Source organism: Lichenostomus cassidix, chromosome 3, assembly GCF_008360975.1.
Source record: "Lichenostomus cassidix isolate B80296 chromosome 3, HeHo_3.0, whole genome shotgun sequence".
In the NCBI taxonomy this organism is placed as follows: domain Eukaryota; kingdom Metazoa; phylum Chordata; class Aves; order Passeriformes; family Meliphagidae; genus Lichenostomus; species Lichenostomus cassidix.
Genome location: NC_139483.1, coordinates 47,504,851 through 47,999,104, shown reverse-complemented (window position 1 = coordinate 47,999,104; position 494,254 = coordinate 47,504,851). Strand labels below are relative to the sequence as shown.

General features: G+C 38.6%; 2 protein-coding genes and 1 non-coding gene across 8 annotated transcripts; all 3 read left to right on the top strand.

Annotated features, from left to right (window-relative positions):
• The first annotated feature begins 16,410 nt into the window (after positions 1 to 16,410).
• On the top strand, positions 16,411 to 33,627 carry STX11 (syntaxin 11). 3 transcript variants are annotated; one of them, XM_085055635.1, is made up of 4 exons: positions 16,411 to 16,573; positions 25,504 to 25,702; positions 28,928 to 29,840; positions 33,174 to 33,627. In XM_085055635.1, exon 3 carries the CDS (start codon positions 28,933 to 28,935, stop codon positions 29,800 to 29,802), a length of 870 nt encoding a protein of 289 aa, XP_084911761.1. In that variant the 5' UTR covers positions 16,411 to 16,573; positions 25,504 to 25,702; positions 28,928 to 28,932; the 3' UTR covers positions 29,803 to 29,840; positions 33,174 to 33,627. The 3 variants fall into 3 exon arrangements, with proteins under 3 accessions (XP_084911761.1, XP_084911760.1, XP_084911762.1); XM_085055634.1 differs by lacking the exon at positions 33,174 to 33,627 and having other exon boundaries at positions 16,414 to 16,573; positions 28,928 to 31,915; XM_085055636.1 differs by lacking the exons at positions 16,411 to 16,573; positions 25,504 to 25,702; positions 33,174 to 33,627 and adding an exon at positions 27,328 to 28,091 and having other exon boundaries at positions 28,928 to 31,915.
• A 1,608-nt stretch (positions 33,628 to 35,235) lies between these two features.
• Positions 35,236 to 35,318, top strand: TRNAL-UAA (transfer RNA leucine (anticodon UAA)). The gene has a single exon. It is a non-coding gene; the product is annotated as a tRNA-Leu (tRNA).
• A 24,399-nt stretch (positions 35,319 to 59,717) lies between these two features.
• Positions 59,718 to 412,202, top strand: UTRN (utrophin). Of its 4 annotated transcripts, XM_085055625.1 has the most exons (76): positions 59,718 to 60,006; positions 60,933 to 61,088; positions 118,175 to 118,236; positions 132,793 to 132,885; positions 134,337 to 134,414; positions 135,980 to 136,072; positions 136,939 to 137,111; positions 140,498 to 140,613; positions 141,674 to 141,837; positions 142,420 to 142,623; positions 142,947 to 143,128; positions 143,831 to 143,981; positions 145,452 to 145,571; positions 146,299 to 146,400; positions 149,401 to 149,508; positions 150,097 to 150,276; positions 151,567 to 151,733; positions 154,077 to 154,200; positions 155,953 to 156,040; positions 157,049 to 157,284; positions 157,552 to 157,732; positions 160,339 to 160,484; positions 163,040 to 163,252; positions 169,305 to 169,418; positions 170,293 to 170,448; positions 171,330 to 171,500; positions 173,757 to 173,936; positions 175,497 to 175,631; positions 176,166 to 176,315; positions 177,694 to 177,855; positions 178,186 to 178,314; positions 178,753 to 178,926; positions 179,476 to 179,631; positions 180,985 to 181,155; positions 182,709 to 182,888; positions 184,605 to 184,733; positions 184,878 to 185,048; positions 185,567 to 185,716; positions 186,837 to 186,974; positions 187,792 to 187,944; positions 194,377 to 194,568; positions 195,902 to 196,074; positions 200,057 to 200,207; positions 201,549 to 201,724; positions 202,598 to 202,733; positions 204,886 to 205,035; positions 206,269 to 206,353; positions 207,906 to 208,108; positions 209,350 to 209,467; positions 211,397 to 211,602; positions 213,104 to 213,258; positions 218,576 to 218,765; positions 290,941 to 291,113; positions 296,404 to 296,560; positions 320,068 to 320,197; positions 331,805 to 332,073; positions 334,179 to 334,325; positions 335,698 to 335,776; positions 340,690 to 340,750; positions 350,979 to 351,040; positions 352,040 to 352,114; positions 358,460 to 358,661; positions 364,699 to 364,784; positions 371,252 to 371,409; positions 373,778 to 373,944; positions 376,361 to 376,472; positions 384,788 to 384,924; positions 386,536 to 386,574; positions 386,812 to 386,877; positions 390,172 to 390,237; positions 397,880 to 398,038; positions 398,417 to 398,660; positions 405,000 to 405,108; positions 406,574 to 406,660; positions 409,349 to 409,371; positions 410,043 to 412,202. In XM_085055625.1, the coding sequence occupies exons 2-76, from the start codon at positions 61,010 to 61,012 to the stop codon at positions 410,049 to 410,051; spliced, it is 10,431 nt and encodes a 3,476-aa protein (XP_084911751.1). In that variant the 5' UTR covers positions 59,718 to 60,006; positions 60,933 to 61,009; the 3' UTR covers positions 410,052 to 412,202. The 4 variants fall into 4 exon arrangements, with proteins under 4 accessions (XP_084911751.1, XP_084911750.1, XP_084911752.1 ...); XM_085055624.1 differs by lacking the exons at positions 59,718 to 60,006; positions 60,933 to 61,088 and adding an exon at positions 94,588 to 94,703; XM_085055626.1 differs by lacking the exons at positions 59,718 to 60,006; positions 60,933 to 61,088; positions 187,792 to 187,944 and adding an exon at positions 94,588 to 94,703.
• Positions 412,203 to 494,254: the final 82,052 nt, after the last annotated feature.

Genomic DNA, 494,254 nt, shown 5'->3' with positions numbered 1-494,254 from the left:
GTGGAATGTGTTTTTGATGCTTTTCTCAAAGATCCTGTGAAAAACATTTTTGACAAGGAAGTCTCTTTTTCCACTTTGTTTTATGTAAATGCCCCTGATTTCTTTACCTTGCAGTCAGAATCATGATTTTGCTACAGGGTAAGAACATTGCAGCCACATGCAGCCTTTGGGTTGATTCTGGGACAGTAGGAAACACTGTCCTTGCAAGCATGGTTAAGTTTTAAACTTGCTCCTACTGCTAGAAACTGTTTTGTTATTGCTTTGGTTTTATAGTGCATAAATACTCAAACATCTGAAAGCCTTTTTTAGGGTTGTATGGCTGATTCTCTGCCAAAGCTATCAGATTGGAAGAATGTGGAATAAAAAAATGGGAAAAGAAGACATACTGTGTATTGTACCATTGAAGGCATACACTTCTTGCTGCTCTGTATCAACGTAATCAATCATATTATCTTGGATCAGACTTCAGCTGGAGAAATTCACTGCTGGAGAATTGTCAAACTGAGTAGACCTGTCTGCTTTAATGGTGCCTTGCCTAGGAGCAGCTTAGGGATCACAGAGACTGGGCCTTGAAGCTTCACACTCCATCAGTGGCTTGTGAATATCACTATGATGCTCTACATCTTCTGTATGGGTCTGAATAACAGCTGTGTGCCTTAGGTGTGCAGCACAATTGAATTAGCATGATTTAGATGCCACTGAGAATTCCCTAGCAAGGTGTAGGAGCATCCTAAAAGCAGAGAGGCAGCAGGGGTCACTAGCACAGTGCTTATAGATGAGACAGAAATAATGTGGTGATCTGAGGAATGTTGTGTGGAGGGAGATGGAGCTTGTCTATCAAGAGCACAGCAGAGGCCTGGGAGAGGCAGCTCTCACTTGCTGTTTAGAAAGAAGTTCTTTTTTCCAAAGCAATCACTTTGAAAATTAAAGCCTGTCCTCTAATGTGATTAGTTACCTCTTCAGGCTAAAAACAGGGCCAATAATAGGGTGCCAGGTGAATTGAAATTACTTGTGTTCATATATATTTTTGTAATGGGAAAGGTTTGTTCTTGTCATGCATTTGGAAGTAAAATGAAGTAATAATAGTAAACACAACAAAACTAAGGAAGACTAAAGGACTATCCAAGAAGCAGATGTACTTTACCCATTTTCTTTGGATGTCTTTTCTTCCTTCACTCCAAGTAAACTGCCACAACTAATACAGCTATTAATTGTATTCAATAAGGTATGCAAAAGTAGCAGTGATGAAAGGTACATATTTAAATAGGCCCTAGAGAAGATATCAGAAATGTACAGCAGCTTAAATTAGAAGAAATTGACTTGGCCATTGAGTATCACTGTATTCTTTCTATGTGCAAGGAAGAGTAAGGACAGAGGAGGTGACTTCCCTTTTTTTAAGTCTTACTCTTGAAGCTGCTTAATGCATGTTTCTTTTTTTTATTTGCCACATAATTATTGTGTTTTTAAAATACTGATTTCTTCAGAACAATACTTAAAAGTGTTCTGTACAGGGAAGCCTATCTGTAACCAGCCTTTTCTCTCTCCAGTTTCCCCCTACACACATGTGCACAAGTATTCATCATTTCACCTCCTTCTCTGCAGTAAGCACAGAGGACATTGGTGTCATCGCCCTTATCTAGACAAAAAAATCCATCATCTGTATCGTGCACAACGGCAACTCATCTGTTAGTGCACAGAAAGTCAGTTCATAAAAGTAAAAAATAAGAGCAGCAGAAGCATGGAGCCACTGTTATCAGTGAGTCATCAACTTACCTATTTGGTATATGTTGTACTAATTCATGGCATGAAATTTCAGACTGTGGATTGCTCGTGGGGCCAACAGCAAAAGACAGAGGGGGTAGTAATGGATATTTAGGATATTAGTATCATTACAGGTAGAAGAATATAACTGTCACTTCTGTGCATCTCTGGGAAAAGGCACAGCAGTGACCACAAGTTCACCATAGAATTATAGGATCAAATCTAAATTTACCCTCCTTCAGTTCAAGGCCTTCTCCCCTTATCCTACCACTACACACCCTGCTAAAAAGTTCCTCTCTAGCCTTCTTATAAGTCCCCTTTAGGTACTGGAAGGCTGGTATAAGGCTGCTGTATAAACCAGTTGTTTCTCAACCTGGGTTGACAACTTCCTCGTTTGAAATAAGAAATATACATAAGCCTCTTGCATTTACTGTGAAAGTAAAGCTCTCATAATAAGGTGATGCAACCTTCACCTTCATCAAAGTATTGCTGTATATTACTTTTAAGGCAAATAGAACATAATTTTTCACAATACCAAGCACTGTAGACAAATTAATATGTTCAAATCACAACTCTTAGTAACTTGTAATAAATGTCTTTTTGATTGCTAGTTTCATTTTTGGGAATGTCTTATTCATCACAAGCTGAAAATTGCATAATTGACTAGATCCTCAAAATAAAAAAATAAACCCAGAGTGTAGAGACTTGGCAAGGAATAAGTCGCTGGAAGCAAGGTATTTATAGTCAGTATTGGGCAATGTTAGAACTGTGTAATGATAACCATCCCATCTATACCTTTTGGAATGTGATTTGAGAGCTTGAAAGAGAATTGCTGATTTTGGAAAGCAAACTTATTCAAGGAGTACAGCAAAAAGATGTTATCTCTTTAGACTGTAATATGTCTTCCCACCTCCTCAGCACCATGCAGACTAAGAACTTTGAAACTAACAAAAACTAAAAACAACTTGACAAAAAAAGCACCTGAACCTGGATATTTTTAAGTAAGCTTTTAAAGATGTGATTTTTTTTACTGTTGTTTGTACGTTGCATATGTTGTTTGCTCTTTTTTCTTTTTGCATTTTGAGCTTCTGTATTTGACTTACTTTGTATTTGATTTTCTCCATACATGTTTGAAAGTATTTCTTTCTATGATGTTTGAAGGTACTTAATTTTAGAAGATTAGAGCTGAAATGTTCACATACTCGATTGCAGGGAAAGAGGCTTTAAGAAAAGCATCAGTCATTGTGAAAACTGCTGGCACTGGCATTGTAATGTAGAGCCCCAACAGGATGTGCGTAGATCGTGTCAATGACAGCTGATGTGTCTCTCAGAATAGCTGTTGTGAAGCACAGATGATTTGGTATTCACATACAGCTGTGTATTGCAGCCCATTTTTGGAAAAGCCTTGAGTATGAAATTAAAACATTTGAAAACCACAACTCTTCATTCCCTTTTCTCTATCTTTTTCAGCCTTGTGTAACTTACTGAGCTCCTCTTAGCTAAGGAGTTCTCCTACAGTGTTTGTACTCAGCCAATGGGGCCTTGTTCACAGCCTCATGGTGCTATTGTTCTATCATCTATCGTGGCTATTTGCGATATTCAACTCTGGGCATAAAGACAGCTGGTTTTGAACAGGATTAATGGGATATATTTTTAACAGGCAGAGAAAGAGAAGAGCAGTCTATCCAGTGGGTTCTTCACTTCAACTTCCTAATGCAGTCTACAGGTTCTGCCAGTTGGCTTAGGAACTTAGACTTAAGTTAGACTTAGGTTAAGTATTTCAATTGCTGAGACCATTGGCAGCAGTCATTCATACTTGGCACCTCAAACGGATCAAGACTGAAGGGTAAGGAAAGCTTATTTTTGGTGCCAGTAAAAAGTCAGCACTTGAGGAACAGGTTGGGGCAGAGATTCCCAAGCCAATGTGTGCATGAATCTGTGACTGCCTGTAGCTGTCATGACACCTCCACCCTTGTCACACTCAAACATTTCAGAAATTATGTGCAAACATTGAAAGAAAAGTTAAAGACAATTAAAGAAAATAATTCTCAACTACATTTGCAATCAAAACAAGTTGTCAGGTGATTTTTATTAATAGGGGATGAACACACAACAGTAACAACAGAAAACGCTATCAGAAAAAAAATCGAATCTTTTAGTTAAAGGACCGTGAACGTTGGTCAGTGTAATGCCATGACAGCTTTTCTCTCCCCCATTCAATGAGTTCCTTCTGTGAAGACGAGCTGAAGATTATTCTCCTATAAAATATATTTATTCTATCTCACGTAGGTAATAAAGGCTCCACAATCTTTTCCATACCGTGGGTGACTGCTGAATTTTTCAGTGTGAAAAGAGCTGCTCTGAGTGAGTCAGCTGCAGAACTGATTTGTCTTGTCATCAGAGAACAGACTTGTATAGCTGCTGAGTCACAACCTGGTTAGCATAATTGGAAGGGTAAAACAAGCTTGTGGAGTGACTCAGTTTGTAATTTGATACTCCTCTCATTCCCAAATGCACATGCACCTGTATTTTGAGACTGCAGGGTTAGTTAATTACAGTTTGAATCATTTCAGTGGTACCCATGGAATGTCTTCTTCCCATACCCTCTGCTGTTCAGTTCTTCTTCCATAATCCCTGGGATGTAGCCAAGGGCTTCTTCCTCCACACAGGGGGGAAAATTATCTGTGTTTTCCTTCACTACTAAAACCAGTCACCATTATGAGCCGAACAGATCCCATGGAGCTGAAATCAAAAAACCAGCATCTGTACTTTTCACCCTTTTTAAGGGATTCACTATTACCCTATTTCAAAAGCATAGCTGTTTTCAATGGTAAGTTAGGTTTAGGAAAGAATGTGGATCTTTTTTGTGTGTGTAGAATTCTGAAACTGTGGCATAGAAATCATAAGCCAAAATCTTCCTGTAAGTGTAGGTCCATTGTTTTGGCTGCTGTTTGTGGAAGAAAACAATGGCCTTTTAGCTCAGAATATTTTATGCTCAGGAGGAATTTAAAAATAAAAAAAACCTTTGCATTGAGGTTGCTTGTCTAATGCTCTATCAGCCAAAGAAACAGAAGCACGTAACTGCTTTAAGAAAAAGCTATCTATAAATCCAGATAGAAAAGAAAAAAAAACATTGAGGGCAGTCATCTGCTTTATGGATGTCATTGTTTTCTTCATAAAGCATATTAGAAAGTTCAGTAGCCTTTCTTCTGAGAACAGTATAGTGTCCTACAAGCACTAACTCTTGATGGCCATACTAAGAAAGGAAAATACTGTCCTAATCAAATAGATGAGGATGTTGACACAGGCAATGAAATCCCTTGCCAGAAGCCCCACGCTGACCTGGTGTCAGAGCAGGCTCCTTGCTGGTACTGCACTGTGCCTGTCACCCAGCTCTGCTCAAGCTCTCCATGAAGGTTTTTCACTGACTCAGCTCAGCACAGGACGTCACCTCTAGGTGAGACTTCTTTATGACTGTAATGGCTTGATTTAGGTAAACGAGCCCTTTGGAAATTTTTATTGTCAGTTAAGTTTCTGTTTCCTCCTACATCCTCAAGAAGAGTCTGAACTGAACCCACACTTACGCTGACACATTTCTCGCTCTTCTCACACTGTGCCGAGGAGCTCCTCTGAGAGCTGCATTTTGATTTGTATGCAGACACAGTAATTTCTTTAAATCCAACCAGCTCTACCACTTTTGTAGCGAATCTGAAAATTTCCACTCTTTTACCCAAATCAAAATGAAATTCTTTTTGCCCAGGATGAACTGGAGGGAGGGTGAATCTGAATACACTTTTTAATTGCTTCTACCATTATGTTCCATACAAACAACAACTTGTGCATTGGCCCTTACAGTACCTTTTCAGCTGTTTGAATGCTTCAACGTAACCTTCATCTCAGAAATACCACTACTACTGGTTATTAGAGAGCTGTCTGAAGATAAAGGTCACCTTCAAATTCTTTTTTTGTTTTCTCCTGAATGGTATTAATGGCTTGTAAAAGAAACATCCTTTGGGTTTAGACAGACCTTTGGTAATAGGTTTTTTTCTAAGAAAGGTACTCTAATAAAAAGTACACTAGTGCAAAACATTTTTTACAGATGTGTAGTACTTTCGGATTTGAATTACTCTGCCTGTATCTGGGTATGAGCCCCTACTTCCCCAAGATCTGGGGCATCAGAGTTGGGATTCTTGGATAAGCTTTTTAGGAAGATAGGACACTAAGAAGTCTGGTTGTGATTTGCAGTTGTGTATCTGAGTTCTTGGGGCTAGTTCGTGCTTGTCTCTAGGATCTGGGAGACATTTCATTAAAAATAAATGTTTTAACTGCCAAAGGCAGCTTCCAGAGCATTTATATAATTAATTTCACTTTGCTTTCTGGTGCTTGTCTTAAGGGCATTGGCTAGAGGATACATTTGGCCTATTCACTCACCTGGATACATGATTCTTATCACTGAATCAGAGGATGGTTTGGGTTGGAAGGGACCCTAAAGATCATTCAGTTCCAACCCCCTTGCCATGGGCAGGGACACCTTTCACTACAGCAGTTTGCTCAGAGTCCCATCCAACCAGGCCTTGAACACTCCCAGGAATGGGACATCCACAACTTCTTTGAGCAACACGTGCCAGTGCCTCACCACCCTCACAGTAAAGCATTTCTTCGTAATATCTGATCTAAACCTAGGCTCTTTCAGATTAAAGCCATTGCCCCTTCTCCTATCCTACATATCCTTATAAAAAGTTTGATTCTCCTCTATATCAGTAACAAAATATCCCACTGCCTATTCTCCATGTTATGCTTCCTGTAGTTTTTAATATCGGGCCTGTCTCATTTGATGCCACATTCAAACTTCCATTGACTTCATTGAGCGCAGAATTTGGCAATTAATTTAAACTGGTACAGACTCATTAAGTAGCACTGTTTTTTCCATGTCATCTGTATAGCATTCACACCTAAGAAATTACTGAAGGGAGAGATTATTTAGGTAGAAAGATGGCTGTACAGAGGTATAAGCCTTTAGAGAAACAAAATATCTGTTAGAAAAAGCAGAGACGTGAAAAGACATGTACTCTTTTAATGAAAAGAGAGAACTAGCACTCAGGGGATTTGGATGCAACTTCTAGTTAGATCAAGACTCACTATACACCTCTAGGCATTTTGACACTTTCTGTGATTTCTTTCCCATCTATAATACATGGGTAGCAATACACACAGCAGTATTTTAAAGTAATTGCTTGCAAATTGGTTTAGAGAGCCTGAAGTGGAGCATAGTTTATAAATGTAATGCAATATTATCATTGTTGTCACATAAAACCTAGCTTAGTCCATCAATTTAATTGTCACCAAAGCCACATGTATGGCAGGGTTTCTAATGTTGCTTGGAAAATAATCTTTCAAGTCTAATGTTGTCCTTCAACGACTGGCACATCTATCTCCTTTCATCTTCAGGGAATAAGATTCTGAAAATTTCCATGTAGTACAGGTTTGAAGACTGATGGGCATATTACTGCATGCTTGTCAGTATCCAATCAATCCCTCTTATCACTGGAAATATACTGCAAACACTTGTTACACAGTTACACTGCGTGCTGCAGTTCTCCGACCAAGTCACAAAGAGCCCAGATACACCTCAGCACCGATTAATCCTGTAAGAGTTTGGCAGGTGCCAGGAGAGCGTGTTTTATGTCTTGCACTGACAGACAGAGCGTGGGGAGTTTGCTCTACCCAGACACCTGAACGAAAACAGAGTTGTTTCCAAAGAAAGCTGCAAATGGTATAACTGCAGATATGTATCCTTAGAAATAACAAATCTTGGGAAAATCAGCTCAGTAGATCAGTAGCCAAGAAATGTAGGTGTGTTGCTGCAAGAACGTTGCCTCGGAAGAGCTGGCTTTGCTGCAGCAGGTAATGAGTCTACCTTAGACACTGTTCATGCACTAACAGGCACTGCAGGGGGAGTCTGGCAGTTCTTGCACTGTGGGATGTAGAAGTGAGATTTAAGGGCTTCCTATTTGGAGGGATCTTTCAGGACCATTATCTGGCCTCTACAGCTGTGGATTTTTGACCACATTAGAATTACAGATTAGGAGAGACCGCAGGGTGTAATTTTTTCCAATCTCCTGCTCCAGTCTCTGAGAGTCAACATTGATCTCTGTGCTTTGTCCAGCTGGGTCTTGAAAATCTCCAAGAACAGAGACAACTTCTTCAGGCAATCTATTGCTTCAGTGCTTCACTGTCTCATAATGTGGATTTTTCTTTTATTTCCTATTGGAACTTCATCCCAGTTTATGACCATTGTTTCTCATTCTCCTGCCATACACTTAGGTTCTATCAGTAATCTCTTCAGTACATTAAGGCTGCTGTTAGATCCCCTAAATCTTTTCTTCTCTGGGCTAAACAAACCCAGTTCTTCACCTTCTCCCTACAGGTCACACACTCCAACCCTGTGACCATCTTGGTGACTCTTTGCTGGACTCACTCAAGTTCATCGACATCCTTCTCACACTGGAAATCCCAAAACTGCTGACTTTCTTAGAAAAATCAAGAAAAGGGAGCAAGAACTCTTCCTTTGCCTATAACATATTTTTGGGCCATGCAGTTCTACAGCAATAGGGAGCATCTTTCCCAAGGTTAAGCAATGTGTAAGGCAACAGAGAGGATATTACTCAGGTTTCCAAACACACATTAATACATTCTCATTGACCAGAGCAGCCCCATAGATTGGCTGCAATTTTAAATTGCAAAAGTAGTTATGATCTCTCTGAACCATAAGGGGCTAAATTCTATTCTAGAATCCAGACAGAGGGCAAGAGAGGAATAGCACCATATGGGTAACAGAATTACCTTAAGAAAGTGGTATATTCCAAGATGAGTGGAGACAGAAATTTAGGGAATCTGCCATACTAGTGTGTCTTTTGCCCACCCTCCTCCTCCATGTTTGCTACAGGCTTTAAAGGACTGCATAGCATCAATCAAACAGGTGATCTGACTCCTTTGAGGAATGAAGGGGGAGAAAAAGGTCTCTGTGAAGAAGGATTATCTTAGATGTAATTAATTTAACTGTCGCTAAAGCTGCAGATATGGCAAGATTTCAAACACCACTTGGAAAATTTTCTTGCCATGTCATAAAATAGAAATATTTTTCATCAGAAATTGAGGTGTCTATCTCCTGTCATCTTCAGGTAGTCAGCAGGTGGAAATTTGATATGCAGGTATTCAGTGCTATTTGTATTGAAGTAAAGACTCACTTCTTTAAATGTATTCTAGATGTAGTACTGATTACTGGTGAACTTTAAATTTGTTGTTGCATATTAATTAATTTTTAAAATAATTATTTAAAACTAAATATTATATTAAATTTGCTTAAGTATATTATTTTAGGTGTTATTGAATTATTTTGCTAAGTTATACTTCACTTGAAATTCACACCTAATTGGTACGCACAGCACTTGTATATGCTGTTGTTACAATTAAATATGAACAGTACTATAAATTATTATTTATATAGGATCTTCTCTTGCATAATTAAATGTAAGTTGGGTTTTCTTTCATTCATCATGTTGTAAAAATTTGTTCTGTAAGATGGAAACAGTGTTTAACATCCTTGTACCATACAGGTGTAACACTGCCAGTGTCAGCTACCAGGTTTGTAGTAAAATCAATGGTTCCAAGGCATGTAGCATAAGAAGTGTGGAGCATTGTTTTTTGTGCTTGTTCCCTGTCTGTGTGCTATTTCTCAGGAGGGACTGCCTGCTGACCTTGGCCAAGGAGCAAGGTTTATGTCAGTAGGCATGGTACAAAGGTGTAGTAGATGATGGGGATTTCCAGAAGCAATTGTCTTCCAGTTAAAAAAAAGTGTGAATTAACTTCTCAGGATTAAAAGAACAGCTACCAGATTTACTTTACAATATTTTTTAGTATTATATTAATAGATTTTCTGTAATCTGTCAAAAATCTTACTATATCATTGCAACTGTTTATTATCTTAATGAAAAATACCCACTTTCAACATTTGGCTTGAATTTTGGAGAACTGATTTACCCCTCTGATTCTGTAGTCTTATGATTTAGTGTATTTCAATATCTGTATTTCTACAAATATATAAAATATATATAGAATATAGAATATATAAATATTCTACAAATATCTTTGACATGTGTTAATAAGATTTAGAAAATGAGGCTAAAATGAGTTTCAGAAAGTCATGTTATCCACTCCCTAGCTCAATTTAAAATCAGCCATACTTGAGTTATTCCTAACAAATATTTAGCCATCTTAAAAAGAGGCACAGCCAGGATAGGTTGCATTCCTGTGGCTGAGAGTACAAGGAAGAAATAAGAACTGAGCCTGTATGCACTGTGCAGTCCTTCTTCTCTGCCACAATAGTACACAACCTACACAGAGATGTGACTTGTAAAGTGCATATGTACATATATGTGTGTGTGTATCTATATTTAGTATTATAAACATAAAACACATTTTCCAACCAAATAATTCTCTTGATTGACAAATTGGAAGAGAGGCTGTGTGCTCTGGTTTTTCTTCATCTGTTGGCACTTCCACATCGTTTTGCTAACTCAGTTCTGAACTTGGCAAATGCAAAGGCCAGAACCCGATGTTTTCAGAGATCCAGACATTAAAGGATATGTTTAACAGTGCCAGTACCCAGCTCCATCCTAATGGATGCACATTAAATTAACTGGAACTTAATAGCTGCTTCTCATGGAAAGATGACTGCACTCCTTGGCTGCTGCAGAGCCTCTCACCCACTGCTGCCTCCGAGCACAGGGTGAGATGGGGAGAGCTGGAAGCACCTGGGACTCACCCAGGACTCACCCAGGACTCGAGAAGATTTGGGCAGGTTTGATCATTCTGTGACTAACTACAAAGGCAACTGAATCCATCAAAAGTTGCCAGCTTTATAAAAGCAGTGCAGGTACTCAGCTGCCCTTCTGCTTTACTCACTCTCGGGTACAGATGCTTCACAGACAGAGATACTCCCTGGCTGGGGTAAATGGGAGGAGACCTGTGGGCTCCCATGCCATTACTGTGCAGATGCTCAGTGCCCCCAGCACTTCCTGTCTTTGAATTTCTAAACCATGAGGCTTGAAGTGTGGCCGGTAGCAGCTCCCTCTCACAATCCTGGGATACGTGCCACAGCCATCAGACAGGTTTCAAAGATAAAATATAAGCCTTCACTTTTCTCAGATAAGTTTTGCAAGGTGTTTGACAAGTACCATTAATTTTTTAGGGTGCGCTTTTTTTTTTTAGCTAAACATGCAAACATCAACAGTGACTTTGTTTCATTCCAAGGAAATCTATCATGCTGGTACTGTGTCACATCCAACTTGTCTAGATACTGTCTGCCTTGCCATTCACAGAGGATTCCAGGCAGCAATCCGTCGTGACTGGGCTGTGAAACATATTGGTCCCTAGCTGTGTATTCCCAGCTAAATGATCCCAAATCATTCTTCCCTCATCTTCACCTAAACAAAAAGCTTTTCTTTTCCTCAGATCTGTAGCACATCACTACCATGCTACTCTTGGGAAGGTCTACCACAAGGCATTTTAGATCTAGCCACAAAGCCACCTGAAAGGTTTCCACATGTGCAGTATGCCTTCAGAATAAGGTATTCTGCATGGTACAAAAACACCCTGTGCAGTTTGGGCAGGCTCCCCTCCACTTTCCGGATGTTATATTGCTTGTGGAAAAGCACTGCCAGCATGAATAAGGTGATCCATCAATATGGCTGCATAAAATTTATGTTCACACAATTCTAGCAGACTTGTTTTATTTCATTGAAACTTGACGCGTTTTGGAAAACATCACCTTTTCTCTGAATGACTAATTTGAAAAGGATGCTCCAAAACAGCTATGGAAATGTCCTCATTTTGCAATAGCTTTCTTTTTGAAGGTCTATTTAGTCTTTGCCTCACCCTTCTAAGCCATCTAAGGCTTTTAACCTCTGGAAAAGAAACTCCCTTTTTATTACTCCCCAGGTACTTCTCCCTTCACACCTAATATACAGCCTGGCCATTTTCTTCTCAGAGAGTAGTGATGAGGGAAAAATAGGACATGTAGTTTTTGGCAATATGAATTTGTCCTAGAATCTGCTGTTACTGGGACTATACTCAAATCTGGGCGCCTTCCATGGTCCTTCCTCCCCTGGCTTTTTGATCCCTCTTGAATCACATAAAGATGTCCTTGTCTCTACTCTGACAGGTTGCAAAGTGCTCCCCATACTGCAGAAGTTAACTGATCTCAGTCTGTCGGCATGAAAATGTGCAGGAGAAATACCTCACTCTTGTCTGATAACAAGAGCTAGAATACACACCTTTTCTGAAGCATGGGAACAGGGTTAGGTAATACTTCTCATTAGGCCAGCTGATGTGACAGGACTTTTTTCAGGACATATGTTATATGTATGGGCTATGCTATTGCATTCAACAGCTGTGACAGCAGCAGAGAAATCCAGTGGCTTATTTGATAATCAACCAAGCCCTCAGTTCCCAGAAATCAGTATTGTTCCACTGGCTCCAGTTAACTATGCTTGTTTACATCCATCACGTGAAAACATTTTTACATGTTAATTTATTGGTTACTAGCTTAATAAAACATGCTGGCACCTGCCATCATTTCTGAAGTCAACAGAAGTCTCAGGGCTATTTCCTGTGCATCCAATCTGGCCTTTGATACAGCCCTAACTAGATTTGCAGCTCTTAAAGAGCTCATGTATGGGTAATGAACCTTCAGAGCCACACATGAGTGCCAAGTTGTGGTTCACAAGGAATTCAGGGGCAATACACCCAGGGCTGGCTTCACATGCCTTTTGGGCATAATTGGAGAAGAATGTTAAATCCTTTCCTAAATAAGCAAGAGAGTGGGCCCTGGCACAGGGCAGCCTCTCACTCCACAGCAATTACATCTACCCAGCTTTCAGCACGCCATCCTTTTGTAACAGTCTTTTCCTTGCTAATGAAGGAGAGAAAAGGAAAGAGAAAAGAAAAACATCTGCAGGGCTCAATACTTAGAGCACTACATTATCCCTGTGTAAATCCAATATGTCAATGGGCTTCAACAAAGAATTAAGGTGGATTTAGCTACCTGTGGAGATATTTGGCATCTGAATTCTTTTCAGCAATCTGTTCCTCATGCAACCAAGGAGAATTTCTTTGCGTCAGCAACATTTATTCATGAAGCTGTTCTGTAACATCAGTAGCTTTTGTGAGAGGTTAAAATGAAGTGCGAAAAGACGGAGCAGGAGTGTTGGACCTTTCTCAAGCTGGAAGTATCACAGCTGAAGACTCAGTTTCTTTGGTAAATTAATATAGTGAAAGAATTTTCTAGCATCCATCTTTTGGTGTCTCCCTTCACTCACCTTAGCAATTGATGAATCATGTATTGTCAGAATGACTCCACTAATCCCTAAGGTTAAAAAGAAAAAATGTATTTGTCCAGGACCATGAATCATTACTTTTATTGAATCAATGTGAGCTAGATTACATCAGACCTGATTCTATCTTAGAAGAGGCTCATGTGTACTGCACATCCAGAAAAGCATGTGTGAATTTTATGTGTCTGAGAACTGGCTCTGAGGATACACAACTGAATTGGTAGCAATTTGCTCTAGTTTTTAGCTACAAGTTTCACAAGTGTCAATTATTATAGATTGACACTACAAGTAACTTCATACTTGAAACTGGTACAGATGTGATGGGATGTAGAGATTGGTAAGCTCCACACAAACAGGGGTCTGCATGTCGCCCATATGTAAGTCACCCAGTGAAACTGCTCTTCCTGAAAACTGAGATTCCCCAGAACTCATGGATGCCCTGAGATGTTGGCAACTGGTAGCAAAGAGAAATCTACATGTCCACATAATTTCTAATTTCTTGGACTTTTGAAGAAACTCAATTTCCTGGTTGGAAACATTTTTAGAAGCATCAGACACTGGAGCAGAGAGATGATGTGTCTCCCCTGCACACTGTATTGTCCTTGAAACACTACACATCCTCAAGGTATTTTAACATACATGAAACTCCAATTTTTTATATATTACTTTTGACTACACATTTATGAGAAATGAAAGTAATTATGCCTGTCCTCTTCCTAGAGATTGGAAAACTGGAAGAAAAATCTGGCTCATTCAAAGCAATCATTCAAGACCTAGGTCAGTATTAGAAGTCTTTAAGGGAAAAAAATGCCCAACAGCTCTTCAGGGAAAAAAAAAAAGAACTAAAAGAGAGGCTTACTGTCTGCAGATGTATTGTACATTTATATTGCCCAAACTCCTTAAAAAAAATTATTGGCATCTGTGGTCCCTATATGTATGAGTTCTGCCTTTATGTAAATTGAGTATTTACTTTCACTGGTAAATTATGAATTTTCATTGCTTTTCATATAATAAAAGACAGAAAAAAGTAAAAAAGAAAATACTATGTGTCTTTTGCCGCTTGGTATGTAATGCTGCTCAGGACTCACAGGAGAATAAAACTACAAGAGTTAAAATTCTTTGTTTCTGATTTTGGAAAATCACTTCCCTCTGTCTAATAATTTCCATTATCAGTTTACACTGTCCATGTTATTTCAGAAGTGATTGAAATGAGCATAATAACCCAAAACAAGTGTCTTTAGTACATATGATGACACAATGATCTTTTCATATGACTCATCTGGTTTTGTTTCTTGTAACACCATGCAAATGGACACCTTTTGTAGGATCTAGCAACATAATACACTCAAAAACTCAGGATCCTTGTTTGTCAAGGGTGATTTTTTCTTTTAGCTACCTATTTGTGTAGCCTAATTAGCAGGTGATTTATGAGAGTTTTGAACCTTCTTTAACCTCGTCTAATCTAGGTGGCAAAATCTGCAGAAATAATAAATTTCTCTCACCCTCCATTCCTTTCTTAGAAGGTTAATATTTTAACAATATTGCTACCTTGCCTGCTACTCAGCTACTGAAACTTTAACTGAGGTCTCTCTCAGAGCAGAGGAGATTTGGCAGTCATCTATTTGGTCTTCCATACCCTCCACACAAATTATAGGGAAGATACCAGATGTTTCTAGACGAGCATTTTGCTCTCAGACACATCAATCAATGCACCCATAGCTTTCACTGTGCTTCAACAACAAGGGTAATTTGTAATCGTTGTTCCATGCCATGCAAAGCAGCCTGGACCTTTGATTACCCACGACATTACATTAACACCCAGCTCTTTTTTCTGCTCTGCTTCCATTAACAACACTAAACAACACTAAAGGCCCATTTGCTTTCGGAGGTCCAGCGGCAAACAGAAAACCACCTGCCCACGTGTGCGGATGCTGCAGCTGGTCTCACAAAGCAGCAGCCTGGAAGAGAAAAACCACTCAAAAATCAGTGCCTTCAGGTAGTTTTAGGGGACTGATGAGACCCATACACCTAGATTTGTCTCCAGCATCGAGGTCTAAGAGAAGAATACCAGCAAAGTGCCCTGTGCAGTCCCAGATTTTTCAAGGTAAAAGCCTTTCTGTCAGATATATTTTTAACTGGCTGTTAACCATAAAACCTCAAGTATTTACCTATGACTTAAGTTTCTTCCTGACACAAAAACAGCACAGAAAATACGGACAGAGGAAGCTTCCTACATCTCTGCGATTTATGACAGAATTTGTTCTCAGTCACCCACAGTGTGATTGATGCAATGTAAGAAATTTTGGAAGCTTATAACTGATGACTGCTCAGGAAAGAACAGTTTCTCTTTCAGTTATTTCTTGGCACCAACAAAAAAGTCACTTCTGTATTTTAAAATTTCCAGATTCAAATTATATTCAATTTTTGTGGTGAAAGGGAGAAAAAAGTACATGTCTGGAATATATGTCCAAAATGTTCAAGAAAAACAAAAACTTCCCGTCTCAGAAAGACTCGAACAATCTCTCTGATTACCTGTGTGGTGTATTAATGCATGCTGTTAGTGTGTATCAAACATTGTGACACCGGAGTTTTGTTAGGTTTTTCCTTTAGAATAATGGGGAAGGTGTTAGGGTTTTTCCTCAGGAACGGTCAAAGTTATCAGAGTTGAAGTCACAACCCCAAAACGGAGCAAATTTGACCCATACTCTGAGGCACGAAGAGAAGAACCCATCTTCCCTACCATACGCAGCAGCAATTTGAATTACAGAATCAGAGTGGGAAAGCCCCCTGTTCCCGGCGGGGAGGCGAGGGCAAGAAAGGTCAGGGCACATCCACGAGGATGGCGGCGAAGAAACAGCCCAGCTCACCGCGCCCACGCTTGCCAGCACCCACGGCGCGGACTTTCCCCGCGCTGGCAAGCGATGCGAGCCGGCCACCTCCTCACAGGGCCGGAGGGGGCGGCCCGGGAGCGGCGGCCCAAGGCCTGTGCGCCCCGCCCCGCCAGACCCTGCCCTCACCGCCCCGCCAGACCCTGCCCTCACCGCCCCGCCAGACCCTGCCCTCACCGCCCCGCCAGACCCTGCCCTCACCGCCCGGCCAGACCCTGCCCTCACCGCCCCGCCAGACCCTGCCCTCACCGCCCCGCCAGACCCTGCCCTCACCGCCCGGCCCCGCCCGGCCCCGCCGACCCTCAGCGCTCCACCGACCGACGGGGCGGGGCGCCGCTATGCAAATCACCGCCCCGCAGCCAATAGGGAGGCGAGCCGGCCGGGAGGGCGGGGCGCTCCGCGGGGATGAGCGCTCGCCTGGACGGCGCGGGCGCTGCGGTCGCATCGGCACGTCGAGAGCGGCGTTGGCAGCTCGGGAGCGGCGCGGGCGGAGTGAGACTGGACCGGCCGGGCTGCCCTGCCCGGGGGTGAGTACCTGTCAGGACGGGGGAGGACGGGACAGCGCTTTCTTGGGAGGCCGGGCAGGGTTTGTCTTCTTTACCCCGGGCACAGCCGGTGTCGGCTCCCGGGACGGGAGCACAGCCGTATTCCTGAGCTCCGCTGAGCATCATTTGGAGTTCCCGGAGCCGCCGCGCCCGGAGCTGCTGCCGGAGGGAGGGCAGTGCTGGGCAGTGCCGGAGCCCGGGCTGGCCGCCTCTTCCCCTGCTGTGGAGGCGCTCCGGTGCGTGCCCGGGGCTCGGCAGCCAGCCCAGCCGGCGAGGCGCAGCGGCCGCGGGCGTGCGGAGCGCTCGGCACCTCGGTTCTGCATCAGAGTAGATGAACTGCCCCTTTTGAGTCGAGAGGGGAAGTCTGAAGCCCGGAGCCAGGAGAGATGGTAGGGAGTGGGAACTCGGCTTTTGGGTCCGAAGGTGTGTTAGGCTTCTTGAGGAGAAGGACAAAACGGATGGCTGGGTTTTCACAGGATGAGAGAAAAATAAATAGAGGCACTTTCAAATACGTGTCCTCTCATCCAGTCACAACAGGTGTCTGCATTTCCACTGCCTTGTTGGTCTGGCTTAACGAGTATTAATATTTTATTCACAGTGCTCATACATGCTTATGAATAGCTCCAGCAGATATTACAGAAAATTTGGTTTGTATGCAAAATATAATAGCTTTTTCTTCGTTCTTGAGTGTCATCATGGCCAGATCTGGAAGTGGGTGTAAAAGTTAGCATTCTTTGATTGCTTCCTATTAAATTGATAATCATTTCCTTTCCTACCAAGAAGAGCTGGCACTCATGTGTGTCTGAGATAACTACCTGTCACTCTGTGATACTGAGAAAGGAAATGACTAAAATAACAACACTGGCTGAAAACGGACACTTGCTTTTCTTGTTCCTGTTCTTAAGCTGGTATTTTAGGAACTGTCTTTTAAGCTGTCAGAGATCAAAATGGCAATATATGACTTTTTAGGATGAGAATACCGTTTGAAGGGTGATGCTTACTTACCAGTGCTGATACTCTATTGCACTATTTAAATAGTGGCAAGACTACAGGATGACCATAATTTTTTTTTTTATTCAAAACAGACCAGAGGTCTAACAGATGAACAGAATAAAGGTCATCATGGGGAAAGGATGTTTAGGTGCCCAACTCCTCTGATGACCTTTTTCTCACACTTTTTTCTCTGACTGCCCTGTATGACCACTGCTCTGAAACTGAAATTGCATGTTCAGTCATATGGTATCTGGTGTTTTGGCTGAGGCTAAAACCGCAAGTTAAACTCTGTTGTTGGAAGACATCTCCATGAAGAAAGTAAGCATAGTACAGAAGATGTCTTGAGATATTAAAATGAGTAAAATGTAGTACCTTCTGGGCATGCACATAAATATGATACTGTGGAATGCAACTGCATATTCTATCAGTCCTGGAGAATTTGGGTGCTGTGGGCTTAGGCTCCATGTCCAGCATCTTCCACTATACTATAACAGTAACCAAGACCTGCTTCAGAAGGAGAATCGGTAATTGCCACTGGTGCATAAATCATAGAGAAGGAAGAGAATCTGCTGAGTGAACAGAGTCACCTAAATTTCTTCCCAGCATGGCCAGCACTGTGTAAACATATACACTGTGCTGGGCACAGTGACACTGGGAGCAAGGGCACTCAACAAATCATGGGAATGCAGGGCCATTGGGTGCTGAAGGACATTGCTTCATCCATTTGGTGCACTGTAGCTGTGCACCTAAACCAGGCCTGGGAGGGCATTTCTGTCTTCTCTCTTTTCATTAAGGTATAAGGTCTCACAGTGCTTCCAGAGAGAAATGGTCCAATTTTCATCAAGTCACAGCGAGTTCAACATAGGTCTCATGCATGAAACATATTGATTACTTCAATGTGTTTCCAGTGTCAACACAGGGATCAAACTGGCCATTTCCCTTTTCACAGAAAACTCCTTTTATGTGCAGAGTGCTGTATCTCTCTCTCCCTGGTCTTCTGAATGAAATGAATATAATTCCTTCAACTGTTCTTTGTCCAGGATTGTATTTTCTAAACTGTTTGGAGACAATGCCAAATATGCTCCCTTTGACTTTCCTAATGCAATAACTGATGCAGGATGTACTATTCCAGCTGAGGCCTTATCTATGCCAACCAGAGTAAAACCAGTCCTTCCCAAGCCATCTCTCATATAAGACATGAGGTTTTGGTTTTTTTATAATGGCATTGTATTGTGAGTTTGTTTTGGAGCTTGCAATCAGCTATAATCCCACCAATGCTTTCCTACTGCCAAACTAGGTGTTTCTCCCTTCTATTTGTGTGAATAATTTTGTCTAGATGTGCCAGGCTTGTCCATTTTGAATTTCCTTTTATTTTTGTTAATTTTTCTCTTACTGGCAAGATCACCTTAAATTCTCACCCTTTCTCCTCCCCTTGCTCCCACCAAATGCTTGCTTTTACTTCCTTCCAGTTCAGTGTCACCTGGAGACTGTACAAGCTCATGTTTGGTTCCACTCTCCAAGTTACTAGTGGAAAATATAGATAACCTCTGAGTGTGACAGGTACCCATCCTAATCCTGACATGTTCAAAACCAGTTCTGATGTGAGAACACAACTGCTCTGTCAACTATGAAGGTTCTGGACCAGATACACTTCCCATCATCTTCTATCTGGCCCATCAATTTTCTTTGACTCTGGTCATCCCTGTAGTTCAAGGATGACAAAGCATGGTGCAGAAATTACTGAGGCAATGTTAAGTTGATCTAATAAACTCATCTCAACACCAAATGTGAGTTTACTGCTTTTTGCAGTGAAGCCATTTTTGATTATGGTTGCATTTTGGGCTGTTCCCCCAGAGGTGGCCATGAACCAACTCTGGTGAGGGGTCTTATTCCCAGGGAGTGGCCTAGGGTTGGCTCCTGGGAATCCCCTCTTGTGGAGGCTCTGCATGATGGGAGCAAAGCAATTTGGTTTGTACCTCTACCTTGATAGGCTAGATGAGCTATCAAGACACCACACAATCAGTAAGAGCTATCACACAGTGTTTGGCACTTACATCTAGGCCATAATTTATGTAGTTTCATCAGAGAGAGAATGAGGTCACATATTTTGACTTCCAAAGGGTTATCATGTGTGCAGATTTTGATTTATCTGCTATGACAGTTAACACATTAATCACCAGGGTTATTCTCAACAAGCTCATGTTCACAAACTCAAGGAATTACAGTATGCTCCCGCTTCTTCTGCTATGCCTTTTCTCTGTGTTGTGTTTGTGGTAGTGACAGCTCACTTATTTTTGTAATCAAGAATGAAGCTTGCTTGAGCTTTTGACATGCCGAATCAGGTGTGTGCCTAATTACATCTACATCTTGTCTCAACTTCACTGATGCTTTCAATGAGCCTGTAAACATCCATGGGCTGCTATGTAGCATAACTCCCATAAAGCCTGACACATCCTGGGGCTGAGGCTGTGGGTATGCTCACGTGGCTGCAGGGGTTATTTCTTGGCTGGAACTATTTTGGTGCAGGTACATACAGTTGTTTAGATTTTGCAGTAGGATCCCAAACAGCTTCATGTGTACTGGTCCAAATGAACAAATACCAAGAAAAAACACTGTATTTAATCTTAAAGGGATTTTTTTAAAGTAAAGAGTACTTGGTCTCAGATTGTAACAATTTATCACAAGCCTTAAGTATATGTGCTTTTTAAAAAATAATGCAATTGTGCTAATTTAAAAATGTCAGTAGAACATGTTGCTTCTGACGGATGATCACATGCAACCTCATATTTCTATCTGCATGCCAACATAATGTCTTAGTCACTTACAAATACCACTGTGTGGTAGCAACAGTAGTTATATAAATGTGGTATGTACACAGCTATTTTGCTGAGCCAGTGTGTTTCAGGGAAGCAGAGCTGATTAATTAGATAATGTCTATACTCATGGTGCCGTAGCGCCAGCACTGCCTCTTGAGTGTGTTGGCTAATTGCCTTGCACAGTGACTTGTAATGATGCCGAGCTGAAGTAATTGCTAAGAAATGCATGGATGGCTACCTCACTGTTTATGTTAGTGGTGTGGCTCTGTCTTAACCATGTGGTTCTGTCTTTATGTGACTTGTGAGAAAAATGTCAGGAGGAGATAGCCAGAATCCATTTTATCTATCCAGTATTGAAAATTTGTCAGTGATGATCCATAGCTCTCCAGTGAAAATTTAGACAACCTAGTAAATAGTAGCAGTCAACCTATGTAAAACAAGCTGACCTCTCCAATGCAGGAATAATGTTTACTCTCATGGATACTGAGTAATAAGTTAAAAACCTCAGATTTTTTTTGGCAGTCTTACCATAAATATGTGAAAAATGCAATGCATTTTGTAGTGCATTTAATGCACACCAGCAGCTTCTCCTAGTTTTGACACTAATGTCTGGGAAACCTGACAACCAGTCTATGGAAAAGACCAGGATGGTTAACCTTATTCAATACATCCGAGAAGTATGAGATGCACCCTAGATCCTTGAATTTATAATTATTGCTGGCATCCAAAAACTGAGAGTTCCTTTCTGGTAAAGAAATTGAATACTGGTAAAGAAACTGAGATAAGTCAAAGAAGAATCTGCAAAGCTATCAGTATTCTAGCAATTATCACCTCTTTTCTTTGAGTTAGAAGCAAAAATATGAATTTTAATTTTTCCCACCTAGGTTTTCCTAGCCTTTATGGTAGGAAAGGAACCACAGGAGACTTGGAGAGTCTGCCAACCGCAGAGGTAGCCTGCAAAGAATGGAGTCATTCCTACTTCTCTGAATATATCAGTTTGTAATAAATAACTTGTCCTGGCACAAACAGAGAAGTTGATACTTCATGTAAGCTTTTGGAAAAAAATAATACCCTGAGACATTTGCAACTGCAGATATTTGTCACTAGGGTGATGGAAAGTACAAAGGTGGTGTTCTGCTGTACCCAAGCTTTGATGAGTGTATGAGCTGACTAGTGTAGTCTTCAAATACACTTGTGATTTCTTAATGGATTTCTGTAGATTTATAGCTGGCATTCAGTGTTAACTGATGGACTTTAATTCCTGAATACATTTTGTCTATTTTTAAACATTACGAAATCCAATAAATTCCAGATAGGATAACTCCATTTCAGTGAGGCCACAAAAAGATTTTGAACTGCTGATCTCTGTCATAGTTGTTAATATTGGAGTTAGTGCACAGATGTGATCTTAAAAGCACTTGAGAAGGCAAACTGCCCTAATCATTAGATTATGATTTTTGGTGTTTCTTCAGGCTCTTATGGAGGAGGAGGAGAAGAGAGAAACAGAAAATGAGTGATGTGAAAAATTCAAGCCTTCTGTGCCACCTGTGATTGGCATGGTTGTGAAGACAGGGAATTTGGACTGAAGAGATGACTAGCACTCTGCTATAAGCCAATTACAGGAAAATCTATTGTAAAAAAAAACCAAAAAGTCTGTTTTCCAAGTTAATTATTGTTGTCAAATCTATTATTGGACTAACAGATACTGAGCAAAAATATTAAATCTGGTCTAAGACAATTGCTTCCAGATCAGATAGTTACTAGAGAATTATTATTAAATCTTAGGTTCCAACTTTTAAACAAAGGCTTCAGCTACATTTAACACTTTTTTTACCTATGCACAACTTGCATCTTAGTGCAACAGCAGCATGTTATTTGCCTTGGAATGGAGTGTGTTCAATTCAGCAAGTCCATCTGAGTAGATTTCCATCAATACTACATCCTCTAAAAGCCATATGGGAAGTCACTGAAATGTGCTGACACACACTTAGCTATGAAGTAATTTTGCCTAGCAGCAGGTTATTTCCCAATTGTTCACCACTTGTTTTTTGGGTCACATCTATTGCGTGTCATGCGATCAAAATCACATGCCATTCAGAGCCAGGATGAGCCAGTGCGTTCATATTAGGACTTTTACCTTCCAAGGGAGAAAAGAACTACTGACAGAAATTATTTTTAACTGGCTTATTTTGAAATATCTTGTTCCTCAAACAACTGAAATAAAAGCTTCATCTTGTAAGGCCCTACTCAAGGCTGAAAAGATTACTGACTAGACTTCTGGTAACCCACAAGCTGGTATTAAAATAGCAGCTGCCATTTATGAATGCTGAAAGAAGAAAGAATGTACACTGCCTTCCTTCCCAGCTGCTGGCCATGAAATATGGATGCTGTGCTTCATTATTTCACCATTTGTCCCCATACTCCATGTTCACAGATTCACAGAATATTCTGAGTTGGAAGGGACCTACAAGGATCACTGAGCCCAGCTCTTAACTGAATGGCCCATATGGGGATCGAGTGTGGATATAACAAATGTTAAAGCTGAAATAAACAGAGGTGTGCAACTTTTTGTTTCTCCAGAAACAACTTTTTATCCATGAACTATTTCTACACAGATAATAGGCTGTAGAATGTTACCATGGCAATGGAAATATGCTTTGTAGGGCTCCCTTTTGTATGTATATGGGGCTAACAGAAAGCTTTTATCCATATGCATAATTTTTGATTTTCAGAGTGGATTTTCTTTCTTACCTGAAAATCTGATGTCATACACAGTTGTTTGGGGCTGCACTTACCGCAACAGGAATTGTTGAAATTTGTGTCTTTCTCATGTATCATGGGAAAGCTAATCACTGTGATGATTAATACCAATAAGTAGCACAGTTAGATGAAGAGATGAGTACTGATCATGCCCTCAGCTGACTCTACTTGCTGGGTATCTGGCTTCAAAGTTGTAACCTCTGCTGTCATCACCTGGCCTGTGTTTCCTGTGTGTGTGTTTGGGTGTACACATCATGATGGACTGCAGAAGGAACTTCATTTTTACAAGGACAGATTTACCTAGCCCAAAAATACAAATGTGGAAGTACATGTTCCAGTTTAAATATACACAGTATTTTAAAATAAAACAAAACTGACAGCTAATCTATTAAAACCCCCACTCTTAGAATTAAGGCATTTATACACTTGTAGTTGTTACTCCAGCATAATTGCTGTCTTGATATTCTAATGTGTTAGATGTTTCTTACATAAATTTGCACAAGTAGTTGAATATATTTAATGTTCATGTTCAAATTAGCAAACTTTTTATCTAAGGCTGAGTACCAGAGCAATTTAGACTGGACCTTTGGACATTGTCTGATCCAGGTCCACTCAAAACACACACAGGCAGTTTAGGTTGCTGATGGCCATGACAAGTAGTGTTTTAAATATCTTCAAGGATGCAGATTCCCAAACTTTTCTGGGCACCTTTTCCATTGTTTCTAAATGTTTGCGGTTTTTTAATTTCCTTCACCACTTCCCACCCCCCTTCCCCCTGCCTTTCCCCCCCATTTCCTATCTGTCTGGCTCTTCCTTTGTTTCCATTTAGGTCTGTTGCCTCCTGTGCTGCTGCTCTACATTTCCATGAAGGGACTAGTCTTGCATTAAGCAGTTAGTGATGGCGACAAGATCTCCCTTGAGCTTCCTGTTTCTCAGGCTGAACATTCCCAGCTCTCTCAGCCTCTCTTCATATGTCAGGTGCTCCAGCACCTCTGACCATCTCTGTGACCTCCCCTGGGCTCACCCCAGTGTGTCTATGATGAGCAACACCCCAGGATGTGGTCTCTCAAGTGTCAGATAGGAGGGGTCCTTTCCTTCCTCACTTTTGCTGCTCCAGCCTGGATGCATGGCACAGGTTCCAGTACTTGCCCACCAGTACACCAAGGTCCTGCAGAGCTGCTTACTGGTCAGGGAGCCCAACTTCTACTGGTGCACCAGGCACTGTATGAAGGGAGAGACTGACACTCATTTTACAGACTGAGATCTGAGGCTATCCCTAACAACCAGTAATGTACTAGGTGTTAATATGTTGTGCTAATTACAAACAATACTATCAACATATATGTAGATGCAAACTTCGCTGAGCAACAGCAGCATCTGATAAAGGAGGTCAGCTTTTCTAAACATTGATTTGTTAAGTTGAAATGTTTCAAATTGCTGTTCCCTGTTGCTCTCCCTGCTTATTTGTTGCAGCTCTTTAGTGTAAGTTCTGTCCCTGACACCATCCAAGGAATGCTTGGAAGTTATTGTCCTCTCTTGGGAAGATCTGGTTCCCCTTTGTCTGAAATGAGAGTTTAATATTGGAAAATACCTCTGTGATGATGTTACATTCCAGCTTACTGTTTTTCTTTATGTAAAAAATCCTGACATTCTGCCAAATCACGAGTTTCTCAAAGCAACCATTTCCAAATACCCCAAATAAATTTACTGTGTTTCTTGAGCAAAAGGTGCTCAAGAAAGCCGAAATAGAAACATTTTCTTGAACCTCACAAATCTCTTCAGCCAAATATTGCAAATGCTAACCTATGGAGTACTTGAGCATGTTCAGCATAAAGCCAAACATGTGTCCTCTATAATTTGTGGTGTTTGTGGCCTAATACAATGCTAAAATATGGGCATAAAGTAACTCACTTCCCGTCCTTCCATCTTGTCCAGGTACTGTGTGTAGATAAAGAAGAGCATCTTGAAAATGTGAAGATGAAGTGGGAAGCAGGCTAGGTGGTACACTTTAGAAACTGAATGTAAAAGACAGGACTTGAGGAGAATGAAAGAAAGTGCCAAAAAGTCTGTGATTTTGCAGGACTCTGAAGTCAGGCTTAAAGAGATGGCATCCATTTGTTAGCACAAAAATGCGAACACTTAAGCTGTGGAGCCATATCCCAGACCAGGTACAGGTCCTCAATGCTGAGTTAAAAGATACTAATGTTGACCACCTTGAATGTAAGTTTTGCTATGTAGGTACAAATAATGTAGGCTTTTAGAACTAAGTTCTGGGAAGCTGGGAGTACCCAGGGTGAAGATTGTCAATGCAACTGTAACTTGATCCCTCTGTTCCACTTACAACTAGACTCTACTGGATCTGCTGGATCACAGAGATCGTGTGTGATGCTGTCCATGTCACTGGAGAGGAGCTCTTCACTAGTGGCCTTGATCCATGTGTTCATTCACTGATGTCCAGCTTGTTCCTTCACGATTTTACTCAGCGAAGTGCTCAAGGCTTACAGCAGTGACTGAAGCCAGAAGGAGCTGACTTCTGAACATTCCAGGTACAAAGAATTGTGCTTGAAGTGTCACAAGTGGGCTTCATAACTCATCAGGAGTGATAGTGTTGTCCTTAATGACTCTGGACTGAAACCTGACTGTGAGGCTGTTAGATCTGCCTCCCCCAAAACACTGGTAGGAGTTCATAGAACTTTCCAAAGATTTTACGGAGGAAATACCCGAGGAAATAAACAGTAGCAACATAGTAAATAAGATAGCATGAACTGAAAGATGAATATTAAATTTTATGTTGTACAACTTTTATTCAGCATGTGCAGACTGTAGGCAGAGACTTGGTGGAAGTGATAGTACATAGGCCAGTATTTAATTGCATGATCTTCCTGTGTGCAGGCAACATCATGGTGCAACCTAAGGTCACACTTGACAGCTCCTTACTCTTCTTTTAATGTTTGACTTCTTAACCTTTCTTGTTGTATTAAAAGAAAAAAAAAAACCACAATATTTTTAGAGATGCTGCAGAATTAGTATACACAATTTACTACAGCATTAGTATTTTCATGTTGTGAATTACTATGTATTTGCTTCTCATTTCTTCCTGGGGAAGGAAGGGTAGATTTGCTCTTACAAAATTATGAGTTTATTGCACAGGAACTCTTACTCAGTGTGGTTTTCTCTTTGTGTTTTGTCAAGCACAGAAAACAAAATGAAATAATTGTTGAATCAGTTGTTAGTCTGCTATCTGTGGAAGGCTGATGAAATTTAATTTTTCTTAAATTTAAGGAATGGTAAGCATGAAGTTCACAGAATTACAGAATAGTTAGGGTTGGAAGGGACCTCGGACATCATCCAGTCCAACTCCCCTGCCAAGGCAGGGTCACCTAGAGCAGGTGACACAGGCATGAATCTAGGTGGGTTTTAAATGTCTCCAGAGAAAGATTCCATAACCTCCCTGCACAGCCTCTTCAGTGCTTTGCCACCCTCAATGTAGAGAAGTTCTTCCTCATGTTGAGGTGGAACTTCTTGTGTTTTAACTCGTGGACACTGCTCCTTGTCCTGTCACTGGGCACCACTGAAAAGAGTCTGGCACCATCCTCTTGGCACCCAGCTTTGAGATATTTGTATGTATTGATGAGATCCTTCTCAGCCTTCCCTTCTCCAGACTAAACAGGCCCAGCTCCCACAGTCCCTCCTCATAAGAGAGCTTCTCCACACCTGTAATTATCTTTGTGCCCCTCTGCTGGAGCCTCTCTGGTAGATCCTTGTCTTTTATGTACTGAGGAGCCCAGAATGTGTTCAGTGTAGTCCTGCACATGTATGACTTAGTTTACACGAATGGCACCTTTCTGCTGTGCATGGCCATTTTAAAGTAAAAAAAAAAAAAACATTGTTTGCTCTTTCCAAATATAGATGCTAAACAGCAAGAGAATAAGCTGCTGAACGCCCCCTTTCTTCCATCCTATCTATAAAGGGGTCCACTATTTCCAGACAGGAAGGGTAGACATTCTCACTGCCTCAGTGCCTCTAGGCAAATTTGGCCATACAGTTTTAAAGCAAAGTAAATCTGAAAACCTGACTTTCAAGCTGCACCACACATTTTGGTTTTTACTTTTCAGATGGAGATTTTTAATCTTGATGTTGTGGCATAAGGTGAAAGTCTTGATATTATTATTGCTGAGGGAGGAGATGGGAAACTTTTCATTTCCTAACACTTTCCCTATATGATTGAGTTGAATTTATGAGGTTTATTATTTAAATTCAAACAATTAGCTCACATGTATGCATTCCTGAATGAAAGCTCTTCTCTCAGGATATTAATTGCTTGTAAAAAAATTGTTTAAGTTGAAATGCACCTTTTTTTCTTCACTGTAAATGTGATCCTAATCAGGACAGCTGTCTAGACCAGTATATACTCCCCCCATGAAATATATGAGCCCAAGAAGCTGTGTCTGATGGCAGTGATGGAATCTTTCCCATCTCCTCCTTAATATCTTTAACACATCTAACAGTGCCATGAAACAGATTATAAATTTGCAGCTTTAGTTCATATAGTCCACAGATTATAAATTTGTCAGATTTAGGCCTATTATACTGGGTACGTACACATGTGACTGTATTCTTAACCTGGGAATAACTGATGATCCTATGAAGGAACACATTGCTCCCAGTGGAAAACACATTTGTTAATGCTGTGAATATACTTTAATTCCTGGTAAACCAAAAATCAGTCCTTCAAAGAGAGGGATCTAGAGATATCCTGCTTGGTGTTTTGTCTTAAATTGATTCTCTTTCTTACTGATTTAAATGAGGTCATGGGATGTACAGCACTTGTGATGAAAAATTCGCATCTTTCTGCTTGCTGAAACAGTTGGTGCAGGGTTCTCACTGAAGCTTTGAGAATTCACCTTCTGCACAGACTGAAGGTCTAGATTTCAAGTAAGCAATATGCTTTAAACAAACTTATGTTTTGTTACCATGAAACTGTTGTGCACAGATTGCTTATTCTGTGGCTTTTTAATGAAATTTATAGTTAAGCATGTCTAAGGCAAACACATAGAAAATGGCTCCTGATCTGTAACAAGTATCACTTTATTCCTTCAGTAGGATGTTTGCATCATACAAAAGAAAAGGAAAGGTTGGATGGATGTTTGGTTTTTTTTACCCTATCTTGATACTTTCCACACCATTTCTTGAAAATTTTCTTTCCTAACTGTATTGTTAAATGCCATTTCTGTTTCTGAGAGGCTTCTTAGTATTCTCCCAGGAAAAGCAAATTTAGAATGAGGGAAGACCTGGGACATTTTGGGTAGTTGATCTAATGAAAGATCAGGAGCTAAAGAAGATTTTTCTAGTAAGCAGCAGTGGGAGGTGTTCGGTTATTAACATGTCTACAGATGCTGATAGCTGAAGGCTTCCTATCGAGAGTTTTTTCCATCCAAGTAGAAGACTGTCATTTTTGGGGGGAGTTTGGGATTGTGCTACTATTCTTTTTGATTTGTCTTCAGGATTTGTTGTCTTCTTTCCTGCAGTTTTTTAGTTTCTAATCTTTGTACTTTCTAGAAGACTGTTGTAGCAGAATTTTGGATCTGATATCCATCACTGTATAAAATACTGTGAACAAATTTAAAATCTGATATTTTGGTTTATCTTTGATGTCATTATATTTGTTATCTATGATTTAGTTATCACCATGATGTAGTTATGAGTTACAAATTTTAAACTTTCGTGAACCAGTATTCTAGGTGCTCATTGCTCCTGTTCATGTTTTACAGGCAGGATGAAAGACCGTCTAAGTGAGCTGCGTGAATTTGCCAGATTACACAACCAACAGTTTTCTGATAGTGATGATGATGATGAAAATGCACCCCAGGATATTCTCCTTTATGAGACAGATTATGCCTTGGAAATTCTTCATAAGGACATACAGAACATCCGTACAGAAAATGACCACCTAAAAGCAGATGTCAACCGTCTCAGAAAGCAGAACACCCGCTTCCTCACTTCCATGCGCCGTCTGAGTAGCATCAAACGAGATACTAATTGTATTGCCAGAGACATTAAGACCCGTGGAGAATGCATCCACAGGAAACTGCAGGTCATGAGAGATTTCTGTGAAGATGCAATAACAAAATATGGAGCTATGTCTGTCATTGCCAGGGTGGCGAAGAACCACTACGTTGACCTCATGCACACATTTCAGGATGCAATGTTTGATTACAATGCAACAGAGATGAACCAGCGGGAGAACTGCAAGCTTCGAATTCAGCGGCAGCTGGAGATCATGGGCAAAGATGTTTCTGGCAACCAGATTGAGGAGATGATTGAGCAAGGCAAATGGGATGTCTTCTCTGAGAATCTCCTGTCGGATGTTAAGATGGCTCGCTCAGCCTTGAATGAGATAGAGACGCGACATAAGGAGCTGGTGAAGTTGGAAGGTCGCATTAAGGAAGTTCATGAGCTCTTTCTGCAGGTGGCCCTGCTGGTGGAGGAACAGGCAGACACCTTTGATGTTATTGAGATAAATATGCAAAATGTTGAGGACTATGTAGGAGATGCTAAAGACCAAGTGAAGAAAGCTTTGGAATACAGGAGAAAACATCCCCTCAGAACAATCCTGTGTTGCTGCATATCATGTTGCAGAAGGTGACATTCCCACTGGACTGAAATGAATGTCTTCAAAATCAGGTGTTCTTTCCAGAGACTTTTCTGTAATGACAAGCCCCAGAAATAGGGGGGATATTTTGCTGTTGGTTTTGTTCATTGTCTTTTTACTAAATGTACTGAAGGCTGTTTCTATTTATGAACTCTTAGAAATGTTGATAAAACTATTTTAAATCTAATTTTTATTGAAAGGTACTGTTACTGTAACTAGAGGGGCAAGATCTCTGCAGTGATATTTGTTTCAGATGGGCCAGAAAGAGCAATGAATAACCTGGCCTAGGGAAGATGACTACTTCCAAAAAGTAATTTTATTCTTACTTGTCCAAGTGAGGCTTCAGGTCGTGAAGCCTTATTGCCTGGGGCGACACAGTACACCTTGTAGAAGCCTTATTGCCTGGGGCGACACAGAATCAGGAGGTTTCAATTTTAACTACTTTGGAGGCTGCTTGATGCAAATTTGACAAAATACTGAGCATGCTAGCAGGAGCAGGACACAGAACTAGTTTCTCTTTCAACTTGATTTCCAGCTGTCTTGAATCTTAACAATAGTGGCTGCACCTTAAATGATAATATACACATTTTGCTCTATTTGTGGGCAAGTGACTGCTTTTTTCCATTTTGTGTACCCAACTCTCTCAAGGTGGCTAAAAGCACTGTGACACTGAGGCATCTCAGTTTTAACTTGAGCCACTCTCTGGGCTCTCTATTTCAAACCTGCCATGCCTTCCTGTTCTGATAATTTTTTCCACTAATTAGCACTTCAGCGAGATGAGAAACATGCAGTGACCTTCTGCAGAAACACCCATAAGAAGACAATAGTTGTGGGGTTGAGAAAGCATTTTAGGGTCTCCTGTGCTGGCACATACATACAAGCAGTTTTAGTGGAATGATTGGCTTGTCAGTACACTTTTATTTTTTTATAAGCATTGACCAAATATAGATTTTTTATATCTATTTTATATAAGATGAAGGATTAATTTTTTTAATATGCAATTTTACTGGTGTACAAAAATTTTGACTTTTTTCCAGTTGCTGGGAAATCTCCATCTGGGTAAGCAAATAGAACTATTTCTTCAGTGCACCTGAAGAAGAAAGAAAACAGTTTCATGTCATTTCAGAGCTCTTTTGAAGCTTAAAAGTAAACACTCCTTTTGTGTAATGGGAGTCTGCCCTTAAACAAGGGCAAAATAGTAGGTTTGGAGTATGGGAAGAAAACATGTGCAGCCCTGGTAAGCAGTGAGCATTGTCAGTGAAATATATTCATAAGGTCTGGTGAGTGATCATAGCTCCTGCTTCTGGAGGTTTTCCAACTATATTTCTAGGTGGCTTCCTGATACACTGTGATCTATTGCTATCCTTTGAGATAATGCAGGACATTTTTACAGAAGGTAATTTTTTTAACCAATGATCCTATTTGTATGTATTTTAATAAATATATTTCAACATTTCAAATATTTTATATTTGGGAGTTTTCCTCAGATATGCATAGATGTGCATCTTCCTGCACTGGAACTTCTCCCTTCTGACCTTATGGATTCTAATGTTATATGTGAAAAAAACCCCAAACATTTCTTACTGTTTGTATTAATATAACAAAACAGCAAAATAAATCCAGCTTCCAAGCTTTTCATATCTTACTGGGAAACACTTTTTAGCCAGACAGGCTTTTTTACATGAATAGAACTTAAATGGAATCTCAGAATCTGAATATCTTTTTTGCTGTAGCACTTCTCTGTGATAACATGAATTAGAGTGAGGAACACTGATCTTCTAAACTATAAGATATTTTTATATTCAGTGTTGTACTGGTGATATCAGTGTTACGCTTGTCTAAGGACCTCTCCAACAACAGTGTTCAAACTTGAAGTGGGAGAAAGGAGGGCAATGAGTATGTGGAACTGTGCATTTGTAGAGAAATACCCTAAACCTCGAAGAGTCAGCGTGTGGAGATAAATCGATGAAGAATGAAATAATGTATTTCCTTTCATATGCATGTTCCTAGCATTTGCCAATGTTTTTGATAAAAAATATGTACATGTCTTTTTGTGTTAGTTCCTTTTTTGCATCTACAAATGGAATAAAATATTTAATAAGAAAAACTGAAAGTGCAGTGTTGTACATTGAATCAGCAGCTCTAAAGTTTCTTGCATTGTCAAAGCTTAGTTTAAAAGCTGATGGACAAAATTCTGCATTGGTAAAAGGAGATTAAAAATGCCTAGGAAAAAAAAGGTCCTCCTAATATTTGATGCCACAGTAAATTAAATGTCTTGCATACTGAGACAGACATACCAATTTTTTTTTCCTAAAAAAAAACCCAAGAAAAATTAGTTTCATGCATTCTAAGATGATTCTCTAGTGCAAGAAAAAAATCCAATTTATTTTGGCAGTTCTAAGAGATCTTGGTTTCACTAGTAGATATGCAAAACTAGTATTCAAATCTTTAGTTTGATTTGAGACACAGGGAAAAGAGAGTGGATAAAAAAGGTAATTGGAGATCTTCTCTCCTGACTTAGGGCTGTTGCTGCAAGGAAAAAAAGAGAAGTATTCAAAGAACCAGTCTGAGACCCTTTAAAACTATTTTTAAGATGCACTGTGAGTTAAGAGACACTGAAAGATTACTTCCAGTAACTGAAGCAATCATTCTATCATTCTCTTCCTTGCAAACTCATCCATTGCTTAATACTATGGGGTTTTTCTACCCTTCAGTTGTGTAAGAACTCAAATTTAGCCAGCCCATGAACTTGCCTAATCACAGTTAAACAGACTTCTGAAAAAAACTGATCACACTATAGCTGCAAGAACTCATGCCACACAGGATGAGTGGAAGAAGATGATAAAAGTTGCTTGATAATATGTTAGCATACTAATAACAGAAGCTGCAGAGTGGACATCTGAGGAAAGCTGCCTTTTTCCTTCTGAAAGTCAGCACAACTCCTGTGGAGATGTGTGTAGCACATTCTATGGGTTGGTGGGGTTTCTTTTCCTCCTCTTCCCTCATATGGCAAACACTTGAACTGGGTTTGAGGGGTGAAGAAGTTAAAATCTGCCAGGGGATGGTTTAGCTTTTAGGATTGCTGTTAGTTTGGTTTTTGTTTCCTACTGAAGCTGAAGCTTCACAACCCACGCAGCCACCAATCACCAATTCATGAATCTCAGCCCTTTCTGAGGAGGACAAAGGAGAACTGGCAACCTGGCACACTTTGCTCCTTCTGAAAAATATAAGACAGCACTGCATAAATATAAAAAAGACAAAAAAATTCCCTCTTACAAAATCTAATGTGTAGTATGTAATAGATATGTGTATAAGTCTCCATTTCAGCTTGAGTGACTTTTTTTTTTTTTTTTTTTTTTTTTAAGTACCATGCCTTTCATTTTAGAGAAATGGCAGTGGGACAATTGCTTCCTCAAAATGAAGGAACAGACTGTGGACACACTTGTACACATGAGGAGGTATCTCTGGCACACGTCTTGGGAGAAACTTCTTGAAGTAAAGGATAGCTCATAAGATCCAGATACCTTTTTTTTTTTGTTTTCTGGACGTTGAACTGAGTAGCTGTGCTAAACTGCTGCTTTTCTAATCTGACCTGCAGGAAGGATGTTTTGCATGCCCAGCACAAGTTGTATTTACTGTTTCTTGAAAACAAAACAAGTTCTCTAGACTTTTGAAGCATGGTAGCTATTTGAAATTGATTTCATAAAGGAAAGAGCTACATGGGTTTGTGCTTCTATTTCTAGGAAAGTATCACAGATATAATGAAGGCAGGAAACAGTGTCATGTAACAGATACTGTGTGTGGTGATTCTGGTTAATAAATTTCCAATGCAATGGGACTTTCACATGGAGCCATGCTGTTTGTTTCTTCTAATATGTAAGAAGGCAACAGCATATCTATCTTCTTCCACATTTTTAGCATATTATATAGTGTCTTCACAATGGTTGAGCCATAACAAATATGAGCCAGCAGAAGACAGCTTCACCATCACGCCTTACAGTGCATACATTGTTACAGTACCAAATTGGAACAGGAAAAAGTAACTTTTTTACTGTGTTTCTTAGAAATAGCATAAGATGTGAACAGAAAAGCAGAAGACCTAACTGAATGGAGAGCTATGGCAGGCCATCCATTTGAAGCCAATGATACAGCATGGCCAATTCCATTGGAAGAGCTGTTCTTTCATTCAGGAGCTCCAGCGTGTGAATACTATGAAGGACAAAGGTGTGAGTTTCACGTCTGTTCTTCATGTATGTTACCATTAAAATGTTAACAATTCACTTGGACGGTATGAGAGAAGTATTTTCCCTCACAAGCATGCCTAGTATCCCGGGGGTCTCTGAGCCCTAAGAGCCGAGGAGGTCAAATTCCACCTGCAAATTCGAGGCTCTGCCCCTTCCCGAGGGGCAGGGACAGCCAGGGTGTCCACCGGCCCAGCAGGGAGTGTGCTCCTGTTCGGCTTGTGGGCACAGACAGCCGCCGCCTGCCTCCCCGTGTGCTGGAGGCTGGCCCAGGCCGTGCCCTCAGCCTGTGCTGGGTGCAGTATGTTTGTCACACCTCAGAGGTGCCGAAGGTTAAAGGCACGCAGGATGCCCGTTTTCTCCGCTGGAAAACAGGAACGACAGTGGGAGCCAGTGCCGGGGTAAAGCCAGCGAAAGGACACTTTGCTATCCCACTCCGATGCAGGGAGGAAGGGGGAGGTCCCAGGGCAAGGAAAGTTGCCATAGGTTTTTCAGTAGACCCGGCACTTAGTGGCGACCGGCAAAAATATCTTTCCCCCGCAATATTTTTCTCCTAATTAAGCATAATTAATAGCCTTGGACTTTGTTGGTTTTGGTTCTTCTTCTACGAGCGAGGGAAGATACATTCCAGGAAACACTGTGACGGAAATAATGAAGTGTCGGTGGCTTATCGGCACAACCTCTCCGCTGCCCTCTCATGCCCGAGGAGCCCCGCTGGCAGCACAGCCCTGCCGGCTCTGAGGGGCGCTGAGCCCGCAGTGCCCGCAGTGCCCGCACCCCTCGCACCCGCCGCCCCGGCCCGGCGCCGCCCGCCCGCTCTCCCCCAGGGGCGGGCCGTGCCAGCGCCGCGCACCTCCCCCGCCTCCCCCTTCCGCTCCGGGCCCGGCGCCCGGCGGCAGGAGGGCGGCGGCGGCGAGCCCGGCCCGACTGGGCCCGGCCCGGCTCGGGCTCGGCTCGGTGGCAGCGCTCCCCGCCGGGCCCTGCCCGCCCGCCTCCCGCCGCCGCCGGGAGAGGCCGCCCGCGCGCGCCGCCCCGCTCGCTCCGCGCCCGCCGCTCCGGGAATAAGGCGGGAGGGGCGGCGGAGCCGGGGGGGAAGGGGCAGCCCCGGGGGTCGCGGGTGGCCCGGGGGGCGGGCGGCAGCGCGGCCGTGAATGTAGGAGCGGCTGCGAGCGGGCTCTGTATCTGCACCAGGATGGCCGAGTGGTTAAGGCGTTGGACTTAAGATCCAATGGACGTATGTCCGCGTGGGTTCGAACCCCACTCCTGGTAACTGCCGTTTTTTTATCGGGAGCCCCGCTCGGACTCCGCGCCGGCCGCCGTGTCCCGGCAGAGCTGCGGCCGCGGGGAGCTAGGGGCCGCCGGACGCGCCGGGAGGCGGCCGAGGGGCGGGGAAGCGCGCCGGAGCGGGCGGATGGCGGCACCCGGCAGCCCGAGCGGGTGTCCCGGCGCTGGGCGGCCGGCGGGGGCAGTGCGAGCCGGGGAAGAGCTGCGGGGCCGCGGGAGGGACCTGCAGCCGCCGGAACTTCAGCTTTAAACTCGCTTCAAATACAAATTTTAAAAATTTTCTGCATATATATACACATACAATATATGTATATAAATGTCTGTATAGATATGTATATATAATATATGAATATATTCGTGTGTATGTACAGAAACATAAATGCACAGACACGTAAACACGTACACGGAATAGATACACGTGTATATATGTACACGTACAGATGTATATAGACACATATGTCTCTATACATGCATATACACACTCGGTGACAGCCTCGGGCAGGGGCAGCAGGCATCTCCAGCGTTGTCACCCCCGGATCATGACCTTGTTATTTGTCATTTAGGTTATTTTTTGTGTAAGTGTTTTTGGTTTGTTCGGTTTTTTTCCTCCAGTTTCAAGGTCTTCGAAGGCTTTATGCCAGCCTGTCAGAGTGCTTTTACAACGTGCAAATCAGTATAATTCTGCGTGCACTGGTGTATGGGATATCTGCAGGTGCCCAGCCTGCTGAGGTGTCCTGGGCCGATCCTAGATGGCAGAGGGAAGGCGATCCCCACTTCTGGGGGAATGGTCCCCTAAACTGGCTGTGCCCTAAACTCTACCGGGGTTAAGCTAGAAGTTAAGCAGAAGGAGCATGCAGGATTTTTAGACTCACCTCCTGCTTTTGTTTCATTTGTCAGGACACATGGAGCAGTTGTAGAATGTGTTGAGGTGTTTAGTTTTCTGGGGCATGGTTCTGTTGTTTGGGTTTTGTGGATTTTTTGACTGAGTAGTATCATTATGTTTAATGTATTGGAAAGTGTAGGAAGTAAAATTCAAGCACTGACCAGCACATTTTTAAATAGTAGTGTTTTTGACAGTATGCTGGTTAAATTCTAATTCAGGTAAGTATAGCTGTTCTCAGCCATCCTGTTCTCAATAATTTGATCTGAAAAATTATTCTACACTTTCAGTTCACATATATCATGTGATCATGCAGACTAATTATATACTAAATAAATTATATAAACTGATTATATAGTAAATAAACGCTCAAGAAAGATGTAACAACTCATGGTGGGCCTTCAATGTTATATGAGATAGAAGGTGAAATATGTCAAGATATTTTATTACATGTCCACATAAGATGATCTGGCATCACAAATGTGAGCATGGTAAAAACACAGAAATATGATAGTTCAAGCGTTACAGAGAGAAGCCTGGTCTGTGGTGAATTTCTAGGAAATGCAAGTACATACATTGGTTTTTTGAGTGTTACCACAGTTAAATTGTAAATGCAAAACACACCGCACTTTCTAGAACTGTTCATTAAGAGGTAGTACTGCCAGGTTCAAATGTTTTATGAAGTAAACACTCATTGCTATTCTTCATTAAGGTACAAATTAGTAAAAATGGGTGCATGTTTGAAGGTACACTTCACCTGTAATGTTATAATGGTAAAATGCTGCCCTTGAAACCCACATCTTTGCATACAAATGGTGTAATTCTGCTTGTGTGCTTATTTACAAGCATGTTTGTACATAGAGTAAATGCAGGTGTAGATTTTGTGGATGCAGTGCTGATTTTGATGAAAACTTTGCTCCAACTATGTCAGTTACAAGCATGAATTAGTGGTGGCTATTCTGCACTGTGAGAAAGAAAAAAGAAAAGTAAAAATAATAATGATTTTTACAAGAACAGTAATTGCTGAAAAGAAAAAAGGGTGGCCTTAATGATAAAGCAATATAGAAAATGTCTTGGTTAGAAATGTTCCTGTTTCAGGTACAGCCTTTCTCTTTCCTGAAAAGATTTGTTTTGCAGAAAACTTCCCTCAGTCCTTTGGTGAGCCTGTGTTTCCTGCTTCTTAAAACAGCTTTTTAGAGCACATGCTGATCTGGGATGTAACAGAAGATTTTTTTTAAACATTCATGTTCTCAAGATATACCCATAGAATCTACTTGCAACAAGTATATCCCAATCCCTTCCTACACTTCTCTGTAAAGGAAAGCATAATCTCCTGGGGTTGTTGGTTTCTATTTTAGGTGAAATGGCAGGGTGATGTATTGTGTTTCAGCTCTGGAGCTGAGCATGTTTTAAGATTTTTATTTTATTGGGCAGGTTCCTTTCTTTGGCTCCTTGTTAAACCCTCACCAATTTTTGGTGGTTGTCCTTGCAATTTCACATTCTTACATTCACTTGTAATATTCTGGCCTTTAGTTTAAACAATATTGCTTTCTGTTGGACTCCATTCTGTGGATGAGATGTTTTTCTAAAAACATCATTATCTGAAGGAACCTTGCCTCATTTATTGAAGAAAGTGGAACAAGTATAATGACTAGTGCTAGAAGCTGGAATTAAAAAAAAAGTAGATTCATATGCAGACAGTTGAATGCTACCCTGATGAACCAGGGGTGTTTTTCATGCCTCTGCATATTTCTTGTCTGATGAGCAGCCAGTCATTTAAAATAGATTTTTCAAAAGCAATCATTCATTTTCATGTTCCTTATTTTGTGGTCTCTGTCTTGAGAACCTCAATTTGGTTTGCAAAAATGCAGAGCTTTTGCAAAATCAGGTGAAATCAATCTATCACCTATATTTTAAGCACTCTCTGGGAGAAAAAAAAGTATTATATGACTATAAGTAGTCAAATTTATTTGAGATATTTTGTATGAATCTTTCCATACATCAATTTCTCATTGTATAAAATGGAAGTAATAAAAATACACCAATTGCAAAATGGGCCGCTATGAAGTAAATTCATTCTTGTTTACAAAGCATTCAGATGGACACTTAGGTAATCTGATCATGTTAGACAAGCCCATGAGTAGACTATCAGTGAATTCAGAAAATAACATGAAAGAAACAAGGTACAGAGCCACATTTTGAGCAGTGAAGACCTTGCAAAGTATTGAACAATCGCTCAGCCAGCAAGCACTGCATGATGTGTACTGATCAAGGTGGCAGCTGTATAGGAAAACAGCAAGCCATGGTTTAACTCAAAATTCTGTCTCACTTCAGAAACAGAAGGGGCTCAGATCAATAAGAGGGCAACCTACTGGTGACATATTTAGGTGGTAATTCAAAATAGTTTAATCCTCTTTAAAAACTTTCAGCAACTTATTTTGGTTGTTGTTGCATTTTAGTGTGTGATGGAGGCATGTAAATTCTTACTTGAGTTAAAACATTCTTCTGTCATTCCCAGTGACCAGCATCTCATGTTGAGATAAAGGGTGTAAAAAGGGCTGGGAAGTTCTTGATCTATTGCACAGTCTTGTGTGTAGGATGATCAATAAACCCTCTTATTCATACTGCAGACTAATTTAAAGTCTGTAAGGTAGGACTAGTTTCTTATGTTAGCAGGTGTGACTGCATGTAAAGTGTTAATTCTTGAATTGTTCTCATTTTGGACTTTTGTGGTAAATAAGAGGGGTAGACTATTTTCTGGATTGCTGTCATTCTTAGGATGCTTGTTCAAAAATTACCACTATTTAATGAAGACAGTTGTGTCTCTGTTTACACACGTTTATATAGGTTCATTTTTAACAGCTGCTGGGCTCTTCATCTGCTGACTGCCTCCGATCTAACCTGCAGATTCTTGGAATAATTTCTGTTGGACTCGATAGCCGCAGTAACCAAGTGTCATTAGCAATGTTAGCTAATTCTGCCTCCTTCTCCAGGGCATTACAACACACAGTCCCAAAGAGATCCTTGCAACATTTTATTGCTTAACTATTTTTCTCTGTTTTGATAAGGAAAATGAAGGGATTTTCTGCTTGGTTAGTTCAGTCCAAGCAGCAAGCTCTGGTAGAACATTGATGGAACGGAATGAGGGTCTACATATCACTTACTGGAGTGCAAAGCCCTTCAATTTAGTCACAGTGCAGGTGGAGGTACGTTCACTCTTATGACTGACAGATGAGCTCCACAAGTCTTGCTGTGGTCACTTAGAGCATCGTCACCCCCAGCATTAGGATGGCCTAACATAGCCATGAGAAGAGACCAGATGTCCACTCAAATGCTCAAGTTGGTCTCTGACATTTTAGCTCAAAGCCACTTCACTGGCAGAGCAAAGGGCAGTAGCTTTGCACCAGAGTAAAGGGATGTGGGCTTGTGTTCCCATTTGCCAGATTCTCTCATCAGGAGGAATATATGCAGGTAGTAACAATTTACAGTACACAGCATTATTACCAAAGGATATTGCTGAAAGTGTCAAAAGACTGGTCTGTGCACTAGAACACCTCCAGTCTGGGAATATTTTCCCTTGTGCTGGCTTTGCTGTGGTGGCAGCAATCTCTGTAAGAACGACAGAGCAGACAAGTCATAATTTACACAACGACAGCAAGGTTTGCCAGAGCACCTACTTAATGAGGGGCCCTGAGTGCCCTAACATGAAGGCAGCATAATGCAGAATGTTGAAGCTAAGATTTCTGGGATCTTAGAGCACTGGGCTTAAAGCATGCTAGCATTTATTGTCTGGGATACTTTTGGCTGTGTTAAACTAAATGAATAGATTTTTGCTGCCAGGGAAGAGCTTTTGTCTGAAAACCATAGAAAAAGTTCACACTCTTCTGAAAATAGTCTTCTTAAATGTGCAATAACAAAAATGCCTTCCTTCCCCTAAATATTTTGAGAGAAGAATGCACTTTCCAGATTCCTTCATTTTCCTGGATTGCTCCTTCTCTTTCACCATCTGCTCAACTGTGACCTTCTTTCTGGCTTGGGAGTGCTACAAGATCTTTCCTTCAGACCTCATCTGCCTCATTTTTAAGTGCTTGCTGAAGTGATTCATGCAATTCTTGGCAAGAAATCACTCACTGACCATGTGACTTGATGGATTTGTGACACCCATGTCTTGCTATTTCATCATGTGTTGCAGACTTTTTCATGTGAGAGTGGAAACCCTGTTGGGAATTAATGTTGCATTAATGAGTACTGTTTTGCAACTAATCCATATTTGATGATTGATGAGCATATGTATTTTAGTTTCACTTGTCCTTCCATATCTGTAATTATTTTCTGTCACACTCCCACCTTTTGCTTTTTGTGTGCATACCAAGAATCACATCCAGCTGGTCTAGCAGTTAGCTGCTGCGAAAAGAGGCAGAGACACTGCCTTTCCTCTGCCCTGAATGTACTGCACATTCCTACTCCTTCCCTCTTCTGTCCCTCAGTCTTTGACTGGCAAAAGGCCAATTGGTAGCAAAAGGCCCAATTAATTTCATGTTACTTGGATCTAAAATTAATCTCTGATATTATCTCATAAGAAATTCTCTGTGAAGAAATAATGAATTGGAGACAATTTTTTACAATCTTTTGAGTTCCCTGACATAGGCAATGTAGATCCACTGTTTTTATTCATCACAGAATGGCAGAGGCTGGAAGGCCCCACTGAGGGTTGTCTAGTCCACCTCGTAGCTCACAGGAAGGTCAGCTTGACTCAGGTTCTTAAAATCTCCAAGGATAAAAACACCACAGTGTCTCTGAGCTACCCATGCCAATATTTGAACACCCTCACAGTAAGAAGAATGTTTGGCTTTTTTGATATCCTAAAAATAAGTGTTCTCTGCAGGTTAGATTGTTTTAAGTTGATCTGAGTTTTCCTTCAAAACTGTCTGGTAGCTATCATGTAAACCAGTGACATCCATCTATTGAGGGGGGTAATGCAAGTGATAGCCCTCATCTTCATACAGTGCTGTGGCTAATTACTCCTCATCCCAGATCCAGAGGCTACCTCAGAGTAAGGTACTGAAAAATGCCAATATAGTTTAGAAATCCCACTTAAGTAAAGCTTTCCAAATCCTTTTGTTGCTAAATCAAGAACAGAAATAATTGATGTATTTAGTTACTGTTCTATCTTTTATCATAATATGTTGGATATTTTTGTTTGCTTTTTTGTGTTCTTTGCAGCGAGAAGAGCTGATTTTTTGGCTAAATGTAGTTTTAATATTTATGTAGTGAGCTTCATAGCCATGGTTTCCACAATCTGTATTTTGATGGCACTGTGACAGTGCAGGCTGTATCTGTGCCAGTTAACAAATCCTATGGTGTTGTGTGACTGAAAACAGACTGAGACATGCCCAACCTGTTGTGCTGCATTCATTCGGGTGACCTGCCCCAAAAGTTATTTGACACATCAGTAAAGAAGGAATACTGAAAACAACTGGATCCAGTGTTTGTGGTGTCTCTGCCCGCCCAATGTCTCTGAACAAAATATTTTTCTACAAAAAAGAATTATTGAGTAGAATAATATTTGTATGGTGTGAATGCATAAATTAAATTTATTTAAGAGGAGGAAGCAGTTAATCCCTCTCAATAGGCAGTACACAGAGACATCATGGATTAGATTAGGTTTCTGCTCTGTATGAAGTTATTTTTAGGGAGACAGGTCATCCATCAACACAAGAAAAAGGACCTGTATGACAAAGGAGGTCAGGTGACTGTGTCCAGCTGACATATTGACAAACTTGAGTATGTTATGAAATACATGAGTATATGAGATAAGAATGGGGTGGGATTGGGAACTGTCATTAAAATGCTGTAAAACCAGAAGTTGTGGTTAGAGATTCTTTTCCGATGCCTGTTTCTGTTGCTTTTCTTGGTAAGCTGTCTTCAAGAGAAGTAGAGTTTGAGTCCTCCTGTTTTAGGCTGAGCTCTGCAGAGAATGTGTCAGGAGATCTCCCAGTGTATGGTGGTACCCACAGCCTGCAAATGGAGCCTCTGGGGGTCCTTTATAGCTGGAGTTAAAGGCAATGCCTCATACTGAATTCCTGAGAAGTCCTTAGCAAATGTAACTCCATAGCCAGGAATGGGCCTGGATTGCAATGTTAACTCGCTCAGAATGTTTTATGTTTTTAATAAAAATGATTATATCAAGGTAGTCTTAACTGTCTGTTTTAACTGGGATGCATTTAGTTTGCATTGTACATTGTTTCCTTTTATGTACTGTTTGTCTTTAACAGACTTGGCACAACTGCTTCCCAGGCAGTAAATACATTCTGGCATAATTAAAGCAGTTCCACTTCCTTTGCAGGCAAAACCTCAGAGATGGTATCTCTGGAGGGAGATGTTGGAATTGACCCAGGAGTTGCCAACTGCTGTTTATCTGTTAACCAGAACCTCAGGTACTGTCTTTCTGAATCACCATCCCAGACCACATCTGTATTTACAGTGACCTCCCTGATCCATAGGTCATTACTTAGGCCATTGTGAAAACTGAGCTATTAAAAAAATACTGTATCTTTTCATCTTACTTTTTAATGCCTTAGATATGTTCAGGCAAAAAAGAAGAAAAGGAGCCAGAGAAAGCAATTTGAAGACCTGGATTTTATCCATGTGAAAATCCATGTAAGACAGTATAACTTAGTTAATTCTTAACAAGCTATCTGACTTCCCTCAGCAAGGTAGCCATATGGGATGCACTTCTGAGGATATGCCCAATTAGTTGTGCTGCTGCAGCCAATGTTTATGGACATAAATTCATGGATCTTGATCCTGTTGCTGTGACTGTGTAAGCAGATTGTTTATCACTTTTTGTTTGGACAGGCACAGAAACCTGCTTGTACAATTAAAGTTGTAGCATCTGCACAATAGTTGTATACTTAAAATTACAGTGCCTTGGCGTCACCTTCCTCTATTGATCTTCAAAACAGCACAAAATGAAATTGAAAATACAAGCTGTTCTGGCAAAAATTCCATTAAGGGTAGTCAAGAGTACAGGGTACTGTGGGGCTTCTAGTCAAGGGCAGGACTACAACATTTTTCCTGTCTTACAGGAAAGTTGTAAGAGTCATCTTAATATTATGTGATGGAAAAGGACATAAATCTATATGGATAAAATGAAATTATGCATAAGCAATTAGCTTCTGCAGAAGAAGGGACATAGATTGTAAACTCTTTGAAAAGCCCTTCTCCTATGCCATCAAGTAATTTAAACCACAGATTATACTTTGGGGAATATTAGAGCTGCAAAAACTAGCCTGGTCATAACTTTATGTGAGTGATAAATTAAATATGACTATTAACTAATGACTGTTTGGAAAATAAAGGCACAGCTTGCATTAGCAAGGTTGGATGTTTCTTTTGGAAAAACACTTGAATCCTTTTTCAATATGTTTTACAAAAAAATTCGTAATGTTTCAGGTGACTGCTGCACCCTGTATTCAAGCCTTTATTTGAAAAAATGTTCAAGGAAAAAAAAATTCATGCAAATATTTGAGGAATACGTTGTATATTTCCAGGACAAAAATTTTTGAATGGATTTGAAAGAGTTCCGTCCAAAGATGAAAACTTTAGAAAAACTTTCTAAAATGAGTGCTTCTCATCAAGCATAATCTTACTGCCTAAACAGTTGCTGTTCATGTAGTGAGATGACTGACCTTAAATCTAACCATAATGGGAGCTTGTATTCCTCAATTACACAGATAGACTGTAGATTTAGTTTGACAACTTTATTTATGATAAACCTCTGTAGGAATGAAATAGTATTCCTTGTTGGCTCCTTCTTCTGTGTTTTGCAAAGTGACAGTGTCCATTTTATAAGTGGCTATTGGAAATCAAAATGAGCCGGGAGGAGACTGGTCTGTACCCAGCCTGAGAGTCAGGGTGGCTGTGACAGCACTGAACAGCTGTGGAGGAAGGGTATTTTGGGATGATGGCTGTGCAGGGGCAGTGAAACAACACTGCTGCCAGAGACGGTGGAGGAGCAGCCAGGACCCCCTTCAGTGGCCGTAGGGCCTCCAGTGGCCCCTCTGGACTACAGAGGCTGGGATGTAGCTCTGCAAATGACTGATCCTGGACTGCCCCTCTAAGGGGCACCACAGCACTTTCCAGCTTCTCTTGTGCCATGCTGTGTACACCTAGGAATTGCAGCAGGGAGTTTAATTCCTTGGGTACGGTGTGGGGTAAATGCCCTCCCAGGGTTTAATGGGGATTGGTACAGGCTGTGTGAGGGTGGGAAAGGTCAGGCTCTGAGTGGCCAAATGAATCTGTGTCCTTCACCACTTCTGGGAGGGGATCCTTCTCTTCCGCATTGCTTACTTTGAATTTCAAAGGCATGGTATATCCTTCTTGATATAATGTACTAAACACCAGTTTTAGTCTTTAGGTACAGAGACCTCTTTTGGAAAGAAGTGACTTACTGTCAGCAATCCTGCCTTCTTCACCAACCAGTTGCTATCTAGGAAACAGGACAGAGCTGAGCAAAGAGCAGAACTGAGCAGGGGTGGGCAGGTCTGGACCTCTGGGTGATGTGACTGCATGCTTAAGGAGTTTACATCTGTATGATTCAATTACTGGATCATTCCCCTCTCTCTGTTAGGTCACAGAAGTGTAGTTCTGTCAGGAACTTGCATCAGGAGACAAATGTCATGGTTTAGCTACCATGTCTGGGGAGAATTTTCCAGGCAGGCTAGTGGGATATTACAATTAAAACCCTAGCAGGCTTTGTATTTGTTCTTCATTTCTTTGTATGACCCTGTTCTCCCCAAAGTCAGTGGGATAATTCACCCATTTAAATGGTGTTTTCTTTGGCATGGCTTGTATTCATTTTTGTCATGTTGATGCTCTCTTGCTTTTGCCCTGGCTTGTGGAAATTCTCAGGTGCAGGAAGCAAATGGATGGGAATTTAAAGGAGCTTCTGACAGTCCAGCAGTTTCATGGTCATTCTGGACAGCCCAAAACTGTAGGGGAAATGGACAGGCAAAACCAGACAGGAGTCTGGTCATGAGCAGAAAGCAGTGTCTAGCTTCCAGCCTTACTGAACTGTTTGTTTCTTAGTTACTTCATGAGAGAAAGGAGCAGAGTGTAAGATGGTGATAGTGATAACATCACCTGTGATTTAGGGCTGCAGGGCCACATGTCAGGGGGTCTGAAAGCTGCCTGTATATGAAGATTGTTGACACAAAGGCTGGGAATCGTGCAGAGCTTCAGGCATGTCCTCAGAGCCAGAGAGCAGCCCAAGGGCTACAAAAAAACAGTCAGACTCAACTAAAAGTGGAACTATTTATGGGAGATTGTTTTCTCTTGTGACTTGTGGATGCTGTTTCTAGTTCACCCAGGCTCTGAGCCCTATCAGTTTACATTTAAATATAACTTTCCCAGGTTTTCAAATGCGCTGTTTCCCCAGCGGAATGTCTGTTCCTGGATGTAGCCCTCCTTTTATCATACTGAAGATCACCTCACTCACTGAGTATTGGTAGCTTTGGTAGATGACCAACAGCCTAAATATTGCCAGACCCCTCCTCTCTGACCTCAGAAGGAGACATCATGGTTCACTTGATCCTACCCTTTATTATGCCCCATGCCTTCAGTTTCTTCAGCACAGCCCTGGCCATGATCCTGAAATACCTTGCCAAGGAGAGAGTGATGGAGGAGGTTTATCCTCCTTGCAATCTGAGTTGGGTGGCACTGGGAATCACAGAAACAAGTGCTTTCAGGAGGGGTGGTGGTGTGGCAAGTGAAGCTTCCATGTATCCAGTCCTTGTGTGTCCAATTGTCATGGACAATGCCTAAGTGCATGTGCCAAAGCTGACAGGATCATGCGCTGTTTTTGCATATACTCTCCAACTTAGCCAAATACTGTATTGCAGGGAAATTTTCTTAATAAAATCTAAAGGATTAGTCTAAGTAATATCCATAAGTGACATTTTAAATAGAGACACAGCACTGTGTTTAACCTCAAAATTACTAACTAAGCTCTGTAAAACACAACACTCTTGCATTTTTTAAAATAGGAATTTAATTTGCCATCTTTGGTAAAAATTTGATTCTGTATGATTCTGTTCTCAAACCAAGTCTCACCCTTGCTTTACTTTTTGAATCATTCAGAACTGCAGTACTCTTATACTTTGGTTAATGCAAGTGTGCTATGGCTGATGGCTAATGGTTAGTTTAGCTGTTAAGTTCTTAAATTCTTGTATTGTTGCTTCAGGTCAGAGAGAACAAAGGTCTGGTATTTTAAGGGATTTGGTGCTTCTAGATAAAAACATTTTGCATTCCATGAATGTTCAATCTCTAAAGATAAGTAGGGAGGAATACTGGAAAACCCTGGTATCTCAGTGGAAGGGATAGTTGGAATGTAACTTACCTTGCGAGGTGGTGTTTTGCATTCATCAACATACCTTTGTTTTTGTTTTCTACTTGTTATAAAACCTTTTGCACTTGTTTTTAGTATTCATATGAGGCACTTGTTTTTAGTATTCATATGAACATTTGATGCCTGCTGCTGTGAAGATTTTATCATTGAAACAACTGTTGCCTGAGCATTTCTGTTCTTCAGGTAGTCCCATCAATGATTATAGCTTTGGAGGCTGTAAAACCTAAGTTATTTTAACATACAGTAACACTACTTGATAGTTTCCTCTGGGAACCCAACCAATGTGTTAGCTAAAACAACTGTACGAAGAATGCTGTTCTCATGGCTCAAACACTTGTAATGCTGTCCCACCCAAACTAACCTCAGAATGAGCATAACTTCGAATCCACAAATGAGATAAGCAATGGAACTATTTGTTACTGTACCTCAGATTTGAAGGTATTTCTTTCAACCAAGTTAACATTTAACTGTCTTTATTTTACTGTTAACGAAAATAAAATCATATAATTATAAAAGAGGCAGTGTTTCAGTCTGCTATACAAAAGAAAGTTATTGTTGATTGGCTCTTAGCAAGTGGTATAGAATTCTGTTGGTGCAATCAAATTAAATACAGGGTGTGAAAGGACACATTTTCCTAAGTGAAGGACAAGACTGTCTTACATTAGGTGAAACATTAATGGCAATTTTACTAAAATTAAATCTTAGCGCTGCAGTACTTTCTAGCTGCACTGTATTTTTTCACCAGAAACCATCCTAGGAAATCATCCTAGCATGATAGCAGGACTGTTTGTTTAAAAGGTATCAATTTCATCACACATGTGCATGGATCATAAAATTCCAAAGTATCCCAAGGTATCCCCTCATGCTAATGCAGGATTTTTTTTATTTGATGAGATTCTTTGGATAATTTCTTCCATGATGCTTTTTCACCTTATTTCCATACTGCTGCTGCTAGCATTTTGTACCAGATGCTGTTGTGTCATTAAAGCAACTGCTTCCTGATTATTTTGAGCCTGAAAACTTGTCTGTGTGTATCAGGTGACCCAATAAAATCTATTTCAAACCTTGCTCCTTTTCTATCATGAGGCCATCTCAACTAAAAATACATTTCTATGGCCTGTGCCACAAATACTCCATTATTGTTTTAGCTTGAATACAGTCCTGTCCTCACATATGCCTGATGTAGTTAATGGAGGTGGGTGACATGGATTCAGTGCTATCTTATTTAATATCTCCCCTTCTTGGAGAGTTTTTACTGCATTAATTTTTCTATGGCAAATCTATAAAAGTACTGTCTGATAATAGTACCTTGTGTGGCTGGCCCCATTGCCTACATGTACATAAGCAGAGACAGAGAAGGCCTGTGCCAGATGAAAGAAATACAAGGTATCGGCCTTCTCTTCATAATTAGAGGGAAACCAGTATATGGTAGTTAAGATAAATATGATCTTTTTATCAGCTGATAATATTGCTGTTTCTCTCCCCTTGTATACAGTAGCAACCAGATGGATGGAAGCAATGGCCCTTCCCCTGTTTGCAAGAGAACTTTGCTCAGTCCTGGACCATCCAGGTGTTTGACAGCTCTAGGCTGATACCTGAAGCTTTGGGTGGAATATTTCTGCCTCAGGGACTTACAAATGTCTCATCAGTCCTGTATGTAACCTCTTCTTGGGTGGCTAAATAGGACTAAATACCAGTGTGTATGTTCCTAAATGCTTTTCCTGTGTCTGAAAACAATATGCAAAGATGAGCAGTTTGAGGTCACCACCAGTGGTGCCTGGATCCATTCAGCCATCTGCTTTGGGCTCTCATTCTCATCCAACTTCTGTGGTGCAGTTTATGCTGGAGTGGATATACATACTGGTGGCCAGGAGGGGCAATGTGTTTACTTTCTCTGCCTTGGCATCACTCTGCCAGTGTTCCCCTCAGTGCTGAAGCAGTCTGCTTTGGAGTCAGCTGCTAACAGCAGCGCTGGAGATGCAGACCTAGTAGGAACATGGAAGTGAGAAGGGAAAATCTGCCCTCTGGCCCAGCCTTATCACAGAACTTCCTAGTTAGGTACCCACTTGGACCTGCAAGTTGTCTTGTCTTTGGCTCTACAAATCCAAAGTAATTGAGCTCTTTGGGAAGAACGTAGATCATAAAGGCATGAAAGGCAAATATAATCTGAAGATAAATCATGCACAGCCAATGTAGCTGGGGCTGTGAAGTTAATTTCCAGGGAAGATTAAATGAATCAGAAAGCAGACCCTTTTGAGGATGTATTGCAACATACATTCTTTGACAGAATTCTTCCCCTAGAGCCCCCGGGCAATCTGCAGACCTCCCCAGACTAAACCTAAGAGCTTTCCTGTAAATAAAGAAGGGACAGACTCTGGAGGCAATCTGGATCTCTGTGAAAAGCCTCTTTGTTCCAGTCTGTGAGGGCTGGAAAATTCTTAGGCGGCAGAACTATGGATGCCGACAGGAACAACTCCTCCAGCTGGTTTGGCTCTCTGATGGGAGAGCAAGGGGCTGACTCTGCTGGTGGATCTGACACTCCATCCCCACAGCCGAGGCACACTGGCAAACTTACTGGGGCACCTGGCAAATGTAAAATCTTACATAGTGTTTGGGGCTTGCACTCCCTGACTGCTTTCTGCCTCTCCTGGTGCGGGAAAGTGGATAGTTTCCAGCTGAAACAGTTGATGGAAAATTCCTGCTAAGGAAGAAAAACTAGAGGCTTAACTCTGGTAAAGTCTGTGGTGATGGACTGGGGCCAAACCTAGGAAGACCAGGGTATGGGCTGGTGCCATCCCACTGAGCCTGTTGTCTCTGAGGGATGCAGGGTGCTTCTGCTGCTGTCAGGATGGGGGATGGTGAGTCAGGGATCTGCACTGCTTTCTCTGGTTGTTCCTTTCTCTCTGCACCAGGTGAAGCTCATGAAAAAAACAGAGCTCAGCACTGAAACCAAACTGGGCATGGCTAGTGTTTGGAGAGGATGCCCTGTCAGGAGAATGCATAGAGCATCTGAATCACTTCACCACCCATATGGAAATACTCTACAAATAAAGTTGTATTGCATAGTTATAAATTTCATGCTGGAATGGTAATCTTGAATGTGTATAGGGGAGAGCACCCAGAAATTAGTATTACATTAATGATTAATGACAGATTTGGCTGAATTTGAAAGTGTATCCTAAAGGTGAAAAGCAATCCTAGGATTACCAGAATTTCTGACCAGCCCTAGGACTTGTAGACTTCCTCAGGCACTGCTGAAAAGGTTTTGTTTTCCTTCATTCTTCATATTCGATTTTGGTAATGTTTCTTTCCTGTCACTAGTGTTACTATGCCTCTATTTATTGGTTACTATACCTAAAAACAATCTAGGCTTTGGCTTTCGAAGGAAGAGGATGTGGAGAGGGGAAACAAAGGAAGGCCCTTTCAAAGATTTGTGGAATTTGATACTATTACAATTGAGGCCAATTGTTATTTTAGAAATTGCGATTCAAGTGGTTTATTTCTGATAGAAATGGAAATGTCCAAAGAAACCCTTCCCTGCTTTTGTTCTAAGGCTCAGGACATTCTCCCTGTTGTGTTTCTCCTTTTGCTGAATACTTTTTCTTCTGTGGGTGTCAGTGAAGGGTTTCATAACACACTGCTTGGTTCACTCTCTTGCCCTGCACCAAGAGGTGCAGCTTTGCACTTTGCATCTTTATAAATAAATTATCAGTTTTCACAAATGAATCACCTATTGTTTGAGGTAGACAGAATATTTTAATGGCATCTAAGATAAGAATTGTGATCTTTAAATGTTTGTTTTGTAATTTTGACCTGCTGTAGTTCGAATTTATGTCCAAGGATATATAAAGAAAAAATAGGACAAAAAGCCTCACTGAGCTGCAGCTGTAACAGAGACAGACACACACCCTCGGTGTTATTATTATTCATGACTCGTGATGTAACCGTAGGATGAAGGAGTCACATTCTTTGGCAGCTTAGATCTGGGCATTGCTGAAACACAGGACTGAAATGGCCCAAAGCTTTTACCTGATGAGAAGTAACAAATGGGGATATGTAGTGAGCAGAGGGAAACAGCAAAATGTCAGGATGTGAAGAGGTGTTTGTGTGCCCAGAACTCACCTGGTTTTCTACTGTAGCAGCTGGACGTCTCAAAACTGTTCCTGCTCCCTGCAGACTGTGCCACAAACACTCCTGGAGGCCAGGCAGTCCCACTTGCAGCACATCCACCTTGATATTGATCTATGGTGGACTGTAGGCTTCCCATACATACACCTCAGAGCCTGCTGTAGTACTCTTACATTATTTTAAGAGTTCTCTCTCTTATATTGAGAACATCTAATTGAGGCTTTGCTGATCCTTTTTGGAAAAGATCCTTTTTGGCTCTTCTCTGAGCCCTTTGAGCTCAGCACTACACTGGGAGGCATCCAGGGTTTTGCTTTACTCTGTTTTTGGGAGTGGGACCTCCAGGAGCAGTCATGCATCTCATTCCGTGCTGAAAATAGCAAAGCTTTCTATGGAAAAGTAAACTTTCATGTTTCCTGAGGAAATAAATGCTACTGAATAGTACTATAGAGGCTTTAGTACCATACATATGACAGGGAGGACACACTTCAAAAAAAAAAAAAAAAAGGCTTCAAAGATTGTTTAAGAACAAGTTAGTGAATGTAACAGATGACATAGGAGTAAAAGCATTTCTCCTGGCCTCTACCACCCACTTGGCTGAGGGCACGTTGAGAAGTAGGACTGGCTGCATTGAGAGGGCAGAAACACACTGAGGCGCAGGACATAGGGGTGCCTGGGACTGCAGGGTCCCTGACTCAAATGGGATATCTGTGTGCTCATTGAATCCCACCCAGAAACACCATGGAACATGTCTTGGGGAGTTAAGTACACACAAATGGTTTAAGCAAACAGCAACAAAGGGAGGGGATGAGGGGTGAGCCTGCAGGGCTTTTCCCAGGAACTGTGCTCTTGTATTTAGTACTTGAGCAAAACTGTGCTGTGGGCATTTGCATCCTGAGATGAAATATACTTGCTGAAACCAGTTTTGTACTGCACTCTGCTTCTTCACATCCCTCGTTTTGATGCTGACATCCGGTTCGATGCTGACACAATATTGCTAGATGGTGATTGCCACTTGAGGGATAGTACAGATGATTTTATATTTCATAACAACAGTATCACTGGATTTGCTAAAAAGAAGTTTCATTCCCAGCTAGCTTTCCCAATACAATTTTGTTTGCTGTTGTCTTTTTTCATGTTTGTGGCATCATATTCCAGACTAGATTTTAACTCTGAATTTGCCAGAACTTAGATACAGTTGTATTTTAAATATATATTGGTCCTTTTAACCTAAGTTACACCATTTGTCAGATCATATTCACAGAGTTTTAAAATATACCTTCATTCCTGGTTGCAGACGTAAGCTGTATGGTTGAGAGACTTGGTTGCTCTGTGTTTATATTCTGTCGAGCTCAATGGCACCTGAACCTGACAGAGTGAGCTCTTTGTTACTTCTGGACTACAAATAATCCCTGTACCTGGTACAGGTCATCCTGTACCTGCTATATGTTTTGAATATGAGTCCATAAGTGTCTGAAGCATCAGAGCTTGGATATTATGTTACAACTATGTTCTAATGGCAGAGTATGGTGGACACTCTTGAGAAGATGCTTGCTCTACATGGTTGGAAATTTCCCTGGAAATGCTAGTGAGGCTTTATTTTCTGAAATGCAAAGTCCACATACGAGCTCTCTCCCAGCAAGGACAAACTCCAGCATTGCTCCTATTTCAAATGTTTGGCCTCTGCAAGTAACCTCCAGTTGGATACATCAGTGATGTATTAAAGGGTTTTGTTGCTCCCTTATTTTCTTCTGACTCCAAAAAAGGGGCTTTTTCAGAGTAGGAAAATTGTTTCAATACTCTTTTCATTCAGTTTTGTGGTCTCTTTCTTCATTTCAGTAATTAAGGACTTGGCAGGGCTGGACTTCTTTTTTGGTTTGGACGATAGCTTTGGTTTGGAACATCCCAAAATAAATTACATCCAAAAGTTTCCTCTTTGTCTGCTGTGATTTCAAAGCAATTTTCATGGCTCAGTTCAGGGCTGCCTAATAGAAGAAAATGGAAGAATAATTACTGCCTGCAGAGCTTCTAGCACAGCAGTTATTTAAGTAGCTGCAAAATAATTTAAGGTACAGGCAAATTTCTTGTTCCCTGAAGAACTGTGTGCTTTGAGCCAAATGTTTTTCCTTGAACTAGTCACATAGTTCCTGTGGCAGTCAGGCAGCAGGCACAGCCCCAGTGTGCCAGCAGTACCAGCAAGGGCATCACTGGCATTTCTGCCTGTCTGAGGTGTGAAGCTCACCCCCATCATTGCTAATCTGTGTGCTGGGTGTTGTGGCTCCCCATCACTTCTGGAAATCTTATCCTTTCAAACCCTCCCACTGACCAAAAAAATAAAAAATAAAAATTAGATTCCTCTGGGAAACCCACAGCACTCAATAAGTTCAGACCTCAACCTTGGCCCTGGCTGTGCAAAGCAGACAGAGGGCTGCTCTAATGGAGCAGCCAAGATTTCCTGCTCATGTAGGGGAAATTTCACAAAAGACATTCCAGCACATGGCCAGCCAGATGGTGGCATGTGGAGTAGGGAGAGCCAGGTGAAGACGCTGATCTCTGTCCTGTGCCTCACTGGGGGCAACCCCTCTGCTGCCCAGTACAGGAGAAACTTGGGAGGGGGATGAGATGCTTCAATCAAGATGATTTAAACCATTAGCTGAAATAGCTTTGAATGAATCATGTGGTAAGTGACCTCAATCAGGCTGAGTTCTTGTAAAGTCCATGTGAAAATGCAGTGACAAAGAGAGAGTTTATGTAGGCAGTGTGGAGATCTCCAAGTGGGCTTTGTCAGATGCCCCAGCTTGCAGAGCATATCCTTCTGTTTTACAGGCATAGCCACAGAACACCAGGTACCAAAAAACAAACTCGTAATTGAAGTCTTTGGTGGGTATAAAACGTCATTTGGATGACTTATCTTGTTGACTAAAAAGGGCCATTCATTTGCTCAGAAATAAATAAATTTCTATACACACCTGTAAATCTGACCTGTTCAGATCTAGCACTATCACGGTAACTTTATTTATTTTAGTTAAAGCCAAAACCCATGTCATTTCAGGGAAAGAAAAAGCCACTTAGTGGTAGTAATTAAAATCACTTAAGCTTTCAGCACATTAACAAACCTACATGTTATGGAAACAGGAAGCTAGTGGTAGTCCTGCAAGCCCATATAGAGTTAGTTAAGGGAGAGCCTTTCTAGACATTCTGAGGGCATGCTCACTGTGGCAAATATAGCAAAACCTGGCCAAGCCTTCTCCAGGCCATGGGCTGTCCATCTGTGATCAGAGAACCACAGAGTTTGCTCAGCAGTGTGCAAGAGTTTGCTCAGGGCAGTGGGAGCACTGCTACACAGCTTCTGGACTGCAGTGGTCTTGCAGCTGGAAGGATCAATGCTGAAGCATTTCAAGCCTGGCATCTGTCTCAGTCCTGGTACCCATGTGTGTCCTCATGTGATTCAGGGAGGCAAAAGCTCCAGGCTGTCAAGTCTAAGCTACCAGGGAGTTTACCTGAATGGAAACTGTTTAGTGGGTGGGAAAATGGGACATCCATAGCACAGGTTTTTGCTGGTGCCTTTGGTGTCCCATGGGGTGCCATTATCCCACTAAAGACATTAATGAATTGTGTTTTCCAGCAGAGAAACAAGTTATTAACACTTGTGCAATTTTGTATGTAAAGCCTTAAATTCTAATTAGGGAACATCTTAAGGAGTCAAGTACAAAACATCCACGTTGATAATTTAACAGGAAATGGCAAAGAAAAGGTGACACAAATACTTGATCTAAAGGGAGGGAAATAAGTGTAAAAAAAAAGATAATTTGTGAAAAATTGTTTTATTTCATTTCCCCAGATTTGGTTTGTAGTCATTCTATATTGGGAGCACTCATGGGGTACTAAGGAGCTACTATTTAATTTTGGTATGAATAAACTGTGTCTTCTCCCACTGCCTACCCTTAAAAGAAAAAGACTTACAAACATCATCTCCACTGATTAATTTTTGTAGACTGGTGAGATCATTAATTTTTAAAGTGTTTCCAAGTTGTCTTTGTCCAATCATCATATCATTTCACTCAACAGATAATGTGTCCATGATGGAAGATGCTATTTTTTCCCTACTACAAAGAGTGAAACAAGTCACTAAAGTTAAGCCAGTTACCCAAGTTTCTATGCTATGTTAACACAGGAATTCTGTTTTTTGTCTAATCCCTAACTGATAAACTTGAGGAAAAAGTGTACATATTCTGTAATTGTATAAGCATTCAGTATTTATTTGTCTAGCCACTGAACAAACCTATGCCAATACATAGCACAGGCTATTCAAATGAGAATTGAACAGCACTGAAAAAATAGCCACGAGTGAGAGAAATAAACAGGAAAAGGAAAAAAGTAAACAGTAATCAACTTGTGTTAGGAGTGACTTTGACTAAGAACTCACACCTGCCCTTGCAGGGGATTGCCTCATGGTGTTGGTCAAAGGTTCCTGTCTTGCACAAGCATCTTTGTTGTTGATGGTTTTCTTGTTTCAATCCTCTGCTGCAGGAGAGGATTGAAACAAGAGAGAGTTTCAATCTCTCTTAAGAGAGTTATGTTGGGAGGGTAAATTGATTAGTATAACTGTTCATTAATGCACTCTTATTTAATGTACTTTGAGAGGTTACATTCTTCGGAATGATGATAAATTATGGTAACTCCAATTAATGTCACTGCAGCTAAAGGGATGTAGGCATTTCTATTAATACAGAACATTCTTCTGGGGTTTTATAATGAAGCTATAATAAATTGCTGAAACTTAAGGTACAAGTTTCCAGTGTATTTTATGCACACAGTATTCCCTTGAATTTGATTGAATCAATAGATAGAGCAAATCTAATAAGATATAAATAGAGTGGAAAGAATCTACTGAAGATACAGATTCCAACTTGTAGAAATGGAATATATAAAGGGAACACACTGCTTTCGCTTTAGGTTAAAGCAGGTGGACCTGTGTTGGTACAGATGATAGGCATTTTGCTCAAAGGGCATCTTGCACCCTGGGCTGCTATCTTTATCAGGATTCCTGCTGCCCTGTGCCTCATTCCATTCTCTGCACCCAGTAGCTCCTGATGTATGGTTAACTTGGTGACAGTGTTGAATTTCTTAAGCTAGGTTGATACTCTTGGAGGAGCTTACAAGCAGCTTGCACACAAAGGCAGCTGACGTTGGAATAAAAATAAGCAATGTAACATTAAAATCAGATCCCACCCTAAAAAGACGAAGAAAATGCTGTCCCTCCTTTACAAATTGTGCTGACTTTGACTATTTTAGTATGAGACACTTGAACAACAAACATAACTCAAAAGCTTTTAAATTACACAAAAAGAAAGGATGACAAACCAGCTAACTATGTTAGCCTGATGGAGTGAAGTTTTTTAAAGGCACTGCCGTAGGAGTTGTAGATAAAACTGACCCAAGCTTTTACAAAAACTTGGTCATTTTTCTCACAGGAGAAACATAGGCAGAGAGAATGTTTCTTTAAAAGGTCTTTTTCTGTATTTTTCTCCTCACATTAGAGATAATGAAAATAGCAAGGTACTTGTATTAACTGGTTAGTGCAGTACGTCAGCAGCAAAGCACCAAGGAGCTGTTAACTTGAATTCAGATGCAAGTTCTGCAGGAAAAAAGTCTGCTGAGTAACAGCCTGCCTCATCTGATAACTGGGAGTGACAACATGATGGGGTATGCAGAAAGGGGTAATAAAGATGCTCTACTTACAAAGCCATCCATTTGGTATCTCCTGTCTTCTTGAATATGGAATGGTTTTCTGAAATTATGACAAAACACTGATGAATGGGCACATGCATTATTGTAGCAGTCAATCTCAAGGTAATGAGATACACAAAATTCCTAGTTATATTGTAATCCTGTCAAGTATGAGTGTATTTGAAAACCAGAAATGCTAAGAAAAAAGAAACAAGGAGACAAGGTAAGATGAGCTCAGAGCCTCACAAAAGCATTGTCTTCATGCACCAAGGAATAAAGTATTTATTTACTTTGGTCAAAGTTCAAGGGCCTCACATATTCTCAGCTCCTTTCTTCACCCTTTCTTCTTCTATATTCCTTGTGTCTTAACATTATCTAAGGGGTTAATGGACTGCCTTTATTTTCCTATTTTATTCTGCATATACAGAAAAGTAAGCTGTGCCACACAATCCACATGATATTAATGGTCAGTAGGTATTTGTAGATGAATGTAGGTTTTAGAAATACAACTGGTTAAAGGCTTCATTTTTTGACTTTAAAATTGTGCTAGTCATCATTTTCTAACTCTGCCAATCACTGGAATAAAAAATTAGAGAGACCTAAATCATATACATGTACAGGATATTGAAGGTTAGGGTGTTTTCATTTTTTCCCCTGATGAAGATGTGCCTAAAGACCCTATAAAATTATATATGTGTATATATATATAAAAAATTGTATCAATATAAATTATAGCCCTTGCATGAGAAGCTTATAGTCTAAATAACTAGCTCAGAAAACTCAGGCTTTGATCCACAGTAGAGTGAGGATGGCGCTGGAGTGAGGCATGTTTAAAACACACTAGGAAGAAATTCACCTTCTTCCTTGAGGTAGTGTGCAGTCTCATTATTCTATTACCCTTCTGTTGGCACTTTGCAGTTCAAAGGAACATAACAATGCTACTTCTGTCTAAAACAGGGAAGAAAAAGAAAGAAGAAGAAAAAAAAAAGAAAAAGAAAAAAGATGAAATGCTATCAGGTTAAACTGAAATGTGTCTCTTTTTGAGAAATAATTTGTAGGTGCTTTCAGAGCAAGATTATAAAAATTGTAACCTTGGACCTACACACAGAGATTTGAAATGGGATAGACCATCTCTCTCCTCCTGCTTATCAGCTTGACTGCTGCTTTTAGCAATCAAAGTTATTGCTCCCTAATAGTGGTCTTGGGTAACTTGTGTGGAAGGAGTAATCCCCTCAGTGCAGCCTACAAAAGAAAGGACTTTTTTTCACTTAGCATTTCCCTCCATTAGGCAAGGCAATGCAGTGCTTTGGGATCCCTATCCCTGCACCACTGCTAGATACCCCGCAGTGGGAAATGACAATCTCCATCTGTTTTGACTCTTGAGTGAGCACTGGGTTACATGGAGTTTTATGTCTCTTGAACTGTATGAAAAGCAGCTAGGTTACATCTGGATTGTGGATTTCCAGAATTGGGGTGTTTTCTCATTACTGGGCATTGAAAATTCAGCACACAGAGGAAAATGTCTGGGATGGGGCAGAGAAGCCAGTCAAGAGCAGCAGGGAACATGTGATGCTCCTCTAACCACCAAACCACAAAAATTATGTTTGCAATACAGGTTTTTCAGTGTACTGTAAATAAATAGTCATAAACACAACCCATACCTTTCCAATAAATCCAGCCTACTGCTCAGTGCTTCCTCACAGTTAGACACTGATAGGTATCAATATCCATGGTTTTATAATGTTTGTCACCCATGAGCTGCAATTCCCAAGAGATTCACAACTCCAGTCATCAAAAACTTTCAACACATTATTATTATCCTTTTATAGGAAAGAACCATTAATGACTTCATGCAGCAGTTTGGATTAAGCAGATCAAGAATGAATTAACTAATTTGTACTGAATCACGAAGGAAATCTGTGGAATGATCCAAACTAGGCATCTTCATTTATGGAGCTTCTTTGAAATGCAAAAATATGGCACACTATCTGCAAGGCTTTCCATCCTGCAATACTGAAAGACCCAGTCCCTGCTCCATATGTACTGCACAGATCAAAGGTTGAGGATAAAATGTTAAAAGCAGTTAGAATTATGATAGTAATAGTTTACAAGTAGCATGTTTTGTTTCTTTGAGGTATCTCTTTTTTTTCCTTGGGGGAAATAGTAAAGTAAAGGTAAATATTAAAGTTAGGTTAGGCTAACATGCATGTACTCATTGTTTACTCTTGTTATCTGAAGTGGCTAGTAAACCTGTATACTGGTAAGAAAAAAAGACTTTTGAAGAAAAATCTTCCTCATTTCCCATTGCTACCAATTTCTGTTCACCTGGAGATAGAGAGTAAGTAGGTTGCCGAGCTTGGGATTACTCCTTTCTGCTAGCGAATAAATTCTGCACCTCCTTTCCTGCAGGCTGCTGGCCTTTGTTATTTAGGTGGTGAAGTACTCGGTATTGAGAATGCATCTAACCTTGAAAACATTTTGGGCTGCATGGCCTGAGGCCTGGTAAGTAACACTGAGGAATTACTCAGCTTCTCTCTGATATTGCTGAAACTTCAGACTAATGCTTATCGAGATAAATACAGCCACGTGTTCTGCAGCTTCACAGTACAGGTAAGCACAGATTACTTGCCTGCGCAAACATCAGTGAGTTCATTCCCACATTGCAAATGTGGCAATAAATTAATTAGTGTCGGCTAAATATTTTACTAGCGTTTATGTATGTTCATACATCAAGAATGGTTGCAGACACCCAGCATCAGCACATTTTTATTGATCCCTAACTGTTCCTTTCTTGCCCAGCCGAAAACCGCGCGGGAGTTGTCACTGCCAAGTGACCCCGTGAAACGAGGCACGGACACCTGGCCAAAGCAGGCGGGTTTCGGGAGAGTTGTTTCCGGCTGCTCGTAAATGTCCCAAGCGCTCCTCAAATTTTGCCACACTTCCTGACTTCGGTGTTCATGGGATGCCGCGGGGCGCCTCACCTCCGAAGTGCTGCGCGATTGCGCTTATCGGGGAGGGACAGGAGCGGAAGGAGAGGCGGGAGCGCACAGGTGCGGCCGGGCAGGCCCCAGGGGAGGAGCGCAGCGCTGCAACACCGCCGGGCCAGCGCTTCCTCGGGCGGGGCGCTGGGAGGAGCGGGGCCGCCCGGCAGCCGCCCGCGGGCGCGGGGCGGGGGCGCGGCCAGGCCTCGTTCCGCTCCGCCCTCTCCTCCCCTCCGCGCCCGCCCGGCCCCTCCCGCCCCTCGCTCGGAGAAGGGGCCGCGGCCGGGGCGGCCCTCCCGCAACCGCGGCGCTGGCCCGGCCAACAAAGGGGGCGCCGGGGCCGAGGGAGGGGCCGCCGCAGGGCCGGGCCGCGAGGGGCGGGGACGAGGAGGGAGGAGAAGGGGGAGGACGGACGGCAGCGGCTCGCACGGAAAGTTGTGGGTCCGCCGGCGCAGCGCTGCGGGAGCCGCCGCCGGGGTACGGGCTGCGAGGAGGAGCTGGGCTGCGCCCCGGGGCAGCGCGGCCGCTTCCCGCCGCCGTGCCCGAGGGGTGAGTGGCGGCCGAGAAGAGTTGCTGTCGGCGGGTGCCGCGGGAGCTCCGGGAGCGGGGCGGCCGTGCGGGGAGGCGGCGGCACCGGGAGGGGCTCGGCGGGGAAAGTTTGTTCCCCAACTCCGGTAGCGGCGGGGGATCGCGGTGCGGGGGGCTGTGCCCGCGGCGGGCGCACCTGCGGGCGGGACGGGGCGGCCGCGGGGAGCCGGGGCGAGGAGCGGCTCCGCCGTGGGGTGCCCCGGGGCGGCGGCGCCGCTGCTGCGGCCGCGCACCCCGCGGGGAGGAGGTGCCGGCACGCCCGGCCGCTGCCGGGTCAAAATCCCCGCCGGGGGAGCGGGGGCGGCGGCCGCTCTGCCGGGGCGGCCGGGCGGGGGCGGGCGTGCCCGGGGCCGTGTGCGGGGCCTGCCCCGCGGGGCTGCGCTTCCCCCACCCGGGAGAGGGGCTGCGTGGCTTCTCCTACACGTGGCTGTCGCATCCCGGGCCGGCCGGGGGAGCGCGCCCGCTGTGCCTTCTTTCCCTCTGGCACACGCCCCAGCCCGGCGGGAGCGGAGCTCCCTCGCTGTGCCGCCCCTCGAGCACCCGCTCGGTGCCAGCTGGGTGACGGGTGGCGGCGGTGGTGTCGTGGCAGAGGCCATGTCCTGCCCCTCGGGGGGTCGCGGCTGGCACAGGGCGCCCCGTCGCCCAAGGGCGAGCGAAGCTTAGCTTTCGCGGCTGAGGATTCAACTGTGCAGCTGCGCCTTCAGAGCCATCCCACTTTGGAAATGCCACCATAAGGTGTCCCGTGGCAGGGGCGCAGCGAGTGGCCGATCGGCTGCCCCGCACCTCGCGTGGGCATGGCCAGCGAGCCTCCATCCCTCCCCTCGCTCGCGGAGTCACACCTGGCGTAGCCCGTGGAGTTACTGTGCTTTTCTGCTCCTGTGCTGTAGGTGTTGAGCCGGGGCTCCATGGGAGCCTTCTCCCGACGGGTGTAGGCTCCGCCCGTGGCATACCGCAGCCCACGAGCATGGCCCGTGTCTCCGAGCCGGAGGAAGGACCTGGCGGGGGACACAGCGAGTTCAGCGACATCATCAAGTCCCGATCAGGTACACTGTCGAGGGGAACGATGTTTTCCTCTTTTCTCCTCTGCACATAGCTTCTGATAGAAGGTCGTATTTTTAAACAGCACGTTTGTCCAGCTGTTTTTTTTGGGCATATGCTGGTAGTACAGCGAGTGATTGAGGCTGTTGCTGCAGCTTCCCTTCTAAGTAATAGTAATTGTAGGTCTCTGGCTTTGTTTTGTTTTGGGGTTTTTTTGTCAGCATTAGTCAAGTCTGTTTATTTGGGATCCACCTCCGGCATCATAATTACCTCTACTTTTGTAAATAGCCATGTGCTCTTATGTAACCTAGTGTTGATAGCTTTTGTGTTTATTCTCAGACACTGAAGATGGCAACTGTGGCTGCAACATTGTACCTTCTTAAAGTGCATCGCAGTAGTACTCATGCAGTAAATTGATGTGCTTCCTCCTTAATGTAAAACAGTTGTCTTAGGCTACTCACTCAGGCATTTCCTCCAGCAAAACATTCGTGTAACAGATCTGAAGGTTATTAGGAAAACATGGGTTGTGTTTGTAGTGTGTTGGGGTCTCCTGAGGCTCTATGGATGCTGGGGTGGGTAATGAGCAGGGGGAGAACAGAGGTTTTGGAGGACAGCTGTGAGTTGTTAAAACCTTGGTAGAAATTTGTGCTCCATTCAGAGACTGGATCCTCAGCCTCTCAACCTCCCTTCTTAAATGCAAAATGCTCCTGTTATCAAAAGATTCTCCTTTGCTATCTAGCAAACCCAGCAGTGTTTTTTTTTTTAAATTTTTTTTTTTTACTTTTCCATGTACATTTCCAGCTATGTAAAAACTTTAGCTCTTCAGTTAGTTGTGATTTGATATGTAAGATTACATAGGATGTGGGTTTGATCTGGATCCCATTGGTGTTTGAATAGTTTGTTTCTTAGCCTTTTGCTTTCTGAGGCAGTCTTTGCCTTCTGGAGGAGCGGTTTATGAAACAGATGCTTGTGAGTTTTTCGTCTTGAATTCTGTAGTGTTGGTTTGTTTTCTGCTGTTATTTTGGAACCTCTGGACATAAGTTCATTTGATTTAAAGTGTGTAGTCAGCATCTTCAGGGGTTTTGAGTCTGGGGATATCTTGCAGACAGGTTGTGTGCATGTGTGTAAGTACTATAGTTTTATAGGATGTGTGAGGAAGCATGGATGTATTGGAGGTTTTTCATGAATGAAGAAATTGTACAGTAAGTTCTGTTGTTTTGGTTAGGGCAGATGATTGTAAATTTCCTGTTTAAAACCACTTCAAATTTCTTCAGTGTTAACAATACAAGGCTAAAATTGTAAATTCCAATTATTGTAAATTCCAATACAAGGCTACAAGACATGTGCACTAAATTAAAAATATTGAGTGATGACTGAGCTTAAATAATTTTTTGTAAATATTATACTGTTTTGGATCTGGATGTGTGATTTCTTCAAGTAAATTACTGTACTACTGTAGCTCAGATCTGAACAAGTAAATTTGTGAAAAGGTTTTCCTAATGAAAGGACCAAAGTTTCCTGAAGTACAGGTGACAGCAAATTAAAGGCTAGTTGTCAGGACTGAGGAGAAAATACTTTAATTTTCCTAGATATCTTAGAAAGAGAATGCTAATACTGATACTTAGTAAAACCCAACTGAGTTTTTCCCTTTTGGGAAGATTTCTCCAGCCTGAAATGCTCTTTGGTCTAAATGACTTAAAATACAGTAAAAGCGTTATCTTATTAATATTTGGGGGAGCTATGGACTCTGTTTGGCTCTTGAGGCTCAAGAGATCAGAAACAGACAATCATTTGCTATCACAGAAAATAGGCTGTTATGTTTCTTGCTGCTCCTGTCCCACCAGGGCTATGGGAAATATCTTAACACTTTGATTATGGAGCACATGCAAACGTGCATTTAATATTTTCACTGAAATAAAATACGGAAAACACAGTGGGTGAAAAACTCCAAGTGATTTAATATGTGATCAAGTGATTTAATACGTAATAATTCTTTTTAGTGTGTATTATGCCTATGCATTTTTAAATAAGCACACTAAAAGCAGTTTACTCTATTCCTGTAAATAAAAGATGATGTATGATGTCCTGTGTAAAGATCACTTTCTCTCTCTGTGCTCTCCTGGGCAATTGTCTGTTTGTCTATTTCAATGTTTGTCTTCATTTCGTCTGAACAGATCACCAAGCTGTCAGGATATTATGGTTATTTAAACACATTGTGTTCTGAAAGTGATGCTTAAGATCTATGGCTAAGTCTTTTTTTGTTGTTCTTGTAACAGCTTGGGAGAAAATTACACTTTGAAATGCCAGAATCTTTCTGGGTCAGGCCTTAACAAAGAGTGGTACTAGTAAAAATGTTTCTAAATATTTGGATGCCAACATAACCTTCAGTCTTTAGCAGCCTGAATATATTGTCTTTTTTGATATCATTGCTGCTTTAGTTATCTTGCTTTGTAAAACTGTGAAACAGCTAGGCAGCCATAGAGGTGGCACTGCCAATACACACAGAGTGTTGGTTATTGAAAACCTGAGCTTCAATCTAAAGTCACTCTTAAAGACTATATTAAGGCACACAAAGTTTTACACCTGCTCAGGGCTGTGTGGGGCCCATCTATGCTTGTTTTTATTAGCAGAACAAGCTATGTAATCTTTTCCTTAGACTTGTAATTGGGAAGCTGCCAGCGTGTCGTGTGAAGGATTTAGGAGAACTGCAGAAAATCTTAATTTCTCTATAGAGCAATCAAAATCAATTAACAGGATTTCTATTTGTCACTTTTACAGGAAAAAAAAAGTGTGTCACAGGATTTCACAGATGGGAAAGAGTAATTTTGCAAGTATCTCCTTTGTTCTTTGGGGAGTTCAAACTTAGAGGATGAAGAATAAAATACTTTGGGTGTTTCTGCATGTTATTGATTATATTGGAAACACTTTTTCCTTCAGTGGTCAGCAAAAAAACTTTAAATGAATGTGCTGTGATCTGTTACAAGCGATAAGTGCTTGATTTTTCCAGAGCAGAAATTGTCCATGCCCTTAACATCACTTCTGTGACTTGCGATAAAAAAAAAAAGACCTTTTCTTGTTGTCCAGTTACCATTTATTTTCTGCTTTGGATGTGGCTCCTATTTGATTAAGTAATTTGTTAGTACTGATTTACATGTAGCTAGGAGTTATGTTTGAAGGTATGTCTTCTGCACTTAGAGTAGAATTTGATGGTGACCAAAGCTGCCTATAAAATAACTTTTAGCTATGATATTTTTAAAAGAAGCTGTTTTTTGTTCTGAGGAAGATCAACAATCTGTTTGCCTCCCTTCTTTCTGCACCAAGAGTGGATGCTGATGGCTGAGTGGTGTTTAGTGGGTAGGATACTTGTTCCTGGGTGGTAATGCTATGTTTATATTTTCATAATTAGTATTATTTAGCATTATTAACCTGTGCTATGTCTGTGTGCTTACATAATGTCTTGCTGTGGAAAAGCACTTTTTCCTTTTTTTTTACTTACCTGTAGTATGAAGTAATGTATATGGAGCTGATTTATATCTTTGAAAGGCATCTTGTGCAGATAGGTGAGCTTTCCGCATTGCAATAGCTTTCGGGAAGGAATGCTGTGGGATGATTGCCTTACAGTGGTGAAAACAGTGCTGTCATCACAGGCTTGGAGAACAGATGAGTTTTTGCTATGATTAATTATGGAAAAAAGACAAACTCACTTAAAATCTGTCATGGTAGCTTGGAATGGTAATATATAATTAAACAGTAAGACGTGTCAGGAAAAACATTTTTAGAAGATTGCGCCTCTGGTGCATTTTAAGATATGAGCTCTCTCTAAATTGAGGGGAACTTAATTCTCCTCAAACATATTTGACTAAAAGACTGCTTTGAGAAAATGTAACTTAGTTTTGAACTTTTTGGGGCAAGGCTTTTTCTGAGAACTACTACTGTTGTCTGTCTGTCCCCGTGAAGCAGCACTTGGCTGGCAAGCCCCTTGCTCCTGGGGAGCTCCTGGGATCTCCCTGCCCCATGATGACACATGTTGCCTTTGGAACCAGTTCCTTTAGTTGTGTCTCTCGCTGCCAGATAGCTGCAGGCCAAATGTGCTGCTTCTCCTTTTTCATTTTGGTTCCATTGGTGTGAAATTGTCAGGAGTCGTCATAGTTGCAGGCGGACGCTTAGGATTCTGTCAGGTGGGTGCAGAGTTGGCATAGCCAGATTTGCACCATGTGAACTCTTCAGGGACATTTGTGCAGGGTGTATGCAAGCAGGGTATTAAAGACGAGCGACAAACTTGCTCTCCTTGTTTCCAGACACTGAAATGACTTTTTAAAGACTAAACCTTTCGGTTGCTGTAGCCTGGCTCTTTTCTGTCGGCTGTATCACTTCCTTTTCTTGGGCTGTCTGTTGGGGACAGATTGGATGCTGCAATGAAGACAGTTCTAGGGTATTGCCTAGTGTTTATGAAATGACAGATATAGAAGTACCAGGCTGGCTTCTTCTAGCATCTTGATTGGTAGGTGAAGAAATAACATATGCTGCTCCGTGTGTTTGAAGCACGACTCTGCCTTGGAATAGAAATTGAGGCTTCTCAGGGAGGGGAAGAAAAACAACCCAAAACCCAAACCATAAAAGCAGCCCATAGATTTGCACGTGCTCTGCCAGGAAATGAGGATGTAACCCTGAGAAAGAGCTGCTATGTAAGGCACTGTATATGGTGTTTCAAGTGTTTCTAAAGAGGTCTAAAAGCTGGTGTGGGGACAGGACAGGCTGCTGCTGGTGTGGGAACTCCCATGGACGAGGATCCTGTGAAGGAGAGGTGCCTAGGGGAGAGGCAGGGGCATTGTGGAGTTTCTTTCTACACCTTCCCCAGCACTCTTTGAAGCACTGCCCCCCCTTCTCACCTCAGGTCTGAGGAGAGAAGGAAGACTCTCATACAGTATCATGAAAATATTATCACGTGCAAAGAAATTCTTAAAGCTCACAGCATTGGGCAGCTTGGCAAAGAATTAGCTGGGCTGGGTTAACACCTCTCAGTACCTGCTCCTAGTTTTGATTTTCCCCTAGACTGTTTCTCCCAGCTGAATCACTTGACCATGGTGTGTGTTTGGGTTGACTCTTTTGAGCAGGGAAGAGTAGGGAAGTATTGTTATTAAAGTCTTTTGAATACAAGTAAGGAATAGGTACATCAGTGTAGGCATGGAAGGAGACAAGCATGTGGGCTTGAGCTTAATTGATGTTTCAGAACAGTGTAGATGCTCCGCTGCCAGGTAGCAGCGTGGATTGGTGTGCTCAGAGCCTGCATGACCTGCATTTAGTGTGTTGCATACTATCCCTCCTTCAAAGGAAAATGCAGAGTTAGAAAGCACAGCTGATTCCACCTATCTTGGGAGCTATGGCAGTCCTAGCACCAAGTTGTGCAGTACTGCATTTATTTGGATGCCTTAATAACAGTCTGAAGAATGAATAACAGGGTTTAGATATCATGAGGTGGGAGGGAGGGATTTCATTGTCTGACTCATTGTGTTGATGAAAGAATAAGTTATAGTGCCTCATACCTTGTCAGAAGTCTGTTTTATGTCTTTTGCCCCTCCCTCAGTGTGTTCTGGGAATGCAGTTGAGCTGTAATTTCAAAAAGTGACACTATATTCTCAGAAGAAAGCTGGGAGTTTTAAAGGTAGCAACAAAAATGACAGCCTAAGGAAATAGAACAGCCCTTTGGAATCTGTGGGTTTGACGAAAGCGGTGGTAGGGCTCTGTTGCTCGCTTCAGTTTTGGGAATGAGGCAAGGAACTACTGATTTGTAAATATACCCAGCTGCAAAGTCAGTGAAACATCTGCCATTGAGAAGTCAAACTGCTATTTATTTGTTTATTAGGATATTGTGGCAGTGAGATCCATTCAGGCAAGCTTAGAGTTTGAAATAACCAGCAAACCCCCCTGGGTTTGAAGAACCCTTCAGGTTAGGGTGACACAAAATCGTCTCCCCGACAAGCTTTGAGGCTAGCGCCATGAATATGGGTCAGGTATCAGCGGTATTGCTTCCTGAAGTTCTCCTCCTCTGTATCCCATATATAGTTAATAGCTAGAAAGTTCTCTAACCGCAGTGTTACTATTGGTTTTTAAAGTTCTGTATCTGCCCCCCTTGCACCCCTATTCCCTCGTTTATCTGCCAGTTCTGTATCCCCCCATGCTCGCTTCCGTTCGCTGCTCTCAGCTCCTCGGAGCCTGCCGCCTCCTGCCCCCTCATTCCATCCCGGTCCCATCTGCCTTCTCCTCCCCGTCATCCCTGTCAATAAACCCTGGATTCTGAAAGCTGAGAGACTGCATCTTCTTTAATCGCCAAGGCTCCTATTATCCTGCCTTCGAGAAGCCAGCCCGAGCTCGGGTTCCACCGGCCCCGGATCCGCTCCGCTCCTGCAGTGTGGAAACAGCCGGCGGGGACCTCTTTTAGTTGGGGTTTTGGGGTCTCCCTGCCTTCCCAGAGCGAGAAAACCTCAGGATATGATGTCTCAGAGCCTTTTCTTTGAAAAGACATCCACCTGATACTGCCTTGGAGAGAGTAAAAAGAGAAACACTGATTATTTGGCCTGAGTTGGGCTCAGCCCTAAGTGAAGCCCAAAAAAATAATAAAAGAAATGAACTGAAATACAATCACTTGCAGCTGTATTTTCTTGTCACTTACCTGTGGGACTAGCAGGTAGGGTTGGGGTTAGAGTCACTGTCCCTGACTCCCTGTGCATCTCTGAGCTGTGGGGAGACACTGACATAGCTGTAGATGGTGCTTGCAGAGGCTGGGCCTGTGCTGGTAGCTGGTTGTCAGTTGGGAGGCTGTGGGAGGATGGTCAGCTCTTAACAGAGGGTGTGGGCAGTTCCAGTTCCTTCAGCCAAGGGCAGGGTTGAGTTGGGGTGTGTTTTGGGCTGCATCTTCCCTCTGGCGATCTGACCAGCTCTGGATGAGAGCTGCAGCCATGCAGAGGAGCCTGGTTATCAGTGGGGACATCTACACATCTACAACTGTGGCGGTGACCTTGTGAAGGTTTCTTCTGCTCAGAAATATGTTCACTCTTTAATGAATACCTAGAAATGCAATTTATTCATCTGTTGAGTGCATGGGACAGATGCATTGTTGAGGTACCAGAGAGGAGTAACTTGAGAACTACATATCTTAATCATAGTTCCTCTTGTAAGACGGGGAAACATTATCTAGCCTAGCACATTTTCAGGTGAGTGGATGTCCTGCTGGATATGGAAGATGTGGTGAAGAGCTGCTGAACCTGTATCTGGTGGGAGACAGTGACTGTGTTTCAGTAAAAGACTAATTTCTATCTCAAAAACACAGGATGCATGATGGTAGGAAAGGGTCTGGCTACATGACAGAGATTAGAAAGATACATTCTTAAGGCTATTTTGATGATGAGTATGGGGAATGTACAGCAGTACTTCTCAGCCATAAATTGATAATGAAGTTCTTTTCTGGACTACATCTTTTCCCCTCACCTTCTTATAAACCAGGAGGATCCACCATCCAAAAATGGAAAGATATTGTAGCAGAATTAGACAAATGTCTGAGGACAGTCGATGGCTTATGCATTTAGCTGTGGAGCAACATGCAATTAAGCCATGAAAGAGCATGCTTTGATGGGTCTATGCAATTCATTCCACAAATAACTTTAGTTAGTTCCCATGTATTCTGCTTTTATTTCTTAGCATTGAAACATGGTTTTTGCCCCCCTCCTAATTTAGATCATGGCAGAGAACCAAAGATGAAATATGCTCCCAAAATGTTATGTTACAAATTGTTGATCAGAAAAAGTGGTATGATGGGTAAGTTCTGAAATGTTTTGCCAGCTTTTTCTGTTCTTAATTTACCACATTATCCTGGATGAACAAAGAGCAGCAGTCTGGGCATGAATAACAAATGGGGATTTATTTGAACATTTTATGGGAGCACACTGGGAATAGAGTGAAGCCTTTTGGCTTCTGTGTTGTTTTAACAGTTATATTATAAAATATGATTGTATTAACAGAAGAGAATAAATAAAGTAGTATTTAAATGCCAGCAGACCAAAGCTTTTGTATTACTTCTTTCCAGGCTTTTACTTCTGTTATAGCTTTATAATGAACAACAGCTATGGTCAGCATAAATCATTTCCAGAGAGAGTTCGTCACCCTTTTTTCCTTGGTTTCTACATGTACATCCTGTTCTTGGATGAGACTTCTTGTGGAAATTCTCGGGAACATACTGTATTAACACAATGCATCTTTCAGCTTCCACAGTCTTTTGTCAAGAAAGAGAGGTGGTATCCTTCTGGATATATTTTTTCTCTCTCTGGAATAGTGATGTGTAATCACTTTGTATAAAAGCTCTGAATACCTTTTCTCTATGCTCAGGAGTTTTTGTCTTGGACCTGGCTGTTGTGCCCAGTTCAGAGCTCATTGGTTTGATTTACTGAACATAAAAAAAATAATTTTTGTAACTTATTTAACACACTTTTCATTTAGAATAGAGTTTATTAAGTTTAATCAGAGAGTTATTAACGGTCACAATACAAATGGGAAGTATTCACTCTGGTTTTTGTACTCAAAAACTACATTTACACATTTTATAATCTGTGCAGAGGAGTACTCTGTCTGACAGTGTCATTTGCATAGAGCTCAGGTACTTTCTGGTGAGAGTGCTGTGTTTCACTGGCACACTGAGATTGGGAGCTTTGAGCTAGTTCAGGACAAAAGGGCATTTTAAATAAAACACCTGCTCCTGCAAGCCAGTGTTCTGGTTTCACCGGACATTTCAGAATTAAAGTTGTGAAACATACTTTTGGAAGATTGCATTGCTGTCTTGATAGGACAAGTTAAATATTGACAATTGTATTAATGTGGAAGTGATTTTATCCTTGAGTGCATAGTCAGCATGTTCGAAATGGAAAAGGAGAAAGAGAAGGGAAAAGTTCAAATGGAATTGTGTCCATTGTCACAAATCATACCACTCTGTGTTGGGGTTATTTCTGTTTTGAAGGCTATTGAAACTCAATTCAAGTTCATTATTTGCTTTCTGAATGTTAACAGAAAGTTCCTTGGTTACAGGTGAATCAGTACTGAAAGAAAGGAGATTGAAAGAATTCTGCTTTTCATAATTCTAGTGTTTTACAGAGTCTGTAGATGTCAGGCTCATGACCTGATGTTCTGCACTGCTGCCTTTGCAGATCACTGTTGCCTTCTTCTTTTCTCTCTCCAGTGAAGAGCAATGCATGAAACACAGATGTCAAGTTTTTGCAAAAATACTCCAGTGCTAGCAAGAAGCTTCCAATGCCCACGTGCATCATACTACTACTTGGAAAACTTTTTTCTTCTACTTACGGGCATTGGGAAGCTGATGGCATCAGTTTGCGACTTGTTTCCTTGTAGATGCTTTTCTTGTCCTTTCTTTTCCAAAGAAAACTAGATCAGTCAAGACTTAGAGAGCTGTTGAGATGCAGGGATGGAGTGACTGCTGCATCAGCCACAGTGGTGTCTGTTACTTCTCGGTCCTCCTGTGGAGCCTCTCCTTGAATGACACCTCTGCATCCTTATGACAAATGCCCTTTTATGTCAGGAGGATTAATGCACTGTCTTCATCTTTCTTACACATCCATGTATGCATGGCAGGAGGGGGCATGAGAACCTGCTATGAAATCTCAGGAGTGACTTCTCAGAGTCCTTGCGTAGACTGTCTTCTGGAGAGAAGTGAGGCATGGACCTGAGAAACCAAATTTTAGAATTTGTTAAATCTAAAGCAGCTGTTTAGAAAGGTTTTCATTTAGGCTGTAATGAAGTAAGTGGTTCCTAAAACTTGGGAAACTTGAAGTTAATGAATTACATGTCAGCTGCGTTTTGTTGTTCTTACTCATTTTAAGAGGGGAAATAATTTATATACTAGATCATGACAGTTGTTTTTCCAAATCTTTGAGCTAAGAATTTCCTGACTTTGAGACTTTCTCTACCTGTAATCTGCTGAAGTGGGTTTTCCGCCACTACGTGGTAAATAACTTCCCCTTCTCAGCAGACAGTTTTAAATATTTCATCATTGGTAAAAGATAGTAGTTACTTTGCTTACATAGTGACTAACAGTATTGGGTGTGTTCGTCTCCTTGAAGAAAACACAGAGAAAGAATGTACCTTTTCTGACTTGGAAAAACAAACAGGCAAAGTCTTTCTAATAAAAAAACCCCCAAACTCTCCTTGGTTTCCAGGATCAGTTATTTTTGAGCAAGATGCACAACGGGGTTGTGGTGTGAAAGCTCTTTGCGTGTTGTAGTGTATCGTATCCAAAGAAAGGTAGTGTGTTCACTCAAGCATTTTCGCTTTCCTTAGCTAAGGGTATGTGCAATAGGATGAAAGAACAATACCTGGCTTTGCAAAATGGATTGCTTTTGGGAAGTGATTACACTTTGCTAGTTTGGGACTCCTTTTTCCTCTTGAAGAAACAGTGAAATTAATGACAGCAGTGCAGTGGGGCAGGTGAGATTCTATGGTCAGGCATGTCTAAGGCATCAAGTGGGACAGTGCCTTGGTGGTAACACGCCCTTTTTATGTGTCACACTGTATAAATGAAGCAGTCCCCAAAACAGATGGAAAAAATCTGGAAGTGTGTGTACTGGACTGAAGCAAACTCTGCGCTCATCCATCTCCTGTTAGCACTAGTGGTCTTCTACTATCAGTTGCAAGACTGGGACATTTTACTTCTCAAACTGAGACTCCATTTTATAAAGATTAAATATGTTAGCCTGCTCTCTGCCTGAGTGTATAAACTTGCCTCAATACATATCGCTGGTTTGTCTGGCAGAATTTGGCTTGAAAGAAGATGCTTCGGAGCACTTGACTGGATTCAATACATAGGATCTTGAGTCTGATGAGATGCCTGTATTAGAAAGGTTTTGTGACACATATAATCCAGAGGTGCATATAAAATATGATGGCAACGTAGAAGGGCCAATCAGGCTGATTGATAGCCAGGGTGATGCTGTGCTTGCTGGGGGCACTGATTTATTATTATTTGTCTTGTCTCAGGGGATGACTTGTGACTGAATGAATAATACTTAAAAATAGATGTCCTGTTTAATTCCAAGTATAAGGATAATAATTGTTGAATGTGATATGCAGTTAAAAAAAATTATCCAAAATAAACTAAAAAGCCTTTCTTTTTGGAAAACATACTTGTGTTTTTCCCAGGAGTTGCTCTTTTTTGTGTGTGTGTCTGCATATGTGCATGCTCCACCTTGTTCAACTTCATGGTTTTTCTTCCAGTTGAAGGAAGACTGCAGTGATTGACTGAGTGTGTGCTGCCCAGTATATAGGGAAAGAGCAAAAGAGCTGGAAATCTTTTTTTTTTTAAATTGTTTTTTTTTTTTGGGTTGTTGTTGTTACTATTTTTTTTTTCCCCCCTGCTGTCGGCCTGGTATGAAGAAAGGCTAAAGGGATGAATGTGGTGGTGCTGGTTCCCATTGCCCTGGGACATGTCCTGATGTGTGGTGGGGCTGTGTGCTGACACCTGAGGCCCCCTGTGCTTCTGTTTTTCAGGCAGCATCTCTTGTGTGCCGTGGACAGGAGGTAATTAGAGACAGTCTGAAAATCTAGTGAAACAGGTGGAAAATAGCCTTTTTATTTTTTTTTTTTTGCTGCTGGACTCTATTGCCTCCTTGGCTTCACCTTCCTGTCCTGGCAGGTACTTGCAGGGAAAAAAGGAATCCTCAAGGATTCAGCTGCTGCTTTAGATCATCTTCACAGACGATAACTCCAGTGAAATCGGGATTGTTTGCAGAGGTATGTCTGTGAATATTTGTACAGGAAAGACTTGGTGGAAGATGAGCTGAAGGCAGTAATTACTGAGGAAAGACTTGAGGGCCCAATGCTCCCAGAGCATCTGGGTGGGGAAGGAGCCCTTAGCTATGGTAGTGGATACACAAAAGGTCTAGGTATTTTAAGGCATCTTTCCCATAGGTTATTGGAGCAGTTGGTTTTTCAGCATGGCAGAGCAGTGTGCCAGGGTGCTGCCGCAGACAGCTTGCATGGCTGGGGGAGCCTGTGGGCATCTGCCTGCTGTGCAAGCACCTGATGCCTAGCCTGGCCCTTGGCCATTGAGCACTGTGAAAAAGGGATGACCTTTTCTAAAATATGGCAGGGGACAGATTTGGGGTGGTACCTCTTTCCTGCCACTGCCTTGTAATTAGAGCCCTCATGCTAGCTTATCACTGTTGATGTGGCAGTTCAAATTTTCAAAGGGTTCCGACCACTGACCATTCCACTGGGCACCTGACTGCAGTGTAAGATGAGATGGTGCCCATTCCTGATGTATTGCACAGAGAGAGGGTGTACCAGGAAGAGAGTGAGATGCCAGAGAGCATTGAAGGCATTTTGTTATAAATCAGGCAAGTCCCAAAACTTTCTGGGGCAGGTTGTGTGTGTTTGTATGTGTTTCTGCACTGGAGGGGTATTCAATGATCATGTCCAAAACTGTAGGCCGAAAAGAGGAGTTTATCGGTCCACTTGGCAGTGCTAATTTAATGGTTGGACTCTGTGGCCTTAGAGGTCTCCTCCAACATAAATGATTCTATAATTCTGGAAAACTTGATGCTGAAAGATGATGATCTAAATGGAAGAGCAGCCTTGCAGTAAGTCTTGATTCCCACCCCTCCTCCAGGAGAAAGGCATCATAAAGGATATAAATCAAGAGCTAGAGAAAAGGAACATTGCTCTCCTGTTTCTTCTCCAAAATAAAACAACCAAAACGAGCCCCTTTGTTGCCCATATTGGCAACCATCCAGCCCCTAGCCCTGGTGATGGTTGCAAGGATGTAGTGTTATGATAAACAGCCACTGTGTTGCAAGGGGGGGCTATACTGTTCCTGTTTTTTTTTAACAAAAATCCATTGCAGGAAAAAAAAGTGTCATTGCTGTAGTTATTTACCTGAGATGAGATAAATGGTCAGGATACTTAAGTCAGTGTCAGAGTCCAAATAGTTGAGATGCTTAGAAAGGAGGAGAGCTTAGGGCTGTGTATAGAGGGGAAATATGTCACCACATACGTGATGATGAACCCTTTGACAAGAGACTGAGTCCATGTTTTCCTGGAGGAAATAAGGGGGGTATGTTTGGGAGCTCTTTCCTTGGTTTGCCTGGTGCAAAATTGGGTTCTGAGCTGTGATACAGGATATGCACAGTACAGAGTGTGCTAGCTCGGGCACAGTGGTGCTCTGGCATCTGGCACTGAGGTTACCAGTGTGCTTATAGGGGCATTATGTAGAGTTGTCCGGGTCAAATGTCTCAGCTTTGTGATCTCTGCATTGCGTTCATTCACATGTGTGGTCAGTCGTGAAGTGAGCTGTGTGGCATGCTGTGGTTGGTGCAATTGAGGTCTGGTTCTTGATTACTTCCTGGGTGAGGTTGCTATCCTTGGTGTTCCCGAATTCCCACAGGAATCTCATGCCATGTGCGTTGTGTCAGTAAGTGTAGCGCTGTCCGGAAGAGGAATGTAAGTGTGGTACTTCTGCTTCAGGGCACTTTCACATTGCAGGAGCTCTTGCGTTTTGCAGCTGCTTTAATGTTGCTCTTACTGGTTCACTTGATGCTACACCTAAATTAGAGGTTACTGGGTTAGGTCAGGGAACACTCCAGCATGAGTGAACATGAACACTCCAGCCCACTTCTGAGACAGGAAAATTTTCTTCAGTAGGAATTAGGGTAGAAGAGGAGCATATAACATCTGGTGGATCCCACAGCTTGTGGCTTTATGTGTAAAGATCATAATTAAATGCCAATATATTTTCTGTGTTCTGGGCAAAATTTCACATGTGATGCAAAGGTTCTTTGCCTGTTAATTGGGGCGGGTGCTTTTAGCACTGAGAAAACTAGTGTGAAGGTGGTGAAAGGTCCTAAAAGCCGTGATCCGTTGTAGGCATGTCAAATTTGATTTTACTCTGTCTTTGCAATACAATGTTGAAAAGGTCTTGGGCTGCTGTATTTATCCTTAAAGGATTCAGTGTCCTTAGAGCAGTTGATTAAATTTTGTTTCAGGATTAAGTCTGTGATTGACAGTAGCATCTTCTCTGAAGTAGTTCTGCTCTGTTGAATGGCCTTTGGAGGAAATGGGATACACTGCAAAACTTTGGAGCTCGCTAGGAAAATTAATTCATGTTGAGTAGTATACTCAATGGAGGATTTGGTTCTAGGGTAATTTGGGCAGAAAAGAAAATGAAATCTCTAAATTTGCTGCTGGTTGTTGCCATGGAAGTCCTGATGCATCCCTTCTTCCACAGTGCTTCCCTGCTGCTGTTGGGCAGGGGGAGCTGGGATGGAGCAGAAACCATTAGTCAGGTGGTGAAAATGGTCTGTGTCCGTATAATGTTCAAATAAAATTCCAAGTAAAACCAAGACTGCTTAGAAATATTTTGCTGCATAATTTATGCAGCATGTTAGCTCTCACCTCCTTTGTTATAGCTTCTTATTTGGCCCTGCAATTTCTGGCTCTAACTTATATTTGTCCCCATGAAAAAGAAAGATTAAAATGTAATGTTCAATTTCATTTTGCTGCCTGTAAAAAGAAGGAAGGGGTTAAAGAACATAAATATAAATAATAAAGAACATACTTGGGATACACTGCAGTGCTGAAAGATGGTAATGTACTATAGTGATCATCTGAAACAAAAATTTATGTGGCCTAGAGAAGTGCAACCTGATTATGAAAGCATTCTGCATAACTTGTGTGGGTATGGGAAGGAGGAGAGAAGTTGTGAAATGGATCAGAACTTTAAACTTGTTTCCTCCAGTTGGAAAAGTCTGTTTTCTTATGGAATTGGGTCCTTATGCTTGCTAATCTGACGTGTTTTCCCCTAATATGCACACAACTGTTTTTCTCCTAGTGATGGGGGGAAAAAGGCAGAAAAAGGGGTCTTGTTCCTCCTAAGATATTATGTGTGCCTGGTATTCTCATTTGTAATCAGGTTTCTTTCATACTCTTCCAGCACTCAAAAATGTCCTTAACTTGCTATCCTATTAAAAAACTCTTGTGCTGCCAAAAAAATGTAAAGAGGCTGTAGAAGTTGGAGACTCAACTCTCATCTACAGTGCAATGGAAAAAAGGAAATAGTACGTTCTTGGCACTCCCAAATTTAGCAGAGCCAAAAGGTTATCATCTGACAGAGCAGATGAATGGTAATTAAGATAACTAATGTTACTGGAAGTCTTTAAAAAGCAATTAAATTAATTATGTTTGATCTTGGTGAGAATCTGTGGCTGTGGGTCAGATTTTGATCTGGATCTGTTACTTGGGATGCAGTGTGGCGTAAGTGGGGGAAAAATAATGTGTGTCAATTGTGTGAGACTTTTTTAAACTGCTTTGTGTCTGTATAGTGGCACACTTAATAGAGGCTTTATTTTTTCCTTTCTTTTTATCCCTCTCATTTTTTGATGAATAAATTGAGCTCAGCTACAGTTTGGAATCTGCACATTATCACAAAAGCCTTTTTGTAAAGTCCAACAAATTTATGGTGTATGATATAGAGCTTGCACCTTCTGTGTAAGGTGAATATGGTTAAGACTTATAAACCCTATTTCGCAGATAATTATTTTTAGACCTAAGGATTGAATTAATGCAAAAAATAGGAACAAAAGAGAATTTCTGATTAAATTACTATTTTTTAACTAAGACATCCTTGAAGTATCTTAATCAAGGGAGACCAGATACAAGTTTTACTACATAAAGAATTCCTTCCTCAACACTCTATAGACATTTCCCTCACCCTCCCCCAGTCCTGCAGGGTTTGGAGAGTACAGCTGAGGAGCGGGTGAGTCAGTTAGATTATGTCTTTCAGAATCATCCAGCTTGTTATAAATAACATGCTGTTTATTTAAATATCTGTAGTGTAAATAGGTAACCCCTTGCTCTAACATTCAAGTGCAAAAATAGTGCCCTGCGCTTTTTGCAAACTGGTCTAATTATATCTCAATAATGAAGGGCAGTGTATTAATACAAGGTGAGAGAATTTCACTGCTAGAACCTTACCAAGAACTGATTCAATAATGATAATTTCTTTTTATAATAAATAGAACTAGTTAAATAAGTCCTCTCAGCTTTAAATAATTTTTAAAGTCCCATTTCAAATTTTCTTCTGTAGAATAAACTAAATTAAATATGAATAACCACATATTTAATTTTTAAGATTATTTTAAATTTCTGTTCGAGTAAGAATATATACGCAAAAGAGACTACTTTTAAAATTACATCCTTAAGGAAAATATACTTATTTAATGTAAAGCTAGGTTGAATAATGGCCCAAAATATCACCTTGGCCTTGAGGTTTTTGTTCTTTGATTTCTAAAATGAGGAAATTAGCCTTTTGAAAACAGATGAAAAATGTGAACAAAACGATCTAATATTTTCCTGGGTTTTTTCCCTTCATGCCTACTTCTGCCTTGCAGACTGTCTCTATTTAGCATAAAACAAGCCTGTAGGTTCCCAAACCTATTTTAGCTTTGAGCTAATGTGCAGATCTGGTCATTGGCTGTGGAGGATATGGTTGGATATCCTTAGGCTTGTTTAGCTTACTTTTTAGCTGAGATGTGACATGGTGAGCTCTTGTAATAGTTTTTCGGTGGTTTTGCCAGTATTTGAGGGATTCATGGAGTGGAGTGTGGTCACCTTTCTAGCTGTCCCCTTGCAACTATTGATATAGAAGCTCATCCTGACATGAATTTTTCAGGTCTGTCTGAGATTGTTGGGTAACAAGTGTGGAAGCAATAGGCAAAGGGAACTTTATGCATCATCTACAAGGAAAATTTGGGGCTCCTGCTTCTCTCTAGGCAGCTAATTATCAAAGGATAATAGTGTTCTGGAGTGACCAAGATGGCTTGCTTTTTTCTTGGGATTTTTTTCCCCATTAGTAGAACTTTGTTACCTGGCCTTGCTTTTCCACCCCAGGGCAGAGCATTACTTATAGTGAGCTAAGTAAGCATGGATGTGACTGTGTAGCTACAGAAGAGTGTGTTCCCTTCTGGCAGTTATTCAAGAGTATCTTTGAATATTTATATGGTGAATTAACACCCTAGTGAAGAGGAGGTTTGGCAGAAAATCTTTGAGGATCTTGCAAGTTGCTGCATGTAAAGTTAGTGGTTTCTTTGCAAAAGCACATACTGAAAAAAACCCAAAAGGCAAATCTAGAATGTGCTGAGTAAGGGTGTTGAGAGTTGAATCTGGCAATATGTGATTTTTGCAAAGGCATCTTGTCTTGGATTGTCATTTATTCAATGAAACCTTTATTTTAAAAATTGCTTATAGAGGGGAAAAGCTTTGTGCCTTCTCTAATGGATACCTAAATTTTACTGAATTCATGTAATTGAGTTTTGTAAAACTTATTAAAGGTTTTTCATAAATTGCAGGTTGACCTCAGCTTTAATAAATCTGTTGGTCTCTTCTCAATAGTTAGTGGCATTAATGTGCTACAGAAGGAAAGGTTGTCATTGCTCAGTTGAAGTGAAATTCTTCATTTCATGGAGAGATGGAAGACTGCTTGCTTCCTTTCCTCAATTTTTCCAAGCTGACTTTTCTCTTAAAATGGCCCTATTCTTGTGTTGCAACCTGAAGAACAAGGAGGGGGAACCTTTGTTGGGAATGCAGAATCGTTCTTTTGAAGAAATTTGACAAATTTAGAAGAGCAGTGGAGATCATTAAAGTTAGAACAACCGTGCTGGTTTAGGAATCACTCTATTTACAGCAGCCATGGCATTACAAGGGAGGATTCTTCAGTTGGGTTTGGGCAGAGTAATTCCAGTTTAGTACCCACCTCAGTTCCTCCATGCAGGGGTCACACCTGAGCCACTGCTCCACTTCATCCACCACAGGTTGTGTTGCAGGTAACTCACGGGCACAGCAATGGGCTCCATGAAGTGCCAGCTGTGCCACATAAGGTGAGGGAGAAATGATCCATGTGGATCTGTTCATGTGGGAAGATAAGGCTTAACTTAACCATCTGTAGGCGATTAAAATTCATGACAGAAGGTCACGATATTATACTCTACCAGTCATTTCTTCATTAACTAGACCTATGCAAATATAACATGGTCTGTTTAAAATTTAACCTCAAGAGATGACTTCTTGCAAGAGAATCAGTGTTGATGCATAAAAATGGGAGTAGGTGGAAATGCTGAAATGCTTTAGACACCTCTTTCAGCTTAGTGTAAAGGCACAGTGGCTGAAAAAAAGGCAGTTTCTACACACAACACACATGGTGTTTGGTGAGCAGTTGTTTCTAGTAGATATTGGGAGGTGGAGCTGTCTGATATGTGTCCTTGTAGTGTGTTTTTAAATACTTGCTAATGGATTTGGATCCCCTTTATTGTTTAAGAATACCCTTGACTTCTCTTGTAGTTTAATCTAAGTATTGTATTTCAGCATGTGTAGGTGTTTTTTGGTAGGTGGTTTTTTTATGTAAGTGTGGTGTTCTTCCATCCCTCTATTACTTTGTCCTTCATTCCCCCTAGCTGTTTCTTATAGTTTTGGGGTTTTTTTTAATGAGAGATGGTAAGAGTAAAGAAGCAGCTGTAACTTCTGTGTGCTTAGTTTTCCTGAACTTGGTTCTCGGTTGGTGGTGTTTCTTGGACCAGTGGATCACTTGTAAAGTCTTTAATTTGGGTGCAATCTGTCCATAGTACCAGCTGCCTGTAACAGTTCATCTTTGCTGTTGCCCATGTTGACTGCTGTGTCTTGGGTTTGTTAAGTGAATGTGTATTTCAAAGGTTTAACATTTTTCTTGTTTTTCTACCTGTATTCAGCCTAGCATCAGAGCCACCATATCAAAGAGATCTTTTATCCTGTTAGGGCAGGGTGTCTCTAAGGATGGATATCCAGATGAAATTTGAAGTGGTAAAGACCTCTTTATGGTATAGTTTTGGGTTACAGTGTTACAACAGTAGCTATCTATTGTTAAGGTATTTTTTTCTCTGCAGATGAGACCTGTTTATACTGCAGAACAGTAGGGTTTTTTTTCCTTTGTTCTCAATCAGAAGGAAAAACTGTAAAATTTGACTTGTTTTTGTTACTCTTCAGCACTATTTATTGTCACAGACCTTTGGTGTGACAGATGAATGTAATATTTGGGGTATCCATAGCTCAGATCTGTGCATTTTCAAGGGAAATACCAAAAACATCCAGGAAGGTCAGCCTTGATCTTTAGTACTATAGCCTAGTCTTCCTTAAGAAAACAAACAAATCGTAAAAGAAACCAAACAGAAAAGCTTACCCTGACTTCCTTCTCCTTTCTCTGTTTTCTCACTGAAGATGTGGATTAATGCCTTCAAAATTGAAAGAAGGTAGAGCTTTCGAAGATTAGTAGTTCTTGTACCTTGCTTTTTTGTCATAGTCACTGGGTAGGTAGGTGTCACTTGTGACTAATGTTGTGAGAAAGGCAACGATATCTTTCCTAAGTGGTAGAAATGGCTCAGATAAAATACTGAATACTAAGTACATTAGCTAGCAAGGTGATTAGATGTACCCACTGAAGTTAATGTAAAGGTTAGGGAATGGAGGTGATAGAGCTCCAAGGGGAAAAAAAAACCACTGTTTCTCAAAAAAACATGTTTCGTGAGTTTCAGCCCTCAGGGAAGGACATATTTTCAACCACTCCTGTTCCTAACCCTCCCCCTCATAAAGTGAATGGTAAAGTAAATAGAAGTGTAATTATGCACTTTCTAGCTTGGATGTTTCTTCCTGATGTACAAAAGCACAGCCACAAGGTAAGGCAGTGGTTTTTAAGTGATGGAACAAGATGTAATGGGGTTGGGTTTTTGTCATCTTTGTTGTGTATACTTAAAGATAAGAGAGAAGGAGGTATATGTAGATATATATGCCTGTGCACATGTATGTATGCATACACCTCTATCTGCTTTCCCCTTCTAGGACTTCCGTTTAGAAATGGTGATATTCCTGAGAAATTATGCAGCCCTTTCAAGTTGAAACTAATTATACAGCAGTGTGCGGATCTGAGATTGTTAGAAGTCTGTTTCTAATGAGGTGTTTCCAGTTAGTTGCTTAGGAGTATGGTAAATCCTCAGTTCATACTAAAGCACATGTCTGTACTTCTTCCATCACTTGCTGGGGTAGGAATTCTTGCAAACCGTGCAGAACCCCCTGAGTTTTCCCCAGCTAACAAGGGTGGCTTGGAGGCAGCCAGCAATAAGTGTGTGTATGTGCACATGTGGGAGTGCATCCTTAACATGGCTGGGCATCTCTTAGGGGATGGGTTTATTTCCTTGTCACATCCAGACTGTGTGGGGAGCTCCTGAGAATTGGGGATATAGAAGATAACTGTTGAGAACCTTGAATGATAACAATTACTAGAAGCAGGGTGATTTGTAATTTTTTTTTAATCTGAAATTTGGTCTAAGAATTGGTGTATACTGTCCTAAGGTCTTTGGATTTTTTTGAATGGTAGTTCTCTAGATTGTGACTGGAGTAATTTTGTCCAGAATAAGCAAATGCCATGTGGACAATATGTATTCTTGCATATTCACTTTTTTTAAAAAAGCAATGCCATAACTGAGCTAAAGGTAAATCTCCTGAGTCGTCCAGTAAAAGGTTTTTAGGGGATGAGAGGCATTCAGAGCAGAAGTGGTAGACAGAGGACATGCGTGCTGTTTCACGAGGTCAGAGCCTTCATGTAGTAGATACAGAAAAATGCATTTCAGGCAAACAACTGAGGGAATTCAGTCTATATGGGATGAAATTTGTTGCTACTTCTTTGTTGTTTCCCCTCTGTCCCCAGCCCACCCCCCTTTTCCTGGTTAGCTCTGTCTCAAATGAAAAAGAACCTCAAACACTTCTTATGACTGTCTGTGGATGTTGAGCTCAGCTACTCTGCAGGTTTGGTAAAGCTGACTCCCAAGGTTTCTCATGGGACTCTTTATTTTCTGAAATCTGTCAGTTTCTCCTGTATATGTAGTGTCTGGATATTGATATTTGGACTCTGAAAATGCAGGTAGCTTTACTGCTTTGCTTCCTTACAACTTGCTGGAGAAAAGCTGGTAGTTGATTTTTTTTTTTTTTTTTTTTTGTTCCCTTTCACTTGGTCCAAGACATGCTAAGGCTCTCCTGCTGGTCAGTGTCTGAATTTGCAAGTTTGTAGCTATATTTTCCTGTCCTTCTGTAGGCTTGTCTCCTTCCTTGTCTGTGTACTTTCTTACTTGTGTATCCAACTGTGAAAGTTGTGTTTTAATAGCTCCACTGAATGAGGAAGGATAGTGGTGGTTTCATGAACTTGCTGGAAAATTTTAGTTTCTCTCTCAGCAAGAGGTCCCCACCCAGCTGGGGAGGCTTCTGTGGTTCTGTGCTGGTGACTGCACTGGGCTTGTTCCTGTGACCTTGGCTTTGTGGAAGTGAAAACTTAACTCAGCCTTTAAGTGTCACATACATAGTTTCCTTGTGGTTTTATACTGTGTTGGGATTTCACTACTGTGTGCCCCAGCTTTTGGGACAGGAAATAATTGCTTGATGATTTTTTTTTTATTCCATTTCCTGCATGCAGTGTTCATAAATCATAGTCAAAGATCTGGCAATAACTTGTTAATGCAAACATGAAACACATTGTTCTAGTCTGCCTGGCTTCCACTTTTATAGTGGATTTTGTATCCAGACACAAGGGTGTATTCTTGGAGTGTCCTGGGCAAGGTCAGGAGTTGGACTCAGTGATCCTGGTGTGTCCCTTCCAGCTTAGCAGATTCTATGATATGTGTGGTGATCTGTCCTTTCCCCACCAGGTATCATTTGCTGCTTTTTGCACTGTTACAGTGCCAGAAAAGGAGGAGAGACTGACTATAGAGGACTAAACTCTCTGCAGCACTGAACTAGAGGGTACTTGGGTACTACAGTGGTGCCTCTAAAAGATTATTTGAGTAAGTGGATCTTGGCAATGCCTATTTTTGAACCTGGGTTATGTTAAAAGGCATGCGGCATATTCCAAAATAATTTTGGAGAACTTATGTTCAGGTTGACAGTGCTGAAACACTTCCGCTGCATTTCTGTGAAGGTGTTGTAGAGGAGAGCGCTGGTTTGTACTTGCAATGTTTACCAAGCCTTTCTAACATTATCCTGATGTGTTGTGGCTTTTTTTCTTCTTTTTCTATGCTGATACAGCACTCTTGAGAGTGGAGTTTAATATATGTTAAATTTTTTTATCGATAATGAAGGAAATTTGCATTTCATTGTGGTATTAACCATGAAACTTAATTATAAAATTTGACCGTTTTATCTTCAGAGAAAAGCTTAGCTGAAGTGGTGAAATTTCTGATGTCTTCAGGAGCCCTGTATAATTTCTGTAAGCAGTGGGCTGAACTGGAATCACTCACCTTCTTCTTATTTCTACTTTCCGAGCTCTGCACTGTTTTGGGTTTGCTGCTGCTGTTTGAACTTTCCTGCTCCCCAGCATCCCCAGAACCCGAACATGCCTTGTATGCTCCCAGATTGTAACAGAACTCTTGGCTCTTCTGTTTTGTACAGAACATGGGGGTTAGGGGAGAGGAAAAACCTACCAAGTGAACTCTCTGATGTGCTCACTGTGTCTGTAGTACATTCTTGGATTTTGAGGGAAAGGTGGACTGTAGAATTCGTTGTGGGAAGATGCCGTGGCTAAGAAATGAGGCATGAGGAATTCCATCCTGCCATCACTGCTGCCCTGGCATCCCCTCCTGGCATCACTGCTTCCCAGCAGTCTTCCTGGTTTTAGTTGGGAAGTAGGCTGTTGGCTTTCTGAAGCAGTGAAATAAATGGTAAGCCAGCTACATCATTGGAGTCCTCTTGGTGTTTTTGGCCAGAACTGGCTGTACAGTGTGTGGGGAACTGAATGAATGATGATGATAGGAACTGAGAGGAGCTCCAGCTGTTGCCGTAGTAGTCACAAAGTTCTTGCTGTCTCTACAGTTGGGTATGTATCCCTGTACTGCCCTGCTTCTCTACCAATTACTGAAATACAGAGGTTGAAATGTGTTGCAGCAATTCTTTGTGGGGAGACAGCAAGGGCTCTGGGAGCTTCTCCAGTCTTGTTTGTCAGATGGAGGTAGCAAAGCCTGCGTGCTGAGCTGGGCTTAGCCAGAAGCCTGATGATGGGAATCTGAGTCATGGTCCAGCTGGTAGCTAAAATGCCAATGCAAGTTAGTTTTCTTGTGAAAATGTTTCTCCCCTCCATGTTTACTTGTTCCTGCTTTTGTGTGCTGGTGGGAGAATTTCAGTGGTCACATTTGATCCTGACCGGGAACATGTCTCTGCTGCTTTTTCATCCCAGCTGCCTGATCTTGTATGCCAGAGACAAAACAGGGGACATGCATGGCTTATATATACTATTGGTAGGGGTTTAGTGCTCACTTTACTGGGATTGTACTGGATGGAATGCAAGGAACTGGCCTGCCTCATTGATTTGGGCTCTCCTGATAGAGGGTCAAAAAACTGATGAACACCCATATAGATCAGCGTAGAACAAGGTAAGGAGTGGAATGGTAGGTACGAAATTGTTAGTGTGACAGCACCTGATAATCTTGTGGGAGTAAGAAGACTGAATGACCTGTCCTGTGATTTGCTTTGAGAGCTGATCATCTTTTTTTCTTAGCAGTAGCGAGGTTTTTATAATTTACAGGAAGAACACAGGAATATTTGGAGGGAAGTAAGGAGAAAGATAGGTGGTGGAAAACTGCAGGACTGGGGGAGGTTATTTGGGTGTAAAGGTAGATTTCTGAAAACCCCTGGGAGCTTCTTGGCTCAGTGGTCATTTAGCTGCATTTACACTAGAGCTACTTCTCAGTGACTCACAGTCTCACATGCACTTAATAGCACAAGTTTTCGCAAAGGTAGTGAGAAATAGGTTATATTTTTAAGTAATGTCGCAAACATTTTTTAATTGCATCTGTATGAACTTCTGTTTCTGAACCTTGCAACCTGTATCCTAAACTGCCTTGCTTATCTTACAGTGTAAGCTGCGATGATCTTTATTGTGTGAATCCCCTCTTTCAAACCACATTTGTGAAAATATGTAATAGGGATTTATCTTTTTTCTGTGACTGACCCAAAATGCTTCTGTGATTCAAAAGTGATGGGTTTTTTTTTTTTGCGAACTGTGTTATAGGGAATAAAATGTGTCAGAATGCTGTGATTCAAAATTAAACAAAATCACCTACAAACAGATTAAAGAAAACAAACCGTATTAATGCTGTGGTTATGCTACAAAGTAAAAAAAAGAACCAAAACAAACCACCAACCAAAACCAAGTAGCAGTGAAGTTTTATAATGCTTTAGTCATACAGCTGCCTTAAACCAGTCCAGGTAAAGTGAGGGAACTGTACTTAAATAATAGAAACGTATATATGACAGTGTTAACTGTGAGCATACTACAGTTAGGTATTCAATGATTGGTAGTGAAGGCAATATAGTGATTGACTGAATGTAAGTATTATAGAGAAGTGCTCAAATCTAGGACAAGTTGAAGGCAGAATAAGAGACCAGAGAGCTGCACACTCATGTTTGAGCAAATTACTGCTGCCATACAACTTGTTTGTGTTTTGTTGTCCATCTCATCTTTTATTTGTACTGGAGTTTTACCAGCCTGTAAAGAATTTTTTTAAAGTATACCTGTGAACAAGTTTAATGCAACTTGCTTTTATATTAACTTTGCAAATTTGAAGTGGTGTTTGCCTGGATGTGCTGGCAGGCATGCAGAGAGATAGAAGGCTTGCTTTGCAGTAGCAGCTTGTTGCTGCTCAAGCAGGAGAATTTAAGCTAGTAAGAAAATAACCCTATGATAAAACTTTCTCAGTGTTTGGTAGTAACAACAAAAGCAAGTAGGGTAGTAGAAAAACAAGATGAAGTAAGGAACAAACTGGTAAATGTGTGTCATTTGGAGCACTTTGTTTTCTGTGCTAGGGAGACTGTGGGATTATAAAAGCCCATCTGCTAAACAGAGTGAGGGTCCTAAACAGACAGGATGGTGTGTGGTGTCACAGAATCTCAATCTGTCCACTTTGGTGTAAAAACTTTTGTTCAAAGGTACTTACATACATACTCACTGTGAGTGAGTATGAAAATAGTGATTGTTTATTTGAACACTTATATTCCAAGGAAAAAAAAAGCAAATTATTAAAGGCTTCAGCCTTAAATTGTTTTTTGTAAAAGCAATGTGAAATTTTATTGAGCTTGTTGTAAGGTTGTTGCAGGAAATGTCAGATGGCTTTATAACCAGTAGTACAAAATGGGGCTGTGAAATGAATAGCTGAAAAGCTGCTGTTCACGCCATGGGTGAGACTGTGCCTGCTCACACTTCAAAGTGTGATACTTTAGTAAGGTGACCAGTAATGTTATTACTATAGTGTGGGCATCTGGTTTTAACCCTTAAATTGTTTTAAATTCGACTATTAAACACATCTATCGTTGACATTAAATATTTGTCATGTTTATGGGAATGCTGCGCAGCATCTGTAGTATCGCAGTAATTGTGAAGCAGGACTTGTGTTTTGGGGCTTCATTTGTCTGGCTTAGGAATGTGTATGACTTGTCAGTCAGTCTTGCACAGAAAGACTTTTTAGAATATACCTGTGGCATCCATCTCAACCTTCACATGATTTAGGATTTAAATCCAACTAACACTTGGTTGTAGACAAAACCCATGATGATTGTGGCAGCAAGTAGCGGAGTTGGTCATTTTGCCATAGTACTTAGAGAGGTACAGATGGAGTTTTTGAGATGGGTACTGTGTGATTGCTGGCTAACTTCTGCACAATGTTTGCTGGATTTGCTTACATGGTTTCTGAGAGTTTTATTATCATATCTTAGTGGGTGGTGGCATTTGAAGAATAAAAGAATGCAATCCTTCTGTCCAGTGGAGCTTTGGTAATTACTCCTCCACACACTTGAGCTTAAATAGCTGAGCCCAGTGTTTTCCATTTGACCTGGCAGAAGCCTGTGAAGTGTACACACAGAAAGCTTGCTGAAAATTTCTTGAAAACAAGTGAGGGCGTAAACATGCCAACTTTTGCTAGCTCACAAAACTGAATAAGTTATTGCCCCTCAGCTGCTTACTGCCTATTCTTTTCACCACATTTTTGCTGGTTGTGGCTTGTGTGAGCTCTCCTTAGCCAGTGTGGAGCGGAGTGAGGTACCTACTAACCTAGCTATTACTTAGCCTCATCAGCTGATGAGTGATCTGGGCTGCTCCCCAGTCTCTGCCTGGTTACCTGGGCAGGTGGCTTCAGATAGGGTGCACATTCTGTTCCAAATAAAATGCTGTCATTTTCACTGCTGTTGGATCTCTGTTTATGAGTGTGTGTGTACCATTACTGTAAGAGATACTTGAGGGTTTTTGGTATTTATTTGTGTGGGTCTGTTCTTCCTTTAGGTAATGGTTCCATTGTGCCATGTGCTTTGTCTCTTTTCCACACTTTTTCCCTAGTCCCTTGATATGCAGAAATGCTGTGCTAAACTGAAGAGCACTCCCTCTGAGAGTTTTAATTCTCGCTTTTGCTGCCCTAAGAAAGCAGGTTGATGCTGTTTGTTGCTCTGCTCTGTTATGTTTCCCTTTGTTAGCTGGCAGTGCAGTGTGGTAGTTCTGTGTTGCCATAGTTGCTCTTTGATGGTCTCTCTGTAAATTGACTTCAGCCTCAGAGTAATTTATTAATCAGTTATTTTGCAGGTTCCACTAGGTTCAATATTTAACAAAGTACATGATTCTACCTCGTTCTTTTCTCTTCTGTGCTAATTTGTGAAGGAGGACAGAAAGAAGGCCATTAGTTTTAACAAGAGTTTTAATGATGCATTTCTAGTACCTGAAAACTGATGCAATGATTTTTTTTTTTTTTTTACTACAGTCTTTGTAGAATGTTATACCTACCAAAATATCTGAATGTTGGATTATCTGTTGAAATATACTCTCTGGCCTTGTTGAAGTCTTGATAATCTTAATCCCACAATGATTTGCAATTTGTAGCTGTTAAAAGGAGTTCAGTGGCTAAAGGTTGTGAATGCTGTGTAAGCTTTTAGCAGTGAGTGTATATTTAACTATTGCAACAAATTAATAAGAGATATATTAAGTCTATATTAAGTTAACTGGAGGCTTTAAAGAAGATTGAACAGGAGTATGTTCTGTGTGGATTTTTTTCTTTCTTCCTTTTGGTAAAGTGATCTTTCATGAAAGTAAAAGCTTGTGCAGTGGCAGCAGTGTAGGTAATTCCAAGATGGATTTCTGTAGTTCAGAAAATTTTACATTGCTGCTCTAGCATCATGCAGAAGGAATGGTGTGATGGCTGCACTCATCAAGCTGGGCTGCTCCAGGACCGTGGGCTGGGTGCATGCACTCGAGCTGGGTGTTGTGTCACTGTGAGTCCTGAAAACCTAGTGCACCCTTCCTGCACTGAGCTGAGTAGATGTGTTTTGGGTTGATTTGGTTTGATTTTTTTTTCTTTTTTTGACTCTGATAGAACCAAATGCTATTTTAGTAAGAGGGATGGGTCCTTTGCCTTGGGTCCTTGGCAGGAGATAGGTTTGTCCTCTGAGGAGTGAGGAGTTTAACTGGAGATGTGTTTGTGTTGGACCTGACCAAGGTCCATAGAGAATAGAATTCATTTTATTCTTCTCAGTTTTAGGATGCTTCTAATGGTTTCTTACTGATTTTTAGCTCTCTGAACTAGGAAAAGACAGCCTATTTAGCTCAGGGAGCTCTCTACAGTACTCTCACTTTTCAAGGAAGGAATAGGGAGACTTGGGGCCCCTAATGCAGGCTTTCTGCAGATCCCTCTTTTCCAGGTGAGCAAAACTTTCCATCCCCATCATGGTGACTGGGAAGTCCGAAGAACTTTGTTAATAGTTCCTGCAGAAGGCAGGGCAGCTCTGCACAATGCTGTCTGTTTTTGTGTTTTGTTGTTGTGGAAAAGCATGAATAGAATACGTTGTTGCAAGCAGGAAGGGAAGTAGACCATCTGGGTGGAAGATATTGAACGCTAATTTTAACAAGGCCGGTAATGTGTATACTTGCAACACTCTGTCAGTATGCAAATAAATAGCGTATTCTAAGTGGTACAGCTGAAGAGTTAATGTCTTAGAGGGTGCTGTCTGATCACCCATGCATTGTTACAGGGCATTAAAAAAGAAAACCAAACGTACAGAATTTTGGAGCTGCAGTGTTGGTGGCTCCCTGCTGACCATGAATGCTGTGGTCATTGGTCAGGGTGTGCCACTCCTGAAATGTGCCTGTGATATATTTAACTGTGATTATGTCCCCTCCTTTTCTCACCGTGGTAGGAGATGAGGTTTTAGCTTTCAGGCTGAAGGTTGTGGTTGCAGCCCTAGCTGGTAGAGTGAAGGCCTGAAGGCTTGGGCAGGTGGAGGGACATGTGCTTGCTCCAGAGCTGCTCTTCGGGTTTCCTGATATGTTTTCCTTCCCCTCTGCCCAGCTTCAGGCAGACACCAATGCACAGCCCTGTGGAGTTTGGATGGGGAAAGCAGTCAGAGTTTGAAAAGAATGTACCAGAAGATACTTTCTAAGGAAAAAAACCCAGTGGGATTTACAAGGAAGCATGGAGATGTTTATGTTCTTGGAGTTACAAACAGATACTTGCAAAATGAGTGACAGGAAAGTCTACAAGTAAATTATTCATATGTTTGCCTAAATCACTGCTTCCAAAGCCTTGGCATGTGAATGACAGAGGAATGAGATGTTTTTTGGAAGCAGTGGCTTTTTGTGCAGCAGTTCTTGGTGCTATGGGGTTTGCTGAGGGCAGTTGTCTGTCCTGGGTGGAGTTGCTCAGCAGCACAGTTCTTACAGCTGTTTGGCCGCTGGGTTGAACCCAGTCTTCCCAGTCCATCCCACTGCAGCAGGGCAAATGCTTTTGAAAACTGTGAAATCACCAGGATCGCTGGTTGGAGGAGCTCATCTGCTCAAGTGATGGCACTTCTTTGCTTGGGCTTGCATGCTGTCACTCAGGGTTCAGTGCCTGGGCTCCTACTGGAATACACATTGCACCCCAGCATACAACCACACAAGTGTTGAACAGTGCATCTGTCGTCGATTGATTGGGATTTGTTTTATAAAGGTGCCTATGGATGGCCAGGAACCTTGTTTTGGAAAGTGTGCTCCGCATTTTAAATGAGAAGCAAGATGCAGAATTCTCCTATTTGTCCTATGAACCTGCTGTCACTCCTCTGAGCTGCTGTAAACAGGTGGCCCAGGATGTTTTGTGAGAAGGGGGTATTGTTTGGTTGGGCTTCACAGGTGTGACTATAATGTAAGCAACACTTTTGGAAGGCTAATGTACTGCAAAGGTTTTCTCAATATTTACATTCAAAATATTCCCTTTTACAAAAGGAAAATGGAAGCTGTAAGAGGAACTTCAAAAAAGAATGACTCAAATTATAGTGATTCTTGAAAGGCATCACAATTTATCTACAGCTGCTACTGTTATTTCTTTTGCAGGATGAGTCAGTTATTTGTGGCAGCCACAGACATGCTGTTTGACGAGACCCATGTGTCAGGCACAGTGTGCTGGAAGGGTTTGTGTTGGAACTGCCTGTGAGAGCACTGAGAGAATATCTGTGTGTCACCTGTACTGCAGTGCTCCACTAGCTGCCACACACTGTTCCTCTTCCATAGCAATGAGGGCATTTACTGTATTGCTAATTTTCATTTTCTAGAAAGCTTTATGCTGACGTGAACCTGTCTGTGGGAAAGGTTTCAATAGAAATGCCAAAAACTCATCGTTTTCCACGTGAGTTTGCTGGTGCTGTGGGTTTCCTGGAAGTAGGGTTTAAAGTAATCACCAGTTTCCAGCAAAATCCAATAGGCACTTGAAACATTACTCTCTGTTCAAGTTCTCGTTGCCCTTTTGTCATCCTTCTCCTTAGCATTGCCTGGAAGCTTTTGTTTGCTTGCTAAACAAATATTGTGTGGCCTGCTAATTCAAATCGTGTTTGTCAGGCCAGCAAAAAAAGTTGCCAGGTTGTTGTGGTGAAATGAAACATCCTGAACAAAATTATGGGATGTTAATGTCCCACAGCATAAGAAGCTCTTAACTAGATGCTCATTACAGCAATGTTATAAAGGGTAGGACTAAACAGGTAGTACAGGAACCTGGAGAAAGACTGTGCTTCCCCTCTAGGAAGGAGAAGACTTGGCTTGTGTGTGATGGAGAAGGAAGGTGAAGGAGGAACTCTGTACTTTATTGTTCTGCTCCCATAAGAAGTCCTTTAGATTTTTTTCCTCTGCCATGAAACCAAGCCTTTCTGTATGGACTTGTATGGAAGAGTGGAAGTTCAGTGCAGGGCTACCCAAGGCCTACTTGGAACACAGCTGGAAGGAGGCAGGCTGTGAAAAAGAAGCCAGTTTCCTCTTCTCAGAGTCAAGGCATTCAAGGCTCTTGGAAGGCTCCCAGAAGGCAAAGAAGAAATGGAAGCCAATCTCATTCTAGATTGTCTTGTATACAGGGGAGTTGTATAATTAAAGGATGTTGCCCTCTGCTCCCATTATTGTTTGCCTCTGTGAACTCTAATTTTACTCTGAACCCAGTGCTGACTTGGTACGTGCTGGGCTGTGATAGAGAAGTGATTTTAAGTATTTATGAGCTCACCTTCAGATGAATGGGTATGGTTATCTGGGTTTTTTCCTCTCTTTTTTTCCTTTCCCCCCCACCTCTATATGCTTTTGCTTTCCCGTTGCCTGCTGTGTGGACTGAGCTATAGATGGGTAGTGTTTCACGTATGAAGTGTGGCATTCAGACCTTCTCTTCAACAAGGGCTGGATTGTCATCTAAGCTCCAGCCCTTCTGAAAACTGTTAAAGCAAGCTTGTCATGTGTTGAGTGTAGCCTTGTTCTTCATGCTTTGTAATACGTGGGCAAGCATAAAAAGACATGATTTCTACTTACTAGACTTCTAGTTAGGCTTTCCTCTACTTCTGTCTTCCCACAGTAGTTTTGGCTGGTCTTTTTTATCATACATGATAAGAAGCCTAGGCAGCCAGCCAGCTGCTGTGGAGCTATAATAGGGCCAGTGGCATGTACAAAATTTGATTACTGCTGTCAACACCAGAGAGAATAGAAGAGAGCACGTACTTCAGTCAGAGAGCTGCTAAATAAATGGCCTGTTGAATTCAGTAGTAGTAGAAATAAGACCATCTTCCTCCTAATGAATGAAGTGGTTTAGGGGTAGAGAGTATGGTAGTATATTGAGCTGTGGAATTTGTTTAAAAACGTTTTTAAAAAGTTTGCCTTCTTCAAAGATTGCTTTGACCAGAAATTTCCATTTCTTTTGCTTATCTGCCCTTGCGGTTAACCTATGGATTTCACACCCAATACTTAAGACATTCACAGAGGCCATGGTTTCACTTTTTAAAATTTAGCTTAAAAATATTCCTGCCATCCTAAAGCTAACTTCTTTGCAGATGGGTTCTGATATGAAACTATTTCATGCCAGTAATTCTATCTCCATTTAGGCAAGTGATTTTTAAAATTTGTTCTTTAATTTAAACACAGTGCCACAACCTCCCCTTAAATGAATAAATATTCTCAGTGTATATTCCTATTGAAATGTTGGGTTTTTAAGTTAAAGCCTGCTGTTAGATAAAAGCAGTTTCTCTGATGTATGTGGGGCAGCTACTCATAGCAGGCAGAGCTTGAGAGCTGGGTTTCTTTGGAAGCCTTGGTGCATGGATGATTTTACTCAGCTCCTCTAATAGCTTCACATTGAATGAAGTTCAAGGGACTGATCGAGTCAGACTGTTGTTTCTTTAACTGCTCTCACCGACTGCAAACGCTCTTTTGAGAAATGGTAAACCCAGAAATGTCACAAACTCGCTAACTCCTGAAACTTGTGATTGTTTTTCAGTCTTGCCAAGTGTGGGTGGGCCTTTTCTTGGAGTGGCAGGGACTGAGGTGAGGTGAGGTATTGGATACACAGCAGAGCATTTTTAGGGAATCCAGACCAGTCTCATCAAGACTTGAAAAAAGGAAGATGTGGTGCTGTTGGTAAGACTTCTGGCATACATGCGAGTCTGTCTGCTAATTCTCATTGTCTGCTTGGTGGAGTTGGCAGCGTCTTTTTGTTTTGTTCTTGTGAAGTGCTTGGCACAGTAAGGTTTGTATTTGTATTTACAAAATACATCCTTGTTTGTTTCTAAAATAGAGATCCTAGCTTTAAAACTTTTATTACCTTTTCACTTTGCTCCTGTTTGCATGGTTCACAGAAATGTTCGGATACAAATGTCTGATTTAACCCCTTAAATGTATGGTTGTCTTTATTCATGGAAACAAAACTCCTTTTGTGTGAAGCCTCTCAGCCTTCAACTTTGAGGAATTCTTGAATTTGGGGGAAAAAACCTCCAACCCACAAAATTAAGTAAGACCAACTTCTGGCCCACAAAAATTTAAAGAAAAATCTGATCTTGATTTCTCCCTCCTTCCGTCCCCTGAATAGTGTCTGGGATGTGATACAGTAAACTGTCCCAACTGGATATCAATGAAGAGAGGAGAGCTGTATCTAGAACAGTTGTCTTATAGCATAATACAACGAGACAGGCAGACAAATCAAACAACCTCTGTCTTTCTGCTTTTGAAACCAATTCTGTGGTTTAGAATTCTCTCTGGTCATAGTGCTTGTATTATGTGTTATAGTTAATCTCTTCTGGCATTGCTTTGTTGTGACTATTGGAATTCTGTACAGTTCAGTATGCTAAAGTGTGGAATATGGAGTGTCTTTCAAAACTATGGAATTTGGAGTCCTCTTAATTTGATTATAAAGTTGACAACAGGGTTTTGGAGACAGAGGGATTGGATTTGCTTTCTGTACTGGTGGTAAGCACAGTTTAAAGTCCCACTTGTAAGATAACTCTTGCATTACCAACCTTGTGCTTTACTGTTCCTTGCCCTGTCTTATTTGGAATTACTGCACAGTGGAAAAGGCATGCCTAATTAGAGTTTGTAACTTTTGACGTGGAGGATTATTTGTACAACTTCCTTCTTAGGAAAGGCCATTAAAAGATGTGGATGCTTACCTTGAAGAGTTGTTCTGCTTTTATGTTCTGTTGAATGTGTGAAAAAAATGTTGTAGTGATACTGCAAACTTTTTACAGAACGAATGCTAAAAATATTCAGGATTTTTAAAATGAGTATTGTGTTTGACCAGAGAGTTTGATTTGAACAGAAAATTGCCATTGGCATTCCTATTTTCAGTTTGTGGAATTGAACTTGCCAGTTCTCTGAAAGCTGGAGTGTCCTCCTATTTTCATAAGGAGTTACAAAGCAGCAGATTTATCTGATTTTAAAGAGAAAAGAAATCTCAATTATCTTGAAGTCTGTTACTTGCTAGCAGGCAGCGTTTTTAAAGGTTTGTTTCCTGACTGGTTTTGTCAGTCACTGTGTGGCTGAATGTGCCAAACCCTCTGAGGAAAACCAGTGCTTCCCTCCCCCTTGAATCCCAGCATGCAGTTCTTGCGTGGGTTCTAGCGTGTACTTCCTCTGCATCTTCACTTTCCTGTTATTCAAAGAGTGAGCTTGATCATGAGCGTTCAAACAGCCAAAAAAGTTGCGTGGAAAAAGTACAAGGTTGCTGCGCCTCGGGATACTGACAGGCAGACCTGTTGCCCTCCGCTGGGTAAGTGCTTCCCTGTGTCTGAAGGCTGTGGTAGATGAAAGGATCCAGCCATGTGGGTCTGTTTTTATTTTCTACACCTGATGAAAGCTGCTTTTCTTAACTTGGCAAAAGTTAGTTTATTTTAACAGAGCAGGTTGTGGAAGGCAAGGCAGGAAGCAGCGCAGGGAAATGCTGTTTTCTGTGGCGCTGCTCCGTTGCAAGTGTCGTGTGAGCTCTGGCTGCGTCACACCTGCAGCCACAAGATCCTCTTGGTAATGCTTGTGTTGTGGGCTTCCCTTTCACCTGGAACAGTGACTTGTTCATGGCCGAAATTTTATTGTTTTTCTGTCCGAAAGTCTTAATGTCCTCAATTTTCTTAAACTGTGCATTGAATTATGGTGATTTCAGCATTTAGTTCTTTTGATTCTTTACAGTTCTGCTTATTGTGCCTTTTGGTACTTTTGAATGTATAAACTTATAGCAGCTCCTTGACCTCTCACAAGTTTTTCTCCTCATTTTGGTGGTATCTCACTAGAGCACTATTCCTGTAATTTGGAAAGAATGTTTTGTGGAGGGGTGCTTTGGAAGAGAGAAATTTGGGATAATATTCTTTTCCTTTTGCCATTTCTCATACCTATTCTAATTGAAATTTCATGGATTGTCTCTTCTGTTTTGTGACTAGGGCCAAATAGCACAGATCGGCAAGGAAAAGACAATTTGAGCATTCCTAGTATTTGTGAATATGCTATGTAGATACAGTAATTAACAGATGGGAGCTGTTTATTTTGTGAATTGGTGTCAGAACTTAATGAAAACAGGACCTATTTATCAATAAAAAATTTAGTCCATTTGAGTTGACTTGTGATGTGGGTTTTTTGGTACAAAGCTGGAGTCTGATTACAAAAAATCCTCTTAAGATGTATCAGTGTAATGGCTAACTTTAGAATAAAATGATGGGCTGGGACTCTGATCTCACGTATGTTTGCTTCTAGAACAATGAAGTGGATTTGGATGTATGCCAGTTTAGCTGAGAGCAAAAACTTTTCCTTTGTGGCTCAGTCCAAACTTTCTTAAGAAGCTGATAAAGATGTAAGAAAACTCGGTAATGTGAGTGGAGTTGCTTTTGACTGACTCTGGAGAGCTCAGTAAATTGTAGGTTGGAGAGATCTAGTGTTCTTCAAAATCTGCACGTATTCAGCCCTCAAATGTGAGACAGCTGCAGTTGATCACTCTTGGAAGGTTAGCGGTAGGAGAAAATCAATCTGCTTGGTTTTTAACTTGGGCTGATGTTCATGGAAGTTGTTTGTTCTGGCTCTGTATGTACTGGTGTGGGTTTTTTTAGGACTATTTCTTGGATTTTTTTCCCTTCCTTCTTTTATTGTCATATTTTTAGAAGAGCATAAGCTTGGGACAGGAGTTATAACCAGCCATGTAGTTAACTGATGAACACTGCAGTTGTGAAAGCTCTGAAATGTTCATCTGTGGGACAATAGGAGGGTCAAGCTCTCTGAGGTTTTCTATCTCAATCCTTCAGATGTTTATAACATGTAAACATACACACACTTAATATTTGCGGATGTTTGCATGTCTGTGGATGATTTCTCTGGTGCCTGCTCCAGGTGGCTACGCAAAGGTGTAAATCTCCTAGTTGAGTAGCAGCTACATGCTTGTTTAGGTGCTTTATATTGATTGAGCAGAGTGTTTAGTGACTGTTTCTTAAAGCCTGTTTAAGTCTGAGTTGAGAGTTTCTAAACTGAGTTTCTCAGTTTCTAAAGGCACATAGATCATGGCTGGTACATTGCAGTTATAATTTTTCTTAATCAACCAGCAGTTTTTTTTTTTAGGAAATTTGTTGCATTATAATCTTCCTAACTCTTCATAAAGTTTAGCACTGTAGATTTGTTTTCCAGGAGAGTCACAGTCTCAAATTCACTGTCACCTGTTCACTTCTTTTAATACTGTGCATTTGGAGGCTGTGAGTGAGCTGTGGCTTTGGACATTTCTTAGTGAGTTGGAAATGCACAGACAAGGGGAAAAAATCTGAAAAAAAGCTAGAAGGTGAGAGGCACAGAAGGGAAAATGAGGAAAAAACCTGAAGGTAGAATACACTGGGGGGGAGGGTGTGGGGTGTGTACTTTGGAAATGCCATTCTCTGAGAGGACAGGATTTTTAATGATGTAGTACTGGAAATACTCAAGAAAAAAAATGGGTGGAGAAGTTGGAAGGGGTGTGTATGTAATTGTTTCTTCATGTCCTTTGCTTTTCACAGAAATCTAGAATATAAATAACAGGGACACTTTTCAGTCAGCAGAGGTGTGGCTTTGGCTTTTTTGGCTGTCTGCTTGCTGTGAGAACTGGCAGAGATTGGAGGGAGGTTGAAGCTCATATCTGATAAAGTATCTGATCGTAAATGAATTGATTTGGGTGAAATCAGAATGGGTAAGACTAACTTATGTTCTCTGAAGCCTAAACAGCACAAATAAGTTTTGTCAGAGATTTATTTCATATCTTTTAGATGATAAATCAATTACTCATATTGTGGGATGCCCTTGTTTGTGACAGTCTAATCTCTCTTAACCTCTGAAACTCTCAGGTTGGTGATGGGTGTTGGTAGTGTGGTGGCACTGGTAGGCTAGTGGTGCCTAACTGGAACGAAAGCTTACTCTTTATTTGGGAGGGGAAAAAAGAAGAAATCTTGTACTTTCTTTGCCTGTTCAAACAAATGGGCTTTCTTCATTGCTGTTCCGTGCCATGGGACATAATTTATATTCTTCTAGTAAAATTTCTGAAACTGTTCCAGGAAAATGATTGGGCTATTTTATGTTTATATATATGTACTTTATTGCTATAAAGTACTTACTATTTGATGTGATTATTTTCTAAAATTTTTTTTTTACCTCAATTGTCTCATTACCCAGACGGATATCACCCTGTCATTGGAGGGGAGGCTGCTTAATCTATATTGCAGAGGCAGAAAAAGATGCTGGTTCTTTGAAATCTTCTGAAAGCGGTTGCCTTATGGCACTTTTTCTGTAAAATGTCATCTTCTGAAGCCAGTAAAGCACTCTGCAGTAATTGAATAACCTGTGTTAGCATCTCAGCAATATGTGTCTAGATATTGTTTTGTTAATTTATTCTTACAGTTGTCAACAGAAGCAAGAGATCAATGTACATTTTGTTGTGTGACTTAATTGTGCAGTTGCCACCCCAGTGACGGAAATGAGTGTTACTTTTTAACAGTAGTAGAAGGTAATGACATGAGGCATTTTGCAAACAGATAGTTTGTGAGTATATCTTTTGAACCCCTGTGTTTAGCTTCTGTTACCATTTGTGCCTCTGGAAATCTCAGAAGCACTAGCTTATAAGTGATAACCTTTCTTTCAGGTGGGAAGGAATTTGTCTGTGTTCCCACAAGATATATGCACTGATAGCAGCTTGGAATTATTTGAGACCACACACAAGCTGTTACAATAGTCAAAATAATATTTATGGTATTGTTCATCTTACTGTAAACTCTGGTTTTGGTAGTTGTTTAGTAGAGCTGTGTTGGACCTGAAACCTGTTTGATTTCAAACAACTGTAGCTTTTAAACACTTGAAAATGGTATATTTCCATTTTGGCAGCAGGTGATGAAGTATGTGTTCTGAAATACAGCATAGTTGTAAATAAAACCAGCTTTACATAGTAATTGCATCATATTGCCTTTTGGGTCTTCAAGTGAACTAGTTTTCAAAGTCTGAAGAGCTTCAAAAAACTCTTGTATTTTAAACTCTTAAATTCACATAGGTACTGAATGAACGGAAAATATTTTCTATTGTCCTGTAGTAGAGTCCGTTTTTTAAACAGTGAGGGGGTAGCGTTTTGCTGCTGGATGCAGTGTGTGTCCCTCTGGGTACCGAGTTGTGTTGGGCAGAGCGGTGCCCGTGACTCAGCTCTGCCATGCGGACAAACCGCGTTCCCCCGACCGGTGAATTCTCTGCCGCTGCTTCGCTTTTATGTTCTCACTGAAGTGTTGTGACCCTTAACTTGAGGGCTCCATCTGCTTCCTGCCCTCGTCCCTGATGAATAGGGCAGGAATTGGCAGCAGTGTGGTCAGCTATGTGACCTCATTTGTGTGGCGTCTGGGTGGAGCGCGCCCTAATCTTCGCTAAGCGAGCAGCTGAGAAAGCGAATTGCAGTAATTCCCTGGCTGATCCTTCCAGCGGGTAAAACCCGGACCTGTGCCGCAGGGCAAGGAGATGCCTTTTCTCTCACACTTGTTACGTGCGGAGATGAATTTCTGTCGTAGTGTTCAGAAAAGCACCAAATGGTTCAGGGATTCTCTGCAGAAACTGGGGAATGTGCTACCTGAGTTCCGTGCGGTGCAGGGTGACAGTCAACAGCTTTCCCCTTGTTTCTGCCCCAATCCAAGCTGTCACACAAGCGGGCACTGGCAGCCCTTGCTAATATTTGACAGTTAACAGAGCATTCCGTATCCCTTGTGCTGATGGAGGCAGAATGGTTGTATCTGTCTTGCTGAATTTCACTGCAGTGTGGATTTTGTACTGTGGTTATGGCATATCTCCCCTTTATTGAGATAATGTTGCTCAGGGTTAACGGTCCTGGCTCTGATTAACTCGGAATTAAGGCCTGTGATGTGATATGATGTAAGAACTTAGAGGACATAGGTCCTGTCCCTGCCCATTCCCTCTCGTGCGAGTGACTCGTTCTAGCCCAGTGCTTTCGCGAGGTTGCCCCTGAGCTGTCCCCCAGCAGGGACAAGGCTGCAGGGCTGTCTGCCCTGGCTTGAAAGAAAACTTGGCTTTATGCTTGGCTTTATGAGCTGATGAAGTGCAGCCTTTAATACTGTTGCTCTTTCAGCTATACTTGTTTTTTTGTACAGCTCAATCATTTTAAGCTTCAGATTATTTTAAAAGGTTCTTAGCTGGTTTAATGCCTTGTAATGCAAAATATTTTTAAAGCAATTCATAAAACGTTCTGTGCAGACCATTGAAATTAAATTCTGCTCCCAGCTTAGCTACAGTAAAATCAATATTTACTTATGTGACCAGAGTTGTCTAATATACAAGGAAAACATTTCCACGGCTGCTTTTAAGGTAGCAAGTAGATAGTAAAGTTGTTACTTTCTGTAAGCAGAGTAACAGATCCCCTCTAAAGCTACTTTTCCCCCCTCATACAGTTATTATACAGATTTTTTTTTTGCCAAATTTGTCAGGCATAACCCTTTCTAAAAGGTTAGTTGCCATTTCTCCACTTATAATGCAGAAAGCAAATGAATATGATCTTTTTAGTTGCTGCAAATAAATGTCAATTTGGAATTGAATATTTGAGAGCTAATCTTTATTACTAAATAGCATCCATTTTGTTTTCTTATTTTCTATAATGTAAATTTTGCATTGTATATTTTTTACGCAACAATTTGCTACTAATTCTTGCTGCAGTTTTCCTTTCAGTGAATAAGCTGTAAGCTTTAGCTTCCTGATGGCAATATAGGTTTAAGTATAATAAACTGGGATTCTTAGCCTTGTGTACAAGAAAGATATAAAATTCTGTCACCTGATGCCTCATCATCATTTCTGTATCTGTTGTCATAAAATCTCATGCAAGAGTTCCTTATCTAATCTGAAGCAGTAACAGCAGTAGCTTGGCAAAAAGTTCCAAGTGTGGGTTACACAGATAACTTTCCTGTGGGAACATGCCGTAGCCTTTTGCTTAGTAGTCTCGATTGCAGGTAGAGTCTCCCACAATGTTCAAGCTCATTTCTCATTAATAAAAGAGAGAGAAGATGTGATTGGTGAACTTTAGTATCAAATGATGATGTGCTGATAGTGTACTTTGCTGTAGTAAGCAAGCAGTAAATGTGCCACACAGTTATATGGAAGCAAGTATTTTATCCTTTCAGTTCCTGATCTGTGAGCAGAACTGATTATGCAAAAGTTGTTATCAGAAAGAGTTGCAAGTCCTAATACCTAGACAGAATTAAACCAATCACAGTGTGCCTCTTGTGTTTTTAGTTGATTTTGATGCAGTTTCGTTCCTGTCTCTAATATAGTCATATGGTATATTCTTGAAAATAATCAAATTGTCAATTATTCCCACTTCAGTGCACAGTGAAAAAGTATCTGAAAGAGAGAAACCAGTGTATTGCTGATAATGCAAGATGTTAATCTTTGAATATATTTAATTATTACAAGAGACTAATATCAGAAAGCAGTGCTGTTTAACTTGTTACTAGGATCAAATGATTTGAGTGATAGCGAACGATACTATAATAGACTTTATTATATATATATAGAGCATTCATCTTGCTTCTCTGGATTCTTTTAAAGATATTTGGTGGTTTATGATTTTTTGTGGGTATTATATTATTTTGTTACTGTAATAAAAATAACTGTAAGCGTTTGCCTGCAGGAGTTGAGCTGCAATTAGTTTATGGCCAGGTAAACTCGTTTGCTATCTTATTGGACATCCTTCTCTGAGATAAGGGGAAAGGTTTTTCTGTGTAAATTGCTTCAAGTATGCCTTATTGCAGTTAATATTGTCTTTGACTCTGCATAACAGGCTTGCTGTTAACCCCCTGTGGTGGGTTGACTTTGGTAGCTGCCAAATGCCCACCCAACTACTCCTTTACTCTCTCCTCAGCTGGACAGAGGGAGAAAAATAGGACTGAAAAGCTCATGGATTTAAACAGGGATAAGGATATCACTTGCCAGTTTGAACTGTGCGCAAAACAGACTTGACTGATGGGAAATTTTCTTAAGTTACTGACACTTAAAATAAAATAGGATAGTGTGAAACAAGGAGAAAAACTAAAACACCTTCTACCCATCTGTCCCCATCCTCCCAGACTCAATTGTACTCCTTAATTCCCAAATCCTTGCCACCCTTCATCAATGGGAATGAAAAAGCCTGCTTATTTAAATCAAATCATATCATAATTGGAATGTTTTTTTTTTATTTGTGAGAAAAGCTGACTATTTTTAGCAGACACACAGAGTCAACTCTCAGTAAGCTCATGAGCTTAAAAACTTATGGTCCAAAAATATCCAGATGGTAAAAATGGACTCTTGGTGTGAAACAAACAAAAATCTATCTGAAAATAATTCGAAGTTTGGTTTAGCAAACATGCTAATACTTGTGGGAGCAGGGTTTGGCTGACTGTGTGTGTCCTTGTGCCTTCATCATGTGTGACTCTAAAACCTTCACAAATGAACTCTGTGTTTGAGGCGTGCAGACTGGCATTGAATATTTGCGGCATCTTGGAAATGGTCCTGGTGAGCTGCTAAGCAAGTGCAGTGTTCTGCTGCTTGTGTGCTCCTGCTTCTGGTGGCATCAGCTGAGGGAGCCTGCTGGAGTGGTAAGGCTGGGTTACAGCCAGCATAAGCAGGAGTAGTGGATATTTTCTGAAGTCTCTCTTGCTGAAGTCCTGGTGTGGTGTTCCTTATTCCTGCATGCTGCCCTGTCTGCAGTCCCCTTTGCAGTGTGCACAAAGCTGCATGCTTTGTAGCTGTCACCCTCCAGAGGGATAGAGAGTGAGTCAGATCTCGCTGACAGAACATGTGTATTCTAATAGCCTTGTGCTGGTGAATATCCTTGAACATTATATGCAGCAGTCATCTCAGGTAAATAATTAGCTACTATTTTGACAGTGTGAATATGCTCTTTATCTGTAAGATGGGAGACTATTTGAAAAAAAATTTACTCTAGCCATTGAACATAACATCCCACAAAAAAAAGCCCCACCAAATCCAAGCAGAACCAAACCTATCTGTGTATACAAATTATTAGTGGCTGAAGGACTTAGGAAAAATAAGTGTTCTTCATCAGTTCAGTAGTTTAGCATGCAGTCCTGCCAGAGCCTCCCTGTTCAGTTAAAAATTAGATGTGACACTATGAATAGATCTGTAGCCATCTTATTTTTCATATTGTAGTCTGGGGGAGTAGAGCAAAGTTGATGCTAGAGTTGGTAGAAGTTACTGTAAAATGGCTCAAACAGAAACAGGTCTTGGGGAAATGCTCTACTGGCTTAGCAGTAGCTCTTGAAGACTTTTGAGACAAATAGGTAATTTCTGATTCTCTTGAGACAAACAGGTAATCTCTGATTCAATAATCTGTTATTGACTGCTTCACAGTGGGAAAATGCTCTCTCATGTCTAATAAATCAAGGAAGCTTTTTTCTTGTTTCTGTCTTTGCATATTCATTCTCCTGTTGTGTTCTCATGCCATTCTCACTATACGGGAATTATTGAGCTTTCACCTTTGCAAGAAATGAACCAAATGTGCAGTTAAGAAAGTTAAAACAAAGTTCCAAAACAGTATCTTATGTTGTCAAAGAAATACAATTTTTTTTCAAATCTCCCTGGTATAGGTACGTGATGTGAGTTAACTTTGCACAATTATGATTTTACTGCTGCTGTGGTGTTTTTTTTGTGTGACCTTCAGATTTCCTCCTTTCATTATGTTTAAATACCTCTTTGAAGTTATTTGATCAATATCTTCAATTTCTCAGGCTTATTTCATTTTTCCTGATCTTCCTATAATATGACACTTCTGCATTTATGTCTGAACTCTTAATGTTTTTTCTTAACTGATGCCTACTTTCTGTCTGCATCTTCTTCCTCCCCAAATTCTTCTCTGCTGTCCTGTGGTTAGGAGCCTGACATGATGCAGACGAAGAACTTGTCATAATTGATACGATAAATACAAACACTCATGTTTCACCCTTGTGCATTCTTATTCTTTTCTAATTCTTCCTTCTCTCCCAAGAATTACTATCCTCACATACTGCTTTCTTATATGGCTTCTTTTACTGTGCTAAAAGTAGAGAACAAAAGGTGGAGATTCAGGCTTTTCTTGAAGATTTCCATGTTTGGTTTTTTTTTCCTATAGTGGTCATCTCTAGGAAGTGCAGTTATTACAACTGAGCAGCTGGAGTTTTGTGTCATTTTCTAATGGTTCCTTACTGAGCTCAAATTTCATTCTGAGTTTGAAGGATTAGAAGGTTGGTAGTCAGTCTTAATTGCTTTTCCTTTTTGCAGCCATGCAAAGACTTGAGGAATGAGAGTGAAGTGTTGTGACATGGATAGAAAGTGTGGAATGGTGTGACAAGACTAAAGTTTCTGAGCTTTTATTTGTTTAGTTTTTAGCAAGTTGTTTTTACTATATTCTTATCTCTGCAGGGATAGAGACAAGTCTCTCTCACATGTACAAGGTTATAATTAAATGCACCAAAATTGAAATGAGCATAATAGGTTGTGAAGTCATCGCTTAATCATGCTAATTCTTTTGAGAGCAAAAATCTTCACATATATTTCTTTCTTTCCTAGCCTCCTTAGAAGTCTACTCTGATTCTTCCTTTGCACTTTTTCCCTTTCCCTCAGTTTTCACGTGTCATTTACAGAATTCGAGGCTTCTGTTTCTGAATAAACAGAAGTCTGCAAATGTCATTTTGTGAAGCCAGTCATACCAGTTCATAGTTGGACTGAAAAGATACTGCAGGATAAAGTATGTCTGTACTGCCTTTTAAGCACTCCCAGAGCCCTTCTTAGCTGGACCGTGTAACTCTGAGGGGGATCACAGCAATATTTAGTAGAATAATTGTATGAAGAAAAAGAAGACTATCTCCTGGCCACTTGAGTTATTTGTCAAATGTGAATTTTCTTTTCCAAACCTATTGGACAATGATAAATCCCTTTTAGCACAGGCTCTTGTGCTGTTTGAGCAAGTAGCAGGTAGGTAGGTGACTGACATTTAGGACGCATTTTGTCCTGCTGCACCAGCTTGCAGATATGAATGCAGTTGCAGGAATTCTTTCCTTGCACCTTTGTGGTAGGCTTCATGAATACTCGGGTTTTGTGAAGGGTTTTACTTCTGCCACAGGTTGTTCATGTGTCAGTGATGGACAGTCTGAAATATGCACACTGTACTGCAGCTTGCTCCGTGACCTTCAGAGAGCAGAGTGAGTGAGTTCATATGCCCTTCGGTACATCCTTACTGCTGTTTCCCACTTCCTTGCTTCTTTGCAGTTGAAAAAGTTTTATTTCTTTGTTTTGTGCTGCTGCTTTGCTAGTGTGTTCTGGACATGAAAATATTGTAACATTTAAAGAGTAGCCTTAATGTGGCAATACCATGGAAAATTGGAAGTGGTAGCCAACATCAAGTGAAATTAGTGATCTTCAGATGCAAAGGTCTAATCTGTATTACGTGAATTCAGCTTCTTTTATCATTGTGTTGGGGATGAAAACATTTGTAGTATTTCTTTAAAAAAAAAAAAAGTGGTTTTGTGATTTAGTTTTTAAAACTATTGTCCAAAGAAACAAACAGCTGTAGAAAAATCTTGTAGAAACTTTAATAAGCTGTTTAAGGTTCTCAACTGTATTTCTGTTGCAATAGTTTAAGGTTATATGTTAAAGTGGGACAACTTAATAGTTGTAGCAAGTTTCATCAATCACATTGCTTTTAGTTTTGCTTTGTGTGATGCAGGTAAGACTGTCAGAAATACTGAAGTTACTTGTGATAGTTACCAATGCAGAATGTTGAAGGTAAACCTTTCTTTGGTTTTCACTTTGTAGAAATTAGTTAAAAAAATTGAGTTAAAAGTACTTTCTAGATGCATTTGCCACTTTTTCCCAATATGATTTATAGTACAGAAAGCTAAAGATTCAGAGGCAAGTCCTATGATGATAGCATCTTTAGGAGATGACCTTGTGATCTGTTCTGTTTATTTGACCCTGTTCATACCACTTGTTCTTTCTGTGAAGGCTACATTATTGTTTCAGAAATAAGAATCTTTCTTTTATTGCCTTCATTAAGGTGTTGCATTTATCTGCATAACCTGAAGAGTGTGAAATGCATTGTTGGGGTTTTTTTGCTACTAAGCTTTATAGTTTGTGGTTAATTAAATGCATCATTTTATTGAGACTTTGAAATTCTTGTAAATGTGTACTAAGGTAATTTGTTGTAGTAACTTTCTCACTCAGAAGTGCAAATACATGTTAAATAGAAAACAGGCTTCTCTTAACCCCTTTGGGGAACCACATGAGTTTTTATTTTCTTTCATAGAGAGCCTTTTAATGCTTCTAGGAGTACATCCCTGCCTTGTCCTCATCTCTTTTCTCTCCCTTATTTGACCCTTTACTCTGACCAATTGTGCATCAATGTAGACCCTTCACAACCTGCTCAAATGTGTTGGAGCAGTTGGGCTTTGCTTCAACAGGGCTGTCTGGTACTTAGTGTTTGTATGGGTATGTTTGACAAAACATTAATGGCTCTTTGGAAAGCTGGCGATGTATAGAGAAGGTGCTAGGAGGTAACTTGAGACTGGGATTTTGTACTGAACCCCAACTTTAAGCAAAGCTCTTGTTCTAGCTGTGCTTATAGCCTGAGTTTTGGGAGTTTTGGGAAATACTTGTCCAGTAAAACTGTTTGTAGCAAGAAATATTATTTGACGCTACTTACAAACAGCTTTTCTTTTTGGGGTGGGGTGAAGGTGGAAGTGTCAAAGCCTTAGAAGAATTTCCTCCTTCCCCAGCAATGGTGATCTTGTCCAGGCTTTTTTTGGGGTGGGGGTTAAGTTCTTACTTTTGGTCCACTGTGACACTGGAAAGGAATAAGTGTTTTTATTGATTAAAATGTATCAGACCAAGTGCTCTGAATGGCAAGATAAACCACTGAACTGAGGAAATTTTGTATTCCATCAAATGTACAGCTTCTGCTGCAGAAGCTGTACTTGGTATTTTGGTTTGCTCTGTAGCCTGCTTTTCTTGCTGGCAAAGAGAGTTGATCTGCCATGCAGATGTCATCGTGTCCTCATCATTGCCTGTAGTGGTCTCCACAGCTGGATACCATGTGCTTACACTTCTTCCGTGAGCACATCTTTAATGGCACTTCCTCTACTCTACCTCGTTTTCTTATTTTGGTTTGCAGTTCAGGGATTTCTTCGGCTGTAAATTATGTCTTTTAAAGTGGACTCCTAATTCCATAAGCTTGTCTCTACTTTTCCAGCCAGTTTATACTAGTGCCCTCATTTTTCTTGTTTCACTGGTGGTTATCATCGTTTTGGTCCTCAGGCTAGCATCATCCACTCTGCAAGTTCCATCCTTGCTGAGGCATAGACACCTGTCTGCTGCAGGGGCATTGACCTTTGGCAGAGGACAAAACAAAGCAAATCCTTGACCTGCTTGTTGCCTGACTCCTTAACACTGGGAAGGCATGCAAAAGAACCCTCTCTGAAAATGCACCCAGGACAGGATTATACCTGTGAGTGTGACTGATCTACTGGAATAGTTGCCAGAGGCAGCAGTAATAATATGACATGTAATTATCTGTTTTCATTAGGTGATATTTTTTTGTTGTTTGGCCGGTTTCTACACAGGTAAAGGTGATGTGTCTATTCCAAATTGTATATGAACCCACTTGATATGTTAGAGAGACAGTAATCAAACCCTACTTTTGCACAGGTTCTACCACAGTTCTATTAAAAGCTTGTCATTAAACAATACAAGCATGGGGGTTGGGATGTGTTCATGTAATCCTTTGCCTAAACAATTGGCTGCTGAAATATATATGAGCTATATATATATGGCTCAGGTTCTGCCAAAGGCTTAGTAGGCTTTGAACTTTGAACTTGATTGCTCTCCTTTTGACTGCTCTGTTGTATTTTCATTGAATTTTACAACAGTTTGAGTTGGAAGGGGCATTAAAGACCCTCTAGTTCCGAACTCCCTGTTGTGAGTAGAGACATCTTCCACTAGACAAGGTTGCTCAAAGCCCCATCTAATCTGGCCTGGAACACATTCAGGGATGGGACATCCACAGCTTCTGTGGGCAACCTGTTCCAGTGCCTTACTACCCTCAAAGTAAAGAAATGTTTCCTTATATGTAGACTAAATATACTTTCTTTCCCTTTCAGACATTTATTCCTTGTCCCTACCAGTGTACTTCCTGATACTCTCCCTCCCCGTATTTCCTGTAGCCCCCCTTTAAGTGCTGGAAGGCTGCTCTTCTCCAAACTGAACAACCCTGACTCTCTCAGCCTGTCTTCATGGGAGAGATGTTCCATCCCTCAGATCATCTTTATGGCCTCCTCTGGATCTGCTCCAACAGGTCCTTGTCCTTCCCGTGCTGGGGGCCTCAGAGCTGGAAGCAGTACCCCAGGTGGAGCCTTATGAGAGCGGACTATCTTTTCTAGTTTTTCTCACACTATTGGGAATTGTATATCCTCAAGGATCTTTCTGTGTTGAAGTGGGAAATACTCAGTGGGCTCACACTGATGATCTGTGGCTTGCTTGATTGTGTAAACACCTGGTTTAATGTGTTCCAGATATTTGTCCTGCAATTGACAAACAGAATTTATGTACTTTCAGAGCAGTTAATCAGGAGGGTGTTCAACTTTGGGGACTAATTAATGACTAAGCCATGGAAGGAAATGAGAGTTTAATTAGGATATAGGATTAGCGATGCCTCAACTTACTGCTATTCTGATCAAATGACAAAAGAAAATCTTATGTTTGCCAGAAGCTGTAAGAAGGAACCATTCATAATGCTTTACTCTAATAAATTCCTCTTTTATTTTTTTCTCCATTAAGATGTCCTACTAAAAACACAAAATGGATAATACACCTTTATTACTGTTTCTTCTTACCTCTGCTGGAAAAATAGTAATTTTGTCATGGACAAAATGCTTAAATACTTGCTTAGCATCTTAGTTTCTGCACAAAGGTGTTCCCCTTTCCCCAATGGTTCACTATTCCTTGGCCAGCAAAGGAATGTAACTGGGAAAGGAAATAATTTATCTCAAGAATTGGACTTGCCTTTCACTTAGTCTTCCTCACTAGGGCTGGGTGACAGTAGGAGACACTCAACATACTTTGGGTTGGTCATGTGAAGCTAAAAGCAGGCAAACTTACAGTGACCGTTTTTGCAGTGAATTTGCTGGATTACTTTAATGATAAAAATGAGAGTATTTGGTGTAGTTTGCACTAACAAAAATTTTGGATTTAAATTCTTCAGTTATCCTGTTTATTCTTTTTGCTTGCTTCTCCTTCATCTTTAGAGCACTACTACTCCATGTGAATTTTAGGGGCTTTCTTTAAACCTTCGATGTTTCAGGTTTCCTCTTAATAATTACAGAGGTTAATAGGCTGAGGTAAATAATTTCCAGGCATCAGTGACTGATCCTTAACAAAATAATTGAGTAGTTAATGAAGCTCAGACTTGGCCTGTCTGGGAACAAAATAAACAGTTTATACTTTTTTAACCTTCCTTTGTCTATTTGATTTCTGTAAAGACTGAGCTTAGCTTTGTTGTCAAGATCGGTATGCAACAGTTTCCCCCACTTCTGTCTTCCAGTGTTTCCTGCCCAGGAATTTGTAAGGGTAGTATGACTTGATATGAGTCTTAATTGTGAAGAATTTAAATGTGTTAGTCAATTTTTGTAGGCTGGACACAGATGTGTGTAGAAACTTTCTAGTATGTAGTCTGTTAAGTGAAATTATTTAGCTTATTGCTAAAGTGCTGTATTCACGTGCCTATTGAATGTTTCCAGGGATGGTGATTCCAGCATCTCCCTGGGCAGCCTGTCCTGAAGGCAGCTTGACCTCCCTTCCAGTGAAAAAGTTTTTCTTAATATCTGGTCTAAACCTTCCCAGGTGCAACTGGAGGCCATTTCCTCTTGTCCTGTCACTTGTTGCCTGGGAGAAGAGACTGAACTCTACCTGGCTACAGCCTCCTTTCAGGCAGTTGTAGAGAGTGATAAGGTCTCCCCTATGCCTCCTTTTCTCCACCCCAGCTCCCTTAGCTGCTCCTTATAAGACTTGAGCTCTAGACCCTTCACTGTTGCCCCTCTCTGGACATGTTCCAGCACCTCAATATCATTCTTGTACTGTAGGGCCCCAAACTGGACATGGGATTCCAAGTGTGGAGTCATTAGTGCCAAGTACAGGGAGATGATCACTACCCTGGACCTGCTGGCTACACTGTTTCTGATATAGGCCAGGATGCCATGGGCCTTCTTGGTTACCTAGGCATACTGCTTGCAAGTTTGTGAAAAAGGAGCTTGCTTCCTCTCTCTGTCATTCCTTTAGGCACGAGCATGCTACATGTTTCTGGATGTGCTCCCATCTTCTCAGTGCTGGTGATGCCACACCTGGAGTACTTGGTCCAGTTCTGAGCTTCCTAGTACAGGAGTGATGTGAACATACTGGAGTGGGAGCCATGACGATAAGGGGACTGGAACATCTCTCCTGCGGGGAAAGACAGAGGGCTGTGACTGTTCAGCCAGAAGAAAAGGATCAGAATCCAAGGGATGCTACTGAAGTTTATAAATATCTGAAAGGATGGTTCAGAGAAGGTAGTTGGGCTCTTCTGAGGCCATTGAAAAGACAAGAAGCAATGGGAGCAAAGTGAAACACAGGGAACTATTTTTGTAAAACACTGTGTTGGGTTGCTCAGAGAAGTTGTGAAGTCTCTGTCATTGCAGATGTTAAAAATCTGACTGAACGTGGCTTTGGGCAACCTGCTCTGACTGGGGGTTTGGATTAGACAAATTATTTCCATTGGTGCCTTCTGACCTCTACCCTGCTGTACTTTCTATAAAAGCACTTCAATGTGAAATTTTACTAAACATTCTGGGAATAATGCAGGGAGCAGTGGATTCATACAGGTGGAAGTTTGCTTAATCCTTGAGCCATCCACGTGAAGTTGCCAGAAAACTTTTATTGGTATTACACTGATTATAAGAGTTACAAAATTGCAACAGGTGTATAAACTATACATGTTCATTGAGTTTAAGGTTTTTGGTCTAGAAATCTTGTTCCAAGTGATAGTGTTGTTAAGGCTTTGTAAAGACACTTCTTTACTTTTTTCTTAATTTCTGAGTTAATTATCATTGGAAAGTTTACTTTTTTATTACCTTCCATAGATGAAATACAACTGTGAAAACATGTGTGATTTTAAATTTTTTTTAGCACACATATGCTATTTTTTGGTCTTTAGGCTAGATTTCTAAATACTATTAGAGGTTTGAAGCAATCAAACCCAGAAAGCTAACATCTTGACTTTACATAACTCAGCTGCTCAAGGTGTTATGATTGTCTTCTACACTGGACTGGTTGCAGAAACTTAAATTCCACGGGGTTAAGTTCCATTTGTTTTTAAATAACTCTACTCTGCACACTGTCACTGAAATGGGTCCTGTGTGTACTGTATGAGTAGTTGCTTGGTTAACTTCCTTTCAGATATATCTAAATAGCACTCATGTAATTTTGAAAATGTTAGCAGCATATAAGTTAAGCTTGTCTTCCCATATTTTTTTTCCCCTGTCCAACTTGTTCAACTTGTAGTAATCAGTGGAAGTTTAATACAGTATTCACAAACCAAATTGTGTGTTAAAAAGCTAATTAAGCAGCCAGAGGTTGTGTGAAAATACCAGTCAAATATGCCAGTCAGCATGTGGATGTAAAGGCCAACCTGGCATGTACCCAGCTACCTGTAGCCTGTACCTGTGTGCTGGGATGGGGTGGGAGCTTGCAGTGAGAGGCCAGAGAAGAGGTGGGCAGGAGCTGGCACTAGTGGGACAGCCACTGATGTATAGGAGGCCAAGAATCCTTAGTCTTCTACTTAAGAAAGTGGAGCATGTTGGAATATGTAGGAGCCAGGTATTACTATTTAAACCTCAGAGACTGGCTTCTATTTGTGATAAGCTGTTGACCTAGAGAGTTTTAGACAATGATGATAGACTCTTGGACCTTGGGTAAAAGAGACGCAGGTCTGAGGGAATGGATCAGGAAAGATTTTAATATTTGGAGTGAAAAGACAGGGAATGAGGAGGGTTTAGGATTGCAGCCTTTGGGTTATTGGGAAAGAAAAGTAGGAAGACCTCTCAAGAGAGTTGGGATAGAAGAGACTCCGGAATATGAGTGTGTAGAAAAATTCAGTGTTGTGAATAAATTTTCAGTGCTACTGTCTTTACCTGCCTGTCACAGAGAACAAAATAACATTGTGTCTTTTGTACTGTGAACATACTTTCCTAAAGATGTTCAAACAAAGTTCTTTGTGATGTCTGCCTGATTTGAAACTCTGCCAAAACTAGAAGAGAGAGCTACTTGCGTGTGTGCAGTTTATGACTTGGCTTCCTTGTCTGTCCAAGCAATCTTGTTTACTTGTGCCTGTGCAGGGTCTCTGACATCTGTAGTCTCTACTTCCTTCTGGTATGCAGAGGGGCTTTTTGTGCGGATGGCTCTTCTGTTATGCAGAAGATTATGCTAGTTGATCACAGTGATCCCTCTGACCTTATATCCTGTAATTCACCTTCACAAGTGCAAGTGAGCCTAATAATAGTTCTAATTTGGGCAGAGAAGAAGGAGCAGATGGCTAACACCAACTTGTGGAAAGCTATTCCGTTTTCTTTATAATGACTTAGAAATTCAAAGACCTAATCTGTGCTCATAACAAAACCAGCTGTAGTAAATCTAGTTTGTGATTTCATGTTCATAAATTTACTTTGTCTTTTTTTCTTTAAGTGCCTTCCTGGTTTTGTGCTTAGAAACATCTTCTTTGCCGGATTTTGGGCAGGAGTTACCTGCCTTTTTCTTCTCTTTCCATGTGCTGGGCAGTTCGTGAAATATGTGCTCAGATGTATTTGTATTGTACTTGAAAGCTTCACGGGGCTGTCTTGCACTGGGGGCTGAGGCTGCTTGGTCTGACCCAATGTTAAGGAGCCATTGCAAGCTGTTGGAGTGACATGTGGGGTTGCTGGGCTCTGGTGACCCTCTGCAGCCTTGCGTAGGTGTCAGGACACTGTCTGCAACTCTTGGGTTTGCATTGTCATCCTATGAGCACAGCACGGTCACTGGCTGAGCAGCGTGGGCTGTCAGGCTCTGTGCTGAGCATTATTTCTGTCTTCTGAGAGCTTGGTTATCTATACCTCCCTTTTAATCATCATTCCAATGTGCTGAGACCGCAGCGTGGCGTTAGGTTGCTTTTGTTGGGAGGTATGGAAACAGCTATTTTAATATTCCTTCAGCTGTGAGGATGCCTTCCTCTAGGTTATCAGTTGCTGGGGGATTTTTTTGTTGTGAAGTAAACACAATTTAGCTTAAACTTACGGTACGTTTTGGTGAGAACTAGAGGGTGGTTGTCATTACATGTCTGTGGTGTCTTGTTTTAGTTGGTGTCTGCTGTTGGGAAACACCAGGTAGTGAAGTGCATGACTTCTTTTATTGCCTTTTTTTTTTTTTGGTCTGTACAGGAAACTTACAATTTAAGCAACTGCATTCTGTGTGCCAGTTGCTGTAGGCAGGTGCTGTTACTTATTTTTTTGTTAGATACACTATTAATATAACTCTGGTTTTGCCTTACTGCTGAAGTTTGGAGAGAGAAGGGAAAGCTTTCTGCATACCACTGATTGCAGAAATTAAAATTGCAGCACAAAGGTGAAAGTTTACAAGCAAATTATGTGTTGCTGGAGCTATTTTTTTCTTCCATGGTGTTGCAAGAGGAGGTTGAATCTGCAGAACAATCTCAGCTTTTGCTTTTTGTTCCTTTAAAAAGACTAAACATCCTCCCTTCCCCTCTCCCCCCAATCCTTAAAAAAGGCCCAACCCAAAACTTGCTGGTAAAGATTATTCTGTGTTGATAAAAGTCAGGGCCCAGTACTCCTTATGAGCTCAGGGGTGCTTCAGTTAGCTTGGTAGTCACAAATTGGTGCTTCATGACTTGCTTGGCTTTTTGCTAACAGAGATAAAAACTGTGTTGGTTTCCATGTCAAATTTTAGATGCTTACTTTGTCTTTTGCTATATGAATTAGTCTGAGCTCGACTAAAATATAGTTGCCTTCAAAAGGCTTTTTCTGTCCAGAAATACAAACCTTATCCCTCTTTTTGTTACTGTTGTCAGTGTTTTTCATAGGTGTGCTAGTTGTGGGTGCGGTGATATCTAAAATAGATACTCCGGATTGCCTAAAGGCTTAGGCAAAGAGATGTTTCTAACTTCGTTACATTCCAAGTGTCTTAATTGATACCCACAGGCTAATTCCTTCTTTTAATGCTAAATTCCTCTGCTGAGAACCTAAATAACGAGGTGGTGAAGGCAAATTTAAGTCTTAAAATTCGAGATGACCCTTGGTAACGTGTTCTGGAGTGGTTGGGCAATTTCTGTACTTTATTTGCCAATCAAGTCTATGCTTCTCCAGGGCATTTTCGTTATAGTGCTGTTCTGCCAGCTGTTTTGGGTGCGATAACTTCTGTCTTTCAAAAGCTAAATAACACAGCTCTGTCATGCAAGCATGTAATGTGTTTTGGGGAAATAAAAAAGCTGTCTTTCAGTATGAAACAGAGGTTGAGTAAAGGACAAACAGCAATGCAGTGAGGGTTTTGTTTTTATCTCTGTTTTTAGAAAATTTAGATTCCTTTTTGCTCTCCAACATGATATTCACCTGGTAACAGATTGGACTCGAACTGTGTTTTCAAGGTGTCCCAAACGAGATTAAGGGACAATGTTGTGGGTGAAGGAGGTATGTAGGGCTGTGAAAGCGGCTGTTGGGGGCGACTGAGTGCCAGACACAGCCTGGCCATCTGATGACAGGAGCCGGTTGTTTTGAGCATACTCCAGTTGGGTGGACATACATCATGTTGTGTAACACAAGCAGACTCCAGCAAACAGGCATCCGGGATAGGAAGCTTTTCTTCTCTCTTTTGTCATCACAGGAGTTTAATTTTGCGTCTGTGTATGTGTGTTTAGGTTTGTTTTTATTTCCTCTTAAAGGAACAAACTGTTCTGACATTGTCCATTACTGGTCCATTAAGTGACTGGAGGGCAGGCAGAGCCACGTTGGCCAGAGGAAACAGTCGGTAGGTAATGAAGCAGAATTTGGCCCTGAGTCAGTCCTTGGCTTTTATTGTGAGGCTGCAGCAGTGTGAACGGAAACAAATGTTTTAGCAACTTGGTGAATTTGTTTCTCACTGGGCTGTAACTTACTGACATTTTCAATGTCTTGTGTGAGAAGTTGACTGGCTGGAGTACTGTGTGCTTTGCTGAATGGTGATATTGTTTTTTTGACTGAATGTGGCTAATTTGTTATCCAAATCATAATGTCAGCCTCTGGGGGTTAGCCTTGCAGGCTTGTAGGAATCTAAAGAAAATTATTTTGAGGTATAAAATAACTTGTCACTGTTGCTATCAAAGCAACAGCATTTCAATTTCTTTTTGCTGGGGTTTATAGCAGAAAGCTTGACATGACTGTAGCTGTAATGGTCAATTACAAAAATCCTAGTTTCAGAGGCTTTTATAAAGCAAACATAAAAACAGAGCCTGACTGGGAAAGGGTTATTTATGGATTTTATAACTGACCAGGATGTTTTGGGAAGATGGCAGTTTTGGGGGTTTTCATTCCTTGCTTAAGAAATAGAAAGAATGCTTTGCTCCTTAGGAAATAGTAGAGGTATATAGATGCATGTTGTTTTGTTCACCAAAAATAAGTAGTTTGTGTTTATCAAATATGTGGGTTTTGGTGGATTTTTTTTTCTTCTCCTTCCTAGAAAACCCTCTTTTTGAAAGGAGAGAAAAGGGGCTGGAGTTCTAGTGCCATGTATGCTCCTGCAGCACACCTAGCAGGAGCACTGTCACAAACTGGACCTGAGGTGTTGGGGAGCAGCTGTAGGAGCAAAGCTTGCTGAGGGAGTCCTGGCAGGCTGAAGCTGGTGAATGCTGAGAAGAACTATCACCTCCTGCCATGCATGTGCTTGTGAAGGGGCTGAACCCTCCAAGAGTGGGGTGTGTAGAGCTCCTACTGCACAGAATTTGTAAATCCAGCACCCTTTTAATAACTGTTGCTCTCCTTTTACACAGTCATACAACTATTTTTGGCTTCTATGCTCTTTGCCTTTATCATGCTATGGAGTAATAATGTTAAAAGAATGTGGTACCTCAAATGGTGGTGTTACTCTTCATTCTCCCAGATGCTTAAGGAAGGAAAAAGGCAGATGGAGCCTTAGGAAAGCATCATGGTACGTAGGTGTGTACTTGGAGGTGTTGGCACAAAAGGGGCAGACAGGTCAATGAATGATATTTTAAAAGAGAAGTACATTTAAATCTCACTATGTTCAATAAAACTAGTATTTGTGATTAATATTAATGGATAACACTGGTCCAAAAGTGGTAGTTAGACCAATCTAGTCCATTCATATATATATATATCTCTATATTCTAGTCCATATATATATCTATATCTATATTCTAGTCCATATATATATCTGTATCTATATTCTAGTCCATATGTCTATATTCTAGTCCATATATCTATATTCTAGTCCATATATATATATGCTTTTGTGAGATGCATACTTAGGATCTACCAGCAGGTGACTTGATTGTATCTTTGGTGGCAAGGAGCTCTATGTCACTGAGGGGAAAAGACAGGGTTAACAAGATTTCTTAGGTAATTATACTCCCCTGGAACACCACCTTGAGTTTCAATGTTCTGAGCATGGCCTGTTGTGAACATGCTATAGCTATCTTGAAGCTTGCTCAGAAAAATCTTTACATACCTTGGGCTGTCTGCGATGTCTGGTTGAGCTCGAGGGGTGACTTGAGAGTAGGGTCTGTTGGATCAGCTTAAGCTGCCAAAGAGGAGAGGCATGGAAGGGTGAGGCAATGGCTGCTGGCTGACATGCGCCCTTGGTGTTGCAAGCAGGTTTTTCAGCAGTAGCCTAAAAGAAGCCCACAGCTGAGGTTTTATTTTAAATGGATATGAACAATTTCATACAGTTTAAGTTTTTCAAGTGTCATGACACATACTTTCTTACCAATATGACGTCTTGTGTCTGGACTGAGCTGTAGCTACTATTCCTTGCTGTTAGGTAAAATATACCTGCTCTTTGGTTTCTGTGTGTAACAGCTTTTTGGCTGGATATATTAGATGTGAATACATAGATAGTGTCGTCTTCAGATGCATGTTAGGCCAGAAATGAGAAATAGTGAGGTCATCTATATAAGAAAACTTCTGGTAGTATTCTGTGATTTTTTTTTTTTTTTAAATAAACATCTGGATTTTTTAGATAAAGCTAAACTGTACAACAGTCTCAGATGCTGCTGAGGTATATGATCTTGTAAGTGGTGCTTTTTAATCATAATCTGATATTGCTTCAGACTGCATAAATTTTCATGATTGCAACTCAAATTTTCCATTTCATGCAATCAGGCTTTTCCTGTGGCTTCATTATGAGTGCAGGGACATTTAGTCTGAACACCATCGTGGTGTGCTGCTTTGTGGTATGGAGTCTGGAAAAATTGATGCCAGCTGCCACCAAGAGGTTCTGCAAGAGAGTATTCCAAACAGCAGTGTGCTGTGGTCGCCTGAAGGGTATCTCTAGACTGGTCTGCCAAGAAACTGGTGGAGTCTTGAAGGGCTCTTGGAGACTCTTGATCTGGGCTGCAGCTGTCAAACAGTTTGCCTGGTGTAAGGCACTGTCTGCTCAGGCTATGGTCTGTGCAGGGATTTGGATAAAGCCTTTGACAAGCTGCATGTATGTATTTTCTTGTCTGCAGCAAGCAGACCTGAAAATCCAAGCTGGGTGAACCTCTTTGCCTAGTCTGGCTGTCAGCAGTTATTTCAGTCATTTAAGTACAGGTGATGAAGCACAGGCTCACCTTCAGCAGTGCTCAGTGCAGTTTACCCAAGATATGTCCTGTGATTCAGGCAGGAGTGTCCTGTGCTGGAAGTGACTCACCCTGGTTTAGTGGGACAGGCTCTGTGGAATTGCAGCTGACTCCTAAATGGCTTCCTTGAGCATCCTGGGAAGCTGCCTTCTCCCTACACAGCTGGAGGCCACTGCTCCTCCCTCTGCCCTGACCTTCAGGTGCTTGCCTGCCCTTCCTCCTTGTCCTGCTGGATCCTTCTGGCTTTCTCCCAGACCCTACATGGTACTTTGGTGTCACACTGCTGATGAGCCCTTCCCACACTTCAGCTGGACTTGTCTGTGACTGATCACTAACACGGTTCTGAACCCAGGTGCAAAACCTGGATGGGTAAGGCTGCAAATCCTTCAAGGGCATTCCAGCAGCTTTGCTACCACAGTTGCTGGGCTGTGTACTGAACGAGGCTATTATCTGTATCAGAAGTTTGAATAAGGGCCTTGGCACCTTTTGGAGTAACGCATTCAGGCAAAAAGGTGTTGACAAGGTCTGTTAATTAAAAGCCCATGGTTGTTTTTCACCAGATGGGAAGCTTGTGAATTTTATGCATCAGAAACCCGCTTGGGAGGTGCTGTGAGACTGATTCTAATGCAAAGGAGCTGCTGTGGTTACTAGCAAAGGCAAAACATTTGTGTGACTCTGCAAGTACCGAGGTCTTGTAGAGGGTTGAACAGCTTTTTTTGGGAGATTAGGCAAAAAATTCTCCCACTTTTCAGGATAGTGGTTAATGTGACCTGTACTGAACAATCCAGGATTGAAAAGAATGCATTTTCACTCATTGTTTTCTTATTCTCTCTCTCTAGATGAACACAACGATGTACAGAAAAAAACGTTTACAAAATGGATAAATGCTCGGTTTTCCAAGGTAATGTTGGTTTGGATGTGCTACTTTATTTTGTTTGATTTACTGTTTAGAGCAATTTTGGTTAAATATACTTTGCTCTTACTGTTGTAGAATACTTCTAGTAAAATGTGTCAACGTGTAGTGAAAACAGATAAACTACTGTAGTTGTTTTTCCCTCAGTTTCCTCCTGCGCATAAACAATTGATACTATGTTTTAAGAAAAAATGGAAGGTTCTATTTGTTAATATATTAGAATAGTTATTTGCATGAGCACTTCTGTTTGTTTGGTTTTGTTTAGTTTTGGTTTAGTTTAGTTTATTTCTACATGCAGTTTTCAGAGTGCATTGCAGCAGATTTTCAACCTTCATCGCTGTGTTTACTCTGTTGCTGAGTCAGCTTTACTGACTCTGCAAACCTCTAGTTGAAGCCACCTGGTGTTGCTACTCGAGTCTTGACTGAAATTTTATATAGTTACTTGCTCATTTCTCATTTTCCTTGGCTCTCATGCTGTACATTTCTCATTTTAATTCTCTTTACTGACTTGAAAATTACTGAAGATCTTGCATGGTTTGGGAAGAGAAAGGAAGAGAAAGGAAGTGAAGTTTGCTTTGGAATGCTATTTAAAGCCTGCTTTTTACACTGTTCTGCTGATAGGGAAAAATGACACTGCCCAGGAGCACAGTATCTGTGGAAAGCTTTCCTACTTCATAGTTTGAATGTGTGAAGGAACCTGGGATATTATCAGGGAAAACTCATGATTTTTTTCTAGCTAGTGTGGTGCTGCAAGTGGTATAACTACTATTTTGCATGCTCTTACTGAAAAGGAGCATGCATGTGAAATCCAGAAAGCACATATAAATATAGAAGGAAGGGGGTGTGTTGGGAGGGGGGTGGGGGTTGGTTTGTTTGTCTTTTTGAGTAAAGCTGCAACAGTGCTTTAGCAATGAATGGCTGCCTCTGGAGCTCTGCCCTTCTGAAGTTCTTGATCAGCGGTGTGAAGAATTTTTACCTTCCTTTCCTTCCTGTGCAAAAGGACACTGAGCAATGCAAGGCTTGTGGCCTTGGCTGAATCATTTTGGCTTAGGTTTGTTTTGGTTGAAAGCTGATATCCTGCACTCTTCATCCAATGCATTCTTGGCTAGTTTGCTCTCTAGAGGAGGAGTGTGTGTGAGTAACTGGTTGCTCTATGCTCAGCTTTTGACTGCTGCTCAGAGGAATGGTGGTCCTGCAGAAGGAACATTACGCAGGGCAGGATCATGTAAGGAAAGAAAATGTGGTGAGAAAAAAAGGACTGTTTGTAGTCCTGTAGCTGGCATAAAGATGGCATAAACATGGAAGCAAGTTATACTGAGAATGAATGACAGTGCTACTGAGAATGTGCTAGGTGACTTTTTTGTGAATGCTGTGGGCATTGTATTGAAGAAGGTAAAATTGTTTTCAGTCATTCTGCTTGTACACCCATAGATATACTTTATAAAGCATCTTCCCTTCTATACTGTGTAATTAGACAGATCCTGCTAAGATCCTGGATTTCCCTGGCACAGGGTGTGGCCAGATACTTGTTGTATTTGAAGTAACTGTGGCTTCATAACTCTAACTTCATGGCCCATTAAACACTTGAAGTTATGAAAGCCTTGTTAATGATTAAAGACACTCCTTTAAAAGGATGTACTCCTGACTGCTGCAAGTCTGATTCCAACTAGAGCATGGCTACTACGGCATGACAAGACACAGATTTGTGGAGACTGGCATGTTCAAATTGATGGTCTTGAGTATAAACATCTCATGTAAGAAAGTCTAGTTACAACTTTACCTTTAAAATATAAAGGGACTGATTTCAGTCCTGTTGAAGTTTTTGTATTTACCAAGTCATTTGGGTTGTTTAAAATTCCTTTTCTGTGAACTAGATTGATTCAGCTGCTTAGTAGGATAGAAAGATTTTAGAGGTTAGTTAAATGTAATCTGATTTACACTGTAGAAAACAAAATGGTAACTTAGGTATTTTGTGTGGAATTGCAAATTTCACTCCAATAATTTTACTTGTCCTTCCATGCTAATTATATTGTACTTGCCCTTCATTTAAGCAAATTAAAAGTAATCTGTTGAGCCTTTATAAAGTAGCTTAACATACAAAAATCGGAAAATTGCCATTGCATAGCGCTAAGTTTGATTTAAGTCAATTCAATAGGGTTTTACAAAGGATCTAAAAAGAGAGCAGCATCTTTCCCTTCTCTCATCTGAGAATAGGTAGATAAGTAAAACACTTGGAATATCTCAAGTGTGCTGTGAGGTGCTAGCTTTGGAACCCTGATCAGTGAGATAAGAGTTCTTGGTGTAGTTCACAGTACAGTAACTTGTTTTTGCACTCTTCGCTTAAGCTGTGCTAGAACAATGCATTCTATTTTTGTATGTTGTTTGAAATCAAGGCAGAAACGTTTAAAGTGGATTGAGTTTTAAGGTCAATAAATGTACTTAGCCAAGACTCACTGCTCACTGGAGAAATACCTTAGGAGAGCTATACACACTACAACTCACAAGCCTACAATGGCGGTGTAGTGAGGATATTTTGTAAAAGGGAATAAAAGTTGTTAGATAAATAGCCTGTTACCAAGCTTTAATGAACAGAGAAGTTTGCACTCAAATATCAAGGCAGAACGTTTCAGAAAATGTTTATAAAGTCATGTGATGTTTTTACTTACTGTGTTTTTTCAATTCCTCTGTCCAATCTAATTTCAAGAGTCAGGTTTAGCTGTTTCTCTGTGGTATAGCCTTACCAATGAAGCCATCTAGTTGTATGGGTAGCTAATATATATTCTTTGCACTATGTAACATTATTTTCTATCCCTTTCTCCTTTTCTCTATTAATCCTCATTAATACTTACTAGTTCATATGTATATGTTATTTTCAGAACACCTTTCTGCAATACAAGACTGCTATCTTGTCACAGTGGTTTTTAGCCACTGTAAATAAAGGTAAACATCAGAACTGGCTACTAATTTTGAGTGCCCAATCTAGACTTTAGCTAAATTATCCTAAAGGATTTGACACTTCATTTATGTTTCTTGATATAAAATAGAGCTCTTGATTCTTATGACAGAGTTCAGAGGGTTCATCTCTTCTGCAAACTCACTCAAACCATCCAAAATACCTGGTTGGTTTTCAGATGGAGCTTGATCAGCATAGAAAAAGGACTTGAAGATGATTTGCCTGTGTCAGCAAGGACTGTTTTAATGATCTAAGGAAGTCTCTGAATTTGGCACACAGTTAGTAATTGCATGTAAAATTGTGTTTTAAATGATTCTGATGAGTCACGGGGGAACTTCTGGCTAACAGTGGAGTTTGAATTCAACAAGTTTGCAGGATAGTGTAGTGCTCCATTACCCATATGTTATCTGTTTCATATAGGTAAAGAGAGTGAACAAAGATTTTGTAATCAGCCCTAGTTTTGACTTTTCCAAATATTTGAATAGTTTCAATCTTTATCTACTTTCATGTTATATCAGCTGGCCTGGGACTTTCATTCCATCTTGCAGATCTCTGATGCTTCAGCTTATAATTACAGAGCAAAGTGGCTGGATACTCACACTTGCAACTCTAGATGGTTTTTAGAAACTTGATAGGCATGTTAAGGAATTCAGGAGTCTTGTGTCCCACTTTATAAGCCTGCAAGTACAATTCTTTTCTGCCCTATTTTCTTTCTTTCCTCCTACTTTCTGACCCTGTTTTTGGTTTGTTTGTTTGTTTTCTTCCCCCTCACTTACTATTACACCCTCTCATGTCAGAAGCCTTGCCTGCCTGGCAAATCCTCTCAAATGTGGTGTTTTGATTGCCCTGCCTATTTCATATTCACTTTTCCTTTTGTCACTATACTTCTTTTCCCAGCAAGGCCCCGTTTTTCTTTTTAAAGCTCCAGACCTGCTTCATCTGCCCTTCATTTCCCCCCTCCAGCCTTTGCAGGATTTGATTATTGTGTGGTCAGTCCTATTTTTGCATCTCCCTTTGTCTCAGCAGCACTAACCTTGCCCTCTCTTTACCTTCTTGCAGGATTCAGTCTTTGCTGGCTTTAGTTTTGTCATTTTCCAAGGTGGTACTTTTCCAAGTTGGCTTTCAGATTGGTTCCTCTTCTCTTCTGCTATTCTTGAACTTGGCAGGTGGAACACAGAGTCAGCACAAGAAACATGATGCCCTAACTTAATTTAGACCCCTGGAGTTATCACAGCCTGTCGGAACTTAGTGCTGTCACTCACTGGAGGAAGTTCACAGATCCAGCATGGGCAAACTGGGGCTCTGTCTTTTCACCAAAGAGTTGTTTCTTCATTATGTTTGGGAAGTTTTCCCACAGGGATGGCAAAAAAAGCTTTAGTGCTAGGAAGGTTGTACTCTGCAAAAAGAGTATGAAAGCCCAGAGATTTGTGGTATTCAGTGAAAATGACACTGGATTTCCCTGCCCCTCAGTTATAAGTCTTGGATGTGGATGGCTGTTGAATGGAGCCAGCTGGGGCATTGTTCCAAGGTGTCAGGAGCTGCATTCAAAGCCCTTGCATGCCTGAGCGCTGGGCCTCCCTTTCCTTTCCATCATGTGTTCCCATTGCTTTCCAATCCAAACTCTCAGTTTCTTTTTTTTTTTTTTTTTATGTACAGAAGCCTTGTACAGTCATATTTATGCATTTGCAGTGTTCTTGCTGCACGTATTTCTGTGGTTCTGCTCCTCCAGGTTGTGTGCTAGTGCCCTGACATCTGCATTGGCCAGCATTGACAGGGCTTGGAGCCAGGCCAGGACCTGCCAGTGTGGATAAAGCCAGACATCCCACACTTTTACAGCATCTTAAGCTCTTTTTCCTACTCTGTGGTCTTCCAAAACTAGGTTTCACTTTAGGAATAAAGAAGAGGCAGAGGTGCAGCTTGGGAGTAGAATGCATCCTCCAGGGCTGAGCTCCAAGTCAGCCTTTGAGAAGGCAAGTGCTCAGTGTGGGGCTCCTGTGCATTTCCTCTCCTAAAGTGTCCCCTCCCCTGGAAGGACACCAAAGAAAGATGAGAGAAGACAGGGCAGTAGAAGAACTGATCAGTTGTACTTGGAGTGTTTTGGGATGTCACAGCTTTATATACGTCTTTAAATTAAAACAGTTCCTCCCTTGTTGTACCAGGCATTGATTCATTTATGAACTGCAAAGTCTTCTCTGAGCTTGTTGTGTCACCACACATGCTGAATAGATGTTTTCCTCCATTTTTGCTCCTTAATTTTCTGCTTTCGTCTAAGGGTTGTTTTGTCATAATAGTAAATGTCAGGTCCTGTACTTCTGAAGACATTTTGCAGCTCTTCTGCTGACCCTCAGCAACTGCCATAAATTTTTTTAAAGACAAAATTATACCTATTCACAATAATTAATTTCACATGACCCAAGATGCCTGAGGTCAAAGACATTTCAGAAGTATTTTTTGGAGGGGAAGGAGAATGATGGAATTTAGTGTATTAGTCATGCAAGAAAAGAGATCAAAAAGATTGATTAGGCAGTTTTATCTGTCCAAGGAGACATCACCTAAGATGGCATCTAGTCCTTTTTCCAGTTCAGTTTTTGTGACACTAGCAGAGAAATGCTTGACGGCTGGTAAAACATTCTACAGTCTAATTGCTTCTGGTATTTTTCAATGCTGAATTAAACTGTAAAATGTAACTTCACTCAAAGGTAGGCAAAGCCTAAAAAGTAACACCCTTAAGTGGAGAAGAGAAATAATCTGGGTGGAAAAGACTTAGTGTTTGCATGAGCTGGCCTTGAAAAAGTCAATTTTTAGTCAACTTTTTCCTTAGTCTCTCTTTATGAGAAGACCAAATAGGCCTGTTCTAGGCCTAGGATGTTTATTAGTCAAGAAGTACAAAATAATTTTCAATAAATAAATAAATAAAAGGATAACATTTTGGTCTGACAACAGAAGTAACTGACAGTGATTAGCATGGTCCCAACTGCTGGTAATGGTATGTAATGAGGATTAATTGCAAGCTGAGGTTAGTACTGTTACATTAAATGTATTATAATAATGTAAGCTTATGTAAATGCAGTAATAAATGCAGCGGAGAGAGAAAGACATACAGAGGTGCTGATGCTTTGCTATGCTATTTGCACTTATAGATTTTTCCCTCCTTCAGTCATGTTGTCAGTCATGTATTTTAGATGTTCTGTGAATTGAACTATCTTTAGTTTTTCAGCTTTGCTGCTCCTTAAACTCATGTCTGTCATCTAGTAGAATCAAAATTTCCAGCATATCTCAGTGATGAGTCTTCCCCCTGCCACCCCCTGTTAGTCTGGGTTTTAAATAGCTATTTAGTTGCTTGTAACTGTTTTATTTTTAAGCACCAGTAGTGATATTTAATTTAATATCTATATTTAACATTGGATATTTAGTTTAATATCTATAAGGTATCTTCCTCTTATGGTTGGATAAGTTTATGTACTTTTATGTTTTAGTTTGTATTTGAATTCATAGTTTTGGTACTAGTGTTGTGGATTCTGCTCTATGTTGAATATGCCCTTGGACATATTCAGCATAAAGTAGAGCCTACTCAGTGAAAATGTATCTGTCACAGTATAGGCAGTATTTATGTATGATGTCCCGTAAGTCATGCATGTCAGTAGAAGGAGAATGGAAAAAGTATCACATTTTAATAAAAATACTTCTGTAAACAATGGCTGTGGTCTTAAATTAGAAACTGGCAAGATTATTTGTTGACATGGTTGTTTACTTTATGTAATGACCTTTTTGCTTTTTGATTTGTTTCCCACATTGAGTTCCCATGTACTGGCCTCATGATGTAGCAGCACTTGACATGTATCTTACTTGGTACTGGTCATGATGAAGTGTAGTTCTCACTCCTGTGTTGTTTGAGTTTAAACTAGTGGTTACCATGAGTCCCTGGGAATGTACTTGAGCATTACGAATGGTTCATGCTCTTGTTTAAGGGCCCAACTTGTCCAATATTTACCTCTTTTCAAGGAAAAGGGGGGAAGGGGTCTTTGCAGTTATACTACATTTTGACCTATTTACTGAGCATCTTACTAGATGTTAAAAATAGTCATATGCTGGTCAAAATAATTAAAACAACTCTTAGCTTCCTAACAGTGACATGTGGAGATCAGAAGAATCTGATGGAAAATCCGTATGTACTGCTTCCTGTGTCTTTTCGGAGTGTTTGGTGTTTGTGAGGTAGCAGATGATGTAAATGGCAACTAGGGCTTTTCCCAGCACTGCTCTGAGCAGCTGGAACTTGTCTGCTGCATTCCTGTAGTGGCTGGTGAAGGTCATTTGTATGGTTTTTTGAAATGTGTTACTTTCCTGGTGACAGCCAATGTGCATTAACTGTGAAACTGAGAGGATCTTTCATCCTGGTTTTAATGTTCTGACTGTGAGGTCTGAATCAGTATCCATGAGGAGGATGTGAAATAGTGGTGGCTTATCTCTTATTCTCCAGTCTCTTTGGTGTTCATTAATTGGAAAAGTTAAGTTTAATAGTGTACCCTCAGTAATTATTGATTTAAAGCACATGTAAATTGTGTACTGCAGGTAATTGGTATGAGAAAACTTCATGTTTCTAGTTAAACAATTAGGTAAACATTTAAACTTCTTTAATGATTTTCTTTGCTTATAATTTCATGTTCAAAAATAAAGAACTTAAATAGTCCTGATAAAAGGATAAATAATAGCTGGTGTTTAAAAAAAGAAAATGTTTTGGCCTACTGAGAATTTGTGGCTCCCTTTTTCTCTCTAACTTGGCTCAGTATGATACAGTTCTCCATTGCTGATACAGGGACAATTAAGAATGTTCTACTGTAGAATATACTCAAGAGAAATTGCTGCCTTGTAGCTGTGGTGGCTTTAGTAGAACAAATTGTAAGTGTTGATGGCTGGGATTTCTACTGTCAGCAGCATTGAATGACTTAAAAAAATGTGATCTAGATTTTGTTTATATCTTCTTCCATTTCCTGGGAACACTTTCTGGCAAAGAGAAGGAATGATTTCTGCACAGTCATGTTGGCTGGCCTGGATGACCCTTCTTTATGAGTAATTCTAGATGCACACAAGGAAGTGTGAGTCACCCTCTTAAACCTGATCCAGGTAGAGGGGCTTGAAAGACTGCCAAAGGGGCATATGAGGGCTGCTGCTGTGAGGAGGTCACTGCGTGTGGTGTCTCCTTCCCAAACAGTGCTGGCATCTTGCTGGAACATGCAAAACTGATGCCTGAGGTGCCTGGTCTTGTGTAGGTATGGTAGCATCTGGTCTTCAGCTCAGAGACCATTAATAAACTACTGCTTTCTTATGAGGCAAATCAACAGAAAAAGTGTTTTCTGCTGTGGATAAGTAGCAAAAGTTCTTTGTCTTTTGCCTCCCTTACTTGTGTTCACACAAAGGCTAGCACCAAAATGTTTGTTAGAATAAATGTAACATGATGGATTGGATCTGGTTTTGATCCTTGTGTGTGTGCCTAGTGGTGCATAACAAATGTTGTCACCATGCAAAGTTCATGAGAACACAAGCAAGCCTAGCCCACAGCTTATGTACAGTCTCTAGCTTCTATTTTCCTTTCCTTTCTCTTTCTCTGCCTCCCTTTCCTTTTCCCTCTTCCTCTTTACCTTACACCAGCTCTGTTAAGTGAATCAACTCCATTCCTGCTGTCAGTACTAATTTAAAGCATTGGGGAACCAACACTGCCTCTTTCTAAGTTAAGTCTGTTAATTATGTTCTTTTGTCTGTTTTTTCAAGCCCTTGTGTCTATTACAGTAACTGTGTACAGCTCTGCTGGCAAAGCCCTCTTGAACAGGCTGAGGGAAAGAGGTTGCTGCCAGGGCGGTTTTTTGTTTGTTTTTTTCTGCTCTTGCGGCAAACATAAGCAAAGCTGAGAAAAGCTACCTTCTATTAACTGATAAAAGTGTTCAGTGAGGGGGATGTGAATGTTTTATATCCTGAACCGGCACAGCTCTTCTGGTACACAGTGTGTCCCTGCCTGTCCTTTATACTACCTTTCTAGTATAAACTGGACTCTGTTTCGTCTTTGAGAAAGGACCCATTGTCTGCCTCGTATTTGTACAGTGCTTAGCACAATGTAGGCTGCTCTTTAAGTACTTACCAACACAACTGTGACTAGCCATTTGCCCTTGTGAAGGGCTCCGTATGGTTTGTCACTGTCACTCTTACTAGACAAATACTTAAATTTCTTGATCCATTATGCTCAGTGATGGACTGCTTCTCCTTGCAGGACTCTGGCAGGGGCTGAACTGCTTGGTACTTGTGTAGTCTTTAAGTATTTAGAAAGTGACTAAAATGTCAGTTCTGAAAAGGAAAAATTTAGATTGCCTTACCATGCCATATGCCAGAGTAGAGTACAGAGAGAGAGCTTTTTGCATATTTATTTGTGTGTGTGGATTTGTGGGTACAGACTTTGTTTTTCAGAAGGGCAGATTATTTTCTGGGGGTTAGGAGTGAGCAGTATGGATGTGGGCAGGGATGGTGAGGGAAGCAATCTGCAGAGCCCCATGCCTTACATTCTGTCCTCTCCCAGAGCCCCGACTTTTGCAGCAGCACACCAGACTGCCCCAGCACATAGCTGCTCCCAGGGCTGCCTGCTTTGCCCCAGCTCGGTCTCCATGGAACAGGTGCCCTTATGGTGGGACTCAGACTGCTGGGTCAGAGCCAGGGTTCAAATGTGCTCCTGTAAAAGCACAGGTCCAGCCTTAGAGGCCATATATTGCAGTTTCCAGATTGCCCCTGCACTGCCACAGCAGCCTGCCCCAGTAGGCTCAGTGGTGGGCCCTACATCTGAGGTGAAGGGGCTCTACATGGGTTTTATCCCAAGGAGAGGGTGATGGCAGCAGCCTGGGCCTGGCTCTAGGCTGCCTCATGCCAGGCACAGCAGGGCATGCATAGCTTCTTTGTCAGCATTGCCCCAGAGGTTTTCCTTGTCTTCTCTCAGGAAATAAATGTATGGGACTATCTCTTGGGGATGGTGGCTGTCAGAACCTGGGATCTGTAGCTGTTCTGTCTGGGTAAAGTAGAAGACTTGCTGAAGCACAGTAGGTTGCTATTGAGCTGCATCCCAAGAAAGCTGTCCAGTATCCAGCTGCACTGGAGGACAGAGCAGTGATGTTTCTGGCTGGGGACCATATGGTTCACATAGCAGATCCTGCATGGAAATGTGTGTTCAGGTGTGAGGAAAATGCATGAGTGGGAGGAGGCAGTATGAGCAGAGCAGGATGCAGTGCCTGTGCAGTCTCTGCTCCATTGCAACATCAGCTGACTGTCAGGGCTGGCTTTGTGCCCTGATGGGACAGCTGAGGCTGCCTGGGTGGCCGCTGCCACCAGGTGTCTGCATGTGATTCAGGTGGGTGTGGGAAGCTGCAGAAGCAGGTTTCCAGCTTTCCTGGAAAAATGTGATGGATGTGCTGCTGTGGAGGTGGTGATGGGCTTGGTAGGGCTTGTGTGCTGCAACCCTGTCTTAGCAAACTTGAATCACCTTGCACATGTGAAAATGTATCCTGTGAGCTGACTTCTTTTGCTCAGAGCATTTGCTAGACTTCAGTAAATACAGAGGCTGTGTATATTGCTTTGTCTGTTTTGAGCATAGTGGATACTTTAACAAACCAGGAATGGGTAGCTTAGATTGTAGAAGTAATTTAATACTCTTCTGGTGACTCTTCAAACTATCAGCAAAATACGGTGCTCTGATTGCCAGCGAAATGGAAAAGTTATTCTCCTGAGAATGCAGATCTGAATTATTTCCACCATGACAGCAGGGTGCATTGCGTAGGGCTGGAACATACCATGACCTGTTGCAATGAATGACTGAAAGCAGGAAGTCATTCAGCTTGTTTTCATGCATGAAAATGAAGTGAGGGTAGGGAAGCAAAAGGCTGTATGCTCTAAATACCCTTGTTACACTGTATAAATGATGTATCTTTCTGCTTTTTCAGTAGATCCAAATCTTTTTTAACTTCTGCACCTAAAGCAACAAATTCATTGAGGGTATATGGCTATAACATTCTCAGTTTTGGTGTCATATATGTGTGTACTGTTCTAATTTTATATAACTATAATTAACTGTGTAATTATAAAGGCTTTTCTTCTGTAGGGCCTTTGACTGTCTCCCATAACATCATTTGTCACTAAATTGGAGAGATATGGGTTTGGTGAATGGACTGTTAGATAAATGAGGAATTGACTAGACAGCTGCATCCAAAGATTTGCAGTCAACTGCTTAATGTCCAAACGGAGATCAGAAACAAGTGCTGTCCGTCGGGGGTCCATAATGTGATCTGCAGGGTTCAATATCACCAGTGATATGCAGTGGGTTTGAGTATGCCATCTGCAAGTTTGCAGATGACACCACAATGAGCAAGTGCAGTTGATTTGCAAGTGGGAATGGACATCCAGAAACACTTCAGGCTGGAGTAGTGGGCCTGTGTGAATCTTGTGAAGTTCAGCAAGGCCAAGTACATGGTCCTGTCCTGCACCTGCATCCTGACATTCACCAGTGCCTGTACTAAAAGAGTAATAGATTAAGAGCAGCCCTGTGGAGAAGGTATTGGGGATACTGGTGGATGAAGAATGGGACATGACAGATCAATATATGTTTCAGCCCAGAAAGCCAATCATAAAGGCTTCATAAAAAGGAATGTGGCCAGCAGGTCAGTGGAGGTGATTTTCGACCTCTACTCTGCTTTGGAGAGACCCACACTTCAATGGCTAATGAATTTGGCTGCTTGTTTTTTTGTTTTTGCTTTCACAATGACTGTTTGAATATTACTGCATCCAGAGACCTCTTTGAGCTCCTACTGCCTGCTTTTCTGGTCCTTTGAACAATTTCCTGATGCCCTTAGCAACCTGCTTTTACTGTCTTCAGTGTGGTGATGCAGACCAAATGTAGACTAAATTTTACTGGCATCTGGGCTAATTGCACTGTGGCTCATCTCCTGTGTTACACCGTAAACTGCAGAAGAGGCTTCTCTGCAACTACATTTATGTTATCTTTCTTGCTGGCTCATGGAATCGCAGAATGGTTAAGGTTGGAAGGGACCACTGGAGATCATCTCATCTGACCTTCCTGCTCAAGTGGGGAGCCCTAGAGCATGTCACTCAGGATTCTGTCCAGATGTTTTTTGAATATCTCTAGTGAGGGAGACTCCACAACCTCTCTGGGCAATCTGTTCTGTTGTGCAGACACCTGCACAGGAAAGGTATTCCTTATGTTCAGGTCAATGTTCTGTCAGTTTCTGCCTCTTCTCCTGTTGCTCCAGTGAGAAGAGCTTGGCTCCATGATCTTGGGTCATTCCCTTCAGATACCTACGGACACTGATCACATGTCAATTGTCTCTTCTTGAGGCTGAGGCTCTCTGAGACTTTCCTCAAAAGAGATGCTTCAGTCCCTTGATCAACTTTGTCACCTTTTGCTGGAGCTACTTCAGGAGCTCCACATCTCTCTGGTACTGAGGAGCCCAGAACTCATGCATCTCACACACACCTAATGAGATGTGGCCTCACTAGGGATGAGTAGCGGGACAGGATCACCTCACTTGACTTCCTGGCAGTGCTCTTCCTAATGTCTGCAGGACACCATTGGCCTTCTTGGCCATGTGGGCACACTGCTGGGTCATGGGCAGCTTGGTGTCCACCAGGACTTCCAGGTCCTTCTCCACAGAGCTGCTTCCCAGCAGATCAGCCCAGGCCTGTACTCATGCATGAGATTATTCCTCCCCAGGTTTAGGACCCTGTACTTGTTCTTGTTGAATGTCACACAGTTCCTCTCTGCCCATTTCTCCAGTCTGTTGAAGTCCCTCTGAAAAGCTGCACAGCTCTCTGGGCTATCGGCCACTCCTCTCAGTTTTGTGTCATCAGTGAACTTGTTGAGGGGTCATCTGTCCCTCCATCCAAGTCCTTGATGAATAAGATAAGCAGTGCTGGGCTCAGTTTTAAACCTTAGGGGACGCCACTAGTGACAGGCCTCCACCCAGACCCTGTGCCAGTGATAATGACCCTCTGGGATTTGCCGTTCAGCCAGTCTCAATCCACCTCACCTTTCACTTGTCTGGTTCACATGCATGAGTTTGTGTGGATATGATGGGAGTGTGGAAAAGATTTGCTGAAATTCAGGTAGAGAACAGCCACTGCCCTCCCCTCATCTCTCCAGCCAGTTGTCCCGTTGTAGGCTCCAGCATGCTTTAAAGGTTTGATTAAGTTGCTGTGCAGCTGTGAAGCATCTGATTCATCTGTGAAAAGTGCATGGTCTGACAGGAAGATCATTCTTGCCGCTGTTTAGCTGGCTCAAATTATGAGCTACATTTAGTTATGTTTGTGTACAGGAAACTAAAATACAGCTTTGTAGCTGTTCCGCTGATTTTTTTTTTTTTTTTTTGGTATTGGTAGTTATAGTAGTATCAAATCTAACTAAGTTGGACAGTTATGAATTTTGGGGAAAACACCATTTGCCAAAAAATGGGGTTCATTGAGCTGTTTAGTTCTCTTTTTCTGATTTTTTTAAGCTAGTATTTGGCAATTACCAGCAGCTGTAGGGCAGGAGGAGAAAAGTGAAGGCAGAAGAGATCTATGTCAGCTAATTCATGTCATGTAAGGCTATCTTTGCCAGCCTTCTTTCTGAAGAGCAGTGTTAAAAAGTCAAGGTGATAGAAAAAGACAATATTGGAGCTTTGTGTGGTACTTAGAAAATATTTTTCTTTTTCTCAAATTGACGCTTGAAAGGGACACTAAAAGCAGTAGTTTAATTGATTTCTTGGCAGCCAGCACATAAGTATTACAAAGCAAATGTGCTCAGTTGTTGGTTGGCTGTGTCTTCTCCCCCTGCCCTGTAGGACTGTCCTACAATAACTTTCTTGTGGTCCAAGAAGAGATGAGATAAAAAGGAAGCATGGAAAAGATTAACATCATTCTGCTCTCATCTGCCACAATTCTTGTACAGAGTCCCTCCCCTCCCAAGGAAAGCAAAAATTAGAAATTCATGATTTAGGAAAGCTCTGTGTTTCACATTGCGCTTCTTCTCCATGGTAGAGAAAGTGATTAATTTGTTTCAATAAATATTACACCTTTTAATCTACTGGTCTGTGTTGAACAGTGGCATCTTTTTACACCGGGCTCAATTCCAAGTCTTTCTTTAGTCTTTTTTTAAATCAGAGAGAACTTGTCCCAATAGCATCTTTCTCCAAAGCCTCAGTTTCTTCTTCCTTTAGATGCAGCCAAACCAAAGCATTCCATCTCAAATGACTCCTCAAACTTGCCAAGTTTTCTTTCTTCCCCATCTTTGTGTGTTAATGCATCCACCCTAATCTGAGACAGCAGGTGCTGATTTGGTTCCTTAGTACAAGGCTGCTGATGCACAGAACCACAGTGATAGGGAGGGGGAAAAAAAACCCACTTAAAAAGGAAAGGGTTCCTTCTTGATTACTGTAGCAGTCCCCTAGCTTTCATTTAGTACTTTCAGTGCCAAACAAGAATAAATTAAAAGATACAAAGGAAAAAGTATATGTTTTCTGGGAAGGTTTGCTTAAACACAATTTTTATTACTGCTCTTGTTTCTTCTGCAGAGTGGGAAGGCCCCAGTTAAGGACATGTTCACAGATCTGAAAGATGGAAGGAAGCTTTTGGACCTTTTGGAGGGTCTGACAGGGAAACCTCTGGTAAGAGAAATGCCTGAGTCATATTTCCATTTATTAAAAAAACCTAAACCAACGAATAAACAAAACACAAAACACACTGAGGCATGTGATTTTTTAAAAATTCTAATTTATTTAAAACCCTGGTTTGCTTGTGATCTGTACTTGTTCTCTACAATTCCAGTAAAATTCCCATGAACTCCACTCATGAGATACAGAGTCACGCTGAAGCTTAACTGTGTAACCCTTGTAGGAGGGTTTACATACTGTAGAGCAAAGCATGTAAAACCAGTGGTGTTATTCACAATAGTGCTGTTTTTAATAGAGGTCTTTTAAAGGTCTCTTTCTGGATGATCAGGTAGACCTGTGTTCAGCTGGATACCTGTGGGCTTGTAGTCAGCTCGTGAAAGATCTCTTAAAAAAAAGAAAAAAGAAAGAAAAAACTGTAGGTAAAAATTTGCATCTCCATTAAAAAATTCTCTCATCTACAGATAGAAAAAAGGTGAAAACTGCCTAAATCATGTATGGGAAAGTGTGTGTGAAAACTTTCCCTGCTAACATTGATGGCTCTTCAGAAAGATGCATGTGACATGGTGAAACCTGTGCAATCACTTGGGATTAAATTCTTGATTTCACTATTTGTAATAAGTCTCAGATTTGTTTATTGACCATATGAGGAACCTCCATTCATATAAAATTTCGTGTTGCAAGCTTGCCTTGTTTTTAAGCAGATGTGTTTACTGCTACTTTTAATAATTTGTGGTGTGATTTGAAGTATGCTGAAGACAACAGGAGTTTTTTTGATTACTGTGTTCCAAGTTCAGCTCCATGCTCTTGCTGTATGATCACTTTCTGCCACAAGAATTAACTTACGGTGATTAAAAGCAAATGGAGTGGCAGGTACTGTCAAGAGTTGAAGGTTTGGGTTTTTTTGGTGGGTTTTTTTTGGTTGTGGGGTGTTTTTTCTTATTCGCCCTGATATTAAAAGGAAGGGAAAGTCAGGAAGCATAACTTCTTTCCAGCATGCAAAGATTTAGCAGGCTTTTGGTGCCAGAAAAACAAATTGCTGCTTGTTCTCTCTTGAGAGCCAAAAAATTTCAACTACTCTGGCAAATGTTCAAAAGCCTCAGATTTTCCTCAGGAACTCTCCCTTTGCTTTTGCATTCCCAGTTGATAGTTCTGTAGATGCTGGGAATAAAAATTTTGGACTAACTGAAGATGAGCTGAAACACATTCTGAATCCATGGCCTGTCCTGTGCCTTGAATTGGGGAATATTGTTCTGACCTGTTTTCATTTTGGAATTGTTGTGGATGATCTTGTTTAGTTTTCTTTATCACTACTAAAAAAAAGTTAAAATCTGGAGAATTTTTCATTTTTCTCTAATTTTTTTTGGTATGTCAATTAATTCTGATGTTGAACAGAATTAGTGTTGTAACTTTTGAAGAATTAAGTTGTTGTAACTTTTTATTTTCAGCCTAAAGAACGAGGTTCTACACGAGTACATGCCTTAAATAACGTCAACCGAGTACTGCAAGTCTTGCATCAGAACAATGTGAGCATGTTTTTACACAACATTTTGAGAGATTCTTTGGTTTATTTGTGTGTCTAAATGAGTTCAGAATACAGAGAATAAAGATTTTTTTTTTTTTAACCTAAATTGAGAATTCAGTTAAATGGGTGAACTGTTCATAGTTTCTTTCCTGATATAGAATTTCAGTCTCCGGCAGTTTTGTGAGATCTTAAAATGCAAACTTAATAGTGGTATTAACTCAATCACATACGTGTGGTTTTTTTCAGATGTGTGCAGCTCCCTAGAAAAACCTTCTTTGAAGCTTTGCTATTCATAGCTGATGAACACAACAGGACAAAAGACTAATTTCCAGTAATGCTGCATAAGTTGTGCAGAAATCTATAAGGGGGTGGCAGGTTTCATGGCTCTCTTTTTCATGTCCTGCTCTCAGTTCCCAGGAACGTCTTTTCATTGACTTCTGTCAGCTCTGTGTCAAACATTTACTGTTTCTAATTTGCAGCTTCGGTAATTGATCAAAAGAAAAAACAAGCAAACAAAATCAAATCTTCCTTTAAGAAAAATAAAAATAAGTATTTGGCTTAATATTTGTTTTTACTGCCTGGAAGACTGTAGTGCTATAGTAAGGTGATTTTAGTTTTTCTTCCTTTTTTTTGAAGAACGATTCCTGACAAATGTGCTCTCTATAGTTAGAATTTCTATTTGTGAATGTCAGGGCACTAAAATAACTTTATAAAAACATTTTGGCAATAAAATGCATCAAATACAAGAAGGCATGGACATATTTATATAAACTGCTGATTGAAGAGTGATACCAACATGCTCTATTATACTGCAATTTCCCCTCTGTGTTGGTGGACTAGTGTCATATTTCTTGGAAACAGACAAAGCTAGCAGTGGGTTGTTTGTTTTTGTTCTTTGAGGTACTGTAAATATCGATCAACTTTTTAAAGGATTAATAATGGGTTTTTTCAGCTTGAAATTGATTAATTTTTTTATAACAATAAATGAAACAATACTGAATTGCAGTCATTAATCTTTTCTTCCTTAAGCTGACAGATCTGGGTTTCTGGAACTAAACGGCCTTAGTTAGCTGAAGGTTGTTAAGGTCATGCACTTGATTTATGCCTACTATTTAGCTTAAATAGAAAGTGTGTTGTGTGTTACAGTGGAGGGAAAAGACATCCACGGAGAAGCAATTGCATTCTGTTGCTTGAGAGTTTGTGGGCTATGCAATATTCATAACCTGTGAAATAATTTATGAAAGTGTTTAAATATATATTGCAAGGATCAGACAAACTAGGCTGTAGGTGATCAAGTGATCCTGTGAACGTCATCCTTGTAGCAGAATGGTTCTGAGTAAGGAATTTCAACTTTATTGATTTGTCAATCAAATTAAAAAAAAAAATTGGGACCAATCATGAGAAATTCAGATTAACAGTTCTCTGTCAACTCTGCTTTTCTCTTTAACTGCTTTTTATTTCAGAGCACTTGGAAATACTTGGCTGGAGAGTCAGGGATGTGGGGTGGGGTTGTGACTTGAAGCTATGATAACAGTGTTTAATAGAGAGTTGATCCAACCTTTCCAGGTGGAGTTGGTGAATATTGGAGGAACTGACATCGTTGATGGAAATCACAAGCTGACTCTGGGGCTGCTGTGGAGCATTATCTTGCACTGGCAGGTGAGAGGCTGCTGTGAGATCTCTTCCTTTCCAGGAATCATGTACATTGTTCTGCTGGGATTTTCGCAAATCTTCCCAGGCTTTTGGTGGCAAAAAATACTGCTTCTATTTTGGGCTGGTAAATAAAGGCAGGCCAGTATTTGGTTTCTGCTCTCAGTCTATTGGCTGCCTCCCATGATCTGTGTTCTCGTATGTGCCCAGTCATACTCAGCTGCTCAGTTTAGTTCCTGCTGGTGTTAATTGCAGAGAGGCTTTTCAGGCTGAAGCATTGAATTTATATTCCTTCCTCAAGGGCTTGAGGCACGTAGAGTTTTACTGTTTAGGTAGCTGTGTTTGCCTTGTGTCTTACAGCTGCTCTGTAGGTCTGTTAGTCTCGTAGATTGAATTGCTCCTGGTTTATCCAAGGATCTGGGAACATCACTGAATTTGCTTGGAGAGACATTGGCAGATGTGTATGACTAGTATCCAAACAACGAACTACTTTGGTTGGATAAGCAGACATCCTCTTCTTGCAGTAAACCTATACAAACTGTATTTTTGGAGTTTGTTTCGTGGTGGAACCACAGCACGAGGCATTGGGGAGTATTACTCCCTATGCTTAGTGCAGACAGCACCAAGGAGAGAGGGTGGATTGTAATATAGGAGTAATTTGTCATTATTACACAAAGCATCATTGGGTTTTCAGTATTCAGTAGAGTGCAAAGATGGCCTGAAGACTGCTGCTCCCAAGTTTCATGTGAAGAATTTCAGTTGGATTCATAGCTTTTCATGGGGAAGACTCTTTAACGATTTGTGAAGTATTTTGGTTTTGTAAGGAGGGAGAGTGGGGCATTTGTCTGTAAGGTGCAGCTGTTGCTGTCTTGCAGGTGAAAGATGTAATGAAGAACATCATGTCAGATTTGCAGCAGACCAACAGTGAGAAGATACTGCTGAGCTGGGTTCGGCAGTCCACGAGACCTTACAGTCAGGTCAACGTTTTGAACTTCACCACAAGCTGGGCTGATGGACTTGCCTTTAATGCTGTAATTCATAGACACAAGTAAGTAGCAAACCGCCTATCTTCTACCTAGTGAAGTAAACAGCTTTTTTCCTGGGTCTTCATGCTTGAGCATTTGACAGCTTCTAGCCTATTTCAGTGATTCATTGTCCAGGTTTCTTGTTTGTCTTTTGTTGTGGTAACAATAACAGTGGTGGGACATTGCCAGAGCCTTAAAAAGGCTGGAGCCAAGGCAGGAGTGTAACACTGAGTTCCTACACATGCACAAACACTTGCTAATTGGGGTGGATTTACATCCCACTTGGTATGCATTTTACAGCGAACATACTGAAAGGGTCTCTGCGGGGGAAGGGGGAATTGACCATCTCCTTCATCTGTACTTCCTTCCTTGTGCGCACCCTCCTCTGCAAATAGAAACATTTCTTCCCTTGGAGATTGCTATGTGATTTCAGTAAGAAGATACAGAAGGTTAAAGATGAAGGAATGAGAGACTGTTGCTTTTCTGGTGTTTAATATATCTTGCTTGAAAGAAAATGTATGCAGTTCCTTTAGGAGAACTGTTGGGCAGAATATCAAAGGGTAATAGAACACTTCAGGTATCTGTAACATATCCTTTAGTTTGTTCATTATACTTTATAAGGAATAGCATTAAACCTTCTTTGCACAGATCTTTTGTGTTCTTTCTGATTTTTGAAGAACTCTTCAGTAGTTGAAATAAATCATCATTAAAGATTCTATTAAACTTGCATACTTTTTTAAACTTATTTTTAAAAAAAACTTCTTTGAGATCTACTGGGCAATTCATTCTAATCCAGTGTCCCTTAAATGAAGTCATCTCTTTGCTTTGCAAGGTCTGACTGTTCTCACCCATAAATAACCATTTTAATATTGAAATGGTGTGCTGGTTTCTAGAATTTAACTGTACCTCCTGGCCACCAGGTATTTGACACAGCAAATGCTTTACAAACACGCATGTTTATACCCATCAGAAGCGAAGTGTTTGCAGAACATACATTCACTTTGAGCCTGCCACTCTCTGCTCTTAAGTGCCCATTTGACTGGTGCTGACTGCACTAGGCTCTGTCACAGACTCGCTGGCTTCAGGACAGTCTGCCCTGAAATATCTATGTGCCTTCTGGACCAGAGTTGGCTTGTGTTCAGCCTGTACTGATGTGTAAGAAAGGCCTGCACCACACTGAGGGCTTCTGCAAGTTTGGAAGGACTGTTGTGCAAAGACACCAATACTAGCAAAGGTCTCACTGGAATTTACCAGAAGTATCACTAAGTCCCTTCTCTGGATGGTGTGAGCAGTAGTAGTGATTTTCCTACCAGCACAACTGCCTGTAGTGGCCTTGCTCTGCTGCTGAGTGTGTGAAGTTTTGTGATGGGGAGTGTGCCAGCTTTAGATGCAAATGAGACCTAGGTGATCTGAGGGAAGCAGAAGGAGAGAATCAGCAAAATTAGTTTTAGACTGTTTGTGGTCCTTATTTTGTTATGACTTAGGCTTTGCAAGGTCTCAAGTCTGTCTGCCCTTTTCAGAGCACCATTAGGTAGCAAAAGCCCCAGCTCAAAAGCTTTGACTGAGTAACTGCACTTTCCTGTGGCTTCTTAAAATCTGAGTCTGAGCCTTTTATTCCCTATTCCTTGGAGCCTGACAAGTGCTGGCATGTCAGAATTCAACTTTGTTGTCCCTAGGCACAAGTCCTTTAGTTGGGGAAACATCATTTGCCCCACACTTTTGAGAAATCTCAAAAGAGATTTTTGAGAAGTCTTTTGAGCTGGGTTTCTCTTTTCAGCCTCGAAGGAGAGACTTTAAAAGCAATTGTAAGGAACAAGGAGATTGGAGAAGTGGTAGAACAACAAAGCTATTTAGCTCACCCAGACAGTAGTGCTTCTCTACCTGAGGGGCATTTTTCAATACTCCTTTTTTAATTTTAGTTTAGTATGACACTTAAGAGGAGAATATCCATGGATTCCATTAAGAGATTTAATATATTTTTTTCTATTTATGTCTCTATCAACAATTGTTAGTTGTACTACCTCTTGACTACAATATCTAATACCTTTGTAACACCTGCAAAGCATAAGTAACCTGTTACATCATATAATTTAATTAGTGTTTTACTGTACTGGTCTCTTTCATTTACTAACATTAGCTTAGTTCCTCTTTGAATTGAATTTGGCTTTTTGGTTCGATTTTCTCACTCTTAAGTATCTAGTTGTGATTTATTAAAACATTTGTTTTCAAAGTCAGAGCATCTACTAAAGATTTACATGAATCTGTTATTATCCTTGTTGCTTTTGCATGAATGTACAATATTCCTTGAGCTTGTATGCATCTTTGTTCCTGTTCGCCCTGCTTTCTTCTGGCGTTTTGCTTCTTAGACTGTTGACTTATGGCCTTCCTGTTTCAAAAACGTAATGACTTGACAGATGATAAAGGATACTCTTAGGTCAATTTACAACTGAATAAAATATTAAAAGAATTAAAGGCAAGCCCATCTTCTTCCTCCTCAAGTTCTATAAAGTACAGAATCAATAGCAGTGTTTTGATGAGAAGCCATTATTGCAGGATAATGGAAGGTGTTTAGTGGCTCTGCCAGCTGTGCTGCTGCAGCACTTGGCTGATGATGCCCCATTGGTGTAGGTTCCGCTAGGAATGGGCCCTGTTTGCTCCCTCTGCTTCCTGCTGGGTGCCCTACTCTTTCCTCTTGAGACCCACCAGTGTGTTTTGGGTACACAGCTGGGCTGGAGATGTCCTTAGTTTAACACTGACCGTAGATGAAGGCTGCTGGCACTGCAAATTGATCAGCTCCTTGGCCTGATTTGCATTGAGACTGGTGAGCACTTGTGATAGGGTGTTTTCTTGTATTTTGTTACTGTGGGAAAAGAGACCATGGGAAACGGTGAGTTAGTGGGTTGGAGATTGCTGTTTCTCCTGGTTGTGATGGCCTGAGGTGGTCACTGAGCCACATCACAAGTTTGGAATGAGTTTTTCTAGGAATAGTGATTCTTGATTACCCAGCAGTGCCTGATGCAGAAAATGTGTAGTAACAGTAATGCTATGAAAGAAAAAGTTGAGGAAATCTGGTTCTGGGATAAATTTTAAACAAAGCTTTTGTCCTTGCTAGTGGTATTTGATCTGTTGCAGTCAATGACTTTATGTTTAGGACATACAGAATGGCAGGTGGATGTTGCTGTGGACATGCAGTCAATTAATTTGTGATTGTCAGATTCTCACTAATAAGTAAAAATGTGTGCTTTTTTATACATTTATGTATATGCACTTATGTTGGTATTTTGTATATTTGTGTATGATTATATTACTCAGGTAGCTACCATCATATCTGTAATTTGATGTTCTGTATTATATGGAATTTTCTTTTGGATAAAATCTGCTTTCTTCCTTGTTTTGCTTTTATTTTTAGACCTGAGCTGTTCAGCTGGGATAAAGTTACAAAGATGACTCCAATTGAGAGACTGGAAAATGCTTTCAGCATGGCCAAGAACCACTTAGGAATTGAGAAACTGTTGGATCCTGAAGGTGGGATGTAGTTATTTTACTTGACAAGAAGCCTTTTTTGAGCTTTCTTGAAAGAAATTTCTTCTATTGATACTAAGTGTGAATAAAAATTCCATCAGCTCTGTGCAGTGCTGTTTTATTTCAAGCCTTTAAATTTGGATTTAAAATAACTTGTAGGGTAAAGGTGTGTCTGTGCATATGTAGGCTTTGGTGGTTTGAATATTAAGGCTTGGGTAGACTTTCCATCAAGAGACTGTATAAAGGAAGATGAAGTTGGTACCCTGACTTGGTTTTGTTTTAGGTAGGAGTAGTGCTGCAGGGGAGTGTGCATTTCAGATGCAGTAGGACATTATGTAGATTGGGATGGTTTAAGAGCTCCTAATCTATTCTTTACCTACACACTTAGTAGCAGTAGCTGCCAGTGCTGTGAATACATTCTGTCTAGGAATGCTTTCCAGGAAACCTTTACGGCTCCTTTTTAAAATACTGAGCTGTTGCTCTCTTTTGAAGTGAGCCTCCAAAGGTTCATTCTGTGAGACAAGCTCAGAAACTTTTTAGATTCAAGCATCAGCTTCTTATGAAAAAAAGAAGTTATTAACTGAATGGGTACTGCTCATAACCCAAGAAAATTGAACCTGGGTCAATGAAACTCTTTCCAGTGTGAAAAATAAGAAAATTAACTGACCAACAATGGGAAGGGGGTTAGAGCCTTACTGGAAATATTTGTGTAGGATACTGTCCTTGAACTGCCTCTCTGCTTGGGAGATGATTCAGAACAATTTTCACCAGAAGGATTTTATTCCTTAGTACCTTCAAGTCTGGGCTCTTAATTCAAAAAGATTAAGACTTGTAATGTGAATTCACTTCCAAATGTAGAAAACTTATTTTTAAATCTTTTTTCCTCCTTCATGCTACTTTTAATGCATGTCAAACCTAGTATCCATGTTAAAACCTTTCAAAAGGTTACTTAATAGGAGAATCTGAGATTTGTACAATATGTGGATTGTTACCTGTGTTCTATGTAATGATTTAAAAAATTTTTTTCATTTATTTTTCTTCGTGTTCTATCTTTTTGTTGCAGATGTTGCTGTACAGCTTCCAGACAAAAAGTCCATTATTATGTATTTAACTTCTTTGTTTGAGGTCCTTCCTAAGCAAGTAACAATGGAAGACATTCGGGAGGTAGAAACTCTTCCAAGGAGATACAAGCAGGAATGTGAGAGTGGAGAATTCAGCATGCAGCAGGTGTGTTTGTCAAAGTCAGCCCTTCTTTTCTTGAGTTATTTCAGCTGATCTTTGTTTGTCAGTTATCTCTGGAACATGCCTTCTGACTTGGGCAACACAACTGGGAAAATATGAAAAATCATACCATCTTCTTTGTCGTTAACTTCAGGCTTTCTGTCTTCCTGTTCCTTTTCTGATACATGTACAAAATCCTATGTATTGAGGTATAAAGTTCCATTTGTGTTATGCTGCTTTTTTTTGCTGCTTTGTTTCATGTGTCTTGATCAGCTGAAGAGGGTGGTCCAGAATCTTTAACTGAATTTACCATGGAACTTGTGGTTAGTGGTAGTGGTGGGGTTTTCATTGGTTTTGAGATTCACTGTCGAGAGAGCAAGATTAAAGTTATACTTTCTATCCAGGTTATTTACTAATGAACTTTCCTTTTAATATAGTGACTTTGACCTTTCTCATTAAAACGTATCTAATGTTTGCTTTTAACATTTTATGAAAGATTAAGAGATCTTAGCTGTTTTATTTTTAATACCATTTGGGTGGGCATCTTCTGTGCACCTCTAAGACATCACTTTCCTCTTGGTTGCTTAGACTGTAGCACTTGAAGAAGACCAGGACAGTTCTAGAGCAGAGACTCCTAGCACAGTGACAGAGGTGGATATGGACTTGGATAGCTACCAAGTTGCTCTGGAAGAAGTTCTTACATGGCTGCTGTCAGCCGAGGATGCATTTCGGGAACAGGAGGAAATATCTGGTGATGTTGAGGAAGTCAAAGAACAATTTTCCACCCATGAAGTAAGCTTCTCTTGAAAATTCTTTTGTTTTGGTTTTTTTTTTTTCCAATGTGTGTGTGTATAAGCTGCAGAACTTCCATTTCCTAGTCCTTATTCAAGATGAAAGCGGTCAGCTTTTTTTTTCTCTGTTTTACTGGATCCAGAATTTTTGTAGCTCATGGGAAATCTTGTGTCAGGGAAAAGAACAGGTCTGCCATCCTTGTGCATTTGATGTTGCCAGCTCATTCTACAGCACTGTTTCAAACATGATAATTTTTTAGGATATTTACCAAGTCGTGAACTCTGGTAGGACCTCAGAGTGATGTCTGCTTGTACCATTTCCAGGGTTTTATGATGGAACTGACTGCACACCAGAGCAGTGTGGGCAATGTTCTGCAGGCTGGAAACCAACTGGTGGCCCAGGGCAATCTGTCACCTGAAGAAGAGTTTGAGATCCAGGAGCAAATGCTGCTGCTGAATTCCCGCTGGGAGGAACTCAGGGTGGAGAGCATGGACAGGCAGTCCCGGTGAGTTCATGGCACAGAACCTCTTCTAGAGGTGTAGGACTGACCTCTGGTGCTTGCTGTGTCTTGGAGAATTTGATTTGCCTCTGTTTGTAAGACTTTTTTTTAAATCAGCTTTTCAGTTTGTGTCATAAAATCCACCTTCATACCTTCCAAGGTGAAACAAAAGGAATGAGTATAACTGATTGGGATTTGTCTTATCATTGTGTGAAGTATTTTGTGAATTATGTAGATGTGCCAGATTAAGTATTAGGTATTTGAATGCAGTAGTTACATAAACCACTGAAAGAATATTAAAAACATATTTAAGTTTCTCAATAAAGTGTACAGTGGATGTGGATATCTATGGGTATTTACACAACTAAAAGGCATTTTGAAGAATTTTTTCCCTACATGTGAGTTACCAAAGGTAGGAGCTGCACATCAAGGGAGAAACTGCATTTTGTTGTGACTCTCAGCAGAGAATTTATTAGCAGCAAACACCTGTTGGAAGAAATCATCCCTGATATAAATTTCATAACTCATGAACATTTTTTTTATTGAGAAAGAAACAAAGATACTTACCCTTAGCTTAATGGTGAAAATCTTGTTTGATGGTAGGTAACTGTTCTATGTATGGCCTTGCTTCTTTCCTATATGAACTAGAATTTAGTTCCTTTCCTTGGGAAAGCTGTTCCTGAAATGACTCTGTGCTTCCCCCTGCAGCCTGCATGACATGCTGATGGAGCTCCAGAAGCAGCAGTTGCAGCAGCTGTCTGACTGGCTGACAGTCACAGAAGAGCGCATTCAGAAGATGGAATCTCAGCTCTTAGCGGAAGATTTGGAGTCACTTCAAAAACAGCTGGAAGAACATAAGGTAAACCTTTTGCCTGTAACGTAATATATATAAGAGAAGTATTTGAAAGATGTGTACATTGGTGGATTCCTTAATTGAGAAATTTAATTGTGTCTGAAGTAATATATGGCTGCATTTGGTGTTTGAGAAAGAATGATGATGGTGTAGAAAGGAATTAGAAGTCTTACTGAATGCTTGAGCACTGCTGAGTAGCAGGAACTATTGTATTTGCTTCATGCAGGAAGTGAAACTTTTAAGGAAAATTGTAACCCTTACTGTGTGCAGAGAATAAGGCCTCTCCTGTTAAACTGTTGATATGAGGAACAGTGTGAAAGGGACTGTGGATAAACTTGCCCTTAATGACTGGCAGGCAGTGCTAAAGCCTGCTTGAGACTTGCACATTAAAATGATGTGGGAGTTAAAATGATCAGGGCCTTCCAAGTTACTGATTGCAGTCCCTGCTTTTACATGGATTGCATTCTAAGGGGGTGCTTAGACACTGCTTTCTGATGTGTGCAATATTTTGCAAGTGTTTTTTCTCTCAATTGAATTTTTGGGTGCAAGTCTAGCCTTTCTATCCTGCAATGTTTTCCTGAAGGAGAAAGATGTCCTTTTGATATTTTTCGCAGTTGCAGCTTTAGTTTTCATGCTCAGCGCTGAGGTTTGACCTTCTTCCCAGCATGGGACATACCTCACAGAACAAGAACAGTGGAGTATTTTAAGTCTGCGTAGTTTCCTGTCCCACATTTACATTCTTTCCTTTGTTTTTAGAGTCTGGGGAGTTTGAAGCATGTGTTTCATAGAGTATCTTAGGATATGCTGGGATAAAAAGTGACATTTACAGTACTGTAAAGGTGGATTGATCTTGCAGAGATATTTTGTAGTAGGCTTTAACCATGGAATCTCTTCTTCTAGAAGTGGTATGAATATTTAAATGTGCAGATTGTTATAAACTAATCAGAACTGCATGATTTCTGCATTTTTTGACTATTATTTGACTATCGACCATTATTTTTTGACTACTATTAGGAGCATCATGGTCAGTTATTGCACTGTTGATACTTATGAGAATTATATTGTCAACTCTTAAAGATGAGTGTTCTTAATGATTTCTGTTTGGCCTGTCCTATGTTACTCTCTTATTAACAGTAGCAGCTTTGTGTAGAAGCACTTAAGCTTTCTTACCTATAACATGAGACATCAAAAGTCAATGCAGTTGTCATATGATCCTCCTAGTCACGTATGGGGCATATGACTTAAAGTACTCAATCTTTTCCATCATTTTAACAGAATGGTTTTGTGTTTGCCAGCAGCCTTTTGCTTACATTTATTTAAACTCTGCAGGGATTTCCAGCGGTAGGATCTGTGCTTAACTGTTGAATCTGAAGTACAAAAATTCTTTTGCCACAGCAGCTGTGATAGCCACTCTGGCCAAAATAACAGATTAATAAATGTATTGAAAGTTGGTAACCTCTGATTTTTTTCTTGTAGAGCCTGCAGAGTGACCTAGAGGCAGAGCAGGTGAAGGTCAACTCCCTAACACACATGGTGGTCATTGTTGATGAAAGCAGTGGGGAAAGTGCAACAGCTGTTCTGGAGGAGCAATTGCAGGTAAAATCTTAGAGCCCTCTACTTTAAATTGTAGTATTAGGCACTTAAAATATTTGCATGTAATTTTAATCAACACTTTTGTGTTGAAAGACCATTTATCTTAGAAAGTAATTTAAAATAATACTTTCTTTAGGAGTAATAATAACTTAAAGAATTATTAAATTAGCTCAAACTAAAACCTGCCAAATTGCTTTGGTGACTTTCAAGCTCAATTCCTGATTAGTCAAACTGTTTGCACTGCCAGTGACTTGGGTACTTGTGTAGTGTATCCTTTCAGCAGTCTCATTAAATGGAAGATACATAGCACAACTCTTATTTCATGTAAGTTATTTTCCATAGGAAGTTAAAATCTGATAGGAAAAATATTTGAAGACATGAACACAATTTATCTAGGGAATATCATATGAAGTATTTCCTGTCAGTTTGGACTGAAGTATAGTGAGTGTGAGACAGAATTTTTGCAGACAGAATTCATGCTACTTTGTTTACTCCTTTTTAAGTCAATCAAATAGCTCAAAGACCTGAGCAAAAGCAGAGTTAAGGCCACAGGTGAATGTTTTTGAAAGTGTTAATCACCAGCTCTGTGCAATACAGCAATAATGGAAAGAGAAGTAGATGCAATGTAACAAGAAGTTAATGTGAAGTAGAAATTACACTTTTGAATATCTGATTTTGGAGTTTCTCTGTGAGGTTTATGATTATTCCTGAGTGTTTTGTGCTTTTGTAGAGGCTTGGTGAGCGGTGGACAGCAGTTTGCCGTTGGACTGAGGATCGGCGGGTCAAGCTGCAAGAAATTCAGCTTTTATGGCAGGAGCTGCTGGAAGAACAGGTGAGTCGCTGTTCAGTTTCTCAGGGTGACTGGTTGATTTGTGGAGGGGGAAAAACCAAAAAAGCAAAAAAACCCAAACAATCAAAACCCTGACTAAGGTTGAGCGACTAATAGAAAAGAAACCTTGAAAATGTAGATTTTGTTACTTTTTGGGTTCCCAGTGTTTTTTGAGGAGTAGAGAAGCTCTGAAGTGGAAGAGGAGTATTTTTCCAAAGTTTAAGAATGAAAGTTCATAACACCTTATAAAATAATTTCTAAGTTATCTTGCCAAATGGCCAAGAATTGAGAATATCTGCGATACTTTGAAAATTCATTGGTCAGTTTGCTATCTGCTAGTTTTGTAATTATAGAAATTTTACTAATTAAGGAATATGTGCTTCCAGCATAAAAACATGTACACAATTGTGCAAGACTGATCAATAGGTAACTATTTGAAAAACTAGTAACATCAAGCATTTGGTCAATATTGCAAAGCATGCAGCTTGTTTCATTTTGCTGAGTTCAGGTGAACAGTTGAATTATGGAGAAGATGGCACTGTGAGTGTTTTCTTCCTTTGATATCACATATTTTACATATACATTAAACACAAATTAAGTGGCATAAAAATATGGTAGCACAGCTACATGTGCTATGTTTGCATGCCTAGTACTAGAGCTTGTTTCGTGTCTCAGCTTAATATATTTGATGTTTTTTTCTTTGAAGGTTTTACTGAAATTGATTTTTTTTCTTAAATGATGATATTAATCACTGTAGGCTATTGTTTAAACATTGCACTACTCACAGATTGTTTAGACATTTGAAAGAAGTAGAACAGTGCTGGTAGAGCTGCTGGTATCAGTTGCAGCCTGGTTTCTTTGACAAGAATGTTTTGTCTGCATTCTTTGGGGCTGCATATGTGTTTCTCCCTTACCCCTCCCATATCTGTTTGTAGTATATTGATAAGCTGAATTCGTGGCTCATGATACCTTGTTGTTATTAAGGACCCAAGGTTAAGATTCTAGTTTATCCCATGCCAAGTATCTGTTTATATATGTTTTTTAAAATGATGCTTTGTCACCTGTGTATGTATATCCAGAAAATTGTGTGCTAATGTTTGCTGGCAACTCTTGGGTGTGGTAACTTGGAGTTGAGAAATAAGAATTTCCCCCAAATCCTTGCTGTGTATGTTTGAGGTATGGACTTCAAGTGCTCTTAGTTTTGATGATTCTATGTCATCATGTCAACATGTTTCTTTCCTCTTCTACATGTACATTTATTTGGGGACCACTCATTGACTGTTACAATACTCTTAAAAGTGAGATATTCTGTTGGAGTTGCTTTTGCAGTCAGATTTTTTGTGTGTAACTGTTACTCTGTAAAAGTGAAACTGGTGTGTTTAATGTAGAATGTCAGATAGCAAATAATAAGGAAATAGAAATTTGTTTTGAGTGGTTTAGATGAGCCTGTTTGTACTCATTGTTCACCTGAACAATGCATTTATTACTGACAGGTTTGAATTACAGATTGTCAAGAATGATCAAGTGACTTACAAAAATTACAGTCTGAAATTACTTAAAAATTGAATACAAACACTTTGATAACAAAAAAGTCACTAAACCCCTTAGGTACAAACATTTTCTATTTTGCCCAACCACATGGAGAGATGGGCAACAGTGATGCATCAGACTTTTTGTGGCAGCCTAGAAAGTTTTGTACACCACATTGTCAAGTCAACACAATTCTTACCACTCAGGAAACAAATTCCTCAATCAGTGCCAGAGACTTCTTAGTAGTGTGGTAATTATGTTTCAGTTTTCTGGGCACAGTTATCTTTGACTGCTGATTTAGCAGAAATTAACTGAATGCATGAAGGGTTTTTGAGCTCCTCTTATGCCTAAAATATGTTAGCTGGGATGCCAGCATGATTTTTCCAGAAAGTATGTGGTGTTATAATTTTTTTTTCTCACAGCCTTATAGCATTTCCACCACCATCATATTTTCTGTCTGTAGATTTTGCATATTGGTTTACATTGGAAAAGTAAATTGCCTCAGCCCTGTTGCCCGGAGTTGCTGTACTAAGTTCTGGGGCAATGCCAAAAATACACAGCTAGAATGAGGAGCATAGTGGCTCTTGTAAAGTGTGTTGTTCAAAGAACAAAAAGGTCTGTCTTTCTGTAGGATTTATTTTTAAACAGAAGAACAGCAGTGCACCAATGGCTATGCAACTGAACTTGGTAAAGAGCTGGGCATTCTAGTCCATGGAGATTGCTGTCCAGCAGCAGCATTATGTGGGAACATAATACAGAATACATAAAATCATTCCTGGTACTTGATGCCAGTTACTGCTGGTGTTACTACAGGAGTGCTGTGTGACTGAAGGGAAGTGAGACCCAGAACAGGTTTCCTAGAAAAAGAAACTGAAAAAATTGAAGATCGCTGAGTTAGAATTATTCAGAGCAGACCACTCCAGCTTCCAGTAGTTAATGAATTGGATTTGCTGAAGTTACTTTGGTATTGAGGGTAGGTACCATAAACAGGGAGGTGACTAATTAGTATCTGAGTCTTTGATCAACTGCCTGGACTAAAAAGAAATAGGAATTACAAGTGGTGTAGCTTCTGTGAGAAAATGTTTGTAACAGCTGGGCTTGAGTCTCAGAGGAAGAAGGGTGGAAAACAAAACAAAGAATACATGCCATTTTGATATATTCTAATATGATTTATAAGTCCTGTGTTAGTTTTATGGTGGTTATCTGTTTGCTATAAATAACTTTGGGGGAGGTGTGCTCTGATATATTGAGAAATGGCTTTGTTGAAATTGTTTTGTTGGAAGTATTGCTTACTTCCCTAATCTGATATTTTTGTCCTCTTTCATGTACTATTTTTACTAAAGTCAACTGCAATTCCAGCATATAAAGACTGCAGAATTGTTCTTTGAATGCAAAGATCTTAAAGAAGCAATTGTCAATAGCTGCTTGACAATCTTGGCATTTTCTTGTGCTATTTTTTCTTATGATCTGCAGTGCTTATTGAAAGCTTGGTTAACTGAGAAAGAAGAGGCTTTGAGTAAGGTCCAGACAAGCAACTTTAAAGATCAAACAGACCTGAGTGTGAATGTCCGAAAACTAGCAGTGAGTATTGCTATCCTGCTCTATCCCATCAAATATCATAGACTAGATGAGTGGCAAATTCCTAGACTGACCCCAGTAGAAGCTGTGAATGGATGATACATTAGAAGCCAGGCCAAATTCTCTCCTTGCCATATTCTTGCACTTGAATTAAAAAAAGTATGTACCATTTATTCCATGACCATTCCATGTTGGTGTGCCAAACTCTGGAGCAGTTATCCTAGATTTTTGACAGGGTTTCTATTTTATTGCAGGCCAGCAATCAGCTGTGCATTCCAAAATACAGGTTTGTGGTGTGGTTGTTTTTTTTTATTTCATTGGAGCAGCTTGTACCTGAACTAATCATTTATAACTGTTACTGAAGAGATACTGCTGGTTGCTCTAGGAGATGTTTCAAGGATAGGCTCTTGAAAAAAAGTCTGTTAGTGCTTTTTTTTTTTTTACACAAAACAACTGTTCATCTGGCTCAGGTAGTACATCTTTCACCCCTGTCTCACCCTTTCAACCCCCTTCACCTCTTAGCCATGGAATTAAAGCTAAGGGGAAGTAGAATACTTGATGTCATATTTTAATCTTATCTTTTAACTACAGATTTTAAAAGAAGACATGGGTATGAAACGACAAACACTAGACCAGCTGAATGAACTAGGTCAGGATGTGGCTCAAATCCTTGGGAATGGCAGAGCATCCAGTAAAATTGATCAGGATCAAGAAGAACTAACTCAGAGGTGGGACAGTTTGGTTCAGAAGCTAGAGGATTACTCTAACCAGGTATTTACAAGGCTTATTTACTTCTTAGCTTTTCATATTACTGTATGTGTGCAAACTTCACTGAAACTGTATCAGCAAAATTGCCCAGGCATCAGGCTAGAGAGGTAGGTGAGTGCTTTTTCACATGGGGCTCATAAAGCTGTCCATGTTTTTGGTCTCCAAAAGCACAAGTTGTTAACCTGACAGTATTATTACTCCTTTCTCACACAGATTAAGCTTCATTTTTCTGATGAGTAAAGCAGGCTTGCCATGTATTAACAGTCAATGCAAATGCCTTTAAACATTCTAAGAGTGCTGGGACTGGATTAAATCTGATACTAAAAGAAAACAAAGGCAAAACCCAAACCCCAGAGTAGATAAATAAATGGGAGTCATACAAGTATTTATGCTCTGTGAGTATGATTTCTCATCTGTTGAAAATAGAGCAGTTGTTTGTTTGACATGTAATGATGATAGCCAAACTGGATTGTTCAATGTTTATTTTAGTATTTTGAGTGCTTGGTAATGTTTTTATTTAGACAGAATTCCTACTGGTTGCTGTGAGAATTTTATTTGAGAGCTTTATAACTCATATGTGCTTTTTTTGGTGATATTAATATGTTGTTATGGTGAAGACCATGGCACTAATTCATGATCCATTTAGTGTATAGCGAATGAGATGTGCAGTCTGAGTAGAGGTTCATTTCAGCCATGTGGCTTTAATTTGCTCTTGTGTTTGAGTCAAAGCACTCAAAAATGCCAATTCTTGTCTCTGTCCTTTCCCTTCCCTTAAATATCAAGCACATACTTAGAACTTACAGGTTGAGTCTCCTGGGACTTACCTTATAACCCCATAAAGAGCATGGGAAGTTTCTGTTGACTTGAGTGAGTTTTTAGGTCAAATTCACTGTGTATCAGCTCTTTATGAGATTTAGGCTTGGTTTTATGGAATAAGAATACAAAATGTAAAATTGCTATTAATAAAGTCCAAGTACCTTGGTTCTTTCTGTGAACACATTATGAAAGAAAATACATATATTGCTATTTTTTTTAATTGTAGTTCACTTGGACTGGCATGATTCTAGTTGAACTGAGAATTTTGATGCTTGATTCCTATCTGTAAAATGAGAAAAATGGTATTTTTCTCTGGAGTGCATCTATGATAAAGGTGCCTCGTGATGGTTCGGTGTGGTAGTGTCTTTGTGGGAGTGAATAAAGAGGCTTTTATGACTGAATAAAAGAAAATACGAAAAAACAATTCAGCTTGTGTAATAATGGCACGTAATCCTTGCCCTAAATTATTTTCTGTAGGTAACTCAAGCTGTAGGAAGTGTAGGAATGTCACAGGTTTCACAGAAGACTGCTGCAGAAACACCATTGAAGGAACAGGTAGTGGCTAAACAGTCCAGACAGGAGTTGCCGCCACCGCCACTCCCAAAGAAAAGGCAAATTCCAGGGGACAGTGAAGCAAAGAAAAAGTAAGTATATGTCAACACCATTTTCAATTGCTCCTTAGATACTACAGGGACTGTCTTGGCTTTTGGTCCTTCTTTTGTGCAAGTGGGCAACACTTAAGTTGCAGGTGTGAGGTTGGACTTGGGGACTTCACTAGGTTATCTCCAGTCCCTTCCAGCCCTAACAATTCTGTGATTCTTTGAATGGGAATGGAATGTTACATACAGTCTTGTTTTCAGAGCAACAGAAAACCTATAGCTTCCCTTACTTTCAAAGGGAAATGAGAGTTTTGTTTCTCATAGAAGCATGTCTTCAGTCCTTTGTACCTCAGCTCCTTTGCTGAAAAGATAGAATTACATTTACTTTCTTTAGGAAAAACAATAAAAAGTGGTGTGAAAGTGCCAAGAATTTTGATTGATTTGTTATTTATTACTAAATTCCATAAAATATATGAGAAAAATGGGAGAAACTGCACAGAAAAAGAAGCTCAGAAGTATTTTCCATCTCCCTTGTATTTAGCAATAAGAATAATATTACAGTGATGTCTCCTTTGACAAGTAGCTCTGGAGTGGCTGGCAGGTTTGCAAATACAGACAGAACGATTTGGGCTGGCTGGGACCTAAAAGATCATCTCATTCCAACCTCCCTGCTATGGACAGGGACACCTTCCACTAGACTGGGTTGTTTGGAGCCACATCCAGCTGGGTCTGGAAGACTTCCAGAGATGGGGCATCCACAGCTTCTCTGGGCAGCCTACTCCAGTATCTCACAACCTTCATACTGAAGAATTTCTTCCTTATATGTGATCTAAGTATACTCTCTTCCACTTTAAAAGTTACTCCTTGTCCTATCCATACACTTCTGGATAGTCCCCCTCCACTTTTCTTGTAGCTCACCCTTTAGGTACTGGACGGTTGCTATAAGGTTTTCCTGAGGCTTCTCTCCTCTTAGGCTAAACAATGTTTAATAACTTGTGTTGAATTCTCTTTATTAAACAGCATACTTAAAACGAAAGGAATTGTTTCAAGATAAATCAAGAAATTAAATGCTGTATGCTCAACATTTTGCTCTTTGTGCTTGGCTGAGGAAATGAGCATTTCCTTGAAGTGGCACTGGTTTAAATCTTTGTCAGGTCATTTAGAGATATGATAGAGGCTGCATCAAGACTAGGGAGTTGCTGTGCTATGTGATGTATGTTTGCACAATGAAGAGATGTTAATTTATTTTTTCTGGAGGAGGAGTGGAGGTTTCAAGGGGTGAGGAACCTGCCCAAAACCTTTTGAGGACACTGGTGAAACCCTCTAAGCTCTGGTGTGGGTGATGTGTGTGTGTGTCGGTGTCCCAGGGCAGTAAAGCAGTCAGCAATCCATCTGTCCTTTCTCTGTGTCTCATGAGATGTACAATCTATTTTAGATTTTGAAAGCAAAAGTGATTTACCTGTCATCTGTTTTCCTAGAGTTCAAACAGTATGAAAAACAGGGTTAGTAAAAAGAGTTTATAAATTTTCTGATGCTTTTGTGTATTTCCATTTGCTTATGTTGAAACCATCAAATGACCATTAAGTAGAATTCTGCTAGTTTTGCCATAGAAACTAAAAGTGATTGACAGTTGCATTTATTGGGGTGCAGTTGTTCCATGTTAGGATTCACATTGTTAAGTAATGTAATTCTAATATGATCTAACTTGTGCTCTGTCCTGTTTATCTGTCCATCTCTTACATTCTGTACAGAACTGGTCCATTTGAGAGTTGATTGGGGTTTTTTTGGTGGTGTTAGGTTGTTGCTTAGAGGTTGAAGGCATAAGAAAGTTGTTAGTATAGACAAGTCCACTGTAGACAAAACCAGTAAGCTATAAGCTAATCTTTAGTCAGCTAAGTTTGCAAAAATGTTTGTCAGCTGTCACTGCCACTGTTAGCTTTTCCTTCAGATGAAATAGTGTTGCAGACTTACGAAAGTTAGAACTGCAATTCTTATTTGTCTTGTTCCTGAGGTTTAGTTTATTACTTTCAAATACTTGGCATTGAGAGATCTAGTTTTTAACATATTAAAAGAAACAGTTACAATTTGTGTGAAGCTATGTATAAAAAACAAAAAAAGGAGAAGTAAAATGCACCATGTATTCTCAATTTGTTCCTGAAAGCTAACACCATGGGTATATTTTTTATTATGGTAGGCTTTTGAAAGTCTGTCTCTACCCTACTTCCTGTGAGTGGTAATATGAGAAGCATAAATTTTGTCTTGCTGGTTTGGGACTGAATAATGTGCTGGACTTTAAGGCTTTTGATTTTTAAGACAGAGTGACTGAATGGGGGGAAAAAAGGAATCAAACCCCAAAAAAACAAACAACTGTCTGACCTTTTAAACCAGGTTTGATGCTGAAAGTGCTGAGCTCTTGAACTGGATTTCAAAATCAAAATCTGCCATTCAGGCTGCAGACATCAAAGAATATAAGAAGATGAGAGACACTTCAAGCATGAAAGAAAAGTTGAAGGTAAAATGGGGAGATAGAGCATGTTTCAGTGAATAGTATACTTTGTATCTAAGCTGGCTGTCAGCTGGAGGTGTGAGCTGATCCACATGCTTTGAGGGGATTAAGTCCTTTAGTTAAATAGTTTCAAAACTGGACATACATGGAAATCTCTGACCAGCTGGACACATTTTTTGCTGGTGTTGTTGCATAATCCGTAGGAAATTTAAAAAACATATATTACTGATGTCTCCTTTGGAATTCTGACAAAATGTCTGTCTTCAGAATTATTATCCTTTACACTAAGTAGCATATTTTGGTTTCATGTTTCACAGTTGGAAATGGCCTTGATTGACACTACTTATATAATTTAGGTACAGATAGGCCAGTGGGGTGCCCTGAGACCCCTTGAATCATTCTGTGACACTCCTCAAACATTGTACCACCCAGGGTCCAAAGTGGTTTGTTGTTATAGTGCTTGGACACATTGTTTCCTCTTTTAATTTTGGAGAAGACCTGAGTATTACAGCTTGTGTACAGTATTGCTGACCTTCAAGACTGACTCCATAATTTTGCAGAATCTTGTGAGAGCTGTGAGACAGCCATTTCATTTTCTATTTCTTCTCTATCAGGAATGTATTATTACCTATTTTTGGTCCTTGAGCATGCTCTGTTAGTGAAGGCTTACTGAAGCTTTGGTGGGACCTGAATTTGCTTTTGAAATCAAAAACGATACTTAAAAATATGTGTAAGAAGCCTCTTCCTTAAAGCTCTAGTGCAAAATGGTGCCAGTGGGAATGTTTGGAATGGCAGTACTGTTGGAAATAAAAACCAAAACAACCATCCCAATATTTTATTTATAGGTCTTTATGAATGTTTATAACTCTTTAAAAAAGAGGCTCTGAGATGAACACCAGGTTCCCATGAACAGCACTGTTTTTAAATGATTGGGCTGTAAGTGGATAGGACAGAGTTTGTTCTCCCCAGCTGTGCAAATAAGTGCATTCTTATGAATTTGCTGTAGCAAGTCTAAACCAGAGTAATGACCTTTGACATGGGTTTCAGAAAGATTTTAGTTTGGAGATACTTTGTTGTAATAACAGAGGATATTCAAGTTATGGTCTTGAGGCCAAGGAACTTGTCTTTCCTCTGTGGATGTATTCTACTGATTGACTCACAAAGGAATGCTGACCAGTATGTATGACTTGTGGGAGGAGCTTGTTCCTTTAAAAACCTTTGTAGTCACAGAGAATTTCCCTCTCCATATCTTTGTGGAGGAGAGTAAAGCACTAGAGCTTATGAGAATGCATGCTATACTAGTGTGCTGTAATTCTTGCTATTTGGACTTCTGGGGAAGACGTCAGTTGTTCCCTTCTACTTGAAATCTCAGTAGAAACTGTAGAAATGAAGAGACTATTAAGAAGGTCTTTTCTCCACTGGTTCACATTAGAGAATTGCAGTTGAATTTTTGATCACAAGTGCATTGTTTAGCTGGTGTTTATCTTATTTCACATTGTGGGATCATCAAGCCTTTAAACAATATTCCTGGTACTGTTGTACTGATCTCTTGCATGCCTGGCACTTCTGAGAACTAACTCCTTTTGCATTGTTTTTTCTGAACAAGCAGAACTAACATGCATCTTAGAATATGTTGTATCCAAGAAAACTGGATGTGTTTTTGGTAATAGTGGGAAAACAGATGCTACTGGGGGAAAGAGGGAAGTCAAGGAAAATAACCCTTGCTGCCACTGTATTCTTTTGGGGTTCACTTTGAAGGTGATTGAAAAGGAAAGAGCTGAAAAAAGCCAGAAATTAGATGAACTGAAACGGAGTGGACACATTCTTTTGGATCAAATGGGAAAGGGTAAGCCACTTGGAGGTTTTTCTCTTTTGTGATTTAATCAGTTGAGTTGATGGGAAATAATATTGCAATACATTATCTCCAGTTAACTATCGCAAGTTATTCCTTCCCCATCCATTTTCTTTCCTTCATTAGTCATTTTTACTGTTACTAGTAGTTATGTGTTTTGTTTTTATTAAAGCTTTATAGAAAAGCAATATTATTATTCATTAATGTTCATGAGTTCATCTGCAGTCTTTTAAGGATTTTAAGAAATTATTTCTATTTCAGTAAAAATGTCAGTTACATGCTTTTGAAGAAGTGGTTTGATTTTAAGTAAAGGTTTTAAAATATAACTGCTATAGAGAAGTGAAAATTTTGAAGCCAAATTTAAGCTTGATACATATGTATCTCTTTTTTGATAGTTTTATCTATTTTTGTAAAAACTGTCAGTGTGTTTTTAATGACACAGTCGCAATTTATGGCTCAAAGGCAGGGGAGATGTCTCTATTATTGAGAAAATGATAGAAGGTTAATTAAAATACTTATCCATTGGGTCTTCTAATTGACATCCATGAAAGCTGAATGTTTAACCATTGACAAAATCTTGTATCATGTTGACAAAGCTCCATTAATGAAATGTGATCTCTATAAGGGAGATGTTCATATCATCTAGATGCAGTCTTTTAGATCTGCTATGCACTTGACTTCTGGTGAAGTTGCTATGACTGGTAGCGTCCAGACAGGAGAGAGGATGGTATCACTATCCTGCATACTGACCAGCATCCCTTTTGTGAAATGCTGATTTCCATTGGAAATGGAAATCTCTCAGCAATCGCATTTTTTGCAGCCAGATGCTTTGCATGTATGCCCCAATTACAGTGGGTGCCACTGCCCACTGAAGCTGATGGCTGAAAAGGTATTGTACGTTAATGTGAAAGTACACTTGTATTTGAAGAGAGGAAAGGTTAAATGCCTGTTAATGAAAATGTGTTGCAGTTAATATAATGATAATTTGTATAATCTTTGTAGAAGGTCTTCCTACAGTGGATATAAAATCTATGATGGAGAAAATTTTGTCAGGGTGGAAAGATGTGGTTCAAAGTCTAGAAGAAGTGGCCAGAAAGATAAAGTACCAGGAAGATATAAATGCTTATTTAAAGGAAATGAATGAGCTTGAGAAGACTTTACATGAGAAGGAAGACTGGCTTAAAAATGAGGCTTCTTCAGCATCCCAGTCCTCAGCAGTCCTGAAAGACTTATGTCAGGTAAGTCTGGCAAGACTTGTTAATTTTGTTTGGAAGCTGTCAGAAGCACAGGATGCCCCTGAGGAGCTTAGCTTAGTCAGTAAGATAACTCAATTTCTAAAGCATGAGGGCACCTGATTTGACTGGAAAATTTTGGTATCTCTGTCACAGAAGTACTTTAATGTTGTCACCCTAGTAACATGGGTAAGCTGTGATGCAGTAGTTTACTGAAGTCCTTGTGTTTACAGGGCAAGTGTGAATTTAGGTTTTGGTTTTAATCTCTTACAGAAGGAGTTAACTTATCTTATAAGCCTGAGTCCACAGGTGGAACATCTGAAAGCCACCTGCAAGACACTCACCTCTCAGCCTATGTCTCCAAGTTTCATTCAGGAGAACTTGAGTGGTTTTCTTGGTCACTTCAAGTTGACTTGTCAGAAGCTAGAGGAACGTCACAAACAGCTGAAAAAAGGTAAATAAATATAAATATGTATGTGAACATAAAGCCTCCTGCTTACTTGTGTTTCGGTTTTTTTTTTTTGCTTGTTCTGAGCTGACTGAAAGCTTGTTGAATTTCGGTAGAATTTTTGTATTGGTTATGCTAGGCATTGGGTCAAACTGACAAAATTATTGTATTTACAGTGAAGACTATTTCTATGGCCTCCTCTGTGCACAATTCAAAAATATATCATTCCATGGTGTTAAAAATGATTATGCAAGGATGCAACATTTCTGAAACTTTATTTAGCTACTTAGCAAGACATATTTAAGTGGATAATGTAGTTTGAAAATCTGTGTCTCTCTGGCATTTACAGAAATAAATAATTCTAGAAATGAAAAACAGAAGATTAGAAGAACCTTGTAAAATGGAAGTACGCATGTGAAATTTATTCTTTTTCATAGCTTTGAGCACATTAGTCATACATAATTCCTTTTGGAAATTTCATCTTTGAAGTGATTTGGAATCTGGCTTGCTTTTCAGGCAGTTCCTACTTGGGTTGTTGTTGCATTAAAAATTTCATTATGAGTATTCAAACCAGTCATGCTGGTTTCTAAAGGATTTTAAATGTAATGCATGAAATATGTAGTTCTGGTAATACTTTACAGCTGAATAGGAAGAGCACAGACCTGAAAGAGATTTTTTCCCTTGGTTTTTGTTTCAGAGGAATTTGAGGAAGTGTCTTATTAACAGCCCCAAATGGAAGAGCATTAGCACTGTATTCTGTGTCTAATAAAAATAGGCTCAATTACTAAATTGTTAGGTCATCTATATAACATGCTGCACCAGGCCTGCATACTTCAATTATATCCATGCAGAAAACTGTATGAATAAAGTATCTGTCAGCCATGTTCAAATTACAAGGGTATGCTTTCATTCTTACTGTGACCAGTTGATGTTTTATACCTGTTTGGAGTTCATGTTTTTGTAAGTGATTTTATTGGTATTGTATATTTTGGTAATTATACACCACATGGCAAAAATACTTTTTGTTTTTTTCTGCCATACATCACATGAGGTGTTATTGGTATACTTGAACCAGTTATTGCTTGGAAGAAACACTGTATATATTCTAGTATGTTAAATTTGTGTTTGTATATTTTTTTGAATGAGACAACCTGCAGAGAAATTATATTGCGGAAGAACAGAGGGAAATGTCAGTTCAGGGTTTCAGCAGTTTATTTACAGCATATTTTGAATTGCTGCAAGGTAAAAACTTCCAGAGCCACGTGACTAGTGGAAATAACTGGTGGTGTCACTTAGGCATTTGTGAACTTGGCAGGCTTTGACTGACAGAAAGCCAGCTCCTTTCATGGCTCTTCTTTTAACCTCTGAAAATTCCCTCATGGAGTCCTACTCAGTCCCATCTCCATGGGCATTTTTTTAATAGGAAATGACTCTCTTTTTTTGTCATTGGGAGGCTATGTTATCTATTTTCTTCTCCTTCAGGATTTGCTGCAGTTTAGTGACAGTGCACCTATATGCTTTTTATTAAATTTCTTTTCCCCCACCTTAAATTGATCCTGGCTTTTTGACAAAAGGAAGCTAGTTAACTCTGAGTCTCTCTGAAAATGCTGACTCATTTTTAAAAATGGTAGTACAGTAAGCTGTTGAAAAGCTACCTGGGGAGTCAGAACAAGGTTTAGATTAATTTTCACGTGGCAGTAACAAAATTGCTTGGGAATCCAAGGCCAGAGAATGTGCATACCACAGTACAGGACTTACAGGCAAAATCCTGTTTGCAGTTATTCCAGTTGGCTGTTTTCATTCTGAAATGCTGGTGAGGTGCTGCCTCCTGCCTGGAATTCCACAAAGGGCTGGATCAAACAAATTTTGAGATGTGGTTGAAGATAGCAAGCAGATACTCCATCCACACTTTAATTTCCTTTTTCCTGTTCCTATATAGTGGCTCTGTTCTGGCAACAGGCTGAAAGCTGCTATTTTTATGTTTGTTTGGGTAAATACGTAAAAAAATGTGAAAAAGCAATGAAAATACAAACCCTACTATTACACTATTATGTGTTTATATATATATATGTGCACACACGTATTTATAAATACAAGTTTATATAGCTTATAATAAACGTACACACTAAATATAGTGTGTGTATTTAATTTTATGTGTAACATATCTATTGTATAGGCTACACTGTGTTTTCTATATATAGTGGTATCTGTGTGTGTGTATTTGCAGATAAATATGTCTATTGCTTAAAAATGCAAAATACTAAATTGGGGCGGTTTGTATATTTTAAATACCATGGATTATTATTGATGTAGTAATATATAATTTAACTACTATTGATTCTACCAGCCCACCCACATGAATAGATTTAGGTGATTAAGTACATAAAATAAAGTCTGAAAATGGGATTGAGTTTGTACATTTTTGGGAGGTTGTAATTGTAAATTATTATATTCTATATAATATATTTGTATATTAGATATTTAATATTTTTTGAAGGAAAAACATTGCTAGGTCTTGGAAAGTTGATTATGTTCACATTTCCTGTGGTTTGGGTGTCTAGTGTATTTCCTTGCCTTGTATTTTGTTCCCTTGCTCTTTTCCATGGTACCAGAGGCAGAAAGCCAGCCGAGCCAGGAGTACGTGGAGTCCCTGCAGCAGCTGAAGCACACACTGAGTGAGCTGGAGGGCAAGCAGCACTCCCTGGCCAGCGGCCTGAGCGAGCCCAGCAAGGTGGAGAATGCCCTGCAGCAGGCAAAGGTAACTCACCTTCACACTGAAGCAGTGAGGAAGTTGCTCCATTACTCATCCTCTTCTCTCCTGCCTTGTTTCCAGTGGGGTGGATAACACTGCTCAGAGGGAAGGCAGGGAGGGGCATGAGGAAGAGAGAAACCCACTTTTGGGGATGGCTTGCTGGGTTATCAGGCTGCTGAGGGACATGTCTGGGCAAGGGCTGGGTGTCTCAGAGCCTCAAGACTTCATTGCTTCTATTTTTGCTTGTGCCACGAGACAGGGCTGGGACTGCTCAGCCAGGGGAAAAGAATGTCAGATGGCCTTTGGTCGCTTCCCCAGGCACTCCCTGGTGTGTACATATCTTCTGTGCTCAGGAGTTCCAAAATGGATTTTAGGGCCCCAAGAGCATCCCCTGCTAGCGGCTGGGTTGGATCAGGTTGGTGACCTGACCTAAGGTCCTCACTGCTCCTCAGAGAGGAAAACCAGGAGCTGAGATCTGCCCTTCCCTCCCCTGGGAGCTGCACCACAGGCATGCCTGTGCCTGGCCTGCTCGGGCTTTCTGTCCTTGGGAGGCCATGTCCCTGTGTGCAGCAGGGTGGGCTCTCTGACCCTGCTCTGCCCTCTGAAGGGGCTGTGGTGTGCAAGCTGATAACCCTCCCCTCCGAGCACTGGGTGAAGCCCATCCAGATGTGAGGGGTCTGCCTGCTTAGACTGTCTGGGGGTCAGCTGGTTACTGAACCCATCCTTCAGCCTGCTCAGCTGTTTGGAGAGAGTAACTACTTTTCTGGCCTCCAGATTGCCTTTCAAAAGGCAACAGTGCTTTTGAGCCATAAAGGTAATTGATACAAAAATTCTGTGCAGTAGAAACAGTATTTTTTTTTTCCTGTTGTGAGCCTATAAAGTAGGCAAAAATCTGTAGATGACAGTTGCTTTGCAAATACCAGTTACTAGGGCAGGGATGGACCTCTCTCCAGGGAGAGAATTGTGCATCTCCAGTACTTTTCCCTTTTTTTTTGGTTGGTTGGTTTGAAAAAACTCAATAAACAAATACTGCCCTACTACCCCACACATTCAAAAGCATGTATTTTTCACTGTGTGGTGGCCTAATAAGGCTGCAGGCGACACTGGAGGAGCTTTTGAGCTCTGGTTGCTGGGTGCAGAGGGGTTATATACTTCTCTATTTAGCAGAATGATGATTTTTAGAAGTCCAGTAAACAGAGGTGTTAGTGCTTTGGCTTTTTTTTGAACCAAAAGATTACAAGTAGCTTAGATTCTTTAGTTTTCTCTGTAGTGTTGCTTCTGTATTATTTAAATTTGCCAGAGATTTTCTGGCTCATATGCTATATGAATTGCAATGGCATTTAGCCTTTGGAGGGTTGTCTTTTCCTGACTTTGCCCAATTTTCTTCAGAGACTAATTACCGTGAAAGGACATACTATGCTAGTGTAGGTAATTTAAAGATTGTGACAAGAGAGGGAAGCAAACTGTAGATGAGGAGCTGTTTGTGGACCTTGGGATTGTCCAGCTCTCTCCACACTGTAGAAGGCACTGATAGATGCTTCATCTGTGTTCCCTTGCACAGAAAACCCTTGTTTGCTGAAAAATATCTTCCTCTTCCCAGTTTCATTGCTACCTCTCTACCTGTCTTAGAGGAAATGGGACACTTTCCAGGAAGAAAAATCATGATAAATATAAAGTAAATTTGAGAACATGAACATTTTAAAAAAGATTCTTCCTTGGTAAAAATACAGCAAAATATATATGCATACATCGTGCATGTACACATTAAATGTATATACTAGAAAGTTAAATCCATTAAATTAATAATTGTTTCATGTGTACATTGCAGATTTCTTTAAAGCAAATTTGAAGCAGGATAATCAGAATTATTAGTTCAATGCAATTAGTTCAATTAGTTCAATTATTAGTTCAATGCAATGGAAGCATTTTTATTATTATTGGCTTATACCTTCAGCTGTTATTTTTCATATTGGTAAATTAGCTCTTTCCAATCAAGTGACTCTATAAGAGCAATGTCATAGTGAATATATGCAGATGGTATCCTCCCTGTATCCCACCTGGAAAAAGTAGTTTTCGAAACTTGAGTATCCAGAGCTTTTTTTGCATCCATCTAGACATTATATTTTACTTTACAAAACTTGGAAGGATACAGTCAACCTGTTTACATGTGCTTTTAAACAATGAACAAACGTGTGGTAGTAGGGGGAATGAAAATACTGAGGTTCTGGTCTGTCTATATTGCATTTTCCTCTGTTAGTGCAGGGTAGCACAACCATTGCTTTGTTCCCTAAAGTGCCAGTTCTGCACATGAGAGGCTTTAGGTGCCTGGCTGTGTTTAGGTACCTGGCCAAGCTTTGCTACCCTTTCTGTAGTCTCTGCTGCTGCACCAGTAGAGCAGCTGAAGGTTCTGCTTCTTAAAAGGTTGCTTGAACATTTTTGCTGCAAATGATACTTCAAGTAACTGGAGTATCATTCTTCACTGAGTCTACCCTATGCACAATGAAACTTTCTATGTACTTGCACTAGTATCTAAGGAGGCTTTTATTTCTTCTTTGTTACAGACAATTTGTGAGACACTGGAAGCCCAGAAGCCCAGGGTAGATAAACTTGCTGAAGAAACAAAGGCTTTGGAGAAGCATGCATCTTCGGATATAAAAAACACCTACATGCAAGAGTTCAAGGATGTGCAGGGACACTGGGACAGGTTAAAGCTCAAGATTTCCAAGGACGTTAAACTACTGGAGGAAATTATGCCCAAGCTGAGAATATTTGAGGTAAAATGAAGGGATTTTTTTTTTTTTTGGTTGCATTACTCTGTTGCTTTAGAGACCTTTCTTTCTCTGTGTTCCTGCAGGAGTCCAGATGAAACTGATTGAGAAGTGGAATGTTGATCCACTAGTCTGGCAGGGGCTGAGAACATATATAGTATATTTGTAGCAGTGTAGAAGAAGACTTCTAATATGCCCAGGATATTATTTTGTCTTCTGACATAAATACTTTTCACTTTAGTGTCTCTCTCCTTCCGTACCAGAAGCAAAGGTTATGCTAAAGTCAAGGGCATGTCAGCTGTGCTGTTCATCCCACTAGGGGCTGATGCTTTTCACTGTGATTGGTGCCAGAGACTCTGCCTTACTAGCCCAAAAGGGTAATTCCATGCCTTCTACAGAAAACCTGCTCCTTCAAGTGGGGTTTTGGTCAACAGTAATGAAGAGTTAGTACAAGGAAGTTAAAAAAGGAAGTAAAGAAAATGTTAAGGTGTAGTTTCTTTTCCCGTTCTAACCATGGCCTCTGAAGTGACGGGAAGGACAGTTAAAAAATTAAGGTTGCTTAGCACTCTTACCTGTTTGATAAATATATACACATGCATATGAATTTCTGTAAGACAGAAAATCCCACTGTTTTAAAAATTAAGGGATTAAAAGTAAGGGTACATATGTGTTTAACCCATTGATAGAGGGGACAGATTAATGCTTAAGTAACTTAACTAAAGTGGACTCAATATTTACTGGTTAGATTGATTTCTTTGGGCTTAAGTCCCTTCTTTACATTATTTGTATCCTTCTGAGAGAGTTAAAAATAATGAAGATAAATATGAAAATATATTGTGATTTAGAACATGGCAATGTTATTGTGACCTAAAGGTTAAATAGGCAGTACCCATTCTTTAGTATCAGCTTGGATTTATAAGCTGATCACAGCAGTATAAAAGACCAATTACAGTGACATGGTTTTTCCCCAGAGTATTGTTTAACTAGACTTTAACTGAGTTTCATATTACTTTCCTGTTGCATTTTAAAATCTAAAAACCAAGAAGGTGCTTTAAAAATTACCTCATGAGGAAGATATATGTGCATTAGCTAAAAACCACGTATTTTCACATGCATTAAACATATTTTAATGTATGGATTTATTTACGTTCTTTTCCACTTAACAGAGGATGTATCATATCACACAATTTATAAACATAAACAACTGTCTGTGTGCACAGACTTCAGAACACTGGCATGCACACCACCACTTTTCCGAAAAAGTTTCTTTTGTTCTTGCTTTCCCATCCCTCTGAAACAGAAAATAGTTCCTTTATTTGATAGTGGGTTCAGACTTCAATTTGACTGTGGGTTTTAGTATTTTCACTTTTTAATTTTTTTTTATTTTAAGCCAGACAGGATCTTTAATTACTATTCAGTATAGACACATGTTTAGACTGAAATTTGTTACCAGTTCCAGGTAGTTGAGTTGCATGACGTTGCAGTGAAAGTTGGACAAGCCATACTGATTATGGTTTAGGAATAGTAAAAGCCTTAAGCCTTTTTTTTTTCTTTTTTTTTTTCTTTTTTCTTTTTAAACCACAAACTTGGAAGGAGTTATGGTAGGAGTAACAGATTGTAACTAAATGACAATTCAGAGTAGGTTCCCAATTAAGAGCAGAGTACACACCCATGTTCCCGTGAAATGTTTTACTTGGTGGAAAAATGCCTAAAGGGAAAAACGTGATCCTGCTCACAACCTGTTATTCACTATTTTTTTTTATTTTAGGACTTGAGCTGCTCCCAGCAGTGTGTGTGTGAGATCTGTGTGTATAAGCAGCATAGGTATGGTAGTCCAGTCTAGGCTAGTGAACATGTAAATAAAAGCCACGAACTAAATTATGAGTAGGGAGAAGAATTGCAGGGTTTCAGAGGAAAAATTTTTTTTTTTTTTTTTTTTTAAGCTGTACTACCTTGAGCATAAAAATAAAAGCTGTCCCTGCCCTCCCAGCCTCCTCTGCCTTGAATGTATTCAGGAATGTGTGTACTGTGCTTCTGCTTTTAGTCTGGTTCCTTCAAACCCATCCTACAATAGCTACTTGCAGCAGTCTGTGGGATGATGTGGAGCTGTGGAGCAGCTGTGAGTGAGGTGGTTTGTGCAGGAGCCCAGAAGAAATTAACTTCAAAGGCTTAGCCAAAGCCTTGGTAGTTACTTTCCAGCAACTGCCTCCTCAATAATTTTTGCCTGACTCTGAACTAATATAGAATATCCCACTATGCCTCATTTGCTTCCCAGCACTCTCTAGTCACACGTATTAGTTATTAAGCAGGACAGAATAAATATTCTGCATGTAAGCCTGCCTCAGTGTCCTTTGTACAACAACTTTTTATCAGGCCTGTTCTTCAAATGCAACTTTGTAGTTTACTTGATTATCTGTAGACACACTGGGCAGAACCTTTTTCACTCATCAGTTTTAGCAGCATTTTTCCTCCTAATATCTTGAATATGCAGAATTCTTCTTTCTGCACTTCAGTCATTTGAGTGGTCTGTGCATGCACCTACTTTCCTAAATCACAACTTTAACTATGTGCAGAATGGCTCTTGAGAACTGAAATTCTCTCTCATACTTAGCTGAGAGTAGGGTAGGTGTATGCAGTTTTAGCATAGCAGGCTTTTAGTTAGTAACCAGTTATTTGGTTTTTTCAGTCAAAGATGAAGTGCCCTATTCTCCATAGTTGTCCAAAGGGATGTTGGTACCACCAGGTATATGAAGCACTTACTGGTGAAAGGTACAGATTTTATGCCCAGGTGACTTTTGAATTGCTATGGAGAGGAGAGTGTTGAAGCAGTGCACTGCTTTGTGTCGATCTGAGAACAGAATTTGGTCCTGAGCAAGACGTTCAAAACTGTCCTGTTAACTTAAAAGGAAGTACAGAAGCTGAAAAGGAAATTATGGCAGAAGAAACAATGGAAGTAATTATCAAATAGTTGCTTTGTTAAGAATTGCTTTAGTAATATTAAACTATTATTATTAAGTAATTGAAAACAAAATAAATACCCACTGCTGATATCTGTTGACATATGGGAGTTATACTGTGTTTTCTTTTGAACTGTATTTTTAAGTACATAGTTCCTGTATTTTCTGAATGTTTGATAAAGCTGTCAGTGGCTGGACAATCATGTTATATTGTCTGATTTTTCATTTGGTACTAATCTCTACACAGATTTTTGTAGACTAGCACTATATAAATTAAAATGACAATCTGGAACAAGTTGAGTAAAAATGCTGTGGACAGCACTGGACACCACAGGATGTAACTTGTACTGCAGGAAAGATAGGTATGGCAGCCTTGGTGTATCAACCTGGTGCAGACATCAAACCAGAGACACAAGATTAGTTTGGAGAATGGCTGGGCAGAATCTCCTTGGCTAAGGCAGGAGCTGAAGCACCTGACTATTAAAGGGAAAAAAAAGTTAAGCTGGAGAGAAGAAAAATTTAAAAAAAATGTCAGTGTCAAACCACATGTCCTCCAAGGGCTATCTGCAGCTCTGTGCAAGTATTAGTTTAATGTTTCTTTCTTTTTCCTAAATCACCTTTAAAACCTGACATTTCCCCAAAAAACACTCCTCATGTTTAGGTTTTTTTTTAAAAAAAAAACAATGTAAATATTTTCATTTTAACAGTGGGCAGACAGGTGAACAATGATTATGATATCCTTGTTAGTTTGAGCATGACTGATGAGCAGATCTGCCTGTGAGTCTTGCTGCTTAGGTGGCTCCTCTGTTATTTGTGATGTGGCAGAGGCTCCCCCAAGCTGACAACAAATGCATTAGTGACATGAACTGGGAGCAATGTTTTACTGGGAATCTGTAATACTGATGTGGTGGGAAAAATAGACAAGGCTCATTTTATCGGTTTTGCACCTTGTATTTTCTGGAAGCAATTTCTTTATCTTGTATTCTCTGTTATCGTACCTCTAGTAATGTATGGCTTGCTGTGTCTTTGATTATGTATCACTTTCAGATCTTTTAAATCTACTGCATGGCTGTACATCATGTGGTTTTTATAGGAGTGAACAATTTAAGATTCAGCACATTTGATCTTTGTTTCTGCTGGCAATAAATTTTAAAAACTCATCCTGGAGAAGGGAAGGCACTCTGTAAGGAAGACCTTATAGCAGCATTCCAGCACCTAAAGAGACCCTGCTAGAGAGATTAGGGAGAACTTTTTACATGGGCATGTGGGGATAGGACAAGGGACAATGGCTCTAAACTGAAAGGGGATGGGTTTAGATTGGACATTAGGAAGAAATTCTTTACCATTAGGATGGTGATGCCCTGGAACATTTGGATGGGGTCTAGTGAAAGATGGCTTTGTCTGTGGCTGGTGGGTTGGAACTGGATGATCTTTAAGGTCCTTTTCATCCCAAACCATTCCATGATGAGGATATTCATGTCTAAAAATTGTGAGCTCTTGTACATCAACAACCTATACTGATTATTTGACCATTGATAATTATTTACCTGTGCAATGCAGGAGCATTTACTTAATTAAACTTCTGTAGGCTTAGTTTGTGTTTCAGCATGTTATTTAAATGGGAGTCTGATTGAGTAATCCCACTTAATTCCCTTCAGCTACTTATGTAAATAGATTATTGTAGGAAAGCTAAATTAGTTATGTGATAAAATGCCTTGTCAAATGGCACCCTTTATAAATACATATTTTTTTACATTAAGCCGTGGTTCACTGTTAAGCCTCCTGGGGTCTGTTTTCTGGAAAATGGTTTTCAGGCTAATCATCTGCAGGAAATTCCCCCAAAATGGAAAAGGAATGAAGAAAATGTCATGACTTTGACCTCTAATGGTAGCATTGATCTAAAAATAAACATGAATGTAGACTAATGGGTTTTCATTAGTGTAGACATATTTTGAGAAACAGTGGGTAACACATTGATCTTGAAAAAATGGTTAGAGGTTTTTAAGAAAATGAAGTGTATGCTTCTCTGTGACAGGCACAGTAGAAGGTGAAGCTGATGAGCTGTTCTATAATGGTGATTGTGTCAGGATAAATAGATGCCATCTATTAAAAACTCCAAACAAATAGTCAAAAAATGTTGATTAAAAGAAGTCTGGCTGTATTAATAAAAAATGTCAACCACATGAGTTAGGTGAATCAGGGGAAGGAAAATCCCTCTCTGTGCTCTAAGTTTGTCTTGGTTTTGTTTGTAAGGATGGTTTGCAACATCCATGATTGCATGGGAGGGAGATGACAATGCTTCTGTCTCCCTTTTTCTAATCCTTACCTCATTGTGGTATATAAGGCAATTGCCAATTTTTAGATAATTCTAAAGTTGTGTGTGTGTTTACTTTTTTTCCCCCCAAGAGTTGCTCTGGTGAGTACAGTAGCTGCTATTGGCCTTAAACAGCTAGGCTATTTTTTTTTTAATTTTAGTGATTAGTCTGATCCTCTGTCATTTTTTCCTTTTATGTCTGTCTCAGCTATGCAAATAACTTTCCCAGCATAGTTTCTACCTGTCATGTATGTTCAGCATTATCCACTCCTCCATATATATATATTTATATATATTTATATGGCACTCTCTTTTCCTTGGGAAGGCGGTTTGTCTTTCAAACAAGTGTGGTGGAAACAGTCATGCATAGTTTTTATCATGGTTTTTAGGCATATTCCCATCCTTCAGCCAGGTCCTTCATGTGAAGAGTAACCACATACTTCCTGAAGCCATGCTCTCCTCCTTACCTGATCCTGTGCTGCTGTGTGACAGATAGCCTGGAACAGTGCAGCATCACTTAAACCGTGCTGTGCTGGATGGAAGAATCACTATTGGGAATTTAAGATTTGGTATAAATTCGAGGACAGAGAAATTTGGGACAACCCTCTTCCCCCTGAAAACCACAACAAAACAAACCCAAAAATTAAACCAGAGTTGGTCTGATTCAAAACCAGGACAATGCCAGCAGCTTGTAGAATATGCTTTGCAAGCTGTTAAAAGTTGAAATGCAATAGCCATGCATTCATCTTGACATTATATCAACTGTTCCTTACTATATTTGATTTAGACTGACTCAAAGGTTGTTCAGAAGTGGATGGATGGTGTGAAAGACTTCTTAATGACAGAAAAGGCTGTTCAAGGGGATACTGAAGGACTACAAAGGCAACTTGACCAGTGCACAGTGAGTTTTGCTTTTACGAGAAATCTTTTGAAATAACAAGTAGCATGGCTGCTTTGTTATTTTTCTTGTATTATTAAGTACTGTCCGTACCATATTCCCTAAAGCCCACCAGAAATAGAGTGCTATCTTTCTTCAGGGCACATTTTGGTTGGTTTCTTTTGTGTAGCTACATTATTTTGTGCTTTTCAAAGGTCTTCACTTCTTCACTGTATTTACAAATACTTACCTACAAGTTGGCATTATCTCCTCTTCAAAAGGTTTATATATTTTTCCTTTTTTTTTTTTTTTTTTTTTTTTTTTTTTTTTTTTTTTTTTTTTTTATTGTGGAATAGAATATGTAGGTGAAAAGTGCTTTCTGCATTAAACTTCCAAGAGCAGTAAAAATAAGAAGCAAAAAACTCTGATGAAAGTCCTAAAGTTTAGAATTGTATCTGTCTTACAAGGGGGATTCCTGGCTAGTCAGTGGCACATAATGATCACAGTTATGTACAATTTCATCTTACAGTTAGTAATTAACAATGTACCTTCAAATGTTTGTTTCCAGGAGAAGAATATAAATTGAGGTACACCAGGAGCAGCAGAAGAGTAGTTAGTGCATGTAATCTTCAAACTTGTGGTGTTCTGGTGTTGGCATTTGGTATATGAAAATGTTTATGCTGTGTATGACAAGCTGTACTTTGTTCTTTAGTTGTATAGTTCTGATGTTTTGAATCACTGAAGGATTGTTTTACGCAGTCTGGTAATGAACACAGAATTTATCTGCTCCTAAAAAGTTTTGTGGAATAATTAAAAGTTGCAAAATTATTGATACAATTTTAAATTAATGTAATGTCTTGCTAAAGAACAACATTCATTTTCTCTGATGTGTGTTCAGATGTTCATCAATGAAATGGAGACAATTGAACCATCACTGAAAGAGATGAAAGAAGCAGAGGCTGCATTAAGAGCTCAGCCTATTGCAAGCATTAATACTTGGACAAAGTCTAGGCTAGTAGACTGCCAGACTCAGTGGGAGAAACTGAGCAAACAGGTGAGTTCTCCACATGCTCCTGGTGCTTGCTTGTTACTGCAGCTGTCTGGTTGTGTGGCATGGGGAGGATGGTGAAGAGGTGAAGCAGTGTAATGGTGAAAACATCCTCAGTGGGATGAGGATGTTTTACTTGTTCCACTGTCAAAGTGGCTGAAGTCTAACTTGAATACACATTTCTTGGTACCTAACTGGAAGGAGCATGGTAAACTCTTTAATTGTTTGTAATTAAAAATTAATTTCTTCACTTTGCTTTATGCTGCTCTTTCTGGGGAGTGTGGGAGGAAGGCCTGACTTTTTTTTTTGTTGTTTCTGAAGTCTGGAATGTTTTTCTGTCCCTGTATAATCTTTGTCTGCTTCCAAGCAGATTTGAAAAAGAAAAGGCTATAAATAGGGTACCACTCCAGTGTATTTAGTTGTTTCTTTTGGGTGGAAGCTTTCTGCTGTCTGTAGAAACATACTTCTTTTGTTGCAATTCCTGATGAAAACTGGTGTTGGAGAGCCTTGCTGTTGACATAGAAACTGGGTTGTGGAAAAAAGTGAGACCTGAAGAGTGTTTTATTGCTCTGTATAAAGATATATCTAACTATGTTATACTTGTTATCAGAAGAGTATTTTATTCTGTCTAACTTCTTCCAAGGATTGTTAACAAGCAATGAGGGGGAAAAAAAAAGTCATATTCCTCCTTCCCTCATCTCTAGATTTTTGTTGATTTGCTAAAAAGGGTTCAGAAGTTTCTGTGTGTGTGTAAAGTGTTTTGTTAATTCAAAAAGCCTGAAACTATTTTGGTAGTAAAATGTTTTAACAAAGACTTGTGGTTTTTCACATATACAAGGACATTTAAGTAACAAAGCTGCCATTTCTTTTCCCACCATGGATTCTAGATCATTAGTCAGAAAAATCGCCTGTCTGAAAGTCAGGAAAAAGCTGTAAATCTGAAGAAGGATTTGGCAGAGATGCAAGAGTGGATGACCCAAGCTGAAGAAGAATATTTGGAGAAAGATTTTGAATACAAGTCCCCTGAAGAGCTAGAGAATGCAGTAGAGGAAATGAAGGTCAGCATTACCAGCTCATTGTAGAGGCCTGATTAAAGAGAAACAAAATTTTATGGCTTTGGGGGTTGACCTTTTATGGAATTATTTTTGTGGAAAGGAGCTCAGGTCATGGCAAGATTAATGGTATTTTTCATCTTTGTTTTGTGGAATTTCTGATTTTTAAAGCACAAACTATAAAAGCAGATGTTCTATTTGGCCATGAGGGGTAGTGATGTAATAATAAATAACAGCTTGCCCAGCTGTTGAGTCAGACTTATGTATAGCATGTTAAACACTAAGAATACGGTAAATTACTGCAGGAGACAAAACTTGAGAAAAGTAATAGTATCATCTTTTATTTCTGTCTAAATCAATGTTTGTGAAAACATTCTTCTGCTTCTAGCTCTTGGACCTCATTTTCTTGTCCCTTAAATATTGTAACTCCACATTTATAAAATCACTTTAAAACGTGTGTTGTAAGGTTATCATGTGTTCAGCATCTGTTGCAAACAGCAATTTTTTTAATATCCTGAGCTGGAAGAGATCCACAAGGATCAGTGAGTGATATTGGTCCCTGCTTCTCTAGTTTTGGCTCTGGTGGCCAAATAAATGCAGAGGAAGGAGGTATTTTTATCTCATTATAATATTGTCAATTGAATAGATAATTTTTTGGTGTATATGTAGAGAATAAATAATTCTCTGCTTTTTAATCTGAGAGTTCTGTCATATCTTTGTAAATGTTAATGTAAATGTTAACTTTTTTAATGTGTATCCACTATACTGTTACTTGATCAACCATAAAAAAGAATTTTCTCCTGTACAAGTGCTTTGACAAAGCTATTTGAAGTTTTGAATTGTTCTTTTTGAAGGGGTTTTCTGAAGCAGTCCTTAACACGTGTTTTAATATGTTCATGTCCTTTGAAGCCATTTGAGACCACATAGTCTGACAGCTGACTGAACACAAGCCAAGGAAAGAAAGAACCTTCTTTTCATTGGCAAATCTGTGAGACTTTGAGTACATTTACCTTTGTCAAATCCAGATTATATTATGCATATTATGACAGTTATATCAGTGAGCCTGTAAGCTTATTGTAGCACTTACAATTCTCCTTTCATTTGCAGTAACAATATTATCCTGGGACTACTTTTAGGACTGGGAAAGAGCACTCTCTGAATTTGGTGTGTTTTTGCATATGGTTTTAAGTTTGCCAATTCTCCTCTCATTTGAACAGAGAGTGGAACTCCTGCTGACATTTGAAGGAATAGGTTTAGGATAAGGCTGGGTGGTTTTTGAAAATCCTGCCATAAAATGTTTCCAAAGTTTTCTGTTATCTTCCCTTCTATTAACTGGCTTTTTTAAAAAATTGCCTTAGATTTAGAAGACATCGTGAAATATATATACAAAAAATATGCTGAATTCTATTCTAAAGTGCAATGCTTTGTATATCAGAGGTATTTCAACTTAATAAAACTGTTCTTGAAACTTCAAAAGAAAGACATGGGACAGTTTCTGTTTCTGGAGGCTTCTGTTTGTCTCAGCAGGGAGACTTAGACTGGTCTGCCTGATCTGTCTTCCAGCTGTCCTTCTTGCTCTCCTCAATTCTGGTTAAGGCAAAATTTGACAAGTGATAATACAGTTTCTTTGGACCTGTGTGTTGGGAGTTGTACTGTACTTATCCTGTATATATGTTGCCAGGCTCCTCTGAGTGTAGTTAGATTGAAGGAATTCTTCTAGCTGTCCTTTTTGTGTTTTCCTGTAGCACACCCAACAGCTGTGGGGAAGCTTCCAGCTTTGTATTTGCGTGTGTCCTGAGTAATTATATCATCTTTCCTGGATAACTTTGGAAGATAGTTACTGAGCTCTGTGACTCATAACTTCTGTGAATTCACCCTGCCTTTTTCTTCCTCATACACTTGCTTTTAGCAAGTGTCTCTTTTTTTCTTTTTCCTTCTGGTTATTTTGTTTTTCCTATTTGTATGATAGCATAGAAATAGTCCTGAACTTAATTTTCTTTTTTTTGCTTTGAGTCATGATTTTTTAACTGGACAAACTATAAATGGTAAATATATCTGTATGCTTGATAAAACAGCATCTTTCAACACTTGCTAACATGATCTGAATTCCATGTAAGCTTGGGCCATATTTTGCTGTGCTCAGGTCCAAGAATACATTGGCAGCAAGACCTCCAATGTGAAACTGCTGATCTTCGGTTTGAGTAGTGAGTAGCTGAGTGTAAGTCAATTGAAGGCTGATCATGTAATGTGTTTTTTTGACAGAGAGCGAAGGAGGATGTGTTGCAGAAGGAGGTGAGGGTGAAGATTCTCAAAGACAACATCAAGATGTTGGCCACCAAAGTGCCGTCCAGCGGTCAGGACCTGGCGACCGAGTTGAATGTTGTGCTGGAGAACTACCAGCTACTGTGCAATCGGATCCGGGGGAAATGCCACACTTTGGAGGTAAGAATGATAGCTCTCTGCTTAGTAATATGTGTTCAATATCTGTTACTGCTGATCTGGTTGAGGGTATCAAGTCTGCCCTCAGTAAATTTGGGGATGACACAAAGTTGGGTGGGAGTGTTGGTCTGCTGGAGGGTAGGAAGGCTTTGCAGAGGGATCTGGATGGGCTGGTTTGGTGGGCTGAAGCCAACTGTAAGAGGTTCAACAAGACCAAGTGCCAGGTGCTACACTTGGGTCATAACAACCCCATGCAGTGCTACAGGCTGGGGGAAGAGTGGCTGGAAAAATGCCCAGTGAAAAAGGACCTGGGGGTGCTGATACACACCCATGGAATGTGAGCCAGCAGTGTGTCCTGGTGGCTCAGAATGGCATTGTGGCATGTGTTAGAAATAGTGTGGCCAGCAGGACTAGGGAGATGATTGTACCTCTGCACTGCTGAGGCCACACTTTGAGTGCTTTGTTGGGTTCTGGGCCTCTCACTACAAGAAGGACATTGAGGTGCTGAAGAGGGCAGCAAAGCTGGTGAAGCGTCTGGAGCACAGGTACTATGAGGAGCAGCTGAGGGAGCTGGGGGTGTTTAGCCTGGAGAAAAAGAGGCTTAGAAGTGACCTTATTGCTCTCTACAACTCCCTGAAAGAAGGCTGTATCTGGGTGGGGGTTGGCCTCTTCTCTGAGGCAACCAGTTAAGGATGAGAGGACAGCCTCAAGCTGCACCAGAGGAGGTTTAGGTTAGATGTTGGGAGGAATTTCTTCACAGAAAGGATGATTAGACACTGGAATGGGCTGCCCAGGGAGGTGGTGGAGTCACTGTCTTGGAGGTGTTTAAGGCAAGACTGGATGTGGCACTGAGTGCTGTGGTCTTGTTCCATGGTGGTGTTTGGTCATAGGTTGGGCTTGATGATCTCTCAGGTCTTTTGCAATCTGATTCTGTGATTCTGTAAAATGAAAATAGGTGGCAGAAGAAGAGAATGGAGAAGGACACTGAAAATGTCTAAGTGCAGTAGCTTCAACATAAATGTATTTCACTCCTTTCCAAGATTATTTTCCCTTGAGATGGTATCTTTGGAATCCATCAAACACCATTTAACTTTGTTTTCATAATTGTATTGTATTCAATCCTTCTGCAAATAAGGAAACTTGTCTCACAGATCTGTTGCTCATCTGTGTGTCTTACAAAATGGCAAAAAGGAACTTAGAGAAATTAAAGGTTGACATCCAGTAACAATTAGAACATATGATTATGGTCTGGGGTAGGGTGTGTGTGTCCTGTCTTTCAGGAGGAGCAGATGCATTTTGTTATGCTCTTATGTAATTCTATGAGCTATGTCAGAGATAGTTTTAGCACGAGTATAGAGACTACTATGCTTATTTCTCTGTAGCTTCCTGATATAGCTGCAGGTTTTTCTATCTAGAACATACTGTACCGTGGCATATTTTTAATTATTTTCTACTTGTCTTTTTTAGATGAATTTCTCAGAAAGATGTCTTTAAGTTGCTCATAGGATATATGAGCTGTGCCTGGCATTCTAGGCTCATTTTTTGCTTTTCTATTGCTCCTAGGAAGTGTGGTCCTGTTGGATTGAGCTGCTTCAGTATCTTGATTTAGAAACAGCTTGGCTAAACAATCTGGAAGAAAGGGTGCAAATGACAGGAAATCTGCCCGATAAATTGGATACTGTCAATGATGCTCTTGAGGTATTATAATGATCTATCAGATGAGTAACTTTTCAGATAGCTCTGTTAAAAAAAAAAAAAAAAATTCTGCACTTCAGTAGCATGCTGAAATATTCTGATTGTATACATTAAATGAGTATGGCTGAGTATTCTGATGCTATACATTAAATGATCATATTACTTTGAATTGGAAATGGATATTTGTGATATCCTCCTCCAAAAGTGGGCTTTCACTGTATGTGATAGTGCCATACTTGGTACTGTGATAAAATTGTATGCTCTCTGCTGGTCTGTGTAAATTTCTTAATTCCTTCCAGTGCTATAGTGGTATGAAATTATGTGAATAGGCAAGAAGTGCTGTAAAGTTTAATTATCTAAAGTAAAATCACCTCTGTATTTGCCTGCTCTTGTGAATTAGCCATAACTAATTTATGCTTTTACAGCACTCTTAAGACAGTTGAAGCATTAAGCTTGTGTATGCGACCAGATTTCCATCTCCGAAAATACAGTAATATTTAGTGTCTTGACCTTTAAAAAACTTTCTCTGCTTATTAGTCCCTGGAATCAGTCTTGCGTCACCCAGCTGATAATCGAACCCAGATTCGGGAACTTGGGCAGACCTTGATTGATGGAGGGATTCTTGATGACATCATCAGTGAAAAATTGGAAGCTTTCAATGCCCGCTATGAGGAATTGAGTCACTTGGTAAGAGCTTGGGGTTAAGGTTGAAGATGACTGGATTTTTCAGCTCAAGTCTGAAATGATTCTTGTTAGCTGAATTCAAAGATGCAAGACTGCAACACAGGAAAATAATAAAAAGTGTCAGTGTTGTCAGCTGTTTTCAATTTGTAGAAATGTCCAAAGAGCAAGGTGCTTTTCTTTTTTTCATTACTTGAGTCAAGTTTTGTTTTGCAAGCTTGCACTGCAGGGATGCCCTGGTATTTTTTCAGGTAATTTTGACAAGAAGGAAATTCCAAACTCAAGGAACAGTTCAATAACTGAGGTTAATATTGCCTTGCCACTGCCATAAATACTCCTTATTTTGTCACTAACTGTAAAAATGAGGAGCATAAGTGACATTTTCACTCTTAGAAATAGCTAGGAATAAGTCACACTGAAATAAAGAACAGAAGGAAGACATTCTTCTCATGAGTCATCTATCAGGTTGTCCTCTTCCTCTTCTCCTAGTTCAGTCTGGTCTTCTATAGATTTAATAAGTAGAGGAAGACCACCTGTATTTCAGGTAGCACTGGTTTGTAACTTATGTTCTGTATCCTGGTAATACAGACCTCTGCCAAATTGTAGAATGGGAATTTCTTTCTGTCATTGATGAAATCTTATAACGGAGGGGAATTTTGGTTCATCATTCATTACAGTAAGCCACATGAATGCAGTGCCCTCAGCTGGGGGCAGTGTGCTGTCATTTAAGTTAGCATTGACTACTGTTTTTTGTTACAGCAGTCCTTTATTGCCATATAAAAACCTGTTTGCTTTGGCAGCTGCAGCACTGGCCCACTGGGCTGTTGTCGACTCCCTACATCTGTGTGTGTGTGCACATGCGCTGGTCTGTGTATGTGCAGATGGTGGGGAATTTGTGTTCCCATGCAGGTGGTGACATTTCAGATGCTGTTGCAGGAAGAGGCAATAAAGGGGAAAAACTGTGTACTTCGGTTTCAACAGTATAACAGAATGAATTTATTGTTTTGAAAGGAAATGTGAACATTAGCGTATCAAACAACGTTGATCTGTGGTGTAATGCAACGTTCCTGATTCCCATTGAATAGCTAGTTTTTGAAGTTGGTATGATTTTATCAGAATACTTTATTCCTGAGGTGATAAGAGAGACATGTTTTCACAATCTTCTATGTATCTAGCAGGAGAACTTTCCTTCTATTCCACTCTGTCAGTTACTGTTTCAGAAGCCACAGTAAGCTTCAAAAATGAGTGCTTTCTAGGATGCTTTTTAGTCAGTCCTCCAGGCATAGGATTTTTTTTGGGTATCTCCTGTCTTTTTTTGAGGAAGTCTACTACAATTTGTATTGAATTACAGCTCCATCTTGTCTCACCTTTCTGTCCTGCTCAGGCGGTGAGCCGACAGATTGCCTTGGAACAACAGCTTCAGACCATGCGAGAAACCGACCACATGTTGCAGGTCTTGCAGGAAAGTTTGGGAGATCTGGATAGACAGCTGACATCTTACCTGACTGATAGGATAGATGCCTTTCAGATGCCCCAGGAGGCCCAGGTATTTCCATATAGCTCTTCACTACAAAATTTTTGGAAATATTTCATGATAGTGCTCACCTTAGACTTAGTAATTAATTTCAGTCCTGTGCTGGTGCATTAGGTGTTATCTTTGGTAATATGGAGTGTTTCCTTTTTTTAAGAAGGTTTTATTGAATAATAGCAGCTTTCAATTTAGCAAGCTGTCACCAAAGACAGAATATTTAAAATAAACCCGGTGGTGTTTAAGTTTTACAGAGTAGATTTATTTCTGGTGGGTGGTAAGCAAACTTCTCTTCTCTCTCTGCAAGCAATTTTGTAACGTATTTTTCCCGTTTCTATGACATGGCAGAAAATTCAAGCTGAGATTGCAGCTCATGAATCCACCTTAGAGGAGCTGAAGAAAAGTGCTCGCTCTTTTCCTCCTGCTTCTCCTGAATGCAGGTCTCCCCGTGGTGGAACTCAGCTGGATGCTTTGCAGGTAAAGACATGAGAGTTGCACTTACACACTGCTCTGTCAGGCTGCAAATTGTTTGGTGCAGTCAGCTGAACCTCAGGAGACAGCAGTGTGTGCTTTTGTGTGCTTTCATAAGGAAACCAGCAGCCCTAGATGAATTGAACAAGGAAGCTTAAATTTTACAAGTGTCATGAGATAAATGCTGAAAGTCAGAAAGTCTCTGTATTTGAGTAGAATGGATATTTTCAAAGCGTGTGATACAGAATTACATCTCTCTTGCACCTCAGGTAGAGATTAGGAGTAGTTGATGGCAATGCTATTTGCGAAGCCAAAATTCCATATATATTGAGTTGTGGTGACATGATGGGTTATAATTTGTGATAGGACATGCTTTAAATGTTACCTTTTGAAGTGCAGGTACTAATTTAAAACAATCTTTCAACATAATATTCATTAAAACAGAGAAAGCTCCGGGAGGTATGTACAAAGTATCAGCTTTTCCAGAAACCAGCCAATTTCGAGCAGCGCATGTTAGATTGCAAGCGGGTGTTGGATGGTGTAAAAGCAGAACTTCATGTCTTGGATGTTAAAGATACTGACCCAGATGTAATCCAAGCTCACTTGGAAAAGTGCATGGTATGTATGCAATGTTCACCACTCATGTTTGGGTGTGCTTCTTTCTTGTTGCTTAAACTCTTGCCTGAGGAAATTTTGCTTAAAGTCTTCATGGAACTATTGCAACTAATTGGAAAGTGCAAACAGAGCACTTGATAACCAAAAGCCTCATATTGTAGGTGAGAACATGGACACAGAAGTTGTAGACTGTTGATCATTGATGTGGTAGAGCAGCTAAGTTTATAAAAACTCCCTTCCCTGGTTCATCCCCATGTTCTGGAGAAGCGTCACAGTCATTAGTATTTGAACACAGCAAATACTCTACATAAGTTCATAATGTTAGCCTCAGAGTAAAGGCTGTTAAATTATTGATCTAATTTGTTTTTGAAAATAAAAACTACAATAAAGTATAGAACATCAGGAGTTTGGAATCTTCTTGTCAGATACAACTATTAATCCATAGCTCAGAGTTTAAGTGCAATTTGATCTTAAAATCCCCAAATGAAGCAAAGTCTGAAAAAAATCTGTACTACAAATTGATCACCAGTATACATACTTGTGTTTTTTTAGAAACTCTATAAGACCCTCAGTGAGGTGAAATTGGAAGTTGAAACTGTTATCAAGACAGGAAGGCAAATTGTACAGAAGCAACAGACAGATAATCCCAAAGGGATGGATGAGCAACTGACAGCATTGAAATTTCTTTACAATGACTTGGGGGCACAGGTAAGAAAAATAAATATACATATATAATTTCCCTTCTTTTTTGTCAACGGTGTTTTAAGTTTGATTCTAAAGCTGGTAGTATGTAGGCTAGTTGCTGCACCCAGGAGCAGTCAGTGGAGAGTTTAAAGATTACACATAACCTCCCTGGAGGAGAGGTAGCCTTGAAGGAAGGAAGGTTCACAGAACTTTCTTTGCTCTGGCAAAGCTGATCTGTCATTCACTGAAGTCCTACAAGATAATTTACGGTCAGATTGTCATGTGAGAAGTGTGGGTCAGTGTGAGGTTTTTTTTGGAGGCATTATGATAGTTTTGAATTGTAATCCATCTAAATGGTTGCTTTCAGTATCAAATAGAAAATGAAGGCAAACCTGTATTTCCCGTGAATGGCATTAAATATTACATAATTTTCATATTAGTTAAATAGTTACTTATCAAAATGAGGTATTTAAAAATGGTTAAGCCCTTAGGGGAAAGGTGGGACTTTGTTTCTACCTAAATTATGACAGAATCCCAAGTGGATTTATGTCTGTTCAGTTCTCCATGAATGAAACTGTGGGTAAAGGGTCAGATTAAGGTATTGGTGTATCTTGAAATGAGTCCTATTTTGGAATATTTTGCAGTTGTAAAGTTGAGAACATTCAGGAAGTTGTGGATTCTAGAAAGCATGTAGACAAAAGGCTATGCAAGGATAGAAAGGCAGAGTTATTTGCAGTATAATGTTTTGATTTTTTTTTTTGAGCTGACAACAGAGCACAATTTTTCAAAATGTCAGTTGATTCTGACTACTGAGCTTGGACTTATTCTCAAGTGTGTGTTAAAATTAGACCAGACTAATTGTGTAACCAATGTGAAATACAAATGATTATACTGCAGCAACTTTCATGTCAATTTTACTGATATGTTTTTAAGGGCAGACTAGATTTTCAGTGAAAATTTCCTTTACAGCTTTCCGCTAGCAGGCCTTTCAAATTACTAGGAGGACTTGAATTTTATGTGTGAGTGACTGACTGGATTCTACATTTTCTTGAGTTTCAGTTAAAGGATCATAATAAAGTGGTAAACATCAGCCTGGTGATTGCTAGCTGTAAATAAATTGGAATGCAGGTTTCTTCATCTCCTTTAAGTGTATCTTAGTTTAAAATGATATATATATATTCTGTGTTGTATAGTAAGATACAGGTGTTTATAAATGAACTTACTTTTTAGGGTCCTTCCTTAAAGCAAGACAGTTTTAAGATGCAAGACAGTTTTATCTATTTAGGTGGATAATTTAGCTGGCTAGCACTTTTGGGTTTGCTAGCTTTTAAAATCTAGTTTTGGTGTCTTTTTTCCCTGTTAATTTTATTTTTGTAGGTAACAGAAGGAAAACAAGACCTCGAAAGAGCAACCCAGCTGGCACGCAGAATGAGGAAAGAGTCTGCCTCTCTGTCAGAGTGGCTGGCTACCACTGAAGCTGAGCTTGTGCAGAAGTCCACTTCAGAGAGCTTGCTTTCTGATCTAGATTCAGAAATTGGCTGGGCCAAAGTAAGCATGCTTACTAAGCATTTGTAGAACAAATTTCTGACATTATGGTGATACTATGTAGATGTGACTGTGAATTTAAATCCCTGTAACTTGTTCCTAAATCTCCCACATCCTGAAATTTTAGTAGGCTCAGTAGTTCATATTCAGTACCTTACTGAGTCTGATCTGTTTCATCTCAGGCATCTTGGTTCAACCTTAATCAACCAGTGAAATATTTAAGATATTACTACGTGTTTGGTATTAATAGATACTTAAAATTTACTGTATCTCTCACACATCTCTTAAGTGTAATATTCTTAAAATTATCAGCAAATATAATTGTGGACTGGATCAAATATTGTAGTAGCAGAGCAAACTGAAAGTGTATTGAATGAAGAGTGCATTTAATGGGAAATGGAGTTTGCACCTTTTCACAGAAGCAGCTTTGTCTTCAAAATTGTGACTTTGCAAAACAAATGCTACTGTAATTCCTTGTTTTCTTTTACCTGCAAGTTGAAGCTTTTAATTGAAACAAGTGGATGTGTTAGCTGCTTTGCTTTAGAGTTTTTATATTTTCTCACACTGTAGAAATTTGGATATTGCTTGGGGTTTGGAACAAGTGTCAGTTGATACAGTTCAGCAACACTGATCTTTCAGTTTTTTTCTTTTCTGTCACCTTTTACTTCTGGAGTGGTTTAATCTGCAATCTTAAAAATGAAAAGTGTACCAAATTGCAAAATCATCTAATACAACCTGCTCTCATGCATTTCAGTCAGGATTAGCAATTATTAGCACTACAGTTTACTGTGGCAGTATCCCCAAGATTCCTCTCAGAACAAACTTGTAAATCCTTATTGGATACGTATACTTACGTATCATTTGTAAGCCATGAAAATAATGCTTTTATGCTGCACCACCAGGGGGACAAGTCCTTTATGTTGCATGCAAAGTTGTCCTTTCGGTTTTAAGGTTTTCTCAAGGCAACGTTAAAATGTAGTAACTTGAGTATTTGTTTCTTTTGCTAAGACAATATGATAAACTAATAAATTCTTTACTTCATAGGTAATAAGATGTTCAAAGAGCGCCAGACACTGGTTGTGATTAAGTACATTCTTTGCCACACTATACGCTGACATCAACGAGCTTTCTAAATAGGCAGATATCATCAATAATAATTGGTGATCTGGTATGGCAAGAGGTTTCTTTTCCACATGGAAACCATGATATTCAAGAGATGACATATTACTTGATTTGCATGTCAGTATGCATGCTTTCAAAGAAGGTGGTTTTTGCTTTACCTACATAATAAAAAAGATCAGTGTAGATGATCTAAGACAACAAAAGATTCTCTGAGTTGTTCAGGGCACTTACATGCCTTGTGCTCTCGCTCTCTCTTATAAAATGAGATCACTAGCTACAGAGAGAGTGTGAATAGAAGGCAGTTACACTTGGTTTAATTTTTTGCACAAGTGAAGATCATTTACAATATATTTGTTTCCTGTGGAGGTAAAAGTCTGCCTGCCTTGCCCTTGTGTTTGGGAGCAGTGTAGTGTTAATGGCTGAACCTGTTTCAGAATGTGCTGAGAGAGCTGGAGAGGAGGAAAGCGGATCTGAAGAGCATCACAGAAAGTTGCACTGCGCTCCAGTCTCTGGTGGAAGGGAGTGAGACTGTCCTGGAGGAGAAGCTGTGTGTCCTTAATGCTGGCTGGAGCAGAGTTCGAACGTGGACCGAGGACTGGTGTGACACCTTGCTGGTAAGTTGCATGTGTCAGAAATATTCAGACTAGTTCTCCCTCCACACCTTTGGAGCAGTTGGGGTTTTCACTTGTCTCATTTTACTGTAAAGTGAAGCTTCCGTAGTACCTCATGGACTTAAAAGAATGTGGAATGGATAGCTGATTACTCTTTAGATGGAGAGGTAAGTTGTGAGGTGGTATACAATGAGAAAGATTGAAAACTAGGCTGCTGCACGTGCTGCTCTTTATTCAGCCTGAATATACAGCCTCTGTGCCAGCTCTGGCATGAACAGAGTGGATTTGTTTATAGATTTTCTTGACACCCAGACTATGTCTATGTAATGGACAATGGATGACTTCCGAGTGGTGTTCAGCAAAGCACTTGTGACTCTGTCAGCCTATTGCTCTTTTGGACAGACCATAACCATGAGTGTTTGAGTATGGCAGCAGCATCTGTTTGGCTGCATAATTGAAAGACTAAGCATATTATGCACCTAAAGCTGCTAATTATGCTAACTGGACATGAAACAGTGCACAGCTGACTCTAGTATCAGACTGATGCTTTTATATAGCTAGAATATTTTGGTGTTGTTTGGCTAGTTATGACTATCAGCCCATATCAGGAAGTTCTGAATGTGGAAGTTGTGGAAGCCTTAGTGTATACATGGATGGTGAGCCCTGTGCCTCTTGTCCAGTGCCTGTTGCAGGTCCTACTCTTTGTTTAGTAATCCAGTGGGTCCATGTTTAGAGTAGCCAGGTAGTTTACCCTTATGTGTAAATGCTGCAAGGATAATCCATAACTAAATACTTTGAAATTATGTTTGTGTCTGGTGACAAGTATTGTCTATGCACTTTGTTAGATTAAATTGTTCTTTTGCTGTGTGGAGCTGTAAGTTTCTTGATGTTGATACAGAGAGCAGTCATGGACCTTCTCTCTTTGGTCTCCTCCCTTTGTTTTCTGATTCTAAAAGAGAAAAGCTTATCCGCCTTTTTGTTTTGGCGAGAGGCTTAAACAGATTGGTGCTTCTCTGAATCTGATAGCTTTCTTTTGTCTCACAGAATAACATGTTATATCTGTCTGTGGCACCTAATCTAACAATTTCTGACTGCATGTGAAAGCAGACCTAATTAACATGTACAGTTTTGTGACTTTTATTAAGAGGACAAATACTTTATTGTAATCAGTAAAATACCAAAACTTGACTACTATAATGTGTAAGTGTGGTATAATCCCTTTCCAGTTAAAAAAACCTCTAACAACTGCACATAGTACATACTGTTGTACCTACTAGTGCAGATTGAAAAAATTTTTTGGTTGGCTGAGATATTGTGGTCTGGCTGTAACATTCTCTATCTTTATTTAGTTCTACCTCAGCTACTTCTATTTCCCTTTCTCTGGATTGGGAACTATATTATCAAAGGGTCTAGAATAAAAATAGAGTTCTTGTAAATACTATTGAAGATGAAAGGCACAATCTACTTTTTAGTGTTTCTTTCCAAAATGTGTCCATGACACTATTTTATTGATCTCCTTTCTACTAATAAGATTTTGGCAGAGTTGATTTTTTTTTGGGGGGGGGGTGTATGTGGGGATTTTTTTGCGTGTGTATGGTGGGCGTGGTTTTTTTGTTGTTTGTTTGGCTTAGTTTTTGTGTGGGTGTCTTTTTTTTTTTTGGGGTGGTGGATTTTTTTAAAAGTTTCTCATATTCATACATTTTTTTCATCTTTTTCCAGAATCATCAGGGCCAGCTGGAAATTTTTGATGAAAATGTTGCCCACATAAGTACTTGGTTGTATCAGGCTGAAGCCTTGTTGGATGAAATTGAGAAAAAGCCAGCTAGCCAAAAGGAGGAAACTGTGAAGGTAGGAAACATTGCCATCATCTATCAAAACATTACCAGTCAGCTAATGGGTTCTGAATGATGTTGTCAGATTTGCTTTCTGTGTGTTTTTAAATGTCTCTCTCCTTGCCTAGGATAACTGTTCTCATTTTGTTTTACTTCTTAGCGCTTGACATCTGAATTAGATGATGTCAGTCTCCGGGTGGATAATGTACGTGACCAGGCTGTCATCTTAATGAACGGTCGAGGTGTGTCATGCCGTGAACTTGTGGAACCCAAACTGGCAGAACTGAACCGGAATTTTGAGAAGGTCTCTCAGCACATCAAAAGTGCCAAGGTGAGGGTGAACCAGCCCCAGAATGTGCTTGGGAGGTCTGTGCCAAGAAGATGGCAACTGGCTGTAGTGGATAGATCATTATTTGTTAGAACAGCACTTTGCTGCTTTTGAGTTCTCTTTTAAGTGTAGATATTTATATGTGAAAAATAATTCTGATTCTTAGACCAACTGCTTTTTTTACCTGAGTAGCAGGTGATGACTTGCCTTTCGTGGGAAAATTTAAAAAACATCTGTTCAGAAAATTGTGTGTTTTGCAGTATATGTTTGTGAGCTACAAAACAACGCCATAATCTAATGTGACTGGAGGTTTTTCATTTATTTTGAGAACAAAGTACTCAGGGTGAAGTTTGAAGGTAGAAACTTGGTAATAACTACCAAGTGTGTAAGCGCTCTCTCAGATCAAAAAGATATGCTGATATCTAATGGTCCTGCAAACTGGTATGCCTGTTCATGGGAGATTGTGTGTGACAGCTGAGACTGAATTTTCATCTTGAATAAGGTTTAATTTTGCTTTGCAGATGCTTGTTGGACAAGAACGACTTCCTGTTGTGCCAGAGCCCCGTGAAGCTAGAGCGGCTTTTCTAGACCTGGAAAAATTTGAGAGTGACATACAGAATATGTTAAAAGTTGTGGAAAAGCATCTGGAGTTGAGTGGGGAAGATGAAAAGGTTTGTGAGCAATGAAACAATTTAAAAATTGGCTAACTCACTTTCTATTTTGTATCCATGTTACACTGCTCCAGACTCTGTGGGGGAATTCTGAGAAAATATCTTTAAGATAGGGGTAGAAAAGGAAGGGAATTACTAGGTTGTTGGAAACCCAGCACAATTTTCCAATACTTTTCCCATAGCTGTTGCCTCTTGGCTGGTATGCTGAGAGTAACTAATCACACTTGAGTCTGTATTTTCATCAGGGTTTTATACTATACGGGTAGTGAGCTCTGACTTTTGTTTATCTATCTTCTGTCTCCTACTCAAAGTAGCTATTTATAAGGAATCCTTCCTGTATTTGAATGATGTTTGAATGAGGTTCAAATTTAAACTGGTATGATTAAATGAATCACAGTGCATAGGTCAGGTCAGATGATGTTTGTGTGATAAGGTGCAAGTAAGAGTTGTGTAATGTGGCTCTGTGTTGGAAATAAAAATTTTAACAAAATGTATCTTCTAGATTCTTATCTAGCCTCTGCTCTTCACCCATATGAAACTGTCACAGTTTTGTTAGCATCTTGTCCACTATAGCCTTGTTACCTACAAAATCTGGTCAATTCCTGTCAGGCCAATGTATCTGCCTTCCTTTTAAGCAGCTCAAATACTATCAACTGAGCTGGAAAACTGACTATAAGGCTATGGAAAATTCCATGTATATTGTGGAAAGCAAATTTTAAACGATTTCTATGGAAGGGCCTATTGTTATAGAACATAGCCTTCCCTTTATACTCTTTTTATATTGATTGATTTTTTGGTTTTGGGCTGTTCTGCTCTGAGCTTTCTTATTTTTGTCAAGGAATGCCTAGAATAGAAATGGAGCTAAAGTCATAACACCCTATTGATGTGACTGCCTACTGCTGGCTCATTAAATTTCCTTCAGTGCATCTCTTTATAAAGCTTATGGAATAAGCAAGTTGGATTTTATGACTTGGTAGTTGTGGAGGAGAATCTCTGCTTGAATTTATTTGGCTCCCATTTGGATAATAAAACAAAAGTTTGGTACAATTGCTGTAATATCTGAGCAGCTAGTGTTTCTAAAATTAATTTCTGTAGATAATAGAGATTTGTGTAATTTCAGTTGGATCAAGAAAGAGCTCAGATTGAAGAAGTTTTACAGAGAGGAGGGCAGTTGCTCCAGCAGCCTATGGAGGACCACAGGAGAGAGAAGATCCGCATACAGTTGTTGCTTCTGCAGAAAAAGTACAGCAGTGTGCAGGTACAGTTATGAGAGTCACTACAGCTCATTTATTCAGTTTTCCCTTTGGCATCCCACTTACAACCTGTAATCTGTATTTTATAATTTACGACTCTTTTAAGTGTAGATGGTTCTTGGGGGGAGAGTTAGATGTGTGTGCATGCAATCTGAGTCTCTGAATCTTTGCAATTCCAAAATATGAGTTTTGCCATTTCTGAGTTTTGGGGGAGTGGTTTTGATTTTTAAAGTCCTTTTCACAGCTTCACAGAGAGCCACCCTATGTATTTACACAGATAAATGCATTGGGTTGGGTGTTAGCTTCACCTGTCTTTGCTGGCCCTTGAACAGAGGTTTATGTCCACCACCAGGCTGTGGGAAGGGTGACTCCACAGACACATGTACACAAACATATTTGTTGACCTCTCAGCTGAAGCCGTTTCTGTGAATGAACCTGCTCCTCTTTATTCCTATAGAGGGTATTGGTAGTAATTGCAGACTGTGGTATGTTCTGGTGCTTGCATACACATGCTGTGTTAAAAATGATTTTGTCTAGAACAAAGATGTTCCTTTTAGCTTGCCTGTTTGAATCATGCTAGAGTTGCCAAGCTAAGGTGTAGTTCAGAGGTGCAGGGCAAGACCCTCATGCTGGCTTTGATTACATGTCTATGCAGAGAGATATAATTAGCTACTACAAAAATAAATTAGTACTATTGCATATTTTAGAATTCACTCCTTCAAATTAATCCCTCAAGTACTTTTGTTTTTCAAATAAGTAAGACCTATTCTGTTCACTACTTCCCTCTTTTTATACCGCATTTTCCTAATACACTGCATGTAGGAGTGCAGGTCATATCAGAGGAGGCAGGTGGTGGAGCTCTCTCCAGTGTTCTCCCAGTATAAGAAGGAACATGATAGTCTAATGAAGTGGCTGAATGAGGCTGAGGACCGTCTGTCAGGGCTGCAAGGTGTGGAGGAGGAACAAAAACTACAGGTAAATGAGGCTTCTATTTCTTAGAGCAAACAATGAATGCTGTGTATGAACTTTTGAGATTCCTATACTAAGGTTTAATGGATCTTCTTTTGACATGTCTGTGGAAAGAAGTGTTTCAAAATGACAGCAGTCATTTTGCATTAGGAAGTTATCAGCATATTCTAGTTTGGGATTTCTACATAGTCATCATAAGTTCAAAAGATCTAGTCCTTCAGGCCCAAATATTAGAGCATGATCTGGGCAGTGGGTCTGATTCAGGAGAGTTTCTCTTGTCAGTCTTGATCCATGAGGATTACACTTAATCCTTTTTAAAACTCTAGCTCAAACAGTTTGATTCAGTATCTGGTTGGTGCAGGTATGATAAAAGCCTCATTTGAGGCTCAAATTCAGTGCCTCTGCATCCTGTGATCAGGATGTTGTAACTACTCCACTGCCTTTTCCTGCCTCAAGTGCTTTGAGAGGGATAACTGCCCTCTTGTAATGAATATTACTGTACACAATGAATATTAATAAAACAAAGGCTGAAATATTTCTGATAATGTGTATGTGGGTCTTGACAAACAATTTCACAGCTGATTTAATGTGGTGTCAGGCTCTGATAAAACTTACTGCCCAGAAGGTTGCATATCTTGGTTTCTGAGGGTACAGATGCTTTCTTGATTGCTTTTTTTGTGCTTTTGTGGATTTTTTTTGTTGGCGTTTTTTAAATCTCTCTTATTTCTCCTTTCTATCCTTAAAAGCACTTTGATTGCGCAGTAATTGCATAAATATTTTAGGCAATAACAATGAAGAACCTTGTGAAGCAGTAATTCCTTGAACAAGCTTGGGGGCTAGGTAATCTGTCAAGTATTTCTCAATTTCTGCATATGAAGCTTTGTAATTAACAGTTATCAATCTTTTTGACTGCTCTGTAACTTTTTAACCCAGCACCAATTAACTTGGGGGCAGGGGTAGAAGGGTCTGGCTCCCTGTGAGACTCATACCACAAAATCACAATGTGGTGCTCGTTGTTCACAGGTAGTGCTGTGTGAATTCAGTTGCCAGTGATAGATGGTCTGCTGTCCTTGGTCACACAGTACCACTCAGTACCAGCTGTGAAAGGAAACCTTTTTAAGCTGCTGCTCTTTAGAAAGACTGTTTCACATGATAAGCCTCCCATGCAGAGCTGGACAGCATAAGAGGGCCCAGAGTTTGTTGAACTATCTGACATCTGACTGCTCTCTTGGGTCTACAGCAGTCTCTTCTGGTGACATAAGCTCCTTGGGACCTGATTGATGCAATGGAATTTTTTGGAAGGAAATGGGGATCCATGCTGTTTAAAGTAAAAGGACACTATTCAGTTATTCTGTTTGACCATCAGATGCTTTGAGTGAATCAGTTACTGGATTGAAATGGAAAAATGATGCACCTGGTTCGCTCTTTGCTATTGGGGCCAGTCTGCTTTTGACACAGAACAGTTTTCTTTGTCACTAGTGGGACTTGTTGGTTTCACTACAGTTTGTTTTATCTAAGGGAAGATACTTTGTTTCCTGTAAAGCCCTTTTCTTAAGGGATATATTGCAGCTAATCCCTGGTACTACTAGATCCATTCCTGGATAATTGAATCTGGTTGCTGAATGCAGACTGTCGTGTAAATATGGATTACTGTAGCAATTACAATAGACTATTGATTGATGGAGGAACATTATCCTTGCTCAGAATTAGCTAAGTTGTATAAAAACATCCTTGTTCTTCCAGACGCAGTTTCTGGTTTGTCCAGGTCAGCTAGACTTTCAGAAAGGGACCACAGCAGTTTTCATTACTGGTGTGAAACTTGGAAACTCAAACTGCTGCTTTTGCTTCACGTGCCTGTGCCTCTAGATTTCTGATATTTGAGTGCTAAGCCAGCCTGTCTCAAGTGGTCTTATTTTATGTCTATGGCTTGTTCTTTCACTGTCTCTACTAATCAATCTTGAACACTGAAAATGGCATGAGACCATAACATTGCTGAGGGGAGAAATAGTCTTCCCAAACTTTATCATCATTTTAGACAATCACAGTTGCTCCAGAATTTTCTTGGAGCTACCAGACTTGAAAATTGCAGTGCTTGTTGCTCATCTCAGCTCAGGGCTTGAGAAGCACTAAATTGAATTCTTGACCCACTGGTGTGCAGGTGGCTTAAGCCCTCACCTTGATGTATGAAAGTGTAGTGAGGAGGGACAGAGAAACTGGTGTCTAAAAGGAACAAAACAGGGAGGAAAAGGAAGATTTCAGCTGCTGAGCTCAGGAGTGGACTTCAATTAAGGTTTTCTGTAATACATTATTTATGCTTTTGTAAGCAAGTGTGGAGGACAGGACTTACTTATGGTGCTTGAAGGTCATATCTATATATTGATTTGCTGGAAGTAGCTGGATCATAAATATTCCTCCTCATTTGTGCTTCTAGGGATTATGGAGTTAAAATATCTCTGAAATATGGGTAGTATTACTTCTGCATAGTAGGTACTTTTGAGTAAGCCTTGTGTTGCCACAAATCCATTAGCAAGAAAAGTGTGCATTGGAAATTTGTATCTCCTCAATACAAAGGAGATACAAACTATAGTCCTTTTCTAACTTTGCTTTAGTAATTATTTAAATTGGACTATTCTGGCTTGGTTCAGAATGAAGGAAAGGAAAAAATTGAACCTTAAATTGCTGAGGTAATTAGTTGCCTAAATTCATGAGAGATTTTTCCAGGTTTTAGGTGGTTGTTTTGAAGTGAAAATGATAATTTTGCAGATGGTAACTGAATATGCAGTTGCAGGCACAGTGCATTTTTTCATGTAAACTGAAGCAGACATCATCTCGAAGGCTCTTGGAGTGTTATTTCTGTAATAAAAAAAGGTATTTGTTTTTCTAGTGTGCTTTTTGTAGGAAGGGTTCTGGATTACTTAAATATGAATGATTGTTTGCTGATTGCATTAATTAACAGAACAACAAATTAAATGGACATGAGCTTTGGGAAACCTTTTTCTACAAACATGGCTTTGAAATATTTCGAGTGTAAGAGAAGAGGGGCAAGGAATGGTTAAAAAGTTAGTGTGTCTAATCAAAAGAGTATTTTTTTGCAAAGACAATGAATCTGAGATTTGACTGGGTAAACACCTTTGGTTAAAATGCTTATATAGTTAAACATCCAAGGAGGTAAATGATTTAATTTTATGTTAATTTCTAGGGCAATATTTTCCAAAATCCACTTGGAAGCAAGTCAGAGAATCTCATTGACTTGAATATTTGGTAGTTTTTGTTTCAAAATATATTTAAGTGTAAAAGGGGAGGGGGAAAAGAATCTGAAACTGAACTCTGAATTGCAGGTTTAACTGTATGCTGAGTATAGGAGGAAACACATTTTTATTTGACCCCTGAATTAAAATTATTTTAGCAGTTCTCATTGAGTGGCCTTATTATTATAGAATATTCACTAATAAGAGTATTCCCTTTATTCCCCCAATCCTTTATTTTTGCTAGGATTTAAAAAGAGAGCACATTTATTAAGCGTGCTCTGTCAACACTGAAAGTAGAAAAGGGCTATTAAGTCATCCAGTCAGGCTTCCTCTTAAATAACCTTTTACTTTTTTACTTCTGTTTGCTTAAGAGAAGGGTGTTTTAGCCTGGAGAAGAGGAGGCTCTGGGGAGATTCTTGTAGAAGCCTCCCAGTACCTACAGGAAATCTGGAGGGGACTTTTACAAAGGCATGGAGGGATAAGACAAGGGGCAATGGCTTTAATCTGTAAGAGGGCAGGTTTAGATTAGACGTTAGGAATAAATTCTTCACTGTGAGGCTGGTGAGGCACTGGAACAGGTTGCCCAGGGAACCTGTGGATGCCCTGTCCCTGGAAGCGTTCTGCCCTAGGTTTGATGAGGCTTTTTGCAACCTGATGTAGTGAAAGATATCTCTGCCCATGGCGGGGTGGTTGGAATGAGATGATCTCTGAGGTCCCTTTCCAACCTCAGCCATTCTGATTCTGTGAAAAGAGTTTGCTTATCTGAGTTGTTTTGCTTTTTTAAATTTGTTAAAAAAACCCAGAGCCAAACAACCAGAAACAGCTTCTGTGATATTTAGGTATTTGTCAGGTAAATGTGAGAGAGTCTGCTTCCAGTCTGCAATGCAAGGTAGAGAACAGATGAACAATTAAAACTCTACTGCAGTAAAGCACTAATGTGTTTATAACACTTACATATGTTCACCTTTAAGAACGAGGGTTGTGAGAGGAGGAAGCCTCATCTCTATGATGGGAGGCAGCTGGAGGAGATTAGCAACGAGGCTGCTCTGGAGGAAAAGCACCAGGAGGAATTCACTGCTTAGCAGAAGAGAGCAATCTGGCCCAGGATACTGTTACTGGGAAAGCAGAAAGTTTCAGAATATGTCAGTGCTGACGAGTACAGAGCAAGTTTGCTGCACACCATCATATACTCTTTTAAATCTTGTGCAAGTTTTTTCTAACGAGAGTCAAAGGAGTGTGTGGAAAGTAGAAACATAGTAAAGTCCTGTTCATCTGGGTGAAGTCTTGATTCTGGACTGGTGCCTGTTTGAGAATGGGACTTATGGAATAACTGGGAGTTAGAGAAAACACCTTGTGAAGATGTTGCAGATGGCTGTGCTGTAACAGGCATCCTGGTGGTTTTTTCTCACCTTGACCTGTTTCATATTGTTAGGGAAAGGACACTTTGAGTTGCACAGACTTTGATTTCTTTGGAACTGGGGCCCACTCCTTGTACAGGAAATCATACCACTGTCTAAGCCTTGGGCTTTTGCTCTGAATTTCATTTATGGAAGCTGATAAAATATATGCAGAGCCTCAAGAAAATGCATTTGGGGAGCTTCAGAGAAAAAGATGCTGGGTTTATAGCTAAAGTATATGGAGTAAGCCTTGTTTTTGACTGAGGTGCTTGCTTGCTGTACTGAATCAAAAGCAGTACTGAGTAGTTTGTGATGCTTTTCTGTAAACTTGGTTTTAGTAGACTTAGACTTGTATATACTTTTGCATCCTGTTTCTTTGGTATGCAGTGAGTGACTGAAAGCAAATTGTATTTGGTGGTAAAGAAGCAAAGCTTTGTCCCAAATTCCAGTACAGGGATGACTGTCTACTTTACAAAACAAAAAACCCCAAAACCACACAAATCAAAGAAAATCCTTAGGAACATTCAGTGCATGCGAAGTCCTGAATGGTGAATATATGTGAACATATCTTTTCTGCTGCAGTCCTTGCTTCTTTTGTGCTACATGTGCTGGTTATGTTAGGTTCCAGGTAATTTGAGTGACTTACTTGACATTCTCAGAAACGTGTGAAGGAGGAAGATATAGAGAGGTATTTGCAAGCCACTTTGTTAGTGGGGATTTAATATTGTATTGGTTGTCACATGTGCTAGGAACTTTCACGTGTGCACCCAGCTCAGACAAATTGCAAAGTAAAATTCACTGGCTGAGATTGCTATGAACATACATTTATTCTTCACTCTCTTAAGTGTGTTCTCAGCTGTTAGTAGATTACAGTCCTGTGCCTCTGTCTTGCTTGACTCAAATTCACCAAATACAACATGGTGATTTAAAGCTGCTTGAATTCGTCAATATTTGGAGGTGGCTTTTTTTTATTTTGTGATTTTAAAGATCTGGGCTGTTTTCAGAGATGGTAACAGAATCCTGTTTGACAAAAAACTTTTTCAGCTAAAAACTGCTGTCAGTCTGCTTCACTTGCCGCTGCTAATTTTTCACCAGCCATGGCAGAGGTATAGCTTCCTGTAGCAGATTTCCCAGTGTTTCAATCCAGCTCACCATTTGTGAGCCAAGAAAAAGCTGCATTAAATTACTGTTCTTACTCTCTTATCTGCTAACATGGTACTGGGCTGTATAGCCTGGTCTCGCAGCCAGAGCAGAAAACAATTGCCAAGCTCTGGAGGAGTTACTGTCTTTTATTGCTGCAAAATATTGGAGTACTAGTGGAGCACTAATTTATTTTTAAAAAATGGTTAGGAAATATGGGTGGGGATGCTTACTGAAAAGAATATGGATAGGAAATAAACTGTTTCAGTAAGTTGGTATATTGGTGATGAAGGAAAGCGGTGCAGGTTGTAGCACAATGAGATACAGGCTCATACAAGAAGTGTTTTTTCTGGAAATGGTATAGATCAAAGTAAGAGAAACAGAAGTACCCATCCTATTGGCTGGAGTTTTAATCAAGAATAATACAGACTCATTATGAAGTATGATATCTACTGTTTTCTACCTTTTAAAATAAATAAACTGTCCTCTGCAGGACTTGCAGCTTTTTGAATTTTTGTAACTGTGCTAGAAAGGTCTTTGTTTTGTCTTTCAATGTTGAAAAGTAGTTATTCCGAATGTAGTTTATTTATTTAGGATTTTTTTCATAAAATTGATTGTTGTTTGCAATGTAAAATGGATTCTCATGTTTTTAGGCAATCCCTGTCCAGCAGAGGTTAAAAGGCCAATTTGCCACAGGAGTTAGGACCTTGCCCTTCTCGGCTGAGTACTTGGTTGAAATCAACAAAGTTTTGCTGGCCATGGCTGATGTTGAACTGCTGCTGAATGCACCAGAGCTAAATACTGGCATCTACGAAGATTTTTCAGCTCAGGAAGATGCACTGAAGGTACTGCATGCCTAAGCATTATATTCAGAGTGGAGAAGGGAAACAACAGAATAAAGGCCACCACCTTTAACTGTATGGCTATATTTGTGGTATTGCTTGGTATATACAGGATCAGTATGCACTGAAAACTAAAAAATGACAGTTCTGTTGACAAATTTTTTTTCTATGTATAATCTGGATACAAAGTGTACCAGCATGAAAGCTGGGTGGGAGGTTGAGGGAGTAAGGTTTAATTTGTTGTAGACACTTATTTCATAGTCTACATAACGCTTAGAGAAATGCTAAAGCCAATCTCATTACATTCCTGCTTGATCACCTTAATACAGCTGCTGTTCTTACATCATGTGAAAGCAATTACTCACATGGGAAGAGGAGAAAGGGTGATTCTTGAATTTTTTATGAAGCTATATATGAGGCCTGAGGATGATGGTACCTGTTCTGATTAGCAAAACAGCAATATTCTTTCAGTTTTAAGCTCCTCCTCCATATTATCAGCCAGTAGATTTACCTGTGTGATTAATAATGAGGAAATAGAGGTGCAGTCAGGCTTTGCCTCTCACCAAGAACTAGTGCAATTAGGAGTGTTTATGTTAAGATGGGTTTAAAATACTTCATTTTGGTGCAGCTGTCTCATCTGATTTTTGAAGTTTTGGTATGTTCTAAGGACATTTTCAGAAAAAGCAAATAGCAGAGCATAGAATTTTTAGAAGCATTACTGTTTTAAATTCAGAAAGATAAGTAAATTCCACTGTCTGCATGGATTATTTGTCCTCTGAATACCAGGGCAGTCTTAAACGGTATCTGGTTTAAAGGAATTTTCACATCATAGTTCAATGGTATTTGAAATTGATTAACTTTGTCATTTAAATCTAAACCTTTATGCAGCTTTATGCTTTTGCAGTTCTGTGCATATGGGAGGTTACATGAAAGCATGATAAAGTCACATTTTGTGGTCCATTTTTTTACATGAGGATAGAATATGTACAGTGTCTTCATGACATGGGCAGATTTGTTTAATACGGAAATTACTCTTGTTTTGAGAAGTATGGTGTGTGTCCCTTTACCTTACAGACAAATTGGATATATATAAAATACTTCATCCTTTTTGTAAAAAGCTGAAAGGACACATTCTTAAAAGGTGTGATGAACTATTCAGTTCAGTTATTAAAACTGATTTACACTGTAAACTGCTGATACAGTGTTGGTCATGGTCTTATTTTAGATGCTGATTTTTTTGGAACAGCATTTTGAAAACATTATTTTTTGGTATTTCTCTTTTATTTCCTGCTGGTGTTGACTTTCCTCATGGCTTGTATCATTATTGTGCTTGCAGAACATAAAAGATATTTTGGATAAACTTGGGGATCAAATTGCAGTCATACATGAGAAGCAGCCTGATGTTATATTGGAAGCATCTGGACCTGAGGCATTACAAATAGGAGATGCACTAACACAGCTGAATGCAGAATGGGACAGAATTAATAGAATGTACAATGATCGTAAGTGGTAAGTCAAGGATGATTGGTCTCTCTGGCCATGTGGTAAATATTTTATATACATGTTTATATAAGAGTTTTTTAAATGTGCCTTAATGATGAAGATGAGTTTGGGAGTAATCCACTTTAATACGTTGGTATTACAAAATAATTTCTAGAATTGTTGAATAATGAAACCATTATCATGGAAATTGTAGTCTGGCTGCTTTTATGAAGCTGATTGTTGCTACTTCATAAAATAGAACATTTTGTTTATAAAACATAAAATCCTGGTTTTGTAAAGCTATCACAAAGCAAAGAATAATGCTGAGTAGGACATCTTTTAACAAAGAATTTGAGGCTGATTGAAGGAAGGAAGCAGTTTGAAAGAATGGAGTCTGTAAAATACAGCACCTCTGATAGTTCTCAGTAATATTTGTTGTAAGTAATTGAAGATGAGAGGCCACCTGATGAGAAAATTTTGTGGTTAGGAAAACAAGAGAACACTAAAATCGGTGCTTAAGAAATAGGTTTCTTAATTTCCTTTCCACAAATAGCTGTAATTTCACTTTGGCAAAAAGTTTGATTTCTCCCCACCGCTTACAGAAGATATGCTAAACCTCATACATTATCTGAATTAGTTTTAAATGTTTAAAAACAAACTCAACACCACTTAGTCAAACTTGGAAAAGTGTGTATTAGATGAGTATTTTAAGTTAGAATTTGTAAAAGTGTGAAAGAATGTGTTCAGGAAGTTACTACTAAGCTGAAGGTGCTCACACTGCTGACAGCAGTAGACACTGAGATGATTACTGCTATGTAAATCAACTCCTTAATGACAGAAAATTATTCTATGAAATTTAAAACTAAATGCTAAGGCTCATACTGTAGTTAATTTGCTTTTACAGTGATCCTTTTTTAATGATGGTGTAAGTTAATAGATGATGCAGAAGTTCTGTAGAGCATAAAGTAATGCCTAGGCATGTTTACTTGCTTTGTAGCATCAGAAATCTGACATCAAACACATGTGGTAGTATATTTTAAAGAGGTGTTATTAGGAAGAGTGCGTATTACAGAAGGTGATGTTTTCAACTCTTTTCTCAGAGCAATGATGTACATGTAGGAATATAAAAATCAGTTGGTGGTATCATCTAAACAGAGACTTCAAGAAATTCTGGGGCCCTGGATCAGTGAAGGATCAAGATTTTTAACAGCTTTGCAGACAGTATTTTTTCACTGTGGGTTTTTTATTTAGAGAACAGCTAGGTACTACTTTCTGTGCTCTTGCTGAGTGCTCATGGTCACCTGCTGTATTTGGAGACAAGTGCTCCACAATGTGGTACCCATCCATATTTATATGCCTGCAGCTGTTTTATTGTCCTTATAGATATGGTATGCCATAAGCTTTAATTATGCCTTTTTTTCCACTTGTAACTTTCTTGAAAAGTTTTAACTAATGTTACCATTTTGTAAGTATGAGTACAGTTTCATTTACTACTCAAATTTGCTTTAAGTTGCCAGGGCTACTCAGAAACTTAGTCTTCTTAATGAAAAGGGTTAAGTATATCAAAGAGTAAGTTTAATGTTAAAATTAATTGTTGCAGGCAGAATGCAACAGATCACCTTTCTTTACTGATACACATTAATCTTGAACTTCATGAAGTTTGTAAAGCTTTTCATATTAATAATATTTGGCTTGATATTCATACAGAAAGGGCTACTGGACTAGCAATTTAGATAAATGATATATAGCTTCCTGAATATATAAAATACTGCAATTTTAATAGAACTATGCGCTTTGATTAATGAAGACATTAATTGCAATATTAAAATACATTAAAATGGCATTAGTATTTTTATATACGTTCCATTACAAAGAAGATTTCTTATCCAAATTTAATCTTGCTTTTCCTAGTGTTGCACTAGGTATAAGCTAGACGACTATCTCCTTAATCATCTTTGGCTTTTTTCTATTTCTGGAGTGGGTGGAGATTTTGACAAAATTAGGAGAAGCAGCATCTGAAGCCTCTGGCAAAAGATTGACTTAGTTTTCAGAGGTAGTAAAGATTTTGTGATTGAATGCCAGCTAAGTAGTTAAGCCTTTGATAAAAGCTCTGATGAAGCCAAGCACAACTTGAATTAAATGTCGCAAAGTTTCTAAGCAGTCAACTAACTCCAGCTGACTACAGTTGGAATTGGGCATGTGTAGAGTAAAATGTGTTGTTTGTATGTTCATATGCTTTTAGCTGTGTGCAGCAGTGCTGGTTTGCTAGTTCTGCTCCTTTTGCTATGGGTTTTCCCCCAGTGCTAAAGGTATTGATGGCTTGGGAATGAGATGTGGTTTGGATGCAGTGGATTCCTGCAGAGGAGGCAAAGGATAGCCAAGTTTTGGTGCAGTAGTCACAGGAGTTTGGTACTTCTAGCTTTCAGCTGAGGCAGTCTGTAGGGAAACAGCAGCACGTGCATGTGACTCAAAACTGGAGGGACACTTGGCTTGTTGCTCAAAATACTGGTGGAACTGTAGTCTCACAACAGAAATAGCAGAAGTTAAAACTTTGTATTTCAGTCTTCTCCTCTGAAGTTGTAAAATTTTGTATTCTGAAAATGTCGTGTGGTCAAAACACCCTCAAAAACTTCAATTTTTAAGTAAGCCAATAAAACCTTCTTTTAATCTATTTGAGTGCTTAGAATATATCTTCTCATTAAATGTGGAATGAGTTACTATCATGAGACAATATGCTTAGGCTGAAATGTATGTGACAAAGGGAGACTGAGATTTGGGGTCAGTCTACAGGTTAGTCTGGGGTGTTGAATCAAGTTATGTGTCAGAAACTGAAGTGGTAGAACTAGGAGATAAGGCTAGAAAAATTTAGGTAGAGATTTTTAAGACCTCTTTCCTGGAATTGGCCAATTTGAATACTAATAATAACAAATAAGCTCTGTGTGTGTCAAGAAATATGGACGTTCTGTAAAAATGAGATTTAATTTTAATGAAAATAATCTTACTAGGAACTCTGGGATCGTTGAATTTAATAAGTGAAAAAAATAGTTGCAATGGTAGCTCTTTAAAGCTCCATTATAGACATCTATGTTAACACTGCTAATTTCAGATTGCACCTACAGCCATGCAATAACCCTGGAGTCTTTACCGTTGCAGTTGTTGCAATAAAGGGCTGCAAATGAGATCGTTCCTCAGTCAATATAGAGGGTCCTCTGATTAACAGTAGCCTTGGCCTCTTATGTCTTTAAAAATGACTTTTTATTAGTTTGGAATAGTTAACAACCAACAAATAGAAAGCAAGCCACTCTATTCCTTTCTGACATGATTTTCTCATGCTCTCGCTTGTTAGCTTGTTAACATAAGAAAACTCTATTTTATTAAAAAACAACTTTCTGACTGTGATAACTCTGCCTGTTCCATGCTAGAACATGTTGCCCTTCAAGTTAAGCAACACATTAATCTGAGGCTGCAAAGATGATGACAGTGAAATATTTGGTAAATTGTTGTGTGATTAAATTGTATAGGACCTACTTATGCATGCTCACTGGTAATACTATATAATCAAATATATAATCTATATAATCAAAATCACCTTCACTTAATAAATTCTGGGCACCAGTACCCCATAGCTTATGAAGGAAAAAAATCTGAGCAATTAATCATATTTCATGTTTCACACTTTCTGATAGCTGAATTGTTTGATGATAAAGGAGAAAAGGGTTCTGCAGACTAGTTTGATGTAGCTAATCAATCTTTATTTTTTAAGTGATAGAAACAAAAGTTTGCTTAGGTCTGCCCTTTCTTAATTTAGCAGGAAGTTAATGACAGCCTGTGCCGTTGGCTTTCACCAGCTCCTACTGTGCCAGGAAGCCTTCAGTACTAGGACTTGGTTAACCAGGCTGTGTGTTAGTCTTTCTGTTCTGCAAGGCAAATTTCCACTCACTGGAGTGGAGTTCTTAGCCTTTTAACTGAAATGGTTGGGATAATTTTTCAATCCTTTGTTTCCCAACAGTTGCTTTGACAGAGCGATCGAGGCGTGGAGGCAATTCCACTGTGATCTCAATGATCTCTCCCACTGGATAACGGAGGCTGAGGTGCTGCTGGCTGATGCCCGAGGGCCAGATGGCAGCCTGGAGCTGCAGACAGCTGGGCTGCATCAGCAGGTATGTGGGATTTGGGTGGAAAATGAGCAAGTTGGAAAAAGTCTTGATTTTTTTTTTTTTTGTCTAAGATCATAGTTTTATAGATAGGCATATGGATTTGCGGTGAGGCTGTGCAATTACACTTCCAAAAGCAGTAACTCTTAACAATTCTATTTTGGCTGCAGTTTAAGATTTATTCTTGGGAAAAAGCTCGACTCCTACTTATAGTATGGGGTTTTATGATCACTGTTAGAATGGATGGGTTTGAGATAATTTGGTATTTCAAATGTTGGTATAATTCATGCCAGTTTATAAGTTTTGTTACAACTTCAAAAATATGTTAAACAGATAAAAAATTCAGTACATTATTTCACTTACTTTTGACTCATAACTAAAAAAAATGGACCCCAATGAAGGTCAGTTATAACTTAGCAAATTATCTACTTAAACAAATTACTTTTGAAGATACTGCCTGGTATAAACAATCTAGAAAAAGATAAGATTCCAATTACAGGGGTCTTACATTTGATTTTTTTTTTTCAGATTTCAGTTCTGGAATTTAGTTCCCTGATGCCTTTTTAGTTATTTTGCTTCCTTTTAAATAAGCAGAAAAAACCATAACTTTAAGGATCAGATTTTTTTTTTTACTTTTGAGAATATTTGTTATCCAAGTGTCAGGTGTGTGTTGTGAAGGAAAAATAAATTCTGTCTAAGACATGGCTTGTGTTTTATCCTTGTTGCTGCTTGAAGTTTTTTTCTAGGGCATTTCACTTCTCTTTCTTGAATCATCTTATTCCCAATCTAGCTGCAAAGGAATTTTTGCTAACAGTGTAAGATTTTTGTAGTGGTTAGGGATGTTTGAAGATTTAATCCTGACATCTTCTGACTTTCTTTAGCTTCATGAATTTTCTAGGGTGTCTGGGGCCATGGCAGCACTGCTGTAATTATCCTAACTTAAATACTCTGAAGTTAAAGAACTATCTGGGGTATAGACTATGAAAAGAACTGGTTAAAAGTCATACCATCTGTTTAGAACCACTAGGAAGTGCTGTACATTAAGAGAAAAGGAATTAAATGTGAGTGTAGATTTTAGCACTGATAGCTTAAATGAATTCTTGCAATTGTAGTATTCACAGCCTATTCTGTGTCACTGTCTTTTTGTGACACTCAGAAAATTGAATTAGATTCAATAACAGAACATTAATAACTTCATCAACAGCATCCATTTCTAAGTAAGGTGGTATTAAGTGCCTGTGTTAGTAACACAATATGCACCCAGGATTCATCAGGCATATCATGAGCCAGATCAAAGTCACTTTAAATTAGCAATAAAATTCTGTGTGGCTTTTATGTTTCTGACAGGAACTTGAAGAGGGAATCAGCAGCCATCAGACCAGTGTTTCAGCATTGAACAGAACTGGGGAAGGGATCATACAGAAACTGTCTGCTACAGATGGGAGCTTCCTACAGGAGAAACTGGCAGGATTGAATAGACGCTGGAAAGCAATCACAACAGAGGTCATGGATAGACAGCAGAGGTAATAAGTTAATCAAAAATTTGGTTGTCTGACCAGATGCAATAAGAGACTCTGGGAGAGAGAGTGCATTCTATTGCACGCTGGAATTAATCTGAATTTTTCTAATGTTCAGAGCTCTGTTTTGAACCATCTTCCAGAACAAATTTCTCATAAATCCACCTGCAACTGACTTTGTTTAGTACAATTCTTTGTTTAGTACAATTCACAAAATGACAACCACAAAACTACTTTTCTTACAGTTTACTTTTGTTTTAAAAATATTCTTTTTATAAAGGCAGACTTTTTAGGAAGAATTGCTCAGCTGCTTTCTCTGGCTGAACTGTAAGCACATGGCATTAATTTTTATTTTATCATTGACAGAGATACACTAATTGAAATAACTTGTGTTGTTCTTGGATTTCCACAATACTGTGAAGTAACATCTTTATGTAATTATGTGTTTTTAGCATCTCCTGATACATTTAGAAATGTAATATGATCTTGTTAAACTATTTAGTTTGAGAAGTTTCATTAAAGCTTTGTGTGAATTAGTGAAAGTATTATATATGTCCCTAAAACCTCCAGGGGAAAAGTTCAGTGGCCATATAGTGACTTACAACGATTAGGCCTGAAGATGTTGTCATTACTAGCACTTATATTTAATATTTTATGCAGTCTTTTAAAAGTCTGTTTTGTTACTTTGGAACTATAATACATCTGTTTTTAAAGTAGTAGTATTTATGTGCAAATTTCTTGCATTCTGTTGATGGTGGTAGAATCTTTTGATGATAAATATGAATCCTTTAAAGTGCTGCAGGCACTGAAAAACACTTGACTGTGGCATCAGAAGTAATGTAGGACTGATGTGCTGGATTTCTTGTTTTATTCTTTAAGGCTAAAAGGAGAGAATCAGCAGCTGATAGACTACAGGAAGAAGCTTGATGAGCTGCGTTGTTGGTTGGAAAATGTAGAAAATGCTCTGGACACAAGATTTGCATTCAACCATGAAGAAAACTTGCAAGAATTGCAGGCAAGATTGATCAGTGTCTATATGTGTATACATCTGTATGCCTTGTGCAAAGCATCAGGACATGGCCTTTTAGGAGGGGAATTTTCACATTGTAAATAGCCAAAGAAATATTGTGATTGTGTGAGACAGTTTTGTGAGATTACTTACCCAGCCAAGATGCACCTTGAAATGAAGTTGGGTCGTGTTGGTAGCTTTTATGTAGCCAGAAGATGGTGTCTGTGTATGAGACAGTGAGAATTAGATATACTACTGATTAACTTTCATAAGTAGAATTTTACTGGAGATGATGTGTATGTGTCAACTTCATAATTGCCAAAACCTATAGAAAAAAAGCTCATTGCCTGAAATGGTAAGTAAGCACCATTGTCCCATTTACTGGGCAGTTGTAATACTTTGTTGTGTGTGTAAGATTTTAATTTAACCTGCATTTTAAACTGTTAAGGTTTTGGCCATTTCAAGTAAGTTGCTTGCATATGTATGTATTTTTTCTGTTTATTTTGTGTCTGGCTTAGACAACAAAACATCTTTGGTTTGTAGGATGTGTGAGAGAGATTGTTTCTGAAATTCTAAAAGAGAGAGGAATAGTCAGTCCAACTAACCTGCTTGCTCACGTTTTAAAAATCAGTAGTTTGAAAAAAGGCAACAAAACAACCAAAAAAACCCCAAGCAACCTCTCTTAGACCAAATCTAGGTGGGAAGTCTTGAACAAGTATGTGTAAATGATGTAAAGTAGTTGCAGTTTTGTTTGCCTAAACTAATTGACTCATGTGAATTGGGTATTCGCTGCCTGACTGTCATCAAAGCGTAAGTTTTCTTGTCATCTACCATAATATAAATGCCAGAAGTGAAAGAGAACTGGAAGAAGCAGGGAAAGAGCAGAATTTTGAAGGGAAACAGTGCTAGGGAATTATTAAGTACCAATTTGGCCCTGTGGAAGCAGGAGTGTTTTCAGTTTTGGTTGTGTATGTAAATGGAAAGATGAGTTTGCAATAGAACAGGTACTGAGTAAGGTTGCTGGGCTTGTTCAGAGGTTGAATAATTTTGTCTAGCCACATAAACAATGAGAAGGGATATGATGATGAGAATATCAAGGTGTAGAGAAGGTGAGTTATTATTAAAGGCTGGTATTTGGCAAATGGGAATTACTGATGCTAACTGACCAGTCAAGAATACATACAGTCTGGGAATGAAAAGCAGATTTCTAAGTAGGGCTTCTGGAGCAACCTCCAATTAAAAAGGTAAAATGTGTTTTAAAAAATAACTCTTTTAAGGTAGATCCTTGAAAATTTAGGAAAGTGCTTGATGTAGTGCAGGGTGCTCTGTTCAGGGGTCTCCCACCCAGGCCTATGTTCCTGTCCATTTACCCACCTGTCCCATGCCCACCTCCATAATACTTTTGTACTTTTGTAGAGGCTAGTACAAGTATTGGGGTGGATAAATATGATGTGTACTTGCAGTTGTATTTTTTTATTCTAGCGTTTTAAAAACAAAATTTGTGATACCTATTCCACCTGCTTGTGGTCTCTGGGCAAATGATAGTACAGTTGATTTAAAGTTAGTGGGAATACAGTAATAAGCTTTTTGGTTTTTTTCAGATTCTGACCTGCACTTTCATGTTAAAATGCAAAGAAAGCTGTGGATGGTTGGTCAAAATGAAGTTTTGAGGTTATGTTTAGTTTTTAAATGTGTTTAGAATGTACTTTAAGTGTAAAGTACCTTTTAGTGATCTAGCATGTGCTTGTATAATGCATGTTAGGTGTAGCTCTTTGGTTTTTAACTTTTTTTTAAACATGCAAGAAACAATTTTGATTGACAGTGTGTTGCCTTTTTTAATACATGTGGTATGTTCAGATTTGATCCAACAGAAGCATCTTGTGAGATGAGAATCAGTGTGCATGATGTGAGGCTGTACCTTGTGAGGTTACTTTGACTATTTGAAGTTTTGTATGTTTTCTCCCGTTAATGATGAATGTTAGTATTTGAGTAAATGTTTCAATAATATCTAGACCAAGCTTAGAAACTTAAATATGAGCTTTTCTGTTTCTGTACAGGGATAATGCCCAATACTGGAGTTAAATGACTACTTTCCCCCCTACTTTACTTAAACATGTATGCATTTAATTTCATTCTAAAACTCTTCTGTCCATTTTAGGTTTTAAGTGAAGAGATGGAAGTAGTGGGTGACAAACTGGAATGGCTGAATAGAACAGAACCTGAAGTGCTGTTGGATAAAAATGTTGATCTTCAGGAAAAAGACAAACTTTCTGATTGCCTGCAGTCCCTCAATGTGAGGTGGAATAAGGTGTGCATTTCTTCAGCACTGGGTACCTGAGGTTGAAAATACAGGGGTTATTTTCCTTTTCATGTATCTGTGACATGTGGCGTGTACATAAAATGACTTGGAAGCCATGCAGGCATGATCAGGAAATGTATCCCAAACCATTTACACATGAGAATACTGATTGACATTTTTCCATCAGTTTGAGTCAATTTGGTTATCTTAGGTTTTTCTGTTGGTTTTATTTTTCTTATTTTCTTTTACATGGGCTTTTTTTTTAAGGTGGATCAAAAGTATCAGCTGGATCAAAAATATTTTTCTTATATGAGTCAAACAGTAATGTATTAACTTGAAATTGAGAGTTAGAATAAATCTTTGCTGTCCAGCAAAGTTGAATGCTTGTGGCAGTTAAGAGGAAAACAAATGAAGCTGTGGTAAAGCTTAGTGAGGAAATCTTATCAAGTATGTCTGAGATTCTTAAGCTTAACTACTGTAAATTAGAAACTCCTGTATTCAAACTCATTGGCAAGGCTGGTTGGAGTAAAACAAGATTTTTTTTTTTCAAGCTAAGCCTGGAGATACTAATGAAGAGGAATTAAATTATTTGAGATTATTTTGTGGATCACAGAAATAAGAATTTATTGGGGAAAAGATCAGTGAAAGTTCAGGGAAAGAAAAAAAGATGTGTTTTTACCAACTCAGCCATGAAAATACAAAGAACTCAGCCATGAGTTCTGTTTTTACCAACTCAGCCATGAAAATACTTTGTAGTATACAAAGCCATTGCTTTGTATACTACATTTCCATTACTACCTTTTAAAAACTTTTAAAAAGCAAACAGGCAAATCTGTTTTCAGTACGGTAGAGATGTAACATTTTTTCCTTTTTCAATTAATTCCCTATTTCTCTACTTGTGTGGGACTGACAACAAATCATGCTTTGTGTCATCTTTTATTCAAAGGATATTCAAATAATGAGTTACAGTTTTGGTGCTTAGACAGTAAAAAATGTGTAAACGACCTCTCTACAAAAATTCATTTATTTCATTTCAATATTTAAGTATAATATTAGGATGTATTGAAATAACACCTTTGTGCCTCTTGAAGCTTTTATCCTTTTTTAAAGGATACCTTCAAAAAATAATTGAAATATATCTGAGGCATGGTGTAGAATATTTTGTCTTCCAGTAAGATATTGCTATTTTTGGTCTTAATATAGATTGTGTTACTGTTTTTATTTCTCTCTGCTGGGCTGTAGGTGTTCAGAGAAGTGCCTGAGAAAGCGAGAGAATTAGAGGCATTTGTTGGGCAGTCTCGTCTTGTTACAAAGACAAAGCCTTCTGGTGAGTGATCAGTCCTTCTGTTCTGCTTGATTGTCTTGAGTTTAATCCTGTTTGCAGTCAAAAGTATTTTAAAAAGGAAAAAGCTCTATGAACTTAACCAAATAAGAAATGTTGAACCATTGTGCTGTACTTGAGCTACCTTCACGTTACTATGGGAGAGTGGGAATGTTTGGGTAGGGAAGAAGCCATTCAGCTGTTCAGGACTGTTGGAGTCTTTTGGAGTCTCTCTAAGAGTTTTGAAGAGACTAAATATTTTAGTAAAGTTTAGGCCTCCTCATCAGGACTAGGTACAGAGCAAAAACCAAAATAGTTGTGTTTGTGACAGCCTGGTTTCCTGTGGGTTTGTGGCTGTGCCTTCGACTTACTAAGATCCTCTAGAAGCTTTCCATACAGCTAATTATTTGTAAAGTATCTCCTGTGTGCAGATTTTTTGCAGTCCTATAAATAAGACCATTCAGCTTCTTTTGGCTCAGTTGGGGACACAGGTGGATCTCCCTTATCTGCTAGACACTTACCTTCCTGAATCTCATAGGAAAAGCTGCCTAAATATATGTTCTTGTATCAGACACTGAGACTGGACATGTTTTCAAGTTCTTGGAGGCAGTTCAGCAGATACAGATTGTAAACAAAATGCACAGGTCTTCCTTTTGGAAATTGAGGTAGAAAAGACAGCCCTTGCCCAAAAGAATTTGCAACTCCAACTTCAGTAAATTATATCTTCAAAAAAAAATCAGTATCAGTAAACAAAATTCAAAAGAAGCAAACCAACTTCTCTTTAATCCTTATAAAACTTTGAATTCAGCTTGTTCTCCTTCCATACAAGGTGTTTGTTATGCAAAGCTCCTGTGTTTCATTGTTTGAAAAATGGGAAATATTCATGCTCCAGCTTGATGTAACTTAATGTTTCCTGGAAATAGAACACAGCTTCTGGAGTGAATCTTAGTATTCATTTAGCTCATTCCTCACTTCTTTGTTGTGTCAGGTTAACATAATGGAAAGGATGTGACTGAACTAGAGGGCATCTGTCCCTTCCTCAGACAGTTGTGTAGTGCCAAGTCCATGAAGCATCTATTGCAGAAGGTTGACTTGTGCTTAAGTGAATTCTGAGCCAAGACTGGAGATGACCTTTCTGCTACATAATAGAAAACTGAGGAAGACACTTTTAGATGTTTATCTTAAACAAAAGTACTGGTTTTTATACTTGATAAGGATCAGTTCCCTTTTGTGTCAAAGAGTGTTTAGCTTCATTCCATTACATTTAATGTAATTTTGTCTTTGCAAGTTTTTGTCTTGTTTATTTTGAATTTAGGCTGAATCATTTGGGTGAGTCTTTTTTGGCATGCAGTGAAAAAAAAATAGCAGCCTTGAAGATGCAAAAGGAATTTCTGATTACTTAGCTACTGGTTGTTAAAATAGGATTTTTGCTGTGCCTCTTTCTATAGATGCTGTTGCATATTTATAGGAATTACAAAAAACCCCCTTGTAATTCTGAGAACTGCTCATGTGGCCATGACTACTTTTTCTTTAACAGAACCCCCACATTCTGTTTCAGATATCCAAAAGGTGGTGCTAGCATCTTCATTGGAAATTCCTGTTCAGACTCAGCAGGCTTTGGAACTTTCTGCACCTGCTGATCTGGACAAAACTAGAACTGAACTGGCTGACTGGTTGGTATTGATTGACCAGATGCTCAAGTCAAACATAGTCACTGTGGGAAATACTGAAGAGATCAATCGGACTATTGCACGAATGAAAGTATGTGTTTTTGTGAAGGCTAGTAGAAAATTGTCTCACATTTCAATAGTTCTTACATTCAGTAAAGAAATTAAAAGCAATAACGTGTTTAAAAATAAGGGGGAAAAACCCCTGACTACAACTAAATGTATGACATGAAAGTTACACTTTAAATGCTGTTGTTACTACATTCCTCTCTCCTTCAGAGCCTGTTAATTTCCTGTTAATTCTTGTGTCCCTGTGAACTGAGCACTGTTTTGTTGGTGTGGTTTTTTCTTTTGTTTTTGTTTTTTGTGGGTTTTTTTCTTTTTTTTTTGTTAAAACAAAGACAATGGAGAATACCTCCTGAAAGTCACATCTTTTGGGGGATTGTACAGTTAACTTATGCTGAAGACTTTGGAGCAGCTTCACGTTTGCTTAATGGGCGACCTTTGATTCACTCTTTACTGGTTTCTAATGAGTTTTGTTTGCTGTGGTTAGACTAAACTGATTTCCAGAGACATGCTAAGAGGATTAAAATTGTAACATAAGTACTTCTGATGTAAATGTTTGGTTCTGTTGATAGCTCATGCTATGTTGAACCATGACTAAGTGCAGTATTTGTGACGTGTAAGCAGCCATTAAGGTTCATTTTATTTGACTTGATATTAATTAAATAACTTTTAGTAACTAGCTGTTGAGTAAAAACTGTAGGCTAAACAAGTGCTAAACTGTTTCTGTGAGTGTCTAACATAGTCTGGAATTTGAAAAAATAATGTGATGTACAGTAGCTTTGGAAGCCCTTTCTTTTAACTGTATAATATTTGTAATATGGGCTTTAGGTACATTGCCATAGTGAGAGAGCAATGGTTTTTATACATTATATAGTCTGACGGCTCCTTCCAGTTGTTTTCCTTCTCCGCTTTCCCCCTGTACCCACTCCTGCTTCTGATATATATAAATGATGGCAGCTTGGTTAGGAAAAAAATAAGTTCTGGAAGAGTGAAAAATAGATATTGGAAAACATTGTGCAACAGCTGTGATAACTGTGTGGTTTGTGCAGGTTAACCTTCACCTCTGGATTTGCAGTAACTGTAATTTACACTACCTTAGGTTTTTAAAGCAGTGCTATAATACTGTGACAATTCAAAGGTTGCATTAATGATGGGACCAGCCACATACATGTAGAGACACCTATGTGTGTTTTTACCTGCAAATAATACAGATGAATTTAACTAATTTCTACTTTTTTGACTTAAAAATCATATCTTAATTCTCAACAGATAACCAATGCAGATATGGACCATCGACACCCTCAGCTTGATTCCGTTTTTACATTGGCTCAGAATTTGAAAAATAAAACTTCCAGTTCAGACATTAGGACAGAGATCACAGAAAAAAGTAAGTTTCTCCATGCTGTGTTTGTGAATACATTGTTTCCATGGCAGTAAAAAATCTTCATATCTTTTGCTTAAATTCTTGATTGTTTAAACACTGGGTTTATATAGACACCAAATATATATCAGAATATACTGATGTCCTGCAAACTTCTGTGAGTCTGCTCTCTGTGGTTAGATGGAGTGTAATTACTCAAAAGGATAGGAGCAGAGAAACAGAGAAAAGCTTCCTTCTCTGGAACTTACGTCCAAATTGCTTCATGGACACTGGGAATTGAAAAAATGGTCTCATCAGGAATTCTTTCCAATCCTCCTGCCTGTGATATGAGACTGGTGTCCATGACAACTTTTTCTTGGAGCTTACCTCTTGAACCCACTGAATCCTGAGGCTACCAGGAATTTCACTATTTTTCTGTCCTGTTTTGCTGGAGATAGAAAAAAGGGTAAATACGACAGCAGTGTGGAGATTAAGGTTAACCTGTCCATTAATAAGAAAAAGTACATAAATAAGTATTTGTTCAATAATAATAATACTACTATGTAAACATCAAATGCTTCAAAATTAACCCAGAAGCTGCCTGTGCTTTGAAATGGATGAATCTATATTGCACAGACTATTAGGTTTGTCCTCCAGCATGGTAGAGTAATATTTACTCTGATTACAGGTGGGCTTTGCTGCTGCAATCTTTGAGACTTTTGTGGAACTAAACCGAGTATTGTTGAATGTATTAGAGTTAAGAGATTTTCTCAAGCACAGGAAGCACAATGGCTTTGTATAATTGAAAAAGGTTAAAAAAATGTAAAGTTCACTTCAATGGTTTCAATTTGAGCACAACCTTTGGCATTTCTGCTTCATGGAAAATTGAAGTGATTTGCGTGTCAAGCATGTTAATTTTCTAATAAAATTGCATACTTACTCTTATAATAAATACACTGGACATCTTACATATTGCCTACCTCACTGCTTGGAGTAAAGAGATACTCAAGAAATCCATCTTTTCTTTGGTTTTATTTTTTTGCATTTGCTTTTTTACCACGTTCTTTTTTATCCCAATTATTTAGTGATATAATTTGTTCCCTATAACTGTCATGACAGGTAGTAGAGAAACCTGTTTCCACCTCTATAGACTTTCAAGTAATACACTTTCTTTAATGGTCTGTAAGTATTCAGGAAAGGCTATGCTGCTATGCATTTCTTTCCAAAAACAGATTCATTGCTTTCTGTGATACACTATTTTTTGTTCTAGGCTCTTATATTGTCTTTTTTACTCCTTGTTTATCAAAGGTTAAGTGTGTTTATCCATCATCTAGTATAAATATTTATTGAGAGAGGAATGGAATACTTGAGGGAAGTGTGGTGTGATCAGTAACTTCTCTGTTCAGCAGTGTAATCTACTTGAGTCTGTAGAAACTTGTGGTGGAATTAAAGTATCAAAGTAGGTTGTTACTGGAGCGTTTCTAACTTGGCCAGAATTGTAGTACAGCTGCCATGAGACTGCCTTCAACACACAGTGGTCTGGAATGATTAGTGTGCTTTGTACAAGGTACCTGAACAGTATTTATTTATTTCCACTGGTATAAGTTACAGATGCACAAAGATGACTTGCTGGCTCTATCACCCTAAAATTGTGCTCCTTGGAGCCCTGCTGCTGGTGTATATCTGCAATGCAGCTTCCCACGTGTGTTCTCTGTAAATAATGCCTTTGAAATATTCCAGAAATAATAGCTGTTACTTTTATGCTGACCTGCTTAAACAAGAGGAAGCCAAACACCTGAATTTTTCATTTGCTTCTGTGAATATGTCAACCACTGGGGAACTAAAATACTGGATATGGAGACTATTATATTTGAGAATGAGTTCTGTTATTGCCTTTTGTCCTGAAAATGTGTGTGTTTGCCTCATATTTTTCATGTCCTGTTCTGTGCTGCCCAGTGGAGAAGCTGAAGAACCAGTGGGACAATACCCAGCACAGCGTGGAGGTGCGGCAGCAGCAGCTGAAGTACATGCTGACAGACAGCCTGCAGTGGCATGAGCAGAGGCAGGAGATGGAGCACCTCATGGAGCAGTGTGAGATCCGTCTGCGAATGCTCCTGCAGGCCCCAAAAGAGGCGCTTCCCAAACAGATTGCAGAGTGCAAGGTAAGACCACTTATGCTTTTTTTTTTTCCCGTACCAGATTCCTTAGTCTGTGTAATGCTACTGGCTTCAGTTGATGAGAGAATGTGCAGTTCAGTTGTTGTATTATTTTCTGTCTCTTTTTGGGCATGATGTTTTCTTAATTGTCTATATTTTTCAATGTATCAGACTACCTGAGAATTGCATCCCAGGACATAAACAGTTGGTACATGTGCATGTATGTCTTTGAAAGCTTAGCTGAAATTGGGATAATGTAGCATCAAAGATGTTATATTACGCAAAAAACTTGAACCCCAGACCATTTAAGGTTTAATGATACTGCCGCAGAATTAACTTCATAGAAATATTTAACAATAGCTTAGTAAATCTAGAAATGGACTAACGTGTTTAAAATTCTCCTGAATTTTGATTCTGATGGGTGCCAGGCATATCCAATGCTTTTTTTCTTTTTTGGGATTCCATGTGATCTTTGATGCTTTTTATATCATGGCAAGCATGCTGTGATAAATCTGTAAGTCTAGTGTCCTTTGTCCTGGTGGCTGTCAGAAAAAGGGGATGCTGTAGGTGGCACAGTATGAGTACTGAAGACACAAAGCAGTGAGGAGAGGCTCTTACCAGTGCAGTATTTAGAACAGGGCTATAATAGAATTTTTAAAAGTATGTGCATATAGATATATGCATATACATGAAGGGGCAATGTAGGGGTGTAGCTGGGTATGGAAAGAGGCAGGGAGTATGATTGTGAGAGTTGCTTAGCAATCCATAGCTATTTAAGTACACAGTCAAGTTGTGTGCTTTTCACAACTGTCTGACTAGTATCTATCTACAAGAGCAGGGAAATAGAAATGCACTATTAGATCTACTTTGCTTTCTTATGTGAAAGCAGGCCCATGCCCAAACAGAAAGTTACAGAGGCCATAATATACAACTGGATATATATATGTGTGTATATATGCAAATATTGTCTTTCATTTAGAGACTCTGAACTTGAAATTATTTCTAAAGTCAAGGAACATGGTAAATATCCTGCCACAATAAACAAACTCTCTTAATGCATTTTCTTAATTTTAAACAAAAAAACCACCCCAAAACCAAAAAACCCCAAAGAATGAAATCAAATTCTCATACTGTGCATTTCATTTGTGTTGCTTTTTAGATGCTGCTTATATTGCAATTATAGTAATTCAAACTTATTCATGCTACTCAAAACATGGAAGTGTTTTTATTGATGTTGCCAATAGAATATAAAAAAGATTTCTCTAACCTTGGCGGTTCTGGCAAATACAACTTTTTCTCACTTATTTGTGTTTTGATTAGTCCATTATCAGGACACTTAATGACTGTAGATTTTCTCTTAAAGATTTTACTTCCAGATGAAAAATATGCACATTTTGCTTTTTAGAGAAGAGGAAGAAATGAGGGGTTTATAATATAATAAAATGCATAATATGAGAAATATTCTGACTTCAATTTTAATCTGTCTCTTTCTGGAATTGCTTTTTAGCTGTTAGTACAGGATTTGCATAGAGGTGACATCACAGTAGCAGCATTCAATGATCTTTCTAATAAACTACTTCGAGAGTATCGTGATGATGACTCAAGAAAGGTGAAGGAAACCACTGACCAAATGAACACTTGCTGGGTTAATCTGAACCAAAGGTAATTACAAGGTTTCATTCTATCTGTAGCAGCTGATGTCTTAAACTCGCATTCTGTATGTACATGTGTATTGTAGGGTCTGTGTGCTTTAGTGCGACATTTAGGACTGCTGTGGATAATTAGTCAGTTACAGTCAAGCTCTTTTGATGATTGAAATTCCCACAGTTCACAATGGAAAGCTTCTGGATGACTTCCCATTTATGTGGTATTTTTTTAAGCAGAAAAAGAAGGGACTTCTCATGTTTGGTTTCAGGTTTTCCTCTGGCTATTATTCTCTAAGTGTCTGAAAATTCCTCTCTTGTTCTTTATTGCTGGTGTGATTTATGTATTTGTAGTTTGTTATTGTACTTTTTGTAAAAACTTACGTGTTCAGCTTCATCTTCTCATGCATTAATTCATTATAGCTTTTCATCTAATTGAAACTTCCCCTGAATGGGTCTGTGCTTTGGGTTCTGGAGTGCAATCCTTCTAGTACTTTCATCTAGAAAATACTTGAGCTGTAGGAACTGAGACTTAATTGAAACTTCTTTCTATTCATCCTCTATTTAAGATGTGCAGATATGTCTTAATGAAAATATGGTATTTTCCTATGCCTAATTTTTTTCCTGCCAGGTAATCTAATTTCTGCAGAAATGCTTTTTAGTGTTTGGTGTTGATAGACAATTAACATTTAGAATAGTGTCTGACTGAAATCTAAAAGACTGTGCATTGTGGTTAGAGGGAGGGAAGATCAAATTGATCCTCTGTGTGTGGGAATGGGGAAGATGACAACTAAAGTCTATATGTATATATGTGCATGTGGAAGAAGGAGCTGCTTTTGGAATAGGAGGTCAGTTAAAGGAATGAAAAGCCCACTTAGTAAAGCTTATGGAGCTGATGTTATCTCTTGTGGAGTGATGGGAGGAGAACCTTATAGAAACTGTGGAATTATAGAGTGGTTTGAATTGGAATGGACCTTAAATGTCATCCAATTGTAACCCTCCCTGCCACAGTCTGCTAGACCAGAATGCTCAAAGCCCCATTCAGTCTGACCTTGAGAACTTCCAGGGATGGGGCTTTCACAGCTTCTCCTGTTCCAGTGCTTCACCACCCTCACAGTGACGAATTTTTTCCTAGTATCTAAATAGGCCCTCTTTCAGTGTAGAGCCATTACTGTTGTCCTATCCTTACAAGCTCTTGCAAAAAGTTCCTCTCCATCTTTCATGTAAGGCCCCCTTCAGGCTCTGGAAGGTTGCTCTAAGGTCCCCCGGGAGCCTTTGTTTCTCCAGGCTGAACAACTCCAACTCTCTTAGCCTTTCCTCACATCAGAGGTGCTCCAGCCATCAGATTATTGTAGTGGTCTTCCTCTAGATCTGCTTCAAAAGGTCTACATCCTTCATATGTTGGGGGTCCCAGAGCTGGGTGCAGCGCTACAGATGGGGTCTCCCAAGAATGTAGTAGAGGTGCATAATCCCCTCTGTTGCTCTGCTGCCTGCACTGCTTTGGGTGCAGCCCAGGACACAATTGGCTCTTTGGGCTGCCACTGCACATTACTGGGTCATGTCCACCCTCTCATCCACCAGCACTCCCAAGTCCCCCTCAGCAGGACTGGTCTCAGTGAGTAGGTAATGAAGGAGGCAGAGTAGAATGTCATCCTTTGGAGGAAAATAGTTCTTCTGTCATTTTGTGCTTTGCATGTGGCAGCTTGTTTGCTAGTTAATTAGAGGATGAAGGGAAACAGCTCCTTGTTGAATTACCATTGACAATAAGACTAGAACTCTACAGTAGTCTCATTCACATTCAGACTTTGCAGTGTTGTTGCGAGAACTGGCATAAAACTGACCACTGCTCAGAGAAGGTGACCAGAAAGAAGAGCTCCTGCCTGGAAGCCTCTAATTATTTTTGAATCTGCTTAAATAGAATAATAAGCTATTGCATTTTGTTGTGTATAACTGAAGCTCCTCAATTATCACTGGGGCTACTGTTTGAAGTCTGCAGCCTGAGGAAGGTGAAAATCTGCTTGTTTTTTAACTAGTGGCAGAATGTAAAGGATATCTCTGAGAGCCAGAGGGTAGCCAGTGTGCAGCTGCTCAGTGTAACCCCATCTAAGCAGTACGGTAGAATTAAAGAGGACAATATGCAGTGAAAGCACCTTTTCAACAGGATGAAGGGTTTTATACTTGCTTTAAATGCAAGAAAAACAAGTACCAGTGACAAGGCTTACTTTTTGTGGCAAATCTTGGTACATGCAGGGCTTACATATAGAGTCGATATATAACGCTATGGCTTCTATAAGCACAAATTATTTATTGTGTAATTCTTTTAAATACCAGCTTGTTCTTCTGCTCGGAGGTTGTGGAAAGGGTCCTTAGTAACATCACCCGGGAGAACTGTTCTCATGAACAGTGGAAGAACACTACTAGGAAGACTGTAGCCCTGGCAGATAAAGTGAAGGAGCATATTTTAAAGCTGTTGGCATTAAGAGATTGAAGTTCCCCAGCCTGACATTGTGTAAATTGGATACTTTGCCCAGTGGCTATTTATGTTCTATTTTTATACTTTAGGGTGAAACTATAGTCATTCTATGTGTTTGTGCTGCCTTGGTAATGGATTATAGTTGCTTTCTGTACTGTCTTAGATATTAGTTTCTGAATTTGTTTTGATCACACACTTGTATGCATTGCAGATTTTTAGTTTAAATTTGAAAAAATGGGTGCAACAGAAACCTGAACCAGAGCCATGAAAATTTAAATAGTAGAATTAGATTTTTTTTCTTGTGTGTGTCTTTTCCAATAGAATCTCCATAGACTTTCTTCAGTATCACTGTATTAAGTTAACTGCATTTGAAAATAGTTCTCCGGCTTCTCCTCACATTTAGTTCTTGCATCCTGGAAGATGTACAGATCCTCTGTCTTTTGAGGCTGCTCTAATTGTGTCAGAATTATTTGAAAATTTGAGTTATGTTTTTGTAGCATGGGGAAGTTGTTAATCTGCAGTACAGCATTCTCCATTTTCTATTTTATGTTTGAAGTCTTTACTACAAGGGGATGAAAGTGTTTCCATCTACTCTGTGAAAGTGTTGCTCACTACTGCTATACCTGTCCTATTTAAAAATGCCCATGTAATCTTAGAACATTTGTTGTAAATTTAGTATGTGAAAGGATTGTTTTTCAGCTTTAATTCAAATATAAGGCAACAGTGGGACAGTAATAGGATTTCATTCTTTGCCTAAAGTTCAACCAAGCAGAAAGCCTGAGAAATTAAAACTTTAGGATGAAGACACTATTCTTCAATGAATGTTACTGACCACAAAGTTCAGGTTGTGTTGATTCCCATCTAGTACATCAGTACTTAGACTTAGAGATCTGGGTCACTTAGTGTTTCATCCTTTGGGGCTGTTCTTTTTCTTTGAAGGTCACCTTTATTACCAGTCTATTCTTCCTGTTGTCACTCCTGTTCTTCCACCTTTGGCCTTAATACTCTGCTGGGGAGGAAAATCCCTGTAGAGGGAGAGGGTTTTGAAGTTAGAGCTCGTAACTGCTTTTACTTTACATTTTTCTCACAGTTCCTTGGTGTGCTCTAATTTTTTAGCTGTTACATATTCTTTTCTAGACAGTATCTTTTGAACTATCCCTAGTATGCTACTTATTTTTTCTCAAGACTGGATGAAGCATTCCAGCTGCTGGTGAGAAGCAAGAATGAAAGCTTCTTGCTCTTAGTCATTTACTAGTAGCCAAGACTCAGGAAAGCACAAAGGAATGATTCTTAGACTATTATTTTGGGTAAAGCAATTAACAAGTGATATAAGACCTAAGCTCCTAAAATAAGGGTTGCAACAGTATATTTTTGCAAATTGTTTCTAAAAAATCAGTTGTTTATGCTAAAACTTGGGAATTGGGGTAGCATGAGATTTTCTCACCATCCTTGAAAGAAAACAGCTTTTACTTGTGTCTGTGTTTTCTGATGTGCTAGTAAACGAGGCTACTTGCTTTGAAATGTCATGCTGAATGGTACTGAACACCCACTGCTTCTTTTCGAAAAGGAATATTTTACTAGTTCTGAAATCTGCAATTGCAAACACAGTGATTCCTTAATACTGCTGAGCAGTACTTTTGCCACAGCGTGACAAGGAGGAAAGAAAGCTGAAATACATGGGAGGATGCAGAAGACACAAGTTTGGGCCTGTCTGGAGAAATGTGGAAATATCAAAAACTGAGTGTTTTGGCCTTGTCTGTCTTGAAATTAAATATCACTTTACCCCTAAGATTTAACAATACAATTAGTGCTTGATGTGAAAATAAAATTGAACTTTCTACTTATTCAGCAGAAGTGTTCTAGCTGTTAGCTCTGTTGGAGATTTCTCTACAGTGTGCTGGTGTGGGATAGCTTGTTTCTTTTGTCCTGATTTTGGGAAAAGGAATGCTGCAGAATAACAGCCTCAAGTGGACAAAATTTAGTTTGTCATGCTTTATTAATGTTGCTAATCAGAGCTTTTAAAATTGCTGATTATAATAGTTTCTCATCTGAGTTTCATTTCAATCACAAGGAAACAGTACTGTTATGCAGGAGTATAATGTGATTTTTTTCCTAGGAAATTGTTTGAAGTTGCTGATAATTTAAAATGTTTGGATTATGTTGTTATTACATATGAAAAAATCCCCTTATGAACACAAGCTTTAGTGTTTGCATCAGTTGGAGATCTTTCAGATGATTTGAAATTTGGACTATATTCTGCCCGTCTTTTTTTAGATTTTAAGTTTGTTGAGCATGGCTTGATTGTTTTGATGGCAGTGTATTATTCTTTTTGTTTGAGTGATAGTGTCAAAAGTCTTGTTGTCTAGCAGAGAAAACCAGGTATATTTGACTTTTCATCCCTTAGCACTTTAACTCTTAAGAATTTATGGCAGTGTTCCTGCTCACCGTACAAGAGGAGGCGAAAATACCCTAAGCACTCAGTGCTTCTGCTCCATGGGGTTTGTGTTAATGGGGAAAAGCCCATTTTTCACACATGGGAATAACCCTCCTACTATTTGGGGTACTATAAGTTGATTCAGGTAATACTTTAAAAGGAAAATCTAGGTTTTTAATTAATAACTTAGTTTCTTCTCCATGCCTTCTTAAAAAGGCCTGTGAAATGTATAACCAGCTCAGGACATCTGTGGGTAACTATAGATTTACTAACCAGAGAAACAGTGATTTAAATAATGATAAAACAAGCTGTACAGTTATATAGTTTCTTGTTAGAGGTATCTTTCAGATTTCCTTTCAGTAGTTTCATTATGATGTATATAACACTGTATATTATAGGGGAATGTTCTGACACTTGTCTTGTTTTCAGAGCTGTTGATAGGCAGAATTTCTTGGAGACAGAGATGAAGACAGTACAGGCCTCTCACAAGGATCTGGAGAGCTTCCTCAAGTGGCTGCAGGAGGCAGAGACAACAGTCAATGTTCTGGCAGATGCATCCGAGCGTGAGAACACTGCTCAGGACAGTGTCTGCATAAGGGAGCTCAGAAAGCAAATGCAGGTGAGAAACTAAATAATACTTCTCTTAGTTAGGCTTTTTCTCGATGGCAAATGTTATGAAGAAAAGCTGTCTACTAGTGGGGAAAGCTGTGGCCTTTTGAAAGGTGTTTGCTAAACCAGTGTTTTAGAAGTTGGGTGTATGAAGGAAGCAGATTTATCTTCCTAAGGTCTAAAGTATGTATTTTCTTGTATGTCTGTGGCACTGAGGATTCTTAAATGTCCTTGGAGGGTGACTGTATTCAGGAAGTATATGCTTGATTAAACCAAGTCATGTTGTGTGATTGTCCAACCAAACAATTCAATCTACTTCCCTCCAAGTAAAGCCCTCCTGGGCCACATGGTCTCCTTTTTCTGCCTGCCACCTTCCTTCTGCTTTTCCAGCAATCCAAGAAGCTGTGCTTCGATTACCTCTTTTCCCTCTCCTACTGCCCAGCAGCTCCCCAGCTGGCCTTCCTTCTTATACAGGCGACAGACTGGAAACCTGAGAACTGACTGAGGAATTTAACTGATACCACTTATTAAATCCTGTGCTTTAGGTTTGGATTAAGGTAATCTATGATCTGAGTGGGTTTGAACAGCTCATAATAAAAAAAAAATATTGCTTTTAGTAGTGCTGGTAATCTGAACATATCTACACTGAATTGAAGTGAAACAAGACTGTTTAAAGGATCTGATAACAAGCCATTCTCATTCATCATAGTGCAGAGCACAATATTTTATGGAAGCTTGTATCTGTTGAAGGTGACATGTCACTCACCAATGTTCTAATGATTCTAGTCAATCAGATAACTCATCTGTAGAGATGTAGATTTTGTGAAATGCTGAGATTTGCCTGTAGTGGTGACACCTAGAACTTAATATTATACTTTCTATTGGCACCACTCTCAGCAACTGTAATGTAGTGGAGGTGGAAGAACTAAAACAGGGTACAAGAATCTAACAACAGAAGGCAGTGCTATGTGTAAGCAGATTTATTTCTACATAACCTTGCATTCTGTGTAGTCAATCACACCAAGATAAAACTGTTACTTCACTATTTGCTTGTTGGCTCTATGTGGCTGTGAAGCGCCATGAATGGGAAAGATTGTTTGCCATTCTTTGATGTGCTGCAATCTGATTAAAATTGCCTGAGTTGTGCTGTTTGAGGGAAGGACTTTTGGGTAAGAGTGCCTGCTGTATGGAGAAGGTCTGTAACCACCTCCTGACTGTGCGAGTTGTCCTGGCTTGTAACAACTGAAAAGGCAGATGGAGGTGCTGGGGCATGGTGTCCCCTGGTTCAGTGTCCCGTTACTTGATATTGTCCATCTTTTTCTGTGACTGCATGTATCTACACACTGTGAACATGAAGCATCATTACTTAACTTACCCATGACCTTACATAATATTGTAAGCTTTTTCTGGCTGCTCTAGGAAGGGAAGTAGAGCATGTCAAAGACTGTCATAGTGTGATGACTTCCAGAATTAACTTTGTCCCCTACCATCTTACAGTCTTACTTTAAATATGAATGAAGATGTTCATATCATACCCCTGGCAAACACTCCAAAATCAATGTTTACGTTTTCAATATTTGTTGAACTTCTGGAAACAAAATGAAGCTCTAACATCTTGCTGCACCTCAAAAGGTCAACCCCGCTCCCTTGCAAGTTCTTAAACTTAATATCTCTTTAACCTGACATCATCTCCTCTTCTTCCCCTGTTGTGTGGTGTAAAATAAGAATGTTATTCTCTTGGTGTTTTATTGAATATGTGAAGAAGTATGGGTGTTAAGGTTAGTAGTTAAATAGTTTTAAGAAGAATGCAGGGTTTACAACCTTCTCTGCTCTGTGTGAAGATGCCTCTGCCTCCAAGGCCTATACATTAAGTAAAACTTTACTATGAGTTTAAGGTGTGATAAATTCTAGGTGAAATGAGCTGAACCTAGACAAAACATGATGAATTTGTTGTTGTTATTGTTCTTACATGTCATGCATTTTCAAAATAGGATCATCTGTTAAACTGGCATCTGTGCATGCATGGGAGGAGTATCCTCCATTACATTTTGGGCCTAGCTTGTTTGGCTGCAGCTCAAGTCATTTCACTGTGGAATCAATGATCTGAGCACTGAAGCCTTGTTTTGCCTTCCATTGTGATATCTGAGGCTAGCAACAGTACTATGCAAATAATGCAGACTTTGAGCATGGTAGCAATGTCTTTTTGAAAAGGAGAAATCCACAATTATGTCATCAGTCATTTCAGTTCATTCTCATAGTATATAAATGTTGTAGAAGACTTTTCTTTCAGGTTAGTGCCAAAATGCTCCAGTCTGTGTTGGAAGAAGTTTAGCAGTGATTTAAAAGAGATTAAAACCTAATTTGAAACAAGATGCAGAAAATACGCTAGGAAATAGTAAAAAGTAGTGCAATGTCTGTGAAATCTTGTGCCTACAGATGTGAAGATGTTCAAAATAATTAGAAAGTTTTGTTGTATTATGGAAAAAAAATGTCACCGTAAGAAGTGATAGGAAGCTTGTCCAACTGCTTGATTAAAACCTGTAGATTAGCTGGGAAGATAAACAGAACTGAAGGAAGGAAGGTGTGGACTCTGGTCTCTATCTTACACAGAAGAGGTTTGAGCTTTTGCACAGTCATTTCTGAATGCCTCTGTGGTTTTGCAGTTGTGCTGCTTCATAGGTTTTCTTAAAAGATATTTGGTAAGAGCATGTCAGCTAGTCATGGTAGGCTAGATCTGGTAGGTTAAAGAAGCAGACTTCTGGTGGGAATGGATAAGCCAGGAGCAATGTAAACAGAGGAAAAGTTCAAATAAGTGATGGAGATGCGAAAAAATGGTGTGTCTGGCAAGGTGGAGAATACAGATGGTAAGGTTTTTATATACTGAGTGGAATCTGTATATCCCTTTACTCAAAATGGTGTTGTTATTGTTGCAGACAGATCAAGAAGAAAGCAGAGTACAGGTTAATGGGGTTTATGTGAGGAGTAGTAGAAACATTGATTCAGTCCTAAAAATAAAGATGAAAAGGTTGTCTTCATAGAATTGGATGGGAAGAGATTTTAAATGTCCTGTATGAAGAACCTGAACCTTATATTCATCCCCTCGGTGGCAAAGAGCATTAGAAAAGGCAAAGTAGTATGTAATGCACTGACATCTAATCTCTGCATTATTCTGGGTCATATGAACTTCTCAGGATAGCTGTTGCTGGCATATTGTACTGATTGATGTGCTTGAATCATGTACCTTTTCATGTGGAAATGTGCACAATAAATCATACGATTACTTTTACTGATGTCCTCCACATGCTGTGTTCAGGCCTCCCCAAACTTTTGCTACAGCAGCCCTCTGTTACAGGTTGAAGTAGATTCATCGAAGCAATGAGTAGCTGGCTCTGATTCTGCTGCAGTTTTGCCACACCTAGGGGTATGTTGGCTGTATTGCATTGGGAGTGCCTTGCTGGTAGCAAAACACTTCCATGCTCTGAAACGTCCTGCTGTCATCCTTAGATGGCTTAAATAATTCTGCTTTGTCATGGGAAGTACATCAAAATTATGTTAGCTCTTTGGATTCAAGGATGACTTGGAGAAGGGGGTGATGATGCAACTGCATGTTTTTACTTTGTTAAAACCCTATTTTTTCTTGTCTAAAGTTATTTTGGAAACTATTTAATTGGAAATGGCTTGTGAAAAACAATCCTACTTTCTGGTGTAAGTGAAATCTCCTTTGAGATCCCTTTGACTAAATTAGCTTTAAGAGAGTTTTTATAGAAAGAGGTTTACCCCCTGCAGTTTTTGCTTTTGTGTTGGGTAATCTAGTTTTGAGAAACGCCTATGTGATTTATTAGCCTTTAACATATGGCTGATATAATTAGGGCAGGTATCCCTGTGCTCTTCTCTCAAGATTTATAACACAATCTGTTATTCACTCACTCTACAGCTCTGCCAGAGCTGCGTTCAGTCTGAGAACGAGAGCATCCTTTCCCAGAGTGAGGGAGCAAACACTCAGTCTGCTGATAGAAAGCAGCTACTAGGGAAGCACAACTGTTGTGATACACTGAAGCCGTCTTCCTGAAGGAATTCTTTTTTTGTTCCTGCAGCTTTCAGGCTTAAATTAATAACCTTTTTCTGGCTATTTAGTGCACTCCTGAGCAGTGGCAGACGATCGGCTGCTCAACTTCATTTGCCCTCTGCAAAAGCAGAGCTGAGCAGTACTGATTAGAAGAATCTGTGAAGGCTGTTATTTTTTTTTGCATTTGTTTTGTGGGGTTATTTTGGGAGAAGAACTTATGCTATATCAATCTTCTTTGCCTTTGAAACGTATAAAGCCTGTAGCTTGCAAAAGCAGTCCTGGAAGAGAGCATGCTCAGAAAGCTGGCAAATCATTGTCCAGTGACCGGGAGGAAATGATAGTTGCTCTTCATTTATAATGCAAATTCTGAGGTGTCTTCAGAAGTGTGGCAAACTTAAAATGATGGCTGTGGTGAGAACCTCTCTGCAGAAAGTTGTGGTGTTGTTGCATCGTTTACAGAGGATGGCAGTTTCTTCTCCCCGTTACCAGAAGCTTTGTAAGGTAAGAAACATAAGCCCTAAATGTCGAGTGTGTGCAATGCTAACTCTGTCTCTCTGAGATAAAAAGAAAAGGAAGTGAGCATGGGATGAGTGTCAAAATCATCTAGGCTATTTAGTGTTTTTAAGCCTGTAATGCTCTCCATGTGTTGTTTTGTTTAAATAATGCAATAGAAAAAAACCAAACCAAAACAACCCTGTGTTTGTCAGAGTGATATATTTTTTTTTAGAAAAGTGCTCTCTTGTCCACCATTTAAGTGTCTGGAAGGAAACTGTTATGTTGAATGATATTTTATTTTTTTTTAATTAAATGCTAGCACTTCATTTCCATGGGAGTTGGTTAGCTCTTGGTAAATGTGATTCTTTAACTCATGTATGCCCATTATGTAAAATAACAGTGGTTTTTTCCATACCTTGTGTTAATTTTCTTTTGAGCTTTATGAAACTTTTAATCAGGAATGAGTTCGGCAGACTAATACGTAGCCATTAATTTCTGACTTCACTGAGCGAGTTCTTTCAGAGTTAAAAAGCCAGGAAAAGTTGGAGGAAAAGCTTGTTGACATAGGCTACCACTTACTGGTATTTCTGATGGTACCGAGTTTGGTGGCTGATTATTTCTATTTCCACCAAGACAGTCTTTACGTTTTGTTTTTTTTCACAGGCTTGATAATTATAAACCTTAATACTATGGTGATGATCTAGGATACCTAGTAAAATTCACTTTTAACAGTACTTTGATCACTCACCAGATTAAAAGAAATAAATAAAATTAATAAATTTCAAATAGCTCTCCAAAGTCTGTTAATTGGTGCTTCTGCAGTGTTGATGCCTGTGTGAGGTAGTCATGCTGTGGTATTATTGAACTTTTAATATAAGAATTTTCTTAAAAGTTTGCAAAATTATAAAATTTGATGGGTCTTCAGCTCTATATATACTGATATAACCTTACATAAATTATATTTGGCTGCCTTTGAACTTATTTTTCTCTTCTTGCTGCTTATGATACTTTAAAACTGACATTTTTGATGAAAATGTCTGTGTTTTGCATACAAGGTGTGTGAAAATCAAAGTCTTGTTCTGATGATAAAGCAAAGCCACCTTAACTCATCCTACTTGCTTCGATCTGAAATGTGCTTTCTTTTGTGAGGAATACATAAATTACATCAAGTGAGAGAGATCCCATCCTTAAGAGTAGGGTTTGAAAGTAAGGAAAAAGTATCATGCAGGATGTGGTTCATAACAGTGAAGCTTGTGGATGAAGTTCTGCATATGGGGAAAAACATTGTCTTCAAATGGCTGTTTTGGTGTGCTTCATTTTGCCAAGCTGTACTAATAGATGTATCTTCATTATGAAGAATGATAGGTAGTAGTTTGTGTAGGTAAGAGCTATTTAAACAAACATTCCTCAGTGGGTCTTGTCTATCAGTTGTTGTTAAACAGCTGTTTGCTTTTGTGAGTAAAGCAGATTTTTTTTTCATTCATATAAAGACATGTGTTATAATTGCCTGTTTAGACATATTTTTTGTATAAACATGTTTGTAAAATGTTTATCAAGCCCCTATTTAGTGACTCTTACAGTAATAACTATTTGCTAATTAGCCTGAGAGCCTAGTGAATGGTTGTGTACTTAATTTGTTGAGTTTAAATCTACCCAAGGGGTAGTGAAAAAAATCTTCCAAAAGGTTGTTATTAAAATACAGTTTCTGATTGAGAAGCCATGCAGTGATAGCCTTGGGACTTACACATTGCTTAAAATTACACATTGTATGTTTTATTGCTTGTTTAAAAGTCACGTGGCTTAGTTTTTTCAGATGTCTGTGCTTAGTTTACTGAAAGTAGAATTGTTGGTCTTCTTGTAGAGTTAAATCAGACGCTAATTGGAGAGGGGGGGAAGAAATGGTTTACGATCCCAGTCACTTCCAGCAGGTGTCAATGTAAGGCAATGATAGATGGAAGTCTGGTGATGGAAATGTTACTGCTTAGATGAGGAAATGTGTGGAAATTACTAAAAGCAACCGTGACAGCATGTCAGGAATGATTTCATGTAGTGCTCTGTATACTCCTGTCTTCGGAATGTCAGAAGTTTGTATGTGTCTTGTGCACTCTGTGGATACGTTGATATAGCTCAGATCTGCAGAAGAGAAGCTATTTACTGTAGAGTATATGAATTATAGCATTGTATCCAGGGTAGCTGCTTCATGAACTAGATCTAAATGTTTCATGTGAGCTGTCCTCTGAAGTGTAACAGAGGGCCAATGAAATATTTAAGACAAATTCTTGAAGTTTAATGTTTGTTCTAAACTGTACTGTTTATGAAAGAAGGAAGGCTTTATAATCAAACTGTACTGGGAAAAGTCATCATTCCTCTTAACAGCCTCATATAATAGTAGCACTCAGCATAAACAGCCCACATTTCGCAAATTTCTTTGAAGCAGAAGCAAAAATAAACAGTTTGTTGACATAGTACAGCATGGCTGAAAAACATGAAATCCAAAGTTTAGGATATTTCTCCTGTTGCTGCTTTTTCTTTCACTAATTTCTTCATAGCACGGTGAGTTTTGTCAGATAGACCTTTTCACTTGTTGCTATTTAATTATTTTACCCTGAAATTTGTGGCATACTAGGGCAAAATGTCTGTACTTGGCATTGTATGTAAGAAGTATTTTCTTTATTGTTGTTGGCAGCTTTGTTTCTTGTGTAAGTTCTTGTGTAAGACTTTGATGCTGACAATGAGCAATCAGGAAACTGTTGTAGGGGCTGTCATCTGCTCTGTGTTCTTGCTAATGTGATTGTTCCTTAAAGAAAGACTTTCATTAGTTATATCCAACTAGCTCAGAAGAGAATGAATTTATAACAGAAAAAATAAATTTAAGGTACAAATTGATAGATCTTTTCTGAGAGACCAGAGCTACAACCATACTTATAAAGTAGAAAATTGTAAAACTTTCTTTAACTTCCCTCACAGAAGGTAAAGAGTAGTGCATCTCTGGCTGACAGCTAAATGATTACCTTGAAATATGTGTCCGGCTTGTGGAATTTGACTGTGGTGTTTTTGAAACACATTGCTAGTATTCAGGGACTGGAGCATTCATCCAGTGAAAAGCAGGCTGAGGAGCATACCTAGTAGCTGAGAGGGTATTTTCTCATTTTTGTCTTTCACTTTTTTGACAAATTCTTGAGAAGGATCTTCTTTAAATATTCAACTCCTTTCATATAAAATACTCAAGTCTCAAACCTGATCTAACATGAATCTTCACGTGGTAATTTAGGTGAGTTCCTGACTTCCTCAGCTATGAAACACATCAGAAACATGTCTCTTCTTTTTTTTTTTTTCTTTTTAAGAATACATAACTTAAAATGTAATCCTCTCATTTTATTCTGGTTTTTTTAAATGGCTAGTGTTAAATTTATAAAACTGCAGGAAGTTAAAAGCATAGCTAATGGTGGGGTCAGCCAAAACCCTTTTTTTGCTCTCATACTGGTGATGCATTCCAAAAGACATTTCATTTACATTATGTTGAATTTTGAGAGTAGCAGCAAAGGCTCTATTCCTATGAAATTATGGAAAAAAAATGAAGGTCATGGAGGCAGGGCAAAAAAAAAAAGGCTGTGTTGAGAAATGTGTAGGTTAATCCGGGTTCCAATGAATTCAACAAAGATAAGTTTTTTAATGTTTACATAACTTTGAATTGGTTTAGAAAATAAATCATTGGCACTTAACATATTCAGGTATAAAATACAAATAACCAAGTGTGGATGAGGAGGAGCAGCAACGTAGTATATTCATTGGACAGCAGAAGTGAGAACAAAAGTTAATTTTGGAAACATGTTCTGAAGTAGGCTACTGTATTAAGCAGGTTGTTGATTGGAAAATGAAGCAGTGTCGTCAAATGCATTGCTAAATTATGCAGACAGTTTCTTTTTTTAGATGAGAAAGTTAAGTCCAGACTGCTTGATATGGTTCTAGTTGTATAAAGGACATTCTAATTAGATTTAGATCTACAAAAAAGCCTTATAGAAGGGAGGAGGTCAGAATTAAAGGGAGCCTTGGATAATAATGACTATTATCTACTAAAATACAATGAGGCTAAAAGTGAACTGGTGAAAACAAAATGGCTATTTTGAAAAAGGAGACGTAGTAAATAGTATCTAATGATCAGCCTCTCAGTAGTTTAGGATTTACCATTTTAGAAAACAACTGAGCAGTGTAACTGGTAACCACCCCACCTCCAAATACCCACAGCTTGTTTGTGTTGGAAATGTTTGTAGGAAAACTGGTTTGCGGTGTGATTTCTTGAGAGAGAGTATACAGAGGTGGGACAAAACATGACTTGGGTGCTTGGTAAGCAGAACAGGGCTAACATACAGCTACTCAGGGGCAACAAGGTACCTTGATGGTGTTTAGTGACGAAGAAGATAAACCTTATTTGGAGGAACATGAATAGGCTGGGAATGCATGTCAGTCAATGGTCATTTAAAATGAATGCGATGGACATAACTTCTTTGTGGGTTTGGAATAAAAGTTGTAAAGCTGAAAACTGGTGTAGAATATTTGAAATTAGAGGCATCTCCAAGTCTTGGGAGGTGACAGTTGATTTGCTTCTGGCTTTTATTGTGGAATGATCACAGCAGCTAGATAAGCAATAGAAGGCTGAAGGGAGAAAATCTTTAATAGCTTTAAAAAATGAGATAGATGAAGGTTGGGAATGACTATCCAGTGAGTCAAAAGACATGAAAACTAGATATATGGACGAGAAATTAAATTCCAATGGAAAATATAATAACTATAATGGAATTCAGTTCTCCACTGGTATTAAATTGTACCTTTGTATACACTCTGTCAGTGATGGACAAGCACAACTAGGGGCTTTGATGTGTAGGCAAGACATTAACTGTTAGCATGTCATTTACTGATTGATTTCCTTTGGACTTTTGGAGGGATCTGTTAAAAAATCAGTGGGATATTGGAGAGATATTTTCATGTTTTGATAGGTCAGTGAGATATGAGATCCTGCAAACTCCCACAGTCTTCCTAGGATAGTATAAGTTGGTTCATGAAGACAGGTGTGGATTCTGGTTGTGATTTGGGTTGGAGTGTAGAAGAATGAGCAGAATTTCAAAGAGAAACTTGTAGGTAGACTTAATGGGAAGATCTTTTCATAGTGAGATTTAGGAGCTTACTAAGGATCTTTCCCCAAGGACTTCTGTCCTGAAAGGAAACATTTTAATAAGGCCCCAAGCAATGGCTTACTTCATTAAGCCATTTCCAGGCATGAAAGAACAAGATGGCAATTATGAAAAGCCATCGTGAATTTTAGGAAGGGTGCCCAAGGTGTTTGCTTTCTGTGACAAATTGTTGCTGTATCTTTGGACGAAGGGAAAGTGGTACTGTTCCCTGAGCTTGACTTCAGAAAGATTTTGGAGGCAGTCTGTCACAGCCAAATTGGGGATACATGGACAAGACAGATGAGCCAAATGGTGGGAAGGCAACTGTCTGGACCATTTGTGTTCCTCAAGGGGTGTAACAGAGACCGGTACTGTTTAACATTGTTATAAATCCAGAGTGGGACAAAGTGCACTCTCAGCAGCTTCGTGAATATTACTAGACTGTGGAGGAACAGTTCTGTTCCCATTCCTTGGAGCCCCAAGTGGAGGGATAGGCTGACACGAACATCATGATTTTTTTTAAAAAAAAGACCCCAGAAAAACCCAAAGCAAATTTTTGCACCTGAGAAGGAGTAAACCAATTCATTGGTACAAGCTGTGTGAGAGGGATTGTAGACAGACAGGAAGAAGTGTTTATTTTTTTCTACTTAGCACTGATGAGGTCATGTCTAGAATACCACGGTTGGTTTCAGGCCCTCAGTTTGACAGATAGTGAGAGACTGGGGAGAGTGCAGTGCTTGGAGCACATGATGGAGGAGTACAGCAGCAGGGGAGCTGACTTAATTTAATTTGGAGGAGAGAAGGCTCCAGGGGTTTCCAGCTGCTGTCACTGCCTACCTGGTGAGTTGTTACTATAAAAGATGGAGCCAAGCTCTTCTTGGAGGTGCTGTGTGGAAGGAAAAGAGGCAGTGAGTATAAGCTGCAGCAAGCGAGTTGGGTGTGAGGGCAACAATTCTGCACAGCAGGTGTAACTGAGCCCTGGAGTGGGCTGCCCACAGAGGCTGTCATATTTCCATCTCTGGCACTATTAACAGTTGTAGTGGATGAGGCTCTTAGCAGCAGACCCAGCTTTGAAATTGGTTCCTGGAATTGGCAGGAGGTTTGACCTCCAGAGGTCTTCCAACTTAAAATTTTCTATGATTCTCTGTGCTAGTGCCCTATTAGGTTATGAGTGAAGACTAAAATAGTGGTAGGGCAGCAGTTTTCAGCTGTGGGTTGCTCACTTCCCATGAAAAGGAGCTTCATGATTTTACCCCATGTGAAAAATTCTTACTACTCTGCTGAATTTTGATCTAAATCTGGGCCTGCTATGAGTCTGCTGTACAGCCACAGCATGTACTCATTTATAAATCCTTTTGCTGTAGTCTAACCTCAATGGTGGTAATGCGGTACAGTCAGGCATTTGGTGCATATCTGAATTATATGCCTATGATTACAAGACATTTTAATATAGCATAAAACTTTGTCATCTCACCCTCCCCTCACTTTTGCATTTTCAGATAATGTTTTCAGAACCAAAATAGCAGACAGAAAGGTTTTGCACATCTTGAGTGATGGGGCTGACCTAAATGCAACCACTTTGTTTGTCGTTTGTCTAATTAGGATCAGTGCCAAGTAAAACTGTATAACAAATGGGTACATTATTATAAAGCCTTGTGCTCTCTAGTCCTCTATGTATCAGGCTTTTCTAGAAATAGAATTGTTTCTTTAACGTGAAAGAGCAAGGGAAAACAAAATGGGAGAGGACATAAAGCTTCAGAATTTCAGTATTCTTAAGTGCTGCACCAATCATTCCTATTTGCAAGCAAAATGTAGCTTAACAGAAATTAAGATAGGTTCTAGGATATAGCTTTTTTTTAATAGCATTTCAGTAGTAATGTGGAAGGGAGGAAACGAGAGAAGAGATGAGAGAGATATTTCAGGACATGCTTTTAGAATCCTCTTACATTTATTTAACAGCAAATCTGATTTTTAAGCTGAAAACATTTTGCTATTGCAACAAAAATGAATCTAAAATATGAGGTAGTTCTATTAAAGCATGAACGTAACATTAATGGGGAACTTGACTTCCATGAACTTCACATGTTTACAGGAGCTGGATCAATATTTGATATGAGACCCTCTTGCCATAGTATTTTGCCACAGTACTTTTTGATTGCTGCTATTTTTCAGGAACCAATTTTTCCCCCCCTCTTTCCCTTAGGGCTTAATTACCCTGCCCAAATTCATGAAGTCATGAAGCAGTAGTTGCCTAGAACAGCACAGTGCTTCACCAGTTTGTGTCTAGAGAACTGACAGTTTTTTCTTGTATTCTTCAGACAGATCATTTGAGCTTATTTTTTAAAAAACCTGCACTCACTAGGTAGCTGGGAAAATAATGCTGTTTGAAGATGTCCTGTCACTGTTAGTCATCAGGGACTCTGGAAGACTTCTGTCCTCCTTTTTGCCTTCCCCTCTGTTTTTAATCAAGACAAACCGCTAAGACACATCATGTTCCAATGTTGCCCTGAGAGTTTTCTATTTCATATCCACTGCTTGCAGACCTGTGTTGTGTTCTGCCCGCCCTGGGATGTTTTCACGCTGGGCACTCTTGATACACTTTGGTGCAAAAGGATTTTACTTCAAAGCAAAAGTAACTTGCTCAGCCGTGCATAGCTGGGTAATAGAATGTGGGTGGAAGATGTCACTGGTGTTTTTGATAATTGGTACCCTGTGTTGTGCTACAGAAAGCAATACTTCATAGTCATAGAGTAATTGTATTTACTGGTAGTTTATGGTGTGTGTTAAATATGGTAGGTGCTGCAAGTGAAGTAAGAAACTGAAATGCTGCTCAACTCAAATTACACCAGGAGAGGTTTAGATGGGATATTAGGAAAAAGTTCTTCACTGAAAGGATGGTCAGGCAGTGGAACAAGCTCCCAGAAAAGTGGTGGAATTCCCAAAAGTGTTGAAAAAATGTATAGGTGGGTTGTGTAGGGACATGGTTTAGTGCTGGAGTTGGCAGTGCTGGGTGAATGATTAGAATTGAAGATCGCAGAGGTCTTTTCCAATCTTAATGATTCTATGAATCTATAGATGCTCCTCAGTTGCTGATGAGCCCTGTATTTATGGGTGCAGTTTTGTGCTAATAGGGCAAGTGCTGGTTTCTCTGCACTGGTGTTCCAGATTTTTGACCTGGAGAAAGCATGCTTTCTGGGGAGAGGTGGAGACTTTGGTTTTCAGTGCTTGCTCAATTCTTGGCATTTCTGCTGTGACTGCTGATCAATTAGTGCTAATTGTGCTGGGTTTTGGGATATGGTCCTAGAACAGTCATCTGAGGTCACTGCTTTCTGTCACCTGCCATCTTTGGACTCAGTTTGAACTATGCTTTTTGCTTTCCTATTTTTTTCTTTCTGTTAAGAGGGGATGCATTATTAACCCTGAAACAATCACTCACCCTTCATGTTCAATTTTGGATGTTCCATATCAAATCCTGGAAGTCTCTTGGTTATTATTCTTTCTCATATTTTGCTACAAAGAGGAGTATTCTTTTGCTGCAAGTTCCAACATGGCAAGCTAGTTGAAACAAATGTCTTTCTCCTCTTTCTGTTACTGAAATTAAACTTTGAATTTCAGAGTTTAAATGAAAAGTTACTCAATGTTTGGGATTCTTGAGCACCTCTGAGAAGGATGGAAGCATAATAAAAGTTACAGATTACACAAAATCCTCTTTCCCTGCTTATTTCTTTATTAGTAAGCATGGCAATTTCTTCTTTTGGAAGAGGGGGGGAAATGGGTCCAGAAAGAGAGGAGAGAAGACTGTCAATGAAATTTCACTCCTTTGCTATGTGTTTGCATCAGGAGTTAAATGCAGTCCCTCAGCTATTTCAGTGAAATAGCTATATATCTGTTTGCAGACCATTATCTTTCACTTCATATAGCCCAGCAGCATAATGATAAATTAACTCTGAATTTCTTTCCATAGTTTTCAGTAAGAAGAATACATTCTCGAGCGATTCAACTGTTATCTGTAAGCAGATCATTTAGCCCAATTGTGGAAGACTTTCATCCCTTATAACATTGTTTCCTCTGTATTAATGATATTTCTAAAGGAAAATAAGGGAGGTAATTAAGAATGTTTAGTTGAAGAATTTGCATCTGGACATGACCTTCCATGAGTGTTGTCTCTTTGAGAGCTAATGTGATAAGGCACGTACATAGGATTAGTTACAATTATTGGGATTTAGAAAACAAGTGGATTCTAGAATTTTTGCACTACGCTAGAATTTTGTTTAATATTAATTTTGTCTAAACTTCCTTTTTGCCAGATATCGGTCTTACTGTTACCTGAAATCTTGGCATTTATTATTGCATCTCGGATTCTGTGGGATGAGGAGAGCACAGCAGTTTTGTTTTAGATGAAAACAAGTGTATTTCCTCTCCTTTTTTCCAATTGCAGAGGTGTGGTAATAACCTCTTTTATAGGGAGAAACTATCACTCTGCCAGCGGAACCTGAATACACATTTTGCAAGTGTTTGGTTGTGAATGAAATGGGGGATGAAGGCGAGTGATGTTCTTTCAAAAAGTATTGTAAACATGGTTTGCCTTTTAATTATGATGTCAGCTTCTTTTTTCATTGGAAAAGAGTGCAAAACAACCCCAAACTAGCCCATGGATCTTGTGATTGCGGAGAAATCTTTGGAAGTGTTGATCAGGTTCTAAGGACTATAGCAGACCTCATCCAGTGGAAAAAACCTCCTGTTTAAGCTATCACGCAGTGCAGTGGTAGTCTGAAATATAGCCTAGCTTTTAGTACTTTAGGAGTGCTTTTCCTTTTTAAAGCAGCCTCATAAATTGATAGTGCCAGATAAAAGTTTTCAGGTATAGATTAAGGTCAATTCAGTGAAGGCAAAGTGTCAGAGGGAATAGCGTTGCTAAAACTTGCAACGTGGTTTTATTTGACATTCCTGGTAAGTCATGGCAATAGGAAGGTAGCTCCTATTGCCTGCTAGTGTAAAATGACAACCAGCTGAGGTTGTCTAAAGCTACTGCCCCGTTCCTGTGGCACAGAAGGTGACACATTTGGGAACATGAGTAGTTGGTATACACGCTGATGCAGATGGTAATGATCAGTAGTGCTTTTTAGTGGGATGATCCTCTGTGGATGAGGAGCAACTGATTTTTTTTCCATGTATTTGTAATGAACCTTTGGTTTTAGGTTAACTGGTAATCTTCATACAAGAAGAAACATGAAAGAGTAGTTGTGTGGAATAACAAGTAAAGAATAGAAAATATGAAAACCAAAGGAAAGATAGCTTTGACTATTGTGTGGTAAATATCATAGAAAGAGTGGCTTGGATTGGAAGGGACCTTAAAGATCAAGTTCCACCCCCACTTGCCATGGCCACAGACACCTTCCACTAGACCAGGCTGCTCAAAGCCCTATCCATCATGGTCTTGACCATTTTCAGGGATGGGGCATTTGCAACTTCTCTGGCCAGCCTGTTCCAGTGCCTCACCACCCTCATAGTGAAGAATTTTTTCTTAACAACTGATCTGTCTCCTCTTTCAGTTTAAAAGCATTCCGCCTTGTTCTATCACTATCTACCTGCGTAAAATGTTCATCTCCCTCTTTTTATAAAAGTCTCCTTTAATTACTGGAAGGCTGCAATGAGCTCTCCCTGGAGTATTCTCCAGGCTGAAAACCCCAGTTTCTCAGTCAGTCTTCATAGGAGAGGTGCTCCAGCCCCCTGATTGTCTTTTTATTCCTTGTCTGCATGTGCTCTAACAAGTCCATGTGCTGAGGACTCCAGACCTGGATTCAGAACTCCAGGTGAGGTTTCATGAGGGCAAGGACAAGGGGAAGATCCTCCCATGACCCACTGGCCACACTTTTGATGCAGCCCAGGATGTCATTGGCCTTTGGGGCTGCAAGCTCACATTGCCAGCTCAGGTCCAGCTTTTCATCCACCACGTCCCCCAAGCTCCACAGGGCTGGTCTCAATGAATTCTTCTCTCAGTCTGCACTCATGTCTGGGTTTGCCCTGACCCAGGTGCAGCACCTTGCACTTGGACTTTTTGATCTTCATAAGGTTCTTGTGGCCCCACATCTCAAGTTTGTCCAGGTCTTCTGGATACTGAATTTAGGAATAAGCCAAGGATATGCTTTGGTCCAAGACCCTATGATACACTGGGTTAAGTATGGTAATCTGTAAAACTCAATGTTCCTAATCAAAGTTTGAGGAGACAATGAATATTTTGTTAATGAGAAAATAGAGGCTTTAATATTACTTACGTCCAGTACATTGTTGAAAAGGTGTATGTTCCCTGGGGATTCAAGTTGGTTGTGTTGAAATGTAATGAACATGATTTCAGAAAAAGAGAGGCATTATAGGCTGAGCAGGAAATTAACAGCTGCAAGGGAGAAGAAATTAAGTCATCTGATGGTGTTACTTTTGCATATTTTATTGACTTGGCTGTCAGCATGCTCACTGTCAGTTGCTTGTGCCAGGTGAGCAGTGCTAGAAGTTATGTCAGTCTATGTATAAAAAACCTATACCATTTTTGAGTCAAGGACAAGAAAACCTTATATGCCAAACAAAAAAATCTGGTTTTTTTGGTGTGAAATCAAGGGAAATGCAACTTAGCTGGTAGTTGTTTTTATAATCTCTGAGTGGCAGATCTAGAACAGCGTGCAATAAATTTTAAAATAAAAAGGAGAAGGTGTAGGAAGGCTCTACACTGTATCTTTTTTCGGCTTTAGTCCAATTGCATAGGATGTGTTGAAAGGGAACTGTGATTTAGATCATCTTAGAAAGCCCAGGGCATAAAGCTAAGTATAATAATTTTTCTTGTTTAGCATTGTTTAATTTGATTATAAAATATGTTTAGATTTTATGACTCTTTTGGTATTGTCCCAGCATCTTTGCAAGAGATAAGTCTTTGGCAGTGGCATTTGTGCAGTGACTTAGGGAAAAATAAAATGAGATTAAAGACACTTTAGAAAGAGAAACAGCTGGCTTACAGTTCATAATAGTGGTATGAATTTCGTGGTGTTGTTGTTTCACCTAATGGTGATTTACTGGGATTATTTTTGAAGGCAGAGTCAATACACGGAAGCGAAGAGCTGGCAGTCGGTCATTACTGCACTTGGAGTATTGTGACTTCAGTTTGTAAGGGAGCCTGGAGCTTTTACAGGCAAGGTGGCCAGAGTAAATGAACGTGTTGGAAAGACAAAAAGACATAAAATAGCACAACTAGGCACTGAGCTACAGAAAATACCCATCTCTCTTGTTCTTGCAGCACTGTCTGGTTTGCTCTTCTGATGCAGTGTTTTAGTAGATGCTCTTAGGTGAAAACAGAATAAATTCCTGTTGCTGAAGGAGAAGTGAGAGACTGGGTGACATGAACTGCTCTGAAGAATTTCTCAATACAAAAAGCAAATTGTCTATGATCCCGAGTCAAATGCTGATGCTTGTGTAGATTTTTTTTTAACCTTTCTCCCCTTCCCCACACCCTGAAATCTTTCATCAACAGAAAACGAATGCTTCTTGCTTCTGATACGGCCCCTTCTCAGATGGCATTATTTCTGTGATTTGACTGCTTCAAGCAGCAAGACTGTCAGAGGTTTGCACAAAGGACTAAGAGATAAGGTGCTACACCTTCTTTTTGTTCACTCTTGTGCTGTAAATCTATGCAGATGCACAGGCCATCACTGCCTGTGGCTTTTTTCTTTTTTTTCTTTTTTTTTTTGGTAAGAGAAAGTACATTTTAATTTTTTTCAGTGGAAGAAAGCTGAACAAAGGAAAGTAAATGAAGTGCTGTTCTGTTTGATATTTTTTTGCAAATTCTTTATCATTTGATCACAACCATAGGAATTCTGTATGCTGATTTCTCCTGTTACTGTAGCTGGTTCTAGCAACTTCCTTTGCATGAGCATTTGAAATTAATTTTCATACATGTTCCAGAGGAAAATGATTACTTTTTCTTCCCCACATTTTCCTTTTTGTGAACATCTACAAAATGATCATCTGTCAGTTAAGAGTCAGTGCACTGAAATGCCACCTACTGATTACTCTGCAGGAGGCAGCCCAAATGCTTGGTATTCACTTTTTGAGGGAGGAGGAAGCCCTCCTTCCTTTTCTCCATGAGCACTTTCACAGCTGATGCAATGTAGATAGAGATGTAATTATAAACATAGAGTAGAATGAAACATTTTGTTGCTGTGTGTTTTTGGAGAAACCTATTTCTGATTTTTCTAATGAAGAAAGGCCATGGCTTCAAAATAGTGGTATCCTGTGTTTTGTTCACTTGTTATATTTGCTACTGCCACCTGGTTTCACTAATAGTAGTTCTGAGATTTGACAAAGGGAATATTGCAAAAGGTTTTCCTGTGGCACCAATGATATGTGAGGTCTTTTAGGGTGAGACTGTATAGAAAGTATTAAATTGGACCATGCCTGTGTGATCACAGTGAAGCTGTGGATAGAAAGGAAAGCTGCTTCCTTATCCAGTCAGGTCTGTCATGGTATTTTTATAGATATGTGAATGAGGTGAGCTATGTGATTCAGCCTGAGTGATAAAATGTCTTTGATTTAAAATGAGAGACAGTACTGTGGAGGTACATGATATGACTACACCAGGAAGAGCCTTTGAAATTGCAAATAGAATTTAGTGAGGAACCTTCCTAAGAACATATGTTCCTGATGATAGGCAAATATGTGCTAAATTTGCTACTGGAGTTTAGAGAAAGTTATAAGTTGGATGGTTATGGTTCTGTCCCAGCATTTTCTTTTGAATTTTTAATGTGTCAAAAATATTTTTTGTTGGGGTAGAATCCCCAAATTTTCCAGCTTGCATGTGGAAAGATGAGCTACATATACAAGGATTGTGTGATGCTATAGATACCATTGGAGATGGACAAAATTTAGGTTTGAAATAAATGACTGGTTGTGGAAGATACTTCCCTTGTATTTGGGGAATTCAGAGTTGTACATATGAATGCATTACAGAAAGGTCAAGTAGTCATTTGAGGTGACGTTATCGTCATGTTTCTAGTACATAAAGAAATATTGTGACTGCTAAGAAACAGTGCAGATAAAAGCACAGAGACTTTCTTGTCACCTAGTCTTAGCCAAATGCTGAGATCATCTCTTATGTCACTACTTAAGGATATTTGGTATGTTTAAGAGTTTTTTACAGCTCCTTTTAAGACAAATTGAATCACCTTTTTCAAGCTGTTATTTTGTTGGTTTTTAATTCTGATGTGTAAATTATATTGTATTGTATTGTAATTGAGAGAAGTATATTATAAGGTACTTCAACTCACCACATACCTGAATTTACAGTTCAATAATTTATTCCCCTGGTAGTTTGCATATATATTGAAAGACAATTGTGCTTTCTCCTTCCTTGTTTTTTGGTTTTTTTTGTTTTTTTGTTTTTTTTAATAGATAAACTATCATTTACTCTTCTCTGGGTAATTTGCAGTTCATTTAACTTTTTAATGAAGCTCCATGCCCAAAACTTGGTGCAGTTTGTCTGCTCAAACCTTGATAAAGCTGAGCAGAATGGAAGGTGGTGTTTTTCCACACTTTTCTGATTAGCCTTATTGGAGGACCCCAGGAGCACAGTACCCAGATCTGTCTTTGCAATGCTATCCTGTAGGTCATCACTTTTCACGTGGCATTTGCAATGTTGATTGGTGTTACTGTCACCCCACAGGACCTTTGTCTTAGAGGTGTGCCACCTGTCTTTTTTTCTTTTTTTTTTCTAGAATAGTTCTCAAAGTTGCCATGCTCTGTTTCTAATTCTTACCTTTTTCTTTTTCCCTCAGCATCTTTGTAGCTGCTCCTGTCTTAGCTGTCTTTGTAAAAATCAGAGAGGTGACTTTTTTCTGTTATCCTGCTGTTAATGAAAATGTTCCGAAGTATTGGCCTCAGGACAAGTCCTTGTGCAATTTCTCTTTATAGGTACCTTGATAGAGAAATGTTGACTGCTAAATATAGTTACTCAGCAAGGTATGCTTGCATCTGGGACTGCCCTGTAAACTTTTTGATTACTGGTAAAGTCAAGGTAAATGACACCACCACTCCCATATTCTCAAGGTTTGTTATCCTGTAACTGAAGGATATTAAGTTAGCCTGACATGATTAATTTTTGACAAATCATGTTGGCTGGTGCTAATTTGCTTCTTGTGTATGATGTGCATACTATTTTTTTCACAGGAACTGAAGTAAAGCTTATGCACAGTAAATTCCTTAGCTCCTTCTTTAATCCCTAATTTAAAAAGTTGTATTTGTATTTTTATGCCGTCTTCTGTTGGTGTTCAGAGATAACTGTTAATAGCTCTTAGACACTAATAGCCTATTATTTAAGTATTATCTGGCAAATTTAATAAGTTATACATAATTTGAGAAAGCCACACTTACTACTTTTTTGCCTTTTCTCACCCATCAAAGCTCAGATTTTTGCTACTTCATCTGTGTGGTTAAATAATTATCTGAAACACAATATTCCTCATTAGTGAGATTGGAAGCAAAGGAAAGTATTGAACATTCCTTCCTTCTCAGCATAATTGCTTAATAGTTTCCCTTTGTGGTCTTGTTATTGTCTTGAATAAAAACCTGCTGTTTTCAAAAAGTAACTTCATAGATAAATACAGGAAGTAAGATATCATTTATTGAATTTGTCTCTCTGTAAAGGAAATTAACTCTTTCCTTAGCAGGATGTTTAATTTAAAATAGTATAATAATTTTGTGTTGTCATTGATAAAAATAACAACTCATCTTTGTGTTGTTAAGAAGGTGGATCTGCAGGCAGTGAAGCAAACTTTGACAGGACAGTATAGAACTGAGTCAAGAAATAACTATGCAAACAGTCTGAACTTTATGTATACCTCAGCATGTGTGTTATTACGTAAATAGTTGAATTAGTGTGTATATTAGACATCTTTGCCAGTTTTTTAAGTATCCAGTTAAAAAATAACTGATTTTATGATACTGGGAAGCAGAGACCTATTTTGAAAAAAGACCACTTATATCTTAGGTCAAGGATTTGACAATGTCTTCATATTTAAAGACAAATGTGGAAATAAATGATACCTGGTAGTAATGAGACCTACCTATCACTCTTCCAAGAAAGGTTGTTACATAAGGGTGTCCATGTAGATCTTGCTGAAGTGATAAAGTGTCCAGCTGGCACTGACAAGAAGGCAGGGATTTTACCTCAATTACATTCATAATAGGAAAGATGGAATTTTTGGAGTATTTTTTTGCTAATTGGAAACTGAGCATATCATGGAACATGTGTTGACGGTGAATGGTGTATCGAAAACAGACATAAAGAAGAATAAAATCACAACAAAACCTCTCTTCTGATCGCTTTAAGCATGGAAAATTTAACTGGAGAGAATTAAAAAGGATTATGACATTGTGCATTTTTACCTTTAAAGACTATGAAAGGCTTAGTATTAAGTAGCAAATTGTTTAAGCAGATGATAAATGTTTGAGGGCACTGTATCATCTTTTATGTCTGCTTAGAGAAATTCTGAAAAGCTCCATGGTGGCTCACAACGTGGGTTTTTCTGGAATACACAATACAAATTTGACATGCACAACTAACTAAGAAATTACAATATGAAAAACTAAGGCACATGACACTTCAGTACAGAATGCTAACAATAATGGAGCAAATTGAAGACTAGATTAACGAGCTTTTAGGTAAGGAAAATACTTGCATATGTACAGACAGTACTTGCTGCTTCTGGTAGTCAATATATCTTTGTTTTCTAACTTGTTAACATTTGGTTCAGTAGTGAAACTAAGGGAAAATTAAAGGTTAATATATTTATCAGCAACAAACAGCAAAAAGATCCAAAAGATTTAAGTCATTAACCTGACTGTACACATGCACTATAAAAATGCTTTGCTGTTCTTACACCTTCCTGTTATCATGTTTTCTGTTTCACAAGCTGGAAGACAGTTTTTGGTGCATCTTGGAGGAAGGTAGTCTTTGGTTTTGTTTCCAACATGTATCAGTTTTATATAGGGTTGAAATGCCTCAGAAAAGCTTATTCTGCTCAAAGATGCTTGCTGCTAGTTACTGCTGCCTCTGATGCTGACTTGTATTGGTCTCTGTTTAGTCTCCCAGTTCTCTGTGTTTCATTTCTGGCTCAGGCTATAGACTGCCTTCAACATCTGCATTCACTGCAGCCTGTGCTTGTGCAGTGCTCTGCTTGTTGATGTTCTTGGCTCAGAGCTCCTGGGTGTCAGGATAACACAAGTGATTGATCATACAAAGCTGATCCTGCTTTGCTGGAGTCTAAGGCTTAAACCATGAGCTGGTACCAATGGCAAAAACTGTCAAAGCCCTTCCGTTGGAATTCCTGTCTCATGTCTTTCTATGGTGTCTCTTTTTTTTTTTCTTTGTTTTAAATCATTCCTGCATGCTTAGTGTCTAAGCAGGTGTTGTGTTTTTGTTTTCTGTGCTTTTCCTCCCACATATTCATGTATCCATTTATAGAATGCTCATTTGTGTTTTCTATATTGTCAACAGGAGATGACATTTTGCAGACTTGAAACAAATGCCATCTTTTCCAATTTAATGTGGTCATCATTTTCTGCCTATCTTATTAATAGGCCTTCCTGAATTTTTGATGTCTCTTGACATTGTTTTAATTTTTGGCTTGTGAACACATGATTGAAAGGCTATGCATGCAGCAGTAACAGTCCAGTATGGAAAGCTAAAAAACTATTTAGTTCTCCTCTCAATTACAGCTCCTCAGTTTATCCACTAAGAATTAATTATTAATTACTTTGTTGTTTTCAAATAACAGAATTTATAGTTGGTAATTATGTCTGAATTATTGAAAATACAGTTGATAAAAACAAGTCTTAAGCATGTCTATCTTAATGTAACTCTATGAGGAATGCATGGGGTGTTTGCCATCTAAAAAGGTTACTCCTTTTTGGGGTGTCACTGGAGGTCACTAGCATCTGATTAATAAAATTTACCTTTTTTATAGTCATTGTCTCCCTTGGGAATAGGCAGTTATATTTCTACAGCTTCAATAAAGAATAATAAATTACCTAAATCTTACAGGATTTAGGGTGGAGGTGTTGCAAAATGAAAAGCTTTTTCAGAATAAATAAGCAAGTCACTTAAAATCATTAATATAAAGTAACTTTGCCTCTGTTTTTCCAGTTCTATAAATTTTAACAGTAATAAAGCAAAGCTTTTTACTAAGATGGAATAGCCTAGTGGTTGCCAAATGCTGTCTTATGATGGCAACACAGGTTAGGGTTCTCCTCCCTACTGTGCCATGAAGGACGGTGATTAAATGCACAGAGCTGTGATACAGCTGTGGATTAAATAGTTTGTCAAAACAACAACAACAAAAACCTCACAAAAGCAAAACCACCCCCAAATGTATTGATAATGTTTAAATATTGAAAACCTTTCACATTTTTGGTATAAAAATGTCTGTTTTCTCATTTAGAACTACAGCTGTACAATTTCTGTCACTAGGTGATATAAATACTGATATGATATGTGGTATGAATTGCTGATGTATGCACTTGCAGATTATCAGTTTTCCATGCTTTTTCTATTACTTCTAGCTTTGGTCTGGTGTATGGGTTTGATGTGTGATAGGTCATCTGCAAAAAAGCAGGAGTTAGGTAGCAGTCGTTCCATAGTGAGTGACTTACCAGCTCATGTGGAGTTGACAACCAGTCTCTTAAAAGACTTGAAGCCCTGGATTTTCTGGTAATTTGTTTCCAGTCATAAAATAGTAATGGTGACATTTGTCTTGGATGAAAGGAGATCCTAAATTGAAGGACTTTTGATAGATGTTCTTTTTCCTAAAATTTCCATAAACGTCCCTAATTAAAGTTTAGACCAATTTAATATTTTTAAAAAAATAAATGTGTAGGCATGCAGCATTTATATAGAAAACTTAATTCAGTGAGATAAAACAGTTAAGGAATCAAAGAAAGGTGATCTAATGCCTGACTCTTTCTTACATGAGAACATGGCAGCCTTTTTCATCCCTTGTATCCAATTTTATTTTTCTTGTGATAAAAGCTAAACTTATTAATAGAGCAACTTCTAAAAGCATGCAAATTCTGTTGGACGAAAGAGTTAATTTGTGAAACTTAGACTTCTCTAAAGTAAATGAAGATGCATGTAAGATTTTAAAGCATACTTTATAGATCACATATGTATTTGTTTAGGTAAATACTTGGCCTTTAGCAAAATCCTGCAGGCAGCTTAATGGAAGATGCCAGTTTCTGCCTAGAGGTCTTTAGTAGGTGAATTGTACCTTTGGAAATTAAAAAAATAGCTTATTCTTCTCTGAGTCCCCTGTTGAAAATTAAATTAATAAACTAGTCCAAGAATCATTTGAATCACATTTACTTTTAGGAAGAGAATGGAGGAAATGTCCTCCATCTCAGTATGGATTAATGAAACATTGATGAGATTCTGCCGCCTTCCAATGGAAACTTCATTGCTCCCTGGTTTTATCATAAGTTTAAACACTAACTAAATAGTAAGATTTGATTTCTTTGCCTGTTTCTTAGGTTCAGTAGCATATAAATATTAAATATCATCTTGAAGTTTAAAATAATCTTCTAGAATTGCATCATAAGACAATACTTATATTTTTAATACAGAGCTGTTGTTCAGGAAATATTTTTGTTGCCATGACTCAAGTTAAACAGTAGTTCCTCTGATTGTTCACCACTATGTCTTCCTTGACAGAAATGTCAGGTCTTGATGATTACGCTCACTTTTGATTAAAAGTTTGTAGCCTGGTGTCAGATAAGCAAGTTTGATCTTTGACCCTTTTCTGCATAGTGTTGTTGGAAGTTGAAAACAAGGTGCAAAATTAGGTGTTGTCCATTCTAAGACCGGAAAGCACAGAGAGAGTCATGAAGGGCAAGAGCTGTATTTGAATGACATAAAGTGTGTTGTGATGATGCCCAAACTGTGTACCTCTAGATTCAATGCTTCTATCTGAGAGTAGATCATGATGTTGGCAAGCAGGTAACATCAGTTTACATGTCCTGGTCTATTCCAAGGAAGTAAGAATAACTACTGATCTTTTCATGTTTGTACATTGTTTATTACGCCTCAGTGTTTTAAAAAGGAAAAAAAAAAAAATTGACCCTCCCAGCCATAGAGTTTGTTTTTGTTTGAAGTCTTCATAAAGCTTTAGTGTATTTCCTCTTCCTAGAAGTTTTCAGTAGAAGAGATGTCTTCAAATACTGTTTGCTTTCAATGGGGTGGTATTGCATTTTTAAAAGGGAAGAGTTGCCAAATCTGTTTTTCCTGTTCCCTACTGCCCAGTTTTTAAATTGCAACCATGGATTCTGGATTTGGAAAGGAGCTATTTTGACTGTGAAATTGCTACTTCCAAGAGTTGCTGGAGGTAAGGAGTTGTTAGCATTTGAGTGGATTTTTTGCCTTTTTTTATTAGTATGTTAGAAATGCTTACTCCTGAATTGAACATTCTTCCTCCAGCACCTCAGTTTTCTGAGTCCTTTCATCATTGTGTTTCTTGATTCTTTATTCTGCTGCTACTTCAGCTTGCTTTGGAGGATGAGACTGGCGTAAGAATCCTGTCTGTCTTTCACAGCACCGCAGTAACCTGGATTGTGAAGTGGTTGTAGACACCCTGTTTTTAGCAGTTTTTCATTTCAGTACAAGCTGGTTGAGTTTCTTGCTGTGTCATTACAGATCAGCTGGCAAAAAGGTCACTGACAAGCCACAATATTGGAGTTTCTGCAGTTAAGTTCAAGTGTGGCAGATGCATAGGATTTTCTCCAAAGAGTCCTGATCTCTCTGGGCAGCAGATATATGAAAGAAATCATGATATCCTTCAAGCCTATGTGAATTGGCTTACCAAAAAAAAAAAAAAAAAAAGCAGTTTTAAATTACTGTGTTTACCCAAAGGCAAAACAGCTTTTGATTAGATGTGTTTGTGGGCAGATACTGATCTAGAGTGTGGGGGATGTTGACTTTGCATGCAAGGCAGTCACTCTCACCTGCTTTAGCCCAGTATTTATACAATGTCTGTCACTGATACAACACCTCAAGAGTTTGCTGTGCCGGAGCCTCAGGAAGGTGTTTATCCTGATGTGTGCTCCTGGCCAGGAGGCAGGAAGGCTCAAGCAGTCTCCAATGAGCAGAGTGCTGCTTGGCAGTGAATGAGTGCTATGGATTCTTGCATTATTTTGCTGTTCCTGACGGCAGGGGGGCACATTTTGTGCCACCCCAGCCAGGTGTCTGTGGTATGACCTGATTCAGGCAGTCTTCTGTGGTGAGAGTCCAGAGCTGGAATATCTGATAATAGTAGCTCTTGAATGACTGTAAGCAGAATAATTTTTTCATCACTGTTAAATATTACTGCAGGGTGCAATGAGTTCATTTTACTGGCAGATCTCTTCTTTTAGGCCTTGGTGATGAGTAGAAGTAAGTACAAAATTTGAATACAAATCTGTGTGTGCAGTTCTGTGCATGTCTCTGTAAGACAAGGTCATAAACCTAGGGTTTGTGTTGGAAAAAAGACAAACAACATCAAGGTGTCTCAAGCACACTTGAGAACTACAAAATTTAGTACTCAAGCTGTCCAGCTGGTTATTAAAATCCTTTTCTGCCTAATTAGTCTTTGATAGTTTGTCACTTAATAGCCTGAAAGTGTTATTTGCAAATAGCGAGAGAGTTTAAAGAAAAACTGAAGAGAACTGGAGACTGCCTGAAGTTGGATTTAAGAGGTGTAATAAGCTGGCAGCAGCAACTTCTGCTTGTAAATTCTACAGCTGATTTACTTTTTCCTGCGATTTTGCAGAGGCCCTATAGTGTGTTTTGGTCCCTTCCATGCTGACACCAGTGTGGGCTGAGACTTGGTCACCTTTTTGAACCTGAACATGACCCAATTAAAAATCAGCTCAGAGGTTTGGTATTTTGTTGTTTCATCAGTGTTGTAATGATGCTTTTGAAAAAGGCACTTGCAAAACTATTTCTCTGCTCAAGACTATTAATGACATTGTAGATGCAGACACTTGTGAATAATATGCACATAAGGATGTGTAAATGCTGGGCAGCTGTACCAAAAGATCCTTTTATATTTTGGCTTATTCCACCATGTGTCTGTGGAAAGTGACACAGATAGTTCAGTGTTGCTGAAGATGTAGTGCTTAGTCTGCTGAAAAAGCTAATTTATCAAAAAATTAAGTTCTTGTAAATGTTGATTCTTTACAGGAAAAAACAAAGTACTGTTACGGCACCTAATCTGTGGGATAAGGAGAAAACAAAACAAACCAATCTAGAAAGACAGCAGCCACTGTAGATATTGTTTTCTGCCAAATCAGACTGATGTTTAGAACAAATTCATCTACTTTAATCCAGTTGCATTTTTCTGTTGGCAGCAGATTAATGGTTTTAATCATTATATAGCATTTATAGTGCATGATAAGCACAGCACTTTACAGAAATAGAAATTAAAACCTGAAGAACTTACAGTCTTACACAAAGGAAGTGATAAATATTGAAAAACATGAGCAGAGAGAATGTGTTCTAAACAAGCAATGTCTGTTTCTTCACTTGGTTGCAAGTGCATTGTTGGCAGACTTCTTTAATTACTTTCTGAGCAAGAGAATGAAAATAGGTAATGCTAGCAGTAGAAAGCAACAAGTTGTAAGTAGGAAAGCTTAGCATACTGGAAGGAGACTCTTTCCCAGATATCCATGTAGGAAGTAGGTGTAATGCATAAATTGGGGATCAAAGGGAGTCTCCGAACAGTATGTGAAGGTGCTTTGAAAAAAAAATGGAGACATTGAAGGGACATGTTAGCTGGAACACTGGAAGAAACTGTTTTGTGTCAGATATATTGATTAGATTGAATTTAAATAGCATGGTCAGAAAGGAAGAGGTACTGCAGCTGACAGAAAAGAAGAGTAATGTAGGATTTTGTCCTAGAAGCTGATGAGAAATATATACACTTCATAAATATCCTAGAGGGATGGAACAATATTGATCTAAAACAAGTAATGGTATAGTCACAGATAACTGAGAGGATAATGAGATTGTTGTTTATGAAGCTGCTGGGTGGGAAATAAGGTAGTTTGTCTGCATAGTGTTACTGAAAGAGCCTTTAGCCACAACCTCTGGTAACTCAAGAATTCAAAAGTAGTAACTGCTTGAACTATAGAACTTACTAAGAGTATCAACACAAGTCTTGGCAAATACTGTTATGGAATATGGTTTGCAAGCCACTTGTGCATGACAGAAGAAATTCAACCAAGTGGTATCCATCTTTCTTAGTTCTATTGTAAATATTCTACATGTTGCAGCCTTATGAGGTACTGCTACTTTTCATTCACTTTATGTGAAGAGTAAATTATAGGTTATTATCTGCTACCCAAATAATTCCAAATGCTGCATTTACAAAGGAACTATGCTGTGCTATGAATGAGTGCATTTTATTTATCTCCCTCAAAGTGTCTAGAAGTAATTACTTCCAGTCCTGGTCAGTTAAATATCGAATTCAGAGCTACTCTGGGAGTAAGTATCTTCTTAAAATTTAGGATAGTGTAATTGCTATAGAAGTAAAATCTTTGCTTTTAAAATATGTCCACAAAGTTAATGTCTTCATTTTTGTTGCACTGAAATAGGGTCAGTTTTTTGTTTAACTCCTGTTTAACTTTTTGTTTCTGCACATAAACCCAGAACTCTTTCAACATTTTCTGTTTTTGCGTCCCTCTTTTTGTAGTAAAGTGCCATCTGTTCAGTTGGCAAAAAAAAATTGAGGATTACATGTTAACATCCATGAAGAAATTTGGGATGTAGGCAGATATAAAGATAGCAAGAACTATTATTACTGCAGTTTTATTCATTATTAGCTCAATACATTTTCCCCATATAAAAATTACTCTGGCATTCAAATGGCTAATTTTACAAGTGCTGCAAATTCCACATGGAAATGAATCAGTTGTATACAAGTGCTGCATATGCAAAGAATGAGAGTTCAGATGCATGTGGGTTTTTTCTTCTGATTGTACAACATTTAAATTTAGCAACAGAACTTTAATGAGTTTCATATTCTGTGCAAAGGGCTTCATACTTTACCTGCTTTATCAGCAGAGCAGCAGAATCTGAAAAGTTCAATTAAAGAAGGGAATGATCTTGAAAATGGCAGGAAGTTGGAGTGAGACAGAGTGCTGGCACTGGTAGCTGCTGTTCAGTGCTGGTGGGGTGTGGCTATTTGTATCAGCAGTTCCATTCAAATCACAAATGGTCTCTTGAGGGACCAAATAGGAGGCTTGTGCCTCCTATTTGGTTCATATCATCAAGTGAACTTGGAGTGCAGAAACTGTTCTGGATGAAACTGCACTAGAAGTCCCAAGGCACACCAAAGCATGTTTGAAAGGCACTTCTGCAAATAGTGATCCTTCCAACTGTAACCTTCCCAGTCCCATTTCCTTCCTACTTCTCTCCATGCTGGCTTTTTCCCATCCTGGTCATCTTCCTCAGCATGTCCAAGCGTTACTGCTGTGGATTCCTAACTCAGTCTGTTTCTTTTCCAGTCATGCTTTTCTCCTCTCTCTGTTTCTCTTTGCTGTCTGTGTTTAGGTCCCAGGTTCTCTCCAGGTTCTCTATCCAGTTTCCATTCTCCCCACCTGCTCTTTCTAGTTTTTCTGTTGCAGATGTTTCCACAGCCTTTCTTTGGTATGCTGCAGCACCCCATCAGTTCCTTATTCCCTTCTTTGCCAGCTGTGTTTGTTTTGGCATTCTCCACTCCTCCTGGAAAGCCTGTGCCCAGGTTTTAAACACGTTACAGACTGGGCATAAATTTGGGACATTTAGGCTCCTAAAGCTTTATTTTCTTCTGTCTGTGGACATGCTGGCTTTTACTTATTCATTTATATATACATTTATTATTTATTTAAATTTATTATTGTTTATTTAAATCTTCAGAGAAATAGTCAAATTTTGGTGTCTTTTGATGTTGATTTTTATTTTAATTCAGTGGTAGAGGAGACAACTCCTGCTTCTGAAGTATGCTGCTGTAGTTATTTTAAGTGTTATTTTTTTCTTCCTTATTATTATAAAGGGAAAAAACAACTCTAAAAATGGATAATTTTATCTCGAATGTTGAGATTTTGCTGAAATGATGAGCAAAAGTAAAGCCTTTATAGTTAATGCAGGTAACATTAAGGACTGTGCTGGCTTTATGGCCACCTCTGTTACATTGAAATATTGTTACATAACTCCTTGGAGAAGATAACTGGATGTAACTCTGCAATCAGCTGTTCTGTGTCAGGTTTCTAGAGCTAAGGGCTTTATTTCAAAATCTATATGAGATGAAAATATGCTATCTTAAGAGGAGAAATGGTATAGTTATTTTACTAATAATTTTTATTTCACATTATTTATTTTTATTCTTGATATTTAGCTTACTATTTAGTCTTTATGGTCTGTACCAGACCCAGATATAGACTGCTGGAGTGAAAAAGTTTAAAGGAAAAAAGAAAATGCCCTTGTGCATTTTTGCTCTAATAGTAGATTTGGGAAATAATTTTTTTCAATAAGCATTCCATAGGTCAGGTTGGCAAAAATCAGACCTCTGAACAAAAACAACACAAAACCAAAAAGCCAGTCTATTTTAGTATTTGAATTTTATTTTGGAGCAAGTAAATGGTGTGTGTACAGAATGAGAGGTGTGCATGACTGGGTAGAGGTCATGTCTTTCATTCCGAGCAAGCCTGGGGATCTCTCCCAGATAGAAGCAGTTTTAGTAGGTTGGTGCTACGCATTAAAATGAGTAGTAACTGGCCTACTATGCTGAGGAATTTTCATGTAAATCTTGTAGGGTGTTGCTGAACTGGTGTTTCTGATGTGCAGTATTTTGCCTTAGCTGGTCTGCATACACATTTATGGAATGGTAGCAACTACTACGGTAGCTTTAAAAAAAAAACTCCTATCCTGGAAATCACAGACCAGCAAATCTGTTCTTCATACCAACAGAACAGCTGAAAATCACAGAAACAGAATTGGTAGCTATTAAATAACTGCTATGTATTGAGAAAGTTATCAGCTTTTGAGGAGCTGCCACACCACAAAAACATTTAAGAATTGTTTAAAGAGTTAAAAGGCCACTGTAGAGAGTAATTCAGTTATCACAGTATATTTATATTACCAAAACCTACTGAGGGCTTTATTCAAAAAAATAATCCATCTATTGACGGATCCCTATATCTATATATATACGTATATATATGTATATATATATATGTATTTGTATTTATGTGTGTGTGTATGTGTATAATAAAGGGAGGGGAAGCTACTGTGGTTGATGTTTTTGTAGTTAAAAAAAACCAACAAATCCTCTCATGCTGTCATGGTGTGAGAAGGAGTCTTCTTTTGGGTTATGTTGCTTTATGAACTTTTGTGGTTGAATACATTAGTGAATGATTTGTGAAAAAAGGATAACCAATGGGATGCTGAAGTGTGTTGCCTCCACGTATGTATTAAAGACAGCAAAACTAAAGTGAAGAGTTGCAGTGCTTTCTAAGGTGATTAAAATGGCATATGAAAGACTGTGCCAGAAGAAACAGTCCTAATTACACATGAATAGTAATTGGTTCTTAATTGGCTACACTTCAAAAAAAGATCTTCAGGGTAATTCTGGGTTTAGTATTGTTTTAGACACAGAATTTTCTAAACAAAAATAAGCAAAGACAATTTCAGGAATTGAAAGTAATTAATAGTTTCTAATAAGAGAGAACAGACTGAAAGCATTATTTGTACTACTGCATGCTCTTGGTAAATGATGCTACTGAATACTATTATTTTTGGATTTGCCTTATCCTTTGAAGTTCAGCATAGTGTAGTATAGCTCCACTACAAAAGATACTGAGAAAGGTAATCAGAGCAATTGGATGTCCTGGAAGATTAGAATGGGATAAAAGTAAATAAATTATGATTTGTGATATGGAAAACTGTGGGCTCATACTCATCTCATTGACGTCCATAAACACGTTGAATAGCAGGGAGAAGATGAAGAGGCAATGATTTGTTCCTTATGTCTCCTAACATGACAATGAGGAAGTATCTAATGAAGTAGTAAATTATTAAATAAAAGGAAATACCTTGTCATATGACAGATAATTAAATTGTAGGACTCATTTGTGAAAAATGATGTAGTGACCAGATGTAAAAATGAACTTAGAGTGTTTGGACAAAAAAAATGGCAAAAAAAGTAGTCCGTCAGGGTTATTAAACATGATGTTTAGATTGTCTGATTCATTAAATCCCCTGGCTTAGTTGAAGACAAGGAGTGTATCCAAGGAGGGATTCCTGCCATTGCATACTCTGTTGTACTCTTTTGTATACTCATTGTATACTCTGTCTGACCTCTTGCAGCTGCTTTCAGGTTACATTCATGGCTGCGTATCCTGTTCTCTGTCTTAAACCAGAAGGAAATCCATTCACCTGTTCTGCCTTTATTTAGAAGCAGAAGTAAAATGTAGATTCCTACCTAACAAAGAGGCTGAAGACCCTTTCAGGTTTCACATTATTTGTGTTAAGTACTTTTATTTGATAGAATAGCACTATTGTTGGAATGTCCTATTTTGATCCTCTCAAATGCAAGCTATGGTTTTGGTTCAAAACTACATTCTGTCTTGACAGTTGGCCAAGTTGAATTCTTTTAATGTTTGGGGGGTTTTTTTGCTGTGCTTTAGGCTAGGGAATGATTTTTTTCCTCCACAGATAAAAGGTGTTTTGATTGACATGAGTGAGCCAACCAGTGAGAAACAGTTTGTGACAGAAGGAGAGGAGAAAAAGGATTTGCAAGGATAGAGACATGCATTTGCAAGAATGATGTATAAAATGCTTGCACAGGCTCACACAGATAAATGAAGTGTTAGCTTGCTAGAGCTGCCCCAATTGTTGTTCCTTACACACTGACATATAAAGTTAAAGAGAAAAGCTAACAAAGCTTATTGGAACCTGCTCAGTTGTTTGCTTTAGCTTGGGTGTTGTTTATTTCTATCTTTTTCTATCCCCTCTGCACTGTATCAAGCAAAGAAATTTCTAAGCCCTCAGTTGCTGGCTGGAAGTCAGCCTGGTGTCTGTACATCTCAGAGGACTATTTGGCACAGAAGGGAGGGAGAAAGTGTAGCTGCACGCATGTGCAGATACTTTCAGTTAATCCCTTCCTAATTGGGTTACTGCTGAGCTCAGTAGTGCCAGCACCGTTGTGAGTTCCAGAACATTTTCCCTTTTCCACTGGGAGCTTGTTATTAGGTGGTAATCTCACTTTTTTTTTTTTTTTTAATTTAAAAAGTGTTAAGAAGAAAAAGTTATAAAGGGAACAAAGTGCATCTAAAAGCCCTTGAAAGAGAAGACTATTAAGCATTTATGTTTGACTCGTGGGTTTTGAATCTTTAGCAGTACTTGACATTTGCAACCTGGATAGAATAACCTCTTCCATTGAATTCCTGGAAATCAAAACTGAAATTGTGGCTGGTAGAAAGGATATTTAAGACTCAGTTCTGGAAATGCCAGTGCTCTCCTAGGCATAATTCAGCTTTACAAAGATTGCAATCCCTATCTTCCATGTTTTCAGTGAGATATCTGCTGACTTCTTTGAGGAAGGCAAAACATTGATTACCAGTGTGGGAATTTTCTAGCTGTTGTTTTCTTTGTCTCTGTGGTTCAGACCCAGGACTCACTTTTAATGAGCAAAAATTTTTTGATAATCCTCCCATTACAATTCACTGAATGGGAATGTAGATTTTCAAAGTTCTCATTTTTCTAAATGACAGCAGTTTAATATTTGGCTAAGATACTGCTTAGGAAAGGAATAATGCAAATTAAGTAGATAATCTAAAGAGAAATTTTCCCCTGCAAGTGTTTGCATGTAAATGAAAACAAAGTCAGTTTTGTTTTGGCTTTATGATGAAACACAGCAACAGTTTTAATGTTTCCTCAACTGTAGACTGAAGTCAGAGTCTGCATCACAGAAGTTTGCCAAAGTCTGAAACTTGTTTAAATATTAATATTTCATGAGTTTTATTCCTATTTGGTTGAGATTTGAGCGGTAGCTCAAGAAAATAAGCAGTATACTGACATATTCTGTATAGTAAAGGATTTCTTTGTGCTTGCTCAAATAGCTTCTTGGTGAAATAGTATCACTTTTCTTTAACAGTTTGCTTGTCTGTCTGTTTCTACCACACCCATCAGAAAATTGTGCTAGAACTTCATTATTCTGAGGTGTAGAATCCCTAGTATCTCCTATGTAGTTAATGGAAATGGGCAAGCACCAGTAGAGGATAATTCATATTCAGTCTTTAGGAACAGAAATTAATTGTTCTGGGTTGCCCTTGGAAAGATTATTTGTGTTTCCATTGAGGAAATAGATGGTGACTGGTTCAGGTTTTCAGTGTAAATCGTCTTATTCTAGCCAAAATATATGTACTGCCACTCTGTAAAACTATGGAAAACAGAGCATGGTTTCATCAGACAAGATTCTTTTTTTTTTAAGAAGGTAGTGGTAGTTTTTCATCCACATAGACTTAAATACAGCTGTGAAAATAACAAAATACTGGCATGACTTTGTTATATAGGTAATTTTCATATTTTGTGTTAAACAAAAATAATCATAGTAGTACTAATGCAGAGAAGTGTTACTGGGTGAATGAAAAGACAAATTGCCTTATAAACCCCTGTTTGTATGGAATGTTGTGAACAGGAATGAGTTGGCATAAAAATATTAGGGATATTAGTGAGGGCAAGTTGTTGAGGGCCTTGGTGTTTTTTTTTTGTTTGTCCTTTAAGCAATCAAACAAAAAAACCAAACAAAACCTGCATATAATTAATGATTAAAGATGATCAACCTGCCTCAAGAGATTGAAATCCAAGGCTCTAACCAAAGCAATGCATGTGATGTTGAAGTTCTAATGGATATTTCAGGTGAAGGGAAATTCATCTTATTTCATCTGTTGAAGATCAAAATCTGACTTTGAATATAAGCAGAGAGTCCAAGTTAGACTCATGCTTATGTTTACTTAGTTATTTATAGCAGAATTGCATCCTTTCCTTGCTACCAGCTTTCTCAGTACAGTGGTGGGAAAAATGTTGTGAAAAAGCATGTCAGTGTTGATCTATGAACAGAAAAGAGATTGCTTACTAATAATTTTCATATTAATTTGTAAATATTCTGGAAATTCATTTTAGACTAAATAAGTAATTTAATATGGTTGAAATATCACTTTAGACAACCTCCTCTAAGGCTGTGGTACATCATAAGATGTTTTTTAAGTGTAGTTCTATGCTGATGTGAAACCAATTATGAAACCACAAAATTCTGTTGCATTAACCTCAGAGAAGCTGAAGTCCATCTCATCTGCTGCTGCAGTATGAATGTGGGAAATTCACTGAATGATAATATGAAATACTCTAATGTTAATGTAATGGTCACATTTTTGCAATAAATATATTAGCAACATAAAGGCTGTGAAATCAAATTAAAATGGGAATTTATTGAAAGATTTATTTTGCTTTGAAATGTAAATATGCAGATTTTAATTGTGCACATTATACACATGAGTCTCTTTTCTTCCGTAAAGAAACATGGATTTTATAAACTACAAACACCTCTATTACAAAATGGCCAGAAATTGTAAGTAGTGTTTTACTAAAGTACTGGCATAATCTAAATTTATTAGCAACTTCCACAAATTCCTGTAATTCATTAAGTATTTAATGCTGGTGGGATACATAGTCCAAAAGAGAAGCCACTGAAGGAATTAAGCACCTACAACTCGAGCACACAGTTAATTTGTGTGTTTAGCAAGAAGAATATTAATGCTATGAATACAAGTAGAGGAATAATAGTACTTCTGGTTGGGAGTGAGCTGAAGATTTGTCCTTTAAACTGTTCAAAGGACTCACACAGACAACAAAGTGGAGTTGAATGCTTAACTACTGCTGTGACAAGTTCCATATCTTACATTTAAAAATCCCAAATTATTAAATTACTTCAGCTGACATTAATAATCCCTGTTAGACTGTAACATCCGTTATAAATAGATTCTTGGTCCCTCTAGGGTTTTTCTCTAATTTCATTGCTGACTGTACACAGAACCAGTGGGGAAAGTGCTGCCTTCTTTAGGCAAATACCAAACCCTACAAACCCTAGTTTTACATGTTGGCTTGAATACTTTGCAAATATTGTACATCTGGATGGGATGTGTATAACATCCTTTCAATTGTTATTTTGAAAAGTGTTTTTTAAATGTTAGTTTCAAATCCTGACATATGGAAACTGAGTGCTCACAATTTGTTCACGTGTCTTTTCATGCTTCATGTATTTTTAATGCAATTTTCATGAAGTTTTGATGTAATGGTTTCATGTGATTCCAGTAAAGTCATCCTCTGTTGGGGTTGGATTATGTACCTTTAAAATATGCACTTTTACATAAAGCTTCCCCTAATGTGAGGCTGCTGTGAAAGCCTCTCAAAGGTTAGCTTGTATATATACAAGTATGCTCTGGTTGACTGACTTGACATGTTCAAAAATCAAGCCTTACAAGATTGTGAATTTGTCTTCCTATTTTCATTTCTGCTGCCTTGCATGTGATGGAGTTCCACCCTTGTTGCCCTATTTATTGAAGATGTATTCAATGGAAATACTTTGACTACTCTCTTCTACTTTACTTAGTATTGATCGAGTTTTTCCATGTTTAGATAGATGTTTGAAGTAGTTGATAAATGGAATGAAATTTTGCTTATTACTAATAAGGATTTTGAAGACTCTTGGTTAGGATAATCGATCATCTTTTTTTCTAATGTGAAACTAAGGACTGTAGAAAATCAGTTATTGACTGCAAAGGTGAAAGAGATGCATATCTTTGTGTTAACTTACTGACACAGCAATGTGATAGTGAAAAACAAATGTGTAGTTGCTCTTTGAACAAAAAGTATAATTTCTACCAGCTGAGTTTTTGTTATAATTAATCTCTGGCAAAACCATGATCAAGCTTCCCAAGATCAGGAAAAGTTGACTTTGAATTAAATACGACATAAGAAGTGACTAAATACAGTCACAGATAGTGCAGGTGAAGTTCTGTTACTCCAGTTCTTTGCTGCAGTAGTTCCTGGCTCGTCTCTCTTCTGAGGAGAGCAGTGCTTGTATTTGTTTAAAGCCATAACCTTTGTTCTGGGTGTGTTTTCAGCCAGGAATTTGATTGAGAATGAGCCTTCTCATCAGGGAGTAGTTGTTCTCACAAGAAGTGAGATGACTGCCAGGACATAGAGTCCCTTTATGCCCCTCACAGGCCAGATTGTTGTCATACGTGTGAGCTTTGCTGGGGGCTTGGGGACTGTCAGTGAGCCCTCTGTTGGTCACTGCCACAGGAAAGCAGCAGGCATGGCATGTTAGCTTCACGAACATGCTGTGCTGTTCCTTCTGTGCTGAGGTTTTTCTTCTGACACCTGTGCCACTTCCTCAGGGTCCCATTCTCTGCTGGAGTGAGGATTAGGAGTACAAGCACGTGGCAGCTGGTGCTTGTCTGATCTTGATGATCCAGGAATACTCAACTGGTCTCTTGACTAAATAAGACCTTTTAACTGCCTTGTAATAACCCAATTTTGTAAATTTTCTAATTTTTATTTTTAGATAAGAAAACATTAATTTTTCAATGAAAGCAAAGAAGGCATTAGCTACCTCTGAGTAGGAGTTGGTAAAAGCAGAATTTTAAGGAAGTACCCAATCCTTCATTACTTTCAATGCATCTAAACTGAGATAATACTGAGTAGGAAGTGCCAAGGATTTTAAATCATCAGTTGTAGGTTGGGATGTTATTAAAATCTTTTGCCAAAATGAATTTACTTTTCTATGATGGTAAAGGCCAAATCTATCACCTAGGTTTGCCCTGAGTGTTGTGGTTTCCTGACAGAAACTCGTGTAAATGTCTCTGTCTGTGGACAGTTACTAATGCTGCTCTCATCTAGAAGTCTGCATCACGTAATGAAACAGATGCTGATGGATGGTGTATCAACCAGAACTCTCCAAGGGCTAGTTTGGATCTTGGTCTTGTTTGTTTTAATTTTCATTAAGAAGCTGATTGTGTGCATGTGTGTCAGCATTGAGAAACAATGTTGTAAATCTCATGTGGGGAAGGCAGCAAATAAATGTTTCTAGAAAAGTAACATGCAAGGACAGGAATTTTCCATGTCATAGAGTATTTTACATCTTCCATTGCCTGATTTTTGGGGGCAATGTAATCAGTGTAATTAAGGGAAATAAAACTCCTTACGTGACAAGAATGAGTTCATGTCTGTAAACCTTCTTTTTAACTAAGCTGGTTCTGGTATTTGATTTTGGGTTTTTTTTTTTTAATCTCTGAAGGAAATGAGAAGGAAATTAAGATGTCTTCTGGTATAACAAACAATATATCTATTAATTCATTAAAGCAGATTTACGTGACTTATTTTATTGGAAATACTCCCTGCCCCTATATTTTATTTTAATAAAAATGTCTTCACTTCTTTATCTGAAATACAAAATTAGTAATTGGTAAAGATCTTGAAGTTAATTAATTTTTCCCTCTCAAGTGTATAACCCTTATATTTGAACAGAAAGAAAATAAGCAGTTGGATGGGATCTCTTCTAATCAATTGGGTTGCTATTTTAATTCTCTGTAAATTTTTAGTAATATTCTTGCAATTACTGGAGTTTGCAGTGGATAGAAACTACTGCTGGACTGCATGAGGTTCAAGCAGAAACAGGTGGTGAGTAGATGAAGGGACCTGCCTTCCCTTTTGTTTGTTTCCTATCAGTGAACAGATTCTGGCCTTAACTTGAGTAATGTGATCTCTTTCATTGCTCTTTCAAAAGGAGGGAATAGATTTATATTTCTAAGAAGAATCTTTAAGCAGAGGTCTTGTCTTTCACATGGCAGTGTTTTTTGGAAGAGTTGAGAACTTTCATAGCAGCAAAATACCCCAGAAATTTGTTGAAGGAAGGGAACGTGTAAGAAGCATAGCACATTGCTTACCTCCTTCATGTTGTCCTCAGTTGATTCCTTCTTCTAGTCTTGTGTGTATCTTTTTATCTTACAATTAATTCAGGAACTCATTTCTGGTACTGTATTTATGGTACGCACACACATATATAAATATATATTTTATAAATCTGTTTATATCTTGAAGATTGCACAGTGCTGAAGGCTCTCATTCTAAGGCTTTTTGTTCTTAGCATGATATAGAGCTGGATTACAGTCATGTTTTGTTGGGAAGTAGATTTCATGAGAATAAATTTCTCTTAAAAACTTATATTTCTATAGACGTATTTCCTGGGGAAAGAAAGTTAAGGATTTTATACATCGAGTATTTGGCTGTTTTCCCTTGATTCTGTTTCCAAGGAGCCAATAAAGCTTTAATTTATAATATTTTTTTAATCAGTATAAATCTTTTGGTTATGTTCACAATATGAATGGGTTAATTGCTGTTAGTTTTGATTTCTACCTGCATTGTCTCTTATCAGCTAACTTGTGAAGGAACATCATATAAAATAGTTCCTATTCAGGTTCAAGCAACGTATTTTTAAGCGCCAAAATCCTATGTGTACATACCGCATTGTTCTCTTCCGTAGAAGTGAGATTTTCCCTTTAATTTTGGGTGAGTGCATTATTGTCTCCAAAATTAAAGTGTAATTACATTGTTGCATAGCAAACGGGATCTTAATTCATTGGTAATGCTAGATTGTTGCAAATACAAGTTGTTTTCAAAATGAATGGCAGAAGTGGCAAGGCAACTAATTTACAGTTAAATAAGCTGTTACACTGTATTTTTACAAAGATAATTTTATATAGCTTGAAATTTTACACATTCATAGGCAACACCTTCATTTCACAAAATAAAAAATTTCCCTTCTTGTCTTTGTCATCAAAAGAATGGCATTCTTAGTTCAGATTTGCCAAGATTTTGGCAATGTTCCTTTTAATTGCCTTATAGGATGCTGCTTTGCAAAAGATCATATCTTTAAAGTGGCATTTTCCATAGCATTTCATTTGTTATTGCTTGAGTGTATACTCATAAACTTCAAAGTCATAAGTATTTCTACAGTAGTTCATGTGAATATATTGCAAGGAGGAGAAAGATGACAAGAAGTGAAAACTGCTGCCTTAATTTTTTTTACCTAGTTTTTTTTCCTCAATGTGTGGTATATTTAATGTGCATTGATACAAATGCATAACATGCAGAATACAAAATGATGTGAAAAAACACCTCTTATTTTGAATTGTTTTAAATTGTAAATCAGAAGTAGGGCATAGACAGGAGTCACTGGACTGTGCAATGGTCTCAGCAGTGTAATCCTGGCTTTGCAATCAGCCTTGCAATGAGCTGCTGAGCTGCAGAGCTCCTTCCAGCCTAAATGGTTGTGCCATTCTATGAAAGTGGAATTTTCTTGTTTCTCCCGAACACTTCAAGTGCTGTCCCTATTGTAATTCTACAAATGAAACTACTTGATAAAACTTCATCAAACTGATTAGCAATTGAATGGTCTTGGTCACTCATTAATTTAATTCTTCAGGGAAGTCTCACGAGTTTTGCACGTGGGCTTTGCTGTAGTAGTGTGCTGCCTTGGCAAAGAGCAGCCCTGGTCCTTTCAGTATAACTTCTATGCAATCTGAAGTTATACTTCTTAGCAGGCAGATGATGAAAACTGAACACAGTAGATGCAAAGTGGTACATGAATGCAGAAAACAACTTGTTTGGGGAGGTTTTGTCTCAAAGTAAAGATACAGCACAAAATTACTTGAACAATAATTTTTAACCTGTGCTCACTGCTGCTACTTTTACCATTAATGTCCTTCTTGTAGAAAGTGTTATTTCCAAATGTTTATCCACATGTTCTCAAGAACACTTCCAGAGATATTTCTAAAAATTGAAGGGAGGTCAATTAGGAATCACTATGGTGGTTCACCACCAGCGATTTTAAATATTGCAGTTTTAAAATTGCCATGGTGGGGTTTTTTCCCAACTGCTTTCCCTCTCTCTCCCCCAGCATACATGATACTATCACTGTCTCTTTGGATGTATATGGGCAACCTTAGCAAAGAAAGTTTTTAAACTCTTTTGTAAGAGAAGGTTGAGCTTCAGAATGGAGAGAACTGTGGATACCTCTGTTACTTTTGAAATAATTACTTGCACAAGATGACATTTAACATTCTATTTCTAGTAAAAACGCTAAATGAAATATGAGAATAGCTGCCTCTTGCTGCTCATTAATAGGAAAATTCACAACAGTGGATTTTTCTGAAACATTCTTGATAAGTGGTAGGAAAGCATACCTGTTTATGATAAGGTGATTTTTCAGGCATAATCCTCTTCTGCTTATCATGCAAGTGCCCATCTGAACTTAGGTTTTATGTATAGTTGCAATAAAAATAAAGCTGGTCTTGCGTAATTTCTGGGATATGTCTCTTAACCAGTAGTTGACTGCTTGCCACAAAGTAGACTGGAGTGGTGCCCTGGTTTCACTTTACTCCCAACACCTGAGAATTTGTTTTCATATTCACTTGCTTGGAGACTGATTTGTGTTTGTATTTTGATGTTGCCTGTTTGCAAAGAGTGCTTACAGTCTAATTAGATACATTGTAAATGAATAAATAAATAATCCTTCAGACAACTATTGAAGTATCTTAAAGATAATCAGTCATGATCAATTGATAGTCTTCTGATCAAATGTCAGCCTAAAGGTGTTTAAAATAGCAGTCAAAGGAAATATCAGTAAGAATAATAAGGGTGCACAAATAGATTTTGCTTATATATATATATATAAAATCAGACTTAAGGCTCTGGCTTAAGTCTGTGGATGTAAATTTTAAAGTGTCTATCCCCAGGAGTGGTCTTCCTAGATTTATGAAATTTTTGGGGTTTTTTTCACTACAGAGTTAAAAGACCTTTTTTGTTTCCAAGTCTGTAAAGGTAAGAAATAGCTGTGGATCTATTCAAGTACTCTTGCAATTACAGCTTAAAGATAGGTCAAAAACTGAAAACTGGTTGTGCTGTGGAAGCGTGTAGCTGCACATTGTCTTGTTGATGAAAGATATTTAAAAACACTGGAGTCAAAACATCCGTACCTCTACAATGCACATCTTTTGAATGTACAGTGTGATATATATATATATATGTATGTATGTGTGAGTGTGTGTATAAACACAAATGTGTGACACCCCCAAACGCAATCATGTGTTGATGTAAATGCTAGTCTTAGTCAGATTCCAAATCCTTCATGGTACTCTGAAGCCAGAACTCATGGAAGATGTGCAGAGATAGCTGTGCATGTTGTATTTTGTGTATGAGGGCACAGTGATGTCAGGAAAGAGACTTGACTGAGAGCAATCAATTGCATATGAGAAATAATGTCAGACTGTTGAGCAGTGTTAACTTTTATGAAGATGACTTGCAAGATAAAATGTTGTGTCTATACTTTCATACCCGAGCCTGACTGGAAGGGTTTTTATGGTTGTATTTTGATTTAGTGCTATCAGGTCCTTTCTGTGACATCTCAGGGTGTCAAACACAAACATTTTCTGTTCTGTGATTGAAATAAAAATTTAAATGGAATGACCAACTCTATTTTTTTTTAAAGAACCTCCTCAGCTAATTTAAATTTCCACAGAAATGGTGAGGTATACTAGCTGCAGATATGTGTTTCTTCTCTTAAACAGGGCTGGATTTGTTTTTATGGGAGGACAGAATCCTCTTTCTCAAAGGGCCGAGCTGGTGTGCTGGGCCCAGTCCCCCTCTTGTCCCAGCACTGTGGTTGCTTGTAGCATGGGGGAAGCTGAGCCCAGAAAGTGCTCTGCAAGCCATTTCGTGCCCTCCTCCCGTGGGAGTGCTGGCATTAGCAAAAGCTCTGCTGTAGAGTGCAAAGCTGGCTGGCTTTATGCAACCACGGACCTTACCATTGGGCTTGTACCCAGCCCAAGGTGAAGGACAAACTGTGTTCGTTGATATTGGAATGCTCAGCTTTTGAGCTTTTGCAGTTCCACCCACCATGCCTCACTGCTTCATCTTTGGATACTCCTTGGGTGGGGGTGGCTGTTTGACATTTCAGACATTTCAGATTGTTAGATGCTAGTTCAGAGAGAGAATGAGGAATGAAAACCCAAGATTATGATACTCTATTTTGACTTATTTGCTCTGTAGTGCAGACTGCTCTGGATGTCTGCCCTCTGTCTCCTCTCTCCTTTAAAATGTGATTTACTGAAGTACTGGTTGAAAAGATGTTTGTAGACAGATGCTGAGAGCAGTGAAAGGTTGGATCTGTTAATGAAAGTTATTTTGAAATCCAATCTCCCCTGTAGAATTTTTTGGTCCAGAAGAGCAGCAGTTTTCTAGCAGGATGATCAATGCTGCCACACAAGGCACAACAGTAGCAGTGTGAATTTTATGGCCTTCTGAAGGAGACAAAAGATATGTGGCTGAAATACTAATTTACTCCTAAGAGTCTTTGCTGCTTGTGGTGAACCAGTAACTCATCACATTTTAAAAAATGTATGGTCTGTGGGGTTTTTTTCTGTGTAATGTATAATACAGAAGCAAACCTCACTTTAGAAGAGTGAAATAAGTCTCTGTAGTAATGGAATCAGATTCAGGACCATCCCATGAGTGAACAGAACCTTTTCTTTAGGTGGCAACCAACTATTAGAAGATATTGAGTCCTCACAGAGAAAGCTTGAATAAAAATAAGAGCAAATACATAGCTTATCCTGAAGTTTTACAACTTCCTTTTTGATAATCCATTATAGTGAAATTATCTTCTGGATAAAAGAATTAAGCAGTGCCTATTAGAGAGATACGTTTAGTAGCTCAGAAAAAAGTGTATTGGCCTGTTCAGATGCATGTAAGGCGTTCTTTCATTCGCATGAGATGCATAAATTATTTTTAAATTTTAAGAAGGAAACAGAAGATTAAAATATTGTAATTATTGAAACTGTAGCTTATGTTTGAGGTCATAACACATCTCTGATGTAATGGATGCATTTTTTCAGCCTCTGCCCTGCTTGGGAGTGTGTGTTAAACTAACATTTTTAAAGCATACAAAATGCCACAGACACCCGTCTGGCACTGATGGCACTAATGGAAGAGAAAACAAGGCATGATGCCTGACTGAGCCTGTAGTGTTGATCAAGTGGGGGCTAGAAGATGAAAAGACCTTTCCATTAAGCTGGGGACTCGGGACTCTGTTGGATTGCTGAACTTAACAATTGGGTGAATTTACTAAGAGTTTATTGTGGGAAACAAATTCATGGAGAGCAAGTCAGAACTAAATATTGAGAAGAAGGAGGTCACCAAGAAACAGAGAATGATACTGTGCTAAATAGCATTAATACTTTTCCATGAGGCTGACAAGTGCTGAATAAATAGTGCATTGGTCAGGAAACATTGGATACATGATGCACTGAGGACAGCATTTCAAATTTGCAGGCTTCACGTGGTCATTTTGGGAATTCTATGGATTAAGAAGATTTCATAATCAAAATATGTGGCTGTAATAATATACTAGTGTCAACCCCTTGTTAGTATATATGTAATGATCTAAAATAAGAGAAAACATTTTTTTATAGAAAGAAATTGTAGGAGAAGCAGAAAAAATATGAAACTCTATATTTAATACATAAAGCATGTGTTTTATAAATGGACAAAAAATGAACAGTTTAAATATTCTGTTGATTTAGCTGCATGGTCACATCTGGAAGGTGAGTTTTGCGGATGGTACTTTGTAAGTAGCTTATTAGCTTCAGAAGATATGGTCACATTTCAAACAATGCTAATTCTGTGGAATAATCTGCTAAAGCAGAGATATGTTCGGGGGTTGTTTTTTGTATCACTAGTGGTAGACTGTATTTTATGTTCTAAAACAGGCCTTTTCTTTTTAATATTATTCATAAGCTCATGCATGGCATTTTCTTAGTGACAAGGAACAATTTTTTCTATTCACTTCTTGCAGATTTATTATAAATGCATTAGGAGTATTTGAAATGTTCTTTTTTTACACTCTCATCTGCAATGCCAAGTTTGTTTTGCAAGTGTTGTCTTTTGCTCTGGCTCTGGACTTTGCTTGATCCCTGGTGTGACTGTCTGGGGCTGCCTTTACAGGTGCTTGCCCCTTCCCTCTACATCTCACGTTAGCAGTTATGTTTTTCTGCCTTGGTTGACAAACTACTTGTAACTCCAAATGACATTCCCTCAATATATAGAAATGCAAAATACTCACTCTTAACAATTCACTTATGCTTTGATTGTTGGCAGCCTTTTCACTATGGAAATCACTCAATAGGGTCTATCTCCTTGCAAATACTAAATTTCCTGCTGTCCTCCAGCCTTTACTGAAGGCAACAGAAGGACAGGAAAGGTTGTCTGGAGTCGGGTAGGTGTTTCTGGGCTGGCAGTGCCCCTGGCATTGAAGTACCCATGCATTGGTGGTAAGAAAGGGGCCAGAACAGCGTTCAGCTCTCATCACGTTAAGTTTGGTCATGTTCAAAATAAAGAGGGAGGCTATTTTTTTTTTCAGGTGCTGTAATTAAATTGCTTCTCCTGACACAAAACCCACAGCTGGTTTTGTGTGATGGTGCTTCATGCAGTTTTGATTTTTGTTGAAAGTGCTTATTTCAGCAAGCAGCTAATGTGTGCAGGGTATAGAAATTACTTGATACGTGAGCTTGTCTTGCTGCAGTGAATCACCTTTGTAGATGTGTTGTAAATTCATCCATTTCTTCCAAATGCTGATATATGTTGATTTGACAGCAGGCTTATGGTGTAGGTAAATTCACTGCTTCTAGCCAGGCTATGTAGCAAATTTTTTCAGTAATAAGTGCAGTAAAAAACCGTACTGGAGCAGGAACATATTTTTTTTTCTTTGTTTCTTCAATCATTTCTATAATTCATTTTTATAACCTCCTGCAGCAGAATAACTTGGTTTATAATGCTTTGCAGTGCAGTATTTTGTAAAGGCTTGCATTTCTCTTTAATTTTAATCCAGTAGAAAAGAATAAAAGGACTACCTCCTCAACTACTTCTTGCTTTTTCTGATTTTTCCTCCTTCTTTGCCCTTTGTGTTTAATCCATAAAGCAGTATGCTAGCTGTTTCTACTGCTTCATTGTTTTTAGCATCTTTCTTTTGTATTATTTCAGTTTTGCTCTCCTGTCTTTTCATTGCTACAGTGTGCTACTGGCACATCCGGAAATCGCTTATTGATAAGTGAAAGTTATGGTTTCCTCTCTACTTGTTAAACATGGGTCCTTGAGACATCGGTGCCCCATGGAGCCCAGTTTTCATGTCAGTAGTTTTCTTGTAGCACGTAGCAGTGAGAAAGAGATTCCTATGTCTAAGTCTGCTGTCTGTTTCAAATCTGCAGTAATCAAGAGTAGCCAGATATCTTTGTCATGTTGTGATTGGAGGAGTAACCTGCCTGTCTAAAATGCCTTTGAAAAATTGGTTACTTTGTTGCATGAGTAATTCCTTCTTGTTTCAGTGCTGCAGGATTTCTTTCCTTAATTTCCAGCTGCCTCGGGCTCTGGCCATCTGGTAACTTTCCTTTCCCATTGTAGCTGCTCCTTCAATATCAGATCACACTGCTTTTTCTGGATATAAGTGGAACAAGATTCTCCAGAAATAGTTTTAGTTTTAGTGATCCCAGGCCCTTGGCATGAACTCAGCTGCATCTTTTCTTCTTACTAATAGATCTCTCTTCATCACCATTGTCTTGTTCCCAGCAGCTCTTAAATGGTGAAGCTTTTAGCTGCTTTCTTAGCCCATACTTGCCAGATGGCATTGAAAGGACTGACCATAGGTGTGTTCAGTGCAGTCTTCCCAGTTTCAGTCCAATCATGCCTTACATCATTAGTTTATAAAGAGGCATTTGTATTCCAGTCTGAGGTCCCCACATTCTGCAGGGTCTGTCTTCCAGGGTTGTCAATCATTGTGGATAAGCAAGGAAAAGTATAGCCAAGAAAACTCTGCTTGGTGGACACTGCACATAACAATTACGTGGGACAATTGAGACTTTGAAAAAGCTTAAGCAGAAGCTGGTAAAAGAGACAGATGTTCCTCATTTCATTAGTAATTCAGAGCTTAAGTGCACTAAGTGCACTAATTTGTATATGCCATTTAGTCATCTTTGTGTCCTTCTGTCAATATCCATTCTGTTGTCAGGAGAGCACACTTCCTGAACTTTTTCTCACTTGCTTCATCCTGTAATTAAGCTCTGATTTGATGTACTGCATGGCCTACAGTGTCCTCGCTATGCTAAAAAGACCAAAAGTTTACCTATTGCTGGAAGATATTAGAAAACATCTTGCAGTTTGTATAAATATTTTCTGATTTTTTCAATTGTATTGTATCATGTTTTAGAGATGAATATTTTCCAATATTCACTTCCAAAAAGTAAGATTGATAAATAAAAGTCTGCAGAAAAAACTACAGTACCTTAAAAAACTCCCATAAAATAAAACCACTTCTAGTAAGTGCATTTGCAATAGCATTACTATTTGCATACTAAAGTGGATCTCAGATAGAACTTTCTCCTTAAAATAGTTGTAAAATTTCTTCTCCCTAAAGTACACATTTCGGTGTTGTTTTAGAGCTTTGAAAGCCCATGTGTTCTGTTAATACTTCAAACTGGGAAATAAATATTTGAAAAGCAAGTCAAATATAGCATCTGGCATGGCTTTTTAAAAAAATTATTTAAAATAATTTTGATTGATAGACTAATACAGTTACTTAACTATAGTTGTGTTTACTGTATTTGAAAGATTTTTTTAAATTAGACTTAATGTTTCTTATACTATTCAAGTCATTTTTCACTCTAGAGAAATTCTACAGAGACTTCAAGTGAAAACTTCCTTCTTCCAGTGTGTCTGGCAGCTTCTGTTTTCTCAGAGGGGAATGTTTACTGGAGGCTGCTCTAAGTGATCACTCTAAAAAGAGCATTTTTTCCATCTCTGCTGGGATTCACCCATCATCTGTGCTTTCTGATAGCACGAGTCAGCCTTTGTCCTTCCTCCTCTATTAGAAATTATGGGAATTGGTGGCTACTTCAGACAGGACATTTTTCTAAGATGAAGTGAATGGAATTGGATTTGGTATATTTTACCAGTTAGAGTGTTGAAAGGAAAATGTTGCATATCTCACAAAGAGAAAATTTCAACTGTGTTATAAGGTATAGTTAACACTTGATCCAAAAAAGGTTGATTTGATCCAAAGGAACAGATGAGGGCACCTGAGATAAGTGTGGCGACACTTGTAGAGGAAAAACTAATAAAAATAATAAGCTTTTATTTGGGCTGGTTTTAGCATCCCTGATGTATACTTTAAATTCTATGGATTTTCCAGTAGATTTTTTTCTCAATAAGATCAAATGGGGGGCTTCTACTAAAAAGTTGCAGTCTTCTAGTATTCAGCATGTTACTGACATGAGCTGAAGTGGTTCAGGTACCCCTGTGTGATGTATTAAGTCTGTAAGTTACTGAAAATAATCTCATTAACTGGTGCTGTGGGGAGAGAGAACATTGTGAAGCCTGCTGCAAATAATTTAGAAGACACAATTGGTATTCTTTCATTTTGTCCTTTCATTTATTATGAAACCTTAGTATATGCAGATGCGAGTGCTACATTTGCCAAAAATCAAAAAGCACTTGTTAAATAAAGGAGGCTGTGGAGAAGGGAAGACTCCTTTCCCAGGTTAAATGTATGAAAAAAATTCAACAAACAACCCTCATTTGAACTGTTCAATAGCAGTTCTGGAGGTTCCTGCTTCTGTATTGGTAGAAGACCATAACTCAAGTCAGTAATAATTCTAAACAAGTACAAAATTATAAAAATGGTATCAAGGCGATGTAGGTTACAAAAAAACCCCCACATCTGTTTGATATGATTAACTCCAACAGTTTTAAAGTTTTGGATGGCACAATTATGTAATCTGTTCAGATTAGGAGTGTCCTCTATATTTGAGCTTTATGAAGTATCAAGCAACTTAGAGCAATGAAGAACTGTGTATTCAAAATACATGTTTGCTGCAAGTGTAATTACATTTCAATAGGACTAATAAAGATCTATTGTGACTATACTAAAATGTGCCTGAGTGTAATAAAAATTACTAGTATTTTTAAATAGAAGCAAATAATCTGGAGATGTTCAGAGATTCTTACAAAGTCAGGTGTATATTTCAGTGACCGCTTGTATCAGCCACTAATGCTGCTCTATGCCAGTACATGCATATTTTCTTTGGTTGCAAGTGTGCCTTAAAGGACATCTTATTTCTCTTTAGAGTAGTAGAATACAGTTATGGTAGAGCTGATAACAGACAGTTTCTGCATCATGCATTCAATTATTTCATTATCCAAAATGAGCATAAGTACTTTTCATGGACACAGTAGTTTTAAAAGTTAAAAGTTCAATTCTTAGCTCCTGCAGCAAAATGATTTTATGATTTTTTCATTATCTGTCTGAAAAACTGCACGGTTTTCACTTGTAATTTTTAAGTAAGTTTAATTGAACAATGTATAATAAGTTAAAATACTTTAAAAATAGTTAAGCTAAGATTAGTCTGGTTAGGCTGTTAATTATCAGCAGAATTAACTTCAGCTGAAATAAGGTACCTTCAAGCAGAGGCATGAATAATGAAAACAGTACTGACAGAGTCTCAGGGGTGATTGAAAGGATTTTGCATAAACAAAATGGTAATTTAACATGAAATAAGTTTTTGAGATGTAGCATTTGAAATGTATAAAGGACTTTGTAAGAGCTATCCCTTTAATCCTCTTCAGAATCCGTATGTTGTTACTATAGATTGAAAGTGTGTTTCTTATTTTAAAACAGCAATAATTACTTGAAATTTTGCATATTCAAGAATATTGCATATAAATTAATCCTCAGAACTTGTGCTAGTCACATGTCAGATAATATTGTCATTGGTTTCTGCCTTCGATTCACTGCAGATATTTGCTAGATTGATATACTTGTCAACAAGAATTAGCTTTCCAATTTGAAATACTGAGAGTCGGTCAGTCAAGTTAGCCTGCAGACACTGCCCAGCAGAGGTTGTTTGGTCACTCTTGTTATGGAGATAGATGCTATCAACACAATGATTTTATTTGTTGACTGAAGGTCTGCCAGCTGAGTTTTGGTGCTTTGTTTTCCAACTGATGGTGGATCTGATCTGCTTTTCCAGTCCTTTTGGTCTGTACTCATATTTGATACCTTAAAACCACAAATTTGCATTTTTTGCAGGGTTCAATGTACCATCTTTTAGTCATCAATTTACAGCATCTCAGTTCCTGTAATGCAGTGGTAAAGGAGAATTTTCATCTTGCATTTGTTTCAACAGCTTTTTCCACAGAGAAGCTCCATTTCTATTAAAACTGCCATACTGCAGACTGTATTTTAGGTAAATCGGTTAAAAATGAAGAATAGTGTAGGTGACTTTTTGGTGCTTCCAAGCATTTTTTGGTGTTTCTAAGTGTGTTCGTATGTAGCAGTTGTTTTTTCCCATGGAGTTCTTTGAAAGCGGATATTTTGAGAGCCATTAAAAATAAAAATTAAAAAAAAAATCTTAATGGTGTTTTAAACAAGGCCAGGTGCTTATCTAGGCATTCAGAACATCAGCAGATTGTAACATGAGAAACACTGGCTGAGGTTTATGCAGCATGGGTGTGATGTTTGGATGCTTTATTTTCATTGTTGCAGAACAGCTGCATATCAGCATAACTTTCTTTTCTGTCCTGGAAAAAGATAAAGCAACAGTCAAAAGGGTCACGTGCCTTCAGCAGGTATTGACTTTTAGCAAATTAATAGTCAGTCAGTCTAATGTCATGCAATGCTTGCAAAAGTATCAAAATGTAAATTAAGTGCAAGAGGAAATAGCTAAAAACTCCTTAAAATTTCCTGTTTTCTAAGGGTCAGGGTGTACCAAGTTGGTTTTTTTTTGGTTGTTTTTTTTTTTCATAATGTCATTGTTGAAATACATAGAATTTAATTAATTACATTGTTTTTTGGTAGGTTTTGCTGGTCTCTTCCTTTGGAGTCCTTTGTTCTTGATATTATAAAAATCTTTTTGGACTAATTTTGCTTTCTGTTGCAAGTGTTCTACCATAACAGCAGCCTCTTCAGGCATACTGAAAACATTGCAAATAAACCTAAATTGGATACCTGAGCCTTCATGAGCATATTATTCCCTCATCTCCTTTACTTAATAAAAGTAGCAATTAATAGTTATTCTTCCATCCACCATCGTACATGTTTTTCAGGCATTAATGCTTTCTAACATAAAGGCTGGTATAAACACTGTGTTTCTTTTCCTGACAACTTGAAGTGCTTTTTTTATTATTACTGCTTGAGCTCTTCTGAGATCAGTGCAGCTTTTCTCCGTTTTTTGTTCTTTTGAGAGATACTGAGGCAACAGCTAAAACGGACATAAAACTCTCTGCAGTTACCTAACTTTGTAAATGTGCTTAATGTGCTTCATGAAATAATGATGCTCCTTTCTTTTTTTTCTGGTCCTCCCTTCATTCCCTTCAGAAGTTTTACTAATACTGTTATATTAAATAACAAAAAATCCGAACTGATTTTAGATGTGAGTATGTGTCTTGCCACTTTCTTCACTAGCAAAACTCTATACTTAAAGAGGAAAGAAAAGGTTTTAAACTTTCATTGAGATCACCAAAACAGTTACTTGAAAAAAAAGAAATAAGAGGTGGGGGATGTAATGATTTTTATTTAGTGAATGTAGCCCCTTTATGATGCAGTGACCTGTGCAGGTTGCTAAGAATCCCTGTGCCTAGACTCGTAGGAAATATGTCAATTTCCAACTATTTTTGCAGCCACTGTTTCAAGCAAGTTTGAATACTAGTTTATCACTGTACAAAGGTACCAGATTTTGTTGACAAAAAAGTGATTGCAAGTCTGAAATAATAAAAGTAGTCATTATACTCCCTTTCTCTGGGGTATGCCTTTCTGATTCTTGTTTGCATGAAATAGGAAGGTAACACCCACATTTTGTGCAAGACCTTATCAGCTTTTCCGAAGCTGGAAGGATTTCATAGCAGCTTCCAAAACCAAAATGATTGCTGTACGGTGGTTGTAAGAGTCTCTGTTCAGAGAGGATGTATTTACTTTCTACACTACGCAGGTATGGATGTTAGCTCAAAGGGACTAGCTAGTACTTTTGGTTTTGAGGGATACCTGTGGCATATCACTTAGGAGAAAGGTGTTTGCTGCCTTAGCATGTAACCACTGTGTCTTGATAAAAAAGAGTCCTGTTCAGATGCTGTAATGTAACTGCAATACTGGCTGAAGTGGAGATGACTGCTGGAAAAAAGTCCTGTGTTTACAGGTCAAGAGGTGAAAGAAACTCAGTCTTGTGTCAAGGCTGAAAGAACATGAGCTGAACTTCCATTAAGACTAAGGGAAGCCATGTAGAAGTTTAACTGGAGAAAAATTTATTGGGAGCCATGCATCACTGGGTGCACTGCTCACAGATCACCTTTGCTTCAAATGAGTTTGTCTGCAGGTTAAATGAAACTTCCTAAATTCCTCTTTTGGCAGAATTAAGAGCCCGTTGACCCTGTCAGACAATGGAATTTCAAACCTACTGTTTAGACCACTTTCTACACTTTCACTGAAAGATGATCGTGTTGTTGCAGGTGACATTGTAGAATAGATCTTAATGAATGAGAAAAACTGTCTGAGCTCAGCTTTTCTTTCTCCTTTTAACACTGCTCAAGGTGATTTTAAATGCCTTTTTGAGTACACTGTGTAATGGACAAAGCAGCAATTATTCCTTGCCAAATTTATGGTTACTTGATTATTTACATCAGCTGAAAGAGGCCAAAATCAATGGGAGTTCTTTTGTGCTTACAGTGGAACTTCATTTTATCCCTGTCAGAGACCTAATTTGCCTCAGCAACTGCTATTGTTAAAGTAGGGCAGAGCCTCTTTCCCTGAAGACCTTAGGCCAAATTGCTAATGCTGCTCTCCTCTGTGCTGTTCTAGACAGGCAGTAAACAGTCACAGAGAGAAAACTAACTTGAAAAATTCACTATTCTTGAATGATGTCTATTATTTCCAGGTCCTCTGTAAGATACCTCCATCTCTGCACAAGTGTTAAGCATTTTAAATTCATTGTTCTTCCCGAGTCCCCCTTCTGAGAAATGCCTGGTTTTTGCATTTTCACCACTGATCTTTTCTGCTACTCAGATGAAGTCTGATGTACGTTTTAATCATTCTAGACAAAAGGGCTGTCTTAAAAGTATTCTGAGGAAGCTGTTGTATATTTAATTTCATCAATGTTGCACAAAAAACCTGCAGTTCACCATCAGCATATAATGTAGCTCTGAACAAAAGAGCATTTGTGACCGTGTCTGACAGCATGCCCTAGGTACTACTTCACGTTATATTTAAAAATGACTGACCATGGTGCTAGTTAGTTTCTCTCTGTAGCAGGGTTTGAACTACCCCATGTTGTCATCATTTCAGTAGGACCCCAATATGAGCTCAGAACTACTTCGTTCAGTTTCAAATTCACGTACTCTTTAACCTGGGGTGGCCAAAGACCCCACAGTACTCACTTTTCAAGGGAGATGTGGGATCAGAAAATACAGCTTTTATCAAGTACTGGAGGAAAATGCGCAAGGCTGTTACAGGTGAGAGATTCCTTTAGCAGGTGTTAAGTTGCAGTAATAACAGTTGAAGATTCTTTGTTTTTGGAAGTGTCTGACAGAATAAAAAGAATCATTTGTCATTTACAGTGACTATTTGGAGCTATAGAATATTACTCTTTGATGGGCTTCATTTCCTTGCAGGCAAGCTTTCACTCATGTTTGCTCTAGCTTTAGTTGCATAAACACTAGGCTTTGCTCAGATGCATATTGTCTTTAAGGTTCCACAGTCTCAAGGGTTGCTGCAAGTACTTGGCATCCTTGACAGATGATCCAATGTTATTTTTTAACAAATCTGCTCTGTTACAAGTCTGTTTACTCCTTCCATGCCTTCTGGTAACATATGGTTGAAAAGCACAGAGGGAAGAGAAACTGTGTGCACTCAAACGTGGTTATTTTTTTATTCCTTGCTAGTTATTGAGAAGTCTCGGAGTAGTTTTGAGTTGTTCAGCAATGGCAATTAGTACCAATGGGAAGTGCCAGTCATCTGAAAATTGTATTCTGGGCTGCTATCTCAGAATATCTCTTGTTCGCTCTTCAAGGAAACAATGGCTAAGCATGGAAGGGCATAATTTTCATCTTGCAGTAGTAAGCATTCAGTCAATTTGAGGCATTTTTTTGCTGCTGTTCTTAAAGTAGCCCTAAAATAGTAATATAGCTCAAAATCTTGGACAAGTAACATTTAACAGAGTGTTTTTGCAAGACAAGCAAAATGCGATGAAGGGTTTTAGAGAGAGATACAGCTTGCAGATTTGCCTGTACCTTTCCACCCTGAAATTTTTACAGCTTGATTTTACTATATGTACTCAAGACATGGGACTTTTCAGCTGAATAGGCTTTGGGTATGTTTTTAGATTTTTTTTTTTAATTTTAATTTTTTAAAAATTTATTTATTATTTTCTCCTTTTTGTGTTTCTTCGTTTTGCATGTTCTACAGTGAGTTACTTTTTCCCATGTTGAACCTTTTTGACATTATCACTAAAGGCTGACTTAGGCACAGACTTCTCAAATGGAAAATGTAGCAGCCGAAGGGACCTTCTTGTGTTCTGGGAACACATATTGCTCTGGACTATTCAGTTCTTAGCCTTCATCCAACTGTGTTCCACAGCTGGATGGAATGCAAGGGGCAAGAGCCTGTGCCCTTCACATCTGCTTGGGTCAGTGTGTTTATACTGGATGTGCTCATCTGCCATGCCTTACTAGGGCACTTACACCTACTCTTCTGCCCTGGTCCTCTGTAGAAAGTCCATTTTAGTAATTATTTGTTCCACACAGACATGAATATGCCTTGGGTTCTCCCACCCTCACAACTTCATGGGATTTTTTGTCTTGTTATGTTTTATTTTATGTGCTTCCTCTTCCCCTTCTCCCATTGTTCAAACTTAAGGCATGCAGGAAGGCCAACAGAATTTGATCCTACATGGACCCAACATGGATGAAGTGCTAGCACACATATAATGAACTGTTGTATTTCTTCAGCAGTACGACTGCCAGGTGTACTTTTTGTCTTTCATGCCCAGAGTTAAACAGTTTTTATCTGAATCCTCAGGAATTGCTAATCTTTCTCTAAATTTTCGGTGTTACATTTTTTTAAAATAACTCAATATGAATGAATGTAAAGCAGTGGGTATTTTTTTATATTAATTTCCTCAATTTTTTCTGTATGCTGACCAGGCTTTTTCAGTGCTATCAATTTTTTTGTGGAGCAAAAAAAAAAAAACCCAAAAAAACCCCTCAAAACGTCCTTTCAAGAAGTTACTACCTAATGAAAAGCCAAGATGGATTGGGTTGCAAATGCTGTAAGGGGACCCAGTGCTCTTGTGTCCTCATAAAGCTGACTCTGACTTTCATTCTAGGCTTTTTTGTGCAAATCTTCAACTTTCTTCCTCTAGTACAAACTTGGGCTCTTATCAAAAGTAGGTGGAGTCCTTGACTTTAAATGAGAGTTAAATGAGAATGAAAGCATTCAATAATTCAATGGAAATGGAGCTTCTGACTAACATTAAACAATGAAAGCTCTGTCTGAATAAATTTGAAAAACCTATTTGTTTCTTATATAGCAGCCTGTAATAAAGTGGGGCTTGGAAGCCTTAGGCATGTTGTATTTAAATAAGCTTCTTGTTCAAACCAGAGCAAAAGCTGCAGTTATGGATAACACAGCTTACATTTTATTTCAAGAATAAATATTATATTATCATAATTTCAATTGTAAATGCTCTTTACTTTTGTCAACAGGCCAGTGATAAGATCTCTATGTGAGCCTTTGGTTAGCAAAATTACACAGAATACAAAAAGATAATAAATCTGTGAGGAAATTCAGTTTAATGCCTAGGAAATTCAGTCAGATGGGGTATTTTGAAAGATGACAGAACAAAGGATTCATGTAAGCATGCTTTCATGCTTACAGCAGTAGCACTGGAAAATCCAGTAGCAAGTTCTAAGTCTCTCAGCATGAGTGTGGGAACAGCCTCCTGTCTGCACATTTGTCTTTTCCTCCAAGCACCCTATTTTCTGAGCTTTACTTACCTTGTCTTAAGGGGTGACAGTACATAGGTCAACAAGAAAGGATTTTTTGTTTGTTTCTGTTCTAGTTTCACATTTCAATAGACAAAAACAAGTTAGCTACGAGCAATCACATGTAACTACCTTAAATTAAACAAGATAGGAGCTATATAGTGGGGTTATGGAAGGTACATCCAAGTGTGTACTTCTTACTGAGATTTTACATTAATTTCTTACTCTGGTAAATGCTAGGAATAATTTCACAGACCAGATTTATGGGGGGGAAAAAAAGGAGGGAGGTAAGATACCAAAACAAAGTGTGTGAAGCAAAGACTGTAGGTCAATTATTTAGGCATTGCAGTGGAGAGCACTTCTTGCTGTGGGAGGTGCCAGAAGGATGAGTAGCATTATGTGAAAAACTGTTCTCAACCATCCTGTTACTTAAGAGCACATGGTATTCCCTTGGAAGTGCTTAGATAATGGTAATTGGACCTTTAATGTTAATTAATTTAATAATAATTAATGTAACATTTAAAAAAAATTCAGCAAGAAAACATATAGTGATTAGTTCCCTTGATGCCTTCTGATAAGTCTTTTATTTAATGTTCTTAAATTCTAAAGGTCTTCAGAGCTGGCTTGCCCCCTCTTTCTGCAGTGCTTTCTAACTGCCTTGGAAACTTGTTTTCAGTCAGAAACAAAGGTGTTTTTAAAAGAATCTCTGCAGTTTGTATTTTACCTTTATTTGTTAACTTGAGGTGTAGCATTACATTTTTCCCATTTTGTCTCACTAATTAAAGTAGTACTATTTAATTTCTGATTGCATGTGCATATAAAAATATATGAATACAGAATTCTCACTCTTGCACATGGATATCTCTCATGTGTTCCTTCCACGTGCTTAAGTTCTAGACGATGAACGTGTGTAAGTACGATTCTTCCCAATTGTGTTGGCTACAAAATAGAATAAATTCATCTCTTAACTGCATTGAGTATTTGTCTTTCTTGATCAGAAGACTTGGACTTTTTGTATTACCTGTAACACTTACTGATTCATAAAGTACTAATTTTCTCAGTTAAAAAATAAAAACCAAACCGAAACTGTTCTCTTCATATGTTCAGTGGAGATACAGGAATATAATTTATTCATTTAATATATCTAACTATGGAGTTGCAGGATCATTACACAGTTAATGAGAAGAACAAATATTCTTTCTGGCCTACAACACTTAGACCCTAATCTTACAACCAGTTTTTAGGGTTTAATTACATGGTTTGAAAATTAATTTAGATGAATGCAAGGTTGTCCTGTGTTATCAGTCATAAGGCCTTTAAAGTACACCCTCCATCAAATACTCTTCTTTCTCCACTCAGAGCAAAAGCTCAGTTTAGTGGTGAAGCATTGTGCATTGCTGCTTTGATGCAGTTTGCACAGCATGAAAAGGTTTAAAATAAATGTTAGTGGGACATCCCTGTAGCCTAGGGTCATTGATCTTTTTCAGTGATCTTTGAAAACAAACAAAACCTTCACCTTTTGGTAAATTGCAATGTTATACTTTGGTATTTCTTGTTTGATTAGGAAATAGACCTTCTGTGGTTTGATAGAACTTCTTAGTAGATGGCCATTTGCTATACTCCCAAGAGTAATTTTCTTACTTCTCTTGTGCCATGTTAAAGTTGATACAGAGGCACATTTCTTGGTAAATGTTTTAAGGATTCTCTCTTCATAGACAAAAAGTTACTTGAAATATTACCAATTACGTTGCTTTTAACACTCTTTGAATGCCTAGCCCATATTCAAATGCAGAAAAGTTGATTGTTGAAAAGCTTACAGCTGAAGCATATTTTTATGGCTGAGAATAGAATTTTCATTGGATGGGGAGAGTCCCATTCCCAGTGGCTTTCAAACAAATCCATAAAACCCCAAAATTAACTACATCCAGGTGATACTCCTTTTTGCAAGATAGGGCCACTTAGTTAACTGAGAATATACAAGAAGTTAGGCCATAAAATAATATATGGGCAGACTAAGCCAGAAGGTACTTAACCTTGGAGTGTGGCAAAATGATAAATTACACAGGATAACTGAAATGGCGCTGAATCTGTGTTAGACACTTGACTCTAATGCTATTGCTAAGAAGTGAAGTAAAAGAAGACTGCAGTGCATGATTTGAATAAGATTTTAATCCACAGATACTGAGTTAGTGCTGTAGAATTTAAGATGCTCTATCAATTATTTATGATAAATTCTGTAATTAAAATAGGGGGTTTTGTGGTCTTTCCACTCCTTGGATTGAGTACTTGTTTAAATATTACTAAATTAATCATCTTTTCATTGGTAAATTTTAGTATCTTGAGAGATGGGTATCCTTTACCAAGTAATAAGTATATAAATAAGCCCTTGTGGTAGAAAATTTTTTTCAAGATGTGTAATTTGCATGGATTTAATGAGGCTTTTATTGGGCTAATCTGTCAGAAAGCTATAAAACTGATTTCATTAAAGTCAAGAAAATTTTAAGGTAAACCTTTTTCAGATTGGACTAAATACTGCAAGTCCCATTTTTTGAACGTGGGAAACTCTGGGTATGGGTTAATGCAGCCTGGTTGCAATCCAGTGGTTGCAGATGTCTTGGCTCTAAGCTATAGGAACTTTCATGTAATTCATGATCTGCTTTGTCAGTCTGTCATGCTATATTGCCACTAGACATCACCTCTTTTCGGTTTTACCCTTTCAAATAAAAATGTTAATAAGCACATCTAAGGTAAAGTGTTTATTTCATTTCTGTGCAAAGAGAACAGTGTTAAAAATGCTGCGTAAGACAGACCATGAGGTGCCCCGAGGCTTTCTGATTTCCAGTGTGATTATTGCAAACAAGCATCAGTATCTGAAGAAGGAAAACGAGGAAGAAGGGCAACTAACAGTCTTAGAAGGAGGCTTCCCCAGTGAAGTCTTTTTAGACTGTTGATCAATGCAAATATCTTATTTAGTCACCAGTACTAACAAGAAAGTAATGCCTGATGATGAAATTCATGCCTGGCATAAAAGCCAGATTTCATCCATACTCTCTGCTGCCTCCTTCATTGTGCCATTTAGGGTCAGGATTAAAACATTCATGTTCTGATTGTGCCCATAAGTAGAATTTAAATCTGTCTCTTTTTTAGGAAATTTCTTAATGGCCCTATGCATGAAATAGATGCCATGGTGGTACTTTTCCTGCATACTTCCCTTTGACATCTAATCTCTTTTAGGTATATTCCAGGTATGAGATTACTTATTTGGGTTTTTTTTTCTGTTTTAAATACATTTGAAATGTTCTGCTTTTCGGGCTGGGTTCTTCTGGGAATTTCAAAGAACACAACAGTTTATATTTAAGTCTAAACTGTTATAAAATCATGGTTGATTCATAAAGCTGAAAACCATGTGTTGTCCAAACAAGTTAAAAATAATATGGAAAAAAAGCCCACCACCAAACCACCCAGTCCTCTAGTAATCTTTCATGGCAGTAGAGCACTGTTGTCAAGACTGCATCTGGAATTCTACCAAATTTTATTCTTGAGATTTAAAGTCTTGTCTCATTTGATTGAGGAAGGCCACAGTCTATCTGTGCTTACCTAATGCAGAGCTGTCATTGAATGTGGCAGATATTGCACAGGGCAGACCACTGAATGTGACTGCTTGATCCTTGCAAATTATCTTCCAAGGCAAACCAATACATTTAGTCATAGAGAAGAAAAAAATCCAATGGTTGCAGGTGTCTTGGCTCTAAGCTCTAGGAACTTTCATGTAATTCATGATCTGCATTGCAATCACCACTGTAATAGATACCCAAATGGTAATTTTGGCAATCATATTTATGTTACAAACTTTTGTCTTATCCTGCCACTTGTAACTCTTTGTTGTAGGAATTTGATTTGTCCATTTTTCCTGATGAATTGCTGGTCCTTGGGGGTACTATGTTGCTGGAGTGATTTGACTTCTGGCAGAGGTTATCGGAGAATCTCTGCTTAATTGAAACCTTTATGTTGGGTTCAGTTGATAATAAGCCTCAGCGTAGGACTGACCTTGCTGGAGGAGTGCATTAACTCGGTATTGTAAATGCTGACCTGCTGTAGGAAGGGAGAGGGCATCTCCCCCTCCTGATCAGATTGACACCAAATATTTTTCAAGGCAGGTGAAAATAGCACAATGCTTTTGAACTGCTGGGTTTTTTGTGTTCCTGCATGAAGCTGCATGTCTTGAGTGAAAACAGGATGTATTGACTTGCCATAACCACCCATCGACCTCTGTGCCCTTTACATCTGAGTCACACAAGGCAACACTATTCTTTTTATCTTCTTGTTGTCATTACTTGCTGTTGTGAGTCACGTAAGATGTATGTTTGCTCTCTATATAAACAACCTCATTCATTTACTCTTAAGGTTCTTCCTGCTCTTTATTTTTCCATTTTTCTTCTAGAAACTTTTAGTTTGCATTCAAAAATCAAGTTGTGTTTAGTATGTCAGCTTTCTTGCATTTTTTGCACATCATCTGAAGTGTGAAGTAAATTCTTTATTTTATACATATTTAATGTTGCTTCACACAGTAAAGTCTAAAAGACTTTTATCTTTTCTGAAATTGAAATTTAGAGATGTGTGTAAGATCACCCAATCTAAGTTGATCAGGTATTTTTATTTCAAGTAGAAATGGAAAAGCTTTTTTTCTCCTTACATAGTTTTGGTTTCATTGTTTTTACTGGTTCATTTGCAGTATCTTAACATTCAGTTGCTTCAGGATTTATACTTGATAAAAGTAGGGGTTTTTAATTAATTCCTTGCAGTACTAAGTTTTAAGACGTAAAATTTTGCTATTAGTATTATAATCTCTGCATTCAATGTCTTGCTAAATGATGAGGCTCTTAAGCCTGGATTTGTGGGATGTGCACTTTGGAATCCATAAAGCCTAAAACCAGTTTCCAGCAGATGTGACCCTAGTTGTGTGTCACAGGCTGCTGTCCTGACCATCCTCCTTCTACCATTGGTAGAAGTGCTTTTCTTTTGGTGGTCCTTGCATTTTGCAGGCTGCCATTAGCAACATTACCAATGGCTATAAAATGCTGTTAGCTGGTTGTTTTGGTTTTGTCCAGTTTAATGTTCATATTTAAAACACATCAGAAAATGCACCAAACTACTCTAATACCAAAAGCACCAAAAAGCTTCACTGCATGTGATCTTCTGCAGCAGTATGTTGTTCTCCAGTGTCTTAAATTCCCAGTTGAGGGTCTTAGTATCTACAAGAGCACTTTGGAAGGCTGCTTTGTTACACTTGGTGTTGTGCTTGTTTTCAGGTGTAGATCGCGTATTCGCATGAGAGCTTACACTCTCAGAATGTGAATTTCTTTGGACAATAGAATTCAAATATTTCATCTGTGTAATAACTGTAGTTTTCAGTATAAAATTTGTATTTTGCAGAGCTATTTCTAAGGAAAATTATGATGAAGCTGATCGAGAAAACTTTAAAAATTTTAGTAGTAATAAAGAATGTAAAGCTGTCTTAAAATGTGTGTTGTATTTTTGTAGCTTACAATCTGGCATTGTCACATCTGCAGAGCTGCTGGTGGTGTAGAGGCTACATTAAATATATGTCATGTAGATCTTACTTCAGTTACTTTGTCTTCTACAAATCCAGAATGTCTCAAATACTGCAGTGTGCTTTCATGTGAGAGAGCAACTGAAAAAGTGGTTATTCAGTACAATTTTCAAAGCTGTTTTGCTCGCAGCTTTGGTCCAACATCATACATACATTTAAATATTGCATAAACTTTTATAGAATTATGTAAAAAGGTACCTATACACCTCAGAGGGCCTTTGATTTGCATCTAATAGTACTGAGGGATCTGGAATGTATGATTTTTTTTAATGACAAATGAAAATTGGAAAATAAGTTATCTAAGTATGAAGCCTGACACCAAACGTAAAATTAATATTGTATATTTGGATTCAGTCCTGGAGTTACGAAGCTCCATTACAATCCAGCCTGACACCCATTTTTATTGATATGCACTAACATCTCTGAAGTGGATCTAAAGGCTATTTGTTTCTGGTTTCTAAGGTTTTTTTTTTCTTCAAGGGCAGTAGAAAGCCTTAGTGTGTAGGGGAACAGGATCCAAAATTTGTCTGTCTTGCAGGAGAATAAAAGAGATTCTCAAATAGTGATGCTAGTTATATCTCTTGCAGAATGGTTTTACTTTTTCACTCTAATGTGTTGTTTTTCCTTCTATAAATAGTTAATTTGGAAAAGAATAGTATGTGAACATGATAAATAGGCTTTTTTGCTTGTAGAAGCAGTGGAATAAATTCAAACTGTTTGAGCTGACCTGTTATATGTGCTATAAAGCTGGTTTAGTTCTGTCACCTTTGGAAAACTTTCCTGAGTTTATTTTGCAAGCACTTCTGCAGTTTGTGTAATATGCCCACATAAAACATACAGACAGGAGGCAAAGTACAAATAAAGCAAGTAAAAATCCTGCTAATGCCAATATTTTTTTTCCCCTTCAGAGTTATTTTAAAATCCCAACCCGTAGTATATATATTAGTATTATTCACTAGCTCAGAATAATTTTAGAGACAGTTTTGCTGCTGATGGATTCACTGGTACTTCATATGATGGTTGGGTGAAAGAAAGTAGAAGTAAAAGCAACATGTGATACCCAATATGTTCATAGGAGAATTAGTTGTAACGGGTTTTGCGGGTGATGGGTTGCTGGTTTGGTTTTAATTATACATTTGCTGACTTGCTGGCAACTATTACTGAATCTGGTTTTGGTGGTTGAGTAATGTGTGTTTGTGCGGAAGGCATTAATAGCAGCTTAAATAGGCCTTCACATGCACCCGGGGTTTCCAGTGGGGATGGTTTGAAATGGAGTGATTTCCTCACAGCCACCCATGGGGTGTCAGGTTTCCCGCGAGTGAGCAAATGCTCATATGGAAAACAATCTGGCTGTGCTGAGCCAGCCCTCCTGAGCAGCCCCAGCCTGTGGTGGCTTTGTGCAGCACTGGGTGCTTTTACAGCTCCAAAGCTCACTCGGTGATTGAACAGCCACCTTTCCGTTCCAGGGGAAGGAAAAGGGGCGAGTGAGCTAGGGGTTTTGGTCTGGGGTTTCTGTAGCCTCAGGGGTGGTGGTGGTTTTCCAGCAGGGAGGCCTCCAGGAAGGGGGAGTGTGCTTGGCTTTGGAGCAGCACCAGGGCTGCTGGAAGGGAGGATGCTGATTACAATAATAAACAAATGCTGGGGATAGATTACCACACGGCTGTCAGAGCAAACAGGACCAAAGGAGGAGATCCCCAGCGAAGGCTTTGGAGGTTGCCGCAGGATCCCTTGCTGGAGGTTTTTTTTTGGCTGAGACAATGGAAGTTACTTTTTAGACAACTTTTAATGGGTCTTGGCTCTTCTGTGGCACAGCATCTTCTGGGCAAAGCGAAGAGGACTGGAGGTGCCCGGTTACTGCCATAGCAGCACCAGCCCACAGTGCTGGCTCTGAAGGCAGAGGAGAGATGGCCTCCTGTCTGGTCACACTGCTGTGCTTCCTAGGATGAAGTGTGTGTCATCCCATTTTAACTTCTCTGACAAGCTGGCTTTTGGTGCTTTCCATAGACAGAAGTTCCTCTGGGGATCTTTCTTTCTCTCCCTTGAATGGAGCAACATGGAAGAACTTGTTCCTCCTCTCCACCCATCACATACCAGCAGGTTATAGCACCTCTCACTCAGGGTCACTGAGACCATACATTGAGCTTGAGGCCTTCAAGAAGCCCTTGGATCCTGCAGGCCATTGCTGAGGTGAGCTGGAGGCAGTCCTGGGGAGGTGTGGAGACAAGGAGATCCCCACAGTGCCATGAGGTCAGGCCTGCCCTGCAAGGAGCATCACCCAGTGTCAGCGGCTCAGCCCTGGGCGCCCAACCCATGGGAAGGAGCAGGGACAGGGAGACTGTGACGATGGTGCTGTGGGAACTGTTCCCAGGGGAGCACAGCCTGGGAGAGGGACACGCACTGGAGCGCTTGGAGTATTTTGACACTCTGTAGGGGGAAAAAGAGAGAAAACTTCTGAAGGCTGTAGACTTGGCTTGGAGAACGTTCCAGGAAAATGTGGGCTTCGGGAGACGCTTAATGATGATTGGCCTGCACTTCAGCTTGCGTGAGTTGCTGATGAAATTTGAAAAGGTATGATAGGCAGTTGCACACACTTGTGCCTTTGAAAAATGCTATGTATGCCTTTGAAAACTACACAGTAGATAAAAAAGACAGGTTGATGTTTAACTTGGATTTTCTGTGTTGCTGTTTGTGTCCTCATGTGTACCCTGTTTGTAGAAATCTAATGTTGCTTCTCTTCCCCATTTCAGGTCCTACAAGATAACTTTTAGAGCATGTCCTCTTATTATAGACATTTTAAATATATATATATATATTTTTTAAATATTCCAAAGGAAATGAAGAACAGTTTGGGCTTTGCCAACTCAAGGGTATAAGGGGACATTACAGGCTCCCTGTGACCTTGTAGCACTATTGACAGAAAGCAAGTGCTCTGGAGTTTGCTGTTAAATTTAGTTGAAAGTTATTTTAGTCAAATTAGAAGATCTCATGATGGCTTTTATAAATAGACTTATTTCCGAGAAATACGCAACTTTCCCATTGTTTTGTCTGTTCTTTTATTCCACCTAGTTACTCTTTCTCTGACCGGGTTGTTTGCTAAGACTAATGCTGAGAGGCAGGAGGCTTGGCTTTGCAGTGATTGTGCCAATGAGAAAGAGACATGAGAATGTTAAAGAACAGATTGTTTTCATCTATTTGTCAGCACTTCCAGTGAAACATCATTTATATGATTGTAACCACTGTTACATTTGCTTTGTCTTTTTTTTTTTTCCATCATATGAACTTCCTGTGGTCCTGCAATGCTACAGTCTATAACAAAATGCAAAGTGGTTTATTTACAAACAAAGATAAAACATCTTAAAATTGTGGTCACATGGCAGAAGAGCAGTTTCTAAAACCTGATTGCATGTATTTCTAAACTTAAATACTCTCTTTTTTTTTTTTTTTTAAAGATGTAAATCAGTCTTCTCCTCCTCAGTAGTTACCACTTTACCAGCCGTGTTTACCAGGGAGAGGAATGCTTGAGACAGGTACTATTCAGTGCCTCAACAGCGTGACTCTTCCAAAAGTAGCTAAGAGCAACAGCAAAAGCATTTGTGATAAGATTTCTTGACTCTGTAGGTCACTTGCTCCTCTCTTGCTCCCAGTCTGTCATCTGGGCTTCACTCTTCTCTTGTAGCTGCTGCTATGCTAGCCTGAAAAGATTAGGTCACATGCTGGACTCTGAGATGCTTCATGACTTCATTAAGAGTGAAGTTTTTAACCAGTGTTTCATTTTTGTGAATCATACAATCCAAGGTATTTGCAAATTCCAGGCTCTCCCCTGTGACTTTGAGTATTCCAGTGTTTATATAATCCTAATGAAATTGATCATAGCAATTCTCAACAAAACCAAATCTTACAGGTCTCACAGCTCTCCTGTATTTTTTAGTTGAAGCTTGTTGTGAAATTTTGTTGTCTACTGTGCTGAAATTTGTAATGCAACATAGGAGGATTCTTTTATGCTGGAGAAGAGGGTTAGCATTTTATTTGGTGGACTTCGATCACAAATTCTAAAATTTTAATCTGTGCTTATTTAGCAAGTTTCCATTTTTTTTTCCTTTTTTTTCTTTTAGCAAGCTCCCCTCCTCCTACCCTGCTTCATTTCTCCCTCTTATGATTCCCCACACACCCATCCTGTCCTTCCTGAGGTGTTTGCTGCCAGGAGAAACAGCGTTATGACAGTGATCCTGGCTTGTAAGCTACTTTCAACCCTCTGGATTCATTAATATATGTTCTACAGAGAGAATTATGAGTGCTGTTACTGTGGTCGTAATGCAGAAGCCAGATGGCATTTGCAGAAGCTTGCACGGCACTCCCTTCCTATGCAAAAGCAGAGTCACATTACACTGCAGTAGGCAGGGCTGCCTTGGCTTTGTTCAGTTGTAATTTCATGACTACAGGAATTAGTATTAACACATTTATGGTGCCCCTCAGTTGGTGAGTCTGTGCTGTGCAATGGAGCCACAGAGGTTGTTGAAGGCAGGCTGGCATTCTCAACCTTCCTGTAAGTGCATCCTCACTCTTGTGATAAAATGAATCTTTAACCACACCATATGTCACCTCTTACAGTACTGTCCATGAGGCTTAAGTAAAAGTTAAGACAACTTTTTATAAACTTGATGGGCTGGTGTAAGGCTTTTGGTAATATAAACCTTTGAAAATTAGAAGTGAAAAATGTCTCAAAGTGGGTTTCCCCCCAAAAAGTACTGTTTTATCTTCATGAAATATCTGAGAGCTTAAGTAGTAATTAAATTTCTGTCATATCTACAGCCAACTTCTTTGTAAATTGCTTGATCTTATGCTATAGTTACAGTGGCTGTAGTGATACCCGGTATGGTCTGTGCATGACACTTGTCTCTCAGTGCCATTGAGAGAGGTTTAATATCCATCTTTATACACACTTCTGGCATTAGTGGATTTATGATAAGGGCAGTTCTGCCTAAAGGTTTCCAATACGTACTGCTCTTCTGAATGTGAATTCATTATGAACAGATTGCTTACCAGCAACTGCTACTGCAGGCAGGCCTCTGAAACGGCGGATGGGATGAGCCTTTCTAAAGGCATGACTGTCCTCTGACATCAGAGAAGCAACTCCCTGGATGAGATTTTTTAACCATCTTTTTACGAGAGCATCTGTTTTTCCCAGCTACCCCCAGCATTTTTAAGGCTGAGACCAATAAAAGTCCAGTTTCTCTTTTACAATGACCACATTCATACACCTCTATCATGCCCTAATTCTTACTCCTTCTTTAGGAGTCATCAGAAAGTAAAAAGCTCCAAGTAAAGCAGAGACTAAAAGGAGTATCTGACACAGCAGTGTTCCCAGAGGCAGTTGGCAGCAGCAGGTAAAACATATCTGGTTCAAGATAAAATAAACAACCTGCTGTTAAAAAAAAAAAGGTCCATTCCTTTGCTACCTGCTGTGATACCAAAAAGAACAATGTTTGGCTGTTGTCTGTGGCATGCAGTTATATCCTTTGGTTGGCACTTACATTTTTCTTCCAGCTGGAACAGCTGGAAGATTTTTCTGCAGATACTTTGATGAGCATTCATCCCATTTATTCCTGACCTTTGAAAGAGGCAAGTGCAGCATTTCTGTAACTGTGTCTTTGCTGACTTGAATGCTGTCAGTGAAGGCAATGGGCAGTCATTTTCATTGGACTTGCAATTCTGTGCACCAGTTGCAGTCACAGGCGTGATCTGTACTGGGTGGAAGTACAAAACTGTCCAGGCAAAATAGCCTGGAAATAACCTTTGCTAGGGAAAATGCAGTTTTTCAAGCTGTTTTTCATTTATGAAGAGTCAACTTCAACCCCACTAATTTTGCTTTGAAGATAAACATGTGGTTCGAAAGCCACAACAGATGGCCTATCTTTGCCTTGTACCTGGGGATTAAAAGGACGTAGCACTTGTGTGTCAACACAGAGTGCTGCCAGTCTTGTTGCACAGTGTTAGCATGGTACCTGTATGTCCATTTCATGCAAGTCATATGTGGTTTGTGTGGCATAACTTGCCATCCCTGCTTTGTGGTCAGATATTTATGAAAATTTAGTGGAATTCTGTTTCCTAATAAACATAAAAATAATTGGAGTGTAATGCAGAGTTTTGCTGTATATAGTGGGTTTAAAAAACATTGTAGTAAAATGTTGATGGATCCTGTCATAAAACCTTCTGTGAAGTTATGATTTAGTACAGAATACTGTTGACTTTTCTTGCGGGACTAAGCTGAGTTTTGTGTCCTATATGTAAGAAAAATTTGATTAAGGGCTCTTGATAATAGAATCTGTAATGCTATGGGTTATTTCCCTTACAGAATAAAATCACTTCCCTGGTTTGGTTCTTTGTATTATTACCCCGGCATTTTTAATACTGAGAATTCAATGGCGTAACATTTTGCATATTTTTAAATTCCTAGTTTCTTCCACTTTAATTTGGCTGTTGAGTTTTCTTCCACTAGTTGTGTTTTTATCTTCAACAGAAGTGTTTGTGCCCTATAAAAAGGAAAATACTTTGCCTGTGTTACCATCTTTGGTATATTGCCAATATAGACAAACAAAGTCCAATAAAATGTGAGTAGAAGTGAATCCGTTAATAGCTTAGAGGGTTGCAGTGTGAATCAGAGGCCCTTTGGACTCATCATTTAGAAAAAGACCACGAGAATGCCCATCATGATGGAAATGTTGTTGGTTTGACTTGGAGTTTTTTTGCCTTTGCAAAGTACTGGCAGTTTCCAAAGGACAATTACGCCTAATGTTGTAACTACTTTTAACATATCCTTGCAGTCTGTAAGGGGGAAAGCAAAGACAAAAGTTTAATAGCTGGTTGATCTTGGATTAGGGCTCAAAAGTTTGGTTCTGTTCCAGTCTTTGTCATATATACCTTCTTTTACCCTGGGTGTGTGACTCCAGTCTGCCTTTGGGTTGTTCGAGGAGCAGCTTCAAAGGGAGTAAACTGTATCTTTGGGTCCTTTTCAGTATTGCTACACTGAGTGTCACATATTTATACATTCTTTAAAGACACATGCTCTTCAGTTGTCATCACATGATAATTTAATATTTTATTTGATAGAAATTAAAGCAAGAAGTAGATTTCTTATTATGGAGACAAGGTTTAAAATCAAATCCAAACATAAAATGAAAGCTTGAATCCTGTCAGAAGAAAGGTAAAGAAGGAGAGAAGCAAAGAAGTCAAAGAACATTCAGAATGGAAATAGAATTTTGAAATCACCAGACCAAAATGGAAAGGACAGGCAGCAGTTTAATCTTAATACATAAAAAAAGTTTAAGGGAAATGGCAATATTCTAATTGTCTGGCTAGGTTTAAGTCTAAATGCCAATCTAATTATATCTTCTCCTTTCTATCTTTCAAACTTTGGAGTCTTTACCTTGATTTATATATAGGATGAATCCTTTTCTCAAAGAGCTGCCTTTTAATTTAGGGCATTAATCCTGCTAGCAGTTGGGCATGTAAGCAAATATGTTGACCTCATTCAATACATTCTCCATCCAGTTTAACAGATAGGTGCACATAAATATTTTCAAAATTAGCAAAATATGGCATCCCTTTAGAAGTGACTCAAAAAATTGATAAAGCAAGAAGATGTTTTCTATTTACAGTGTATTTCTTTAGGTGCTTTTTTTTCCTGTTGTGTTTTTGCTTTGTTTTTCTTTTCTCTCCCCTTTGATTTTTTTTTTTTTCACATTCACCAGGAGACCACTCTAGCCTGGATCCCTTTAGCTTTGGGTTAAGAGCAATGATGGTGTTTCCCCCTCCTTATGTGGCAAAAGCAACAGAATTTTTTCCCTCTTCTGCCCTCCTATGTGTAGCCACTGTGACTCTGAATATGGGAGCTTCCATATGGTAATAGGGAAGTGTTTATAGTTTCTTCTTAAGTATTGCAAAATTGAAATTGGATTAACTCTTACTAGAATTAATGTTGACTGGGGCCTGAGCTGGCATAATCAATTTTTCTCTTCCCATTTTTTGCCGCATATAGGACAATGAAGAATCATAGACCAAGAAAAAGTCAGGAGAAAGAAATAATAGATTAGGAGGAACATAAATTGGGATGTTTGCAGAATCATAGAGTTCTTTCCATTTTTGAAGAAAGAAATTTGAAGGGAGGGCAACCACATGTTTACAAATTTCTTTCTTAAGAATTGAAGGACTTTGATAAGAGAGTGAATAAAGGAGAGTATTACCAATTGTTACCACTTACAGTAGTCTTAGGACAAGATGGGAGCCCATCATCCAGAGGACAATACCTGAATAAAATCCAGATATTTTATATCATTATTGGAGAATGAGTAACTTATCATGTCCATTGCTTGCTATTAGTCATACTTTCACATACCACCTTCATGCTGCACTTCTTCTCTATGCACACTGATGTGGGGTATGTTATTTGAATTTCTCTCCATCTTTTCTTTGAGGACTGTGATAAACTCACATTCATTAACTTTATCAATCCTGTTGGATTATCCATCAGTTGGCAGTGGCTTGTTTTTTTTCCTGGAAAATGGAAATCAGAAAAGAGAGAGAAGTTAATTGTAAAACTTTATTCTTTGAACTGAGCTGTCTCAACATGGCTGTCACAGATGGGACTCAAGAATGTGAACAACATTTATTTGTACCTTCACAATATTTATTGTACCTTAATCGATGTGACATGGTGACTGGAAAATGCAAGAATCAAAACCCATTTTGAATGAAACATTTTTGAGTGTGCATGCTGAAGTGTCCTCTCAAGTAAAATCAAAGAATGCTTTATGAAGGTTCTAGAATGAATGAGTTTACAATTAATATTGTGATTGTCTTTTCAATGAGGTTGTCTTTTGTGACTTTAAATAGGCAAAGAAAAGTATTTGACATGACCAGGCTTTTGCAGCACTGATTAGTTGCAATTAGAATTGTAACTGCTGTACGTGGTTGTGTCTCCTGCTGTGTGGGACTGAGATGGTTTTCACTGCACTCACATGCATGTTGGTGTTGTAAAGACAGGAGCTGCAAATGTTGTCAGATAAGCATCTAATTCAACTGATGACTTTGCCATCTTATTTGGGTTGGTTGATCATCAGACGCTTCCATTTTGTTTTTTCCTTTTAAACATCATTGTTTCTATCTGTGTTTAGAATGGTGATTTTTATCAGGTTGTTTTAAAGACAGCAAAAGTGTCTCTTTTCCTGCTTTAAAGGAGTTAGTCTCAGGGCAAAGAATAGGTAGTTGTCCAAAGTCACACAGTAGCTCATCTGGTGAGACAGAGCTTCACCAGTGCCTCCCTCCCTCTCTCATCTCCTTCCCCACTGCCCCATCTCTCCTCTCTCCACTCCTCCACCTGTATCCTGACTTCTTTGTTTTCTTCCCTAATTCAGGAAAGCTTTTGTGCTATCTCAAATTCATGTCTACTTTTCCACTTCAATTTGTATATGTGCAGGCAGGAATACATCTTTAGGATGGGGAGGTACAAGAGCCCCTCCTTTTCTGCTTCTGGGAACAGATGGTGATTACTGAGGGGTTGATTGGAAGAATAAAAACCTTAAAGGAATTTCAGTTATTTAATTTCCTCCTTTGCAAAGAAGTTTATTTACATCTGCATCAAGTTCCTGTCATAATCTTCGTTGATTAATCCTATTGAGACAGCCAGTACACCTCCTGGCTTTCCACGCATTTGCATTGCTTTATTGGAGTATACGTAGATGTATGGATGCTAGAAAGCATTGGTGGTGATGCAGGAAGTTTTCTTTGCTCTCATAATGTGTTTTAAAAATGATACTGTGCTCAATTATATGAAGACATCATCTGTAATATGTTTCTTGAGGCAGATGGTAGATGAGAGAATAAAATGTGTTTAATTTCTAAAGGGAGGAGAAATGAGTCAACTGAATGGAAATCACAAGCTTTCTTTTTTCTTTTCAGTATTTACTATGAAATTCAGATTGTAATACATCCTGCCATTTTATGTCTACCTCTCCCTATATTTCAGGCCGCGGTGTATAGTAGTTTAATTGTAAAAATGGACTTGTGGTTGCTCTAGCCATTTAGCTGCAGTTTAAGGGGACAGATTTTAGTTAAATGCTTTCATATTACGTATGACAAAAAGTACTAGATGGAGGCTGAATTTCAGTGGACTGTGTAAAGTTTCTGGAAGGTTTTGTTTCAAAGAAGAAAGACACGACAGAGCCAAGGCTGAGTCTGTGTAATTTCTGGAAAGGAAAGGAGTTCTAGTGCGTTTGCAAATGCCACACTGTGTGAAACGCGTGGGTGAACAGTAGACAGTTAGTCACCTTCAGTGCTACAAACACAACCTCAAGAAACTTGTTGTTTATACTTCTATTTCCTTTTTCACAGCCTTGGATGACTTTCAGACTCCTTTTCTCACACTTAAGAAAGTTAGACCTTTCATAGTGACGTTAACAGGATTGCAGGTTTACTCCTCTGCATCTTTTATGAGAGCCACCTAAGAAAGCTGGAGTACCTGCTCTGCCTTAGTGTTTAGGAGTACTGATTTAAATAAGCTCTCCCCTCCTTACTGACAGAACTAAGATGTTTGAACTTTTCTTGCTGGTATTTCAGGACATCCAAGCTGAGATTGATGCCCACAATGACATCTTCAAAAGCATTGATGGAAACAGACAGAAAATGGTGAAAGCCTTGGGAAACTCTGAGGAAGCTGCTCTGCTCCAGCATCGGCTTGATGACATGAATCAGCGCTGGAATGACCTGAAGGCGAAGTCAGCTAACATCAGGTGGGTAATGATAACATCAGTTCCTGTCTTCTAAGAGGCTTGATAAGTATGACCACAGCATTGGAGTGAAATACCTATTATCTTTCATGAAGGACCCCGAGTGTAAATATAAAAACTCGGTGAATTTGTTCACCAGGTACGCTTAACTACTTGTTCTCTCTCCAGAGCTGCGCAGTTGCAAGTTGCTGATCTTGTACCAAAATTTCCAGACAGTATGTTGAGTCTTCCCTTATGATAAATCAATAGCAGTGTCCATGAAATAATTCTGTGAATCTGCAGTTACTTTGAGGAGAAATCAGGGGCTTGTTGGTTTTGTTTTTATAAAATTTTGTTTTTGAAATTTTTAAATTTATAGGACTTGCATCTGAAGTGTCTTGATCCATTCAATTGGTATTGAATTTTTTTAATTGTTGTTGTTCAACTGAGAAATGTTTTCAAGTACCTATTAATCAAGGAATGCATTTTACAGTTTTTTGATCCTATCAGTGCCAAGGTAAAGTGTAGTAATTGTTAAACCTTTGTGATGTCATTTTTGAAATAGATACTGCCACATTCATTAATATGAATCAAATTCTACATGAAAAAGAATTACATAGAAAATAATATCTAGAACTTTTAATTGCAACTGTTTGCTTATTGGTTTATAAAACTGTTCTTGTAATAGATAAAATAGAAAAATATTAAGCATTCATATTAATTTTCTGAAGGCCAGAAAAATGATCTGAGCTTGAAATTGAGGCACAAGAGTTAGAATGAATGCGACAGAGGGGAAAATATGCCATTTTCTTTTCATTTCCACTTATTCCATCACCAACCTGCTAAACAATTAAATGAAGCAGGTAAATCAACCCCATAAAAGCCCACAGGCAGAACTTGAACACAAAGAACCAAGCTGTTTGGTGTGGGGGATTGCAGAGACTGGCTCTACTACATATGCAATTCAATGCAAGAGCTGTTAAACCTAGGTTGTTATGAGCTCTAGTCAGAAGTCTGTGGGAGAAAAAGACAAAAGTATGCTCTTAAAATAATAGCTTGTCAGCTGTGGAGCCCTAGCAAGAACCATTGAGTTGCTTGGCCATTCCTGGGGTTGTTCAGAGTTTGGGAGAAATTGATGGCCATGAAAAAGGGCCTTCAAGCCACTTACCCTGTACAGCTATGAGTTCCAAGGCTGTGGTAAAGAAAGACTGATTGTGCAGTCAATGCTCAGAAAAGTGGGAATGCATACTTTTCTGAATACAAACCCATCTTTCCTCTTCTGCATAGATATGGCATGTGTATCCCACTGGGCAACATTAATGTTCATGTTGCTCTGGTGGTACCTGCAGTGCTGCAGAGACACATGTCACTTGAGATCTATGTGGAAGACAAGCAAGGAAGAGAATACTGGTGCAAATCTAAGACAAGTAAATTAACCTTTCAAATCTCAGTCACTATTAAAAATAGTGTAGTATTTCTGAGTTCTTGTATTTTGTTCTATTCTTTGATTACAGTTCACTTTTCTAATTTGTGCAAGAGTCCTGAAACCCTTCATAAGGAAATAACAGAACACAGAACTGACATGAAGTCTGTTTGCCTTGAATTTTTGCTTTTTTGATGTATCTCTTTACAAAGATTAATTGGAAAGCAAAACTGTATGGATGAGTCTAGTGAGAGCAGCATGTAATTGTTAGACGCTAGAACTGAAGATTAAAAAAACTGATTGTTTCATTATGGGTTTTAGCTTGAGATAGTGCTTCTAACTTAAAGTTTCCATAAAGCTTTTTAGAATATTTTCAGGTATGTGTACATTCCAATTATGCTGATTTTTCATTGCTGAAAGTACTGCTTTCCCAAATAGTGATAGCCTGAGTTTTTCTCATCACTTCAGTCCTCAGAGTGGTGTTGCTAGTCACTGTGTTGACTTTACTTCCTTGCTACTGTAACTAAAGAGAGTCCCAAACTGTAAAAGCAGCACTGTTGTGACATATTCTTAAATGTAGGGAAGCTGCTTAAACCTGTACTTGTGTCTGTGATGCCACATGAGAGGACTATATCTCTTCTTGCAATTGCTTGTAGATTTAGGTGGGTTTTTTTTTTTTTTTTCTATCTTTATTATCTTATTCCCTGGAAGAAAACAAAGTTGCAGGCTTGTGGGGATCTGCTTTTTAAAGCCAAATGTTTAGGGGAGATTCTTTTCTCCCGGGGCAGGAGGTGTGAGGATGTTAGTGTTTGGGGGAGGGTAGAGGTAAAAGTATGGGAGAAATGGAGAAGGAGTCTCTATATTTAGACCACCCACCAATCTTTTTTTATTCCATGTGTTCCCTTGTCACTCAGCAGGAAAAATGCTACCTCCACAGCAGAATCAAAAGCTGAGGAGGTCTCCAGCTGTGAAGAGAGCCTCTCAGGGTCAACAGAAGGGGAGTTTTGTTTTCTGGAGGGTTTTATTCAGCATGGCAGGGGGAGGGAGGGTTCCTCTCAGTCTGATCAGATAGATGGGAGCATCAGTGTTTTTCAGGTTCATCCAGGATTCCCTTAGGAGTGCTTTTGCATACCAGGTGGTTGATGCTGGTGAATATTCATGCTCTAACCCATGCTCAAAACCAGTCATCTATAATGACCTCTGTTTTGATCAGAGCAGATTCTTAAGCCACCACTTGACCTGGTAAATGCCTGAGATTGCCAATTCATTTGTCATGTGAGCACAAACACATGAAGCTTTGTTTGCAGGTTGTTTATCAGTAGAAATACCAATTCCAGACATCCTGGCTCAGAGAACAGAGAAGCCCAAGAAACATTTCAGAACTTCTGAATAGTTTATCTTCTGTCTCTGATAATGTCTGTATGACAAATGTAAACGTGATTCTCAAACTTTGCACTGGATTGCAATTTGAAGCATATCTTGACTCCCTTGCTCCTGTGCAGCATTTGCTTTTCATGGGGTTTACTAAATGTGTTTCTTTGCTCCCCAGGAGAATTGAATGCTTGTGTCTGCTTTTCAGCTGCTGCATCTTGCTTTCATTTTCAGTATTGCTTTTGATAAGATTTAAAAGGGTAATATTCTGGAAGAACACAGGCTGTTGTGATGAGTTTTTCCCTGTGTATTTTTTTCATTTAATGTCTTTCTTTGGGAAATTAGCTCACTTTGTGCTCAGTGAAAATTTTTCAAGTCCCTTATAGTGTAGTCCATTTCCTCCCCACCCTTTACAGTGCTACCCCTGCAGGATTAACTTGCACTGGACTTTGAAACTATGTGCTAGTGTTATTTTGGTCTCGACAATAATTTGGCATGCACACAAGTACTCAGTGGTAAATTACAATGCATTTCATCTAGTATCATATGCTCTATAATTCACATCAATACCAAATTAGTTTTTTTACTATTAGTATTATTGTACTGTGTGTTAAACAGTGGTGGGTCACCCTTAAATTATTCTTTAAGTAGTTGCAGGAGTTTTTTCCCTCCATACAATACTCCAATTTATTTTGTATACAAGAATTCCACTAAATAACTAGAGCAAAATCTTGAAGCCTCAGAGAGTGCCAGTTTTTAGAGGTGAGAGCCACTTATATGTGCTAGAAACAGTAATAAGTCATGATGAATAGAGATTTCACTATCAAATGGACAGAAAGCTATATTAAATGTACACATGTTAATTGTAGTTGCTCCTATAATTTTTTTTTTTTAACAATCAGTCAAGTGGCAAAACTGTATTGGCTTGGATGAGGGGGCAATGTCTCTCCTCTGCCTGATTAATAAGAAGTATAACTCTATTTTCACTTTGAGAAAGAAAGACCAGTTCTGAGTACCTGAAAAAATATCAGGAGAGTGGAGACAATACATTCCACTCAGAAGCTGCTGCCTGCACATCAAGGCCTACAGCAACAGCTTGGTTGTAATTCAGTGTAGGGCAGGATGCTGACTGTGCTGTTTGGGCCTGAGCTACAAGCAGCTGGTTGCAATTCAGTGTTGACATAAAGGGATCAGTAAGACCAATAAGGAACAATAGAAACCATAACATACGAAACTGTAGGCAGTAAAGTGTTGCTTCTAGCAAGTACTTACATTTTATATTTTTTCCAAAGTAGTTACCTAAAATGCTTTTCTGCACAGGAGTGAAGGAGAATAGATTCCTCTTCCTAAAGGTAGTTAGTTTATTCTTTTCAGAAATGTGGGAATTCTTTGTTTTGCTTTGTATTTCCGTTCTCATACACTCTTACTTGACTGCTTTATTGATTCATCTATGCTAGTATTGCTGGGGGATCTCAGTGTGGCCAGACCTAAGCTTGTGTTGAAGTTAACCTTGCAGCACATCATCCCTTCAATCCAAATGTTGTCATATCAGTCCCAAACATCCACTCTAATACTATTTGAGATGATAATACAAGACAAGCAGGTGAAAGTATCAAGGTGTGAGTCACAGTGAATCAGAAAAAAAAAGATAACCAACAACCTGCAAAAATAGGAAAGGGAGTAGAACTTAGTTCGTTCATCCATCAGAAGAAGGGCAGGAACTTGCAGAACTGGTGTCAGACTACACTGAAAAACATTCAGGTCTACTTCACCACCCGTAAAGAAACTGGTTTTTGCTAATATAAATTAGGTGCATACTGGTCTTGAATGATTTCATAATATAAAATGACTGCAGTTAAGAGAGGGGTAGCTGGTCCCTGTTGAAGATTTCTATGCATCTTTTAGGCACTGCAGAGAGAAGACATCAAGTCAAGGTATTTCTGAAGATTGTAGAAAATGACGTGGAATTTGATTTTTTTGGTTAATTAAACTAAAGAACAAATTTACTGTATTAATTATCTAGTAACTCAACATTAACCAAAGATGATGTATTAAATAACCTGTGTTACGATTTATATGTTCAACAGCACAGGCATTTGCAGTTGATCACTGCTGGTAGAATATGCTGGTTTTTTGCTTCTGGAGAATCAAAGTCCTGTCATGAAAGAATTCAGTTTTGCAGTTCTTTAGGTCACAAAATGATGCTTGTGCTTGTTGCCCTATAGTGGTGGAGTCAAAACAAAACACAGGATATTATGGTGCTTAGACATGCATTGTTCTTGGTTTTAGATGAGTTAAAGCATCAGGTACACATTTGTCTATGTTCCCCTGTTTCTCCTCTGCTTAGTTTGATTTGCTGTGCAAAGTATTTTGAGGTAGAGTTGGTTTTTTTTAACACAAAGTTGTTTTGCAGTTAAAACGAAACATTCTCATCTTACTGATGTTGTAATTTTGTTTATGGTATTCCCACACTGGTGTTGCCATTCAGGGCTTTAAAGATGCTCCTATGCTGTTTCACAGGGCTCACTTGGAGGCCAGTGCAGAGAAATGGAACAGATTGCTGACATCCCTGGAAGAGTTAATCAAATGGCTGAATGCAAAAGATGACGAACTGAAAAAACAAATGCCTGTTGGAGGGGATGTTCCAACCTTACAGCAGCAGTATGACCACTGCAAAGTAAGTTGCTTAAGCTTTATGGATATGCTACTATGAATTACAGAATGAAGCAAATTTTTGTACTGGAGAAATTATGAATGCTTCCCAATGACTAATTTCAAGAAGAAAACTTCAGATCTCCACCCATGTTGCATACCCACTTTGCCCAGTAAAGCATGACTAAGATACACTATAAAATTTCATCTAAAGGATTGTGGAGGCACATGCTCAGTCTAAAACACTTTTTTTTTTAAAACTGTTTTTTAATATTATTTGAATCCTGCTGGGTGGAACCTCTTTTCTCTAAAAGTTAAGGAAGGCATACAAAAGTAAGGACTGAACAAGAATCATGAAAGCAAATTTCAATGTAAATTCAGTAAAATTGTGAGTAGTGGTTTTCTACATTTTACTAACCTCACCAGTGATAGTAGCCCCCTATCCATTCAGATTTACGCTGCAAAGATCACTCAAAACTATTTCAGAGAACTGAAATTTACCTGTGCCTTGTACAGTTGTAACTATAGTATGCCATTCTAGTTTTCTGGTTTTGCTTGTCCTGTTCTGGTTAAGCACATGGTAGGTTAGTAATTCCTAAGTAGTTCTTGACAGTAAAAAACTGGTTTTTGTTTTAAGATATTTCTTCATTCACATGGAATATAGTCAATCTCACCAATTCTGATCAGTAATCAAGTGAAGAAGTAATCAAGTGTTTTTTCTGTTGAAAAAACATCATTCTGGTAAAGCTGGTTCCATCTTGTTTGTTGATCTGTATGGTGTACACAGGGAAAGAGAACAAATGCAGCTTTATATAGCTAATTGCATGATAAGTATGTTCCCCTCTGCCAACTACACTGATGTCTTTTCTGCTGTGGTGTTTAGTGAGGGCAAAATTTGAGTTTGGAAAAACTTTGTAGTACAGAAATTCATGGAATCCTGTGGGGTAGTACAGAAAATACAGTCTGATATGAGCAGCACTTTTGCAACTTAACTCCAAAATAGAAGTGCTTAAGGAAATCTGCATATGTTTCTCCTTAATTTGGTCTTCTAAAGTAAATTTATTAGCATAAACTCAGGAACTTTGTTTCTTGAGAGTTCATCTCCTCCTAATCCACTTAAGGCATCATGCTCTGTTTGTAGGCACATCTGCTGTGAATTTTTTTATAATCATCAAATGGTAGATTACTAGTGCCAAAAAGCAATAAAAGGCTGAGAGCCAGATATGATTTTGAAGGAGGTCAGTGGAAGGTGGTAGACCTCTACAGCTCATTTTCTAACTTTGTTTGTGTCTTGTGTAGATTACAGTATGTTCATGATAGCCGCAAAATAATACTAGTAGTGCCTCTCATCTGAATAACTCAAATTGATTAATGAAAATGGAGTTTTATTTTGAAGTAGACAAATTCAGTAGTAATGATGCTGGATGGCTCATTTGGACCACTAGTGAACTGCAGCAGTATGGAGGAGAGAGCACCTCTGGGTTGTTTAATCCTTGCCCTTATGTTTAAAGAGTAAGTGATATTTTGGTATGTGTCAAGGTTAAGACTCTATTGAGTGCATTCGAGAGCTTTTGGAGATTATTCTTTCATTTTTCAAAAAGGCAATGTTCTTGCAATGTCAGAGAGAGTGTTGGATATAGCTGCCTGAGTCAAGTATTTAATACGAGCTGCATTAATGGTCTGCAACAGCGTGAAGTTAAAGCAACCCTGAGTATCACTTTATTTTTTATACGCCTATGCCAGCAAAAGCACAGTGTACACTTGCAGGTATTTATTTATTGGATGATCTATTTCCTAACAGTTATTTTGTTAGGAGGAACCAAGAGATCCCCATATATCATGTAATGGTACTGTGCTGTACCAAATTATTAGCAGGTGGCATTTCACATTCTGGTGAAGTGTTGCTTATTAGCTATTGCCAGAGGAGGGGAGCTGAACCACAGCTGTCTCTTGGTTTGATTCTCATGGCAATGCTTCACTGCTGTTTCTTAGCAGGATCTGTTCATTCCTTGATGAAGCTGCAGATTGCTAATGAACTTGATCAAGCTGAAAAGTTGTGGTTTTTTTAAACAGAAAGTGAAAACTGAAGGAAGGAAAAAAAAAAAGCCAAAACGCCAACAAAACAAACCCCCAAACCTGTTAGAAGTCCTTCTGCTTCCTCAGAAAGGCTAAGTGATTGGTAGATGTGGTTAGGATATTGAATAAAGATGTTCTTGGTTGAGGAACACAAGTTTTATTCCTGTGATTTTTATATTCCTTTTCGAAACATTATGCCAAAACTGCCCTTTCAGTGGATTTTTTGGTAAACTTTGTATGATTCCATGTTGTCAGTGACTCAGTGCCTTGTAGTGGGTATTGCTGGCTGGTGTCACTTGCTTCAAGGTGCTCCATTTAGAATATGTATCCTGTGTTAAGCTGGTTGTTTTCAGTGGGAATTTGAGTTGTAATTGCATCAGAAGAATATTGCAGAGATATGACTTGATTTCTCTCACTCCAAAGGATACTTCCTTTATTCCACTGCTCATCACTGGCTGTCCTGGTACTTTTTAAAATGCTTCTTTGCCCATGCTTCTTCAAGCGTTAAACCTCCTGAACATTTAGTTTGTAAGATTTACTTTTGAACAAAGGGTTTTTTTCTGCAGCACCACACTAGCTGACCTTGAAAAGGTTCTCCCAGGTCTCTTTCTTTGTGCCTCTGCTCTTCTCTTTCCTTTATTTTCATACCTAGTGTAGCTTTGAAGTTGTCTTCATGCAAATGGAGGAGTTCAGTGCCTCACTTTGTTTCTACTACTCTGTGACCCGTTTTCTCTTATTTCCAACTTGCTTGCCTGATCTTGTCCTTGCTGGCATTTCAAAATGTAAATGGTAAAATAGTGGCACACATTCTGTCAAATGTGTCCTGATTGATAGTCTCATCTCCTTCTCTTTATTTTTCTGATCTCTCTTGTGTTAGCACTATTTTTTGCCTCCAGTTACTCAATAATTGTTGTTTTTATTACTTTTTCTTCCTGCTCAGGTACAGGAGATTACTTGTTTGCTTCAGCTTAATGGCACTAATTCTATTGGCTTTTCCCTCTGTTAATACCTCCCCCACTCAGTGCTTGGCTTCAGCAGTGCTAGATAGAGAAGTACAGTATTATATGACAGTTTGGGTTGGCTCACACTGTTTGGCTGCTACTGAGGTCTGTTTAGACAGAAGGAAATAAATAATTTACTGTTTGATTTTTGAACTTGTTTGTTTTAAGTATCACCCATTCTTCTATGCTTTAAAAGCAAACATTACCTACAGCAATGTTATTAAGTTGAATTAGAGCTACAGATTCAGCCTATAGTTCCCAGATAAATAGAAATCTTTCAGAATGTGGCAAGTATTTATAAATTTTGGACTCTTTTTTGTGTTGCTCAGCCAAACTTCCACCATCTGTAGTAGTTCATAGTCTTATCACATACTAAATGCTAAGTGCAGTCAAGCAATGAGCACATCCAGTCTGGGTGTTGAGTGTTGCTCAGTGTGTTGCAGGGGGCAGGGCAAGAGGAAGCTTAAATAATGGTGCATGAATTTCTTATTTTGATTATTCTCAAAATTTCTTTGTCTTTGAGAATGCGGTGTAGAGCAAGAAGTCCCAAGAATACTGGAAAATTTGGGACACTGAGAGGAAGTATAAAAGTGCCTGAGCTGAAAAGTTGTTTATATGGAGTATAACTATAGCTGAGTGTATATTCACACTCCAGAAGTTTGGAATGCAGGGAATGGTTTATAGGGAAAAGACCCTGAAGGCACCTATTTTTTCAGAGTTTAGACAGGTTTGTTCCATAATTTCAGTTTCTCACTGCTGCTAGTTCGTAGCTGCTCATGTTTCCCTTCCATTCTGTTCTTTACCAGTCTTCCTTATAAATATTTATTTAGGATTTTTAAACTGTGTGATGCAAATTTTGATCAGCTGCATATACCAGCAAAAAACCCCACACCAACTCAGCAAAACCAAAAACCCAAAACCACTACCCCACGTCTGTTCCCCCCAGCCTCTATCCCCACCCCATGAGTACATTTTAATATGCCAGAAAAGACAAGGTGCAAAAATACCATGCAAAATCAGTGGACTGGTTTTGTGCATCTGGAAAAACCTAGAGTCACACGTGTGTACAAGAGGAAGCAGCACAGCTGCTGACACCTTGTTCTTTGGAGAGGCACTGAGAGCTTTATATATCCCACTTTTCCACTGGAAGAGTTTCTGACTGTAACTTTTTGAAAGTGTGCTTTTGCTAAAATACAAAAACTACCTAAAAGCTATAAATCATTATGGTTTAGATTTCAGAGAGAGAACCAGGACATTTCAAATTAAGCAGAAATGGGTACCCTCTTGCATAAATCCTGTTGGCATGTGTCTGCATAAATGAACAAATGTCTAGCTAATGCTAAATAATGCATGCATCTTGGATCAAAGAGATGCTTAACTTAGCTTCATTTGAGCTCAGAATGAATTGGCAAAGGACCTGTGAATGTTTGATTGATAATTTTATATCTGTGGATAGGGCATTAATATTTTAGATACTCTTCAAACTTCTTGGGGTTGCTGTCTATGTATTTCATGTTTCAGACTTGTTTTGTAAAAGTAATCAAATAATGAAAGTTGTAGTATTTCCTTCTGTTTTACTTAGCTATTTTCACTTACTTAGCTATTTTCACTTAATCAAAAGTGTTAGCATAGCCAATTGGAAACTACTTTCTATGTGTTGTTATCCCTTCAGGTTGCCTGTAATTCTGTTACTGTCTTTAACAGTGGGGAAAAAGCTGTGAGGAAAAAATATTTTTCTAGCCTTAAACATTTTTTTGCTTTTTCGGTTTGCCTGTCTGACTTCCGGCAATGGGTTTATTCCTAAATTAATTCCTACTTAATTATTCTAGATTTGTTTTTCTAGGATATTTTCTGTATTAAAGTTTGCATCCATGTTAGGAATTACTAAATCTAAGAATGAAAAGATAAGCATTATGGTATTGGTGCTCCTTTAGGCTATGCTCTTAATTGTAGTCTAGAAAGAGCTTTATTAATTTGTTATTCATCACAAGACTTGAAGCACACACAAAATCTGTGCTGCTTTGGGGTGGACAGTTACATTGGTTGGTCAGTTAATTGATAGTTGCTGAAATACTAATTTTTACTAAGATGTGAGCTGTGAGGTGATGAGAAAGAAGAATTAAGTGGTCCGTGGTTGGAAATTGAAGATCAATACAGCCTCTTGCTTAGAGGAAGAGCTGCAACTGGGTCTGATGAACAAGGATGTGATGGAAGCAGGAGCTTGAGCAGTATGTACCACACTGCTGTGAAGTGGCTCTTTGAAGGAAGGATGTGGTTTCAAAAACTACATGCTGCATCAAGAGGGGAAGTAGCCTTCCCAATAGTCAAGCAGTATTACTGAATGGAATGAGAGCTCCTTAAGTAAACTTGTAATGGATAAGGGTTTTCTAAGAACTCTTGAAATTTTGCACGTTTGAGAGTCCTGAATGCTGATTATTGGCGAAAACATCCACTATTTTACTATACTAAAATTTTTTGTACAAGGACAGTACAACTCATTAATCTTTAACTGAGACTTTTCTTTGTGGTGTGTTTAGGAGGAAGAGGTGGAAATCGTGGGTGGGAATATTTTGTTACAGGAGAGGAAGAGTGTAGTCAATGCCTGAAGTTAAATGAGGGTTCTCAAGTGGACTGGCTTAAATCCATTGCTCACTAAGGATGTACTCAAACTGATTTGTGTGTTACATAAATGATTCAGGTGTGTGTCACTGCTCTCCTGGGCTTTTTCTTCAGAAGAATGATGTGTAAACAAAAGCATGGCACAAAGAATGTAGTGTTAAATTAGGATGCCAGTGCAGTGTATTTTTAACTTGGACAAAAAAAAAAAAAAAATTGTTTCTTCTGGCTGTGTTTCATCTTGTTCCCAGAAGTGTGGCTGTCTTTTGATAAGTCAGGAAAGTTGCAATGGATCAGTACTTAAAATAATAAATAACCTGGATAATGAAAGAACAAATTACTCTGTCACTAATGCAGAGTAGAGCCGGTTGTCGTACTGTGGAAAAAACAATTCCTAAACACTTTTCCAGTACAATAAATAAAACATTTCTATGGGGTTGCCTATTTAATACTATAATTTTGATGTACAAAGCTCATACTCCTCTTTTTTAAGAAACCATTGTCTCATTTATTTTAATCAAAGACTCCCATATAAATTTTTAGGACCTCACCATGTCTTTTTCAAACACTGAATAAAGGAAGATTTGTAGATATCCTCAAATATCTAAGAGGTCATTCTGACATTGCTGTGGAGGAGAATGTTTGTGTCAGAAATTAGGCTTACACTGCAGAAATAGCACAGCAATCAGCCTATCTTTTTGTCCTTAAAAGGCTGCAATGAGTCGAGTGCCTGTTTCTGTGGTACCTTCTTGTTTCGCCTCACAAAAGACCACTCTGGTTCCATCATTATTAGTAGTAGCCCATCCACAGCTAATGAATTGTTGTGACATCTTGATGCACTGGAATGTACCAGACATCTGTTTCACTCCTGCGTCTTGAGCTGCAATACCATGACTGGCTGTGGCCTCACCTTCAAGGGTGAGCCATGAGCACAGCCAGTGAAGGTGATGGAGCATGAGTGTGTTAGTGACAGATTTTTAATCTCTACCCATAGACAGCTGCTTTATTTCCTTAGTTATCTGTGGTGTTCATCTTGCTGTGCTCTTCTGACTCCACTATATCCTTATGGAGGTGAAGTGACTGCTATTGCGTGCGATACTTAGGATGAAGTTGCATCAATGTTTGATACTGTAGTAAAACAGTGGCTTTTTGTTTTGTCCGTTCTGACGATACTCAATACTTTATTGGCTATTTTTTTGTTTGCAGCAGCATGTTAAGCAAATTATTTCAGGAACCTGTCAGTGAAACTCCCAAGACCTTTGTTTTTTTGAAGCTGTAACTGCCCAGAAAAATGCTCAGGGATTTCAGTTTGTGTATGCTTTTTTTTAAGATCAGTTAGGGTTTCAATTGCATTTTAAAATGCTGGGTAGCACCTGAAACCTAAGGACAATATGTCAACAGATGAGCTCCCTCACTGGATCACAGAAATGGACTGGGACAAGGAAATGAGACAGGACATTTCTCTAAATGCAAATATTGTTTTTTGCTGAGGTCTGTTTTTCCAAAGGCAGAGAGCCAGGAAAAAAACACTGGCATAGACACAGTGAATCTGTTTTTTCAACTGAGAATGCTGCTAGAGAGCCACAATAATACAGTGTTCACTGCCATATGTTTTTCAGGAGCTTTCACAGACTGTATTAGCTAGAGCTGAGAACTGTTTGTCCTGCTCATACCTTTCTCATTTTGATACCAGTTAGAGATCCTTTCTGTACAGTCACAAAACCAGCTCAGGTCTCCTTGATTTCTCTGTGATCTGTTTTGATAAACTGGACCACTAAGAAGAAACACACCTTCTTTAACAAGGCTGTCCACTTGTCATTCAAGGTGTGGATTGGAGCTTGTAGGCATTAATGCAAATCTTAAGAAGCTTTTTACATAGCTGACACTTTTCCATTTGAAATTTGTGCAAATGCCGGAGAGTTTTATTTTCTTTCGTCTTGTGTTCTCAGTGGGCAGAGTCTCCTATGCATCATTGTTTTGGAGAAACTGAACATAAATATTAGTTTATGATGCACTTCTTAAATATGCATCTGTTACCACTTTAAAATACTTGTGAAACTGGCTGCATTTGCAGACTGGGACTGGTGAAGAATCTGTTTTATTTTCTGTTAATAACATCTTAATCTAGATCCTTCTTGCTGCTTCAAGAAGAATATTTATTCCAGTTAACTCCTGAACTATTGGATCCTCAATCCCTTGTTATTACAGTCAGTAATCCACCCGAGGACCATCAGCAATAACTTGGAAAAAACTGTGTTTCCATGGCAGCCACCCACTCCTGTTTTCATGCAGATTCTAGAGATTAAAGGCTAGGTTTCAAAATGTATGTACAAAACAGGGGAAGGGATGGGATTCTGCTTTTTTCTTATGCTTTTTTGTTAATTTTCCCGGTTTTGTTGTGTTGTGTTTTTAGAATGCAAGGGTAGATACTGGTTTAATGGGCAAGGTAGTCTCACAGGAGGTATTTTGTTCTGTTTTGTTTTCTTTCCAAGAACACTTTAACTGTAGCTAATAGTTGTTCCTAGACTGTTACCATACATCTGTATCTTCTGACCCAGGTTTCAGTGAATTTTCTTCCTCCAGGCTGATTAGTTTGTGGGGCTGGGAAATTGCTAGGAATGTAACTAGGACCAGTTTTATTTTTTGAAGTTTTTGTCTTTCAACTTCAGATGCCAAAGTATGCTAAACCAAAAATGATGCTCAAAGATTTGAATCTTTCTTTTTAGGGATTCTTTTTAGGTGGAGGTTATGTTTTTGCTTAGATGCATGCAATGAAGATTCAGTGTTGTGCTTCAGAAAGGCCTTTTGTTGGGTCTAGGGTTCCCACTCCTGTAGTTTGAGCTTCTAGACATCCTTACCACTTACAGTTTTAGCCAGGGTTAGTTGTACTGGGGAAAACATGGATTTCTTCCTTTTAATCAGATTTGGAACCTGAATGCTCATCTTATGAGGTCAGTAACACGATTCCTTTCCTCATGTCATTTAAAGCATCATCAGTAGCTGTCCACATCAGAAGACTCGGGGTAGCCTGAGCTTCAGTATTATGATACAATTCCTCGGTATAGCGCTGTGTCTGATAGTCTGCAGAGTCTGCAGTCATTCCTCAGAGTTATTGAGATTACTTTTTTTAATCACTAGTTTACTGAAGTCTATTGAGCATGGTGTAATTAAGATAGAAAATACTTGCTTGTCGAGCTGACTGTTGGTTGTGGAGGTGGGGTTTTTTTGGTTTGTATCTTGGTTTTGGGATGGTTCTTTAGGCACCTCGTTCTGGAAGGAGTGCAGTGTTGTCCTCACACATTTACTACTAATGAGTTATTTTACATGCTTGGTTGGTCATCTTGTAATTTACTTCCCTGTAATGTGTGAGGACACTTTAAAAGCATCCTGTACAAAACCTGTGTTTTCTCAAGGGTCCTTTCTATCTTGTTGCTTAATGATAATGTAGCATTATGTCAGGGCTAGTAGTGAAGCTACTGTGTCCTAAAGTGGTTTCAAGCACTGTACATTAACTGGATGCAGAACTTTGTAGCCCTCCCTGCCAAACAGACAATACAAATGCAATAACTTTTATGACATGAGCAGCCTCTTCTGGTTCTGCCATGAATGAACATCAGCCTTAACTCTAGTTTTTGATAATCAGAGATGCCATGCTGTTACTGACACATGACTGTACTAATGTTAGGTGACTGCTTTTGATTATCCCTATATCCTGTTTCTCTGTGGGACAGGTTTTGAGGGGATATGGGAAGCTGCAAAGTTCTTCTGAACTTCTAGCCAATGGGGCTGTTTCTTAAATGAATAGGCATAGCCTGTGGTGAGAGAGAACAATTCAAAGAACTTAATAGCAGCTGCTAATGGTAATTCATGTATTTTATGATAGGATTTTAATCTTTTAGACCTTTCTTGTTAAATGAATGTGTAAATGGAGAGAAAAAACCTGTGTCAATGTTTGATGGTATAACGCAATATGCCAGTGATATTTGCTAGTAATTTTTATATTGTCAGCAATTCTGTGTTTGCAAACAATATTCATCAGCTTAAGAGAGAGCAAACCAAAACCATAAATCATTAAAATGTTTTGATACAGTTACTTGCACTTTTATTTGAAATTGGACTGAATTTTATATACTCTGTCTTTATTGATAAGGAATTTTTAGTCTTAAAGTCCTAATACAGGTAATAGAACAGATTCTGAAAAACCCCACAGACTTCCTCTCCCTTGAAACAGCTGGTTTGCAACATACATGCTTGAAGAACTTTTAAAATATAAAGTAAAATATCGTGATTAATGAAAGGACTATGCTTATCATTTTATAAACAGTCATTAAAAATGCATATTTTATAACTGTGTGATTTATTGGTCTAAATTAAAATTTTCAGTACTAACAGACTTGAGTGATTGAATCCAATCATTACTTTTATTAGTATATTTTTTATTAACTCAGTGTAATAGGTCAGCAAGAATTTAATATTAGCAGTAATAGGAGAGAGAATTTTGAGAGAGTAAATGAGATCTTTTAAAGAAATTATTGGAACAAATACATAATTTTTCAGTTATATATTAACTAACGGTTATCTAAAATTTCTTTTGACCTTACTTTGGATTTTATACAGTCTATATTTATTTACCTTGAAATCAACCTGATATGAAGTCTTTCTTGTTTCTTTCTATTTTGTAAGTACCAAAAATCTGTACATTTTCTCTTTTGAGGTTCCATCTTCTTTTTGAGTGATGTATCTGACTCAGAAGAGAGAGGCTACAAGTTTATGTAAGCATTTACTACCTTGAAGGGATGAGGTTAAAGCCAGGGAAGAAACCCTCAAACTGAACAAAATGCTAGAACTATACCATTTTAATGCCCCAAAAGGAGAGCGAAGACTAATTATGAAGCTATTGTTATCAACAAGTAAATGCAAGGGAGAGGGAGAATGTAATTTTTCGATAACTTTCAATGGTATCTGATAATTTTATCCTGTGCATCTGATTTTTCTATCTCAAGGTCTGAAGCAGAGAGATGCTGAGCAATACTTGATGCTGACATCAGTGCTGTGCTCAGCACCTGCCATCATGCTGGGTAGGGACACTTTCAGGAGCCTCAGTCCCTCATACAGAAACAAGTCCCCAGGCTTTGACTGAAATGTAGGCTGCTACAAAGCAGTCATGCTTGGTTGAAATTCCTCATTTTCAATAGGTCAGCCTCATTTGGGAGGATTTTCTGATGATCTTGTATTCTGTATGATCATGCAGATAATGCCTTCTGACATTTCTGGCTGCGACAAGATTCTTAGTCCAGTGAGCATGGTTGCTTGGCTGCAGTTTCTGAAACCCTTTTTTCACCTGTGTCTTCCTACTTATGCTTCTCATTGTGGTGGTGCAGCAACACTAGAAGAGAAGGAAGTTATTATCTTAATGCTAGATCCTTGAAGGAGTGGCTAGTGGTAAACACAGCACAGCATATAAAAAAAATAAACAAACGAAACCGCATGGTATTGCAAAAACAAAGGTACTTCTCTTGCTGGAGAGAAAATGAAAGAACAGGCAGAGGTCACATGGGAATCATATTGTTTAATGCTGTTCTGGAAAGAAAGCTTGGGTACTAAGATGATGTGTGTGGCCTAAAAATCTCAACGTACTGCAAGTAAACATTCTTACTGCATTTTGGTTAAACTTGTAGACAAATGTTGAAGAGATTTCTAAGAAAGCAATGACTTCAGAGTTAAAAGCACTGCACTCTATTGCTGTGTAAAGTATAAATGAACTAAATACAATAAATAAGTGAAGTTCCTTTGCTTTTTTAAAAATCTATTCGTGGTGTACATTTTTCGGTAAGGTTTCTGGTGAAAGAGAGCATTATATAGGTGTCCTGCTGCACTTGCATGCGTTTGCCTGTTTTCACCTTTTTTTTAAATGGCTTTGACAATTTAAATTTCTGGGAAATTGTTCCAGATATGTTGAAATATTCTTTGGCATGCAGTCACTAAAACCCATTCTAGTTTTTGGTTTTAAGACATTCCCTGTGTTCTCAGTCTTATTGTTTATATCTTAAGCATTTTACTTATTGCTTTTACTTTTTTCCATACCTTTACTAAGTAACTTTGCCCTGGCATAGAGCTTGTTTCTAAATATTGAGGACAAATATAACAATTTGATTATATGCCTTTTTTTTTTGTTTTGTTTTTACTTAATGAGAAATTGTTTGTGGTTTCAAATTCTGTTTCTAAAGAAAAAGAAATCCTATTTAAAACATGCTGGTTCTACTATATGTAAAATATTACAATTCTTTGCCTGATGAGCTACAAAGAAAAGAGCTTGTCACGCTGGAGAAGTAAAGCAGAGAAAGGAAATGAAGTGGGGAAAACATGAGTAATAAGTCTGTATTGTGATCTCTCTGATGTGTCCACCCTATGTTGGGAGGTATTTGTGGAGCTGAGTTCAATGGCCCTGCTTCAGAGAAGTATTCTTTTAAGTGCTAGTGTCTTTCTCTAATTGACACCTAATCCCTGTCAGTTATATTAAATGACTTTTTTTCTCATAGGCAGAAAATCACTTGGTAGTCATGCAAAAAAATGGTTTATGACAACATTTGCAATAAGGTTCAGTAGGACCTTTTTTCTATTTTTCCAAGTTTACAGTCATTCTTACAGAATTACTTTTAATCACAGAATATGGTTTATGTAAAGAGGTATTATAAGAGCTTACAATGGGTAAAAATAAGGCAAGTTTTGTCTTTATTGTCCATGGATATTTTGCAGAACTTTGCCTGCATTATTTGAATTTCAGTCTTTCTACTGAATAAAACCCCAAGCAGATTGTTAAAATCAAGTAACAAACTCAGTTGGATAGGAAGAGGGCATAACCTTGTAACGGGGTGATGGATCATTATTTGGAAAACACTGACAATTTTTAAGCAGGTTTACTCGGTGTTTTTTATTAACATATGTATACTGAATACCCAGCAGTATTTTAATTCTAGTTTCTTTTTGGTAGGATTGTCTGAAAGAAGCAATTTTTTTTTTTTTATTGTTTATCTCCTTAGTTGAATTTACAGGTCTAGCTGAATTTTCTGTTGCTTTTATGGGATGTTGTTAAATCATCTATTTGAAAATGCAAAGAACTAGCAAGGCTGTTGTGTTGGGCAAGTTTAGTTTGCAGAGGCATAAATGGAGCTAATAAAGCATCACAGACTATTGCATGCTGTGACAAGTTTGGGTGTCCCCTGTTTGACAGGGGACTAAAACTTGTAGCTGAAGTCCATTTGTTATTTATGTTCTGTGTGGCTCATGATGAAGGAAAATTCTCTGTTACTTAAGACAAATGCACACTCCCAGCCCCCAAAAACAAAATCCAAGCTCACCACAACTATGTTGCGATACCTGCTGCATTGCTGCTGTGCCATAGAATATGTGAAATATTACACTTGGGGCTTGTCTTTTTTGCCTTTTTTTTTTGTTTTTCTAAAATGCCGTTGCCTTGTACAGATGTGGCATAAGTGCCAAGTTCTGTTTTTTCATGTTCCTCTAACTTCTGATGGCAACTAAAATGAGTTGAAGAAAGTGACTTAAGCAGAAGGGAAAGTCATGTTGCCTTTAGGGTATTCCTTCCTCATGTTTCTCTCATAAATGCCTGGAAAATTGTCTGGACTAGATTAGTTCCTCTTGCAAACACTACTTACTTTTTTCAGTAATGGTTTTACAGTAATCTTTCTCTACTGAGCAGATGTTGGCGAAACTAACACGCGATCCAGAGACAGGAAATTTTGGATAAGTGACCCAAAGCAGAGATCCAGTATAATCTGTCATGTCACAGTAACAAATTGTGTGGTATCGGCTTTACAAAGACACTGTCATTTTAGATAGTTGTGAAAATGGAAAGCCATAGTGGAAGAGTTGAAAGCAAAAAGCTACAAGGGAGATTGAAGTAGACTGTGGTGAGGAGGACAGTTTGTTGACTGTTTAGTGATTATTCAGTTGTCTGTCTAGACCATTTGTTTCCAAAGAGAAACCAAAGTGACTGTTTCTAAGAAACGGGAGTAATTAACATTGACAGGGTTTCTGCTTCTAAAAGGATTTCCAGTAGCAGTCTTCTCTCATGTCTGCATGCATACAGAACAGGAGCACTAGAGGTAGCCTCAAATGGTCTGTAGCATTGCAACTGGTCTGTAGCATTTTTCTACTTCAATATTCAGCTCTGATGCCTGTGCTTCCTCCAACAGAGGGGAATATTCCTCCCCTAATGCAACTGTCATATAGGAGATGCTCACCTGAGATTTTTTGCAGTGATCTGATTATTTATAATTTATAGGTGATACTGTATAGTACATCCACTTTTTTTTTTTTTTTGTGATCACAATTCATCAGCAAGGACACTGGTACACTCTTGCACTAAGGAGGCTGGCATAGAGGAAACCTCTCATGAGATGTGGGCATGCTCACAAAATGCATCCTATCTTTAAATATTGAACGAATATTCATAGTGCTGCATACTGCAAAGTTGCTCTTGAGTGTAGTGAGTTTGAACTGTAATTACTAAAAGTCTTTCTCAAGACCTTTGCATTAATTAAGTAGGTACCATTTAACAGGTAACCATTTAGCTTATGATACCAGACATGTTTGACTTGGCCTATTGATGCTTTTTTTAAGAACTGAGGAGGAAATTTTAATCACACAAAAAGAGCAAAAGGTGACCTGAGTTTACCTACTTTTAACAGCAATGCAGCACCCAACTTGCTCGTGGTGTCATCATCTCAGTTTGAAGCAAGAAACTAATGGCAGTTCATCAGTGTTCAGCAGTCACACAGCCTAAGCAAAGAAAGAGGAATGTGTCTCTCTTACATTGAAGAGATAGATGCTTGCTGTTGAGGGTGCAGGAAAACATGCAGTGCTAATAGGATATTTGAAGGCTCTTTCTCAATTAAGTAATAAGCCATTTAATGTGCAGCAGATGTTTTGTGTGTCTTGTGTCAGGCTGGAGGCAGTGCATGTTTTGGATGCATAAACAGAATAATGCTTTTTTTCTTGTGTTCCTTATCCTCCCAGTTTTTCTGTGAGTATGTTCTGACATAAATAGCAGAAGTTTTACCAGTTGCTACCCATAAAGAAAAGATGCAAGTTTGATGCTCTTACAGTGTTCCCACCCTAAACTCATTTGTTGGGTTTTATGTAACTGAGAAGTAACTCTAATCCAAAGCTACCCTGTTATGCACTGTGTGTGCAGTGCACAGCTACACAGTTTGAAGCTAATTAGAGTTAGCATTGAGGACACAAATTTCCTTTGCTTCTTCAAAGGAGGTACAACTTTGAAGACTGTGGAAGAAATGTAGCTTCTGTTCTGCAGACAGCCCTACAAAACAGTTTCAGCTGAAATGGAAGGATCCATATTTTGATGGTATATTGCCTTGTCTTGAAGGTTGCTTTTTAAAGGATATAACCTTTTTAAATATCTTTGAAAGAGACGCAGTGCAATGCTTTATTTGGCATTGTACAGTGATCTTTTCCTATGGGGTTTTTCAGGCAGATAATTTAAAATGTTTTTTTATCTTTGCTGATTTCTTAGTGTCAGTCCCCTGTGTCTGGACACCAGTTCTCCTATACTTTAGAATAAAGGTTCTGATTTGTCCCTAAGTTTCATATAAATAGTCGTCCTGTTTCTGGCAGGAGCCAGGAGCAGAGTATGGGGAGAACAAGCAAAAGAAAAGTGGAGCAAGTAAAGAGGGTTAGTTTTCTTCCTGCCTTCTGTCGATCAAAGATGTATGAAAATGCCTGTGATGACACTATTGGTTTACAGAATCCTCAGAGACTGTCTTCAAGAATTTGGATGAATCCTTCATCAAAATCTGTGATGTGTTTTTCCCAGTGTTGCTTAGATAGTGGAGTTTATTCTCATTCTGTCTACTTCAGAGAATGGAGAATTGCCCTAATAATCACTGACAATTCATTATGTCTGAAGTGTGTAGAAGGTTGACCAGTGAGTCAAAAGGAGGTGAACCCTCCCCTCTCCAGATTTCCTGTGGGCCCTTTTTAGGTACTGGAAGGTTGATATATGGCTTCCCTGGAGCCTTCTCTTCTCCAGGCTGAACAATCCCAAATCTCTCAGCCTGTCTTCATAGGAATAGTCCTCTCCAGGAAAAATACAAGCCAGAAGTTGTATGCTCATTTTGCTTTCAGCCCTGGAAACCTAATCATTACTTTCCTCAGAGCCATGAGGAAATACTGTAAAATAAAAGGAGAAATAAAAAGAGGTCAAGTCTTCCAAAGTTGTTGATGTTGGATAGCTGTCATGTTTCCATAGCGGAGTTTGGTGGGATTAGTTTCCCTTCACCAAAAGCACACTACAGTCCTTTTGATGGAAAACTGAATGTGTCTTTACTGGCAGTTTGGCATTTGAAAATTGGTTCCACTGCTAGCAGGGTGATTAGTGCTCTTGTGTAAAAAGTAAATATTTTTTTCTACCACACGAAGGGTAGAAAGCTGCAACAGCTTTCCTCTCTCTTCTTTCAGGCTCCACACTGATTCAGGCATCTTTGCTGTCTCTGGGGTACAATCTGTATGAATTTTTATATTAAATCCTGATTAGGTATCTTAAACATATTTTTTTGCTAAAAGCTCCATTAAAAACATTTTTTCCTGTGCATAGCAATGTAGACCAAGCCTGTTTTAATCTACTGATTTTGAATAGTTTATTCAAGCTATCAAATTTAATGATTCTCATGCCCTTTTTTAGCTGTCATATTACAATGGATTTAAACCAAAATATGCTCACTTATATTAGAAACTTGCTGGATGAGCAAAATAAGCATATTCTAGCAGATTCTGTTCTATTGTTTAAATGATACTTTTGTAGTACTCTTGGTATAGTAAAATATAAAGTAAGGGTTGAATATCAAAAATTACTTTCTTGAAGATGGGAAAAAGACCCAACAAAGCAATTTCAGTGGATATACACTGTGTAGCAAACCCATCACAAAAGGGTTGCACTATCCAGGATAGTTCTATTTCTGGAGATTTCTGTTGTTAGTTCAGTAGAGAATTCACCTTAGCACACTGAGGCCTGTCTTTTCACTTTTGTGTTGAGAAAATTATCATAAATTTTTTTACAAGCTTTTTGACGATAATGCCTTTGGCATTAGCTCAAGGATGGATGGTATGGGGATTTTTTTCCCCCAACATAGTTCCAAATCATATTTAAACCACACCTACCTCCCACCCCCAATATAAATAAATAAATAAATTTTAAGAAGAAAAAAGAAAAGCCTTCAGGCATTCCATGTTTTCCAGTCCCTAAAGACTATGCTCTGTTAAGCTTCCAAACTTCTCTGGGCAACCAAGTCTTGGTTATCATTGACCTAGAAACACAAATAAAGTCTGATTTCAGTGGACAAGGAAATATGAAATCAAGTTACATAAGATTATTGGTGCTGGAAGACATATTAATGAACATCATTATGCCTCATTTTTTGTAACCTTTGCTCAATTAAGCAGTGTCTCCCTTCATCTCTAGTTGGATTTAGATCCTGTAGCATCTCTAGGGAATGGAGAGCTTGCAGTTCTTGCTTCAGAAAAAACTAAAGACATTCTTTCTTGGAAAATTAACTGTATTTTAAAAAGTTTAATTTTTAAGAAAAAGTGTAGCCCTGTGCTCTTTAATTTATGAATAGCCTTTTAATGTCTTTTTTGATGCAATCTGTGTGACAATTAAGCTTACTTCTGCCCTTGTGCTGTAGTACTGAATTCTTTTCTAGTGCGCAAAGGAGGCTTTTCAAAGTCTCTGTAAGGTTATTGAAAGTGTTGCTTTTCCAAACAGGCTTCAAAACGTCTTGTTCTGGTTTTAAAATGAAAACAGAGGAAATAGCCTTACTGGTTTTATATAGCCTTACTGGTTTTGAAGTATTGCAAGTTCAGAAGGAAGTCAGTTACCCTTCCTCATATGAAAGTGTCTCACAGGGATGTATGGATGCAGTTTGAGATTGTCAGGTTATTGGTTTTTAGAACGTTAGTAACAGCTTCATGTTTCTTGTCTCTTAGTTTGAGCAGTAGTGATGCACCATGCTTTCCTCCATCTCTTTGGCTGTACTACTGCGAAGTACTTTGTTGAGACATGGTTTAGATGCGTATTTTATGTAATGCATGCCTACTAATGTATATTTGGAAGTGTGTGATGTTTTCAGTGACTAGCCATAAGCACATGGACTCCGCCAGAGACCAAAGTAGGAAGGAAAATTATCAAGGGACAGGAAAGTCTCAGTGAAAATATACTGCTGTTTGTGGCCTGAAGCATCTATTTTGATAAATCAATGGGAAAGTCTTCACTAAGTTAACATTTATTTGCCTCTGGTGAAAGATCACCAGCATGCATAGTCTAATTCTCTTTAGCCCACATCTATGCTTTTATATTCCTGTCAGTTTAGCCTCCTTGTGCATACAGGCAAAAAAGAGGGATTTGCTATAGATGTGACTTTCAGGTCTACACTCACATTAAACCCTTGTACTTGATACCCTATTTGCACATTCTATATTGACACTGCAGCAAGAGAGACAAGAAGTGGCAAATGGTAAACTGGGAGACTACTTAGAAAAATGCAGCCTTTGACACTTCTCTTTGGTCCTTCTTAAGAGGTCTATTTAGATTCTTAAATAAATCTAAAATACTAAATACATATTTACTATACAGGCAAACAGCTTCCACTTTTTTTCTTTTTTTTTTTTTTTTCCCACTCTGATATTTCCTTTTCTTTCCTTATTCTGGTGTTGGTCACTGTCACTGATTTATCAGAACATGCAGGATTCAGTCTCATCTTTAAAGTCGCATGTACTTACATGTGTCTTTGTATCTCCAGGTATTAATGTTGTATATTAGGCACCATTTTTCTCCTTCATTATTTCAGTTGCCACTTAGATTTAGTAGGAAGTAGTAAAAAGTAAATGCACAGTGAGCTGCATCATCTCAAGTTAAGTATTGCTCTTTATTTGAATATTTTCTTTATCAGCTGGGGTAGACACATAAAATCAACTTTTACACAGGGATGTGTACAGAGACTGAAACACTTTTGAAATTTTATGTTTACATGTTACGTTAAATAGTATGTGGTGGGAAGGAACAGCTTTTAAAGATGCTATGCTTACTTTCTTTCTAGTTCATTCTTTAGTGATGGAGACAGCTGGCAGAGGCTCAGTCACAACCTTTATGTCTGTGTGATCTTTATAAACAATTCCTCATCTCACTCTGAGTTTGTTCAATCATCCTGCTTATTCTTCCCATCCTTTTATATGCCATGCATTATTTTTCTCCATTCCATTTTAGTGTATAAAAGTAACAGGAGTTTTTCAAGCACCGGGTGCAGAATAAAGATGAATAAGTAATTAAATGCTACATGAGCTGCTGATTGGCACATAAGGCTACAGTGTGCTAAACTGATATGAGTTACAATAACATGCATCTTTACTTCCTTGAAAGAGTGCATAATGAGACCTGATTTAAATATGGTCTGTTTTTAAGAAACATCCCATGTGTCTTCTTTGAAATTAGCTTTGCCTTCATCTGTTGGAACTATTAAGCTGATCTGCTTCTTGAATTATTCTATACAAGTCTGTACAATTCAAAAGAGAAAAAGAGATTGTAAATTAACAGTGAGTAATTTTGGAAGTCCACGTACTATGCTCAAAAAATAAGGTGCAGCTGAAGGAAGGAGATGCTTTCAGGATACACTAAACAGTGTAAAAAATCAAAATAGCATAAGTTTTATAGCGTTCTAATATTTCAGGAATAGGAAAGCATTCCCAGTAGAAAATTTGTAATGCCTTGGTTTAGGCGAATTCCTTTAAAAATCTTAGTTTGTAAGAAGAGTTGGGTTTTATATTAGAAATCAGATGTATCTGTAATGAAGAGAGGGCAAATGGGTTCGATTATCTTGGTATAACAGAGCAAATGGTCTGTAATTTCCAGAGTTATAAAGGGAGTAACATATGTTTCAGTCACTGAAAGAGGGACAAATAAAAATGGAGAATAAATCACTGGTTCATGGCTAAAAATAATGGTTCTGTTTGCTTCCCTGAGAGGAGAGTTGTGTTAATGGGGTCCTGGGTTACCCTGCTGTAGTTGCCTAACTTGAGACCTCATACCTACAGAATGAATGCTGCAGTGCCGATTGTAGTTGTTGCTTTGTTTCATGCTATGTCATATTTCAAGAGTGTAGTTTTGTAAGCCCTTGTCCATCTACCAGTGGAAGAATTCTTTCAGGTTTCAGAAGATTTTTAATATTTATTTTGGTTGCTGTTGTTTAAAGTCAGCTATGAAAATTGTTTGTGTTGACACTGCATGAGTGCACCAGATTTTAGGTTTCCAGGGCTTTTTTTCCTCTTCTATAAGAATCAAGAATTTCTAAAATTAATGTTGGGTTTTCCAGGACTCTTGCATTTCCTGGTTTATGTGTGAAGTAAGAGTGGATTTTGAATGCTACAAAACTGTGTAAACTGAAGACGTTTGATTTAGTAGTCTGTCACCTGTCAGATTATTGAGGGAAGTGAAGCTTTCGTTTTAAACCATTACCTAAAGTATACAGTAATTTTGCAATTTATAATTGCTGTATGAAATACAGTGGTATGAATTACTGCCAAAGTTGTGTACAGCCCCTTTTGTATTAACAATATACCTTTAAAATATTATTGTACTTTTATAAACATAAAGCCCCTTAATGTGGGCAAAACAAATGTGTTATATCTGTGCTCAGTGTTCACTTTTTCCTTTTGTGTTCACATCTGCATGCTCCATAGGACTAAAAAATTCTTGCATCTATGTGTTTACCTTATTGCTGGAGAGTTTTCAGTGACAAGTTTTGAAATTATTCTCAAGTCTTTTTGCCATACTGTCAGTTCTTTAATCGACACCAAAAATCTAGTATGACCTTTCTTCTCATTTTCTCCCTGAAAGGCATAATGAACAACAGGAACGGAATTCTCCCTCTACTAAAACTCTATGCTCCACTCAAAGCTTACAAATGCTTGAACTATTTTAATTCTTAATGACAAAGGGAGAATGAAGTAATAATTTTGTCTGTTGAAGGAGGCACATCTAGTCTGAGTAGCCACTGGAGAGGTATCTTTACAATAATCAAATTCAGTATTACAGGCTTTATGTTCCTTGCTGGGCTTTTTATGACTTACTCTGTAGTATTCCCCTAGATGTGATTTTTCCAATGAAATCTTTATTTTGCCCATTCAAGACAGATGATATTTTAGCTCAAGATCAGATTTAGAAGTGGTTTTGTGATTTTTTGTTGAGGTTTTTTTTCTATTGCAGAGAGATTTGCTGGGACAAGAGAGAGTATAATTGGTATACTTGGTTATCCTTGCATTGTGTACTCTCATTACTCTCGTTTACTGGCAGAGCGAGACAGAAAAAAATATTGAGTATTGCTAAGAAAAAGTTACATAAGTCTGAGTGGCTGTTCAGAAAATTATTTTTGTGCCTTTGGCATAAGAAAAAACCTACATAATGTAAGAATTCTGTAGTGTGCTTAAGGTACGCTACTGCTAAATGATTTTGCTAGTATTATTTCAGAGTATGGTTTATTTCATGGTAGGAGTTCTCCGTGAAAAATATTAATAAAGATTGCCATGGATGACTTACAGTTGATGAGCTATATGGGCCAAACTCTTAAAATCTTTGTGTTGTCAACCTCAATTTGAATGACTTCAGTAGCAGGAATGGTGGAGAATTAAATCCAAGGTCTCTTGGGTCAAACTTGATTGAAGCTTTATTGAGGGTCGGGAGAAATTGATGAAACACTCTATGTGAGGGTAAACAGGAGAGACAGAGTAAAAGAGATCCATCTCTAGGTGGTTCCTAACTGCTGAAATTTCTTACTGTACTCAAAAGGTGACTCAGCTTCTCTTTTCTTGTATGATTTGGAAATATTTTGGAAGTTGTATGGAGGGGAGAAAAGTAATTCTAGAAATATTTCTTATTTCAAAGTGTAGTAATCAGCCCTTTATTTCTGACAAAGTCTGTGAAATAAAAATCAATTTTATTTTACTGGTGTATCCACACTGGTTGTACTAACCAAAAGTTTTTTATAAATGGGGAGTTTTTTGAGCCATAGTTGCTTACTGCCTCCCTTCTTTCTTGAAATAAATTCCTGCATAGAGAATGTTTTAATGATTTGTAAACTATGGATGACTTTGAAGTGTCTTATTCTAGTGTGTGTATTGTGAAATTAAAACATTTATACATACTGTGATGAACTGAAGAGATTCTTCAAGAATGTTGTTTTTACAATGCTTCAGTTTCTGTATTTTTTTTTTTTAATAAGCAGGGCTTGGTTTTTAAATGGCAATTTTCATGACTTATTACATGTAGTAAGTAATGTACTGAATGCTACAAAGTATATTACTGCTATTCAAAAGCATATAGGGGATAACACTGTTCTGAGGAGTGTTTGTATAAATGCAATAGTTAATGGTTACTAAAAGTTGGACTGTATAATGCAGGTTCCTAAATGTAACGGAGGTTAGTGTGTTTTCGGTGATTAGTTTTGGTTGGATTTATTTTATTTTATTTTTTTTAAATTTTATTTAAAGCAGGAGAATGGAATGATTCAGAAAGATGAGAAAGATAAAGGAATGAAGTGGGGAAAAAGGGGGGAAGAATAACATCTTGCCTCCTGCTAAGCTAAAATCAATGTGTGTGTTTTTTGCAATTGTGGCATCAAGGAACCTACTAATGAGAAAGATAAGATAGCATTTGTGATGCTTTTATGATGTCTGTTTTCCACAATTTTCTGTAGTAGAACACTCCTTTTGTTACATGATGATGTTGACACTAACTCCTTTTCTCGATCTGGAATGGGCCTCAGCAAATTGTGACAATGGGCAAATTTGCCTCAGCCAAATAAGCCTTGATTTTGGAATTAGAGCTGAAAAATATATTGGAAAAAATAAACATAGCATTCTAATAACGTTTGAAGTATCTTCTTTTGTGTTTCTATGTGTAGAAAATAACACAAAACAGGAAAAGTAGTTTCCTTCTGGGTGGGACAGATTTATGCTTTATGCGGGAATAAAATGCTTCACAAGAAACATAACAGCTGGCTATTGATGAATCTTTTTTAAAAAAGTTTGATTACACTTAATCCTTTAATAAAGTCATAAATGCTGGAGAGCAAAATATCCTGAAATTAATTTCCACCACCATGAAAAAAATCTTAAATAAATTTTTTTTTCTGTATATAACTTCCAGTTGATTTTTGGATAATAAAGATCAAAATATTTTTGAGTAATTTAAAAGATGGCTTTTTCAGAATGTGTTATCACAATAAATTTTCTGATACATATTTTCTAAATTTTAAAAATGTTGGTAAATAGCAGACGGAAATAAGATGTTTCATTTTCTAAGGCATGTTAATGATTTTTGCAATTCTTTTTAGCATTTGTGAAATAATTTTCTGAAGTTTCAGTAGATACAGTTTGCTGTTATTCCAGCTATCAAAAAATATCATTTGTAGCAATCTACTATATATTAGCAATCCTGTTAAAAGCAATAAACCCATTAAATTTGCTTTGTATTACAAATTTAATGTAGTAGTCTCAGTTTGTTAGGCTTTTTTTAAACCATCATCACCTTTCTTGTATTCCTTTCTTCAGGTCAGTGTCCTAAAAATTACCCTTCCAGCCTTAATTTCTTGCCACTTCTGTTTAGTAAAATTTGCATTTTATCTTGCTGTCTGAATAACATAGTGGCTATTACTCACTCACTAGGCAGGTCTGGCTAGAGAGGGGAAACCAGAGAAAATGGTATAGTTCACAAGGTCAAGTTACAAATGCATTCTTCTTTCCCTTCCCAAAGGCACTGAGGCGTGAACTGAAGGATAAAGAGCAAACCATTCTCAATGCTGTGGACCAGGCACGAGTTTTCCTTGCTGACCAACCAATTGAGGGGCCTGAGGAACCAAGAAGGAGCTTGCATTCAAAAACAGGTCAGAAAATACTCACTTCTGGGAACAGTCAAAAAAAGAGAGAAAGGACATGCATATCTCTAGTACATGTTTTATATCCCAGTTACTTGGTCAGACCTCAGAGTTTTCCAAATTTCATCCTGATGGCTTTTATTTCAGTGTTTTAGATGCCAAGTATTACTTCTCTGCTTTGTAAGTAGTTATGTTTTAATGGAAGAAGTACAAACATCTCTACTGCCTTTTCCCGTTTTTGATTCAAAACACTGCTGATTAGTTGAACACAATAACACATGCCCCTTAAATGTAGTCAAAATAGTACTTCAAGGATGAACATTAAAACATCCATATGTCTTTTGCAAAGTTTTATTTCAAGTTTTTACTTCAAATAGAAATAAGCATATTTGGTGGTGTATCTCATCAGAAGTAAAATAAATCAGCCTTAGGAAGGTAGTCATTACAGAATCTTAAAGATTTGAACATTACATGAATCATCGCTAAGGAGTAGAACCACAGCTATCCTAGAAGCTGGTTTTGCATAGTATTTGTTGAGATTTTGGTCTATATATCAGAGACCAACAAGAAGGTAATTTTTCTCCACTCCCCCACAACCACAAAATAGGAAATTATCTGTGTAAATTATGTCCTACAATTATGCCTTTGATATAAGCTAGAGCATTATGAAGTCTTACTTTTAGTTAAACAAGAACTGTTCTTGGAAAATGTAATCATCTGCTTTTGCAGAACTATCAGTTTCTGTAAGATGTGAATAATTTACTGGTCTGTATAATTTACAAAATTGCAGTATATCTGCTTTTATTGGGAGTTATTTTTTTCTTTCCATACATCATCTTACAGATCTCCATGGCAAACTTATTAAGTTTGTTCAGTGGAAACAACTAATCTTTCCTGCATCCGTACTTCATGTTATTTCTGTGCAATTTTTAAGTGGTTTCATATTCCCTAGTTCAACTTTGTGATAAACTTTGAATAGCTGGTGATTAAAGCCAATGAACCATTTATCTTGCTGATTAGTTCTGGTACCTTAGCTCAACTTTTTTTTTGAGCTCCTGACTCCTGAAAATGCTCAGTTTCTCTTTACTCTCGAACCCATTTGCTATGTGGCATCTCTAATGTTTTAGTTGGTCTAAATCACAAGCAGCCTTGAAGCTGAAAAGTAAGGATGCTCTCTGTATATTTGTTTCATTCTTTCTCTCCTCAAAAGCATAGCACAAACGGTGCCAATACCTAAAATGTTACCAATGTAAAATGTTCACTTTCTAACAGAAGTTGATATCAATGATCTAGTGTTAATTGATTAGATGTAAGCTGCAAGAGCAAACTTCAGGTGATAAGCTGCATCATAAATTCTTGTTATCTAGTGTATTATGATGATAGTGATTATTATTTTGTGCTATACCACTGGCAGTGATAACAGTGTAACAGGGAATTTGATGGCCACGGCAAACTGCATAGTAATAACAGCCATGGTCTGCGAGTGTTGTGTGTATGTCTCTGACCTGGTCATCATGCTTGAAAACCAATTTGTTCAGACTAGGAAGCTTCATAGATGTGCACTGAACTTCTTTTCCTCTTTCTTCCTCACACTCAGTAGTCCGATGGACTTTCTTTTTTGAGCATGTGATGGGTTAGTCTTGACCACCAGCCAAACTCCCACCCATCCACTTTATGTCTTGCACCTCAGTGGAATAGAAGAAGGAGATGGGAAGAACAGGAGTGAGAAGGCTTATGGGTCAGGATGGGCAAGAGAAGGGTCACAGACGGAGATCCCTTACAGATAACTGTTGTAGGCCACACAGATTTAGCTTGGGGAAAACAAACAATTTATTAATATTTAAAATAAATAGTTAAATACTAAGTTGGTTGGTAGTGAGAAAAACCCCCACGAATGTTAAAACCACATCTTTCCACCCCCCTTTCAGACTCAACTTGATTCCCTTATTCCTGTCTCTTTCCCCCCTTGTCGTGCCACCAGTCATGCTCAGAGAGGCAGCAAGTGGCACAAGAGGGTGGGAAGGTGGTGACTGCATGGTTAGCCTAGCAGTTTCTTTCTCCTGCTTCTTTGCTCTCTTATCTTTCCTCTGTATGCCATCTCCATGGGGAATATCTGCCCTACCATAGGGTTGTTCCTCCTCCTCTGAGCTTGGTGTTCGCTCTGCTGTTTCTCCTGTTGGTTCCCTCCTCCTCTCTGGTGTTTTCTGTTTCTTAAAAACACTTTCCCTGAGGTGCCACCAGCATGGCTGAGGGCCCTGGTGTGCCCCATGGTGAGCTGACTGGAGTCTGCTGTCCCTGGCACAGGGCAGCCCCAGCCTCTTCTCCCAGACACCCATGTGAAGCTCCCGCTGACAGCAGTGGGCACTCACACCCTGTGCAGAATGGACCTGCACTTTCTGTAGATTAATAGACTTTCAGGCCAAAAGCTGTCTTTGAATCATTTTCTCTGGTTTCATGTATATATATAAGCTGTTAATTTTCATCCAGGAGTGAGTCTAGTAATTTTTTTTCTGACAACTAATGCCCCCAATCTCCAGAAAACTCCATCTCTGAACTAGAAGACAGACAGACACACACAGTTTTTCTTGTGATGAACCATTTTTGGTGAAGGGTATGGGCTTTAGTTTGCTTTTAAAATGTTAATTTTTTTTCTTTTCGGTCAGCCTCTCGATCCTATGTTCTCTGCACATTTGATTAAAGTTAACTTGTTAACGTCAATGAAATACACTTCATGTTAATAAAGGCGAAGGAATGTCGTTTTGGATTGCAAGCTGACAACCTGTTTTCTAAAAGGAGTTACAAACAGTACAGAACACTGTACAGTCTTGGTTTGAACATTGCTTTGGCTGGCTCTCTTATACAAATGGCAAAGCCATTTTACTAAATTGGAAAATTTACTACTAATTGGAAAATCACAGTTTCTTGGGGTTAGTTCTAAGGGAAGGGGTCTTTAGGGGGGAATGGTTAGCTAATCTAAAGAGGATAAAGTCTGTAAAATTGTTTACTATTTTGTTCAGCCTCTCCATCTCCATTGACTTTTTTTTCCTTTTTTTCCCTTTCTTTTTTTTTCCTCCTGTTTTCTTTTTCAGCATAGGTCTTTTCATGCCAGGGAGGGCACTGTTGCAAGGGCAAAGAATGAGAGTTTTAGGAGAAAACTGATAAGAATCAGTTTTGAACATGACTGACTGAGACCAATTCACTCATTGTTCCATCAAAAGAGAACATTTGTTACAGGATGCCTTATGATAACCCATTATTATCTATAATGGTCTTGTTAATTTCAAATATATGACACGAACATAAAATCAGGTTATGAGTTGGTTTCTTCTTTCCCATCTTCACCTTATGCTTCCTGTGTGGGCTTTCCACTGTACCAGATAGTAACTGGCACAGTCAGACTGAGTTCTTCATTTTGTAGGAAACTACTTCCTTAGTTAATTGTACCTCCCATCTGTCTTCTGTTTTTGTTTTGCCATGTTTCTGTAGAGAGACCCCATCACCAAAAAGCAAGCTTCACAGTCCTCACGTATTTAAGCTGCCTCAGCATCTGAGTCGAGATGATTGATATGCCAGCAGGCCAGCTGCTGAATTTTATGGATGGACAGGTTAAAGAAATTGAAAATGTTCACATTTTTAGCATTTTTTTGTCACTTGTCCATGGTATAGGAGAAAACTTTGATCTAAAAATGTTAATTATAGTTCTCTGTGGCATAGTTGCAGCTGGATTCTTAAATCCATGTACTGTTAGTAAGGTTAGAGGCCATTGGAAAGACAAAGGAGAGCTGAAATCATATTTGATGTCTCCAGGGTTCTATGAACTGGTGTTCAGCTTTGCTGAAATTCTGTCCTTAAAATTCCACTGAAGCAGTGGAACATCCTAGCAGATTATCACAGCCCACTACACTGATTCTCATTGTAATAGTGAATGCTTCTGGGAGTAAGCAGTGTTGTCCAAGTACTTCAGTAGCTTGTAGATTTCTTAGGACAATTAGATTCCCAGCTTTGAGAGCTGCTATTTGGTAGCAAAGGTTGTTGTGATAAACGCAGCATTTAAAAATATGTATTTAACATCTGTTATCTCCTATCAGTTGAATAGAAAGCCCCATAAATCACATCTGTGTTACAAAAGAAATATATTGATGTAAGTGTCAGTGAATTGCATGTAAATACTTTATTTAAACTTGTAGATGCACAACATCTTTACCTGCTTCAGACATAAATAAAAGCTGAACTTTTTTGCTTCCCACCACTGACTGAATTTAGGTAAATTCTCTGCCATAATTTTTGCTTTTGCAAGGAAGATCTCACTGAAAATAGGCAATTTACTCTTTTCTAACATATATAGCAGGCAGCATATCTATTCCCAATCACTTGTGCTTGTTCTTTAGCTATCACACACCATTAGAATTCTTTTTTTCTCTGCTATACAGTTCAACCAAGTATCAAGTCTTGTTTGTGAAATTAGAAGTGCTTAGGAGAATGAAGAGGATATGGCCCCCTGGAAGTCAGTGGAATCATATCCAGAAACTACGAACAGTATTTTGAACATTGCTGCTTTTGTTTTAGTTGGAGCTCATTTATATGTGATTTTTAAGAGTTTCTTCCTAAGAAGAGAAATGTGCAGGTACCCATGAGAGAATCACAAAATAACTACCTTTCTCCTTTTAAAAATAGATCTTTTAGTCACCCTACAAGTTTAGTCTACTTGGGAAAAGCCCTGAAGTTCTTGCTGTAGAGTCTACATGGTTGTCTGCCTGGATTCGTATTAATAAAGTTCAAGGATTGTTTCCATTTGCTGAGTGGTATGCAGTGCAAACTTACAGTATTTCAAAGACTGAATTTTTAATGGAAACAGGCTGGCCTGAGTTCACGATTGTTAATTCTATTACTGGTTGGTTGGTTTTTGTTTTTTGTATTTTGTTTTTTTTAATTCATGAAGGCATTGGGATATAAACCTAGTTATATTCATTCTTGACGTGTATGGTCTGTTGTGTCCCAGTTCTACCTGAAATACGGGATGCTTTCCAAGTGGAAGAATGTTCTTAAAGTTTAACTGTTGCTGTGCTTAGAAGACCCTAGAAACCAGTGAGGCTTTATTGCAAGAGAATTTTCATTTATGCCATGAGCAGTTCAGATGACTGATGGCTGTCAAAGGTTAGGACCTTGTGTGAAAGAAAATGCCTTTCTTATTCTCTAGAGCAAACATAGCTTAAAAGCATTGTACATGAGCTTCAATAAATCAAATTGGAAATTGCAGAATAATAAAAAAAGTAGTGTCTTGTAGAGGAGAAAACAGCCTAAGAAGAATTGAATAAGTGAGTCACAAAAGTTCAGAACATGGATGTTCTGTGTGTCATTATAGGGCTGTCAAGTCAGGGAGTCATATCTTTTGTGCTGCTTAACATGTCTGTTTTCTGGTTTTGTATTGTTTTGGAATAAAATAGTTGCCTTTGTTTTGTTTTGGAATGCTGTTAAGGGATGTAAGTCTTCGGCAGTCACAGTGAGGAGCTACCTGCTATGTGTGCAGTACCAGAAAAAAATAATCGTTATTGATCTTTGGAATAAATAAAAGGCTTGTTACAATCTGCAGTCACAGTGCTTTGAAAAGAAACAGGATTAATTCCTTGCTTACCCAGATTAACTGAGATGCAGTAGTAATGATCCTCTCTCCATTGCTACTTTAACAGCAATTGGGAGAAGACACAACTTGGTGATGTTGTAACAGAACTGTTATATTTGCATTTTTCTGGGATTGTAGCAGCAGCATGCTGAACTCATACCTGTTTCATGTTCCTGAAGCAACATAAAGTTTGGGCTTCCACTATGCAAAACCATTGTGAACTTGCTTTGGATCACACCGTTTATTGCTAAATGTTGGCATGTTTATAGTAAGAAGTATTGTGTGTGATTTGTTTTTGCTGACAAATGACAGTGGTTGTGATGGATAAATGTCTGATTCTCAGGATTGCTCTAATCTTCATTAGTTATCTGGGGAGAGATGCTATGGGGCAACTTAGTTATCTCTTTTAACTGGGAGCTGTTTTCTTTGTTTCATCCTTCTGTGCCTTCTCTGCCAGCACCCACTGGGAAATATCAACAACCATTATTAAAGTGCATGTATATTTGCTGGCATTGTTCTCAGGTGTCTTTATCTGGAGTCCATACTCTGGGCCTTCTCCAGAGCTATTCATCATACATGAGGTTAACAGTTCCATTTGCTCTACTTTTGCAATTCTGTCTTGTGTAGACCAAAGATAATTTGTGTTTTATCCTGCAGAGACTTTTCTCATTCACTCTTTATATAATTAGATTTCTCTAATTTGAAGAACATTCAGTTTTGATAGAAGAAAAGCTAAATGGGCATAAGGGAAAATGACTGTGCTCTTTACTTGTTTTAACTAAATATGCAATAGATATTTGAATAGGAGAAGAAGGTGACATAGTGGGTTATGCTTGGATGGTTGAGAGCTCAGAGTCTCACTAATTGCTGCATTTAACCAATTGCTGCTTATTCTTCAAACTTCCTGTTCCCATTCCATCAGATCTAGGTTTTCTGTCAAGATTGTTAGAAACCCAGACAATGCTTTCTCTGGAGCTATGCTAAAGACTTCATGATGCAGGCATAGCACTGCTTTTGGTTCTTCTGTGTAGGGGTTTGATAATTTGTCATTGTGCCTATTCAAATGCTCTGAAAGTCTTCATAATGATTACAGTGCTGTCATCCATTGTTTTCTGCTGCAAAGATTGATCGAACTGAGGAAGAGACATCATGTAAGAGGGAGGGGATATGAAATCATCTCCAGTTCCAGTATATTTGGTTAAGAATACAGCAAAAGTGAAAGGAAATTAATGGAATTTCGGCAAGATGGAAAGAGATCGCTAGTTCAGGGCCACATTATAAGGATCAATCACAGCTGCTTAGAATGAAATCTGCTACAACCAAATAGTTTAAAAGGTCTAAAATCAATTCTTTAGCAAGAATTGTCTTCACTGGTATTACCCATATGTGTAAACATGCAAGGAAACTATGTGCTGTAAAATTCAGGCTTGAAAGTTTTCCTTCCATGGCACTCAGTCTTTGCTGGAGGCACAGAAAAGCTGTTGGAGCTTTCATTGCTTTTTTTGTGACAAAAATGTATATTAAAATCAAGATTTTTTTTTGTTTGGGTTTTTTTTTCACTGCAGAAGAGAACTTTTTTTCCCTGCTCTTTTTCCCTGACTGCAAGGTCAGTTAATATCTGTCTTCTCTGGTAAACAGATGGTTCACTGAATATATACTGTTCTTACTCTCTGAGCAGCTGCTGAAGTGAAGATATTATAATAAGTGCCATTAAAACAAAAAAGGGCTGGGGAGACACAGATAAAACTGATCATTGAGAAGGTTTTATATGAAGTAGGAACAAAAGAGCAACAACTACTGTGTAAAATTTTTTCACAGCAAAAAGGTATTCTGTCTGCTGGTTTGTGTAATGACAGGCTGGTTAAATAAATTCCAAACTAATAGAAGAAAACTCTTACTGTTAAGACACTTTCTTTGAGATTTACAATTCTATGCTATGCAACCAGTATCTGGAAGAATGTGATCTCTGCTTGAAAAAAAGTAATGTGTTGCTCCTTAATAATTTCTGCTTTCATGATGGAAAACCTGAAGTTATACAAGATGTATTTCTCCTAAATGAATATATGCTGAATAGTTTTATAGTTCATAAAAGCTCCTGTTTTGCTCTGTTTCCCTAGTAAATGTCTTTTTAGTGCAAGTTTACAAGCACTTCGAGGGCTTTTGTAAAATGAAGCAGTCTTGCAGGGAATTAATATTTTTCAAATACAATATATGGTAGAGATCCTTGCACAGTAATATTGATTTGATAAATGATCTTAAAAGATGCTTTGGGTTTCAGCTCTGTTACTTGTATCACCCCCATCATTCTGGAATCTTTTTCCCATCCCCAAATAAGTGGCTGGTCTGTCATGAGTAAATAGGCCTTGTTTTAGCTGGCCAGACAAATAGGCTGTTGTTCCCCTCTTCTAATTACTGAATCATCAAGCCTGGAAGAGACTTTCAAGATCATCTAGCCCACCTGTTAACCCAGCACCAGCATAACCACCCCTGAACCTATCCCCAGGTGCTACATCCAATCCATTTATTGCTACAGCCACTTTTCTTCTTATTGCTTCTATTAGTGTGAGAAGCACTCATTGGATCTGTTGTGTCAGGACCTTTAAGGACAGCCAGAGTTTTGCAAGATTTTCAGCTCTTAAAATAAAGCTTTCAGCATGTTCTTTGTCAAGCGACTGATCTTTTTAAGCAGCTAATAATCTAGTTTAGAACTGTTCAAGCCTTGCAACATTCTGCTCTTTTATGCAGAATTGGTAGGTTTTGGCTCTGAGAAGTAAAAGACAATGCAATTGCATGATGTTGGATCAGAGTGGTAGATTGCAGCTTTTTCATATAAGTAACTAATACTTAGTCCAGTTTCTGAGTATAATATCCCCTGTATTCACATGTTCAAGATACCAATAAAGGAGGCTTTCTTCAATAGGTCTGTAATTTTCTGTCCCCTTTCAATGAAGCTCAGTACTGCCTTACCTTATGTAAAGTATTCCAACTCTAGGTGCTCCCTTAATCCTTATTTATGAGTCTTGCAGCTTCTACTCCTGAGGTCCAGCTGTCCACAGCCTATAGCTGTATCATAGGATACCTCAACCTGTGAGAGAACCTACGATACTAAACTTTGCTACTCAGGTGCAACTTGACTTCTGGGTTATTCACAGTCCCTTTGTCACTGGACAGTAGTAATTATCATTCATTCATCGGTATAATTTTTCTCAAAGGTGCATAATTCCAAAATTACTTATGGTAATAACTTCTTTGATGTCGTTACATAAGGAATTTGTAGATGTCTTTTTTTTTGTGTAAAAGAATTTTTTTTTTCTGAAAGAGGATTTTGCTTAGAGCTTAAGCTTTATTTTTTTTTCATTTTTATAAATATACTGCAAAGCTTGGGGTAAAGATCATTGCAGAACTGTGTTGTGCTATGATGCAGTTTATTCTACTGCGAAATGCTGTAAATCCAGAGACAAGCTGCAATTTATCACAGCATAGCTTTGGTCTTCATCTTTATTCTGGTGTGTCAATATTTCAAATTGCAGGTTACTGCCACATCTCTGTATCACAGAGCTACATACATACTTCATATCTCTTTGCATCTAGTTAAGCACTGCAGCTTTTTTTCACAGCCGTTGCATTCCAAGTTTCTCTTCTGAAACAGCCTCTTGCCACTGCAGTGTCCCTAAGCCTGGGTATAGCTCTGCTTTTGCAGGCAGAGTACACATAGGCAGTGCTCTCCTGTGGTAGTTTATGACACCCAAAAAGTCACTGGAATATCTTGGTGAGCTCAAAATGTATTTTGTACCAGCCATCTGCACTCTTTCTTCACGTGGCTCTCTCTTTTGGGCTCAAAACATGGACCACAACGCACAGCCTGGGTATGTGCCTTCCTTCCCGTGCTCTTGGCTCTTGTTGATTGCCCTTGCCTTCCACTGTGCTCTGGTTACCATTCCTCCTTTGTTGTTTCTCCTACATAAACACTTCCCAACAAGGTCCCTTTTGGGCAACACCCTCTCCTCCCTACATCAACAGTTATAATGCAAATTATAATTGCATCACGGGTTGCTTTTTGTTTGGTTGGTTGGGTTTTATTCCCAGATGGCATTTGGATTGTGTTGTTGAATACTCTTCCAGTATTCATAATCTAGCAAATATGAAGACTAATGTGGGCTAACAAGATTTGAAAAAAATTTTAAAGGTAAAACCAGAACAAATACATGGACTTGGTGGGCAGAAACTCTGGTTGTGATCCAAACAACTCCCTGTTAGTTTTTTATCTGGAATAAAGTGCCTTTTTGACAACAAATTGAATGCATTTTAATGTTTTCTATTGTATTAATTATTGGTAATATGCTTTTCTGTATTGGGTACTATGGAACAACAGTTACATCACAAGAGGCACAATAAGGTAACTTTTGCAACCATAACTGTGCATTTACTTTGACATTCATCTGGCCTTTGAAAAGCTAAAACTTTCCTCCTGCACCATTTTTTGTTGGTTGCCCCCTCACCCTCCTCCACCACATTAGCAACTCCAAGCTCAGTCAGTTATAATGAGTTTAAGTCTATCAGTAAATGGAAGATTGTATGTCTCATCTGACTTCTGACAAAAATGGTACTTTCATCTTTGCATGATTGTGTATAATTTATTCATAGGCAACACTTGAATTTTAATCGCAAGAGTACTGTGATAAACCTTTTCCAAGGGTTTTATATAGGACTGAATAGAAGGCCAATTGGCTTAGTTTCAGTGCATGTCACGTCTCTGCTCCTTTTGTTCTCTGTTTTTTGTATTATGTAGTTTCCTCTGCTTGCTTTTATGTAGAAGGGGAATCCTCTGAGACTGGCTATGTTTGTTTGTTGTTATTGAAACAACTCTTCCCTGATGAAGGAAGCTCCTCATGACTTTTTTCCAGCAAGCACCCTCTGGGCAGTAGACAGCAGGACCTTCTGGGAATGTTCTAGGTTTTGGGGTTTTTTAGCTTTCTGGCTGTCTGCGTATTGCTCAGTTTCAAACTGAGGACACAGAAAAAGCGTCATGTTCTCTTATAGATAAAAATACATGACTGGTATGCAGAAATCATGTATTGTGGGGGTGAGACAGACTGGTTGTCAGTTCTTCTTGTCTAAGATGGCTGGTGTTGAGTAGTGACTGATGTTGTGCAAACTCACCAGGGACAGGTGATTTCAAAATAAGCAATTTACTGAAATAATCAGTATCATCTCCTGTGTGACTATGTTCTGAGGTTGTGTATGTGCCTGCCTTAGCTTTTTTACTACAAAGACCATTGGTAGCTTGTCCTTGCTTGCTGCTTTGCTAACTTGAATGGGATTTCCATGCTTTCTGGGTTGTGTGGGATCTAGACACATAAGCCTGAAATTTATGAGAAATAGTGCACCAGAAGCTTGATTCTTTTTAAGTCAATAGCTTCACTGAACATTCTGAGGTTTGGAAAACCTATTTAAAACAGTCTTTTAGGACTTTGGTGTTACCACAGAAAAATTAATGTAGAGCTGCAGAGCCACACCCTGCATGGTACTTAGTATACCCTGTGTTTTGCTACTCAATAGGAAGACACATCCTGGTGCCAGGGTGAAAGGTGGTAGTAAGTGATCCAGGAACAAAACACTGTCATTGCTCTTTCTATGTGAAATGATCCCAAGATTACCCACTGAAGTTTCCCAGAGGGAAGAAAGATTTTTTTATTTCCTTTCCCTGTACCTCCATAAGTAACAAGTCAGAAGTAATCTGCTTTTACTTTGTGGGTATCATAATATATGGAAGTCAGGAATAGTTTCCTGTCTTCTGATCAAGCCCTGTTTTGTCTGTAGGAGTGATTGAGGTTTATTTCAGTCACAGCAAGGTGGAATTTCTTCTACCTTGACCCTGCTGAAATGTTATCTGTTGACACTGGACTTACTGTCTTGAGTGTATATTTCAGGAGCACTGTCTGTTTAACTAGACAAGAATAAGAAATAAACAGTGTAACTGTTCTTCCCCTCTGCAGAATTGACCCCTGAGGAGAAAGCCATGAAGATTGCCAAAGCCATGCGTAAGCAGTCATCGGAAGTAAAAGAGAAATGGGAGAACCTAAATGCCAGTGCCAGTATGTGGCAGAAGCAAGTGGACAAAGCATTAGAAAAACTAAAAGACCTTCAGTGTGCCATGGATGACCTTGATGCTGATTTGAAGGAGGCTGAAAATGTGAGGAATGGCTGGAAACTTGTAGGAGACTTGCTCATCGATTCATTACCAGATCACATTGAGAAAACTACAGTAAGTATGGAACTTCTGGAAAATAGCAAGCCTCTGTGTGTGTCAGAACTCTCCATACTAGTCCCTCTAGTCATGTTAGATATTTATACACTGTATGGTGCAATTCTCATGTGCAGTATAAAGCCTTTAAAGGTACCTGTGCTACAAATAAAGTCCAGTGCTGTGCCACATTGACGGTGTTGGCTGGGATTACATGCAAACATAGATCTGTTTGGCTGTCATGTATAACTTTCTTGTTAGGAAAACATCTAGCACTTTTTCAATCATACAGAAAGATATACATTTCTCTTCCTTAACTTTCACAAACTTTACATATCTGTTGTTTATTTTTGTTTGTATGAGTGAGTATTTGTCTTTGCTTTTACTTTAGCCTGGCTTCTCATCAAGATTATTTCAAGCTGAAGAGCACCTACTTCCCCACAAAGTTCTTGTGGGCAAACCAGTTCTTGCTGCCTGGGTTTTAGGCCACCCATGCAGGGCTCAGCATCCCGAGGCATGGCTGCTCATGATGGGCAGTAGTGATCTCCTGCTTAACTTCATGGATTGGCTAGGAACTTAGTAATGCAGAGCTCCCCAAAGAGGGAATATCCTCTGATAATTAACATTGTCCAGAAAGGCTGACTGGAAACAGTACAGTGCAGTGAATATCATGGATTCCAGAACATGTGGGTATGCACATGTAGGTAGAGGATATCGCCTTTGGGGAAAATTCAGCACTTACTACTAAGCTTCTGTTTCACAAACACAGATTTTCAGTGTTTAAGCTTAAGAATGAATATGGCAAAGCATTAGAAGACCCTGGGGTTGTGTACCTGATAATCCATGTCTTCAGCATGGGGTACTGGTGTTAGAAGAATGAAAGACCATGGGCTGGAACCAGCTTTCTGTAGATATTCTCTCTATGTATATGTAGTCTGTGGACTCACAGGGCTACCTTATTTCACATATAGCAACATAAGCATCCTCATTCTCCAAATTATGTTGTTTCTTTCAAGGTTAATGGAACTGAAATCTTTAAAACAAAAGCAGTCAAAGCTGAGTTAATATCCAGGCTGCTGTTGATTAGATAAGAGTAATGAATCTCTTCCTCCCTCTCTTATATTTTAATATAGGTACTAAAGCAAGAAATAAGGTGGTAATGCTGAATAGCTCCTTGTTCTCATGCTAAGAAGTGATTTGTCATATCTTAATGGCTTTTTCTGTGAAGTAGACTAAAGCAAAGTCTCTCTGATTTTCATTGCTGTGGAAAAAAATGTAGCATCTGCTGAAGTAATTGGGACGTACTGGCTGTCTAGAATCCCAGTGTTTCTTTCTTGACAGTATGTTCCTTCTGTTCCTTGGCCTGATGAGTGATTTTTGAAGGGAGGTAAATAATTGAATTGTCCAAAGAAAATACTTTTTTACAGTTGTTTTTGGCTTGTTTCATGATGTTTAATGAAGCTGTGTATAGAATTGAACATTTAACTGCACACAGCAAGAAAAACATTCGATGTGTCTTCTTAACTATAACTAAAACTTGCATCAATTTTGTCTTAATATTGTTTTTAGTTCTATGTCATTCAATAAGCCTTTTACTTTTTAGTCAGTGTAATAGCTTTACTCTCTGGTTCTAATCAGGTAAAACATTGTACTCCTTTTCCTTAGAAGATACATTCCTTTATGCTTTGCTAGTTCAATAATAGTTTTTAAATTGAATTTTTGTCAGCTGCTTAATACTGGAAAACTGTAGCTACTGAACACATTTTTTCTTAAGAACACTTGGCAGGTTTTATGCTGCTATAGCTCCTCATATAGCATTGTGTATTTCCTTTTTGCAAAGAAAAGCTCTAAAACCATACGGCACCACAAAAAAAACCCCTCAATTGTTTTAGGGGTGCAGTTTGCATATGGGCATTTGTGTAAGTTTCATACAGTTTTTCCCTAGAGGTGGATATGATTGATATAATAAGAATATTGAAGTGAGTGAGCTTTCTTTGCCGAGAACTGGATTTTGTGCAGTTTTTTAGCACAAGCTGCCACACTAGGCAGGTCAACACCATGTGGAGTTCACAGTGGCTTTTGTGCTGCGTCAATTGAACATAAATATATGTTTCTTACCCTTTTAGGCTTTTAGAGAAGAAATTGCTCCCATCAACTTAAAAGTTAAAACAGTGAATGATTTGTCCAGCCAGCTGTCTCCACTTGACCTTTATCCATCTTTAAAGATGTCTCGTCAACTGGATGATCTTAATATGCGGTGGAAACTTTTACAGGTACTCTTCTGAAAGTGTGCAGTAGGTGTGTGGGGAGGGATATTTCTCACTCTCTTCTGTTTTCTTAAAGGATCCATTATTACCTTTTGTTCATTACTTCCCTCACTAAAGTGTTATTCTGTTGGTACCAATGCAACTAAAGGAGCTGTCTTTCCTTCTGTAGCTTGGCAAAAAACTTTTCCTTTCAATATATTTCAGCAGCTTATTCACACAGGAAACTGCATTAAACTCTGGAGAATAGTGGGAACTATTGCTGCATGGTTTTTTGTATGTCTTGTAGCAGTGTATTTTACTGCCTAAATCTGTGTCACCAAAAATTGGTGTAAATATTTCTGTTGTGTTTCCAGCTTGTGTGAAAGCTGTTTTATTTTGTCTTCGAATGTTCAGTTTCTATAGGAAATTTCACTTACAGTGGCTTAAGTATTAGTAGAGCTATAACAGGAAATGAGCAATATCAGTTTAGCATAAAAAGCAGAAGTGGATAGAGAGATTCATATTGCTTAGTAATGATTATTATGCTTAAATGGTCTGGGAAAGGTAAATCAGTGTGCCTGATTACCGTTGAAACTCACACATAGTTTCACAGTGAATGATTTAGTGTAGTTTTTTACATCAGTTAAAAGTTTATTTATCAGTTTTTAAAGTTTCTCCTTTTTTGTGTTTATTTTTGTGGTAAATGCTTACCACATCTCTAGTGAGAGTGGTGGGAATAAATTCTCAAAACCCAGGCAACAGTTTCTGTGCCAGTAGTATTGAATGAGAAGTATTGAATGAGTAGTATTTGCCTCCTGAGAGACAAAGTTATTAACTTGTCATATCAAACATTTCCTTTCCTATTATTATGTGGTAGGGGGTTTTTCTTGTTTTGTTGGGGTGTTTTTTGGGAGGGGGCTTTTTATGTGTGTCCTCTCAAGTTTAGTTAACCAAGCAACCGAAGTACTGCTAGGTGTGCTAGTGCAGTTTCAATTAACCTGGGGGGTGTCATCATAGCCAGTGGAGCAGGATCTTCCAAAATGGTTCTGTGCTGAAAAGGCAGCTGTGGGATCAATGCAATTCTGCTGTCTGTGGGAATTTGGACAGCAGAAGGGCTGGGAGGAGGTCAGAAACTTCAGCAGTTGGCTACAGTCACCATGAAACGACTGTTTTTTGATCTACAGTTCTCATACAAGAGCACTGCAAGATACGAACATGACTCTCATTAAGCAAATGAAAGAAAAAAATGTAGCCATAAATATGTGCATGCCAAATAAGTGCTATGACACACAAACAAACTTATTTCACTAAAAGGAATGCAAACACATGATTTTCTTATCACGACCCTGGTGTTGCAAAGTACCTGCAATGTAGATTTTGAATGTGTGTTTATGTGTAGGTGTCTGTAGAGGATCGCCTTAAACAGTTACAGGAGGCACACCGAGATTTTGGACCTGCATCACAGCATTTTCTTTCCAGTAAGTTCCTTGAATTAATAGACACATGTAAGATATGATGGCTTTCTCAAATGCTCACTGATCTTTACTCCAGGTTTCCCTATGGCTTGAGGGAGTTCCTCTTTCATAATTTTATCTACCTCCTTGTTTTTGTAGGGGTGTTTCTTCTGTGTAACTTCACTGACATTTTGACTACTGTGCTTCCCACTGTACTATCTTTCTGAGATTTTTGTGCCCTGATTGCTTTATTCTTTGTCCTGTGCTGCAATACCTGACCAGTGACTGTTCCAGAATCTTTGCATGTTCGTGATCACATATTTTCGTCCATTGTCAACTCTTTCTTCCATTTCCTTTTGCTTCCACACTTGCTGGAATGGCACAAAGGAAGAGCTGCCTAGATTTATTTTCTTTTTCCTAATGAAAGACTTCATGTCATGCACTTGTGGAACTTCAGGTAAAGGGCTGAAAAAAGCAAACATTCATAGCTTCCTCAAGAGCTATCCTTGCATCTTTTTAATGAACATTTTAGAGGTGTAAGCCTACAGTCTCATATATACTAAGAGGGCAAAAGCAGATTTGACATAATTGTTACAGATACGCTGTGATATCAAGGTCCATGTTATTTTCCTGATATTCTACCCTATCTGCCATCACCAGAGCTAATGAGACAGAATTTTAACCCAGCCACGTCTTCAGTTTTTAACTGAGAGCTTCTATAATAAAGATCACATTATTGCATGTGTTGAGAAGTCAACATAAAAATGAGCAGCTGTTTTCCAGAGATGCTGAAGTACTGTATGTCAGTGTATAGCTAAACAGCTTATATATTTAAACCAATGAATAAATCTTGATTTTTTTTCTTATGTGACAACCATGTTCTTATTTTAAATTGACAATTAGTTTTTCACTAAGCCAGATGCAGTGTATATAAAATATTACAGCTGTTATGCAAAATAGCAATTCCTACAGCCACTTTGTCCTGTTTTTAAATTGACAGAACAAGCAAACAATTTTTAAGGTATATGATTTATTTCTTTTTTAAAGCCCCATTAGGAATATTGCATACTCTTGCCACAGTGGTTTTGTAGCTCTTATAGTCTCAAACTTGTAACCTGGACAGTACACCTATGCAATAATTTGTTGAAAAGACTATAGATAGGGTGCTCCCTTTGGCACTGCTGAAGAATGCCAGATGAACTGTTTGAGACAGTAGTCAGTCTAGTCTCTGTAAATAAAACAGATTAGGAAGCAATGTAGAAGAACCTTCTCAGACTCTAGCTCTTGCTCTAGTCGAGGGAGAATCACTGGAAGAGTCCACATGTAAAACTTGCCAGGAAAGGTTGGCTGGTTTTGTCTGTCTTCACCTGGATCATTTCCTTGAACTGACTTACAGCATGCCACAATAAAACACTGTGTTCACAAGACTGAGTGGTGAACTGGCTTTGTTGCTGGTTAAAACATTCCTAGAATTATGTCCACAGAGACTGTGCAGTGCCTTATCAGCATTCCTCAGCTGTGTTTAGGGAATATTCTTCAGGCTTTAGGAGACATTCAGTTCATGTTACATACAAAGTAAAAAAGGGGAAAGTTTCCAGGACGCATGTTGGTAGATACCACAAAGAATTATAGCTAAGTAACACAGTTTCGGAAAAAGCAAATAATGTGTAGTTATCCATTTAAACCATTTTGTTAAAAACAACTTCTTTCCCCACACTAATTGCAACTAAAACTTCTTAAAAAACATAAACAACTCAAACCTTTTTTAAAGCTTCAGGTTGACAGAGTTAAAGAACTTACACCTACAACTTCATGTAATGTCTGTTAAATGTAAGTTAGGGACAGTAGCTTCAAAAGTAAAATAATAATAATAAAGATATCATTAAATCTGGAAAGTTGAAGGCTTTATCCTGACAGATTGAAGGACTGCATATTGTAAATCAAATTTTCAAACCTTTTTAGCAGCAGTAAATGACTTCTAACTGTAGAAGTCTGAATTAAACAATCTCAAACTCCTAAAGCTCTGATTTACATATATGTATGCCTCGTGCAAATCTTTGTCTCCAAAGATGCACTTCTGAATTAGAGGACAACTTTTTGTCTGTGCTCATCTGACAGCAGCTATTTTCAATTTACCTCATCTACCTGTTACTCTTCCTCCAAATCCTAACAAGGAAACATAACTTGCCACCACACCATTTTCAACTGACTAGATCGCAGTTATAATTTAATCAGGAATTTTTGCTATCAAGACACCTGTTTCTGCTTGTTTATCACATTCATAGAATGATAGAATAGCCCTGTTTGAAAGGGACTGAACTCAAAATATCTTCTAGTTCAATCTTCCATGGGAAAGGGAGCCTAGATGAGATTATCCAGCACCCTGATTCCAGCTCTGTTAGCCCAGTGATTTCATCTCTGCAGTGGCTATATTGCAGTACTGTTTCACTGCTGTTTCACTACTAAAAATACACAGTGCAGCATTTGATACTGCTGTTTGAGTTCTTAGAACACCAATTTCATGGATTCATGCAGACTATCACTATGAAAGTGCTTCAAAATATTTTTGAAGACTACCAAATGATATATTAACCCTTTGTAAAATTTTCTGCATTAGGAGTGTGAGATAAAGCTGTATTAGTAGGCCCCTGCAATCTTATCATCCCTCTTTTTGCTGAGGTATTTATCCCTTCCCTCCATTGGGAGGCAGAATTTTGTTGGTTTGTTTTTCAGTGCTTAAGAGATGAAAGGTAAGCACTTTGCAAGTTGGTTACTGATCAGTAAATTTTACACCTCCCTAAAACACATGAAGGTGAAGAATCCTTATAATCCATTATTCTTTGCAAAAGGATTGCTTTTGCTGTCTCCTGCCTTTAGAAACAGTAACTTGTTTTTTCTGTAATTAATTTATTTTCCAAGGCTGACAATCCACTCCTCTCTGTTGTGTTTCTTTTATGCTTTCTAAGACAAATACATGAACATCCACAGCGCACTGACTCCACGTGTTCCCTAACAAACAACTTGTGTCTCCAGTGGCCTGCTCAAAGCATCTCTCAGCCATACTAATATCTGCAGGCCTGCTGGTGAATGCCAAATTGATAACTGCTATGTTCAGTTTTCATCAGTGATTTTTAAAAAAGAACAGTAATCTCATTTTCCAGATTTTCATACATCAGAGAGCTGACAATGTTTTACAAAAGATGTTACCAAGTAAATACAATATGACTTGTTCCATAATAATTAGTAATTTATTGATTACATAATTGAGTTCATATTTATGGCCATGCAGATATATTTATATCTGTCATAGCACGTAAATTGTAGTTAAGCAAACTCTTACTTAGCCAACATAGCGTAGTAGTAGAGGAGCCACCTTAGGTGCCAGATTGCAACACTAGAGAATGAAACTCTTAAAGCTGATGGCCACTTAATGTGACTTTTCCCAGAAGGTTTAAGGATTATTTTTTTAGCTAACTATGTCTATTTGAGCATTTAGCCTTTACTATGCTTTTTTCTTTACCTACCTCTTTAATACAAATGTTATCTTCTTCTTTAAATAAAGATGGAATTTTCTCTATTTCCTTCTAGTAAAGAATGTGGTTTACCTTATTCCTGTAATTTCCCAAATTTTCTTCCCAGTTAATCTGTCTTTCAGTACATGAATATTTCTTAAGTTATAAACCATGGAATTTTGTGGGGTTTTGGAAGAGGTCACAGCCATGAAACCCTCTGGGGAACGGCCAGCTGATAGCAGGGCAAGACCTACCTCTGTCTGTAGCTGCAGCAGCCTAAGGGGCTTACACAGCTTGTAAGGCTTCACTGCAATCTTGAGAGGTCCTAAGGCAAGAGGAGGAGAGAGTTACTTTCAAATAGATTTCTTTTTTTCTGAAGAGAAATGAGTCCTAAAGTGGGCCACACTTGCAGAAAATTACATTAATTGAGAGTTTAATTACTTGAGATCCAGTGTGGATCAAAGCTGTGTCTCATTGTCCCAAGGTTCCAAACGGGCATTAGCACCTGAGAGGAGGCACTCTGTGTTGGAAGCACTGATGTATGTGTGCAATGTGTATTAATCTCATTGTGATGATTGTTTATTCCTAACTGTTCTTTCAGTCTCTGATTCTACAGTGAATGTAGTGCTAGGAGCTTTTCCATTATAAAACCCTGATTACACAGGCATTGGTTTGGTAATTTCTGATATGTGTGCCTCTGTTTTTTTAGTAAATAGCTGCTTTTAATTTGAGCACCAACTGTCCCGTTGGCCCCAATGCTTTTTACCTTTTATCCCCTGGGATCTTTAGATAAGCAGAGTTGTAGTGTCATATATGACTTCATGTCCTTTTTAACTCAGTGTGCAGAAGGCTTCCGGATATTGTGGATGATATCTGATTTGTGTAATTTCTGCAAAGATTACAGTTCTTTAGCAAGGAGTACAGAGATGGGCTTTAATGCGTTTTTTTTCTTGGCCATGGAGTGTTAATATTAATTTGAGTTGCAAATAGGAACTAAAGTTTGTAACTAATACAAATAAGGTTTGTATTTCTTCTTTCTGTGCTGTTGCAGAGCATTGTTTATAGTAGTGGAATAATTTATTTTAAAAGCATAAACTAATTATACTCCTATAGAGGTAGGAAAACAAGTGTCTGCAGTTTCCCTGAATGGGTAGCTTGCTTGCTCAGAATTTATTATCCATCTTCAAAGTTAGAATCACCACATTTATTTCCAGTGTGGCATCAGATAGATGCCTGTAATCATCCTGATAAATTGCCATCATTTTCTTCTGCTGCTTTTCTAATTACTGAAAGTAGTCTGGAAAATTTCAATTGTTTCCAATTAATTTATTATAACCATGTTAATTGTAAAATAAAGAAAAGATAGTTATATTTTTTTTTGTATGACAGGTGCTTTCTAATAACTAACTTCTTTTATTTCCTCAGCCTCGGTACAGTTTCCATGGCAGAGATCTGTTTCACATAACAAAGTGCCCTATTATATCAAGTAAGTTTGCCTTGATTCTTTTTTTCTTAAGCACAACAGAGGTTCATATCACAATAACCTGGCAGAAAGACATGAGGTACTACGTACTTGCTAGGAATGCTATAAAGAGTTTCTCAATGTAGTGTTATGCTGCCTGTACTATAAAGTCATGCTTATTGCTTTGCATGTTGTAAAATTTAGAAATATGTAAAAATAAGTCAATGACAAACCCTAATTAAAAACCTCACTCAGGTAAGAAACAGCAGAGGCACACCAGTGTAATACATTAGCAGTGTTCAAACTGGACTTGTTCTCATATGTGTGGCTCATGCAGAGTATAAAGTGTAGGGGGAAAAAACTGAAAAAATAATACATTAAAAATTATAAAGTTTATAATCCATAGCAGAACAGTGGTGACTGTTCTATTGTCTATTGACCCCATTCATCATTTTGTGCAAAATTCCTTTGGAAACACAGACATCCTGACTGTCCTTCTGTCATCTTCTTTACCTTATGGAAGTCTTTTATAATGCTTGATATTAAGGTAAATTTTACATTTATATAAATATTTACAAAAATTGTACAAATACCTTGATTACCAAGAGGGATGGTTGAACATACTTAATTTGAAAGGAGTAAGGAATACTTAAGTTATCAAGGTGTGGAGGTCTTGATGTGTTCTACTTAGACCGATCCTTAACTTTGCTTTCCTTATTCTACCAGTGTTTATTTTGTTTGCCAGTACATTTAAGGTCAAAGAGAGAGAAGGATAGGCCTATCCTTTGAGAGGAGGATAGGTCTTTGCCAGAGGTAATCGAAACTTTAAGAAAGTGTAGTGTATAGTTAGTGGGACCTGGAGTAGCTCATTTTAGGCTGGAGGAAATCTGTGTTAAAATGTTACCAGTTTGGGTTTGGGAAAAGAACAGGGTTTAGGATGACTATGTCTAACATGACTATGCTAGGAACACCCTTTAGGATGACTATGAATTGGACCTGAAGAAAGTTTGTTCTGAAAGAACATAAGTGAGGATTTTTTACTATTGCATATTACTCATAAGTCTGAGAGATACATTTTGTGCTTTAAACAACTTAAGAGTACTTGAGAGTTTTGAAAAGCAGCTAAAAATAAATCTATGTTGATCAAACCTGTTACCATTCTTGAGATGTAACAGTTGTTTTTAAATTGTCATATGAAGATGAATTTCTTTAAAGGGTCTGAGTAGGTAACCAGAGAAAGCAAAATCCTACTAGGAACATCCTTAAATTCTTTATTAAAGCATTTGTGCTTCTGCTCAAAAATTTTGCAAGAGGTAACAAAAACTGTGACACGTGGGAGAAGAGGTTCCTGCCTCCCTCCCTAGTGGAAGAGGAGAGGGCAGAAGTTGGACCTGGAGGCATGCTCACTGCTTAGACTCGGGAAGAAGTGCTGTTGAAATGATCACACCTGCAGCAGTAATTCAAGGAAAATGCTGAAGTAGCAAAATACAGAAAGCAGGAGGAAAACTACTGTAAACCAGTAATTTTTTCTTGTAGGTATGTCCTTAGTGGATATTAAAGATTCATGTTCCTGTTTTACCTTACCAGAGTCAATAGGTGGATTTGGGGCATGAGTTGGCCTCAGAGGGTTCTGTGGAGGTCACCAATACATTCAGAGTTGGGGAACAGAGATAGGAACAGATGGAACAAACTAAGATAAACCTTCTGGTCTGTGCTGAGCAAGGCAAAGATTTTACACTTGAATATTTCATATGCTATCTTTTTTTTTTTCTTATCTTATACATTCGTCTGAGTTTCTGAGCATTTCTCTTAACCTGCCTCAGCCAAAGTTCAGTTTTCAAGAGATCTTTTCTTTCTTGTCACTAATTCAGAAGAAAGTCTTTCCAGTATGTGCACTAGGTGCAATCCTTCAAGGACAAAGTGGCAAAGTATCCCCTGGTACAGTGGCTTTGCTCCCATAGCAGTGTGTTGCAACCCCAGAGCTAGACTGCGAAATGAAGCCAGTTGGGGGTGAGAAACAAACCCCAGCATCTCTCAGAAATTGTTTTTCATGGTCTTGCACAGAAAGTTTGATAGGGGGGCAGAAGTGCAGGGCGAATTCTCAGAGTGTTGAGGTCTTTATAGTAGCAGAGACCACTGTTTTATTTTCAGGATGGCTGTAATGAAGTCAACAGAATTAACTACTGCATCTCAAGTAAGACTTTTCTAGTAATCTTCCCCTACTTTCAGCATGATATATGCTGCTGAAGCAATGTCTTGATTCTTGTGTCTTGAAAGAGAATGATGGTACATGTAACTGGTAGGATTCATTTATTTTAAAAAGCTCGAGGATTTCAGTAGCTTCACTGTCTGGAAAGCATACTGAACTTGGCAGTTTCCTACATTTTTTATTTCTTACTGATCTAAACTTCATAGTTTTCAGCAGCATCTAGATAAATCAGAGAGTTGTGGAAGATAAAGCAGAAAATAGCTGATTCTGAACTTCATTTGCTTTATGATCAGGCTGGAGAATACTCTTGGCTTTTAATACACTTTTAAATCTTTGTCTGTTACTTAATTTCAGACACAGTTTAAAGAAGAGAGAAAACACTGACACAAAAAACTTATTTGTTTGGAGTAATTACATGAGTAAGACAATTCAAGAGAACAGTCAATAGGATTTAATGGTGGTTGTATAAAAAGAAAAGCTGGGAAAGAGGGAGAAAGTGGCTTAATTTTTGTTTTCTTTTTTAATTATACTAACCTGTATCAATGAGTTGCCTTTGATGTAAAGCACAGCATGAGTAGAAGGAACAGTTGCAACAAGTCTCAAAAACTATCATTTGGAGCAACTAGCTGTATTTACAGGAAGACTTCTGTGTTCAGTGAAGGTTTAAGATACCAATTATTCATTTGATGGTATAGCAGAACAAGGATAATAAAAGTACGATCCAGTGATTAGTAGCTGAAAAATGAGAAGGTTTAAAAATTAATTTTGAAAGGGAAATAAATGCTAATTGAAATCAGGTTACTTAAATTCTGAATAAGAACACTTTTTTAGACAGCCATAAATTTGTACCTTTACTTCATTTTGATAGCTTTTTGTGAGTGCTCTTGAATGACAAATGTAAAACATTCAGAAAGTGGCATAGCTGCAGATGATGATATAGTTGTACCTCTGTTAAGATGAGTATTTGGAAAAAAAAAATAACAAACTGCACATTTATTGCACACAGAATGTAGTTTAAGAAAAGTTAGGGAACAACACATTAGAAGGCAGAGGGAAGTACTCTGGGTAGCAATTAATCTGTAAGGAGAATGTCAAAATGATGCAAGATGTCTGTATTTTCAGATAAGAAGCACTTACTCTGGTTCCTGCCACCAGAGGTAGCTTGCATTTACATGAGTAGAGGGAAGTGTCTGAGTGGCAGGTGGTGACTTTGGAGTCCAGTTTGTTCTCCCCACACCATTTGCTAACAGTTGGCACATCTGCCCTTTCTGGGGTGGTATTTAATCAGGCAATGAAGCACGTGAAAAATCAAACAGCCAGTGTACAACTTCCTCTGCCCTACAAATTCAGACAGTGGCAGTCTGGTTTGGGGCATTTTGGAAACGATCAACTATGCTGCTTAGCTGCAGGAAGGATTTATAATTCATCTGGCCCAGGTTTATCAAGGTGTGTGTCTCCTGGGCTATGGTGAATATTTGTTTGAGCTGATATTATTTTTACAAGATTTAGCCAGTCACTTTTCTTCTCTTGAATTTTCTTAATATGTAAGTCAGATTTGCAAAATGTTGCTGCGTCTGTTGATGTGTTTTTATATAATCCTTTTTGCCTCCCATTTGATTTCTTTTTATTGATGCCAATTGATGGAATATTTTGAATTTCTGTAGTCTGTCTTTTCTGTCACAGTAAAATTCAATGAAAACCTTAATCTGTAAAATCTTGGTGCTGCTGGGAAAAAAAAAGGCATAGTCTTCCATACTTTTTAAACCTAACTAGTGAACATATGGAGGAGAATACAACACAAAAGGCACAGTATTTACCAGTGCACTTTAGGTAATGAAAGTGTGAAGTTTGGACAAAAGGTTTGGCAAACTTGCCATTGAATGTGAGTTTCATAGATTGGTTTGTAAAGGTTTGAGATTTAGTAGGGAAATTTTTCTGTTGTTGTTCATTTATAACTACTTGAATCATATAAATAAGACATCCTTGGCCTCCGTAACAGTAAATGAAGAAATAATGCCTATATTACACAGCCTTTCAATAAAAATATTCTAAAGAGAAACAGAATAATAAATGAAACACTCTGATCATTAAACATCCATGAGGGAAACATGATGAATATGCAGCAAGAATAATTAGCCTAGCATTTCTCACTGTTTTTCTTTTAACTATAATTTAAGTGTTCTTTGGCCATGTATCTTTCAATGCTATAAATTATTAGATATTTGTACTGTGCAGAACAAACAAAAGGGTAATACAGAAGAGGTCGCAGTGAGTTTAATCTCATGCAGGACATTACATAGGGAGAGCAATTTCGTGTTGCAACCATTAAATTGATCGATATCAAGCTCCACAGTTGCCCTGGTTACTTTTCTGTTACGCTGCAAAATGGCTGGCATCACCAGCATCTTAGAAATCCCGTTTTATCACCTTCTATATCGTGCTCAGCTCTATAGGGGACAGGAATAAAATGTTTTCCACTTCTCCATTTTTTAAGACTCTTCAGAAAGTGTTTCCTGATGTTTGGTTTATGCCTGTATGGGGAGGAGGGGGAGAACTAGTGGAACGGGGAAAAAATTAGTTTTTCTTATTCTAGTTATATCCATAATCTCATTCTTAGTAGTTTTAAGTGTTTTGCTTAGAAGGGGAAACAAAATCTAATTTGCAGAAGGAGGTAATACAGGTTTGAGAGTTTGAGAGTTTCTTCAATTACCACTTCCTGTGCTAGTCTTCGTTTTCAATTAAAGAAATGCAGTAGCACATTTCTCTGGAGTGATTTCAAAATATCTGCATATAAATTGTTCTACCAGCCTCTGAGGTGTAGTACTCTTGTGATGCATTATGCCAACTCTCTTCACCACAAAACAGTATTTTATAATGGGTTTAAAAAAGAAAAAGAAAATACACAGTATCTAGATAAAACACTGTGACATAAAGTGGGGGTGTTATGCCATTTGAAATTGGACAAGGGTAGCAAAGTCAGATTTCTGAGCACTGTTGATTCATTAGTGATCAGTAAAGATTCTGATTTAGCGTAATGTTTTGTGCAAATGACTGCAGGAACAGAAGGATACTTAACATCATGCCAGAGTGCTGTTTCTTGTGGTGTTTGCCAGTGATTATCAACACGGGCCTTGTCCATGATAAGAAATGATAAAAAAGGCCTACAAACCTGTCTCTAGTTTTCTTTCTTCTACAAAAAAAGCTGAAAAAGAACAAATGGATTTTTTTCACAACTCCATGGTCATCTTGAAACGCCTGGAGATGTAGAATTTCATTCATTAATTTCAACAGGACTGTTATTTATAGAGAACATAAATTAAATTGCATACTAACTGTTTGTCAGCTTTTTATTTACAATCAGGAAGTGTTTTTAAAATGGCTTATCTTTGTCAATTATAATTGGAAAGCTGGCAGCTAATGGATAAGAAACAGATTGTAAGGGCTAATGTTTGTCATGTAAGGTTTAGAGCACTTCAGGTGGGGGGTGTAATTTTTAAATTACACTGCTTTGTCAGGCAATATGTTCATGGATGCATGTTGTGCTACTTGGCTCATATTGGGTCCATAAGTTTGGCAGAAGAGATTTAGAAGACTCTTTCTTTGAATAATTCATTGTTTTGATAATAACAAAAAAAAATGCTTCCCAGGGAAATGTTTTTAATTCTTCCCTAACTAAACCATGAGGAAAGATGTAATATGTTCATACCACTTGTGCTACTGCCCTGTAGACCAGCTCACCTCTGCAATAGCAGAAATCCCTCCTTTCACCGCCCACTGAAGAGAAGGTAATCTTGAAACCTGGGCTCCTGTACACCTTGAAAATTATTTTTTTTTTTTGGTGCCATGTAGAAGCAAGATGAATAATGTGCCCCATTGTTGTTCACCTTCAATCAAAGTTAATATCACCTCACTCTACAAGTAGTTCTTGACATTAGCAGGATACTTGCAAGAGAAGGTGCTCCTTGGCACAGTCATCACTGTGACCTGGGACAGAAGGGCCATGGTAGCTGTAACAGAGAGGAAAGACTGCAGGTTTGTCTGCTTTTGATTAAATGCTTGTTCTGAATCTTTTCAGAAGTTCAGTGAGAAGGAATTTTTTTATAGTTTCAATTAAATGTACAGTCACGTGTTTTTTCCACCACTCTGTCTGGATTAATCTGGCTTCTGTGCTTAAATGAAACCTATCTGTGGAATCTATTTGGTGGTGGCAGCAGCACTTCCCATGACAGCGAAGCTGCTGCCTGCCTCGACCTGAACAGACTGTTGAGCTGGTGATTCATTCACTCAGCCCAATCCTCTTCTCTGCTGGATCCTTGTATGGAATTGCTTGGTTGTTAGCAAAGGTTTCTCGCTAGCTGTTTTGAGATTAGGCGGGCACAGTCCTGTTTGCCCTCTGTAGTCACTTAGCAGCTGTCAGATTGTATTGACGTCAAGGTCTTCTCTGAGTTTCACCAGATGATGTTCACTTGACCTTCTTTCTCACAAATTTTGTGTGGCATGGAAAGAACCTGAGTGATAAGTTTTAAAAGCCGATTGGTCTTTATGCAGTTTGGCACAAAGGTATTTCTGTTGCAAATAAAATAGAAACATAAAATACTTTATGGTCATTATTTTATTAGGCTTAAATTTCATGTTGTTTTTCTGTAAAGAGAAAATTCAGCTGTTCAGGTATTTACTGCATTAAATGGAGAAACAACATTACAGTGAAGGATACAGAGGTTTTTGATATCTTATTCACTTTTTCTGCTTCATGTGAAGTAAACACAAAACAGAAAAAAAAGCCTATTTTTGCAAGGCATGTTGTCACTATTCAAGTGATTTTAGTATTTCAGATAAAGCTGCCCTGAAACTTTGTACTTAAAGTATACCATTTCAATAACGAAACTGTTGTTTTTTCTTAATTCTGGGAAACTTGATTTAAGGGATAAAGTTTGATTAGTAAAATCAGTTCTTATTCATTGCATATGGGTTTATAAATTACTTAGAAAGTGGAATCTAAATTGCAATTAACTGTACCCACATCCTAATTAAGTACTGCAAATGTGTAATGGAGTGTATTGCCAGAGGGGGAATAAAAAAAGGCAAGGATTTATCCAAGTATTTAACTATTTTTTCTTCTACTTTTTTAACAATTAAAAAGGAAAGGAAAAAGTGAAAGGGTCTCTGGACCTAGGTAAATAACCTTTGCACTTCTGCTGCAGCTCTCAGGAATATCCTTACACAATCCCACTAGTCAGAAATATATTTGCTCATGGAACCATGTTTTTAATGCCAGAAGATAGGGAACTGAGAAATAAAGGCCACAATTCAACAAAGTCTCTATAATCACAGCTAGTTTTGATACCACAGTTTCTAGGCCAGTAAACAGGATTTGACTCAGCTAAGTTGCATGTAGTTTACATGCAATGTTTGCATTGATATTTCAACATTTAAAATAGAGGGAAATGTATTTCTACTTATACATATATTTACAGCTTCCGTCACAGTACTGCCACCTACCCTTACATTTAACATAAAAGTTTGAAGGTGTTTTAGTTAAGGCTTTATTTTTCTCAGAGTATCCTAAGAAATCCTTTTCACTTATATTGACAGTAAAATCACTGATTGTTTTGGGTTTTTTTGTTTTGTTTTGGGGCTTGACTTTTGGAGGGGGCTTCTTAGGGAATTTGAGTTAAAGCAATGTCCTTAAAACAAGCCTTATTAAACTGGTCACATACTGTATCCATTTCTGTGGGCAGTTGCAATGGGTTTAGTCAACAGTTCTAAATGGGCAACATGATATTTATGGCATCATGCTTAACATGATAGTGCAGACATTTGGCAACTTCGGGAGTAGTTTTGTGGTTATTTAATAAATTTAGCGGTATGAACCATTATATTGTATTTTCTGTTCCTGTTCACTTCATTATTTACTGAAGCTGTATTTTCTTCTTTCTAATATACTGTAGTCTTTTGACACCAGGGTGAGAATACTGGACAGTCACTTGCCTTTACCATGACAAAGTATAAAATCTAGATATATTCTTTCTCGTTGCTGGCTTCATGATGATTTATTGGTATGCCTTTTATAGGAAAATGATTGCCAAGCTACTTGTTTTTGAAATTTCTTTTCTAGGCAAAGATAACCATAGTGCTGTTTTAGAAGTGTCTTTCTAACAAGTGCAAACCCACTGATTTACTGGTGTGCATTAGCTTCGGAGTTCAGCATTACCAGAGCCTTGTCCACCTTATTGGAAATTTGAAACATGAATGCAATTAATGTGATAATGATATCTAAATGAAATCGTATAAAAGCTTCTATGCAGGAAAATGTGTTCAGATATAAATATATATTTTAGTGTTTTCTTCTTGAGGAGAGTTTACTATAGTAGTATTTTTGAGTCAATCAAGGTCTGATAGAAGTTGTTTTGATTATTGTATAACTCTCTCTTGATTAAATGTAGTCATGTGCAGGGCTTCTCCTTCCTTTTAGTCACCTAATAGTGAGTAATCTCAAAGAGGGAAAAGAAGATTTGTACGTACTCTCTTAATAGGAAGTACATATTTTGTCTATGAACTTCCATGCAAAACACCTCACAAAGCTGTGATGGTGCCAGATAGACAAATGAGATCCATGGCAGAGTGTGAAGCATGGTGATAGGGAGAAGCTGTCTCTGAATACCTAGACTCAAAGCTGGAAAGGTTATCCTGGTGTATGGACTGAAAAATGAGGATCATATCCCATGTACAGAGACCCATTTCATGCACTTTCCACTGGTGTATGTTGGAGGCTAATGCATAGAAGGGTCCTATGGAAAATCCTAGCACTTTGTTAGGAACTTGCCTTCCCTTATGGTACATACATACTGTCTCTGTAGTTCTTTGGAGCAAGGACCTTCTGTTAATTTCTCTTTGTACCACCTAGCATAAAAGGGTTCATTCTTGGTTGGTTTCTCAAATAAAAAATAAACATTGATGATAAATTACTGTGCACTCACTGAGGTACAGCCATTTATATATAGCAAATGATGATACAGTTCATTACATTTAATGCCAAAGTGGCATTTAAAGTGATTATTTATAACCAAGTATCCCTCTATGTAGAAAAAAAATGCATACATTAACAATTTTTAAATAGCAACAAAGGTGAAATATGTAGTATTCTCTGATCATTACTGTCAAATTTGCTAACATAGTGTAATTTTATTTTCATTAACTTTTAAATGGAATGCTATGATCCTTCTTAACACGACTTCTCCGATTAATTATCTTGCAAATCTAATGTAAATACTTTGTGAGACAAGAATGTGCTACCATTCCAGCAGTTAATATTGATAAATACGAGTAAAGTGTGGCTTGTAGAAGGGAATGGGAGATTTCAGTGGACCTTACATAATACATGTTTTGACCCCTATGGCTACATACTTGAAATCCTGATGAATTGAAACAGCAGCACTAAACAGTAGGTTAAGGGATGCTGCCTACTGAATCTCTGCCCTGTGAACAGTAGTGTAGAGCATGCCCCCTAAATGAAGATATTTATTGGTTGGTTGTGGGAATGGTGATCAGGCTTCCCATTGGACTCCATGATCTTAAAGGTCCTTTCCAACCTAAATGATCATGTTACATGGTACATAAATGTTACAGGTAAAGCCTAAAATCATTGTCTGTGTTCTGATACATGTGCTCAGATACGCAATGAAGATTGAAATAAAATATCAGTACTCTTAAAATTGATTTTACAACTATATTTATTGTTGTGCAGCATCAGGAAATTTTGCATTTTACTTTATTAGTGTGCCTCTTTGCTGCAGGGTCAGAGCCCAGCTCTTACTGTCACAGTTAGAATCAAAAGTAAATATTGTTAAATACGGGTGGGCTATTGTCTGATTAACTTTGTGATTATAAAATCAAGGAGCTGGGTGGTAGAGATCATACATTTTAATTAGAGCTGAGGAACTTCTTGTCACTTAAATGCAGAAAATCAGAGCATCTTTGAGGTTTTATTCTTTGGAAGTGCATATGTGTGTTTCCTAAAACTTTAATTACTTTGTTCCTTTGTAGTCATGAGACACAGACAACTTGTTGGGATCATCCTAAAATGACTGATCTCTTCCAGTCCTTAGGTGAGTGCATTCATTAAAACATTATGTGATTTTTATTCCATGAGTAAAAGCTGCATTTGTACACTGCCCATGTTTGAGTTTCCTTGAACTGAACTATAACAGCATTTCCCACTTTGTGATGGGACACACTTTTCCCAAAACCTAATGCTGTGGTAATGTAGTGTATTACCTTTTGGCAATATTACTTCTGAACCACATATTCTGAGTGTGCGCTTTAATGCAGTACCTTGGTTTTTTTTTGTTTCTTTTAACTTCACCAGAAATTGTCCAATGATACAGACTCTGTGCATGTTTAAACCAGGGTGTTGGTCTGCAAGGAAATAGTTTTGGTAATAAATTAGAGCCCATACATTTCAGTAAGAGCTGAACTACATTGTGGTACAACTAGTTCAACATGCCCTGATAACATCAGTATTTTCTGTGAAATCTCCTATTCCAAGGAGAGGAAAGGTAAAAATACTGTTAAGTGAGGAAAAAATGTTACTGTGCCAATCAGTTTCTAAAACAGAGTTTACAGCTATCTGACTGTCCCTTTTAAAACACAGTTTATAAAGTCATAGCATATAAATTATACCTTAAGCCATTTTTTCTGTTACTGTGACATTTGCTGCCCTGTGTGTCCTGTATGTTAACTGATGGAGTGGTAAATTATTTAGAAACTTACTGTATTTGAATAATTGTCTGGAAACTATGTGCCAGTGCATAATATGTATGTAAAACTGTGCAATATGTATTATATGTGCCAAGATAGTGTCAGCATTTCTGAGGGCTAATATCTCAAGGTACTAAACTGTCAGAGTCAGGAGGCTTTCCCTGAAGGTGGATTGGACTGAGGTACCAGCTTGTCAGGTTTTTTAATTTCTTCTGATATATCCTATTAATTCATTGCAGAGAAGAGAAAGGATATCAGACTTCCTACAAAAAGTGAAGATTTATATGTACAGGAAAGTTATGGGCTGTATTTTTAGGGCTGCTCACATTTCTGTTGTGCTGTTTCAGCTGACTTGAACAACGTGCGCTTCTCCGCCTACCGTACAGCCATCAAAATCCGGAGACTGCAGAAAGCCCTGTGCTGTAAGTTGGGCCTTGGAGGCAAATGGTTTCTCTACAGTACTTGGGGAAGGGAGGGTCAGCTTCAGTCTAACAACATTGACAGTGGACCACATCCATCATCCTTGGCACGTTGTCAGCCAATAAAATGACTAAAAGAATTGCCAACAGTAGGTGTCATTATTGCAAATAAATAAAAATAAAATAAATTAATAAAAAAGAGGTGCAGCAGGTAAGTTGAAATGGCATGCCCACTAAGAATACTTCAGAAACCAATTGGAAAATAAATTTTGGATGTCTTGACAATTGCATACTCTTCCTGATACAAGCTGATAGAAACCAATGTGGAATGATGTGAGCTAAAATCCTGATCACTGACAAACTCAGATATTTTACTATATTTTGAAGAGTTCCATGTTGTATGAATTTCATTTAAAAAGATTTTCAGGGTGCTCAAAGTGTGAAGGAAAAGTATACAGATCGGTGTAGTTGGTATTGCTGTACGTTTTAATCACAAAAAGCAACTAGGACAGAATATACTACTATTATTAACAGCAATAATAGCATATGTATATGCTCATGTGGGATGTGGGGAACAATCTTAAGTTTAAATAGGAAATAACAATACATTTAATATGCTATTTGGATATTTCGCTTAGACCTATTGGCATTTGTCCATGTTTATAAGTAATCTAATAATTAGCCACCATCCACTCTGATGAACATACAGATTTTGTCAGTAGGAAAGGATAGGTGCCTACTGAGTAGGCTCAGTGACTTCATTTCCAAAGTCCATATTTGTATTTCCAATTTTCTGTTCTATAAGTATTCATATCCTATTATATCACAATTATGGTTTAATTCAGCAGCTAGTTGCAAGGTTACCATGTTTATCCAAAGTTTAGCAGCCTCCGAAGTGGTAGATCAGGAGATCTTGCCCTGGCCTCTGGAGTTGAGACTTCTCCAAGTCACACAGCAAGTACCACACTGGGATTCTGTGCTCTTGTCTCAGTCTCTTGTGCAAAGCAAACTGAATTTTAAAAACTTTTAGGACTAAATGGAAAAAGAAATATGTAAGAACACACATCTAAGAGAAAGAAAATAGAGTGAAGTAGAAAAAGCAAAAGGAAACTGAGCAGTTTTGGAAAGAAATGTGGGATGTGAATAAGTGTGAAGGTCGCAGATTGTAGACCTTTTGAAAGGTCTTGGCAACAGATGGTATAAAGATGTTGTATGATGTTACCAAATATCCTTGTTATAAATTAGGAGTCCTTGGTGTGGAAGGACTTTTCAGCCCTGAAGGGTGCACAGTACTGCAGGCTGAGTAGGAACACAAGAAGTGCAAAGCCATCCTAGAGGCACAAGTGCAAAAGGAGTTGCACAAAGAGGGATCCCTTCCCACCCTCCAGATGGTTAGTTTTCTTTCCAGCCTAGAAGACAGCAGTCTGATCTTAGCTGAACTTGAGATATGCATCATACTCCATGAAGCTGTGCCTGAGATGGTAGCTATGTACTCCAGGAAGCTGGAGAGTATCTGTGTACAGCACAGGCTCTTAAGAGCACCTCTCGCCACTTCTGCATGTGATGTGGTCCCACCAAGGGCTGTGGCTTCATCTCCTAGCAAGACTAAATACCATTATGAGCTTTTTGCTTATCAGTATGCAGGGTATAAAGTATTCATCAGCATGTACCTAAAAACAAAAAGCAAAGCAAAAGATCAGAAAGGAAAGTAAAATTCTCCTTGTGTGAGCTGCTCCACGGGGAAGAGTGAAAAAAGAGTGCACATGACAGGTGCTAATCATGCTGCCTATTTCTGACAGACATATGGCTTTTCTAGGGACCTGTATACATCAAGCTTCACTTTTATTATTTCTAGTAAGCTTTGAAGAGGGACATACATTCTGCTCTTGCTTTTACTGCAAAATATATAAATTTCTGTAATAACTCATTCACAGATTACAGAAGTGCCCTCCTATTGTCTCCAGTTTCAGGGGAGGAAGGTGGGAGGACAGAACGAGATAATAAATAAAGAGAATATGCCAACTTTCATCTCTACAGATCCAATCTGCCTATGAAGCTGTTTGTTTACTCCATCTCTGTGCTTCATGGGAAAACAGCCCAAAAAATCTGTCTTTATTATACATACCTACTTGATAAAGGATTGGTTTTATTTTGAGGTAGTGAAAGAGTAATCTTCTGTGCCACTGCCGTTCATTCTTTGGTCTGAGTTACTTTAGTCTTCCATTTTATTTCCTGTAATTTTAACTGCAGATGCCTTTTAAAGGTGTTTGGATGCAGAATGCTTCAGAAAGGCTTATGTGCTAAGGCAGAGAAAATGTCAAAACAAATCACCAGAAATGGAGATCACTGTAAAGTGTGACAAATTGCTGTCACAGCCATGGTGTGTGTGTATAATGTCAAAGGCATTTTCAGTGGGAACTCCAAGGGCCCAGCTGGAGCTGGATGCAGAGTCCCACTTGCACCTGATAGATTTTGACTTTGCAGTGGGGACTGATAATGCAGTGTAAGTGCTCTACAAGCAGGTCCAGGACAACTGCTCTTTCTAAAGCTCATTTGAGAACTGTACTTTAGAAGACTTTGCTGATGCCATATCTGTCTTCCTGGTAACAGTCAAAAAAACACAGCTCTGAGAAAGTTATTCACATTTTCTTCATTCTCCTTTTAAAATGAGAAAATAGAGTTTTATGAATTCTTGTTTTGTTTTTTGACTGGTAGATTCCTGCAGAGACATACATTTTCACGTAGACATATCTGTATCTTGCAGGAATATAAGAAAGGTTGCAAGTCAGAAAGAGCAAATTCTTAGTCCCTCTGTCTCCGATTATGTGGGGCAGATGTAGTGTGAGTGCTTTGCTACTGCAGCACAAGAATGGGGCCAGAGAGAGTATCCTGTGATGCAGATGTACTGGGCAACTGTGCAGCACCGGTCTTGACTGTATTTTATTCTTGTGCAGCATACTTCAGCTCATTTTCAAGAAATTACAATGCCCCTGATACTCAAATATAGTACTGAAAGGCAAAGAGAGGACAAAATCGTCATGTATATTCAGAATTCTGTTGCTGAGTTCCTCTTGGTGATCTAAAATTTAAGAATGTTAATAGGAATATCAACCCAACAAGGGGAAGAAATTGAACATTTAGACACAGGGGAGTAAAAGTGAGAGCTGTGAGCACTTCCCTCAATGCAGTCTCTGCAGGAAACCCTATCATTTGCAAGGTCTTTGCAATAAAAAAACTTCACAGTAATGCCTGACTATTTTCCATGGGGTTACATCAGCCTCATATTTGCCATTAGCAGTGCATGTAGTTACTTGCTTCTGAGTCAGTCACTCACATCTGCTTTAAGAGAACTGAATTATATGGTTACTGTTTATAATTTTTCTTTGGGAAAGGCTCCTTGCTGCAGAAAGGGAAGAAATGGCCCTTGTGCCCATTGGTTGGTTAAAAGCAGGAATGGTCGTTCAGCATGTTTCAGCAGATGCAAATTGTACTGCAAAAATGCACTGAAAGCTGTGTAGGCATTGTGCCAGAAACAGCATGACAGGATAACTGCCTGTCCCAAATTTTATTCAGCCAGGTGAGTGCTGAAGTAAGCAGGAATGGAAGTAATTTCCTCTGGTTGTTCTGCATGGATGGTGTCATCCAAACGTGTAAGTTTAGCTTAATTTGCCTTAGTATAGCATCAGAGTTGTTTGGGGTTTTTTAGTACAAAATTACTGAAAGTACCTCTCCCAGGTCCTTCTGGAGTGCTTAGGCTGAAATATGAATGGGAGCTTGTAATGCCAGAAGATCAAGACCTGAAGTTAGTGCCTGTTGAATTGCTGTTTTCAGTGCAAGTGTGGTTATGTTAAGCCAAAGGCAAAGGCTACAACTTCCTGGCATTCCAAAACTTTCTGAATTTTCACTGGCTTTAAAAAGGGCTGGTCAGGTACCTTACAGAAACAGTTTGCAAAATAACCAGAAGACACAAAACGCCCCAAACAAACAAGCAAAAAACTCCCACAACCCAAACCTAAACCAAAAGCTAACACCAAAACAAAACCAGCAGTCTGGTTGCGTTAATTTTCATGGGGTTTTCTTTGATGTGAAGGTTTTCAAAGTCACAAGGGAAAGCATGAAGGAAAGCTATCTCCTGAGTTCAGTATTCATGTGATGGGATAGCAGGTTAGCCTCACTTGGCTTCACCCCACTCCTTCAACAGCTCAAAACAAAGTACTCAGGGTTACACTGTGAACTGCTTGTGGGTTCCCTGTTGCTTTTAAATGTGCCTGTGAGCCTTTCCCCGTGTATCTCATCCTTTCCAGCTACTGTAGAAGATTATGCTGCAGTGAGTGTATTGCCAAACACTTCGGCTACCTCAGGTCAAACTAATGGCAAGGTGTTTTGCTGCAATTACCAGTCTGCCTCTTTGATAAATACATGGCTGGCATTTGTTTGCAAGCCTAAGAGAAGGGCTTAAAATATCCCCAAACAAACAAAAAAGAAAATGAAAAACAAACAAATGTAAACCCCTGCAAATCTGATGCTGTGAGGTCAGAACAGAATGTACCAATATTAGTGCAGGAGAGGAACGGCAAGGGCTGTGAGATACTATTTCTTACAGAAACAGAGATGTGAGGAAGGGTAGACAGGGGAAAAGGGATTGGGAATGTAACCTTTGGTAGATGATCATCGAGTTCTTGACAGAATTGCTCAGAGTGGTTAATACTATTTTGATTCTGCTTTTTCTGCTGTACTAGTTTTCCAGCCGAAGTAGACTTACCCAGTTTGTACAGGCTGTAAATCTCGTTCACTTACTTAATACTGTTATTCTCCCTCTCTGCTCTTGTGAGAGCCCACCTGGAATACTGCATCCAGATCTGGGGCCCTCAGCACAGGAAAGATGTAGAACTGTTGGAGCAGGTCCAGAGGCGAGCAATGAAGACAGCTGTGGGATGGAGCACCTCTCCTATGAGGAAAGCCCTAGAGAGCTGAGGCTGTTTGTCCTGGAGAAGAGGATGTTCCAGGGAGACCTTATAGTAGCCTTTCGGTATCCAGCGGGGTTTACAAAAAATAGGGAGAGTAACTATTTTAAAGGAATGGATTGATAGGACAAGGGGGAACTGTTCTAAACCAAAAGAGGAGACATTTAGGTGAGATATGAGGAAGAAATTCTTTACTGTGGGGGTGGTGAGACACTGGCACAGACTGCTCAGAGAAACTGTGGTTTCCCCATCCCTGGCAGTGTTCAAAGCCAGGCTGGATGGGGCTTTGAGCAGCCTGGTCTAGTGGGAGTTGTCCCTGTCTATTGTAGGGGGTTGGAACTAGATATCTCCCTTTCAATGAAAGTTATTTTCTGATTATTGGTGTAGAGCAGTTCACAACACATCAGGCATTGTCATGTTGATTTTTTTTTTCGTTTGAGAAATGACATTTATAGTGCAAATGTGCTACTAACTCTTCAGTATGAGCTTGTAGTATACTTCAACTGCATGTTATGTATATTGTAGTAAGCATACTAATATATTGCAACTTTTTTTTACTTAAAGTCCTTGCTTCTGTAAAAAAACCCCTGAGGATTAAACCCTGTGTTTCCTCTCTTCCACTTCCTTTTGCAAAAGCACTTAGAAGGGCTCACTGATGACCTTTTATTTTCACCATGCAAAACTCAGATTTTCACAATAACATTTGAATACTTTTGAGAGAAAAGCCCTTTTCCCCTGTAAGATATCCATTGCATCACCAACTGTTTATGGAAAGAATTCTGTATTAAAGGAGATAAAAATATTTTTTCATAGTATAGCAAGCATAACATTTAGTGTTCTGGAAAACTACAATAAATAATCTTCCTGTGTCCCTCTCTCTGCTTTTATTTAAGTCCTAATTTAGCAACTGCTGTTCAGTTAATCAGGCCTCAGGACATTCTTACCACCTTTAAGAGAGAATTCTTACCTAAGAATTTACTTTGCTTTACATTTAATCAAAAGTGATAGTCATTTTATAGGATTCTGCTTTTGGTAAATGTAAAGAAATCTGTAAGCCTAGTAATTTTTCTGTGTGTGCATCCGAAATTAGGATCCTCTAATTACACAGACTACTTTAGCAGCTATTTTAATGTTGTTCTGAGCTGTGCAATGTCATTATGGTGTTCCTATTCAATTTTTTTAAAATATATAGTACCAAAATGCTGTTGACTTGTCACAGAGAACGGTTTGTCACTATAATGTTACTAAATGAAAGCCACTTTGCTAGTTGTTTGCAGTGTTAGCTAAATTTGCACATGGACAATTATTGTTGATGCTATGCTCAGGCATATACGTTCACACCCTTTTTTTTCTTTTTTTTTTTTTTTTTTTCACCTGTTATTAGTGGACCTGTTGGACCTGAACACAACAAGTGAAGTTTTCAAACAGCACAAGCTGAGTCAAAATGATCAGCTGATTGGTGTCCAGGAGGTGATCAGCTGTCTCACTACCATCTACAGTGGACTTGAAGAGAAACACAAAGATATGGTGAATGTTCCTCTCTGTGTAGACATGTGTCTTAACTGGCTACTCAACGTGTATGACAGGTAAGGAAAATGGTTTTTGTCACACTGTGTACCCCCAGGAATTATAAATTACAAAGCCTTACAAATTTCTTTCCTAAAAAGTTTTTTGATGTTTTTGACTCAGTAATGAAAGTGCAGTTGCTTGCAATGAGATGTTTCTTATGCTGTCCTGCTCAGCACTGAATCAAGATTGAACTGCTTTTATACTACTATCAAAGAAACATTGAAAGGATTTCAAGAAATGTGTGAGTAGAGAGGTAGAACACTGCTTCAGCTGTGTTGCTACTGCTAATGTTCCAAATTTCCTAGATTGATTACTGTTCATATCAGGTTCCATTTCTGCAAGTTTGCTTATGTATTTTACACTTAGTTACTTGCACGCATAATCCTGGCTGAGCTCCCAGTGTTGAGTCATCTATCAAATTGTTCTGATCTCAGCACTAAAGCCTGTCTGATTCTCAAGGGTCAGCAGTGTCCTGGTTCTGGCTCCATTCCAGCATTTACGGCTCCTGCCATGGATCAGTTCTGAGGGCTGGTGTTAACGTGGTCTGCCTGCCCTTGTCCTGCCAGCAAGGCTGCATTTCCTAAGGGCATTGAGTTTGCATCAAGAATGTTTTGGGATGCTTACAGTTCTCCTATACTTCATGGGTATCTCACTTTGTTTTGGTGTTAGGGGAGAGGGAAGGAGGGAACAGAGTACATAGAACCATTTATCATTTATGTGTTGGCTACCTCTTATGCTTTGGCATTCAAACATTGCTGTTAAATATTGTGACATTTCTGGAAGTTGGACTCCTCGTCATTACTGATGAAAAATTAGAGAGTCCATCAAATATCGACTGAGACTTCTTGCAGTTATTTTTATTTTGCAGAGTTCTATATTGTGAGTGAATAAACACATCACTTGCAAAGAGAGAAGTAAATCAGGGGAATTGCTTGACTTAAATGTTATTGGCAATTTAGAATAAGAGACTTAATTTCAAAATTTTGTGCAGTTACTGGTTGGGTTTTGTTTTCTTCCAGACTGAGCACATATCTATTATATCATCTTTAGCTTTCCTTTACTTCCTAACTTCAGTTAGAAGTCAGTTGTTTAATCTGTTCATGTTTAAAATGCGCTTAGTAAGCAGCGAACCTTTCTTTAAATAATGTTTCCTGTTTCTCCCATTTCCACTTGACTATTATGGTGAAAACTTAGTGTAGATAATTCTTCAAACTTGTTCAGTATTTGAGTCTTTATTCAAACTTTGAAAAATTGATCACTGAGAGAAAATTACCTTTTACAGTGTGTTTCATTGTTCCCCTTTCAAATTCGCTCCAGGAAGAAAAAGAAATGCTAAAACACCAGGCACCAATTTTAAACTGTTTTTTTGTTTTGTTTTGTTTTCTAAATTGGCCTTTACGAAAGAACTAATTTGTGTCTTGGCATTTCCATTGTATGCATTGCAGTGGCGTTACACATATACGGTATTTCAAGTTGTTAAACTACCTACAAAAAGCATCTCTTAGTCACATGCTGTTAACCTGAAATTTAAATAGAGAATCACAGATTAATGGCAAATTGAGTAGTTCTCCAGACTTAACCTGCAGATGTCTTTGGCTCCTAAAAAGAACCAATTTATTTTTAGAAAATTTCTGTTATGTTCTGGTATTTTCTGACATATCAGGAATGATTCATTCTGAGCAGAGGAAAGAAACACTAGAGTTACTCCATGAGTTTTGCTACTTTAAGAACTCAAAGGTTGTTCCAAACAGCAACGTCTGCCCTTATAAACATTTTCCAAACTTGAAGTTCTTTGTTTTGGCTAGTCCAGAGATTTTTTTTTTAAATGAAATTAAAACTAAATATCTTAATACTTTTAATGAGAACTCTGAAAGAAATTTTTTGCTCTGTAAAATCATGTGGCTAAGGCCGGTGTTTAAAGTACGCAAAAGCAATAGCTGGTGGTTTTTCTTTTGAACTACATACCGTCAAATTTGCTGAAATCTCCAGACATTATATAAAAAGGACTGATAGCTTTCAGTACTAATGGAATAGCTTAACACCCCTTGAAATGAGTTGTTTCTACATGTACTGATTCTGGGTGATGACTCATTTCAATCAGAATTACGCATAAACAAACTTTTATGTGCACTGTTTTAATGTTTTGCAATGTTTATCTGGCTTCCCGTGTTTCAACTTTTAAATTGTCTTAGTTTTGTTTTTGTTTTCTTAATGTTAGGATACTTTTGATAATGCCTTCTTTCAAACTGAATTTCTTTGGTACATTAGTCTGGGAAAGGTGACTGTGGTATCTATGCTGACATTTTCCCATATGATCAAAGCTGTCTTTCATGATCATTCTCTGTGGCTCAATCTTCCCCCGAAGAATCACAACTTTGTTATTTGTTGCTGCACTCGTACACCTGGCATCTGCTAACACCAGGCTGAGTTATTATCCTAGGCCTTACCAGCATGTTCATTTCAGTAAAACCTGAACTTCTGAGGAATGAGGATATCTGCTCAGTCAGCCTTAACTTTATGCCCTGCTTTTGACAGTAGCTGATGGAAGTTTTCTGCATGCGCTCCAGTTGCATCCCCTGTGTTTACGATTGCTGTTTGGATTCACAGAGCGCTCAGTGGGAGCAGCTTAGCAGGCTGTGACAGCAGTAAGAAGCCTCTGGGAAGGCTGTGGCCCTCTGTCAGGCAGGAAAAAGATCCTTTGTCTGACTTTTCCGTGGGTGGTCAGGGGGAGGTAACTGTGGTGACCTTCACTGATCTGACCAGGCTTCCCTCTGTTGCTGGGCTGTGGAGATCACTGGTGGCTGCAGTCCTTGGTAGTCCTGAGCTGCAGTGTCAGTGCTGTCTAGGCTTGAGAGCTCTTTGACAGGAGAAGGCTGAGCTGCACTGGGCTCATCTTCATTCTCTAGTTTTCCTTGCTAGTACCTGATGGTTTTATGCTATTGTCCCTCTCCCCTCAGGGACATAGGGTTTCTCTGGACTTCATATTGTAATCTTGTTTTCCAAGATTCCTTATTGTGTATTCCTGTTTGCAATCTCTTATATTTAATCTTGTTGCCTGTCTGACAAGTTTTATCTGGCTAACTCCTGTCTGCAGCTGTGTCCATCACTGTTTGTCTCTTTGGCATTCACATACTTAGATAAAATGTTTATATATATATATATAATGTCTGTCTGTGCCATCACATATTTGCATACCATTGTTGGTAAGCAGTAGTTTTTTGCACTTATATTCAGCAATTTAGTATTATATCCTAATTAGTACATTTATAATTTACAGGTTTCACAGGCCTCTGTTTTGACTATGGTATAGACTGTCAAAGAAGTTTTGGGTCCTAACTGTGTTAGGAAGATACTTAGAGAAAGGAATAGATTCAAGCTTCCCTTCATCAGAATCAAAGCAAAAAAATACCTGAGCTGCTTAAAGTAGCCTTATCAATTGATTTTGTAATGACAAGCATGATCATATTGCTATAATGAATCTGAATAGTGTGCTGACATTTGTGGCATACATGACCCATAAACTTTTATGAATTCAGGCATTAAAAAATTTCTTGAACCTTACCACTGTAAGGCCTTGATTCTTAGATGTTTGTACATGTAGGACAATTAGACAGTTGGGCTGCCATTTAGAGGCACCTTGCTACACAGGCCTGTGGCAAAGTAGCCTAATAGTCTCCCAGTAGGTCAAGGGAGGTCATCCTGCACTTCTCCTCAGCATTGGTGAGACACATCTGGAGTGCTGTGTCCAGTTCTGGGCTCCCCAGACAAAAGAAACATGGACAAACTGACATGACTCCAGTGAAGTACCATGAAGACGATTAAGGACTTGGAGTAGCTGATGTATCAGGAGAGGCTGAGAGAGATGGGACTTTTCAGCCTGGAAAAGAGACGTTTCAAAGCAATCTTACCAATGTGCATAAATAGCTGATGGGAGCAGAAGAGAAGATGGAGCCAGGCTTTTCTCAGTGGTGTCCAGTGACAGGATGAGAGGCAGCAGGAAATTTTGCTCAAACATATGAGAAAAATATTTTTTTAATATGAGAGTGATCAAGCAGTGCCACAGGTTGCTCAGAGAAGCTGTTAAGTCTCCATCCTTGAAGATGCTGAAGTGATGGGATATGATCCAGGAAAACCTGCTCTACCTGCCTGAGCAGGGGCACTGGTCTGTGGAGGCTCCTCCTGATCTCAGTGGTTTTGTGATTCACTAAGCTGGGAAAACTTAAACCATTGACTTGGAAATGTCAGGACTACAAACTCTATAGGTTTGGGGGGGGAGAGAGGGAGTGTGTGTGGCATTTGGTTTTGGTGTGTTAGGCTTTTTTACTGTGTATATATATGTATCGTTACAGTGCTAATATTTAGGTGTTTCCAAGAAAAAGCCTAGGGATGAATGTGCTCTTTAGAAAAATGTAATATTGCAGGCTTTGTAATTATTTATGTAATTTATTGAGAAAATGCTTTTTGTGTGAAGGAAGTTTTTCACGGACCCTACAGAAATCTCCTGAAATCAGGGAAGCTTGAAGCCTTGACGTATGTGCCCTGAATCTTTTAGCTGCAAAGTCTCACTTTCTGTCTTCAATAAACAAATGATGTGGTCAGTCCTGAGTTAAATCAAACCTCCATGAATGTTCACTTTTTTTTTCTGATGAATATAAATTTAAAACACAAACAACCCTACATAGGAAATAATAGGGGAATAACTTTATCAGGGTGCAAAATGAGCCATTTAGATGGCAAGGTATGCCAGAATGATGTAGTGTCTGTGATTGAAAGAGGTAATTTGAAGCTAAGCTTGAATATATAAAAAGGTGGCACTTTTATAACATTCTCGAAAATTGGGTCCTGATTTTCCAACTAGGCAGTAAAATAGATGTTTTTGATTAATTTGGCAATAATTTCTCTGTACCTCTGCTCCAGCTTATCAAATGAAGATACTGCTGTCTAGTCTTACTAGATCAGATGATGTTGTGAAGAAAAATGCATTAATATGTTTAAGTTGCTTAGCTAATTTATCAAGAACCCAGGAGCAAATTAATAATTTTTTATTCAGCACAACATTTGTGAAGTAAATCAGACGGCAGACCATATGCTGAATAGATAGGACAGAAAGAAATATGTAATAACCACTCCAGAGGTAATTAAAGTATGTATCACTTCCGTGTGGCAGGAAGGACCAAAGTAAGGTTTGAGGTGATATTAAATTTAGTGTTATCTTACCTGTTCATGAAAGACCCAGCTAACCTTATGTGTGTAATGTATACAGTTTAACTATGCTGATGATTTTTTTTTTTTGCCACATCTCATTTAAAGACAAATTGTATCATTTTTTTCATTTATGAAAGAAAGAATTTTAAGAATATGCTTCTACATTATCTTTTGAACTTTATAATTGTCCTTTTTCATGTAAGCTGGGTTTATTGTTTTAGTATCTTTTTGAACAGCATTGGTCTTTCAGGCTTAACATTAATCGCTTTGGTATCAACTTCTAGTTCTCTAGTTGATTTTTAGATTTGGACATACTTTTTTCATGCTGGATAAGATGAGCCTAAAGTCACATTGCTTAAAAAAAATGATGGCTCCACATCATTGAATAAGGGCATGTGATTGCCTGTTTGTGTCCCAATATAGTCTGTGTGTCAGAACATTATAAACATAAAAGCAAAAAATAAAAGGGAAAAAAAATTACTCTGATATGAAAACTTGGTTTTATTTTAAAGTCCTTGTGTTTCACACTGGGTAATAGGTTTTCCTTCTGTGTGTTCATGTATTTTTTTTCTGTGTGTAGTACATTAATAAATCAGTTTGAGAACTTTACAGAGCTAAATTTCTGTTCTTTTGTAGTAATACAAGCTGTTTTGACACATAAACCACTTGGAATACAAGCAGAGCTTTTGTAAGGGAAGAATTTTTAATGTGATTTGTAGTGTTAATTTATTGTGAGATCAGAAGTATATTTGAACTAGAACTCTCCAATGTCTTTGTATTTTTAATAGACTTCAGTTGGAATGAAATAAAATGAAACTGTATTAAATTGTCTTATCTTTATAATTTCAGTGGCCGAAGTGGAAAAATTCGAGTGCAGTCCCTGAAAATTGGCTTGATGTCTCTTTCTAAGGGCCTTCTGGAAGAGAAGTACAGATGTAAGGATGAATTTCTGTTATGAAATACTCTATATAATTGAGTCATGTACAATGACAAACCACCTAGCAAAATTTGTAGCCTGTAGCAAGGCAGTTTTCTTTAGAATGAGTAAAACAGAATTCTTTTCATTATCACCAGTGACAATGGTTAAAGTTGGCTTTATATCTTGACTGGAAAGTTTTGCTGTCAATTCTAAGTCATCAGAAGTCACAGTACTGCAGTCCCCAAAATAAAAGGTGAATATAACTGTGTGGAAGCTGGAGAAGTATTATATTTAATTCTGTTCTCTCTCATATTTTTGCATGTTTTGTTTAGGGAAAAATCAAGCAAGTTAGTGCTGATTGCATCAGCTTGATATGGCTGATAAAGCAAGGAAACACATCAAAATCCTGCAATTGTATTTCGAGGTCTGTAAAAAAGACTGTCTGAACTACAAAAATGGTTTTCCAGTATGTGTGCTTTCTGCCAGAATTGCACAATGAAAGTTTAAATTATGTTGATACGAGTAATCTCACAAGCTTGAGATATACTGAGTAATATAAAAATATTTCACCAAAGTAAATGTAGGAGCAGAAAAGAATTGAGTAACTTTGTGGCAAAACCTCCTAACAAATACAGAAAATGATGAAGCACTATATTAGAGCATCCTAGATGGTGGACATTTACATATTACGCACATCATCTTAAATTTGCTTACACTTTTCAATTAGTTCCTTGACTCATTTTAGAAACACATGAAAAAAAAAATAGAGACTGAATTTGCTCCATGTGCTTTTGGAACTCTGCTTTCCTTAAGAGCGTTTGAAGGCAATCTTGTAATCTTAGTTATTAGCATTGAACAGAAGTGTTTTATGCATTGGGACCTGTTTTCACATCTGAATGACATACTGAGCCTTTGGGGTTTTTAGTTTCCTTCTGTCATTTGAAATATATTTGAATTCTTCCATAACTATAAAAGAGCTTGACAGACATACCTTTGTTCAGTGATGACAATTCAGAGTGTAATGTGATGTTTTGTGTGAAATAAAAAGCTTTCATGAAATATAGGAATAAAGCTGTGGATGATAAACAGATAACCCTGGAAAAAGTTGATTTAAAAAACTCCAAAACCTGAAAGTATTCACATTAAATTGAGTAATTCACATACTAATACATTAGTATACAGCTGCCAAATACAGGCACTAAAGCAGAATAAGGAAATTACTAGGTCAGCTTCATGTTTATGCTGTTGCCTTGTGTTTAGTAGTAAAATTAAAATAGCAGCTGATGGTAGCTACAGATTTCATATCATTTATGTCAACAGGATGGATTTCTATTCTGAAGGATGCTGTCAGAAGTCCTAAAAAAATTAGTACAGAATAAGTCTCAGAAGACCATTGTACCAAGTGATAATAACTTCAACCTGAAAGACATCTGAAATTAAAGGAGTTGCTCTTGTTCTTGAAACAGAGAATTGTCAGATAATGCATCCATTTTGTTGCTGTAACTCCTGTTCGGATCAGTATACCAGGCTTTGATACCTTGTTAGCTTTATTGTCCTTATGAACCTTAAAATTGTCACAAAAAACCTCTTAAATCTGAAAGAAATTTTGGTAAAGAAGAAAGGAAGTGTGTGTCAGGTACTGTTCTTGACTTGCAGTTGCTTTGCAGTCAGCATTTTGGGTCCTCCAGCACAAGCTGTCACAGACTCATCTTTGGTAGGAGCTCTTTTGCTTGTTTTGATTTTGTCATACCCTACTAATCTTCTCTTGTTAAGAGAAATTTTGTGATATTTACTGCATTTTCTGTCCTTAGGTGAAAATTGTAATGGAAATTTTAAGTAATTTCAAGAAAGTCAGTCACTTGGAAGAAAAAGCAGGACCCCCAAACAAGGGTGCTTAATACTAGTTACCTGCCTTCTGATTTTTCCCTTTTTCAGACCAACTCCTGGCATTTGCTTCTCCTTTTGGCTGTGTTTCTTCTAAGCATTTCTGAGGTTTTGGCAATCACAGGCTCCTCTGAGAGTGACAGTCGTCGGATGGTTGTGGTTGGAGCCCTTAGCCCTTAGCTGTAGCCTTGGAGAGGCACACTCTTCTTAGAGTAGTTGGTAGTAAAATAAGCAAGTTTCTTGTTTTAAAAACTTTTTGATGAACCCTTCATTCTTGTGTAAAACTCTTGACCTGAATGTTTTCTGCTCAAGTCTTCAGGCTTCCTAGAGACTGTATGTTCATTTCCAGTATAGGTAGGATCTTCTCACTTGACACATTTTTTAAAAATGTTTGACAGAGAAATTTCTGTGATTTTTTTTTTTTTTAATTTAATTAAGCTTCTTTTAAAATTTTAGACTTCAGGGTTGACATAGATCTTTAATTAAAAGCCCCAATTGCTTTGGAGGAAACACTGAAGCCTCAATTAAAGAAGGCCTATTCTTGAAAATGTTTAAGACGTGCTTAATTTCAAGCACACGCCTGGGTGCTCCTGAGAATAAAAATGGACCTGCAAAGGTAACTGAGGAATTGTGAGCTGCTTACATCTATGCTTTAGGCCGAGGAGACTCAGGCTTCTTTTCTGTCGGTGAGGCCAATGTCCTGGTCTGGCTATAACCATGTTATGCTCTGCTTCCTCTTCTGACCAGGAGAGTCACTTGTGAGATGCACAAGAAGGCATTTGTATGCACTTCAGTCTTACCTGCACTCATTTCTAACACCCAAAGGCCAAACTGGCAGCATAAACAGAAAAAAACCCATGTGGAGTTTTTTACAATGTGTAAATATTGGGTGATGTCATTTAATGCATAAAATCCGTATGGTTTGAAATGAAAAAGAAGGCCTACTTCATAAATCTCATCTTCAAAGCAGTTCCATCTTCAAGTGATGTGCAACGTATTTGGAATGTGGTGTATTCTTTTTTTACTGTTTGTGTTGTAAATTTTCAAACCACTTGGAACTAACGCTGTGGTAGTTAAAAAACGGATGAAATTAGAATTGCATTCTATTTGAAACAATGCAGCATAAAATGTAGGTTGTGGACATCTTTCTACTATCTTACTATTTTGATAGGAATTTAATTAACTTTTCAATATTCTCGAGTATCCATTTCTATATCAACTGTTAAGTACATTTTTTTCAGATTGTCCAGCTAAGTTGCAGTTTGAGTCCCATTGGCTGTCATTCTCAAAATACTAGTGTGAGGCTGAGTTTATTTAAGATTAACTGATTTCTCATTTCCTGATTTCTGTTTTTTTCATATGCCACAGATCTGAATAATCTTTTCTCTACTTCCTCGGGCATTCTTCTTGTCCTTTGGTAGAATCCCTTATACCCATATGTTGAAACTCCTTTACTATGTATGTACGTGTTAACACAATTTAAAAGAGTTTGTGGCTGGTGATATATGGAGTCCTCTTTCCCTCTGGGGCGAGTATGATCCCTGGCAGGGAGACCCCTGTCAGAGCTAAAACAGGCTCTCCTCCATCTGCCGCTTGAAAGCTGCTCTTGCCGTGCCTCCTTTGCCAGGGAATAGCTCATGGGTTATTTGGAGTAGGCCAGATAGCAAGAGCATTCACACTTTTCATGCCTTCAGTTTAGGAGCTTCTCCTCCTGTGTGCCACATTGAAGGCATTGAGGGGTTTGGGAAAAGAGGATACCATCCATGAACTCCCTTGCAGCTGGACAGCCATTAGTTAGGGCACAGCTGCCAGTGTTAAGAAACAAATAAATTGGAGGAGTTTGAGCTCTTCAAAGGTATTTGCTGGTTTCCTCCTAGCTAATCACTGTGCCTATTCCTTCTCCTGTCACATCGTTTTCCTCTACTTAACAGCTCCACAATCAACTGAAGTTTTAGGGTTTAGGAAATTACTTCATCTGCCTCCCAGCTCCAGCAGTTAATGAATTGTTCTTCTTTTATGGCCTGTTTCCACTGCAGACTGATGCAAACAGAAAAAATAAGACAAGGTTTTCTTTTTTCCTTCTTTTTCCCTTTCCATACGATCCATTTTTTAAAACTGACTCTTAGAAAATGAAAAACTCTCCCATTCTCAGCTGCAGAAGATACCCAGCATCTGGGATTGCCAAGAGGAGCCTGCAGCTGTGTAGTATTAATTCTGTCACTGCTATTGTCTGGGGTTTTTTTCCTCAACACTGAGTGGACAAGATGCTGTAGCTGCTGTTTGACTAGGCAAGAAAGCAGTGAGAAAAATACAATAAAATCTAAAAATTAGTTCGGTCATCTGGATTTTTATTTGTGAAGCTCCTTTCTTCTGCTTCCACCTCCTTTGAGAAGAAAAAAAAAGTGTGCCCAGACTGTCTGAAGCATTGCTGACAAAGCTTGACAGTTGCTCCAAATGAAGGGCAAAGCAATAAGAGTTACTCTTGGGTAGTAAGTTACTCTTGGGTAATAAGAGTTACTCTTGAATGTTTCTGAACAAAAGTTTTCCTTTTCTCGATCAGAAGTGCAGTCAGACTGAATTTTCAGATTTCTTTTATTTCTAATTTATTAATGTTGTTGTGATGGGAAACATGAAGAAGTAGGGGCATAATATAAATGGATTCTTTTTCCTGTAAGATTACTTGGAGCTTTAATCCAAGCTGGCCACTAAGTACAAAAGGAGAATGTGAAAACCAGCTGGAATGAACACAAGAATTCAATTCCATTTCTTCTGTAATTTGTACCAATCACAGAATTTAAAAATATTTCTTAGATAAACTCAGCATTTAAGATGTTTTCAGGAGAGATTAATCTTGCGACTAAATGTTAATGTACACAGCTACAGAGTTCATAAATCAAGATTATTGGCAGAAACATTAAAAATTTTAGCTGAACATTTTAACAATTAAAATTGTCCAATCAAAGTAATGCACTAAGAAAGCACTTGAGAAATAATATCTGTACTTCTGACAGGCCTGTTAACTCAGTGCTTTACTGTGACTGCAGGTACAAGCAGTATCTTCCTTCCCAGTGCCTGTATCTGGAACAATTTTCTCAATCCCCTTTCAGCATCAATTTTTTCTGTCATTACAGTCATCCTGCTTCATCCATTTATACTGCAGGACTTGACACCTACCTTAGGAAAATGGAATCAGTAAAGGAAAAGTACATGGAAGCAGACATGGTTACCCAGGAAGAAAATGCAATTATTGTTAAGCTCAAGTTGTCTTTTTGGCTTCTACTCTTTCTTTAGGCTATTTCACATGGCCAGCTGTGACTTGTGGTAACTTCTAGTCTCAGTTCAGAGTAATTGTGCATCTGTCCCCAACCAACTAAAGCGTGACATAGACTGTAGCATAAGATGTGGATTTCTGAAATATTATTTCATTCTAATTCCCCTTTGAGTACTGAAAAGCCACAATAAGGTCTCCCTGGAGTCTTGTCTTCAGGCTGAACAACCCCAACTCACTCAGCCTTTTTGCAGAGGGATGGAACATCTCTCCTATGATGAGTTTTGTGGCCTTCCTCTGGATCTGCTCTAATAGCTCCATGTCTTTCTGGTGCTGAGGACCCCAGAGCTGGACTCAGTACTCCAGGTGGGGTCTCATTAGAGGAGAGCATGCAAAATCACCTCCCTCAATCTGCTGCTTCTGATGCAGCCCAGGATACATATGGTTGACTTTCTGGGCTGCAAGTGCACCTTGTGCAAGTGCACATGCACAGCTTTTCATCTACCAGCACCCCCAAATCCTTCTCCACAGGGCTGCTCTCAGTCCTTTCATCCCCCAGCCTGAACTCATACTGGGGGTTGCCCTGACCCAGGTCAGCACCTTCCACTTGGCCTTGTTGAACCCCATGAGGTTCCCTTGGGCCCACTTCTCAAGCTTTTCCAGGTGTGGATGGCATCCTGTCCTCCAGGTGCGTCAGCCGCACCACTTGGCTCAGTGTCACTTGCAGACTTGCTGAGGGTGCACTTGATCCCTTCGTCTGTGTCATTAATGAAGACAATAAATATCACTGGTCCCGACAGGGGACTTGTCACTGATGTCCATCTGTACTCTGAGCTGTTGACCACTACCCTCTGGTTGTGACCATCCAACCAATTCCTTATCCATCTAACAGTCCACCCATAGAATCCATCTCTCTTCAATTTACAGAGAAAAATGTTGTGGGGGACTGTGTTAAAAGTCTGACAGAAGTCCGGAGAGGTGACATCTATAGCCCTTCCCTTTTCCACTAAAGCAGTGACTATCATAGAAGGTCTTTGACAGTCAGGACTTTTTGCTGGTGAAGCTGCGCTGCCTCAAATCACCCTTCTGTCCGCCATGTGCCATAAGAAGCCATATAGTTTCATTCATTTGGCCTTATTTTTTCTCATTTATATTGTTAGGATTCAAGATTAGATGAAGGTAAACTCTACTTAGATGAAGGTAAGTGGGACAGAGGCCCTTTGTAACCATGACGATAATACAAAAATTGAAAGCTTGAGCTGCAGCATTACTGAGTGAAAGCAGATGTACATGGAAATGGAATGAGATGGTGCCTTTTGTTGGTGTTGCAGATCTCTTCAAGGAGGTGGCAGGCCCTACAGAAATGTGTGACCAGAGGCAGCTGGGCCTTCTGCTTCACGATGCTATCCAGATCCCACGACAGCTGGGGGAAGTGGCAGCCTTTGGTGGCAGCAACATTGAACCCAGTGTGCGCAGCTGCTTCCAACAGGTGAGACAAAGACCTTCACGTGAAGAACAAAACAAAACAAAACCCTCTCTGAAGTCTAAAGATTCACTTATACGTGGTGATGTAAAAAGAAGAGAGGAATATAAAAACATCCACTGAGTTTTGAACAGAGATGAATATGCTCCTGCAACTGTGTATGGGAAATTCATGGGAAAATGCAGCTGTAAAAGATGGTTTATGGTTTAGGAGAGGATCAAACAAATTATTTTTAGCCAAAAGAATATATAAATCTTCAGGGTTATGACAGTGTTTGCTGCTCTAAAAGCTGTTGAAAAATATTGTAGCAGCCAATTATCCTGGTTTGCATTGTTCAAAGCAACCTAATACTGTGAGAACAACATGCTTTTCCCTGCTGGAACAAGACATGATCTCAACAGAAAAAGAAAATTATGTTGGTAGTAATTTTTGACCATGTGCACCAGGAAATTATTTAGCATTACATTACTGACAAAAGACCTTGCAGTTGCATGAAACGTCAAGCACAATCATTTTTCTATTGTGGGCCTTTATGTGGCAGATCAGAACATGGAATAAAGCTCTTGCAGCCTGCTGTGCAGCTCCACACCACATGCAGGGGGTTAATGAGGCTGTAAGAAGTGTCTGTCTGTTTAAAGAAGATGAGAATTAAAAGCAGGATGTTGCAATGAAACACAGCTAACTCTGACTTTTTCAAGAATGTCTAAGGCTCCAACTGTTAGCTAGTGGTAGCTATACTGCTTCAGTGCATTATTTCTGTGAAAGCATCTGATTTGAGCACTGTCAGAAATTGTATATGGATTAAAAATACACTATATCTTATATAAAATTACTGACTTGAATATTTCTGATTTTATTGAATAGTCAAGATTTTAGTGAATTTTCAAAGGATTTTGCTTTTGCCATTCTTTCATAGAGATTTTACATTTTTGTCCATTTGAAAAATGCAGTTGTGCTAGCTTTTTTCCAGAACTATTAGATTCATTTCTGGACTCAGGTGATTAGAATTAGAAAAGTGTTTGTCCAGGTCATGAATAATTTGGTAGATACTTGTGGAAGTTGATTTGACCAATTAACCATGTCAGGCTTCCCCTGATGTTTTAACATTGCTGCTTCAGACAATAAGGGATGGTGCTTGACATATCTGTCACTGGCCTTGGGTGGTTTGAGTTGTATTGAAATAAATTATTCATTTGTTAGTTGCAAACTTTCTGTGTGACAGAGGAATAATCTTTATGTCCCTCAAGGATCAGCCCCATCTCCCATGCCATTCAATTATGGGTGAGGGGTACTAGCAAGGTAGTGTTTAAATACTTGATATGTTATTACAATTATACTGATAATAAGGTTGCATCCCTTGTATCACATGAATAGTTCAAGTTCAAGATTGTTAGGAGAGCATAGAGAAAATGTGCAGCTCCATGACAGTTATCTCGCCCAGAGAAAATTAGTATTTTGTTGTTGAGGAAGGAACACTTTTTTTTTTTCTTGCTTCTCCCTCTTACTGGCAAAAATGAGCTTGGACTGTGAATAGGTTAGGAAGCCTAGGATTGCTTTCCATCATGTGTTGCCATTTAAGAATTACTTTCATTTGAAGCTTTTTTTATTCCTTCCATTGAGCTCAGAAATATGACCTCTGTTCTTATTCCTGACAAAGTTGATGACTGCAATACCTCTACAGCTAGGCTATTCTGGTGGTTACAGCTTAAAGAAAATGTGGAAGTGTGATTGTTTGCTTCTTAAAACAATCGTGTTAACATGTTAGCTCTGCTGTATTCTTGCAGAGATTTCCTATAAATGGCAGATTCCCTTCTTGTTCTTTATTTGCCTGTTTGTTTGGGGGGTGTGTGTGTTATGTTTAATCTTCAATGTGTAGAAAGAACACTGTGGGCTTAGAACACAGTAAAAAAATGGCAAGTCTTGGGTCAGTCTGTAGACACATGGAAACACTACTGGCTTTTTGCACTTTGTCATCAATCTTAATTCAGAAGAAACCGTGTCTTCAGTGTGTCTGAACTGCAGAATGTGCTTCCCTTTCATGCTCATATTTATTTTTCAAGTTCTTTCAGTTGAAAGATGGCTTTACTATGCACTCTGTTACTTCACTGTCCTCCCTCTTTGTTACCATCTGTCCACAGCTGTTTTGTCTACTAAAGTCTTACTGACTAACTTGTTTTCTTTATTTTCATTTTAATTGAAGTTATTTCTTGTATCCTGTAAATGGTTTTGGATTAATCTGTCATGGAGAGAATTCATGCAGGTTGTTTGTTGGGGGGTTTTTCCCATAGGATTCTAAGGAAAATCTACTTGTGTCAACTGTTTTGTTGTTTTGTTGGGGTTTTTTAATTTGGATGTGGGTTTTTTCTCTCCACAGAACCACAATAAGCCAGAAATAACTGTAAAGCAGTTTATAGATTGGATGCACTTAGAACCACAGTCTATGGTGTGGTTACCAGTTCTACACCGTGTGGCAGCTGCAGAAACGGCAAAACATCAGGCCAAGTGCAACATCTGTAAAGAGTGTCCAATTGTTGGATTTAGGTAAGAAAAGAGGTGTTAGGCACAATGTTTCTCTGAAAACATCCACACTTTTAAGTCTTCCAACATGTCAAGTTCTTTCTGTTTATTTTTCCACTGTATTCCTTCTTTAGGATGGGATCTGTCACCTGAGGTGAGGCCACAGTGTGGCCTGAGCCGGTGCAGTTCTGGCCCATGCAGTGCCACTGTTGGACACCCAGTGGTGCTGTGGCTGACACACGTATAGGGTGGGCTGTCACCAGATGTTTTTGGATTGCTGGATCCAAGACATAGCAAATGGAGTGTAAATGCACCCCATGAGTTCTGTAAGCACAAGATCAAAAGGAGGTGATCAGTAAGAAAAAGCGGACTGTCTGCTCTTGTGGATAAGGCTTGGGAAACTAACTTATGCCAGGCAAGATAAAACACCCTTCAACGTCAATCTTTCCTTGCATAAAACAAGTACTGACATGTTGCTGTGACAAGACTTGCAAAGTCCCTGTCTAGAGGGTTGAACATAATATATTTTTTGTCTTTTCAAGGAAAGGTGTGAATTCTAAAAGAAAAAAAATTAATGGAGAGTATTCTCCATGTTATTCTCCTAAACTGTTGTTGATACCTTTAGTAAGTACTTTTATGGTTAACTTGCATTTGTGAATTGATTGCTTCAGTGTAATGAAGTGCTGCAAACCCCCCCTCTAAAATCTGTAGTAGAGGCTAGAGCTACTAGAGTTAAGCGTAAGTGGCTTTTTCCTTTACTGTGCTCATGGAGTCTAATGTATTATTTGGGGAAAAAATAAAGCAGTCTATCATGTAAGTGCTTCTAAGATTTTTCTCTAGGTGTCTAGGCAGATGATTAATTTTTGTTCATCATGCTTTCTATTCTCTATGTTTCCATTATTTTAAAGGATAATATGAACCCTGAGGTCAGATTCATCTTGCCTAGTTTTAGGAATGCTGGCTTTGGTCGGTCTTAAAAGATTGAGCTAGCAACCTTCTTTATTTTGTTATAAATATGGCTTAGTGACTCTTCACAAAAGTAATAAATCTTATCAATCTTTGTTGTCTGTCTTAAGAGGAGATTAAATTCCTCACAATGTTCTTGTCTTTATTATTGTTTGAGGGAGCATAGGTGACAGAGCTCTAGCTCAGATAGGTTTTAGTTGTCTAAGTTGTACTATGTGTAGAAGCAGGGCAGAGAGGCAGAAAAGAGAAAGGAAGACAAATACCCATTTAGAATGGGTGATTCTAATAATTTCTACAATGAAGCTAGGGATCTGCAACAACAAAAGCATCTAGCATCTTAGCAGAAGGTAAATGTGGCCATTTAATGCGCAGGCTCTGAGTAAAGATTATAAACAGTTGGATCAGCATCCTTTAAGGTGAACCTTTACATTTATAGACACACATTCTCTTGCAAAACAAAACATAAAACTCAACAGGGGAAAAACGTGGATGGATACTGAAAACTGCTCTCAGGAAGCAATTTAATTTAAACTATTCAATAGCTATTCAATTCAGTTCAGTTAGCTCAGTTTCATACCAATGATACAACCTCATCCAGTCAGAAGAGCCATAGCATAGAAACAGTGGGTGGAATCTGGAATTGAATTGTTGCTTTAGTCTGCTTTATTCAGAATAAATAAATAAACCATGCTTCTGGTGACTGCATTTAGCATTTAGTGCAAGGGATACTGTATACATTTGTTACCTTATTCATACATGCACTCTCTTAAAAAAAACCCAAAAGTAAACAAATTATTGTATTCTTTTAACTGAATTTTAAATTGATTTTACCATTCATGAATTCCTAAGAATTTAATTTTCTGAAATGTGTTCAGAATTTCTGAGCATCAGAGTGATTTACAAACATTTAATCTAACTGTTCGGTGTAAAAACATATAAAAGTAAACCAGTGTGGTCTATAAAATTTTTTTTAAAATATCATCTGGATACTAAATAAAGGAAAGGAAAAACCAAAGCAATATAGTTTAAAGTCAGTAAAAAGTTTAAAATTATAAATTCTTCCCAGTCTATCTATGAAGCTGATGCCAGTAGGATTTTCTGCATCAAAGCGACTTGAGGAGCAGGTGCTTGACAATGGGTCTCCAAATGGATACAGAGACAGGAACTTTTAAATACTCAGTGAGGCTTGTAGTGTAGGAAGGTTCTGTGGGCTGAGGGCTGCAGATTTCCTATGTCCCCTGAGGCTGCTGCAGTGTCCCTGCAGCTGGGGTGAGTGTTGGCCGTGCCACGTCCTGGCTGCACACACCTGCACACTTCCAGGCTCTCTCTGAGCTAATCCCAACAAACGCACTGTGTCCTTGTGTTGCTGCTGCTGAAAAGCAGGCAGCACAATTTCAGAGAGTAATTTGCTTTGTGAGGCTTGATTAGAAGTAAACTTAGGAATCTCTAATCACTTTGTCTAATGTCCCCACAGGTACCGGAGCTTAAAGCATTTCAACTATGATGTCTGCCAGAGCTGTTTCTTTTCTGGCCGCACAGCAAAGGGGCATAAACTGCATTATCCGATGGTGGAGTATTGTATACCTGTGAGTACCAATCTACTGGCTGTTTCCAATGGATAATAGCCATTATTAGGTTACTCTGAAGAATATTTTTTAAGTAGATTTGTTGTCTTTTTAGCCAGTTTTAATGTTTATTATATTTTTCACTGTTTACTGCTCTTTGTGCCTCCACTTTTCAGGGGTAATTTTCTTGGTGCTGTTTTATACTGGTTTCATGATATAAACCCAGTTTTTCCCATACTGATATTTCACTTTCCTCCTTGGCCAACACAACCCTAAAAATTTGAACATCTATTTTTTGAGATATATTTTTCTTTTGAAAAATGCTGAGATATATTTTTCTTGCATTCACTTATTTTTTCCTGCTTATAAACCTCATCTTTAGAGGAACAGAAATGTTCTTTGCTACTGCCTATAATATACAGAAAATTCAGAAATTAAGGTGTAAGGGGTGTTGAAATAGATAATGCTGCTGATCCACAGGATAAGATGTCCTTCCTGTTGAGTTAGTCAAATACAGATTACATCTGGTATGGGGTATGGTACTTTCCCTAGAACAGGATGGTATATTTCTGATGAATTCCAGGTTTTGTCTGAAGCAGCAGATTTGATATCTAAGAGGAATTTTCAGTTCTTGTCAAACAAGTTCACATTATGTAACTGTGAGCCATCTCATTTACAAGTGAAGGCTGAAAAACTGAAAAATATACTCTGGAAATGTCTGTAATCTTCTCCGTCCCTCGGAATAGGGATAGCTTGTATTATAATGAAGATTTCTGTTACTGTTGCAGAAAGAATATAGTTTTAAAGCAATATTAGTTGTAAAATAAGGTAACGTAAGGCAAAAGTCCCTTCTTTCCATGAAATACAGGAGGAATGAGATGAATCCACTATGGGATAATAAGGGGGGTAAAATGACATTCTAGATTAGACCGGATGAAGGAAGGCAAGTGTAAAAGGGGGAAAAGGACAGAACTTGGGGCAGTTTTAATTAGAGCAGAATAAAAAAAACAGCATATAATTTAACTGATGCATAAAATTAGGGGTCCAGCACTGACCCCTGTTAATTTGGAAGCTGAATATGAGAGCTGGAATTTTACTTGGGTTCTGCTGTAAGTACACTCTGCTACTTCCATTTCTGTAAAAAGGAATGATCCATTATATGAACAGTCTACATGCCTATTAGACTTCCATAATCAGTACCCACATGCAATCTATTTTAACTAGTGTTATCCAGTCTAGGTCTGGAATAAAGAATTGATTTCACAGAAAGAATCCTGAATTATTTGTTCTTACTATTTGCAATAATGCACTGTGGTTGGTGTACTAATTTGTTGCTAAACCTCTCTACATATTGGACTCATTAAATGCAATGCAGTAGTCAAGAATTGCAAAAGCTTTTGCAGTTAGTAGAGTAGCTTATATGTTTAAAAGAAATAATGCTTGAAAAATAGCATAGACCTAGGTCTGTGAAATAAAAGTACCAAAGGCCACTAAATTGTTCCTTAGAATCCATTATATTACGGTACAAATAGCCTGAACAGGAAGAGTACATCTACTCTACCTTTTCACCTAAATTCAAAGGCTGTTCATGTTAAAATGTTTCTTTTTTGGCCAGTGTTGAAAAGCGGAGTACAAATGCATGTACTTATCAAACTGCATTAATAAAATCTAGCTCCACTTTCTTACTGCTAATGCATATTAATACATTATTAAATAGAATACTAGCAATAAATAAGTAAAAAAAATGCTTCCATTAATTAAGCTGACATTTAGAACTGGAGCTTTGTCACAGATGGAGGGAAGACCATTTATTTGTCTTTAGGTGAGCAGTTCAGTGTAGGGTATGAAGGGATTTTTCAGAAGCAGAATAGCTTCTTATTAAATTTAAAATAATTTGGAGAATGGCTTAAGGAATATGTTCTCAGTTTTAATGAGTTTTGTGATATTTACCTTAGGTAAGAATTACTTCATAATTTCAGCATAGCACTATTTACTCCACAGAGCTATATGTAGTTACTGAATTGTAATCTGTAATGCCTTTTAGCATTTGTTCTAGCCTGCAATTTAGTTTTGTTTATGCTGAAAATGCAAAAAAAAAAAAAATCATTGTCATGACTTCAGTTATGTCTTTTCTTTCATCCAGGATTTAGAGATGGGCAGGAGAAGCATCTGAAAACATAATTCTGTCTTAAGTAGTAGTAATGCAACGTTATTCTAGTTAGTTTTTCACTTTTATGTAGTCTTCCTTTGAGAAGATGGATAAATAGAAATTTTATGTAAAATTTTAAAATACATGTGAGAAAATATAGTTAGATTTTCTTAGCATCTAATTTGGGAATAGGCTTACATAACTACCTCCATGGCTTATTTTTAGGTTTTTTGAATGGAAGTCCCCTCAATAGTGGCACTTTTGTTATTAATGTGGCTTTCTGTGTCAACAGATCCTTTGTATTTCAGATGGAAATATTTACTATATCAGTTTTCTTTCTCCAAACTGTTTTCATTTTGCAAATCCCATATTCCACAGCAAGGAATATAAAAATAAGCTTTTCTGGAGTAATGCACAAATACCAAATCACAGTTCTAAAAATTTTCTCATTGCAAGTAGTCTTATTTTCTTACCCTAATGAAAATATAATCCATTTTTGTAGTTGTGTGCCACTCACCTGGCACAGCTCCTTATTTTAGGGAAGTAATTTTTGGTAGCCTTTCTATATAAAGCAATGCCAACTAAGGTTAACCCCTTCATCTTCCAGGTAACCAGAATTTTATTTCCCTACAGAAGCTCAGAACAGGATAGTCAAGACATCAGAAATTATTGATTGATTGATAGTACATCCTAGAGTGAATTTTTTTCCAGGCACAATAAAGTTTATCTGAAATAGTTCCTGTTAGGACTTCTCCTCTAGGTAAGCCATCTGAGCATTTGATTCTTAGTGACATTCAGAGAAGACAGATACATTCCTGAACATTAAGCAGCCTCAGTGTTTTATAAGCAACAAACTGACACAGCTAAGTCAGTGGTTTCATTGTGACATGCTTAGCAGTGCACCAGGCATGATGCTGCACTGTTGACAAGATGGAATTGTTCTGTGGGGAAGATGAAAGAAAGCAGCAAGAAGGGTTGAATCTGGTTATTTCACATGTAGAACTTCGCTTCCAGATGTGGAATTCAGAGATTACCATTTGCCTTGAGAAGAATAGCTAATTTGTTAGTTACTCTTGAAATTACAACTTGATTTCAGTGGAGTAAACTGAAAACCACAAAATGTATAATCGATCTCTCCTTTTGGTGAGAAATTTCTAAGAAATGCCCCTATTAGAAAGTGGGCAGAGAAGGGTAATCCTCACAACGTTACATAGTGCAAACATCACTGATGTGACAGTGAGAGCCTGAATACAGTTATTATACTACTAATAACCTAATTTTTGGGGTATTTTTTCTCATGCCTCTATCAAGGGGTTTGAGATATTTTTAAAAAATGTGAGTTTTTTAGGAGTGTCTTCATGAGGGGAAAGTCTGGCTTGTCAAACCTGATTTTCTTCTACAACAGGATAACCCACCTAGTTGATCTAGGAAAGCCAGGAGATGTAGTTTCTGGACTTCAGCAAAACTTTCAACACTCTCAAAGTGTCCGTCTGGACCAAGTGTCCATCACACAGCTGGATAAACACATCATAGATGGGTGAGCAGCTGGCTCACAGGTTGGGTGCAAAGGGTTACAGTGAATGGGGTAGCATCAGACTGGCCACCTGTCACTAATGGGGCTCCATCTGCAGTCCTGTGCTCTTCAACAACTTCGTAAATGACTTGGACGCAGGACTGGAAGGGATACTGAGCAAGTTCACAGATGATACAAAACTGGGAGGAGCTACTGACTGCCCCCGAAGTCAGGGAGGCCCTAGAGGGAGACCTCAGCAAATTACAGAGAAGGACAATCACCAACCACATGAATTTTAACAAGGGCAAGTGCCTGATTCTGCACCTGGGACAGAGTGACCCTGGTTGCGTGCACAGACTGGGGAGTGAGAGGCTGGAGCAGCACTGCAGAAAGGGACCTGGGGCTCCTGGTCGATGGCAAGTTGAACATGAGTCAGCAGTGCCCTGGCAGCCAGGAGGGACATCCCTGTCCTGGGGGGCATCAGGCACAGCATCACCAGCCAGGCAAGGGAGAGGATTGTCCTGCTCTGCTCTCCTCTGCTCTGCGGCAGCCTCACTTTGAGTCTTGGGGGTAGTTTTGGGTGCCAGGATATAAGACATTAAGCTATTGGGGAGCATCCAAAGGAGGTCCACGAGGATGGTGAGGGGTTGGAGGTGAAGCTGTACGATGTCACTTGGTCTGTTCTGCCTGGAGAAAAGGTGGCTGAGGGGAGACCTCACTGTGATCTTCAGTTTCTTCAGGAGGGGAGCTGGATGGCAAAGTACAGATCTCTTCACTCTTCTGAACAGTGACAGGACTCAAGGCATGAAGTTTAGGCTGGATATCAGAAATAGTTTCTTCACCTAGGGGGTGGTTGAACACTGGAGTAGGCTCCCCAGGGAAGTGGGCACAGCACAAAGCCTGAGAGTTCAAGAATGGTTTGGCCAATGCTCTCAGGCACATGGTGTTATTCATGGGGTGTCCTGCACAGGGCCAGGAATTGGACTCAAGTGATCCTGATGGGTCACTTCCAACTCAATACATTCTATGATACACTTAGACATGTTTGTAGATTTTTGGTGAATGGCATTCTTAAGGGTCAATTTTTTAAAAAATAATTACGGGAATGAAGTATCCATGTCTTACTCTCACATCCCATGTGGAAAGTTTCCCAGTGGTATCTAACTGACAGCTGCTTTAAGATGCAGCTCTCATCATACCTGCATATTTTGTAGCAGTTGCCACAAGTTGGTCTAAGAATTTTGTTTTCTGTCAAGAACAGTCAGACTTGCAGTACAGGTGCTAAAAAATGTTACAGATAAATAAAATATCAAAAAATGAAAATATGGGATATAGAAAAGTTTTGAGGTTTCACTGTTAAATTTTTTTTTTAACAGCAAACCTTAATGTTTCCTAAAGCATTTGATCAGTGTACAGTGGTGTCAAATTCAGGTGTCTGCTAGAGATGCTATTAAAGAATAAACTAAAATAGTTTTAAACAACATAGGTGTTATTTTATTTTTTCATCTCTGAACATGTCTTATTATGCTAAACATATTTTCTTAGAACTTGCTTGATTATTAAGTGTCTGTGCAAATTTTTTACCAACTTCCTTATAACCCAGGAATGTCTGATTGGGCTTAGGGATAGGATACATTAGTGAGGTTCATACCTCTTCTGGGAATCAGTTTCTGTGTGTATATTGAAACAGCTAATGGGTTTTGTGTTCGATATTAAAAATGTAATTAAAAGAATGATGACTTCGGTGCAGACTAGTCCTTTTACAAAGGTAGGTGCAGTGAAAGGAAGAAGAAATTTGGCTTCCATTATAACCCTTTCTTTGAAAAAGAGAATAGTGAGAAATAAATGAAATTAAATGTATGTAGTATTATAAGTATTCTATATTATTAATTCATGTTTCTTATATTTGTTTATTATAGCTTTTAAATGTAATTTAATTTAGAGCTCTACAACTGGTTTATTACATTCTTGGTATTACTTTTTCCCAGTGAAGACTTGTTCTATTTCCAATATACTGAAAGCCTACACCAACTGGTTTTGTAAGATATGTATGAAAAACATGTTTCAGCATGCTCACTTTTTTTCACTGCTTTCCATGAAATCTTGTTTTCTTAGATTTTTATTGGATTACAACTACTTGTATCTTACTTTGTTGCTTATAACTCTCTGCCTGGCTGGTGTATTGAAGAGTGCTGATGCCAGTTTGTCAGTTGTTACAGATTGTAACTACTGACACCGTAAGACTTTCTGCTATGGATTTTTTTTAGTTGTTTGTGTGTGTCAGCCAAGGATATTAAATGTTTTTTTCCTGAACTTTGTCTTGCTCTAGGAACTGGAATTTTAAATTGAGTTTGAAAGCATGGGTATTTTGGCTGAATTTTCGGTGAAAGAAGGGAATTTTTTCATTGCTTTTGAAGTAGTTCTGTAACAATGGTGCTATTTGTGCTATTGATTTGTGTGGAAATAGTCAAGATGTCATGATGTAAGGAAGTGTACAAGGCACCTGTTAGTTTTAATGTAGAAGATAGATTTTGCACAACAGTGCCTGACTATTCTTCTTTAAAAGAAAAATGTTATAGTATATCTCCCTTGGCATGATTTTGGGTTGGATTGTATAGTGTGGTCATATGCCAAGAAAAAAGAAATAGAAAGCATTTTTCAGAGTTTTATCTTAATTGCATGTAATTTAAAATAGTTCTTTCAAATCTGCTCAAATTTCACTGGTTAGTATTTGCAGTGCTCAGTCTGTACACAGTCATATTAGTCTTCTTTCTGAGAATCAGACTGTCATACCAAATAAAGAATGCACCAGAGGAAAAGCTTGGCAGCTCAGTAGGCATTTATTTCTGCAATGTGTAGGTATTAAAATTTTCATTCCTTGGCCTTGGGGCAGAGTTTCATCTGTTGGAGTTACTGTTGCATGAGAGTAAGCAGCCCTTTGCATTGCCTCATGTTCCTTTTTTGAATGGTGCAGGGTTGGAGAGATGCTTTCTGCAAATGATTTTGTAAACCCTCCCTGAATTCAGTTATATTAAAATTCAGGGGTTCAAACACCTCTTGGTCACAAATTTACTCCATTTGTTGTTACTTGTTAAAGCCGCAGATGAGAAACTCCTACCAGCACAAGTTTGATTATTTACTATTTTTATTGCTTGTCTGATCTGCATTACAGAGTTTGTAACTGCATATATTTTATATACATTAAAATATATAGATGAATATGGAAGCATTTTTATATTTTGACAGCAGAGAATAGTTTGCCTGAGCTGCTCCTAGGCCTCTTTGTAGTACATCAGGAAAAAGATTACAAAATTGAAGTCTTCCTCTCTATTTTCCACATGGTTGTCCATCCACTTTGGTATCCTTTGATGTTAACAGGCTTCTCCCAAAACAGAGGAATGCAATTTGTAGTTTGTTACAGAGGCTGGACTGGAAGTCAGTAAAAGCTATTGCAAATCTTCAGATAGCTCTGGAGGTGAATGGCCAGGTTTTCTTTACTGCAGTTGCAAGAGGAGATGCTCAATGGTAGTGGCTGGAAGGGGACTGTTCTGTTGAAGTACTCAGCACAGTCTGAGCACGTACACTTCAAAGGCAGACTGTACATTATTTCTTCCTGCAGATCTCTTTATTGCCATTTTCACCTTGTATTTTATGCCTGTATATATCCATGCTTTGGTAGCAGAAGTTAGCTGAATAGTATTAACAAAGCAGTGCTGCCATTATTGCTGTGATTATCACCAGTTAAAGTGATTTTTAAAAGCAGCTGAATAAATTTTAATTGCGTTCTGACAATAAGGGGGTGGGCAGGGAGGGATGGGGCTAAGCACTTACCAGTTTTGGAAGAGTCTGTGTCAGTCAGGACTAGTAAAAGAGCTGCTGGGAGGGAGGGAATATGTTGATTGTAACTTGTAAATTTAGAGTTGTAGAATTTTGTGGCTAATCTTTGTCCTAATCTAACTCTGTGGTAGTAAGGAGACGACTGAATCAGTCTGAGCGTGTTAGTTCAGGCACTAATTGTTCTTACCAGGCCTACCTGTGCTTTTGAACAGTGGTTGTACACTGGCCACCACTTCATCTGTGGGGTTTTTTGACTCTGGAATATTACACGTAGTGGCAGAATCTTATAGGAAGAGATTTGGTGACTTGAGAAAATGCTCATGAAAATCTTGGCCATTGCAGCAGAGAATGGTTTGGTACATACCATTCCACTCTTGTGATAAAATTTTCCATTGTATGTCTAGAATGGAAGGCAGTGAGTATTTTTGTCAAACTTCATGAATATAGAGGGCTATATCTTATCAACTGATTTGCCCTTTTTGATTTTTCTGAAAAATTGAGTTTTTGTGGTTTTCAAGACTGGTTGTAAATGTTTAGCTTAATACTTGAACCGGTTTCAATTTTTCTCCAATTTATAAAGTAATTTATAAATACATTTATTTCTAGGAATTTGAGGCCTTCCTATTATTTGCCAGTACAGGAGCATTTTTAGATGCATTAGCATTATTATTGTAGCATATCTCAGGACACTAAAAGGGCAATTTTAACATAATTGAAATTTTAAAGTTCTTCTTTCTATTCTTTTTCAGGTCAGTACCAGCATTATTAGTCAATAATATGGATATCAAATCAATACTATTTAGCAATGCTGAATTTTATTTCTTTTTTCTTTTTAAGACAACATCTGGGGAAGATGTACGGGACTTCACAAAGGTGCTGAAGAATAAATTCCGGTCAAAGAAGTATTTTGCAAAGCATCCCCGACTTGGCTACTTACCTGTGCAAACAGTATTGGAGGGTGACAACCTGGAGACGTAAGCTTGATTTATAGAGCAATTGCTCCTGGAATCTCTGGCCCATTCTATCACAAACAGAAAGCTGAAACTCAAATAATAGCCAGCAACAGTTGCAGAGCCTTGTGCTGTATTATTTTGTATTGTTTCTCATTATCTGCAGATCTTGTCTATTATGTTTAAAGTAACATATTTTATGCTTAGGTTTTCATAAGCATTTTATTAGAAAGCCATGGTTTTTACAATGTCCATGGTAATGGACAAAGCAGGTAATGTTGTCTGGGGCTGAATAGCTGTTTTACAGAGAACACTTCTGAGGAGACCGGGCTTTTGGAACTGCACTGCTTATGTGATTATGTCCGAATTCCTGGAATTAAAAATCTCTCAGTTAATTAGGGTGCTACAGGCTTCAGAAATAGAGGTGGCCTAATCAGAGAGTGCGCTCTCAGTGTCTCCACTGTGTTATTTATGGTGCTGACAGAAGTGCTTCACTTTATTTACTCACTTGGCAGTTGTCAGCAAAAGACAGTCTTACAAGAGCAAAATTAAGACGTGTTGACAGGATGCTAGAATTATTTTCATGGATTGACTGTCCCTCACGTCCTGGAGTCTCTGGCACTGCTGCACTGTCTGACCACAGCACCACTTGGCAACAGCCTGGGTGAGGCTTCAGCAAAGATGCTCTGCTCAGTGCCAGTGCCCATGCTCTGAGGGCTTCCATGACTTGAGGGCCGTGCTTTTCATTTGCAGAAAGTAAACAAAACATCCTCATTAGCAGTTTAAGATACAGGAGGTAGTAATCTGAAAACTGACTGATTGATGGCCTGGCTTCTAAGGAAGCAATGCACATTTAAATGTTAAAATGTTACCCACCAGGGCAGTCTTCAGCTGCCACCGGCACAGGAAAGCAAAGCTACTTTGATGTCATGAGTTTGCCAATGCTGCCAGAAATTGGAATGTCAAAACTGTAATCACAGGTCAGGATAAAATTCTGTTGGTCCAGTCATGTGGGAAATAGACAGATAAATTGTCAGCACCATGCTGAAAAAACTGTTGGTATTCGTTCTCTGCCCTGCAGGTGGTAAAACTCAGTGATACATTCCTTTTAATAGAAAAAATTAAAGAAAATAAAAAATCCTGTTGAGTATTTCAAGTGTGAAAATGTAATACTGTATTTATTTACCTCATTATTTTTATGTATAAGGAAAATAAGCGTTGATAACTGTGACTTATGGTGGGGTGTTTTTATTGGTGGGGTTTTTTACCCCACTGTTTTTTTTTAATACATTTTATTAGTTAGTTTAAAATGAAAGTTCCAGTGCCTGGGCAGAAATTAAATGAATTGATTATGGTTTATGAGCTGCAGTTCAATCAATACCACTGATTTGAGTTTTTCTTTAAATTGATTTTTATTTAACAAAACGAAGTATGCGAGTCAGTCTTCTGTCTCTCCATGGCACGTGGCAGTATCTGTTGCTGTCTCTTTTCTCCATCAGTTGTTACTGGTTCCGGGTGGGTTGCTGTTTAAAATATTTTGTGTTTCTCCAGCTATCTCTTGTTTAAATTGTACTAAAGTTTTTGTTTTATAGTTTCATTCCTTCTGTTTCTCTCTTTTTTGTGTCTTCCTTACAGTCCTATCACTCTCATCAGTATGTGGCCAGAGCAATATGAGTGAGTATGCAGAACCCCTTTATCTGGAAAGCCTCATTTGCCGGTTGTTTTAGCTCAGTTGCAGCTAATCTGATGTCCCTGAATTATAGGGCATGGCTGACCCAAAGCAATAACACCCTCAGGAATATTGTGAATGTATTTATTTGTCTTCAGTTTAACTTAATTTAAAAATAATGTTGCCTGTATCATAAATTGCTTTAGACACCACTAATTTTTTCATTCTTATTTTTAAACTAGTCCTTCCCAGTCTCCACAGCTGTTTCATGATGACACACACTCCAGGATAGAGCAGTATGCTACCAGGTAAGAGAGACATGGTTTCTCACCAGGACATTGCATTTTGTGGTTGATTTCTGCAGTTTTTAATATACAATACTGGTTGGATATTACTTATTAAAAAGATACAATTCTCTGTACTTAGAAGTAAGTCGAATCTTTCTAAATCATTCTGATAGCTTCATCTGATGGCTATCATCTGATAGCTTCTGATTACAGTTGTATTAAACGCAAAATAGATGTGTTAAATCTAACATCTCTCATACAGAATGGAAACCGCTGCAAAATTGTGTCATTTCTAAAATGTGCCATTATCGTTTTGTTTCTTCATTTTTAACCTTTGAAATAAACGGAACTTTTTGGATATATAGGTTTTCTCAGTAGGATATTAGATCCAGGGTTTTGTTTTCTTCTGTGATGGGCTGACACTCTGCATTACTGTTGGCTTTTAGCAGAGCACATTGTAATTACAGTTGTTTCATGTTTGGCTTTTGTGGGGTCACCCTAGTCGTTTTGTGATAAAATATCCATTATGCCAAGTCCATCTCAATGTTTCAGTGTTTTGTTGAACTCTCTTCTGTACATTCAGACCTGGTGATCACAGGAGCATTAAGGTTGGAAAAGACCTCTAAAATCATCAAGCCCAACTGTTAACTCAGCATGACTGTGTTCACCACTAAACCATGTCCCCAAGTGCCACCCCCACATGCCTTTTGAACACTTCCAAGGAAGGTGATTCCACTTCTTCCTTGGGCAGCCTATTCCAATACCAGACCAGCTTTTCACAGAAGAAATTTCTTGTAACATCTAATCTAATAGCATGGTGCAAATCAATGCCATTTCCTCTCATCCTGTGTTAAGGGCACAATGATGGTGAAGTGTTAATCAGAGATACCCTCTCAAAAATAAGTACCATGGGAACTGACTGGGTTTTTCTGTGGTTTATTGGCACCTTAAAAATCTTCAGAGCAGTTTTTTAAATGCCTAGGATATGCTGTATGTGATCTTTGCAGGAAGAGAAAATAGGGAAGGAAATAATGCTGAAGGGCTACTTAAAATCAGCCTTTTCTTTTGTCCCTCAACAGAAAATATTTTCATCCTTTATTAGTAGTACAGCACAATGACATAGTCATTATAGAGCTTTTCAGTTATTTCCAACATGTCATTCATATAAATTACCCTGCATTTCTTTGAATCTATAACCTAGGCCATCCTGTAATCAATTAAAACCCTTGAAGCAAATAAATTTCTCTAGAGAGATTTATCTACCTATGTCCTTTTTTCAGCCTGTGGTGCCACAATACTGTGGCTTTTTGTGCTCAGTTGAAGCTCAAACTCTGGACTCTGCTTTATGAACAGTGGAGATCTAGGTGCAATTGTTGTTTTCCCTCTCATCCCCCTCAGCTCTTACCAGTTCTGCGCAGGATTAGATGAGCTGAAGGTGCACTGTGCACTACTCGGTGATCATTCAGGATACAAACCTAAATCTCTTCCTGCTGTGTGCAGACATTGCTTAGCAAAGTTGAAAACTTCATACTAATTGCCTCATAAGTAATCTGTCTAAAACTGCTCAGCATTGTTTTTCTTCTAGTAATAAAATCTTAAAAAAGAAGACATAATTCTCTGTCTTTCATATACTTTTTATTGTGTCCTTTTTAGTTGGAGCTGTTATGCATATGTTGCATATAAAGTAGTAAATAATTTTTATTGTTCTGATCTTTTCAGTCAGGATCTTTAAAGAAATACTATCAGGGCTTCCCTAATAAGACAGTGTCCAGCAGAAACAGTATATCAGGGATTAAAGCCTTCACTGTTACTGACTGGAGAACATTCAACCCTCACTTTTCTCGTAATAAAATCCCCTGCCTGGAATCAGGTACCATTTCCCTGTTCGCTGTTGTCCTGTATCACCTCTGAGTTACTTCTAATTTCCTTCCTCAGCTTTCAGTTTTTATCCTGCCTTGAAGGCTCTTTGCTACTCCTTCTCTGTCTCTCTCTGCTCACTGATTAGGCCATCTGCTGGTTCCACATATTATCCCAAGCAAATCCTTATTAATGATGGAGATCCTCAATGTGATGATAATGTTAGAATCTGCATTTGTGAGTTGGAATATCTATTACTCACTTAAGGGATTCTGGACAAGCTCTTCTCTCTGAAGAGTAATGGGGGTTGTACTACTTCCCTCTATGACAAAGGGACTGTGAAGATTAATTTCTAAAATTATGTTTCATCAAAAGATTTAAAGAAGCTGAGCTAAGCAGCGTTGCAAAGGTGGCTTGTAAGCATGTTGCTTACTGTGAACTAGATTTATTTGAGATGCCCCAGAGCAGAGATGATCTGATTGTCTCTAGTCACTCTGGAGATTCTCTTCCCTTCGGGAGAGGTGTTGGGGATCAGTGACCTACCCCAGCCAAGGTGGGATGAGACAATATAGATGAAATGTCTGTGCCTTCATTTATTCTTCCTCTTCAACCCTTAGGAATAGTAAAAAATGTACAGAAGGCCAAACTTGCTCCATACTAAAAGAAGTCACCAGAGTTCCCAGTTCTTTAGGGCCTCGCACACTGCCTTCAAAAAGAAGTTTGAAGATATAATGCACTTACAAAAATATACGTGAAATTAAGATACCTTTATAGTAAAGGAAATAACTGTATTTGGTGCAGTTGAATGTATGTGCAGAGTACTGAGTGCTCCTAATTTTTATAACTGCATTTTATGTACGTAAGGTGTATATATTTCCTGGAAACTTGAATAGGGAGAAAATTTCTGCTTTGATTTTAAAGAACTGTATGACCTTGTATGTACAGTCTAATAATCTAATCTTTTTAGATTCATTCCTTCCAAAATAAGAAACTACAGGCAATGACTGCCTGTAATTATACTGCTTTTTGTGTTGTTTTCCGGGACTTGTCTGTCCCACAGTATGGTATTTTTTGCCAAGCATAATTTCAGATGTTGCATGGGCTATATTTAAAAAGTATTCATCCTCTTTTGTTAGTCCAGCTTTAGAAAATGCAGAAGAAAACCATCTGCAAAAACATCTCTTTAACTAATTTTGCCATGAGAGTTGTGGTGATGCTAATGATAATTGTACTAGAGTTAGAAAATACACTTTTTTGTTGTTGTTTGGCATGTAGAATTAATTAATCACAGCACAAGTTTCTCACAAAAGTCCTCTGGATTATAGGTTTTTGTCACAAAATCTAGGAGTTTATTCCTAATCATGTATACAAAGATTGCCAAATCTGAGCTGTTTCTAAGTAGAATTGATTTTCACACTGCCGTTGTTTTAATTGTCGTGGTCTTTCCCTGCCTTTCAGGCTTGCACAGATGGAAAGGACCAATGGCTCCTTCCTCATGGACAGCAGCTCCACCACGGGAAGCGTGTAAGTAACTCAGGACTCATTAAGGCCGTCAGGAGCTTTGGTCATAGATTCATGGAGTAATCTTCATCAGGTCTAACACAGGACTCAGTAAAAGCAGCTAATAATGACCCCAAGGATGCCTGCATAAGTTTGATTATTCCAAGCACCAATTGTAGAAATCGGTGATGTTCACTGGATGGTGTGTGGGAACTCTATGTTTGCCAGGCATTCTGCTTCAAAAGTGAGGATATTCCATGTGAGTGGTAAAAAGCCACAGCTCTGAAGGCTTTAGTTTGTATTCCTTTTCTGCTTTTATCATGGTATAAAATAAAATAAATCTTTCCGTGGCTTTTTCTAGACCCTAGACAAGTTTCTCATCAAAATAAAAAATCATGTCTATTTTGAAGATTCTTCAGAGCCATAGCAGTGTTGCTACTTCTTTATATTTCAGTTTTCTGGCTTCTGATCCACCTGTTTGTACCTGGGATTGTACTATATAATAAACACAGTCCTACATTAGTTCTACCAGCGCTATTTTTAAATTATGTATCACTTTTATTGTAAAAACCATAATTAAAATGCATTGATAAACTTGGAAATCATAGAATCCCTTGAATTGCTGAGGAATTAAATACAATTTTTTTGAATGTAAAAACTTACAAATGTTTTAACTTTATTTTATCATCAGTTAATTAAATCAATGTTGTAGGACTCTACCTCTTCTAAGTTATTAACAAATACCATCAACAATTTTAAAGAGGTATTCTTGTTCAGCTTTAGTTAGAAAATGCTATTGATCTCAGTAATAATTTTACTTACTGTTTTAAAATTTAATAATGAAATTTTTCTATCTATGAGTGTACTAACAGGTTGAGACTTAAAATACTTTGCTTGAAAGAAGCACATGATCTCCTTTAAATGTTGCCTCTTTCCTGATTAATTAACTCTATTTACGTACCAAATAAAACTTTCTTTCACATGAACTTGTTTCTGTCATTGGCACACTCACCAGTGAGAGAAATGCAGCCAAAATATTCTCTTTTGATTTCCCTCCCACACAAAAGAACCCCCACAAAAACAAACAACAACAACAACCAAAAAAAAACCACCACAAAAAAACCCCCAAAAAACAACAACAAAAAAACCAAAAACCAACCCAACAACAAAAAAGGCAAACATACTGTGTCATTTGGCAGGAAAGCTGGGAAGTTGAAGGTGGCTAAATGCTCATACACTGGAATTATGTATTTTGAAATTAATGAGCTTACTCATATACCAGGACCAAACAACCACCCATCCCAGTGGTAAAAGGGGGTATATGTGTGATTTTTACTGGCTAACTGTTGATGTTAATGCAATTTCCCTACATTCTTTTTCCTTAGAAAAAGAATTAGCATGGAAAGCTTGTGTACCAGCATGTGATAGGTACCTCTGAATCGGGGTCTCAGTCAGGGGACTGTTGCACAAACAAAATATGGAGAAGAAAGTAACCTTGTACACAATGGCACCTTCTGTTTTATTTGCAGATTAGAATGCATGCTTTCATTAAGGCTTAAGTACTGAAGTACTCAACATTCTGAAGGCCTGTGGTTTAAAGTTTAAACTACTGTCATAGAATCATTTGGGTTGGAAAAGGCCTTTAAGATCACTAATCCAACCAAAAACCATGCATCTCCCAAGTTCACTACTAAACCAGGTTCTCAAGTGCCACATCTGCCTCCTTTAAATACCAGTGATAGTGACTCAACCACTGCCCTGGGCTACCTCTTGCAGTGCTTGACAGACCTTCTGGATGAAGAGGCTTTTCCAGGGATCTACAGAGCTATGAAGTTTGGATCAGAAGTTGGTGAAACATTGGGAATTTAGGATTATAGTTCAAATCTATTATTATTTTTTAAATGCCATTTGACATAGAAATGGGGATGGCGTAAAACTGCTCAAAGGAGCAGTTTGAAATGTGAATACATATTTTTTCATCTCAGAGGTAAACCTCTCTGAGCAAAATTTCTTTTTACAGTATTGTTTCAGACATTCAGGAAACAATTACAATTACAATTACTAGTTTGGAAATCAAATTCTTTGCTTCTCATAATTGGAGTTCTGTTTCATCATCTTATTTTTATTGGTCCTGAAGAGTCCTTCAGTTTATTGTGAATAGACAGAACAGAGGCAGTGTTGCCTTTTTTGAAAACTTGATTTTGAAAGTTACTGTGCTTTGGTCTTTTAAGGTTCACAAGTTCAGCAGCAATACTTTTAACACTCTTCATGCTTCAAAGATTATATGAAAGAAGTCATCTACATTTGAATAAGAGAACTTCTGCTCTCAGTTAAACATAATGAGTTTGTTTTCAGGACTGTTTTACAGTATGCCATTTGATTAAGAAAGCAGTCATCAAAGATAATTCTTGGGTTTTAACTAACCTGTTTTCTTGAATGTCATTGTGACTACTATCTCTCTAGCTAAGCTTTTATAACCCTCCCCTTCCCTAAAGATACGTGAATTCCATTAAAAAAGGCATTTTCTTTAATCAGAAAAATACTTGTAGATAGCAAAAAAAGGCACAGTCTCTACTGTAGTATGTCCAGCTTCTTTAAAAATATTCTAATGCTCTCATGCATTAATTTTCTGGTACAAATGTATTGAATAAAAAGCTTTTCCTTCATGTCGTCTTCTCTATACATTAGATAGTTGTAGATGTTTAGGCTAAAATGTCATGATGGATTTTTTTTGGCTTTAATTCATGTAAAAGCATCTCTGTCTTTAAAGCAGACTTGCCTATTCACAAATGAAGATGAGCATAAGGAAAATATTAAGTCTTTACAACAAAGAATGATAAATAATGTCCCTAACAGACAGCTATGCCTCACAATTTGATAAATCGTGGTGTTGTAGAATGATAATAAAAATTGTTAGGAAAATAGAACAAGAGTATAACTCTTATTCCTGTAATTTATGAACTATCCTATCAAGCCCATACTGAAGTTAATTGCACTGGGCATGGTATAAATACTTGCAGAATAAATGCAGATGCTTAATAGCTGTTTTCTGGTTAATGCCTTTACTACCAGCTATCTTCACGTCTGCAGCATTGTTGATGCTATTTCACGCTCATCTGAAGGCAGAGTTGGAACATACCTGAAATTTTATTTGTTAGGGAACTCTGCACTCAGGTTCAGAAGTGGAACAAGTTCAGAGAGGAAGGCCACTGATACTTTTACCTGGCACTGCTACTTAATGTAATACAAGTCAAACTGGAGTCCCAGTATGTAGTAACTGAATACTGTGACAGGATATAAGTGGTTAAAAGGTATCTTGTCACAATGAGAAATTAGTTTCATATGGTGGTAAAATTAGGAGAAGAACAAGTAAATTAGCCAAAGCATTTTTGAGTGCCTTCTTCATCCTTATTCTAGTATGTCTCATAGCATCAGTAGGTCAAGATACACTTTATTTGGACTAGAATGCATGGTGCTTAGTATAAGAGCTACAGCTAAAATGACAATTGTCAATGAAGTAAGTTCACAAATAACCCCATCTTCCTATCTTAAATCCAATTTAGTAATCAGTTTTCTTAATCAGATAAAATAATGCACTGATGAAAAATGATGGTCAGGAAATCTGATTCTTTTTTTCGTGGCATAGTTCAATAAAAGTGAGATTATATGCAGCTTTATTTGCCTTTTGCTTTCTCTATGCACAATGCATGTTTTGGAATAGACCTCTTGAAAATATATGTCCACTAAAAGAATAGGACACTTCAAAGGCTGTTTTCCCTGGGCTTCTTCGTTGGGGTGTTCTTTTCCTCTGAGATGTACTTCTTTCAAGTCTGACCTTCTGTGATGTCTTGTTTGCTGCTTTTTACTATGGTGAAATACAGAATAGGAACTGCAGCCTCTGCTGTCGAAGGACTTTGTATACTTCTAGTTGTTTCTCAGAGGACATGGGGTATTCAGTAAAATAACCACCAAGAAAGAGTGAGGAATTAATTTTTACGTGATGCTTTTATTGTGATTGCTGATTGCCATCTCCTACCACTTCTACAGGACAATGTCCCAGATTCTGAAAAATAAAAGTATTTGCCTGGCATAGAACAATGACCTTATGTTGTAGGTCATTTGAAGCCCTGTCCTGGAAGCCCTGTGCTACTAATGAATCGATCTTAATTACAGTAATGAGGTTTGCTGCTGCAGGTTCAAGGCTGTGTTTTTTCAAACTAGTAATTTTTCAAGACAGGCCAAAGGTAGAACACATGGTAAAAATACACATTTGCTTCAGAAGTCTTCCTTTATCAAGTGCCTGTGAAAAAGCCTGCTGTCAATTTCAATGTGTGATGTCTGAAAAAAGAGCAATCGATATTCGCAGCCTCTCCAGTATGCTTTCTGAGACTCTGAACCAGTGGGAGAGGAGGGAAATTAGTTTTTTTCTGGACTGAATAACTGTGAGACTAAAATATGTAATTATCTGTATTTAAGTGTGTTCATCTTATCTACTAGATCACAGTACAGTCAAAAGTGTGTAAGCATTTACTGTGTAAACTCTATTTTAAAAGCATTTATGAGTTTCATTAAAAATGAGGTTACATCTAATGCAAAATCTTGACAGAATCTCAGATTCAACGAATTCCAATAAATATAAAAAAATCCAGCTTTACAGAACCCTATTTTAAAAAAGATTCATTTTCGATGACCTAAATATTGTTTATGAACTAATTCACCATTTAAAAATGTAGACAGCAGCTTTTTGATGCCTAATTAAAATAACCAGACTAAACTAGATCAAGTGAACATTTCCTGACATCATCAACACCCTACAGAAAAGAAGGCTGTATGTGTAGTTACACAGCATCACTTAAATTAACACTGTTTTTGTGCTCACTGAAGGAGTGACATTGAATTGCTAGTGCTCTTGGCTTGCTGTGGCCATTTCGGTCACAGAGTACTCTGCACATTTTGCAGGGCTGTGCCCTGCAGAGTTTGAAGCCCCCAGAGGAGTTACATCATTTTGGCAAAAATTTAGTTGTAAGGGGTAGGGTATTTTTGTCAAGATGACTAAAGGGTAGAGAAGTACAGTGAGGTTTTAATTATCGCACTGGGACCTGATCCAAACTCCATTAACCACACTAGCCTTTGTTTTAGTTTGAAGTAGCCTAATGGAAAATAATGGTGATTATGAGTTTCCCTGAGATCACTCAAGTAGTGAAGAAGATAAAGCAGATAGAGGCTTTTTTTTTTTTTTTTTGGTAGGTAAGGGGGCAAAAAAAGGAACACTGTTCTGTTTCTTTCTGTTTCTTTTTCAGCTAACACTCTTGGATATCACTATTTTTATTAAGGACTTAAATGCATATGCAACCGCAATTATATCTAAACTATGTAGGCATATATATATATGTATTCAATGGAAAAATAATTCAATTTATTAATTTGCAGAGAAGATCCATGTTGTCATTTCTTCTCCTGAGTGTAGTATTGATTACATCCAAGACAGATAAGACATAAGTGACTGTACGTTATTTTCTTTAAACTTTCTACTCATTTTTAAAAGCAAAACTCAATAATTAGGTTTTTAATTCAGTGGACAGAACTGCCACAGGCCATATTTTTTTTTTGTCTAGACTTTTTTTTGGCAGGCATAGTCTTACTTGGTGTACATTTCTTTGATTGTAAGAGTCTAAATTTTTAAATCTCAGTGACAGGTTGAAAAATGGAAGCTACATGATAACTTTGGGTAGATAGTGAGTAGTTATCCTTGGGGAAAAAATAAATCAATGTTGTTCTACTATAGGATTCGTCTTCAGTACAAATTTTGTCTTAAGTAGTACTACAAAGAACCAAATCTTTTTGCTAAATGATAGAAGTACTTTTCCAAGAGACACACACACCAGGAATCAGGATTTATCAAATCTGGTTTGTCTTGCTTCTAATACAGATGAATCTTTTAAATGGATGTTGATATACAGAGCTACCAAAAACTCCTGGTTCAACAGGATAAAATAAGGTTTTTCATTACACAAAACAGTATTTATGGCACTCTCATCTGTTCCTGTCACATGCATTTTCTCCTTTTGTCCCAAGAGTTTGAACTTATTTCTGAGGAAACCCCTGATTCATATGCATGGCCTGTAAGACACCTAATGTGTTTTACTTGTATATGCAACTTATTTATAGACTATTTCTCACTGCAGAAATAACTGCTGTTTTTTCTAGGGTATACTTTTCTAAATAACTGGTTGTACTGTTCATTCAACTGACTGTACATTTGGAAATTCTGTGATGAACGATGTTGAATTGACTGACAGGAAATTTTAAAAAGCCTCTTGATAAGCTCCATTACACTTTTATTTGGAAAGGAAATACTTTGCATATAATGAACTTCCGATTTTTTGCATGTACTTTCAAAGCAGTACTCAAGGATACTTTTTCTTCCATAATTGGTTGATATCAGAATTCACAGCTGCTGCTTTCCAAGAATAGGAGAAAAAAGTTAGCGCATGAAGTATTCTAACTATGGAAAAGTCTGTTTTCCAAATCAAACCTGAATATGTGTGTGCATACTGCTCATGTGTTTGTCATTCTGCTATGACCATGCTTTAACTGTAGGAGATCTTCAGGGTAAAGTTTGTGGGGACAATACTTCGTGGTATCAGAGTATGCAGTCTCTGGTTTGTAGTCAAGTAAAGAAAATAATTTAAGGAGGTTTTTCTTCAGCATTTGTACTGCTGCAGCCATTTCTCTCTTAAAAGATGAATAATATATGTTTTTCTGCTGTTGATTCGTCCTTCTTGAGTAAGCAAGCAAGCAAACTGGTTTTAGGACTTGGTATCTTTCACTCTCTATCCATCTGACTTTATTTATGGAGAAAAACCAGCAACTTGGAAAGTAAGGCACATCTATATAAAACCAAATTCACTTGGGTATTAAAGCATAATTGAAAGTGTCAGGACTTCTGTATCTCCTTACCAGAAGGTAATTTCATGTGAGTCAGAAGGAGGACAGTGTTATAGTTTATTTCTATCCCTGAAACTCTAAGAAGGAAATCTACTACCAATGCAGAATTTCAAGGTATTGTGTGTGTATATAAAAATAGGAGGAGAAAAATGGAAATACAGTGCTAATTCAAAACCTCTAAGATTATTTTTGAAGCATTGTCAGTCCCTTTGTGCAGTGCACAGGGTTACCTAGATGCTTGATGATTCATTGCTTTATGACTTTGCGGAGAATTCTGTGGGGATTTTTTTCTCTAATTCTATTAGGTAAATTGAGCAAACTAAAATTATCTCCTAAAAATTTAAAAAATGTCACATATTGTTAAAAAAATGGACCTAGCAGATTCTGTTGGGGTTTTTTTATTTTTAAGGCATTTCAAATCAGTCTTCTTTGGTTTATATTATCTCTCATTCTTGTTTTCATTGTCTATTTTCAAACCACTAGCAGCATTTGTTTTTTATGCATACATTGAACTAAACGATCATTTATTGCAGATAAATATTTTTTTCCTGTGCACTGTATGTTTATATGATTCCCTTTCAGTATGTTTTTTAAGCTTTGTTCCTCCTTACTTTATCCTTTTCCGTAAACAAACAAAATTCCTCAGCTGGATAGAGGCGTTTGCTCACATAATAAATGTTTTACTGCTGTCTTTATCGGTGTTGTTTTATTGTTTCAGAGAGGATGAGCATGCCCTTATCCAGCAGTACTGTCAGACGCTGGGAGGAGAGTCACCTGTGAGTCAGCCGCAGAGTCCTGCTCAGATACTCAAGTCAGTGGAGAAGGAAGAGCGGGGAGAATTGGAGCGTATCATCGCTGACCTTGAGGAAGAGCAAAGGTCTCATAATCATCCTACTCATGTCTGAATTGTCATTTCATTGTTGTTTGAGCCATGCATGTATTGTGTTGAAGAGGAGAAAGACCTAGAAGTCTGATTTTAGCAAAAAAAAAAAAACCTAACAATCCCAAATGAAGGCATACATTGTGCATAGCTTGGCTCTGTTAGGTAGAAGAGGGAGTGTCTGTTAAGCAATAAATTAGTTTCCATTCTACTTCACTGCCTTTTTTTTCTCCCCCATAAAACACAAGTCAAAGCGTTGTCTTTGTATGAGCTGTTTGTGTTGTTAGTTGGGGGTGATAACATAATTTGGTCTTAGTCTTTTATTTTCATTTACTTGATCAAGCCATCCTTCTCCTCCACTTTTAAATATACTAGGAGTCTGCAGATAGAATATGAGCAACTAAAGGAGCAACATCTTCGGAGAGGAATAAACCCTCTTGCATCACCTCCTGACTCCATTGTGTCACCTCAGCATGCTTCTGAAGATGCTGAGCTCATTGCTGAAGCTAAACTCCTGAGGCAACATAAAGGTCGGCTGGAAGCAAGGATGCAAATATTGGAAGATCACAATAAGCAGTTGGAGTCTCAGCTTCACCGGCTGCGGCAGCTACTTGAGCAGGTATACTTTCCCCCAGTTTCTCCTGTATTTTTTCTGCACGGTGGATTTCTTGGTGGAACAAAGGCATTGACATTTTACTGCAGATATTTTCACCATTCTCGGTCTGTTGTAATCGATCATTCCTAATGAGGTATTTTTTGTTAGCCTCTAGTATAAACCATGATCAAAGTCAAATGAGCAGAAATTGATTATAAGTGCTGGAGTGATCATGAGAACTTAGGAAACATGGACAATAACACAAACAAGAGCAATAGGTTTTCATTAATTAAAAAGTGTGGGAAGAAAGTATATACCCTATTCTGAGTAATGATGCCAGCTACACCCCATGTTTGACTTCAGTTTTCCCAGACACTTTCCTTAAATAATACGTTTATTTATTTTTATAGTCACTCGAACCCCTCTTAGCATGCCAAAGACAGATGGACAAAGATATGTCTGAAATGCAAAGGAGCAATTCATTACATTAAAAATCCAGTTTCTCTTGAGTAGCATATTTAGACCAGTAAGCTACAGCAAAGTGGTTTTGCACACAAGTAAATGCTGGAGGTAAGAAGAGCATTTTAGCAAGTGCTGGTAGCTGGAGATCGTAGGGTTTCTTTGTTGGTGGAAGGAACACTGATGGCTTTGGAAGTCAGCATGTGCACATGTGGATTACAGAAATAACAGCAGCAACATGCACCAGGTGTTGTTAGAGATGGTAGTTTGTACTATGTCACGTGTGGAAGCTCAAGGAATGAAGATAAATTTGTATGAATCATTTGTATGTATCTAATCATTACCTTGGGTCAGAGTGCAGCAAGGCAAGTAATTCCTGCCTTCTGTGAGTCAGATGACTGGCTGGAAGTAGTGGAGGATGTAACTAAGCCAAGAAACAGGCTACAATAATACCTGAAACCGGCTATCAAAATGGCCTAAGTTCCTGCTGTAAGGCGATACTCTTATTAAAGGGATTAAGGTATTTATTGTTTGTTTCAGGGGCTGACTTTGTCATTTTTTCCAGGCAGTTTTGGCTGAATAGGATTAAGATGCATTTGTTCCAATGGCTGCCCTACCCCTCTAGCAGAGTCAACTTTTTTGTTGCTACTGTTATTCTAGCATCTTTAATCAGTATTTGAGTAGCTTAAATATTTCATGTAGAGGATAACAAGTGATGCAGTGTTAATAATAATTTATAAAGTAAGGATCTTGGGATATGTGGCCAATACTTGGGCTTTCAGAGAAGAGTTTAAAATCTACAAAGAAACAGATGTTGAATAGAAACATAGAAGTTCTACTGAACCCACAGTCACTTTCAGCTTAGTGCTTAGAGCAGAAACTTGTTCACCCATTAAAACTGGAGGTTTTTTATTTGTTTGTTTTTTTTTTCTTTTCCTTAATGTAGCTGAGAATGATCTTACAATTCTGTAATCTTTCTGGAATCCTCATACCATTCTTAGTAACACCTTTAGGGTAGGCATGTTTGTTGTGATAAAGTGGGTTGCAGAAGGGTCAGTAATTTCTTCTTATCATGTCTGCCTTTGGAATTTTCTAGGTGTTCTGCAGCTTTAGGGTTCAGATCGGGTAAAGTAGAACAGAGATGAGCTTTTTCAATATTTCTGATTGTCTACATCTCATTTACTGCATACTGTTGCTCTTTAGCTTTCTGTCTGAATTGTCCTGTCTCTGTGGGAGTCATGCCATGCTTCTGATTGTTCCAAATATTATTTCCTGAGGTATTTCTTTTTCTCCTCTGTCATTTAATAAAGTGGCTGGTACAAAGTCCAAGTATATGAGAAGGTCTGCATTATTTCTTTTATAACAAACCTGTGGCTTTTCAATATGCCTTTCTATACATATCATTACTTAATTTAGGGGATTTTTTCAAGCTGTTTCCAGAATGCTGAAGCTACTCCCCTGATGGGGATTCAGAAATTATAAATTATTTAGATTTTTAGTAGTGTTGTTTGAAATTTATTTTGACATTAATAGAATTATGAAGCAGCACTGATTTCCATTACTTAGCCCTTTCTGCAAAAATAACCACTCTCAGCATGTTTGTTGTTTTGTCAGCTTACCTTTTATGAAAGCCTTTATCTCTTTCACTGCTTGGGGAAGGACTTTATTGGAAGCCAGCTGAGGATCTAAGTATATTTATTTGTTTCTTTTGCTTTTACTGGCTCTCCCAGTGATTTTTAGTGGATAAAAGAAATACCTTTTCTTAGTAATTAGATGGATGATTTGCATGAAAGATGTTCGAAAGTCCCAATCTCAAAATATATAACAACACTATAAATACTAGTATTAAAAGACACAACTGTTCTACAGCAATTTCTTTGCCATGGCTGGCATTCCATGCCATCTCTGTTCGTCTCTTCTATCAACAGAAGAGACTTCTATCTTCACATTCCTCTTCTCCACTAGCCTCCTGACTGTTGATTTATGCCATTGAGTATAAAATACTGGGACTTTTTTACTCCAAAAGATTGGAGTGAGTCTGTCTGCACACAAGTATTGGGATAGAGTGTTAATGAAATTTTAAAACTTCCATGCAGTAACTGCTTAATCTAGATGAGAGCATTCTAGGACATTCTTTAGAGATCACCTTTAGCAGAAATATGCATGCATCCTCACTGCACATTTGTCTACTTCAGGTCACAATTCTGAGGTTACCATACTATTTTTATTTTAGCAAGCCCAAAGGATTGGTAGCTGTCACGGTATGTTGTCATTTTTGTCTGCCTGATTGATGAGGGTGCCAAAGAGGAAGGTGAAACAGAACTGGCATGTGGCAGCCTTGATACCATCATGTTAATCAGAGAGACAAAGTACAAAGAATCCATTTTTGTTTTTCTTTCCTCAGCCTTTATAGATACTGCATTTGCAAAGTCAAAGTGAGATCTATTATGAAGGGCATTTAAAGTCTGTTTAGATTTTTCTCTGTTTTTTTCTGAGCTACTGAATAGAGGTTTCATATTGGATTTGATATTGAAGTTAGTGGGAGCTAAAATCATCTGTCAACAGCTGTATGATCAGACTCAGAGAGTAAATAGGGGCTGCAACTACCTCTTCAGCTGAAAGCAGAGGAGCTTTATCAGAAGAGCACAGGAGAGTTTCTTTCTTTCGTAGCTGGGAGAAAAAGTCTGGAGCAAGAGGAAACATCTGTAGTAAATGTGGTAATAATATTGGCATTTTTGAGGTTTCCTGTGATTCAGACACTGAGGTTTAGTTTGGCTTTTACCAAAAGCAGCAGAAGTCAAGGAAAGGGCAGGTATGTCTTAGCTATCCATTAAACCACAGAGCACAGGCTATTCTTTGGGAAAGACACCAGCAGGAGGCACAGTGAAATAAGGCACTGTAGAAAAAAACCTGGTTGAAGTAAATATCTCCTTTGAAATGCTTTAAAAACTGCTGTAATACAGAAAAAATCCCCACAATTTCAGAGTTTTCTGGAGAAGAACTTCTCTCCACTCATATCTTTGTTTTGTTTTGCCTAAAAAAAACTTTGAAAACTCTCTGAGATTGGAGCTGGAAACCTCTCCCTCATCCCTATAGAGGCATGCTGAATATTGCTGCTTTTATTTCTTTTAAGAAGAAGCAGCAGGTATATAATATCTAGAGCTATTTTCTTTTGGTTTCTTGCTTAAGGGTTGTCTGCTGAGTTGGTTTTAGTAAGAATAAATGAACTTCATGATGGCTGAAGTGGGTTATGATGGAAGTGCTCATATTTTGTAGGTATTGCTCAATTGAAGTCAAATAGAATGCAGTTATTTTCTACAGTTATTTTTCTCAAGTTCTCTAACAGTAAACTTGTTAAATCATGTAAATCTGTGTAGATGTATCTATATCCTCAACTGGTTTGCATTTAATGTTTTCTGGTATCTGATTATTATATTGGGGGAATTATAGCACTACTGCAAACCTTCACTTTCTGCTCCAAACCCTGCTGTTCAGATGTTTGACAATATTATCCCTAATTTCAAAGAAGAGTTCAGTCTGTTTTGGCTTTTATTTTTATTGCAGTCGCTGCAACTATGTAGTGTAATATTTATCAGTATATTTAAATTAAAATGAAGTAATCAGACATTGCCCTCTGATTAGAAGATGGTGGATTTGCGGGGTTTTGACTTGTTTTTAAATCCAACTGCAATATTTCATTTTGACTTCTGCAGAAATTTATGGTACATCAGTGTAAGGTGTTCCAAGTGTGGGGTTTTTTCCTCTCAGTTTATCCACTGGTAGTCCTTGTGCTCTGCAGTGCTTCTTTATCACTTGCAACAGAGCTACTAAGTGGTACCTTGGCTAATTCATCACCTGAGTTTGTAGGCATTTAGTTTCTGTCTCTCAACATGAACTGTTGTTGATTTTGCAGTACCTCTCTATCCTTGATTGAACCTATGTGTTGCTGTACTGCAGTTTTGTATGTCCAGCACAGGTCTTCTCATTCACCCTCAGTCATCTGTGCACAATTTATTCATAGTTGCTGCTTGAACAGGGACAGAGATTTAGTCCAGGTGCAAGTTTGCATTTTGGATGATTCACGTTCTCTCTGTTCATCTCTTTGTGGTGAGGGCAAACTGCTGGAGTTAGTTTTGTTGTTCTGAATTGAAGGGACTCTTAACCCCTGGAGAATTTGCTTCCTCTCTTTACCATTATAACTCTAGTATTCTGAAGAGTGGTTCCTGGCAATACAGAATTGCCTGGGTTAAGTTACTCCAGGCTTCACTGATTTAAAATCACCACACTCATTTTACTTAGACTCTGTAGCTGGATTGAAGCGTGGTACTGAGTAGCAAATTACTTAACTACTTGATAGTAATTCGCTGTTCATAGAAGTGTCTTGACAGTAAAATCCTTCTCTGGCTTGAAAACATTTCCATTTTTCTTTGTCTTCTATGCAGAGCAATATTTCTTGGTTTATTCTTTTAGTCAGAACTGGCCTTTAGTATTGTCATGCTGAAAGAGATGAGATACAGAAGAGAAAAAAACCAAATATTTGCTGAGTGCTGAAGAGAACATTTTCTTCTTTTTCTCACTACTGTATATGGAAGAAAAAGTATCTTTCATTGTTCAGCAAGCTTCAGTTTTACTGAAGATTGGTTTTGTTAAATTGCAAGCTATCTCAAGAAATCGAGTATTGCAGTTAAGGCTGTGAGGTGCTAAGGAGCAGACTTGTGCACAAATTAACAGCCATTCTGTATTCTAACTCTGCATCAGGTCTCATAGCTGTTCTAGGTACTTGCTCAGTTTCAAAAAGACCTTAAAAGTGATATCTTTTTTATTACTTCAGTATCTGCTTTTGATAGATTCACTTAAATAACCTGCTCCTTAAGATGTTGAAAAGTAATTTGATGATTTGCAATCAAAAAGACAAATTATAGCGGCAACAATTTCAGTACAATTACCTCAGATGTAAATATTATTTCACTTATTTCTGTTTTTTTCAAAACAATCACTTCTAGACTCAAATACTGTATTACAACTCTCTTCCTCAAAGGATTTTTTACAAGAAAGAAGGATAAGGAGGGAAAAAAAAATGCCTGAGCAAGGTCTCTTCCAATATTTCTGAGCTGCTGTGCTCTTATTTTCTGACCATATATGTATATCTCAAATACATACATGGTTACAGTTAAATGTAATAGAGATTTCAGTGATTCTTCAAGGGAATTTAAGAGTCCAGAAAACCTTGTTTTTGAATCATATAGGCTACTCCTTATCATTTTCAGGAGTTCATGTAGTACAAGTTTTCCTGCAAATTTGGTGTCTTCCACATGGTTGAGAAGCAGCATCAGCAGGAGTGATGGCTGGCTACCACCTGTTAGATCTAATAAAGTTGTTTTGACTCTGTCTTGAGTCTTCACTTGATTCTGGAGTTCTACAAAACTCTTCATGATTGAACAGTTGTTCCTAAGCATGATTAGTCATCCTTGTAAAGCTTTCCAGGGGACCTTAGGTGAACATCCCCTCTGCATATGTATCTGTCCATAAATATAAATATAATCTAGATAATCCCACTGTGTAGTCTCTGCAGAGCTGGACTGAGAACCTTGGCAGACTGTGTTTGTTGTACATTGCATTGTGTTTCTGTGATGCAACAGAACATTGTTTTTAATGAGACCATCAGCTGGAGTCTTGTAAGAGGTATTCTTAAATCTAAATTTTCTTTTTAAGTTCTTCGGGGTTTTTTTGGGTTTTTTTACCCCTCAGCATTTGTAAGACTAGGTCTGGCCAACTTCCAGTAGTTTGAAGAACAGACAGCAGCCCATAAGAAAAGGAAAGGAGCAAGATGGGTGCATACAAGCCCACACTTAAATTATGTGGGTCCTCTTAACATAACTTTGTTTCTTGTTGTCTTTAATGCAGCCAGAGTCAGACTCCCGGGTCAATGGTGCCTCCCCCTGTGCTTCACCCCAGCACTCTGCCCTCAGCTTCCCTCTCGAGCAGGACACAAGCTCACAGTTCCATCAGACAGGTGAGTGTTCTATCTGATAATGTGCTCATGAGCCCATAGGTGACTACTGGATAGGTTTGTTGGCATCTTCTGGGAAGATGTATAAATCAAAAGGAACGGATCTTTGTGATGCTTCTGCTCAGTGCAGCTGGAGGTGTTCCTTCCTCACACTTGCAAAGAGCTGTGCTATCCTAAGAATCCATGTGACTCTGAATTACAGACTTTTGTTGATAGACTCCTTAGATCTGTTCTGACCAAGTGAATTTACTGGGCAAATCCATCCTCAATGAAGGGGGATCCAGGCTTCATTGGATTGAAGTGGCCAACAGCTGTTTGTCCTACAGTACCTACATGGTCCCAAGTAATCTGTCAGATGCAGATGTTCAAATCATGTAACCTACACTTCCTGTCCTTAAAAATTTTCCTGTCTTTAAAAATTCTTGTGAAACTTCTGCTTTTCCTGGTATTGTGATGTTCCCACTCCCAAAACTTTCACATCTTTAGGAATAATTGAATATTTATGGGTACAGGCTCTACATATGACAGGATTTCTCTCTTGAAAGATTATTTTAAATTCTCCAATATCAGAACTCATTCCTTGCACCCGGATTTAGCAGAAATAACTGCAGACCATTCATTGCATGGTCAAAAGTAGGGAAAAATGAAAATACTTTTCTCAAATTATCTTGTGTACAACTTCCTCATGTTTTGGTTTTTAAGCCTTGTGTTAAAGATTAAAAATTACTCTCTTTCTATGGAAAACAGGAAAAATATTCTCTTGCATATTGAACATTTTTCATTCAGTATTGACATATGTGTTTATCTGTAAAAACATGGAACTTCTTTGAGTCTCTTTTCGAGAAGTGGTAGATTTATGAAAGATGCTGTCTAACAAGACTGCCAGCAACAGAACCAGTTATGTTCCTGAAACATTCCTTGGCTAATTTTAAGCATCATTTTTCAAAGAAACGGTGAGGAGGATTTTAGCACTTGTGAGACAGCTGGTACATATTGAATAAAGACCCTCTAAAAAATAAGTGCTGGGATTTTTTCAGAAAAAGAATGGTGTATTCACTCTGAAAGTTACATGACAAATCACCTGCAAAGGGAAGAGAATTTTATTTGAGTGGCTACTGACTTTAATTCCCTCATCTTGTCAACATTTTGTTTATTTTAACTGTAAATTTTTATATACTGTTCCTTCCTGGCAACAATTTCTAGTTAAATCCTGGATACAATGGTTAAGCTTTAATAAAAGAGAAATGAGTTTGACTGCAAATCAATATAACTTTCGCTTCCTCTCCCAAGGCTGGCAATTATCAGTCATAGTTCATGCACATTACACAGGCTTCAGGTAGTGTTAGTTTTCCCTTGAAATGTAAAGTGGAAATGTTAACTGGAAGGTTGGATAAGAATGCCTCTTAGAATGTTGTCCTTTTTTTCTCTCCTCTTGTTACAAATTAATTTTTTTTTGTCATATCTGCAGATGACTTGTTAGTTCCACCTCATGATACCAACACAGATCTAACAGATGTTATGGAGCAAATCAACAACACATTTCCAGCTTGCTGCTGTAAGTTTAACAAAATATGTCTCTGAGAATAGTATTGCATTTGAGATGGTCTCTTGAAGAAAAAAAACTCATTCTAGTGGTATTGACTCGGAAAAGAAATATCTCTGAAGAGATTTCTTGTCAAGATACTCAAGCTACATAATTCTGTTCCTTAAAATTCCTCAACAGACACTATTTGTGAAGGTAAATAAATGTTCTTGTTTAAAGTGGAAGCAATTCACTCTAAGAAAAGCCTGTAGCTCAATGTGGAATTTTCAGCAGTGCCCACGTAAGGGAAAAGGCATCTAGAATCTCACTAGCTGCTGATAAAAACCTTTTGTAGAACTTAAGTGAATGTAGATTCAGAATTTCTGAATACAGTTTTTGTAATCATGCTTTAAAAAAAAAAAGTCCTTAGACACCAAGAGGACTGATTGGCCTAATTACTGAACTAGTTATTAAATAGACCTGAGGAAATCTGTGAATGCAGCATATGACACCTTTCCCAGTTAAAATGCATTGGAAGTTGATATTTTATTCAGTGTCTGTTAAAGAGAGATCAAAAGGAAAACCAGCTCGTTCCTATGCATGTCTTGTATCAGCTGCCATTTCCACTGATCCTCCTCCTTCCAGTGTCACTGCACGTGCAAAAGTGAGGAGCTATTTCATGTATTTTGGTGGGTATACATCTATACATATACATGTGTCTCTATATATATTTTTTTCAGCTCTTTTGCCTTAGAAAAACAGTAGTGAAAGCTTTGATATATTCCCAAAACTGATGAAAGTTTCAAATGAAATGTAATAATAATGGTCAATTTTAAAAGGCAGAAGTAAGAGAGTGGCTGTTCATGCCCAGTCCTTCTGGGAGCATCAAGACTGAACTCTATGCTATTTTGTAAACTCTGTAAACTCTATTTTGTAAACCCTGTTAAAATACCTCTCTTATCTCAATGTCTGACCTTACATACATTGCTTGACTGTGAAGAACTGCATCACAGAAGATGCACTTCGCATATTTTGAGAAAGTAAATTAGATTCTAGCAAAAAAGGTCTTGTTTCAGATGTCCTTTTTGATTTTTGAGGACTTAAATAGTTCTGAGCCCATCATTCTGCAAATTAAAAGATTACATCCCAAAGAGCATCTCATCTTGAAGTCAAGAGCTAGTGGAGCTCCTCAGCACACCTCAAGTGTGTGTGTACAAATCAGCATAAAATTGAACTTGAATATTTGTTCTTGATTTTGCAAATTACTGTCTTGCTATGTGAATATACAGCTTTACAGTCATTCGGTCCAAATGAATTTAAAGCAAATTGCATTGTGTCAGGGTAAACTTGGTAATGATGGCTGCTCTCCAGGACTGGGAAACATAGAAAAAATGATTCTATGAACAAACACCTTGAATGAGGCAGGAGGATACTGCAAGTGAAAACCATGACCCCTTCATATTGTAAAGTATATCTGAGCATTTAAGATTAAAAGAAGTCACAGTTCCAAATTTCATGTGATTTTTCCCCATTGTCAATCTAAACCACATTGCCCCAGTTAGTAGGTACTACTTGTGTTTGCTCTTACTCAGTCATTCTGTAACATCTTTACTTGGGAGTATATTTTTTAACTGTGTCAGATTCGTACCTTAAATGTTTTAGAAACCTGGAATGAGGATTATTAGTCTGGCCTTGCCAGCAAAGTGCATTAGATGCTGAGTTTTGCTAAGGAAAACCATGACAGACCATCTAAGTCCATCATCTTTTCCTGTGGCCATTTAAGAGGAATCTGTCTTCCTGGATGGACAATTGTCTAACCTGTTCTGTAAAAATTTAAATGATGCAGATTCCATAGACTTTCTAGGCATTACTGTATTCCCAACCTTAACGAATGACATACTTAGCCTCTTTAATTATACCAAGCTAAGTTTTATCAAAACAGTCTTCATGTGCAAATTCTCATGTCCAATTACTTACAAAAAAAAAGAGAAAAATAAAATACCTTTTTCACAACCTCATCTTTACTTCTCTCTTCTGCCATGACCACAGCCTACATTAGAGTCACTAGCATCTGAGCCTTACACAGATAATTTTTATGCCCTTTTGACTGTATAATAGAGACAGCTGTCTTACTTGTTGTATTTGTTTTCATGGGTTTCAGGTTATAATTCATCTTGAAATATATTTATGCCAAATACCCTCTATGAAGCAATTATTCACATAGTAAGGCCAGCAAGGCTTTTATAATTGTAAATTTTGTTGTTTTGTGGTTTGTTGGTTTTATTTTTTTAGTCCTTCAGATCGACTGATCATGGATATAATGCCTCTTTTTCCTTCCTTATTTATGTCATTGGTTCTCAGAACTAGGCAAGTGTGCAACAGTGTGCAGAAGTCTTGTCTGTGCATATGAGTTGTGTCCAGGACAGAGCATTTTTAACAGATGATATTGTAATACATCACTCAGGGTTTTATATGGTTACAAGTGGTGAAAATGAAACAATTCATATTACCTACATATTTACAATGCTATAAATTTGTTAAAAGTAAGTTTGTGAAGAATTAGACCCATTACAACACATTTCTAGTTAAATGTTTAGTCTTTTAAAGGTAAGAGTCTTTTTGTTCTTCTGAAGTATGTATTTTCCTGATAATAGCTTTTTTTTAAACTATCAAGACTCAGACTCATGTAAATTTCTAACCTTTTTTTTTTCCTATTTGCAGCAAGTTTCAGTGGCAGACCACAGGTAAGAGACATGTTTACATACTTGCATAGGCATTAGAAACAAAGTAAAGCAAGTGGAAAAGTTCCATTAAAGCGAAGGGGTAGGGTTGCTTTTGTCTACATTTTTCACTAGAGGTCTGTTTGGAAGCTAGACTGATGCAACAGAAAGGCCAGATTCTAGAATATCACAGGTAATAGAAAACTTCTACTAGCTCAGGCACTGCTAAAGGTATTATGGGGTGCAGTTGTATGTTGCTGACCAGATGGAACCAGCTTGCATTTACTGGGGCCAATTAGTTTCAAGACAGCATTGCCTTGCAAGATCAAAACTGGTTCTTGCAAAGACACCCCTATGTCCTTGTGCCCTGATTCCCACAGCTCCAGTTCCAGGAGCTATGGGCACCAGTGCACAGGGATCAGGAACCGCACAGCACCTTAGGCATTAGACCAAGCTGCCCGCTCTGAATAGACAACCACTTCAACAAGAACTTTAAACACTGCAGTATTGTAAAGTTAGATTTAACTATATGCCTCAGTTAGCTGCTGAGTCTCTAGCCAATACATCTGAATTTTTTTAAAATAGGGGTTTTGTCAGGTGACATCACAGCCCTGAGCTGACTGAGCCCAGAGCAGTTAGAAGCTCCTCTGTGTGTTAACACACAATCCTGATGGGCTGGTTTCTCACCACGACAGGCCATGTGAAGTGTTCATTGGGATGCCCACCAGTGCTTCCCGGCGTGCAGTCCAGCCCTGCTCTCCAGCCTGCCGGCCGCGTTCCGCCTCATCAGACCCTGCATGGGACCCTGGGACACGCCGTCCGCTCCGACCGCGTGTTCGACTTGAAACAGTGCAACACTGAATACCCAAAGACAAGGATGTTGGTTTTATAGTCTCTTTTGTTTTTTTCTTCTTCCCTTTCTATGCAACTGTAAATTAATGAGCAGTGGAATATTTGTCACTGATTTGTATAAATATACAGCCAGGGGAAAAGGGGCAGGGGCTTTATATATGTTCTTTTTGATAATCGTAAAGAGAACTGCATAAGGAGTTTGGAGCAAAACGTTACATTTATACATTCCTTTCAGCTCTTTGCTTTTGCATTGTAAAGTACTCTTAGTTATATTCTCACACATGTAATATTCTGTACTGATTATTTATATGCTAACTGCCTGACCACAGATTTCAGAATATCCTTGTATTATTTTCAGCATTGGCATATGAAGTTCCTCTAATCTGTGCTATTGTTACTGGTTAACAAAAACTGTCATTGGGTGCAAGATACAGTATTTTAATTCAATTAAACAAGGTAAACTGTCATTTCAAGTCATAATCACCATCCTCATGTACCTAAGTGGTATTTTTAACTTTCTTTTCATTATTTCCAGCCAACACACTCCATTTGGAGGATTATTTTTTTAAGCCTTACTTCACTTTGAATCAGGAGATAGCTAAAAAGAGGACTTAGATGATAGATTCAGTTGGTTTTAGTAAGATCTGAGTTAGTGTAATCTTTCCCAAATTTGTTCAGAGACAAAGCTTTGCTATTCCCTGCTGTGCCAAACTTGCTTCAAGTTTTGGAATCTACAGTCTATAAAGTAAAGCTCATTTCTGTAAGATCCCCTTATTTTGTGTGCCTCTTGGAAAGGAAGAGACAATTAGAAAGCCCTTTCCAATACTATTAGCAACAGAACTCTCTCCAGAACTGCAATGCACTTAGATATTATCATTGGCATTGTAATCTTGTAGATCATCCTTATCTTTGAAATAATTTATTTATGTACTTTTGATAAGGATAATTATGGGAAATTATGTCACTGATTGGCTGATCTCTAGTTTAAAGATTATCATAAGAGATTTTAATGCCTTCAGAGAGTTTACAGTGCTGCATGGACACTTGCTTTAATTCTAGGGCATACCTTTAATTGGTAAAACTGCATGCAATATCTTTCATGTATAGTAGAGAGAGAAACAAAACTGTGTTGTTCTTAGTTATTACTGAAGGAAACAAAACCTTATGTCAAAATCGTATTGAAAGAGGTATAAAATTCTCTACTGCTACTAAAAAGATGCTAGAGGACATTAAAACAGCAGGTCAGGAATTTCTAGTGGTTTTGTGAAGTTTTGCTGGCTAGACTGTCCTGCACCCACAGTATTTACTCCTGAACTGCTGCTGCTCGAGGAGTGATTCAGGCACAGTGTTGACCACCTTCTGCTGTTGGCACCAGTGCCAGTTCTTTCTGAACCCTTTGGCAAATTATGTAACCACTCTGCCTCTGTTTTCCCATCTGTAAAATGGGGATGATAGGACTCACCTCTCACAGGTGATGTAGGACTTAGGTTGTGTCTGAAAAGCTCTGTAGAAATGCTAAGTATTAGTCTCGAGTGAGTGGAGCAAAGTTGTCAAGGTGAAAAGAGAAGATGCTGGCTCCTATGAATGCTTCATTAAAATGTCATGTAATTATTCTGAGAAGAGAAAACCCCACATTTTACAGAAGAGGAAAGCCATGACCACCTTTCTACCTCAGACCCGTCTTCAGAAGTAGTATTGGAAATAGCTTTATATTCTGTTCTCTGCAAAGTACTTGGCTTTTATCAAGCTACATAATTCTCTAGGCAAAGAATCCTTAAAAATACCCCCCAACATAAGTATAAAAACAACTCAGTAGTGAATTTGGTGGGTTTTATTTTTATTCTGAATTTGAGGTTATGTACAAAGTTGTTTTTCTGCCTGTGTTTGTATGCATCCTTTGTCCTCTGCTGCCAAGTAAATGCTGCTTCAAACACTACATTGTAACATTCTTCCTCTGAGACAATAATAAATAAAAGGAATATATTGCAGTAACATGAGAAAAAGTATGGAGTTCTTCCAAGTTTTGTGAGCTTCAAGGATGGCACATCTCATTGCTAAATGCTGGAAATTTCATTCTCAAGATTAACATAAGTGTGTTATGATAGTCAATTTGTATATGCTAGCTTTTTCCATGTGTGGTTTTGAGTTTATATAAATGAGATTAAGCAGTGGGTTTTTTCCTCATAAATCTTGCATATTTTCTCCAGTTTTCCAACTTCAGTGATTTTAGTCTAGAATCTTGCTCAGTTTCATGACAGGTAGTAAATCTGATCACTGAAAAGCAGACTGCTTTTATTTTTAAAATGTTATATGCATGTATTACAGAACAGTAATAATGCATGAAGCCCTGTCAAATAGGAGAACTGTAAATTAGTCTTCAGGTTTTTGGTGGCTTTCAGTCAATATGCTCAGATGAACCACAGCATTAGGTATTCAGTCAGAAAGTGTATTTTCTACCCTGTGCTGATTTTAGGTACTTGCATTAATGCAAATTGTGTTAATGCTTGTATTAGAATTGCTACACTTGAAGGAGAAAAAAAGTCCAAAGCCCCAATACTTCTGTTTCCTTATCATAACAGTTGGCACTGGTTTCATGTTTTGTTGTTTGGGGTTTTTTTTTAAACTCTTAAAACTTGGGGTTTTAGAGTTAACTTGGGGTTCTGGGTTTTTTTTTAAACTCTCTTTTCTTTAAACAAATGTCAAACATAAGTGGCAAAGTAATGACCTTTCCCTCAGTTTGTGAAAGGATGGTTAACAAATAAGTTGTAGGAAAAGATAATGTTTTTCACATTATTCAAGAGATTCAGCAGTCAGTGAGGAATTTAACTACAGAAATAGCAATATATTAAGTCACATTAAGCTCTGTATTTAGAACAGTAAGTGTGTCTAAGAGGAAGAGACCACTGGATTAAAGCATGTATTAAACCACAGAATCTGTAAGTTAAAAAAAGGTAAACATTATAATTAAAACATTTTTAGAGTTGGAGGCAGCAGGGAAGAGAGGTATAGATCAGTACCAGGGCTCACTTTGGGAATAACTTATGAAAGTGCTCCCATCTGCAAGTTGCACCCTCTGTACCCTGACTGCCAAGGCAGCAGGTGCCAGACCTCTGTGCCACCTGTGAGGAAGGTGCTCTCAGCTTAAAAACCATGCTGTGCCACAAAGGTCCTGGCCCTTGGCAGAGGGAACAGAATGGCACCCCCTCCTCACCAGCCACAGGGCTTCTCTCAAGGGTGCTGGGGACAGAGCGTGGCCACCTCTGGTCTTCCATGCACAATGCAATGGTGAGCACTTCGCACTTCTCCACCCAGCCTTTACCTTGAAGCACTGACCATTATGCTGTTATTTTGTCATAAGCCAACCTGGTACTTTCCATGGGAAGGATTATGTCTCAGTCCAAAATACACATCTATGCAAAACACCAAGTGGGACACCCTCCTGCACAGCTGAGAATGGATGGCATTGGTTGATAGCATATCAGCTTAAATTTTCATTAGAAAACACCCTTAAGCTGTATTGTTAACGTCAGTTCATTTTCTCAGAGAAGATGCAAGATGGATGCATCTAATTAAAATCAGAGTGTAGAAGTTCTTCTGCTAAGTGGGTTTTCATCTTCAGAATAACTTCCACAGTGAAACAATCACCCTAATGGTGGTATTACTTCTTTTTGGACCACAGGAAGGCTCTTCAGATGTTTGAAAACCAAGACAGATTATTAGACACCAGCCCTGCTAGGTCAGATACTGGACACAGACCATCAGTATGCACGTGACACAACTCATGGCACCTCACAGTCCCAGGTCAGGGGTTCTGTCCTCACTTCTGTTATTTCTAGACTTGGAAAGAACCCAGCAACAACAAAAAATAAAAAAAAACCACACCACAAAATTAAAAAAAAAAAAAAGACAAAACTAAAACCCACAAACAAACCAGTCTAAGTTCAGCCAAATTAAAAATGCATTACTGTAATGGGCAAGCTTTGGATTTCTGCAAAAGAACAAAATATTCTTTTAAACATTTGCAGTACAAGTTATCCCTTGGGAGAGATTTTGTCCTTTATATGTATTTTTTGTTCTCTACTTTAGTATAGAGTTTCCCTAAGAAAAACATTCATGAAGGTACATACTTACAGCACTACAAAACTGAATAATGGATTCTGTCTCCTGTCACGCAGAAATGAAGATGTCATGCCATATGGCTGAGAATTCTGTTCCCACAACAACAGCAATAAAATCAGTCTTACAAATCCTGGCAAGGTGTAAATTAATAACAGTGGGGTATGAAAAAAAACCACCAACTTTTAGTGGGGGAAAAAATATTTGAGCAGGAAGAGATCTCTTGCTTCTTAGAAGCAAAAAAGCTCTCAGTAATGAGCTGTATGTTGTGTTCTTCAAAGAGCATTCTTTTGGCCATGAAATGTGAAATCATTCTCAGCTCACATAGCTTTGGGAATATGTCTTCTGTCTTTAGTGCTGCTTTCATGATGTGCCAGCAAAAATTAGTCTTTACAATTTAAATGTATACATAAGAAAGAACAGCTGCATGCAAGTGCAGCAGCCACCTTCAGAAGGGGTATGTAGTGTTTTCAACAGCTGTTTTTCTAAACACCTCTGAGAAACCAGGAGAATGTCTGAGACACCAGGAGTGGGCTGGATCAGCTCATTTTCCCAGGCATCTCAGCACTGCAGCAAACTGGTGCAGCCAACACAAAGGTGTCATTTAAATTGGAACCTGTTCTGTGTTAGTGTTATTAAAAGTGAGAATCCAGGAAAGCTGCATAGAATTAGTAGTTGTGCTAGTGTTGAGCATACTGGGCAGGAGGAAAAAAAATAAAAAAAAGAAAAAAAATAATCACACACTGCCTTAGTGTCTATGCTTTGCTATCTGTCCTCTCTCATTGTCATCTCTGAATCTGTATTTACAGATTAGTCATGCTCTTATTAGTCACTGTCTTTATGCAGTCAGATAAACACTGAAAATGTCTGGTTTTCTGACTGAGTTGGTTTGACTCTGACTGGATGCCAGGTGCCCCCTAAAGCCTATCACTCCCTTCCTCAGCTGGACAGAGGAGAGAAAATGTAATGAAAGCTCATGAGTTGAGATAAGGACAGGAGAGATCACTTGCCTAACTCACAAATGAAGTTTTATACATTAATAAATAAGAGAGCAGACAGAAGATACAATAGTAACTGCCACTGACAACCCACATCACTGATTTAAATGCAAACAGAAGTAAGGAAAGTTGATGGTTACCCAGATCATCATTCTTGAGAAGCAGAGTGGCATTTACCTTCTTCCAGTCCTTAGGATCCTCCTCTGTTTCCCATGACCTTCCATAGGCAATTAAGAGTGATGCAATGACATTAACCAGGTCCTCCAACACTCATGGGTATGGTCCCAACACATCCCATGGACAGTTTGTTCAGTATATCCAGTTTGCTTAAGTGTTCCCTAACCTGATCCTTTTCCACCAAGGAAGAGGACATCTGCCTTGCTCTAGACTTCTGGCCAGTCTTACAGGTAAAGATCCATAGAGAAGGGATTCAGTCCCTCAAACTTTCCTGTGCCCTTTGTCTCCAGATCCTCTTCACCAATGGGCCTGTGTTTTCCCAGCATGCTTTTTTCTGCTGCTGTACTTACCAAAGTCATTCTCATCACCTTTTGTATCCTTTACCAGGCCTTAGCTTTCCTAACCCTATCCCTGCAGAATTGGGCAGGGATAAATTCTCTATATTCTTCTTGGTCCCCAAACAGGCCAAAGTCTGCTCTCCTGAGGCCCAGGGATTTTATCCTGCTTTTTGCCTTAATCCCTTTGGAATCCTGAGCACTACCATCTCACAGTCACTGTAGCTACAGTGACCCTTAACCTTCATATCCCTTACCCATTCTTCCTTTACGAGTAGGAGGTCCAGCTCCTCCATCATCTGGGTGAGGAAATTGTCACCAGAACACTCCAAGAAACTTTCCCTCCACAGTTGGTATAGTTCTTGCATAATGTCCTGAAAAAAGTCTCTTGCCACAGAAGTACAACACACAAGTAGATGACCTTTTAAACACAGATGCTTTGGTTGATTTTGTTTAGTACCTCTGAAAGTATTTTGGTGTGCAGTTGTGAGGAGTCTAATGAATGGCAGCAACACCCAGACAAGAGAAACATCCAGCTGTATTTCTGTCTCCCCAGTGCCAGCAGCCCCTCTGGAATGGAAAGTGTAGCTCTGACCCACTTGCTTTCAACAGACTATAATTACACACTTACCAATTTTCTATAAAAATACAGATGTGAACAAATAGAAAACCCAAGTGGCTGAAACATGAAGAGAATAACAGTATTATTTCATCCCCTAAATCCCAGTTGCTGCAAAGATGATGCTTGCAGGCTGAAAAATAAAACCAGTAAAATGGCAGTAGACTATCAAAATAACAGTTGAATTTATTAGGAGATATGAGCCAGACTTTATACACAAGCAAGCTGTACTATAGTATTTGTCACTCTGCTGCCTACACTTGGAATTTCTTCTCCCCAAAACGTCTGCCTGCTTGCTGTGAAAGAAAAATCAGTGAGAGCCTTACCAGAAGGGAATAATTTTGGATTTCAAACTCTCATGTGGTTTCTCAAAGTGCAGATTGTGCTACCCAGTTGGTGGCAGGGGGCTGAACCAGATGTCCAAAGCTGGACCCAGCAGCCCAACTCCAGTGTCCACAGATAAAAAGGAACAGTCACTCCCTTTGGTCTGCAGATGAGAGCTTTGTTAGGACACCCTCCCTTTGCTGCCAGAGTGCTCTGCCTCGGGATAACACACAACACAAACCTCCCTGGGAAAGGCAGTAGGTGATAGAGGAGGCTGCTGACTTCCAGGTTGACCCACTTAACTCAGAGCTCAGTAGCCTTTGGCAAAGAAATTCTTCCGATAACTATTTACATTCTTGCTCCTGCAGGCAGTTTGTTTCTCTTTTCCTGCAAATCACAGTACTTGTAACATTACTTAGAAAAATGGGATTAGGAGATAAATGGAAGTGGCATTTTAGGAAATATTTATCTGCTCTTGTTCAAACCTTGCTTTTCCAGGCATTGACTCCTATGTGGGTTTGATTGGTTTCTTTCATTGACATGTCCAGAGATAGTCAGCCTTTGAACATTAAAAAGCTGAAAAAACAAACCACACTTGGTGTTTTAATTCAAAATTATATAAGCTTGTCAATGTTGTTGCTCAGTTTATTATTTATGGCATCTCCTGTACCTTAGAAATCACTATCAAGTCGACAAAACCAGTACACTTTCCATTTCTCTGCCCAAAGCCAGGCTCTCCCTGAAAGCCTCTTGGAAAGCTTGATTTGGAGTAAAAACTTGATGAATAGGACAATGTTATTAAACACAACTAAGTTACACCTCTTAACGGCTGATTACAAACATCCTCAAATGCCTTCTCTTCTTGATACTGCTGATTTTAGGGCTCTTTAATGTTAATATAAACCAATCCAGAAAGGCATCATCACACCTTTCGAGGATCTTTGAAAAAAACCATCATAGTACATAGAGAAGCTTAAGCCTGCAGTCAGCCTTCTCTGCAGTTACTGCATTTATTTATTAGCTTTTAACCCAGTTGCAAAGGAAAGAAGTTTATAGCATATCTGTTTCCACAGAGATTGGATAAAACATGGCAGTTTTGTTAGAGTGATTTTTTTTAACCTTTTTTGCTTGGATAGCTGATTTAAATACATGCATAAGAGGTTGGGATTTTTTCTTAGTTTCTAGTAGTAGTATTATACCTCTCTCAAACAAAATGTACCTAACGAAAAAATAGATTATATGATGTGATTAAAACCAAGATATTCCACACCCTTCTACCCTCCTTACTAGACTAGCAGAAGTGACAAGGCAAAAGTAAGAAATATTAATACCATAATGGAGCACATTTAAAAATTCAGTCCTGAGGACTACCCTTCCAAACAGATTACACTTTTATATATACACACCGGAGAAAACTTGTATATAAGGGCAGGATTTATATCAATGAAAGTTTAATAAATATTTATGGAAAAATAAAATGGAAAAAAAAAAAAAAAAAATCACAGCTGGCTCCCACACCATCTGCCTTGGCACTTCCCTGGAGCTCACTCCTCCCCATCTAGGCCAATCTCTCCTCTCAGGAGAGGCACTACTGTCCTCTCAAGGCTCCCACCCCATCAAGCACTCCAAGGCTTTGTCCTCCCCACCAAGGAGCAAGCCAGGAAGGGCAATATTCCAGTTCAGGCTCCACATCCCCAACCTGGGACCACTTAATATTCTAGTTCAGCAACAGTCAAAAAGGAAAGCTGTGTTTATCTGGTAGGTATTAGCAGCATAATGTTGGTAATTAAGTAATAATCACCTTTAAAATGTGCTCTTATCTTAGAGCTTGAGAAAGAACAGAGACTGAAAGCTGGGGCAATTATCTCCTGCTTTAGCTCCAGGGAACCAAGCACCAAATAAGCATTCATATCAAAGTCAGTAAATAATTTGCCCAATTACCTATTCCCACACCACCATTGAATTTTCTTGATTGAAGATTGCAAACATTTATGTTTAGCCTTCAGTTTAGTATTTAGAGTATAGGAGCTGATTTTGCATTAAAAATTTATCCCTGAGTTACTGCTTAAAGCCAATACAGTCAGTATTCATGTATCTGAGAGCATGGACATATAAGAAACATTATTTTTCTGTTATCACAAACCATCATTTATAAGCATAGGGTCTGCCATGGAATGAATCGCCCTTTCAGTTTCCCAGATACCTTGATTTGGCAGGGTTGAGGCAAATTTAATTACATGTTCATATAGCTGATAAACTACGCATTTGAGAATTACAGCAAGGAGTTTCAACATGCACTGAAATAGTGGGTTTTGCTAGAAGTTTCCCTACTGCTATCCTTCTCCCCCAAGAAGCCTAGAAAATGTTTTGGGAAGAGATGAACCTTTCTTTCTACTTCATCTCTCCTACAGAGCACAAAAGGCAGAACACAGGCACCCTGTGCCAGTCTGTGCCTTGGAGTGACTCCCCCTCCTTCCCTCTGGTATTTCACCAGTGCTACATTATGCTGCACATACCTTTAGTAAGAGCCAAGGAATAGATTTGCCAACCCACTGTCTCCCTATGACATTTTCAGTGGGCTTGAGAAGATTTAAAACTAATATAGCTGCAAACATGTCAGCAAAAGCCAAATTTTAAGAAATTAGGTTGCTAGCACATAGTTAAGTACATTCTAGGCCTGAAATTTGCCTTTGTTGATGTCAGCACACAGGAAAAAAAAGTGTCTCTAAGAAAAAAAAAAAAATCAAGTTGAAGTTAAGGTAAATAAATGGCACTGATATGGCATGAGAGGGACAGTCTTTTCAGAGATGCTCTTTCAGCAAGGACTCTAAAAGCAGACCTACAGTCTAGCTGAGGGTCCTGGCTACTGAGGCATTAAGAACTTGTCATCTGTGGCTGCAGGTTTCCTGTAAGGGCACTAGACTTCTTAATGGTAAATTAATTTCTTAGGTATTGACTTCTCAATTTAAAACATTTGCATGGAAATAATTTTTAAAAAACCAACCAACCAACCAAAAAGTCTACACCAAGGACTATACTGTTAAGATTAAGTAACCAGAGTCTGTAGGGCTCTGGACTCTAAAACCATAGTTCTCAAACACTCTGCCTTTGCAAGAAGGCAGTCAACATCTAGAAATTAAGATTCATATGACAGTATAGACATGTTCATGTAAGGGGAAAAAGAAAAGGTAAACCAAGAAAAGCCAAAAGAATGCAGTACTAATCCTGCTTATGGTGTGCTTTAGCCCTCAGCTTTTTACACACCTTGCCTGATTTTTGTAAAACTCTGTACTGGGTCTGTGAGTGTTCATACCTGCTAATGATCTCCTTCTCATGGGGAGTGCATGCATACACTTGGTGCTCTCTCCAAAACTGGTGCTACTTCAAAGATTTTCTATAGGAGTTAAATCTCAGAAGCTTTATATTTCCATGTTTTTTTCTTATGCTGAAAACACAGAGGGATGTTTGACAGTAATTATGACCTCTATCTTTCTGAGGGATATTTTTATTCTTATCACAATGACATACTGCCATCCAGGGTTAGCAATCTATGTCAAAGTATTTACAGGGTATTTAGTGGGTAAGCACTTAATCACTCTGCAAGCAACTAGGTAAAGGCTTAAGCAAGTAATTTAGAGAACTGAATGATAAAAACTTAAGACAGACCTATATTTAGCAAAATTTTCTATTAGCTGTTTTCCTACAGCCCATTTTCATTCACTCTTCTATGCCATTAACATATACAAATATAAACAACACTTAAATGACAAAACAATCATCACTGCAAACATCAGCAACCATCAGGCATTCTTTCCTAATAGAAACAACTTCTGGGAAGAGAAAAGCCACTTTGCTTCATTTAAAAACACCTAAATCAAATCCATGCATGTAACAAATGCATAGACTGAAGAGTTCAGACATTCCATAGAAAAAAATTACTCCTACTTCAGCCAAGCGTCTACTATTATCCACTAAACAATCACTTCTTGTCTCTGTTGATTTAAAGCTCTCTTCACTAGTTCTTTAAGTTAACTGCCTCCTAGTTTGTATGTTTCATGTACAGAAACCAAACCAGATACTCAGGATGCCATCCATGGTGGCTTTTCTAGCTGTGAACTACCAAGGAACACCAAGAGCATTTCAGAATGGGGCATCTCTCCTACAAGGAAACACAGAGTGCTGGGATTGTTCAGCCTTAAGAGGGGGACTAATGTATATAAACACCTGATGGGAAGCTCCAAAAACACAGAGCCAGGTCGTTTTCACTGACACTCAGTGACAACACAAGGATCAATGGGCACGAGTTGAAAGAGGGGAGATTCCCTCAGAACATCAGGAAACATTTTCTCACTGTGAGAGTCTCCAAGCACTGGTGCAGGCTACCCAAAAATGTTGTGAAGTCTCCATCCTTGGAGATATTTAAAAGGTGTGCAGGTAACTGGTTTTGGGTGGCACTGCTTGATTAGAGGGGATGTTGGACAAAGTGACCTGTAGAAGTCCAACCTCAACCATTCCATGAGTCTGTGAAAGTGTCTTAAGATTAAAAACTTCCCTATTTAGATTATTGGAAGGCTTTATGCTACAAATAAACCTTTGTATACAGTTAAAAATTAAAAAAAGTCACATTGTTCAATGAAGTGCTTCCTAGAAAGAGAAGCAGCCCTTTCTCCAGCTATTTGAATTACTGCACCAGCTTTCTTATACATGTCCTTCACCTTACCCACCTGACTTCATAAAACAGGAAACAACAGCTCTTTAGCCCTTGTCTTTCTTGCTCTTTACTCTTTGCCTTCCTCTTCACTAGAGCAGATCCTGAACACCAATACATGGCAGGGAGGAGGCAGTACCCAAGGGCACCAGCTGCCAAAGCTACAAAACTGCTGGTATAATTTTTATATTCTCTACTGTGTTTGGCATGGGGAGCTTACCTCAGATTTATTTCTCCCTTTGTACTGGAGAGCTGCAGAGCCACCCAGCTAGCAGCTCGCTGTGTCACACTCACATATTTCACCACTAGTGACAGTGAGGCACACTCTTCCAGCTGCCTCTCCCTCAGCCATTCCAGGTGCAGGCAGAGCTGAAAGTGGAGCCAGTCTCCACTCTGGAAATGATTCAGGACTACGCAAGAGGGGTGGCAATATAAAAAACTAAAATGGTTCAGATTTTGAGAAAGTCTTTATAAGCAGGATAACTAAAGTATAAAAAACTAATAAAACCTCAATTCCTACTACAACCTCTATGTTGTCAGTTTTGCACCTCAGTACCAAATTTATAGACATACACTGTGCTACTGGAGAATCAAACAAAGAATCAATCAAAAAAATTTTCAGGCAAGCACCTGCCTCAGGCAGTTTCCCTTCCAGGAAGGCAGGTCATTGCCCTGTGGACACTCCTAGGAGGGAGGCAGCTCCAGGCAGGATCAGCCCAAAGTCCAGAGAAGTCAGCAGCTCCACAAAACTAAGTAGTTTTGAGGGTATCCTTTTCACCTGGGTCCCCAGTATCACACAGCTCCTCAGCTGAAAATCTTCCTTTGCAAAGTCCCCCCTGCTCCCTGTCTCAGCACCTTGCCTCCAGCTCATGGCCAAGATGCAGCTCACAATGCATTCTATTGAAATGGCAAGAGGGAAACCACAGCACCATGCACACAGAGCTGCTGCTTTCCAAAGGGGTTATAAATGAAATTATTCCATTTCAAGTCACAAGCACCTCTTCAGTTCCTCCCACTCTTCTCCCTGGCTGCCCAAAAACAAGCCAAACACTGGAAGGCAACTCTGTAAAACCCTGATGGGGAAAGGTTCTTCATATTGCACTTCTGCTGTGCTCTTGGGAAAATCCACATCAGGCAAAGCCTCAGGCATCACCAATTGTGAGCTGCAGCTCTCTTAAATAAAGATAGCAAATCATAAAAGAGTCCACAGAAAAGGCTATTCCCCTCCACTTTAGTGCAAACTGAGAGCTATCACTGAAGTACCTGCACTGCAAATATCTACATTTAAAATGGAAAGGAGCCAAACACCAGCACTCTTTGACTGTCATGGGAGTTTTAACAGGTTCAGACATGATTGCTTTAGTACTGTAAATTAGACTGGGAGACAGTCTCTTGGCTTTCACACCATCAAAAGTTCACAGCTATGAGTGCTCCCAGGTGGCTTCAATTTCAAGAATATCAGACCCAGAGAGGAGAGTAGTTCTTACTACCTCTTTATTCCAAGCCAGAGCATTTTTGATTTGGGTTTGCTTGGATGTTTTAGAGAAAAATACAATATTCCTAAAACACTTGATTTGTTATCAAATCCCAACTCCTACCTATAAATACAAAGTGATTTGATCTCAGTACACTCTATTTATTCTGTCTCTATTACTAGTAAAGCCTGAAAGGAATCAGTTTTTGCCCTGCAGCAGCAGAAAATCTCTGGATCCCCCAACTGTTTATCATCTGCTTTTGTAACTTCATCCTAGGAGAGACCAGGCAACTACCAGAAACAGAACCCTCTTGTACACTATTGAACCTTACAAATTATTAGTGCTGGCATCTAAAATGACATAGTACCAACAGCCACAGTGACAAACAATGTGAATTTACTGCAGTCAGAGAAGATTACTTTCAGCTTTGACTGGAGTGTTTTAAATAAGGGACATATCAGCAGACAGTGCTTACCTTCTCTCTCATGAAGATAAAAGGGAGAATTGCTGCCATGGGGACACAACTTATCTTTCAGCCATTGAATCCCCCTCCTGATCCACTCCAGTCTGGGCTGCTCCCCTGCCTTCCCCAGTCCAAAGCTACCACCCCTTCCAGCCCACAGTAAAGCAATGACCCATCTCACAGCCACCATCTCCATCCCTCCCAAAGGGGAAGCTTTTATAGGAACCTGAGCTAAGAAAGAGCAAAATGAACCAATGAAGCCTAATTGTTGCTCCATCAGGCACAGCTGGGAAATAGCTGAGCCATCCCAGCTGGGCTCAGGTCAGCTGCCCTCACTCAGGGCTTATTTGAACCACAACAGCTCTTGTCTTCCTTCGGTACTGGTCTTGTTTTTGATTCTCCTTAAAAAAATTTTTGTTTTCTGGTGTCCTGGTTTTGGCCAGGACAGTGTTAAAATTTTTGCAGTAGCCAGGAGGGGACCTGACTGTGGGGCTGTGGCAGGGACCCAGATTTTTTTTGATACCACCTTATTAATTGCCATGGCAGGGGGGAAAGGATTCGCTGTAGCTTCCAGGGAAGGTTATTCCTTGTGTTGTTAATATCAGTACTATTCAATTTCATATCTCATTGCTGTTTCCAGTACATTGTTCTTATCTCAGACCACGACCTTTACCTTTTGTGCTTCCAACTGGAGTGAGCAGCTGCTGTTGTTTCCATGGGCATAGTTCTAATGGGCTGGGTTTTTTTGGGTGTGGTTTTAGTGAGAATAGTAAACTGGACAATATCATTCCTAAACCATGACACCTGTGTGTTCCTGGCACAACTTCACTGTTTTCTGAGGGAGGGGAGAGTTGGTGTTGGTGGCTGAGCTGCAGAGTAAGAGGGTCCCTGAATGCCTGCAGTGACTAAGGCAGAGGGGAGGTGCATTAATTCAGCCCTGTTTTGATGTCTGGGAAAGAACATCTTGGTTCAAAACTCCCATTAGGGCACACCTCAGAGAAGGCAAACCTTCTGCCTTTCTCAGCAAATGTCAGATGATTTTTCCACATAGCTGGCACTGCAATGCCTCTAAGCTGTGGGCCAAGTGTTCCTGACCAGCAAAGCTCACATTTACAGTGCTTCAGTTGCTCAAAGCTGACCATTACCTTTGAGAAGTTTGGTGCTGGCTTTAATTATCTTTTATTTTATTTCATTTCTGATCTTTATTCTCCTGAGGGTTCCTTAAACATGCTTCTGAGGATGAGAGTAAAAGACAGCACTGAAGATAAAAACCCTCATGGATTATAATTTTAATTCAGCAAGTCTAAATTCCACTGATCTAGATTCATTAAATATAGCCTAATCAGGTAAAACTTGTTACCTTAGAGGTATGAATGGCACATGTATAACATAAAGATACCATTTCATTTGTCACTTGAAGTCTATAGAAGTAAATTGCATATTTCTGTTTGTGAAGAGATGAAGAAAAATTAGAGTTAATCTGAAACAAGTTCCAAGAAAATATGTCACCCCTATCATCATGTAAACTATATCTGACATATATTGCAGAAAAATATTTGCATTATAATATTTTCACATCCATGGGGATGTGAAACATCCCAGGGGCTCTTCAGTGTTTCTTCACTCTTTCTTGGGTGACATCAGGCCAGCAAAGCCTCTGATGTGTCAAAAATGCTACAGAAGTGCTCTGAACAGGGAAAGGCTGATGTGATGAGCTATCCTAAAGCTGGAATAAAGTGCTGGTTTAATATTTTTTAAAGCTCTGGGATGAGTTTTTTTGCTGTGATCTGTTTCATGCTGTGCAGAAGCTCAGGAGCCAGAAGTTCGTGCAATGAAGCAGATGAGGCCCTGCAGACTCCATTGCTCTGAGAACCTGAACCATGCTATTCCAGTCACTGCAGAGCTGGAAGTACAACTAGAGCTTGGAAAAAAACCAACCCAGTGTTTTCCAAGGCAGTAGGTCCCACTACTAAGTGTAACCAGCTGTTCCATGCTGACTGGCTGCCCTGCAGGATCCATGGATGGCAATGCACTTTGTATGCTGTTTTTCCAAAAGCAATAAACTTTAGAAAGGAGTACCACTCTGTGCTTCACTCTGTAAGTAAAAGCTTCTAATTTTCTATGAATTATTTTCTTCTTAGCTTAAAAAACTTCCCCAGTTCAAACCTTAGGGCTGGGATTATTGTTCTGCATAAATGAGATGTTTTTGTAGGAGAGAAACATGTAAGGTTAGGTCAGCCTTTTAATTTATAAACTCTTTATTCAAGGATTTCTCACATAGGTAAAATAGACATTTATGCTAGATACTGTATTAGATATGTGCTGAAATTTGGGAAGAAGAAGATGTTTTTGATGAGTTAAAAGAGAGCAAAGGAAAAGAATGACTGAGCTGTCAGGTTATATTTGGTGAACATTCATTATCATCTTCTGTCTTTGTTACTCACTGTGTGTGAAATGTATGTTCTTACCTGTATTTCATCCTAGACTCTTGAAACTGGGAGCCTGCTGATGCCTAAAATGCTCTAGTCTAAAAATACTACATTTCAAGCAGATGGGTCAAAGAATTACATGTAAGTTTTGCAGTTAAAATGAGAAATTCCTGAGTGGTAAGTGTGGGTGAGTAGTCTACACAACAGCAGCCAGCAAGGAGACCAGCTGTGTGCTTGAGAGGATTTTCATGTGGTTTCATGATACACATATATCATCTTCACAGATACCACTGAAGAATCAGCTTGGAGCAAAGTTCTTGTTCTTACTGTCTGGTTAGTGCTGGCTCTACTTAGTAGTAGAAGTCCCAGGACCATTGGTAAGGCTTATGATAGGAGTCCTCCCTGCCCAGTGAGCATGAGATTTGGGCCATATCCTACCTAGAGAAACTGTGTGCTCATCTGGCTCCCTTCTGATGTGTAACACACACTGTGCTCCCTTGAGATGCTTGATCATCCCTGTCAATGAGCTTTTGTAAATAGGATAAGAGTATCACTCTTTCTGCATTGTAAGAACTAACACAGTAGTAGCTTTTGGAACCGCTATTTGTATGCAATGACTACAGACAGAGGACTCATTACTCCTGTTTTTTAGTCTAAGAATGCTGTGGTCAGATAGTCGAGAGTTTTCAGCTCTGCTTTGGACAGACTTTGCCATTTCCTAGGAACTCTCTGCTGTGAAACTGTACCAATACTTATGAATTAGCAGTGACAGCTCTGCTGATGCTAACAGGATTGTTAGAGAGCTGCTGTGCATGTCAGTCACTTCCCTCTTCTATGTATTTTCATACTGATGGGAGGACAAAATGTAGTACAACAAATCATGTCTCTCTTTGGCTGGCCCAACTAGTGCCACTGCATATATAGAATGAATTGTGAGAAAATACCTTTAAAATCAGATATAGCTGAAGGTTGTATTCATTGCCAATTACTTAGTTTAAGGATCTGCAGGAGTCACTGCTGTGTGTTAGGGCAATAACCACAGGGAAGGAGTCGAATCAACAGAACATGAGCTATAAAAATTAGTAGGCTGTTCAAGACACTGTTGTTGCTGTGTCTGGTGAACTGAAGTGTTAAAAGAGTCTGACGACCCACAGGGTTAATGCAAATTACCACTTGCATATGATAAGGCTCTACTTTCCAGGTTTTCTACAGCAGAGACTGCAAATTAGATTTACAGGTTAATGTAAGTATAAATGTTTCTTCTTTAAACAGTGTTCATGTAGAGATTATTTTGACTGAATATGACAGATACAGAAGAGTTGTATAATTATCATAAAAAGTAGAGAAAAAAGGTAATTGTTCTTAAAACAAGTAAAACTTGTGAAGAATATCCAACATAAGCTTAATTTCAGGCAATTTTGTTCAAATTACTGGTATGTATTTAGAAAATATCTCCTTAAATTAGAATTGCTTTAGCCTCTCAGTTCAAAACATTTCCCGTGATAGCTTCTCTTCATATTTTAATTGATTGTCAAATTAATGCAAGCTGTAACTGAGATAGTGTTGCAAGGAGATGAAATCAGGGGAATTGAAAATTTAGAGCAAAAATGCTAGGTTTACTGAATTTTGAAGCTTGCCTTGTTTTCCTTATTCTCCTGTAATTTCTTCTATCATTGACATTCATTTGGGCTGTACAGTTTTGTATTCGTTCTTTTTACAGTACTTCACACTGCTGAATATTTCTGTAACTTAGAGATAATTGCACTTCCTACCACAATCTTCCTTCAGCCAGTAGATACACTGGGTATGAAACTTCTAACAGTTGTTTTTAGTTTTTATTGACTTGCCATTACATGTGTCAGAGGTGTCTTTTGCTCCATATGGGAACATGGTTTCTGCCATTGCACCATGGAAGGAGTCCAAGCTCAGAGCCTTGTCCTGGCTTCACAAGCTTAGTAAAACTAGTCCTAGCTGAAAATGCCCCTGCCACCTTTCTAAACAGGATGTAGCCAACAGTGAGGTTTAAGCTGTTTTACCTCTTCCCAGGCAGAGAGTAAATGAGGGAGGTTCCTTTTGCAGAGGTGATCAGTCATTGATGTTGGTTTGGATGCTCTGCCTTTTGCGGTGGCACTGAGCAGATGGTGGTGATTAAACACCAAATATCAGTGCAGCAAGTTATGCTCCTCATAATCAAGTTACAGCTGTGCATCAAAACTGTCTCGCCTTTAAAGCTGGTCTGGAACCTGCTTGACTGTGGAAGAACCACAAAAGGTGTCTCTGTGTGTCTCTGTGTGTCTCTGTGTCACCAGCAGCAGTGCTCTGCTGGGTTTTGTTTACTATAAGCAAGACAACTATCAGAGCTAAGTCTGGAGAGAGAGATTGGATTGTGTTCCCTGATACTAGTTTTTTTGGTTTTTGTTTGTTTTTTTTTTTACCAGCTAATGTTGCTCCAAGCCTCAGACCCAAACCCTGCTTTTATTTTCGTTTTTTTTCTCCTGAAAGAAGGATAAACAGAGGCCTGCCCTCTTGTTGGTTTGCTTTTGACAGGACTTTGACAACCTTGCATACCACAGATTGTACCTATGGCTGAAGGCAGAATCCATCTACCTAATTTCAGAAAGCCGGTTACAGAGAAGGGTAAAAAATACAACTAGGGGAATACAGAGGGGAAAACCCCCAACAATTTATTAACTCAGTGAGGAATTTCTTATTGCAACTGACATCTGGAACATCATGGTCAACTCCCACGAGTCTAAAAGCATCATTAATAACACAAAACTTTCCTACAAGAGACTCAATTCACTGCAATAATGGAAAGGAATAAGATGGGAGAATGCAAGATCTAAGGCAATCAAACATCTTTGAATCTTTGCAACAAGGATACTGCAATGAGGGGGGGAATTAAAATTTGTTTTAATCTAAATAGGCAGTGCAAGTATTTACAGTGAATTATACAAAATCACGTCACTCCATGGTCTTGCCACAGATTTTTGAGCAGGAATCTTCTCTCATTTCTCTGTTAATAAAGCAGATTTCCAGAAGGCTGAAGTTTTGAATTGCTCAGGATTACCTGAAGTGATAGTTCTTTCCTTAGCTTCTGAATTAATTCTAGTCACCAGCTCAATTTATAACCTCTAACTTCTGAAGCACCTTGTTCTGCAATTCATTCCCCACAGTGATCCTCTGTAAGCCTACTTTATAAGCATATATATAAGCAATATATATAATTTAGGGATGAATTTGTGTCTCTTAACAGCCATCATAAAATAGTAAGTTTTTTCTCTATTATGTGGAATGTGATTTTCTCTTTGTATAACTGGTCTTTAATAGGTACAGTAAAAAAAAGTATTCTTGAATCCAGTAACATTACAATGGTTGATATCTGTATTTACTGTAATTACCAAGAAAAACAAAGATTTTTTTCACCACCCACCAACCTGGCTACTGTTAGTGACTCTGCCACATGCAGAGTCTCACCAGAGATTTGTCTTGATGTTTTTCAAATTGACCTGAATTTTTATATCCATGCAAGCACTCAAGTATTAATATGAAGGAGTGGGAGTGGATTTTATTCAGTTCACATCTTTAATTGCTAGGCTTACAACAAAGACTTTTATTGCTGCGAATACACGTATGAATTGTATAGAATATGTTCTATTAAGAGTTGTTTGTTCGAGAAAGTTGGTGCAAAATTGTCACGTTGCCTTGAAATTCCCTCAAACCCTAGACCTGATTTCATTTCTCTGTTTACTCTGAAGATCCTTCTAAAGACTGGCAACATTGCCATAGATTTAAAGGTTGCAATGAAATTATTTTGTAGCTATGCAGTTTGCTTTATCCACTCCATCTGTTCAGCAAGAGTTTTATTTTTCTCTTAAAGTGTTCTATAACACTTGGAATTTTAAAGATTTCATTATTTTTATGGTATTACTCTGTTTAAAAATCTGTTAACAATGCTGAACAATATCAAAATACTTTCACAAATACAAAACAAACATACTTTCACTTTTTCATAACAAAGCATGTACAGTGTGACCCAACTTTCTTGAAGTGGCTCTCTGTGGCCTGTGTTGAGCCTAGGATGCACTGCTATTTTTATCAGAAGGCATGATTAATCACTGAAATAAACCACAGCAGAAGATTATCTGTCTTCTGAAGTCCTCAAATGGAAACTGCTGATATACATGGAACTGGGTTAGGTGGTGCTTCCCAATGTTAAAGTGAGTGGCAGCCCCACTAAAATGGCCGTGTCCTGTTAATTGGTTGGATTATCCAAAAGGAAAAGTGCCATTCAATCTCCCAGCTGACTTTTGTTTCACTGGGGAGATTAAGCAGCCAGTAAACAGTGACTTGCATGCTGAGAAAACTACCAAAAGTCCAAGTGCAGATGCAGGAATTCTGTATAGTACCTGATTTCAAATTAAACACACAGACAGGCTTGTGAAGCATAAGATTAATTCAGGCCCAGAGAACAAGTGCAGAAATTACAGGTGAGTTTAAAAAAACATTTGAACTAATGCTATTAGCAATTGATCTAAATTACCTCTAATGATTTACTGTTAATTTATTCTGGACAAAACCAGTGCTTGCCACCAAAGGTTATGGTAGAAACAAGCTTCTTTTTTCCCCCAGTTTCTTTGCTGAAGGAAGATTTTCTACAGGACAGATGGAGACTTTTTTTATAGCTCTTCTCTCAGTCTTTTCCAGTTCACTCCTCAACATATTGAAGAAATCTGGATTTTGCTTTTTGCTAATAGGGCCTCTAGTGAGCCTGATATGAGAGCAATATGAAGCTTCTGACTGTTAATTAAGAAATCATTAACACAGGGATTCAAGGAAACTTGACTATTTTAACAGACTCCCTGTTGATTCTGGGCAGATACTGCCTCTCGGTTTCCTTTCTGGAAGACTGTAGGAAAATTCCTACACAGTTATAACTGAATTTTCATTTTGCCTTGGTGTCTGGGGTGTTAGTATTTGATCATGGATGTGCTACCAATAATTGCAAAGGAAAATTGTTGATGGAAAAGCTGACAGCTGTTTACAGCAAATCCTAATGGTGTGTCCTAGATTAGCAGAATGGCTTGACACATTGATGTTTAAGTCTTTTTTCATGAATGTTTCATCACTAGCAGTAATAAGTCTTTGTATGTCAATAATTTTCTACTTGATCCCTCTGATTTTCTCCCAAATTAAGTCATATTCTCCCTTGCACTATCACCTAAATGCCAGATGCTCAAAGCCATTTAGGCATATCTGTGCTGACTGTCACACCACAGCAGCTTTTAAGGCACGTGGGTTTGCAGCAGAACTCATGAATATGCACTGGGTGATTTGGCTCCTGGGGACACAGGTAGGCACTCAGGGAAGGAATACATGGAAGCTGGTGTGGGGAGCATAATGGGTGCTTCTTGGGAGAAGCCCTATGGAGTGCATGTAGTATTTCACATGTGGCTGAAGCCTTGCTGGGCTCAAAACTAAGTCTCAAAACTAAGGATAAAAAGTCTGACACTTCAAAAAAAAAGTTTAACTATTACTTTCTTAGCCATAAAAATATATATAAAATTGTTTTTAGACACTTCTTATGACCTTGTACAGGATGGTAGGTGCTTTCTGAATACTTAAAGTACCATTAATTGCTTGCATGTCACATACTTGTGAATGTGGAAGTCCAGCTGGTAAAACAAGAGCCAATAAATGAGGAAGTATTTAGCCTGAAGACTGAAACTCATCATGGGACTTACTATGTGAACCAAAGCTGCAGCAAATAGGTCAGCACACTTTCAACACTGCTAGGCTTTGTTAGTCAAATTTAAAAGAAACTTTTCAAACAAGTGGGTATTTATAGCACATGGAACTTTAATTGTAAGCTTCTGTTGACCCAAGTGTGTTAATAATTTTTTTTCAGTATCATATTTTCTTCATCTAACCACCACTTTCTCATAAGGAACCTTATTTTTCAGATAGCCTTCACTCTCAGGTAAACAAGCTGTCCTGTAGCTACAGGTCACCTTGTGGATTCATTAGAGATGAATCAATTAATTGCATCTTTAGGGAGAAAACTGGTATAGAAATGACGTAAGACAGTACACAGGTGCAGAGGTTAATATCCCTGAAAAAATTTGTTTTCTCTTCTGCTTCACAGAGTTCCCATGTAAGCTGACAAAGCACATGTCCAACAGCCCACAGATAAGTATACCTGCATCCCTTTAGCTGATACAGAATTGAAAAATATGATGGAAAAAGTTTCAGTAACTTCCATCTACTAGAAAGACAGTGAATGAAAAGTATAAATTAGTGCCCTCCATGCAGTCCTGCTCACTTTTCTTCAAGTGGTCCCTGCCTGACCACAACCATTTACTTGTGCCAACTTTTTGTGGAGGACAAGCACCCTTGGCACTCTGCTGTGGCCTGTCAGGTTACAGCCCATCTCTGTGAAGTGAGGGACAGTCTGGCACAGGATTTCAACAGGTCAGCAGGATTTTTGTTCCTGCTCACTGCCTGCTGGCTGTTACAGCTGCAGGTAAGAAAATATCCTTTAATGCCTGAAGGACATCCAGGAGCCAGCCCAGTCCATAGGGTCGGGAGGAAGGAGCTGCCATTCAGAGTAATTTAAAAACAGAGGGAAAACCAGGAAGAATCTAGGGTGTCTGAAGGGAGTACATGGCAGGTTCTTGCCATAAGAACAGTAGCTAGTGTGGGATTGAGGATGAGGAAAACATCTTTCCTTGGCTCATTGTATGAAGGTCACTACACAGCTTGGCTGAGGATATCTATCAGTTCATGAGAGCCTGATCATCATAACCAAGCTGCAAGATTCCACTTAATTGAACTCATTATTTATTGTAATATACCTAAACATAGGTAAGTGCTTTTCTCACAAGTAGCCCTTGGCCCAGTAATGACTCTGTCCAGCTGTGTTCAGAGTGGTTCCTTAATATAACATCATAATGGCACATTAGGGGTGAAAGGGATCTTGTCTGATTGCAGACACAAGAAGGATGCATGCATTTGTGATTTTATCTTCCCTTCTGGGTGCTACTGATACAGGAACTGTTCCCAGAAACCCTTTTAATTCAAAATTGCCTACTTATATGTAAACAGCTCTGCCTAAAATTTCTCAGGTAAAATGAGAATGGATTTCCTCACTGACCTAAAACAATTTTTAAGTGAAATTTTTTAAACTCTTAAAAAAGAAAATTTGTATGTGATTCTTTACTTCTGGGCTTTTTCTAGAGAATAATTCAATGTTGAAAAGATTATTTTTCTGTAGTATTCCAGATCCAAATTGAATAAAGATGCACAAGAAATTTTGGTCATAAGTCTGTTCATCTAATTTTGCCAAGCAAAAATCATCAGGGGTAAGCTTTGGAGATACTATCTCCAAAGAAATAAAAAAAATTAATTCATAACTATTTTGAATCAAAAAGTGCAAATGTTTAATTTCTGCAGGATTAATTACATGGGTTATGACATTCCATACTTTTTATACTTAAGAAGTGGCAAATAGTTTGTTGGCATTTGTTAGCATTTTCTGATTAATAATTTTTTGTGGGTTAAACTACACTCTTTCCATTTAAGTTTTCTTTGTGACAAATACGTGTGATACCCCAGGCTGCTGCTGCTTGTGTGACAAGATGCCTATGTCTCTTGGACTGAGATGTACCTGATCTCACTTTGGTATTTCACAGAGCCCAGAAGCAATATTGCTCACAAAAAAGAATAGAAAACGGAAAGAAGCACTGAGGATAGATGGCTGCTCTACTCTGTGAGTGGAAAAGCTTACACAACCTAGTCCTGGTGCCACCTGAACCTGTTTTACACTGGCATGATTTCTTGCCTTCAGGAGTGTTTTTTCCATTTGTCTTAGCTCATGCAAAACCAGAGGGAGCCTTGCTAATGGTGAGGGATCTGAAGCTACCCAATAATTTAGATTTCTTATGGTGCCCCGGAATTGCCTCTAAATGGCTTCCCTGGGATTGGAACTGGGAAAAAAAATAAAATCATATTAAATGTCTGAAGAGAGAGTATACAGCCAGTTGCCTTTGTGAACAAACATTGCTCCAACAGAAGCTGGATGGCTCAGGAGTGATTTTCACTTCATCAAGTGAGATTTTGCCATTTCCTTTAAGATCAGGGCTCTGCCAGTGCATGCAGTTTGTGCTGGGTCTGCAGGAGCCAAATGGGGGTCTTTCCACTGCCTGTAGTAGGTATGGTTTAACGCTTTAGTTCTCAAATCATTTTTGTCCAACTATGTAGAGCTATTCTTACATATAAAATATTATCTGTTTAAAATACTCTCCCACCATAGAGGCTGTGATTCTGCATGCTGTTTTGGTATTACAAAACTCTGTGGTACTGCTGAACCAGCATTTATTTCCTAGTAAGTGAAAAGAGCAGTTCTATAGACTTTTGTCTCATCCAAGCTGAAAACTCATTAATATTTGTTACGAACAGGTGTAACTGAAATGATGAGGAACCCACTTGTATGGTGCCACAATTCTCAGGTAGTTAATTTTAAATTTGTAATTAGATTTTGTCCAGCAATTTAATTACTGAAGCCAAGGGAGCGCCAATATTCCAAGAGAAAGATGAAATAAAAGTCGTTTTATTGCATAACTAGCCCTCAGATTCTAAAAATCAATGGAAAAACTCCTCCTCCAGTTTAGCTGATTCTGCTCAATATACAGGGCTCAGTCCTCCACTGCATGGCTGGTATGGTAACGACTCTCTACATTAATTGAAAATTGAAACTGCCTCAAGGAATTCAGAGCAAGCACTAGACTGACCTATCCACATGATGAAAGGGTGATCCTGTGAACTTATTTGTGAATAAAAGTTCCTTTGTTACTGTTAGAAAGTTTTCTTTGCAATAAATGGAGTTCCTTTATCTGTGAAAACCTGGATGGTTTGAAATATGCTTTTTCTACTCCAATTCCCAGAACTTAATTCTCAGTATACCACCTGATGTTTTCTCATGGAAATCAGGAGCCCTTTGACATTAGAAACATATTTAAAAATGGGGGTAATGACTTCATCTGATCCAATCAGAGGCATTAAATGACAATGGTTTATTTTGTAAAAACAACAGTAAACGTGAACACCTGCCTTGTATCTCCCCGGGCACTCTTTTTGAAATAAGCCCTCCTAATGGTAGAGATGAGCTCAGAGAAGCCATTAAGATCTTTCCAAAATTGCACTTTAAAGATCACAAAGATTTTTGCCAAACTTTCTCTTCTCTCGCTCCCTTGCACACCATTGGAATCTTAGCACAGTCTCCTCTCTGCAGGCATGCTTGGGTTCAGGCCATGAACACAATATAGATTCAACTTTTGCTAAGTCTGACCATGCACAGCTGTTCCCAGCCCTTAAAAGGTGTCCAAGGAGGTCTCTTGTGTCCCACACAGCTGCCACTGTGCCTCAGGCTTGGCCTCACACCACAGAAAGCTGGTCCTGGTGGGCTTTGGCAAGTACTGTCTCTAGCAGGATGCTGTAAGGAGATGTGGTGGCTGTAGAGAGAGCTGATGGCTCTGATGAAGCCAATGCCTTCTCCACAGGCTATGGCATCGTATTTTCCCTCTGTTCCACCTAAACAAGGCTCAAGAAGGATCAGCTACACAAGGGTAGCCATCTGGCATGGCTCAGGAATACAGTTTTAGCAAATTTCTTGAGACAGGTGCCTGTGCTGATCCCAGTACAGACAGAGGGAATAAAGGACACATGGACTGCACCAAGGGCTCCTAAACTGGCTGCTACAGCAAGCAGCCTTGAAGTAGTCAGGGAACATGGCACCCCAATGTGGAAAGAGATTCCAAACCACCACGTGGGCTTGTGCCATGCTGGTGCCAGCCCTTGGCACAAAGCCAGCAGGTTGTGTGCCACCCAACCCATCCTGGGATGGCTGAGCAGAGCTAGCCAGGACCAGGGGCAGCACTCACCTGCTGAAACCTGACAAATGAGATCACAGGGATCTGATCAACATCTCCCTGAAACTACTGAGGCAGAATGCCTGGAAAAGGGACATGTGGTAATCACAGCCCATGAGGGAACCATTTCAGAAGCAGCAAGTCAATCCCATACTCCCAGTGCTATTTTCTTGGCTGCACTCACCCTGTGCCTGTGCTGATCAACACTGAGGGGTGAGGGTGTCATGGATTTTTATCAAGGGTATCTCAAGCCCTGTTCTGCCCACCAGACACAGCGAAATGTAACTTGCAAATGCAGTGTGTGTCTATGTCTAAGATGCTGCAAAGCACCACCTCACTCTGAGTGTCAGGTAAGAGTGACTGACACCCCTTCTGTCTCTTGGTCTCATAAAACCCCTGTGAGGCCTAAGATCTTCAGAGATGCCCATTGTTCCATGACCTGAGCTGATAATATTTTAATGTCTAAGTACTCCCTGTGTGAACTGTGGTTTCTGGAAATGGGCATCTTGAGTAAAGAGCTCTGATGCTTAAGTCAAATATTGTGTGTTGCAGTAATAGATCTTGCAGCTGTTTGCAAAGAGATGCTCTTGTTGCCCTTACTTTAACTGGGGGAAGGGAAATTATTTTCTCTCACTGTCACCCAGAAGAGTATGTAGTGAATAGGATGCTTTTCTCTTTGTCTTAAAACTAGTAGGTGTAATTTTAAAAACACTCTGCTCCTGAGTTCTATGGAGTTTTTATCATTTTCCCACAGATACCGGCATACCCAAGGGCAGAACCTTACCAGTTTATTTTAAGCACATTTGCTAGTCTGTGTGTGGGCAGGTGGTGTAGACCTAGTCAGGATTGTTTTATAAAGTAAATTTCAGGAAGACCCCATTTCTTGTTGCGTAAATCTCCTGTCCAAATCTGTTTTGACAAAGCTTTCAATGGCAATAGACTTTGGAATTTGATCCAGATAGAATTTTAGGAATAAACTCTGGGATAAACTCTGCATTCTAAAGAAGGTCCTGCATCTCAGAGTGAAACACAAAAACTACTTGGTTTTGTTCTTTTGCTTTTTCTGGTTTAAGAAAAGCACAGCAAAATGTATTTGTTTCATTTATATACCAGGCGTAAAAAGCTTCTGACATTGCCTTCATAGTCAGAATATAATGGCCTTAATATCCCATTCATTTGAAAAGCCTTCATTTGCATAGTCCTCACTATTACTGTGATGGAATTACATGATCTCATTAACATCTTGGGACAAAAAAGAAAGCTACCATGGGTTGTGCTGCTTCTGACAAAGTGCAGTGGTAGCTTGTAGCTCCCAGGAGAGACACCAATTATGAATATATATTTTATTGTGATGTTTCTCTAGAAATTTGAGTCCTGAGTCAATACTGCAACATTTTAATGTTTGATGTTTTATGAATGTTCTGATGTGCTTGCCATTCTCTGAAGGTAATTATGAGATGCCTTGGGCTAGAGGAAAGGCTTAAACCTATGATTGAAGAGCTCCAATAATGCCATTAAAATTAAAGAGATTTAGTCATGGATTTTGAGGGCTAAAAAATCTAATTATCATATCATAACTTGAGGAAAAAAAGAAGGAAAAAAGAAAAAATTGAACTAAAAGGGATCCCTAGGTGTTTCAATTTTAAGGTGTCAGGAAACTTGTTGATACATTGCAGGCTTTGCTGCCCTCTGGGTGGGAAGTCATTCAGCTAGAGACATATTTTTGATCCTGCATATTTTTGATCTAGTGTGCATATGTTTACAGTGATATACTTTCTCTAGACTTTTTTTTCATCTTTTTAGGAAAGATATGGCTGGTCTGCAACAGAAATAGATGATAAATTGGAAGTGTCCTGCTTGCAGGAAGTCGTGAGGAGGTCCCAAAACAGTGTGGGACAGGCAGCCCTTTCTTGTGCTTGAGGTGACCACAGCACTGATCACCATCCCCTCACTGCTGGACATGGGGGCAGAGCATGGGGAGACCCCCGAGGGAGCTGGGTTGGGGCCATGGGGGCTGGCAGCACCCTCAGCACCCTGACTAGCAGAATGAAGTTAATTTATGGATAGGAAAAGGCAGGAAAAATAATTTAAGCCCTGTATCCTGATGGCCTCTCATGCAGAGGCCTCTCCCAAACAATTTGTTTCTGCATATGAAATGATGTATTGAGCAGCTGTGGCTCCTTCTTCTTCCTTCCATTTCACCTGCAAATATTCATTTTTCTGTTGTTATGTAAACATAACAGAGGAGATGGTAGTCCGTGATGATGTTCCCTCCTGAATGGTTTATCTAGTTATTTAGATCTTCCTCCTTTCCTCTTTACTGGTGATTTTGCCAGGTGTGAATTTATTTCTTGGCCTTTCCATTCTATGTAGTTTTTCATATATTTCTTAAATTACAAAGCTTAAAATTGCCTGTAGAAGTCACAGTTGTAGCTAAAGATAAAAAACCTCCTACTGCTCAGGACAGTTTTGAAATTTCTCTATTATCTAGGATTTGCAAAAGTCAAGAAATAAATCCTCCTTTTTATCAATGTGTTTACAACATTTCCCCTATTTCCCCATGGAAGTGCTGTGAGGACAACCTTATTTGTTCTGGCTGTATCAATTTCATTACACTGCCAAATGCTTCCTGTCTCAGAATTATGTATTGCTCAGATGTTGAATTAGGTTTTGCTCAGTGCTGGCTTCATTGGAGTTACAATATTACTCCCAATGTTTGAAGCAAACATTAACTTTCACATAGATTTATTTATTATTATTATTAACCCCAGAGTTTATTCCTTTATTTAGATTTATGCACTAGAAATGTTGAGTTCTGCAACAGTTATCAGTGCTTGAGATACGAGAATCTAATATAGTATGACTATCTGTCTATAAAAACAGTTCTGTTTGTGAGTGAAAATGTGCTTCCCTGTGTTAATAGAGGAAAGACACGAGCAGAAAGTTAAACACAGAGAACATCCCTAAACCTTGCAGAGACAAAAATGCAGTGGAAGTCACTCTTATGCTACTTCTAAAATATAGTCTCCCCTAATTACGGAATACTGGCAAACTTGAAAAGGAAAACCACTTGAGGCTTTGATATTTGTTCCTACTTTACCAGGTTTCATAAATACTCAGAAAATCTGTGTCAGGTTGCCTGGCAGTTTGGAGAGCAGGCTGTTGTTGAAGTATGGATGTTAACAACTCAAAACATTTTTACACAGGGCATTTGCTTGTGACTCTTTCTTTGCTGCCTTTCTTTCTGAGAAAAAAAGGCATATCTGGGTGATACGAGTTTAAAATAATTACAATTGGCTTTATTTTTAAAGCTGAAAAGTTCATGAATTTGAAACTTTGCTTCAGCCAGTTTTGTCTTGCAAAGCTGTATGAATTTTATAGACTAAAGCAAATGATAGTAAATACTGATTTACATTTTCAGTCTGTTAAGGTGACCTGTCTGGAGGGTATATTCCAAGTAAGAAAAATATTTATTTTATGATCTTTTCTAACTTTATCGAGATTTTAATATAACATTTTAAAAAGGCCTGTGTACTATCAAATAAGTACTCAATATGTTTTTTACTTAAAAGAATGTCTTGAGAATACCTAACAAAAATGAACTGAACTCTTTAGCATTTTTATTGAAAGATAAGACATACTAATTATATACAAAAGACTTAGAGAAAGCATCTGCCAAATATTTCACATAATTACAGGTCATACAAGTCTATTAGTTTGAACTATAACGTCATTGTATTTAATAAGTGAAAAAGTATCCAATAAGAAAATGTGCAGACATCTAGGAATGTTAAATTATCCACTGGATAATTTAATTACAGGAAAGATCTTATATTGTTCCCTAATGCAGTAAGAATTGTGAGAACAATACAAAGCTGTGAATGAGAAGGCCATAGAACTGGGGTTATTATCTTTTTGTGTCTGTAGTGACTTTATAAAAATTTTAAATGGAAATTTATATGATTCATATTCTTTATCTGTGATAGAATATTAAGCCATATAACAATTGATTTAGAAGGTAGAAGATCTTTATTTAATATTAGGAAAAAAATTGGAGAGGCATAGAGAATTCTAAGCAAGCTCAGCATTAAAATTACAGTACCTACCTTGTGTTTCCATTCTTAGGAATGGAAAAAACTGTCTTTGTCTACCTTTTTCTCCGAGGCAAATTCTTCATGACTTTATAATAAAAAATAAAAGAAATAGCTATCCCATCAACTTTTCAGTTTGGCACCTACAACATATGTTTCTGCACTGCTCAGTTAAAAAAAAGAAATATAAGATGCAGATGAATCTTTGATTTTGAACCTGGTTATGGTCATTTGGCTTTTGAATATAGTTTTGTCTACTTTATCCACAAATGATTACTAGTGTTCTGAGCTCCTACTCACATGGAAATCTTCCTTTTCACTAAGCATTATTCTCTTTAACCTTTCCTGTGATAATGGCTATCAGTAGGGTCTCGCTGTAAATAATTTGGCTCTGAAGATGTAAAAACTTGACTGTTGTCTTTTGTATTGAATATCACGATTGATATGACCATGCAAAGCCACTGATATCTGAAGGTGGTGGATAGTTCTCTGTACTTGCTTGCCATTGAGCTTTAGCCTTGGGTAGACTTTGGAGTTGGACTTCAGTTGGCTTAAACCTGAATTCTAAGGCTTAAAAGAGAAAAGTTGCTCTTACAACTATTGTCTTTTGTCCTAGTGTCCTCAGGCAACTGAATTGCTCTTAAAGTCACTGAGGATGAAGTTTTACCTGTGAGACTGACAGCATTTAACTCAGCTCAGCTGTCTCTGGTGGCTCTCTTAGGATATTTATGTAGCTCAGCAGGAACACGACATGGCACAGTTCTGTTGGCAGCTGCTTTTGTACTTTACACATGTACATACCTCCTAACAAGCAGGATGAAACACAGTTGAAAACACAAAGTGTTTAATTGTCGAAACTATCTTTCCTCTGTGCTATTGTGATTGGGAAAAATGCATTTAAGTTACTGCTTTTTCTGCTTGAACTGACTTTCTGACTGTGGAAAGGCCCAACTGAATTCTTGCTTCTTTTCTGCATGGCTTTCTAGTCCCACACTCATTAGCAAGGCTAAGACTCAGTGGGGTCTTTTTTTCAAAAAGACATCCTTTAAAAAAGCAGCTCAAGATATGCATGCAGCGGAGATATCTTTCACGGTATCAACCTGAAGTACCCCTTCTCTACCTGATTAGTGTCTGTACCCACAGTGTGGTCTACTATTGTTTATTTCTAGTTACATTCCTTTCAAGGACCTTTCTTTTTGGAATTTTTTTCCTTCCTCTAAAAATTATTCATAAACCTCAAGCAGTTTAAAAGTATTGTACATACACACATATGAAATCATTATGGAAATGCTTTATACATCTTCTGACTAAAGGATGTCTTAATTCTTAAAGCAATAGGAATGTTTTCTTGTCAAATAAATAATTTACTGGATGAAGAAGAAATAAATAATCTGTTTTATTCACTTTATCTGCAGTATTTTCCCAACTTTTTACATTTTTAAATACACATATTTTAAATTAGATTAGTTTACTTCCCAATTTATTAAATCTCCAGTTTAATACATTACATCAGAGCTAAAAGCAGCAAGTTATTTTGGGATAATGTTTACTCTGTAGACTTTCTAATCCTTTACTTTCTCAGACAAGTACAGAATTGTCTTGTCCTCATAAACTGGCTGATTATTTCAAGAATTTAAAATCTGATCATAATAAAGAAATTGAAAAACCTAATTTTTGGTTTTCAATGAATAAGACAGAAGAGGTGATACAGAAGCATTTTGCATCTCTACAGTAATTTCAGCTCTTTATTTCTTCAAATCCAAATTTGCAAACTAATGATTAACCTATTTGTCACTGATTGTCCTGTGACCTTGTTAGCCTCCTTCTGCACGTATGTTTTTGGAAATCTTTGTTCTTCTTGGCCTAGAGATAAGGGAAGTAAGATAGTGATTTGAATAGGACTTCTGGTGAGCAGTAGGAATTCTGTGTATTATCAGTTTAAATGATAACTGGCAAGGTATAATCTCTGAGCATACTCAGATATTTTATTGCACTCCTCACAGTGTGGCTGCATTTTCTTTCCACTATGTCACTTAGCACTACTTCTGTGTTTGTTCAGCCTTTTCTTTTCCCTTTCAGACAAACAAAAATGACTCACAAGAACCTTTCTTTCTCCTTTACCTCCGTTTGTCTCTTTAATCACTTTCAGCCCTCTGATTACTCCTCCACTGGACCATGTCAGAAGATTCCCAGAGGTCTTTAGGAAGGCTTTGCTACAGTAAAAGCAATTAGATGAATGGCTTGTAGGTTGTTTTTCCAGACTTTCAGGTTAAAAAAATAATGGTTTTAGAAAATTCCTTAATTTCAAAATATTTTGGGATATGTATTTTGGACCTGTTGAAAGCCAAAGTCTGGCAGCTCTGGAAAGACAAAGAATTACTACAGAAAGAGTAGTATATTTCAAAGACTGCTAACCAAACCCACCAACAGAACAACAGAAAAATTACTTAATAAAATATTATTTTGGAGAGTCTACTCCTCAGAGTCTAGGCTAGTGAAGTCTGTGATGCTGAGAATAAAAATGTGCTTCTCAGCTACAGTGGGAGATTTTTGTTTATGCTGAGCAAATATACAAAAAATTTTATATGAATGACTACTTTATGGAGAATAGAAAACATATGGGTAGGTCCTCCATGTCAATATATAAATACTGTACCCATAACCTTTGTCTGGGATGAAAAAACGTGACTGTCTCAGCCTACTGAGGTATTATCTTTGTCATTCAAGCAAAATTAATCAGTCGTTTAAATTTACTGATCTACAGTCTGGTACTTAAAATACAGGAAACACAAAGGCATGCAGTGATAGGAAAAGGGGCAACGGATTTAAACTGAAAGAGGGCAAGTTTAGATAAGATGTTAGGAAGAAATTCTTCATTGTGAGGGTAGTGAGGCTCTGGACCAGGCTGCTCAGAGAGCTTGGGAGTGCTCCATCCCTACAAGTGTTCCAGCCCAGGCTGGATGGGACTCTGAACAACCTAGTTGGTGGAAGGTGTCCCTGCCCATGGCAGAGGGCATGGAACTGGATGGTAAGATCCCTTCCAACAGAAACCATTCCGTGATTCTATGATTCTGTGAAATACTGCATTTCTAAATTGGTTGGTGATTGCTAAATTGGATGGTAGTTGCAAATATGTCTAGTTATATTCTGCTTAGACATGAAAATTAATTAAGTTAATAGAATCCATTATGAAAACCATTTATCTATAGTCCAAGTGCAGACATCTTGCTGCTCTTGATGTTTGACTAAAGTCCCCTAACTCAGACTTCTTATCTCTCTTGTAATAATATTGAATGAGTTCCTCAGTGGAGTTCCTCTGATGTAAAATAAACTACAAATATGTCAGACCAAGACATGTTACATGCTAGTTCATCTGGAATCGACAACTGTCAAGTGCAAGCAATTTTGAAAACTTGGATTGCTAAAGAGAAGTTAAAAATTTTCCTAGCACTTTGTTTTCCATGGAAAGCACAATACTCTGTCTTCCACAGTGAAAGGGCAACACTGTAAAGGCACCTAGAAAGCTGCAAGAAATGTAATATACATTGAAGTTCACAACATATTTACCACTAGTGTGATCTGCTGGAAACTGTGAAAATATTGCTCTGCTCTCTTGACTTCATGCCTGTCAACTATCTGATAGATGAGGTAGAGGAAGTTTCTTTTTTTTATTTGTTTTGTTTTGTTTTGTTTTGTCTTGTTTTGTTATTTTTATTAGGTTCAAAACTAAACAGGTATAGTAATGTTATTCCAAGAAGTCACATACTTATTTAAGCAAAAATCAAGAGCCACAATTAATGCTCTTGGATAATTCAAAGAAGAAAATCAAAAAGAAAAATTTTCCAGCAATTTTTTATCCTTTTTAGGTTTGTACTTTATTTTTTTTTGGCAGAAGATGACCAGTAGATGTAAAATGTACTTCTATTTTTGAGAAAGTGTTGGATAATTTGGTCTTAGTTATGCTTATAGAACAAAATTATCAGATGAACCCAATTATCAGATGAACCAGTTTATCCTCAAATATTTCACATGACATCTTGAATACTTAACTATCAGTTAAACTCAAATTCTTTAATAATTAACTTTACTCTTGTAACAACCTTAGGGCACAATTGCATGCATGTCTTCTGTCTGGAATCAATTTGTCACTGATACAAATCACTGCACTGAAGTCAAGAAATCACGATAACCTATATGGCACAGCTGCTTTGCTCTGAAAATTCCTTTTTGCTCCGAAAGAGGGATTATGATTGCAGATAGATTTTTGAGAGGACAGTGATATGCCTTCTCAGGCACATACCCGTTTCCCTTTAAAGCTCTTCTGATAAGCTGCTGAATCTTCTGGGATGTGTTTGATTTTGGTTGTTTTGGGGCTCTTTGCCCTCTCCCATTCCCCATGGGTTTTTTGTTTGGTATTATTTTCTTTTTCTCTTTCTATTCTACTGATATTCTCTTTATTTATTATTTTATGCTATATAAAAATAAATGGATAAAAAAGCAGCATGCAGGTGGCTGAGCACACCTTTTGCAATGTATCTGGAGATACTTCTCAGTTCAAACTTCAGTCCTGCTATACCACGTAATTATTTGAACTTGTGCAGCTGATGAGATAGACTACTGCCTGCTCTTTTAAGGGCTACTGACATTGCTGTTACCTCACAGCATTTGTGTGTACAAATCAGTGTTATAACAAACCCGCAGCAACTAATGGATGTAAAATGTTTCCAAGCAGTGTTTCCCTAAGTTTAGTGTACTTGCTGCAGTGATGCTTAGGAATGAACATGAGCTTAGGATTTTAAACATCAGTTGCTCCTTCAATGACAGTAGCTATGGATCTTCCAGGAAATTTACTGCTGATGCACAGAAGCATAAATGGGCTCTTGTTAAGATCAAAGAAGAGAAAGTCTTTTAAGTTATCCCTGCGTTGATAAGCTCCAACTCTTATCTCCTCTCTGAGTGAAACATTCATTTTAAACAGTAGCAAAGAGGCTCTGATGGTTCCCTGGCCTATTCTGTTTTAGAGGTCTAGGGGTTTTTCTTCTTCATTATGAAACTTTGCCAGTTATTTTCCAGCAAAAAAGAGGTGATGTGATGATCCAATCACAAAGAAGGCGAGTAGGGCACGCAGATTGCCACTGCCTATGTCGCTCACAGTAGTGTGCTGCAGACTTGCAAACATCTACATTTTCTGTGGTTCAGCTCACTGGAGTGTGGTTACCTACAAATGCTATCCACAAAATGGGAATCCACCACATTCTCCCTTGTACTTTTGCAAACAAATGACTTGAGTCTTGGGAGAAGCTGGTGTCTGATCTCTCACACTGAGTTTGCATTTCAGCTTTTTCAGCTTTTCTCAATTCTCTTACACTTGAGTCTTTCAAAACATGTGATCTAAACCCAAAACCAGACAAGAGTTTTTATGGCTTCCCATATTAAGCATTTATACCTAACTAGCATCTGCTAATGAGGGGCAGATTAATTTGGGTTAACCAAGTAGAGAGACACAATCTGTAAAAATACAGAATATCCTATTCCAGCTTTTCCAAAGATTGTAGTGTTCTAATTTTTAGCAACTCCACTGAGGAGTCAGTGTCAGAGTCATCCAGAAAAAATCCCCTTTTCATGTGATATTCAACTCTGTATCTTTTGAAATGAATTAATTCCAATTTTGAATTATATATTAGGTATTCCTGTGGTAAACATTCCCTCCTACATTAGGTATAATAAGAAGAAAGTGTAATAAACTTCAAGCCTCCCTAAATACTTCTTTCAGAAGCAGATCCACTTCTGTGCATGAATACATATAAGGGTTTGTTTTGGATAAAATTGATAACATTATGAGTGTAACAAAAAAGAAAATGGAACACAATGACTGATCAGTTCAAAGACGATATTTTCTGTTATCTTTGTTTTCCTGTAAGAGGATGAGATTGAGAAAGGCTTGGAAATGGGAGCTATCTATTTACCAGAGAACATATTGTAGTGACCTCAGTGCCATAAATGCAGATCTCAACAGCCTTTTCAGAATCGTCTTCTCCTCCCTGGAAGACCATTGGATAAGAGAAACTGTAAAAACAGTCTCTCAGCAAAAAAAAAAGCCAATAATGGTATGTCAGAATGACAGGAAATGCTTTACTGAATGATTAGAAGAATGAAGCAAACCCATGGTGGTAAGTTACTACTTGAAATCCTGAAAAGCGACTCAAGACTTTATTCAAGGCTTGGGCTCTTCATAGAGAATTAGTCTTAATCCTTATGCAATCAGTTTCTTCTGGAGATTTTGACCATCTTGTCCAGACCTGTAAGGAGTGAATCCCTTTGAGGGTGATTCTGGAGCCAGGTGAGCAAAGAGAAATTCTGAACCCAAGAGAGCAAAGACTGGTTTCTCTCTGGAGATACTGGTTTTGGTTTGGATCAACGTTAAGAGAAAATATTTTGCCCAGCAAAACCTTTCAGATGTGTTACTGCTTGGATATGTGTTCCTAATAAACAGCACAAAGGAACATCCAGTACAAAACTGTTGATGCACAACCACAGCTGGAAGAATCTCCTGGAATTGTGCCTTGAAACACATTCTGGCACTTATAATTTTTGAAAACCTTTGCTTAATTTTCTACATTGTCAGTGTAGCCTACAAAAATTTGTTAATCATCAGTGTAGTCTACAAAACAAACCAGGCTGGCCAGAGAGGTCTCTGTCTATAAACTGTTAGGAAAACAAATTTATAGATATATATTTTTAAAACAAAAGAGAAATAAATGAAAATTAGATTTTGAAATTACTGCAGAATGTGGTCCATGCTTTATAAAATGAATAGTAGGCTTCATTGCCCCAAGAGCATGCTTGACCAAAGTAAATCCTGAAGTATTTGAAAACATTACTGAAAGGTGAAAACCTTTGTTAAATTTGGCTGCTACTAATATTCATGGGGAGATGAAAATGCAGCCACGTACTGGAGCATATAGTAAGGTGAACTCCAGCTCACAGAGTTAAAACACTGATTGTGCTCAGTAGAAAAGATAATAAAAGACAGACTAAGCAGCTTATTTAATTAAAGTAATGCCTATGAGTTTGTACACTCTCATATGGAGTCTGTTGTTATTTTCTGAGTTGCCTTTAACCCAAAGAATCAGTAAAGAAGAGCCAGTGAGAATGAAATTTTCTAACACTCTTCCTGCAAAAGGACTTTGTGCAATGCATTGAGGGAGTTAAAAGTATAGGCTAAGTAGGTTAAGTATTCAATGAAAAATACTCTGATAATGTGCACCTTTGATCTGCACCAGTGACCATGGTGGCAGCTCTGACCAGAGCAGGCTCCAGTGGGAAGTTAGAGATTTCTGTGTGAGAGCTTAGAAACTGCTATGTTAGTTATTTTTGATCAATGGATTTAAACAGCTCCTTAACTATACCTTGAATTTCTCTAGTGTTTTGAAGTTTTAAGTTCTGAAGAATGAACTAAAGCTGGAGACACACAGAACCACCAGACAAAAAGGCAAGGGGGCAGGGGACACCTTCATGTTTTCCATAGGGAATGATGGACAGAGTGGGCAAACAATGTGTGCCCAAAGTCTTTTACACTGATCACATTTTTAATTAGAACTGGCAGCAGGAATGGCTGAGAGAGCTGTGAGGTCACCTAAAGTGAAGAAATATAGGCAATTAAATTTTGCAGCTTTGGCTGATGTTGCTGAACAACAGATCATTGATTACAGTGATCTTTTTCAGGCTCTTAGGAGCCACTAAACTTAATATCTCTGCAAAAGTCTGTTTGAAACACACCCAAGAACAACTTTTTTTACAAATTGCAATCCAGTGTTGTCTTTTCTTTATGGTGATTTTGCTTATTCCTTCTGCAACAAAAATTTTGGATCTGTGCATGAAAGCAAGTTCAAATAAACTGGTGCAATTTGCAAAGTTAAGATTTGCTTTCCCAGTATCTGCCTTTTTTCACTCACTCACTCACTCACTCACTCACTCACTCATTCACTCACTCACTTTTTTCACTGTCATCCCTTCCTTCTTATGGCTCTCCTGTTGATGTGGCTTTTTGTTGCTCAGTAAACTTGAAGACAAAATGAGAAACGGCATCAAAAGGATTGCAAATGTGAATTTTAGTAATGGTGAGCTTTTTCAGGTGCTTTAGAAAAAGCAGTCTGTTAAGTCTTGATTGTTAATGGCTTAAAGGCAAACATATCAGCTTACTGGGGAAAAACCCCAAAACCTACAGAAACATCCATTTTGCAGCTAAGTATACTTGTATTTTTTATGTTAATTCTTTTCCCAAAGGCAGTAAGTCTGAACATCAACAGACAGGTATGTCAAACTCAGAAAATATATCACAGTGTGAGTAATTAAACATCTCAATATTTCGCAACAAAATATTTAATTCATTTTATCTTATGGTTCTTGACTTAGGTTCTGATATTCTGATGTCATAATTTCTGTAATGGGAAGGGATGGATAAGAGCAGTACCCTAAGGAGCAGCATTCATAATTTGACAGGACACTGCCATAGTTCCTTTTTTCCCTCTCCTCCATAGGCTACTTCAGGCACAAAGGTAGGCAAAATACTGCCGAACGATAATCCTGCATTCATTCCCTCATGGTGTTTTTGGTCTTTTCCAGCCAGACTGCACAGCCATAAATGGCAATTGAAATGCAGGGCAGTGCTGAATCAAACAGTCGCTGTTTGGGAGAAGAGAGGACTGCAGAAACCACCCAAGGATGACTGCCCAGGGATTCAGGTGTTGCCTATCATGACAATGTTTTTTCTCCAGTGTGAAAAATGACCATGGAAAATAGATAATGGAGAGCAACTGGAAAAACCTTTTTTTATAATGTTGTGGGCTTTCTGTCTTCTCTCATCCTCTTATTTTTAAAATTTTTTGACAGTGCTCTGAATTCACCTAACTTCAAGGAAATGCACATCTGGCCTTATTCACAATTAAGAGTTTCAAGTGTACAACAAAGTTAATGTAGTTAGCACATTCTACAGCACAACAGATGACCTCTGCCTCAAGCAGTTATTCTTTTCCTGACTTTGATTTCTTATCCTCTAACCATTTTATGCTGTGAGAGTCTTTATTATTGCTTTGCAATTTCCAATAATTGCATTATGCTGCAGAGAAGAAAAAATCAATTAGTCACTCAACAGTAAGGAACATGCTTTTGCTGTAAAATTATAATTCTTTTGGTATTTTTCTCATATTTTTAGCATGCAGTCATTTGTTGCAGAGGTTGACAAAACAGAGTCCCTGAATGGAAATGTCATTTCCTCCTTTCAGTCAGTAGAACTTTGATTATCTGATTATGTTTATACCAACCCCCTGAGTGAAACTGAGGTATATTTTCCCATCATGCAGTACAACCAAGAATAAAGAGCTGTAAGTCATATTTGTGCTCATAGATTCTTGATTTAACCTTTGCTCAGCTGAAGGCACCCTGGGGTTGTTTTATGTTGCAGTTGGCTCCATCATCTCATATTGGGGCATTTGCCAGCTGTGAATGGCCCATACAGTGAATTTCACTTCCCTCAGTGGCACAGCTGCCTCTGCACCCACTGATGGGACTGTGGAGGAGACAAGGAAGGTCTGGTGCTGACTCTGTCCACCAGTTACAGCACATTCTTCACCATTACCCTAAATTACTGCTGGCAGTTCCTGTTAGTGACTGACATAAAAAAGTCATTTGAAAACTGCTTCACACATCTTCTAATGGCAACTTTCTTCAGATCATACATTCTTTTAAATTGAACTTTATATACTTCTGTTGGCATTAGGAAGACAGAAAAATAGGAACTGGCACAGACTCAATTACTTATGAAGAATTTGAGGGAATTCATATTAAAATCTAACATTTATTTAGGAGTATAACCTCCAAATTGTAATGGTGGCTACTTCTGTACAGATTTATTTTTAGGGTAGCACTGTCAAGCATCATCCATCTGCTGGGGAAAAACCTCTTACTGTTGTCTCCAAAGGCAACTATGTTTCTCCAGCTTTTTTCAACAGCTTTTTTTCTTACAAGTCAATTATTTAATTGGGAAGAGTTTCAAGCCAACAGGAAAAAACTTATATGAACTTGCTAAAAAGACATGATTCATGCCCTTTCATTCTTACTGTTGACTGATGTATTTGGCCATCCCTAAGTGTTTGCTCCTCTCTCTGCTTTCAAGCTTCCTAGTGGGAATGAGCAGAGTACCCCAGAAAAGCTGTTCGAAAAAACAACCTGCACTGTTAGATTTCTATGTGCTTTGAGAAGCAATACATTACATTTTGCCTCGGATGAAGAAGAAGTTTTGCAAGGCATCACTTTTGACTGCTTGTTGCCTTCTCTGGATGTGAAGGGGCAGTTTCTGCAGTGGGATTGTTCCCAGGATGTGCACATTGCTTTGGGTTTGATAGCTGTCCCAGGGGCCATTGGCTGTGTGAAGTCTGCAGAGTGCAAGGTGGGCTCCATTTAATTAGGAACTTCAGTGTGTGCCTTTCTGTCACTGATTTCTCCTTTCTGCAACAAAACCCCCAAATTCTGGCACTTAGTTAAATGGGCAACCCTTGTGTGTGGAGCAACGAAAGACAAGTGTGTTTAGGGAGCCTCAGCTTGTAGAACTGGACATGGGGAGTTATCTGTGCAAGTATAGGTGATCACAAGTGATCTCAGAGCTGACCTGGAAAACCTATCAAGTAAATGTTCCTAAATGATAATACCAGCATTTCTGTGTACTCTTCTGCCTCCTGACAACAAGCTGTAGCAATACCATAAAAATATTTCCTCTAGGAGGTCTCCCTAATGTTATATTCATTTTCCCTGGGGTGTCCTTGGTTGGCAGGGATCATAATTACAGTCTCCTGGGGTCTGGATTTATTCATGGGGATTTGCACAAAATCCATGATGCCATTCAAAGAAAAATGGCTGACAATTATAGTGTTTGATTGATTTTTTTTTTATTTCTTATTCAGGACCTGAAATCAGCAGAAATATTGGCACTAAGTGGGAGAGATTTTATGCATCAGTTTTCATTTCCCATGGATTTTGGGGCTATTAGTTCTTATTTTCACCTGGTCTTAAAATGAATTATTTGCACAGTAACATTTAGTGGCAAGTTTGTCCTTTAACTGTCCATTTTTTGCTTTCGTCTCATTTTTTTTATAGTCACTGACAAATGTATTGGGAAAACGTTATTTGCTTTAAAAAGCATTCACCTAAGATCATTATCTTGAAAACAGGAAATTTTAAGGAAATTTTAATGGAAATTTCACTTTAAAATCTTTATATTAATTTTTAAGGGAGCCTTTTCAATGCTAAACCCATGGAGCTTGAATGATCTTGCTGAAACTGAATGAAACAATTTGACAGCAAAACTGTAAAGACGTATTGAGAGTAATTTGCTCTTGAAGTAAAGGTGAAAATATCTTTCTTGAAAGTGATAAATTCATTCTACACAACCAACTGAAAATGCCAGCTGAAAATGCATGTAAAATCAGCTGATCAAGACAAACTCAAGAAATATGTTCTTCTTTTGAGAGGAATTTCTGAAAGAAAAGTCTGAAAGAAAAGTTTTTAAAGAGATTTCTTCTTCTGTGCTTGCTGAGATGTGATGAGAGAAGTTGCTTTATTATGAGTGTATATCAGAAGGAGAATTGTGAAGCTGTGGTATCTCATGTCTTGGAGATTTATGAGATTCTCATTCTCCACTGTCTTTCATTTCTGTAAAAACATCCACACCTGTAAATTTACCAGTTCAGGATGGCAGTGCCTTATATTGCTGATGCACAGCAGCAAGCAACTTCCCAAAATTCAGTGGGTTGAGATCCAGACCACCCTAAAAACAAATGCAGAAGCATCACTTTGGTGAGCAATGGTCTGCCTGAAGTACTGCATAAGGAGGGTGACATCAGGCATCTGGGTGAAATCAGAAGCCATGGAACAGCTGGAAGAGCTAAGATCACTCCTAATAATATGATTTTAAAAGCCAATATGAAGGTATAATTTTGATTACCACATTTTTGTAAATACTTTTCCATATTAATACTTGAATCCCTGCCCATACCATTCCTGAAGACAGGATGCAGGACGTACATCACTTCTCAATCTTCGCTTGGTTGTCATACTTTGGTAAGTTTTGTTGCCTTTTTACCAAGTTCATGTTATCAGTCTCTTATTATGGAAAATGGATGTAAGTAAAAATTCTTGATTCCTTGATATCTCCTGGTCTACACTGAATGGTCAAGTTGAAGAGTTTTCAGTTTCAAATAGAACAGAAGTATTGTGATGTTTTTAAATTGGATCTGACTGCCAATTTCTGATCAACCTCTTGCATACTGAATTTTAAATAATTGTATGGGTTTGAGATATTGATTTCATAATCTTGGTCATTTTTAAGTGAATAAGTGAGTAGTAAGATTCCCCCTTAATATGGCTGAAGTCCTTTTTAATTCGTAGAGATACACCCATACTAATGTGGGTGGTATGATGGCTGGAAAATACATGGGTGTGATATATTAAAATAGGAAACATATATGAAAATTTCACCAAACTCTTACTAGATAGTAAGTGAAAAGTCTTATGACTATTCCTCATAGGATGGCCTTTGGTATTTTCTGAAAAGCTTTGGATGTTCCTGGATCTAGAGAAATGGAAGGGAGCCAGGAGTTGAAAAGGCTGAGCAGGGCAGACTTCAAAAGTGATTTATGCTTTGATAGGTAAAGTAACTCCTCTTGCAGTACTCTGTGGAGACAGTGGTTGCAGAGTGAATTACCACCTAGTTTTTGCTGTTTGTTCTAATTTATTCTGTTGTTGTTGCTGCCCATTGACATTTCTTAATCTAGTTGTGGGGTAAAAACATTTCTGCTTGCTGGAATCCAGGTTCCACTTTGGTTTCTGAGTCCCAAGATTTCGAGGTAAGCAGCACCCTTTTGTGACAGAGCCCAGGGAACAACTGCAAATGGCTTGCAAAGACATTTATTCCTTCACACATCTTGTTTAGTCACTTAAAGATAACATGATGTGGCATTTCAGTATTTATAGCTTTGCTCTTCCCCTTTGTGTCCCTGTGTATTAATTAAAGGTACATTAACTCAAGGAGATTTTTTTTCATATTGCTATAGCAACATACTTCCCTGAACCAGCTCCAACTAGTAAATAATAAGAAGTTGAAAACCTTTCTCTTAGGTCTAAAATTTTCTGGGTTTAATTTTCTATGGTGCTAAAGCTGAGCAGATAAATCACCGAGAGAATATCAGGGAAATGACACACTATAGAAGGAGATGCAAGTCTCTGCTAGGGCAGGTAAAATCTGTTATCCTCTTCATCTGCTTTCTGAGTGACAAAAACCTTTCCCAACTTCCCAGATTATTCTCTCTGTTTCCATAAGGGATCCTTCCCACTAGTTCTCCCTATAAGCCTCACATGTTTTTTATGTAAGAAGAGCACTGTTACAAGTTCAAAATTCCAAGGTTGATTTGGCATCAGTAGCTAAAATGATAATTTACTTTTACTTGGGATATTCTGGAGGAGAAAGGACAGATATTTTGCAGTCGGTTTGCAGGTTATTACAAACATTTTTCTATTATGATTCCTTTCTGGTTTCAATTGACAGATTATCTTCTGAGAAACACTTTCTTCCTTTCCTTTGCCTCTATTTCTTTTGGAAGGTTTTTTGTGCCATTTTTATCTAATAGGTAGGATATGCTGTATGATAGAAAGCAAACTTTGGGATTTACTGCAATAAAACCAAAGACTTTTAAGTGCTATGTCACTGAGGATAAGAAGGAATTTGTTGGAAAAGATATTTTCTCTGCTTAAATACTACACATTATGAATAATGAACAAACATTTTAAGGTCCTGTAGTTACACCAGAAACACAATGAAGTAATTGTGGACTATTTTTTTTTAATTAGAAAATAAATATCTCCTGAGAAAAAGTACTTAAAAATATTTGATTTTTTTGTAGAAGCCCAAAAGGAGAATGGCACACTGGTGAACTACAAGGTCAGATTGTGCCAAATTATTTAAATTCTAAAAAATAGCACAATGATAGAGAAAAGAATTTTCATGCACTCCATACTTGAAAATATATAATCTATGATTCTGTGATAAGTCACCCTGTTTATATAAATAGGAGTATCTTAAATGAAGTTTGCCTTATCAGTGCCAAATTTAATGATATTATCTTCTAACATCTGGGGATGGAGGAATTCCCTTTTTTTTGTTTGCAAATAGTTTATGTAGCATTTTACATCCTGCACGTATTTTTATTTCTAGGCATCCATTTTGTAACATGGGTAATTCATACATTAACTGTTTATTTTAGCTGTTTAATAAACATTATATATTGTATTTTTCCATAATTTGACTGAAAACTTAAAATAAAATAAAGAAACAAATTAAAAATATGACTAAGACAACATGTTAATTAGACACAGCCCTTATCTGAACTGTAAAAATGCAGCAACTGTAGCCTTTTGTTAGTAAAGGCACTTCACGCAACCTGAAGGGAAAAAAACTAATGGAAACCATTTAAAGCACACACCATTAAATTCCTTGGCACTTGCCACTCTTCGTGTGTGGAAATACAGACAAATGTTCAAAAGAAAAATGTGAATTATACTAATTCCTGTCCTGTTTCTTAATGGGTTCAGTTCTATTGGTGGATTTCCAAAGTTAAGCCCTCTGCTTAACTTTTCCATTTTTTTAAGTTGTGTTGTACAGGAGGAACTTTGCTCAAATGATAACTCTGCTACTACATATTTTTTCCTTTCTCTGAATATGTGATATGGAAGGAGCAGAACTCAAGATTTTTGAAATGCAGCTGATATGAAAGTAATTTCATCCTGAGAGAAACAGGAGAGGTGCAAAGAATGAAAATGGTAAAGAAAGAAAGAAGGGTTTATAGGAAGGAGCTAAACACTTGGTATAACAATGTTGTGTTTTCTTACAGTGGGAAAGAGACCAGCTGACCAACTGGCTTAGACATTCTTGTTATACCACATCTGTCCAGTGGTGCTCCATCTGCTAAAGCCTTGTCTGTGTGCTCCTGGAATGTTTAGTGCAACATCAGATAGAACTGAACAGCAGATTGACAGTTCCAAACCATCCTAGATTGCAATTTGAAGTGGATTGAGATGGACAGGATTGGTGACTGTAAGACTAGAAGAGTCATTAATACAGCATCATTCTAAAAACTTGCTTCTCTCTTATTCAAGCAAAAAAATTTTGCCAGGAAGGGTGATAAATCCACAAAGAAAACCCATATTATGTACTTGAAGCTTTGATATTTCACCTGCCTAAAAGACATGAACTATTACTGAGACAGAAGATCAGGTAGATATTCACTGTAGAGAGCTGCCATGGCAGGCACTGGATGAGGGTACTTAGGCTACTAAAGTCTCTGCCAACAGCCACAGTAGAAAGGAGGCTCCCACAACCTGTCCTTAGGTATTTATGTTATCATTTATTGCTGGATATAAGTTGTTTTTTGGTTTTTTTTGTTTGTTTGTTTGTTTTTTTTGCAGCTGTCTTGTTAATGCCATGGTTGATGTTAGCACTGAGAGCCAGCATTATTGCCTGAGGTAGATTCAGTCTCATGTGTCTCATGCTCTGTGACCTTCACACTGTGAGCTTCATCCCCACCAATGCCAACCTTTTTCAGGGAATTTACAGTGTTTCTATTTGTCATTGTTTGAACATTTCCAGTCACTTAGGAGGAAGAGGTCGAAGAGCAGAATGAATGAGGCTGTTGCTTGGACACAAATGGCTGTTGTCTGGGCACTGATAAGTCTTCTAAGGACAGATTTTCTTACTCTTCTGCAGAAGAGTAAACTCTACGATTCTCGCAATTTTTTATTTATTAGCAAAAAAAAAAAAAAAAGGAAAAGGAAAAAAAAAAAGCTAGCACATACTTCAGTTAAAGCTATTCCAGAAATCATCCAAAGGCTAAGTTTGAGAGACACCACGCAAATAATATTGCCATTTATTTATATATCTAGTCTGGATAAGTCAGCATGTTTAAAAAAATCCAAAAAAAAACAACCAAAAAAAAGCCCACCCCATGTTTGAGTTTAATGGAAAAATTGTGCTGAGAACATCAGTTACCAACTCTCTCGTGACAACAAAGAAAGAGGAAAAGAGGAAACAAAATTTTAGCGAAGTGTGATCACACCACCAATATTGTGCTTCAGGAGCCTTGGATTCATGTGAGTTAAGGATTTTTCCACTCACAGCTTCAAAGGGTGTGAGTCCATTTGTGACTATGACTCCTAGCAAAGGTCTCTATTCTTTGGGGGTCTACAAGCAAGGGAGCTGTCTATGTTCCCATGGTAGTCAATGGAGATCTTGCATGCAAGACAGTTGCCCTGATGGAGGGGCTATGTGCTTTTTGAGTTATCCTAGAGCTTCCAAGACATTCCTGTAGTCAGATGTGATGTGGGACCTATGAAAGACTAGAGTGCCTCTGCACAGCTGACTGAAAGCAGGCAGGGGTAACCTTGGCCTTCTGGAATGGCACTTTGGGTCTTTGTTTAAACAACTTCAGTCTTTAGAGAAACACAAAGTTTCTTGCTAAACTCCATTAACTCTATTCATACGTCCAGCCCTTGGGTGGGTATTTCAGGTATCACAGTGTGACTCAAAGAGCAATAGAGGTCCACATTTAGGCATCTGAACTGAGCCTTAAATCTTTATGAACTGTAATGGGACCTGGAACATGAGCATGAATCTGAGTGTCCTATTCTTGAAAAAAATGCCATCCAAAGTGCTCAGCCATTTCCATTTGCTGAGTTTTAATCATTAGGAACCACATATTTTTCTATAAAAGAAGGAAAAAGCACAAAAGCCCTGGTTCAGCAATCTCAGTTTTCCATGAAAAATATCAAGCAAATAAAATGTTAAACCAAAAGACGTAGCTTGGCAGTAGTTGTAGACCAGTTTGTCCAACTTTTAAAAGTGATATTGTTGCCCTGGTCGAAACTTTTTTCAGAAAGTGGTAATGCTATGAAAATAACCTCCATATATACCCTGTATACACACACTGTAATTGTACTCTACAGACTTTACTGAGATGTGGATAAATATTCCATCCCACAATCATACTAGGAAAGGGAAATTCTGTAGAGTGGTTTGGCAGTAGCTGCTTTGCTTGTATGTTTGGCAATACCTCACAAAACAAATATGGCATTTCTGTTTTGTGATTCATCCTTTCCTTCAGCACAGCCATTGTCCATGCTTTTCAAGCTACTTAGTCAATCTCTTGTATTTTTCTCCTTCTCTTCCCTGAGACTTTATCTTTCTCCATAATTTTTCTCCACTGATAAGTGCCTGAACTGTATGGTGGGAAACCTGAAGTGTAAAAATATTAAGAAATCAGCAAGACTGATTATCTTCTCATTGCCGGGCTGCCCTGCCATTATTTTATGTTCTGGTGATTATGGGAATCCATTACTTTGGCATCTGATTTTATCTCCATCTTGAACTTGAAATAAAAAAAAAATATGTGATTCCTTTGTTCCCATCCACAGGATGTTTGTTTAATTCTAACTTCAACACTGAGTAAGTCAGGTGTTTGTAGTACTTGTGTTTTCAAAGGCCCTCAAGTGATGCAGTGGTGCTTCTTGCTGTCTTACATGAAAGGTAGCAGTTTTGCCTGCTGAAGGACCTTTAGGGAAGACATAGTATTTCGAAATATGGACGTAGCAGGCAGCCACATACACACCTGCACATCAAAGAGCTGTTTGGGTCTCAAAAGGAAGAACAAAACATAAAATTTTTTGCCCTATTGATTATTTTACTCTTCGGTGTATTACTTCATTACCTCTCAATGTTTCAAAAGATCTAGCAGCTTTGTCTCTGACCTTCACTGGAATTTCATCTTTCATCTTAGACATTCTTAGCCAACAGCTCATCACTATTAGCAGCTTGAAGGATTTGGCTTGGTAAAAAGGATGCTTTTAAAATTGTTTTGGAAAGCCCTAAGATCCGAATTGGTTTTTTTCATCTTGCTCTAATGCTGAAGCAATCTGCTGAAAGTCATATGTACCAAATGTCCTGAGAGAATGGTGCCTTGCCAGATCAGGTGACATTTTTATGGCAGACTGCTCCAGTACCAGCAAAGGAAGTGCTTGAGTATTAACAAAGGAAGCCTGTCATTACTGTTGTGACTGTTTCACTACTTGAACAGAAAGGGTCAACATGCTATTCCCCAAGGCTGTAGAATATCTATAATATTTTGAGTTGTTTTTTACTGTTTCAGTATACAGCTGGGAGAGGGGAAGGCAACAGGGTTCCAAGTTTGCTCTTTCTGTCTCATTTGCTGCGGGAGTAAATATAATGACAAAAATTCTGCATACATGACTGGCATAAATCTCAAAGACTTTTTTCTTAAGAGACTGGGTTCTGCAAGGGAAATAGCTGCTTCAGAAACCTCTCAACATTTTTACTTCATGTTTTAGGATAATGCAGCATATAATGTAGCCATCTGTAATATAGCCCATATAATGTAGGAGGATATAAAACAATGTCATTCTTGTTAGCCTGGGATATTATATACTTTACAACAGGAAATAGAAAAAACCTCACATACAGGAGTAACTCAGGTGCCTCACAGAAGGCTGTAATAGTGCCCTGTCATCAAGCAGCATTGCCTGTGTTACTTCATGTATATAAACACATATTACCCTAGTTAATTCTGTAGGTAGGCAACTTAACAACAGGCATTTTGTTACGATTTGAATAATTTTTGAGGATTAAAAGAAAATTTTTGTGAAGACACATAATTCCACACTCTTCAGTTTGTCTTTATCTTCACTACACAGTGACCATCTGAGAGTTCTGTATTCCAAGCAAGTGATTGTACGTTTAAACAGAAGCTTTCCTTCATGTTAACATTTAATTTCCTTCCCCTTCACCAAGCCTCAGGCAAGGCTCTCTTTTGTTCTTTTTGCCACAGTAGCACACACCATGATGAAGCATAGCTATTCATGTGACACAATATAGTAATCAGAAGTAAATTACACCCTTTGAAATTACCATGCTTAATCACAATACCTAAAACAATGTGATAATTGCTGTCATTGGAACATGGGAAAAAATAGACTAGTCATTAAACAAATACTATAATCATTAATAACAGGTGGCATGTGAAATAACAATTTTCTACTAATCACTAACCTAGAGCTGTAGTGCAAACTGAAGATTCTCTTTCATAAAGTAAACTGGCTGCCTACAGCTAGAAAAGGCATAAACTTGCAAAAATATTTTGCCCATTAACAGGTTTTGTACTGTGTTTTGTACAACTGTCCGTTTCCATGTATATATATTGTGTGTATATATATATATATATGAGTTTCTAAATGCAGCATTTATACAATTGTGCTTGAATTTCTCTTTTGGCTTCTCACCTCAAGTAAGCTTATCAAACTCAAATTTTAGGGAAAAAAACATTATATTTTGTCCTGTTTTGGGGAAAAAACCATTCAGATGTTAGTCACTTGCATTGTCAAACCTTCCAATTTAAAAAAAGGAAATTCACATAGAGAAACAATATCATATTGGAAACTAAAGGTGCTAGGGCCACCTATTTCCATATTGCTCCCACATTGTTTATTCACAAAGGGGGAGACCATTGGACAGAGAAGAAAAGAAAAAAAGATACACCAGTAAATTTGGCATGAGCTTAGAAAGGCTTCCTTTGATGGATAAAGCCAAACTATAAAGAAACCTAGGAGCATTAGTGCCTGGTTTTCTGTATTAGAGATGCTCAGCTGTAATGTCAAGAAGCTGAATATCTGGTCTTGTTATCAGTGTGGACAGGGACACGATGAGGCAGAGCTGGGCAGCTGTGAGAATCTTCTAGCTGTCAACAGATGTTGCTTAGTCTTAAATCCCACAATTACCAGAAGATGATCCTTCCCTGCACACGCAGTGAGGAAACTTGTCCTGTCAGTCTAGCTGGCTGCATTTTCTGAAGTAGGGGGATCTGGTTCTTCATTCAGATTAGAACACAAGCTTACATGGCCAGTGCCTCCTGCAGGTTCCTGACATGCTCTTATCCTTGCCTTTACTGAGAGAAAGATGAAGGAGGCAGTGATGTCTTTTTTTTGTGTGTTTCAAAAGTTTTTTCAAGCAGGTGATGCTCACTAGTCAAAACTATCCCAAGGAGGGCTGGGTCAATTAATTTCTCCACAATATTTTGGAGATGGCTACCATTAGCTTGTTGGGAACTTATCCAGGTGGGCAGGCACAGGCAGGGAATGACCAAGAGAAGGTCTATGACTCGTTTGAATATTTCTGTTATTTTCACAAGTTAGTTATGACCCTGTGCAGAATGAAGCAGTGATGGAGAGTCACTTTTGAAGTGAAAACGCTTTTATCCCCTCCTTCCTCATCAATTGACTTCCCCAGAACAAATAGATATTTGCTCAAATATATCTGAGATTTTTGCTCAAGTACACAAAGAGTAACTCCTTTTTTTTTTTCAATTTTTCCCTATTCAAAACAAAGAAAAAAACCCAAAAGAAAAGCAAAAAATACTCCATACAAAATACTTAACTTGTTATGCAAATGACACGTTAACTTACATGTGTCCAACTAATCATTCATGAACTACAACCAAGTTCTCATTTGCTACCAGTTATTTCTATTTCTCCTTTTTAGTGGTGATTTCCCAAGTTATAACAAGCCAGATAGCCACATCTAATCTTTATAGCAATGGCTTTTAAAATATTAAAAATGAGTAATTTATTTTTAATGATCTGTAGCTCTGAAACAGTTTAGGCAATGTGCTCTATACTCTGCAGAAAAATTCTCCTTGGTCCCCAAGGAAAACTTGCATTTTTTCAGGCTAAGCCAATTTTGACAATGAAAATATCTATTAAAAAGGGAGAGCTACAGAGAAGCAGACAGAGCAGGGCAATGAGTGTTAAACCTGAAAAGGTCCCTGGTGACATTTTAAAACAGAATACATTGAGGCTGATTTTTCATTGATTTGAAACTTCTCTGATAATTTTTACCTAGGAAAGATTGGTATGAAACATTCTGAAACAAGAATTTCCTTTAACATTTACACAAATGGGAACTTAGAACACTGTGTTCATATATAGGTGAAGTACTCAAAATAAAAGCTGTTTGAGAACTAAGATAAACTATTGCCAGGTGTATCTGCCGTACAGAAACTCCTGTTATAAAAGAAGTTTCATCACATGATGTCTTTGAGAAAGATTTTGCAAAAACAATTTTTGAAGGCTCAATAAGATATAAGGAACATCACACAGGAAAAGGGGTTTATTGATCATTGAGCCCCTGAGTAGAGGCCTATTTAGCTGTCTCCAAAGGATATCCCAGTCTTTCCTTCAGTTTTAAAGTTTATGTTGTTTATATAACAGTTATCTTATCTGCTGAAACAAATCATTGGACTTTATCCTTTATACCTCTACTTAGTTTAAATGAAGTATACACCCTGTCATATATGCTTATGCTTTGCAAACCAGGTCAATATGCTTTCTTTCAATTACCTTTTATTTTCTTTTATTTTTAAAATTTTATTTTTATTTTCATTTTTATTTTTTATTTTTTATTTTTGTTTTTATTTCTTTCAATATCTTTCACAGTGTTTCAGTGTTTGAACACCATCCTTCTCTCTCTCAGCTGCATGGTTGCAGACCCTTGGCGTTCTCATGGTTTTGGGAGCAGAGGAGCTCCCTGGCTGGGGTCTGGTACACAGAACTGCTCTCTTCCCGTCTTTGCAGAAGGATTGTATTTATTGATGCTAAAAATGTCATTCCCTACCTGCAGACTAAGACTTTTTCAATATTCTCATCATTAATTAGATAATCTGAGTTGATTGTGAGATGAGAGGTCACATTTAACTTGAGGTACTTAATTTGTTACATGACTGATTATATATCCTTTTCCCTGCTGCTACAACTTGATATTAAAGCATCCAGTTTGATACTGCTTGTCATTTATTCAAACCTCAGAAGATGTTACTAGGCTCTCTGTCCTTCTGTAGCTGATGAATTTAATTCCATGCACTCATTTGTGGCAAGCTTCCTTTCTTTCTTTAGTCTGGAAGACACTTTCAAAACAAAGAACCTGCAATTCCTGTCATTTTGGAATATAAGCACTGTTTCTTCAGTCAGGCTGAGAAACACCTTACAGGCTGTGGCACAGCAAAACTGCACTCAGGGAAGCTGTGTCCCCTTTTATCCTTCGTCATAGACTTCTGGCTGCAGAAAATGGCCAAGGTCACCAAGCTTAGGCACAGGGCTGACAGAATGGGATTACACAGGGTGGCTCTCTGACTGTTCCAAACACTTCAGACTGGCAGTGCAAGAGTTCTGAAGGATACATGCAAAATTCTTCAAAACATAAAACTCTGTCAGCCTTCTCAGAATCAAGACAGGTTTTGGGTTTTTTTCATTCTATTCCTCTCCTACATGGATTTCACTGTCTCTAGCAGTTTTGGTACATGCATCCTGTACACTGTGAATATAAATGCTGTGTTGTGAGATTCTGTTTCCTTGAAGTTTTCAGAAGTGAATCATGCCAATTTCTTATACAGAAAATAAAACAAGGCTTGGGATATTTAGATAAATTCAAATTGAAGAAGTTACAGTATTTCACCACCTGTTTGTCTTTTCAAAATCTTTTCATTTCAAGATTCACAGAGCTAGCAATGGATACTATTCATCAACTGAACCAAGAATTAAATACCAGCACTGGAAAACGTATTTACATAAGCATTATAGAAAATAAGCTTTTTATTTTTGTTTTACTCTTGAGATGAATGTTATAATAAATGTGAAAAATGAGTGGGAAGTGACTCAGGAAATCTCCATGTAAATTTATTTCTGAAGATATTAATATTTTCATTAAATAGATGGAAGAAAACCACAGTAAGAATTCCAAACATAATTAAAATGCTCAACAATTTCAAGACAAAACATTTTCTTTAGGAGAAAAGAAACTTTCTGTGAAAGTCTTGCATCAGAAGACTGGTAGTCTAAAATTTTAAATTAAAAAGAATCTTCTCAAATTTCCTTTTTTTTTTTTTCTGTTGAAGACAGGATTTCACTTTCAGAAAATTTTATACATACTAAAAAATAATTTTAAATTATTTCCAGTTTCCTATAGTTTATGGCTTTTTTTTATTTTTTCTGACTAAAGCCAATGTGTGGTTGAATTCCCCTGACTGCTACTTCTCTCCAATGTGTCTAAAATATTATTTTGAATGTCATTGTTTAAATATGCATAAATTTCCAATCTTTAAAAAAAGTTTGCATTTTGGCTGCTCTCTGAGGGCAACTGCAAAATGCTGTAGAACACCTAAAGTTCCTAAATTAGCTAGTTGAAGCATATTAAGCACAGAAAGAATTGTTTTTTCCTTGGCTGAAAAACATAGAAAATTTTTGAATTATTAGAATGAAAAACATTCAGCTGTGGTCTCTTGGGTGCGAGAGAATGTATTTATTTTCTTAGAGAAGAGGGAAACAAATTTATCATCTGGGTTTGTGTCATTTACACCTAGAGGGAATAGGGAGAACGTGAATAGCCCATCAAAGCTGTCAAAATGTGGATGACATTAGTTACAATCAAGAACCAGAAGCAGATGAATTTTACCAACAGTGAGACACAGAACTGGACATGTAAAAATAACATAATTATACAGTGAGAGAGAGCTGGATGAATGGGCAAATATCCCTCTCCCCTGAAAGAGACACACTGACTCTTTTCTGTTTACAGTGTGTGTTCACCTGTCCAGTCTGCCTTCTCTGCTTTGCCTGCTGTCATTTTGCCCATCTGCATCATCAGATTTACTGGTCTGTAATTTGTGGATTCCTCCTGAGCCCCCTCTTTAAAAAGTGTCAGATTAGGCACATTCCATCCTTTCAGCACCAAGGTTAGCTCACACTATGCACCATCCACAGCAATTAATTTAGAAATCATGTATTTTAATTTCTTCAGACTTTGGGTAAAAAACCCAGATGTCAGCACAGCTGAAAGCCATTTTCCCTCTATTGCTGTCACTTTACCATACTTTTTCTAAAAACTGATCATCTATCACCCCATCATCATTTTGGTAGACCACTGGCAACTGCCTTCAGTTTTTCTTTTTCTCAATTCAAAACATATCCATCAGCCAAACTGTGGAACATATGACTGACTTCCAGCTTTCCCTGCTTACTTCTTCTCTTGTAAGTCTCACTGATTCTTCTGCTTAAACACATTGATGTTGAAGAACAGGAGAGTGGAATTCCTTCCATAGTGTTTTTTTTAAATAGTTGTAATATATTGTAAAAGACAACATAAAACTAAATGCCCTGGGAACATTTTACCCATTTAACTACTGTTTCTTGATATTCTTCTAACCAGCTTCCTCAGCCTTATCTAGCTCTATTTTCTGAAGTTAAGTGCTCCCACGGTGGATGTTTTTGTTGTAGCTGTTCTTTTCAGCTGTGGATACCTTCAGCTGTGTGTCACTGCCAGCAGGTTTTGGAAAGGTTTGATCTCTCACATCACGTCAGTACTTTTTGCAGAGAGATGTGATGTTGCCAAGGGCAGAGGACCAACAGCAGTATGATCTTTGTGATAAAGGGGACAGTCAGAGCCTAAAGCCAAGTAAATGTACTTTCAAATTGTTTTAGACGTGCAGAAGAAATGCACTGCATGACAGTTGCATAATGGGACACTTGCTGATCATATGTCAGTGTCCCATATTTGTATATGAAAAATGTGCTTTTTTGCACAGTTATCTGTTGCAACACACAGATTCTGTACGTAAACATAATCTGCAGTTCCATTTTATATCAGGATGTTAATGTTTTACCAAACATAACAAAAGGCTATGTAATTTTATCATAATAATTAATCACTGAATAATTATACAAATTTAAAATCTTATCATACTAAAACAGGCATTGTCTTAAATGGGGTATTTGCTCTAAGAAATGACAAAATTTAAGACATATTATTTACACAGCCAAAGAGGATTTAAGTGGTAAAAAACCTTTTTATCAGCAAATAAAAAAATCACAGAAGTGATTTTAACATGAGCCTCAGGTAGCTCAGTATCTCCATGGCAGACACCTGAGGCTGTGTCACATGAGGACATACTACAGGCAAGCTGACCCAGCTGCCATCGAGCTGTGGTCCTGAGCAGTTTTGAGAAATTTTGTGTGAGAGAGTGACAGTGATCATAAAGAAATATCATGGGTTTAGTCTTCAATAGTGCTTACAGGCAAAAAAGTGTATAATCATCAAATTCCCTCTCCAGGGCTAATTCTGAGAACATTCTAATGCTACCCAAGATAGCAGTCTGTACATGAGTTTTTAGGTTGTGTTAGAACTAATGTGAGAATACCATTACTTTCAAACTTTTACATAGAGGGGTTTCCTTTGACTGAGAAAAATCATAGAAAACAGAAACTCTTCATGGCAGCTCTTATTTCAAAAAAGTGACTTCAGATTGCATTGTCCCCCGAGGCAATATAATCCTCACCTTAAAAATATAAGTGATCCCTCTTGGGAATAATATAGTGAGGAGACAACTCACTCTGTAAGCAAAGGCTAGACCTCTACAGGAGACAACAATCCAGGCTTTTGATCATGTATTCTGTCATTCCTATTTTTTTGATATTTCCCCCATAAAACATAAAAAAGCAAAATTAGAATTGCAGTTCATCTATTTTATGTTGTCTCTGTAGAAAGCTGCACCATATTCCTGCTCCAATTCTCTGTCATATTTCCATCTGAATTGAAGAACTGAGCCCCTCTGTTCAACAGCTCAGACTGTATTAAGAGGAGCGAACTGCCTCTGATTTACTTCCCTGTGTAAGAAAGAACATGCTTGTACTGCCATCCGTCTGGTCTGACTGAAGACCAAGCATGTGCTCTAAGGCATTTGGAAGAATGTGTTCAATTTTTGTTCTTTCTAGTTATTTTCTTTCTGCAGAATTCTCTAGACCTGCTGAGGACGTGGGACAAAAACTAGTGAACATCAGAGGGCAGCTATTTCTATGTGAGAAGAAAGGATAAAATTATTAGAAAAAAGTCTTTCTGTCTGAGTCTTCTAGACCAGTTTTCAGACCTAGAAGACTTAGAAAACTTGTGTGCTAAACAAAATTTTTTATTTAGACTTCCAAAGGTTTTAGAGTGAGAATATTTCAGATATTTTGTAGTTAATTAGGAGTGATATTAATGCTCATGGTGATAAAATGTGATTAAATAATTTTGAAGTCCGGTATGCAGTTAAAATATGCAGAATGTGAAGAATGATGAATGATATTTGCTAGGCAGGATTAAAGAAATAACTAAGTTTGTGACAATGACCCCCAAGGGCTTGAGATGTGTCTAACCTATTTATAACCTTTTCTTCTTCTCTTAAGAAGCAAACCTTTACTGGAAAAATAATGTAATGAAATTCAGCCTGATGTGGAGAGGTTAGTTTCAGGGACTCTTGTCCCTGCTGGCAAGTGACTCAGATAATAAATTGCCAGTACAAATCATCAGACTGATGCCTGGCAAGAACTGGAGCTAACCTTGTTCAGTACTTTTTAATTAAAAGATTTTTTTTTATTATTTCTAAGGAAGAGCGCTGCAGAAAAAATCAGGCAGAAGACCTGAATCAAATGGTCTAAAAGGCTCCTTTGCATCTCAGCCAAAACCAAATCCTAATGGTAATGATGTTGGGAATGGGAGGGAAGAGAAGAAAATGACCCTGATCATTGTAACACAAGCTTCCAGGTAGCTTGCACATTGCATTCCCCAGCTTTTTGTGCAATTGTTGTAACAATGGCAAGGATGGACTCTATTGGCTCCTATTATACCACAGCGAGGGGCACAGTCCGAGAAAATTTGAAAAGGGAATATTTTTAGTTTAAAGATCTGAATTTAACTCAGACCAGCAAGTGCACAAACTTCCTGGGAATGAGCCAAGGGTTTCCATCCAGCAAAATGGCATCCATATCAAAGGAAACTGGAAGCTCTCCAGAGCTACAGGGAAATCTTACAGTCTGTTGAAATAGAAATGTTTTGTCAATATCTCAGCTTTGAGAAGAGCTGGTGGTGACACAGCCAAAGACCTCTGCCAGATTTTCCAGAGGTCTGCTCTGCTGAGTGATCCTCCAAGGCCTACAGCCACAGGTCTTCCTGCACAGAAGCATAAGCCTGAAGATGCTAAGGACTCCAGAAATGAAAAGTAAAACAAAAAAAAAGTTCTCTGAAGTTATGGAAAATTTTGCAGTCAGGTTGCTCTTTTGCTTGTAAGTGGAGTAAAATGCCTGAATCCCCAAATCAGTATTCACATAGACAGAAAGTTCTGTCCTGGTCAATAAAAACCTAGCTGAATAGCTACAGCTGTGGCAAATAATTGCAAAGAGGGTCCTGACTCTTGTTGCTAATAAATAAAGAATGTCCTAAACTGTTACCATAAGGACAAGGGTCTTACTGGGCTTCTGTGAAGCTGAAAAAAACTAATTAAAATGTCCAGATGTAATAAGTAATTCAGGCAGATCTCTAGAGACAGCAAACCAGCAAATATTCGGTTTGGTTAAAATTTCAGTGAAATTCATACTCCGTTCCAGTGCTTCCCTGTTTATTCAGGCTGTCCAACCTTCTGGACTACACAACCTGTTACCAACCAGGACAAACCATTAATGTGTGAAGCTACAAGATCCTGTCAGTCTCTTTCCATATAAAAATGAAAATAAAAATACAATCCTTTGGCAGAGTTTCAGCCAATTTCTTCAGTCACTGGCTGATTTAAAAACAGTGCTGGGTGAGATGGGTGCTTGTTATTGCTGCTGATTTTTTTTTCTATTGCAATTGTTGTGTGTAGAGATGAACAGAAAGAGCTATGATGAATGTTGAGTGATGAAGGGAATGAGTTGAGTATGCTCTAATTAGGCTGAGTCAACTCATTTTTCATGACCTCACCATTAGAAGGTGTGATTAGATTCAAATCAAGTTAGAATCATTTATTTCACTTTTATTAACTTATTTAAATGAATTATTTTGTTTTATCATATTATTTAAGCTTATATTCAGGAAGACAGTATTCCCCTCTAACTTTGTTAAGTATATTACTTGATTTTTTCCCCTGAAAAATCTAAAAGTATCATTAATGTTACACTTCTATCTTTTTCTTCTTTGCTTTTTCCAATACCTCCTATGACTCTAGCAGTGCTTAAAAGGAGTGGGGATTTTGCCTCAAATGTGTGCATTAAGAAAGCCTTTCATCTCTAATACAATTTATTTAAAATATATAATTAATTCTTAAAGAGGACTTTCAACCTTTCTTTGTCACTCTTCTTTTCAAAATATTAAGATCAATCTTGCATCCTTTCAAAGTCAGAACTTAAAATTCATAGCAAAGATCTTAGTATGTTTTATAAGTAAAATATCATATCCACATCAAATTGGCATTTCATCCTATAATTAACTTGAGGTTTTGTCAAAACCAGAATGTGAGATATTTCTAAATGGGGAAGATCTACCTAGACTAAATGCTGGTGGAGGGGTGGGGGGGGACTGAAAGACGAAATATCAACTTCTTCAGGACAGCTTGCTACAGCAAGCAAGGAGATTGTACCTGGAAACAGAAGCCAGAAGCCAGAATCCAGAGAGACCTCTGGGAGATGTCAGGAGGCAGAGTGCTCTCACCAGGCCTGGGAAGACTCTGACTTCACCATAAAGGTTGTAACACAACCAAGTGTGACATGATGCTGAGAAGAGATTCATACCGTCCATTATGCTTTAAGGATCTTCAAAACTACAAAGTGTTCCCTTTTAGAGACTTTCTGTGGCAACCAATGTTACAGCACTGGCTGCCAACTTCTGTCAGCTTTCACTATCTAATAATATCCAAGTGAGACTCAGCAGCTGAGACCAGAGACTAAAGAACATGGAGAAATATGTTTAAAATGATTAGACAAAAATTCCTGTAGTGCCAGAGATATAGAAACTCCCTATGAGTGTATTGAAGAATCAATTCTGAAGATGAGGAAGAAGAAGAAATGTGTCTCTGTATGTATGAGTATGGAAATGTGCCATTTATAGCTCTTCCTCTGGAAGGTTTCAGGGGTTTCATCCAGTCTACACTGGCTGTTAGAGGAAATTCTTGGGGAAATAGCCAACACAGTCATAATTCTTCTTTTGTTTCCAGCAGCCATGCTTTTTTGTGGTAGGTCTAGGTTGGGCCACTTCTGCTCGTCTCTGTACAACCCCACTCAGGTTTCACTAGGATAAAAGGCAGCATTTAGCTAGAGCCTAACATCAGGTACCCCAGCATCTCTGTGAGGAGATTGGAGTCTGTGCATTCTCTGTAATTTCCTTAACTTCATAATTAAAGGGCTAGTGCTGTCTCTGCCTAGTCTGACAGGGAAAAGGTGGGATCCTCTTGTCCAGGCAGGGGACCTGACTGGAGTATGCTGTGGCACCTTTTTGCCTGTGGTGCATTTTTGTCTTTTCAAAGGAAAGCACAGTAGAAAGTAGACAATGAATGTCGATACAGGGGCACCCCTCCTCAAGCTTTTGTCCAGTGAAATCAATGTGCAGAAGTGCAGAAATGTTTCCAGACCAAAAATTTCAAATTATTCTCAGAGCATCCAGGAGAGATTCCTATTGTCACTGACTGGTGTAGGGGTGGAACAAATGTCTATGACTGAGGCACATCTCTGTAGAAAACAAGATACAGCCTCATGACCAAAGCTGCCAAATGTCACACCATAGAACTAGACTCTTTCATATCCTTCACCATGGATGTGACATCTATAGCATAAGTGGTTTCTTGTGGTGTACCCCAAAATTTTTCAAATTCCCTAAGGGACATTTCTGAGAGCAGAATAAGTGGACAGCTGACCTCAGTGTGAGTAATTTTCATACCAAGAAAGAATGGGGAAAAAAAAAAAGAAAACATTAAGTGCTCTGGAAAATTAAGGTTGGGCTTGCAAACTTAAAGGGCACTTTCAATAATTTGGGGAGTTTAAAATCCATGTCTCTGCATTCCAGTTACTTGGCTACAGAATGGGGTGATTCACACTGCCTAATTTCACAAGAGAAACTCATCCATATTTATAAAGCACTTCAGACAGTTTCATGTGGAAAGCCCTGATGATGAAGTTTGCCAGCCTCCTCTAGTGCAGGTCTGTGCAGAGAAAGATAACTTGCTGCTCACATCAGATACTCTGCTAGGTCCAGAGGCACAGCTCTGTGGAGGAGATTCAATGTGTCCAACCTTGCTGATGACATACAAGGGTGTCAGTGTGATGCAATGAGATAACAATTCTGTTTTTTTCTCACAGTTTTTAATCTGGAAACTTGAGTACAAGAAATACATTGTTAATGGATTTTTAGTATTCCAAAAAAAATATTTGCAAGCTATGTAGACTAGAATTAAATTTTCTGATAAAAGTAAATAAAATAATTTGAAACTGTCATTTGAATTGATTAAAATTAAATAAGCTGAGTGTTGATTTCTTTAAGGCTCCTTTACCTACCTGTAAAATGGATATGATGCCTACTCTCACAAACATAATATTTATTGATGATTGTGATACGTTTTAAACTGCCTGTTTAAACTGCAAAAGGCATCCATACAGAAATTAATCATTTCTCTAGTCAGTCTACACTTAACTGATGTGTGGAGAACAAGACCAGAGGCTATACCATGAATAGCAATGATATGTACAGACTGAGTAACTCCTTGTTCATTGAATGAGACAGGAAACAATAAAATATGGTAATTAAATTAAAGCTACATCACAGTGCAAATGCACAGGGGATGAAGAGTCCTACATAGTCTAGCTTAACTTCTAAAACTTCCTCCTTCTGTTTTTGCAATACCCTTTTAACATTATGGGGACTTTATTGGTGCTTTTTTTTTTGGTCTTTTTTCCTTTTTGTGTTTATCTCATTACTGCTTATTGAACCTCAGTCCATGTTTTGTGCTTGTCTGATGGTCCCCAATAACAATCCTCTGTGGCTTGCAGTTCCATTTATTTCCCATTCAAAGTGGTCAATCTAGAGAAAGAAGAGGTGTTACTCTGCCCACAGCATCCCAGCTCTTCCTGGGCTCAAGAAAGGTGGTAAATGCTCCTGTAGATAATTTAGCAGAGGGAAATACAGGATAGTTAATATAGTTGTACTCAACACTCTGTAGCAACAAAACTGGAGCACCTCCAAATGTGTGAACCCATCTTACCCGACAGTAGGCTTTTCTTAAAAATAAACTATCAACAAAAGCCAGTGCCATTTAGTCTCTCTTTAGTGCTCTCTCTTTAGTGCCCTCCAGTGCCATTTAGTCTTGACTACACTGGGGAATTGATGAGCATGTTTACTCACTGTAAGAAACAAAGAAAAGAAGAAAACCCCAGACCAAACTCCAAAAACAAGAGCTAGGTCACAACCATAGTTGATGGTAAAAAGGAATTAAGAAATAGCATTTGTTTCTTTTCATCAGATCACAAATATATCCAAACCACGGAAATGAAATAATCAGGCCTTATTGGAATTAGTGTTTTCATTAAATTTTGCATTTATAAATACAAACTCTTTGAGGCTAGAATTAATATTTCTTGCCTTGAACAAATTCAGATTATCTCTGCCTTAAATATATCCAATGCCTTAACAAGAAAAGAAATATAGCCCAGTTTATCTGCAGAAAGGTAACCAGTGGAGATGTGTGGAAGAATTCAAACCCTAGAAACTAGAAATAATGCACCAGGATAACAGTGGTCAGAGATAAGGGAAAGAGCAGTAAAGAGACCAAGCCATCTCCTCTCTATGTTCATTAGAGATTGCTCTGAGATATTGGCTTCAGAAACAGCACACAAGGTAGGTGTACAAATGAGCAAACTGTACAGCAGATGTTTCCCTCCATTTTGTAAATAACCTACCAAAAATCTCTCATCAGAGGCTCCCAGCTGTCACTGTGATCCACCCTAATGGCAGAGCAGCAGCCACTGGACCATGTCATCATAAAGGTACAGTCCTCCTTGGCTGCCTCTTCTTTACCTCTTACTGCAGTGGGCACTCCTGGAGCATCTCTTGGGCATTAGCTTTTGTTCACAGCAGTAGTACCTTTGTAGATCAGGGATCCAAGGTTGAAGAGGTTTGCTGGGAAACTTCACTTCTGGGTTTTAATATAACAGATTATTTGTGTTAAAAGGCCATTTCTGTAAGAGGCAGCATTTATTGTCAGTAAGATATTTGACAAATTATAAGTAACACTGGACTCTACATGTCTCCTTGACATCTGATTTAAATAAAAACACTGACATTTTAGAAATTAAGATGAAGAATTTCTGTTCATTTGCAGGGAGTCCATGGTATGTTACTTTGGTCACAGGTTAATCACCTGTCACGTTAAATACTTGTGAAAATAAAAAATAAAAACCAAAAAAACCAAGAAAGGACTGCTTGTGACTGAATGGGATTTATCCATAGTAATTAATTATTTTTAACACCTAAATATGTGAAAGACTGAGTTACCTTTGAAACAAAAATTGACACTTTTAAAATCCTGATAGGTCTTGTAAAATCCTGATAAGAATTGAGGCAAAATTATGAATACTAATCCTGTAGGACATTGATGTTCTCAAATACCATAAGGGGACAGAGAAAAAGAAAAATTCAAGAGTATTTTAATATCTCTCAGAGAGCAAGGCTCCCTATGAGTAGCTCAGGGCTCTCTGCCTAGGCAGCCTGCCAAATACAGAATCCAATTGCAAGTTTTGCTCCTATCTCTCAGTGGGACATGCTCTAGCAACCCAGGGAATCAAGCTATAATCGAGGAAAAGAAATGTAGTTTAGCATGACTACCACAGCCTCCCCTAAGCTCCTAGCTACCTCAAGGACTCAGGCTGAGCTGAAAAGAAATGTTTTTTGTCTGGAAACTCGCTCATTTTAGCAGCTGTGTCTAGCTCATGACATATTGATTCCACATGGTGTTTTCTGGTGAGACCACCCAGAGGTGTCTATTTGTTTCTTGTCAGATGTTTGCAGGGAGCTGAGGCACTGTTGCAGCAGCAAAAGATGTCTCCTTTGGCCAGGTCTTGGTTATTGAAAATTGCCTCATCCCAATGTGTCAGCTTTTTGTCTTTATTTTGGTTTTACTTGAAATCTAATCCCTGTTCATATTCAGACTGTGGTTTATCACATCAAAGCCAAGTGAGAGTGAAGAGCTGTTCAAATAATTTTTTGCAATAATCATTCATAGGCACAAAACTGCTGTTAAATTCCCCAAGCATAGCAATCCTGACAGTAGTCCTATCAGACTTACACTGGTTCCTAGGTCTGATAAGCAACTGATTATGTTATTTCTAACTTCCCTCTCTATAGACATCCTACTGTAAGCAGACTTGCAATCCTGCTGGCAGGAATTGTGTCTGTCTCGAACTCATTTCTCACTTTGTCATGCTGTTTATCTGTATCAACATTCTATAAAATTGAAGACAGCTGGGATGTTATTTCAATATTTAATCTTTAGATTTGGAAAGCTCCAGCCCACCTCTAGCCAAAATGAATCCTCATAGGCCCTTCAAACTTCCCAGTATGCTTTTGATTGATATGAAATGGGGGAAAAAGTCTACCAGTGAAGAACATTGGTAAACTATGGATTTTCTAAAATGTCTTAATCCATATGTTTGTTCTGCAGTCTGCAGGCAGACCCAAGCTTCATCTGATGTTGAAAGGAATCTACAACTCAGTCTACAACTCAATCTACAACTGAGTCTACAACTCAGTTCCCTTATACCAAAAGATTTTTTTTTCCTGGAAATATGACTGTTCTTCAGATTGATGGAGTTTTTTCTTTTGTGTTTGGTTGGTTTGTTTGTTGATTTTTTTTAATGTATCATGAAGGGGAAGAAGGAACCATGGGAAATCTCCTTTAAGGCCACTTTGAAAACAAGTTAAAAAATAGGAATTTTTAAAAACCTGTGTCACTTTTAGGTTCATCTTGCACAAAAATCTGAAATGAAATCAAGCATCCATTTACATCAGTACTTTAACCTAGCAATTCACTGCTTACTGCTCAATGCCTTAGAATTCATCTCTTTTATCCATTCCCATTTGCAAACATTCATACCCCAGTACCAAGACCATGTGTCAGGACCTTAGTGCCCAAAGGGGTGTGGAGCTCTGTTGGGAGTTTTGCAGTGCCTGCAGCTGAAAAGGGTACAGCAAGTCTTTTTCGAGGCACAAACTCAAACTTTATCGAGGCATAAAGATGTTCTTGCTAGGTTAGGTTCTAGAGAAAATCTTTGCAACAGAGCATAGAGAAGTGAGAAGTGTGGTACTTTCTCTCTCTCAGGCTCTGTCCCTAGCTTTTAAGAAAAATTCTCTGTCATGCTTTTCTTTTTTTAAAAGAAAGTTTGAATTTTTGTGTATTGGCCCAACAGTCCTTGGCACTTGCAAAGAGGGCAAATGCTCCTGGCTCCAGGTGGATAAAGCTCATACCTTAGTGAAGGGAGAATTTGCAGTAGCAAAGTTTTGATAGCAACTAAAAACATGTGTGTGATTACAGCAATAATGGAACCACTGCATGCACGAATAATGTCAGGCACAGCCTTCGGAAGTCATAGGATGTTAACAAGTAAATACAGAATCATTATGCTGTTGAACAAAGTGTTAAGGAAATAACACACAAACTGATAGTTAGAATTTGCAGTAGTGTATACATGTGGGACATAGGAGTTAAATTCTGAATTCAGTCTCTGAATTTTTGGCTTTAACTCTGTAACTGAGAAACTCAAAAACTTTTCACTTACAATGTCTGTCCCCTAGCATCAGCTAGCACTTTACTCCAGGTAATGCCAATAACTGACCTAAAGGCTTGGATACTGATTACTAACCCTACCCAAGCCTGTGGAAGGATAGGAATTCATGCATTTTCTGCATTATAGCATACATGTATTTATTCTTTGTCTCTGAACAAAAGATATTTTCCTTATCACAAAACTTCCTGTGTGTCCCAGTTTCTTTAGAATGACTTTTGGCAGAGTTTTATCCACATCTGACTCTGTCAGTGACATTACCCAGCTCTATGCACACAGAAGGTCATGCTTCCAACCTTAAGTGCACAAATTATTAGAGCATTTCTTATCATATAAAATAAGTCATCTGAGAACAGCACTTAGTTTCACAAGTGCTGCTGAAAAAGTCCAGTGCTTTCACAGTATATACTGTAATGTTCAGTGTAATGTTCATTTGTCGTTAAGGCAACATTTTGCTTCAGGCTGCTTCATACCATATAAGCTGTGCTAAGGGGAAAATTTCCATGGATTTAGACCTCCTGTACTAAAAACAGTAGGAAGCAAAAGCAGAGGATACAAGCAGTCATTGAGACGAAATTCAGCAGTTCTATACTTACTTGTACCAGACACTTAGTTGTTCTGTAGAAGTCATCTTTATGAGAGGTATATTATTGCTTCCTCTAGCTGAACCTTCGTTATTTTGCAGTTGATACCTTTTATTTCTCTTTTCCTCTTTTGCAAAGTTTCTTTTCTTATAATATAAATTATGGTTATGGGCTAGTTGGCAAATTTTTCATATATTTTAGATGACTGGTAACTTTCATATTCCATTTCAAACCTTTCTAATTGACACTCAGATTTTCATTTTCATCTGCGCAATCATATATTTTTTTCCTACAGATATGCTGTCAATCTCCCAGTATTTCCAAGCGGCTTTGAAAAAGGCTATAATGTTTATTTTTAAATGAGCAGAGTTGTGTAATGTCAAAAATGCTCAGAATCATAGAACCACAGAATATCCTGAGTTGGAAGGGACCCATCAGGATCATCAAAGTCCAGCTCCTGGACTTGTACAGGCCAACCCCAAGAGCAAGTGCCTGGGAGCATCATCCAAACATTTCCTGAACTCTGTCAGGCTTGGTGCTGTGAGCACTTCCCTAGGGAGCTGTTCCAGTGCCCAACCACCCTCTGGGTGAAGAACCTTTTTACTAATATCCAACCTAAACCCCTCCTGACACAAATTCAGATCATTCCCTCAAGTCCTGTCACTGTCACCAAACAGAAGAGGTCTGTACTTGCCCCTCACCTTCCCCTCATGAGGGAGTTGTAGTCCACCAGGAGGTCTCCCCTCAGTCTTCTCTTCTCCAGGCTGAACAGACCAAGTGACCTCAGCTGCTCATCAAACAACTTCCCCTCAATGTCCTTCACCATCTTCATTGCCCTGCTTTGGACACTCTCTGACAGCTTTATATCCTTCTTACATGATGGTGCCCAAAACTGCACACTCAAGGTGAGGGCACACTGGTGCAGAGCAGAGCAGAGCAACTCCCCCCCCTTCCCCTCCCTAAGCAATTCTTAGTATTTATCTATCTGTGAAACTGAGAAATGTGTTATTAATGAAATGCTGAAATGACATTTGTTCTAGTATTTTGATACAATGATTTTCTTAAAAAGAGATCTATAGCCTGAGATGCATATATATATCACAGTAGGTTGGGATTATGTGTATAAAACCCAAGATGTATGTAAAATGTTTGCAGAATTATCCAGCTAATGTGAGCCAAAGATATTCAAATTTCAAACTTGCTTTGAAAAGGTGTTGTTGGTCTAACATTCTCATTTTCAGAACATTCCTAATGCCTCATGGCAATTAGAAGAGTGGACTTCAGTACTCCCAGTAATTAATCTTTAGTAGAAAAACCTTCTCTTGGAAGTTAATTGCATGTCTTGCCTCATCTCCCAAATGGGCAGAGTTGTGTGAGAATGTGGTAATGTCTATCCCAGGCAGCAAACTGCTGAGTGTGCCAGGAGGCAACACACATAATTGATGGATCTGCAGTCTGGGAGACTGGAGGAGTTGGTTCACATAAAGGAGGCTTTTTTTTTGCATGTTCTTTTGAAACTGAATGGCTATACTGAAAGTATTACAGGAATTTGCTTTCATATAATGGTGGTTAATGGAGATGGCAAGTCCTACTCTGCACACATCAATTTCCACTCTTAGGGTTAGTCATTATTTGCTCCATTTAGTATATAATTGTCTTTTGTTACTATTATTTCTTAATTTCAAATTAATGCCATGATCCATGAGAAAACAACTGAACCCAATTTCTTTTTGCTCTGTCTCCTGTCATTGTATGAGAAGGAGCAATGTGAAACTATTTTTACAGAATACTGTAAAGCTTTTGGAAGTCTTTTCACCACAAAAGGACATTCATCTGCCCCTCTATTCCAAAGCCAATGAGCCACAAAATGTTAATCCCTGAAAAGTTTGGCCTTGGCAGTGTGTTACCGTGAGAGACTTCAGTATGGCCATTGGAGATTTCATCATTGGTTTAGAGGTTCTGTGGAATTTTCTTCCATGTGGATGGGATGTTGGAGTTTTTTGAGGAAAAAAAAAGAAACAAGGAAAATTTGCAGAGAGGCAGTAGATAATAAACTCTTTAGAGTTTAATAAACCCTTTAGATAAGAAAGGTCTCATTCTTATCTGTCTTTTTTTCCTGCTTATTATCAATTTGCCTAAAGAATAGATATTTTCTCTCTACAAATCCTGTTTCCTTACTTTCATAGGAAGCAGTGTGACACCCCCATGTAGTTGTACCAGTGCCTCTGCTTTTTGTCTTAAATCCCATACTGATAAAATTTCTTTGTAGCCCTGAAGTGTGAAACATTTTTCTTTTCAGGGAGAAGCAGTTCATACTCCTGTGTACCTCTGTGGAACAAAAGGGTTTGCTTAGCTGGAGAGAATGGTAAGGTAGTTCCAAGGTCACTTCCAAGAAAAGCCATTTCTCCTGCCATGGACACCTGTGCACTAGGAACTAAATAGGGGGAATAGTTCAGTTCTTACCAGTTCCATGGGAGCATTTTCCTTTTGCTCAAACAGCCCTGGTCCTTTGATTGGACTTTTCCTATCCAGCCTTCATTTGTGGATTTTGTCAAAATGTGGTTGCAGGTAGTGCCAACAGACATCAACGTTTCATGTAAATTGTGCATTACACTTGATTGCCTCCCTGAGATTTATTATAATACTAGCAAAATCGCTGCAAACCCATAAAAATGCTACTTTCAGTGACTCATATCAGATTATTTTACATAATCTTTAGGCACAGGTTTGCCTTTTAAAAAGCTTCTGTGTATAGAAATTAAGATCACCAAAAGTGCTTTTAATCAGAGAATGTCTACTTAGAAGGAGTCCTATAAACTCCTATAAACCTGAATAATAATTAATAAGCTAGACTATTAAGAAATGTCAGCTGTAATGGAGTGGTGTGGGGAAAAAACCAAAACCAAACCCAACAAAAAGCCAAACCATAAACTCTAGAGGTCTGTAAGTCCCTTGATTTAAAGGTATTCTAACATTAATCGAGAAAGGAACGGTGGTCATTGGTTATGCACTGACACTGTTCTTTTTTTCCTTTCAGTTGCTGTGGAAGTGGAGCACAAAGCAGTCACTTTGATTTCTTCAACAGCATGTTTGAATGCCTGATAGAACTGAAGAAATATGAGACACTGCCCTTTATCTCCACACTAGCTGCTGTGGTGCTGCTGGGCTGCTCTGTAAACTTTCTTAGCAGTTTTTTTCCAAGTCTGTCTACAAAAATTGTGCTCTGCATTTCTAACAATGCAGCATATACACTTTCAAAGATAGTGTGAATATTTGTCATGAAAATATTATCTGCAGATTGCTTTCCAAATGCTGTAGGGAAAATTCATCATTCAAACACATGAGCAACAATTTTCAAAAAGGAAAAAAAAAGACAATGTGAGAGGGAAGAAATATTTTTTATATTCATGTGTGATACAATGATTTCTCCATAAAAGAAAGCTAGCTTTCTATGACAACTAATTTTCCATTTCTGCTTTCACTACAACATGAAAATTATTAAAAGCAAGACTAAATACTTCCAAAAATGTATATCCAGGCAAGAAATTATTCCCTGTGTCAAATGTATTAAAAAACATCTGTGGGAGTGGGAGTAATCTTTATATTTGTGCACATGTATGAAATTATGCTATAAGAGACATATGAACATACATTTCTCTTCATAGTGGATGTGCTCATGTTTTCTAAGTAATTTAGGATGCCATTTCTGGAGGGAACTGTATCTTGGAAGACAGTTAACCTTGAAAACCATTTAAACATTATAATGTGAAAGCTATTCCACCTGAGTCCTTGTCCAATACTGTGGAAAAGGTGAATGAGAATCGTGGCCATGTAAAGAGGAGAATAATGAATACCAGAATAATGAATGCATGTTGGCAGGTGGTTTTGCTTTGGCAAGTGCCATTAGCAGCAGTGATACTCTTAGACGACCTTTACCTCCTGAGCCCATATTTGAAGAGTGATTTTGAAATTATCTGAGATGAGAAATTGAAAAAAAAAAAAGACTGATGAACTGAACAGAGTGCTTTATCTCAGTGTTGCACAAGCACACGAAGCTGGCATAAAAGAGAGCACTGCCTGAAAAAGGCAAGCCTGCCCTTTTCAGATCTGTAGTCTCTGCGTTGTTTCCTCTCTTGATTCTTCTCTTTCTAATACTAGGGTATTTTAGACTGATTCTGCTCCCAGCTCCATAAATACCATGCAAGCAGAAAAGAGACGCAGATGAGGCACAGGAGGTGACCAGAAGGGCTGGTCTGGTTGCTTGTGATGGCTTTGCAGTCTCAGGGGAGGTGTGTGGAGGGCTAAGGCAGGGGGGGAAAGGACTGGACCATGTGAATTTGCTTGGCTTATCAATAAAGCTGAAGTAATTTGATTAAGTAGACACTGAGTTTCAAAAGGTTCTTCAGTGTCTACAAAGAAACAGCATAGCTAAGAGCTGCTCCTTGGTTCTTGTTGAGAAATTAAGGCAGGAAAAAATAATTTAATGGGGAGGATGCTCAAGAATTAGAAAAAAACCTTCTGGATGGTCTCTTTTATGTTTTAAAATCAACAGTAATTGCCTTTCTGAAATACATGAAATAAACACTTAAAAAGTGATAGGGTCAATGGAGGAAGAAATGGATGAAATGTAGTGGCCTGATATGTATGAAGCAATACTAGCTGATATAAGACCCCTTCTGGCCTTAAGCTCAGTGAAATAAGATTGTGGCAAGCTATGAAAATACACTGAAAATTATAATGCAAAAATCTTTTACTTTCTTATTTTACCAATGGTTAAGCATTGGTGCAAAAAAAAAAATATTCTTATTTAAAATTGGCTTTGAGCTTTTTCTGAGGAAAACTAAAATGAAAAAAGTAAAACTAGAGTTGTAAAAATACTAAAAAGATGGTGAATACTGGAGAGTGATGGGAAGATTTTTATGTGGACACCAAAGAAAAATTTGTTAGAGCTCAATTCTCTAATGATGATACCCTAGCTTGCTCTTCCTCGAATTCATCTATATTTTTAACATTAATTTTGTCATATCTTGGGCAGAAAACTGCGCCCAGCACTGGATTAAAAGGTATTTTTTTGTGGAAAAGAGGCAAATAACTTTCCACAAATGTATCCCTTAATTTTCATTAAGCTGTGTCCATATTGATTATTTTGTGGAAAAAATACAATGTGACTTGTGTAGACTGTTCCCCCCAGCACAGCAGACTGCTGGTTGTGCTCAGTGTTCAATGTTAGGATCATTAAGCCCGTGGCCAGAAGGTCATTACAGTCATTGGAGGCTTTAAACTCCTGCTTTTGCAGCTCTGTCTGGTGTGATAGGGCTTAATTTACAGCTGTCGATAGGTTTTCATTAGATTTATGGAATGATGTGCAGAAACCATATGGTTCTTGTAAAAGAAGGTCATGAAGCCCCTAGGGGTCCCTTGAATGTAGATTGAAATCCACCAGTCTATGTGATGATACAGCCAAATAGAAGTCAATAAAATTAACTTTGTTACAGTTCTGCTTTCTTCAGTATGGGGTACCTAAGCATTTTATTATTTGACATGTAAGAAGCCTTACCAATAAAAGGATTCTCTGAAAATCATTCACAGTTCTATTTTCTCCTTAATGAAAACAGAGCACTAAAAACTTGCCAATGGCAATGATAGAAGTTCTAATAAGTACTGCAGTAGCAGAAAAATAATGGCACCAGATTTAAATGTGAGTGCCTTATCATGGACTTAATAGCCATTTTATAAAATAAACTGAACAATTTTGAAAGGGCAGATTTTAGAATCCACTTTAACAATCCCTCTGTACTTTTAGTGAGTCCCTGCTATCTGAGCCTTCAGTTAGTGGTGGGGCAGTTGTGAGGAGTGCATCAGTCAAATTCTATCACTGGCATCCATCAGGAAAAACGTCTGTGTCTGCAGCTGCCATTTGTTCATAAACCAAAGGTGAAGGTCTTTCTCTTAGATGTTATAGCCTTCTGTTTTCTTGAGTGGATAGAAAGTTTTGCAATAGGGAGATGAGAACACACAATTCATAAAATAGGCAAACATCTTTTCTGTAAGTAAACATTTATTCCTCACATTGAAAATGTCATCATTTTTGTCACTCAGGTTCAGCAGATTTTTTCCAGTCATTCATGTGGAATCAACATGTAAGCATGAATTCGAATATTTACCCATCTGTGTTACACAGATGCTAATTTAGTATAACTTAGAGGTTTAAGTGGTCTCAGTGTACCTCATCAATGAAGAGAGAAACATCTCCAGGGGTCCATTTATCCTCCACACACACAAAAGATACCCAAGTCAACTCCTGAAGATGCTTTTTTTCTCTCTCTTGCCTCTTAAGATGATGCTTTATCTATCCCTAATACTAGGCTGCTGATAATGAAAGCACTCCTATTAATGGGAAATAAGATTAGTTTAAATAAAAATTGATTTTAACTGAAAATGTATGTTAGAATTTCACAGCCGTTTTCTATTTTTTAGTGATCATTTTTTCCAATTATATTTCCATTTCTCTATTTTATGGTCTTTTATCTCTAACTCAAACTTTGCTTCAGTGAGTTTATTTTGAATTCATACTATCAAAACTGGATGAGAATAAAGTTCATATTCTAAATGAGAATGAAGCTCTGAAAAATACTGAAAATTAACAAGTCAAAAGAGTCAAAGCAGAAGGGATGCCTACACTTGGAAAAATTTGGTATAATCCTATATCTGTGCCTGAATTTTTGGCCTTATTCAAAAGAAACTACAGACATTTTTTAAACTGACTATCTACATAATTTACAAGTCTTGGTATTACATGCTCTTCTGAATTGTGAGTGGATTTGAGTCCCAAGTCTCAGAACTGGCGTAGGGAGTATGTGGGACGTGTGCTTGGCATTCACAGCGTGGCTGTTATATATTTACAGGCATTATCACTCCCCTTGGATCATGACCACTCCTGTGTATCAAAATAGATGAACACAGGTGGTGGCTGAGCATCAGCCCTGCTGCACATGTCCCAGCTGGGAGCTCATATGCAAAAATTCCAGTGGCAGCTGGGAGCTGCTGTTGGAGCATTGGAAAAGGAGGTCACATGAAGAATGGAGTCACCTCTGAGGAGCAGCCTGGACACCAGCTAAAGTCTTGCCATGATGATGAAGCATCTATATCTAGATAATAACCTAACCCCCTGGAACTGTGTAGCTGCATGCTGTCACAGGAGCAGGGGGCTGAATGCAGTGATGGGTTAGAGAGATGCTCGTCTGGGGTGTCTGGGATGCACATTTTAAGTTGGTGGAGTCTAAAGCTGATATAAAGTGTGTGGTTGCCTTCTGATTTCCTGCTTCAGTAGCTTGGTTTATTGTGATAAGGACTGCTAGTGGTCAAGCAATCAGAAGCTGATAGGAAAGGGAGATCAGTCATGTGGGGGACTTGGATCTGAGGACCATGGTATGATGCAGCAGAGGATTTTCTTATGCATAGAGAATTACCCTTGGCTAAATAAAGCTCTATTGAGCCTTGTAGCAGTGGTACAATATAGCAAAGTCTTGGTCTGAAATAAGCAGTGGCTTCTAAATGCTTCTAAATGCTAAAGTGTTTTCAGCTACTTGTTGTGCTCACTGCTGCAGGCATTCAAGGCAAAAGCTGGCCTATCTAATTTTTCTTTTCCTCAATTTTCAGCTCAGGAAAAAAAAATCCCTCTATTTCTCTTCTGTTGTGCTAGGTGAGCATCTGCTAAGAAAAATCCCAGAGTTTAGCATATGTAGTGAACGAGAATATCCCAGCCAAAAAGGGCAGAAGACAATCAGCAGCAGAGAGCTTGTGGTACCTGTTCATTCAGAGAAGCCCAACTCTGGCCATACTCCGCTGCTATAGAGAGCAAAAGGAACAAAAAAGAGCTGCCTAACAATACATAGCCAGTGACAAATGTGCCCTTCAATTAACATTAGAAACACTTTAAATCAAAATGTTTTAGTTCCCCCTTCATTGATTTTGTAATCTCTCTGTGAAATCACTGGTTCCCCTAATTGGCTGATGAAATAATTAGTTGACTCTGACATTTACTTGGACTTCTTCTAATTAGAAACTCTATTCCACCAGATGTCATGTCAAAACAGGTTTCTGTCTGAGAATTTACAGCAGTCATTTTCTGCTGTGTAATTTTTTGAGCATTGTCTTTCTCTATTCAGAACAGAACATCTAATTTTTTCAAATTTTTAAACAGCAATTAAGTGCTGAAGGTTTGGGTTTGGTTGAACACAGTTCAACATTATTTTATTTTGATTTGTGCTTAAAATATTGTAAATCAACACTTCAAATATGTTAACCTTGTCCCAAAATAGGCAAACCAGCATTTGAAATTCACATCTAGATAGTTTTCAAAGAAACAAGATCAGTCTGTTTTAAAATTTTAATTCCCTCATTAAAAATATCTTTTAAACTTTATCTTAAAATTTCATCCTATTAACAATAATTCAAACATTGCTTTGTCAATACAAATGCCAATAACAACATTTAGAAATACTCCTTGGAAAAATTAAAGGACCTTTCGGTGCTAAGCTCTTAAAAGATCATCACCATTAGCATCTGGAAAATTTGTAAAATGTCTAGTAATACTTTTGCACATGAACACAAGATGTAATCCACCAGCACCAATTTACTGATGTAAATGAGCTGCATTCATTTTAATTCTGCATAAATGTATATTATTCTGCCTGTGGTACAGTAGAAAAATGTCACCAAAAGAAGTTATTTTTAGGTAGTTTATGTGAATAAAGCTGCATGTACATGGGTGGAAAGCATAACATCTCTGAAATAATTCTGATGCAAGCAATCTGCTTCCCAACTGGAGCCCAGGGAGAGATGCAATGCATTTTACTGTTTTACTGCTCATGGGATGTTTTTCCTCACAAGGACTCTGAAGGCAATACTGGTTGCTCATGAACCACAGAGAGTGATAAATTAAATGTATCACTAAAAATATAAGAGTCTAGGCTCTTTAGAGCTTTGCAAAATTCTTATCTGGCTGAAGTTATGCTCCTAAACTAATTTTATCACTCAGTGTAACACTCTTTGCTTTTAATAATGCAGCAGTGAAAGAATATTACTTCAGGTAGCCTGCATAATGCATTTGGTTAATGGTCATAACCAGGCAGTTAAAGATGACTATCTGTATATTTCAGCATATTTTGCCAAGGTGTGTGGATTAGGTAAGTATACCTTTAAGAACATGAACAAAACTAGAAAAATATATAGGAATTATATATACCTAATTTTCTATATTTTACTACTCGAGGCTGCTAAGAAATAAAAATGTGATAACAGAGGATGATCCAATCAGGGGGACACAGTCTTTTAAACAGCCACTCCTGTGATACTATTTGTTTTCAAATCCATTTCATGCATGGGAAAATCCCTCATGGAGATTGTTTTTGTCCCCTAAGAAACAGAACTCAATGACAGTGGGGTGGAAATGAAAATCTGATCCCTTTTATGTCCTTCTGCTCCTCCTACCTGCAAGATGGATAGGGAGGAAGAAATACTGCTTGAAATGAAGTTACTGTGGAAAGTCTAAAACATACTTTATGATACTATTTGCCTGTTTTCTATGCTCTATTTCTAGCTCTTTTGCATTCAGCTCTCCTCCTGCACTTCTGCCTCATCTGTCTCATATCCTAGTTCTTTCAGACATTGGATATATCTTTATTGTGGGCTTATGACCCACAAGTGGTGTGAAATATTGCCTGGTTTATTTGTCTGTATTTTGGCATTGTCTGTCCATGAAAGAGCCAAATCTCATTGCTGTGGTGGAGGTTTGCTCTGCAGAGTGTTGCAGAATGGCTTTTCTGCTCTCTCTGAAACTCTGGGATGAAGCACTATGAGCCAAGGGGCTCTATTCCAGACAGAGACTGAATCTGTAGCTGATCTATTGTTAGCTTTTAGCTCTGGCTATTTTCATGCCTGGTGCCCACAGCTGTTGACTTGGGGATTTGGGAGGGGGAAGTGGTTTGTTGGTTTTTTTGTTGTAGTGTTACTCTAGCCTGTCAGGGCATCCAAGGAATTTTTACAAATACTATTTTTTTCCTGGGCCCTCCAGTAGGTAACTGAATAAGTTTGCACTGTAGACATTGCTTGTGCTGGAAAAAAGCTCAAACTGTTTTTTGCAAGACTAAAGGCTTATGTAGATGGAGTGCTGCTGCCTCTCTCTCTTTCAGGATACACTTAACACATGATTTCTTCTTTTGTGTTTGTGCACTTATCATTATTATCATCACTCATTCATTATCTCCTTTTTTCCCCTCTGGCTCAATCATACAGTTATCTGATGTTTAAGACTGGTACTTAGATTCCTCCTACAATTTGTGTCCTTATTTCAAATACCTGCAATCATGGCATGACTATTTTTCATTAGAGGGTGCTGTGTGCGTATGCCTCTCTCTCACCTGAGCAGGTAAGGTAAGCACATTTCTTCAATATCTTTACCTCAGGAATAACTCAAGCAGTTGATCTTCCTTTATTCCTGTGTCTCTTCTCAGTGTCCAGCACATGAATACCTTAATTTACTGGACTGCACAGTTTTTTTAAATCTAGCTTGGGTACAAGTGTCATCTCCTGGACACAGATGGACTGAACCAGAACACCTGGAAATGTGGCAATGTCAAGCTGTCCAACCTGACCTCCTGAAAACTACACTATACACGATACAGGTTCTATACTGTTGCTGCCTGCAACCTGACATATGAAGGTGCCTCCAAATGAGGCCTGGATTGACTTGGATATGCTGACAAAAATGCTGCTATGATTCCAAAATCACCATCTGCGCCACTTGCCTTGATGTAAGGACAGATAGTGGGAGCAGACATAGAGCAATAGAAGTCCTTCCAGCTGTTTCTGTTCCATTCATGTGTGCTAGTGTGCCCTTAGCTGGCTTTTGAACATTGCTTATTTGAAAATATTTTTTAAAACTGATGATACCATTGTCTATACTACTGCTATTTACTTGACCATGATACAGCTAAGTGAACAATAGTACTACTAATGAATTTCCAGAAAAAATGTACTGCCGACAAAGTCTTATGGGGGCAAATATTATATTTTGCTTTTTGGGGCTTACTTAGAAGTGTATTTATATAATTGTTTATTTTTCCAATTTGGAAAGAATGGAGTGTGCTGGTAGCACTAATAACATTTGCATTGATTGCATTCTTTCAGTAGTGGATGAGACAAGCATAGGTTAATTAAATCTGACCAGAAAAACAACCATAAAACGGCTGAGTATAAATCCCTTTAATGCGATAGTCACCTCTTTGCACAGAAGTGCTAGCTCTATAAAATTTGCTGTAGGAACTTGAACTGGTAGTGTAAGATGTCTACAGTAGTCTCTGATAAAAAACCCTTTAGTTACACAAGATGCCATGGTAGAAGAGCAGCAATTAACACCAACACTTTTCAGGGACCTGAAGCATTTGCTCTGTCAGGATTACAACCTGACTAATTATGGCATGTGTTTCTGAGATATCATTGAGAGTGGTGACATAGAGAGTACACTGGCAGGTACAACCTCTTTGTAAGGTGTAGCTATTGGGAGTCATAAATGAACTGTACCTAGAAAATCTTCTTCTGGTTTTAACATTAACTTTAATACTACCTGACCGTCATAGTGATCTTAAAACCTTCCCCCTTTCAAACTAAAGATTCGTGGTGTTAGTGGATTTACATAGTTAAAAAAGTGCAAATTTAAACCAACTGCCCATGGATTTTCTATTTCATTCTCTGGGTCTCCAGGTGTGTTATTCCACAGTAATATTGTTATTTATTAACCTCGTAAGTGACAGTCATATGTAACATTGTAATATAATGACATAGTGTCTGACAGCAGATTGAAAAAAACAACTAGGGGACATATTACATAAACCTGAAACAATAAGGGATGCAGGCATGAAATGTAGATAAATTAGTTAAAATAAAATTCTTTATGATCTGTGGCAGAATTGAGTAAAATTTGGTTGGTAAACCAGTAGAATTCCCTTGTCTTTCATATTGCTCCTCAGGAGATTGGTCATAATTATTTGTTTCTTTATCTCATTATGTATTGCTTAAATATTTGCAACCTTGCCACAATTCACCTGAAAATCAAGGGTGTTCCAGTCTTGCTGGAGAGAACTGAATAATAACTCTTTGTAGCTGCTTCACAGGTAATTGCATGAGAAATCACTCAAGCAAAGCCCTCAGTCATGTTTCCCAAGCTGCAGTCAGCCTGCTCCATCAGCAAGGTGCTTTATGAAACTTGAGTGGCTGGCTGTGTCCCCAAAGCAATTCTGAAACTCCTGGGAGGTCTTCAGGCAAATCTTCCATCTTGTTTTAAAAGTGTCTCTCGAAGGACACAACAAATGCAATGCAACCAGAACCACTGGAGTTGACAGGAGGTTTCTGAAAGCACCTGCCTGGGGAGGCAGGAACATCCCTTCTTCCCCTTCTAGAGAGCTGGGGCCAGGAGGCTGAATGAGAAACAAATGTAGGGATGAGTTGAGAAGGAAGCATCATTTCCTGGCTTAATAGCCTCCATGCATATCCAGACAAACAAGACCTACAGAGGATCCAGGAAAATTTCCCCAGAAAAAGTATATATTGGGAGGGGTGGATTAAAGGAACATCCAGGCCTTAAAATAGTTTTTTGCTTTACTGTAGAAAGATTTGAGTTTCCTCTGCATGTTACCTGTGATTCAGGGTCTTACATAAGAGTGACAGGATAGTGTAGAGAGATACTATTTTCATTTTTTGCCTGCAGTCTTTAGGTTCAGGAGTAGAGCAATTCCTACAGATCTGAAAATATCCAACAAAACCAAGAGCATTAAAATGAAACTGAGACACAGGACTATGTCTGCCCCATGGTGCAGGCTTTGATATAAGAAAACATGTGCTATCCTTTCAAAGGGCTTGCTGGAATTTCTTTCACACTGGGGGATGTTATAATTCAGGTTTTCACTGAGGTAAATATTTGTTAGCAATTTCAAATTTCAGGCAGGAATAGTAGGATTCCTATAGAGAGCTAAGACCAGAATAATTTCTTGCCTGTTAACTTGTAAACACAATCATAAGAGTTTGCATTCCAAAATGCTTTGACTGCTTTACCATACCTTGCTGGTTACTCCCCTGTTGCTCATTAGAAAGCATATTTCACAATGAAACGGAAAAGTATCTAGGAAAGAGGCTCTGGGCTGTGTCTTGGTGTGCTTTTCAGTGTTGAACTACTTCTGGACAAACAAGTGTATCTTTTCCATTTCCTCACTTTGATGGGCAAACCTAAAGGCTCCCCTTGTTCTCATGTACAAAAACACACTGAAATTACCACCTAAATATTGGTTTGATTTACAAAGGATCTTGCTAATCTGTGAAGATAGTCTCCTGTTTATTTCTTTGGTGGTTTTATAGGTGCTAGAAAAATAAACCCAACTTTTGGAAAGGAAAAAAAGTACAACTATTCCTGTTGGAATTCCAAGTTTTCCCATATCTAATAATTTCAAATGTTTTGAAAATTTTTATGGTGCAATTTTATAGTATAGTAGTGCAATTGCAGTCTGAAAGCAGTTGGTGGCAATTCATGAAAATTTACTATAGAATTATAAAGAAAACTCTTTTTTTTGCAACATTAGTCATATTCTGATTATGTGCAAATGAAAAATATTGGAGTCCGGGTGCTGGGAGTGCAGCAGCAGGATTTTTTTACTAATGGTTCTCTCTGAATTAGAAAAAGCTGTCACTATTTCACTTTTCTTTTCATAAGTCATTGTTACTTAGATAATGTGTTTTTTCCTCATGCTCCTCTCATCTTTTTGGGAGGGAAGTGAGCTAATTATTGTGTCAAAGCTGCAATGAAGAGAAATTTTCATTTTCATTATCCTTGTTCTCTCCAAGGGGTTTTTCTTCACTATCTTTAAAATAGTTAGTAGATACACAGTAGATATCTACATGAGACAAATGGCTCTTTCAGGGGGGTAATTAATCATAATTTCCCACATATTCTAATAATTAGCTGTTGGATTATGCAATTTTTATGTATTTAAATGAGGATTAAAGTCATTACAGTCTGCAAAACAAACAACATAATTGAAATGGACTAATAAAATCACTGCCATAAAAATCACTGGTTTTATATGTGTGTGTAATAAATGATAATAGGCTGAGAGGCAAACAATGCATTGGAAAATCAGATTAGGGTGACTGCCAAAAAGTAATGGTTTAAAATCACCAAGCATTATACAAGAAGTTGCTCTTGCATCTTATCATTCTTTGCATGGAGAAGTTATTATAAATTAAAATTGAATATTTTTCTTCTTAGTCCAGTGAGACATTTCATTCATGTTAAAATAAATATTTTTTGTAGTTTTGCTTGTTTACTTTGTATTTCTTACAAACAGACATCTTTTCACTCTTCCATTCCACATCAGTTTTCATTCTGTGTAAAAGATGAAAAGGCTTAAGGATCTATGGTTATGCAGTTATACAGATTTTGACTGATACATTTTTTTCTAAATGTATTTTTCCAGATAACATAAAATATAAAAAAACCAAACAAAACCCAGATATGTCATAAATAGCAGAGAACGGATGGTTGTGTTTTTGATTAGATTTTTCTTTTTCAGCCTCAATAATCCAGTTTCCTTGGCTACTAATGTCTGATCCAGAAGTGCATGCACACACACAATGACTCCAAGGGTTGTTTTCTGAAGCTGATTTTTTACACATACTAATTGAATTCGCATGTGGCATTTCTGGGCATTATGGTATTTGGCTTGGTTTTTTATTTGGTTTTTTAAAATTAATTGTATCTGTATCTCGAACCTACATAGATTATATATTTTCACAATAAGCATTCTGTGAGTAAAATGTGCAGGAAATTCCTCCCTACTCTTCCCAGCTGGACTGGAGATGACTGGAGAATACTTGTTTCACAATGTGTTGCTTTTTCTCCTACCAACTCTGTTTCCTTTTTTTTTCTGGGATTAAGGTGAGTCTATTTCTGCACAACTAATTCTAGCTGTTTTCCTTCTGGGGAAGAGCTAATTCCTGGGTTTTTTGCATTTGAGGTGTTCATCAGAGGGTGTTCCAAGAAGACCAAAATAATTCTCTAATTTGGACCTCAGCATCAGAGATATGACCATCAATCACAGGGCCAAATATGATATCAACTTATAATTTATTGTGACAAACACTCACAACCCCAATGAAAAAAAGGATTAATGAAATTCCTCCATTATTTTTCACATTTCTAGTATGAGTTGCCCTCACCCATGTCTTGGAGTTTCATTTGCTGTCAGTATTCTATCAACTGAGCTCACTGAGCAGCAGGTCTATGGATTTTAGAAGACTGCAGGCTATCTGCAGGGAATGAGAGCCCACAGCAATTTGATTAAGGATCTGAAATAACCCACTGTGTTCAATATACATAGCTCATATTTCAGTCATTCAATATTCAGAGTGCTGTCAGCCTCAAATTTTCAAAACTCAGGACCTCAAAATACATGCAGTTTAAGCAGAGTGAGACACTGAACTACTAATAAATTATCCAAATGTCCAGCTTTGTTTGCAGTTGGGAGCAGCAGGGAGGCTGTGACTCCTGTTTAGGCACTTACACGAAATGTGACACTACCTAGTAATGTGGCATCTGTCCCTGTGTGATGATCTAGAGCATCCAGGTCAGGCACTGGGATTTCCACCCAGAAGACTTGTATGCAGCAGCAGAGTATTGGGTGCTTCTTGACAGGCACAGAGCTGGTGACACACTGAGCTTCTTACCAGCAAGAAAGGATACCTGTCAAAGTGTGTTTGAACTCTTTCCTTTCCTGGCACTTAGGGACCTGAAAGGAGATGAAATTCTGGTGCTCTGCACCTAGTCATCATTGAAAGTACCTTAATATTTCTAGAGGGGGAAGTAGGTGTCAAGTTCTTCTCAGCCCAGAAGGGGCTGAATGACCAAGTGCTGTCCCAGCTGGTGTGCTGGCAGAGGGTGGGCAGCAGGGACTCTTCTGCTGAAGTCTGGGCCAATCTGCATAGTGAGCTTCAGGCATCCTAAACTATAAGGGAAACTTCCCTTGGCCATTGCAATGAACAGAGACATTGAGATATGCAGGCCAATGATACGAAACTGAAATAAACATAAAAACAATAAAGGAAAACCAGAATAATGGTGGCCAGACATTCAAGTTTTGGAAATTGCTATGGGTCTCTGAGCCTAATGAGAAATGTATTATTGTACATGCTGAAATTATGTTCCATAAAGAAGAAAAAGGTTCTTTCATGTGGGAGGCAACACATCTAGATACATTAGAATGTCACTTTGTCTCAGTGTTCTACCATAGCATGGGTGTTAGGGTAACACGTACATTAAATGACACTGACATAACACTCCAGACAGTACAGACCTACTTGTCGTTACCCCTGTGTCTTTCACAGCCTTCCAGGAATGCCAATGTGTATGTTTGTCTATAAGAATAAGTCACTGATTCAATTAGAGTGATAAGTGGTGTGTCTGCACTAGGGCAGAGAAAGTACATAGAACCATTCCAAGTAAAGTGCCCTTGAAGACTTTCATCACTCATAACCTACTGTTCCCACTGCCCCGCAGAAGGAGCTGCCTTTCCATTTGTCATTATTTGTGCAGGAAGGTCATGCTTTTGTTGGTATGCTACTCAGGGCTTTCTGAGAGCAGTAAAACATTTGGGTAATACAAGAGATATTGTATTTTTTTTTTCTTTCAGCTATACCACAGTGAAAAAGAGCACCTTTCTCTGCCCCTGGGTTTGCATGAGAGACAGCCAGACGAACAATAGCAGCTGGTTGCAAAGTTGGTTTTAGGGATGAGCAATCAAGGCCTGATGGGGATACTTGGGATTGTTATGTAGTTGTGCAAGTCATAGCAGAACTGGACAGAAAAAGAGAAGGCTTTTTGCTTTAACCCATGGGTGGGCTCCAAAAAGCCCAGTGCCAGCTCTCACTGATAGTGAAGATTAGGGAAGTGCTTAACATCTCCCAGAAGTGATTTCCAAATTTATGAGCAGTCACAGGTAGCCCCAAACAGTAACCTAGACTCTGTTTGCAGACACAGAACTGTAACTGGTTTGTCTGAATTTAACCTTGCTCTGCCTGAGGTTTAATGTTCCTCAGAAAGTTATCAGAAATCATTTGATACCCATGACTGCGCGTTTCCGTGAGTATCTCAGTGGGGTGGCACTTCAGGATTAGGAGCCTTCTGTTGGCTGCTTGCTGTCAGTAGGGTCATCTCCACTTAAACAGAAAAGGAGCTTTAAATATCATCTTGCTCAGAACAGTTCCGTGAGATCCATTTTGCGTGACTGTAAGGAATGACAAAAGAGGAATTTCAAAGGATGAGCAGTATGACACTGCTCTCGGGCTGTGTAAGCTCTCAACTAGAGATTAGCAGCAAAATAAAGGAAAAGCTAATGTAAATGCAGGGAATGTGCTAGGCAGTACTTGATCATCAGCTGTAACAGAAGAGAAATTATGCAGTTTCCCAGGGCTTAGCCCCACCTTTCATGGTGATTATACTAAAATCTGAGCTCAAACATAAGCAGATAAACTCAGTAATTGGAAAAGACAGACCCACAGCAGCTTCTCATATCCCATCACACTCACGTATAAAAACAAAGTATGTACTCAGATCCACCTTATAAACCTGCTGTGTTCATGAAGGCAATGCAGCTGTGATTTTACCATTAAAACAGATCTTCTGAATCTGTCTTGCTCCAGAATTCACAAATCCTGCTGTTCTTGGATTATTGGTGATATAAACACTTTAGATAAAAGCGGATTTTTTTTTTAAAGTCCTTCAGTGTGTCAGTATTAACAAAATCAAGAATGTGAGATTATCCCATTATGATAAGATAAACAGAGAACTTTATTCTTTTTATGATCTAGCCTCTGAGTACTTACCATCAGTGTGAAGCGTTGCTCTCTCTGTAGTTTATTGTTGCTTTTATTGTTGGCTAAGTTCTAGGTCATAGCCCAAGTGGCTGACAACAGTAACGTGTGTAGAACTGCACTCACAAAATGTTTTTGTTGCTTCCTTCAGGGAGTATGAAGACATTTTTTTACTATTAATTTTATATAACTATCCCCTTTATGTCTACACCTACAGTGTTTATATTCAGCCCTCTGCTGACATCAGTGCAGTATAATCTCCATTCTAAAGGCCTGGAGACTCTGACAGTAAGCATGGTCTGATGTTGAGATTTACATAGTTCATAAAAAATATCAAATAAATGAGCAATTGCCTCAGCTGCTCAAGTGTGGAGCAAACTGAATGATGTCACCGTAATCTTTTCCTTGACCCAGTTTAAAGAAACAACCTATGAAGCTGGGTTTCATACTTATTTTAGATTCCTACACTGTACACAGAAAGTGTAAATCCACAATCCTGCCAATTATTTGTTTTGATAAATTCTAGGATGGGGCAGTTTTTCACCAGAGAATTCTCTTGCTGCTCACAATAATCAATCAAACTGAGAACCAAAAGCCAAAATCAACAGAGGGAACAAATCAGGGTCCCAGGCAGTAACAGGTGATAGAAGAGCAGCAGAACCATTGGTAATAGCAAAGTCAAGCCAAGTAAACTCATATTTTAAATACATATTAAATTATATTTATAAACTATTTCTAGTTTATTTATATAGTTATATAGTTGTATTTGAAACTATAATTCTAAAATTTTTATTTGCATTCACAATTTATTACATTCTCATTAGCATTTGTTTTTCCTCCCTTTCTCCATTCCTTATCTGATTCCTGCGACAGGTGAGTTTTGGTGAATTCTTTTTAGCATCCTCCAGGGGAAATTTTCTCAGCAACTGTGCTTTAAGCAGGCTCTTAGTGTGGTTGAATTTTGACTCTGGCAACAAGTAGCTAATTCTTTGGAACAACCTCCATTATTTGGCTTGGCAAAGACCCCCTTTGAGGCTCTCTTTCCATTCTCGACTCCTTCAGGCTGCCACAAATCACCACGGGAATTTGATGGCACAGGGTTTCTCCAGCATAATTGTGTTTAACTGAGT

Bases quoted from the DNA above. Each gene is read 5' to 3' on its own strand.
- STX11 (XM_085055635.1), top strand. From the start codon at position 28,933: ATGAAAGACCGTCTAAGTGAGCTGCGTGAATTTGCCAGATTACACAAC.
- UTRN (XM_085055624.1), top strand. From the start codon at position 94,610: ATGAGCGTTCAAACAGCCAAAAAAGTTGCGTGGAAAAAGTACAAGGTT. The intron at 142,624-142,946 runs GTAAGCTTCTCT...TACCATTTCCAG, and splicing joins AACAATTTTCCACCCATGAA to GGTTTTATGATGGAACTGAC. The intron at 149,509-150,096 runs GTGAGTATTGCT...TTTTAACTACAG, and splicing joins TGAATGTCCGAAAACTAGCA to ATTTTAAAAGAAGACATGGG.